This window comes from Ptychodera flava, chromosome 17, assembly GCF_041260155.1.
Source record: "Ptychodera flava strain L36383 chromosome 17, AS_Pfla_20210202, whole genome shotgun sequence".
NCBI lineage: Eukaryota > Metazoa > Hemichordata > Enteropneusta > Ptychoderidae > Ptychodera > Ptychodera flava.
In genome coordinates, this window is record NC_091944.1 from 18,420,705 (window position 1) to 18,997,420 (window position 576,716).

The 576,716-nt window shown below is 37.8% G+C and overlaps 19 protein-coding genes and 6 long non-coding RNA genes across 42 annotated transcripts; 4 read left to right on the forward strand and 21 right to left on the reverse strand.

The window, feature by feature from the left end:
- Nucleotides 1-1,439: 1,439 nt before the first annotated feature.
- On the reverse strand, nucleotides 1,440-57,779 carry LOC139115676 (syndecan-2-like). The gene is made up of 5 exons (XM_070677970.1): nucleotides 57,132-57,779; nucleotides 19,825-20,002; nucleotides 5,632-5,765; nucleotides 4,576-4,798; nucleotides 1,440-4,057 (listed from the first exon to the last, which is right to left on the reverse strand). The coding sequence occupies exons 1-5, from the start codon at nucleotides 57,195-57,197 to the stop codon at nucleotides 3,888-3,890; spliced, it is 771 nt and encodes a 256-aa protein (XP_070534071.1). The 5' UTR covers nucleotides 57,198-57,779; the 3' UTR covers nucleotides 1,440-3,887.
- Nucleotides 57,780-96,189: 38,410 nt separating this feature from the next.
- Nucleotides 96,190-203,623, reverse strand: LOC139115677 (uncharacterized). 9 transcript variants are annotated; one of them, XM_070677971.1, is made up of 30 exons: nucleotides 203,447-203,623; nucleotides 193,463-193,597; nucleotides 185,822-185,910; nucleotides 184,740-184,870; nucleotides 177,250-177,902; nucleotides 164,916-165,063; nucleotides 163,781-164,406; nucleotides 139,460-139,652; nucleotides 136,295-136,449; nucleotides 132,249-132,406; nucleotides 131,300-131,486; nucleotides 130,680-130,807; nucleotides 130,000-130,188; nucleotides 129,341-129,484; nucleotides 127,006-127,154; nucleotides 126,214-126,315; nucleotides 125,309-125,326; nucleotides 123,478-123,621; nucleotides 119,522-119,734; nucleotides 117,939-118,056; nucleotides 116,962-116,988; nucleotides 114,868-114,921; nucleotides 111,133-111,306; nucleotides 106,666-106,794; nucleotides 106,144-106,206; nucleotides 105,232-105,379; nucleotides 103,955-104,421; nucleotides 102,537-102,611; nucleotides 101,515-101,871; nucleotides 96,190-98,863 (listed from the first exon to the last, which is right to left on the reverse strand). In XM_070677971.1, exons 5-30 carry the CDS (start codon nucleotides 177,485-177,487, stop codon nucleotides 98,807-98,809), a joined length of 4,461 nt encoding a protein of 1,486 aa, XP_070534072.1. In that variant the 5' UTR covers nucleotides 177,488-177,902; nucleotides 184,740-184,870; nucleotides 185,822-185,910; nucleotides 193,463-193,597; nucleotides 203,447-203,623; the 3' UTR covers nucleotides 96,190-98,806. The 9 variants fall into 9 exon arrangements, with proteins under 9 accessions (XP_070534072.1, XP_070534073.1, XP_070534074.1 ...); XM_070677972.1 differs by lacking the exons at nucleotides 111,133-111,306; nucleotides 184,740-184,870; nucleotides 185,822-185,910 and adding an exon at nucleotides 109,910-110,098 and having other exon boundaries at nucleotides 106,666-106,755; nucleotides 177,250-177,899; XM_070677973.1 differs by lacking the exons at nucleotides 184,740-184,870; nucleotides 185,822-185,910 and having other exon boundaries at nucleotides 111,184-111,306; nucleotides 177,250-177,899.
- Nucleotides 158,533-162,680, forward strand: LOC139116478 (uncharacterized). Its single transcript, XR_011548309.1, has 3 exons — nucleotides 158,533-158,661; nucleotides 162,197-162,311; nucleotides 162,603-162,680. It is a non-coding gene; the product is annotated as an uncharacterized lncRNA (long non-coding RNA).
- Nucleotides 203,624-207,834: 4,211 nt separating the features above from the next.
- LOC139116321 (toll-like receptor 1) lies at nucleotides 207,835-208,821 on the reverse strand. The gene has a single exon (XM_070678953.1). The coding sequence runs from the start codon at nucleotides 208,819-208,821 to the stop codon at nucleotides 207,835-207,837; it is 987 nt and encodes a 328-aa protein (XP_070535054.1).
- Nucleotides 208,822-208,830: 9 nt separating this feature from the next.
- On the forward strand, nucleotides 208,831-239,858 carry LOC139115678 (V-type proton ATPase subunit H-like). 2 transcript variants are annotated; one of them, XM_070677982.1, is made up of 11 exons: nucleotides 208,831-208,899; nucleotides 231,936-232,128; nucleotides 232,680-232,793; nucleotides 233,696-233,898; nucleotides 234,724-234,831; nucleotides 235,140-235,224; nucleotides 235,740-235,918; nucleotides 236,261-236,386; nucleotides 236,716-236,817; nucleotides 237,187-237,300; nucleotides 237,852-239,858. In XM_070677982.1, exons 1-11 carry the CDS (start codon nucleotides 208,874-208,876, stop codon nucleotides 237,886-237,888), a joined length of 1,287 nt encoding a protein of 428 aa, XP_070534083.1. In that variant the 5' UTR covers nucleotides 208,831-208,873; the 3' UTR covers nucleotides 237,889-239,858. The 2 variants fall into 2 exon arrangements, with proteins under 2 accessions (XP_070534083.1, XP_070534081.1); XM_070677980.1 differs by lacking the exon at nucleotides 208,831-208,899 and adding an exon at nucleotides 228,549-228,795.
- A 9,679-nt stretch (nucleotides 239,859-249,537) lies between these two features.
- Nucleotides 249,538-277,167, reverse strand: LOC139115682 (uncharacterized). The gene is made up of 6 exons (XM_070677988.1): nucleotides 277,003-277,167; nucleotides 258,195-259,013; nucleotides 256,874-257,122; nucleotides 255,299-255,434; nucleotides 252,165-252,305; nucleotides 249,538-251,647 (listed from the first exon to the last, which is right to left on the reverse strand). Exons 1-6 carry the CDS (start codon nucleotides 277,054-277,056, stop codon nucleotides 249,720-249,722), a joined length of 3,327 nt encoding a protein of 1,108 aa, XP_070534089.1. The 5' UTR covers nucleotides 277,057-277,167; the 3' UTR covers nucleotides 249,538-249,719.
- Nucleotides 277,168-277,178: 11 nt separating this feature from the next.
- LOC139115681 (cullin-associated NEDD8-dissociated protein 1-like) lies at nucleotides 277,179-312,273 on the forward strand. The gene is made up of 36 exons (XM_070677987.1): nucleotides 277,179-277,412; nucleotides 278,658-278,759; nucleotides 281,524-281,591; nucleotides 284,100-284,212; nucleotides 285,300-285,400; nucleotides 285,982-286,048; nucleotides 286,955-287,053; nucleotides 287,400-287,526; nucleotides 288,002-288,110; nucleotides 288,467-288,523; nucleotides 288,999-289,102; nucleotides 289,535-289,689; nucleotides 290,218-290,332; nucleotides 291,303-291,488; nucleotides 291,763-291,874; nucleotides 292,401-292,494; nucleotides 292,945-293,062; nucleotides 293,603-293,768; nucleotides 294,398-294,497; nucleotides 295,273-295,358; nucleotides 295,966-296,080; nucleotides 299,056-299,141; nucleotides 299,622-299,696; nucleotides 300,314-300,409; nucleotides 300,896-300,963; nucleotides 301,780-301,874; nucleotides 302,397-302,500; nucleotides 304,082-304,149; nucleotides 304,322-304,436; nucleotides 305,441-305,515; nucleotides 305,864-306,052; nucleotides 306,607-306,678; nucleotides 307,077-307,187; nucleotides 308,757-308,817; nucleotides 309,881-310,027; nucleotides 310,627-312,273. The coding sequence occupies exons 1-36, from the start codon at nucleotides 277,371-277,373 to the stop codon at nucleotides 310,755-310,757; spliced, it is 3,729 nt and encodes a 1,242-aa protein (XP_070534088.1). The 5' UTR covers nucleotides 277,179-277,370; the 3' UTR covers nucleotides 310,758-312,273.
- Nucleotides 312,274-312,695: 422 nt separating this feature from the next.
- Nucleotides 312,696-319,038, reverse strand: LOC139115686 (three-prime repair exonuclease 1-like). The gene is made up of 2 exons (XM_070677994.1): nucleotides 318,666-319,038; nucleotides 312,696-314,761 (listed from the first exon to the last, which is right to left on the reverse strand). The coding sequence occupies exon 2, from the start codon at nucleotides 314,759-314,761 to the stop codon at nucleotides 314,069-314,071; it is 693 nt and encodes a 230-aa protein (XP_070534095.1). The 5' UTR covers nucleotides 318,666-319,038; the 3' UTR covers nucleotides 312,696-314,068.
- A 444-nt stretch (nucleotides 319,039-319,482) lies between these two features.
- On the forward strand, nucleotides 319,483-334,526 carry LOC139115687 (uncharacterized). Its single transcript, XR_011548158.1, has 3 exons — nucleotides 319,483-319,587; nucleotides 331,412-331,519; nucleotides 334,394-334,526. It is a non-coding gene; the product is annotated as an uncharacterized lncRNA (long non-coding RNA).
- Nucleotides 319,994-323,241, reverse strand: LOC139115683 (three-prime repair exonuclease 1-like). Its single transcript, XM_070677989.1, has 3 exons — nucleotides 322,611-323,241; nucleotides 321,548-321,665; nucleotides 319,994-321,357 (listed from the first exon to the last, which is right to left on the reverse strand). The coding sequence occupies exons 2-3, from the start codon at nucleotides 321,584-321,586 to the stop codon at nucleotides 320,656-320,658; spliced, it is 741 nt and encodes a 246-aa protein (XP_070534090.1). The 5' UTR covers nucleotides 321,587-321,665; nucleotides 322,611-323,241; the 3' UTR covers nucleotides 319,994-320,655.
- Nucleotides 323,241-326,917, reverse strand: LOC139115684 (three-prime repair exonuclease 1-like). Of its 2 annotated transcripts, none has more exons than XM_070677992.1 (3): nucleotides 326,334-326,917; nucleotides 325,158-325,249; nucleotides 323,241-324,631 (listed from the first exon to the last, which is right to left on the reverse strand). In XM_070677992.1, the coding sequence occupies exons 2-3, from the start codon at nucleotides 325,188-325,190 to the stop codon at nucleotides 323,930-323,932; spliced, it is 735 nt and encodes a 244-aa protein (XP_070534093.1). In that variant the 5' UTR covers nucleotides 325,191-325,249; nucleotides 326,334-326,917; the 3' UTR covers nucleotides 323,241-323,929. The 2 variants fall into 2 exon arrangements, with proteins under 2 accessions (XP_070534093.1, XP_070534092.1); XM_070677991.1 differs by having other exon boundaries at nucleotides 326,343-326,465.
- A 6,216-nt stretch (nucleotides 334,527-340,742) lies between the features above and the next one.
- LOC139115685 (three prime repair exonuclease 2-like) lies at nucleotides 340,743-342,653 on the reverse strand. The gene is made up of 3 exons (XM_070677993.1): nucleotides 342,571-342,653; nucleotides 341,896-342,046; nucleotides 340,743-341,535 (listed from the first exon to the last, which is right to left on the reverse strand). The coding sequence occupies exons 2-3, from the start codon at nucleotides 341,932-341,934 to the stop codon at nucleotides 340,852-340,854; spliced, it is 723 nt and encodes a 240-aa protein (XP_070534094.1). The 5' UTR covers nucleotides 341,935-342,046; nucleotides 342,571-342,653; the 3' UTR covers nucleotides 340,743-340,851.
- Nucleotides 342,654-349,755: 7,102 nt separating this feature from the next.
- Nucleotides 349,756-366,411, reverse strand: LOC139115679 (serine protease FAM111A-like). Of its 2 annotated transcripts, XM_070677983.1 has the most exons (3): nucleotides 366,278-366,411; nucleotides 352,765-353,115; nucleotides 349,756-351,965 (listed from the first exon to the last, which is right to left on the reverse strand). In XM_070677983.1, the coding sequence occupies exons 2-3, from the start codon at nucleotides 353,084-353,086 to the stop codon at nucleotides 350,737-350,739; spliced, it is 1,551 nt and encodes a 516-aa protein (XP_070534084.1). In that variant the 5' UTR covers nucleotides 353,087-353,115; nucleotides 366,278-366,411; the 3' UTR covers nucleotides 349,756-350,736. The 2 variants fall into 2 exon arrangements, 1 of the variants encoding a protein (XP_070534084.1); XR_011548157.1 differs by lacking the exons at nucleotides 349,756-351,965; nucleotides 352,765-353,115 and adding an exon at nucleotides 362,897-363,655.
- Nucleotides 366,412-368,802: 2,391 nt separating this feature from the next.
- On the reverse strand, nucleotides 368,803-373,319 carry LOC139116479 (uncharacterized). Its single transcript, XR_011548310.1, has 4 exons — nucleotides 373,153-373,319; nucleotides 372,293-372,393; nucleotides 370,948-371,083; nucleotides 368,803-369,466 (listed from the first exon to the last, which is right to left on the reverse strand). It is a non-coding gene; the product is annotated as an uncharacterized lncRNA (long non-coding RNA).
- Nucleotides 373,320-376,202: 2,883 nt separating this feature from the next.
- LOC139115680 (three prime repair exonuclease 2-like) lies at nucleotides 376,203-380,041 on the reverse strand. 2 transcript variants are annotated; one of them, XM_070677984.1, is made up of 4 exons: nucleotides 379,872-380,041; nucleotides 379,231-379,290; nucleotides 378,160-378,283; nucleotides 376,203-377,842 (listed from the first exon to the last, which is right to left on the reverse strand). In XM_070677984.1, the coding sequence occupies exons 2-4, from the start codon at nucleotides 379,278-379,280 to the stop codon at nucleotides 377,222-377,224; spliced, it is 795 nt and encodes a 264-aa protein (XP_070534085.1). In that variant the 5' UTR covers nucleotides 379,281-379,290; nucleotides 379,872-380,041; the 3' UTR covers nucleotides 376,203-377,221. The 2 variants fall into 2 exon arrangements, with proteins under 2 accessions (XP_070534085.1, XP_070534086.1); XM_070677985.1 differs by lacking the exon at nucleotides 379,872-380,041 and having other exon boundaries at nucleotides 379,231-379,329.
- Nucleotides 380,042-393,605: 13,564 nt separating this feature from the next.
- Nucleotides 393,606-397,771, reverse strand: LOC139115688 (uncharacterized). The gene is made up of 4 exons (XR_011548159.1): nucleotides 397,545-397,771; nucleotides 395,374-395,456; nucleotides 394,799-394,960; nucleotides 393,606-394,197 (listed from the first exon to the last, which is right to left on the reverse strand). It is a non-coding gene; the product is annotated as an uncharacterized lncRNA (long non-coding RNA).
- Nucleotides 397,772-398,877: 1,106 nt separating this feature from the next.
- Nucleotides 398,878-401,551, reverse strand: LOC139115689 (uncharacterized). Its single transcript, XR_011548160.1, has 4 exons — nucleotides 401,356-401,551; nucleotides 401,008-401,056; nucleotides 400,357-400,518; nucleotides 398,878-399,861 (listed from the first exon to the last, which is right to left on the reverse strand). It is a non-coding gene; the product is annotated as an uncharacterized lncRNA (long non-coding RNA).
- Nucleotides 401,552-402,835: 1,284 nt separating this feature from the next.
- Nucleotides 402,836-405,693, reverse strand: LOC139115690 (three prime repair exonuclease 2-like). The gene is made up of 3 exons (XM_070677995.1): nucleotides 405,225-405,693; nucleotides 404,553-404,703; nucleotides 402,836-404,200 (listed from the first exon to the last, which is right to left on the reverse strand). Exons 2-3 carry the CDS (start codon nucleotides 404,589-404,591, stop codon nucleotides 403,517-403,519), a joined length of 723 nt encoding a protein of 240 aa, XP_070534096.1. The 5' UTR covers nucleotides 404,592-404,703; nucleotides 405,225-405,693; the 3' UTR covers nucleotides 402,836-403,516.
- A 1,566-nt stretch (nucleotides 405,694-407,259) lies between these two features.
- LOC139115692 (three-prime repair exonuclease 1-like) lies at nucleotides 407,260-416,856 on the reverse strand. Of its 3 annotated transcripts, XR_011548161.1 has the most exons (3): nucleotides 416,694-416,856; nucleotides 411,179-411,305; nucleotides 407,260-409,492 (listed from the first exon to the last, which is right to left on the reverse strand). XR_011548161.1 is itself a non-coding variant. In XM_070677997.1 (2 exons), the coding sequence occupies exons 1-2, from the start codon at nucleotides 416,700-416,702 to the stop codon at nucleotides 408,881-408,883; spliced, it is 621 nt and encodes a 206-aa protein (XP_070534098.1). In that variant the 5' UTR covers nucleotides 416,703-416,846; the 3' UTR covers nucleotides 407,260-408,880. The 3 variants fall into 3 exon arrangements, 2 of the variants coding, with proteins under 2 accessions (XP_070534098.1, XP_070534097.1); XM_070677997.1 differs by lacking the exon at nucleotides 411,179-411,305 and having other exon boundaries at nucleotides 416,694-416,846; XM_070677996.1 differs by lacking the exons at nucleotides 411,179-411,305; nucleotides 416,694-416,856 and adding an exon at nucleotides 412,364-412,450.
- A 2,365-nt stretch (nucleotides 416,857-419,221) lies between these two features.
- LOC139115693 (serine protease FAM111B-like) lies at nucleotides 419,222-432,401 on the reverse strand. Of its 3 annotated transcripts, none has more exons than XM_070677998.1 (2): nucleotides 432,269-432,401; nucleotides 419,222-422,101 (listed from the first exon to the last, which is right to left on the reverse strand). In XM_070677998.1, exon 2 carries the CDS (start codon nucleotides 422,074-422,076, stop codon nucleotides 420,910-420,912), a length of 1,167 nt encoding a protein of 388 aa, XP_070534099.1. In that variant the 5' UTR covers nucleotides 422,077-422,101; nucleotides 432,269-432,401; the 3' UTR covers nucleotides 419,222-420,909. The 3 variants fall into 3 exon arrangements, 2 of the variants coding, with proteins under 2 accessions (XP_070534099.1, XP_070534100.1); XM_070677999.1 differs by lacking the exon at nucleotides 432,269-432,401 and adding an exon at nucleotides 427,454-427,537; XR_011548163.1 differs by lacking the exon at nucleotides 419,222-422,101 and adding an exon at nucleotides 428,500-430,145.
- Nucleotides 432,402-433,517: 1,116 nt separating this feature from the next.
- On the reverse strand, nucleotides 433,518-439,237 carry LOC139116480 (uncharacterized). The gene is made up of 4 exons (XR_011548311.1): nucleotides 438,924-439,237; nucleotides 438,061-438,161; nucleotides 436,700-436,850; nucleotides 433,518-435,369 (listed from the first exon to the last, which is right to left on the reverse strand). It is a non-coding gene; the product is annotated as an uncharacterized lncRNA (long non-coding RNA).
- Nucleotides 439,238-441,232: 1,995 nt separating this feature from the next.
- On the reverse strand, nucleotides 441,233-446,112 carry LOC139115694 (three prime repair exonuclease 2-like). 2 transcript variants are annotated; one of them, XM_070678001.1, is made up of 5 exons: nucleotides 445,972-446,112; nucleotides 445,714-445,803; nucleotides 445,082-445,141; nucleotides 444,015-444,138; nucleotides 441,233-443,698 (listed from the first exon to the last, which is right to left on the reverse strand). In XM_070678001.1, exons 3-5 carry the CDS (start codon nucleotides 445,129-445,131, stop codon nucleotides 443,078-443,080), a joined length of 795 nt encoding a protein of 264 aa, XP_070534102.1. In that variant the 5' UTR covers nucleotides 445,132-445,141; nucleotides 445,714-445,803; nucleotides 445,972-446,112; the 3' UTR covers nucleotides 441,233-443,077. The 2 variants fall into 2 exon arrangements, with proteins under 2 accessions (XP_070534102.1, XP_070534101.1); XM_070678000.1 differs by having other exon boundaries at nucleotides 445,928-446,016.
- A 2,595-nt stretch (nucleotides 446,113-448,707) lies between these two features.
- LOC139115695 (uncharacterized) lies at nucleotides 448,708-467,457 on the reverse strand. Its single transcript, XM_070678002.1, has 7 exons — nucleotides 467,070-467,457; nucleotides 463,190-463,789; nucleotides 462,275-462,487; nucleotides 461,558-461,646; nucleotides 454,865-455,237; nucleotides 452,229-454,645; nucleotides 448,708-449,485 (listed from the first exon to the last, which is right to left on the reverse strand). The coding sequence occupies exons 1-6, from the start codon at nucleotides 467,377-467,379 to the stop codon at nucleotides 453,588-453,590; spliced, it is 2,643 nt and encodes an 880-aa protein (XP_070534103.1). The 5' UTR covers nucleotides 467,380-467,457; the 3' UTR covers nucleotides 448,708-449,485; nucleotides 452,229-453,587.
- Nucleotides 467,458-533,418: 65,961 nt separating this feature from the next.
- Nucleotides 533,419-543,574, reverse strand: LOC139115697 (uncharacterized). The gene is made up of 6 exons (XM_070678003.1): nucleotides 543,209-543,574; nucleotides 540,028-540,639; nucleotides 537,574-537,804; nucleotides 537,194-537,276; nucleotides 534,960-535,236; nucleotides 533,419-534,469 (listed from the first exon to the last, which is right to left on the reverse strand). Exons 1-6 carry the CDS (start codon nucleotides 543,519-543,521, stop codon nucleotides 534,210-534,212), a joined length of 1,776 nt encoding a protein of 591 aa, XP_070534104.1. The 5' UTR covers nucleotides 543,522-543,574; the 3' UTR covers nucleotides 533,419-534,209.
- Nucleotides 543,575-545,615: 2,041 nt separating this feature from the next.
- LOC139115698 (adhesive plaque matrix protein-like) lies at nucleotides 545,616-567,699 on the reverse strand. Its single transcript, XM_070678004.1, has 3 exons — nucleotides 567,415-567,699; nucleotides 567,020-567,125; nucleotides 545,616-549,138 (listed from the first exon to the last, which is right to left on the reverse strand). The coding sequence occupies exon 3, from the start codon at nucleotides 549,136-549,138 to the stop codon at nucleotides 547,132-547,134; it is 2,007 nt and encodes a 668-aa protein (XP_070534105.1). The 5' UTR covers nucleotides 567,020-567,125; nucleotides 567,415-567,699; the 3' UTR covers nucleotides 545,616-547,131.
- Between the last annotated feature and the right edge of the window lie 9,017 nt (nucleotides 567,700-576,716).

Consider the following 576,716-nt stretch of genomic DNA (forward strand, 5'->3'; position numbering starts at 1 on the left):
GCACTGAAAGGATTTTGCATTTTGACATCATTTGAATAAATTAATTTGTCGCTTATTTCAGCAGACATATGGTCTAATTTAGAGCTACAGTAATATGCAAATTTTTGTGGCATGTTTACACAATATATGTACTTGAAATTAAAACTGATTTTCATCTGACAAAAACTGTAGATTTTGTTTGGTTGACAGCAGATATTAGTAGTTGTATCACATTCCTCCAATAAGGTGACCTTGGACTGGCTTGATATTAACCTCCTATGTGTATGACAAGCCAGAAATGAAAACATACCTAACAATGTGCTTGTCACTATGAAATTCACTGGATAAGCTGCAAGTATGATAGACATTTTCATGAATTACCAGATTTTTTGCTATTAATCTTAGAAAAGTACCCACACGATGTCCACTACATAGGGAATGCCCGGGCAATTAAACTTCTCTTTATGTGCTTGGTTGAACAGTCAAGATCCATTTACAGAACCCCTTTCTCAATAAGTGAATTGGTCTTCCTGTCAAACATTGTGGTAGGGGCTAATGGTCAAAGGGCGCACGTGAAAATTACATCACCTAAATCACTTTCACTTTGTCACAAAGAATTCAAACTCCGGCATTTTTTGTGGCAGAGTTCTACCTATTGCAGTCTGGCAGTCTTTCATGGGTTATCTAAGTCAATACTCCAGACTACTGAGAAAGGTCGTTTATAATTTGATATCTGATGTCATAGTGCCTGGTCACAAATGTACTGAAAAAATGGTGTAAATCAATTTTTTTTTAATTTCCAAAGTCTGGAGTTGTTGCGTGGTTTCTAATTCTGCATGCATAACAGGGACTTTAGATTGTTTACACCTCATCACCGACTAGAAGTGTATCCACAAACAGTAACACACACACACAAACACACAATGCATTAACCACAAGTAAAAATTGTGCATTAAACTGGTACGAAGACTGGATAATTATAGATATCTCTGTTCCTTATCACAACCCTGGCACCGACATGACTGTGGGGAAAAACAGACCAGACTACATCTGGCAGTGACAGAAAAATTATGAAAAGGTCATGTGGTGAGTGAGAGAGGAAGTAATGGGTCACCTGACAGGAAGTGACCTCATGGCAAAAGACCATTCAACAGGAAGTGACTTGCAACAGTGTATTGTGGGTACTCATCTTGTAAAATATCGACAACTAATTAAGTGTTAAAATTGTACAAACAAAAAGAGGTAATGCCATCTTTCTTGGTCTAAAACTACTTATATATGCTTACATTATCAAAAGTGAATCATATATTTTACATATATATTTTACGTTTGGTTATATTCAGAGCACAAAACACTGTGGAAAGGAAAGTTTGTCACTTAAACCAAATGAGGAGCACTTATACTCATTTTTGACATACACGATGTACAAACCCAAAAAAATCAAAGAGAGAAACTTCAAATACATAATACTTTTTGTTTTATTAAGAAGAGCGTAAAAACAACACTCGCTTCTACGTTTTCATGCCTCCGCCCTTGCTAAAAGGTTTCACTTGGAAAAGAAAGGGATAAAATACACAAGAAAGTCCAGCACACTATATCATGAAAGGTGTTTAAAGGTATACAGTCACCTGTAATCTAAATATGCCCATATATAGTCAAAGGGCCGTTGCTTGGTATTCAAAATGCCCATGTGAGGGCGCTGTTTTTAAGAAGCGGCCACCCGCTTAAAATCTGTGATAGTTTAGATTTTCTCTTTCCATGGTAACTGTGGCAAAATTGGAACGGGTGACAGTATACCTTTAATACAAAAGCAAGGCAGAGTGAAATTAGATATTGATTATTAGTAAGAGACAGATCAACAACAATTTTGTTGTAGTTGCAATTATGACCGTACACAATCTGTGAAGCACTTTAACTAAAAAAGCTGCAAGTATTTCCGTATATTACACTACGCCTTCGTACATGTATATATAAATTTGTTTTTTCTCTTCCAAATCCCTTTCTAATTTGCCAGCCGTTACAGTTATATGTAAGGAAGTAATCACAAACAAGACTAAATATACATACAAATATATATTACGAAATCTGTGTTGTTATGGACTAGTATCAAGTTCTAATACTCAAAACACAAAAAAGAAAACCAAAATAAAAAAGATAGTGGAACTTGTCTGTAAATAAAATACGTTTGAAAACCTACAGTGTAACAGTAACACTAATATATTGACCTGCCAAAAATTTGTGATGGATATAAAAATATGCTCATAGATAATTTTCCTTCTTTTTTTAGATAACAGCTTTCATATGAAAGACCTAGCTAGCACAAACAAATTTGAATAGTTATAATATTCGTAATATTTTCTTCAGTCAAATTTTGGATGTTATAAATTCACATTCACTCGATATACCATAAAGAAAAAAGGGCAACGACCCTTCGCAGAATCAGTCCAAGTATGTTTACAAATATGTAGAGCTACTATCACAAATTAAGACAAAATCTGTTTTGATTGAAATTGTTTCTTTTTTCACATGCAACCGTGAAAGATTTTTGAATGAGCGACTCTATCAAAAATCAGTAACTTCAACATCTTAGTGTCTCCCATGTCAGGAGGCTCAACAATCCAAAACCAATAGTGCCAACAGAAAATTTTTTGTATAAAAATCTTAGCCCAGTTTTTTCACGTTTTTTCATTAAAAACCTTAGCCAGACAGGTCCAATGCTTTAAAAATATTGAAACCAGAATCATTTTTAGAGACAAAATAACGTCAAAACACTCAAACTATGGGGAAAATGACTAAATTTTCTTCACGGGATCTTTGAGTAATAATGGTCAAGATGAGCCTTTTTCTAGAGACTGTAATTTCTGTCAGTCATTTTTTTTTGTCGCCTTGCTCTATGCTTTGTCATATTTTTGTTCAACAACTGCTTTTAACCCTGACTTGCAGTATCCCTGTAATCAAATGAGAGGTAGTAATGATGTGGAACCAATGAAACAAAAACAAAACAAAAAAACACAAACAACGGAGAAAAAACAATCTGCTCCTGGGCTTGGTCCACGAAGAAGCAAGCAATTCACCAAGAGGGTAATCTTCTCTCAAAACTACTTTTTTTTCCTTGAAACAAACTTCATAATACCATCACACACAGGTTTTCTTTCATTAATTTACATGGCTTTTTGAACCTCAGTTTTGTTTGTCTGTATTTCGTACAACTATTTGCTGCGCTGTCACAGAAATATAGCAGTACATGATTCAGAAATGCCAGCTTGTAGGCCCATATACAGCTTTCTCACTTTAGTAAACTACTCATGATAAAAAAAGATCATTTATAATTGTCCTTTCTTTTATTTCTCTTTCATGCGACTCTTAAAAATATAACAACGTTTGAGTGGCCCTGAAGTTTGACACATTTAACTTTCAAGATTACCGAAAACCTGTATTGAATAACTTTCTATTTACACTAAACACCAAATACTGGCATTCTTTCAATGGCAAACACATCCATGCGGAATGATTTCCAGGAGTGCTCTTCTGAACAAATATTTGCATATGCAATATGTCACTCTTGCTTTTATCCTGTTTTGTTGAGTTTCTTTGAATCGGTTCCTGTTATGCACAAATATCCAAGGATTGCTGTCTCCAATACTTGTGGGTGAAGCTGGCCTGAAGTCAGTACAGAGACTATATATTATTATTAACATGTTTATCTTTTATTTTCCTGCATATTCTAGAGAAAATCTTTGTCCGTGTTGATAAAAAATACTTCAGCTCCACCCTCTTTACTGCAATATTAAACACAATACCCCTAATAAAAATAAATGGAATAACCTTATTATTAAAACTCGACAATGAGGTTATGCCATTTTTTAAAAAGGGGAACTAGGGGTTAAAAGTTCTGTTGGGAGTTGAGTCTATGCATAAAATTCTTTGCCTGTGTCTTTCCAGTACATGTTTGGATCTTTGTATTTCTTGGGCTCATCAAGTGAGTAGCTGCCTTCGTCTTTTTTCCTCATGCGGTATACGATGAACATCACCAAGAGGATGGCCGAGAGCAGTGCGATCACCGCTCCTGCAATTATTGCTGCAAGGAAGAAAACACGAAAGCAATGTAAAAAATCTCAGACTTCAACTGATGGCAAACTACACATCCACAACTTGTACATAACATTGTTCTTTGTTTAATTTTTATCTTTTAGTATAGTTGATTTTTACGGTGCCTGTAAACGGGCCTCTGGCCTGTTGGTTTATATTAATAAATAAATAAATAAATAAATGATGAATGAGTGAATGAGTGAATGAATAAATGACAGTGTGTTGTCAAGACTGAACCTGACCATTTTAAGTATGAATTCACCTGCAATGAAAGATACTTTAAGTAAAGAAACTCTGATCTATTTAACGTCTTAATCTTCGAAGATGTAGAGTAGATTACATCAATAGACAGTACTACAAATTTTAAACTATGCTGCAAAGTGATATGGTCTAATTTTAAACATTTACAGAATCTTCAGTTTGACATTGACAGTGAGCCATACTTATCAAAACATGGCGTTGAGGAGGGAGGTTTGGGGAGTTTTGAGTTTCTTTTCCAACACTCACCGGCAAGGATAGCAGGGTTTGTAAACAACAATTCCATGAACGAGGAGGAAGCTGCCTGACTGTCTGCCAGCCCATTTGGCGGCCCCGTACTGAATTCAACATTGTTGCCATCATCGCCTGGCACAACCTCGTTGGATATGGTTGTCATCTTGTCGCCCGGATCGACAGTTATGTCGTCACTGTCCGGAATCTTATTCTCCTTGTCTGACTCCGCAGTTGTTGCCTGTGAACACAAAACAAACCGTTGATAATCTCAAAGATTTGGTTCGCTTGCTTTCTTTGATAATCTCAAAGGTTTGATTCAGTAGCTATATCACTTCTATCTTAAATCTATCTTCTTTCATGAGAATCATAAATTTTATTTCAGTCATTGGCAAAAAAGAAGACATATTCCTTCACTTGCCAAAAGGAGTGCCTCATTTTCAGTCAGTGTGCAAATGTATTGAAACGAAGACTTTTGCTAACTACCGCATGTGTGAATCAGCTACACTGAAAAGAAAACGTTCATTGGACTGTACTTAGCAGAGCTCTGTACATATTATTGAACAGCTGTTCATCCGCGCTAAAATGTGCAAAAAGCTGTGAAAGGGGGCAGTATGTAACAATACTATAACACACTGATTGGGCCAGTGCACTATAAATTCTATGGTACTCTCTTAAACAAAATGCAAGGGTTAAAATTTTGTTTTATTGTGCACTTGTCAAAAGGATGTACTGGTAGACTGGAGGCCTCTGTTATTCACTTGTCAATACACTATCCATACTGTACTACAGTCTGGCAATTTGGACATTTACATTAAAATTTGCATGACGTACTGATGGTCTTTTGTTTTGTTTTGTGTTTTGGGGGTTGATTGAGAAAAAAAACGAATAGCCAGACTCTGATAAACATAACAGATAATGTTGTCGGCTGAATAGAATGTGTAACCCTGAATGCCCGCGATCCAAAACCAAACAACTGGAATGAAAGCATGGAATATTTTACAACAATGTTCAGTCTGTGAATGGTAAATTTTACTTGAAAAATGCTGAGTGTATACAAAATATAGTGCTTACCTTTGCAGGCGCAGACGTTGAATCCAATGGTTTTTTGGGTTTATTTGGTTTTTCAGGTTTCTTTTTCGGTGTTGTATGTACTTGTTTTGGAGTTGTTGTCGTTACCGCCACTGCTTCGTCTATATCATCTGGCCCTATGAAATTACAAAATCATTCAAGTTTTAATAACACCTCCATGTCATGAGTTCATCATCACATGTAAAAAACCACACCAATACAAACAAGATATCCCACTGATCTTCAATATTAAAAACAGTGAACAATATTTTATGCTGACCGCACCATTTCTTTCTGTTTGGTTGAATTGTATCTCATGTTGTATATTATGTTGTACCAGAACTGGCATATTAAAAGGAATGAATTCTATGTGGGAACAGCTCTCTTAATTAAACATGCATATTCATGTATAATTGTGAAAAAAACAAACAAACATGCACACTTTATACACATTATATTTCTCTCTCTCTCTCTCTCTCTCTCTCTCTCTCTCTCTCTCTCTCTCTCTCTCTCTCTCTCTCTCTCTCTCTCTCTCTCTCTCTCTCTGCCTGTGTGTGTCTCTGTCTACACACACACACATACACATACACGTACACATACACGTACACATACACGCACACTACAAGTAGTGCATGTGTACCTAATGAAAATAAAAGTCTGGGTCATCTGCACATCAAATGCACATGTAGTGCACTAAGAATGAAGGGATATTTGTTTATTTGACAGATTATTCATGAAAACTTGTCATATTAAATAACTGAACCTTACACAACTAGGAAGTATGAATAAGACTGATCGCTTCTTCCCTAACAATGCGTTAAATATTGATTACATTCCAGGAGACCGTTTGATTGAGCAATAATTGTGTGCAGACACATCTATGGAATGGATTGTACGCATCACTGTGGCACTTCTCAAACTAACAAGTTGCACACCTACACAGCCTGAAGGCAAGGTGAAGTTTTCTTGTCATACATTCCTCTTGAAGCGAGCAGAAGGAAATCTATGGCTTCAAGTTGTGCTAATTATACTATCTATATGTATACTATGCAGAAGAAATTAAATGTCTCTTCTCTGCCGTTTTTCAAGTTGTCAATAAAATATTTGTAATATAACAGCTTATCTTATAAATTGAAAATGACATGCATGTGATGTAAAACTCATATATGATTATGTGCATGACATAACTTGCAAAAAGGTATATTTCACCCACATATCTGACACCGGTATTTGCTGCGCCACAGATGTGCAATACTCTTAGTATAGTGTATCTGCTAGTTCTATAATGAGGTCGTACACAGGTAGATTCCCAGGAGATACCGTAGCTGATACTTTAATTCAAATTGTTTTTAAGGTCATCCACACCTGTTCATTTCACAACTGCTTCATTTCACTATGGGTATACAGTATACATTGTACTCTATATTCCAATTAAATTTCAAGATCATTTAGAAAATGGAAATTTTACGGGTGACACATGCATTAAGATGTCTTTGTCCTCTGCAGCAGGGCTTATCGTCATGTTTATCCGTATTCTGCTTTCAATATAATGTAGAAATTTTGAATAATATTTCAGAACCAACCAGACCAGCACACCTCATCAAGGACTTTTCCATTACCACAATTATATTTGCTGTGGCATCGGTTACTGCAGACACCATATTTCTATTGTGTCACCTGGTATCAAATACTCCTATTGATTACACAGCAAACATTGCACAATTACCAGGAAATGCACTCAATTACCTGTTCTTGAGAGTCAATGCAAATGAAATGCAAAGACATCAGAACACTGACAAGTAATGAGTAGCAGTTGATTACTGATGAACTCCAAATCCTATCAAATGAGATATCTTGGGAAATCTAAAAAATTGTGATGTACACCTATTGCTTTCTACATCCTCATCAGATACTTTTTCAATCACAACAGCTGTCACATCATTTACTTTGATTCCTCTAAATTTAATATTTTTCTCTCCACCCTTCCCCAATCCAAATTTTTGCCTCTACCTAAACATCAATGTTCATGGGACCTTTCAATGATAGCTGGGGGAGAGGTTGTACGGATAAGGACTACATGTACACCATCTCTCCAATACCTACACACACCTATCTACCTATTTCACAATTTAACCTCCAGAGACAAAACATTTGGGACACTAGAATAACCTCCATTCTACCGATTCACCTTCAATACACATACATGTGAAAATTTGTCTAAGCACCACTTGCTGACCCTGAGGTGTGTGGTCTATTTCAAACTCATTTCAAGTGGTTTCCATGGTAACAGTACCAAATCGATAAAAATTGCCCCTGCTGACACAGTTTCCCTAACAAGAGAGACGTGGCATTGGGCTACAACAGATATGAGACATACACCAGATTTTCAAACTATGTCATAATTTGTAGACCACTGCACAAGGCCATTCACAGAATCATGACCTTTTAAACAGAATGATGCTATTAAAATGTACACATGTACTATTTTAGTTTTTCATTTTAACAACAAGACATGGTATTAAATTACTTGGTAAATATAACAATACAGAAATGTACAGGTGGTATTGGTAGAGTATCACTAAAAAAGCTGTATGAAAAACCCTACGTTTGAATTCCATCTCTGGTGTAGACAGTCACAGCTAGGGTGCTATGATTTGATTAGTAATCATCAGCTGATGTAATAAATGGCAAGTACTCAATCTTTGAAACCAAATGGAGCACTGAACATGCATACAATGGTAACTTCTGAGTAACGGCAGGAGTTGATGAATTATTGGAATTAATGTCTGAGTAACAGAAGTGATAAAATCCAGCCCGAGTTTTAAAAACATTTGTTTTCATGGTATGTACACCTTATCATCATACCTTGGTTTCAGTACAAAGATATTGGCACATTTGACAATTAAATTTTGCCTGATAATTCACACAGAAAAATCCTTACCACTGGGATATTGAGTTCATCTGCTTCTGGAGAAACCAATGGTGCTATCGGAATACACGAAACCATGCTTGTCACATTTCAAGGGACTTTTACTGTATAACCCTATCATATGATCCTTATGATCTGTTAATATTCCTGCATTTGCATACCAATGATTTAAGAGCACTAACTGGTCAAACACTGTCACATGATATGCTAATGTCCATTTTGTCATTAGCATATTAATGTCCCTACAGACATGAAGCCCAAGCAACAGTATTTCAACATGGTGAATCCTTTCTAAAATACCGCACTTATTACAGGTCTCTGATCATCAGTGGCTAAAAATCATAAGAATGATTTTGTCAGGCATCAGTTCAGAAGGAAGCTTGCCAAAGGGACTCGCTTGATTTTATGTATTGAGATCAGGTTGTGGAAACATCTATCTTGGCAATATGTGGTCTCCTGAGAGTCTCCGCAGCCATCGTTCTCTGCTGAATCTTAATTACACCTTCTGATTAGAGATGTTCACTAGCATTCATTGAACCGAACTCGTCCTTTACACTGTGTGAGCTCTATAACCTGGTAACCGAGAACATTACAAGGATCTATCTGGGCTGGGTCTGTACACCCCTGAGGTGTTTTTCTATCATTCATACCGCTTCCCTAGGACCAACCACACCAGCACCTCAGGGAAGTGGTAATATACTTTGACAAGCAATGGGTGATCAGGCCGGTCCTGTGTGAGAACAGACTAAGCTGTTCACTAAAGCTGCCTGAAGACGCACATTTTAAAATGCACAGATAGGTGTGTACACATATAAAATTTACATGCAACATATGTGAAAAATGTATTTGCAAAATACACATCTGATATAGGAGATGAAATTGATATGATATGGGATATTAAAACAGATATATTTTATGCAGGTTTTGCCATCACCGTGAAAAGCAGTTTTATTTTGCTATAGCAGCAATTTACACGCCCTTCCATACAGGTTTATTTGGTGACATTGTACATGATGACCAAGCTGCTAATCCTGTACCACACAGCAGATCTTCCTTGTTCTTATTCAGGACTTTTCTCACCAATGCTCAAACACAAATAAATCCTTCTATAATCTACACTTGGTGTCTAGGGACTTAGCCCTGGAAAGGATTAGTAAGATTCCAAGTTGCAGGCTGTCAAAATCAAATGCACCAGAAAGAAGCAATCCCCGGGAAGCAATCACAAAGCTGGATTTGGCAGGCACACCCTTTCATGTAATGTGTATTTCATCCATGACATACCTAAAGCAGAGACTGATTGGATTGCAGCTCACATCCCAATCGATCTGAATTCCATTTGCCGACCGGAAAAAAGTACATGAACTGTTGATGGTGATACAATGAAGCACCAGTGTAATCTGATGATCACTGCCCAGCCCATACTCTGGTGGCAAGTGCAAGATGAACAGCTCAGAAACTTTTGTAATCTCTTCAAAATCTTCCAACCTGAAGTGTTCACATTCAAGTAGCGCAACAGCAGTGCTTGCTTCACAACTCGCTAATGGTTTCCTCTACTGCATGTAATGTCTGGTATAGTCTTCTGTTAGTGCTTGCATGTAAGGTAAATGTGTGAAGATTTTAGATTTCCAGTCACACCACTGAGATAGAGCACACAGAGTGAGTTTTTAAATGCTCTCCTTTGAACGGCATGTTGATTGATTAATGGGCTTTCTATCAACCAAACTCAACTTGCAAGTTTTGAACTCTAATCTCCCCGGGGAGAAAGAGGATTAATTTCCAAAGAAGGCCTGTGGAGGTTTTCAAGCATTTTGTCATCAGCTCACATACGACATTCTGAAGATCAGATAAAGGATGTGGTTTGATGTAAAAATCCTGCCAGTCTTGGATTAAAATAGGGAAGGAACCATTCTTCAATACAATTGATTGAACAGTGTGTACATAAGGGAACAAGTTTGTGACTTCGGTGAATTTTGTTTGAGCATCTTCGGTAAGACAGTAAGCCATTCAATGTTACCAAGGTTCTCAGTATACCATAGAAATCATAGGAGGTGACAGCTGATATTATACTGGGGCTCCCGCACAACCTGCATTATACAAAATTGTACAAGCAGCCTTGGGAATTTTACAAGACTTGCAGAATCTGAAAAGTGAATTTCCCTTTTTTGGCAATTCTTGACATTCCAGTACATGTAAGGGTACCAATTTCAAACCGATGTTCAGATAAAGTTTGATTGTAAATATTTCAACAACATCCTCACAGAATCACATGTTTACATCTTTACACAAATGTTGAAATCAACTATCTACCTTTACTTTCACTCATCTACAGTGTCAATGATATCGTGATTCTGAGAAGGTACACAAGCTTTGTACAAGACTACAAGGAATTACCTGGTAGACATTCGTACTGCTATAAAACATGTACATCTGGGTTTAATCACCACTATGCTGTTATGAGTTAACACAACACAGCACAGAGACCTTTTCAAATATTGCCAATTCAATAAAGCCTTCAATCTTCAGGACTGAGTGTATTGGCTCAATTTACTCAACTCTCATGAACAAATAGATCAGGAGACACTATATAAATAAATGCAATAATCAAGTACCTATACAAGGTTCAGAATCCTGCGTCACGCGTCTTTTTGTTTATTCTCCATCAGCACTAAACTCAGACATTTCACCAGCATTCACAGCTTATTGACTTCTCAATCAGATACAATGAATCTTATTGACCTTTCTAGATTGTCATCTATCAATGACTCCTCTATTCCATATCGACCTGTAAGAACATATACTTGTTGTCCTTCTCTAAGAAAGTGACAGAAATATTCATGTAATGATACTCATTTATATTCACTATGTACATGTATGTATACATATACAGACATAACACATACCTGTACATATGGATGTATACTGTATGTATGTATACTTCAAGTACATATATAGATGAGAGCTACCACAGAGAACAGTATTTATTATCATATATATATATATATATATATATATATATATATATTTTTTTTTTTTTTTCCTTTCTTTTTTTCTTTCTTTCTTTCTTTCCTCCATGTCTGTGTGTGATAATTTCCTTCTTCAGAAGTTTGAGTGACAGGATAGAAATGAAACCAAGAGTGTACAACCTTGATGCTTGATGTATACAGTTTTATCCTTTATATACATGTATATGTATGCTGTGAGCCTAACATGCAACTTGCACATATATGTCCAATGCACAGGGGAAAACCAGAAACGAAGATGGAGTCGGATGACAAGCTGATCTCTAATGCCAAGAGAGCATTAAAAACGCTGTTTCAGGAAACTATTGAACAGGCTGTAAAAATGAAGTTGAACAATTTGCCTGGGATGGTAATATTTTGTATTCAGGTACATACACTGTGTCAAGACATGGACCTAAAATGACAGTTAAAAGCATTTCCAGGTTCCTGACAGGAATTTCCAAATGTATGTTTGCCACCTTCCTTCCTTCCTCTGTTTTTTTTTCACTCTCTCTCTCTAATGCTATGATGAAAAACCCTCAAAAGATACTGACGCTGCATGACGATGCAGCGGGCTGGCTACCGTCATTCAATCAACTGAATGATGTACTGTAGCTCACATGGCTTGCAATGCAGGGTTTTGAAATCATGGCTACACTGTGGCGCTGTCATCCCTGTACAACAGAGCAGCAATGCAATCATGGCTACACTGTAGCGCTATCATCCCTGTACAACTGTGCAGCAATGCAATCATGGCTACACTGTAGCGCTATCATCCCTGTACAACTGTGCAGCAATGCAATCATGGCTACACTGTAGCGCTATCATCCCTGTACAACTGTGCAGCAATGCAATCATGGCTACACTGTAGCGCTATCATCCCTGTACAACTGTGCAGCAATGCAATCATGGCTACACTGTAGCGCTATCATCCCTGTACAACTGTGCAGCAATGCAATCATGGCTACACTGTAGCGCTATCGTCCCTGTACAACTGTGCAGCAATGCAATCATGGCTACACTGTAGCGCTATCATCCCTGTACAACTGTGAATCCCATTTCTTGCTACAATGATCAACCCAACATGATGAGAATACATGATGAGAATCTTTCCAGCAGTAAACATCTTAAAATTCTCCATTTTTATTTCCTTATCTTCTCCTACATGTTGTATGCCCTAAAGATGCCAGTGATGTTCAATTGACTGTACTCCAGTCATGGATTCTCCATGAAGATCAAATCCAGTCAAGTCACAATGCAGTACATTACGGTAGAAAAGAAGAAAATAAAAGAACCCACACATCTGTAACCAAAGATAGCAATGTGTCCAAAAACCATTGTTTGCTTATGTCCACTACACCAAAACCACCTTAGAGAAAGAAATGGCACCTGTAAAATCTCTCAGATCTTTATCAAAGTCCTGAATACTTGAGTCCTATGCTGTTTAAATAAATAACATTACTGCCTTCATCACTGCACTGGAATTTTTTCATTGCAGTTTAAAGGCTGGGGATTTGATCCCTGGGATCAAGTTTGCTCTAGTCTGTTAGGGGATTATGGAGGTGTCATAGACTTTTGTTTTCCATTGAAATTGTAATCTAGTGGGTAAATTTCATGGCAAGACAGTCTGACGCCTGACACAGGCTTTTAAATGGCATTGTACTATGATTAATCTGAAGGATGTCAATCATTTCTATCTCAAATAAAGAGATTGGAAAATTTTTAGGCAGATCACACCAAGTGAAATACATTTGAGGTACAAGGGAGGAGTAAGAGCAAGCCTGATGTAAACTACACCTTTCACATGTCCATAGCACAAGGCACCAATAGAATATAGCAGTGTGTCTACAACAGAATATACTCGGCAATGCCCACTGGACAAGCAACGTCTGGAATGGAACAGACTGACCTGATGTGCCTGGACTTGGAGTAGTGATAACAATATCTGGTGAGAGTGAGACAGCCCCATCTGGTGCAATGATAATAACTTTGGATATTGTTCCATACAAATATACATACCTCGAGAGACAAGAGGCGGATGCGTTACAATATCAGACAACCGATATTGTTGGATTGTACAAATATTGAACAACAAAATGTTAGTATTCATTCAGTCTGTGTTTGTCTTTCATAACAATTCAACTGTCCGGATCGAAGACTAAATTAAATTTACACAGCCACTACAACCAAAGAATTGAAAAAAATCAATCAGTCATGCTGCATCCTTTTATTAATTTAGCTGACAGGAAGAAGCCTTGAATCAATAGAAAATTGTATTTTGTTAATTCATTTCAATGATATGACAGCAGCAACCTTCATTTTTCTCATTTGAGTTCAAATCCACATTCACAGAGAGAGAGAGTACTTTCAAAGCGTGGTTTGCTTTCGTTCACTATCCATTGCAGAAATTGTTGGATGCTGAAATTGCAAAAATGGCTTGCAGGTGAAAACACTGCACCTGGAGATTCACCAATCAGCCAAATGATTTCTTGCACATAGATGTCAATGTAAATGTATTTTCAACACTAAAGAACTAGACACCTTTGGATGGTTGTCAAATTAGCCAAATTACACTCTGATATTCCTCTGTGTAAAATATTCAAACTAAAAGAAAGCTTGGAGCACTTTACTAATGCAGAGAAAATGTATAGCTTTATCAGCAACTTGTCAACATGACCTACTCTGACTCACGACTCAGCCGTAAAATGGAGCATTTTCTGAAGGAGCTGTAATGGACAAAGGAGTGAAATGACTGTCAGCAAATTTAAATTCATCCATGTTCAAAATGACATTTATCAATCTGAAACAGATTTCACATGACGGTTTATCTGACTCTCATATGATGTGTTGTAATGCAACACTCATTTGTCCCTACATGTACGAATATTAATTAACAGGATGGAATTTTTCCAGCAATAAAGGAGAGTTCTAATGCACACATGGTGTGAATGCAACTTGGAAATTGTGGTTCCAATGGAGTGATATCATTTACAAACTGAGATTATACAGGTGACACCAAAATACGACAGACATTTTCACCCACACACTCAAGTTTTTCTGTACAGCCTTCCATGCTGGTTCAAGACTATACCATGTGCTCTGGACCATATACTCATGGGATAGCTGGAAGTCTTCATCAAACTCTATGATTGGATAAACTTATGCAAGGAGTAACTAGTTTTAATCATGCAATGATTGATAATAGAAATAAATCATTTGAGGGGCTAGATAATTAAAACACCCACTCAACAAATGGTACCGGGTTCCCTGTATTTTAATATTGTTTGCACGTTCACACAGGCGACAGTTGCATCATAACTTTGGAGCCAGGGCATACACTGTGATACCCAACTACCATTCTGATAACGTTTTGATAGAAGTGTTGGTTGTTTAGAAACTTGTGATACAACCTACAAATGTATTTTGGCATTTATCATGTTAGGGGTGGTTGAAATCATAATTTTTGTTGTTGGCTATTAGCATTTCATAACTCTTGCTCCATAAGAGGGAGGAAGAAGATGAGTTGATACGCAATTATTTCAGTTTGCCATGTGTATGTTTCAATAATTACTCCCTTGCAAGCACCCAGTCTTTTAATTCTTCTGCTCAGCTGTCTATGAATTAAATTGGGACAAACAACAACAGGCCAGTGTGCTAAAAAAGTACATCCACTTCTCAGTCATAAAACACCAGTGAATTATTACTTCCTAGTTTTCTATCTTTCCCCTACATGTAATTTCGATGAATATTTGATACAGTTCCATCCACTACAGCAATTGATTAGCATTGTAAAGTGCCACAAATGAAGCGTGAAATTCCACTACACAAGCCATTTTAATTAATTATTTTCACTGAATTACAAACCAAGTTTCATTGCATAACCACACATTTATGCATGTTTTTTCTCACAACTAATGTAAAAGTAGTTTTCTGTTTTATATGGTTCTCAATTTATTGTGACATTTGCCCTCTGGGTGTAACACTTGGGTCGACCATATGGATCAAATTTTCTGATGAAAATAAAATCTTGACATCAATGAAATATTGCAGAGAAACTTATTGATAAATGTTAGGAGATGGACCTGGCAAAACCTTTACATCACAATGATAATTTATGTTGGTGTGCATAAAAACACCACACTGAGGTTGTGGTACATTTATTCATACACTGTATACTTTCAACACAAGTGATGAGAAGAAGAAAATCTACAGTGCTGCATCCGTCAGTTTTTCTTTAGTGGATCACACAAACCCACTGAGAAAAGAATAACACCAACTTGGCCAAATTTTGGTCAGTTGAAGAGTAACTGAATGCATTATGCAAAAAAGCACAGAAACTGAGTGTTGACAAATCTTCCGTAATATCGCCAAAGACAGCCGCTCAATGTGGTTTTGTCCAGTAGAAGTGCAATGTGACAATCGCCAGTCTAAAGAATCAATGCTGGATCTGAGAAAACAGATCCTGAAAATATGTGAACTCTACTCAGTGATTGTCACTTTGCTATGGTCTCCTGCCTTAACACTGTTGCAGATACTTCTTGAATACAGGCAACACCACACAGTTTGGCATATGTGATATAACAAGACATTTGCCCCTCTTCTAACCAATGTACATATAGACACAATTACAGGTAGGTGAAAACAATGATGGCCCTTTCTGACCTTTGCCTGTTATTCTATATTTACAGACTTGTCATGTTTGTAGGCAATTTGCATTCCGACACAGATCCGGTTTGACCTCAGAGATATCAAGGAAATTCTAGACCATGTAATTACTTGATCATTTCTACCTTTTCACTTTTCCCTGATCATTTCAAATTTTTTCACTTCCTTTGAGTGACTGTGATGCAGCCCCATTGATGTTAACATGGTCTGACCCATGTCCAGGGAAATAGGGAAGATTGCGTTCAAACCAGGTCTTGCCCCCTCCATCAATCATATCTGACAGTTTGACATGCAGGCCACATTCCACAAGCCTATGTAGATGTGTATAATGCGTACTTGAAAATTGATGAAATAGGAAGTCACAGAAGTGGTCCTATCCAATTTACAGACCATCAAGGCTACAAGTAGAATACGAACTATCCACCCCCTAGCCACTGGAACTGACGACACCTTTTTCTGGATGGTTTGGTTGCTCTCACTTACAGAAAGACTGAGAAAGAACAGTAAATTTGTGACTTCTTCAATGGTGTGAGTTAGTTCCACTTGGGTTCACAGTCAAGAGGGACACCTCCATCATCTCTGACACTACTGTCTCCATAGCAACCGCTTCAACTTAAAAGACAGAGTGATGGATGGTTGATTGCCAGAAAGCTCTCAACATTCACATAATGGGAGACATTTCAAGGACTTAGAAGGTGATAAAGAATGTACCAATGGATTGTACACTCATAAATGCATCACAAACCTGTATATATATATTTGCTTCCATGTACAAGAGAAATAAGTTCAGTGCCCATAACGGTCAACAGCAAGATCACCATATAATGTCAACACTGTCACAGCTATGCATAAAGAGATTTGGCAAGCACATTATTTTCTGTGAAAAGAGACTCTGGTTGAGCTGCTGCTATGTAGGGCAATGAAGGAATAGACAAATGATGACAGATGTTATCGCAGGAAATACAGGCAGATTTCATAGAGGTGACAGAAACCTGATGTTCAGCGGTATTGTACTATGCCATCTGTACAGGCTGAAGGATGTGAACTACACAGTGGGTCAGTCACTGCATTGTTGTCACTTAAGAGAAAACACTTTCCAAGGAAAGAGTGTCGAAGACATCAATTTCCTTTTCTGTCAGACTGTTGATCCGTCCTATAATGCATCAGTGATAATCCTTGGATTCAGCTGTATTATCTCACTGAGACAATGCAACAAAGCTAACCAATTTCATCATGTCACCAATGTTAACAACTTGACAGCATCAACTTGAAAGAAACATAACGACTCAATTATCAGCGGACATTTTAATTTTCTGAGCCAATATATTGACAACAATTGTGTGTATTTTTATGAGGCACAGGGGTAGAGAAGAATGGATGGCATAATTTCCAGGTTTTGTAAATAGTGACAGAGGTTAGGGCTGATGAAAGCACACTTAGTTAAAATCCTGAAAATGTCATTTACTTTTTTTTTTCAAATTCACACGGCATCTCATACTGAGAAATATGTGAATGTATATGTCGTAAAAGAATACTGCTAAACATGAACGTTACAAACACAAATAACATCAAACCTAGATGGTGGTTTCATGGAGCAACATTAATTAAAAAGTAAGACAATCACTACGTTTCAAAATGGAACAGTTTCATGTTAAACATAAATTTGTTAAAGCTGCCATTACAAACAAAGACTACATCTCCAGAGACGCAATTTACAAACATGCATGACCTAAGATGTACTCTGTGACACCATGAAAACATCATCTTCAATTTCTTACTTTTTTTCTCCCTTTCCTGAGCGATGTGACCTACCGTACAGTAGAATAGCAATAAAGGGGTGCTATCTGGCCATCATGAAATGCTCACTAATTGTGAACACAGAATAATTCGCCTGGTACAGTGGCTGGTAATAGTAATACATTACATGTACCCTCCAGCATACTAGCTACTATATATAACTGTCCCATTATAATATGTAAATTCTTCATCAACAATGATAGTTTTTTATTACCTTTTATTCCAGCAGGTTTCCATGGCTACAAATACAAGTCAAACATCAGTACATTTTTTTTTTCTGTGCCACTGGCAATGATTTCCTGTGATCAATTTCAAACTGCATTTATCCTAATACTAACTTCTTGTAAAACCGCTCAGAGTGAATTTCATAAAGTCAATTCAGAGTTATTGAATATGGTAAAATTACAGCTTGTAAATTGGTCCGAGAGTAATGAAACTGCAGCAGTAGCGAATTGAAAATATGAAACGTCTGTGGATGTGCTGATACAATTTGCTTTCCAATTGTAATGCTTACGGTCTTCTTCATATCTTCAATGTTTTCTTCAAGAGAGAAACACATGAAAGAGCTACATTTGCCAATGGAGAACTAGTATTACAAAATATTCTAATTATTTTAAATTTGGGGCAAAGAGGTGTGCTTCATATTAAAATGGCACAACCCACATGCAAAGGAATAATCTCACACTCGAATGAGTAATGAGCAATAAATCATTTTCATTTCTTTTTCATGTTTACACAAGTTAAATGTTTCATATCTTATGGCAGTCTGCTCTGTGACATTTTCAAGGACACATACATTGCTAATGGTAATATTTACCTAAAATGTCTTAGTCTAAAAGCCTTTTAACATTCTGAATATTGTCTCCCATTAAGTTTACAATTCTGCTCTGATCTTCAGTAAATTTGGGCACCCCATCAGCTTTACAATGGTTTCCTTCCCTGTGTATGAAAGAGCTCTAGTACAAAGTGTTTTCCAGATGCCATTGTTGCTATTAAAATGAAGGCACAAAGACCGGGTCCCTTTTGTGGAAAAAAAAAAGACACTATTCCACGCCAGCTCTGAATTTACCTTACCCTCAGAGTTCATCACAGTGAACAGGAAAGATGACGTGTCAGAGGAGGAAAGATGACGTGTCAGGGGAGATTACGCTGGTTATGTGTCTTAGCAGTGATGATGGCGTTTCAATAAATTTATCACCTTTCTAACATCAGCACAGAACGGGCATGGCTGAATCATGCCCACGCTGAACACTGGAAATCACAAAAATCACTGTACGACTGCCTCGCTCAAGAAAACACCTTGCACTTGGCCTCTTCCCTCAATGAGGTTGAAAGACATATTTTTCATTAACTATGGCTGTCAAGAATGAATGGTAAAAATTTTTAAAAAGCTGTGATATATAGCTTTAGGTTCTGAAAGCGTATACAGTACATCAGCTGTGGCTGCTGTAGTGTTATATAGTATTATAAAAGGGTAACCTTGGCATACAATTCCCTAAATCGTATTCTTCTCCTGCTTTCAGCATTTACATTTGTGTATCACTAGCCTAGTCTCCACAGAGAGTATATTTTTGATTCAGGATAGCTTACCAAACAAACATCCAAATACACATATCGCCCTGTCATCCAAACCTAGTAGCTGAGTACTGATCAACAACATTCATCCGTATCACACAAAGCCATTCAAAGCAAGGACAATCCCACACGCTCACAGTTATACACAGGAATACACACTCAGACAGACAGAAGGAGCCGAACAAAAGACATCGATATAACAAGAACACGATAAAAAAGGTGAGAACTGACCTGATCCCGATTCACCATCATCATCATCACCACTGTATTCATCATCATCTGGCCATGCATTCTCCTCTCCACCACTGCCAGTCGGCCTTTCATCAATATCTATCACCGGTGGGTCATGTGACTCGCCTGGTTCCAATGACATACTATTGCTCTGCACTCCATTGGACTGTCGTTTTACCTATGAATTGATGACACAGAATCAACACATGAACACATTAATCAGCATTCTAATATTCAACCTAGTCCGCAAATACCGTCAACATTTTTGTAAGCACATTTTGCCTTTCCAAGAAAAATATGGGACTAGAAATGTGACAGGATGGCAGTTCTGCTTCACTGTATACAATTTAATTATTTTAAGTGCACTTGTAGAAATTGAACTTTAAATTACATCGTTGACAGGATTAATGTTGGTGATGCAATAATTCATAACACTGCCACATGGGCCTTTGCAACTTTAAGCACCAAATATCAACCTTACTACTTGCATAATTTAGCATCAATTATTATTGATATGATGATATATACAGTCCATGAGCTGTAACTTCAATTAAGCTCCTTTGGTTATCACCATTTAATCTGGATAGATAAGCTTTCCTTGAACGGTATTGTCCCATGGTTGTACATCAGAACTGGGTTGCTACCACATGCAAATAAATAATTAACGATTTAATATTGCACACCAGGAAGTTCACTGACCTAATGTAGATGCATACAGACAAACACTAGTTTAATAGATCACTAGCAACAATGCTACAATTATTCCTTTATATTCTTGGACACTGCAAAGTTCATATGAAAATATATCTCACAATCAGCTTCAGTTAAATTAAATTTCAGTTAAATTCCTCAATATCAGTCACCCTACTGGAAATGATTTTTGCCACTTGGTGGCGCACTTCAAAATTTTGTATCACAACTGTGTGTTATGTGCTATTGCATCTGCTCCTTCATGCATTCTCTCGGAATTGATGGACACAGTTGCCTCATATGTGCCATGGCAAAGAGCTTTAGAATCTTTGGAACAGTGGTATTACAAGTTTCTCATCATGTAAAAGCTAATAGCTTCATGATGCCAAGCTACAAAGCACCTCTTTTTAATTTATTAGTTTCACTGCAATCAAAGTAAAGTGAACATCTGTGTATCTGCACTCAAAAATGCAACACCTTTGATTTCAATGCCAATCACAGATGTCAATTCAACTCTGAGAAAAATTTCAATATCTAAGAGCTTTAAATATTGGTTTCTTAGTAAATCTGTGCAGAAGTGCAACCCTTTCTGTATCTTTACAACTGATGGATGTCACAGATACATACAACTGATGATTGACAGATACCTTTGAAATTCTTAACAAGATCTTTAAAAGCTACATGTACATGTACGATCATGAGTGTATTTTCTCATGTACCATTCCAGTTTATAGAAACTTTGTATGTGACTTAAGCCTACAGCAAGCAGTGTGTTTGCATGATTAAATATGCAACCTAAAATGACCTTGAGATTTCTACAACAAGTCTTTCATCAAACTGCACTTTGTTATTTCAGTTACTTTTGTCACCTGCAAATAATAATTCAATTTAACATATCAAAACATCTTTTGAAATCACTTAATTAAATCCCTTTTCCTGCCGAGCGCCCTTGTCCGTTATTTTGCCAAGTCAGTAGAAAACCGCCCCATAATATGTGCCTGCAAAAGATTGGCTCTCCTGCATGTTATCCTGCCAGGCATTATGGCAGAAATCGCCCATTTTCAGGGTAGTTTTAGCCGTACTTATACGTGTTAGACTTCGATAATTTTTACATGCCCGTAGACAGGGGAAGGAGCTCAAGGGTTGCTGCAGAAAAAAATTGAGGTCACCGGCTTTGTTTGCCCCTGGAGTGCGTCATTTTATTGCCGTTTCATGTTTATTTTTTCGGAAATAAACTCCTTCAGTATTACGTACGTCCGCTAGGCACAAACATCACCTCACTCGTCTGTTAGTCAGAGACCCTGAGGTCGTGCTAGGGGTGCAGCAGCACCGTCAAACCTGTCCTGTTTCCCCAGGGTAGGGTCAATTGAATACGTACCTCCAACGACTTGGCAGTGTAGCACAAAAACTACGTTTTTGCCGTTGTATTAACGACATGGCTGAGCCATTGAAGCACAGCTTTACGTAGTTTTGCCAGCTCAGTTGGGAGTTGGCTTACGAGTGTTACCGTTCATTACTGACTTAATCGAGTGGTCCTCAGTCAGGTACGGGTTTGTACCGACATGGCTTGGGCTGCAGCTAACCAGTGATAACCAGTCACTACCCCCAAGTCTTCAGTTCACTTTTGCGATGCACGGGTGCAACGCAATATGCTTCCATTGTTCTAGCCATCGACGTGTCCACATGCTGGCAGCCATATTGTACTGCTAGCTGGTTTGCATAACAAAAGCAGTCCCTGCTAAATGCAGACGTATCCCCGTACATGTAGCATATTGACCTCATGTGCCCTTTTGAATTCTCTGTACGCAAACAGCGTACGTAGTTACCAATGCGTCGGCAAGAGGATACGTTTGCCTGCAAACCAGAGCCAGTACTTCGGACGGTGGAATAAATAAAAAATCCAAAGCTACGTCCATTGAATGGCACGGCCAAGGCAGTGAAGGACGTTGCCTGGCTTGAACTTGCAGAGCTGAAGCCCAGCTTAGTACGTCGGACACCAGTTTGTAATGGTATTTCCGAGTCGTTCATATCCGTTCCATGGGAGGAACAAGTCGAGCCGTCCCGTCAAAAATACGTTTCATTTTCAGTCACGCACAACTGAATAAGTGACTTTCGTCTCGCACCATCGGCATATCTGCCAAGTCGTTTGCAAGAGGTAGCCTTCTAGATTAGCATTGCCGAGTTGGTCAAGTTCGGCAGCAATCTGTATAGTGCCAGGCAGCCAAGTACGTCCAACTCCGCCAGAAAACGTCACCATGCTATCCTGCCAAGTCCGCTAAAAAGCGGTAAAAAAAAACCAGCCCCCCTCGGGTGTGGGGACTGGCGGACAGGTTTCTGCACCTTTCCCTGTCCTTGGACTCCCTGTGAACCCATTTCGAGAGCAAACGCCGTTCCTCGCCCAAAACCTGTCCTCGAACGACCCCTAGCGTGAGCAAGGGTTTGCTACACGTAGTTCCGTCGACTAGGCAGGAAAGGGGGTACCAAAAAGGAGCCCGATTTCCACCGCCTTAGGAGGATAACGGCCGTGGCTGCTCAGCTTCTAGCTACACCGAATTTCAAGCGGATTTTCACTGACTTGGCAGGAAAAGGGTTAAATCCAGATAGTTTTGCCAGACAGCATGAGAAAAAATTTCATCACTAGGTTTTCAACACTAAAACAATAGAATACCTGTGTTTGGATGACGATCAAAGAACTGAAATTTTGATAAATGTTGACAGAAATATCCTGAATCTGAAGTATTGCTAACAAGAAAGTGCTTCAAATAATGTAAAGTGACAATTTGATACACACATGTCCCATACCAATATGATATCTCAAATTTAAATGACATATCCTGACAGTTCACAAAGTCAATGACAAAATGTAATAGCCTTGCCAAAAATACATCCTAAAACATGACAAGCTATTGATACTTCTATCTCTAAGTTTTGATTGCTGTTTACTGTCAACCTTGGTTTGTGGTAGCAGCTTGTGAAATGAAAGAGTTTCAACACTGGAGCTATCTCTATGACTTGCATAGCATTGCTACACTGCCCTCATTTCAAACATATTGAAACACATGGAGGAAGAGGAGTAGAGATGTTAAACCTAAAAGGTTTGAAACTGAGTGCAACACAGTGATTCAACACAGTACTATGCTTCATTTACATCAATTCAATTTTCTTACAGAAATCTAGTCTCCACCACTGTTATATATCAAAAAAGTAGTCTGCAACAATTTCTTTCATGACTATACACAGATCTTCCCAAGGTTCAGCCTCAATTAAATATTATAAAATTACATTGAAGAATGGCCTTGGCAAACACAAAACCTGATTAAACCATGTAAGTGTACAATTTATATGCTACTGCATGAAGAGATGTTGCCATAAAACTTACAGCGAAAGTCTCTCTCATCAGAATTCTTTATAATGTCACATAATTGCCACTCATACCATTGTGACAATTACTGATTTACATGAGTACATTAATTATTTTCCCTAACCTTCTTTGTTCTTGAAAACTTAATTGGATACTTTGACCTGGGGGTCAAAACATACACCTATTCCAATGATAACCTTGGAAATAGTAGTATGCACATCAAACAAAAAGAAAAAAGATTTCAAACAACTTGATGTAAGTGGCGCTGTTGGTGGCATTATCCTAATGTTGATAACAAGCACGGAGCTGAAGGACTGAACACATTGACATCAAGTCAGCTGCTCTGACCTGTCCAGATAAAGTCAGCCGATTGTTATCATAATAGTAATTCTCTTTGAATGGAAATAACATGAGGATAAAAGATAAGCAGCAAAAGATATCACTATCTTAAAAGTTCATGCACTGGCACAGATGTACAGTATGTTTCTCCCCGACTCTGGCAAAAAAACAGGAAATGGAACGCTCATTTATTTGGCAGAAATTTGACAAGAACTTGGGCACTATTGGGGTGTGGATTACGTTAACAATATGCAGTGTACGTCAATCACATACTTATCAAACATTTGTTCTGTGTAATTCAGAAAAACACAGGATGCAAATCTTGTGATAGGTGCTGAAAGTAATCCTTGCTTTGGACCTTTCTGTATACCCTGTACACCCGCAGATGCTCCCCAAGGACATTTGAAACAAACTGAAACTGTTGTACACCTGTTTAGGATTTAAAGAACTGTTTCTATCAAAAGAAATCACAAAAGCCCCTCTGTGAGACACCATTTCTTTTTGTTATGTTATTAGACTAATCTGTGAAATTTTATTTTACATATATGTGACCTCTTTCACCAATGGTGTTGTATCATCCCTACAAGGTATGGATAGGTCTGCCTCCAGAAGAATTGATGGAGATAAAGACTTATCTCAGCAGCCGATTTGATTTATGTTATCAGCAATGCATTAATCTTCACAACTGTCAGCAGAATCAATGCATTTTTGGCAGTTTTACACCAAATGATTGCTAGTTGCTGACTCTTAAAACTTATCACAAGTGACTGTTCAGCTTTTCCAAGCTCTAATCTGATAAACCTGCATAACAATTTATCTGAAGGCAGTATGACATGAGTTTTGGGTGGAAAGGCATTTTATTTCACACAAACCTACAGTGTATGCGTCATTTATTTCTGTTTGACTCGTTTGGCAAATTTTCAGGATGTGTGACAGATGTTTGTCAACGGAAGCATTCTACATTCAACCTTACTATCTTTCCATAAAATCAGGAAAAGAAATTGGAAAAGATGCAGGAGCATTGTGGGTCCGTTAGTATAGGTAACACAAAACATATAAGTTTAAGATGTGGTAAAAAGAAATTCGGAGGACTGGACAGTGCACCTGATAATAAGACTAGATGAGCAAACTGATAGTGAGAAACCATACACCTTTTCAAGACATGGACCTTCCGGAGATTTCATTATAGGAACATGTTTGTAAAACACATGTAAAAAGGTGTATATACATTGGACATGTTAGTTACCCTACCACCAGCTAATGTATATGATGGAACACCTTTGGCAACTTGAATTAGACACGCTGCCATTATGTATTGGTAGCGAGAACACCCAGCTGTTAAATACATATATAGATACATGAACATCAATACAATTACTTCCATTTCATCATCATTTTCTGGATGTTAATGAAAATTCCTTGCAAAGTAGAGGTTGTTTATTGTGTAAACATAGATGAGAATGCCAAAACAATGGGGGAAAGGTGTGCTGCTGAACTTGTGAACCTGTGTGTGTGTGTGTGTGTGTGTGTGTGGTATTCTACTGGAGGTACAGCATACATCATTAACTCTGGCTCACTGGACATGAGGTAGCCACTCCCCAAATTATTCCACACAGATGTAGATCTGCTTTGTGAGTTCAATCCAAAACTGATGATGTTGATGGTAAATAAAAGCTTCAGGGGGGAAATTCATCAAGTACGCACTGACCCATCACAAACCAAGACCCTTTGCATTTCCTCCTCCGAGTTTTCCAACATCTGCAGGGCATATTACCCTTTCCCTGAGAGGACACAGAACACATGGATTTTCACCCATCAGCCTTGCCGAACACCTAACAGAATCCATCCTACACAATGAACTAGATCTTTGAGATTTAGGCTACTCTGTGACCCACCACAATACTGATGAGGGCCTGCCATAAAATACCCTACTTCACCTAATTTCAAGGCGAGGAATTCGAGCATGAAATGAGTGCTTTCCAAACCTCTGAAAGCCTATTGTACCCTCAACTGATTATTTATGAGCAAAACAGCAAGCCACCCCTGTGGGCATACTTTAAAAAGTTTGGACCACTTTGTTTACCTATCTCTGCACCCAAAATTCTTTCAGTTCAGTGCTGTTGCCCATGCATGCTTTCAGTGACTTTATTTCTGCAAATGCAAACACATCACTTACAAATCCCAACACAATTGATGTTCCCAGTAAACAATCCCAGGTGATACCAAACATGGCCTCTTCTTATTTCCGATGTGTAGGGTAATTGATTAGGTATTGCATAAATCATCATGGCTTTTAATTGGAATTTTCCTTCAAGAGACACAGCAGATTCTGTTATACAGTATAAATATGCTGGAGTTCACTTGAATCTACATCCAGGTACTTTCGTGCAGTCCTACAAGTTTCTCTACTTATTATAATGTATAAGTAAAGTAATTCCTGGAATTTCATTGTCTAATTCACTACACATAACTGTTATGTCTCTGCATCAAACTCATGTTGTACAGCTGAAACACCTTTGATTAACAGGAACAAAAGGAAGGGGAAAAATGCAGTTTGGTTGACTGTCTATTGATTGCAAACGGGACATGTATTCGTGGCCGGGCATTCAATGGACGCTCACCACAGCTGCGCAAATCTGGTGTTTTGCCCTTTCATCCTTTGCGGTTACAGGTGAGAGCCAGCTGCTCCCTCGCCATAGCGGATTAAGTTGCCACCGTTTTGCAGAGAACAATTGCAAGGGCATCCTTCAGCCAAGGCAGATTCATAATATTAATAGCTGAAATGGGCTATAGGGAGGCCGTCACACTGCATTTCCTTACTTGGTAGTGGCTTGATGCATATTTAATTGAGGTTATAAGTCAACATCATTTCCAAATGAACATTGTTTACAAAGGGAGGTAACCAGGAAAACAAAACCGCAATTTCCTGTGAACAATTTCATGTTAACAATTACTGATTCGACGGCCACTCCTTGTCCCTTGAATCACAAGTTTCATTTCGGAAATCATCAACATTGCAACATACGTGCTACAAATGTACTCCCCATCTAACCTTTCTCATAGAAACTGAACAAAAAACAATGGAACTATTAATTATTCCAGTTTGGACCAGTATCCCACTGGAAGACGTCCAGCACAATTGTTGGGCCACAATGAATAACGGCTAAAATCAATAGTCCTGACTGAACAACAACAGTATTCATGTGATGACCCTTGACAAACAGGCAAGGACTGCCAAACATGACCATTGTAACCGAGAGATTTCGGCAGTTGTTTATGTGCACAATCTCTCTCCCGGGGTCTTTGACCCTAATGCCTAAACTACAGTTACCATTCATCTCAATTTGGAAAAAGTTCTGGTTAATCCATCCATCTTAAAAACCTCCCTCATTCACCAGAACCTTATTATACCCACTAAGGGAGGAGGAGGCAGTCCTAATTGACGGTGTGACCACAAGTGAGTGTTTGTAAAGGCTCTTTTGTCAGAGTTCTTGTTATTGCCGTCACCTTCAGCATTCTTTGCAGCTAGTTTGTGACCAGAATCAATCACATGTCAGTGAGCACGGCTTTGATCTGTGCAATAAAAATTCTATACAGCTTGCCACTGAGGGATTCTACCAGTGTGCACAAAGGTTTTTGTTTGAAGATCTGTCAATCCAGAACCAGGTGTGTTGAAACAAGAAAAAACTCTGCATGTGGCAATCTCCCAATGATGATGAATGTCAGAAGAATTTGAACATATGCAGCAAATTCCAGCGTGGATTTGACAGTGAAATACAAAAGTACATGTACCTTGTTTAATCACTGATCCACACTACATACTTTGTTTTCAATCAGTGTATTGAAGTTGCCGGTTAGCCTGCCGATCTCAATGCCTACACATCTCAAAGGAACCGATTAACAAATACAACATAAACTCAATGACCTTTTGTCTTTGCATGTATGTAAAGTGTCTTGTTAGCTGCTCTGACGTATCTCTGAAAGCAGATGGGAAAATGCACACAGAGACAGATAAAATGTACACTCACTAAGGGACTGTTTCTTGTTCTTGTCTATGAGATAAACTACTTGTAGGCAATATTTGGCGCATATTGAGTAAACATTCGAAAATAAAGTATACAACGTGGACAAAAGATTTGGTCAAAGTGTTATACATATGTACGTCATTAATTATTGCGTACAATTTTTGCTAAGCATGGCTGTAACGTCCAGTGCCTGATGGTTAACTTTTTCATTTGGTTTTACGCCATTATTCAACTTGCTGTAGTTGAACCTTTTAGCGAATTACAGCATACATGTAGATAGAGTGCTTCACACTCAAGAGACAATGGTAGTTTGATAGACTTGCAAACTTTTTTAGAGAGGGGGATTGGAATGAGAAAGTGAGCAAGACACAGAGAGACAGTGAAAATATGTTGTGTGTAGAGCACCACATTATTCCAACAGCTAAATGTTGTCTGTTTGTTCATTTTACACCTCTACCTGAGCAGCAGTACCTTTTCACTGCATTTTTCAATTCTCTTAACTTCTTGATCTTCAAGCAACACTGTATTATTTTAGAAGACTTGAAAATGAACAGAGGGTAAAGGGAATCTCTGTATGCATGCGAGTAAACAACTTTACTGAGCACTGGGCATATCTTTGACAATACAAAGCATTGTGGGTCCAGATTGATAAGTATTTTGCCAACGATCTAGTAGGTCAACCATTTTGTGCTAAACTCATCTGACAAGTAAATCCAAAGGATTTGGCACAGTAAAAGCAGTGTTAAGTTGTTGCACACGACAAAAATATAAAATGTTCAGAGTTCCAACGTAACCACAAATGGAAATTTACACGCTCATAGTGATCAATGTATGTGTTGTTGATTGATCTCAGTTTACAAAAACACTTAAGCCACCAAACTTTAATTATTGGTTGGTACTGTAATGAGTCTTTCTCAAAATTGTTTTGTGCAAAAAAAAATTACATTGGGGAAGCTGACATCTGAACATGAAAATCCCATTTGCTCCTTCTAATTTGCAGCAAGTATGTGTCATGTGTATGCAACATATTAGTTGTTACCACGAAATTTTTGTTAGAGAAATACATCGTATGTTAAACTGGTACCACTAATGACCTCATTCTTGTCGGCCCAAATCTGGTCTGTACATGACCTATCATATTGCCTAAAGAGTCTAATTAAAAAGTTCTGACAGTGGGGACGCAAAAGGTATACATGCGGCACTGCCGTACAATGAGAGTATTCATTACAGCTCAGGTAAGACTAGAAGCAGAAACAATGACAGCGGTATGCGGTTGGCATGTGTTCAACAAAAAACCCACCTACATGGATATTGTGAGCTGCGAAACCAAATATACATGAGCCTCATGACATTTCACTGGCCCTTGGAAAGCCTAATCCCTATGCCCATCTACAGAAGTGCCCTGGTTAATTGAAACTTCTGAGCCTCGGTTTCAGGCTTCAGGGGCTGACTGACGACTCGAGACAGAGAACGTGTACATGTACATGTAAGTGAGCTGTGGTATGATTTCCTTATTGATAGCCGAGTTCAGTACTTAGGCCACCAACTGTCCTAATGTCACTCGGTTTTGAATCTTTGCCAAACCTTAAATTAATTCTCACAATGCCACCTTTATTCTCTCCCCTGGGAATAGATACAGTATATATGTTCATCTACATATTGCTTGAAATAAATGCTATGATCTATGTCCTGAAATCCAGAACTGTGGGAAGAAAGTTTTCCAAAGAATCCTTCATATATTATATATACATGTATATATCTTAATCATGTAAATCATACTTTTTTTTACAGCTGTATATATTCTGGACTAAGAGACCTACTATATCATGATGAAGACTTAGGAAGTGTAGTCGGGAAAGAAACGTCAGCTTGAAAAATACCCAGTATTGTAATTCCTAAATCACATGTACAGCAAATGAAACATATTACATTATATGAACAATGTATATTCAAACAGGCACATGTACACATTGCACTTTGTAATGTGCAAAGCGCGTAATAATATAAATACCATATCAATTTTATATTAATTAAACATTGCATAACTGTAAAGTCAAACAGTAAATTGTAGTATGAATCATAATTTTTTTTAATGTTCGCTACATGTGTACCTGTAGATACGTGCCCTGAGTTCTGCCCACAGATTATTTGTGGTTCTGTCCTCATTACCAGGAAAACATATGAATCAAGCCAATTTACCCTCACATTATAAGAGTGCATTTATTATGTGTATTGCATTAATGACACAAACAGGTATGTAGCATTTCTGGCAACATGTAGCTGTGGTTGTATACTTGCTCTGTGAAGTATTTGAAAATATTATGGAAAACTATGAGTATAAATAAATTCCTGAGAGCAGCAATGGATATAAGCTTATGTGTATACATATATAATCTGCAATTCAATTTCAGCGATGACATCAGAAGTTTGGAGGCAATCCAAGTAGAATACACAAACAAACAAACACAAAGTGTCACCATGGGCCCTTCTAAAAATACAATTGATTGCATCGAGCAATCCATATGAAAAGCCTACAAATATTAATTTCATCATTTACTTGGGTGATGAGGTAGTGGGAAAAGAAAATTATCTTGTTCACATCATATCCATGGCAATAACAACTGTGATTCAGCTTTGCTAGTACAAAGTTAATACTTCAGTTCAGATGCCTTCCAGCATCTCAGAGACTGAAAAATCTAAACCCCACTTTGAGCAGTGGCATTTCTTCCACCGTACTTACATTAGAAAGTAATACCTGCAGGCAAATCAATATCCACTAATGTCTCAGCTAGGTATACTAGCTTGGAATGTTTTGATGGGAGAGATTGTTCAATCAGTAATTGCACAGATAGTCAACAGAACCTATGGAAATTTACATAGTAAACGGAAACATGCAAAAAATATTAAGTATGTCATTTTTTCTGTACAATTATAAATAACTATGTTTGGTTGTGTTGGGCTAGGTACGCCAGATCCCCCTGGACATCCAGGCTATAATTTTTCACTGAATGCTGGGCAAGACCCCAAAGATAATGATCTCCCAGGTTCAACTGGCATGCAGGATTTTACCTGTATGAGAGGTGAAATTTACACAGTTACACTGTTACCGTATGTGTACCACACATTCAGTACAAAGAGTAAATCCATTCACAACCACAAACTGAAGAGCTTCATCCATGTTCCATACTCCCAGAGCAACACGTTATTATGGGAAACAATATCTACAATAATCTGATTTGCACAGGTCTACAAGACTGCCATAAATACATGTATATTACTAGTAAGGTATAAATAACATAATTCCCTTACATATATTTCATGATATGAATACTAGAGCCATTGTTTATTTCCCATGAATAGAAATATGAATCATCAGGTAATTTATTCACGTTGACAAATGATGAAGGCATAAATAAATGTATGATATAACCCTTTTGTCTGTTGAAGTGCCATGTTTGCTTATCATGAAATCATATTAAGCTATAGCCATTTCCATGACTTTTAATCATACCAAACAATGATTGCCTGGATAATTTTACACTAGGAAGTTAAGATTGAATTTACAATATGTTTTAGGTCTGGGATATTGTAATAGCCTCTGGACAGAGTTTTCTTTCCTTCACTTTATAGGTACTATATTGACGGATGTACAAATAACAGTATGTCTATATCTAGATGTAAATTATGGGTATAAGTTATTTCTGAAGATTGAATTGCATGTACATATTTAGCTGACAGAGACTGATAAGTGACACTCACTTACATGTATAAATATGCCATGAGAATATGGCAATTACTTTTTTTTGCTCACATACCATATGATATTGATTGAGCATGCATGAATTACCTTGAAAAAACGGTATTTGCAAAACTGTCAAAATTACTATTATTGTTACGATATGCAACACAACAGCAAATACTTTAAACAGACAATTAAAAGCATTGGCCTTGTCATATTCCGTAAAATCAACCTGAGAAGTACAAAAACAACCACAGAAATAATGCTTCTTACTTCATAATGCTTTTTACGCAAGCATACAATGTTGGCATGCATTTGCCCATCATACATTTATCAACAGTGACCTGCAACCCTGTCACTGTCTGAGCTTGCAATTAGAGAGATAAAACCAGCACTGATGTGAACATGACGCTATCTGCAGACTTGTTAGGCAGGGCATGTCAAACAGCTTAGAATACTGAGATATGTTGAATCGAACATTCCAAGATTTTCTGTTTGCTAGAAAAACGCTTTATTTTCTGAGAATTTGACCAATCCTTGACACTAGCTTGACTGCTCGTTTGTCATCTCGGCAAGCAGAGCAAAGTAGCTTTGAACATGTACAAGTTTATCATCTCACAGCAGAGCAAAGAAGCTTTGAACATGTACAAATTCATGAGGATAACTGAGCACATACCACAATTCTTAAGCCAGGGAAATATTTCCACTTTGTAAACAGATAATGATAAAATACATAAATAAAATGCACAAAACGTCTATGACATTCTTTGAGATCTCTGTACCCATGGGATGACATTCACTATAACAAACTATATTGAAGTTTTTCAATACCCTGTTCCATTGTCACGCCTCTGGGAATACCAATTGTCCACACACACAATGACACCTACACGCTACAATTGTTCTGGAAACTTAGCTTTGATAATTTGAATACAGTTGATGAGTGTAAACAATGGGTGAAAGTCTACATGAACAGCAAATAAAATTCACTACCAAAACAGCTGCATAAAATGTTAGGTTGTAAATTAATGAGTTTAATGTTCGGTCATTGATTAAAAGAGTACATCGAACAGTAAACTACACATAGTCATGGAGCTCCACGTCATCTGATAATGTTCACAAAATGGATGAATAAGGAATAACTTAATTCCACACATTTACAAACCTATTCTGTGAATGAAGTTGTTGACCCACAAAATTTTGGTACAACTCCCTTAGAGTTTTGAGGTATGGCCAATATACGCTAAGAAAAAATGGGCCCGTTGCTCTGGCATACAATTTTATAGTTGGTAAAAACAGTCAGAGCAACCACACCACAACAAGCCTAAACCACTGAGAAAGACAATAAATTGTTCATGTTGTAACTGATAGCATAAGCAAACCATTTGTGTATATCCTCATATTGAAGGCAGAATACACATAACTGTAATTCTTGGTATTGAATAAATGGCTAGCAACGCCACATGAAGCCACAGCGAACATACTGGTGCCAGCTGCTTTTGTAGCATTTTTGTTTTAATATAATTAATTGAATCAACCATTACACCTACATATATGACATGATCCTACAAAATAATCCTGACATGTAATATGAAGTAACCCGTTAAAAAACCTCAACACCTGTACATTAATAAATCAACATGATAAAATGGTTGAAGAAATTCATTGCGTATACATATAAATGTCTGTGAATGTCTTTGAACAATAGTACCACCCTGTTTTCAGCCCTTAGCACCACAACCCTGGAGTACTGCTTACATATATTGCAATTACTGGACCACTGCAAGAGAACGTTCTTATCGAATTTCACTGCATCAATATCATATTTCTAGAATAGATATGTGCAAGTGCTTGCAGTAATTGTGCCACTGCTGTAACTCCGGTAATCTATGTGAAATCTTCCTTTCCATTTATAATTTTATCATTCAAGTCAGATGAGAGTCCCAAAATGTACGCAGATTGTTTCACATTGATGTGTGTAAAGTATATATGTATAATATTGTGTTTTAGGTGTTTTCAGGGTTTTTTTCCCCCATGAGATTTTTCCCAGTTTCCTTTCCACCTGCTGTGTGTCTGCGCTTTCATTGTCTGGCCTTTGTACACCATGATCAAAACACAGGTATCACGGACATGTTGCCATGCACATTGTTGCAGTACTCCAAGACATCTGAGATACTAAGTGTGTAATTTTCTTCTCACTGTACTGGCAAGGACAGATGTTACTGATTGCTCGGTGAGCATGTATCTATCTCTCAGTAAGATCCCAACAGAGAAAATGCCATGACTTTTTCTGATACCTAAGCATGATAAATGCGATGTCAAAACAAGATACGATTATACGTGCAAAGGATTTTGAACAAGATATCATTACTATATCATAGGGACTGTAACAACTACGATTTCAGTTAGATTGTGTTTGGGTCACGCCTCCATCAAAGTCCTGGTCACCTTGTAATTTTGCTGTTGATCATCAAGTAAAATATATACTTTTATTCTCATTTAACTTGCTCATCGCATTCACAGATGCAGTCTCTTTCAGACTGAGCATGTGTATAACCCTGCCTGGTGACAAATACTGACACTGTAAGAAAAGTCAGAAAATGCCATCTTTTGACTATTTCATCAAATATTGCCTTGTTACTCAATGCTGCATGTCCTTCATGGCTCAATTCAAAAACCTTCGATCAAAACCTGCGGGTAATCAAACCCTCATCAACATCAAGGCCAGTTCAAAAGAATGGTGAAGCCATAACCAAGAGGAACACACACACACTACAACTGACAGGCAGTGCTAGGGAAACACCAGGCTCTATTTGCATTCAGAAGCAATTGATAGCAAGAGGCACTGGTAATCAAGCAAGAGCTTGGACACCTGCTCCCGAGAGCATAAACCAGCATGATAACAGATCATGGATATCTCCCACTAAGTGTGTAGTATCTGCCTTCTTGATATGGTCCATCAAATCTACCGTGAAAAGTGAATCACTGAAACCAACTTATTGAGCCATTGTCATTCCAAATGCAAATGCACTGATATTGTGATAGCAAAGAGAACCCTATACACTGCACCAGGTTATCGAAACTGTATTAACACTATCACTTTCCTCTGTCAACTGACAATGTTGGCACCATTGCCATTTAAATTGTCAACTTTGACAATGACAATCCATGCCCAACTACCTTTAATTGGTGTGGCACCTATGCAAATTGGAAAATGTTCCTCCATTTTGAATAAATTAAATTCTCCATTGTCTTCCCATGGAGGTCACGGGTCACATATTAACTGAAACTAAGTCTTTCTCTTGAACAATTTAGCAGACAGGAAATATCCATAAAAAGTGAAATTGACATTAAAGGATGACCAACTGTGTTAACTTCCAAATGCTTTTGTCAAAATTGTCATTGCCAACCATTTCTGAATGCTTTACATGTCTATGAGCCACTACAATATTACGTACTCTCATGTACAATACGTGAGAGATACAACATGCATGTCTTTTTTTGACTGTCTATGTTCAGGTATGCATGTGTGTCTTGTTTGATTGTCTGAACTGAGGATAAGAATCAAGAATAAACAAGAACTGTTCAAGTCATACCTACATGTACCTATCAGACTGTAACACAAGAATTAGATGGTATATCATTGCATAATTACATCTAGTATCACTGCTTTCGTTCAGTAAATAATGTAAACCATACTTGTTGTAGTTGTACCTATACATAGTTTAAGAATCACTTCTACTATCCTCTCATATGATTGTTTTGACACACAGATAATGCCTAAGCAAGCCAAGTTAAAGTTACCCTGTTGCTTTAATCACGGTCCCTCTATCATAGAGGGACCGTGCTTTAATCATTATATTTTGAAAACACAGTCCACATGAATATACACATGAATCTACACTATCGTGGTAAATTGTCCTACACAAATTTGCAACATCAATGAATAGGATTGATCTCCACGTACATGCCAAGAAAAGGAGCAAGTTTAGATTATTTTGTACAATTCCTTGCAGCAGTAGAACGCACACTTCACCTTGATACAGCAATCAAACAAACACATCAGAGGAACCACATGCACTGTATATCATAGTATATGTAACTATCAGAACTCTTTAAGGTGGCGGTAAAGGCTAGAGCGTCAGTTATAAACTTCAATAAAACTATTAAAACATAAAAGTAGTCAACATTCTCTGTGGAATAAAAAAACTAGACATTTGGGGTCATAGGCATTGCAGAGTTATAGCCCGTTGAAACTTCTGAAAAAATGACCAAATAAGAGGAAGTTGGGGAGTCCTTAGTGTATTAACTATGGTAGAGGTCCCCTAGCTTTTAAAAAAAGTGTTTGAAAAGGGAAAGTCTTTTTTACTGTTTTTCAGGAAAGTTTGACAAGGCAGTGCTTGAATTCAGAATGCGTGACTGCTATTGTAAATGCATTTTTAGATTCTTTGAGTGTCAAAGAGGTGTCAAAAGTGAGATTAACCAAAAAGACTGCTCTGTGACTTCAAAAGAGGGGTGCAAATATGGCTTGTTTTCAACATTTTTGACAATAACAGTTTTCCTACATAATTTTATACCAATTTAATCCAACCTTTGAAATGAGATATGGACATGGAATTTTTACAGCCTATTAACAAGATTACAGATAAGATATCTACGGCACAATTTTCCTGTATTTGAAGTACTTTTTGAAAAATCACATTTTGAAATTTGAAAGAATTTTTTAATAATATTTTGATATGTAAACCCATGTAAAATCATAAAAACAAATTTTATCTACAAATCCTGCCGTACAAATCTTACAATTAATAGTGTCAACATATTTATAACTAATTTGGTAATATTAATACTATCCAAATTCAAATATGTAAAAAAAATATGAAAAATTAAATTTTAATATTGATTGGTGTCATATTTCAAAATCATGGCTACAAATATACAATTTTTATATTCTTTGGAGAAAGTATTAACTAAGGGAGTTATCCTGAAAATTTGAACTAAATATCTTGATTCTAACACTTGAAACTTGACATTAACTCTGAGAAAAGAATTGGTGCAAAAATAGCCTTTACCGCTACCTTAATCCAAAGAATCCACAGATAACCTTTACCACACAATTAAGAACACAGCAACACAAACACTTCCGGCTTGAGTATGATATGATATGATATGATATGAAAAGAACCGATTGTACCTGATTTGACATGACGAAATACATCACAAATTTGAAATTACCCTTTCACAATCACCGTACACCCATCCTTATAAAACTGCAAGGAAGTACACCTTCTCTGGCCTACGAAAATTTCTCATCTAATATTTTTTATCAAAAAAAACTAGCATTTACACAAGCCGTTGACACAGAGATCATGACATTTCAAGTACGTGACATCTTCAATACAATTACTGGCAGCTTTCTGTGACTCATACAAAGCTGTTACCATTGAGTCCCGTGATTTATTGAAAGGACAAAAGCAATACAACACTGTTAAATGCAAGATGTTACACTATTGACACTCCCATCACCAGGGTGCCTGCAGAGCTTATGGTGCAGCCAAATCACAGATATTTTCAATGTTGCACTGCATTCTACAATGCACATGTACTATACATAGTTTCTACAACATACAGATAACACTTGCAACCCATCAGTTTCATGTAATCTGCTGATTACAATGGAGAAGTGGCCATCTTTTATTTCGTGATGAAAGTTATCTGCTGATGTGCAGAGTGCTCGGAAGGTTATATCTGATTGGTCGATTGTCACTATTCACAGCAACTTAGGGAGTCTTTTTGTATAATTTAATTATAACGGTAAGATTCAGCCACCCAATTGGACATCAGCTTCTGAGATGATGCACATCAGCCCAAAGTTATTGGGAAAGACCACCTCTAAGAGCAAAAGAAGCTGGATAGTGGGAACTCCAGCTGAGTACAGCGTACATGTACATGAGACTTCTCTCTGTTAAAATATGCACTTGTAAATCAGCTGCTTAAAACTATAAAGGCAAATGTATCTATACAATGTATCTGACAGGACATTCAGTGATGACGATGTATGCCGAGGGGATCTTTTGCATAACAATACGAAAAGCCTACACTGCCTGCATCCAATGTCACAGTGCTCTTGGTCACCATGTGCATTACCCCAACAAGCAGAGACATAAATGTTCGCCAGGCTGGCGATAACTACCATAACTCTTGTTCAAAACTCAAATAAACACATGACAATAACAACTCAAGAATAACTCACAACTCTAAACATGAGCAAGTCAATTTCAAAACTATTTTCATGACCTCATTACTGTCATTGCAGCTCAGATTTGTTCATAAATTCTACCTCCCGCAAATGCGTCATAAATCATGTACAACCATACCATTGACCAAGTTCACATACTAATGGTCGCAAGACACAAATTTCCATCGCTATATTGTGCAAACCTGTCAGTCAACATATTTCACAGGCAAGTGTACATCTGCACTGTACAGATATTGACGTATCACCTCCCACAGAGGCGACAGGATAACACATCAATTTTTTTCTTCGCCCCTTCTCTACTAAACTTCACAAGTATTTGACCCAACAAATCAGCCATGGCCATTTTGAATTATTGCATTCACCTAAATTATAGACACTGCACTGAGATAATTGTCGGTCTCCACCTGTAAGGTTCAGAGGTCACCTCAGCGTGGTGCATTTTGCAGTCTGAGAAACAGGCAGCTTTGCATGGACCTGATGAACGCACACTGAATCAGCCTATTATCCATGCTTTGTTTTCAGGAGAGTGCAGGAAAGATTATTCCCTGAAGGACTGAACACAGAGAGACACTGACATTCTCTTAACAAGGCGGCATTGGATGTCTTTACAGGGCTCTCACAGACTGTGACTCCATAATGACCGGGTTCACCGATGTCGATTCTTGATATAGTTTCATTTGAGTACAGTAATTTATCTCAGATAACCTGGTACGATATCACTGTGCATCTGTAAGGAAAGCTATCAGCCTTCATGGCAAATTCCATCCAAATGAATGAACTACATGTAAGCCACACACATTGCCTTGATAAGAGAAAGAGAAAAAAAACGAAATAAATCCATTTACAGTTGCAAGAGTTTTTCACTTTTATTCACAAAAAAGAAATTGGCACTTTTAGGCTGGAATCAACAAATGGCAAAAGTAGCAAAAACCATTACTTTTTTCTTACTTTTTCGTGGTTCAGATGTTACAAGAGTGTGCTCATGATTAACGACTGAAATAAATTTACATAAACAGATAAACCTATTGAACTTGCTGATGATTAGGCTGCTGGAAGCATACCACGACAGAAATGTGATTTTAGAAACTCAGACACTCGCTAGCAACCGGAGAGCTTGTACCGCTGTAAGGTTGTGTTAATTTGATTTTTCATTCTCCAACCAGAACACATCACAGGCTTCCCATTTCACAATATCAACTAATCCTACCCTTGGACAATTCTTAATACAAATTTCACCACTGCTGGCAATCATCTACATGACTGCTGATGCAAAATGCAGTTTTTAGATGCAGAAATAGATAAAAAAAGACTCAAAGTTAGACCGATATTTTATGCGCAAAACTTACACTGAATGCTGTCCTGAAGCTACATATACATAGGGGGTATTATACAACATTCAAACCACCAGCTCTACCATTAGTACTAGCAACCTCCTCTGTACATATGCAGCATTTTCGGATTTTTCTCAAGGCTTAAAAGCTATTATCCAAGAAAAGCACTTATCCAAAACAACCAAGCCCTAAATAGGAAAACTGTTCATTGACAATTGCAAGGGCAAAATTTTAGAATGTAAATCCCATGTCCATAATAGTAATACAAGACAATCCGCATGACAAATTAACGTTAAATTATCCTTTATTGCTAGAGAGAATGCACACACATTTATGCCAGGCAAGTTTGTACATTAGCTTAGTTTTACTATTACTAATATTAGTGAAATGCACCTTCTGTAGATTGTGTTCTGTACGTCAGTCATCTGTCATGAGTCATAATGATGGAAGTAATCGTCCCAGTTTCCTGAAATTCTGGAACAAGTTCTGACTAACAGGAATCACAATAAAAAAGAACTGTGATACAGTGCCAGTGCTTTTATTATATTGCAAAGACCTTTGTACATTAATGTGTATTACACTTTCACTGAATTGTTCTGCCTGTTAGGTTGGACCTGTGCACTTAGAAAGGAGGGGGGGCAGCATCACAGTATTATTGTATGACTGAGATCTCTCATAAGAGAATTCTGCAAAGTAAAATACTGATGAGCTTGATGAACTACGGACAGCGTCAGAAAAACCACCCTTTCGTTGTAACATATGATGCAGCCATGATACAACGTGTACATGTTTGGTTATGTCACTGAAAAATGAATTAGCGTGTTGTTGATGGAAATTTTCTCCGTAGCAAAGGTACATGTACACCTGTTCCTGTACTAAAGGAAATTGGAATGGTTCACTGGGGCTTTAATTCTAATACAGGAAAACAGAGAAACGTGCAAATAGGATTCTAATCATAACCCTGGTCATGGTAAAACACAAAGTAGGGCTTTCCAGGGTTCTCAAATGTGTTGTGACTGTCAATTACTACCTGAACAAACGTTATGTCTAATAGCATTTCATGTCATGTTCAAAATTGGATAATCACTGTCTAGAGAGTCTATGTGATACACTGCTGTAACTGACATGAGAAGGGAATTTGCATACAGCAGAAAGGTATTAGTAAAATAACATATTCCGGCTGTCGGACAAACTACATCATGCCATTCATCTATTGGCTGCAAATTAAAATGCCTGGAAAGCACAAGTCCATGGCAAATAATATTTTTTAATTAGTACAGAGATTTATTTCTAATCTTATACATTATCCCTCAAACTAGAAATGTGTACATCTATACATTAACTACATGTTCCCTGAAAACAGACCAATTTTGCTCGATTCAGTGACGAAGCCTCAAAGGAGCCAGCCGGGAAAGGGATTTCTTCAACACAGCAGTAAGTGATAGAAGCCCGGAAATGCAATACCTGATGGCCGAGATTAACCACGTCAGATGAATGCACAATGATGCAGAAATAGTACAGCATGACGCCCTTATGCCTGATATTTGATATTTGATTAAATTGATGGTCAAATATCAGATGTATTAAGCAGAAAGATTGTACAGTGAGGAGTGGCATGATGATAACAGAGAGGACTGCATTGTTTAGCCCCATTTCCCTGCAATTAACATGCCAGTTTTGTTGACGAAAAATATATCATTTTATATATACAGTACGAGATGTTGAGTTATATATAGGGAGACTAATCACATATATCGTTTACATTGGCGCTATTATTACTTTGTGCTAAATACCTTTCACATTACTGTATGTCCTTTGTCCAAATGAAATAAACCAATCCTGGCTTGTAATTTTCTAAAGTCTGTCCAACAAATTTGACGCACGGCAATTAATTTCGAATGAACCAGTTTAATGCCATTATCCTCCATCATAATTGATAACAGGGTTCTGAGTTGCTAATTACAGTTCCAAAACTCAACCTGACTACATTAATGATATTTGCTGTGCCTGTGGAGACACATACGTAATCTGTTGTGTACATGTATACAGATACCATGTACAGAATAGGTGATGATAAAATGAGCTGATGTCCTTGTCAAGTGCAATGAACAAGTGCATTTTATGCTTTCAAGATTGGTCCATAAAACAAGAATACCGACATGTAAACTCAAGGCCACTCATGTTACTACCATTAAAGACCTTGATGTACCCTTTAAATGACGTTTTATTGATGTATTTGCTCTTTTCCTGTATAAAAATTTGTGTCAAATACAGAGATCTTTACACCTCTTTATTTAAAACCTCAATAACACTGCAAAAGAATGAAGGGGTTTTACCTACAGTTGGTTTTGAATAACTTGTGTAGAAGACACCTTGGTGAATTTGATCATTGTTTATACCACATTGTCTCCACTGCAGCAATGTGTCCATCCTGTATATGTATTTCCTGTCTGCTCTTTCAATCCTTTGACAAGTGTGCACTGCATGACATCACAACTGGCATTTGGACGGTACACTTCCAGAATGGTACAGACTTACCACACCAGCAGCTGTTGTCTATCCTCAGATCCAACCCACTGTGCTATTTCACGTCCTCTCGTTGACCTTTTGGTGTAAAATCTAAGGTCACTCATCAAGGAGACAAGGCATAATTAGAAAGCAAAGGGTTATCAATGCACACACACTCCTAGAAGTTTGTTTGCTTAGTGGGAGGCCAAAATGACATGTTTTTTTTTGATATCATATGTGGCAAGAATTAGCATACAATAGATATAATAACTGATGTACTACCATTCTGTGACACACACACAGTGAATGGACAATTTTATAGATCAATAAAAAGTAAATACTCATTCACACAAATTTCAGAAATTTCAATATTTATTATAAGATGGCTGTATTTACATGTACATTCGAGCCACAACGAAGGGCCATGAGTTGCATGATTGAAACAGTATGGTACAGAGCTACAAAGGCTGACTGCACCTAAGATACAGGTTTAAGATACCTGTCAGACAATGCATTGTGTGAAATGACATTTTGAACTGCAAAGTGTTACATCACAGCAAAGAATTATGCATGATATATTCAGTATTTTTAATCAGCTGCTCTGGAATGAGATCAAAAGAAAGAGATACATGAAGTATACCATTTGAAGCCCACCTGTCTTAGAATGACACAAAAAGACACAGGGTCATGCTTGGGTACAATATACCTTATACCAAGTGATTATCCAGTGAGAATAAATACACCTGGGTAAATAAATGTATTACACCTTCAAAAAGCTGCGACAACATGTGGCACCGACTGCCTGTATATGCAACTGTCCGTACGACTGGATGAAGCTCTGCTGCTTGCACTGGCTTCTACAGTCTATAGATACACATTAGCTGAACTGTTGAAGGATTTTAACCCTTTACACCCCCAGTTCCCTGTATACAGGTCCAACTTTACCATGGAAAACAATGGATTTGGGACAAACCATGGTGGTGAAAGGGTTAAACATAAAAATTCAAATACTTTCTTTGCTACTGTACTGAGATCTAGCGCTTGGGATGATCTCTTACTAAGAAGCTGATGCCATGCTTTGTACAGTCTGCCCGTACATGTTTATCATTGAGGACCAAAACTGACCATCTACACTCAGAGCAAGGCAGTACCGTGGTTTCTATCTTCTAGCACTAAAAGCAACACACCGATATTCAAATGTTACCAACTACAGGAACCCAAAATTTGTGACAATATTTTGAACCACAGATACTGACGGAAATAAAAAATACAACTTTTTTTCATCTCATGAAGTCTTCATATTTACATTTTGTACTCAACGACTAGACTATTTTTGCAGTCATCAATGTTACAATCTGATGATGGCTACATGTAGACCGTTACAACTGGATTTAGCATCAACATTTTTCATGTCAACGGAAGTTGCACACCATGAAGTGTCACTTAAGACTATGCCTGTTCTTTCTGAATGTGCCTTTTTGCAGTGAAAATCTGAGGAATGCATCCGGAAGATACCATGTCGACATGAACAGCTGTCCTCTCTCTGTCCATGAGCCCCAAACACCACCTCTCATCAATTACCTTCATCACCTAACATTACCGGTTGATGTTTCCCTTAGAAACAACCTATAAATAACTCTTTTCTACACAGAATGTAAGCTACAAAAATACAACAGAAATTCAATCTAAAGGCTTTAATTTATGAAGATATCTCTGTCACATAGAAAAGATCACTTACACAGGCATCTGTTTTATTTTTTATCTGTATCATAATCAAAGGCGATGAAAGCATGAGTTAAGTAAACCTCCATGTACATGTAAAAGCCAAATGATAACATTGGCAAATGGATTGAAATGGCAATTTATACAGGTACAGTTCACTGTAGATCATAATGATACCCTGCCCGAGCAAGGCAATCCGTCCTTGACATGAACAGATGTTGAACGAATTAAGTCATATCCAAATGTATCACTTACTGATATGACGAAAAAACTCAGTCTCTGAGTGAGCCACCAACAAACACACACATCACAACCACTGTGATCCATTCACGACCATTCAATTAAAAACATGAAGGGCTGACATGTCTATATCGTAGTTTGTCTTAATTACAATGGAATTTCTGAATATACCAAACAAGGTACTTGTTCACACTATGTAACCAGCTCCATATACATGCATGGTGGAAATCAGCACTGGCATTGAGAAAGTACTAAAATATGTACAGTGTGATTACAGTACAGGGTGTCAGTGAGAGGTTATTTTGCAAGCTTTAATAGTCTGGAGAATAATATTTTCGGAGAGATGCTCATGGCAAGCTTAGTGACTATACTTCCTTCCACTGAAACTTTACCAGATAGTTCAATGACTATGAAATTCCGAACAATATGACAAAAGATCTTGACAGAAGGAAATTTTCTTCTTTTCCTTCCTTTGTGAGGATTCTCCCGAGTAGAGTTGAATTCAACATTTTAGCTTATAGGCATCATCTTACCATTACGGTACGTAGCAAAAGATGAAACCTCATTTACAATGTACTTTATATTGTACAAACTACTTACTTTTCTCAAGCATTTCATGCGCTGAGTAACACTGCAACAATTGACAAATGTACCAAGAAAATGTACCATGGCGCATTTGAATTTCTCAAGAATCTTTCTCAAGTAGCGTTCTATTTTCAAAGCAGTTGCTATGCACTAATAAAGCTGTATTAGATGGCTGTTGTTACGAGAGTTGGATCATACGCTAAAATTACACATGGAATCCAGAATTCTGATGATACCTACGAATAGATGGAGTTACTTTCTTTCAATGGTGTTGTGAACAGAAGGTCATCTTTTTGCATGGTAAAGTGGACTTCAAAGTTTATCCAGCACATTAAAATTTGTAAAGCCTGTTGTCACTTTTCAAATCAATATAGTGAAGTGTTAGGGAAAGGCTTGAACTATACACCTGAGTTGGAACTTACACCACATTTATCATTTTAGGACACAAGAGAAGGGGGTTTATTAAAAGACTGCAATGTCAGGACTAGATTTCATCGGCCTAATGAGAAAAGCCTTCTTAGCTTAGGTAACACGAGTATCTGGGGGACCAGTAACAAAGAAGTCAAAAAGCCACCAACAGAGTTCAACAAAAGCAAGCAAGAAATGGCATCTTTCATGGCCATACTGGGTCCATTCTCTGCCCAATACTGTTGACTTAGTCATGAAAGGGTACCGTTTTCTATTGCCTCTATTCTTCTGTATCAATGTCCCTTTTTCAAGTGGAAATGCTTGCAATTTTTTTTTTTCTTTTCTCTTTGGCTATGCCTAACTCTTCCTTTGGCATCACAACGATGCTAAACCTGTTTGTAGTTCAGCTTTGAGGTAGAAGCCCTTCCCCCCAACCACTACCCCCTAGAAAGGCACAGTGCATCTTTCAGCTGAATATTTATAAGTAACTTGTTGGTAATCAATATATCCCGGCATATCTCCACTTCCTCGTTTCTCAGTAAATCTACCCACCAACCGGTTGTGTCAGCTTTTGACATTTCACCATTCTATTCAATCTTTCGAAAGCACACATCCGTTTTGAGTACGCTTTCATTCTTCTCTTCAAATCTGCTCGTTAACTACACCCTGCATTGTCCAGTCCTTAATTTTTTTTACGTTCTCTTTCAACCACGTGTATTCTCCTTCACAGAATATTGACTGTTTTTTTTATCACATCTAAGAATACCATGGGTAATTCCCCTTTTATTATTGTGCTGGTTGTTTGTTGCGGTGGGGGACTACCTTACATTCCATAACTGACCATTTACTTTCAGGCAATAACCAACTGGTGTCATTCTGTACGTATCTACGTGACTCAATAAATCTACAATAGTACATTTTTAGAAGTTTCACACTCATATACTTCCCGTTGCTATGTTTACATATAACACTGAAATTTAACACACCTTGTTGTAGGGGAATTCCAGCAGGTTTATTTCCATACAAAAGAGAAATAGACACAAAATACATGGATGTTTATGTTGCGTTGTAAATTTTGCAAAACATCATGCAAGTTGATTTGTGCATGCTGAAATCACGATGTTCCTTATGCATAAGTCTAGAATACTCTTGGGCAGTCAATTTTTCTGTAAAGTACACAGTAAACATCTCACTTGGCAGAATTACGACCACCTTTGCATTAAATATGATACCTAAATATACTGGAAACATCACTTTATAATTTAGAAAGCAAACCTTAATATGTGCAAATATGTACACAGTATAAATATTGCACCAGTAGCGTGTTAATTCAAAGCCTGTGTAAAGATTCAAGAAGCTAAGATACCAGAGATTTCAACCTTTGAAGGTCTATTTCAAAATCTGAAATGCCAAGCACAAATAGTACACGGTGCAATCTTCACACAGCAGATTAAAAATACACAGTATGTTGCACTGAACTCAGGAAGGGATTACATTTTAGTTTATTACGATATGCAACACTGTATAAACTACATGCATCTGTGAGACCCAACCGACCTGCTTTTGCAAGACACTGCTTTACCTATACATGCCAACACAGATACGCACATAAAAGTGATTTACAGACACATTCGGGCAGATGGGATACAGGGGGGTATTACGGCTTTCAATGACCTTTCTAATTGAGTGATCTGTTTACCACACACTGAATGAAAAAGTACCAGTGCCGCAGCTCTGCAAAGGCTGGGCGACAATCAGCATTCACCCTAATGAAAGCTTTCAAAGGTGATGACAGGTTGAGAAATGATACGTCTGTGAGCAGAAACTATTACTTCTGTACACAGGGCATCTCCAAGGCAGACCGCAATTTGACCTCCAAGGCCCATGCGTTTCAGAAATGAAAGTGCTACCTACTACAGTCAGCCTACATTGTGCTATTAATCAGCCTTCCTAGGGGACCTACTGTTGATTTAACTGTTATTTTCTACCTACTTTTCCATGGAAATACTTTTTTACAATGTCTGATTTTGATAGTGATTTTATTCAGTTATTCATAGCTTTTCTGGAAGGTCATTTCACAGAGGCACGTGCTCCAGATCACTAGAATACCTGGCATAGTACGTTTTCTCTAAGATAAGTATGATGTTTACAAATGAGTTTAAATACTGAACAGTGTTATTTTCTTGCTCTACATTGGACTAAGCTGGTTTACAGTAATTACTGGTAGTAATGACAGCATTTTATAGTGCCATGTGGAACACAATGAATTCATGGGAGAGGGTTCAAACTTTAATCAGTCACTGGTCACTGGTCAATCCCATGGAAAAAACGTCTAGTACGAGAACAAACTCCATGGAAACGCGTCCAGTATGAGAACAAATCCATATATGGATAATTCCACACCAACACCCTTGAGTCCACCTTGGAAAATGCAAACTTGGCAAAACGAAGGACACAAACAGCATGAATACCTCACTTGCAGCACTCTCAAAAACTGGTTGCAGCAGCATCATCATTGACTTCGTGGCCAATAGAATGGAAGTTGATACACTTCACAGAGCATCCCTTCATAGCTAAATGATTCGTAGAGGTCAGTTTGATTTCCAAACATCCTTGAGAGCAATCTGGCCAACCCTTCACCGTTAGCACACTCTGCATATATCCCTGAGCAAACATAAACACACTGAGATCAGAAACACAAGAACGGTAATTTGACCAGTGGAAAGCGGACTACACCACTGTTTACCAACTTTGATGTACCAGGTTTACCTGCCATCATATTTACTGATCATCACTTTGTGTCCTACTAGACACCTACATGTTACCTCTTTAACAAGGTAGAAAAACGGGATTGTATTTGCTGTGATTTCTTGGGTTACTTTCTAGGGGTTAGTAAAATCCTATACAATAAGCAGTAATTTCATACAGAAATACTCTAAACTGCATGTATCATATGTACATGTAATAATGGTATTCGCAAAACTGTCTTTTATAGACGCTTTCTCCTTTTCCCCATTTTTTACATGATATATTTACACTGACATACGGTGTACATGATACAGCTTTCAAAACTAAATATATAACATACGTATGTATGTTAATGTATGTATGAATGTACATACATACATTTATTCTCAAACTTTGTACACACAAACACACATAAATTTCATCACGAAAAATCACGTAACTGTGAACAAAAATTACCGTTACCATGTCATACATTTATCACCATTTTTACCTCACTCAATAGTGAACAACTGTTACTTCACTCAAGGCAATCAATAGTATTTCAGAGCTTCAATTAAGCTAGTCACAGAGCTACAACAGCAAAAGACAAAATGAATATTGATAATCGATGCTAATGAGTTTCCACTTAATTACATTTTAATTAATGCTTACGTGTATTAGTGGGGTAAAGTAATTTTTTTCTGCTTACTGAAAACAATTATCTAATTATTTATAGTAATTAACAGGTACCTTGATACTGACATAGGCTTTGATGAGATTAAGAATGAAAGCAAGTTACAAGTACATCCTAATATCAAATGACATGTTCCAGGACACACTGATAAATGAACAAAAGGTCAGAGGTTTTGTGCAAGATATGAAGCTCCCCTTTTAATTTCCCTTGTCAATCATTATGAAGTGTACCTGTGTCTTATCAGGCTACTATCTAACACAGGCTATTAGCACTGAGTATGAGCAGTGTGAGAGGGTGAAAACGTCATAAAATATTCATCTTTTGGTCCCGGAGTGAAGCACCCACTATACACTTGTGTAAGACAGCTTCCAGCAAGACTAAATGTATTATCAGTATGTTGAGACTTCAGACTTACTGTTGCCCTTGCTTGTACAAAATTTCATGAGGTCAAATGGATGATTACTTTAGCATTTCATAGTAAACGCCTTCCTGTGCTTAAAAGACATAAATAGATGAATGTTATTTAAAGTCAGACACTACATGTACAAGAATTTGTCCCTGGGACACTTTGAACTATCTTCATTATCTACAAACCTGTCCACTACACAGACAACAAGTATCTACAAGTGTGTGACATTGACAAAAACACAATCCCTGAAGTTAATATAGGGGAGATCACATCAAGTACTGCCTGTGCATTTTAATCCTTTGTCAAGACTGCCAAGGTGATAAAGGTGCAGACGCTATCAGACTAACATTAGACACTGAAAGCCAAGGCTATCAATGTAGGAAAAATTCCTTGCACACTTCTTCACTTACATATGACGCGGGTGCAATTATAGTGAACTAAAATTAACAGGCGTAAGCCGCGTTTCACGGAGTAAATTGAAGAGAGAACCATAATATCTCAAAAACAAGGCCACAAGGGTCAGCTATGCTGACAAAAACACATTCAAAATGTGCAACGTGAGAATGTAATTTCCACTGGAAAGACCATGAGCCATGATGGTGTTTGTAGAAGTGCCTGTACTGTAATTCACAGTCCTGGGATACAGGATATCCAATAGAACATGAACTATCTGCTTCACTTGCAGACTATCTGCATGTAATCCCTTCATATGAAAGGGATTTACCATGCAGTGTACACATAAGTACCTGTACAGGTATGTAATGTACATGTAGTCTTGGTGAAGCTTGTAGAATCTTCGGTTCAGGGAATCATGCAAATCAACTTCCTATGGTACAAGACATCATTCAAAAACACTGTGTATAGTATTGCGTCAAAAGCACATGTATTTTCACCCACTTGGCTTAGTCTGTTATAGCAGCTTTAGTCCTTAAAAACAAACTTTACAGTATCTGTTTTCAGGGGCCTTCAAATGTTCAAAGTTTTTGTTCAAATACGCCTGTGGCCACATGGGACATGTTGTGCTTTACTAGTTTTAACCAACTTGACCTGATGGGGAAATATGAACTTGGCAGGATAAGGGTCAAGATGAACGTTAACCCAACATCAATCTGCTCCTCCGGTAAATTGCTGTCAGGATTGCTATTGACTGTGGTGTGCATTTTACACAACACTGATGTAACAGTAGCCTACAGATTCTAGAAATCACTAAATTGACTTCAGTAGTTCAGAAATGTTGTAATTCAGAGGGTTTACTGGCCAGCGGCCACTACTAAATTTCTCCTAATTTATATACTGTATATCTTGCCAAACTTTGCAACAGTTTTTTTTGTGTCACAGACTGGAGTTTGTCGGTCTTGACTGCTTTCAAGTACATGTATATTCCCTAGAATAATTACATGTAATAGTAAAAGACGATCTATGATTCAAGTTTCAACATGATAAACTGTAGCCATCAAAATACCAATTCCATTAGATCAATATCATACTTGATACAGAAGCCATGCAGTGTCACATCAGGGTGTTAAAATGTTACTTGCCACAGAGCTACACCAGCCTGAAAAGACCAGATGAAACAGCGAGTCCATATTTCACAACCTTTCATGCAAACAGCTGGTACCTTTCATGTGACCCCATTAGCTACATGTAGAAGGAATCTAAACCAAACCATGCTAGTATAGGGATTGCTAATCTGATGCAACAATTATCTGCGGATCCTGCAAGGGAGACTTTGGAGTGATCTTATATGATAAAATTGTCAGGAATATATTTATTTTGTCTTTGACATCAAAAGTGCTAGATCAACTATGAACCACTCACAATTCCTAATCAAAATAGGCGTATTGCAGTATTGAACTTGAGGTATCTCATTTTGCTGTTGAAGAGCAACAATATCATATCCTTAGTCTTACATGAGTAAACTGATGTACATTGTACTGGTCAGAAAATATACAAATCATTGAACTGTTAGAGTGATTCCGCACAAGCTAACAGTATGTCCTGTAAACTCTCAGTTCCAATTTACTGAAATGTGGTTCCAATAGGTGACTGACACCGTACATCTGTTAGCAATTCATTGTAGATGTGGGTTTACATTTCCGCAAATAAAAGAAATAAGGGAGTGCAGTGTTTTTAAAGTTCACGGGCTATTAAGTACATGTATTGCTTTCCATTTTGTTCAGACTAAATATAAAATCTTCAACTATTTTTCTGTTTTCCATTTTCCCTGTAACAAGGGTATTCGTTTTTTATTTTTTTCAGAACTGAATGCATCATGATGGTGTTTGTAATTAAATTTTGCCATCACATCATTTCATTGATTGTCGGAGTAATTCTGCGCAAACAGAAAGACATGAAATTCATCCTTATTCAGTTATGTTGGTATTTGCTGTTGGGACTACATTCACAAATCTCGGGGGATTTCTCCGATATGATTGCAATAAATAGGTTCAGAAAGCTTTGGCCTCTGCACACTGAATTTGCAAAGATTTGTGTTTATAATCCTGTGACGTAACAGAGTAAAATCTCACATGAGAAAAGTGAAATCGAATCTGCAATCTGGTAAATCCAGTCTGAATGCCCATAGCTGTCATATTAGATTTTCAATCAGACTTTCACATAATTGTCTACCATTGAATGGAAGTGAATGTAGGCATCAGGCCATCCACGACGGCTAAAGCGATTGCACTTTATCAGAGAGACAGTTACATTGATATCGGAAGCAGAAAAGCATGAACATTATAAAAAATAAATTACTGCTTGTGTTGCTTTCTCCATGTTTATTCACAAATACATTTATTTGGTACAACAAAGGAATCCTGGACTAGCTCACGTCTTTTCAATATAGCTCTCACATACTTGCATGGGAAGGAATGAACAAATGAACCCAACCCACATTGTGACAGTGATATACATTCACCACCATGCAGAATCTCTATCTACTGCATCCAGTTTCTTGGCAAAGCTATTCTGCATTTAAATTAAGTATGCCACCATTTCATTAGACCGCAGTACTCCTACATGTGAGATAGAGACAGATTTGATGCTTAACAAATTGCATCAGGTTAATCAATAGTGGTTTGAATTCCCCCTTTTTTTCAGGAATGTTGGTATTGGCTTTCGCCATAACACCATCCATCTCCAGGGACAACATCGGCCATTCATTCTAATGCAGGAATCTACGTGATATACAGGCCATGCATCAATCACAATAACATCAAATTCTAGCTAACTAGATCAAGCACTGTTGGCATAGTCACCGCTCAAATTGTCTAGCATTTTATCCCTGTGAGAAATGAAACTCATTGTGTAAAGATGTAGACTGTGTGTACAGTAATCATAATTTAGAGAAGAACAAAGGACTTACATAGTGAACTGATGAGTATGCCTTCAAAATAATATAAGCACAACCAATAGGCACAGTTATACATAATTTGCATTTTCATTTGTTAGCTGGTTTTTTATACAGTTATATGAAGAGACAATAATGATTGACCTACAACGATCTACTCTACATCAAAATTCTCTGTGAAGAACACTTCAAGTACATGTTTTCACTAGAGAATATTCATGAATTTGATTTTAAATTACTTGTTTTGGATGAATCCCCACAGTGAATCTAAGCAACGAGAATTTACACACCCACTTTTTGTTATATACCGGTAGTTCCTGGTTTTGTAACATTTGCAGTCTGCAAAGGTACATGCACCATGTATGTTTTCAACCATTCTTTTCAGAGCATACCCATTCATTCTTTACTTTACACAAAGAACAAGTCATGAAAATTCTTAGGCAATCAGAAGTGCATGTAATTGTGGTTTGTTTTTAATAGGTATTATGGCTATAAATGTGTACAGTTATCACATTTTTGTGTCTATCCCTGTGTCCGTTTTCAGCAGTCAGGTTCACCCGGAACTCAGTATCCCCAGGCACTTCAGAACACACAACTGCAGGAGTTGTGTGACAGTCGACACAATGAAGTGGCAACTGAAATTTACATCACAAATCATGACAGTCACACAGACATGAAACAGCCCATGAATTGCCTATCATTTTAGTGTCAGCACTGCACTTTTGCTTACACTTTCGCTGTCCACAGTATCTACATCATGTAAATCACAGCACTGAAACTCTGTGGAATCTTACTGCCACCATATAACATAACCACCTAAATGCTTGATTTTCTATAAATGTGTATCCACTTATGCAAAGTGCACTATGTTGAGCACTGTTTGAGTGTACAAATCAACGTACAATGAGTCATTATCGATGCATAATATTCATTGGCCTAAAATCGTGCACTGGTTGTCTGTCTAGAAAATGCTGAAAACACTGAAATCTTTCCAAAATATTCCTGCATTTCTGTAAACATGTCAACACTCAACAATAAATGCACAATATTTCAAATAGACAAGATCAACTCATTAGAAGCGATCATGACAACCATTACCACTTTGTCCCATTCACTTCACCTCTCCACCATGATAAGAAAAGTAGACCCTCATTATTATCTACGTAAACTGGGACCTTTACACAGGAAAACAGGGGTGAAAGGGTTCACAAGCTCTACCCTGCATCACAGTTACTGGATTTTGTTGACTCTAACTGACCTAAAGGTAACAGGTAGCCTAGACTTCAAACAGGCTAAAACAAGCTACAACACAATGCAAGTAGCTAAAAATATCTCACTCACTTTGTTCCCTCACCAAAACAATCGTTGACTTGAGATAACAAACCTCTAACACAATGCCGTATGATTATATATTGGTTGTATTAATTGTGGACTTTTAGGAAAGTAAAATCTCTCTGCTCTCTCACACATATTTAAACCTTGAATTTCAGTGTTTAACAGACACAATTCTCTCAATCACTCTAATGTTGTTGCACACACAGCTGTTGCCGGACTGACTGCATCACAAACTGTATCTACACAGGGTTTGTCATATAGTCTGTCTGACGCAGTGGAATGTTGATTTGTCATAATAGAATCTTCTTCATATCTTCATAAACAATATTTTCAGATTTTCTGAACTGCTGTGTTGTACCGACCATTAATATTTCAAAGTCAGAGGAAGATGAAACACACTCTGATTGAGAGAAAAAAAACATCATACATTGAATATCAGGACATGGTACATGGTAATCAATTTGCCTTCAGATAAAGGTCAACATGCTTTCTTCAATGCATGTACGACACTAGAGTCAAAATTCATTGCTTCAATGTACATCCACAGCAAAACAAATGGAACAGAATTTTTGTTTCCATATCAATACTGTGCTGGGGTCACTGAAATTTGTTCTTATGTTCACAATACTGTCATTCTAGGCGTTGAATATCTGTGCACACAGTGCAGGTTGTGTTTGAACAGAAATGATATTCAAAACTGTACTCTTTACTATGCTGCTCAAAAAATGTATGCAACACTTTTCAATCTTCAAAGAATTATTACCAGCAAGTTCTATACACAGTAGCAGATTGGAAACACATTTGCCTTCTTAAATACACTGTACGGTAGGTATGGGACATTTTTGTGATAGCCCATCAGTTTGTCCTCTTCAGGGAAATTGGTGACACATGGTCACGATGCCCCTCCCTTCCTTTTGACATCATAAACTCATTTGTCAACCCTTTACAGTACTTAGTGAGCGTGCCATGCCAAAGTACAATAATGTGCAAGTTTTGTGTGACATTCATCGGACTTCAGAGATTCTACAATTACTGTCTCCTTTATAATTTTGAAAGCCGTACAACCAGCCAAACTCTCTGTTACAACTATTGATAAAATGCCAACTTAATGAGCTAAACCTGAGGGGTGCCATACAGAAATTTGCTTTCACCATTGTCTGCAACATGACTATCACATGAAATCACATAAGGTCTCACAGTTCCATACTTTTCGTCCATAAAATTTCCAGGAAAAAATAGAAATCTCACTGAGAAGATTAATATTCATCAGAGCCTGGATGTACCCAATCAATAGCAGTATTCCCCAACAACGATAGAGTGCTGAAGTTTTCAAAATTAATACTTGACATGCACATAATAACATTTCAGTCTGCACAGTTTACTCAATATTAATTTGCCAGTAAGTGTCCTCAACACACAAAGATCATTACTAATCTAATATATCATAGTAATGCTATACAGTCTCTGCTGTGCTGGTACCACTATACTTCATACAATACACGCAAACGTGCCTCAAATACACTTCCTGTATGGAGTGGGAATTCACTAATGATTAATTAATTTTAATTATTCCTCTGCCTCATTAGACATGGTAAGATCAATCCAATGATTGGAAGGTTCTTGTAAAATAAAACTACTGACATTAAATTTAAGACATACTAGTGTATAAATCTGCCTTTCTTAATTTTAGCTCTTTTTTTATACATGCCATCAGCATAATTTCTGCGATGGATCAGAAATGTATGGATATTGACAATTTGTCCAGTTATGAACTTCAAGGACAACATCTAGAATGGCAAGGATTTCATCTCCACAAAAGGGGTTTATCTGATGCACTGGAATGGATTCTGACAATCACACATAGGACTCACTAGTACACAGATGGACTGTCATTCATACATAACACATTCTACACAATATAGGTTCCTCTTATTTTCCAGGAAGTATGACAAGAAACCCATGTCCAAGCTGCTTCTGTACAAATGAGTAAAGGGAAGTTCGTCTTTTCCTGTCCGCGGAGAAATCTTGAAGGATATTCATCTTCAAGATTTCTGAACATGTTTGGTGGACAAACAGAAACTTTTCATTTATAATTTTTGATAGAGCTGGTCGAACACGAAAGTATAGACTGTGATTCTATTATAATAGGGATCATACAGTACATCAATATTTATGTCAATGTTTCCTGGTTGACCTAAAACTTTGCAGTTCTTTTGACTGCAACAGTTGATGGAAATCCTTGATTAGCACACAATCAAAAACATGTTTTTCAGCTGACGAGTGGAGCAGTGACACAGGCGGATCTCCCAGTGATCGTTACCCATCTTTATCACACCAGTTGAAACGGAGCAGTTGACAGGGGAGCATTCCCACAATAAGACACCTTGCCTATCCCTCTACCCGTTTCAACTCCCTTTCACTAAGACTACACACACCCTCTAGTTATCACTCTGAGGGGCATCTCGGGATTGACCTCTAAACGACTCGCCAATCTGTCAAAAGTGTCTGTGAGTCACAAATTCCCCTCTTTGTACTAACCACAGTCACAACACATTACACTTTGGATACCGACTCACTGAAAGGCATCAAAATTACACCATAGGTAATAATACAGATCATGTCAAATTTCCAGGTGACAATTTTTGCTATCTAGACATACAGGCGTCATAAACTGTTTTTAAGCCCGATAAAATTATATTAAATTTTCCATGCCTACTCATAATCAAGCATGAAATCCATCCATATCAAGGCAATGTTTCTCAGTCTTTGAAATTCAATTTGTGTTCACATATTAATATTATTCATAAACTTACCTCACCGATTAATAATCCGTCAATTTGACGCCATAACAATAATAATTAATCGTGTGGTGCGACGCTCTTTTATTTACTGTGTAAAACCTTACAACTATGTCGATGCCGATATTTCCGACGTCGAATATACAGTATCATTGTTTAAATGAAATAGTTCGTCACGTTGAGGGAATATGACGTGACAAAGCGTGTCCAAATTTGTGTCTCGGTGGATTAAGAGCAGTGTTTACGTGAGAAACAATGTCAACTGCACTTTCTATAGGAGCAACGCTGGCTAACAGTTGAATTTTTCGTCTTCAGACTGTTACAACTACGGCAAAACACACCAGTAAAACGAAGAGGTGTCAAACACATTGTTCTTGGGCACAGAATGTTGGTGAATGACGGATAAAATTCACGGGTTTGCTGTACAGGGGAAAATTTGTAACCAAACAACAATGTTTCTCTAGAATGCGGGGAAGCCATTCTCACACCAGCTCAGTACCGGTAAAGCGCATTCTTTTTTGCATGGGAGTAATTTGTTCACGTTTCTTTCCCTGAACATATCTGTAGAATACATACGGAAAGTTTTTCTATTCTTATACTGGACTAGAGGAAACAAAAGAATTGGCTGCGTGACATATTTTGACTTTGACGAGACGTATGCATGGAGGCGGCCATCTTGAATGTTGCACTCGTGTGTCAGTTTGGACCGTTCTACAGTGTACACATTCAGTTCACCGTACGACTGTGTGAGCATACATACGACGATCATAGGATTTGAAAACACTTACCAACTCTGATGAAGAAATCCCCGCTAAGATTCCTATAAAGACCCATAATTGAAGAAACTGTCTCATTTTCACATGGAGAGTGGTATTCCTGTTCCTACTAGTCCAAACAAATCAAACGAAAAAGACGAAAAAGTAGACGAAAAGTTGTTGAAGTCAATCACTCTTCTGTGTGGCGTACGTCTGCTCCTATTTCCTACCTCTTCACAGCTTAATCAGCAAGATCCTTCCGCGGTACTATGACGAACAAAAATGATGCACAAAAGTTGAAAAAAACTGTTGAAGTTTGACCAAAACTTTTCCAGAGGGAATTATGTCGACTACTTAAATCTTTCTTACGAAAATTTCATCGTTGTGTAATAATGTTTTATGACTTCGTTGGAAACGGTAGTTCGGTCCAGTCGCTTTGACTAAAGTAGTCGCGGTCTTGCGAATGAGGTAATAAGGTCAAAATACCCATGACGTCACAATGAATCCCAAGTTTTCCCCATTCAACAGTCCATTTCAATGGTCAAACATACGTCACGTAAACAATCAATACACGCTCATTTCCCATGATAACGCCAACCTTGAGAATACTAAGTACGTCAGACTTAGCGGAACAGACGTTCTTGAGAAAACCAGTGCAGTGCTCCTGTTCTATGGCGGCAAGGGGTTCAAATATCAAAGCTGTAGGCCTACTGCCCACTGCACTGTAGGGTAGCCCTGCGAGTATGGCGAGTGTCCGGCAAAGCCGGACACTCTCGCCATACTCGTAGGGCTACACTGTAGAGGAGACCCACGGTTGCGGTAAAGTAACCGTGTAGGCCTACAGTTTCTATACAAGGTACTATGCCCCCTCAACTATCTACATGTATGCTTACTATGATCATATAAGTAAATGTTTCGCTTGTAGGCACTGATGGCATAGGCCCTAAGCACGGTTACTCTACCCACACTCAATGTTTGGTTTTTTTTCCTTCTTCTTCTTCTTCTTTTTCAAGTAAGATTTTCTTTTTTCTTCTTTGTTGTATGTCTTGATCTGTAACCTTTTTAAATTCCTCAGGGAATTATTACGTGTTAATAAAAGAATGAATGAAATATGCTTAGAGCTCTCTCTCTCTCTCTCTCTCTCTCTCTCTCTCTCTCTCTCTCTCTCTCTCTCTCTCTCTCTCTTGAAGGAAGGAATGTGTGTTCCTACATGCGATAATCCACAGTTACGAGTGGAGTGATACGTACCGGCCGCCGCGTACTATGCATATAATAATTATTATATGCATAGTACGCGGCGGCCGGTACGTATCACTCCACTCGTAACTGTGCGATAATCCAATGTACATGTGTGTCTGTCATGGGGTTTGTGTCTGTAGGGGCCTAGGCCTACACATGCCGGGAAATACTAGTACATCACACCCATGCCCCTACCCTACGTTCTGAACAGCTTCACATATCCACAGTAATTTAGCTTAGGCCTAAATCTTATTTTACGTCACCACTGTGCATTTTCGCGATAAAATTGACCACATCTATATGAGGTTAGCTAATTACATTTAGAAACCAGCGCACGGAGCCTGAAATACAGCTCTCAAGTGCTGCATGAGTGGAAACACTCGTCTCCGTGGTCGAAATAAAAACATCCTTGGGCAAAGCTCTGTTTTGCAAGGACAATGTCTTCGAAAGACGTCAACACACACGTTCAACAGGTTTGAGTACAAGTTAAGTGACGCAGGCGCAAAGGCATTTTTGAACGCCGATCGTTCGTGGAAAAGTCTAAATATGGTTGTGGAGACCCGACTTCCACGTGAAAGCCCCCAACCCCGGGGCGACTTGAACATGGAATCTGAATATGAAACAATAGTGTAGGCCCCCTACTACACCTATGTTTTGTGTACACGGGTGGTTGTCAGTAGTACACCATCTAAAAGAGCAAGGAAATGCTAACAATTCTTCAATGTATCCATGACAATCTACTTATTTCAGAATAAAAGTTTACAACGCTTTTAATACTTATAAACCAGCACATTGGGCTCAGTTCTAATTCCATCGGCACGGATTTGACACTTTCAACTTGTCAACCAGAAAGACGAATCCACGTGGAATAGCGTGGAATCGGGCCTGGAATTGGTGAATTCAGTAGTCCTTCTGATGGGTATTAGTGAACCACCTCGATCTGGCACACGTGGCACACGTATGATATACGTGGGATCGACGTAGTTCCATATAGGGTATATGCTCGACAGATAAACTTCATAAAGTGTTTCTCGGTTGCTGATGTAGTGGTATCACGTACCCGTCCAAACCTATATATTACGACGTCACACAGAACAAACAGCGATCGGACCACGCCGCTGACTGAGGGTTCCATGCATGGATATTGCGAAATCATGTGTATATGTTACGCATCACAGAAAACGGAAGTCAACTTTTTTTGAGAAATTTCCGTCAACTATGAAACGACAGGTAGTCTCCGACCCTGTTTCAGTGAAATTCAAGGTCTTGTCAGAAGGTCTACTATCTAATCATATTATTGTCACCTTATACTGTTGTGAGCAACAGGAACGTCATCAACCTGAGCTGATTCGGCGCCGAGTCTGCCCGTTACTAAATTATAAAGTGATGTGATTTATGAAAATTTGTCAGAAAATTTTTAACGAGACTTTCAGAAACTACACAAATTTCACAATTAGCACTTTTTTCTACCATCAATGTCACAACTGAAAACTACTAAAATCACATATCAGCGGCCGGACCGCATGTAACAATAAACGCGGGAGCAATAAATGTGCAAAATTCGATAACTTCGGATGGCTGCGTGCTGCCAATATAAGCTTATCGAGCTCGCGATGCCATATTTGGCAACAATTCAATGTCGTCATCGATATATAATGGCAAAGGGAACCAAAAATCATCTCTACCCAACCTACATGACGACAACGTAATTTCACGTGCTTTTGAGCTAATTATTAAAAGTTACGTAAATTACACGCTGACAGTTTCAGGTGCCGTTAGCCTGTACATTGACCTTTAGGTGTGTGTGATTACATATCATAATCAGGTTTGATCATATAAGTTATAAATTTACCACTCTAATAAATTATCTTTGCAAAATATAAAATTGTCTAAAGAATCTACGAATTCACAAGGGATGATTTTTTATGTCAATGATGAATTTATATATACGAAAATTTTTACTACATATTGATGTCATCATGGTTTATTCAGGCCAAATAAAAAGACATGCATGTTTCCAGTAAACCGACCTACACCCTATTTAAAATCCTCTGACCTTAAAGTTTTTTCTCACCTTCAAAACTCACGCATGACTTTGCCGTAGCTGATTTTTTATGAGTCGCACTGAGATAAAAACTAAAAAGTAAAAAAGAAGTTCCCGACCGACCTACCCTATTTTCTGAGGGACCGGAAAAAGGACAAGTTTTCCCTTACGCCTTACATAAATGCGTTACTGCATTGTAACTTTAAATTAAGCCAATTGCAAAGAGTAATTATATTAAAACTGCACTTTATATACGTGTATTTGTCACAGATTCTGAACAATTGCTCAGGATTCTAATGCAGTGATATGTGTTTGTGGAAGAATACTATGATGATAGCAATATTACATTTGCTTTTTAACACTGTACAATTTATATGACGTTATTAATAACATATCACTGACAAAACAATTAAAACTTTTGTTTTGACTGATTATACATGCCTTATAACATTTTGAAGAATCCAGAATGTCAATTGAAAATTCAATGTATTTGTGAGGTACCAGTATTTCCCTGTCTGTATCTCCCTTACCGACAAATTATCTACTATCTGTCCGTCTGTTTGGCTGTCTCTCTGTCTGCCTGCCTGTTCTACTCTTTCTGTCTGTAGGTATGTAGTTATATATGTACTTTTCTTAGCCTCTGCCTGCCTATCCAATGTTTTCGTCCCTCTCCTCTGTCTCCATCCTGTCGCCGCCACCTGGTGAACTCGCTTTCCTTCCATATGGCCAATTTGAAGGGCTTGCAGGGAAAAGCTATTTCAAAGCGACTGCGCGTGATAGCAAATAACGCCCTCCTCTTACAATATAATGGTCAAGAAAAGAAATTGCGTGTTCTGGTATAACTTGCCTGCGAAAATTAGGGTATGGGTGGGTAGGTGGGAGGATTTTTTTTCTTTTCTTTTCTTCTCTTTTTGTTTTGTTGGCTGGGACCCATAAAATACGGTAAAATTTAGAGAATTGACAGGAAATATTCCGAAAGGCGAAAAAAACGTCTAGTTTAGCGGGTTTTTCTATTGTAGGTCGTGTTCCCAGAAACACACATTTTTATTTGGCCGAATCCACGCATATGCATTTGGAATATTATCATAAACAGCATCTGTAGTCTTGTCTACAACATTTTTCTCTGATAACAATCCGGAACAACATTTATTCAACTCGACTCTACTGGAAGCAGAGATTTTGGTCTGTTTTTATTTTGTCTATGAAATGAGAGGGCAAAATGTCACAGGTATTACCACGTGAGAAACAGATAAAGCAAATTACGTCAAAACATGATTGTATTAAACTTCCTATATGAAAAAAATAGCGCCTGATAGCAGCGAATACGGAAAGGGTTTGGGGGCCGAGGGTCGTAAGGTTGCGACCACTAATCTCTTTGTGGGTGTCATTAACTTGACAAATTGCTCTCAAAACTGTTCTAGCACGGACTTCTGACCTTTCACGAGCGGTAACAACTTTATCTACATTTTTGTATAACTGAGGAAGGGCACGGTTTATCATGGTATACACAAAAACCGAAACCTGGAGGTGGCTGAAACTGACATGCAGCCTGTCAACCCCGCATCAAAAATACATACCGAAATACCGTTTTCACCCCGATTGACGGCGGCTCATCAAACACATCAGAACATTTGTACAACCCCTTATCGGTTTTGAAAAAAGGAAGCCGTTGAAATTCTGAGATAACCACAGGCCTTAGAGATTATCTGTATTTAATCAAATGATCTAATATATTGTGATTAAATGTTGTCAATGCGATAAGTCAAACAATAGCACCAGTCTTTAGCTTACCCGCCTGGGTTACCAAAAGTATCACAACGCAGCCGTATGTGATGAACGTGGTGAAACACTGAAATGTAATGTTGCATGATAGAAGAATAGAGAAGTGATTTCTTATTTACGTTTTACATTCATCTAGTCCATCTAGTCTCATCTGTTCCTCAATGTTACATTGGTCTGTCACTCTATTCCCCTGTATGACTGACCCTAATCACGTATGTGCTATTTCTGTATCTGTAACTATCCAAAGTCCTGACATCTGTCTCTTTCATCCCATAGTGCGTTCTCTCATAGATCCTCCATAGCGTCTATGGCTCTCTCTAAATCACCACTCATTTCTCTCTCTCTCTCTCTCTCTCTCTCTCTCTCTCTCTCTCTCACACACACATCTTATAACCTCCTTTGGCGCTTTCAGGCAAAGGATCCTACGAACCGATTATATTTCATACCTCTAACTCATAATGCTTTAAAGGCCAATAGTATTCCTCTTGTAAAGATGACAAATGTGGATATTGTTCTCAAGAAAAGGAATTTTCAAAAGAAAGTTCTGAGAGAAAATTCGTGCTGGATAACCGTTTTCGACAATGCACGAACTAAAGGGTTGTACTTGTGCAGTCATTTAAAATGTAAACTATTTCAGAACGCAACATTATTCCACTTTTGTTTGAAAAAGACGCTGACAATATGTATTCCAAACTATATCACAGCAACGCCCACACACGGTACCAGCATAAATTCTGGGACTGGTCCAATTCTCAGCTTTGGCCAGGTAAACGTTAACAGCAGGTTATTAAGTAACACCTAAATGGTGTTTCCTATGCAAACAATCCGTGTGGTTGCCCACTCGTCATGTCAGTGGACATATTGGAACATCAAAGTAGTGATCAGAAGCCCAAGTGCTCTCCCGTATCCCGGCAACCACACCACATCCTGCACACCTCGACGTTTCTATATAAATATGAGTAGACAAAGCCAACTTAGACTGGCGAGTTGGGCCCGGCGAGTTGATCTATATTATCAAGAGAGATAGATCTCGCGTTATGACAGTTTTACTCATTCCCTGGACATGATCAATTGCCACTTTTGAAAACTGGCACCCGAAATTTCTTCAGAACAACCGCGGCCCTTAACTGGAAAGGGGTCGTCGGAAATACGCCTATGTGACGTTCTTGTTTACAAGCGATATCACATTTCGTGCAAGTTATCTAGATGCATCAAGTCCACACGGCTACAACATGTACATTTTACAACGGTAACATGTTTTAAGTTTGATCAATCGCCAAAGTAACGTACTAACTTTGACACTGTCTTTACACTAATCGTAGGGGTCCCATACGACCCCTCCCTTTAAGATATATTCTCCATGGTGCAACAAAAGTTTCATCGTACAGGTACATAGTGCATATCTATGTCGACAAAAGATGTCTTTATCCAGAATCAGTAGGGGGAAGGTAAGAGTCTGGTTTATTCTGGATGCATACATTTTGATCTAATTTCGTTCGGCCCCTGGATTAATTATTTGAGAAACGCATTTTAACGTTGTGCCCAATGGATATGACAAGTAGGTGAAGAAAACGCCTACATGTTTAGTCATGAAATTTTTGATGTAAAAAGTTCAATCATTTGCTAACTTATGTAATGATGCACAAGGTAATCTAAAAACAGGAAATTGTCTGCTTATTGTATCCGATTCAATATTTGCAAATTAGGGACTGGTCAGTTTCTTCGGCCTGGGGGGGGGGGCGGTGGATTATTTTTTGCCGACGTCAAAAAGTGGCTGACCCCCCCCCTATTCCAAATTTTGAAAACAGGGTGACCCCCCTATTCCAAATTTCTAAAACAGGGTGACCCCCCCCCCGGGCGCGACAAAGGTAAAACAAAAGATGGACATAAATTATATATATATATATATAATATATATATATATATATATATATATATATATATATATATATTATATTTTACATTTTACATATATTTATATTTTAAATAGTCATTCTATGTTTTAGTGAAATTGTTGACATGTCAGTTGTAAGATAGGAATTTCAAAGTGTCAATCTTAAAGTTTAAATACAGTACATTTTGAATGAGCTGTATTTTGAATGAGCTGTGAATGTATTTCACACTTTCTCTGCTTAACCAAATGTCCTGAACTGTTGTACAGAAATGGATGTCAATCATTAATATCAAAGAGGAAAAAGCAGTGAATCAAAAACTTTGATGGGTGTTAAGACTTGCCAACCATCCAATTAAATCTACTGAGGAGCCATAGAGAGCTTTTTTAGCCAAATCTGATGTGTACAGTGTCTGAGAGGACCTTTTCTTGTGTAACATTGAAACCATAAAAGCACAGCTAATAATGACAAAAACAGCCTTTTTTAACTGTTATTTTGTTCATAAAAAAGCATCTTTCTACAGAAAACCTATGAAACAAAGGAAAATAATTGCATCAATGAGAAGGAAAGATATCTTGTCATTTTTCTATCTCTAAAATAAGTCACTGTATCAAATATATATTGTGAAATATTTGTGCATGTTGCTTTCTCATACTGAATTCTCACAGAGAGAACAGAAAAGTATCAGGAATTTGTCATCCTTTTCATATGAAATGCAGATTTCATAATGGTACACTTTCACTTAGCAAACATCAAGATATCTCTGAAAGTATAGCGCCCGAAGGGCGCGCCAAAAAATATGAAACATCCTGATATTTCTGATATATATGCCTTGTATATTAAAGTCATGCACCTGAAGGGCATGCTGAAAGATGTATGATATATTAAAGTAATGAGCTTGAAGAGCACGCTGAAAAATATTGAACATACAGATATCTCTGATGTATGTATGCTTGATATGTTAAAGTTGGGCGTGCTGAAAAATATGACTGATTATTAAAGTTACGCGCCCGAAGGGCGCACCGAAAAATACAACTGAATGATGAATTTTGTGGCTGACACTAGCATTTTAGGCAATGATGAGCCTGTGTCAAAATTCAAAAACACACTGACCCCCCCTATTGGGCATTTCAAAAACATGGTGACCCCCCCTATCACCAAAGTCAAAAACAGGGTGACCCCCCCATGAATCCACCGCCCCCCCCCCAGGCTGAAGAAACTGACCAGTCCCTTAGTTCTTCCTATGACGTAATAGTGATACTAAGGTTTTGTTGTGATTGGTTAGACCTAAACACAAATATTAGATGACATAGTCCGTCGCATGGGACACTGTCCTATTCGTATATTCCGGTGTTTCAACGTTTCAGCCAAATGTTTTACAAAATACATCACATGACGCGAATGTGAAGTTCATTACTGACCGATGAAAATTATGCCTATCTTCAAAAGTGTTGAGGGACATGAGCTGTAACATCAGATAATGTTTGCATGATCTTTTTCCAAGTAAACAATTGCACCAGCTTCCTTCTTCTCCTTAAATGTCGAAATTCAACGTATTGGTCGTGCAGACACAACCAATTGTGAATGATCAATTGCACTGTTATTGTTGGCAAACTCAGTTTACCAACATTGCCCCAGAGACGAATATTGACACTCTCAAATTTTAACAATTTATAAAAATCTTGAAGTAAGACAAATTTTCACCGTCTTCCCTCATAGAGTTGATACAGGGATGAATTTCAAACATCGGTAAATATTACGTAATTTCTTACTTTAGTACCAAACATTTTTATTCTCGATTTGGTGAGAGAATGGTTGAAAGTTTCATTTAGGAAGATTTGAGCAAAAGTTTATAATAAGTCTTTCACTTTCGAGGCAGACTCTGTTAAACACTTGGCATTTAGACATGATTTTGGAAGTAACCGTATATCATAATTGATGGAAATACATCAAAATTTACAGTTATGATTTATGGAGATATTTTTGTAATATGCGCCAGTGATCTTGCACCCACAAACATTTCAGCGACGTTTAATCTGATAATCGTCATGGAGCTTTACACGGATGAATTTCAAAAACAGCTTTGTCTACAAAGATAAGACAAATCCACCAAACAGTCTAAATTGAAATAACGTGACTGAACATCCACTCACAAAATTCAAGGCATAACAATTTGACTTTTATCAACTGTTATGTTTTTACGGTTTCTTGTTGAATATCGAAAATCATGGATAGAGTGCCCAGTGTTCAACATGATCACAGCCTGTACGTCAGTAATATCCAATGTTATCGTTGTTGCTATCAACAACTGCATTTTAGCTCAGTTTAGAATTCATTTGTCATCAATTACATTGTTAACTACGATTTGTCATAGCGATTTTTGCGCGAAAATGCAACTTTCACTTACGATAATCCAGACATAACTGACTTTACCAACTAAATGAGTAATTAAGGCTGGCTAAACTAAAACCTGGTGCTGTCAAACGTGAGTCTCGCACATTCTCGCGTGTGAAGTCTCACACACCTCGCCTCCACGTCTCATCAAATGATTGGTCCCAAGTTCGTCAGAGTGACACAGCCCGCATCATCAGCAGGTCATCGCCCCATTCATGTTTGATTGACTCTTGTCATGGTCCTCAATTAAATTGATGAAAAGTGTGGGAGGTAGACATTGCCCGCACACGTGCACACCTCATTCGGATAGATTGGTTTTACAAATGTTCGTACTAGTTCCTGGTATTTCTTTAATTTAAGTTGTATTTATAGCAAAATGATCCCAGTTTTATCAAGGTTGAACGTTCTGAACATTAAACTTTCGCTTGAATTTAAAACATATAGGTTAATATACTGGTAAATGGCATATATTATGCAATTCCGATTCTAAATTAGATCATATATTTATAGAACAGTCCCTCCGTCAACAATATTGAATCTACTAACCAATTTGGGTATCTTGCATATCAATTCATTTTAAATTTAATTTAATTTATTTGATATACGTTACGTAAAGCCGGATTTTTGCCACGTATGCTATTAAAAAGTGACATTTATTGAGAAAAGTTAACGATTATATCAAAGCTATATTACCCTTCCCAGTATATTTGTTCCTACAAATCAAATAATCGCTTCGAAATGTCTTAAGTCAAACTAGCGATGTCTGATGTTTGACGCCCACTGCATTTTTGTCCGGGCTATATTGCACACAATACGTTGTGCCGGTGAAGAAAATTCTTTGTATTTCAATACAAACGTACACTGCTAGAATAAAAAATTACAATTTAGCTACAGCGACTGTCCCGTGTACGGCGCTGAGAACAGGGTGCTTGAAAACTTTGCCCGCTGGGCCCAAGATCTGGAACTTTAATTTGTATCAAATATTCTTCTAAAATCAGAGCTATGCTATGAATCTGATTATTTTCCTGTTCCTATTGAGCAACGCGTGCACGAAATTCTCCCATGAAAACCGCACCTTTACACGTCAGAGGTCAACAGTGCTTATGTCGCACTGATACGATCACCAAGAAATTATGAGGTTCCAGGTTGTTAACCCGGTGACCGGAAAGGGAACGGACGCTAAAAGGTCAAAAGGTTCTAGGATTGGATTAATTCAAGTTCTGTGCAAATTTGCTCGGCGGTCGGGTTTCGGGGGCACTAACTTTTTCAAAATATTAGTCTTCAAGTGTGCAGGATAAACATTCAAAAACAAACACTTATGGGGGACAAAGGCTGCCGATTCTTGAAGGTCAGTCTGCGTCTGAAGATTGATGGTTTTAAGCCATGCACTTTTTGAGAAGGTGACCTAAAAACTATGTACTTGGGACGTAATGGCGTCAAAATATTTGCTCGGCTTAGCGAACAAATAGCCCGCATAACTGATAACTAATGCGCAATCTCCATATTCTTGCAAGAAGTTCATTCATGCAACACACCGACATATGCCTTACAATATTATATATCCGTCATATATACGCAGCCGAAAGAGATTTTATCCGGTATGACGGTTTTCAGATCTTGTTTTTGATCTTTTTCCTTGTTCGAAGCACCTTAACCATGTAAAACTTTTTTTCGGATAAGACATCAACTTTGTATTTTTTTTAATTTTCATAAAACGAAAAAGTATATTATCTTTGCTTTTAGTCTGTACTCTTACGTAGATCCAATCGTGTCTAAATGTCTAATACATGTATGTATGTATGTATGTATGTATGTATGTATGTATGTATGTATGTATGTATGTGGGTGGGTAGCTAGGTAGCTAGGTAGCTAGGTAAGTAGGAATGCATGGATGGGTGGATGAATTTATTGGTGGATATATATATATATATATATATATATATATATATATATATATATATATATATATATATATATATATATATATATTTTACTATATACATATTTCTTAAAGTGGACCTACATCAAATGCACTGAAATTGAGTGTTATTTCTGCAAGGATACGCGGCACTTTAGAGCCATTATCACATTATCAACTTCACCTGGCGCATTAGGGTCAAATTGGTGTTCCTCAAGTAACTGTATGTGTGGTCCATTAGTTTATTTCATCTTCCTTCATGGCTCCGATCCACCACTCCAACTTACGACTTTGCAGATGACATAAAACCATGAAAGCTGATACCCTCACTGATATTGATGCTCTCGATGATAATCTGCGGAGCGAAATTTATCTAAATGGCTTCATTCAAATTCGTTCAACCCCGTGGCCCAACGTTTCAATACGTAAGTTCATGCTCTTCGGCACCCGCCGTCAACTTCAAAAAATTCCTAGCTATATCCATTTCCTTCACCAAATACCATGTAAAATTGAGCCATGCGTATTTAATGAAGGGAGGTGTGATGTCTTTGTGGGCGCGGGCAACTGATCACAATTTAACTATAAACTCCGCTCTCTGCCTTGGTTTACACCCCGATCCCCAACTTAAGTCGACCTGTCGCATACCTTTGCCGAGTGTGTGGTTTTCGTATGACATCTACAGCTAATGCCAGACGTTTCATTCCTGCATAAGTACGGCAGAATGTTATTTTTGCTGCATAGTTTTCTCCGTGTTAGATTACTGCCGATATAGTTTATCAAATTACAACATTACAAGCAGATTACAACGCCTTACCAACTTTGCAGTCCTTATTCACTGCGGGCTAAAGAAAGCTGATCCTGTATCTGAAGCAATGCGTGCGTTGCATATAACACTGTGACAGCTTCTTTGCTCAAAATCAGGTTATTGCAAGGATTCATGATATTTTCATTGATTTGTTAACCTAGGATTAAATTATTGGTTTGATTCAATTTTCCACGTAACAAGAAGTCGTAAGTTGGGTGAGAAAGAAGTGTAAATTTATGCACATTTATGCAAATCATCCGATTTCCTGGCTTCTTTCCTCTCCCGTTTTCAACATTTTAGAAACACATTCAACTTAGCCCCTGTCAAATTTTGTGAAATTTTCACAGTACACTTTGAATGCTCTGTAACAAAATATCAATTTTGTTTGACAAGAAAGCCATTACTATTTTGAATAAGAGTCATTTCAATTTTGCTTATCATGATTTATTAAATCACCTTTTTTTGAATGTCAGTCTTTCAATCCTGCCATTTAAAAATGAGAATAGATAATGCAAAATTAAATTGGCTTTTTCTTCATACACTCTTGTTTCAAATGAAATATTAAATTTCGTAAAGTAGCATAAATTTTTGACTCACGTTAATTTTTATCATTAATACCAAAATTGAGGTTTTAAATTTCTACCCAACATGTGTACCCCTTCGTCCCTCGAGTAAACTATTGCTAGCTATCTAAGCTATAGATTCTTTGCTTTTTGAAAATTCATAGTATAAGGGTGTTTTCGTGTCATCTCTTTGCTGAGAAATAGTTTGGAAAAAAATGTGTGTAGCTTGAATGCAACGCTACATTACCCGGGCGATACGACAACCATTTTGCAAATATTGTCAAAAACTGGATTTTGAACAAAGTCCTACCCTATTTTATCAAATCTTACTGTCCAAAATTCATATGTTCTTCACCCTTACACTTGAAGCAAGTTTCATATTCCTGAAGGCCACACCGCCGAACGTTTAGATATTGTGCACCCAATCTTCTTGCAAACACACTTAACAGCTAATTTACACTTTTTAAAAATTAAATATGACATTTTTATCTGGCCCATTACCTCTTAAGTTGACTTTTATTGTTCAGAATCTCTTTCTGACGCTGTATACTTTTGTTGAGTTACTGTTAGTTTCCTTTTTCCTTTCTTGTTGTTATCTGACGTATTGTCATTTTGACATGGATGTTATTTACTGTCTGATTTTTTTTTCTTTGTCGGTTCCAGTTCATTAAGTTATACATTTGTCGTATTTGATTTATTCAATGCATGAAAATCCATGCATACATACATTGATTTGAAGAAATAGATACATAAATAAATAAATACCAAGATAAATTTAAAAACATATATCCTGTTATACGAAAATAGTGTCCTGCAGTCTTCCTTGTTGTTGATGATGGATGCCAATTCTGGAAGGAACGGAAACGATCTGGCCCGGTACCAAATTATCACAAGGCCGACTGGAACGGGGAAAAAGTTTGAAGGGTCACAATATTTCATCTGAAGTGATGATAATTTACTCTACGGCTTGTTCGAATTAAAACTCGTCAAATCCTTCTCAGTTATACGAAATTCTACTTAAATATATAACCGCATAGAACAGGGACTCCGATTACAGTTTCGCGTTAATGATGGATCCATTTCACACCCTGGGCATTATTAGGGTATAAGATTTTGTTGCGGTAATGATGGGTTTCTGAAAAACTGAGGACCCTAGAAACTAACCTGGGGTCTGTGGAAAAACGAGTATTTCCTGTGTCATAGGTCACATATCCGTACTGAAACGGACAGTTTGAAGAGAAAATGACCAGGAAAAGATGCGTTCAATTTCGCAGAAATACAGGATGTGGCACTTTCGACGAAACAAAATGTAATATAAACAGGATGATTGCATTGTATACTTGGAAGCAGTCGTTTGATCTTATGCAACGTACGCATCATACGTGTGTAACTTATGAACACACACTACTGTACATGAATGTATGTATGTATGTATGTATGTATGTATGTATGTATGTATGTATGTATGTATGTATGTATGTATGTATGTATGTATGTATGTATGTATGTGTGAGTGTATGTCATGTTTGCATGGACGTACGTATGTACCGGTATGTGTGCATGTGTGTACGTATATACCGGCATATACATAGATGGGGGTATGGGTCTATCTATCTATCTATCTATCTATCTCTCTATCTATCTATCTATCTATCTATCTATCTATCTATCTATCTATCTATCTATCTCTCTCTCTCTCTATCTATCTATCTATCTATCTATCTATCTATCTATCTATCAATCTATAGTATCTCTACGTCTGTTTATCTATGTTTGTACATACTACATATCCTAGTATGTATCTTTATCTGTGTATAAACCTCTGACACAGGCGGGGAGAAACGGACATACAGTGTGCGCGTTAGGATTTACGTAATAATAATTGCAATTGTCACTTTGCCCATAGACGGTCGAGACTGTCTATGTTCTGCCGATGATAAAACCAGCTAATCTTGCAGACTTTCTCATTTATCGCCTGAAACAGCATAGATTGTCGCGCGTCTCAGTGACGTTCGGAATGCCCTGGGGTATCGCATAAAGCATCAACGACGATAAGAACAAGCGTTTGTCGCTCAGATTCTTGCCAGGTGCCTCCCATGTACGGTAGCATTGTCGGGCATTGCACCATAATATTGAAATGTATTTATCAAAGGTTGCAAGTCATGTCTCTGGAAGTTCCCAGGGGATACATCTGGAGTCAGGGAAGTTATCTTGTCACTAGTGACAGACAAACAGAAACATCAAACACGATTCTCGGTGTCACGGTGTGAAAAGCAATTTTTTTATTTTTTTTTAATTTACAAGCGCATGTGACTGCTTGAGCCATACTGTGCAAATCCAAACATAAATCCGTGACGTGCCGATTGAGTTGTAATTATTTACTATTTAAAACTATAAGGGAAATGATGACAGATCGGTCTTGCTCCTGCAAGCCCGACAGGATGGAGAGCTGTCGATTTCAAGGCCAGGGCTGGTCTGAAAAGTATTGAGCCATGGACGCACGACGGAGTTTTGACCCACCGCATTGATTTTTATCTTTCGAATTCTGTGGAGCAGAGATCGACGATGAAGAAATTGATATGTGCCAAGTCACAAGAAGATGTGTTTAATACAGATTTCCTGTATTCCCAGCATTCAAATAACAAGAATTCAAATACATCACATGAAATTAACTATTACATAATATCGTGGAAAGCAAACTGATTTACCGGTTCTAAAAACAGTAACTGGAAAGATACTCATCGTCACATCATTGTTGGAGAAAAAGCTATGGCCGAAAACAATCTATTTTTTTTTGCTTTATTGCAATACTTGCGTCTGCCGATACATTTTAGTTGGAAGAAATGGCCAATCGTAAACGATAGGAGAATCGGTTTCACTAGCTCGAAGGTCGGGTATCATCGTCAAGTTATCGGCAATGAAGTACATGTAAATGTTTGGCCAATCCTTTTTTTTTCCAAAAACAAGTTCCAAGGCAGATATTATCTGTCACAGATCTAGCTGAAAGATAAGTTCTAACGTGGTAATCTAGTGTTTGATATTTTAGGTTTACGAGGATTTTCGCATCAGGACATCTTTGCTCAATGCAAATAAAAAAACGACCAAACTTCAATATAATCCCCCCGCTTCCATGGTGAAGTTTTGGAACGAAGGGAGAATATTGCATCTGGTTTTTTTTTAGTTTTTGTCTTTAGGAAAAACATTTTGTTAATTCTTATTTTGTGAAAAACTTGCGCGTCTGAGCTCGTTTAGACCTAGACATTGAGCCAAGAGCTCAACGAACAAATCTAACTATACAATTTAGGAACAGGAACATCTGAATCTCGAAACGAGATGGATTAGTCTTAATTTATGCAAAGTGGATGTAAATGAGTGTTGTTTAACTGTTCGAATTCGGAGATGATGTCATCGTTATCACTGCAACTTCATATGCCCTGGATCGTGCAGTACATAATGGCATGTACACGGAGAGATATAAGGTAAGAGGGCACATCGTCTCGCTGCTAGTATTCTCAAAATCATACAAGAACGGGAAATAGCATTCTTAACCTTTTAGCTGTCCACATTATACAGTTAATAGTTTTCTCCTTTGAACGTGTTTTCCAGTTTTGAAGTTGCTGCCTATATCATTACATAATTAAAGGACCAGAAATGATAACTTTGATGATTATTTTTCACTATTTTTGTTTTTAATGTCAACCATAATTTATTGTGCTACTCCTTAAAGTATGTTGAGATACACAGTGTTCAGTTAGTCAACTCAGCCTGTAAATGTGTAAATTGCGATGTTAAATGTGTAAACTGTCTTGCTGTTGTCAACAACTGAATTCTGATCCGGACTACAATTCAAATGTAAACAATAGCAGTGCATTTTACTCGTATAGACACAGTGCGGACAAGATAGATAGTGGGTGTTTCAACGTGCATCGGGGAATAGGACAAGAACTTGCAATCTTAAAGAGTTAACATGATTGGCCCTTTTGTTTTGCTTATTGGGTGTTATTGGAAGATTTTTTCTTGGCCGGTTTTATTTCCTCCGAAACGTTTGGAAGTTGTTCGGTTTGGTTATCGGTGGAAATAGACCATTCAGCGATCTATGATGTGAAATTGCAACGAAACTAAGTAAGTAAGCGCTGATACATGAGTTGGAGGGGGAGTTTTATTGGGGCTGGTGTCGCGGTCATCGAAGTTCACGCGAGGTCACACACGTCAGCCGACCGTGATGTGGGACCCGGAGCTCTCATCAAGCATACAAGGGCGTGGGACAGGGCCAGTTTAGAGTGGATTTAGCAACCCTACTTCTACAAGGTCACAACAAGGGAGGCTTGGGTTATTGACTCGGTATAGTGGGGCCAGGGTAGGCAACTTTTCAATTATTCAAATATTGTGCATGCAACAAAGACATATTTCACAAGCCAGTCATAATATTTCACTCAGTTTAATAAACTTGGTAGATTCTAACGAACACCGGGATTCAAAATGACTAGGTATCCATGTGGGCTGAAACAAAAACAGAATTTGCAGAAAAAATGCGAATTTTGAACCGATTTTCAGTCAATAATTGACTTTTCGGTTGTCACGCACAGCACATTGTAAGTGAGCGCTCTTAATTGAAAACCTGTAAGTTTCAAATTCTGATTTGTATGAGTTTCGTAGGGTTGGATTTGATTTAAATTGCAGAACAAAAATCATTGCATCTGACTGCAATTACAAACATTACTGTGCGGTTTCTCTTTCATCCTGTGAGTAACAAAAGCAGGCAACTGAAAAGCCACGGAAAAAAACATCCCCGTGTAACATGTTTTGCCCCGGGTTCGTCTTTTCTGGCCCGTTAACTTCAGGAAGCGCGTTCTCGTCCCTTGTATTTATCTGACCCGAAGTACTTTGCGCCAAAACAGAAATGCGGCTCACGTTTGCCTTGATCGTAAATTACGACCGTGTATTTGAAATAAAGGGACTTTCAATTTTCTAGACTTCTTGGCGCTGTGAAAGCGATTAAGTCGTCGGCAGAGAATCGTGAAAATAGTCCTGTTGAGATACAGCGGATGGATACATTTGTCAGAGCACTCGGCTTGGCTCCAACAGCAGCGACAGCGATTCTCGTGTATTTTCTAGAACACAATAGATTTGCTTCAGAGCGATAATCGGCAAAAAATATCACGGAATCGGACTCAAAGGCTTTACTTTGCCATCAGTCAAGTTCAACAGATTTCGCTTATCTTCAAACTGCACAAGTATTATCATCAAGCAAATATCCTAAAAGTCAGCGATGCTTAATTAATAATTGATTTGAAGCCGGTCCCGATATGGCGGTAGATATTGAAATTATTGACTAATAGCATTTTTTGGTTGGAGTGAACATTCAGATCAAACATAGTCACAAAACAGTCCACTTTCCGGCAAGAATTTATTTAGCTGAACGTCTGGCCCGAGCAAGATTATGTGTTTCTTATACCATAAGAAAAGGAAGTACATTCAATATTTCCGGCAATCCCATGAGAAAACAAAAACATTCGCAATCTAAGTTTTTACTCGTAAATCAATGTCGGTAGCTCTGCCGTGATTTTATCTATTTTTCTGTGTGATAAGCTTCAAAATAGAGCTTGCGTGATCGGTCTCTTCTGACGTGCATCTCTCGTGTTAACTCGTAGACCCAGAGGCGCTAAGTCTGCAGGTTGTTCTGTCAAGACAGAAAGTCTTACTCGTCTCCCTGCATGGCCAGGCACGCATCGTCATTGGTCGTTACAAATCCAAGCGCCTTAAGGGATAGCCGTTTACATGTACATATATGTAGAAAAAGCGAATTCGGACACGAATACAGAAAACATTGCCACACACTGTTTAATGTGTCCATGTAGAATTGTTGGGGTGACAGAATCGGCAATTTGGCCGCATACAGAGTAAAAGGATATTGATTTGAGTAGCATGAACAAACAAACAAACAATACAATAGAATGACGTCACAAAATGGCGACCCATTTTAAAAATATTGCCATGCCAACGTATGTTTTGCTTTGTAATCTTCATCAAGGACAGCATCTCGAGTCCCCAGAGTTCCCCTTCTTTAATATTTCGAGGCTCGCTTCTCCAATAATATCCCAACACTTTGGTGTTATAATTTCTTCTGTTCGATGTTATCCTACACAAAGGCCTCGACAAAAAAGCTAGATTTTACTTGGCAGGTGTTGTTGAAACCCAAAGCCCGACGGCAGTCCCTTAAAAATATTAAACTGAAATATTTATGACAGGGCAATTATTCATTGAGCTAGTGGGCAATTAAGGGCACCTCTTGACTGAACATTTGTTTTCAAGATATTGATGTGTATATGAACGTTCAGCATTTGTGGCTTTCAGACTGGGGCTTAAAGTTTACATTTCAAATCCTCGCTTTACGAGGACTTTGTCCAAAATTATATACTTGATCGTGAACCGCAACGGAAAGCAATTCCAATGCACTACTGCTAAATACTTTCCTTTTTTATCGAACTATAGGGAAAAAGGTAGTTTTCACCACATTAATATATTAATTCCGAGAAGAAAAAAGGTAGGCCCTGAAAAAAATTAGAAGGAAAATCACCCACATCCCATGCAATGACAAAGAAGATTAAAAAGTTGTCGATGAGTGGTGAGCATGCGCATTTCACTGAAATTCGAAATGGTCATATCGTCTCCATAAGCTAGCATCGACACCGAACAATTGAAGACAACGTCTGGCGGTCAATTCTGGCGGATTAATGTAGTGGTGTCGAGTAACTGGTGCTAGAATTTAAATGCTGTAATTTTCGCAGCATTCTGAACATCGACTAAGAACCACGTATAATATTATACTAAAGTTGTTTCACTTCATATGAAATATCATCTAAAAGGATGTAGCTAAATGGTAATAAAAGTTTCATGGAGAGCGAATTTTTATTATCAATAAAAACTGAAATCAAAGCTCCAGAAAGCACAGGCGGTCAACGGAAAAATCATAAACATCACTAAAATGTTATCAAAACTTTGTTCTCGTAAAGAATAAAAAGTGTAAACATGCGAAGTGAATTTTCAAATCGTCTGGCCCTGAGGCCAGAAGTAGTCGCCGATTTTCACTTTTATAAGACCCGATCCACTTTAGGATAAGATATTTAGATTAAGATACACATTGACCTTTTTCTGAATAAATAGGCGACAAAATAACTGGCAAGATGGCTATCGGTTTATTACAAACGTGCAGACGCATTTCCTAGATAAATTTACTCTTTATGTCAATGCCGTAACCCTGCGACGATGAATAATGTTATGAATCGAACAGGACTTGTAGATAATTCACTCTCTGCAAGATTCACCGATCACAAGAATATTCAATTCTATTTGTCGAAGGTGATCGAGTTGGCTATTTTGTCCAACAAAGTTCGTAAAGGTTAGTAAACAGATGATACTCTAATGTTTGTCGAAATACTTCCCTCGTCAAAGTATCTGTATGGATCTGACGTAGACGGTCGTGCCAATCTTGTCGTTCACGAGTCGTCACGTGATATTCCAAATTTTAGCGGCTCTGGAAAATCATGATATGTACACTTGGATATGTAGCCTGACTCAGTTAGTGACGATTTAAACCAATAATTATGGGTGGAACAAAACCTCGTCGTGCGACAGAAAAAGAAAGAAAAAAGGAAAAAAATCGGAAAACCTAAAGTTTATCGCTGAAGTCACAGTCCCTTCACACAAAGAACTCCGAAGGGATATTTTCATACGTTTTTGTGTTTGTCACAACTATGTTTTAGAAAGAAGTTCGATTAGTCATTTTTCGACGTGATATTCTGCGATGGATCGTGTGTATTTGTGAGCATATTGAGGACGTGGTTATATGAACATATCTTCTCAGCTTTCCATCACCAAAAGTTGCAGTGGTCAGCTTACAGTCACAGAGGCTACAATTATTAACCGACGCAATGGCTTTAAAAGTTTTTTTTTGCTTTATTTTCATAATTTTTCTTTCAAACTAAAATTAGACCAATGATATAAACGTAAGTTCAAAATGATGTGCATGGATTATTTTCGTCCGATATCAGTAAGTTGGGGGTGCCAGTTTGAATATGAAAATATATAAATGGATGCCCCACTCAAACATTGTGCAAAAACAAATCAAAACAACACACAGCATCAAAATAACACACTACATCAAAACTGAAACAAAACGATGGACATGGCGTATATACGCATAGGAATTCTCACAGAAACAAAGCATTGTCATTCATTAGAATACATGCAACTTCGCATGTATGTCCTCCACTGCGTTGGGACGCTGTTGCATTCTATGCTGTCGTTCAGATATTACCAGTGTTTTGAAAATGACAACAAATTCAAAATGACGTGGAAGCTGTTAAATTTACTTGGCCAATTCTGTCATAAAAATGACTATTTTTGATATGCAATAAGGTGCAATTTTGTTTGTAATATTTAGAATAATTGTGAAAATTGCAGAGTTTTATGTGAAAGCATCGCAAAGACATGCAGCTTCCGAGCCTTTGATGTGTCAACGAAAGTGATATACTTAGTTGGAGAGATCCATTTTGCTATTGCAGTCTTATCTGAGCACCCTGAGGCCAGAGTAGGTCAAGACGGAATCAACACTACCTCAGCGGTGGTGGCGATAAGGTGAACATATGCGAGTAAGGAATTGGGGTAAGATAAGAGAAAAGTAACCTGCAAATGGCACAGATTGGGTAAATACAAATTTCAAAGTCTTTGTGCATATACTGTGGTATCTATTTCAGCTCTATATTAGCGGGAAAATTTAAAGTTAGAGGGCCTTGTTTGGACGTGTACACCCCATCAGAAAAAAAGTATACGCATTAGAACTTCTCACAATTGTTATCAATGCTGTATTTATTCGCGTAGGATCCGTAGCATGTAGTTTTGTTAAGAAACTGAAGATAGGCACTTCAGTGGACCCAAAATGATGGGTGTCATTGACAGCGAAAAGAAGGTACGTCACGTGACATTTGCTGCGCAGTTAAAATATCTTGTCAAATTTGTTTGATGTCATCGGCACAACAAAACGGCCACTTTGAAGGCCAACAAATTTGAAAAGAGAACTACCGGCTCAGCCAAAAAATGTAGAATGAGCGATACTCACCCACAATGATTTGAATTTTTAAATTTCAGTCCCCCAAATTTAAAATAGGGTGGGCGCTTACCTGAACTTTATCTCAATTTGAAACTTTCATCGAACGTCTACAGGGGTTGGCGCTGCCTGAATGTTTGAAACTTTTATGAATACGTTTATTGGGGATTGGCAATTGCCCGAGCATAGGCGCTTATGCAGAATAAGTCAGTTTGAAAATGAAAAACTTAGACTTTGCTCACACTTTCTTCAATCAAACCTTCAACCAGTCTCTTCCAAAATCGCGAATAAAAATCAGACATCACCATGCAACCAACGGATATGCAAATAAACAATGAAATGCAATTATTCCATCTATGTCAATTTCTCCAATCAGCAATTTAAAAAATGCATGCATAACCATATTTAAGATCGCGCCTCAGGGACAGATATTCGGACTCTCAAACTTTTACAATTCTTTTCTGATCTACGACGTGTGGGGGTTCATTTTAAAGCAGTGGGTGTAAGAAAACTTTTTACCGGCTTAGTTTTTCGAAATTCGAAAATTTATTTTTCTCCATAATTAACACAGGGATGACGGCCATTTCGAATCTTGGGCTATTTGTTTCTCTAGTACCAAAATTTGCAAGGTGATCCCCTATTCTTATTCTTGATTTAGTAAGAGAATGGTCGAAAGATTCATTAAGGAAAGTTTTAGCAAAAGTTTAAGTTTTTCACTTTCGAGGCGCATAATACCTTAAGCTGACACTTTGTAGATTTTTTTCGAGTCAGCCGGAAAAAAATCTTCACATGTAAAGGTAGAATATATACACGGGAACTTGAATTGAAACAGTTTTAAACTTGTCCAGTGTTGGTAACATTTCGGGTACCTCTTTATCCTAATCGACTACTTTTCAAAACTTGGTGGAAATGTTCGTCGGCGGCTGTGCAAATGAAACCCTTATCTGGCAAAGGTCAGTCAGAGTACATCCCGTCAGGCGATGGCCGATACCTTGGGTCAGTTCCCTTCGCTGTCAAATAATATGTCCTGACTGTAAAAAGGCCATGTGATTGAAATCAGAGGTATAGAAATGTCGATGTTTCAACCTTTGCTTCTTCTTTGCTGTTCTCGTTATCTGGTAGTCGCCTCAGTTAGAAAAGGACCTTTTTACCGTCTGCGGGGGATCAAGTTACTCTAGTAATGTTTGTTTACAGACAGATAACGTGGAACCCTCCTATCGCATAAATTGGGTGATGTTCGAATCACTCAGAATTGGGACAAACATCAACACCTGCTGCAGATGAGAACTGGTAGTATAGTCATTGTATCTGAAGTAAAGCGAGAGAGAGAGAGAGAGAGAGAGAGAGAGAGAGAGAGAGAGAGAGAGAGAGATAACATATTGTTTTGAATTTCCGTTTCGACATAACTTTAATATATCACCGTGAAGCCAATGAGGACACGGAGATAATGTTAAGTGAGGGATGACAGAGTGGTCACAGATGGCCGTAGAGCAGAAAGAAGGGATTGCTAATCATGACATAACAGGAAGTCAAATCGAATAAAGTTCAACTTAAGGTCAGCATGGCGTGATGCCAATGAGGGTGTGTCACGACATGGTTACGACTTTTTTGACTTCGAGTACTAAGGATGATATATCTTCTCGTGAAGAAAAATGGAAATAGCAAAAGAAACAAGGCCCTTTCAATAAAAATACCCGACAACACTGACAACAGAAATCTCCCGATATCATTTTGAAGTTATCGTAAATTGAAAGTCTGAAGTTTCTGCCCTAGTTACAGGGAAGCTAGGACAAACAAACAAACAAACAAACAGACAGACAAACAAAATATGAACATGTTGTCAATTATTTCGATTCGTATTCAATATTTTTTTCTATTTTTCCTTTAGTTATTTCTTTATTTGTTGTGTTTGATTGTGTTTGTTTGTTTGTGTTTGTTTGTTTGTTTGTGTTTGTTTATCCTGGTTTCCCTGTGTCCTAGTTAAGAAAAGGGAATGTACCGTACGACAGTTACGAACATACAAATTGCAAACATCATACTTTTACACAGCAGAAGAAGCACTGATAAGAAAACTAGAGGGCTTTCACAACAACAACCAACGCGAAAGAAGCCTTCACACATTGCCCAAGGGCTACAATTATTGTAGCTGGGGGCTTTCATAATCATTGCATATTAAGTTGTACCCACGTACCAACCCAATTAACCTTGCTTGCCTTCTAATCCTAAACATGGTTTGAACTAATTCGGAATGACTGAACAAATGAATAAATGAGGTAACATATATCGATTTTTTGGGAAAAAATAGTTTTCGGGGGCGAAAAATCATAGTTGAAGTAAATATACAGATTGGATAGGATGAAGAATGAGAAAAAAACAACATCTTTTAAACTGACACAGTGCAATTGTCCCAAAACACATCCAAATCGTGTTCTGAACAAGGCATGTAAATAACGCTGTTGGGTCGATCAGAGGGATTTTTCAGAATCATACAAAAGTTAAACATTAACACGCTCTCATAATAGCAAATACGACTGCATACAACAGCGTGCATGCTTCCTGTTCTAAACTTTAAGCTCATCGGTTTATGGTAGTTATTACCTTCACAAGGGGGGTCTATGATATGACTGGACCGCACTACTTTCCGGAAGAAATATTAATGCTTCCGTCAATATGACCAGAATAAATATAAACTCTGGCAGTTAAGCGTGACATTAATAAAATCAAATAAAAGAAACGGTGTACATCTCGGGGATGTACGACTTCGCATTGGTCTGTTTTATGTCAAACATCGGACCCCATATCAAGGCGACCTCTGACCTTAAATATCGCCGTGACTGCTTCAGCACCAGAAAACCAGGTCCTTGACACAACGGTCAATTTAAAAAGCGGTCAAGATTTGACCGGGAACTGCGAGAAGCTAATGCTTCTGCAGCTTTATCGCGTCCATCGTCGGTTTAAAGCTAATGGCCACTGCTATCTCCACTTTCTTGAACTTTTTACGCTTCAGTTGCACTCATCCAAACAGTTTCAGTGTAGTTTATAGCGGACCGTTGTCGCGGTTTTTGGGGATGTGGATGGATTTAACACAGTTATAAACGAGAGCGGTAAACCCAACAAATAATGATTGATTGAACATGCACCGAAAAACGAGACTGTCGGCTACTCGTGCGCGTATCAGGCGTACACACAGGCCGGACACCTGACGGAGAAATGGAGTCCCAAGAACGATAAACAAGAGAGAAAGGTTCGGGTGTGGTGCAAACTTGTTTGTCTGTCCATAACAGATAGCGGACACGTAGTTTGACGCAAGTCATTGCCTTCTCAGACGGCAATGATGAAGTTTATATCTCTCGTGGCGTCTGTTCTTATCTTTACGCCAATCCCTTAATATGGTGTTGCACACCTGTAGCCGAGCAACTGTCACCAGTCCTCGTGGCGTGAGAGCGGTTACTAACTTTATTATGGACAACACAGTTATTAAGTTACTGACACACCGCGAGTTCACAAGTTTTCTCAAAACTTAACAGACTGCTTTCCTTATCCGCTCGATTTTTGAAGATTTAGAAGACCAGTAAAGCTACCGAATATGTTCACCTACGTCACGACAGGGTGTATCTTCTTCCATGATCCATAAACTTTCCTATTCGAATGGACTCATCAAAAAACCTAATATATAACTTCGAAAATAACACATTTAAAATTTTGTTGTTTTAATACACTATTCAAGGATTAAGTGTTTGGCCATTTGGGTCGAAAATCGACACAAAAAAGGAGAATTCGCATAGAGTACGAAATGTTTGCAATTATGATTTTTGGCGGGAAATACATCATTCATTACTCTTTAAACAGACGATTCAACCATTTCATACACAATGACTGGACTATATAATTCTCGTCTTTTCCAGACATAAGAGTCATGCGATCGAATCCAAAGGATTAAACGCATTTTCCCCAACAAGACTCGAGTGCTTTGTTTTTGGACAGTAGTTACTGCCCTCCTAAAATTAACGTGATACATAATAACTATAATGTGCATGTGTTTGCCCCTTTGATTGAACCCGGAGAGCTGACGTTTCGAACACACACGCTTTGATCAGAAATAACAACTGCTAAAACGTTCAACTTTATTTGTGAAAGCCGTGTTGAACGTGTCATTTACATTTATAGAAAAAGCTGTTTTTTATATTTCAACAGCAATTGCGATTTATTTCAGAATTGTTCACAGACACGTCATGTGGTATGTTTACAAGAACAGAAATGACCCACTTACCGAGTCGGGCTTTCATCATGACCGGCCGTGGTGCAAACGTTAGAACCAAATATTTTGAGTCACGCTATTTTATTTTTACCGAGAAGAGGGTCACATTTAATATGTATTGGCATCACAATGGATTTATTGATGCCATGAAAAGTAACGTTGTCGATGCAGCTGTTGTGGATCAAAGAAGTCTGTTTGCTTATATGGCAGATTTTGGCTTTTCGCGCGTTGCGTTTTCTCACAGATGCACATCAAGTAGGGTTTATCAGCCGTACAGTGTTGAAAGAGAAAGTCCGAAAACTCTTCAATGTGGTGACGGGAATATTCATCCTCAGTTTTTTTTCTCTAAATGCGTTTACTGTGCTCGTAAATATATACGTCCTGCTGAAAAGTCAGGTTTTTTTTGCAAGCCGTAAGCGTTACTGCACATGCGCATAAATTGTGAACGGTCGGAGCAGTTGGATTTCTCGTCAGGCTGTCACGGTGTTTTTAAGAAAAGTTGCAGCAATACTGTAAAAATGGCGGGAATCTTTTTGAATTAACGTCCCACTTTACTCACTCTGTCTCTATAGGTTATGGGTGACCTTTGAAAACAAAATAAATCAGAAAAGTAGATAAATATTTATTTTAAGTCCTTCGGCAGTTTTGGCGGGAAATGCAACCACGGCAGTGCAGGCTGTGGAACGTTTGGCAGCCTGTACCTCAGCTCTGGTGATATCTTTTGACGGCATCGTCCACGAGAGTTACAGATCACTAGGTGTCGGTTTATACTCGTATGCCTGCATCCTCGGCGACTCCATGCCCGTTGGCCCATATACGTAAATAGATTTAGATGGATAAATTGCGCGCAGACCCATTACATATCATGATGGCCCTAATGGGTCATAAATCAGTCACGGGTGAATCTGCGTGTCAAACATGGCGCACAAAGACTGTCAATTTGAACCAAACTCGAGAAATAAATGACCAGGAGTCGCGAAACAAACGACAATGAAGTCGGATAAGACCAACAAGCATTACTTATGAACGAATTATTGGGGATATTGCACACAAATATACGTAACCTTACACCAAGCGCTAGGCCTGGGAGCCAACACAACTATTCGCCACAACTAGGCTTCTATGTGTCCTCACTGGAGGTCAAGGTAATTCACTGAGTGACAGTTTTACGCTTGTTTAGCACCAGCGTGATGTAGAAAGGCCATATGAGGTCACATGGATCGTCCTGACCAATTATCCACTAGCTTTGAAGTCTCCCTGATGTACGGCCCCCATAACAAAGTCAGTGATAAGATCTTTATACCCGTTAACGTGGAGATGATAAAATCGCGGCATTCACTGGCTACCTTTCGAAATATTCCCCAAAGCGACGTTAAAACAGAACAAAAATTATTAAGAGACCCGAGGTCAAGAGAAAGTTATCGATTGCACGGATATGAAAATTAAAAATTCTGCGCAACCACACAATGAAAACTGTCTCTGGTATTTAAACAATACATTCTTCTATAAACATTCATTACAAGAAAATAATAATAAATGACCGATAAACAAAATTTGCATTCAGACCCCGTTTAGCACCAAGTTTTATTTTATCTGTTCCCTGTAACTTATCATGAATATTAATTACATGTTCTCTGCTGTAACAATTACAAATTCCCTTGTAAATTTTGGGGCTTTCTGATATGGTTGTATTCTAACAGTTTTATTGTTGATGCAACTTTAATACAAAATATCTGGACTTTCATCTTTTTTTAACGATTAGTGACGACTTTTCGCGTTACATTTGTTTACACTCATTGGTACCGCAGTGTCTCTGTAGAGTTAGATTGGCTCAGTACAGGTATTGTTACTGTTCAAGCAGTGGTACAGTGAGGCTGTGAGCAATGAGTGCAAGTAATTGATGATTACGTAAACTTGTCCTGACCAATGAGTGACTGGGTCCATGATATCATGAGAACTGGGACTACATACAGCCAGTTCTACAAAACAGTGTGAAAACTTTACAAAGTAGAAGTTTGAGGCTAAAAGTCGAATGACCAAGATCAAAAGGCGAAAACTGAGTCATATACTGTGTTTTCGCAACTCAGGAAAAAATACTTTATCGACCCTCTCCCTGGAAAGAATAGAAAATATGATTTTCACAATAACAGTTAAAAACGGGTACAGCAAAGCATACAGGCTAAAGAGAAAATTCAGTTTTTACGCTCTATTTTTTCAAAAGTGTCGACAATTTTTCTCGAACAGTTTAACACGGTGAATGGCTTCCATTTTTAATATCAATTTGACGAAATTTGGTTCCCCAATCTAAATATAAAGTGCGCATGCTCAGGTAAATTACTCTGTTTTGTTTAAAGGGGCTGGTTTTGAGTGTCCACCACCACAGTGCGGACGAGAGTTCAAAACATTCACTTCGGATAAACTATGTTTTACAGTGTTACTGTTGTATGCCAAACACGGCAACAAATTAAGGAATAAAGTTACTACAGTATCTGAAAGAACTTAACGCCTTTGGAGGTGAAAGATGATCTCAAATTTGCAGGACCAGCACGCATCTTTATCAACACGTTTCCTGAACGATTAGCTGAGGGAAAACAGTTTCGGATTCCTGTCCTGTAATAGAAAACCTGGTGATGACGATTTTCCTGGAAATTATTGACAACAAACGGACAGTGGACTAGAAATGTCGACATTTCTTAGGCCCGATAAACAAAATTGCTCACAAAGAGAGCAGACGACAGGGAAATTGCATTTTGTTGATAGTGAATTGCAAAGAAAAACTAGCAATTTACAAAGATCACAGAGGTCATGATAGAACTGTCAAAACATCCAGACATCTTATTGATCAACCGGAAGTGTTCTTGGGTCATAAATACATATTACAAATCACATTTTATAGTTTTTTTCTTATTGAACATGGCAAGGAAAAACTTGCATCATTGGCTTGAACACAGTCCATGCTCCATGGTGGAGAGACTGGCTTGATCTTCAGACAGCAGAGCGGAAGATTTATGCGAGACCTCGTGTTCTAAAAACAAAACACGAAAACAGATGTATCTAACCTTGAAATGAAGATAAAAAACCCTCAAATCTTAATTGATGCCCCAGCACTTACCATTAAACGTTTATCTTTCAAGGGTAATCGAGATGCAATGGGCTCGTGCTCTGAGAGACAGGGTCATGGTTTGACTCTCTTTGCGAAAGCCCTCTCCAGGTCTATTTTTAAATACACTTGACATACCTCAGCATGACACCTGGTATGACTCAATCAATGCCATCAGAACGTCTCGTCCTTCATACTTGACCCAAGGTCTTGCTGGCACTTCAAAGTCAAGTATACGTTCAGTTTGTCTGATCTCTCATCCTGGCCTTTACACCTCGACTGCCGCTGAATGTCAAAAACTGTTAGCTCAGACAGACTTCAGATTAGATTCCAATCGAAATTAAATAAATGTTCAGGGATGCAGACAAAATACCTTCACAGTCGCTTGACTTTATCGCGTTGACTTGTCATTTAAAGCAGAATGGAATCTTTATCCTATTTCGAAACTTCTCACTGAAAAAATTCAAATTGTAAGTTTTGTACGGAAACAAATGTATATCACTCTTCCAGAACTTTTTCATGCAGCTCTTTAATATATTTTATAAGTTTTGGTGGACCTTGTTACGAACAGAAAGGACAAGAGATGAGGAAGTGAAAAAGTAGACAAATATTTCAAAGGAGCACGGTGTTTGTATTTGATCTGCGTTAGAGCTGATAACATTCAAGGAAAACGCTGTCATATTCTCGTAGAGTTTGGAATAATCCTTCGAAAATTATAAACTTCCAGGATGAACTAAATGGAGATGCCTAATTTTGAAAGGGCACATAAGTCCCACAAATCTGCCGAGTTCATCATTTTTCGACAGATATTTTGTTTGGATTTTTCCAAAATAATCTGTCCTTGCACGATAGTTAACCTGTATTGCATGCACTTTGCGAGGCTAGTACAAATTATAGTATTTAATTTGCAGAGCTAGTAAAAGGATTGGGAAACCGCAGTCAAACATGGCGCTCCTTAGCTGGGTAGTCTGCTAAGTAGATCGATTTTCAGATCGATCTATTGATCCCGTAGTCGATATGCCCGCCACTGCAACCTAAATACTCACTCATTAATACTAATACTCATTACGTTGCAGTGGCGGCACATCGACTACGGGATGAATAGATCGATCTGAAAATCGATCTACTTAGCAGACTACCCAGCTAAGGAGCGCCTGGGAAACCGCAGTCAAACATGGTTTTCCCTTTTCGCTTTTTTAACGTTATCATCTTCAAGCAATCGTATCTCGTTTTGCATCATGTCCCACAGTCTAACTTTTGCAAGTCTGCTGATAAGTCAAGTCCTTTCAGAGTAGGAAATGACGTCATTTGTGTCAAGGTGCTTGGGTTTCAATATTTTTTTTGAATTTCAGTGACACAATTCATGAAAGGAAGTGCAGATGTTTTCTTTGAAACGCAAGGATTACTAAACCTCGCCTGGGCATCGGATTTCAGGATAAACAGGTCGCAGAGAACAAACACCAGCATCTAATCACTGTTTACGGCTGATAGCAGAAATGTCATCAGGGACAGGAAGGTTATATGAGATGTTTGCACAGCGTTTTGTAAATAGGAAGGTCATGTGAGATATTTGCATTGCGTTTTGTGAAAAAGTATATCACTATTACATCTAGGTCACCATTGCAAAGTTGCTGATTTTGTTTTGAAAAGTATGTTGAACAGAATTAGTTTCAGGAAAGTATGCAGAGTACAGAGAAGAAATGAGCAAGATATACGGTGGCCCAAAACTACCTGTTCTCCGCATTTAAAGTCTGCGTCGCATTCAATTGTTTTTCTCTCACATATGTCTCCGCATTCAAAGTCTGCGTCGCATTCAATTGTTTTTCTCTCACATATGTCTCCGCATTCAAAGTCTGCGTCGCATTCAATTTTTTTTCTCTCACATAAGCTTATTTCTCCGCATTCAAAGTCTGCGTCGCATTCAATTGTTTTTCTCTCACATATGTCTCTGCATTCAAAGTCTGCGTCGCATTCAATTGTTTCTCTCTCACATATGTCTCCGCATTCAAAGTCTGCGTCGCATTCAGTTGTTTCTCTCTCACATATGTCTCCGCGTTCAAAGTCTGCGTCGCATTCAATTGTTTTTCTCTCACATATGTCTCCGCATTCAAAGTCTGCGTCGCATTCAATTTTTTTTCTCTCACATAAGCTTATGTCTCCGCATTCAAAGTCTGCGTCGCATTCAATTGTTTTTCTCTCACATATGTCTCCGCATTCAAAGTCTGCGTCGCATTCAATTGTTTCTCTCTCACATATGTCTCCGCATTCAAAGTCTGCGTTGCATTCAGTTGTTTCTCTCACATATGTCTCCGTGTTCAAAGTCTGCTTCGCATTCAATTGTTTTTCTCTCACATATGTCTCCGCATTCAAAGTCTGCGTCGCATTCAATTGTTTTCTCTCACATATGTCTCCGCATTCAAAGTCTGCATCGCATTCAATTGTTTTTCTCTCACATATGTCTCCGCATTCAAAGTCTGCATCGCATTCAATTGTTTTTCTCTCACATATGTCTCCGCATTCAAAGTCTGCGTCGCATTCAATTGTTTTTCTCTCACATATGTCTCCGCGTTCAAAGTCTGCGTCGCATTCAATTGTTTTTCTCTCACATATGTCTCCGCATTCAAAGTCTGCGTCGCATTCAATTGTTTTTCTCTCACATATGTCTCCGCATTCAAAGTCTGCGTCGCATTCAATTGTTTTTCTCTCACATATGTCTCCGCGTTCAAAGTCTGCATCGCATTCAATTGTTTTTCTCTCACATATGTCTCCGCATTCAAAGTCTGCGTCGCATTCAATTGTTTCTCTCTCACATGTGTCCGCGTTCAAAGTCTGCGTCGCAATCAAATGTTTTTCTCAGACATATGCGTTCGCACAGGCGCTTGGCACATTGCTGGGATAATAATCGTATTTAATATGTAGAATGTCTATATACGACTTGATTATTCAATAAAAGAATCACCGTACGTGATATTAGTGTAGGCCTATAGGCCTACATGTTGACTGGCGAATGGCTATGGCTGCCTGGATCGGACCCGGCGAACGCACTGCATAATCATCAATGTGTAGAATTATGGTGTCCAATCCATGCCAAAATTACTACTTTGATTTTACAACACAACATGCCATTCCGAATTCTGTTTTACAATCCAACATGCTATTTCACAACACAACATGCCATTCCAAATCCTATTTTACAACTCAACATGCTATTTCACAACACAACATGCACTTCCAAATCCTATTTTACAACTCAACATGCTCTTCCCAATTTCATTTGACAACACATCATGCACTTCCAAATCCTATTTTACAACTCAACATGCTATTTCACAACACAACATGCACTTCCAAATCCTATTTTACAACTCAACATGCTCTTCCCAATTTCATTTGACAACACATCATGCACTTCCAAATCCTATTTTACAACTCAACATGCTCTTCCCAATTTCATTTGACAACACATCATGCACTTCCAAATCCTATTTTACAACTCAACATGCTCTTCCCAATTTCATTTGACAACACATCATGCACTTCCAAATCCTATTTCACAATTCAACATCCCATTCTAAAGCTAGCTCTGCGGACCAAGGCAGTGTTACTGGCTATCGAACAAGATTCAAAATGGCGGACGCGAAATGGTCCCCTCGCACAGAGAGAGAAATGCAAACTTTGCGTGTGAAATGCAATAGTGCAGAAGAATACGGATAGCGACATTACAGCCATGACAACTGACAACTAAGCCTCAGCAAGCGGAGATGTAAAATACGAATATGGGGCCAGACAAGGGTCAAAGCTCTGTTGGAACGGACTTCGCGAGAAAGACTGTGTGGATAACAACCGATAGAGGTCGCTGTAATGTCGCTATCCGTATTCTTCTGCACTATTGCATTTCACACGCACGGTATTCAACGGTCAAGACAAGTGTACAAATGAAATTTTGAAAAGAAAAATACGGATTTGTAATGTTTAATTGTAAAATAAAGTTTAAACATTACAATGGAAATCAGTTTCGTTGAATAGTGAAATACAAAGAAAGTGATTGTTTGTCATATGGTTGGTGAATATTTCCCATTTTATGTACCGATGCAAGCTGCCTAAATTGTTGAATTCTTGTTAATTAATCATAGTGTAAAGACCCACAATACATTTGTTAACAATCGATATCACAGATATGATTTTTACATTATCTTATATCTCGAATTACTTTACGATGCCAAACTTCAGTGAAAGAAAAAATATGATAAACAGAACAAAAAGTTATAAAATAAAAAAGTTACTTCATTTACTGGCCACGATTATACCCTTCAGATCTCCCCTCCCCCCCCCCCCTCTTGGCCAAAGAATCATAGTATAGGCCTATCTGATGCAGACTAAAATAAAAATGTTTCAGAAAGTAACGTTTGACGGATTTTTTCCCTTTTACCTAAGTGCGTCATCTGTTTTTCTCAAGTTTCTTTGGCTGATTATTTTTATTGAAATTTGTGGGGAATTTTTTTTTCAAAAATTTTCCACTCCCCAATGGTCCACCCTTGCCGGCTAAAGGCCTCCCACCACAGCCCTGCTGACCGCCATAGGCAAAAAAAACCACTGGTTGCAACGCGCAGTTTCTCCACCAAAAACTCGTTTTTTTTTCACCCAAAATCGTGATCGATCTCCTATTTGAGCACGCTCAACTTGTCTAGATGCACGATGAGCTAAGCTGTGCTTTTGAACTTACACAAAGCCTACTGTCATCTCTCTATGCGATGGGACCATATCCGTATCAGATGCGCCATATAGTAAATCTCGGTCTTTCACGATAAGCCTCCCACGCACTGTGCACAATGGACAAAACTGCTGATTGCAGCGCGCAGTTTCTTTTCCAAAAACAGCCAATTTTTATTTATATAATCGTGATCGATCCTAGTTTCGAGCACGCTCATTTGTTTAGATACACAATGTACTAAGCTGCGTTTTTAGACTTGTGCAAAGTTCGCATTTCTATGGAAGACCGGTCACGACATGCGACATGCGACCTGCGACTTCAAAACTGCGACCTGCGTCCTGCGAGTTTGAAACATGCGACCTGCGACTTCGGTATTTAGACCAAGGTGTAGGCCTAACCTGCGACTTCACAACAGCGACCTGCGTCCTGCGTGTTTGTCAAACTGCGATATCAGTCTTGATTTGTTCGCACCATTGCTCTGAACACGAGCTTGAAAATAGGATTGTAGGAGGGTTTAATTATGTCCTGTTTTACAGTTTTAACTCGCGTTATCTATAAAGAACTTGAGTCGGTCTCTGGCTATTCATGGTTAGCAAATATGTTTGCACTTCTGTCAATATCAGTATTATTTTAACTGCTTTACTTTGCATATGTTATTTGTGTAGACAAATGTAGTCCGAAGTTAACCAGTAAGAATATTTTTATTTTTCCAACTGAACAAAAGTTGGATCAATTCGATTTTTTGACGAAAAGTAAAAATGAAATTAGACGAAAAGATGGCAACATCCGATGATCAATCACTAGAGAATTGGAACAAAACTGGAAATGTTAGAAAATGAACGACAATAACTGAAAATTCGAATGTTTGCAATGACACTGACGCAGTTATGATACAGGGGGGACAACTGATGAATTAAACAGACAGCTAGATGGTTATACCACAGTGAAATGAGGATAAATACCAGAGATTTCTAAAAATCAAAAAGTTTGTCGATAACATAAGGAAAGAAGCGAGGTAAGGCAGACGAAGAATATCTAAAATAATTTGAAATTATAATATAAACATATAAATGCCTATCACGTAGCATATTATTTTCCATGCATTAACACGGACTGTCAACATTTCCGTCATAAAATTATCTCTCCAGATGAAAATGAGTGAACTGGTGTGTACATGAATTGAGTTTTGCCAGACTTAGTGAACGATTTACCAAAGCGAAAGCAATGGCTTATTAATTGATCGATGTTGAACGTGAAATCTCCTTTCCACGTTTCACCCTTTGAGCGCTGTAATTTTCTCTCACCAAAATTTTAGTGCAAAATTTTACCAATTGTATGAATTTTCTGTAATTTTTTGATAATTTTGGACCAAATCGACATCACATTTCATTGGCTACAGGTTTTTCCCAATTTTTTTGCAAAAATTGGAGAAAAATCATTGACAGGGGTTCATTATATAAAGGGGACCAAAATAGACTTTGGCGCCCAAAGGATTAAAGTTCACGCAAGACGCCTCCAATCTAATACTGAGGAAAACACCATGAAACGTTACGTGTTGTTGTCGCATGTCGCAGTTGTGAAGTCGCAGGTCGCAGTTTGACAAACACGCAGGTCGCTGTTGTGAAGTCGCAGGTTACACCTAAGCTTAGGTCTAAATGCCGAAGTCGCAGGTCGCATGTTTCAAACTCGCGGGACGCAGGTCGCAGTTTTGAAGTCGCAGGTCGCATGTCGCATGTCGTGACCGGTCTTCCATACATTTCTCTCTCTGTGCGAGGGGACCATTTCGCGTCCGCCATTTTGAATCTTGTTCGATAGCCAGTAACACTGCCCTGGTCCGCAGAGCTAGCTTTAGAATGGGATGTTGAATTGTGAATAGGATTTGGAAGTGCATGATGTGTTGTCAAATGAAATTGGGAAGAGCATGTTGAGTTGTAAAATAGGATTTGGAAGTGCATGATGTGTTGTCAAATGAAATTGGGAAGAGCATGTTGAGTTGTAAAATAGGATTTGGAAGTGCATGATGTGTGTCAAATGAAATTGGGAAGAGCATGTTGAGTTGTAAAATAGGATTTGGAATGGCATGTTGTGTTGTGAAATAGCATGTTGAGTTGTAAATAAGATTTGGAATGGCATGTTGTGTTGTGAAATAGCATGTTGAGTTGTAAAATAGGATTTGGAAGTGCATGTTGTGTTGTGAAATAGCATGTTGAATTGTAAAACAGAATTCGGAATGGCATGTTGTGTTGTAAAATCAAAGTAGTAATTTTGGCATGGATTGGACACCATAGTAGAATGTCTACATGACTTAATTATTTAATAAAGAATAACGGTACGTGATATTACTGTACATGTCGGCTAGCTTAACCGAGCAGCTGTAGAGCTCTGCGGGGCTTGGACCCGGCTTGGGCCGGTTGTCCACTGCTGCCCATCCTGTCTGTGCAGCAGTGGACAACGACATGTACTGTAATATCACGTACCGTTATTCTTTATTAAATAATCAAGTCATGTAGACATTCTACACATTGATGATTATGCAGTGCGTTCGCCGGGCCCGAGCCAGGCAGCCATAGCCATTCGCCAGTAACATGTAGGCCTGTAGGCCTATAGGCCTACACTAATATCACGTACGGTGATTCTTTTATTGAATAATCAAGTCGTATATAGACATTCTACATATTAAATACGATTATTATCCCAGCAATGTGCCAAGCGCCTGTGCGAACACATATGTCTGAGAAAAACATTTGACTGCGACGCAGACTTTGAACGAGGACACATGTGAGAGAGAAACAATTGAATGCGACGCAGACTTTGAATGCGGAGACATATGTGAAAGAGAAACAATTGAATGCGACGCAGACTTTGAATGCGGAGACATATGTGAGAGAAAAACAATTGAATGCGACGCAGACTTTAAATGCGGAGAACAGGTAGTTTTGGGCCACCGTAAAGATATGTGAGAATGTGCAATTTCTGCAAATTTCGTAGGTACGTGTACTCATGTAAAGCGAAGCCACAGGTGTGTAGGATGCTGGTCTGTTTTTTTCAGTATGACACAGAATTATAGTCATAGTGATACAGAGGATGGGGACGGCGTCCTTTTCACAAGACTTAGTGAGTCAAAGGATAAAACTTTGCAGGTCACAAAAGAGTTAAAGTGCGCCCTCAAACGACCAAGTTTAAACGTTCTTGTTTTATATCCTCCCCTCCCGTCCACCCTAACATTTGTACGTGAAAATTTCAGGATGTCAATATATTCACTTCATACTGACAACAATGAGATTTTGATTGAAAGGGTATAGATCAAATAAGATACAAGCTTCTTGACATTTCATAGGCTTAACCAGACCTGTGAGATATAAACTATTCATGACTTTGCTATAGGCATTTTGCTCTCATTCGGTTGGCTGGGTCTCTTAAACAAGAGGATTGGAGGGGGAAGAGGTGGGAGTGAAGAATGGAGGTTTATAATGAATTTCAAAGCAACTGTACAATCTCTGGCAGAGTGTATGTGTACTTAAAGGGACATTAGCTGTAACTTTTGACTAATTTTTCACTACTCTGTTTCAATGTATCAGCTACAGAATTTTACTATAATCCAATCATCATGACCAATGCCCAGTGTCCTGCTTGCCAACGCAGCCTGTATACGTGAAATGACCATTGTTATTGTTGATAAATGTATTCTAGTCCGGACCTGAATACAAAATATAAACAATAACAATGCAGATTATACTCATATAGGGTATATTTATGAGCTAAATATTAGGAATTTCTCCATGGTTCAGGGATTCAAACCAGAAACTGCAGATGATACACAGAACAAACAAAATTTAAAAAATGACCAAAGTTACAGCTAATGAATCTTTAATCATGGAGAAAAGCTTGCAAAGTTAAATGGAAATCATAGCTTTCGAGAAAAAAAAATTGGAATGACCCTGCATCACATTTCTATGACCACTGTCATTGTCACAAAATTTAGATATTTTTAGAAATGCCAGCGATGATAGAAAGTAAATTCCAAATAAAATATACATGTGTATAAAGATTTTCAACTTACAGTACATTTACCAATGATTTTGACGATGAGATACAGCTGGATATTGATACACTACCTAATTAGGTTTGTCAGTTTGCTCCCGAATTTACCCTTTTAGTGGTCAACTTTTACAACTTTGCGCCAACATCAGACAGACTAAAACAGCAGGTGACGCAGCAAGATGTCTGTAAACTAATTTACTATGTAGTTACAGCAGCTATCAGTTTCAATGGTGACACACACAGAGACTGGTTGCCAAGTTTTACAAGCAGTTCAAAGTAAAGTTTGTTCATTTTACACATCACTCTATTATTTTTGAAGTCATGAACTTTATTGATATTCAACTACAAAGAACACTGTCCTCTGAGTCTAAATTTGCAGTAACGTCGTTCTTTTACCACCTCTCCGTGAATTTGAACTGCTTGTAAAACTTGGCAACCAGTCTCTGTGTGTGTCATCATTGAAACTGATAGCTGCTGTAAAGATATAAACATACTACATAGTAAATTAGTTTACAGACATCTTGCTGCGTCACCTGCTGTTTTAGTCTGTCTGATGTTGGCGCAAAGTTGTAAAAGTTGACCACTAAAAGGGTAAATTCGGGAGCAAACTGACAAACCTAATTAGGTAGTGTATCAATATCCAGCTGTATCTCATCGTCAAAATCATTGGTAAATGTCAACTTAAAATTTGCGTGTCATTTTTATTCATGGCACAAGTGCCTACTATATTTTGTCATTTTCACATTGATTCATATCCACAGACTTTTTTGGTTCAACCAAAAATGAACTTAAATTGACAGGTTACCTGTGTTGTGGTCAGGGCTGTTGCTAAGTACAAGGAAGTGGTCCTTCAGCATTTTTGTTCTGCTTTTGGCTTTTACGTACAATCCCTTTTAGACATTAACATCCAATTTATTCGGCAGTCAACTTCTGCAAATCTGTTCCAACTAAAGTTTTTTTCGGCAATAGCCAATAAAATTATCTGAGCAAGCGTCAACATGATTTATTTTCACTTTCTTTGACTTTCACTAACATAATTTTATGTATGGATGTGAAGGTTTTGATGGATGAAAACTTAAATCCAGTGTTAGATTTATCACATGGACTGAACATTAATACCTAAACACTGTTTACACAAGAGAATAGAAATAGGAGCATTATACGAGATGTTTGCACAGTGATTTTGTCAATATGAGCATTAAAAACGTTGCACCATAGACCACCTATTGCCAGGTCACTGAATTTTTATAAAATATTTATTATGAAAAGCTGAACAGAATTATTTACAGGCAAATATACAGGCTGCAAAGTAGAAAAGCTAAGAAAATTCATTCTTCATGAAACATTTGAGATTTGAAAGTACATACTGCAGTTAAACTCGCTGTCTATCTCTACAGAACTGGCAAGCATTTCCTCACAGGTAATAATAAAATCGTTGGTGTCCTGCACAAATGAAAGTGCGCCCTCAAGTAATCATGAATACTAAACTTTCTTTTATATCATCTCCCACCCCTCCTGTGTTGAGAGAGTTCCCGTTGACGATAGTACATAGATTTTGATTAATAAATGATTGGATTTAACAGATGTACCAGTATGGAATCTCGAAATAAAACTGCGGATATTTTCAAGGATCAGTATTTCCTGTGGTGACAACGTGCAAAGACAAATAATTTGCCATACAAATACTGCTTTGTTTCCTGCATGCAACTCAATAAAAACACCTAACTTTCAATACAAAAATCATACCTAACCTTGAGGAAAATATGAATTTTAAGTTAAATAAAAAGTTTTGAAATTTTCTTTTCTGTTGGCACTTGAATAGATAAACTCTCTCCCTGTGCAAAATTCTATTTCTTTCATGAATTTGATATGTAGCTCTCCGAGGTGACAGTGTGTAATGTTCATCTACTACCACAATTAGAGCTATGGAGCAGTCTTCTACACATTATTATCTTCTCCTCTTCTCCTCTTTTTGAAAATGCCTCTATGTATTCAAGGACGGAATGAAGCACAATAACAAGGAAGGTAAATTATAAAATTGTAGAGATATACTTATCACAACAGTAGCTGTACATCTTTGGCAAACACAAGAATTTATCAAGTACATGTATTCTGAAAGACAGGATTGGGATCTGTGAGACCCATTTTACCACGCTGCTGTGATTTCATAAATATTCAGACTAGATAATGAAATCAGTATGAAAGATTGACATTGTTTAGAAAATAATTCTATGACAGTGTTTATGTCCATGGTAATTTGCGTTGAACAGTGAAACGCAAAGTAGTGAGACTAAACCTCTCTGCTTGTTTGTGTTCATCCTTTCCAGGTTGCTTGAGTTTCATTGGTAATACTGTATGACAAAACTGCTTTAACCCTTTCACCACAATGGTTTGGTCCAACTCTATTGTTTTCGATGGCCAAGTTGGACCTCTTAAAATGCAAATAGGGGTGAAAGGGTTTAGTAATTATAAGATGTGAGGGGAAAAAAGCTTGACTTTCAACTGAATTGATTTCTTCTTATGATGGCATCTGATTGAGAAATTCACCAAACTGATCAGATGACAACATGAAAGCAGATAGCTAGCAAAACTCAGCCTTTACACTTTGAGTATCAGAACTGCCAATTACTGATTTTGTTAGAAATACAACTGTACAAAATAAATAGAGATTCTTTCTGGAAATTGAATGCATTTTACAAATTTGTACATAATGAAGTTGGACAACATGTATGTAAGATGTAACAGTTATGGCCACATCGAATGCAGTGTTGTGAAATATTTTAGATTCAAAATTTTTTAGGATAGCATCAATATTTTGCTTCCTTTGTAATATTGAATAGTTTTGTATGTGCTGTGCAGATTTACATGGGTTTCATCTGTGACAGCAATTTTACACTTCATCAGGGTAGCCCATCTACATTTTGTGTGTAACATTAATTTTTATCTTGAAATGCTGAACGGAATAATAACATACATGAATGGTTTGTGAGATGCAAGCTATAAACCAGTTTCTCAGCAACGGTTGCCATGGTGTTCTCTTGATTAAGGGCAGCAGTTGCCATGGTGATATGTTAATTCAGTTTGAGTGTCTCTTGCACTAGTAAAACGCTCATATGTGTGTTATTTTTGCAAATCATGTAACGTGACTTCACTTTGTGGAGTGTATGGAAACTCAAAACCAAACTGAGAACCTGAACCTGGACATGTCTGACAAATGAATGGACGAGAAACGAGTCTATGGCATCTTTTTCAGATATATGTTACACAAAATTTTACGGTTGCTAAAATTATCTCGCTTGAAATTCTCTCGGTCCATGACTTTGTAACTAAGTGGTAGTATGTCGTGTCTTTGAACTGACAACTAATGATGTGAAAACCCAATACTCCCAAGATGTCTTGCTGTAGTTTCATTTCACACTCCGAATCGCTAGCCACTGCTGGGTCTGGTCTGTCCTGGGCTTACTTGCCTCTGAGGCGAAAGTGTTGTTATGTAACGTTTAAACGATGAATCAGTTGAAATATACGAATTGTTGTAATACTATAGCTGTTCGTGTCATCATATACATCTGTATTTAGGAACAGTACGGTATAACCATCAATCTTCCAGGTGAACTTGACATAGTCATGTTAACAAATTAATCACACTAGACTTCTCACAGAATGGACGGAGAGATGATTTAAGAGTTGACTTTCTCAGTTCAATTCTTGTGAAGTTCTTCATTGTAGTGTAAACTTTACTGCAGTTGAACACCCACTGATGCGGTAACACTACGGAATTTCAGATCCTAACCTGCATAGGTCACAAACTGTCTCTTGTAGAATCAAACTCTGTACAGTTTTTAGAATATCTTCTTCTCATTCAAATTTGCTCTGCACACTTCTCTTGTCAGTCTCTTTCCTCTTAACTTCAGCCTAGAGTGCATGTGGGATCAAAAATTGAAAAAATGGGTCAGAAGTACCACGCAAACATTATATGATACTATGAATACAAATATGGTCTGTGAACGTTCACCGTGACTCCAGCTAATTTGCATACTGTCAAGGTTCACGAGAATACTTAGTGCGGTGTATCTTGTTGACAATTTCAAATTCAAAAGCGGTCCCCATGTGTGGAGAGACTATGTTCAGAGCATGAACTAGATCAGTAAGAGTCCAGATAATTGCATGGCAATTCTTGAGGCAAGCAAAGTACGTCACTGGTAAAGATAATACATGATTGCATATGTGTTTACTCTTTGTCAGATGAGGGTTTTTTCATACAGTGGAAAAACCACTGACAGGTCTGGCGCCCTCACTGGCATGATTTGAATAATGACAGTCGATTTGGAAGGTATTTGTTTGCAGTAACCTAACCCTTAACCTAACCCTAACCCTAACAGGTAAGAGCAATACTTGAGTTCTACAAAGTCTCTAATCTCAGAAGAGTCTCAAGACTCATTTAGAGAGATTTGTTGGTTTCTTATTCAAATAATACAAAATTGGACCATTATATTATCAATATCAACAGATCGCAAAGAAGGCAGAGATATGCCTTACATCTTCTCAGTGATGTTTCTCTACATTGTGAAAGGCTTCCTTGCTCTATACATAAACTGTACTGGCATGGCATGTCTAGCATTCATATCTGTAAATACAGTTTGTTTGTCTATAGTGTGCAAACTAACTGTACATCTGGACTTCATATTCAGCACAGAAGTGTTACTTAAGGTAGAATGTGCCTCAAAGCTGAAAGACTTAAATTTTGCTCACACTTTCCCTAGGGAAACTTTCAACCACACACTAATCGAATCAATAAATAATCATGGGTCACCACGAAAATTTTGGTACCAGAGAAGCAAATTACCCATACTTGAATTTCAAAATGGTCGCCTTCCTTATGTAACTCTCTATGGGGGAAAATCGAATTGTAGATTTTCACAATACTAATTTTGAAGCTTTACTTCAAATAAACCCCCACAAACAGTAGACCACAAAAGTATTTTAAATATTTGAGTCTTTCCATGACACACATTCTACCTTAATGTGTGCATTGTGAGTCTCAAATCCACATCTCAACAGATGACATGATACAAAACATAGAGCCACCTCTATTTCAGGGGAACAATTGTGCCGTCTTTTGACATCATTGTCATTTGATTTTTGAAAGAATTTGGCTGATTACAATCATGTTTACACACAGAATGGTACAAGCCCATTTCTCCAAATGAAATCCTTTCTTACATACATTCCATGTGAGGATATGTCAATTTTATGCTCAGTATGTTCCAATGAGGAGGACAACATAATTTTTTACATCGTACCTGAAAAATTCAACAATCAAACAATGCCAGATGACAGCACAGTTGCCTCTCCCTTTAACCCTCTGCTGGAACTTCCATGTGAACACATTTCAAAAAAGCACAGCAGAAACACAACGGTGATTTTATTTTTTTTTCAAAATGACTGCAATCTGAAGCCAGCACACTCTGTTGCTATGGCTGAAGAAAATCAAAACAGCCAAATCAAAAATATCTGCATCAGCTCTTTTTTTTTGACTTTGCCACTGCAAACCAGACAGTCACAACAGCTGACACACAAAATCTTTGCACCCCTGGGTTTCCTTGAAAAATGGCCAAGCCCACATTGACGAAGTCATGGACTGACTAAATTACAAGCAATAACAGGGGGGTTAAAGCTCACCAGACAATCTCTGTAAACTTAAATTTTGGAGAGAATTTATCAATGGCCTTTCTCCAAAGCTTTAACGCTCATGTTATCAGAATTTTAATTTAGCATAAATCTAATTCCTGCCAGCTCTCTTAACTTGTATGAAATCTTAATTTCGATCTTTATTTATTTCATGTATTATTTGTGTTTCGCACATGTTACTCTTACATCTAACATGATCTATATATTTGTTCTGTCACTGCACAGAAAACTATGTGAGTTAGATCGATATGGTACTTTTAGGAGCTTACTCTTCAGCTGTCATATCAACAACATTTCTCCTTCACTTCAAATATGGCATCAGCGACCGGAACAGGCAACCTCTTGAAAGAAACTTGCAGAATTTAGCAGAAAAACTTTTGTGACTATATTTCAATGTAAAACAACAACAGATGAAATATGAGCTGCGCTCATTGAGTTTGGTTACATTATCATAATTGCCGACAAAAATGATTTGACCTAAAAACTCCACTTATAATGGGCTATTTCCATAATATAGAATTGCTTGAAACAAAATACACTTAAAAAATTCAACCTTGGTTTTCTTGAGTCAAATCACTTTTCTAAAGTGCAGAAATTGCAGCGCTACAAAATCTGTGATAACAGAAAAATATTTAAAATAGAAAAAGATCTTCAGTTTTCTTGGCTGACATAGCAGCTTTGTTACTAATATAATATTGAGTTTTGGATGATATGATTAAATCAGATGAGCTGAAAAATTTATATATACCTGTTTGATATTTTTGTTTCATGAGTTTTAATGTTTGTCTTGTTTCAAAGAGATCTGCGAGGTGAGCTTTTGTGAAAACAGTGAAACTTGAAGACATGCTGGTGAGTTGACTTCAGATTGGACTTACCCAACCTTGACTCATTCTCCAGAACTCGGTCAAGTCGGCCAACAGGTGGGAGGCCCTTCTGTGTGTGTGCCTAGGCGGCGGTGACGGGACGAAAATACGTGGCAACACGAACATGGGCCGTTGTGCTGCTGTCAGCGCTGGTGCGTGAATCAGAGGAGCTTGCTCGGGACTTACCATGACTTGGTTGTGCATCCGGAGCCGCTCCAGCAGGACGTCTGTGTAAGCTGGGGTTAGTTTGTTACTGCCCTGAATATCTACTGAGCCGTCAGATCGCTTTGGCAGAGGTTTAGTGGAAATGTCTTCTACGGGAGGGTAGCGATTGTGTTGGTGTGGGGTGTCAGTAGAATGGATTTTCTGCTACACATGGAAAGAGAAGAAAAAAAATAGAAGAAAAAACTCAAAGCACTAACAAGGAATGACACTGAACGACAGATCATTAACCCCTTCAAAACCAATACGTACACAAACCAAGTTCTTATGCAGAATCATTCGTATTAATTAAACTCTTACTTTTATAAAACTGAGTTTATCAAAACACATTGCATTATTGTTGTCCAAAACAAATTCAATATTCATGAAAAAGTTAGTGAACTCCAAAAATTTTTGTTACACAAAAATTACGGTAGGGAGAGAGTCTGGTGTTGAAGGGATTAATCAGATTGCAGTCTAGGATTTTCATTTCAACTTCATTCACTCTTCTAAGCGCTGCTGAACTTAAGAAGTGACAGATAAGAGGGTGCGCTTTTACATCATTCTGAGCTTCTATCTTCTATTCAGAGAAAAATAATGTGCCTTATTTATACTGCATGCAACAGACATTATGTGACTACAATTTCCACAGAATGAAAAGTGCGGGAGGAAGAGCGCCCTCTAGAGTTGAAATGAACCTACACTACAAAGTCAATATGTTAACCATAAGTAGTGGGACAGCAGTGTCCAAGTTATTGTGGGTTGTACAAGCAGTGCAACTGAGTAGAGACTGTGGATTGGATCTAACGCTGTGGAATTTCTTCTTGATTTACCTTGCTCATGGGTGAAGTAGAGTTGCTTGTGACCAGCAGGGGAATTGGGTGTTTTACTGCGTTTGCTATTCTCCACTGTGGTCAAAAAAATTAATTGCAAATTGAGAGAAATACAAAAAAAAAATTGGAAAAAAAGGAGAAGAAAAAGCCAGAACAAATAAAAACATTTTGCAGGCTACACACTAAGGCATTTGTATGAAGATGCAGATTGATTTTTAAAATTGCAAATGACGTGAGTTACGGTAATTTTGCGCTGTATTTAGCTTATGAACGTTTTCTTGAACTTTGGCGGAAGACGAAGCTGCTGGTCGGTATTCTGTCGTGAAATGGACTGACTAAACCGTAAGTACTGTAGAGAAAAGAACCATGTCGTAAACGTACTGGAATTCATGGCAACAAAATTTTATGCACATTGCTAAATGTCAGAGTTTGAATCAAAGTTGTGCATTTTGGCAACTACGAGCACTAGCTTTGCTGCACACAGCCACTGAATTATTGCTGTTTGCCAAGATGTGTTCACTTGTACATGTTCACCATAAAATGTTAATTGGCCATCATTAAATGATTTTAAAAGCTATACACAGCTTAAAAAAACAAACCACGCAAACAAGAAAAAGGAAACTCTTGGCTTTGAAATCTCTTTTGTCTGGCAAAATTCAATCACATGATTGATTCTATCAAGTTCATTTGAAAATGTGAAAATTGGACAAGGCAGAAATTCCTTCACATAAACATATAGTCAAAACACAAAATGTTTAATTTGCAAAATACGACTAGCCAGATATAAAGTGCTTTAGTAATGTCACTGGTGACATTTCTGTCACAATGAAGGAAACTTGTTTTTACTCAAGTATAACATGGAGAGGTTTAAAAACCTTGACCAAATATGACGGCAGCTGGAATGGAATGGGAGCTACGGTACTGAAATTTACTAGTCTAGAGTTGATGGGTAATAGCTTTACATGTGATCACAGTAAATTTTCTGGACCCTGAACAAAGTTTTCTTTGTGAGAGTTTTGCAAAATGGCAGTAAGAAGGAAAGAGATGACATATCGCAACTCACATTTGAAGGATGTTTTTAAGAAAGAAATTTTTTTTGGCTTTTTCCTCTATAATGTAAACTTTGTTACTTCAGTTTCACAGAAAAATTTCAGAAACACTTACACTAAGCTCGCATATGACCCAAAGAATAAGCAAATGATATTGTGTTCATGTGTTTAGCATGAATATTAATCTTTCACATATACTGTATTTAACATTTGCTGTATCTGACAATACTCTTCACAACAGTATATAGTCTCCTCTGAAACACTCGTTTTTCAAAATTCATTTTATTTTTCAGAATGTTTTGTATAATTTGTATAATTCCTGGCATTTCCAAAAAAGCTGTTATGTGTGTATGTTTGGGGATATCTTACCTTTGAGCTTGAGAAACTGCTTTCATGTTGTAAAGTTTTGGTTGGTTTCTGTACAGCGGTAGAACTGAAAACATCAGCACTAACCGGCTTCTTCATCTGGTGTTGCACATTGCCCTGTCCAGCCCCAGTCCTCAGGAACACGTTACTGTACTTGGTCGGCGAGTTCGCCTCGCTTCGAATCTGACTCCTGAGGTAGGCCTTGGCTTTGCTGATGTCAGTGCTTTTGTCCTGGAAATACGCCCCTCTCCTGGGAGGGAAGTATCTCGCTGGGGGTGAGTTGCTTCCTCCGTTGGGGCTGGTGCTGCTGTACCCTGACATTAGTGTGTAGGGGCTCTTGATGGTGGCTTTGAAGTGGAGGTTTGGTGACGCTGAGCCGTGTTTACATTTCTCATCCTCATCTTCGCTGCTTCCGACCAGTTCCGCTGTGTATTCGTATGTGATTGGCAGACCTCGGTTGGCATTGGTAGCTGTTAAGGAGAAGTTTTGACAAGGTGATCTTCACTTTCTTTTCTCTTCTAAATCTTGGACCGAAAGCCTGATGGATTCTGACTGTGGGCTATTCTCGTCCACAGTTAAAACACACTCGGCTGAAAAAGCCATATTTCCATCACACTTGTCATGGTTGCAGGAGAACATGGCCATTGAAATAACAATGCAGTACTGCAAAGTGGAATTACTCGATGAACTTAATGCCATGTGACACCGAGTGAGTATATACTCTGACTCAGCATTAGATTTATTTTTCCTGAAATCTTGGAGTTCTACTTTACAATCCAAGAGTACGCTTCAATATCCAAAGGCTTGCATTCATCCTCTATAAAAATTCTTATGGAAGGTTGTAATGGAAATACATCATTATGGAAACAGTGCTAGTATATGACACCAAACCAAGCATGGCAACTTTCACTTATGAATTTCAAAATGAGTGGAAAAAAAAAATTGGTTGTTTCTCATCCTTGGGTTTCTTATCAAAATGATACCAAGACACACGTTTTACAAATATCATTTTTGGATTTTTTGAGCTCACAAATAGTACATACAGACACGAAACAAACATCAGGGCATATTTCCATGGTGACACACATGATCATGATAATGACAAGTTAGTTCAGTGTTCAGATTTTTTTTCAAGTGAATAAAAGACTCAGACGCGGTAAGATCAATGTCCATTTCTTTTTTCAGGTGTAAAACGATGATACCTACACTGTGACATGCACAGGAAAAAAATAGTTCACAAAATAAATTAGCCGTACGTGCATAAGTATTCTAAGACCTACCAGCATGTGTGTAGCCATGTTTGAATGAAATCACTGTGCTGTGGTTGGTGGAGTCGTCTAGCTTGTACCGTCTACTACTCTCTTCTTCCTGTTGTTGAAGGGATCTTGTCAGAGCTAGGATTCTCTGAAGTTGTACTTCATCGGAAAACTGCAGTGAGTGGAAAACGTGCATCACGATGGAAAAAAAAAGGTAAGGGAAAATGTGCATCATGATGAAAAAAAACAAAACAAAACAAAAAACAAAAACAGACATGGCTGCATTCATGATAATTCAAAGATTGGCATTTCTGCACTGAAAAAATGATCAAATTTTCATGCAAAGATATATTTTGCAGATATTGCAGCTGTTTTATTGAATGTGAGAGAAAGGAAAAATATACCAGCGACGTAGAGAACATATTATGGCAGAAGTCAGGGCTTATCTTCTGCTAGCAGATTGTTTAGCTGTTTCACAATTTGGAACCAAAATACAGGGGGGTTAGTGGTCAGTGTTAGAATAGTGCTCACCAATACTATTCTGTTCTGTGCATATTTAACCAGGATTTCACACTACACAGTTAGACTATTTCAGGAACTACTGAACTAAAACATAATGCATGGTAGTTGTGCAGGTTTGTCCATCCACTAGAATATCATCACACCTGTGTGAGAATAATGACTGCAGTGCGGCGAGAACTGGTGAACGAGCCTGGAGGAAGCCACAGAAAACGACAGGTAAAGTTGGTACGCTAATGTCATTGATTTTACACTACATCAGCTTTTGGTGCTTTTAATGTGGTTATTTTCCTAAGGTTAGGGGGCCTAAGCAGAGTATCTGCATGCCTACACAGCTGTTTAGGTTCTAACTTGCTTTGTCATGTTCACAATTCTAGTCTAGTCTAACCTACACTTGGGGAGAGATAACAAACATACCCTTACACCAGATGCTTCTCTGTCCGATCTGTCTGCTATCAATTTTTTCATTTCTTCCGTTCTCTGTTTCAAAAAGAAAAAGATGAGGATTAGAAGTCAGTTGAGTCCATATACTCAAAGTCACATAAAATTCTAGGGATTTCAAGGACTCTTTTAGCAATTTTAAATGACTTTTTAGGTCCAAAACACGGTATTTCAGATATCTTTTCTACAATACATCATTTTTATATAAATGAATAACACAAATCTTTTGTTGGCCCACTCTGTCCTTGAATACCTTGGACATCTTTTAACCTCATTCTCCTAGATCCTGCCACTGAATAGCGCTGATCGTAATTCAGGTTTGTTACTAAATTCAGCTGCAGTATATGGCTGTTGGTAGAGCAATGTATAGTTGGGCCAGTTAATCCCTTGCAATCTTCTGATCCCTATTTTGCAATGGAAAAACCCGAATTTGTCTTTAAAAACAATTGGACTTTACCATTAATTGGAGGAGAATGGGTGAAATATTGAGACAGTTACCTTGGCAGCTCTCTCTTCTATCCTCTCCTGTGAGAACATTGGAATGCCGTTGTTGCTGCGGCTCTGGTAGCGATTCACGAAACCTGGGTACTTCTTTGCAGCATTCATACATTTACCAAATGCACCCGTCTGGTGAGGGAAGGTTAGAAAAGGAAAGGGAAAATATGGAAAGTTTGTCTAGATAGAGTAGGCTTCTGAGCTGAAAGAGAAACTGTGAAGACTATGAATGGAACTGTATTGAATTTTAGCAACTGAAAACTGGGTAGTTTAACTATCCCATGCATTAAATGCCCATTGGTAATTACAACCCCATTACCACATAAATTTTCTGATACGAAAAATAATATTGAAGCATTTGCATATTCATTCCTTTTCTGCTATGGATATTTGTTTTCATGCAGCATTCTATTTTATATGCAATCGATAGATGAGGCAAAGACTCTTTCTTAAGCATAGGTACAAGCTTACAGCTCAGGAAACGGACAGACTTATTTCTCGTAACTTATGTAAAAGGAGAAAAATTAATAAAGGCCAAACATTTCACTGATTTTATGGAGTCCAGAGAAGCTTATAAGATGGCACACATATTTGATATCACTGATAATTATAGTAAATACATCTACTGAAAAGCTTATCTCTTATTTTCAATATCTAATGAGCATTATCAAAAGCTAAAATGTCAATGAAACTGGCAATTCTCAATGAGCAGGGGCTGAGATACACACAACAATGTGTATGTTGGAAAGAACACATGCACAATATTTTAGTCTTTAGATTATGTAAATCGACACACATGGATTGTAAGTTTGTTACTGAGATAGGTCACAATGCTGTTACATAGCTCATGACTTGTAGTATGTAAGGTTGAAAAGGAACACACAGTAGGACCACACTGCACTCTGAAGCATTATCAGTTATAGGAAGGACACACCAAAATTCAAATCAATGTGAGAATGAGCGAAGCCACACAAAGTCAACACACAGGCTGTGCATTTGACAGAGATCAGATTATATTAGATTAGATGAGATAAGATTAGATTTCTTGGCTGGTATAAAACAGCAGGGTTGTCTCGTTGTTGAAAATCACCATCAGCAGGGCTGTGAAGTTTCCGTACACTACTGGTAAACAGATCCAAATTTTGCTTCTTGAGAAAATGATCATGCTGCTCTGTCATTATTTCAAGAGTCAAGTGGGAGTGTGCGACTCTAGTATGTTTATAAATGTGATTTTGTCATTCAACATCACTGTTGTTACAGCCTCACGCAGTCACATATTCATATCATATGCAACAACACTCAACCAGTTCTACTACTCAGTGCTATCAGTATGACCATGTAGACTTGGACTCCGGGCCCTATAAACAATTTTCACAACAGTTGGTGATATCCAATCCCAATACCAGATTACTGGATGCTGTATTGTTTTGATTAAAAATTTAAATCTTTTGGAAGTTTTCAAGTCAACCAACAGACTTTTCTTACATTTTAGTAATGTGTCCAAACTGAAAATTTAAAACGTCTGCTCAAAGCATTTAGGGTTTATGCTCAAAGGTGCATTCGGATTCAAATGGGGCATGAACAGTCCAATGTTGAGTGTTACAAAATTACAAGAATTGAAAATTTCTTTGAGTTCATATTTCCATTTTCTGACGAGAGAGGACACCAATATCTGCCCAGCTCAGCCAACCAAACCTCCGCTTAACTATGATTATGGAAGCAAAGCGTGGATGATGAACGAGGAGGCAGATTCATGGACATGGCTGGGGTACTGCCATTGGCACTGAAAACAGAGAATTTGAGCCACAGCACAAACATGGAGTAACATTAAACAGTCGCTGTTCTGTCTCATACAATGGGTATCTAGTAGTAGTCTTACCAGAAAGCATTTCAGTGTGTGCACAAAAAATAAGGGAAGGAAATTCACAAGTTAATATCAAACTTTTGATAAAAAATTAGAAAAAAAAGAAAAAAAATATAAAAAAGTAAATAATTTCAAAACTTTGTCTACAACATTGCAATAAGCATCTTTGCAAATAATGTCAAATTCAAGGATAATTAACAATCAAAAGATTTTAAACTGATCTGATTGGGAGATTTATTTTCAAAACTTTGAGAACACAGTGTTAATAGAACAAAAGTATTTGAAAAAAAAAATTCCAAAAACAAAAATCTTTCATTGCTTTCTATAATTATTGTGATCATCTTGATAAGTACTGACAGATGCCAAGTTGGACTCTCACTCTGTTTTGTTTTGTATCAAGACTTGTTAAACTTGTACTTGACTTGACAGTAAGTCAAAAACACTGCAGACGATTTCTAATAATATTTTTTTGGCCAAATGCTCCTGGTAATCGTAGGATCAGGCATTGATATGAATGTGTAATTGTTCAGTCAATCAGTAGGTCAGTCTGCTTGTCATTCAGTCTTTTTGACATATAACAATCTAATTGTTCCTTCTCTTTGCCTTCAGCATCTTACTGCTAGTATATGCATCAGTGAATGTCTATCTGTCTACAATACACAAGTCTGTCTGCCTTGTTTTCTGCATCCATCATTTCGTCAATATGTAACTTTTCTGCACATGTCTGTCTAGGACATTTTCAAATCTGTCCACCTGCATGTCGATTTCCATCTGCAATTCACTATCTATCCGTCAACCTATCCATTCTACCATTTCACTAGATGGTCTCTACCTGCAATAGGTCCAGAGTTAAAGTCTTTCTGTCTATCTCTGTGTCACTCTATCTGTGTGCCAGTTTATCTGCCAGTCGTGTGTATCAGATTATCAGTGTGCCAGTCTATCTGCCAGTCAACTTTTCAAGATCACTAGACTTCCGTCTCACAAATTCAAGAGATCTACAACCACATAACTATCTACAACACAAAACTACCTACAACATCAAAATGGACAATCACACAGTGCTCAGAAAAAACAGGCAGTGTACGTGCACCGTAGAAGTGCATGTCTAACAAAACACAGCTAAAAGACTAGGTGCATAACAAGGTACTCTACGTGTATTTGGGAGACATCCTTCGTGAGGTGTTCGTGCCTAGGCCTATCCCAGAATTCCTTGCTCTCAGTGCGAATGATTTCGTGAATGTTGGTCTCCTCCGGCAGCTCTAACAGCTGCCCCTGGAGGAGGCGCACTTCGGTAGGCTGGGGCTCTGGCTGTGGCGGTGCAGGTGCGCGAGGGTTCTTTTCTCGTTCCCTCATAAGAAACTGTGCTACATTGAAAGGCCTTACGTCTAGTCGGAAGTTAGTCGGTGCTGGATTGAAATCCCGCTTGGGCATCGGTGCACCGCCCTCTATGTCGGGAAAGGGCTCAAAGCTTTTCAGCTCCACCAAACGGTACTCCTGTATGGGCGCCTCCGCCCGCAGTCTCAACTGTTGCCGCAGCTGGTCGGGGTGCGGTTGCAGTGCAATCCTTAAACGCTGCACAGCCAAAAGTTAATGATACAACAGAAATTGCGGAAAGAGATGGTTAGGGGATTTTTTTAATGATGATAGGTTAGCAGGCTAGTAGTGGGGGTTAGTTATCAAAACAGAGCAGTGATAGGTGATACACACTCATACATGTAGAAGATAATGTCTCACCGAAAGTAACTGCTCTCGAAAATGAAACAAAAAAAATATGATGAAAACTGATGATGTAGCATGCCCTGATGATTGACAAGTTGTCAGTGAATGAATAGTGATGAATGGATGAGTTATCTATTCTGGGAATTCCAGGATGAAGTGTAAAAACTCAATGAACTGCTATACTGCTGTGCACAGACTGTCCATCAAGAAGTATTGCATACCATATCTGTAGCTGTTGTGTGTAAACACTGTTGAACAGCCATATTCCTAGTTTTCACTAAAATTATACTTATTTATTTAAAAAACCTTTGCTGTACTAACTAAAGTAATTTTTATTGAAGGAAGAGAAGAATTTCTATGAATTACTTACATTAGAACATACATGTAGGTCAATGTTAGGTGCATACTGTATTAATATTAAAACTTAAAAGAATGTGGTCCTGAAGGCATATCTTTATTACTAGTAGTTTGTCATGATTCTTTCCAAGTAAAAGTACAATTGTATTGCAGCAATGCTAGAAGCTCAGGAATCAGAAATCATTTCAGCTGAGCAGCGTAACTTTCACAATTTCTGCTTGATTTATGGGGATGTACGTCACAGAATTTTAGAGTTCTATCCTCCTGCAATGACAGTGTATAATTTTCTGCTGAAGCATGTAAGCATTCAATCTTTTCCTAAAGTTTTGCAGATTTTTGAACTTCATTAACAGTACGAAATTCTAACTGAACACAGGTAATTCCGCATGTTCGGAACCTGTGAAGTCTCTATGAGCTCTCTTGATTCAAAACACAGCACAATCACTCTGCTCCCCACCCACTTCATAATGGTATAGCCCATCTCACACCATACAACCAACGGGAGAACATGCCACAAATCACATGTTTACCAGGGGTGACAGGGTGTCTGCATGGCCTTGGAAAAAAGAGTGTTCACTTGCTTTGTGATGGCTATCCACGGCAAAATCTTCAGCACACCGAGACGAATCCTTGCCCGCTGAGAGGTAGACATGTGGCCACCTGTTTACACGCGTTAGCTTCTTCAATGTCAGGGGGTGATTGGCCTGTGTGTGGAGGCTTACAACATTAATTTGCCATATAAAATTGAATATTAATGGAAACTTATTTTTTTCTCATCAACTGTAAACGAAATAATCACGCAGAGAACACTGGGGTATACACAAGTAGAATGAACATAACTTCACAATTTACAGGGGGGGGTCATGCAATTTGAAATCTACCGGATTAGCCACAATTTGAAGCTGTTTTAAAGAAGAGGGTTATTTTCACACATGGACTAAATTTGCTAAGCCATACTACGACACAAGCACTGAAGCACAACATTAGCGAAGGCTAGCCACATGCCACAAGCTGTATTTGAGACAGCTACCTAAGCAAGCTTGGGGAATCTCACATGCTGAAGACTCCCTAAGGTAATGAATTTGTGCACCATCATGTATGCGAGATACCCCCGGGGGGGGGGGGGGGGGGGGGGGGTACCTGTTCAGGAGAAGTGGTAGGGGTGTGCGGCCGCAGGTATAAAACCCAGGGCCCATTTTAGACCTAAAATCCCGTTATTTTAGGACCCCATTTTAGACCTTTATGACCTTGACCCAGGTCAAAAGTCAAAGCGTCAAAATTTTTAAAACGGAAAAAAGCAAGTATTTGCCCCGGCAAAGCCTACCACTGTACCGCGTTTAGAGCTATGTTGTTGCTGGCCAAGCCATGATTTCCAAAAGGAAATACCAAAAAAATTGATTAAAGAAAATTTTGTCTTTCACCCTCACCGAATTTTGGTCCAGCTTCTACAAATTATCAACTATCTGCAGTTACAGTCTGACTGGTGTGTTTTTTGGAAATTGCAATTCACAACAAACCTCGCTGTTCATCTGTAAAGCAACACTACTTCATGTAGCCATGGTTGACCTGTCTGTCATGATCAATACTAGGAGCCACTTTGTTTTGGTATTTTCTATTGGGCAAAAATCTTCCATATATGGAGTTCTGACCAATCAGTGACGGTGTTTTACAACCAAGTCGATATTTACTTTGGCGTAAGCCAGGGGGTCTCTTTAATGGTTCCCCTGCCACAGAAAAAGATATTGATGCTTATAAAGTGCAGCTCAGAACCCTGCGAGCGAGACGGGAACAGACGGTTGAAATTTGTTCTTGTGTGGCACTCAAAAATCAACCCCATTTTAGACCTTGGTTTACAGTGGAATTGATACCCCCATTTTAGACCAAGTTGCTGAAATACCCACCCCATTGGGCGGCACGTATACATATAGGCAAGTAATGGAAGTGACCCCCCGGGGAGATACCTCACTACCAGAAAACTTTGAAAGCTTGGACCTTTCCTTCTACACACAAATACTGGATCAGGAAGTTTGATTTCCTGATGGTTTTAAAAACCAGGTGGTATTAGATAGTCACAATCCAAAAGTTGTGAAATTACATGTTGATTAACTTTCAACTCTTATTCAATGCACATAAAATAAGTCCCAAGCTAGTTTTATTTTTTTACTATGGTACAGTATTAAATAATTTAATGCGTTTTTCCTTCTAAATGATGACTCCTAAGCTACAGTTAAGGAATGTATGTTTTGTTGAAATAAATAAATTTTAGCTTTTCTCTCTTTCATTTCCTATTGTTAATTTACACAAGACTGAAAAATTAAGTTGAGTACTTAACATTCAAAAAAAAAATTACATAATTTTTTAGTGCTGTAAACTTACGATTTCGATTTGTGGAGCCAGATTTGTTAAGAATCCCTACTTCATGATCAAATATTTTTCAACTGTTTCAAACCTCTTTTTTTTACAAAGCTTCCTGTGGTTGATGTGACACCCAACCATACTGAATAAAGTCATGTCCTATGATTCACTAACTCTGTGAGTAAAATAATATAATCATTGTCTTTAGATTGTTGAGGTTGTGCAAAATGACAACAGCTAATCTCTACAGGCAACTAAACAACATCTACATCACATAGCATGCAAACTTCTAAACTGATATTATTTTGCATGAAAAAATGTGTGTTTTCAGACTCAGCACTATTTTTTTCTCCAGTCCTGGTAATTGCTTAACAAGACATGGAAGTCTGTAAATAGACTCAGGCCAATGGAGTATTGGGATGGACAGGCCATGCACATCTGATCAAGCAGTACCAAGGTAATATGGGTAACAAAGAGGCTACCATGACATACAACTGACATCCATGCCCATGCTAGACTAAGGCTTGAACACATCACAACACTCATTACAGTTGTTCAGGTTTGATGCAGTCTTTGTACGATGAGCTGGTCATTTTTCTAGGTTCCCTACAAAGCACTGTAACAGTGGCTTCATCAGGAAGTTGTTTGTAAAGACCTGGGACTAACTTAATTTCCACACATGAAATATGACATTGCAACTTCTTGAGTGAACCAAGGCCGCCTGTAAAAAGTCTGTTTTCAGAAGCCCGCCCTCTGTGTCGGAAATGGAAAATCTTTCTTTTAAAATTTCATTCATTACAATCGGAACCATCACTGTTCTCATGTCTAGAGTAACGGTGTTGCTAACATCAGCAGCTGCATTTTGATGAGACTAATGTCTTTTTGATTTTAATTCAATTATGAAAATTAATTATAGAATTATAGAATATAAATGATTTTCTGAATAAACAAATTTAAGATGTAAAGCCATGACATGTAGTGAAATGCAATATGGATATGGACTTGTGTACACGCACCACATGAATGGGATGTGCAATAAATTTACCAATGAATGATATATAAACAACTCATTCCATTTTCTTATACCCAAGAACAGCGCCCTCTAGCAACAGACTATGCCCACTGCAATGCACTGCTGAAAACCCAGAAAAGTGACCTCCCTATTAAACCATAAAACATATTTTAAATTATATCACTCTTAAAAGTTGGAAAACACATTTCAAACTTATAAAACACTTAATTTTTAGAACTTCATGCATGCTTAAAAGATTTTATGCTTATAGTTTCCTAAAGGGTGGGGAAATGTCAAAATCACCAATCTGTGGGTAGACAGTTCCATGCAAGGTTGTCAACAAACACCAAAGTCAGCATGCAAGGTCATGAATAACGTAAAATAATCCAAATGAGAATGTCTTGATACAGTACATAAATGGCATTATGTACAAAGCTGATGTTTTACAAGATAACAACTTGAAAATAAAACAGTGTAACACTTATAAAGATGTGCAAATACTTGTGTTTGAAAACACAAAATGTTCCGAACTAGAAACATGCTTCTTTTTCTCTTGTGTTAATAGTGGACTTTTAATGTTACGTGTTTATCACTTCAACTATTTGTGATAAAACAAGTACAGAGAAGCAACTGTCTCTTAAAAACTGGTTGCTGTCCATCCCCTTTCCCAACAAATGGACTGATCCTGACCTTTGAAAGCCAGCGTGGATCATTCCAATATATGGGAAAGCTGCAATGGATGGACAGTAACAATTGCTTCTGAACAACATGCAATATTAAAACATCCTTTATTTGAAATAATTGTTACAAGAGGTGATGATAAAATTAGTAATATCCTAGTGCAGTGGTTATCTGTTAATTTTTCTTGGAACTCTTTTTTTCCAAAAATTTAACATACCTGTTTCTTCTTCTGTCTTTCAGCCTCTGCTCCTGTAACTTCAGGTAGGGTTGTCTGCGTGAACAAAGAAAATACATTATGTTTCGTTTCATATGAATTTCTTCTCCATTTTCAAGTCATGGTATATTGAATTTGTCAAACAAAGTGCTTTGGAACTCAGAGCCATGATGACAAGATGACAGGAATCATAGAGAAAGAAAAAAACAAAAAGAAAATTTCCTAGTTGCCTTTTTTTAATAATGATATCAAGACAAAAATAATAAAAGTCGGCACTTTCTGATAAACAATCAGCCATATTGAGCTGACTATGAGGGCTGTGAATAAATTACCTCAATGCTAAAATGGAAAAAAGTTTTTCACAACGTAACACAGCTGACAAAGACAAAGGCATAACATACTGTTGGCAAAAGAAAGGAAACTTTCATCAGGTTATTAATCTAGATCATCTGGTGAGACAGACTTTTTCTGATTCAGTCTTTGATTTTTTTGCCCATGTGGGATATATAAATCATCTCAAGTTATTTGGATTTCAAACAACTCATCTAATATTCATCCCTGGGGTAGTTAGACTGGTTCTTTCTAAAATGAGCTGCTCATCCCTCTATTACATGTAGAATGGTTCAGTCTAATTGAACAATTTACCTTTGCATCGTTCCTACGGTCAATTTATCACGGGACATTATCCATAAATATCTCAAACACTATTCAGTGCTGTTTCACTGTCTACTATCAAGGAAACCAATCTATGCTGTTTTTTGTTGCAGATTTGAAAAATATGGTATAAACTGTGCCGACAGTAATACTTTAATAGAGTACGCTATTTGGCTAATATAAGCCGTAAAAAAGCATAACCTAATTCTGATTTCACAAATTGAGTCATACAATACACAAAGTACGAAAATTACTGCAAATTGACATCAAACAGGGCCCCTATAGAAATATCCTTCGGCAATCAAACAAGTCAATTGGATTTCATGTTTCAACTGTACAGCAACGTTAAGTAATGCACTTTGTATATCTCGGACAAATTAAATTACAACTGAGGTTTTCACATGATATATGAATTTGAATACAGAGGAAGAGATAAGGACCAAGTTTGCAATTTGTTCTGCTTGTTACATTAATTCTGTTTCATGTCCTCCAGCCACCATTCTGTAAATTCTATTCACAGATTTTGACTCTCAAATATCCACCTTGTTCCCTTTCTTGTCTGTTGGCTCAAAATGTTTGAGAGAATTTTCTAAATATAACAAAAGCAAAGATCTAAGTGCAGAACTGGTACTTTCATAAATTATTTTAAAAAGAAAGTTTTGGATGTAGTGTACAACATTTACGAGGCCAAGCTTTCTCTGTAAATCTTCTGAAACTCTCAAAAGCAGTGTGTTGCTAACACCTTCCCATTTTGTATCTATCAAAAGTCCTTAGGCAGAGTGCCCAAAATATATTTTTTTTTCACTATGCTGTACATTTTGCTACATTGTTCTCTGAGAAAATCATAGTGTAAAGTACATTAATAATAGATTTTCTTTCATCCTTTATAGACAGAAATTTGATTTTTTCACAGCACAGCGCACAATTTTATGCAAGACATAATTGCTTGCGTTACAAAATTTGCATTTTTCCATTAGGAGGTAGCAAAGAAGTGGCAGTTTATTATAAAATCTTCAATTTTCCATTTGTTACTCTCTATTTGTCAAGACATTGATAAAACACAGAAATACAATATGCCTAGCACACAATTTACTGATAGCACTCACGCATAAAACATTAAGCAGTCAATCTATAGAAGCATTTTACAAACTCAAATGAACATATGAATGTAAGTGCAAAAGCCAGCACTGCAGGATATAGCAATTATTGCTTTCAACAGGACAACAGTTTGCTATTAGGAGCTTACCAGCAAATTTACAATGAAGTAGCAAGGAAGACAACAATGTCTTTATTTTTATTTTATCTCTGCCCATTATCAATTTTGGTATAGTGCTCATTAATATTATTATCCTAATTAAAACTGCTCTGATAGCTATTAAGATTGTTATTGATAAAATATAAATTTATGCTTGGAGAGGGTTTGACTTGGAGTACAGGACTTACGGATTGGATGGTTTCCTGGCGAGTTTCCTGAGTCATGCATTATTAAATGTCAAACCACAGAGAAGGGGGGAAAAAAACAGAAACAACACATAGGATAAAGTTGTGAAGGTCAAAGAGGGTGAGAAATAGGATGATGATAAAGTGTATGCAAAATGAAACATGATGAAATGACACACACAACATGGGATGAATAGAATGTATTGATAGTGTACAACAGTGTAAAGTGTAATTCTGTAGTTGTTGATGCAAAATTCTGCCTCTTGTGTCGATTTTGATGAAAGACGCAACCACAGCAAGCTTCTCTCAATGTCTCTATTGTCTGTTATTTCAGTGAACAAACCATTTCTTCTGTTTTTTGTTAGACAAGATTTACATAATTATATGCCATTGTATAACTTTTCAAAGAAGGTGACATTTTGAAGTTGAACAATTTCTTGAATTTCAGATTTTCACATTATCTGGTGTGGAAGATAAAATGCAATCGACTGAAAACTCAGTATTTATGCAAAAAATGAGTTCACTTTGATCTGATAATGAAATGAAGAATTATGGAACTGCAGTCACTCTGAGGAAAATTGAGATTTGTATGTTCCACACAAATAATAATAATACACGGGTTAGATGAAGTACACGATGTAACAAATATGAGAAAGTGAGCTGAATCATGAGTGAAACGACCACATATATACATAAAGTGTCCTGATATCATAACTGTTGACTCATTCATCAAAACTATGTTCAAATTTTCGCAGAGATGCTCTTTCGGATTCACTTTGATTGTCAAAAGTTTGCACTCAGGCAACAAGAGCTATCCAAACAAGAAATGCCTAGAACTTTTCTTTTCATGCTACATAATGTGACTTGCAAGAAAGTATTAGCTAATTTTGAGGTTTGAAACATAACTGAAACCACACTACTACATGATAAATGGTATTTTTACACTTGACAGATCTTTCATTCTGACTGACTACACTTACCGGTACACTTTTTGACCTCTTCTTCTTCTTCTTTTTCCTTTTATGTTTCTTTTCAGCACCATCAGTCTCAAGTTCAGGAGGTAGTTCAGGGTCAGGCTCACTGTCGCTGTCACTGGAACTGGTGATATGACGTATGAAATGTAAGAAGCTATTGAGTGTAGTATATCATATGTATACCCTGTACTACTATTAAATAGTGTCATATGAAACTCAAAATTTTTTACTAAGGGTGAAACTTTCAACAAAATAGGACACATTCCAGAATGAAGTTTTTTTTTACAAATATGAAGTGAAAGCTTTGGAGTGGCATTTGACCTATGACCCCATGTCTATTTTACTTGTGGCAAGCCATGCCATAAGCCTAGACTTGGTTCAAGTCGGTGAATTTTAAAAAAATAAAATCATTTATAATAGTTTCTCTTGTGTCTCTCCTATTTCGTACAAACCTATCCGGATTTGGCAGCTCACGCCAGGTTTTCCCCGATTGAATGCGTCACGTTTGAGTCTGCGCAGTAGTGAGTTAGTTTCTGCCGGATTCACCGACTTGGACTTCTTGCAAAGTACAGGCGGTGAGACGGACTGTGTACACAGTGACGTAGAGCAAATACAAAATGATTGACAGCCCCCGCCGTTATTCTGGCCAATAAGAAGAACGCTTGCTAATAAACCTCTGCATGCATTAAAAAGTTTGTTGTCATCTCCGTGCAAAGCTAGACATCGAGTACGTTTTATATCTGGGCGAATAATGGCATCAAGTTCGTACATCAACCGCGTTTTACAACTGATCGGTCGACCATCGCTAATCATGCGAGATTACCAAAGAAAGCTTGTTGAGAGTTACATTGAGGGAAAAGATGTGTTCGTCTGCGCACCAACCGGCAGCGGAAAATCACTGACATACGAAGTCGCTCCACATTGTTTTGATTTCCATCGCTTTGGGCACGTAAGAGAACAGGCTACAACTGTAAGGACGGTGTCTTTTTCCATCCTTGAATAACCGGCCACGATTTTCGCATTTTGTAACATGGGCCCAACAAACAACACAGTATTTTCACGCGTTTTCGGTGATAGAACAGAGGTCGTACCCGCACTCGACATTTTGTCAACAACGCCGTGTGAGTTTTATGCACGTCTCGTTTGGGTCAATTGGTAACTCCTCCCAATGTGTAAAATTTAGTGATGTCATCTTATGAATAAAATATGAGTAAAGAAAACGTCATCTCATGAATAATTTATAGCAACGCAAACCCTGCAAGAAAGCCAAGTCTGTGATTCCGGGTGAAACTCCGCTGTATAGCGTTCACTCCACTCATCGCGTTCACCCTACTCATCGCGTCCACTCACGCGCGCGTTTCACATGAGAGCAAAATACAAATCATTGCGTTCACTCCACTCTAACATTCACAAATCACAGATATGAACCAAGTCTACCATAAGCCATGCCACATCTTAGAACTTTGATTCTCTGGTGGGTTCTCACAACCTAGTAAAATGCAGTACTTCAGATGTCTACCAACAAAGCTGTGGAGATCTGCAAAAGATTACTACTAAATCAACAACTGATGGACACGAAATCAACTTACTCTGATTCAGCAAATGCCTTTGTGATGTCCAAATCTTCCAGTATCTTGATGCAGCCGTCGATAGTTTCCACTGACATATCATCAATGATCTGTATTGCTGACTGTTTGCTGTCGATGTTCACCCCTACAAGTAAATTCTTTGGCAAGACCGCTTTGGGTTGATCTTTGGTTCTGCTGTTGTCGTCCTGTTTTTCTTTCTTCATGTTGTTCATTCTATCAATCAATCAATCAATCAAAAACATTTATAAAGCGCCAGGATCAATAACCATGTTATTTCAAAGGCGCTGAGTTTTTAACATCAGTGTTCATGCGCTTTGGCAAATAAATGAGTCTTGAGTTTTCGTTTAAAAATGATAACACTTTGGGCCTGTTGAATGTCAGAAGGTAGAGCATTCCAGAGTTGTGGTGCTGTGATGGAGAAAGCACGTCCACCATACGTTTTGAGTCTGTATTTGGGTACACACAGCAGGTTCTTAGAATTGGAGCGTAGTGAACGACGGGGTTTATATGGCTTGATCAGATCCTGAATGTAGACTGGGGTCAGACCGTTGAGAGCTTTGTAAGTTAGCAGGAGAATTTTGTAGTCAAGTCTGTACTGAACTGGCAACCAATGAAGACTGCAAAGTACTGGTGATATGTGATCTGTTCTTCTTGAACGGGTGATGATTCTGGCTGCGGTATTTTGAGCTCGTTGAAGCAGCCCGATACTGGATCTGGGGAGACCGTATAGAAGTGAGTTACAGTAATCCAATTTTGACGACAGTACAGCATGTATTAATACCTGACAAGTTTCCTTGCTCAGATATTTCCTGATGGATCCGATTCGACGTAGATGGGCATAAATTGACTGGCAGGTTGTTTGGATATGCTTGTGAAACATATGGGTATTGTCAAAGATAACTCCAATATTCCGGGCTGATTTGACTGGCGTAATAACATTTGAGCCAATGGTGATTTGACTGACAGGATTTTGAGAATGGTCAAACTTCGAACGAATGAGAATGACCTCTGTTTTTGAGTCGTTGAGTTGTAGCATGTTTTGTGTCATCCAGAGTTTGATGTCACAGACACTGGCCTCAATAGAGCTGACAGCGGACAGTGAGTCATTGTGAAAGAAAGACAGGTACAATTGGTTGTCATCTGCATACTGGTGAAATTCCAAGTTATGTTGACGAATGAGTTTTCCAAGTGGAGAGATGTATATATTAAACAAAAGTGGACCGAGGACTGACCCTTGAGGTACACCGAACTGAAGAAGATGGGGTTTACTCGTAACATTTGCAATTGCTACAGACTGGTGCCTGTCCATAAGATATGATTCTAGCCATTTATGGGCAAGAGCTGTAACACCAAGGTCAGACAGCCGGTTCAACAGTATGGTGTGATCTATGGTGTCGAATGCTGCTGATAGATCCAGGAGGACAAGTATAACACTCTTACCGGAATCAAGAGATAGGCATATATCATTGTGAACTTTCAAGAGAGCTGTCTCAGTACTGTGATATCGTCTGTATGCAGATTGTAGTGGCTCTAGTAAGGAGTTGGTAGTGAAGTAGGCATTAAGTTGAACTGCAACAACTTTTTCCAGGACTTTCGAGAGGAATGGTAAATTGGATACTGGACGGTAGTTCTTAAGAGTGTTAATATCCAGCGACGGCTTCTTCAGTAATGGAGTTACAAGAGCAGATTTAAGTGTGGTAGGTACATGTCCAGATCGGAGAGATAAGTTGATTGTTGTGGTTATATACTGCAGTAAATTGTCCAGGCATTGTTTCAATACTGATGTAGGAAGTGGGTCAAGAGAACAAGATTTGGTAGGCGATTGCATGATGAGAGTTTTTATGTCTTCTGCTTTGGCTGGTTCAAATGATGGAAATGTGGACGTACAGTTGGTTTCTCTATTGATGATCTGTTGATTGCAATCAATGGAACTCAGGTTTCTGCGAATATCTGTAATCTTGGTGATGAAATATGAATTGAAACGATCTGCAAGTTCATTAAGTGTTGTATGGTTGGGAAGAGAATGCGTTTGGTTGGTACAAAGTGTAGAAATTACTTTGAATAGTGTTCTCTGGTTGCCTGCATTTTCAGAAATGAGGTTGGTATAGTAGTCACATTTAGCCTGACGTATTAGTTTATTAACATGAAGGCAATGTTCTTTGTAGATTTGACGGTGTATTTCTAGCTTGGTGTTTCGCCATTTACGTTCAGCAGATCTTCTGTCCTTTTTCGCTTGGTTGATACTAGGATTATACCACTTAGTGTTTGGACGAATTGTAGCCGTGCGCTTCTTGATTGGTGCATGGACATTAAGAAGGGTAGAAAGTCTGGAATCGTACGTTAGTACGGCTGTTTGAATGTCTGTTGGCAGGTGTTGAAAGTCTGGAACAGATGCTACGTCACTAATGAAATCGTTCATAGGGATCGAAGATATGGAGCGATATGTAATTTGACGTCTCATAAATGATGGTTTCTGAAACGCCAACTTTGCATGTATTGGGTAATGATCCGAGAGACTGTGACAGTCAATGAATATTGAATTGACGACTTTGTCAGAGTTGGTAATAATCAGGTCTAGGGTATGGCCCTTTACATGTGTTGAGTCACAGACCCACTGTTTTAAACCGAATGAGTTGACAAGTTCTTTGAATTTTATAGCTGTCGAATTGAGTGAATCATCCAGATGCACATTGAAGTCACCAACAATGAACAGATTGCTTTTATTTGGAACAAGTTTTTCCAATGTGTTTCCAAACTCCATGAGGAACTGTGACCCTGTGAATTTATTCTTGTTACTTGGAGGCGGACGATAAACGATGAGAAGATTCAGAGAGATACCTTTGTGCTGAACTGTAGCTTCTGTTGCTTCAAACGATTTGACATTTTGTAGTGGTTTCCAGGTAGTCAGTTTCATCGAGGATTTATGCAACAGTGCTATGCCACCACCTGAGGATGAAACACGTGGTGTTTGGTGAAACGAATAACCATTTGGAGTACATTCATTTATGACAAGTTGATTGGCATTTTCTGTCAACCAGGTTTCTGTCAGTGCCAACAAATCAATGTCATGCTCGGTTATATAGTCACTCACTTCAGGTGCCTTATTGCAGATAGATCTGGCATTCCAAGTGCAAAGCAATACATTGTACTGTCTTTGTATTGGTTTACATTGATTGATGGCAGATGTTCGCAGTGGAATCTGGATCAGGTTGTTGATGTTGACTCCGTTTGAAGTACTGGTATGTTGTTTAGACAAACAGGAAGGAGTCGATGTTAGAACTCTAATTGGTCTCTTTTTGTTGATTCCTGCCCTTGTTCCTCTATGTGTTGATGGTCTCGACTGCAGATTCAGTGATTTGATAATCTTCCAGGTTGAGGTGGGCAATCTACCATTGTGAATGGTCGGTGAGGTGTTCAACAGGTGGAGAAATAGTCTAGAGTACATCATTATTCAGTGTACTCTAGACTAGAGGCCCTCTAGAACTCTAGAAGATGGTTGATTAAACAAAAAATGTTGAAATTAGTGTCAGTGAGGAAATAACAACACTTGGGCATGTATCATGGCTAGGGTTGCAATTCTTCAAGGGTGCTAACACTCACAAGCAAGACTTTCCCCACGGTTTTCTGGGACAAAAACTCAGTGTGATGCACCGAAGTGCAGTTAAAATTGAAAATATGGGAAGAAACTGTTGACAGAAGTTTGGGTTTTTATGACTTTTGACACTAAAACAAACTTATATATATGATATATCATTACTGCATGTGAATATTTGTCAGAAACTAATTCAAAGACCTGATGTATAAAAATATAAATATTATGAAATTCTAATTCTATCTTAAGACCAGCCTTTGCTTCATGGTGATCGATTACTGTGAGGCCCTCTAGAGCACTAAGGAAGAACCAAAGGCTCCCTAAGATGCTCTAAATGATCAGGTTTGCCTGAGGCATTGTCTCACCTTGATCTTTCTTGTCATTATCACTGTCTGAATCACCAATCCTTGCGCCAAATCCTGGCATAGAGGGCGGTAGCATTCCTCTCTTCTCCAGTATTTGATGTGTCAGCTGCTTTGTGAGTTCAAGTATCAATTCAGTGTATAAACTGAAAGTGAAATAGTTAAAAAATTGTTGCTCAATATTCCCTGCAGAAATGTCCTGACCATTTCACTTCCATTGCCCAAATACTGCGGTCCAGCTTTACATTGAATGACAATTAATCTTATCAAACCTTGGTGTCAGAGGGTTTTTGATATCTGCATTACGTATTTTGGTGCTGGATAGAGAGAATATACCACATAAAACAGATGAAGGTATAGAAACATAGCATTACTGACTTCAACATAACTTTCCACATATTTTGACATTTTAAACAATTTTCAAGGACTATCTGTTGTCCTAAACACTATATTCTAGATATCATTTTCATAATATGCCACGTTTATACATCATTTTAGACATCAATGATACAATACCATGACTGATCATCTTGTCATTGTTGAAAATTGTTGGTGGATTATCAATTTTTCATAACTTTCCAGGACTCAATTTTAGTTTAAAATACTTTTCCAAGACTTTCCAGGAAGCTTTAAAATTCAAGGACTTTCGAAGACTTTCCGGGTGTATATGGACCCTGCATATATAATATTGCAAAAAAATTAATTTTGTAAAGGCCACATGAAAACTGTTTTTTTCTGTAAGTAAAAAATGTATTTTGCCTTTCTTAACATTTGGAAACTATAATATTTTATTTATAGATATTTAATAGTTATCCATATTTACATTTTACAACATATTTTAGTCATCATTTGTTAGTGAACACTGACAGTTGTTAGAAAGGCTGGGCATGTTATGTGTTTGAACAGTACAGGTTGGGAGATTGTTTTAGGAATTAGATTCATGCAGAAAGGATGAGATCAGATTGGTTAGATTGAAGACTTGAAGACAAAGTATAAGAGTTGTGCATAGATTTGGCATGGTGTTATGAGTCTCAGGCTGACTTTCACTGATGCTTTTAATACACAGCATACATATTTGATAATGATGCTTGCTGTCCAATGGATGATGGAGAACTGTTACAGTTAGTTTACGGTTGTTCCATAATTATATTTTTTGCAATTTATTGAAAGTTTGGATGTTATGCTAAACCCGAAATTGGAGTTGAAGATTCACTGATAAAAAGTTATCGATGGACAAATCACAAGTTCTTGAAATTTTAAAAATCAACATCTTGTCTTTCCCCAGTAAAATCATCAAGAAAATGCATTCTTCTTTATCAGTACAGGAGACAATTTCAAATAGCAGTGAAACTGGTGTAGGTACCCACATCAACATGACACAAATGTCATGGTGTGATAAGCGTTTGTTGAGGTTCAGATTTGCATAGTCTGGAGGTAGGAGTTAACCCTTTCACCCCCAGTTCCCTGTGTACAGGTCCAATTTTACCATACAAAACAATGGATTTGGGACAAACCATGGTGGTGAAAGGGTTAAAACAGGTGATCAGTCAAATTTGGGTGTAGACTGGAGAATCTGTCATATGCAGGCATTCCTAGTTTCGCAAAGGCAGCAGCGCCCCTGTACAATGGGTTGGGTGGAGCTTTGTTGTCATAATTATAAGAAACAGAATACAAGTTTGGGAGTAGTGCAGATACAAACAGTTCAGTGCCTTGTGCAAACACTCTTGTGTGCTTGAAATTTTAAACGACCATGAGCCGCTGTTAGTATTTGGTTTGTCTGTTGATTTCACACAGTGTGTAGTGATGTTGAACTTGAAAAGATTCAAGGTTTACCTTGTTGATTGCACACCTCTAGCATTGTCAACAAGGAAAAAAAAAAGATGAAAAGATGGTGGAAACAAAAAAGAGATTGTCGATCAAGTAGTCGTGAAGTTTTGGCAAAGCAATCATCTACAGGTATCAATATTAGACAGGTTCCCTGCAAAGTTCCAGTGCTGACTGTACTGTACTTATGCATGGCCCCTCCACAAACAGTGGCTTATGAGTGGGGTCAGGCAGAGAGCATGATCACATGTATTTTTGGTGAAGATTGGTTGACAAAAATGTTTACAGCATTTTCAGATGACAAAGAAGAATAAAGTTACGGATATCCTGGAAATTCAGGGAATTTGAAAGAAAACAAAACCCAAAAGGTGATCAGGGACTAAAACAGAATGATAACTTTCCTGAAAATCATGCTGACCAAGCTTTGTACAGTCCTGTCCCAGTCAGAGTTTAATTTGCCATACCTTGGTAAAATCTGTCAACACAGCATAGCCAGCAGTAGAATAGAACAGGTAACCCCACTAAATACTAATCATTATTTGCTGTTACAAAGCCAGCACAAGCACTGGTAGGTACGTTGCAATTCAGGGTTATAAAGCAGTGTTATTTTATTACGTTTTATTTTGTTAATAATTATGTGTGTGTGGTAACATCTAGTCTTAAGCTGAAACTACAATGTGTGAGAGTTTGCTCTTCTCATCAGTTTTCTTCAGGAGACTTTTTCATGAATAAAATGTTAAAATAATGGTAGAGCATAGTATGTGTTCCCTGCTGTGGTGATGCCCTTTTTTTCACAGAGTAATTTACAAGCAAAACTGAAGGGACTTTTGTCTCTCTATGAACTTTGTGAAAGGACAGATCTCTGAACTTCATGTAGTGTTCTCACTGGGTAAAGAGTGAATGATATTACTCACCTCTTGTTCTCTTTAGCACGTGTGTATTCTAAGACCACTTCACAGAAATGCTTGCCCATGGCTTCAAAGTCCTTCGTGGTGAAGTGACGCGGAGGATCAGTACTGTGAAGTCAAAACCAAACAGGGCAATTTTATATGAATGTAATTAATGGTACTACCATATAAAATTATCACAGCAATCCAAATTACATGAGCTTTATCTAGTATCATTATCATGCCTTGGAAGAGAGGGTAAATCAACATAATTCTAAAACTAAAAATGTGTGTATTTCATGGCTTCACAAACCAATGGATGATTTTTTGTTTGTGTTAATATCCCTGGAACACATATTCCTAGATTTGGTATACCTACTGTTCTACACATGTTGGTATCGTGTCGTTTCGTGACTTTTTTCCCCATTGATCATTTTTTACTGTAATATTGTGAAGACCATGCTCTTTTAAATGTTTAATTGTGAACTCATTGACCCAAATGATAGTGATATGGTCAAAGGTCAACAATTGCTAATTAAAATATCATTTGCATATTTAAATGATGCTAATTATTAATTCCTTTGTAACTCTGATCATAAAATTAAACAGCTGAACATGAAAACCAACTCAAAGTATTCATCAGCCTTGCCTTCTTTTCCAGATAAAAATATATTCAAACAAATGTCCAGGCACTGACACATACATCTACGATTCAGTGCAGCTTGAATGAATAAGGAACACTGATAGTACTTTTCAGATTAAACTAATTCCATCATGATGACATTTATACTCCTCTAGACTGTGAAAGTGATCACGCACCTGACCAAGTTTTTGCTGCCACAGAATGTGGCTTCCATGGTGAAGCTGTTCATGATTCCCATCTGTCTCCACATGACAACTCGTCCCGTTGATTCCTTGCATTTCTTCACTTGGAACTTGCAACCTCGGAATGAAAACTTGTCAGGTGCCTTGGAAGAAACAGAGGAAGACGGGAAGTCATTTCATGCAGATAACTATTGTTCTCTGAACCCTAAAAGGGATTTTGATACACCACTGACTCAAAACCATTTCCCTTGCACTGTCCTCTTGTACTAAAGATGATTTTGTTCAGTACGCACATTGATATCAGGCAAACTCAAGGAAATTTCAGGATACTCTTAATTTGACTCTCATGGGTCACAAGTCTAGTATAAAGTAAGATTGCACACTGCTATTACTTTCTCATGGATATGCTGATATTCAACCAATGTCTCTATCTGTAGATTTACATGTATTACATTTTTATGTAAATACAGCATACTGTACATGTTTCCCTAATGAGCGAGAATGGTTGACAGTGCTCAGTATATGCATGCAGTAATTGTCTGATTTGGTCAGAGGGCTACAAGCATTATATTGCTGCTTCAGCCAAGAACAATGGAATGGGTGTTTTCATGAAGATATGTTTTGCGATAATGATATCATACCGGTATATGTAACTTTTACCCCTTAAGAAACCATTGTTCATGTTACCCCATATGTACCACCAGTATTATGTGAAGATATAACTTCGCTGGCATTGTCCAGCTGTCAAAGTATTGATAATCAAACATGGTGCCAATATTTACAGCATTCAAGGTATACAGAGTTCCGTTTACGCAAAAATCGTGCGTATTTACGCATTGAAATTGACTCCCTACGCATTTTTTTCATCGTTATGGGTTTTCTATACGCAAAGGATAACATCGGAAGCACTCCCCACGACTGAGCTTAGGCGACAACCAGGCGAAATTTGTTGCAACACATTTCTGTCAATCACTCATTTTGTGTGGAAAGTTTCGGATTCTCCGGTCGTTGTCTGAAAAATCGGCATCGTAGTCCGCACGTTATCATGTCAGCTATGCCTATGAATTACGTTGCTAATTTTCAGGAGAGCGATAGTTTCTGAAAGTGAGTGATTGACAGAAATGTTGCGACAAATTATATAAATGCCAACCGTGCACGATCATCACGTCTCGCTGTTCCCAAATTTTGATCAAGCACACATGCAGCATGGCGTCGAAGCAGACAAATCTGTTTTCTTTCGACTTTGCTCTACGAGTCCGTGAAAAAAATGATTCATCGGTAGAGCTCGTCGGAATCCCGATAAATTTTGAACACTGCAGAAGTGTCTGGATGGTAACTGGTCGTTCAGGCACCAAGTCGTTTCGGCCCAAGTCGTTTCGGCCTCTCAATTTCCGGCCCAAGTCACTTCGGCACCGCAACCCAAGACGTTTCGGCATCTGTGTTTCGATTTTTTCAAACTATTTAGTAATTGACTGATCCGTCATATTCGTAAGCGTGACCTTTGCGTTCTGACCAGTACTTTATGTGCATTTTGTGTGAATTTTGCCGTGCTGTTTCGTCACCGCTTTCAAACTTTTGCCGTGTCGGCGGCTATTGATATCGATAAACTTGTGTCACAGATTTGAAAATGATATGAAGTTTTTTCTTATGGTCTCTTCCCATGTTCTCACAAAGATTAAAGCATGTACGTGAATGTTAGTTGACACTATACTTTTTAGTGCTTTGATTTGTAACATTACGCTCCAGCACTAGTTCCCACAGGTAGCCTTCAGCGTGCCGAAACATCTTGGTTGCGGTGCCAAAACGACTTGGGGCCTGAAATTGGAAGGCCGAAAAGTCTTGGGCCGAAACGACTTGGTGCCGAAACGTCCAGAAACCGTCTGGATAAGCTGCCATAACTCTAACTTTTGGGTTGCCCGATGTGTTTTGACGGTCGCATGTATACCCTTCGCTGTTACGTTTCAACATTGTTCAAGTTGTTCGTTAAACTGTTTTCATTAAAATAATGTTACATCGTACAATCCGAATATGTAGTGTAGGTTTATTCAACGGCACATTGTATTTTGCAGTCAGTTTTTTCATCAATCGAAAGCGGAAGTGAAATTACGCACTCAAATCCAGCCATTACGCAATTTTAGCAGACTAATGCGTATGCCGTACGCGAGGAGAAAAAAGTCACCGCGAACACTGGTATAGTCAAGGAGTTATCAGTGTAGCATTACAACTCTGAGTGGTCCCTATGATAGTTGAACCATTGTAAAAGTAACCAAAAGGGGTGTCAGGAGGGTAGGATTGGATTGGGGTTACATTTTGAACTTTGGTCACTCACTTTGACAGAGAGAATCCATGGGAACAGTCTCTCTTGAAGGAAGATAGCTGCACTGTTTTCTCCATCTTTAGTCTGTGTGTTACAGCCATAGATGAAGACATTGTGTTTGCGACTGTGCCCATGCAGGTCACAATATACAACCAACTGTTCAGAGAAAAATAAAGCAAAAACAAAATTGACTGCAATTGTAATTTTCCCTGGTGTTCTTTGAGTATTACATCGTAATGATTTCTACTTGCTATTAAAATATTGTCACTACAAAACAAAGACATGTATCTCAGCTATTTCAAAATTTTACTCTGAATGAAACAATAATTGACAATGTGCAATAAACCAGGTCCATTATTGATGACACTGCAGTTTGTCAGAATGTTGGTTAAACAGATGTCTTTACCATGGTATGTACATGTACACTAAATATCAACAGAGGATTGAACAACAAATATAAACAATTCCCCATCATATCAACACAAGGCAAATTTCATTAAACAAAATACAAAGATTTTAACACCAGACAGCACTGTCCTAGAACTACATCAATCCACCAGTATCTCAACATTTTAAAGCAGGACCATTCTCATTTGCAGAATTTGAGGTATCCACGGTGTGGCCCACATGAAAACACCAGAACAAAACAAATATCACAACTCCTTTTTTACCTCATGTTCCCTGGAAAACTCTTCCATCATATTTTTCGTATGCCAGATTGTTGGGAAGGATTCCTTCCTGGGATGCCTGTAATTCCTATTGAGATCCCTGGCAGCCAATGAACATCTGTAATTACCCACTATGACACCATCTGGATTTAGCATGGGTACTATCTTGAACACAAAATTCTTCCTCAGGTCCTGTTGATGAAGGATAGTGAGAGTAAATCCTGGTAATCTGTATATTATCATTTGATTTTTCTGGCACATAACTTTCCATCACTTTTAGTGAAAACATCCAGCTGGTATATGTTTTACATTGAAGGAATAATGCATTCTTGAGAAAAGCAAAACTGACACTATAATGTGCCTGTGCTTACGATATCATCACACAGTTCTATAGCGATGAAATTTTGATTGGAAGAAATTGCAAATGTTGCATTTTCATAGACAAGTTTAAAATGGGTCGATTTTCTCTCTTCTCTGATGAAATGAAATGGTGTGATCCAAACCTCAAATTGCAAGTTTGACCCCTTTACCAAAATGGTCTGGCCCAATCACACTCTTTCAAAATAGTAAACTTGGACCTCTAAATAGGTAAATGGGAGTAACAGGGTACAGAATTCTCAAACTGTACATTGTATAACTTGCAAACAATGACAGTAAAAGTGACAGTCTTCTTGATGACATACCTTTGCCTGTAAGTCATTGCTTGTCAGGAAATCCAGCAAGCCTTTCATCATCCAACTTGAGTTAGTCTCTCCAGGATGTACTCTGGCTGATACCACTACTCCTTTCTTCTGTTCGTGTTTGTTCTTGTCTGTGTGAAAAAAATCAAAACCAAACCGACAAAATATTTTATTAAATTCACAAGTAATTCTGCCATATTTCCTATAACTTAACTTACAGATAATCTTCATGTTAGAAATTTGCCACCGCTGTTTGTATTGGTTTGTTTGGTCTAGAAGATTTCACGATTTGAGATTTAATATGTAGAGCACTGCATTGCTGACCAATCAGTGGCAAACCAAATGGGGTCATGGGTCAATAGTGACCAATCAGCATGATTCTGCAGTTAATCAGAATACCTATGATGGTTTCAACAATCAAACACGCAACATCATGTCAAAATGAACACAACAATTCTAATCAAAAGAGAGATGTATCAAAGGTAGGCTTTATTCTGTAAATATGGTACTTCTTTGTTGATATCATAACTTGATTGTGAAATGTTAAATAGTAGAATTAGCATATATATGACATTTACAATCTTTTGCCACCGATCACGGTGTAAGAGACAAAACTACATTACCTTCAGGGGCAGAGACAGTGACAAGAAAGCAGCTATTTCCAGCCCTGGTTTCACAAAGCACTTCTCTCTTGATGTACTTCTTCCTGTCAGGGTCAGTTATGAGATGATCCAAGTGTTCCTTGAGATCAGTAAATGTGTATGGGTAACAGTGGGCAAGATAACAGGTGTCATTTTCATGAGGAAATTCCTGTCAAAGAAGAAAGTCAAAAGTATGATTCTTAAACATGGTATACATAACACAATTTTTGAGAAGCTGTAACATGGTTCAATGGTGAAAATTGGGCAAAGAAGATATTCATCAAAACATTGAGCATTTTGATAAGATGTTGTGAACATTTGCAGATGGCATGAATACAGATTTGAAGGTGCAGTCTTAAACTTTTGTTGTCATAGACTGCATTAAGCAAAGGCTATTTACTTCACATGAGTTTTGGTTTTGAAAAATTGTCATGATAAAGATGCACACCAATGAGTTAAAAATTTGTGTCAATTTCAAGTTCATACGTCCTTCTTGTAATTCACTTTGCTGATTAGCAGTATATCATTCATTTTGTTAAAAAAGCAAGAATAATTGATATGTAATGCTATCTGGATATCTTGACAGTCAAATACCAATTTGTGAAAAACACACGACAGCCCTTTCAGATACTGTCATTGGAAAGCACAATTATCTTTACCCAATCATCTGCAGTAACCTCTTTCACAAAAGTCAAAATTTGAGTGGATTCCAAATTTTCCCTTCAATCATCTTCTCTTTTGAAAACTACAAATTGTTTTTAGAAAACAAAAGATTGCTGATTGTATTTTGCAGGGCTTTTCCATTTTGTCTACTTATAGGTAAATGTTGTTACTAAATAATAATTATTGTATTTTTTGTCCTATTTCAACATCCCAGTTAGCTTTAACATTCCTTTTGATGAGAAAGGGGATTGCTATTCTCAAACTTTACCATTTGCCATTCCAGTACATAGTAGACCATCTCTGGATGCAGCAATGGATTCCTCGTTAAATTGTAATTCCTGGAATAACTGATGTGATGTCCAGTTCTTATCCAGCCACTGTTGTCTTCCTGAGCGTTCTTTTCTGAGTATAAAAGTGGCCTCATACCTGAGTACAGAAAATACAAACAGTTTTACCATCAGATGTGTATTTCAATAATCAGGTTGTCTTGATATTCAAAGTTTTATCAGAGAAAAACACCACAATCATGAGATGCGGAGTACAAATGGTAGATGCAGGTAACTGAGCTTTTTTATCATCCAAAAAACCTTACATCCCCCATTCGATATAAGTGGGTTTATCCAAACCCAATGTAACAGTACAGCAAAACCAAATTTACTATAATAGTTACAGGGATGTAATATTTACAATGAAAAATAATAAAACATCCAATTTCCACTAATATTCTACATTTTTCAGTAGAGGCTCGCTGATATGTCCCAGCGTTAATTTATTTCTAATTCTGTCAAAATGTTCATTCTTTTCATCAATTTTACTTGAACCTACGTTTTGATTATAATATTGGTCCAGTACATGTCAAAAATTGGATCAGTAGATTGTTTAAATGCCAACGGAGGTCAAAGGTTGCCAAACCGTGCAACAGGTTGTCTGCAGGCGTCGGAAAACCAGCCCGTTATTTTCATTCGAAAAAGGCTATGGTTTTCCTGCCATAGATTGCCAGTAGTTGTAAACAATAGTCTGGAACTTGTGGAGAGAAAATGGGGGTCACTTTGGCCCAGTATAGGGCGAAAATTGGTATTTTTGGTGGCGGCGACCCTGCTCGGGCGAACAAAGACAAGATCAACGACAACGTGTATGCAAATCTTCAATGGAATGACACGAAGGTGAGCCTTGCGATTCGGATTTGCTTCTTGGTATTATTGACTATTGGCAATATTGAAGTGAACCCAGGACCCCGAGCAAAACCCTCTGCAGATAGCCCAGTAACCAAAGAGGATGTGGAATGTATTATGTATAAACTTGATGAATTGTCAAAAGATTCGAAAGAAATCAAAGCAAAATTTGACAGATTGGAGAAGCGCATGGACAACATTGAAGATACATTGAATAGCATAGAAGAGCAAAGTAATGAACACTCAGTCAGACTAGATAAGTTGGAGCAAGCTACAGACAAACACGAACTGAAAAGTCTAAAAGAGGAATTAACACAGACAAGAAAAGATCTGAAAAAACAACGCAAAGAAAACGATGAACTCAGCAACAGAACACGAAGATGTAATTTAGTGTTCTATGGCGTGGAACAAGAAACTGCAAGCGAAGACTGGGAAGCTTCAGAAAACAAAATTAAAGAAGTAATTCGAGACAAGCTGGATATCGATAAAGGCATGTCATTTGAACGAGTGCATCGTATTACCAATGCTCCACTTGTACGTGGCTTCCGTCCAATTGTTGCCATGTTCACATACTTCAAGGACAAGCAACAAGTATTGAGCAGTGCGTTCAAATTGAAAGGGTCAACAATTTCCATCGATGAAGATTTTGCACCACGTACAAGAGCTATAAGGAGAAAACTATTTTCACTGAGACGTGATTTGTTAAGTAAGGACAAGACTGCAAAAGCAAGAGTGTATTATGACAAGTTGGTAGTAACATCAGAAAGGAGCGGTCGCCAAGTTTACACATACGACGATATAGAAGAAAAAGTTGTGGAGATTTCTGCGAGACAGCACTCCCGAGAACAAGAAGAAAGACAAAGATATAGCCCATAGGACATTGGCCTGCAAAAGGCTACAATACACCTTCTTCAAAAAAGGATGTACACCGTTCCCCATTATACGACAATGAGTTTATTTCTTTTATCAGAAAGTATGATATAATTTGCTTGGTCGAAACTTGGGCAACAAAAATAGGTGCCTTTTCTCTAGATGATTATATTTGCTTTGAATCGATTCGACAGTTAAATTTCCAAAGAGGACGCCCAAGTGGTGGCGTTATTTGCTTTGTGAAACGACACTTGTTGAATTATGTTAAACAGCTCAAAAATGAGCTGTGTTCAAGTGACATTTTATGGCTTAAATTAGATGAACCAAATAAGCCAATTATACTTGGTATTGTCTATATCACCCCACAAGGCTCATCGCAATATTCCAATGACGATGTTTTTACTCATATCGAAAATGATATGATTTCCTTCCGGAGCCAGTTGGATGATTGTCAATTTCTGTTGTTGGGGGACTTTAATGCAAGAACAGGTGGCTTAGATGAACGCATTACACTTGACAATATCGATTACCTGCCTATTGATGTAGATAATTATGCAAGTGAGAGCATAGAAACATGCAGAAAGAATTGTGATAACGAATGCAATGTGTATGGTAAGCACCTGGTGGATTTATGCAAATCAACTTCCTTATGCATTGTCAATGGGAGAGCGGATGGCGACCCAGTTGGAGATTTTACATGCATGTCAGGAGCTGGTCAAAGTGTCGTGGATTACGCCATTGTTTCCACATCAATGTTTGAAAACATTCTTGATTTTAGAATTGGCAATCGCATTGACTCGGATCATTTCCCTTTGGAAATGATAGTTGATGTAAATATCGTAAAAACTAAGAGCACTGACTTGGCAAACCTTGATGATAAATGTGATAAAATTGAAAAGGGATTGCAATTCACAAAGTACGAAGACGAAGCTATTGACCTTTGTTTGAAAATATTCGACACTAAAATACTCCCGATCTTGAATTATGCATGTGAGATCTGGGGACATGTAGAAGGGCAAAACGTAGAAAGGGTTCATGTCAAATTTTGTAAGAGACTTTTAAGACAGAAAAATTGTGTCGTAGATGTTGCGGCCAGGGGTGAACTTGAAGAACTACACTTAGATCAAAGAGATTGCCCAAAATGTTAAAATATTGGTTGAAGCTTTTAAAAATGAAATCGAATAGGTATCTTTACCATGCATATTGTTTGCAATATGAAATGGCAGAGCAAGGTAAATCATGTTGGGCAACAGCTTTCAAAAATGTACTTTTTTCTTATGGCTTTGCTGAGTGTTGGTTCAACCAAGGAGTGGGCAACGAACAGGCGTTTCTATTTTTGTTCAAACAACGCTGCACAGACATTGAAATGCAAAATTGGCATGGCCTTGTAAACAGTTACAGTCGACTTGCAACATATTCATTATTTAAAACGTCGCTTTCCATAGAAAAGTATTTGTGTATTCGAATGAAATCAATTTTCAAAACTGTATTTACTTCATTCCGAATTTCAGCGCACAATTTAAATATCGAGAAAGGTAGACGTTGTAGAAGTGCAAGAGAAGAAGAGTTTGTTCATGCGACAACGAAACAATTGAGGATGAATTCCACTTTTTACTAGTGTGCCCCTTGAATAAGGAACTCAGGGAAAAATATATTCCTGCTTACTACCAAGTAATACCAAGTATAGACAAATTTGTACAATTGCTAAGCACAGATAAGGCAGATGTTATCCGTAATATGAGTAGATTTATATTTTATGCTTTTGAAGCACGAAAGGAGGCGAATGTCTAATTTGTGTGTACCTTTGACCAAATGTATTTTTTGAATTTATATCATAACACATAGGGCCGGTGGCCTGAAGTGAAATAAAGATTACTACTAATTAAATGCCAACTCTTATCATTCTTTAAAGATTTCATGTAAAATAATAGAATCGTAGATTTTTTAGCAACTGCACACATTTTTCCTACCGTCTTTCACTGTTCTCATTGTCAGCCATATAACGTCATTTGCTGAGCAATCTTTTCCACTGAAACGTGTTTAACCCTTGAGTGCAGTAATATTTTTCCACCAAAATTTTAAGAACAGTTTACCAGTTTTGCAAATTTTCCTGTGATTTTCTTGATAATTTTGGACCAAATATTTTATTCACTACAGTTTTTTATCAAAATTTTGGTTAAAACCTTGGAAAAAATTTACTAGAGCATATTTTATAAAGTTGACAAAAATTGACTTTGGCACTCAAGGAGTTAAGATGAACTCTACCACTCACCATGATTATAGAGACTGTCTCTCTTGAGTAAATTGACGATATTGAACTTGTAAGTAACGCCTGGAACGACGCGTTGAACCCTGAAGTAGAACCACTGGGTGTGTCTGTTCGTGTACAAGTCAGTTTTCAGCACCAACTCGTATTCAAACTGGCCTCTGAGAAAGGGAAAAACAATCCATGGGAGGAGATCATGAGCTCTAAATCCAGTATTGAGAATGTCATTTGAAGGTAAATGTAAGACAAGAAATCTCATAAGCTGATTGAAATGTTTTGAGTGTGTTCCCAGTTGCTACTGACAACTGGGACATACATATCAACTTTGTCATTTAACGGCTAAAACTCTGACCAAAAGGCTAGTGCACTGACAGTAGTCTTGAAACAAGATTACGGTATCTCAAGAGGGATTTGTTTGTTGTTTCAAAGAAAACGTCTGTATAGACCGTTGGAATGCTGATTATATTCTAAAATATCATTTTGTGTAGTGATGTCTGAACATTAAATGCATGAAATGCCACAGATATACTGAAATAATCATTAATGGTATAGAAAGAATTGACTGATCAAGTTGCCTGGATGTTACATTTTTCAGAAAAGTGAGGTCCGTATTCTCAAATTTACGATCTTGCACACTTCCATGTGTGCGCACATCTTATAAAAATAGCGCCAATGGCACTTGATCACAACTGGCACATTGTGAAACTACTCATAATTAATGAGGTACAATATGTGGCGTCATGCGGTGTCCCATCATACCATATATGAAGGGTGTAGCACTTGTGGTTACTGAGTTATGGACAAATATGTATATTTCAGGTGAAATGTCACTGAGGTCATGTGACATTTTGCCAAAAAAATTGAATTGCTAAGTCATCCCTATATACCAAAAATCAGACCTAGCTCTATTGGCTCGCTCAAAATTAGATATGCACATAATTAATGAGGTACAATATGTGGCGTCATAAGGTGTCCCATCATACCATATATGAAGGGTGTAGCACTTGTGGTTACTGAGTTATGGACAAATATGTATATTTGAGGTCAAAGGTCACCAAGGTCACGGGAGATTTTGTCAAAATATTTGATATATCTGCCTGAACGGAGGGACATGACCCAATCTATAAGGCCCTGGACTTCATCCATGGGGACTAAAAACTGTGTCACTGAATCCTTTTTGCAATATGAATATGATGAGAAACTAAATTTATATTTTACTTGGCCTTCCTTATACATGGGATTTTATAGACAGCTGACTTATACATGGTAGTCTATGGTGGTGTAAACTAAAAAGTCCTCTAACATGGCCAAATTTGATCGCATTGTGAAACAAATCGACGTGCATCTGTATGGGGTAGGGTACTATCCTTGTGCACAGTTTGAAAGAAATTGACCAGGGCATGTCTGAGATATCTGCGTGAACAGACGGACGGATGCACACACGGACGAGGACGACACACACGGACATGACCAAACCTATAAGTCCCCCGGACGGTGTCCGTGGGGACTAATTAGACAGACACGAAGTCAATGAGCAACATACAGCTGAAAGACTATTTTTCACATTGCGATTTTAAGCCCATTTTGATGAGAAAAGGGACATGTATATGTATATGGAGAAAACAGCAGAAGACATATTTGTAAATTGTTTGTTAAGTGACAATCATATATGCATCTCTTGAAATTTTGTGGTTATAAGGTATAACAGTAGTGTAAGAATAATGAGGTTAGAATAAGTTAGTAAAGCTAAGTTGACAGTAATTAAGATTACAAAATTATACACTAAGCTGAGGAAATCTGAATGAAATAAATGTTGAAAAGTAGCAAAGTCATGGTCATCTTTTGTCTAATACCTTGTGTAAGTTCATGAACTTTACATAAATCTTGCTATAGATTTGTTGCTAATGGGCAATAACTGTGTTTCAGATCATTTGAGAGCAATCCATCCATGACAGGTTTAAATTGTAATATACTTCTATTCAAAGGAGAGAAACTTCTCAAATAATTTTTTCCCTGTAATTTCCTGTGAGAACACATGGACATGCTTAGGACTCTATGCTGGTGCCACCTTGATAACTTAACCTACAACTTGTAACGTCATTGTCTAACCTGTTCACCCTAATTTCCAGTAGACAGGTCCACACTCACCATTGATAACAATGGGTTGGGCCATACCATGGTAGTGAAAGACTGTAACATGTGAGGTCGTGGATACTTAATCTCAGGAATGTCAAAGTCTGTATATTGACTCAAGGATGTTTACATAACAAATGCTTAGGGTCATCTCAAAAGTGAGAATCTAAACTATGAAATATGTTTTTTTTTTATTGCTTTTGATACCCAAAAGAGCATAGAAATCTCTTATACTTGAATCAGCCATCCTGCATATTTCTAACATTCATCAAAACCTCATTTCTGTTCCACAACTCATAAAAGAGTCCACAATGCAGGATTGGTGTACATTCCAAAACTACATATATGAAAGACCCCTAAAATCAATTAGTTAAAAAGGGGGGTTAGAAATTTCCCAAAACTATATAACCTCCGCTCCGTTTGGCTCCATTTTTCCGAATTGGAACCTTGGAACCAGTCTATGTATCGGTACCAAATATCAACGCAGTCTGTTCAGCAGTTTTTGACTTTTGTCGTTTACGGAAATGGACGACATCAAACACCGGTTGAAACCACCTCTATATCACAACTTCCAGTTGTGATAAAAAGTGCCCTAGGAATAGATATTGAACACTAAAAGTTTTACAATACTCTTCAGGTCCTTGTTTGTGTGGGCTCATTTTGAAGATTGCGAAGTAGATGAAGATGGAGTAATAGAGTTAACACAGAGATTGCTGCCATTTTGAATTTCAAATCCTGGTTTAGGTGACTTGTTTCTCTGGTACAAAACATTGCAAAGTTACCTGGACCATCAAAGAGGATAGTTTGAAAGTTTCTGCAAAAGTTTAAATCTTTCTATTTTGGGCACATACTACCTTAAGTCTAAAATGACAAGAAATGTAACGAACGTGATAAGAGGTGACTTTGCATCTTGCACCCTATCAAACTGTAATATTGGTACATCAAATTAGTTTCATGAACACGGTCAGACAGTAAGTCTAAAATAGGGTGAACAGGTTCAAGACACAGGACTTTTGGATAAAACATAATATGGCTTACATTCTTCGAGCTTGTCTGAGATTTCCTGATTCAAACCGTGACTCAAACATCAAACTGGGAGCGCAGCCCTCGGGAACGTCGTGCGGCACGCTGCCTTTGGTCGTCCTCTCTGAGTCGAACACCGATATGACCCTGTCCCATCGTCTGGAATATCTAGTCTTCTGATTATGGATGGTTTGACCATGATGAGGCACTGTACAGAAAGGAAAACTCCAGATTTAGCTTTACATGGCCAGGAAATGTCTTTATTGCATGATTGAGGAATGGGTGAAGACAGAGCTTGATCATGGCTATTACAATTATTGCACCTTGGGAATGGTGAAAAATACATGAATCTAGGTAGCAAATAAGTATAAAGTAGTTGACAAAACAGCCTGATATTTGTTAATTTCAAACAATACTGTTGTCACACAACAGAAAACATAACTATGTACAAAATTGTTATATAAATGTAGTGACTTTAAAACCTCCAAACCAGAATCAATAGTTTTTCTAGTCGTACGTGATATAGCAGCATGTCTACCAGACATGTTTTTCAGAACACTGCAATTGTGTGTGAAAAATAACGTTAAGTGAAGCAACAAATTTGTAATTTGTGCAATGTCAAAATCATGCACAGGGGAATGATAGCCTCTATGTTAAATGTCAGAGAACATCCAATGTAGTTATTCATTCATTCAGTAATTCACTTCTAACATTGATATTCATTATTTCAATAACGATTGACAGACAAACAATTCAACTGTGAACCCAACACTTTCACTCTAGCAACTGTGTGCTCAAATTTAAGTAAAAAAAATTGTACTAAAAATACATGCATACATACACCAACACTTTTAAATGAGCATCTTTTACATACAATCACACACATACATGTCAGCATACAATATTCATTTGAAGAAACAAAATCATTCAACTACACCATAAGAATCTGGGTACAACGTCAAATGCACACATACAGAACACACAAAACTGCACTCATAGAAACATAGGAAATACAGAGTCACAATGCATTGTCATTCAATAATTCATCCCGAGACGAGAGTTGATTACTCAACACACTTACAAGGAAATCTTTATGCAAGAAGTGCAAGCGAAAATACAGCAGTCTGAGTTTTCAGTAAAGCTTTATTGATCTGAGTGATAACACAGAAAGGATATCAAATACATTTCTAGGGCATGTCACTACATGTACATATTTCAAAATGCGGATATTATAAATGATACGTCTGTCTGTTGCTGAAACAATATATGATCATTTACGATGTGGAAAAAACTCAGATATGACATCTTTACTTTTATAATGTTCAAACTAGACTGTCAATGAGTACAAATGTTGACATCGAAATCATGATGATATATTCTCATTTACAAAATGGGTCACAAACAAAAGTTAATCTCCTACTGGAAAAAAGTACACTGGGGTCGGTAATGATTATAATTCTTGTATGTTATTTATTTTCCTTTTTATCAAGACTATATATTTAGGACACTAGCTTTTACCAATCCAAGCAAAATTAAGTGTATGTAAACAATGGCTTCTCTAGAGCAACATTATTCACTTTGGGTGGGTTAGAATCAGTGTTTACATGCACTGCACACACAATGTCCTGAAAAAACTTCTGTGTCGCCATAGAGAGTAGGAATGCCTGATAAATAAAGGCAAACAGATTTGACCACCTGGAATAATTCATGTCCAACATAATGGTGATTGTAGCAAAGTTCAACACTAGCCGGCAATCAAAGTTTTATCGCGGTGACTTGGCTACCATGGCAATGCCGCGAAACCTTTTTAATCGTGGAGTGGCGGTCCAACAGTTTTAATTAACGTTGTATTGGGCATATTAATCCTCTACGGCAGTGATTCATTGACAATCCTGAGGGCAAGTCAAGGAGGGGCAATTAATATGGAGGAATTATAGGTGAATTGTTTGAGTCCATTGGAAGAGCTGAGCAACACTGCCAGTATTGGCAAGATAACGTCTTTGATCTAGGTACACTAGGCAGGCAATTATAAAAAATTTAATCAGTTTCATCAGAAGTATGCACACCAGAATATCATTTCTGGACTGATAATATATTGAGACAAGAAACAGATATTAATCTACACACACCTGCACGGCTGAGCAAATACGTGTATGAAGATTGCACTTAATTGAAAATTTTGTAACAGCAACTTTCTGTATCTTGAAGTGATTTAATTTCCAGCTGGATATTACATGTTCAAAGAATGCGATATCTCTACACTGTATGACTGCGCTGTCATTTATTTGGGCAACGAATCGCGCAAACGTATCGCATCTGCATCGTGTTAGAATTGCTGTGTCATGCAGCCTTATAAATTCAGCAACATTGCAGACGAACATATGTCTACAATGTAACATGTACATTATTCAGATTTCAATATCGTTACACTTTTTCCAACTCACCTGCGTTTGACAATGGTTCTGGTTGCTTGGGCTCATGGCCATGGATATGACTCGGCGTCGCGAACAGTGGCCCGATATAATGCGGGGGCCAGTACGGTCCATGCGGCCACATGCGATAGTCACAGTCGCATTTCCTCTTCTCAGGTAATGTGTAGCAGTGTTCATGATCGCATGCACATGGGGTCCGTCCACGAGGAATGTTCTGAGCTACTGTTGAAGTGCTCGATAAGTCGATTTGTGGAAACATTATTGCACTTTGGAATTATTTTGGCAGATATGATGAAAAAAGATTCAAATTAATCGAACTTGGCAGTCAAATGCTTTCATGGTCATATATGTGACTTGATCCTCAAAGCGTCCTTTGGATTTGACGGAGGGTTAGACAAGGCTCTGTGCCTGTATCCATCTTGTTTTGGCACTAACAGATTCCAAATCAACGGCAATGATCTTGTATAAACACAGGCATCACGGCAGCATTGATCGCAGTATGTACACATTCCTGAACTGGTGATTCCGCCCTTTGGGCATAATTCCATTGATGTCCTGTCTGTGTTACAAGTTCAAAAGCCTATTCATCCGCTGCACTCATGTTTTTTTACGTCCATACTATGGCCTGCTGGGGTTGCACTGCTACTCCGAAACAATTCATGAAATTTATGATGAAATTGCAATGTTGTGGTCATGAAAGCACGGTGACGGCTGTCGGCCCGATTTCCAATCCAATCTATATCCGAGTCTGCCCAGAAACCAAAGAATGTAAAATCTCCATGAACAAGGCATAATATTATTCTGTGGATCCCCTTGAAACTAGTACAGCACACAGACCTGTTTAAGCAGACAGATCTGTTGAGATCCACATTCAAAACTGATCCCTAACACGTACGTCTGCCTTTCAGAATTTCCAGACTCCAATAAACTTTTCTTTCGGCACAAAATGTTAGTCTAGACTTGAGAATTAGACTGAGAATGGGTTTACTTTTTCGTTACTTATTTGTCTATCTGCCGTCAAATCAATGAATGTAGTGGTAATAATGGTAAGATTTACTGCAGATTTTAGCAAAATAAACAGCCTACTACATTATTACTCTGCTAATATTTATATGAGGTAATGGAAGAAATTGTTCACAATTAATATTTACACTTTCTGTATATTATGTTATTTGTTGCACATTTTTTTTTAAGTGGTGTCAAATCAATACCAATTGTTTTAAAACTTTGCTGGTGGTAGAATTTTTGATGTGGTGTTACATGTAGTGTAATGCATGAGAAATTCTGACTTAAGGTAAAGCTTTGACATTTAATTGATCACTGTACAGCCAGTTTACGTTATGTTTTTACAACTTTACGTTTCATTTTAGTTATGATTGGCTAAATCTGAATTCTGTTACTTTCATGTAGCTTGCAGAAGTTTTAAATTCCTTTTTCACCTAGAAAAACTGAAATTTTAAAACTACTAATGATACAAAATTTAACTAAAACACCAAGAGAGATATCTTGTCTATTAAGAGTGTGCTATGAGCAATATATCATAAATGAAAATCAGTTGGAGTACAACTGTAAGAAAACGTCTTGCCTATGATTTTGAACTTGAAATTTATCAAGATGATATCAATATAACCATAAGAACAAACTGGATCCGGAAAGAACTTTTTTGCTCTGACATTTCCAGTATCAAGCAGCACCTTCAAATAATTCCACTTGACTGGAAGATTTGTGTCTACCACCATTGAGTTCAAACTATTGCGCATTCCTTTGATGTTTCATTCAGCTGTCCAGGACGACACGGATGTCCTTTGCTTTTGACACACAAGTGCCAATCCCAGCCATCAAATATGACTGATCAACAATGCAAAACAGTGCCAACTACCTAATGGCATTGAGGACAATATGCCCCTAAAACAGACCTGTGCAAACAGAATGCAGCCGTTGCTATGGTTACCAGACATGCACACTTGTACATGTACATGAAATGTGTCTTACAATAGCCTTAGAAGACAAGGCACAGTGTGAATGAAATAAGAACTTGAAGACTATGCTATTTTTCAAAAAGGAAACAAGATGGTGCTGTCAACTTCGAGACAAGAAAACTGTCTTGGGGAGTTCAAAGTCAAAAAGGGTGATGGGCTTGCTCTTGAACCCCTGCCTACTGCCCCAATGTCACTTTTTCAACTTCAACAGATTGTGTCAAAATCATGTAACAAGTAACCAGAAAATAACAGAAGAACTAGATTTAAAACGTCTTGTGAAATTACCCCCGAAAAACCCAGAAAACAACCCCCCCCCAAAAAAAAAAAAAAAAAAAAAAAAATTATAGAAACAATAAAAACTGACTGAGTGGCAGTTTTTCAAGGTTTCCAAATATTCAAAAAATCTTTCTGAGAACTTTTCACCCAAATTTGCTCTGTATAAACCAAACCACTCATTTACGAACAACAGTACTACCATTACAGTAATATTTATCCACTGTTGTAGATACTCATGAAATGTGTATATGCATGTTTTAACTCTACAAGTAAATTTGCCATAAATTTCATTTAGTGATCATAAACAGTGTGATCATAAACACAATATGTTTCAGGGATAACTCTGATCTTATTAGTTACATTAGAAACTAAGAAATAATATTCATGCATTCATTTTCGAATTTCTGGACATGCATGATGAACCAGACTTCATCAAAATTTATTGGCCAGAAAATAATAGTTTCACAAATTTTATCAATGTATAAAGTTAAGGTAGTATGCGCTTCGAGAATGAAAGACTTAAACTTTTGCTCAAACTTTCCTTGAGGAATCTTTCAACCATACTCTTTGGAAGTCAAGAACAAAAATTGGGGGTCACCGTGCAATTTTTGGCACTACATGCCCAAGATTTACCATTATTTGAAATTCAAAATGGCCACCATCCCTGTGTTAACTCTATGAAGAAAAATAAAAATTTAAAATGAGCCTCCAGAAGTAGTAGATCAGAAAAGAATTGTAAAAGTTTGAGAGTCTGAATACCGTATGTGTCCCCGAGGTGCATACAAATCAATCATACTGGCAGGGGCTGTCATTAACTGCCAGTCGTATGATTTATTGACGTTTGAAATCAAGCTAAGTAGTCCTCCTAGCCTTACTGATTACCTCAGTACAGAATTTGTAAATTACTCGGCTGTTCAAATAAGACTTGCTGGTCCAAACTTTTTACAATTTGGTAGTGTTGCCATGGCACTTAGTGAATCAATCAAGCTTTTTGAAATTTTATTGCTCTCAGGTCTGACCCTGTCAGTCAAATGAGATTGTTCTATTCGTTCATTATATGCTCAATTAATTAAATCTCTCTTCAGAACTGTTTGCACTTTGTATCTGACACTTGACAACACATCAGAGGTACGTTTCATAGAGGAAACTATTGACCTTTGACTTCAAAAAAACTGTATGCAATTTCTGACATAAGGTTGGGCTGAGAAGCAACGATATTACCTGCTAACCTCTATGGAGTCAATACAACAGGTAGAGATAAGGTTTGCTGATTAGATGTGAATATTTACTATTGAAGTTTCCAGTATGTACAACTCCACTGAACTGTACAACTGTTTTGCTCTGTTTTGCTACTTGCATCGAGTGTTACTCTAACAATTAGTGAACCATCAGACTACTATGTATACTGTACAATGCAACAAATGTCCAATGGCTGATTGAAGTGAACGATATACAAATTTTGATTCAAGATTCTCTGATCAGATATTTTGTCAATTATGACCTTACAGATTTACTACTAACAGAGGCCGTCAGAAAGTCCAAGAAATTTAAAATAGATATATAGGTTTTAAAGGCAGCTACAGTTTGAAGTGAGTTTGGATTGTGATGGAGGAACTGAATCTAAGACACTTACTCTGAAAAATGTACAAGTCCTTGTCAAAACTGCCAGTGGTGAAAATGCATCTGAAAATGGTTGTTAGTGAACAAATGAAAGATTTATACAGAAATCACCAAGCAGTCTGTCAGCTGAGCTGTGATAACATCATACCTGTAAGGTTCCCATATCAGACAACAGTGAATAGAAACAAGACTGCATGCAGACCGACGGTTTCCAAGCAGCCTCAACAGAAAGCTCCACTTCAGTGAAGAAATATGTCAAAGCTGCAGCCTCTTTAGTGGTCTGCGAAGTGTACATTGCACCACCAGGATTAAATCTAAACATGCAGTAAGCAAACTCAGTGACCGAGTCTCCTGATCCACAAAGATCTTGAAGAATTGTGAAGTTGGTGGTCTTTCCTGCAGAGGAGAAGATGGACAGCGTCTTGGGAAGACCTTCAGAAACTGCAGCCAGGCAGCGGCAGGGACACTTCAGATGTCAAATGTATGGACCGGTCTCCAAGGTGAGGTGATCTCAGCCACAGATACACTTGATCTAGAGTAGAGGTGTCAACACACTGGACTGCAATCAAGGCTAGTTAGTTGCAGATTAGCAGACTCAAAGCAACCACAGTCCAAATTCCACTGGGAGTAACAACTTTAGCAAAGAGGGGTGTAGCATCCTTTTGTGAGGGGCATGATAATCACCTCCATCAGAGAACTACCCTAGATTACGTCTTGAGGCATGCTAATTAATTAAATCACAAATTCCTCAATATTTGCCTTTTAGGTGATAATCATTTTCTTCTCAGAGTTGCCTTTAAGCTAATTATATATTGAAATCAAATTTATTAATCTTGCACCCCTGAACCGAATGGTAAAATCCAATACAGATTTTATATGCCTGTAAAATATTGCTGTTATCGTGATTAATTTTTAATATAATGGATTAGTGTGAACGTTAATTTCAATAACCTTGATGCAGTTTGCAATATCTCTCCAGAGAAATCCCATTTCAGGAAAAAAATATTTGCTCTGGCAAATATGGGTCTTGAGCTGCTGGGCTTTGAATTGAGAGCAAAACTAATTATCAAAGTGGATGAAGGGAATTATTTCTTTTAAATGAAAGTCACTTGGTTAGATTGTAAATTTGTTTCTTATACATGCTGTCACTTTTATTTCGTCATTTCTTTGGCTTTTTCGCGTCAGCTAATCTGTGTTTGAACAGAAGCGGCTGCACAACAAATACATGTAGTTATGCTTTTCAATTAAGTTTACTCCACAGATCAACAGAGCTATATTTAAGATGTCAAAAACCGTTAGATTTCACACCTAACGCTGGGTTTAAGCCAACTTCTTGGTGATCACGCACTTTTTCATGCAGCACCTGATGAAGAAACGTCTGTTCATTTCTGTAGCTTGGCTGCTAGTATGGCAGATTTTTTTGTGCAAGTGTGATGTGGGGAATTGTAAATTGTATATGGATGAAATATTTCTCATCTGTCTGGCGGGATATCTACTCAATTGTTTTGATGAAATGTCTAGTACAGAGTAAACAGACTGTGTTTAGGAAGGGCAAACATAGCATCTCTCCTATTTAATAGCCTGACAGTGGTAAAATAACAGAGAATTTACAGAATGATGTGATGGGAGGGATCAATAGAAGTGGCATTGTTGCGCGTTTGTGAATAACATGCAGTGGAAGACAAAATCAGCAAAAAATCAACACAAAGAAAGGAAAATTGACAAGAATATTATCAAAATTTGTCTCTTCTGTACAACTGCATGTTGTTTAGGCTGTGAGTTTTGGCCTTGACAACAGTTGGCTTCTCTTCAGAAACCCAGATTTCAATTTCCCTAATTCAATCAGAGGCCATTATCTGGACAATGGCAGATTACACAGTAAAGAAGCATTTGATGTGGAGCCACAATATTTTCATTCTTGTCAGGGCTGTGTTAGTTTACTAAACCCACTTTGCCTTTTTTCACGCATTGCATAAGACTTTCATTCACTAAACAAAAATTCCATTTTGAGGTGAGCAAATCTTGACAAAGTAAGTCAAGAGGGTTTACACATAGTACTGCTAATCCAACTCAAGAGCTTGAGTTCATGAAATGTTCTATCCCAAGCCAGATATTCCCTAATCCAGCCAGATAATGGAATAATCAATGGGAACACACAGCTGCATCTCTGTCATCTATTTCAAGCCTTTTCTGTTTTTCTTTGGCTGTCTTCAGCACTAATTTTGGAACGAGATGTCAATATTACATTGGACAGCTGTACAAAACCATGACATTTTTGACTGGTGCGGGAAAAAAAGTAATACTGTTAATATCTAAATATTTGCACTTTCCTGTTAAAGGTCAGAACGAAATGACACTTCTTCTGTAAGTGTCAATTGACTTTTGACTCACGGCTTTCTGACTTTTCGATGAAAGACATGCTTGATACCTCGAATGAGAAAAACAAATTCTCTGGATGAAACTTAATAGTTTGAGCTGATTCAAGAACATTAGATTTGTGTTAGTCTGGGTGTTTTTGTTAAAAAGATATATCTTATGGATAAAACAAAATCTGTTTACAATCATGTATTCTTCAGATTCTTTCACAAAAAACAGAAATAATCCTTGCCTGTAGTCCATGTACAGGCACAATGTGTCTGACCTGAAATTTGTTCGTAAGGAACATCTGCAAAACACCAGAATAGCCATAGATAAAATATTCCTAGTGATTTCAATGTGAATAATATCAGTCATGGTAAAAAGATTTATGGGGAAAACAGTATTATTAATTTAACTCAATTAAGCTGCCTTTTCCGTTCATAAATTCTAGACAGACTATTGATAATACATTGTTCACATACTGGCTCAAACATTAAGCTAACGGTATACCTACCACCTAAAAAAAGTTCAACCACAACCTCAACAGAGAAATGTCTGATCATTTTTTACCTGCTGATAATTCATCACTGATTTTTTTATGACTTCTGAGAAAGTGCATCGACTTGTTGGAATAGTTGTTAGTGAGGCTGGTAGATATTCTCAACTTAATCTTTTTTTTACGGTGAACTTTCAATAATTGTTAATGTTTAAAAATTCTGTTAATTTTTCAAAATTCTATTGTTAAAAACTTTCAACAATGGTTAATGTTTTAAAATTCTGATCCTTCTCAGCCACAATCTGCATACAAACATCGTAGATAATGAAAATTTTTGAAAGAAACAACTGTCTGAGAAATCCTACACATCAAGAAAATCAGAACCATAGCACAGGTTATATGTGCGCAAAAAGAAAGCCTTACCGCTGTAGTCTGACAGATCAACAAACACAGGTACACATAAACAGTTTCAGTATGTGATTCCCAAATCAGACTGCCAAACACGGACACATTACCGACACATGTCCCATCCCTTGGGAGCACAAAAGTTTGCCGCTATTCTTGACTGATCCCCTCTTTATACCGACAACACTGAACAATACCAATAAGAAGAATAGCCACCACACAATGCATCGTATACCTGTCCATTGTGATTGTTCAAGCCTGCGATAGTCCAGACAAGGGGAGACAGCAGTACCTTTGCAAGCAGATAAATTGCCTGCAGGTTATAATTCAGCTATGCTTCTGTGAGAGTATTCACTCTACATTGATTGTTAAACCAAGCCTACGATATTGGCTGGTTTATTTGATCATGCATGTAGACACTCAGGTCACACAGTGGATCTCTGGTAATGGAGTCTTGATGGCTGTCTATGCAGAGTTTGTGGTGACTGACTTTGAAAGGCGACTAAAATACACTCACCTACTGGACTGTAAACTCCCACTACATGTACATGTTCTGAACATTGTAAACTTCTCAACCCTTTTTAGCAAAAATAGTACTTTTAGCAGTCGCTATAGGTGATTGATGCAATTATATAAATTGAACACTATCACAGAATTTATACTCATCCCTATCTCCCGAAACAGTCTGAAATCTACATATCCCACCAAAGCTACCATCTGTCAATATCTATAGCAGGTACATTACCCAGTATTCTCAATCAGTCTTCAGGTATCAGGTAGGTCACAGGGACTGTGGGTAGATTAATACCTGAGAATTTCTGACAGTCCTTCAACGTTATTTTCCACCATTCACCATGGAAACAACACAATCATTCTGATCAATTTCTGTAACAGCTGATTCAAGACGCTAAAATTTCATACCATTTCCACGACAGAAAAAAATGTTGGTGCTCAAGCCTTCTGCAACCTATGGAATCCAACTCACAGAATCCAATCTTCTGATTGGCTGACAGAATTAGATTTTAATTTCCAATTACAAACAGAAGAAATCTATTTCCTCTCTACGCTTGACTTACCTTGAAACCATTACGAAAAATAAATGGCAATGCTTAGTTCTTGAACAATTTACCTGTCCAGAATTCCACTTTCCTAAAACAGTACCATTTTGAAATATGCTGTCAGAGCAAGACAACTTCGATACTTGTGGTATAATTTTCTAATTTTACAGCCTGCTGCACACTTCAAGTAATGGGCTATTGATTTTACACATTGACATGAATCGTAAATGTCTACCAAATAACCACAAAGGAAGCATAAACAAAGGCAAAAGGTTTTCTCCTTTTAAAGATTGGTTCAAGCCCAATTGTGTTCCACAGAGTAGGTTTTTGCTCCAACACAATATTCATTAGACTGTGATTAGACCATTTAAATATCTTCAAGTTCACATGGCAATTTTTTCTAATAAATTATTTTTCTATTTTCCTGAAATTTTGGTATTGATATCGACTATATACATGATTTCCATTTGAAAATGTTAAATATATGAAGTTCTATTAAAAGTTGACAAATATCAATCCCTATATATTTTCAAGTATCTAGGAATTTTCCGCTGTTTATAGTCAAATAGTTTATGCAGTGATATGAACAATTACAGTAATCAACTCCCAATTTATATTTTTGATGGTAATAAAAAACAGGATTACAAAAGTTGAATGGCGAATGGTAAATTCTGAAAATAGTTGTACTGCAGCCTTTCACCCCTCTACTCAAGTAAAAGAATCCAACAATGGCACAACAAACAATGTGGTGAAACTAAACTTGTGCAGTAAAAGGGCCTAGGGGTCTGCAAGCACATTACGGTATGGCTCTGCCACTCTGTGTGTTGTCCAAACCATTTTCTCCTCATTTAATCCATTTCACTGCTGTCACTGTGGTAATCCCTACAAAGCTCTGTAGGAATTTAACCTGGCCATGATACCATGTACATCACAATGGATGTTTACAGTTTTTTAGTCGCAGCTTGATTGCTCCGTAAGTTTTAATCAAATGGAAGAAAACATGGAAATGCTTTTAGCTTTCAGGAGATTTCCACAACAAAATGGCTTCAGGCAAAATTTCTTGTGCTGAACAAAATCTACAAGAATGTTGTGAAAGTGTATTTTTACACCATACATCAGAAATGCAATATTTTGGTTACAAAAAATCTCTAAGAAAACTAGCCCTCAATGTTGCAAACTAGCTGTTCCAGTTTACAAATTTAAAATTTGCAAATAATAATTTTAATTGGGGTCCTATTGGATGAGGCAGGATATGGTTTGTCTACTTTACATCAAATTTTGCAATCATAATAAGTTATGCATGCACAGGAAGCTTCACCAAACATTCCCTATATGTTTGTCTTTTCTAATAGCCTGATGACATAGTTACCGAGTTGTAAAATGTATTTATAGTCAGCTCATCAAAACTCATCCAAAAGCGAAAATGATATGGTTCTCGATTGTGCTAATAATTCAACATTTGTTACGGTATTTCTAAAGGTATGGTTAAACTTGGGATATATACATACATACATATATATATATATATATATATATATATATATATATATATATATATATATATATATATATATATATATATATATATATATATATATATATATATATATATATATATATATATATATATATATATAGCTCATGAGTTGCTAGGGAATAATCTGACACTGCTAATTTTTTTTTTTGTCGTCAGGACAGTTTCTGCATTAGTGCATATCTGCCAGTACTTTTCACAAAGCCTAATAACCATACTCCTGTCACCTCCATCTTCACTTTCCATCTAAGACTATCTGTCCACAAGCGTTAGACTCCACTATCGATGTTTGCATTTTCCCCAAAAGCTTTTTAAATTCTCAAAGAAAGGGTTCAGAACCACTCACACAGGTTTGTTCCTCTTTTTTATCACATCAATGCTAAAGCAGCGGTATATATTGAATTCTTTTTTTGGGGGTGCTCAATATCCTGAGTTGGTGCAAAAACATAGTTGTGATATTGGTTTTCACACTGTTTGGAACATAATGGTGACATGGTGACAAGCACTGTCTGGGACTACAGCTCAGCGGGACTCTCCCAGTGTTTACTAAACACATTTGTTCCCAGTGCTTCTTGTTATTTCCAATAAAATCGAACAGTTATTCAAACACTGTGAAGACAGAGTGGCTGCTGCCACCAAGCCATATTGAAGCACTCTCGTTTGCAATAGTCCTGCTTTAATCTCTCAGCAAAATATTGACAAGTTGCTGATTGACCATGTATGTTCAGTTAAGAGTATCTAAGCTGGGCGTTAGGACTGGAACCATAGAAAAGAAAAGAAGAGCTTGGAGAATGCAGGCATACTGGACAACCCAGCAACATATTTTCCACAGGCCCATACAGAAAAATGCCTTGACAAGCATACAGGCTATGACATAGAAATGTTAGAAATTCTAGATTCAGCAACGGCACAATTAATTTGTTGTGAAAGAAACGTGATGAAACACAAGGAAATATTTGCATTTGAGCTATTGATTCAAAAGTATAATTGTTCAAAAATGTTCTTGCCTTGTTTGTATGGTACTAAAAGCAATGAAAAAACTGAATAAAGTCACTTATAGTCTTATAAGCCAAATGTTACATGCCAAAATCAAATCTTTGTTGATAACATGCTATTTCCAACAGTCAATGTTTTTGTTGTTTTTTTGTTTTAGTTGATTTTTTCATATATTCATTGCAATATAAGTTTATGCTGTTTTGTTTTCTATACCTTTACTTTCCTCTTTTGTTAACCAATAAAATTTGGGCCATAAGTACCGAAAGAATTAGTAAACACTCAATTGAATCCTAAACACATTGAGTCAAATACACTTGCACATACATTAGATAGATGATATTTTCTGAGACTGCTATATGTGACCTTAACTGACCTCAAAGAAAAAACCACCGTTGACCAATTCCAAGATCAGCTGGAGATATCCCAACAATCATAGAATGACCACAAGTAATTCAGAGTTGTTCCTTGGTCAAAACACAATCTGTCTCCTTTGGCAAAAACCACTGTTATTCATGTCATATGATCAGTAACTACAAGTGAATCCCATCAGACATAAACATGACGAAGTATGCCAGGCTGATGCATCTGTGACATGTCAGGCTATGATTTCCACTTTGGTTTACCTGAGTCTCATGTTGAATTTCCTGAGATGTCCTACTTGAGCTGCATGGTGATAAACAGTGAAATCAAAGTGACCGAGGCCAGGTCGGTTGTCACTTGTATATCAACAAAGATGCCAGGTAACCGGCCTGGAGGTGAGGTAGATTGATGGCATGAATTGACCGACCGCCGGCTACGGCAATTATGCCACACTATACAAGACTTGATCAATATAAAAGAGTTCATAAAAGCAGCACTGTGAAGGGAGACTTTCAAAAGCTCCAATCCCAGATATACACATCCTTATAATGGACACAAAGCTGTATTTTTAATGAGATCCTTCAGGGTAACATACCCAACTTACCTCTTTCATTGTTCCTGCAAAGATAACGGTTCCAATACACAGCATGTAACTTTCACAAACAACACTGACTGGCAACGGGGAAAAGTTTATATTTGCCCTTACAATTTAAATTACATTTTTTCATCAAAAACCTGTCAGGTGACAGGTGAAAACTAGTATAGTAACTACCGTACATGTATTACAATTATTCTTAATCAGCTAACATTCTATCATACATATATAGCATGTATATAAGATGGTGTAAGTCATAGGGGACAACATCATGGTAATGATCACCATGGTTACAAAGCATTGTCGGTGACCTGATGCCCATGGTGGTGGGAATCAAATACAGCTACTTCAAATGACCATGAATGTCAATGTTACTGTTCAGCGACTGTCTCATTTCTGATTCATGTACTTTTCACAAAGTGCTTATTTGTGTTTATATACAATGGACTGCCAACAGAAGAAAACTAGTCAGTCATTCTTTTTACCAAACTCAACGGTGAAAAACACATTTCTAAAGTTGCATACACCATATCGCTCTTTTCAGTTGTTTGTACAATCCCCTAACACACTGCATCAGCAACTTCTGAGGCTTTGAAACCCTTCACAAAGAGAAATAAAAACTGCGTTTGCTATTTTGATGGTCATTATACAAAATAAGTCTCCAAACCATGCAAACTTGATGGGCGGCTTTATATGTGCCAGAGTTAAATATTTAGATTTCTATTTTTCGACCATTTACTTCAAACCCAATTAGTTTCCATGTACTGCACAATAACTGTTTTGATACTATCTAATGCTTTTAAATTAAAGTTTCAAAAAGCCTTGAAAAGAATTATTGTATGTGGCTGTCTCATATGGTGTCTTTCCAACAAAAGCTTTTCATCATAAAACTCCTTAGCATTGAGCATATTTTATTTCTCAATATGAATACCTCCATTAGTACTCAAGCAGTTTAACAAACCAAAAGGAGGTTTTATGAAGTGATGAATTAAACACAGTGATTTCTCTCTGGGCATCTTCCTCGGAGTACTTTCACAAATTGAAAATCAATGTATATGCAGCTGTTTGGGAAAGCTGAATAGTAATTTTTATAACTTCCACTTTCTAAACATACTGTGCTTTTGTAGAAAAGTTATCCCTTTGCTGTGTAAAAGGAAAAAGTATTCAAGACTGAACAGCCATCCTGCACTCATGCAAGATGGTTTAATTCATAAATCCAAACACAAACCATATTTGTCAGTGTATCTGTAAATTGTTTTATTTGTTGCTATGGGAGAAATTCCTTGCATAGCTTCACTAAGATTCCAAAAAATGTTTGTCAGATACAAATTTTGCAGATCTATTGCTTATCCAAAACCAGAAATGAAAGGAATTGATAAATGAAATGAAATAAATGGAAAAACACCCAACTTTTCGGATTCATTATTCAGAATTGTTCCAGTTCCAGCAACATTTTGAAATTGTATCTTTGTCATTATTATCAACTCATGAGATCACCATTTTCTTAAGAGTTACATTTTCATCAGTCTCTATAAAAAAGTATGTGAAAGTTGTCTAAAATATGGAACATCGGGCAAACAGCTTCCACTTATCTTTGAGTAATTTTACTAGTCTGATACTGTAAAGACTGAAAGATCCGTCACTTGAGGGCGCTCTCTACGCTACCCCCTCGAGTGACGGATCTTTCAGTGTAGATAAGGTATTGTACATTTTGAGCTAATAGCCACATGCTTTTTTAGGGTTTTCTGATCAACAGATTTTAATTTAGCTAAAAAGAGACATCCTCGCCATAGTTAATCGACAGAAGAGAATAAATTACCTGCGTCTTTCAATAAGTGAATTGTCACACTTAGGTAAATTTGCTAAAAAAGGATGCTAGCTGGAGGAGATATTTTACAGTTCCTGTAGTTCTGATGAGACAGCTACTTAGGGCGCCCTCTATGGCAAATGTTGCCACAGAAAAGGGATCACTTGTAGAGAGGCACCATGAAAATTTGTATTTAGCCTTAATTCATTGTTTTGATTTGTCAGACTCAGATTGGGGATGGCAAATTTAGTGATACCGTGTTCGCTAAAAAAATTGGCCCTCCTGGATCACTTCAAACCACTGGATTTGCTGGCCTTACACCACTTTGTAAATGTTCATGCCAGTTGTTTTTTGTTTGATAGATGGGTCTTACAAAGTATTATCACAAAATAGAACTTTTACATCTGGCAAAACATCAATCTCCCTTTTCTGACATGTGTACCCACAACACCAAAAAATGCTTGGTACTGTATCTGGCAGGCTTGACATAGAGGGTGCTCTTCAACCTACGTACAGGCATAGCAGTATATATTTGCACGACCGGGCTGCTGGTAAGAACGTTTAGGGTGATAAATCCTCAATATGTACAGGCTCTTTCCACTCATTGAAGACTGCAATAGTGCTGTCCATATGTTTGCACTCAAAGGAAAATCGTCGAGAGAGCAGAGGGAGCATAGGCTCAGTTCACACAGAATTCAGGAAAACTGACCTCTCAAGAAAAATGCCATACCTGTTAAGAGGTTGTGGTGTCAACCAGGCTATTGAGAGAAGGCTGATACATTGACCTAATAGGGGTTGCAGCATAATGTTTTTCATTGGTTGTCAACATGAAGACGACAAATGCGGGCTGCTTGGGCACTCAGAATGAATCTTTTAACTGGTGTTTCAAAAAAGCACTCCATTGACAAAGGTACATGAAAACATCTGCATGAGTTTCTCGGGAATTTTAGAACGATTGCTTGGCTTTTATCTGTGTGGTTCACATTTCTGAACCTAAAAGCTATCGACATTTCAGGCATTACAAAATGGCCACAACACAAGATCACTTGGTGACTTTAAAACCTTTAAGGGGAATCACCATGCGGACAATGGGGACTGAACGGGGAGTGTATACAAGGTCAAGGTCTTTGTAAGTGCCCTTAAATGAACTCTTACATGATGTACAGCTGTGTGAAATGTACTGTGTTTGTGCGTGCAGTGTACTATAAAGGAGTGAATTGTACTATTCCACCGGGGAACAGCACTTCTCCAGTGAGCATTGTACTTTGAATGAAACGGGGTCATTAGGAGGTTTTTTATCTCTTAAAAAGTACAGCCCATCTGGTTCATTGAGAGTTCACTCTGCACTGCTATGGAAGGTGGGTGGGATAATGGGCTTTCTGCCAGATGATTCATGGTCCCTCCATGTAGTGAATGGTTTGGTCGAGAGTATTGAATTATGATAGGTTGTGCCGGTGTAAATCAATGAAGCAATTTCACAGCCATAAGAAAATTCATTCCTTCCAGCCATCAGAAAAAATCTTTTATGACTCAGCCATTTGATACAGTCAGTGTTTGTCTCACCCTATCCTGGTCACCCCCATACAATTTTAGATAAGTCCATTATCACAATAGAAAAGGACAGGGTTCAACCATAACACAGGGGGAGGTAAGTTGTTAAGATGGAAAAAAATTAATATTACTGGGACAGGAAAGACTGTCTTACACCCCCCCAACTCCTCTCTCTGTCATATATTTATTCCTGTAGGCCAATCTTGTCACAAGTCAAGCATTTATGGATAAATCACTCGCAGATAGGGAGTTGAAATAGTTAAGAATGCCAGTAATTTTACCGGGGATATCATTTTCCATCTCTTTTCATTAATTTCACTTGTTATTATTTAAAAAATTTACACTGTTAGGTGCCCTGTTCCAAGACAGACTGCAGAGACACAGAGTGTGCATCAAAGCAGGTTTTTTCCACTGCTGAGTGCGGCTAGACTTGTGCCTGGGGGAACTGGCTCTGAATTTTCGTGCTTACGTGTAATAAGCACGTAAGGCCAAAAATTGGCACAAGCTGCTGCTGTCAGTCTATGAAAGCTGATGCATTGCTGACTATCAGAGTATTGTTCTCATTTTTCCCACGCATGTAGGCCACAGGAACCAACACATGTCAGTGATGCAGATAATCACAGGTGACTACATGTAGTCAGAATGCCCAGCTTTTAACCCTTTGAGCGCCAAAGTCAATTTTCGTCGCCTTTATAATACCCTAGTCAATTTTTTTTTAGATTTCAGCCAAAATTTCCATAACAAGCTTCAGCCAACAAGATGTTATGTCCATTTGGTCAAAAATTGTCCAAAAATTGCAGAAAAATTCATAAAAATTGGTAAAATGTTGCACCCAAATTTTGGAGGGAAAAAATTACACTACTCAAAGGGTTAACTCAAGTCTGTAACCAGCTTCGGCAAAATGCTTTAAATGGGTGTGCTTTTGATGGTTGTATGCATTTTGTTGCCTATAAGCTGCTTGTCGGTAAACATTTCTACACCAGTGAATGTGGCCACAGGAAAAAAATGGGCACCCTGATCTGATTTCACTATTCATGAGTCACATCTACAAGCAGTTTGTAGTTTCCCTTTGAGCAGCAAACTTTGAACTTTCTAGTGGTAACAAAGTAAAATAAATATGCATTCATGGAAGCAAGATTGCAAGTTGCGACTGTTGGATCAGGGGACGATGGTACTATGGAAGCAGGGGAGGGGAGGGGTAGAGTGTTAATTGTCACAGTTCACATAGAAGTAGGTCCCCTGAACTTTTAGTGAAGTATGTCTGTCAACTGACTGACAAATACTGGACAAAGCACTCTGAAAGCAAACAAGGTTTTATCTGTGACACTGGACTGAACCAGAGCGGAACAACTGAGGCATTAGGACAAAAGTGGAGCGCATGACTGCTCACATGTGACTTGATTATCGTACAAGATTAAAACTTTCTGATACATTTTGTTAACACAACTACATGCTGTCCTCTAATCAATCTGATATTCAACGCGTGACATATTAGTATTCATGTATGCAAATTGCACTATGAATATTGATGAGATATGCAAGTCTGAAGATAATGATTCATTATCAATGGAGAATATTCATGTATTTTGGGTCATGCAGTAAACACTCCATTACCGGCATCATTTGGTTTTAAATTTTTCATATGCTTTCCTTGCCATTACAGTAAAAAAATGTATTATTATAAGGGTGGAGACTTGGCTGAGCGGCTTTGACTGTGATGTCTTTGCTTGGTGACTGGATGCCGTACACTGTGAGTTCAAATCCGATTGACAATTTACTGACTTTCCATAGAAAGTTAGATGACATTAATTATTGATAGCATCATTCAATTAGATAATTACAGCTAAGAATGTTGGCAAATTTGATGACAATGAATATGTCTCAACAAAATTTACTTCTGAAATATTGGAGATCGCTGCCTACTATCTTAATGTTGGATGCTGTGATTGATGACTTTGGAAAAACTGTAGTACTGGGGTGGAATATTTTGAAAGCAAAGAAATACAAAATTATTCAAATGTCAATTATGGCATTGGTTACATTACATTGTGTCAATAATGATGGAATGTGTGCAAACAGAGAATACTGGTTTGACATGGTATGATATCATCTTCATCTCTTTGTTGAATCACCAAGGAAGATGAAATGGTATTGTTTTATCTGTGGGACATGTATACTTTTTGAGGGGTGCTGTCTCTTTGTGAGGGGGGTGTCAAAGTTGCTCAGTAGTGTACACATGCAGTTCCTCATATGCTAGTATGCATCCCCTGTATTCTGAGAAATAATGGAACAACCACATTGTGGGGGACGTTTCATTTGCTGACTATGGGTGATTGCAGTGTTTATGTTTATATCATTTTTGGGAAATACTGACTGATTTTTGGGAAATAGAAACATAAGACTTAAAAAAACTGGACACGATTTCATCTCTTTGTAACATGGAACCTTCACTTAGTTGGAAAAACTTGGAAATTTCAAATTAATAGAATAGCTTTGATAGAATAATTTTCAATGTTAAACATCACATTTACAACAGCTCTTGATATCATTCAGATTGGAACAAAGGGATGATAATAGCGGGGACGATAACAAGATTTTTGAAAAATAATCAATATATGACATTGATAAGGTTGAGATCTTGTGGGTCGAGATACCCCCTATATTTATAAAATTACCTCATCTGACAATATGGGTACAATTGGACTATACCACAACTGGGAAGGATAGAGGGGTAGCAGGTTGTTCAGTGAATCAGCAGCACCTGATCAATGTTGAGAGAAAAACTCTGATATCAAAGGCAAAATCAATGTTCAATACTAGTGATTCATGTTCGTGACAATATCTTACACATGACCTGATCGATTAAATGAGTGGAAACTGCATGTGATGGAACAGAGTAATTTTAATACGTTAATTTAATGGCCACGACAGGGATTGTAGTTTGACAGGCCTCCATGGATGTTACACATATCTGAGAATGACCTTGGAGCAATCGTGAAGTCAATTGTTGCATCTGCGACTAGGTTTGAGTAACCGAGCAGGTCAAAGACAGTGATAAAATAGAACAGCGACACCTTGTCACGCAAATGCAGGTCAACTGCTGTACGACATATGGAGCTTGCTGAACTCTCCCGAGTGCACTTCCCTAATAACAGTCAGCACATTCCATTTACAGAGGAGTGGGAGGGGTCTACCGAGAATGTTTCCTCCACTCCTCTATGGCAGACTCTCAACATTTCAAAGCAATTTTCACCTCAGGCCTTTTCACTTTCGATAGTATGAAAGCGTTTCTCAGGAATTTTGTCGGCAAATGCTGCAATGTTTCTTTCCACGAAATATACCAACACTGACCCACCTGAGTCACTGCTGAAACCCCTCTTAAGACAATGAGATGACACAATAGATATGTATCCTGTGGCTGTAAATTTGATCTGGTAGACACACCGTCCATATTTTTCAATTTTTATCATTGCAAGATAAAGTTTGTTCACCCTCAGGCTTAAGACCACATTAACCTGAATCTTTCGCTGTCTTTACACCAGCATATTTTTTATGAAAGGTCACCAGTGGTATACTCTAAGGCACAAATAAACTTTTAACATCACAATTCCACCCGGCCAGCAAGGTTGATATCTAATAAGGCTGGTTTGATATTCGATAAAGCAGCTGACGCTAATGGAAATAAAACCCACGGTCTGCCATGAAAGATGATGAGTGCGTACATACAGCATCAGGAACTTTTTAAACAAACACAAACAGCAAGTGTCTAAAGTGAATGTCACATTGCCATTGTAAAAATATAACCCCAACAGCCCTGGACTTCATGTAGACTTGACCATATATTAACTGACCCCTCAGGCATAGAGTGTAATAAGATAATGACTGTGGTAAGAATACATTTAAAGCAGGCTGACACCCCCGTCCTTGACACAAGGTCAACATTTGGTATAGTCCAGTGAGTGGGAGAGGAAGGAACCTGATGATTGAGAGACACAAAGCTTGTGATGAAATAGTACGCGTAGACAAATCTATCACTTTCCCAGTATCACAGACTGCATATAGGGTTCTCCAAAAGGTCAACATACCGTGGCAGCAGAGCATTATGGGACATTTTCACTTTCATCTGACAGCTGCAGGGGGCAGTACACTTTCTTGACGGGGACGAGGGGGCGTTGATCCTTACCCTCTCACCCCTGTTTCCCTGTATTTAGTTCCACCCAACCCATTGAAAACGTGTGAATGTACCAAAATTTGTGGCCATGAAAGGGTTCAAAATCCAAGCAGCAGAATGCACATCTCTTCCTGAGAGTGCTGACAGCATGCTAGCTTTACAAGTAATGCAGAAGGGCTGTGTTCATCAGTTTACATGTAATAACCATGGCAATTGTCTCCTTCAGCTAATTTTAATCCTTTGGGGAGTACTACTGAACATACTTCACTCATTCTGATTTGGAAAAAAATTCTGTTTATCCATACACCCCTTCAGAATTTTTTTTTCTCTTGAGGGTCTATGGTATATCCTGCATCATTACTGACACTGCATCGAACATGTCTGCAGAGGAGCATTTCAAGAAAATTGTGCATTACCCATTCACAGCCCTGGTAAAATAAAATCATACAAAAAGCTATGCTAGCACTACCTTGCTTCTGAACAGTGGCAGTACATCTTTTCACCAGACAGTGAATTAATGTTTACTCTGAAAGGGCACTGATGTCTGCGGGTGCTTTTTTATTTATACTGGCAGCTGGGGTTGATAAAAAAAGCCCCGATTACTGTCAGCTGTTGTTTTTTCTTCTGGATAACCTACAATCTAGGACATTATGCTGCAGTCCTTGAAAAACACACTGAAGGTGAAGGCAGCCCCATAAATCAATGAAAACAAACTAGGTCAGGTTGTTAACGACTTTGTGTCTATATTCAGTAATTCCTCTTTAAATCCCTTTATATCATGTAACACTATCTTTTCTATGTGGCTACAACTGTACGCCCGCCATTGTAAGGGTTTGTATGTTCAAAGGTCCTTGATAGGTAGAATTTGCTTTTAGATTTGAAAAGCCAATGCACTACGGCCCGATCACAAGATTTTGCAATTAAAGAACATTTTATTCCATATGGCTCATTTGCAAGAATTTTCTGGAAATACTGTTATTTGTGTGTACATGCACGACATTTATGTCAAAGTACAATCAGATCAGTAACTAGTATTTGCATTTAATGAAACTTGTATATGTGTATAAACATATGTCTGATATCAGGGTTTTGTTTTCTGGCGTTTTGGAAAAAGGCAAACGGCAGTGTTGTAGCGCCCTCTTGTGGTGGAATGCTGAGCCCTGGGAGTGAGTCCGTACATGTAAAGAGTCACTGGCATATTGCATCCTGGATCAACTGTTTACTTCAAGGTACTGGTATCATCTTCTTACATGTTCAGAAAAGCTTGGAGGTGGACACTCACAGTTGAGTCGTGTTGTCAACAGATAACAGAAACTGTAACTCAACGACTGTAATATATCCTTTGAAATATTCACTGCATGTAAAAGGCCATTCTCTTCTTTTTCTAGAGGTTGGCATATGCTCTTCTTTTTCTCGAGGTTGGCATGTGCCGTACAGTAGCATGGTATGCTTGGTAAGTGAACATATACACATACGGTACCAGTTACTATCCACTGAAAATGATATGTTTTATCATTCAGGGGACAACACAGCATACCATCGGCTATTTCTCTGTCAAGCTACACTTTGTAGTGATTGCCGATGATGAGAAAATACGGCAAATGACTTTAATGTTTTCTATCTATTCCGGCCAAAGAGTACCTTTTCTATCTATATCCATGAAAGCACTCACAAGTTCGTATTTAGGTTGTGTACAGCAAGATCCATGCATTAACACTTGTTAAAATTCTTGCTCTAAGTGAAAATACTTTGCTTGACACAGCTGTAATCAGTATTTGCATATCATGATTGCACTTTCTTTGACTTGACGTGTGACTTATTCTCTTCAACTGTTCTTGTTTTGATGTGATGACAGGTCATGATGCTGCTAGATGCAAGATGTACGCCGAAAGAAACAAGGATTTTGATGATATGGACACCAGAATACAGGGTCAGCAACATTACAAAAATACTGTACAGATGCACACTGGAGATGAAGCGAAAACGCTGACTAAAAACGCGAGAGCTTGCAAAACCTGAATAACAATCAAGGTGCTGAAAGTATCTTGCAAAGAACATATCATTGCAGACTTTGAACACATCATACTCAAACATGACTCAGTCAACCTCTTTCCTCACCCTTTTCACTGCAAGAAAAATGTGTACATACAGAGTTCTTGGTTCTCACAACATCCACCCTTGCATGCCTTAACACACCACATTTCACGAAACAGAATTTGTGGGGATTGACATTGAGGGCGCACTACCATAAAACTTAGTGGGAGAGGAACTACAAAGTAATTATTTGTGAATAAATTTTACTTTCCTTTCAAAAAAGAAGAAAGAGGGCCTACATTTAGTTTACCATATGTGTTTGTTACAGGATTGCTTTTCAAACCAACAAAACATTCTGAAGCATGCTTTCATCTAGTACTCAAAACCACACTGAATATTTTCAAGTAAATGAATTTGAAAGGAATTTCTTAAGTTTCTTATCCACTCTAAATGAGTAGGAGAATGAGAGCAAGGAACTCAAATTGCATTGCACCTCTGACCCTTGACCTCTCATTACTTTCAGAGGTCATTCATGTATAGTAATTCTCTGAGTTGACATGTTTACCGTGTCTCCTTTCACAGACATTATCAACAGAACAACTTACACATACACCAAGCAGAACCACATTGGGACTCATCCTGTTATGTATACATATGTACTCACCGTCATCAGATAGCGGTTCTACGTCCTGCGTTTCAGGGCTACCGTGATCTGGTTTTGGATACAAAGGTCCATGTTCTGATGGCCAGAACGGCCCATCAAAAGTCAAAATGACACCATTGCAGTCAATGTATTTGCCATCTTTCAGTTTCCTTAATTTCGTGCCATCCCGGTTCTTGCCGTGCTTCAGGGCGTCCCTGAAGCCCTCTCTGGTATAGCGGTTGAAAACCTGCCGACGTATTGCACGGTGGGTGTAATCGTAGTTATCTCGTTCACGAGCACTGTAATTCACAAAATCGTCGTCATCATCACTGCTGCTGTCTCCCAATTTCCCATTGTGAGAGAGAGCGCGATTTCGATGACGGTCAAGGGAAGGGTCCAGACTCCGTTCATCATATTGTAGTCCATTCCTGCTAATTTCCTGGCTAGCCTCTTGATGGGCGGGAGTGCGGCTGTATTTTTGGCGGAAGCGACCCTTGTCATCGCCTGAGGTATTCCGGTATGACACAGGCGTGTCATCGGTGTAGCTAAACTTAGTTCTCAAAATGTCCCTGATGCGGCTAGGCCGCCGATCGGAGTATTCCCTGCATTGGTCCAAAGATAATGTGACTGGAGTCTGTTGCTGCTCTCTGTAAGACAAAGTAGAAAAATTATTATTATGACTGATGCACTGACATTTAATCCTTCCTACATCATGCTTTTGTATATGCAAATTCTTTTATTTGATGTCTTTGACCTTACAACAAATATAGATGGCTAAAGAAGTGAAGAGATAACAAGCATATGTGTTCTACAATGTAGACTTGCCAGAGGAAAGTCACTTGTGTGTATGATTCAAGACTCTTTTCAATGATCTGTATAATTGTAAGTTTCAAGTATTGCCAGGAAAGGTGTTGAGGATAAGCCTTGATTGACATCCTAAAAGTCCTCTATATAAAATTGAAAGATTTTGCATTGTACAGCTGATGATGAGTGCGACAGTTGATTTTCACATCAGCAATGTACTTGTCCTCCTCTCCAACTGCCAGTCACTCTAAATCAATTAGTTTTCCGTTTCTGCCTCTTGGGGGCGCTGTTCAAAGTCGCCAACTCAGCACACTGAATGTTGTGCCAGGCAATATATAGCACAGTGACTTACTGTTTAAGTCTGTTTTTATATCTCTGTCTTGCTCTCTCTCTGTTCCTTCGTATCCTTTCCAACGGCGGGGTAGAAAGCGCTTCCCGGACACGTTGTTCCAATTCCTCCTCTATTTGAGTTCTGATAGTTTCCTTCCATGACTCCGGCTCTGGAAAGAAATGGACAGAGTGGAGAATATTTACAGGGGGTGCGCCTTCCATCTGAAAGTCTTGTCGTCAACAAAATCTTAATATTCTGCACCATGGATAAGATACAGGGAGGTGATAATCTCAGGTGGGCATTACGGGTGATGTTAATGTGTGCTGCAATCCACACAGAATGAATCACAAAGATTTTAGTATCAATGGTTTATACTTCACTGTCATTATGAATGATATAGAGCTCATCAGTACTCAGTCTATTTCTCTTTTACATTTAAAGCTCTTTAAATTACCAAAAGAATATTTCTGCTGAAATTCAAACACATGCAAAGTTTGCTTCCGAAATAAAGCTACATTTTCCTCATTTCCCCGCGTTTGCTCAGAGTGTAGCATTTTGTTGATGTTAACGGACAATTTGTCTATTTTATACAGTCAACTTTGCAATCATGGAAAAACAGAAATCTAATATGTGTGGCAACAACTAAATGTAAGCTGTAGACAGTTGTAAGATCATCAGAATCTGTAATTGTAGAAATCTTTCCCTGCTAGTAATAAATGCCTTAAAAGCTTGGCACTTCTGTAGACTTGATGACAGACATGTAAAGTGAACAAAGCGGACATGCTTTGAAGATTAGGTCACCAAGAAAAAGAAAAACCACAGGAAAATAACAAAGTAGTGATATCATCATCCCTGCATGCATGATTTCTAAAAATCTCATCAAGTATTTCGAGTAAATGTGTATTTTTTGCATGAAATCACGGGATAGTGAGGTTATTGCAAATGACAGCACTTTGCAGTATTTCCTCCATTCTTCTCCACTGCCCCCATGTCTCCCTAAACCTGTTCCACCCCAATTCCCTGTAAACAGGTCCAAAATCACCACTGATGATAATGGACTTGGATCAAACCATGATGGTTTCAGGGTTGGCGAGTCCAAGTTAACCATGATGGTAACAAAGGATGACAATTTGGATGTAGGTAACCTTGAACTTGTTCAAACATTAGAGCTCAACCTTTGAATCTTTTTCTCGTGTCATTGGTGAACAATTATACTATCTCTGTTACGATCAGGCTACCCTAGAACTGAACTTTGGCCAACAACGTCAAGATCATTATCAATTAAAGTATACACTATAGCCCTGATGATATCGTTGACTGACCCTCCAGCACTTGACAAGCAGGTGACAAAAATCAATATACAGTAAACCTTTTTAAAGCTGCATGTACCTGCAAACCCCCACTGGTCTACACGTGGCCTTGTGTACACAACAACAGAGAAATTCTGTCAGAATTTCAAGGTTGATGTTTGAGCAGTAACCTAATCATCAGTGCACCTGAAGTTAATGATATCCGTAACATTTTCATTCCTCACATGTACCGGGTACAATACATAAACAGTATTATGCTGTACCCCCTGTTCATTTCACTTGCACATTTATATTAACTATGGATACTGTTCACCAAATTTGTCATATATCTCGTAGGAAATATTTATGTGTAATAAACCTTTTTTTCAAATTCACTACTAATAAAGTTACGGCAAACTGTCTAAAGACAAATTGTATTCATATGGCATAAAGCGTGTATACTTATTTAACTTTCTCTACAGTCTACCACTGGCTAAAGATGCTGACTTTACACTTATCTATTGACCTGTTGACATCTTATGCTATGGTATAATTTATAATGTTACACCATTTCAGTATTGAAATGAATTTTATAATCTGGCAAGAACTTGAAAACATACCTAATAATGCTGGCCTATTGTTTCTGATGGTATGTGTATGGACCAGTATCAGTATTATTTTATTTCAGACATAATATGATCACTGCCTCAATGGTTCAGAGATCCACTTACACTGAAGATTTTACAACTTAATGTTTGTAAAAATTGGAGGATGAAATACTGCTAATACCAGTTGATAAATGTTTCCAGTAACATGCCTCCAAATATGAGGATAGGTACAAGTAGGTTGGAGGAAATCAAATCTTTTTAAATTTTTTATTTTGGGAGGCTAAGACCCATAAGATACAGTAATGTTTAGATAATTTACGCCAAAGTTTTTTAAAATGGGAAAAATAAGTCTATGATTTTCTTAGGTTGGCGCAGTTACCAGAAACATATTTTCTTATTTGACCTTATTAAATATGCTGTAAATACTTGCAGTTACTGGAGGGAAACAAACTTTAAGGCAAAAAGACACAATTTACAGCAACTGTCTAAATCAGTGATCAATATATTCAAATTTGTTGGTCACAGCTGATTTGTACTGATTATTGATTGAGTGGAATGAATTGCTCATTTACAGATGCTTGACAGCATGGTTTATGGATATGCAAAACAATGAATCCATGGTAACGACACTGTTAGTACCTCTCTCATTATAGAAGTTGTAAATGTTAAACTCTAAATACTGTTGCCGCCATCAGGTTTATGATTCCATATCAACTTGTTTCCACCGGTAATGAGATTCATTGACTGTTTGTTTCAAGGGCAATCAGATGAAATTCAGTGATTGCTGTGGAGTATCGCAACAAGTCAAGATCACATACAACACCGTGATAAGCGAACGAATTGTAAACACGCCGATTATTTCTTGATGATATTATTTGACAGAAATACTTGACAAAGAGTCCCTCTTTTTACAACTTTGGACATCGTAAAATATAAAAGTCATGGCTCACAGTCCATTATCAAATACACCGACAGTATACTTGTGTTGTGAGCATGTTAAACATTTAAAAGTTTTGACCTTTGACCTGGAGGGGTAATATTTGACTGTGATATATTGCTTTGCTTTTTGAAGTATTAACAATCAATAATGAAAGGTCAGCTACCTTTTAGCATCGAGACTTAGATTCAGTTTTAACCCTTTTGGCAATTCTGCATTTTAAAGATTTAAATTTCTTCGTTTAAACCTAAAAACATTTCACTTTACCTGGTAAACTTATAATTGTTCTCAGTACATGAACACACCAGTAATATTTTTGCTACCTTCATAAGTCACTTCGTTTTGGCTAATTCTACAGGACATTAATTTAGTAGCCAGACGTCCTGACAGAACTTTGTTCAATAGAGAAGGATATCATTCTAGAAAGGGAAAGTGCAATGAACCCATGAAAATCCTCAAAAAGTTGAAATTAGATTGTGACTCCATCACGGAATTCAGTAGATTTTCGATTGGATTCAAACTCTCAATGTACAGCACCCAGTCACCTTGCAAAGACATCACAGTCAAAACTGCTCGGCCAAATCCCCACCCTTAAAAAAGAGTGGTTGAATAACCAAGTGACAATGTAAAGGTTGAACCATGCAAATGAAAACATTGGCAATCACCACATAATCTGATGAAACCATCAGAGATTAGTCTGTTGTAGAATAATGTAAATATTATTGGAACAATATTTGTTTACCCTTAATATTTCCTTTACCCAATCATTCATGCTTGTTATTTCTAAAATTAACTATAAAATGACTGTTACGGTTTATCCAATCATATTTACAGGACATACATCTTGCAGAATTCTTTGATATTTACCCCTTCAAGATTTTTTCCCCACTAGTAACCCTATCTTTGAGAGATTCTGGTACTGAAACTATTCAAAAGCATTCAAGGATGAGATAACAAAGGGAAACCTTCAGAAAAAGCAGTATGTGCAATGCTTGGCAGTGGACTGAATAAACTACATGTAAATTTATTTATGAGCAGTGTCTTGGGAACTACTGAACAATACAGTAGTCCAGCCTGATGGAATTCTGGTTGACTCTTTTCAATACACAGAACTTCACTGTTTGTGTGTATGTCAAGGATAACCTTGTCACTCAAAGACTTAACATCAATGGCAATGCTTGAATGCCCTTCAGTAGGGAACTATGAGGTGATGCGCAGTCAGCAAGACTCCATTTGCCACACAGAAATAAAATGTCTGGACTGCAACCTGACTTCATTGCTCTACACCCACTTTAGATCATAAACAACTTAATTAGACTGATAACCATCTCTTTACCAAATGTCATGATATAAGGAATATTTTCAAATATCATAACATGGTACACAGTTGAAATATTAAATTTTCTGGATGTTGTTAAAAAACACAATTCCAGTCGCCTACGGTTGTTACATAATATTATAATAGTCTCATATTTTTCACACAATATTTCACGAGTACTATACTATTAACAACAGCGCCATGAAAAATGATTGACTGACTAAAAAATCCCTAAGACTTATTTGTTCTGACTTTACCTCACGAAAACAAAATTACACATGTGCCTTTTGCCAGAAAACAATTCATGGTAACTGCCATTGTGTGCACTCTGAAATATTTCAGCAAAACATAATTTTGTGGAGAGGTATTCACATTTATGCACCAGACGAACTAATCAAAAAGATAATGCAACTTTCATGTAAACAGGTATTTATGAATTATAATGTACATAGACATGAACAGTAAACATCAGTATTTATGAAAAGTGGCCTTGTACACAAATTGATCCCCTGTCTTTCATGAGTGAACCTTCAATGTGTTTAATATTTCTTACCCTTTTTTGTTAACTTTTTACAGATATTGTACATGTCATAGAATGATGATATTAATGTTGGCATTATCTTGCTACATCATTGAGCAAGGTAATGCTATGTGCCCTTCACTTCATGGTTAATGAACAGAAAATCAAACAAGACCCACCACACTATAATGCACCACTGCAATATAAATCACTGACCAACTCCCACTAACACAGGTGGAAAAAGTTTGTGAAAACACGACAGATTGGAAGTTCACCTCTACAGGCAACAGGTCCCATTCATATTAATTAGACAACAACAAAATTAGTCTCATGAACAAGCAAACAAACAAATTACATCATCAACTACATCTAATGATTGATTAGTCCAGTGCTTTCCTAGCCAGTGCAATATTATACACATCTGAAATCATGATAAATTTTTCAACATGTAAATTGTCATACTTCTCTAACTTTGATCAATATTTTTTTTAAAAACCTCACATTCATGACTAAAGACATTTCAACATTGACTATATCAGGATATTCTCCACAACAAAATTCAATGAAATTTGGAAAGATATGACATTAAAAAGACAAAAATAATATAAGAATGGGTAAAACTTATTATCAATGTGACATTTCCCTAGCTTAGTACACACAGGTTTTTTTTTTTATTCGATTTTGCAGCCTTGACAAGTTCTATCAGAGGGTGGAGGGATGTGATCAGACAATTGATCAATCTCTAATTAAAATTTCATCCAAAATTCCTTGAGGACAATAATCAGAGCGCTATTTCTGATCAACAAATTCTATTTCTGTCTAACTATCTGCCATGGACATACTTGTTTTTTTAGTATCATTCACCAATCCAAACATCTGAAGTCTTAAAGAAGTCTTAAAAACTTTACTATCTACTTACATACATCTTTATGAATCAATTATCAATGACAAAATAGCCACTTAAACTTTTCTGTTTCCATCAAGTAATGTACATCAAAATTCCTGAACTAGAGTTTGTCAAAAATAATTTTTTCCTCTTCAACTTTTTTTTTTTCAAATACTCCAAGGTATTGCCGCTGGATAGTTTACCTGTCTATGAAGTATATATTCCAATTGAGTGGGTTTGACTGTCAATAAAGCACCATTATATTCTACAGTGTGTACACACTGACAGTAAAATAGGCTGTTTATACAATCTGACCCCGTTGGTAAAGTTAATGCACTGCCTGGCTCTGTCTGCTTCCGATATTTCTGAACACCTAGGCCTGGGTGATTTTTGTGACCAAAGTAACAGTGTTGGAATTTTTTTTCTGTGCCGATCAGAACCTTTGCAGAAGTTGTGGTGATTTAATATCAGTTTACATGTACTGCGGTGACCTTCTTTAGTTGCTAGGGGGTGACAAAACCACACACAATGAATCAGGTATTAGTGCATAAACATTACCAACCGGACTTTTGACCTCGGTAAAAAAATTAATCGGGAAGACAAAGGAATGAATGAATAACACACTCAAATTGTGAAGAACGGAAAGTCTCAAACCGCTTTCATCGAGTGGGGACAGCTCCCGTCTGCCTGATGATACCACGAGTGGCCACATCGCTTTTTTTTTAAAATTCCAAGCGCCGTTCACAATGACGACATTCTGACAGAGCCACAGGTGCGCAAGGCAAGTGACCTACGTGTGAAGGGGTATAGGTGGCAAGCAATGACCAGGCCGTAAAGTGTAGATGAATACATGACATAAAAAGAAATAGCCCATGGCAACAATGTTGTTTAGGAGACCGATCGAGCGTAAAGCAATGACAATGGAAAACCTGGTGAGCATTACTTGACAATTGTTTGGTTAATTCCACCACGTCCTCCCATCCGTACACTTGGCTCCTTCCCTCATGGATAGACATACGTGCCGGGAGACCAGTCAATCCTAAATCATTGACTCCGGAATAATGCGTGTTCATTGTGCATGAAAAGGGGGTATCCCGTCAAACGTCTTGCTCAATTCTTCAACAACAACAGACAGCAAAAATATAGTTTTCCATAAACCTAGACTCAAACTACAGCCAGATCCAGCCAGCATGTCCATACAGCACATCTGGACAGTGCCTTTTCCCCAACACCACCTGGCAACTAACTCAGCGAAAAAGCTTAAATAGCTCATGTTGTTTGACTTACAGATTTCACTGTTTCTAAGATTCTGCCAGTGGACAGAACAGGCACACTATACCACTCCAAGTATTTACCGACACGAACAGTTCTTTTAATAGTAACTGTGTATCACACACGTTACATCTGTTGACACCTGTATCTCCTTGCCTCAGCCCTGAACAAACTCTACATCCTTTCAGGTTGAGTCAAATCTCGCCTGATAAGCACCATGCATTGTCAGTCCATTGATGGACAGAGACAGGTAAAGTCGCTCAGCAAACTAAACTGTTGTCAAAGACTAAAGCTTGTTTATTTTGTAACTGATCTGGACAGGGCTTCTGGAATTTCTCTTCACTACAAATGATGTACCGATGAGCCCCCTGGACTCCCTGAGTCAGTTTACATATTCATGGAATTTCATTGAATTAGTCCAATATAATCAAAAATGTTCTTGAATCCTAGAGAAACATGTATGACCAGAGTACCACCCTCTGTGCTGAACACTGACACTATGCTGAGTGAAGTTCTTTGACCCAAGAAAACCTTACATACCGGTATTACATAAACTGGTACAGCAAGCATAGAGCACAAAAGTTTCTATATTGAATCAACATTGTGAGTGAGAAGATGTAAGTCATTCTACAGCAATTCAAATTGGCCAAGAGGGCACACAGCCAGTCACGAATCAGCACCAAGGTTTTTTCTCTTTCCTATAAAGCAATGACACCTGCAAACTATCTGTTTTGGAAGAAACTACAAACATTTCATGAATGGTAAATGGACGAAACCTAATTTTTGAAGTCTGGGCATCAAAGTTCCCACCCCTACCCTGTAAAACGCTGATCTTGATATTAAAACTAAGGCACAATCTAGTTGAATTTTTAATTTCAATTGAAAACACAGGACTGATACAAAAAATCCCAATATTGATTCAATTACTGAGTGAGAAGACACATTGAAATTGATTTTATTTCTACTTAGTGAAAGAACCTATTGTTTTTTGAATAACACCAACTTCTTACAGACCATAATTCCTGGTAATTTTTTGCTTTCCTGAACTAGAATGAGTGAACATACAGTATACATCATACACATCAACCCAGTAACATCACTGAAAACAACTGAAAATTAGTGAAAAACACCAAGTTTTTGATGACAAAAAATCTATTCAATTCACATTATCAACAAATTGCTATAAAGTTTAAAAAACTTATTAGAAAGCCTTCAAAGGGGATCATCTATATATTGATACAAGAAGGTATGAAATATCTACATATTTTTATTTCTGAGAATCATGATGAAAAACTGAGGATTGTGGTGTTTTCCTTCTGTGTATTATCAAAAGCATATCTTGTTCTATCGCTACATGATTGTGGAAAATTATAATTGATTGGTTTATTTAATTTTTGTAATAAAGTGATTAAGTATATAATGAAATTTGGTGAAAAAAGTAAACACACTGCCTTTGAACCCATTCACTGCCAAATTTAGATAAAATTATAGTATAATTTGATAAGTGCTGTTTCCATGGTGAAACTTGAGTTGAATCTGTCAAGAAATGGATGTGGTGAAAGGTGCACGGATAGCTGACAACTTTGCCGTGTCTATGGTATCATGGTTGACATATTCTCTAATCAGCAAATTCAATGAATTGATTGAGTTGACTCTCATAGAATGTTTTTTAAAGACTGGAAGGGCACACCTTGATAAGTGGAGTGGGATGCTGCAACATGATACAGCATGTGTGCCCAAGTCGGAAAGCTCCTGAAGTCAACTCCCTAGCTATAGATCTCGAGTTGCCCGATGGCATGGCATGAGACCCTGGGGTAAAACACCAAGCTACAATAGCCACAATTGCCTGTCCTGATGTCCAATAATACACATGGGCTACCATGCGCAAGAAATTGCTTGCCTCAAGCAGAACATATTGATGTTTTGAAATTTTCTGACCTTATGGGGAGGTCTGTGTTGGACCTTGCCATGCTCGCAAACATGAACTGGAATAAGTACACTTTCAAAATATTCTGAAGTTGGTAGGGCTAGAGACTACACACCCAGAATGATGATGTGTTCACAGTGACTTCATCACACTGGGAGGGTTTCTATTCAAGCAGTCCTTAGCAACAAAGACTAATCTCTGACTTAGGCAAGGAAAAATACGCCAGTCACGCCACCCTATCCTGGTAGCTCTTTGTGCTGTATAATATAGGCATGCAACAACTCTGTGACCCGTGTGTGATCTGCTCCAGGCAAAATGACTTCATCATTTGAGATTTCATTCCACCTTTCATTCGTTTTACCATGCTATTGTATAGCCAGTCTCAAAAAAAAGCCTGAACTTTCTGTGGTGAGTTCTCTAAGATGTGACATGCTGTAATAGCTGGCAAAGACTGTCACATATATCAAAACTGATCGATGTAGTGCATTGCTATAGATAGAAATATTCCCTCTGTGCAATTTATGATACCTTTCAGTAAAGTTTCAGCAGCTTTGAAGAGTTTGTACACATGTAACCTCTGCATCAATACAGTTAATAGCCCCATGTTGGTTTTTCAGTTTGGTTGAACATATTATCCTGATGAAAAATGGGAGTTAGGAGGTGTGTGTGCCACGGTTGATAATATCACTTTTTTACACATAGACTATGAAGGGGTCTAGTTCTGGTATTCTGGATAGGGAGAACATCATCAAGTCTTGAGAAACACATTGACCAGCAGACTGCCAGTCATTCTCTGTCCTTTTTATCTCTGTTTACACCTACTTGGCAATGACAAAAAAGCAGAATATCAAAACGAGTATTTGGTTTAAAACTGTGCAATAATTGAAAATTCCTTCATCCGTAACACAGTACTGAGCATTGGGAATCACAAATAAATCATTGTGGTAGTTTAATATGATCACAAAATAAATAAAATTGGACAAACTAAGACAAGGATACTCTTTAACCTTAGAATGTTTGTTAAAAACCAGACTTTAATAGTTAGCCCTCTCAGGAGACCTTCAGAGTAATCTGTAACCAACAGCAACTACATCTGTCCCCAGAACAATGTACCGAGGGACGACCAGTCCATCAAAACACCAATGTCATGCATGATTTGCTGGAATGTGGGATGCACTGTGGATCAATAGATGAAGTTTCCTTTGTTGTCTGTCAAATGTGTACGCCACATTTCTGTATAAGTCAACAAAAACGGGACTTGTTTCTCACAGTGTCTGAACTGATCGGTGAATTTGCACACCAATGTATTCAATAGTTCTAACCAAATACCAAAAAAGGATCTTCTAGTCTTGTCTCATGAGGGCGCTATGATGTCCAAGCTCTCCTGTCAGTGAGCTTTTATTATCAGAACACTGGTGCCTGATGTTTGAAATTAGCGAAACTGAAACTTGTTTTCTGGAGAAAATTTTTGATTTCGAATGTATTTTCAGTAAATCATTGTCTATGGAAAGAATGATAGGGAAAAAATTGTTTTTCATAGGCTTTTTACAGACAGTTAACCCTTTGGATGCCAAAGTCAATTTTTGTCACCTTTATAAAATATAACCCAGACCATTTTTTTTCAGGTCCAAACACTTTTAAGATTTTTCCCAAAATTTTGACCTAAAACTGGCATCTATAAAAAGTGCTGTCCATTTGGTCTAAAATTTTCAAAAGAACTACAGAAAAATTCATAAAAATTGGAAAAATTGTCGCACTAAAATTTTGGTGGGGAAAATTTCGGCATTCAAAGGGTTAAGGGTTCATTTACTGTCAATAGAACAATTATATATTTACTGTCTGTGAACTGGTTTATTTACTATTTATTGAACAAAATTCATCTTTGTTCATAATTCTTGCTCTGAACTACAATACACTTTTTTCTATCATTAGCATTTCTGAAATATGCACTTGTAAAGTTTTTAAAAGATGTGGTTAAATCAAATGACAAAAAGAGTGTAATTTTTTTTCAACCTCCTTTTGGTAAACAAGTAATATGCATGTATCAATACTTTACCTTACAGACTATACTACCTGTACCAGCTCATTTTGGAGCCGCCAGACTGCTTCCACATGGGTTTTTGGAACAGTCACATAATAATCACCAAGTGAAAGGATTGTGTGTAGAAATAAACATATGTCTATGTACTGGTTACGTTCAATAGTTTTGAAACACAGCTATGCCACAACTCTGGCTCATTTGCAATTACGATGCAGAATCTGAGGATTATGGCAAACTCAAAGTGGAAGACACACCTGCATGTTTTCTTATACCCTGAAATACTTTATTCCATCTGTACAAGACCAAAATACGACCACAATGAGGATTTTAACCTCAAGGCAAGATATGATTCTGAAAATAACCTCAGTACTGGTGTATAGTTCAGTGAACAAAGTATAATTACTGACCCATGTTTTCATCAAATAAAAAAGCTTTACCGTAGAAATGTGGTCGACAGGTTTGTTTGTTTTATGATTACATAAACCGTGTAGATTTGTTTCTTTTATTTCTAGTACATAACTGTGTACTGTGGATTTTAGGAATTCTGTATTTAAGCTCTAGGCTTTTGCAAAGCAAAGAAATTATGACATATTTCTTCAACAAAGGAATTACAATTTTGTTTCCCATGGGTGGTTACCTGAAAATAATTAAAGGCAGGTACATGTGTCTAGTATAAAATGTGCCAGCACTACTTTACAAGGTATAGATTATGATAATTGGACATTGGATTAAAAAACATGCATTCAAAATGACTGTACACTGTGTCTACATTTTCTGTATCTCTGTTCTAGTTATGGCAATATTGAACATAATCAGCAAAATCTTTCATGATAAATTTCCTGTCTGAGAAAATATATATTTCCAGGAATTTGATAATACTTAATATGCATCACTTCAGCACTTGTTAGTTATATACTAAGAGGCCTTTCTGATGAATGAACATGATGTATCAGCATAAGTGTCATCATTCGACAGTCTTGAGGTGAGCTCTAGATTGACATATCAGCTGAAAGATAGTCATATCCTGGTGTAAGATAGTGATATCCTAGAGTCCTAGTTAACCGTTCGGTGTACTGGTAATTTAACCTGACAGTGACACATCACTCCACACCAACGATACCACTTCTACTGGCCCATAATGAAAAATTTCACTATTGATATAAAATCACTTTGGATCAGGTATATAGTGCATAAGCTGAGATTAATTTTCTGAAGTATTGTTATGCTGTGATCCTGTGAAGTCTTTTGGAGAGTTTCACATGTTATGACGTTAACCAATACAATCGTGTCTCATGAAACTACTTGTGCAACCTCTAACATTATTGTAGATACATGTATATGACTGTAGCTGTAATGTGAAATCGGTGGTGACCACAGGAATGTGAGATTAATATTATAGGGATTTGCATGTACCTTATATTGTAGACTTTTTTCTTACCTTTTGTTCAGCACCACACGACACTAAATTTTTGAGGATTTCAGCCTTTGATATAAATAAATTGAGTTGATTGATTGATTGATTGATTGATCAATTTGATTGACTGATTGATTGATTACCTCTTTCCTTCATTAGAACTTCTTGCTTCCTCCTAGCCAGCTCTTGTATCTCCTTATTCAGGGAGGCTCCTCCTCTCACTGGAGGTGGGCTCTCTGCCAACGACGTTTTGCTTCTCTTCTGCCCCATGTCGGAATGCCATTTCTTCCTGGAGCCGGTCGAGGAATACGGCCTGCCGTGGGCAAAGCTCTCTTCTTCCGACAGTCCGTCAGAAACTCGTGAGGTAACTTCGGCAATCATCGTGTATGATTGTGCTTGTCACGGTGTGAGTAAATTACTGGACGTGTTCATACTTCAAAGAATTGTCTGCCGCAAGTTTGCTTTCTCTAAATTTAAAGATCCGATGGATTCAAAGTAATAATACTGAACACCGTCCACGTTGTCATCTTGAAATGTAAATATCCAGTAAACTCCGCTAGGTTGACCCGAGGATTGACATTACTCTGTGACATAATCTCAATCACAATTATTACTCGATGGCTTACATTTTACTGAACCATGAAACTCCACGCCCTCAATGACTGACACAAAATACCTCCACTGTTATGTTGTATTGTTTGTCTTGGGATAGCTATCACTGTGTGTAAAATCCTACCACTTGAATGGCTGACCGTTCAATCATTAACTCTGTTCGGCAATATTGTTTACGGCACTGCTAAGAAAAAAGAAGGAAAAAAAAGTGATATGAGTATCATGCAACACTAAGCAAATCTGTTTTTACTACAGATATTGATAGTACAGCGTTTTGAAGCCAGCTTCGAATTCCAATACATGCACAATCGGTCAAAAGCAATTCTACAACCTATTCTTTACTAACCCGTCATATTATGTTTTACTACAATGAGGGGAACTGAATGAAAACATACCAATGCTAAACGTAAATATCTTAATTTATTTATACATTGTGCAGAGAAAAATATTTCAAAGTTTGCCACAAAGAAGCAAAAGGGAAAACTACATATTTACTACATGTACATTACTCTTTTGATTTCCATAAAATGCAGAAAAGTTGTGAGCACACTCACTGTATTGAAATTCACCATTGTGAGTATCATTTTAAATATTTTTCAGTTTTCACTTTATTCCATTAATAATCTAGAATAGAATCAATGAGTATGAAAGAGTATTTTTTTAATGATTTGGCACACAGCACCATCGTTACAAGTACATGTAGATCCACCAAAAATCTCCACTGTTGGTGAGTTCACTGAGAAAATAAAGAGAGCAGATTGGAATGTACTTTGGACGATCTAGTCAGAAGAGCGAGTGAAAACATTTTCTTTATTTTAAATTGATTTCCTGAATTTTACACACATTTTTATTTCAAAGTTCATATGCTTTCATAAAATTTGATTGAAAGCCAGCCTCATACTTTGATCACATGACCAATCATCAAATGCTCCACTCAAGTAAAGCCAACTTGACCATGGAAACGGGAAGAATCTCTACTCTTCTGGGCTGAATAGGACAACAAAGTGCATTCAATTCTTGTGTTGAGAATTGACAGTTGAACTCTGAAGAATAGAAAAGTCAAGCTCAGTGATGGGCAAGGAAATGGTCCTATGTAAAACTGTGGTCATTTAAGCTAGGTTACCACACCCTGGGCTTAGTTTATATGAAATATGTGATATATCTGTAGTTTAATAAGATTTGGGGTTGGGCATTTGGTTGTCAGGATTTACATTTAGACTATCACATCGCACTGGTGGTGTTGCTATACCATACGCAACCATCTTTCAACAATGTTATGTACATAGAACTGACGCAATCATTTTTTTTTGACATAAAAAGTTGATCAGTAATGTTTGTCTCAAGTTACAATACTTCATAATATTCTGGAATTGTATGACTGCTTTGTTTCAATATTAAGATATAATTTGGCAAAAATTTGTGGATTTTTTTTCAGTGTATGTCATGAAAATATTTCAAATACCTGCGATGTGTACTACACAGAATTTGGCTGAGTAACTTGTCAGAGCTTGAAATCATCAGAGCTGTGATGTTTTGAGAACAGAATACAAAAGTACACATCACATTCTGCAATTTCAGGCATGACTTACTTCACAGATATTGTCAAGGTAAGCGATGTCAAGAGCACTTGCAGTCTTTGTACATCCATGTATCACACACAGAATGAACCATCTATTAGACACATATTAGTGTCAGTATACTGCACATCACAGTACGTGCCATAAAAAATTCAGGCTGCGTGACGTTGGCCACAAAGCAGTCCAAAATGCATCAGCAAATAAAGAATGCCTAACAAAGGTCTAAATCATCACCTTAATGTGGATAATTAGATTTCTCGGCTGTGCCCATGAAAATGGAGAATTGTAATCGATAAAATGCTGATTACGGTAATGCAATAATTGCCGATCAAGGAAAATGCTCCTTTCAGTCTTTTGAAAAGCTCAGTTTTCAAAGAAAGTGTCTTGAGAATTGAAAGTAATTGTCATGACATTAATAAGCATGAAGCAGAGTATTTAAACAGCAGACCTGCATTAGTCTTTCATGCATCACATTCTCTTTTAGAAAGTACTGTCTGATCTGAAGTGTATGTTGGATGTTGTGTCAACACAAAAAATTTGACTTCAACCAAACCGGACAAAGTGAGACAACAATATACAAAATGAAAATACTGTATGTGTGGCAAAATAAGGGGTTAGGAGTATCAGACAATGTTATGAAGGCATATTAGTGATATTGGAGTGTTTTTGAAGGCTGTCTGCAACAGTATGGTGTAGCCAAGTATACGGTGAGTAGGTGACAATGATAAATAACTTGTGTCAAGAACCGGCAGTTCATGACAGTGCATGTATGTATGTTGCAATTATGACATGATATGGTCAGACTAACACTCTGGCATGTGTAATACGCAAACGTTTGACATGAAATAAATGAATGTATTGTTCAGTATTGAAAGCATCTCAATCGCTTCAGTAGTTTCATTTTGATAATTGATGTGTTGTATTGCTGTATTGTTGCCAAGTTGTGTGAGGGAAGTGAGAAAACATGCAAGACTTATAATTATCACCTAGATAGGAATGACTTGGCACCCGAATAAAGAATGACAGAATTAATGTCCCGGATAATACAGCAGGAAATGTCTCAACTCACAAATGTTATTTACCATTCATTTAACACAGACAGTCTGTGTTACACATTTCACTATGCTGTATCTTGATTATACTTTATGAAATGTAGAAATTATGAATGAAAATTTACACTACCTACTAATAGAATTGGGCACACAGGGTAGATGGTAAAGAATTTTGCATTCTGGCATATATATATTTGACAGGTTTTCAATGATTCTATGTTGTTGATGAGCAATCACTGCATCGCTACATGTCAAAACAACTGCAGAGTTATTTTGCAGGCTAGTGATGGACGTACAGTCAGTTGCTATGGATCAATTGCATTAATAATCTGATAAAAATGCATTAACCCTACGCACCAACATAGGAGGCTTGAATAATGTGGGTAAGGGGAATATGTTGTTTCTGTTTACATGATATAGAGGGTGGTGCGATCAGTGGGATAGCAATAAGGGGTACAAATATCTGATAATCATGTAGGTCTAGTTAATCCAATATCAAGCTATAAGAATGAAACCATATTTTTCATCCTTGGAAAAAAATTATATATTACAAGCTTTTACAAGGAGAAATACCTTATACAAAGTGGTACTCGGGTTTAATTTATACACGCTTTCATGTTGTATCTTGGTTACTGCTAGCATGTAGATTTTTGACAAAAATGTTTTGGAATCACAAAATTAGAATTTAGCCATGATTGCTTGAACACATATCCACTTTTACCCTCAAGAAATATTTGAAGTAAATGTTAAAACAGAAGCCCCCTTTTTATACTTTGAGTCGTTTCAAACACTTTACTGTGCACAGTAGTTGCAAATGAATAAGATGAGTATTACTGGGTATTCACTGCCCTGTAATACTCAACAACATGTAATGATTTGATAAGTGTCCACTTGCCTTAGTCTTCTATCACGCTATCAATTTGCAGGATGGTTGGCAGTAACAATTCAGTTTTGGACTATCAGAATTGGTGACTAATGTGTATTGCTTTGATGATGTTGTCAGCACTGTGGCTCACAGCTTGATTTTTTTTACATTTCAAGTGTTGTTCTCAGTGTGTGGCACTATTCCAAATTACACTTACAGTACCCTCACCAACAATGCTATCTATTGCTGACCTTGTTCATATATTGTTTCTGAAAGACAAAGATCCCACTCGGTTACCTGGCAATGGGCTTTTACGCTGACCGTTATTCAAGTGTGAATATTTTATCACAAGCTTTGTATGAAACACAGGAGGAAGAACAACATACTTATTATGGCATACTCCACATGCAGGAGGTATGTCAAGTCACATGTACCTACATAAATATGCTACTTTTGACAAGTTTTTGTCTATATTTTCAGATAATGGCCTATCAATGTATTTTATATCCATGACTAAATTGAAAAAGACTGTTTATACAAAAATTCCTACGGTTAATCTCAAAGCTCAAATCTTGTACTCTTCAGAAATTCTACTGGAAAGAACAGATATAAAGCATACAATGAGCTCAAGTTCATCTGGTCAGTGGTTAGTATTTGGCTACAAATGCTGCTATTATACATACCAGGTACAACTCAAGCATGTATGTTGTAGTCAGGCCCTGCAACTGTACTGACCACCTGTTGGAGTGTCTACAATGAGTGCATAGTTACACTGAGATATGGGCTTTTCCTTTTGGATGTTCAAGCAGTACAGTACGGTAATATGCTCATAATACTACTGTGGTTACTGAGGTCCTGGTACATTATCTGACTACATGTATCAAGTAAGAGTATGGGGAAAGTTATTTTTGCGGAATAACACTGAAAAAGGTCATCATCATTTCCAGTGACGTGGATGAACACCATGTTGTGATATGTATGACCAACGTGTAAAAGTGACAGACACATGTGAAATTACTGGCTCTGAGTTCAGTCAATTAATTTATACACATTTGACATGTGATCATTTCAATTAAGTCAGATTGATTACAGAACGCCTGGCTCTCATGTGACTTTCCAAGATGGGTGTATTTTTGACTTGAGGCAAATGGAAGAGCAATTAACACATTGGCAGATACTTTACAACTACTGCCAGGCCTCTGGGAGAAACCTGAGCTTGTCAATGTAATAATGTGTCATTTTAATCACACTATCAGTTGATCACCGTTTACTTTGAGTGTTTCTACAAGGCTGTATATGAATATTATAGTACTGCTGAAAACACAATAAGCTCTGAGTGAATAACCTAACTATGAATATTACCAATGTAAATGGACAGTATCTTCATCTTGTTTTGATTTTTTTGAAAGGAAACAGAAATTGGAATAATGGGAAAAATTTTGTAACTTGACAAAACCTTCACAGTAAGCTAGTACTTAACACACGACTTTGCTTTCTTTCAAAACATGTGCAGGTTTTAAGAACAAATTCAGAAAATAAAAACTTGAAATCAAAAGGATACAAGATATTTAGAAATCATTCATACCAGGTTATTTGATTTCAGCAAAGGTGCTGAGTGACATATTTGCAAAATTTTCATTTCTAAATGTTTTTGGAAAATTGTGGTGCAATAATCAAAAACAAATTCATGATTCTCCTAAATGTTCTTAATTTTTTTTTGATTTTTCTCAAGCTGTAGAAGACCTTTTTATGACTATTGTTCAAGAATAACAAAAAAAATTCATATTTTACCTAAAACACATCAAAAGCTCAATATCTGATAAATCACTGTGATGGAGACAGTCTACCAATGTTTCACTTGCATTTAAAACACATCAAGATTTTTGTGGCATCATTTCAGCGCACGATGCAGAAAACTGCTCTAAAATATGTTCTAGCCTGATGAACAGCTACATGTATGTGACGTGGCCAGCTGTTTGAATGACATGCCATTCTCAATGATGATATCCCTGCCAACAAAATTGTTCAAATGTGGATGTTAGTTACCAAATCAAGGTTTGAATAACACTTTGTATAATGTCAGTGTAGCAATCATGGTAAATGCTGCAATTAGTTTTTAAATAGCCATCTCATGTTTTAAAACCACTATGTAAACTTTGATATTTCAACAATGCATTCTTTTTGTAAAATACATGTAGTTCCTTGTTCTCATCCAAAAAGTGTTTATGTCCAATGTTTACTGTTGAAAACCCAATGTCAATCCAAATTCAAACTCATTTATCAACTAATGATATTGCATATTTTTATACAAAGGCAACTTGGGAGATTGAAAAGAAGAAATTATATGGAATAAAAATATCAAAAGTCACACCTACTTTGTCACTTTAACGCTGTTGCAGTGTTTAATATAAAGGTCTTCAAAATAACACTGTTCACAGTTCAGAATCATATGAAATGTGAAATTTTTTTTATCTGATATGGCAATGGCTCTTTCACTTCAGTCAAAATAAAACCTTGACTAAGACGACAATACTGATCCTGAACAGGAACATAGCCTTTTTCATTCTTTAGCTCAAGGTTTGTCAAACTCTTGAACAAAATGTTGCTAGGGGTCACTGTCAATTGTTGCAATGCTATGCAAGTTTAAATACATGCCACACTGTTATGGTCAACACTGTGTAGAAATTTCAGTTTCAAATCAACTGCACCTAAAAACTGAAAGAATTAAATTTTTGCTTAAAATTTCCTCAATGACTCTGTCAACCATTCTCTTATCAAATCAACAATAAAACTAGGGTCACCGTGCCAAGTTTGAAACCAAAATTTTTTGATATTTGAAATTCAAAATGGCTGCCAGGTATGTTAACTCTATGGGAAAAAATTAAATTTTGGATTTTCAAAAAACTAAGATGGTGAAAACATTTCTTTCTCTGAAAGCTTTACTAGTAAGATGAGCCTCTACAAGTAGTAGATCAGAAAAGAATTGTAGAAATTTCAGAGTCCAAATATCTGTCCCCGAGGCACATTCTAACTTAATTGTAGAGATTAGAGAAAGCGTTAAAATGAAAAATGATTGTTGTTAACCTGATAGGATTATAATGCAAAAGTTTTAATTTTGAAAGTGTGCATTTAGGATTAAGTAGCCTTTATAAAATGACATTGTATGAACTACAGATATGGTGACAATTTATAATTTTTTTGGAATTTGATTGAGAACTAAATTTATATAGTCTATGATATAAACAGGAAAGCCTTAGCTACCTTTACAAGTTACATTAGCAATACTCACAACATTACAAACCGGTCCTCTGTAAAATGGTTATGCAACTGCCATATTATCAAATATTTCAACACCTGGTATAACTACATGTGTACATGATGTAGTCAAACACCTAGCCTTGAAATACCAGCACTCATGGTTGTATGTACACATTTCATGACACTATAGCTTTTAAAGTCCTTGAATTCTGAATTTCAAAAATACCACAAACTTGAGAAAAAAATTGTGAGGAATTTTCGTTACATACCGGAGCTAGAAACTTGACGTCATCAGTACAGGAGAGAAAGAACTCTGGAAGTCACATCCAATGCTGACTGGAAATGCTGGGCATTTGAAGTATCTGTCATGTGCTCGCGAAATTGTCAGTGTCACGTCAAGCTATAAAACCAAATGGACTGTAAATGATAGATGGTATGTCTCAGGAAGAATGACCATGGCCGCTATGCTGTGCTAGGCAGCCGAGCGAAGATCTGAGTAATAATACACGTCAACAGTTATAGTGCGTGCTTTACCAAGGCTGCTGATTGTTCAGCTATTTGTCTAGCTCTGTGTAAAGTCTGTCTCAGTCAATGTGTATATACAGCTTTTTTGCTGTTGACATATAAACTCTCATAAGGCAGCATAAAACAAAAGATCTTTCCATTGCTGACTGAAAACCAGGAGATGCAAGCGTGTTGGGCTTGTAAAACTTACTTAATATATGTTATATTTTTCTTTGGTGAATTGAGTGTCTAGTCTTGTCATCCAATAAAAATTATAGTATCACAAGTATAGACAGACACCTTATGTGACTACACTGTACATGGCAGAGTTGTTCATTTGAGAGGTGTGTCTGGAGATGACAGTGTGCCGATAATTACTGTTTAATGGCGTTTCCCAGCAACATAAAGAGTACAATTACAAAATACTCTGTGACAATCACTTTGCCCTTTTAAAAACATGCATGGTTAGAGTTGTAACACAGAATCAGTGTTAGTTCAACACTTGATGAGATGCTTCACTTTTTGGCGTCAAAACACTTGCTCTGTCTCATGTTACTGTTAGCTTTGCCCCTTTTTAAATTTTCATTTCAATAATTTGAACTGCCATGTAATTTGCTGTCCTGGATTTTCATGTTCACCTATATGCAACTGAAATAAATTTTCTATCAAAAGGTAAATGAAGGAAACTGCTTATTTGTAATTTTTGGGGGGTTGATAATGCCTTGACTGTGACATTTCACAATGCGAAATCAAATTTCCATACCCAGCGATATATTTTGTGTCACATTTCTGGAGCCATCACTTCAATTTCATTTTGAATGGACTGCTAATGAAAATATGCACTCACCAACAAAATCCAGGTGACTGACAGGTTGGTTATTAATGCCGTTTCATTTTACTTCCTATATATTATACATCAGGTGTTTTTATAGTGGGCTGTCATACAAAAGAGTGAACGCTTATCAATGTATGAAATAGGGTAGTGGAAAAAAAAACTTGGATATGGTATTATTATTGTAACATGTATTTATTATCATTCATTGGCATCTAAGGGAATTATGTCATGATTTGTAATTGAACGTAGCAACAAGAATTCGTTTTTGGCAAATATTGACTGCCACCCTAGCAACAAGCCGTTATCAAGCCATTGATGGTTTTTTTTCAAACAGAGAACACATTTTTTGTTGTTATATACTGATCAGTATTGTGTCTATTGATGTCTATTGAAGTTCACCTTGTTTGCAAACACATGAATCAAGACAATTCCATGTACGCCATATAGAATCCATGTCAGCTCTGACCCGTTCACCACAATACCTGGGTAAAAACCCCATCGTTTTGAATGGAAAAATTGAAGGGAATAATGGAGCAATATGTTTATTTTGGTTAAAAAATTATATATGGAGATCTAGCAGATACTAACAGTGCTGGGGATAAAATAAAAAGTTGCAACTTGTTGTAATACTATTTTCATCATTTTTCCACTTGAATTCATAACACACTGCATAAAAATGCAATGTCATAGTTGAGTAATGAATTGAAGTCCAGACTCGAAATTCCATTGAATAACATTGGACATTAACATAATGCACACATTTTTACTGTTATGACAAATTGAACTCTAGGAATGTGACATGATTTGGAAAGAAACCATCAATTACAAGCAGAGAAAAAATTCATGGAAATACAGGAAATGTTACAGCCAATGGAGCTATCTTTAACAATTATGTACGGATAGTGAAGGCTACTGTACCCACAACAAAAATATAAAAGTAAACATTTCAATATGTGACCCAAAGATAACAAATGTTGCAGTCCTGGCAGGCAAGATAAGGAACAACAGGTGACAAGCTGCTCAGTCTTCATATTTTAATATCCATTTTCTTTTATTAATTGTTCATTTCAATTAATATTAAAATTTCCATTCCTGTCTCATAAGAATGTTTCATCATCTATATGTATGTCTTCAGTATTGGCTAATTTATATGCAAAATAACGAACATCAATTTCCCTATTCATTTGCAATATAATAAACAACAATTTACCTATTCATATGCAAAATAACAAATACCAAATTACCTATTCATATGCAAAATAACAAACATCAAATTACCAATTTATATGCAAAATAACAAACACCAAATTACCAATTCATATGCAAAATAACAAACACCAAATTACCAATTCATATGCAAAATAACAAACACCAAATTACCAATTCATATGCAAAATAACAAACACCAAATTACCAATTCATATGCAAAATAACAAACACCAAATTACCAATTCATATGCAAAATAACAAACACCAAATTACCAATTCATATGCAAAATAACAAACACCAAATTACCAATTCATATGCAAAATAACAAACACCAAATTACTTATTCATATACAAAATATACAAAATATGTTTCAATTGTCACTGATGCTCGAAGACTACTTGGCATGCTAAAAAAGGTTTGGCAAACGGTTGTCAGTGGATGCATTGCTCGTGGTTTACAAAACATTCATTAGAACTAAACTCGAGTATGCATCAGTTGTTTGGAATAGAGAAAGTGTACTCAGACAAACTGGAAGCTGTACAGCGTAACTTTGTTAAATATTTGTGTTATCTTGTAAATGTAAGGTTTGATGATTATTCATATGATGATATGTGTGTTATGTTTAATTTACCAATGCTGTCTAAACGGCGCACTTATTTTGACCTTGTTTTCTTCACAAATCAATTAATGCCCTTCTTGATTGCCAACCAATTTTAATTTACACATTCCTGGGCGATCAACTAGACAGAAACGGACATTTCATGAACCTGGTGGTAGAGTTAAATTTACTAGCAATTCACTTTTAATCGCATTCCAAAGCTATATAATAGTTTTTATCAATGTCTACCAATTTTTAACATTCCTGTTTCGAGTTTTAAAAGAAAAGCTAAAAGCATTTGCTTTTGAATTTTTACTTTGTCCTTGTTTGCATGTCATTTGTTTTAACTTGCTTTCTTGTCCTGTAACATCATGTTATTTGTATTTTTACTAAAATCCTCCTGTAAGTGCGGATGTGTATGGGTTTTTAACTGTATCATATCTGTGTTGGAGTTCGAAATAAATAAATAAATAAATAAAAATAACAAATACCAAATTACCAATTCATATGCAAAATAACAAATACCAAATTACCTATTCAAAAGCTAAATAACAATTACCAAATTACCAATTATTATGCAAAATAACAAAAACCAAATTACTAATTCATATGCAAAATAACAAACACCAAAAGAAAAATTTTAAATTGATAACATCGCCCGGGGGTTAATTAACATATCTACGTGCCTAGAACCTCCTGGATTTAAATATTGAAAGTACAAATCAACATTGTAAAATTTTAAACATTAACCATTATAACCATTAGCTTACTTTATTATTGCAAAAACACTTGTTGATTAATGATTGAACGGTCTCTTCTGTTGAATAATTTATCATATTAATATTTATCTTCTTTGTACACAAGACCTTGAAAAACGGAGCTGTAGAATGGCGAAATTTGTCAACAAAAATATGAAATAATGTGATAATTCGTCTTGCTGTATCATGTGGTTCTAATTTTTCGAATAATATATTCTGCTTTACATGGTTTTAACACTTATACCATTGTTTACAGGTCTTTAGTTAATGCCATTTTTAGGAATTCTGTATTTCTGCAACAGCCATGTCTCAGAAAATCTTACTTTTGAACAGGAGGGAAAAACATTTTGTGGCAAATTTTATTGACTGATTTGCTGAAAAGCTTCGGGGGAAAAAGACCACAGCTGATATAATTCTTTCATCCTTTGTGAATTCTAGAATCTTAGAAATGTCATTATAGGTTTTAAAATCTTGCCTAGAGGTTATGCTTTGTTAGCATGAGCAACTCTCTATTATTTTTCACGATGGCTGGAGGGGAAGATAATTTTTTTCGTTACAAGTGTAATTTCTGATATTACATGTACCGGTATGTATAGGATGTATTCCTCTAGATTAAATATTTATTTGTTGCCGTAGTGAGTTGACAAGATTAATACTAACGGTGGGTATTGCAACTTGCTTCTGTAAGTAGTACAACTTGCAATTAACACGTACAAAATAATAGTGAACAAATCAAAAGTTATGACTATTGGCCCTTTGATTATTTTATTCTGTCACATATCGTTCCATATTTTCTTGTTTATTTGAGTTCTTTGTGTAAAATAAACCAAAATTCTTTGTGCCAAAGCTGGTAAAAAATCTTTCCAATGACAGCTGCAAGATAGTTAAGGCAGTGGGAAATTTTTTAGTTCTAAGAAGACCGCTTTTGAAAACTACAGCTGTGTGTTACTACTGTCTTTCTAAGAAATACCATTATGATGCTTTATATTGGAATGACATTTTAGCTCACGTGTGTAAACACGTGGGCTATTGTCATAGCGATGTCTGTCTGTCTGTCCGTGTGTGTGTGTGTGTGTGTGTTAGTGTGTGTGTGTGTGTGTGTGTCTGTCTGTCTGTTTACACGATAACTCAAAAACGCCTGAACGGATTCAGATCAGATTTGGTACACCGGTACCATTGTTACTTGCAAGAACTGATTAGATTTTGGTTAGTGTGGCTTGCATATTAATGAAGTTATGCAATATTGTTTTTTTCCGTACAATGGTTTCCCTATGGAGACGGTAATGACAGTGTAGACATATATCAAGAAATACTGCACCAAATTTCATGAAACTTTTCACAGATGACAATCTAAGAACATTATGATGATACTGTGAGTGTCATGTCAATTATCTTCTCATTTGCATATTTAATGAACTTTTGTTATTAGTGAGATAACTCTGAAATTCCTGCACCAAACTTGATGATACGTGCAACAAATATTGATCTGATATATATCTAATTATACTTAGAAGCATTAGGCAGTGTCAAGTTAATAAATAGCTCATTTGCATATTTTATGAAGGTTTGTAATTAGTCATATAACTCCGAAATAACTTCACCAAATGTGATGAAATCTGCTGCAGATACTGATCCGACTGATATCTAACTGTAGTGTAAAGCATTTAGTAGTGTGAAATTAATTAAGGGTTCATTTGCATATTTAATGAACTTTGTAATTAGGTATATAACTCTGAAATTACAGCACCAAAGTCAGTGAAATTTGGTACAGATATTGTTTTGATAAATATCTAATTGTACTGAGAAGCATTTGGCAGTGTCAAGTTAACAAATAGGTCATTTGCATATTTTATGAAGTTTAGTAATTAGTGATATAACTCCAAAATAACTGCACCAAATGTGATGAAATCTGCTGCAGATACTGATCCGACAGATATCTAATTGTGGTGTAGAGCATTTAGTTGTGTGAAGTTAATTAAGGGTTCATTTGCATATTTAATGAACTTTGTAATTAGTGATATTACTCCATAATTAAAGCATTACATTTGATGAAACTTGCTACAGATATTGTTTTGATAAATATCAAATTGTACTGAGAAGCATTGAGCAGTGTCAAGTTAATAATTAGCTCATTTGCATATTCCATGAAGTCTTATAATTAGTCATATAACTCCGAATAACTGCATCAAATGTGATGAACACTGCTGCACATACTGATACGACAGATATCTAACTGTGTTGTAAAGCATTTAGTAGTGTAAAGTTAATTAAGGGTATTTGCATATTTATAAACTTTGTAATGGGTATATAACTCTGAAATTACGCCACCAAATTTTGTGAAACATGCTACAGAAATTGATTTGATGAATATTTAATTGTGCTATGAATCATTGAACAGTGTCAAGTTAATTTAGGGTTTATTACATATTTAATGAACTTTGTAATTAGTGACATTACTCTAAAATTACAGCACTAAATTAAATAAAACGTGCTACAAATGTTGACCTGATGGATATCTAGTTGTCCCATGAAGCATTGAGCAGTGTCAAGTTAATTAACAGCTCATTTGCATATTAAATAAAGTTTTGTAATTTGTGATTAAACTCTGAGAGTACTGTGCGAAAAACCAGCTACATATAGTGATAACATATATCTTATTGTTCTGTGAAGGTACTACTATTAATGAACCTGTTGTAAAACACGTGAGCATATTCAGTTCATATTTTATTTTGTGATTGACTTAGTTTGAATTCTTAGTTTCTGGTTAAACATGACAAAAAATGATAAAATTCACTGCTGCATTATTAGACAATTTATGTATCACTGAATGTTAATGCATAAACAATGAAAATGCATTGTAATGAATATAGAAACTAATTGACGTATAGCAACACATTTTCTTATTTGATCGCAGCACACAGTATCGGTCCTCTGAGCAGAAAATGTAGGCCTCTTTGTTAGAGTTCATGATTCTCAACCGCCGGAAAGACAGGGTGTTACTTGAGCAGAAGTACATTATGCCATTCATAAATTTCCTGAAACAATCATCAATTGCCAAGCACTTTAAAAACACATGATAAATTATTCAAAGTTACCAAAAACCTCTCAATATTGCAGTATGAGAGGCACAACATACTATTTACATTGGCTGTTCATTATCATATGCCTTATCACAGAGTTGACTCAGACTATCTTTCCTGTCATTTGAAGTACGCCCTGGAGCCATTCAAAGTATTAAGTCCAGTTAGGCTGATTGAGAAGTAGGTCAGATGTCAGAGGTGAAAAGTCAAGTACATGGTGCAATTGTTTAAGTTGCAAACAGCAGGTCAAAACAAGAAGTATAATTTCCACATACACAAGATACACCACAATTTTTGAAAGGGTGACGTTCACTTTAAAAATTATGCATGCATCTTGGCTTGAAGAGACATTTAGTGTAAGTTAATGATGACTTCACCATGGCTAGACTAGAGATCTTGCTGGGATACCTTCTTTATAATAAAATACTTTAATTGTTGTTTTAATGGTATCTCGTTATCCTGTCACATTTAACGTGGTGTTTGGAAAAACACATGTGCAAAGAATATCCTGATATTTTTTGACCAAAATCTAAATTGTCAGTTGACAATTTAATGGAATTGATGATTCATAAGCTGCAATGTGTAAATATTGAAATTAATATACACTTTATTGTCTTGTGCCAGGGTTAAGTTTGGTATAGTGGTTATGCCTATGAAAGTTGAGTATTTCAAGTGTAAGGTCTCATAGCGGTATGTGAGACGCCTATGATAAACGATATTAATTCAATCTTCAAAAAAAAAATTAACTCAATCGATCACTTGACTCGTTCTATGCAAAACCAAATATTTATAACTAAACACAAAAATTCAACACTAATGACTTTCATGCGTTTGCTTATCATGAAATCAACTCTATTGTACATTTAGTAATTATTTTTTTTATGTCTATCCCCAGGGACTACTCTGTTGGAATGTTTTCAGATGATTCTCATCAACAAATTATTCTTCAAACACCTGGGTTTGCTGGGGCAGCTATGAGTTTCTAGTCCCTGTAGTTTTAGAAGCGCAATTTTACTATTTACAGTTATGCTGGAAAAAGACAATTCATGAACTTTCATTGGATCTCTCATTGACTAAGCATGTAACATGGTTGTCTTTATTGACTAAATTAAAGCATGTAACATGCTGTCTTTCTTGACTAGGCATGTAAAATGCTTGTCTTTGTTGACTAGGCATGTAACATGCTGTCTTTGTTGACTAGGCATGTAACATGCTTGTCTTTGTTGACTAGGCATGTAACATGCTTGTCTTTGTTTACTAGGCATGTAACATGCTTGTCTTTGTTGACTGGGAATGTAACATGCTTGTCTTTTTCAATTAAACATAAAACATGCTTGTTTTTCTGCATAATGCTGGTTCTAGTCTAAAAATTTTTATCATACTCCGCTTGTTTCACACTTTGCAATCATGTATTTCTTTAACATTCTGATATTGAATTATCGAGAGAAAGCTGACATTGAAGACACAGCAATATCCTCCTATACAGCCTAGTGACCAAATTTCATCAACGAATTGACAGTCTGGGGAGACCTTACTCTGGTACCGTAGAAATGTGAGGTTTAACTCTTGTCACTACCAGACTTTCATTGGTGATGAACGATCCGTGGTTGGTATTTTCAAGTGTTGCTCATCCGAAAATGAGGTCAGTGAAAATGAGGAAGTGCTGAGGGGTAAGGGATGGATATTTGGACTCTCAAATTTTTACAATATTTTGGTGGTCTGCTGTTTATAATTAGGCAGATTTATTTTGCTAAAAAGCTTGTGTATGACATTTTCACTGTCTTGTTCCTGAGAAAACTGAAAGTCAATTTTCTCCTTTGAGCTAACAAATTTGTGCAAAGTGTCTGCTATCTCTTAAGAGATAGCAGACACTTTGCACTTACAGTGTCAATAAATTTTAGAAAATTTGTATGTCTCAAACTCAATATATTATTTGTATACATATCAGTATCTAGGTATGTGATAGCTTTAATTTGAAAATGCATGTATCAGCAATTTCAACTCACCAACTTCTCTGTGGCTGTGGGTTCGATGTTTAGCTATGATTGTCAGAGAATGATCGTCAGTGCAAAGATTGTCTTGCAGTCAGATGTTACAGAATGTCTTGACTACATAACTTATCCTACAGTACTGATAAGCACCTGTAATAAAATACAAAGCAAAGAAAAATGTCAGAATGGACCAAAACTTCAGATAATACCATGCAGCATTGGATAATTCTGAGTATTAATTGTTTTGACACATTTGCATGGTTAAGTCATTTAGAATATTTGAAAATGACCCTTTCTTTGGGCTTTGTATGATTAATTTTTCCTCTCCTAAAAATAAAATGCTGTAAAAAAAATGAAGTTTTGCACATTTGATGAAGTTTACTTATTGAGACACATAGAATAGGCACTAAAATAATTAGTTGAACATTTTGATGATAATTATGATGATCATCATCATTTTAATCATCATCATCATCATCATCATCATCATCATCATCATTTTCATCATCATCATCATCATCATTCCATCATCACATTTATCATCATCGTCATTTCATCATCATCATCATCATCATCATCGTCATCATTTTTATCACCATCATCATCACCGTCATCACCTTCATCACATTTACTTCCTGCCTTTATGCATCCAGTTCGCTATGAAAAAAGTAATGTAAACAAATGCTGTTTCTCCACATATGTCATACTAAGAGACTTGCAATGAATTATGTTCTAAGTACAGTTCTTATGTCAACACACTGATATTAATCACTATTCTATTACCCCTATCAACAATCAACACAAGGTAAAAGTCAATAAAATTTGTAAGAAAGCCCTGATGATACAAACCTCCTAATCAAGCATCGATTAAATGCATATGTGTTTATTTTTCAATTCAAAGGTAGATTTCATTAGTCATTCTAAGAATTTCTCATTCCTGACATTACAAGAGTTTCAACAGCTACAAATTATCAAATTTCAAGAGCTGATTTACAAATCACATATGCTGTACAATTCTTTAGTAATGGCATGTTCCAAAATGACTGTACAGTGGATCTTATGTATTTCTTGAATATAGACCTGTCTACAACCTTACAGAGTAGAAACTACTCTTGGCTGATGACGAAAATCAATAGATTATGTTTCTGTCAAATTGATGAAAACTAATAGATTATGTTTCTGTCACATTGCCCATAAACTTGAAAAGGTCACCTAAAAGTGCAGATGGTACTAGACAAGCCATTTACAATTTTTGTGCAAGTGAATAGTAGATAGGGAAGTTATCATTAATAAAAATGTAAGCATGTAACATGAGGCATATTATCAATTTTCAAAATATAGGAAATAATCCAATCTACTTCTGGTTAACTGGCTGATTGAGACTTGCAGAAGGAAGACTGTTACAACAACAGCACTATGTGACTGCTGAATACAGAAACGAACAAAGCCATCTAAGGATGCATCAGTTTATACACTCTTCAAGCTTTCATCATCAAACAAATGTTACAGAATAGACGTCTCTCTCTTTCTCCTGGAGAGGTTATCACCAACTTGTGATTGCAGTGCAAGAGGATGTTGCCATGGCAATGGGAAGTTGTTGCCATGGCAATGAGAAGAGCACAGGATATTAGTGTGATTGAAGACCTATCACTTTGTTGACACTTCAGACCTTTGCTCAGTTTCCAATATTGATTGTGTCTTCTTTCATACAAATCACTGGCAGCTAGTTTTCTCAGATACAGGCACATTGTCGCTATGCTAGCCTGGCTGTTGATAATGAAGATGTACACAGAAAGTCCTGACTAGGAATGAGGAAATTTGCTGCCTGACAACAGTAAATCTGGTTGCATAGTTTAGTGAGATCCCATACAACATACCGGTATACAATTTGTGCAATGCAGTCGGAGACACTCATGGCTGATTTCGCATTGACTATTGAAGCAAGAGGAAATATCTTATCCATTCCACTGTCTGGGTTTGCAATGTCATTTCATGTACTGATGAGCACAGCATATCAGCTATGGACTTGCAGTCTGCGAAAAGATTTCAGCATGCGTAGCCAACATGCAAAATGTATGGTAAATTTATGCAGCTGGACTAACAGAGCTAAGAGTCCCTTGGCTTGTATTGATTCCATTTGGACTGTTGATGTTTCTTTATTTTCAGAAGTTCAGTAAAAGGCAATGACTAACATTAAACCTTGGAAAAAGCGCCATTAGCTGTATAATGCTAATTTCGTGGTAAATTATTTTTGTTTTCTCTGCAAAAAATCACTTTCTTATTCTATTCCCAACTGACAAGAGCTTGAAATTGTCAACAACGTCTGTATATGTGTGTGTTAAAAGTTCAAAGTTATGGTTGACGTCTGAATTTTAGTCTGGACACAGAAGAAATTCCAAATTTATTTCTTTTATGTACACAAAAATAATGGAAGTACTATCGAAAGTCAACTAGCTTATTTACCCTTTTAATTAATAATGTAAAGTAGAACAAAGACCTACAACTTGGAGCCATGTATCCTTACATACGGCAATTGTTTAAATTTTTTTGGTCGCTGTGACATACATGGTTGCACCATTTGCAGGAAAGGATCTTAGGAGGGTCAGATAAAAAGTTATCACTTCAAGAAAAGAGAAGTTTATAACATGCAACAGGGGCAAATGGCAAAATTGTATTGCACATGTAATGATAAAATGAACTTTTATGTTGGGGAAGGTGATATTGGCTGTGGGTAATATTGGCTGCATAATATTATGAAGCCTATATTGCTATGATTTAATAGATGTGTATAAAATATGTATGCCTTGATATACATGTAGTGTGTGTGACATCACACGACATCAAGTGAAATTTGTTATAATACATAGAAATAATGAACAGTGAATATTTGATTTTTCATAATTTAATCCTTCGTGAACTGTGAATTATTGCTGTTGCTGCTAGAAATTAAACAAAAATGTCTATCATGATCACTTTTCATTGACAGATACATGCAGAAAATTCCTAATATTGCAATAAATGTATTTTGTTTTCGCTGCCTGGTTTTAAACTTTTAAAGCAAAGAAAATCTACATGCATACAGCGTGTATATGAACAGCGGGACTATATTATTAATCTGACCATTGGTAATAAATGAAAGTGACATACTTGTGTTCATTTCAGGAAGTAAGGTACAATGCAATCGATTTCGTTAAGAGGATGTGGCAGTGTAGACAGGAAATAGACCACCAGATGTGATTTAATGGCTATTTTATGAGCTGTTCATTTATCTAACTACTAAGATCAATCAAAGCAAGTGTATTAAGGCACGCATGTTGACAATATCAGCTCTGCTTTTTTATTCATTGATTCAAGTATTGTCTTGGATAAAGCGGTATATGAAACAAAAATAGCAAATTTATGTTCTTGCTCACAGAAAATGACATAGCTTATCCTGCACAAATATCTACCACTGAGTGGTGCAACATCGGATCACATAAAAATAATGCCATATTGGGGCTGAACGGCTTCATACCTGAAGTTACACAGATTTCTTGGTGATAAAATGGTAACAGGGAACATAATGCCGTTTCACTGTTGAGTCAGGGAGATTCTGTGCAAATGAATGATGTGCATCATCCTTTCAAGATCCACAGAATTTAAGTTTAAGAGGTATAGTGACTCTATGTGTACAGACTTACATTGTAACTTTAAAAAGCATCAATGTGCTAATTAACACTTTCCTATCAGCTTGTATGTATGCATTGGGGACACAGAGAAATAAACAGTTTATCCTGTGCACTTTTATTCCAGTAATTCCATGTTTCAATCATATTACTACCTTTACAATGAAATGTAATTTTTCTTTCAAAAGTTGATGTACTACATAGAGGCACAACACAAGTTATTACAGCCCAACAGTTGACATTAGAGATTTGTTTCTGGTTGTCTCACTCAGCATATGTTACTGTTTTTGTGCGTAGTAAACCATTGATTATGAAGGTCTCATCACGATAGTTCAATTGATGTCCAGCATTGCAATTGCATACAACAGTTATCGTTCTATTTAAACATCAACCAAAAGTAAACTATAATACCATACGCAGTGTTTAATCTCAGGATATTACCCTGTGAGGCAGCAAATTGCTGAAATTTGAATCCACTCCAAATTCAATAAAAATCCTCTGTTTGTTTGCATTTAATATTACACAAATATTATTGATGTAATATTTAACTGGAAAGCATTGGAATGTGCCTCACAACAAATGTAAGACTTGTCAATCATGACAACATTGACTGGTGCTGTGCAATGACCACATTTCATTCTTTGTTTTTACCTATACAGTGTTTTGGAATATCAGTTACAATATCAGCTACTGTCTACAGTTTTATTATTGTTTCAAATCACTGCAGTATTTTTTGGCTATTTACTGTAGACTAGCTTATGGCAACAGCTAATAGGTGTTCCAGCGCTATGCTACTTTGGAATACATTATAATTTTATTGTTTTTCAAAACGTCTCCTGAAAACACTTGTACTTCACAATTTCAGAAAGCAGAGATTATTATACAAACATGTCAAGGGCACTACAATGAACAACACAATAAAGCCACATCCACAGCACAATTTTAATTGAAATACTCCAATTTTTGAGCAATCTTAAATCAATCATGCGAAAAACCACCATCTGATAAAACAGTATGAGTGGTACCATCAATAATACCATATGTGATTATTATTTTTACCAGTACCTGGAATTCTATAGCATGAACTTTGCCCACTTGTCTTCAGCTGGTCCAAATGTGATGAATTGGACAGATTCATGCTTGCAGTATTAAATTTAACTCAATAACAGAATGGGTCGACCTGCTGTGAAAGTGATTACAAACACCATCAGATTTTCTGAAGCATACCATCATCATTTGCATATGACTCTTTGTAGCATGTGTTAGATGATTCAGAATACCAGAATCTGGTTTCCATAGCAACCAACTTGTCACAAAATAAATAGCCGCTATCTGACAGGGCATACAATGATCAAACTGAGAGCTTGTTTCATCTTCTTTGCTGGGATCACAGGCATAATCCACACATTTCATTTGACAAAATTTTGGGAAAAAACTGAAAACACTATCTGGATCTGAAAAAATAAATAGTAGCCATTATATTTTATAAAGGCTACAAAAATTGACTTCTGCACTCGGAGGGTTAATATTTACCAATTTATGAAATTCAAAATGGTCACCATCACTTTGTTAACTCTATGGAGAAAGATAAACTTTTCGATTTTTGAAAACTTTAATGAAAATTTCTCTTTCTCTGACAGCTTTAAAATGACCCCCACAAGCGGGAATCAGAAAAAGAATTGTAAAAATTTGAGTGTCTGAATTTCTGTTCCAAGATCATTCTATCTTAACATACGTGCAGATTTTATTTTGTGCAGAAAAATGAGTTAGAAGTCTTCCTATATTATTGATTATGCAGCCCCCTAGACAGATAATTGATTGATAGGCTATATGGCTTCACTATCTGTTGCCATTGAGAAATATTTAAAGCCGATACCCTGATAATACCCTCCCAATTAGCTGGCTGCTCTGATATACAGATTAGAAGAAACCTGGCCTGAAGAATGCCTGTAAACCAAGATGAATATTCAGTTATGAAGGAAAGTCCTTTCATCACAGCTTTCTGATAACATTCTTTTACTCCCATGAGAGGTATCTAGGCTTGGGCACTAATGCTTGTGATACGGGACTTCTTTGATGTTCTGAGAGATTTGGAGTTGACCATGATATACCCATTCAAATGAACTGATAAACTTCCTCCATACGTTATCCTGTAAAGATCTGATGTGAAGCTAGGCGATGTAAGCTTATCAGTACTTTCAAAGAATTGTGCACTGAAATGTAGAAATTCAAGTGCAAGCTTCCACAAGGTATACAATGATCTCATTTCTGATTTTGGTGTAGAATGTTATATGAATGAGTACACTCCATGCCCATAAAATTAAAAAGAAAACTTTTGATGGATCCACTCTTTGCAGATGCACTACTCTCTGATAATCAGACAGGTACACTACAGTCAAACATAAAATAGAAAGCAAAACTCCTTGAACAGGATGCAAAAATTTAAAATTCATAGGAAACACACAGTGACACTAGTATTGCAGCATAATAATTATCAAATTTCTTACAGGGAAAATAAATTAATATTTGAAAACAGAAACAGAAACTGCAAGGATTGAACAGCTGGCCTAGATATTTGTTCTCTTACAGATGCATGATTGCTCACTGATGCCAAAGGTGAATTCCCAGGCCTCATGAAAAATAATTTTTAAGAAAAATAATTTTTATGAACACTCCAAATATGTATTAGGAAAAGACCAATTATAACTTACCAGTATTTATATCTGCTTTCATGTCATTGAGATATGTTCAAACTGCGTATTTTGTTAGTTTGTATGCTAATTATAAACCCTACCCAAAAAGAATGAATGTATTATTTGACTGATGTTACAATGGAAAGTAATTTCCTTGCCTTGAATTGAATACTAAGTCTCACTGGATATTAGACAGAGCCGGTACCCTACAGATCTAATCTCATAACAAAGTTAATGGCCAGAAGCTGAATGTTATATGCAGCTTGATGAAAGTGTTTGCCTTCATGATGTTGGGATTGCTATTTTACATGTGTTGTAAACCTCCATTGAAAAGAATGGACAAGGTGATGTACACAAGTGATTTAACTTTACACCTGTATCAGGTGTCATTTCAGCTGGGCTCAATGACTAGAGTATTTATGACACGCACCATTTCATGCTCTATGTGATTATAAAGTTACAAATAACGCTGCAATATCTGTCTGTATTCTTTTCAATGATCTGACCACAGAGATTTGATGTCATTTTAGCATGTATACATGTATGCTTTGCTAATAATTCTAAATCCAATACAGACTTTCATAGTCCATATTACTAAATTTAATTGTGTATTAAATACTATAATTTTTATTTAGTCATGATTATAATAGAATGAAGAAACTTACCAGACTTAAAGAAGAGTTCTTGTTGATGTCAATTGTTACTTTAAAATTTACAATCTTACTGCTGACTATTGAGAATAAGACTTGCCTAAGGCATTCACCATTCAATCATTACTGCAGATGAATTTTGAAGTTTAGCACAGCCTACAGAATATTTTCAAGGGCACAGCAGAAAACCTGACCTTGAAATGTTCATTTCAAATTTCAAACTACCTTTGACTTACCTGTGGCCTAATTGGGATTAATATTTCATATTCCCTTCCATTTAATTTTAATATAATGTGGAAAGATTGGCACAGCCCTTTGGACATATACTACAGTGGTGAAAGATTATTTTCTAAAATAGGTATAGTATTGTATTTTTTGTTGTATATTATTATAATTACACAGATCAATCAAATAATGATGAGAGTCACATTGACAGAAAAACACAGCCTGGCCTCAATGACAATAGCAAATGCAGTCAACAATGCTCAGTGGCCTTCATTGCAGTAGCATATACTATCGTGGAGGGAATTTCTTCATCCCTTTGGCAGAGTGAAAGTCAATGCTTAGTTTAAATTCTGTCTTTTCTCGTTACCAAAACAGCACTTTCCAAACTGACAAAAGACATAGAAAAACATCAAAACAAAGAACTGTGAAGGATAAACAAAATAATATTTGTGAAAGGATGACTATATACAGTGATAATATCAGAGCTTTTGTAGAAAGATAGTTGAACTCAATTTGGATAATTTGGACCCACTATGGACAGCAATTTTCAATGGGTTTAGAATCACACACAAAAGACAATAGGAGACATTCCACATCATGTTGTGAGTCGGCTCAAGGGTTAACAACAAAGCTAGTAGAAAAGAGTAAAACATACAAAAAACAAACACATTGCACAGAGTTCCATATGCAAATACAGAGAGTGTCTTCTTCAAATTTGTTTACTCTATAAACAACACTGACCACCCAAACTGTCAAAGAATTGGCTAGGGACTGGAGAAATGTTCTCTGGAAACTGCAAAGTGTGGAGGAAACCAAAGAACATCACACTGAAAGGTGTTGTTTCTTGGTATTACTGCATTTTAATGGTGTTTATTTTATAATCATGTTGAATTGGCATTTAATATTGGTGCTACTGTAACAAGAATATTGGTGCTACTGTTAACAGAAATATTACAATTGTTCTTATTTTTAACTAAATGTACAAACACCCCTCTGAACCTCTTTCTTTTCTATAGTAACCATGCCACATTGAAAGTTACGAAAGTATCAAATGTTACACATGGAAATATATCCATGAAATCTTGTTAAATGCTGGAACACCATATTCCAGAAAAGTGTACTTTGACAAAAATCAACGATACATATGATAATAGTCAAGTTTGTTTGCTACCATCAGTGACAGTGTATCCAGTCATATTGATAGGTAACTCATTCAGCGAGTTCTTTGTTCTTATCAACTCAAAGATTTTTTACACATGGTATTTTGTGTACTAAAAGTAATAACATGACTTCCGTGACAAAATTTCCAGAAATTCCTAAGTTGACTCTACAGACTTCAGATATTTTCAAATTTCTGTGTTGTTTTGTTTTATTTTAAAAGTACATCAAGACCTTCTGTCATATAGGCAGATTTTTACTTGATTTTCAATCTTGTAGTTCAAACTGGTAGCTATGAGTACATTGCTTGTCACCCAGCTAAGGGACAAAAATTAAGCGAAGGGACTTAGTTTGAATGATTGTTTACCAGTTTCATAATAGCTATAGTTTTTACAATTTTAGAATATGGCAATTTCTCTTCTCTCTTTTGTTACTTACACAACTCCTGCAAAGGAGCTTGCAATAGATTGTTTCGTTATTACACAAAACAGTTTGAAATGGTACAATTTGTGTTTTTACGTACCAATGCTGCCATAACATTTCACATTTCTTCTGGTTTATACATGTCATGGTAAAAACTGGCAACATCTTGCTCAATCCTGACTCAACATTAGAATATTCTAGGAAAGTATTTTTAAAATAGTAAAAATGTTGGGAAAACCTTGCATTTGGCGACAAGATAATTCATTTTAACTTGCACTGCATTGTTTTAATAGATGACATCCACAATGCTATCACCCAGTCTAAGAACTACCAGTATTGATCTCGGCAGCATTGTACACTTTTCTGACAAAAGACAAAACGTGCTGTACCTTTTTGTCTCATTCCATCTTTCCTAAGGCTTGAAAGTATAAATCAATATGTAGCATATAGCCTATTGATTCTGGGCATCAGTAGGCAAACAAATTTTTTTCCTTTTACAGTTGAAAACAGACAATTATTTTGAGGCCACACATCATCCTAAATTACCATACCAGTGATAAGTAATTGGTACTGTATTTTCTATTCTGATCACATTTTGGAGGATAAGCAATCAATTTGATGTCATCTTGTGCTCTCTACATGGAAATGATAATGCTGAAAGCCACACAAAGTGTGCCGCTGTATAATTTGAATGAGGTCTGCGCTACAAGTGATCTCACAGTACACAGCAAAGGTGTGGAATAAAGACAACAGCCACTGTACGATGGGAATTTGTCTTTGGATTTTTAAAAAATGTAGAGACAATCATGTAAAGCCACTTGGATTGACTGACAGTGTTCACTACAGCTGAAAACAAACTGATGTGTATCTCCCTTGCACACTAGCTCTGCACTCATTGAATGACCAACATGTAAAAAGTGACAGGCAAATCAATTTTCCATGGAAAACTGAAGAGAATATAAGAAAATAGCAAAATAGCATTCAAAAAGACATATAAAAAATATTTTCCAAAAATGATTTTCAAATGATTTACCTGGCTAGATGTGTTGTGCATTTCAATACGGTGATAAATTTTGATAGCACATGCCAGATGTTGTCACACCGACAGTTATGTGCGCTAAGTCTCAGCATACAGACCCACAACAGAGTGAATATTTGCCGCACGATTACGAAAGCTCCACATACCTGTTCAAGTAAAGACCTCAATCCCTCTTAATCTCAAAGCTTGGCTCGCATACCTAATTCCAGACAACTCAGCGGCTTAATGGAGCTCCGATCACCTAACACCCTCGTTCACGACAGCTTTGAATTCCAGATGCATAATAGCTGATGTACGGTGGATACCCCATTTGGAGGCAAAGCTATTTACACTTGCAATTCTCAACCACGGCTCACAATACGCCCCCAGGATTAACCTCTCATGTTTACGTAACTAGAGCTTTTCTTACTATGGGAGATCAGCCGTTAGTTGCTATGGTAGCTGTAAAGCCAGGTAATTGATTATCTATAACGGACAAGTTCTTTTGATTACACCTGTTGATGTGTCTGGTGATTATCTGAGTATTGACGGAAAACCTCCACCGCTTTGTAGAAACAATGGGGGATATTCCTGTACAATTGGTCCAACACAGAGAGAGTGTTGTGTGGAAGCACAAAGCACTTCTGTGGCAGCTCCTCCACACACAAAACACAACCGCAGAAATAAATTGGTTTCTTTTCATTTCTGCGTTTAGACAACTTGAACTTTAGCTGGGGCATTCCACAGGGTATACAAATAGGTGGGTAACAAAGAGTTGAGACACTGTCTAGCAGATGTGGAATTTTCACAAACTTGGTCTATTTTCATAGCAGAACTTGTCATTCTGACATTGCTGAGTACATCTGCACGCCATTTTGGGATAAGAATATTGGTTTCATGTACAATTTACAAGACAGACATTTTAAAACATCAACACATCATGACTAACAGCAGATAAAATTTCACTATAGTATTAATAACTATTAAAAGAGCACATTTTCAACTTACTGATGTTGTATTGGCCTTTTGTATTTGGGTTCATTCATTCCCTGGTGTACTTATATTAATAGAAACATCCACCTATGCAATTTAAAACTCAGGAAAGGGATATGAGTTGTATTTAATTCTTGATAACTGTTGGTTCATGTGCTTTAAATTGTAACAACACCATAAGAGAGCTTCAAATGTATGCAAACTACAAACTTCTGAAGTTTTGAAACAACCTGCAAGCAGTGCTACTCAGCTTTGTCTCAATCAAGAAGATTAAGTTCAAAATTAAAATAATTTAAAGGACGAATATCCCAAATCTCCTGGCAAAACAAAAAATTGAGTAAATACCAGCACAGATCACTGTAACACTTTGGCCAAGGTGGTGAGGTATTACATGTAAGAATCTCCCAGTCAACTCATTATGTAATTGAAATAAAGTACGTACAACACAAATTTTTCCCCGTCATGTTAATAAGGAATATCTTTCATTCAGCACAAAAATAATTACTGGTACATCTGTGTTACTTTAACCTTTCACCCCCAGTTCCCTGTATACAGATCCAACTTTACCATAGAAAATAATGGATTTGGAACAAACCATGGTGGTGAAAGGGTTAAGAAAATGACTAACTGTGTATAAATTGTGTTGACATTGTTACATGATGTGACGACATAAAAAGCACTTTCAGCTGTGCATGATGACAAATGGTGACATAGGTACAAAAGTTATGCCGTATGTGGCTCCGAACTTAGGAGAGAAAAGAATATTGAGAAAACATTTATTATATTTACAGTTAATTATATTCAGCGCTGAAAAAACTTTATGTTATCACCCAACATTTACCCTTAATACTTATGACATAACAAACTTGATACCTAAAAGGTGTTACAAATGTCAGTAATTTCAGCGGGAGGTTTTTTGAACTTGAAGAGTGCAAACACTCTTCCAAACAACCTTATTTGCATATGAATAGACCAAGTAATCTCTTTATTGACAAACTCCACAGTGGCTGTTTAATCAGAGATAATTAGCTTAACTACTGTTCAGGGAATAGTTGGGATTTTCATATTGTAGTCTTTGATTTCTCCCTGCAGGTTGTAGGCACTGGGAAATAAAGTGTGGATCAAATTACTTGGGAGGGAACTACAGTTGTTTTGACAAAAGCTGGAGGATAAAATGGTGACTTTATTGGCATAGTATTGTGCTTTGTGTTCTGAAGATCTGCTGCTTTTATGGAGGGAAATAAAACACAAGTAGTGATTACTGATACATGCTTTGAGTTGGAGAACCAGTGGGTTATGAGTGAGACAATGTCAATACTGGTAGATTTCTGAAAGGACCACTACTTGAATTTTTAATCACAGTTCAATCAGTTTTGTAACAAAAACAAGTCATTGAAAATGACATAGTCCCCACTTGTAATAGGAGTATTAGTCTTGATTGGGGAGGGAAATGCGGAAATGTGGTCATTAAGAAGTATCACTGGAGAGTATATGTTGAGATCTATGGGCACATAGGTCTATGTCCTTGTTCCCAATTTGAAACACATGAGGCATGTCTAAGTTATGGTTCTAAATCGGGAAAAAAGATCAGACCTCTAGCTGTATTGGCCAGCCAAGAAATACATATGCACATAATAAATGAGGCACAAGATGTGACATCTTAAGGCCTATTATTACACCTCACTCATTCAACGTGCACTGCCATTGGTTAAACACGACTCACGTGACATGTAAAAGAACGTGATGATGCCCTCTGCGAATGTGATGATGCCCTCTGCGAACTTGATGATGCCCTCTGCATTTGATATTCCATGGATGACGTCATTTTACTTACTGCGCATCCTTTCTGCGCAAAACAAATTGTCGTTCGCTTGTTGTACTTTGCAGTTGGCAACTTATGGCTGCGAAACGTCATGCAGAGCTGTCACCGGCACAGTTAGACGATATTTTGATGCAGGTAAACAGCAAACGAACGAAAATGGCAACAAGGAATGCAATTTCTGTGTTCAGCGACTAAACAAGCAACAAATTTGGATACACCACGAGGAGATCGGCAAACTTTAGCGGCAACCCTAGACTCGGCACTGACAACATTTACGCTGAGGTTCGGACTCAGAAGGCGAACTGTACTCGAAGAAGTCTTTGTGTTTTTGTTCTTTGCATGTTTGCTTGTTCGGTGTAATAAAAATAATAACACATGAGAGCTTGGGCAAGATCACGATTTTTTGCCTGCCCTCGGGCTGGTGGTCATGATCGAAATACTGATGATGCCCTCGCCTACGGCTCGGGCATCATCAGTATTTCGATCATGACCACCATCCCTTGGGCAGGCAATAAATCGTGATATTGCCCTCGCTCTCATGTGTTATTATTTAAATATCCTATCAAAATTGAAGGTTATAGAACTTGTGGTTACTGAGTTATGTGTATATATATGTATAATCAAGGTCAAAGGTCATTGAGGTCACGTGACATTTTGAAAATAAAATTGTATTGCTAATTAATCCCTATATGCCAAAAATCAGACCTCTAGCTCTATTCGCTTGCCCAGAATTAGATATGTGCATAATTAATGAGGTAAAGCATGTGTTGTCATAAGGTCTCCGTGTCCGTGGGGACTAAAAAACATGATAACCTTAAGAGCACTACGCTAGTTTGAAAGGGTATTTTTGATCACAAAGGTTCATATAATTAAATTTTATTTCTTCAAAGTTTAAATAAAGACACAGACTTAAAAATTTTAGGATTTAGTAATCAAATATTGAACTTCATGTGGAAAAAGAAATAATCATAAATATGTCACACCACTGGTATTATCAGAAAGTCTATTTGAAAACTGAAATAATCCAATCAGACATTTGTCACCCATATCACTAATACAGAACAAGTAAGTTTGTCATTAATTTAGAGCCACTATAATTGGAATTTTGGTTAATATTAATGAAACAGAATCAGTGTATAACATGTAGACAACTGGAATGGCTGCTTTAAAAATGCTTCTGACAAAGAAAATTTTAAAAGTACAAAAATTTGGTGTCAAACATCAATTACAGCAGCTGAATGAAGTTGAATGAACCACCATGAACACTCAAGGGACAAATTTTGATCAAAGTTGTTAAATACACTCATTTCATGACCATTTGAAGGCATCAGAATAGTCTAATCAAGAAACAAATTTAGTTTTTACAGAAAACAAAACATCATCTGAAAACCTTACACACAAATTTCTCCATCATAAGAACACATTAATATGAAAGTACTCCCTTGAAAGCGATTCCACAACTAAGAATGACGATATCCAATCACCACTATTTTTGAAGAAACATTCATATAAAATCCTAGAACTCATGTATATACAAACTTGTATCTTATTTTAACAAATCTATCTGTAAAGAAAGGCATCTTTGCAAAGATATGTCTAATATAGAAGTTACGTGGTATCGTACAAATGTTTTGACCAAAATGAGGCTCTTGGCAATCAGAAGAGAATATACAAAATTTGTCATCATGCAAACAAATACTAAGGGTCATTTGATACCTTCAGCAAGTACAAAATGACAACCTAAACTTTGTGTAAGCGGTCAACTTTCCCAGGAACTTTAATAGCATCTTCTAACTTTGCCCAAAATAACTGCCTGGCAGTTTGATTGTTTTCTTGGGGCCATTCTATGAAAGTCTTTTTCGCAAAGAGCTTTCTCAGCCTTCTTGGCAAATCTTTCTCTGGGATCGGTTCCAGTAATACCAGAACAACTACATCTCTGCCTTCGTCAAACAATCGATGCAGAGCCATCTGCATCTCAAAGTAACACCACTCACTTTTCACAAAGTTTGGTGTCAACAAGAGAATGGTCTTCCTGCTGTCCTGGATGCTGTCAATGATGTTATCAATGATGGATTTTCCACCAATGAAGTGTTTGGAGTCAACACATATTCTAAACTTTGTCTCAAGATGGTGAAGTAACTCGTCATCAACAAAATCCTCATCTTTGCTATTGTATGACACAAATGCATCATATTTCTTCTGCTTTTCTTCCAGGTCAACAATTTCACGATAACCCCTGACCTTCAACTTGACCACAAAGCAGGCATACTTTATGTACCAGCGATTGTACACACACACAGCCGAGAGAGACACCATAATGACAGTTGCACAAGACAAGATAATGATTATTTCTGTGACCAGGTTTGATTCACACTTCAAAAGCCAAGGATTGAAGTCTTTGACATATGACACTTTGCTATCAGTGCTGGATGAACAGCGGTAATCGCTAAAACCTTCAAGAGCCACCACTTTGTCACTCTCTGCCCACTTTCTAAACCAGCTGAGTTGACAGTCACAGCTGAAGGGCAATCGCTGCAAATCTACAACACGCAGAGACGGAAGAAATTTCTCTGCCAGGAAAGATTCTGGAATGGAAACTATTCCATTTCTAGCCAACAGCAAAGTGGTCAGATTAGGTAAATACCATGAACTTCCATTGATGGTGACTATCTTATTGCCACTCATGTCAAGGTATCTCAGATGTGTAAGACTACTGAACTGTGACATATCAAGGTGGGTCAACTCATTTCCTTCAAGGTGAAGTTCTTCAACTTTTGGAATGCTTTCAAAGACAGCAGATGACAGGTAAGAAATGCGTGTGAGTGAAATGTAAAGCTTACTTAACTTTGGAAACTTTAAACCTGCTTCTGACCACTCAGAATTGAGTGAGTTGTCCCACAAATCTACCCATCTAGTTACTTTCCGGTTTATGAGCATCAGAGTTCGTACTGAAAGAGAGTTTTTCAATATCCTGAGGTGAAATCTATTTCCAGACAAATTCAAGTATTCAAGTCTGGGAAGTTTAGAAAATGTTAAATCCTCACAATAATTACATGATGGGTTTACATCATTGTTAGAAAGATCAAGAGACTGGAGTGATTGGTGCTTCAGTAGACAATCCATGCTAAATTTAAACAACATGTTGCCTTTGAGCTTCAAATCTTCTAAATTAGGAATGTGGCAAAGGCTTATTGTCAACAGTTCATCTTCTACTTTAAGACCCATTTTGTTCATCACTAACTCTCTTAAAGTAGATATATTAAACATTGCCTTACAAAATGAATCAGAGTCACACATCATGTGTTTGTTCTTTGAAATGTTCAGCACCCTTAAACTGTAATCACTATGTGCAAACACATGCAAGGAAGCAAGAGCTGTTGAATCAAGACGATTTTCTGACAAATCTAAAACCTCTAGTTTCTTCAAACCTGAAAAGATATTTTTGTCAAGTAAATATAATACATTTGAACTAAGATTGAGTGTTCTCAGTTCTTGAAGATGTCTGAAGGCAGTTGCTTTGATTGACTTCAGTTTGTTATTTGATAGGTTCAGGTCAGTTGTACTGTTTGGCAATGCTTTGGTAAAGTTTTCTCCTGGCGTCAGATAATGTGGCTTGGGTGTAAATCCTTCGTAGGTAAGTGATTTCAATGAAGAGGAGAACAGATGTACTAGGTCTGATTTACTGTTTGGAGTCTTTTCAAAACAATACTTTTCGATGACCAATGACTTTGTGTTCAAATACTGGAACGCATCAGGATCAAGATGGCTTTCACGTTCAATAGCAAACTCAAACACACTGGTGGCGTATTTTGCCTGGAGAACCACCTTTTGCAATGCAATTTTGTTGACTGACTTCTCAAATTTGATCTTTGAGAAATTTCCACCGATATATAGGTACTGAAGACTAATTAAATTGGCCACGGCATCTGATGGTATCACATGTAGTCTAGTTCGAGAAACATCCAATGTTGTCAGATGTGTAAGCTTCCTGAAAGTACGTGGATTTAGCTCATAGATGAAAGTATACGAAAGATCCAATGTTTCCAACTTCTCAAGTGAGTCAAGGGCAACAATGTGAACATTCTGAATTGGGTTTCTTCTCAGAACTAAAGTACGTAGATTTGGTACATGTTTAAACAAACCTTCACGTACAGTCTTGATGCCCATGATCTTCATCATCAGGTAAGTCAAGCTGTCCAAACCATGGAACACATTTGGTGAAAGTTTTGGGTATGGGTAGTTCTTGGTTGCAAATGCTTTCACAGCTCGGATGGAGCACATCAGACTGAGACTCTCCAGATTCGATAGACTTGAAAATGACTTAACTGCAATCTTTGTGAGTGGATTGGAAACAATTTGCAATACCTTCAGATGTTTCAGTTTGGAGAAGCTGTCGGGAGTAATTCGGCTGATGTTATTGGACATAAGATATAGCTCTATGAGGTTCTCAGGAAGATTCTTTGGAACGGTATCATCCAAGCTGTTTGACACTTTTATGATGCTCTGGTTGTACACTTTCCATGGTGCCATGAGAGGTGTATGGTAACTGCTTCCAGTTGTGTAAGTTCTTGTCGCAAACACCATAACCAAGGCAAACAGGACTACACGCGATTGCTTCTCCATTCTGTATGCTACACATCATGTGAGTTCAGGGTGGTATTTATACCTCCTTTTTCACCCCCACAAAAGCTTTGTAACTTCCCCTTTCCTATTCCTACTACAATATGACCATGTGAAACCAGGAAGCTTTTAATTGTAAATCTTCCAAAGCAAACAAGCAGCTGATTCTGTTAAGGTCGGGGAATTGTAGGAAACTAGTGAGCCCAGGATTTTCTTCACAACACATTCTTTAAGACGCTACCTCAAATAGTAGCTTTTGTTATCAAGAGAAAGTATTTAGATGTGAATTGAGTTTCTCAAATTATGGGCCTTCAAACCATTGAGGATAAACTGACCTTTGCCTTTACACACGAGAAGCGCACATACCCCCGGTATATAGAAAGCCATTTCACAGTACACAGTACAATGAAAATTATAGTATTTAGTTTCACATCATCTTGCAAAACGAAAGTATGTTTTTTCAGCTAACTTATTGAATGCTTTATTCTACATATGACCTATAGTATTTTTCTGAAAGCCTTGTAAACTGCGAATAATTTTTATGATTTACTTTCAAATGTGTTACTGTACAATACACTGAGTGCAGTGAGAACAAGTCAATATTAATAACATAGTCCCCGCTTGGTTAATAAATTTTTAAAACATTAATAGAAATCAATGTAAAGTGAAATTTGTTGAAGCATATCTAGGAAACGGCAGAGAAAATATTAACTTTCTATTGATGTGAATGACATGTGCACTGTTTAGAATATAAATGGAATTAGTTCAGCAAAATTTATGTACTAGCTGGGGAATAGATGCTGCTATATGAGAATGGATATGAAAAAGTCAGAACAAAACAGCAACTTGACAGCCATATTACATTGTATCAAAGAGAACTTTGACATGCACATGTAAGTTATAATGTAAGTCTTGTTCACATTGGCAACCTAACTGAAATTTGGGCCGACGCAAAATAATTGTCCTTTTGGGATTAAATTTGGTCCGTGTCCACACCTACCGGTACCAGAATTAGGGCCGACGTAACTTTACCTTCCTTTGTGACCTCTGACCTGTCAAAGTTCAAAATGGCGCATTTGAATATGGCATGCTGTTTCTACTGTTCATGATTTTCCTGTGTTTTTACGCACAAGAAGGGCAAATATGACTACCACTCACCCTTTTAATCATCGGAGAGATCTTCACCATTTATTGGATGAGCATATGGTATATATAAGACCGCGGTGGAGAAATAACCAGTGCGCGGCATTTTTGACATGCCTCTCTAGTCTATTACGTGCACTGTGGAATCGAATGACATGGTCTCGTTTGCGGAACAAAGGTTGGTGGGAAGTTCAGCGTACATGGGATGATATTAAAATGTAAAGACTGGATTGAAAACTTTCGATAGGTGTAAACTTTAGTTTCAAACGTCGTTTGTTTTGTGCGAATAGTGTGACTAGTTCAACTTCGATCCATAGCGGAGGCCTGGTCAACTGGGACCAGGGCCGACGTAACGTGTCCACACTGGCGATTTGCGTCGGACCAAATTTTGCGTCGGCCCTGAGTCGGCCCTGAACCCCCCCTTCTAACCGGGACCAAACTGAGTCGGCCCAGGGCCGACTCAGCGTGTCCACATTGGTTTTTTACGTCGGCCCCGGCCCTGGTCGGGACCTGGGCCGACGCAAAGTCGTCAGTCTGAACGTACTATATGTAAGTCTGAATGAAATAAGTCCAGGCATATTGACTAATTGAATTTTTTGTTGGCATTTATTTGGAATTTTTTCAAAATCTGCCAGGATTTTTTTACCGCATTTCAACACCAACTACAGTTTACCATATCAAATGCTTACTAAATCACCACATTATATACTCTTAGTTCCGGTAGGTATAAAATTACCAAGAAAAATCTTAAAAATACAAAATGAAAGATATCCCAGTAAAACTGACAGTTTCGCAAAGTTGCCCCAAAAATTCAAAATTCCGGATTTCAACTTAATTTCAATATATTATATTAACAAAAACCCTAAGAACCCGTTTACTAAATATCAAAGCAATCAGACTAATAAATTTTGAGAAACAAATTTTTTGACCAAAAATGATAAAAATTGCCCCCAAAATACAAAATTCAAGATTTCATCCTAATTTTGAATATATCTAATTAACATAAACCCTAGGAACCTGTACACTAGATATCAAAGCTACCTGATCAGAAGTTTTAGGAGAAAAATATTTTGACCAAAAAAGGCAAAAATTGCCCCAAAAATAAAAAAAATTGCCAGTTTCAACATACCTTCAATACATTATATTGAAATTAATCTTAGATATCTGTACACCAAATATCAAAGCTATCAAATCAGTAGTTTTTGGAAAAAAAATTTTTTTATCAAAAATTGGTAAAATTACCCCAAAATTACAAATATGACAATATCAATACAATTTGTACAAGCATGACTGAGGCCATCCTGAGGAACATGAATATTAAGTTTCATAGCAATCAGACGAGAGATTTCAGAGAACAAGATTTTTTTTTGACTAAAAACGGAAAAAATACCCTAAAAATACATACATGCAAATTTCATCCCAATTTTTGCACACATAATTTAGAATACCTAAAGAAATCTGCATACCATGTTTCAACCAAATCTGACCAACGCTTACTGAGTTTTAGCCATTTGCAGGATTTTTCCTTTTTTCCCCCTCATTTGCATATTTTTGGCACTGACATGTTCATTTGAACTAATTTACATCTCCACCCCCAGGTGCACCTGTAAATCAAATAGTAAGACAGTAGGTGCTATGGTTTAGGAGTTTTTGATGTGGACGTACATACATACATACATACATACATACAGACAACATTTTCCCACCTTATACGAATACCTCCCATTTGCATATATACATATGTATATATGGGAGCTAAAAATAAGTTGAAAAGTTTAACGAAAGAAATACCATTCTTTGAATATTTTTTTGATGTCTTCATATCTTTTTTAATTGGAGAGTTTATTATCCATATTTGGTCATTTAGATTGTGATTAATTAATTGAATGTGACTGATTAAACAAAGTTTATGTAGTGCTTTGTAAATAAAAATCAACAATAGTAATACTATAGCTGTTATTTGATTTTATTAACTGATTACTCCATCAATTCATTCAGATTAAAATGATCTACATAGTTCATTGAGGAAGAATGTTTATATCATTGTGAACATATTACCCATCATGCAATGCTCTTTCAACTTTCTTCAACAGTGATATAAACGTACACACAAGTCAGGCTAGTACCATTATTTCAAGGCGGTGTATATTGTGTAATTGTGGTAACTATTTACTTTGTGTGAAGTCATTAGATGAATTCAATTTGAAAAGCGTGACTTCTAGCACTCTCGACTCTCTGCAGGGTAGGGCTGCTGTATTCAATGGGGCCATTTAACTGTACTTGATGGCTACAATTATCTTTAGAAAAAAGCCCCGAAGAAGTCAGTGACAACACCTGGAAACCAGGTATCAGTGACCAACCCTTTGAACAACAGAGTGGTGATATAAAAAAATCATCTTATGAGAAAATGCATTGGTTCTTTTACAAGTGACCATTTGGAAAAATGACATACTCTTTTGAAAAGATGCCAACATTGTCCAGACAATTCTCACGAACCTGTGACAGTCATTGTACCTTTAGAATATCTGTATGAACAGAAAATTGTAGCGGTAATAGGCTACTTAAGTTTCTTGTCTATAGGCTATGTTGGAAGTTATAATAGTACAACTACTGAGTAAACACAAATTGGTGAACAACCCTCGGCAATTGAGGAATTGATGACCACAATTAACTCTAGCGACAATGGTTGTTGTTCATGCTTGTGCTGATAGATAAAACCATCTAGGAACAGACACACTAAAATGGCCAAAAACACAAAAAAATAAAAAAATAAAACACACCAAATTTCAATGTACTAATAATTAGTTTAACCAGCACTGAACTAATATAAATGTCAACTACAAGATCTATTGTTCAAATTGCTCCTTTTTCGTGCCTTCTTTTTCACTAGGTGATTTCATACCATAGAGGTGTGCTTCTGTACAAAATTCTTAACAAACAAGCTCCAGTAGAGGGTTATAACCCTATGGTCACTTACAGTTACCAAACTAGAGCTAGTCATAGCAACAAACTGAACTTCAAAACTGAAAACAATTTTATTTCAGAATTTGTTCATGTATCAAGAAACTACATATCTGGAACAAATTCAATCATGCAGTATGAGCTATTCACTGAAACACCTCTTAAAATCTTCAAGAGACCTTTTAGAGAGATGTTTCATTTAGTATTGTAGCTTGCTTTTACCAATTCACTTAATTCGATTTGTCTATTTTGTTATTGGTCTCTTTTTAAATTTTCTTGTCTTTGTTTCACATAAGCTTTTGGATTTTGTACTATTTAATGTTTGTGAGGGCCACTGCAGAAATCAGTGTTAGCTATAACTAACAAAGGTACCCTCATTGAATAAAATGTAAGTTTACTGTATTATTCTGTATATATATATATATATATAATATACATATATATATATATATATATATATATATATATATATATATATATATATATATATATATATATATATTATATATATATATATATATATATTAACCATGGCAACTACGAAGCTAAATAAAACTTATCAGTGTTTTTTCCAGTACCCGTAATTGCATGAATCCCCCATTCTAATCAAATCCCCCATATATTGTTAATTGTCCTTTTACAATTAACTACATTTAAATTACTGTATGTAGTGTTAAATTGGCTTGATAAGATGCCCTGGTATTAATCAGTCAGTGATGAGAAATTTCTTGTAAAACAGCATTCACAATTTCTTTTGAACAACAGTTCACACATTGGAAATACAAACACACAAACCTTGCAATATTTTTGTCACGTAAACATTTGCCCACGGAAGTAATATCCAGTTGATGGTTCTCAGAGCATAGATATTCATTGCTTTGGGCCTGGACGCATGTCACTGATTGAAAATTGTGGGCTTGAACACAATCACTGAAGCTGTGAGCTACTTGATCTAAAATTAAATCCATTCGTGTACACTGGAAACCTTACAATAGAGACACACTGAAGACCAGTGCTAATGTCTGCAGGAAATTTATGGTGCCTGATTGTTTAATTTGAAAACCTGCATGGAACCTGAGTTAATAATAGCTCTCTCATGGTGTAAGCCTGATTGTGAGACCTTGGAATCACCTCAAAATCATAATCTGTGGGAGATATGGTCTTGATAGTTTGGATAGGGTAGTGCATGGAGGTTATCACAAGAAGTGCAAGTGAGAGGGAAATCTGACACTTACCGTGCTCTTGGAGATGTCATCTGCAGCTGAGTGAAGATTCAAAATACACTGAACAGCGGTGGGAGTGAGCTCACAAAACTGCCAGGCAGGGGGCAAGGACTTTTCTCTCTCATAAAGTTCGTCAATATAATTCAAAAACATTTATGTAAAAGGGCACTGGTACTAAAAATCTTTGATATCTTGAGACAACAAAACAAAAACGGTTCCCTGATGTGATACGATGACCTTAGTAACTGATCACTACGGTTTGTGTTTTTGTGCCAGAGATCCCTGCGCTGTCATCTACAACAGCAGAGATCACTGCATTGTGAATATGCCGGCAAAAAAAGACCCAGGGCATTGTTACTGCTGGTAGAAATCACGGCATTGTTACTGGAGACAGAAACCACAGCATTGTGTTGCTGGCATTGTTGCCTTCACTATTGTTAGGTATGAGGGGGATTTAAACTCTCCACTAATTTCTGCTTTTCACATTGCTGGCTGCACGTTCTCCAAACACAGACCACTGGGTACTACTTGTCTTTGCTTTCTTCTCAGCGAAACTAATGTGACTTTGGGTATTAATCTACTTGCCTGTTGAAATTTGCAAAACTTCTTTCAGTGTTCGGAGTGCCACAGTGTTGTACAATGTTATTGGTTTTGAGATGTGACAGACAATACTGATGCCTGGCTTTAAGATTGTGTTATACATAACAAGCTTTTTTCAAAGAAATATTTTTTATTGAAGATCACATGAAAACTCTCTCATACTATATGTATTTTCTAAAAGCAGAGAATCTAAAATTGAGTATGGTGGCAGTAGTTTACTCAGAGAATGAAGGGGTACCTATTTGGGGGAGAAACCATTAATTTTGATATTAATGATAAAAATTAATTTACATCAAAAACTTGAAACTTGTTTCTAAAATTTACTATCTCATATAAAACTATACTATATTCATAAAGAAATAACAATTTTTTTTATTGCATTTTTAATTGGTAGGGGTTGAAAGACCGACATTCAAAAAAGTGATCAAAATCACAATAAGCAAAATGACTCTTATTCAAAATGTAAGGACTTTATTGCCAAACAAACTTGTCATTTTGTTATAGAGTATTTAAAGAACGTACTGAGAAAATTTCGTCAATTTGACACCAACTTACGACTGCTTGTTGTGCTAAAAACTGAACCAAACCAATTGGTCAATCTTGAGTAAACAAGTTTATGAAAATTGAATGAATCTTTGCACAAAAAGTGATTTTGAGCAAAATACGCTGTTACCAGCAACATCACACGGAACAAATATACATATGAATAAAACTGAACTTTACAGCTCTATCCAACATCATTTCTGAGAAAATTTTACTGAAACATTTATGTACTTTTTGAATTCAATATGAGATTTCCTGCACATTCACATACACACCTAAGGATATAGCCCACAACACATTCATCACCTGATAATTGCAAAGATATTGTGGAAAGCTTACTGTTCAAAGCATCCGAGTGACAAAAATTCTCAGTTCATTAATCACCCACAAAGAAACACTTTTCAAATAAGTGTTCAGTAACATCATGAAAGTGCTTGAGTCTGATAATAGTTCTAACCCTTTGAGTGCTGTAATTTTTCCCGCCAAAATTTTAGTTCAAAATTTTACCAATTTTTATGAAGATTTCTTTGTAATTTTTTATAATTGTTGCACTGAATGGATATCACTTTTTAGAGGCTACAGTTTTTGATCAAAACTTTGGAAAAAATTAGAAAAAAAAATTGTCTGGGTTACAATTTATGAAGGTGACAAAAATTGACTGTGGCGCTCAAAGGGTTTATGCACAAGTATACTTGCACACTGCTATTGAGCGTTCTTTTTGATTATTGAATATTTATAGTCCCTCTGAAAGCCCAAGATTCTTACCCTAAAATGTATTTAGGTTCAACATAAAGCAAGACATGTTATAGGTTAAAAAGAATATTAGACTACTGTGACATGCATGTTCTTGATCTTTACTAATACCGGTACATGTACTTCCTACTCAACTTTTATCTCATCATAAACAGACAGACTTGATAGCCTTGAAGTTTTTATGAAACACGTAAAATGCATGTTACTGTCTTCCTAGGCACTGAAATAGCCATGGTTGTTTCTGGTTTACTTAATAACTTTCTATTTATAGATATAAAATAATCACTTGCCTACTTCTGATAAGTAATTGAAATATATGAAAACAGACCAGGTACCGGGAGTCTGAAACTGTATCTGGAATTCCATGTCGTTTTCGGCGCAGTATAAAATTTCAAAAGATATATCGTATCTCAGTACTTGAGTGTAATTTGTTCTTTTCTGTATGAGCAATATTAACTAGCTGCAGCGGTGATTGTGTGTTGCTATGGTAATGTCATCCGATATGACATGAACAATGGGACATGCCCTTCCCAAAATTAAACTTGAAGATTCAAAACCAAAGACTGAAGCCACCAGTGCTGAATAAAACTATATGACACAATTAGTAAATGATTGAAACTTTACCTCTGCTGGGACTGAGTTGAAATTACACCGTGAAATCTTGTTCCAGTAGCCTTTGTCTGGCAATAATGTAATGGGCTAATGATACTGTGGCCTGTGTTAATTTCAGTGGTAAACAATCCGGCAGAGAAACATACAAGAGCATGCAACGGGGTCACTACAGTATATTGGCAAGCAGGAATGTGTATTGATTTCCAAACAACCTTATCACATTACGGTAAACTCAACATAGTTGTGTTGGGTTCATTATGATAATATCGTTTAAATTACAAACCCCAGCTGTATACAAATCTACTGGTTCACTGTTCCATTTTAGTATAAATTCTGAAATACGATGGCTTTCAACAGACTCAGGATTATCTAGTCTTTGCCCATCTGATTTAATTCATTTATTTATTATCTGCACAGCGGGCCAGGATTACTGTAATACATCAAGCTCTATTTGTGAATGACTGAAATCAGAACTGCCATATGTAGAGATGACATAGAGAAGTTATTCATTTACTTGGTAAAAGCTGTATAGGAACTGACTGTCAACATTTATGATATATTCATTACCCTATACTTTACACAGGCTGATCAATATACAACACTGAGGTCATGACTTTCGATGGCGCTATAAGTTTTGTTGGTGGTCTGTGAGAGCAGGCTAGTTTACTAACTTATTTTTATTGATGTTTTGAATTTTTAAGAATTTTCAGGTGATGTAAAATATTATGACAAAAAAATCAAGCTTAGTTCAGATTGCAACTTAGTTCATATAAGAACAGAAAATACTCATTTCAAATATAGCAATTTCATGAAAAGTTAACATAAGTTCTGCAAATTACAGTTTTGATAAAGCAATAATTGCATTATTCTATATGTCAAACCTGTACAGCTTTCCATCACTGCCAGTACATAAGATGTACATTATGATATGGGTATCATTATGACTTTTCACAGTTATCCGTTACACAATTACCAAAACATTTGTAATTATTGGGCAATTTTTTGAACGTAATAAACCACAGTACAGAAAAAACTCTTGTAGTTTGGTTGATACCATGCTACTCTTGACTTATTCTAGTTATTCTACTGTATAGGTAGATACAGGAGATAATTTATAGGAGTGCACTTCAGCACTCAGTGTAATGCCTTTGCCCAGAGCAACTCCTCACAGTTCAGAGCAACTCCTCAATGATTCTCATCTAATATAATATTAAATCAGTATCTGCAATTTTCACTAAGCCATATTATGAATACAAATTATATGATATTTAACTGTAATTGAAAATTTACGTTTTGTTCTGTATATTGGTTTCAAGCAGACTATCCACAACTACACACAAGTAAATACACTGCACTAATACCACACATATAGTACACTGCATATGTACACTTTGTTAGCTTTCTTCAAAAAGTTAATTAATTAATTAATTAATTAATTAATGTAATCAAGGTTCTTCTGAAGGATGTTCTGATTTACAGAAAAACCTTCAACTCATCAAACATCTGGGCCTCTTCAAAGGAAGTTGGATTGACAAAATTAATAAATTTTAATTAAAATCCAAGGAAAAAATCATACGCTATATCGTCTAATCATCATAAGGGATCTGTTATGACACTGACATGTTTCCATAGCAACACTGATGTAAACAAATGCTACTTATTTATATATGCATCATTAAACCTTGCAATTATAAGTGTCAAGGTACAGCAGGGAAATCCATGAATCACTAATGTTGTCAACAATACCACCCAAGAACCAGGAATTGCAAATTTCATAGCAAAGTGCACAGCTGTCCTGTGTATTGTTTTTCAAGACATTTACATATAAATAAATAATACACAGGGTACAAATACCGGTATGAGCCGGTACGACACGGATCTATTAGCTATTTTTTAATATCTTCTAATCATGGACAATAACTTGAAGTGCACTGTACCTTACATGTACCATACCAGTGACCTTCGTGTGCGAAAACTTCTTTTATGTTCAAATAAGTGAACAAAAAACATGATTTTCCTGGAATATATTGTTATTTATCGGAGCTTACTTAAGTTAAAACAAGCAGAACCAATAGTTTTGAACATTGCCAAGAGCAAATACATTCCTCAATGTACTTGGGTCCATACTGTAAACACAAGTAAAACCATGTAATATTTATTTCTTGAGGTTTAACCTATAGATTGGGCGCCGAGGTGGAATTACCCTGCATACAAGATGTAAAGTAGCCACTGCAGCACAAAATGCAACATGGGTCTGTGTAAGACCTCAGGCTAGCAATGTTCAAACATTCACATGACACAAACCGTCTCATTACAGACAGATACTGAGGGGGCATAGTAACATACAAACGAAACAATGTGAATCCATACCTTCATGTACAAAATGGATTAACCCCGGCGACCCGACATCAACCCTCCAGCTTACCATACCAACCAGATCATACCATTTGAGACAGGTGGGTGCAGGAATTCGCCTGTAATTGCTTTGAATAGGGCCATCCTAATCCATGTTGTTTGACTGGTACTCTAGTAGATGAGCTATATAAATCTATCCATGCAGATGCTTTACGGTTGAACACTGCTCACAGATCCATGCAATGGCCACATTAATAATTTTGAATGCATGGATCTTTAATTCACCATACTATTTAAACCTGACTTATCAAAAGAGGATAATATTCTTTATCATTAAACATTCCAGCAGAGTTTGTCCTACGACCAATCATGTGAAGATAAATTTCAACCCTTGGTTTCCCACCCATTTGCTTAGACTTACTGGTAATACTAACAATCATTAAAATTTCACAACACAAATATTTCTCACCGCTTGGTAGCTAAGAAACCCAGTCAATGCTATACACTGGGAACATTCAAAAAACTTGACAGCAACTGGCATTGTTCAATTGCTTCTAGTACATTTGACTAGTTAAATTCAGCCTTCACGGTCAATTCTTGGCATTCATTTGCAGTTCACTGAATACCTAAACTGTTTGTCTTGATGTAAAACACGACTCCTAAGAGTCTATTTTATATCATTAAATTTTCAATGTCACCGCCAGACACCTTAACTTGACTATGAACAAATGCCATAAAGTATCTTTTTACTGACATATTACCTTTTTCATAATTTTAATTTCAGTACTTTTAGGAACTTTGACAGCCAAACCTGGTAACACTTACGAAACCACATCTATTTGCTACTCAGGCCCAGATCACAAAATACACAGCTGTTTCCTTGTTTCTTTACACACCTGGCTCTCAGGACAATTAAAAAGTAGTATCTCACCATGGGGACAACCAAACTGTAGAGTGTGCCAGGTGACTGTTTCTGACACTGGGTTTACTATTTGAAATGTAATGACTCATAGCAATAGAGAAAACAAATACAGCCATGACGGAGAAGAAAAACCACCTTTAATACTACACTGACTCAAGACATTACTTTTACTTGTTACTATAGGTTTAAATCTATTTTTCACTGCAGCTTCCGGCATATTTCTCTATTACTGTCATATGCTACACAGCATCTGTGGGGTTGACGTGATAACTCTGCCTCAACTATTAGACACTTGTACAGAACACAAATGACCACAATTGGGTCAAGGGTGGTCTATACTGCATGTTGTTCGGCTATATGACCAACAACAACAGCATTGCCACTGCTTCAGTACACTCCTGTTTACGGACAGGCATTCCCAAGAGTTGCTCAGAGTGTCAATAGGTGATATGATCAATTCCTGAACCACTGAAGCACAGATGAAAGACTTGAGGACACGGCCAAGAATGATGTCAAAAAACTCACCTGTGAAGCCAGATTGCGGTGTCCTGTGTTCCTAAGCACACGCAGGACTTGAAAGAAACCCTTGGTGGAGGGTCAGTTGATGTGAAATATATCACCAGTACACGGTAAACACTTGTGAGCTGCACAACTGACAGGCAGGCCCACAGTTAGGGGCACAGCGACAATCGTACCAATATCTCAATAAAAGGTGACCGATGACAGATCAGCAGGCGTAGATTAACAACAGAGCCTGCACGTATTTGTGACAGACGAATTCCGCAGACAATTCACGGTGTCGTGTTTGTGCCCCTGAGTTACTGAATGGCATCCAGTGTACAAAAGGTGGATACCATACCGGCCAATCACTTGTGAAGTATAGTTGTAGAGAGCACGTTCTAGCTGTGGCTCCACTTACACTCCAATGTGATTCAACAAAAGGCCGGCACACACCTAACAATTGTTATAAACAAAACTGAAGGATGTCCTTTTACGTTATTTTCTCAGTGGTTGTGTCTTGCAAAGAATGAAGAATAACAACAGAATTCCAAACAACAGCCTTTGTGATATCAAAACGAACAGGAAAAAACAGTTTTGCTTAGAGATTTTGTCATTCCATTGCTTGTAATGGACTTTTCAGAATCTATCAACAGAAGCTGTAAATTCAAAAATCAACCAGCTATCTTGGTAGCACTTTGACAGTGTTTGATAGCAAGTTCATTATTTTGCCATATAAATTGACAACCCTGATAAGTTTTATCCCTGGCCTTCAACTTCAACGTAGGTATCATCAATAATTGGTAGAGAACAAGAACAAAGTTTTAACCCTTAGTTACTCTCTTGAACAATAAAGTTGCAATAGTTTGCATTGAAATGGTACAAATATCAGACAGATGTTCAGAAAAAATGAAAGTCCTTCACATAAGACAATTTTAGTTGCGATGCGACAGTCACAAGCTACAACTTCAAGTTTTGCATGTTTGATTTTCTTAGAGTTGTGCATGGCAACCATTTTACCTCAGTTGAACTGATCTGTTTCCCCTTCTATTTGAAAATAGACTAGTTTCAACCCTTTCACAACTGTCGTTTGGCCCAAATCAATTATTATCAATGGCAATTGTGGACCTGTTCACAAGGAATTGGGGGGGGGGGACAGGTTAACACCTAGAGATAAGTAGCAAAATAAGCAAAAAGTTTGTCATATTTTAAATGCATTACAACCATCACAGTGTAGTTCGTTTTCTTGGTCAAACAAAGGGTTATTAGGGATTATTTCACTTCACATTTTTCATCTAAAGTCAATAAACAAAATGCATGACAACACAGTCAGGAATCTGTCACACCTGTTCTCCCTTCCTCTTCCAGTACAGCTTCAAGTTCAATGTTCTCAATTACATCTTTTATCAAGTACAAGTTTAACCCTGTTATGCCTATACAGAGGTCTCATCCTCAATGTCAAATGTCAGGCCAGAAAAAATCAAAAGTTTTATGTCTATTATACTCTAAAGTTAATGATACCATTACACACAACACAGGATTATTAAATTTACACTTAACAATATTATGCCATCTTGTTCAGTATTAATGGGCATTATGAGGGCTTCACGTAAGCTTGAACTTTGGCAGTGGCACTTGATTGAAAAACTAACTTTTGTATGAACTTGACAAGTAAATCCTGGTAAATAACTTAAAACACTGATTTCACAGACCAACAATAAATTAACTTTAACTCTCAGCTGGCTTTTTCGTCAGCCATAAAGTAAGAAAAATATCCAAAAAGGTCAGAAAATACACAAAACAAGAAAAACCAATTCAATATAAATTAAGGACATATTGAACATTGGCCATGACCTTTTGTATGTTTGTGTGCAGACAACACCTGGTGAAGATCTTTATGCACACACAAAGGTTACAAAGTTTTAATAATGGTTACTTGGCAACAGGGTTTGTTCTGGACTTCAAGTTCATTCAAAGTAAATAAACATGATAAAGGTAGCAATGTCAAAGTGAGAGACTTGGCAGGAGATAGCCAGGTCATCGTCATGATACAAGAATACAGTCAAGTGATAATTTGACCTTCAAATCCCAAAAAAGTTTGCTGTGCTAGAAATCATAAAGAAGTTGATGTATGATGTAACATTGCATCCAAACCTTCATTAAAATACCAGCCTTTACTATCAGTAGCTGCTGCAGTAGAGCAGCTATTACTGCTAAAAAGGTTTGCCTGGGGTTGTGCGTTGGAGGGCAAAACACGATCCCAAAACACCAAGCAAAACCTTGCAGCTATGTGCAGTTTACATGCTGGGATATGGCAGTTCTTGTGTGACGAAAAAAGTTAATAAAATGTCTCAAATCAAAGTCAAAACAACCACACAGCAAAATCACGAGGTACATCAAATGATGTTAACAGAATGTTATCCAATCGTAAATAACTTAATGTACGCGCTGATTTCTTTCTTCATACCTACATGTGAGAGACTTAACAACTACAAAAGTTATCAATGCAATCACTTTGGCAAGACAAGCACATCAAACACAAATTGCCTACAAAGCTTCAGGGTAACGTTGCATCCAACATTGCACTTTGTAAGTATGTCTTGCAACACTGGTTTGCTGAGTAAACATTGAACTTCAAGAGATTCAAACACTGCCACGGCTTTTAGATTTCAAAGGCAGTCAAGATGGTGGCCTATTGTCGTTCTCAGTCTGTTTCTTGACCTCCCGTTTTCAAAAGCTACATGTTAACTTTTGAGTGCTGTTTCATGCTCAGGGCAGTGTGCAGATGCCAAGCAACTCTTCATCTCAACTCAGGTTATTAGCTGCTGGCTGCTACTTGTTGTATGTTGAAGTATTCTACGCTGAAATTGTAAAACAAATAGTGCAGACTTTGCCTCAAGTAAGTGACACATCATGTCCGGTTGTTTGTTATTTCTATTTCAAGTGTCTCTAGTTTTCTCCTTTTCAAATTCAAGTACCCTTTGTCTCAAGAATCTCTTATTGTGTTGCTTTTCTGTTTGTTTGTTTCTCAATGTGGTCTGCACTTCACTAGAATGACCCCCTAACAGACTACACAATTCTAAGAACAGTGAAATGACACCTGTTGCCAGCCTGGTGAATCTGAATGAAAGTTACAAGAGATATCAGTTTGAGCTAGACTTGGATATTTTTTGGTATTTACACTGCTTTACCTTTGGTTAGACGAGATATTTAAACAGTCATTGTTTTTAAGCATTAAGAAAGATGATGAAAAAGGCACATGTGGTGTATTCATCTCTCGACACTTGGTAAGTTGTGATTCTTCAGGATATAACAGGACATTTGCACGTCACTGGATGAGAACATTTTAAAATTCATTTTAAGTTCTATAAAGCACATTCTGTCATCTGAGTGATTAAATAAAATGGGGAAAAAATTGAAAAAATTATTTCTCTCTATTCATCTTTGCTACAGTGACCTCTGCTTCAATTGCTTCTTCTATAATCATTTCAATGGGACTGTACATAGGTACAAAATGGTGACACCACCCATATACACCATCATGTGGTCCAATTGTCCTGTATTTTCTATCAGGCTGGACCAGACCAACAGCTACGACAACAGTGACAGCAGGAGACTGAAGCTCCCTGATATACTTCTATACACGGCAGTATTAATCCTGGTCTATGGTTGTCATCATTGGTATAATTCAATAATTGGTCAAGCCACAGTAGTTTGCCAAGCCCCTCAGGATGAATGAAGCAATTCTAAGAACAGATTTTGGAAGCTCAGTGCTGTGAAAGACAATTGTTACACATGCCTTTAAGTTTAGACAAAAAAACAAAGAATGGAAGGACTATAGGTAATTGCTTCTTCACAGCAAACAGGTCCGAACAGGGACCACTGCATGTTATTTCAGGTAAATCAGACAAGGAATTACGCAAATAAGAGAAAAAAGAAATCTTACAAGACTGATGACCACTATGTACAACTAATGAGCTGTGAAGAAACTGGTGCTGTACAAGGTGACTATTATGTCATGAAGTGGTTGTTTAACACATTGTCATCCACAGTGTAATGATACTTTGGTTTAGTTCTGTTGTTTAGAGACAGATACCTATACCTCAGTCATCTGCTTTTCAGAATTATTTAAACCTGACATTCCGTTACCAATGAAGTTAACTTTTCCCCTCAAATTCAGAACTGCTTCCAATGAACATTGAGCCGAAGAGGGCCGTACAGTTATTTTGTATTTCAGCAGTTGTCAAGTCAACAGACAGTTATACTTGAATCTCTTCAACAGCTTACACACTTTAACATATAACTGTGTCAATAATTGGATGGCAACAGCGGGGTAATTAAAAGCTTACTTCAAGTTTACAGTTTGAGTAGATAATGGTTTATGACTATCTTCAGATATGGCTGTGTTTCCCTTGGTGTGCTCAGTGAATTTCTCACAAACACTTCACAATTAATGCATTGCACATCACTTCGGCAAATTTCTTGTAAGCAAAAAACCTGACAAAGAGTCAAAAATTTTTGAAATTTTTTTGGGAGTAAAATCATCATCTCTTGGTAACATGAAACTTCAACATACCTTTCCTGTTCCAGTCTCCTGTCATTGTGTTTGTTCAACCAATCAGTAAACATTGTTTCTAAATACATTACATAAAGTACACACAGGTTCAGGCAGTTGGTTTCAATATACGTATGTCATTACAATGCAAACATGTAGCTACTGTTTCCTGTGTTGAACTCACCATGACAGTGCAAAAAGTCTTTTTTATAGATCTCTTCCACTGAAATTTTGTTAGATAAAAAGAATAATTTTTTTTTACACTATCAACATTTCCCTGGTTATCATGTTGATGTAGCATTTTCATTTTAACAAAGCTTGTGAAATTATACCCTAGACTAATGGTGTCAAATAAATGATATTGCTTAAATTGCGCTATCTTGCGCCCTCAACCATGCTATGTAAAACGGTAAAACGTACAAACGATCCGACGCGACGATCAGCTGGCTGTGCTCACGCCGAACATGTCATTAGCATGCATTGCTGCAGTACAGTAGCTCGAGGTTTTGCCTGGGTATTTGGGTCGGACGGCAAAACCAGATCTGGTTTTGCCGTCCGACCCAAATACCCAGGCAAAACCTCGAGCTACGTACTGTACTGCAGCATTAGCATGCATCAGTAGTCGGCAGTGTCAATTGGTGTAATATGAATAACGAAACAAGTATTATATAAACTCAGCTCTGCCCTGTGCTGGATAAATATGCGCAATGACCTCTATTTTTTACGAGACTTACTACTAAAAATATGTGGGTGGAGGGATGGTGCATGATAAAGACAGTACTGTTACTTCCGATAGACGTGCAGACGACATAATTTTTCAAAATTATTTTGCGCAAAGTATGCGCTTGCCGAGTACTATGTCCACCTTGCGGCCTGCAGATCAACTTGATAGTCAGATAGATCGAATTTCTTTTCCCTGCCAAATCCAGTGCGCTCTATAGTCGAGTTTTTGCTGTCGCGACGGGTCAAGTTTCAGAGAAATTTGTGCTACACACGAACACGAAGATGGATGTCAGTGACGAGCAGCGTCGATCGCTTTCCAATCCGACAGAGCTGGACAATCAAATGGTAGTTTAGGGAACTTTGCAAAAAACAAACATAGTTACAAGTTAACTAATTCAGATCTGAAATGGCAAAGTGAACAGCTTCTCAGGATATTATAACTCCAAGTCTTGGAGGAAAAGAGCCTTGAAATTTTAGAGTATTAGATTTCCCGAGACTGAGTTCGAAGGACGTGAGATCTTAAAGTTGAGAAACTATCATGAATGATGAATGCTGATTATAAAATAGGAACTATCATTATTTCTTAATGTAACGATGAATATATTACCTTTCTACTTTCACAATCCTGACGTTTCTTGCCATTCAGGTTGAAATTTCCTTTAAGGGCCTAGCACGGACCTGACAGACGTGAAAATTTGTAAATGCCGCTTGCTATGGTTAAGTCTTGGGCAGTACTGTTGCATCATGGGAGATATATGAACAAACTTAAAGAGATCATGACCAAAACTTTCTTCTCACTGTGATGTAATTCGATTTTTAAGATAAAGCATGAAGATCTGAATGCCAAACTTCCGTCAAATAGCGTTTATACTTTTGCCCTGTCAGATTTACGTTTTCATCTTGTCATGCATGATGACACCCCTTCCTACGTAATGAGTCATTCCCAAGTCACATGATATTTGATCGCCGCCATATTGAATTGTCGAATTTCACACCAAAATTGTGTCTGTGAGTAAAATTGATAAATTTTAGGCGACCATGTCGTATCAACGGCTTGAGAACGTGATTCAAGGAAGCTTAGATGCCGGCGGGGAAGACATCTCCGGGAAGAATTTGCAAACTGCAACCAGTTTGTTAGCAGCGCAAGCAAACGATGTCAGGTCCCACCGGGTCAACTGGCAGTCGTATCTTCAGTGAGTAGATCTTTAATTTCACTGGCATTGTCGGATTTTATCTTTTTATTTATTCATAGTTCATCCGTCGACAATTTTTTTGGTTTTGTGTTAGAGTACTCACTAGAAACTTTGCTTCCGATTTGTGAAAAAGCCCTTACAGTTAACAAAACCCAAGCTCCATCAAACCTAAGTTATCCGTTTTGATTATATATCACAGATAGTCAACATATTTAAGTATGCAAGAAATATAAAAAAATCGAGATTTCCGATTCAAGCATATACATTCATGAATGACTCTGCCATGATCAATTTTATATTATGATGTATATGTATTCATCCTATTTTCCATTTTGTTTTCTCTCCAATATAGGGCCATGAGCAGGTAGATTCCCAAAGTTATTTTTACAAAATTATTTTCTGTCCTGTTTCTTTATCTTTTCCTACCAGCATGCATGCAATGAACGATAATAGCCAGTGATAAAAATAGGTAGTTTCATAATAGAGGGTGGTCAGCGTTACATTGGTCATTCACATCCACTGCATCACAATCATACAGGAAAGTGCATACTCCGTGTCATCATTGCATCGTGTCTTTGCCTATCTCTACCAATGACTGGGCACAGGGCATTTTCATCACCCATCGTATTTTATGGGCAAATCTTCCTTCCTCTAAATTTTCTGGTAATTCTAAATGCAACAAAGAGTGTTGATTCTCATTTAAGGAGAGGACAATTTGCACTTACCTCTTTAACATGTTATATTTGCACTCCAAAATAACACTAGTGTGTCATGTCATAAGATGAAATAAAAGAGGTTCCATATATGGAATGTAGCAGGGTAAATGACAGATTTTAATTTCTCTGCATGATGTTTACACTTTCAAAAGCTATTCATACAGGGAAAAAATCACCAACACTTTGAACCAACAAGGTTCTGAGCCTTTCTGATATCAGAGTATGTGTTCCTTTACCCTCTGTACACCATTACTATCACGGGTAACCATGGTGATGGGGCTATGTCTTGGCACTAAAGAGAGCTACACTCATATCAGGGGTAACCTTGTACCTATTTATAGTCTTGAAATATGCATGTTTACAACGCTCGTATACAGGTAGTTTGGGACTCTTTTTTTTTAACCAGGCACACTTCATTCTAATCTACACTCTTGGATATTGGGTATATCATAGACTAGAAACACACACCAGGGACTTGTACATTGCACAGATGCTCGGTATTCTTGGTAAATGAGTTTCTTGGTCGCCTTTGTGAAATAGCATGTTTTCAAGTTTTTAACATACCGGTAGTTTGGCAATCAGTACAGCAAGAATTCATTTTGAAACCGATCTTTGGTTCATGAACTGTATGTCACTCGACATATGTAAAGCTTCGACCATGATATGCATTACTCTATCCAGACTTATCTTCTGCTGAAGCCAAAGCTGCATTGGTTATAAATGCAGTACTACAGCCAACCAAACGGTTATCAGTGAACCAGCTTTGTCAATGCCAACACCCATTTGCAATTGGATGTAAACCAAAAATATTGAGCATCTGTTGTATGCAATTGTAAACTAAACCTGAAGATTTTTTTTTCAAGTAGCTCTCAGACTTGTTGGTGTTTTTTGATCATAAATGGTCCACAACAGCCAGAGTGACGGTAAACCAATTACCATAGTATAGAAGAAAATTTAAATTTTAAAAATGAAACCCCATGCACTGATTACAAGGAAAAAAGTAATGTATGATGAAATTGAAGGTCAGACTAGACTTTGCCTTCAACCAACTGAGTCCGTCCACATTATGGAGGGACTGTTTCAACGTTGCCAACTTTAATTAACAAGTCTAAGCAGCTATATAAGAAGAAAAAAATAAAATTCATGTTAATAATTAAGTCATTAAAAAATGTTGTATTTCCTTTTCTGCTTGTAAATTTATAAGGTGTTAGTGCTAATGAAATTCTTTAACTTTTAACCTCTTGACCTCTAACCATTGCCCATACATGCAAGATAAGCCCATCATAAATTGTTTGGAAGTACAGAAGTACCACTCTTCGAACGCTTTTGTAACAGTGATTTTCTGTTAACATTTTACATCTACTTTTGCAAGTAAAAAGTAAAAATCACTTTAAGGAAATCAAATTATATTGTTCCGTAAATAATTAAATGAGCGTTTATTTCATAACTTTGAGAAAGGATGAAGTCCGTCATATAGTGTGTTGTGAATAGTCATAAAACGAAATTGATATACAATAAACGATTGTTTGAAAACTGAGAAACGAATGTTATGCATAAAGGTAAGCAATTGGTATCCTTACTTTCGTTCAATTTTGAAAATGAAAAGCACAGTGATATATAACACATGCAGCCAAAATAAATTTCAAACACTTCATGTGTATCAATTTATTGAACAATGACATTACCATTGAAGAGGGTCATTAGCATTGGTGTCACACTTAGCAAAGGTCACAGCATCTCATGTATATTTCATATGCAATAGACGCCTGTTGATGTACAACTGCATGCTGGGATATACTTCTGATTTGTTCACAATACAGTTTAATCGTTTTGCCACCGAACCTTGTTAAAGTCCCATTGTTTTTGATGGGGTGGGTAAACCCATGTCCAGGGAAAGCAGTGTGTAGGTTTAACCCTTTCACCCCCAGTTCCCTGTATACAGGTCCAACTTTACCATAGAAAACAATGGATTTGGGACAAACCATGGTGGTGAAAGGGTTAAAAGAATAAACATGAGATAGTATGCCTGTTTTTACAGCCTATTGACTTTAGCCATATGTACAGTTTTGTATGGGAAAAAATAATTTGAGTTTATTGTCAATCAAATAAGAAGTATGTATATTTGAAAAATAAATACTACTTTTTATTTATATAAAGCAACAGAATTTACAATGTTATAACAAAGACACATAGGATTTTCATAGATACAAAGAAACTTTTAAGATTAGATAAGATAAATATGTAACGAAATCGAGGCTTCAACCAAACCTGCAAATTTAGAAGAACAACTTTTTTTTCCAAAAATCAAGGGAGCATTTAAAAAAAGGAAGACTTTATTCACCAATTTGAATGATATATTATGACCCTTTAAAGTTAATTGCAATAGGAAGTGCAATACATCAATGGTGTTTTTCACTCCCACAGAGGACAGATGATCTCGCAGGAAGAGTTTACTTTCATTCGGGAATACGACAATGCGACGAACAAAGAGCAGAGAGATCAGGTCCTGCAGCGTTACGGACCATCAGCTGCTAAGATATTTCTCAGTCTGATGGGCCACATATCTAAAGACCAAACTGTTCAGTACATACTGACCATGGTTGATGACATGCTGCAGGTTTGTGTGTTTGTATTGTTTCCTCCCATCATGCTTTTCATAGAAAGTATTCTGTGTACTGTAGAAGTTGGATTCGTATTCAGTTCCAGTTTTGTATCATGAGAGGAGCCATGGTACAAAGAGTATTATGACAGGCTCTGAATTTTTTTGAACAGATGCAGAAAGTAAAATATGGAGGGTGAATCTAACATGACTCCTGATAAAAATATTTTGAACCCATTGCTTGCATGAGAAAAAAAAATGTTCCCAATGTAAGTTTTCTGAGCATGCTCAGACATGTTCTCATTCTCCATTGTCAATGTGTAATTGTTAGACCTACATTATCATATCATATCATATCGGCAATGATAGTATCACATCATTGCCCCATCTAATTCTAGCTGATGAAATAATTTCATACGTGAGCATTCACATCAATATGACAATGGCCATACACAAAAAACAAAGTGTGGTGTGTTTTGACCCTACTGTTTACAGTAAAGATGGATTTGGTCAGATTCATGTAGCTTGACTTGAAGCTAAGTTACAAATTTTTTCATCATTTGTCACAGGAAGACCATGATAGGGTTTCATACTTCTTTGATCATGCCAAGAAAGCCAAGACCACACCATGGGCTCAGTTCTTGAATATGCTGAACAGACAGGACAAATTTGTCATCAACCAGGTAAGTGGCCCAGTCAATGATACCAGCAGATCCACATACAGGGCAACAAGCCTTGATTATATGCAGCGACCATTTGCTGACCTTTGACCATGTTTGTTTTTGACATTGAGAACTGTAATTCTGTTTGTGATATTTTTTCCACAAGGTCACTCAACATGACCTTGCTTCAATAAATAGACAATGGCTGTAACTTTTGATAAAATCAATATTACTTTTGTCCCAGAAACCTAGCACATTTTCTTTTTCATCTTCCCGTGGTATGTCAGATCTCAAAGTATGGTATGGGCCTTACAATAGGGATCAATTATGTACGATATGCAGTGTCATTGAACTTCTTGTTGACAAATGAATTCCAGTCCAGACTAGAATCCAGTTGCAAACAACACCGGTAGCATTAGACATCACATCCATACAAGCTGTGTTGACAAGTTGCACAGCAGATGTGTTGAAGTGATTTGTAAATTAGAACAAGACAGCATGCTAACTTTTACAATTAGAACAAACGCAACCTTCAAAATTAAAGCTAAGAATTACAGAAATGTTTGATTACAATTGTGGTGAAGTGACGTGACGCTATTTATCACTTCAGTTGAAATAAATAAAGATACAAAGGCCATGAGAATATTTGGTGTTTACTTGGTTTCTGTCATTTAAAATCTAAAATCTCAGATTTTGATTTAATGATATGAATTTGTTGAAGAACATTTTTACTGGCTCTCAAATTGACCTCAAGAGAAGTTGGTTTCTCTGTAACTGGCTTTGATTTATGAAGGTTTTGGTTTTTATGGTATCATTTGAAAAGTGCCACTAAAAGTGCTGATTGCCTCTTGGTTATCCATGTGTGTACAGGTGTAATTGCCATCATTATGCTAATTTGGTACATATGCCGTGCCATTATTCAGGCTGCAAGAGTCATTGCCAAGTTGGCCTGCTGGGGCAAGGAGAAGATGAACACCAATGATCTGAATTACTACTTCTCCTGGATCCGTGGTCAGCTGACAGCAGCCGGCAATGAGTATCTTCCAGCGTCAGCCGGATGTCTGCAGATGGTCCTGAGATACAACGTCTACAGAGAAGCCTTCATGGAGACTGAGGGAATGGGAACGTAAGTCATGTGGAATAATCTAACTTGGTGAAGGCAAAGAATAGGAGTGTGTGTCATCAGAATCCCATATTGCAATGAAACTCTCATTGAACAAATCTGACTAAAGTCATCTTTACGAACCTACAAATGGAATTTGAAATTTATAGGATACTACAGAATGTTTACACCTTGCTGTGTCTCCCATGTATAGACTGATACAAACTAAAGCATTGCAGGTACATCCATGGTGAAATAAGAAAATAGAAAGCCATCTGCTTGTCTGCATTATCTGAATGATTGATTTAAAATGTAGGTCATGTTATATGTACTAAGATCCTATATAATAAGCTGGTACTGCAGCGGACTCAAAATTTTTAAGTTTTATGAAACCTGTCACACAAGCTTCACTGTCACGTAATATTCGATGATTAATGTCAAAGTTCAATGAAGTGCTGTGCACTTTTGAAACATTCAAATGTGCGATTTTACAAAGTACAAACATTATGGCAAAGAAATTACATTAGAACTCCAGAGAAGGCTATGAACCACTCCACTCGATCAATTTACTACTCGTATTCTGTCATATAAATAATGCTTGTAGTTGTACATGGATTATAATATTGCCAAATTAAGTCAGTATGTTTGATCTTCAACTCCACAGTTTACCTGGAAGAAAGATACAATTTACATTTAATCAAATTTCCATTTCAAAATATTGTTTTTATCTGTGATGATACAAATCCATTGCATATTCCTTTTGGAGTGTTCTTATAAACTAGAAATTCTACTGGAGAGGCAAATATCTATGTGAAAGAAACTTATCAAATATTTCATCTTTAAATGCAGCATTGTTTCAGTGCTTGGATCCCGTTGCGGTTTCCAAATCCAGTATCAGCTGACATTCTGTATCTGGATGGTGACGTACAATGCAGCACTGACTGCCCAGGTCAATAAGTAAGTACACTTTCAACCTTGGATTTACTGAATTCGTAATGCAATACTGAAAACATATTCAGCCAAGATGCATAGGCTTTGAAGGTAGGATTGTATTCTGTGTTCTCACTTATCCAGGCTGACTAAAACAGGGATCAGTGAATTCATTTTGAGCAAGGCCACATTCAGAATTATTCATTTTTTTGTGTGACCCACAGTTTCACTGAGCTCATTTTCCAATGATTTTCCTGTTAATGAACAAATATGTCTATATTTCATGGCATTTTTAGCAATTGTCAGATGCTCAAATTTTCTCTCCTCATTTCCAGATACAATGTCATTCCGGTGTTAGCCGATATCCTCCATGAATCTGCCAAGGAGAAGGTCACCAGGATAATTCTAGCAACATTTAGGGTAAGTGTGATGGCTGTTTTCTTTCTCTTTGAATTTAGTATTGAGTTTATTGCCAGCTATGGTGGGATTGGATAAGCCCACTGTCCAGCAGAGGATAAACATGATTAGAAGACCATGCATTGATATACACCACTTGTTTGGATCAACTCAGTATTATTGGTTTGGTGCAATCTACTTTTGTAAGAATAACAACTACCTTCATTTTGCGTAGTTTTTTATGTCGTACAAAATTTTCAGTACTAACTGTGCCTGCAGAATATAATCTGCTGTGCACAAAGTGAACCTAAAATAGGTTTCCTAAGATGGCACCAAATGTTGATATACGGTGGCAAAAGGTTTGTCTGAGATTTGCTCATGCCTGGTCCACTGACATGCTTACTTCAGATAGAAAGGTTTGTTTTCAATTGGGGATATTGAGAGATAATTTAAATCTACAATAGACAACACAGTAAGAGATCTGCACGGATTGTATTGTCTACTGTCTTATTTCTGTGTTTGTCTTTTCTTTCTAACAGAATCTTTTAGAAAAACCAGAAGAGAAGGAAATAGTCCAAGACAACGCCTTGGCCATGATACAGTGCAAAGTCCTGAAACAATTAGAAGTCTTGGAAGGACAGAAATTTGAAGACAGTGACATCACTGATGACATTGAATACATCTCTGAGAAGCTGCGTGATAGTGTAGAGGGTCTGAGGTAAGTCTGCCAATCAGTCGCTGTCTTTCATGGTCGTGTTATCTTTGAGCATGCACATTTATTCAAATGTGTATTCTGTTGTGACTTTGTACTATTATTGTTCAACTGACAAAGTCTAAGCAGTGGTCGTAGCTCATCAGTTATTATAACGTACATGTAGATAGAAGCTAGGATGCTGAGACCAGACAATCACTGGCTCTTTTGATTTTCAACTAATTTATCTGCAATTTTCATCTTCTTGAGCAAATCTCAGCATTTACAATCTTTCTCATTCTGCAAAATGAATATTAGTTTACAAAGCATAATTAACATAACAATGGATGTGTTCTGATCTTCACACAGCTCATTTGACGAGTACTCACAGGAGGTCAAATCAGGTCGCCTGGAATGGAGTCCAGTTCACAAGAGTGAGAAATTCTGGAGAGAGAACGCAGCCAGACTGAATGAGAAAAATTACGAAATGCTCAAGTAAGCTCATGAAGGCGTTTTATTTTCTCAGTAGTGACAAATTTTGCATTCAAAATCTCACTTGTGATTTTACAATTCTCTGTTTTTTCAAATATTAGAAGAAAAACCTTTCACATCGTATTGGAGTTAAAAAGGCATTATGAAAAAGGGTCAAAATTCCTCTTATCTTAATGGTAATGCTGTTTTAACCACCTGATTTGTGTGACCAGCAGACAATTAATTTCTCTTTTAACAAAACATGAAGAGATAATTTTTGCACCAGCTGAATTTTTTCTTCTGATCTGTTGGTTATTTCTTATTACTAATGCCATTCTCCTTCTTTATCACAGAATTTTAATCAAATTGCTAGAGACTTCCAAAGATTCAACAGTGTTGGCAGTGTCAGCCCATGATATCGGAGAGTATGTGAGGCATTACCCAAGAGGAAAACAGTAAGTTATCAGTATATTTAATTCTCAGTGAATTTGGTACACATTTTCATTTCACTTTTTTGATTTTCAAAAATTATACATCATGGACATTTTGCATTCAAAAAACAAACAAGAAAAAGACAAATAAAACAGGTAGCTGAGCCATGCTTACTGTACACTGGGATGTGCCTTATCATTAGCTTGTTGTGTATATACTACTTGCATAAAAGATTCAGATAAATAGAAACCTAAGGTACTAGAAGCAAAAAAACAAAAAAGCTTTTTCTAGACAAAATTATTAAAATCTACCAGGGAATACACATGTTTATTGTATTTCATGGCATAAGTACTCATTTCACAAAGTTTCTAAATTTCTCATATTTTTCACAGCAATATTGAACAGCTGGGTGGTAAGGAATTGGTGATGACTTACATGGGGCATGAAGATCCAACTGTCAGATATGAGGCTCTTCTGGCCGTGCAGAAACTCATGGTACACAACTGGTAAGTTTGCCCTGCTATGCCATCCCTCCCCAGAGAAGTGGTATAGTCCGAGTGTATCGCTTTCAATGTGGAGCTAGACACTTCCATAATAGATATGGGGTTGAATTGCAGATGCATGTAGCATAGAATTGCCTAATAAATGAACAAATGCCTTCTGGCAGTGAGCTAGTTACCGAATCTTCACGAACAGTGCATCTGGTTACCAGTGAATGAACTTGCTTGTTTTGGGATCATTGAGGAAAAAACAGCCTTAACCTTTGGGATGTGGTTTTGTACTGTTATCTGAAACATGCATTTGGATAATGCAAAGTCTTCAACAATTTTTTTGAAACCTGGTTTGCTCGTCAAATGCAGAAGAAATACTATTTCTTTAACCAAAAGCAGACATATTTAAATACTTGTTTGCCATGAATAATGGAAGGATGCTGGACACAGAGGGATAGACATGGAGAAGGATGGAGGAATTGATCAATTGATTGATTGATTGATAGATTACAGTACGTATTTAGTCCAACAGTCAATATTAAAGAAGAATTTTTCTTCTCTTCCAGGGAGTATCTTGGAAAGGCACTGGAACAACAGAAATAGAGACTCCACCTTTTGTAAATACATTTTTTTTTCCAGTAAGAACATTGAAGGGTTTATTTTACGGGAATGTAAATTTTCAGCTGTTGCAATAAGTATGACAGTGTTTCCTCAATGAAGTGTGCTTGCCGGTGCAACGTCAGAAAACTCCATCATTTCCAAATATTTTTGGAGGGAGAATATTTAAATGAAATTGGTGATGGGTTTTTGAAATGTGTAGAGATAGTAGTACTTGAATGACTTTGCAATATTGACCAGTGTGGTAGAGAAGTGTTCTGAGATATGAATTTAGAAAGAACAGAAAAAAATTTGAACTGAAATTGTGCCTATGTTTTCAGGTCAGTTTTTGTTCCACACATTATATTTAGAAAGTGTACTATTTTAATTTGAAATTCATTGATATGAAGTATCCAGACGGAAGACCTTAGCTTTGTGGAATTGTTGCGATTCTAGGTGTGCTATGACTGTGACTTGTGAAAAGTTTCGGCCACAGAAGAGAACGTAATTTTTTTGGATAAAAAATTTAATGATTTGAAAAGCATAGAAACGATAGAATATGCGTTGAAATTTTTTGGAATCTGCAATGTAGATATAGAGGGTCAAAGAAGTTTGACAATCATGGCCAATTGGGACAAAGATCTGTTAGACTTTTGATGTAAAAAAAAAGGAATTCCAGTGCCCAACCATAGAGGGATGGTCAAATGCCAAATTTTCCAATGTACTTGTCAGAAATTGTTATAAGAGAGTTATTTGATGTATTGTACAGTTTAGAATAAATTCTTGATCAGGAAGTTCAGCAAACTGCAGAAAATTTGTTTGCAGATCCAAACGGTATAACTTTTAAAAAATGTCTTTCAGAATATCACTTCAGGATATACAACTTTCTTTTGTTTTTTTTGTGCAAAAATTGTGACCAAATTCAATTTTATTGGTACAGGATCTGATACTCCTGTGAAGACATCAAATGTATGTGTAAGTTAAGGCAAACTCTTGGACAATTAAAAAAAATTCACCAAGTAGAAAATAATTGAATTAGTAATAATACATAAAAATTTATACTTTTTTGCTTTCAGTTTTATGTGGAAAACAACAATGCGATGATAGGGGAAAGTTAATATGGCTTTCATCAGAATAATTCGAGAGGGGGGGAATCAGTACAATTGAATATATTACAGAACTATGCTCCTTACAATGTACGCTTTGTGTTATGTGTATATTATCAATGTACAAATTGTAGAAATACAGAAAGTTTAATATTTTGTTTTGTCCATCACAAAGTTTAGTTATGATGGCAGTGTACCAGTTAATTGAAGCTATAGACCTCAATCACTTCTGGTTTGATTGCCTTCATAGCAAACTTGAAGGTATCTCAACAGATATGGTTTCATTTCTTGAAGGGTGAAACAAAAGGGGAGTATCATTGCAGACGTAATTCCTCGATGATAATTTCAGTTGCAAAATTTGTTCCAAATTTACATGATCACAGTGTTACCAAAGCAGCTGCAACAACGTCAACACCTTAAGCAATTGTAAGAAGTGTCATGTTGATATGAAATATTGATTTCTCAAGATATATTGTAAATATAAAAGATTGAATTGCACTACCTGCATATATGAGTCGCAGCATACATCTTACCATGTGTGCCATGTCCTCAAATGTGATTTTTTTTTTTTCTTTTGAAGAAAATGACAATTTTTCAAAGAAATATTACCATTTCTTTTTTGTTCACGTATTCTCTGAATTTCTAATCATGTGTTTTGACATGCAAGGGTGAAAGGTGGACTGTTAATTCCATGTTTGGGTCAGTCTCCATCTGCGACACAGAAATCATGGCATTATTCACAGTGGTCAGGTTAACTATAACTTTTTGGTGTTGTGAACACAAAAGTCTGTGTAATATATATATATATTCCATGTCAATGTTTAAAGGTTATCAAATTTGACAATAAATGTCACAATCATGTGAAATAAATCTATGCCTGGCAAGTCTATCAATGTATAGGTGTAGTGTCAGAGAATGGTACTGAGATAGCTGTTATGGATGATGTACACACCAGATACTTACCCTATACTTACCCTCATCTGAGACGGAAAGACCAATAGCAGTCACTTCTGAGTGTGGTAGTGCCCTTGTGCACTAGGCCCTTCCAAACAGCGGCCTCATACACTAGCCTGAACCACTGGCCCTTTATAGCATTGCTCAGTGGGGTCGAAGGCCAAGCCGTAACAGTGATATTTATATCACAACTAAGGCTATGCTCACAAATTTTTACAATAAATTTTTAGTCTACTACTATCATTGGCTCATTTTGAAGCACTTGAAATGAAGTTCTCATGGTCCTGTCTCTGTGAAGTTGAAAAATATTTGTTTCTCTATTACCACAATTTGCATTGTGACCCCTGATCTTTATTCTTGAAACACTTTCTCGAGAAAACATTGAGCAAAAATTTCAGGGTTTCATTTTCAGAGATTGCTTTGAAAATTTTATTCTGATTGCTAAATATTTGTTAATTTTTATCAGAAATGTCCAGGTGTGCAGTATATATCGTTTGTTGACAATTGTAGGATTTACAGCCGTTAAAATAAATGAAATATTTAAATAAATATTACATCAAATTAAAAATATGTACGATTCGAGATGGACTACTAGACTTCATGGGTGGTCAGAATGCCAGCAAATAAATCTATTTTTCTGCTTTCCTAGATATGACAATTATCCTCTGATTTTGCATGTACATATATGTAGGTATAATTTTTCCAAAAATTTTCAGTCAAATTTCAATGAATACATTTCCAAAAGTAGTATTAAAGGTAACAAAAACTTAATGGCAACGTTCATTGACCTGAACCCCCCCCCCCCCCCCCTTTTTGACAACCGGCCAAACATTTATTATGAATTATGGGTTAATGAATAACCACCACCTGTTGAAAACAAATGTAGACGAAAGGGCCTGACAGTTATCGCCAAATGCCGGTGAGGGCGCTACATAGAACATTCCGTCATCATATCCACGCTGGCCTTGCCATAAATCGATCTTCCTCATGTTTTGGGTTTGTTTTTTTTTCGAATAAGCGCAGATATTGTCAACTGGTCCACAAAACAATCTGCCCTGATGATGATGACGAATTATGTGGCCGAAAGAATTTGAACTTTAAGACACAACTACAGTACTTGTTTACGCATGGCAAGGTCACGCAACCTTTGACCCGTAGAATGGGTAGATTCAGATTGTTTACCTTCGCTGAAGTTCGCGCAGTTACATGTAAATATTGGGTAGTGCGAATGCTCCTGCATTGAAGAAGATTTATACCTCCCTGAGCACATCATTACGTAAAGGATCATGTTAGCAGACTGATCGATGGATGTTGTAAGTTGAACTCCTCCTTTTCCAAGCGGTACCAGCAGAAGGGGAAACAAACAATTTGACGAGTACACAGTGCCGTGCCAAAAAAACAGTTTCGAAATCAATACCGTACACCGTATGCGGGACAAAGAAGAGGATGGTGGATCGAGATGTACCCACTGTGCTCAAAGTGAACAAGGGAGACTTCGAAGAGAGATTTTTGACATGTCCAGTATGTCGGGCGATATATAACAACCCTCTCACTCTGCCCTGCGCACACGTCGTATGTAGACGACCATGTCTGGAAGGAGTGGTTGCTGCTTGTCGGCGAAACGGAACTCCGTTCAGATGTCCCGTTTGCAGGAAAACAACGCCTCTGACTTTCCAAGGTATTGGCGCCTTCCCTAAGAGCTCCTATGTCAACGAGTTGAAAGAATACATGAAGAAGCAGGAAGTTTGCGAAGGAACACAACGGTCTTCGAAAGTGGGATCCAACAAATGCGCAAATAACTGCGGAAAACGACCCAAAGTTTTTGAACACTTGTGGAACATTTTCACAACCACCCACCCAAGGTCACCGTCTGTTCAAGTAGTGGGAGGCTGGGCACCATAAACATTTCGAGTAATTGGACTCCATATGAAAAAGACGAAAGGACTTGGAATATTGCTAAAACAAAATTTGTTCGCGCCGTTGAGGTTGGCTCCACAGACTATACATATAGACGGAGGACATTCATTCAGCTATATTTCTTGTACTTAGCCTTGTTTACGTCCATCCTGTTTACTTCAGTCAGTGATATATCTGAGGAAATGACACTTTACGGAGTTAATCTCGACCGTAACCAGTTTTAAATTTACATTGACTTCTTATATTATTTGGAAGGTGTATATTGTGCAGTTTGCAGCGCAATATTTTATTGTTTGCAGCATGAAACAATTTTTTTAAAATTCATATTACACTTAATATCACTTTATGGAGTGAATTTTAATACTTAGTAAAGGCCTTGAGCATAAGTATTTGTGTCGCACACCACTCATTCATAGACCCTGGTGTGCCAGGGTCTGTGATTATATGCAAAACAGACCTTTGAATTAAAATAAGTCATGAACTGCCCTTGAACTGAGCACTGTCCCGCTACAAAGGGACTACAAGCCAAAACACAGGGATAACCTCATCTCAGTGTGAATGATGCACAGTTGTTGACTTACCGTAGATGCAAGTTCTACAGGGAAAGGGGTGGGAGGTCTTGGCTACTGTATTGTCCTTCTGAGTCCAGATAGAATAGATGGCTAAATTGCACTTATTATGCTGATTGTGAACTCAACAGCTGGCATTAGTTGAAGATGCCTTGGCGATTCTTGACTAATTGACTATTTCATCCTCTTTCCCCCTCCCCCTTTCCATATTTATAAAAAATTAAGTCACATGTGACAATTTCTGAAGGACTCGCACCATGCGGTAGAAATGTCAAGACAACTATAAACAATCTCCGTACAGAGATTTTATAGCAGCATGGATAACCCTGTAGCTCAGTTGATTAGAATCATCCACTCTGCACTGTGCCACACTGGGCTTTAATCTGTATGGAGATTGGACTGTAAACAGACAAATCCTATCTTTTCAAAACATTTCAGATATTTTTGTTTCATTTGAGAGGGTATTTATGTTGCTCTGCCAACTGAAATATGTTGAATTATCAATCATCAGAGATCTATTCACACACTATGTATATACAGAACATGTAAAATATGCTGATGACATAATACAGCATCTATTGATGTATCTTCTAGCTGGGAGAGAATAGCGATCTGACAAGTCAAACTACGTAGCATATTTCAGTGAGGAGGGCAACATGACTATTTGCTCAAATGAAACAAAAACAATCGAAATAATTTGAAATGATAGCCAATTTGTCCCTTTAGACATAAATCCATTTCAGTAAGTTATACAGTGGATATTCTGTCTGCAGAACAGTCTCCTGCTGGATGGGGTATAGACTTGGTTCAAGTCTGTGATTTGTGAATGTTTGAGTAGAGTGAACGCAATGATTTGTATTCTGCTTTCATGTGAAACGCGCGCGTGAGTGGACGCGATGAGTAAGGTGAATGCGATGAGTGGAGTGAGCGCTATACAGTGGAGTTTCACCCGAATCCGGCAGAAACTAACTCACTACTGCGCAGACTCAAACGTGACGCATTCAATCGCTGGGAAAACCTGGCGTGAGCTGCCAAATCCGGATAGGTTTGTACGGTTTGTACGAAATAGGAGAGACACAAGAGAAACTATTATAAATGATTTTATTGTTTTAAAATTCACCGACTTGAACCAAGTCTAGATGGGTAGTAACCCAAAGGGACTACAAAATCAACTTTTAGGTATTTGCCTGGCACAATTTCATATTCCTGTAGCCTGCAATTGAGGATGGACATTGCCGAGGATACATTAAAGCACTGCACAGGTTTTATTAATATACTGTATCAGATGTTCTTAAAGGTCTGGTGAGATCATCATTTGAGTTGCTTAATATTTTGGCCATTCAATTTGGCAGACATCTACCAAAAATCTTGCTTGGCTAATGCAATTGATTTATTTCATATATTATTATATCTTATCAGGCAATCACCTTCATAAGAGGAAGGAACTATCAATTTGTTGGCCAGTATACCTAGCCTGGTCAAAGTCAGTGAATTTCAATATTGCAATGATGTCTGAAGGATCCATTTTCACAATAAAAATCGAAGCTTTCGCTGATTTTAAAGGGGCATGTTCTTTACCAGCTTTACCTCTGAGCAAACTGAGTGACTAGGCCCAACTTTCAAAGGAGAACAAAGGACTAAAATGGCATAAATAGTACTAATGTCCATGTCAATATGGCAAACTTATGCCAGAACCAGGGATTGAGAACTGCCCCTTTAAACACGAGAATCTGCAATATTAACTAGACTGTGATTTTCTCCAAATTGATTTTTAGTGAAACTGTGTTGTGTCTATTGTCAGAACAGTATAATTGGTCACTCATGGTATTGACGATGACTAAAACCACAGATTTGAACAAAGTTTTACTGTGGAACAATGGCAAATTTTCTACCATGGACCATAGGTTGGCTCTTGGGAAACTAGTGACCGTATATTATCAGGAATACATGGAGACAACTTGCTTTACCCATACACTAGTCCTTAGCAACAAGTGAATACCCTGATCAACTCCATCCCCACCTATACATTTGGTTTCAAACTTACATGGTTCCACACTTTGAATGGCAGAAATACAAAAAAAACTTTTTCCTGACAAAAGTGAAGCAATTTCCGTATTTGTAATTTGTTTAAAACTAGAAAAACCAAAGTTTCTTGAAATATTTTCACAAAGAACTACTGAACTTAGATTTTTAAAAAGTCTGTTGGAACACTTTATCTCTATAATTATCTATTTTTTCATAAAAGACACTAGTATAGCAGTGCTTCTGCAAAACAGTGAACTTTAATAACTTTTGAAACAGGCAACAATGAACTTGAATCTTTGGGTCACATAATTATCCCTGCTGTGTTGCAATTTTGAAAGCTGAATCACTATTCTTGATTAACATTGGGTCCATTGACATGAAAGTGGAATTTAGAAATATAAATGTCTGCGCTTAGAAGAGGAAAAATACAATATTTGAATCAGCTGTAAATTTGGATGAAATCCTACATTTGTACAGTTGTAAATACAGAATCTAAGACTAGTTTGTTAATTAGCAATGTAATATGAGAGCCCTAACATTGCCGTTACTCTGAGCACACTCCAAGCAGTGGTAGCGAATGATGAAAGGCTTGGAACACCTGCTGCAGGTCAGTTAACATATGAGAGACCCAGAAATATTTCCGTCTCATTGCACAATGGGACATGTCCACATTTAAGTGGTAGAAGTGATAGCTTTTGTGTATATTGTTATCAGTGTAACTGCCATTCATGACTTTTAGGACGATACCGATAAACCTCATCTCTCGAAATAAACATTTCAGCCAATAAAGTTAGGTTCACAACATCTTACTGAATCATGATAGGTGCAATGTACAAAACTAATAAAATGTTTGATGTTGGATACAAAGTGGCTATTCATCCAAATTTGTTGTACACAGCACCAAATTCATCAACCACAACGGAGTTTGGGCCAAACCACTGTGGTGGAATTATACTATCACGCCCTCTCAGTGTTTTTGTTTTAAACAATGTGGTAATCGTATTTTGGCATGTTGTAGCTGGGTTATAATCCTTTTGCATAGCGCCACCAATGTTTGAAGTGTGCACTTTGAGATACAGACACATGACTAGCCATTTGATTTCTGATAAATCACATAAGTGTGAAAAAATTCTGGCATTACTACTCACAATTTTTTTTGCAAATCACAAGCTATAAAACAGAGTTCATGTTGCCGCTGACGACACTAGATGAATGCACATTTTGGAGTTCAGAAACTGACCTGATCACATGATCAGTTCACATCACAAACATTAAATTTGTGGTATATGCACACAATATGCATTACTGGTGCTTTCTCCTTCAACTATCCAAGTGTACAGGCTGACAACAGATTGTTCATTAAACCTATGTGGTGCTAACAAGCATGACTGTTGAACCAGTTTAAAATGCATAATATCACTGACTCTTTATATTGATCACGACTGAGAAAACATTTGATTTAAAATCCACTGGAATGGAAAAACCTTACAATATGCAAATGGCAACAAGAATCTCTCTCAACAACAATTTTCTGGAACACTTTATCTTGAACATGATTAAAGTCTAAAGACGTTAACACTATACAGAAATATACGAAATATCAAGAATTTCTGTGAACAAGCATTTTGCAAACACCCATCTTAAACATGATTTGAGTCAAAAGACATTAACACTATAGAAAGATATATGACATATGATAAATAAAAACTAATGCTAAAAAATATCAGAAATAAAACTAAGTAAAAACAAGTAAAGTAATATTGGCGAAGTACGGAACATGTCTTTCTACAAATTCTGCAACAAGGACATCTACCCTTTTTTGCATCCCTGCTACTCAAACATAAAAACGACTGAGAAATACTGTTTGCTCTTTTGACATGGAGGATCAATCACAAGATCTTCAAATCTCTCCTGCCTTTCACCACTAAACTATGGTATGACCCTTATGTTCTCTATAGCAGACATTGTTCATTAAACCTGTGTGGTGTTAACAAGCATGACTGTTGAACCAGTTTAAAAATGCATAATATCACTGACTCTTTATATTGATCACGACTGAGAAAACATTCTGCAAAGGGAGGTTGGAGTGATGCAGTAATCAGCACATCCACTGATCAAGGAGGGGAAGTCTGTCCAAACATTGGATTTATGCATTGATGTGGCTGAGAAATGATGGCGGAATCCATAACTAGCCAAACAGGATAGATAAGAGAGACAACTTGTGAAATCACTGGGTTTGAAAGCTGGGATTATGCATGGATCTGTACAGTTCAAGGTCCTAATCCTCCGCCTGATACAATGAGATATACTCCAGTTCCACAGTGGTACAACTGTGAGTTGGTATGGTAGATCAGTCATGGACTGAAATGACCCTTTCTGTGGATAGTATGCATTGCTGTTATCAGAAATGAAAGGCTGGCCAATGAAACTTTGTAGTTCAACACATCCATGGTACATATTCAGGTACATGTGTTTACAAAATCTATGGCTGGCTTGCCAAGTCTGTATGTGTATGTATGACGTCAAATACTATCGTTGATGACAAATCTATTTTCATTCATTATCATTAATAACATTATACACATACAAACATATAATCTTTGTTGAAATGAATTATGGTTCAGAAATAGAATTCACTGTCAACAATTATGCTGTATATTGTACACAATGTGTTGTGCTTGGATGGTTAACACGTAGAACTTCAACAAACTTTGTTGTGAGGAAGAAGCAAATGTACGTTTTTTAACAAAAAATAAAATATTCTCAAAAGTTATGGCTATTGTCTCTGTAAAACAAATGGTTTGGGCATAACATTGCCAGGGATGGCAGCGATAGAGTTGATGCTAATCTACAGACACTATGGACACTATAAAGTCCTGTCAAATCACGTGACACTATGAGAGACCAAAGAGATAACATGACAGTCATGTGACCACTTGTTATAACATACATGTGATGAGTGTCCGTAACTTCACCTAATATATGAAAACAGAAAGTGCACATTAAAAGTACGTTGAGAAAATACCAGAGTAAGATGATAAACCCTACTCCTACCAAAAGTAAAATACAAAACCTGAACAAAACAAATTTCACGTAACATGATTTCAGTATTAAACTTTTACAAGTATTTCTGTTGAAAACTTTTAACTTTGTTACGCTATCTATGTCAACAAACTTGAAATATAGATTTCAGTAACAACAATCTAAATGTAACTTGAGCATCTACAACTCAGACCTGATGGCCCACTGATACTGCATCAAACAGTACACAGATATGTGTCTGTACATATCTGTTATACATGTTTCTGGGACTGTGTTTGTAATGTACCAATACGGGCCACATGTCTGCATAATTATCTGCAATCACAGGCCGATCAGCCTGGTTCTTGGTATAATAAATTTTTCTCTACTTATCTGTGTCTCAAACCTGGAGACCTATCTTGAAAACCTTGTCTTAATACTGCAAACGCTTGCGGAAGACTTACTTTGTGTAAATGACTGAGATCGGCACAACTAGGTAGAGAAGGTTACTTGTCAACAAACAGGAATACATGACTTTGAAATTGAACAGCGGTTAGTATGTCAAGATTGAGATACAAATTGACAAACACACACACATTTTGATGAAATAGTTCACATGCGTGTTGTTCCATTTCTTTCCTGCAATTGACGTGAAAAAGACTTTTTGACGTAGAGAAGTTGCCTATGCCTACCACAAACCTTGGCTTTATGTCCAATTTTGTCTATTTACTTACTGTTGCTGTAACATTGTTTTCAATTCAATGGAATACTGATACACTGTTGAGATGTCAATTCTTACTTTTATCCAGTCAATACTGCTACAAGGTCATTGCTTTCATCACTGCTTTGAAGCCTGGCATCATAAATTTCCTTTGGTTTTGTATGAAGAGACTCAGGCAGGATGAATGTTAGCATTGGATTTATTGTAAAACTTCAACATCTTGGAAGAGGATGTCGTAACCTCTGACCTGCATGTCATTAGCAGTGACAATGCATACTGTAGTCTGTAACTGTCTGGCAACATCTAACGACAGACATTGATGGGCTTTTCGAAGTTATAAATGTGTGGAGAAAGACTGACACACTGTGTACTTATCTTGGTAACATGGAAACGCAGCCTTTCCTAGTATTTGCCATAGAGGGTAGGATAATAGTCCTTTGAAAGACAAAGAGGGTCTAATATGAAATAAATTCATTATCAGTGCCATGATTACTTTACATACAAAAGCAAAACCTGGGTCCAGACACATGCAGCAGAAGGCTCCATACATCAAATGACACCGACAGACTGTAAAGAAGCATACACGTACCTTTCCCATCACATCACATAAAATACAAGATTCTCTGGTTACAGATGAGTCACCATCTATACCTGACAGCCTGAACATGGAAAAATACCCTGAAACATATGACCCTCTGGGCGCTAAGCTTTGACATAAGATGCAGATGCCCTGCAACTTGGTCAACAAGTCCCCTGTCAAAATAATTGCAATTCTACCAAGCTGGTGTCTGTTTCCATTGGTAAGTATGGCCAAGCTAGACATCATCCACAGGGACTTGTAATAACAAGCAAAGCAACCAGAAATATGATAAAAACACAATTAAAAAGAAATAGGACAGAAAAAAAGACAGTACCCCTCTTCCACTATTGGAAGTATAGTACATCAACAACCAATGTCAGAGTCTAGGGAATAACATCAAAACACAGTAAAATACCAATGATGTGATACATTATGCATATTTTATACCAAAAAACATCCGTAGCATCGCGGACAAGATCACTATACAAGGAACCAAACTATGATCAGAAAGTGATAAATCTGCAACATTTGTTCTTCAATATTGCTTTGACCAATGCAGAGAGTTAGTTACCATGGTAATTTGTGATATCAGATTGTCTCTATGACATTTCACATGCCTGTTGTTATGTCATTTTCCCTGCATTTGACACGAAAACCAGTACACACTCACTAATAACAACTTCTGATGCTCTGGAAAATGTTTCCGACGACCTGACTTTGCCAAAAAATGCTGGATCAATAACCACAATTTTACACCAACTTGTGAGCAAACCTCACAATACGGAACAACTTCAAACTAAGTTTGTTTGCTCCTGGACCGAGTGTTGTTTCATTCTGGACAAAAAGGGTGAAGCAGAAATCGCTCCTACAACTAACAACTTTGTTAAGTATGGTGAACCCAGACTCTTTTCACCCTTTGAGAATGAACGATACTGTTATCTGACCTATTTTGCCGACTTTGATCGAGTTACTGGTTGGCTGGTAGGTTTAACAGTCGGCTTTTTAGCTGCGGGGCCATCTTTCGCCTGTGAGGATGCCCGCTTCCTTCCGGATTTCAGCTCCTTAGGAAGAGCCAGGGAACGAACAACATTCCTGCCGTAGCCAATCTTGAAGGAATCTTGAAGACCTAAACCCTCAATGAGGCCAACCTCCTGCTGGAATTGCCAACTGGTGAATTCCAGCCTATTGCTGTTGAACAGACCGATAGTGTGCCACTTCCGGACAAACTCTGGCACGTGGAAGACCACAATGTGGAAATCTAGTGTTACGGCCGACGGGAAGCGTGGAGGTAGCCAACAACCCAGATCCCAGCAAGCGTGGCACAGAGCTTGAACTTGACTGGCAGTGAGAAATTTTCTTAGATTGGTGTACTTATGTATGGTGTACAGCCGTTGAAGGACATCCTTGAAGAGTGCAGCATCTTTTTCATTCTTCTTGAGCACTTTAACGAAGTTATCCACATGCAACAGCAAGCTCGTGACCTGTGTGTGGTTGAGCTGAATATCCTGCGGAGAGGTGACATTGACCTTGAACTTCTCCAAACACACTTTCAGCAACTGCTGCTCTGCCTCGCCCATGGCACTGACTCTGAACTTGGTGCTGGTGTCTGTCAGCTTCTGAAGTTTGCCTGAAACTGTGTTGCGCACGGACTGCAGTGATTCAATCTTCCTCGTGAGTCTCTCCCACAGGCCGGGGGCGCACCCGACAAGATTGCAACATGCCGGACACTGGTATGGCACCTTGTTCAACTCCACCTGGGAGTGCACCATGCTAACACACAGCTTGTGAAAGTACTTCATACACGAGTTACACTGTATTCGGTTCAGGTCAACCATCTCTTCGATGCAAACAAAGAAACCACAAGCCCCTTTCTTCTCTCCATTGGCATTCACAAATTTCTGACTTATCCTCATGGCCTTTAAAGCTTCGCTGGCTACGTAGAAGTCATGTTGAGCGCTCTCTAATTTCAGCTCCATCTCTGAGATTTCCTTTTGTATTTTTCTCTTCTCTGCTTCGAGATTCTTCAGCTGCTTGGCTGTTTCAGCGTCACCTTCTTTATCATTATTGTCACTGCCCTCATCAATTGTCCTGCATGCGGTAACAAGCGACTGGAAGATATGGTTCACGAGGCTTGTCAGAAGCTGATCTACAGGGGGAACTCGCTGTACGCACGGAACCTGGAAGAGGCTTTCCCTTTCTATTCCGTATGTTCTGGCACGAATCACAGTCTGGGGCCTGCTCTGGTACGTGCATGGACCATAGGGCGTCCAACTGGGAGGCTGACTGTCTGATTGCAGGAACGGCGTATGGACAGAATCCTCTCCTGACTGCAATGTGGCTGACGGCAACAGACACCAGACACACGGGTGTGGGTTGAGGCGTCCATCATGACCTATGGCGTCACAGAGAAACTCGTACTCCCCCCGACAAAACACCTTGACAGGCAGGACATACCGAGACACTGACTGCGAATCAGATTTGCAACGGAGCTTTAAGGGATTGCTCTGCAACTCATCGATTTGTTTGCTTAGAGTTGGATGGAAAAGAGTCTCTACATTCCTGTATGTAAGCGCCGAGTTGAAGAAACCCAGGAGCCTCTCTTCAAGTTTGTGATCCGCATTAATTATCTTGGCAGAGAGCGAAGTCCCTTGTCCATCACAGCTGGCGCTGATCTGCAACCAGATGCTGGCTTGGCAATGGCCGTCAAGACGCAGCTTTTTCTTGTTGAGGAGACACTGCGCCATGTTGGTAATTTCTTTCTTGATGTCACGGATTTTGAGGTAGCTGACTTTGGTGAGTTCTCTGCCTTTCTTGGTCTGCGACAGCATCTCTCTGCTTATTTCCAGAACTTTAGGTGAGGTATCAACATCACCTTGAGGAGAAAAAAAAAATATCAAAGTTACACGATGGAGCAGTGATGGCACATAACTTTAAGTGAATGAATATTCCCAATTGAGAACGACTCATTTCATTGATTTGCTTACTTGTCGAATGCTCTATAACAGACTTGCCATGAATGAATACAATTAGCTCAGGAATAAGAAACAGAATGCATCTCCTGGACAGATATTCGGCCTCAATTTTTTTATACTACTTTTCTGATCTCTCACTTGTGTGGGCTCGTTTTGAAGCTTATGGAATAAACATAAAATTTTTATTTTTTCCCCCCTAGAATTAAAACAGGAATGGTGGCCATTTTGAGTTAATGTATTGGTAAATTTCAGGTAATTTGCTTCTCTGGTGTCAAAATTCGCACGGTGACATCTGATTTTTATTCCTGATTTTGAAAAAGAACGGTTGAAAGTTTCCTAGAGTAAAATTTGAGCAAAAGTTAGTCTTTCGTTTTTGAGGCACATACTACCGTAACTGAATAAAAGAAAAATACTTACAGATAGTGGCATACACATTGCTCTTCAAAGGTGACATGATCTGGATGTTGTTTGATTTGAGATGTTCAATTAGTCCACGTAACTGGCCTGTCTTCAGATTCAGAATCATTTTCAGATCAGCAACCTGCCTTTTTGTGAGCTCTGAGGGGTAGGAAGAGAAGTCCAACATTAACAATTACAAATTTCTGCAATAATATTCTCCAAAGTTGTATATTTTACCAAGATTGTTTGCTAATTAGCATATCAATTAAATTTTCGTGTTCTGGCTTTTCAAGTTTATTCTTTTTACTTTTTACGGTACAATACGCCTTGGGGACAGATATTTGGACTTCAATTGTCCAATACTTTTCTGGTCTGACTCTTGTGTAGGCTCGTTGTGAAGCTCTCACAGTATGAAAAATTTTCACTTTCTTAGATTTTGATTTACCCCATCAGTTTACCACAGAGCCCTCATTTGGAGGCATGTCTGGTACCAACAATATGATTGGACTGTACGTAATGACAATCATATGTAGTACCTTTCATTACAGAAGGGGATGTTCCAGTTTCATCACCTTAATAAAATATTATACAATATATCTCTAAATGCTTAAAGAGGAAGTTCACCAAGGATGATTTTTACATATGTGGTAGCTCTGTGGTCATTTACCCAGGAAAAACTATTTTCAACATTTATAACTCGCAAGATTGTTTACAAAAAACGATAAAAATAGTACAGGAAGTTGCCCATGTAATTTGAATCATGGGAAAAAAGCTCCAAGCTTGGAGCTTGCATAATGTGTTATGGAAGGAACCATCTCCAGACAGGTATGGCCCCCACATTGTCCACTCACAGTAACACAGTAGTAAACAGCAACACAAAATCTGACAGTTGACAGTTTATCATGAGTGAATCATCGTTTTTTGCAAGTTTAAACAAAAGTTATGTAAATACGCACAGCCTGGTTTAAGCATGGGTGAGTGGACAATGCCATACCCATGGGAAAATGGTCCCTTCCATATCACATTATGCAAGCTCCCAGCTTGGCGCTTTTTCCCATGATTCAAATTACATGGGCAACTTCCTGTACTATTTCTATCGTTTTTTGTAAAAAATCTTGCGAGTTATAAATGGCAAAAATAGCTTTTCCGGGGTAAGTGACCACAAAGCTAGCACATACCGGTATGTAAAAATCATCCTTGGTGAACTTCCCCTTTAATTCTTTTTCTTGTGATTCTTTTTAAAATGTCTACAATGCTATTTAATCTCGAATATCGGATATATTTGTGCAATTACGTATCAACTGTATGTTCATTGCACCCATTGACCCCCATGAAAAAGTGGTTCAACCAGAAATTTAGCACTACACAGTGATCACATACTGCATGAAATACACACATACTTTGTACAATGATCGGAAAAAACATAAACACTGTCGAAAGCAATTGCCTACTTGACAATGAACAACACTAGATGATGAAAATACTCAGCGAGCATGGGACTGCTAATGATGCATTGATTGCCGAAGATCTGACATTATTAACCCTTTGAGTGCCAAAGTTGATTTTTGTTGCCTTTATACAACATAACGCCAACAATTTCTCTCAGATGTAGACAATTTTTTTCTGATTTTTCCCAAAATTTTGATCAAAAAGTGTGGCCCACGGAAATTTATGTCCATTAAGTCCAAACTCATGAAAATGAAATTAAAGAAACATTAATAAAAGTTGGTAAAATGTTGCCCTGATATTTTTTGGGGGAAAATTGTAGCGCTCAAAGGATTAATGAGTATCTAATATGACATGTGAGAATTTCCCGCCACTGCAAACACACAAAGATAACCCATGTTTCTGCCCATTTACATTTCAGAGAGGGAGATCAATCAAAAATCTAGTGTCAGAGTTCAGAAGGCGGTGGTTAGACTATATTATAGATATTATGATTGGATAGTGTGATGTTTACAGTTTCGGATATTTGGAATTTGAAAAGTGTCACTCCACAATTTATCGCCTCGCACAGTGATCTAAAGACATTCTAAACTATCACTGGGGCTGAGGCCAGATATTGATAGGCAGTTTGAAAGATCATGTTTTTTAGAATCACCATTTTGAAATTGAAGGGGGTTGCAGTGTATGTTTTTGTGTTACAGCGGGGTACTGAAATGGCTGAAAGCACATATGGTTTATTGATTTTACTCGAGATTCAAGTCTGTATCTATAGGACATGCGTGATGATGACAAAATTGAATGTACTTTATCTTTGGATAAAAAAGTACAAGGTTGTGAAAATGTGCTGATCCAACCCAAGGAAATAGTGCTTCACAGATTCTACTGTCAACACACTAATAGACTGATGCACATATGACCACAGTTTGTTATGACTGTAGTATGTTACTGTACATGATCTTACTTTCAGATCACACATCACATCAACGCTTTAATCAGTAGATCATCTCAAAAATCCTTTAAAACTGGCCAATTTGACCCAATATGCCAAACCTGGCTCATGGCAGAGGAACCAAGTTGACCCTTTTGTCATTAGTCGGAAAGCTGTAGATGGTAATCGAAGACTAATTTTGGCATTTCTTCTTTTTCACAAAAAATACACCATAATAGTTTGTTTTGTTCACTAAATATGTCTCTTTCTGTGATTTCTGTGATTAAAAGAATGACAGAGCCAATAAAAATCTACAATTTTGTCTTATTGACTTCAGACATACCATTCTACCAAACTTTAATGGATGTATATGGATCACTGAGTGATGTAAGTTAGTTGTTGACAGGCAGAGTTGAGTGAATTGTTTATTACTCTTTAACATGTTTGCCCTAAATCACTGGAAAGCGCCATGTTTTGGCTAAATCACCCATGATGCAATGGTACTATTGCATCACTCTGTGGTAGACTGTAGAATGAACACATGGATGGTGGCTATTTTGATTTTCAAATATTGATAACTGTAAGAAAGGTAATTTGTTTCTCTACTTCCAAACTTTGCATGGTGACCCCCTGATTTTCATTCTTGATTTGGTGAGAGAATGGTTGAAAGTTTCATTTTGAAAAGTTTGAGTGCAGGTTTGAGGCTTCCACTTTTGAATTTGAAGCGCATACTCCTTTAAGATACAAAAACTCCGAAGTCTTAGTAAGAGACACTTACGGTAGCCATTTGTTGGCAGTTTTGCTGCTTCACAAGCTTTGTTGACTATCTTTGGATTCCTGCTCACAAACCTTGTCAGGGTGTCTACCAGATTGCGTTCTGTTGGGTAACTTGTAGAAGATACAGCATGCCACATCTGCAAAAGCATAGAAGTATGGTTCATAACACCCTAGCCTTAGATAGGTTTGTAACATCCAGTTAACATGCAGTGTTTTCTCCAGGTTGGCAAATAGCTGAAATGGATCTGTGAAATGTTGTTAACTACTGCCATGTCTTTCAATCTAGTGTACATTTAGCAAGTGTCATAAAATTTGGTTAAATTATTCAAGACATATCTCTAATCAGCAAATTCATTTAATATGCAAATTACCAATTATTTGGCACATAAAGGCATGGTTCCGGCGTCAGACTATCTTGACAGGAAATTTACTTATTAGATTACAATTTCAATGGAAAACAAAGGCTATGACACCTTCATTATCCTCTTACAGACTAGAACAAACTCCATCCCTGGGATCAAATCCCCTACCTTTAACTGCAATATGTAATTCAGTTCATTCTTACTAGTATGTTGTTATGAGCAATATCTGTACCAGGTTTCTAAAAATCTGGTGACGTAACCTTTTATATATAATGCCGTTACTAAAAATACTATTAAATATGCAAATTAGCAATTAACTGACAGGAAACTGCTACATGTTTTCTACAACTATTATATGTTTGTGGCAAATATCATTAACTTTTGTCCAGTCGTTCAAAAACATATTCCACATTGTAAAACTTCAAAGTATGCAAATTAGCAATATATTTGACATGATACTGCTAACACGGTGCTAAATACCAGTCGTCAAATTATCAAAGTGTACAAATTAGGTATTTAGCTGGTATGTACATGCGTGTAACACAAGTCACAAGTCTACACACATATGCACTTCTTGTATACAAGACTAATATGCTGTATACCTTCTGGGCATTACTAAAGTTGGTCACAAATGACCACATTGGATTGAACTGCGAAACATATTGATATCCACATATGCATCTTTAGTAGGTCACAGTACTCTGTCTGTGCCTTTACCAATGTCAGATAAAGTGGATGAGGAACATCAGAGAAACAGCTCCAGGCATGAATGAAATATTTGTAACGGAGTGGCTCCCTTGCAATCTTACTGGATTAAAGTGAAAAGATTTCTCTTTGGATGTCATAATAAACTGCATCGTTCCAAAATTTAAACTGCCACCATATTGTATCATATCACAGAACAAATTGACCAGCAAATATACACTATGGCACATTGTCCTTGAACTAGGTTTGAAAGGACTTTTTTCCAGCATGTCTCAGGGTGTGGTGATCACTCCAGATAGACTTAGACAAATAGGGAAAAGTACACAATAAGTGTGTTTCAGTAACCCACCTGGTGCTATACATTCTTTTTGCATTTTCAAAAACATTTGAATAAATTCTCTATATTTTACCATATTTTAACACATAACATTATGTGGGAACACATAAGTTTTTATTTGGTCTAAGAAGTCTCCCATCTTTATTAAGTCTGTAGGGAGTTGTAAACTTACATTTTCAATACACAGGGCTTGTTCAGTAATCCCAGTCTGCAGTGTTTGACCATATCCCTTGGGTCGAGGTGGTACAGCTTTGATCCACAACTCAGGCTCATTGGGAACACCACTGGTAAACGACCTCAACTGTACCTTCTTGTCATTGAGGGACCAACCAACAACCTCCACTAGTTTCTCGGAGGCCGTCTTCCTTTCTATGTTCTTAATGAATGACTCCTGGGTTCTGTTCTGGACTTTGGAAGTAAGCTAAAACATATTTCATAAAAGTGTGAATACACTGTCTGCTCTGTAATATTTGATGTGAACAATTAACTGAAGAGATATAGGGACAAAGTGGTGATCACGGCAAACTGACCCGTAGGTAGAGTTGACTGCATGGGCATGTAGAGAGCTGAACTAGCTGGACAGATTCTTAAGTATATTGCATTTCCAATGCAAATAATCCAGATGCGAAATTTATTAAAGCTCATGTGAGTAGAAAAATAGTGTTCAGAGAAAAATCATACAAAGTCATTGAAAGATATTGCTAACATTAATTTGGTTTTCACAAAATATTTTTTAAAAAAAAAAAAAAAAAAAAAAAATATATATATATATATATATATATATATATATATATATATATATATATATATATATATTCTCCAACATTATAAAAACAAAGCATTTTTTCTGAAGTAAATACACTGAATAATTTTCCAACAACATCTATGCCTGCACTACCAACTCTGTTAGGAAATCAACTTCGCCAAAGGTAGCGCTTTAAACTTTGTATTTAAAGCTCTGTGTATCATTCAAACAGATATATTTCTGCCACTTCGTTACAAAAAGCAACATTTGGAAAGTAATGTCTTCCAATTGCCTTTTTTCCATAATAATGAACATATATTTAAAATATCAACATTACTGATCAAGCTGAACTAGACATATAAATAAGTAGCGACAAAAAATATAATTTATGCCATTGTGCAGTTCATACAAACTGTGCCTGTTTTTGACGTTGACTACAAGATTGTAAAGTATGTCTTGCTAGTGAGGTGATACACTTCTGCAGTACAGTTTTGGGGTTTGTATTTTTCATGTTGTCTGAACAAAATAATGACATAAAAATATGTCAACATGTACTGTCTTCTCAATTCTCAATGAAATTGGTAAAACAAATCAACAACATGAAAACAAAGAATAAAGAATACAAGCAAATTTGATTTAAAATGACTGGGAATATTAATAACATGTAGCTGTCTTCAGTTTGGCACAAAGAATTCTCTTTAGTAAGAACTTCCAATGCATATAAATAATGACAATATCAGGGCCTTACCTTTGCATGTAAATCTGAAATATGGCTCTCAGCAGCTGAAAGAGCACTCACAAGCAGGGATTCCTGAGACTTCGCCAGTAAGGCCTCTCGGTCTTTTTTCAGGAAAAGGCTGCTCTTTTCCAATTGGAGTCTAAGTCTATCCCGAGCTGCCGCCTGCTGCCTGTCTTTCTCCCTGACCTGAATCTGCAGTTCCTTGAGTTGTTTGTAGAGGGCCGCGGCATGGCGGTTCTTGGTCTCTTCCAAGGATGCGAGGGCTTCCCTCTTTTCACGCTTAAACCCCTTAGTCAGTTCCTGGTTGCTGTTCTTCAGGTCAGTTATTTCGCACTGCAGATCAGTGATCTCCGCTCGCATGTCGCGCATCATGTTCTGCCCTTCAACAATATCTGCCACAGCCTTCTTCAACCTACTTTCCAATCGTCCTGCGTATTTCACCAATGTTTCCACATCTTGAACCGCTTGATCAACACCCTTCTGCATGGCCTTAAACTCTTTGCCTTCTGGAGACCTAACAACGCATTTCAAATTTGATACTGTATTGCTAAGTTTACACGTCTTCTTCAACAGTTTCTTAACATCAATTTTCTCCTCTTCCTCGTCATCCGCCTCCTTTCCTTCTTTTGATTCCTCCAGTTCAGCTTGCGCCTTCTTGTCCTTTATGTTTTGAACTGTGACTTCCCGCCTCAGGCGTTCCAACGACTGTTTCAGTCGAATGCTCTCCTCTGTCTCCGTGTCCAGCTTCTGTTTGACGGTTTCGCATTCTTTGCAGGAAACCACGTAAACATTGATGTCGTATGGAGGAGAGTCATTCACAACAACAACCTGGCAATGAAGAAACAAATTTTAATTTTCTTTAGATGCAGGGTTCGCGGTAGAGGTCGCCACAGTCGCAAAATGCGACTAAAACTCGTTTGTGGCGAACAAAAACTCATCGGCAATCGCCACGAGCTCAAAAGCGTGGCGACAGCTGATTTCTATAGTCGAAATTGATAAAACTAAAGTGTCCAAATCTTAATGCTTTTCCACTGATATAAGACAACATAAAAAACTCTTTAGTTAAAGCACTTACTGGAAATTGTAAAGGAAGACAAAATACAGAAAACAGTTACAATTACATTCTCGCGATCTCGATCTCCATGAACTGGCATTCCGATCACGTTGATACTAAGATAGACAACCATAGCCAAAAGCAGCAAAACTCAGTGACGATTCCGAGCTTTATTGACACAGTATTTCATATCGCAGTATCAAATCAAATTGATTACACAATCCCTAGATCAGCGACATTTAGTGAAATTTCCACATTAATCATAACTTGAAAAAAATAAACGTGAAACAAAGACGTCGTGTATGCTGTCGATCAACAGCATAGTGTGAAACGTAAACTAACTGGCATGGCATGTGCATTGACTGCACAAAAAAGCAAGTCGACATTGCAATATCAAACGGTCTACATCTTGTGAAAACAATGACAGACCAGTGAAAGTTGTAATAGTCACCGGTAAAAACTGTTCACTGATGAAAGGATAATAGCGTCAAACAAATGAAATTGCATATTTAGAGAAGGAAAACCAACGTCGCATCGTGGCCTTGAGTGAGAGTAACAATGGCGGATGTGCGGAGTAGGACTATTCTATTTAGGTAACGGGGGTACTGAGGGACACAGATTCATGAAGGTACTGGCAAAACGTGCCATTTTCCTAACGATGCTGTCGCGGGAACTTCAATGTCTCATTGTTGTAACACCTTTTTAATAGTTTTTCTGATCGGAAAAGTAATTTTACTAACTGTAATCATCTATTATACGCGCATCACCTTTCTTTATCGGGGTTTAAGTAGGGTAGGCATGTAAAGTAAAGTGAAGTAAGCCTTTATTGAAATCCTATCCCAATTGGGGATCTTGATCATAAAGTACAATATAGGTTTTGCAAAATCAACAACAAAAGAGTATATATAGATGAGGATGTAACATGTTCATCAATATTTTACTCTTTTTCATTTTTATTTTGGTCTGAGTTCAAACAATTTTCCCAAATCACATAATGATGATTTGATTGTTCTTGAAAAATGTTCATAAGGTCTTGTGTGTCTCTGAATGTGTTTTTACAAATGTTTAGTTTACTTAAAGATCATGTCTACTGTCCGTGTAGCCTTTGCAGTGAAAAAGAAATGTATAGTCTCATGTATCTCGTATATATATATATATATATATATATATATATATATATATATATATATATATATATATATATATATATATATATGTGTGTGTGTGTGTGTGTTGTGTGTGTGTGTGTGTGTGTGTGTGTGTGTATGCATTTATGAATGTATTACATCAAAAACTTGAAGACTGAAGCATATTTCTACCAGCATTTAGTATGTGTGGCTAATGAAAGTTGCGTGTGGCTAATAAAATGAGGACCAAATTAGCCACACCGAGTAAGTGTGGCTACTAACTTGAAAATCCTACCGCTAACCCTGAGATGTATTTCGGTTGGCTCACGGTTATCAATGGTTCAATGATATTTCTATCACTTTAGGTCTTGGATTAGGAAAATGCCATTGCAAAATACATGTACGCCCAAAACTAAAAATATAATAGTCGTGTGGTTACACTGATCAAAATTCTAAAAACAGACAGTTTGCTGACAATTGACACTCATATGTCTTTAAGATCAGTGTTCACTCTGATGAACAAATATACACTTGTTAAATGCCAATAATGGCAAAAAAAAGACACTTGACACCATTTGTGTCAGCTCTTTTTGTCTTTCTGTGGAGCAGAGATTGATGATGAATAAAAAAGTGATGATCTGAAGACAAACTTCCTTTTTACCCTGCATTTATAGGACAAGAATAATGTTGTTTCCAGTTGTAGGTTTGTTATTCAATATTGCTGCACAAGCATGACTTTGGACACTGCTGCTTTAATTTTGGAGAAATTTTATCAGCACTGCATTGTAGCCTGAGCACTTACCGTAGTCTGTACATTAGAGTTCGTTGTAATGTCAGTAGTTGCCTATAAAGCTGTAATTTTGCCGTTTTTTAAACTAATTTCCAAAAATGTAATCTAAATTTGCAGACAAACATTTATCTTTGCATATTAGTAAAATGACATCATTTGCAAACACCCCAGTTCAACAACTCTAAAACGGGACCACTGGGCAGCAATTCCTTTGCTCATACATTCCTCTACAGAAACTTGTTCAATCACAATGTACTTTGTAATGTCAATTTGTGTCATGATACAATCAAATATGGCCACCAGGCAATAATTTTGTTACACAACAAATGCCATTACACAGACATGTCGCCACCTACTTCATAAATTAAACTTGGTTCAACGTCAACAACAATGCACCATGATCTTATATCTATGTAAGTTAATGTCACAATGCCGTCCAATACGGCCACCAGGTGGCCATTTTGTTACCATTTTCTCATATTATTACCTATAAAACATTGACATTCGGCGACAGATCTCATTTACAGTTGGTATAAAGACAATAAAACTGTTGTCAGTAGGATTTCTCCTTAAGTCTTCATCAAGCTATGACACCAAAGCAGGCAAAGAACTTTCTATAGAGTCTAACTCAACATGGTTGTTCAGACTTAGAAAATTGCTCATTTCAAAGGAATTTTTTCGTTTTGTTCACACAATCGTTCATAACCAGCTGCAACATACTCAAAGTATGGTAATTGTAAATTGAACTGACCATATTTCTATACTTGCTAACCTTATTGGCACCTGCGGCAGCATCTGGTGGTACAAGAGCGACTTAGAAAGAACCATAGTGAATTTGTGTGAGAACGTGATTGCCATTTTAGGCATGACAAATTAAGGCACACAGTCCATGTAGCCAACAATGAGATGCAAATGATATGCGGTTAAGGTCTCCTCGACTATCTTTCAGCTGGTTGCTCACTTTCTACTATTTTTAAAGTATTTTACGCAAAGGCTCAGACTTATTCTACCTGCAACTTAAAACTGATAGTGATTTTGTGGCTCATTCTTTACTATTTTTCATAGTTTTTGGTAGCCGGTAACAGACACTTCGTGTTCGTGTCGGCTACATGGACGATCTGCCCAAATTAATGCCCATCATTGCACACTAGCAAATCATTTACTTTTCTGCTATCTTCGAAGAATGAACAAAACATTTTATCTTCGCCATTTCAAATAACAATAATAGCTTTGTATTGTACCCTAGGTAACTCCTTCAACTTTGGCATGTACCGGTATTTTAGTTTCCTTGATTTTGCTGTTTTACTAATGCTATCTGGAGCATCCTTGTCAGCTGCAGTGGCTCTATTGAGTATGACAAAGTTACAATGACTACCTTGGTTCGCATTTCCGATAGGCCATTTTTGTTTATCACTACAAAGTTATCCTTTTTGAGGACAAAGAGGATGAACTCATAGTATTAAATGTTTATCTGCATATGAGAATTCATGTTGGCAATTTACAATGCATCAATTGCATAAGATCAATGTGAAAATAATAATGGACCCAAAGAGCTGTTTGTAGATATTTTTTTCATATGAAACCAACCCTTAAAACCCAAAAATTTTAAAGGCGATGCACTAGTCATTGTAGAGCGGGAAAATTTAAGTATGACAAAACAAATAAATTGTAACATTTTAGTCAATAATAAGGTCTACCAACCTTGAGTGCACATACTTGTGCAGAGTGTTGCCATTGAAGTTCATTTTTAAAAGCACTAGCTCATAAAAAATGTTCAGAACTCAAGCCATGTAGGCCATGAATAGGTGTGCTGCTGTTCCGGGCTACCATGTGCATATACATTCGTCTGATTATAAGCCCCGGGGTCAGCAACATGAAATGGGTGTAATTGTCAGGGGTGTTATAATGAGCAATTCCTGACTTTTCCACCAACACTGCTAATTTATGCTAATTTATTCATACCCATTCAGCATAACTCTAGGCCTGTGCATTTTTTGTCAGAATGTACAAAAGCTATTTTGAGTGTGGTGTGTTGCTTTGAGTTGTGGTTTGTTGTTTGTTGGTTTGTTGAACGAAACTAGAGAGGGGTCTTATACAACTGATGTATACCATTTTTGAAAATCCTCTACAAGTGGGGGGGGGGGTCTTATACTCAAACGAGTATGGTATTTCCCCAATCTGATTAAAATCAGATGTAGAATACGGCGAAATCTGTACTTTGGTGGTATTCTCTTGCTGTCGCCTCTCACTACATCTGACCAACTCCCACAGAATGTCGCGTTCAAATCTCATGCTCTGTCAAAGCAGCCAAACAGATTGCATGTTACGCGATCGTGAGGTCGTGTTCCCTTGCATGTAAACATCCGACCATTGTTCAAATCTGCAGTGCCTTGAAGTACACAACAAGACGCACTTTTAAATTTCAGTCTAGAAATTTGTGGCTGCTAGGCTGTCTTGTACGCATTATACTGGAGTGTATATTACTGTAGAGCTGAGCAGCCAAAGTTGTTCTCTGGATGGGCGCTGCTCACTGTATGTCTCAAAAGTAGCCCTGTGTACGATGCTGTGTGTTCCCGGTGTATATACGGCCGCACCTGAGTTCTCACCACAGCCCTGCTGATAGGTGGAATACACGGCGAAAGCGGTGCCGATTTGGATAGCGCACGAAAAACTACCTTTTCTAACTACTTTCGGTCGATGCCTACCCGAGTCACTCAATTGCTCACTCACAGAGAGCAAAAAAAATTGGTAACCAGAAAAGTCAGCCAGTTGCGAGCTCGGCCGGCGAGTGCCCGCGCCGACCAACTCGGCCTGTGGGAGAGGTCGGCCACTTGCACATGATTGCGTACATTTTCTCTTCACGGTCAACAAATGCTTTTATATGCACGCCAATTTTAGTTTTTTGATGTTATTTTGTTGAACATTCAGAAAACAACAAGAAGACATTCACTCTGAAAAACATATTGGTCGGCCTCGGCGTTTCTGCAGATAGCAAGTAGGGCGTACGATTGAGAGGTACAAATATAGTAATAACAGGCGACGTGCTGACCATTAACGTTTATTTGCGGGCAAAGGCGAGAGGAAAGCCAAACATTAACAGGCGAGGCTTGCCGAGCCCATAAATTTGGCTTTGCTTGAGCCCGCGCCCATAAATAAAAGTTAATGGTCAGAGCGGAGCCTGTTATTTCCATTATATTATCAGCGAACCCAAGAAAACCTTCAAAATTTCCAAAAATTTCAGGAGCGAACAACAACTGGACCCGAGAAACTGAGCAATATGCAACGCACTGTCACGCACGCTGTAAAAAATTTGGCAAATCCGGAGATGTTTTCAGAAAAAAGTATCTCAACTTGACCTACAAGTGCTCCATTTTATTTCGTGATTGATTATGATTTACGTTTGAGCTGTAAAGTTATGATACTTTGAGTTGTTAATCTTATTATTCATATTCACGGGCATGTAAACAAACCATAACTGTGTATTTATGGTCAGTCACATGGTTCAGCTCGACCAATCAAAATGCGACAGGCAGGGCATGGTAATATAATTGGCAGTAACAATGACTTAATCTATAGACCCTCGGGGTTTTTCTCAAGGGTCTATGCTTACTCGTTGATCATTGGATGAATAACGTTTTATCTTATGGTTTGACGGTAGTAAATCATAGGTTTAAAGGTTTTATAATGAAAAGCAAAACAAGATGTACCACACTCTGTGTTAGCGCTGGGTTTGGAAAGCTGTTAGCCACTGTAGCGAAGTTTCAAATTTTTATTAGCCACAGACAAATTTTATTAGCCACACATTTTTACGAAAACAAAGCTTTCTATAATGCGATAATCTCCAATGTCGGTTGCATGCACAAGAATAAACTATCAACACATCAACCTTGTATCCAATTGTCTTCATTTTAACACTGGAAATTGCTCGATTCTGGACCGTGATGCAAATTAACAGCAACACGCAACGTTGAGACCACGATTAAAATGAACTGCAACACGGAAGGTTGGGACCGCGATGCAAATTAACTGCATGACAACAACACTGAACGTTCGGACTGCGGTAATAAAATAGAAGTTTGGTTACACGTAATTACGTTCCATCAGTACACGTAGTGTCTTTGTCACGTCCTACAAGACATCGCGTACATGTGGCACAGACGTTCGGAATGTCATCAAACGACACTTTTACACGTAGTCTTAATTACGTGAAGTAATTTTTAGATTTTCTTGGTGATTTGCGGGAATTTAGACAGGAAATCTCGTTAAGTATGAGTATCATTGTAAATTAGCAAACATCTTTGATATCAGAAAATTCCGTAGAGTTCACCTGTACAAGACGTACGTGCTATGATTTCCTAACATAAATGAAATGTTGTCGTCTAATTCAACTTTTTACCTGAAGCTGTCACAAAGATTTCCCTAAACCACATAAATAACTGTATTACAGAAAATCGGTAAATTTAATGCGAGGATACAACGAGCTTGAATAGTCCTCGCGTAGAGAAATTAATTGTTTCTTAAAACTTAGACGAATTTCGTAAGTTTCTGAAAAAACAATACTGCAAAATCAACCAAAAAAATCACAACTGAGCATGGATACGTGTACGCCATTGTGTGCCTTCAGACGTACATGTAATTAGATTATAACCTCTCTAATGAACAACAACACGGAACGTCGAGACCGCGATGCAAATCGACAACAACACGGAATGCGTCGTTGGGATGGCGATTTTAATGAACATCAATACGGGACCATGAGGACCACGATGCAAATCGACCACCATTAAAATAAGACCTCGATTAAAATGCGCAACACGGAACGTCTAGACCACGATGCAAATCAATTTCAACACCGAACGTTGTGACCACGATTAAAATGCGTATGTCTGCTGTAGCAAAAGTTTCAATTCTTGCTAGTGTTCGCTTTGCTTGCTGTAAAAATGACGTCAAATTTATCGCCAGACTAGGGCTCGATTGCGTCTGCCTGCATTTTCAATTCTCGCGATAGTCATTTATGTGCATGCATGCTGTACACTATACAAATTGACGTCAAATCTCACGCGAGACTTGGCGCGATTGCAATTGCTTACGTCGGAGAGAACAATACAGAAGTAGATATAGTTTTTTCGCGAATCGCCGAAAGAGAAGCGCAGATCAACAAAAGACTAAAAATAACCAGATATGAACTGAAAATGCTCACGTGTTTCATACAGTTATGTGTAAATTTGAACCTTTGCCACATGTTTGCAACTTCATTGAAAGTATTATGATCAACATAATGAACAATAATCACCGCCGATTAATTCTCAAAGGTCATGAAGTATACAAATATGTAATTAGCTGAAATAAAAATATTAAAGTTCTTTGACTGCTGTCATTGTATCACCATTTTATATAGCAAGTGTAATTACCATTGGCCAAGTCCTTCAAGCCATATATGCCGAGCTGTGAAAGCTCATTAGATATGCAAATTGTAAATTAGCTGACATGAAAATGTGAAATGACTTTCGATATTGTTTTAACCAGGTATAATCATCAATGTTGTCATGTTTTGCCAACTTTGATCAAGTAAATCCCAGTATATATCCCTAATAAGCAAAGTTCATTAAATATGTAAATTGGGAATTGACTTAAGTAAAAATACTTAATGATTGTCAATAATGTAGTATCATGGTATCTGCAATATATGTAACAAGTTTTGTCAACTTTGGTCAAGTCAATTCAGATATATATCTCTAATTAGGAAAGTTCATTAAACATGCAATTAGGAATTGGCTGAAGAGAAAATGCTTAATGACTTTCAATAATATTGTATTACAGTGTCTGAAATGTACATAGCAAGTTACATCAATTTTGATCGAGTCAATTCAGATGAATATCCCTAAGTATGAAAATTCATTTAATATGCAAATTAGGAATTGGCTGAAGTAAAAATGTCTTTTGACTTTCAATAATGTTATATCACAGTATCTTTGATGTATATAGCAAGTTTCAATGACTAAAATCAAGTTAAATTGTGTTGCTAAGTTATCCCTATATACCAAAAATCAGACCTCTAGCTCTATTGGTTGGCTCAGAATTAGATATGCACATAATTAATTAGGTACAGGATGTGATGTCATAAGGTCTCCCATCATACCAAATATGAAGGGTGTAGCACTTGGGGTTACTTAGTTATGGCCATATATGTATATTTGAGGTCAAAGGTCATCAGGGTCACATGACATTTTGTCCAAAAATTGTATTGCTAAGTTATCCCTATATACCAAAAATCAGACCTCTAGCTCTATTGGCTGGCTCAGAATTAGATATGCGCATAATCAATGAGGTACAGTATGTGATGTCATAAGGTCTCCCACCAAATATGAAGGTGTAGCACTTGTGGTTACTTAGTTATGGCCATTTTTGCATATTTGAGGTCAAAGGTCATCAAGGTCACATGACATTTTGTCAAAAAAATTGTATTGCTAAGTCATCCCTATGCGGGCTGTCGTTTCTTGGTGTTTTTTAATCCTATGCCTGTGTAAAATGGACGCAAGGGTTAAACAGTAATACAGTAATCAGGCAATAATATATATGCATACAGTGTAATAAAAAGCTCGCAAACACATGAATGAACAGTGTTTCTGTTCATTTTGTCAACATACCACGACTGTACATACTAGTACTTTCGGTATTTCGATATTCAAAATATTTCAGAAGGAAAGTTTTTGATTTCATGTACTATCAATTACTTCGTGGCATCGGTCCAGGCCATTCGATAATGACTTTCTCATGGACATGCATAGAGAACAACGCATGGTCAACTCGATATCGGTAATGCAATGAGTTTAGCTGGGTGGTTTTGGAGCAACAACATACATGTATAATCAATCGGTCTTTTCTCCAAATGTTTGCACTATAAAACATCGACTAGGCAAAAAGTTGCTAAATTAGACAACATTTTATCATAGTAGACGAAAGGAATTGGAGCGTCTAGAACGTGACAAAAACGCGACGTAGTGGGGTATTGTATTTACATAACAAAGGCCACTCATGACCTTCTTTCCATTGTGAGATAATGAGCTGGAAGGGTCGTGTTTTAGACGCGTCTCGGATGCGTCTTGAACGCGTCTAATCGCCGTCAAAAACCCGCCGAGTCTGAACGCAAGTTTCGTTGTGTACTGTACCAAAAATCAGACCTCTAGCTCTATTGGCTGGCTAAGAATTAGATATGTGCATAATTAATTAGGTACAGGATATGATGTCATAAGGTCTCCCATCATACCAAATATGAAGGGTGTAGCACTTGTGGATCCTTAGTTATGGCCATATATATATATTTAAGGTCAAAGGTCATCGAGATCACATGACATTTTGTCAAAAAATTTGTATTGCTAAGTTGTCCCTATATTCCTATATACCAAAAATCAGACCTCTAGCTCTATTGGCTAGCTCAGAATTAGATATGTGCATAATTAATGAGGTACAGGATGTGATGTCATAAGGTCTCTCATCATACCATATATGAAGGGTGTAGCACTTGTGGTTACTGAGTTATGGACATATACTCATATTTAAGGTCAAAGGTCATCGAGATCACATGACATTTTGTCAAAAATTTGTATTGCTAAGTTGTCCCTATATACCAAAAATCAGACCTCTAGCTCTATTGGCTAGCTCAGAATTAGAAATGCACATAATAAAAGAGTTGCAGGAAGATGCCAAGGTCAAAGGTCAAGTGGAATCCCCAAAATTGTGGAGAGCATTTGGTCCCCTACTGGCCATTGTCCAATAGAAGCTGGCTGTCTTGGACTTTAACATACGCCAGAATAAGCCATTGCCATAGCTTAGCTGCATAGTCAAAGGTCAAAGGTCATAGAAAAATCAGAAAAATAATACTTTAAAAATCTTCAAAATTGGCAAGACCTGTGACTTTGATATTTGGCATGAAGGAGCAAGGCTATAAGGTCTAACCAGGGTTAGGTTGGTAGCGGGTCGAGTTGACTGGGGTCGAGTTGGTTAGGGGTCGAGATGTCCAGAACCATGGTCATCATGCTTCCCATAGACTACCATGTATCACAAAAATTAAAACTGTGATAACTTCATTAATATGCAAGCCACGCCCACCAAAACCTTTTCAGTTCTAGCCATTTGAATTCTGAAGACGTCTACTGAATTTGACTGAAATACGTTCAGCCGTTTTTGAGATAATGGGGATACAGACACACGGACACACGGACACACACACAGACACACAGACAGACATGGCTAAACCATATGCTCACGTGTGTGAACACGTGAGCAAAAAAACCCACGTTTTTGCTTATTTTGCTGAATTTTTTCAACAAAAATCACTTTCACCTCTGTGGCGAATTAGGATCGATTTTTCTTCGCCACTGCTGACTTAAATTCGCATTTGCGAACGTGGCGAATGGGCATCGCGAACACAACACACTTTGTGGCCGATGTCATCTTGTAGTAAGCGTTGAAGCAAGGAGGTACCTCCATGGTGGAAGGAAGTTTGCAAACATCACGCTCATGAATGACATTGACATCGCTTTCGCATTATAACTCTGGCGAGACCTACAAAATAGAAGAACACTGTAGTCTTATCATATAACCATACTCCTACTGGCCGATTTTGCCTACTGGCTGACTTCACCAGCTGGCTGAGCTCGTAACTCTCCAAGTTCTCCCACTGGCCGAGCCCGCGACTGGCTGACCTCTCTTCTTTTCAAAAATTTGCTCTCGTCCCAAACCGTTCATAATAGTTTATCAGCGATTCATGGTCGATCAGGTGTCAAGGATCTAAGAATGAATCTCATGGCGTTATCGAATGAGTTATTCGGCCGAAAGTAGTTAGAGAAGGTAGCTTTCGTACGTGGTCCAAATCAGGACCGATGTCGCTATATATATTCCTATGAGAGTCTGTAGGCTGCAACTGGAGGCCATATTACTCCGGGAGCACAAAGCATCGTACGCATGGCTGTCCTAAAAGTCTGTCCGCATGATTTCCATTTGAAGGCATGTTTCAACATTAAAATTATAGGCGATTTTCATATTCGCCATGCGCCTTTGTTTACAACTGGGTGGATGTCTCAGTTATACACTTGATTTTCGTGAGTCTTCTTCGTGTATATGCATGCTTGTGAGTCATACCTATTGTTCTCTGTAGGCGCCTTCTGATAGGTAGGCTGTTCTGGCCAGAGTGCGAGACTTGAATGCGACCTTCTATGTGAGTTGGTCAGATGTAGTGAGAGGCGACAGCAAGAGAATACCGCCAAAGTACAGACGTCGCTGTACTCTACATCTGATTTTAATCAGATTGGGTATTTCCCCTCCCCCATGCTCTGATGCTATGTCCCATGGGACACAGTTCAAACAAATATTGTTCTCCACAAATGAAAAGTAAAGGCGGGCGGCTAATTAGCATATTAATTTGCATAATATTTGCATATAATTTACATATCACCAAGGCTATTCACAAGGCATTCCATGTGATGAGATAGACTTCTGACATTCTCAGTATTTTTCTCCATTCAGCAGTGATTAATGGCAAGCTACACAATTTATTTTTACATTTAAATCCTGTTTATGTACTTTGAATAAATAACAAAACATTAAAAGTGAAAAAAACACATTGAACTAATACAAACAATACACATGAAAATTCAAAAGTAGGCCTACATGAGAAGTAATCAGTGTTCGAAATAATCGGTGGCAAATGACCGGTGGCACGTTTTCATGTGATCCTCTGTTACTATATGTTTGTCTGTAGCCGGATTGGTATTAAAAAGGCCATGAACGTCTTTTTTTACGTCCATGACAAGTTGATGATACACGACTGAATAATGCACTAAGTTACAATGCGGAGTCAGCGGAGCATGCCTGCAGAGAAACATACGTTGACTTTAAAACTCAATTCACAATAAAGAGAGGCCCGAAAAAAATGATACGGGTATTTCCAAGAAAAAGATTTGAAATTTCATCGACTCCTAGTTCGGCAAACGTACAAAACTTCGACAACTGCGCGGCGTAGGCTGCTATGCATGTTTGTGTGGAGCGCGCCAGCGCTCTTGATCTTGATCACGCGCGACCTTTGAACTATACAGTACAGAACCGTACGTACATAGCTGCGGTATTCGGATGATTACACAATGATGATTTTAGCTCGTGCAGTTTCTTTTTATTTCATTTCATTGTGCCTTTAATATTGTAAAACGGTCACAGACTTTGAAACTTGATCAAACGCAACTGCTTCTCAGAGTCAATCGAATGAATCCATGCAAGTTACGAATGCGTGACAGGAAGTGACACACATGGCTTCAACGTCATGTGGACATGGACGTATGTACGGCGCTTATCTGACAAAACGTGCTTATCTGACAAAACTCTTTTTAGCAATACCCTGGGGAGTCACTTTAGCCAGCGCACTTCATGCGCGCAGTAGGCTACATGTCGCTTCGCGCTTCGTACGATGTTGTGTACAAGGAGTGTGCTAATTTAACGTTAGTGCGAAGTCTTCTATACGAAGGATTTTGTTTCTGTAAACTGCTCTCAAATTGTTGACATGTAGGTCTAATAAATTCTTTTTTTGTTGTGGTTGATCTTCCATCAGCCGGGCTCGAGCTCGCTCACTGTAGGCCTACTGTAGTAGAGACCATGGAGATAGCCCCACGGTATTTTTACATGTAGGTGCTTCTCTTCTCATCCACTTGCATGTTTATTGAGTATAATTTATGTACTTAAATGGCAAAATTAGCGATCGAGGAAGGTGACAAAAACAACAACACAAGTGCTCTGCTAGCCATTGTGGTGATTTTGATAACCCCGCCACCGTGAGAGCGGACGACCTCATGTGACCTCGTGCCCTCTCCTCTACCCCTTAAGACAGTCTCTGTGTGTCGATCGATGTATACACAGTGATTAATTGAGGTGCTCGATTTCACGCAATCGGTGAAATTTACTGTATTTTTTAACTATTATATGCCTATTTTATGATTTTTGGCTGCTCTAATTAAGATTTCGTTTATGTGTTTTTACTGACGAAGTATTGTGTGAGGGATTACTTTACACAAATGAGTAAGGCTACAAGCAGTAATTAGTTATTTTTGTCAAATAAGCACGTTTTGTCAGATAAGCGCCGTACAGACGTACACGGATCTCAAAATGGCTAACTCGGCTCGGATACGCAACCTGAACACGCGAAGTACCATACTTTTTTGCATCTGATATTTGTCTCAACCAATCGTACGATTTCAGCCACATCTGATCGAAATCACTTTTCCTGACCTTCGGATCCTTACAAGTACTAGACATTGGCGGCAATGGCAGTTGACTGAGTGCCCGCTGGCAAAAATGCAACACCGAGCCTTTGAGTGTACTCCGTGTCCGTTGTATGAAATGGACGGTGTCTGTACGGTCGGCAGCTTAACACATTTCACGCTTTTTGAATTGAAGTCTTAGCCAATGTTCATCGGCACTACGGCCGTTTCACACTTGGAAAAGCTCGCTGAAATAAAAGTGACAAAATCGCCGCTGAGAAACAATAGGTCTTCAACCACATTTACTAAAGAGTATCGGCGGATATGAAACAGGATCGGGGCCGTTCCTGTTAAACGGCCTTGGGAGAACACTGACGATTGCATGCAGTCGCAAAACAAACCGACAGATATGTGAACGGCCCTCTTTAACAGAACGTTGTCAGTTGCTGTCATTTTTATACAATAGGCTTTCAGATATTGTTCGGACAACTGACTGTGAAAACAGTTTAGGCGACAGAAAACAAAGGTGGGCGGGCGAGATTAAAGGTGGGCGGCGACAAAAAGAAGCCGGGCGCACCGCCCGTCAAAAACCCCTTGTGGAGAACACTGACAAATATTGTGTCTTGACTGCTTTTGCCTAAAACATGCGTGATTTATGCATAAACATGACCTATGGATCATATCACCTACAATGACTAGCTTACTAAAACACCCACATTTACCAAATTTTCACCATGCTAAATGCACACAACACATATTTGTAATTATCATACATCTACCTCTGTAACATAAATGTATATGGAGTTTCGTTGTACAGTAAATTTTGGTATTAGAGGACGAGGAGTACAATAACTTTAGGTGTTATTGGATGCCATTTGACCTTTGACCTTAAAACGCCTTTACGTCAACACGAGGAAAAAGAGGAGGATATTTTACATTTTCTACAAAAATGTATACTTCTTAAAATTCAGTACTTCAAAAAGTAAATCATGGTCAGTCCAAAACTGGTGAATTTGAGTGAAATTATGCTGCCGACATAAAAAATTTCTACCGCATGCACTGTGCAGAGCGGGTTGAAATTTTGTTCTGTGCGCTTAGCGGACGCACTGAACGCGTTCAAAGTCTGCTCGTGATCGCTCAGTGCAGTGAGCGAGAAGCATAAAAAATGCCTAATTTTCAACTTTTTTCGGTAAAGTTTGACTAAAAAGTGTAGAATAATAAGGTTATTCACAAAATACCAGGATTTATATCCTCCTACATCGTACGCTACAGTATTGTCCTCGACGCTACGCGTCTTGGACAATACCTCCACTGCACGATGTACTCGAACATAAATCCCGGTATCTTGGGAATGACCTTATATTATCATACACCTGCCTTTGTAACATACATGGGAATTTCATTGTACAGTAAGTTTGAGTATTGGTGGACACAGGGTACAATAACTTTGACGCAGAGCAGAATACAATAACTTTGCGTGTTATTGGACGCTATTTGATCTTTGACCTCATTACACCTATACATCAACACAGGAAGAACAAGAGAAGATTTCACATTTTTTACAAAAAATATACTTTGGAACAATTACGAGTACTTCACACAGCGAATAATTAAATTCTGTTAACTGAATGTGAGCGAAATTATGCTGTTAACCAACGATTTTTCTACCATGTGCACTGGGCTGTGCGAGTTGAACTTCGGTTCTTCGATTAGCGGATGCGCTTAATGTGTTCCCAGTCTGCTCAAGATTGCTAAGTGCAATGCAAGATGGGCATCCAAAAAATGCCGTACTTTTTACTGGTAAAATTGGACTAAAAAGGTGTATAATAATAAGGTTATTCACAAAATACCCGAATTTATGACCTCATACATCGTATGCTTCAGTATCGTCCTTGATGCAATACCTCTGCTGCACAATGTATTCAAACATTAATCCCAGTATTTTGTGAATAACCTTATATTATCAGCCCTCCACTGTGCAGTGACTTTGTACAAAAGTAAATAATGTTTTCATCATTTATGTACACGTTAAATACAAAGTCTTACAGTGTAAACATGGAGCCAAACATTTTGTTCAATTTCAGATAATTTTGAAGTCGCAGACCTGACAAATTGAATTTCAAAGTGAAGATGAATGACTGAGACACTATTATAAGTTCAAAAGGTAGACACTGATACCCATTTAGTAAATTCCTGGTTTTATGAAGAAAAATTTGAAATAGGGTACACTGATATCATAATTAAAACAATGATTATGTACTTCAAAAGACAGAAAAAAGTCAAGATAAGTTCACATGATCATAAGGTGACTCAATTCACTGTAACATCTCAAAAAGAAAACTGTGTATGAAAATTCTTTCTACTGTAAGTAACTGGAAATGAGTGCGCAATTTTTTATGCTATCATCCAGTCCAACCACCGCAAATTGCAGCATTAATCCTTATCCTGCCAAGTTCATATGTCACCAGGTCAGGTTGGTTTAAACCAGTGAGGCATAACATGTCTCAATTTGTTGTATTGTAACAAAGATCGGAGATTTGAAGGCCTCTGAGAACAGAGATACTGTACACCTAAATTTTCACTGACTTTACTCACTACGGCAAACATGCCAAGGATTTGACTCATTTCGGCCTATTACTGACTTAGCAGATTGGGAAGTGAAAAGCCTTGCACGAAAAGTCTCAGAGGAAAAATCAGATAAAGTGTTTGTTTTTGCCGTGTCATGTCTTGCATTTTCTTGCAGTGTGTTGTCTATTGCTCTTTCAGCATTTTTTAAATTTCTTGACTAAACAAAATCAAGCTTAATTTAAGGCAGACACGATACTGTTTGATGGTGACCACAGTCAAATATCATGGAGAGTAGAACACAAAGTTGCATCTAAAATACAAGACAAAAATAACAGGAAAATCATCCAAGATCTCAGCCACTGTCCCTTAAACATGTAGACTGACACTGGCATCGGATGTTCCCAATCTTCCAAATCAGCACTGACGCTAACTGTAACAGCCACCATGTACCACACAAACACTGCCACCTTTGCTTGACAATTCAATTGAAGCTCACACTTTTATACTGTTTGTTGAGATAGTTGTCAAAGACATCTAATGATCTACATGAAATATTTTACTAGGTCAAAGCAATTGTTTTGTGATCATATACTGTATTCTATGAAGGAGTACATTCTTGTGTAAGTTTTTAGTGCATTCAAATAACAAACCAGAAATGATGACGAAACAACTTTAGTCACTCCTTCACTTTTCAGGAAACTTCATTCTTTTCTCAGAGAGGAAACTTGGTGATAACTTTTGAAATACTTCAATCTGAAAGGCTTTTTTTTTGGTCACATTTCTCTGATACATGGTAATTTTTTCTGCTGAGAAATACTGGTGCTTAAACCTAGAGGAATAAACAGTTTCCGGAATGCATGGTTTCATATCAGTAGAGGGAATGATGCATGTACATACATTGCATTGTTTTGGTAAACTATTCCCACACAGTGCATGTAATACGACACTTACTTGCATGTGTTTTTTTCCCTAGTTATTCCCATCAGACATCGTCGGTATGCATCATTTAATTGAAACCATGCGCTATCCCATCCTACAATTGCTCAACTGTAAGATCTCTACAATTTATTCTCACAAAGTCATATAAAAATTAAATAGCCACCGCATTATGGAAAATAAGTGCACACTTCCTCCAGATCTTGCAGTCCTCAATATGAGATACCACCAAAAGCCAATCACAACAATGATGAAGTGTTGGTGACAGCTTGGACTGTTTCCATGGCAACTATGCCCCTTTGAGAAGAAGTGTTATCACACAGTGAAGGCAAATGAACATGTTCCATGCATGATACAGGTCATTAACCTCATTGCTCTCTTTGATTTGGCCAACGAAATCATGAAACAGAACAATAGCAACATTGTGCAATGTTGTTAGAAATGTTTTTGCTTCAAGAGCATTGCCAACATTTACAACTTATACAAGCAATTTCTTGTGAACAGCATGACTGATCCACAGCCTCATCTCTGAGTATCTCATAGGCAACGAAGTCAATCATGATAAAGTTGTAATCACATCCCTAACATTAATGACAAATGACATCAAACTTTCAAGTTCAGGAACATTCGTCTTCAAACAGTCACATCTAACTCTGACCAATCATTAAAGAAATAAAGGTGTTAAGAAAGATTATCGTTCACACTTTCCCGGGTGAACACGTTTGCACGCCTCAGAAAAAGATGAATGCACAGCTACGGTGAAAATTTGAAGACTCTAGAGGGCGTAACTTTCGTGTAGGGAATGTACATTATCTAACATTGCCACTTTAATTTAGCCAAAACTAAGCGATTAAAACGAGGAGTCGGACCAGTATATGTCTGGAAGATTCCAAAGGTGATACAGAACTATTGACCGACCTCATATGTTGGAAGCAAACGCGCGATTTTCAATCCGAGCGACGGTGGCAGTACAGACCGTAATACATTCGAGTGTCCACGTTCGGATAAACTTCAGTTCAATCATTTGTTGGCGATACCTAATATTGGCCTTTGAAGTCCCTAATATCGAAAAGCTTGAAGCGATCGAGCAACTTACCCAACCAGGTCGGTTTTCCGGGTTAGGAGGAAGCTGGAGATGGATATCTTTCATCGCTGGTTTTCAAACCGCCGACAAATACTCTATGGGAATAGTCGGGTTGTTGACAACAACTTGCAGCGCGGCGGTCCCTGGCATGGCAATGTGAGTTGTGTGTCAAGCCTATGACCCACAATGCAGTGTAAGTTACCTTTGCGCATGCGTTATGAGCTCAACCCACGAGCCCTGTAAAACTGTCCTCGAAAGTCGAGCCAGTAGAGAAGAAATACAACTGCGGTTCTCGCAGAATTCGGGGTGAAATTTTAAAAGTCCACCCGCAGCGATCAAGACAAATATAGCGGGGACGAGTTCGTGCTGCAAGAGCGAACATGGCGTCGGTTTCGTACCATATCTCCAATCTTTTGGAGAAGGTGGGTGATTTCCTCACGATGTTATGTGCGCAGCCATTTTGGTTTTCTGAACACACTGCTGAGCGCTTATATACCAAAACCAATGTGTCATTTTCGATAAAGCTATCGCCTGGCAAAGCTTAAATCTGTGTCATGGCAGTCTCAGAAGCACGATAGTTTTTTATGCCGAGTTTTATATCTCCCAGGGACTTGCTGAAGTTTTCTATAAAAATATTTTTAGATTTGTGACCCCAAATTCCAAAATTATAATTTTTGACTGAAAAATACAGAGAACAGCAACTGGTCCACAGATAGTACTGCACCAGTTGTGCTAAAGAATTTACATTAAAAATCTCTGATTGATGCATTACCTTACTATTTCTAACTGTGCACAGTCAGTGTGTTTTGAGACTTGAAAATATTTTTATTGATCATTCAAAATAAATAACCGATGGTCTTACCATGGAGATGGTCTTACGTATGATTGAAAATGATTCCCCACGTTTTCTAATTCTATAGTGCTATAATGTTATCCAGCCACAAAGTTAGCAATTATTTGCCAAGCAGTGATATTAAAACACTGAGAATCGAAAAATTAAAAACCCTCTAAAGTTACAATTTTGATGCAGTAGAAAAAATACATTGATTAAGTAAATAAAAACAAATGTCAAATCTGTGTAAGCATGATTCACACAATCGATACTGCTATGTAAATCAAGTTAACACTTCCTTTGTCAAAATTTGTTTGATACTACCACTGTACCAGCTGTCTGAATGTATACAGTCACTACCTGTGTGTACTTTTGAATGTGTTTTTTATTTCTTCAGCTGGGGGAGAGGCCACTATGCACTATCTTTACATGAGCACATATTAAAGGGCCAGTAATGCTAACTTTCAATAATATTTTCATCATATTTATTTTAAACATGAACCATAATTCCTTGTTCTACTCCCAAAAGCATGTTGATATACTTAGTATTCAGCTTGTCAACTCAGCCAGTATGTGTGTAAACTTCATTGTTATTGTTGAAAAGTGACTTCCGGTCCGGACTAGAATTCAAATGTAAACAATAACAATTGCATTTTACACATGTAAACAACAAGCTAGACAGTGGGTGTTTCAACATTCTTTGGGGAGTAGAATAAGAAGTTGGTATAGATATAAAATAAAATAAAATAAAAATAATGAAAAAATCATTGAACATTAGCACTACTGGCCCTTTAAATTTAACAGCATTGTAAATGAATCTTTTGATTTTTTTCAGATGACATCCAGTGATAAAGATTTCCGGTTCATGGCAACAAATGATTTGATGTCAGAACTGCAGAAAGATTCAATCAAACTGGATGATGACAGTGAGAGAAAGGTCTGTCAATGACATTATTCACAATGGCTGTGGCTTTAATTGAGTTATGTACCAAGCAGTTTGACCCCAGACAAACATGATTTCTGGAAACTTTGCTGCATTCATTTTAGGAATCTTCTTTGCATCAGCTGTATATCTGTACAGTGAACAAAATATCTGCTTGCGTCACAGGTATTTTGTTTGTGTTATGGCATGTCATACATGTATTTGCCTGGAGGGCAAACTGGTGACAAGAAACACTTAAAGCCGCACTTTGAAATCTCTGTTGTGATTTGCACATTTAAATGAAATAATCATAGTAAAGCTATCACTTAACATCAAAGTTTTAAATAGTTATAACTTACATAACTTTCTGCCAACTTTGTAATATGAAAGCAAATATGAGAGATAAATGTGATAATTTAGCGTCTATTCATATGTACACTTTACTAATCAGTACATTAATGTTTGCCAATACTTTTCAACTTTAATTCTTAAATTCCCACTGGAGAAACTCTCTTGTTTAAATCATGAACAACTCTGATAATGTAATTGTTAACATGGCAAATATTTATTTTTCAATAAATTTTATGTTGGTTCTAAGCTTGCAAGGTTGAAGGTCAGTGTCATTAAGACCATATTTCAAAAATTTAGGTAGATTTGCCTACTTGGCTGGTGCAGCTGAAGTCTAACATGTTACTTATTTAATGTTTAGCAAGCACCTGGTGTATTTTTGGCATCAACTTTTTTCAGGGCAACACTCCCGGGCTCAACATAAATGCTAGCCCACTAGCCCAAGGCTAGTAATAAATTTTCGGAAGGACTAGTAAAATGTCTTTGGGGGTATTCCTTCAGACTAGTGCAGTTTTCCTTAAGTTGTAGATGGTTTAGTTTTGTTGAGTTGGCTTAGAAAATTAGTTATTGGTTCTATAAGTTATGTAACAAAAAAGTTTGAGAATGTAAGGTCATAGGTTCATGCAAATGATTACCTCACAGGGCTTGACAATTTTTTTTCCAGTTCACTTGTCCGTCGGACAAGTGGATTTTCAATTTCACTTGTCCTCACAAAAATTTTACTTGTCCTCCATTTGTAATAATCAAGACCAAAATACTTGCGACGAATTCCATAGCGGCTTTCAGAGCTTTCTTATTTTGGTAATTTTCGCCGATGTTGACGCCGATTTTTCTCAAAAGTTTACATTGAAGTAGGCCTGTGTACGGTCTGTGTGTTCCCGGCGTTATACGGCCTCCACCACAAGAGGCCGTATAACGCCGGGAACACACAGACATGTACGCAGGTACATGTGAACATTGAAGGTACATATCATCTGATCATACATCGGCTTCCCGTGTTTGGCAAGCATAAATGCCGTCGTAAAAAAATTGGTCAGTTTCTGTCGCTGGTCGTCGTCATTCGGTTCACGCATTGCGAGTGCATGCGATCGGGTTGTTGGCAAGTGAAACCGTATCGGGCTCAGCGGGACCCACAAAATTTCCACAATCATTGTCCCCGTCACGATCTCATCTGCGATGCGCCAAACAGTCCAAATGCGGTTGACTAAATTCGTGAGACCTTATCGATTCAACGCGAAACATGTCGCATCCGTCAAGAAAAGCATTTCGCTTGGTTTGGCCATTGACGTAGTCTCTTCCTACCTCCATGGTTTGGCAATGGTGGGGTATTTGAGACACGACGTACGGAACATTTTGGAACCGTCATATTTCAACCAAGGCCACTGTGCTTTCCATTTCGGGAGATAAACATCTACGGCGTTTTTCCTCATCATAACGCTTATGTTTAGATATTTTGTAAGAAACATCGTTCTGATCATCACATTGAGTCGTCGATTCTCAGACGATCCCACTCACGCTGGCCCTCGTGGCGCCGTCGTAAATCATCACAACGTCGTTTCTCAGAGTTACACAATGCCCATCGTCGTAAACTACACACCTCTTTACGGCAACAGCTTTGCTTGATTTTTACGGAGGTCTGCAGAGCGGAAATTACGCTCTGGCTCGAGAAAATGCACAATGCCTTGTTTGCGTTAGTGGAAATATTACCGTAAAAAACTCATATTTTTACAGCGATCACTCCACAAACTATCTGCCAACAATGTTCGTCTACCTCGTGAGGCCGCATAAATGATTTTGAAGTACTGCACGGTCGATCGCCGATAAGCACTATGATTGGGTTTTGCAATTGTTTACCTAATTTGTTGGGGCGGAGCAGTCAGCATACAACAGAGAAATGCTGTTTACGCCAAATTTTAAGCGACTTTTTAATTGGACGATGAAATAATTTCATGTCGATCATCGAAAAATTGCAACATTGTGTGAGTCGGCAAGTGAATCGCAGAAGAACGTCACAATTGTATCTAAAAAAAGTCAGTGATTGACATTTATTTTGTGTGAACGACAACGCAAATCGGGCGACACGTGCACAAACCACAACAACAACTTAGGTTCGCGTTGATTGCGCCAGAAGTTGTATAAACAACTTGTCCGGCGGGCGACCAGATTTTATTTTTGACTTGCCCGAACGTAAATTTCACTTGTCCCGGGCGTCGGGCGATAGGAATTGTCAAGCCCTGCCTCATTATAACATGAGATAATTGGCTTTGCTAGATCAGGACTAGTAGAGGACTACTAAAACTGAAAAGCTACAAGTCCTCCGGGCTAGTGAAAGATTTGACCCTGCATCGAGCCCTGCACTGTCATTACATCACTACTTTTTTCATACTGCAAGTTCTTGTATTCTCATTGGTACTCATATTGTCATTCCCAGGTTGTGAAGATGTTACTGAAACTGCTTGAAGATAAGAATGGAGAGGTACAAAACTTAGCTGTCAAATGGTAAGATTAGAAATTTTCAAAATACTCATCATACTGTAGCTCTAGATCTTCCTTTATTGTTAAGGTTGAGTAAGTTTCACGTGACCTGAGAATCTTCCTGGTTATCACAACTGGAAGTTGTGATATAGAGGTGGTTTCAACCGGTGTTTGATGTCGTCCATTTCCGTAAACGACAAAAAGTCAAAAACTGCTGAACAGACTGCGTTGATATTTGATACCGATACATAGACTGGTTCCAAGGTTCTAATTCCGAAAAATGGAGCCAAACAGAGCGCCGGTTAGATAGTTTTGGGAAATTTCTAACCCCCTTTTTATCTAATTGATTTTAGGGGTCTTTCATATATGTAGTTTTGGAATGTACACCAATCCTGCATTGTGGACTGTTTTATGAGTTGTTGAACAGAAATGAGGTTTTGATGAATGTTAGAAATATGCAGGATGGCTGATTCGAAGTATAAGAGATTTCTATGGTCTTTTGGGCATCAAAAGCATTAAAAAAAACATATTTCATAGTTTAGATTCTCACTTTTGAGATGACCCTAGGCATTTGTTAAGTAAACATCCTTGAGTCAATATACAGACTTTGACATTCCTGAGATTAAGTATTCACAACCTCACATGTTACAGTCTTTCACTACAATGGTATGGCCCAAACCCATTGTTATCAATGGAGAGTGTGGACCTGTCTACAGGAAATTGGGGTGAACAGGTTAGACAATGACGTTACAAGTTTTAGGTTAGTTATCAAGGTAGCACCAGCATAGAGTCCTGAGCATCTGTCCATGTGTTCTCACAGCAAATTACAGGGAAAAAATTATTTGAGAAGTTTCTCTCCTTTAATAGAAGTATATTACAATTTAAACCTGTCATGGATAGATTGCTCTCAAATGATCTGAAACACAGTTATTGCCCATTAGCAACAAATCTATAGCAAGATGTATGTAAAGTTCATGAACTTACACAAGGTATTAGACAAAAGATGACCATGACTTTCTACTTTTCAACATTTATTTCGATCAGATTTCCCCAGCTTAGTGTATAATTTTGTAATCTGAATTACTGTCAACTTAGCTTTACTAACTTATTCATACCTCATTATTCTTACACTACTGTTATACCTTATAACCACAAAATTTCAAGAGATGCATATATGATTGTCACTTAACAAACAATTTACAAATATGTCTTCTGCTTTTTCTCCATATACATATACATGTCTCTTTTCTCATAAAAATGAGCTTAAAATCGCAATGTGAAAATAGTCTTTCAGCTATATGTTGCTCATTGACTTCGTGGTCTGTCTTAATTCACAGTGAGTGTGGTTGTTGATAAATGCCGATAATACTAGGCGGTCATTATGTCCAAGCGCCATTGGCGGTATTTTTTAACATAATGACCATAGATCATATCACATCTGGAAGTTGTGATATAGGGTTAGCTTCAACCGGTGTCAGACAGTGTCCATTTTCCGTAAACGACAAAAAGTCAAAAACCGCTGAACAGACTGCATTCAATTTAGTAGAGATATTCAGACTAATTCCAAGGTTCCGATTCTGAAAAATGGAGCCAAACGGAGCAGTGGTTAGATAGTTTTGGGAAATTTCTAACCCCCCTTTAACTAATTGATTTTAGGGGTCTTTCATATATGTAGGTTTGGAATGTTCACCAATCCTGCATTGTGGACTATTTAATGAGTTGTGGAACAGAAATGAGGTTTTGATGAATGTTACAAATATGCAGGATGGCTGATTCAAAGTATCAGAGATTTTCATGCGCTTTTGGTAATAAAATTGATAAAAAACAACATATTTAATGTTTTAGATTTCTCACATTTGTTATGACCCCTAACATTATAGACTTGATGACATAACTAGCTGCTGGACCTGTTTACTGGCACATTGATTTAAAGACAAAGATCGTTTTATTTTGTAATAAGGACGTGTGATTTCGTAAAACATAGTCTATTAGCCTGGAAATGTGATTTTTGCGAATATTGCTTACCCCACTGACAAACAGTGTGGTTTGAAAATGGCTGGAATTCGCTACTTCGGGACTTTGTTTTCTGTGTGCATTTACTGACAAACTCCAAACCCGCAGCACCTACCCATTCAGTATTTCATGTACAGGTGTACCCAGAGATAGAGTAGGTTCACAATGTGCCAGTTGTGATCAAGTGCCATTGGCGCTATTTTTAATTTTAGTGTTGGGCTACAAAGCCACAGTGACAGCTTACATTCTGGACTACCGTCAAACTTTGAAAGCAGCTATGTCCTTGTGCAATAAATCCATGGTGAAGTTTTCAAAATACTGTGTTTTAAAATTTTGCAAATCGATTATTTCCATTAGCTCGGTTGTTCTGTGTCTATAAAATCATCAATTTAAAAAGTGCTTGAGAATCTTTTTGGGGCACTGACCGAGGATACAGCTGTATTTTTTAAAAACCTACACCCAAAGTAGTTATTATCACAAGATATCATATCATATCATATCTGTCCATTCTCCCTTCAGCCTGGGCCCTCTTGTCAGCAAAGTCAAAGAATACCAGGTTGAGACAATTGTGGATACGCTATGTAGTAACATGCTCTCTGACAAAGAACAACTTCGAGACATATCAAGCATAGGTAGGTCAATATGTCATCGTCACAATGCTATGAAAAATTATGAACTTGTCAAAATTGAAGCCAGAATGTTTTAACGTGTAAGGTAGTACACGTCTCAAAACTAATAGTCATAAACTTTTGCCGAAACTTTTCTCTTTCATGATCACAAATAAAAACTGGACATCACCAAGCAAACTTTAGTTCTAGAGAAACAAAGAGCCAGATATCTACCGATGTTTGAAATTCAAAATGGTCCACTTTGCTGTGATATTATTTACTCTGAAAACTTAGATCTACAAAAAACCAATACATCTGTAAGTTCATTTGCTACACAAGTTTCAAAATGAGACCATGCAAGCTGCATACCAGCAAAGTGTTGTTAAAATTTGAGAGTCCAAATATCTGTCCTTGAATGTGTTCTATCCTATATATTATTGGGAAGAAGTGCTATTAAACAAACCCGTGTATGTCCTGATATTATTGTGATCATGTTGTGTGAAAAGATACTGATGTTCATTAAAACTTAATGAAAAGAATTAGATTTTTGCTATCGTCAGTGATCTACCAGTGTTTTTGCTAAGGATTGGGAACATCAGTAAATGATTACGGAACTCCAGGAGCATTTCTGCTGTCCCCTTATGTGATTGCATTGATATAGCAATGGGAGTCCCAATAAAATGACTGTGAAACCCTGTTATCATTTACCTGCTTACCGCCCTAACAAAAACACTGATTCTGACCCGGTGCTCATAGGAATTACATGTGAATGGTATAATGACTGTATTCTTGATATAGTACCGAAATGTATATCATTTTAGTGTGAACATGTTATTTCTGTTAGTGAGATATGAGAGGAATACTTGCCTCTGGCTACAAAGTATGGTTCATGCAGTCAGTAAACTATGAATGAATTATACTAAACTAAGGAAAGATGATATGAGAGCAAAGAAATAAAAATAATAAACAAGATCTGAATTACATTCTGTTTTGTTGCTAGGTCATTTTAAACGCTGTTTGTATGCAAAGATCTTTTCCTCTGTCATTACAAGTGCTTCAAAAGCTGATCTCATTTACAGATCGACAATTCTGCTTTTCTCATTTTCTTTAGGTCTGAAGACAGTAATCAATGAGTTACCGCCGGCGTCATCCCCATTAGCTGCCAACATTTGTAAGAGAATCACTGGAAGATTGACAAGTGCCATTGCGAAGGTAAGTGAAGTTGTAAGTGTACAGTTCTAGCACAAGTAAGACAGATGAATGGTTCACCATATCAGAGGATCTGGAAAGGGAAGGGATGTGATTGCAACAAGAGGATGACTGCGTCATCCAGCTCTCTCTATTGTGATGCAGAGTGCGGGACTCGTGGTAAGGAGATTTTGAGGGCTGGACTGCCCCTCTGTTTTTCAAACAATTCAGATGTTAATAACCACACATAAGGACACATTTTAACAACAAGACCATATGCAAATTAATCATTTATTATGTAAATTGGTCACTCCTATGTATTTCCAAGCTTTTGAAAATGTTAAGGGTATACATAAACTCTCATAGTCCCTTGTCTTATACACAGCTTCTAATCCTTGCCTTGCAATTATGCATCCTCAATGGGCTGACCAAGTGATAAAGTATTATTTTATCTCTATAGGACTCCCCTTAATTGAGGATATTTTTGCCTTTCTCAAGATGTCCTTTCTACTAAAAATAGACTTTCATTGTGTTTTTTGTATCAATAATGGTTGTTTTTGTTCAGAACATTGATCATGTAATGTGTGTGTTTTTTTTAACAACAGCAAGAGGATGTATCAGTGCAGCTAGAAGCCTTAGATATCTTGGGTGATCTGCTAAGTAGATTTGGAGGTAAGGGGAAGTTTACAATAAATAGCAAACAAGTCCCACAAATTCTTCAAAGATACCTCAGGTGATGTACTGAGTAGGTTTTGAGTCACACAGTCTGACAGTAGATTCAGTAGGAAACTCCTTATGTTGTATATTTTCTGATAAGTATCTTTACTATTTTATTCCAGCTGCTGGAAACAAAACAATTTACACCACAAAGTCCCTTGCCAATTTTCAATACAATCAGGGATTGCATGACGCAGACGTTTTAACCCTTCAGCAACAGACATAGCCTAGAATTCTATTTGTCCGCTTGCCTCCGTACCTCCGGCCCACTACCGTCTAGTCTCGTGAGCAGTATTTCGAGCTAGAGTTGTAAAAACTGCTCGTTTGAATGTCAATGGTCGCCAACTGAGACCCAGACATCACTGGCCTCCCTTTCAAAGTCAATCACTGAAAATGACCCTCTCATGATTGGCCTATGACTTGGTTGGGCAGAGCTGCAGTGTCAACACAATTAACATATTTGACGTCATATTAATTAGCTCTGCCCAACCAAGTCATAGGCCAATCATGAGAGGGTCATTTTCAGTGATTGACTTTGAAAGGGACGCTAGTGACGTCAGGGTCTCAGTTGGTGACCATTGACATTCAAATGAGCAGTTTTTACAACTGTAGCTCGAAATACTGGTCACGAGACTAGACGGTAGTGGGCCGGAGGTACGGAGGCAAGCGGACGAATATAATTCTAGGCTACAACAGACATTGGTACTTCTGGTTTTCAGTAGGACAGGAGAACATGCTGGGAAAGGCGGGTGAAATTATGAAAATTGTGCCTTCTAATTCTATACTGTACCTGTCTTACACCCTAAGGCATCAATGATTTAATTTTGCTGTCTAACATTCCTGTAAATATGTTCTTGGCAGGGTTGTTGCTTACTTTTCACCCATCAATCCAGGCCAGTTTACTTCCTCAGTTAACAAGCCCACGACTTGCTGTCAGGAAGAGATCTATCATAGCAATTGGTAAGTGAATTTACTTGCAGCGCTGATAAAACGTGGGTGACTCTATAGCATATGCACTTTCGATATCATCCTAGGGGTATATATTTTGTTTCTCTATTATGAAAGCCAGCAGATCATGACCATGTTATCGAAAATATGACCCTCTATTTTTCCACTGTGCCATATTTTATAAGCAAAGGAATCATCAAGGCATGAATATTGAAAAAACAATTCACTATTTGATATTATGTCTTTTAACCACCATGTGTTTTCATCTGTCTGTCAAAACATATAGTAATTCCACAGTAATATGATGATAGATGGATATTCTCTCTGACCAGTATGACAAAATTTTTCTCCCGTATAGGTCACCTGGTGGTGAGTTGTAACAATGCCCTGTTTATTGAACTGATGGATAACCTGCTAGCAGAACTGGGTAAAAATGCCAGCGTGTCCACTACAAGGACATACATACAATGTATTGGTGCTATTAGGTAAGTATGCCGCAATGTGAGAATCTGACAGTCTGTGAACTGGTGAAGTCCTGTAATTACTGTATGATATATTTGTCAGTTTTCAGTCACTTTGATGTATGTTTGTCACGGCTGTTTTATTGTTGTTATGTAATGTTCTTATGATGATGTTACCATGAGTCACTGGTATATTGTGAATCTTACAATGCATGATTTGTGATTGATATTGATAATGACATGAAATGTAACGTATTATCAGTGTATCTGTGTAAGGCATGCGTTGCTTGATATATTCTGTTTGCATTATCAGTGCACACAGTGATATTCTGACCCATGTCTAGTGTGTGCCATGCCATTATGAAGTACCTTCTCTTTGACTCATACAACCCCCACCCCCACCCCATCCCCGTCTTGAGAGTATTGTCATTGGACCAATGAAATGCAGTAAATGGATTGTAAATGTGATATTCATACTTTCTTTGTATTTTCTGTGTAGTCGTCAGGCTGGTCACCGCATTGGTGAACACCTGCAGAGGATCATACCACTAGTTATCAAATTCTGTAAAGAAGAAGAGGACGATGAGCTGAGGGAATACTGTATACAGGTAAACTTACATGCAAGCGTTGTTGTCTCATCCCTCTCTTGAAATGGTATGATCCAAGATCTCCTCAAATACAAAACAAAAATTTAAACATTTGGTACTCAAAGTGTCCATTTTCTCATAAATGACTATGTGCAAACTCTTCTCAATTCAACGTAGATTTGTTGATTTTCATACATTATTTTCTGGATTACAACAAAACCAAAATATTCAGATATTCTGCATGACTTAAGCTTGAAAAGAGTCCATGATTGTCTATTTGAAATATGCAATGATATTACTCATGACTATTGCCTCTTTGTGCCAAGACTTGTACTTTGTGATTTTGACCTTTAATTGGCTGTTTCCTCTTCCTTCAGGCATTTGAGTCTTTTGTAAGACGTTGTCCAAAGGAGGTAGCTCCACACATACCCACAGTAAGTTTGTTCAGTTTTGTGAATCTTATTTGATGGAAATAGTGAGAGAAGGGACAAGATGAAATATTAGCATGGTTGGAGCAGTCTCAGTAAGGCTGTTTCCGTACATCCAGTGCTATGTACTGTTCCTGACAGAGTTGTCAGAAAGTATTCTTCCTACATGAACTCAAGTGTTGTAATACACAGCTGCCCCAGTAAAAATGCTAGTTCTTCATTGTCAACAAGTAGCATTGAAAGGTGTGAGAGTGTCTTGATACTGTCACATTTCACAACAATCAGTGTATGATTCAATAGGGATGCTCTTTCTCCGGCTGTATTCTCCCAGCCAAAAGATGCAAACAGTTTTAAAGATGCAAGCTGTTGTGACAAAATGATGAACATAGTATAAGAGAGATCCTCTAAAAATTGTACTCTCTTTCTCTCTTTCTTTAATTTTGTAATACATCAGAGTCCTGAAATACTTTTCCTTTTTCAGATCATTGGTTTGTGTCTAGAGTACATCTGTTATGATCCCAATTACAATTATGAGAGTGATGATGATGAGGACGCCATGGATGCGGAGGATGAGGATGAAGAAGGGTAAGTAGCCATGGTAACCATGCTGTTTGAGAAACTGTTAGTGGATTATGTAACACTCTCAGGTATGATTTCCAACTTGCTAATTTCTGACTTTCTCCTTTTAAGCTAAAGACTTGTGTAAAGGTTAAACTACATCATTGAAACAACAGCATCAGAAGCAGACGCAGAAGAAATAATATACATACATATATATATATATATATATATATATATATATATATATATATATATATATATATATATATATATATATATATATATATATATATATATATATATTTATAGAAGCAGGAGAAGAAATAATAGCATATATATATATATGTGTGTGTGTGTGTGTGTGTGTGTGTGTGTGTCAGTCAAACAGCAATTCATAATCTATTGAAAGAATGTTTTTATCTTTTTGACCATATTTTTTGTTTGTCTTTGTTGCAGGGAGAGCGATGATGAATACAGTGATGATGATGACATGAGTTGGAAAGTACGCCGTGCCTCAGCTAAATGTCTAGATGCTATCTTTGCTTGCCGCACAGAGATGATGTCCGACTTCTACAGAACCGTGTCTCCTGCCTTGATTGCCAGGTTCAAAGGTCAGAGTGAACATCCGTTGTTCAGTTGAACTGTCAAAAATGACAAGCGAAAAGTGTGTTGTTCATACGTTCTGATTCTGTAACAACTATTCTATATGTGATAAGTGTAATCCGTATATGGCTGCCCTGATGTATGTAAAATTAGAAAGCATAGTCAGATGTAGTCCCATCCTTTGCTTGGTATGACTATGTCAAAACACAGAGAAATTGGGACTGAAAGACAATGAAACAGATAATGGTATTCTCTCATAAAAGTAGAGTTGCTGTTTATCACAGCAGCTCTTCTCTTTATGTACGGGACATATAGAACACAACAATGTGCAATTTTACCAAACAGTGTCTGCTAATAAGTGATGCAGAATTTTCTGATTGCATATAAGAAATCCCACACCCCAGTCATACACTGGTGACCACTGCAGTAACTTTTTCTATTCCACAGTCTCACAGATGTATCATGTATCTTCAAATAATTGTTTTCACTGTGACAGAGAGTGTTTTGTTGAAATTTGTAAGTCACTTTCTTGACAGAGCGTGAGGAAAATGTGAAGTCTGATATATTTCATGGTTACATCACTCTGTTGAAACAGACCAAACCAATCCAGACTGGACTGGTAGACCCCGATGCCATGGAGCAAGAAGATACGTATGTAAAGTTTGGTTTCTCTCTCTGTGGAGAAAAATTATGGACATGTTTTTCAGAAGCCAAACATCATTATTGGCTTGTATAAACTGTTTTACCATGTTATATACATGAGGGTTTACCCAAAGGATGAAGTGACATCCGTTTATGCGAATTCAGACATAGTTGTTTCACTTCAGATCTAGTAGAAGTGCTTCATGCCTTGATTAATAGAATTGGTCATGTTTGCCGTTTGACTTGTGGTCAAAGACATTACAGAAACAGCTATGCAAATGAAAAAAATTTTCTCAAACAATGCGTTCAAGTATTATTTATAATATCACTTATAATCTCCAGCGTAATGCCAGACAGCAAACTTATTGAACATGATCAGAAAGAACTGCACCGTGCATAATGCAATTTGCATCAGTTTTGAAAATTTTGAAACTGATCCATGTCTCTTGTTAGAAGGGTTATAAGTATGCGGCCAGTTTGAAATGCTCGTCAGAAAGAAAACTGATATTTCATCAGCATGGTTTTGCCCAACTTTGTAGTTTACAAAGGTTGCTTTTGGACTGGTTTAGAATTAGAGGTAAAAGGGTTGTGGTGATAGTTGTGTCAGTATACATTAGGATTTGTTTACTCTGTGTCTAATTCAAAATATCAAATCGATACTGAAAGACCAGAGTATCATCAAACCTTGTTTAAGAATAGACTGGAATCCCTGTCTTTCAGGGCTCATCCACACTTATTCCTCTTTACAATGTACCATTAAGAAAGAACTCCCCCTTATCTCCACCTTTAGCAATGGTCATCAAATCTTGCAGTCAGGTTAAGAAGAGGTTTCCCATTATATACATCGCAACATAGAACAATAGCATAGTGTTGCTTATAAACATAGTAAAATAAGAGACCCAGGCACCAAGGTATTAGGAATTGTAGCTTTCACACCAAGGCTTCTGAACAACTTGTGTACTCTCTGCACTGTCTCCAGGCCTGTAGTGATGCTGCGCAGTCAAGTACCCAGTATTGTGAAAGCCTTACACAAACAATTGAAAGAGAAGAGCATCAAGACAAGACAAGGATGTTTTGCATTGCTGACAGAGTTGGTAAATGTCATCCCTGGTGTCCTGTCTGACCATATCGGTGTGTTAGTGCCTGGTATACAGTTCTCATTAGGGTTAGTATGTCCTGCCATCTAGACCTACAGAGTACAACCATAGACACTCTCAGGGGCATGATGTGTCATACAAGCAATGGATCTCGCACTAATTTAGCAACAATTTCAGGTCTTTCTGTACACTCAAGTTATTAAGCTACATCATGACATATTTACAGAAAGAAAGGCACAGCTCTATGTGGAATCAATCAGAAACACTTATTTTCCTTCAAAATACCCTGGTTCTGTAAATTTACGGTAATATTTCTAATGGGTAACATTGTTTTGGTTACAGAGATAAAAACAGCAGTTCTAACATGAAGATTGACACGCTAGCTTTCCTACACACTGTCATGTCAAACCATCCACCTCACGTGTTCCACCCACACATGAATCAACTCGTACCGGTAAGTGTACAGTCACTTACTTCATTCTATCAAAACTAATGTGAAATAGTCAGCTAACAATAACTGTTGTTGTTGAGAATGATTTGTATGGATGTGAAATATATTATTAGTTGTCAGAAGAACTATAAACTTCAGCAGCTGATTTTTGTATGTATGTTCATGGAAGCGAAAAATAGTTTAATGTTTATGAAATCTGTATGGTGTTACACTGTCATAGCATTGGCTTTCTCATTGAGTTTTCTGTTTTGGCCATATCATAATGAGTGTTAAATTCTTGATAATCCAAGCTGCGACAGCTGTGTTCAGTTTCAAAGGATGGATGGCAAGGGGATGGAGAGATGGTGGAGATAAGGTTCATTTGGCGTGCAGTTCATCAGTGAGTTGAACACACCAAGACAATATTTACCACGACTAAACATTGATATTCCACATAGCACACATCCCATGAGTTTCTTATCTCCTTTATTATCGTGTATGTGTTTGGTAAGTCTGAATATAACCCCTTTACCTCTCTTTTATTGTCCAGCCTGTTGTTAACTCTGTGGGTGATCCTTTCTACAAGATAACTTCCGAGGCATTACTTGTGACTCAGACCATGGTCAAGGTCATCAGACCTCTCAGTAAGTACATCATACGATTTGCAAGTGTCATTGTACTGAATATATCATAATTATCTCCTGTTAGTCCTTGACAAGGTATTAACAGGGATACTGTACCACTCTTTATTCCCAACAATGAGCATTGTATTTTTTTGTGAAATTCGTACAGACTTCTCCATCGTCACGATAACGTTTACTTAGAGTAGATTTTCAAAAGTGAACTCCTTAAACTCAGAAAGAATAGCAATATATTGACCAGGACAGAGAGAAATGATAGTCAACTTGCAGTGTTCAGGGTGTTCTCAATAGAATAATATCACAGTACCTACATTTTCTGGTGTGAACATGTAATGTAGTGCTACCAACAGAACATTTTTCTCTCCATATGATTAGAACATTCTCATGATGAAAAGGTGGACAAGGCCATCAGGTATTGATAGTGCCTTGTTTTACTTTTGACTATCCTTTTAGATATTCAGTGTAAGTTTGATTTCACTCCGTACGTGCTGGATCTGTACGGATGTACCTTCACCAGACTGAAAGCTGCAGACATCGATCAAGAGGTCAAGGAAAGAGCCATCTCATGCATGTAAGTGCCAGCACTCAAGTTGCTTCGACAAATGTTCAGTTTTTAAATTAGGCCTGTGAAAATTGTGCTCTCAAGTGAAATTAACGTTCTAGGAGAATTATTGCAAAGAAAGACATGCAGACCTATTGGATGGTGAGATTATTGTAAATATAAGGTTTATTAGTTATGAATGCTTTTACAGCCTGTGATCTGTGTTTCTGGCTGGCCAACAAATGCAGTCTTTTGTCAACAGCACTGAAGTCTACCTGAATTTTGCTGTCATGTTCCAAAGCATATCTACTTGTGAAGATCAGAACTGTTTCTTTACTTCCCATGTACTGATATCATGTATTTCATAAGCGCATGAAAACATCTCCCTTCAACCCAGCCATGATCCATCTTTCACTGAAAATATCATCATCTTTTCATTTTGAAGACAAAATTTGGTGACTGCCTTCATCACTCATACATTCAGATGAAGTACTTGCAGACTATAATTTCTTAATATCGGTTAGGGTTGAGGTTTTCTCACATCTTCATGTATTCTCATTTCTTTTTCAGGGGTCAGATAATTTGTAACCTAGGTGATCAACTCAAGAATGAATTACGAACATGTCTGCCCATATTCCTAGACCGGCTGAAGAATGAAATCACTAGACTCACAACTGTAAAAGCGGTGACGCTGATTGCCGGATCACCATTGATAATTGACCTCAGGCCAATTCTGGTAAATACTACATCTAGCATGATCATAGTCATGCATTTTCTGTGACTATCCTGTCACAAAGCTGACAGGAAATTGCAATACAAAGGAATTTGAAATCTTGCTGTTTGACTAATGAAGGCAGTGCTGATTTGAAGAGTGTTTACAAAACAATACCACAGCTGTACAAGATGAAAGGCTATTGAAGCTTGAAAACATATAGTTTACAAGTTTGAATATAAGATATGTGTCCTCACATTATAAATTGACAAATAGATAGCAGGTAGTCTACTTTCCAACTATTATTATTTCTGAACTCTGTGACTCAATTTTTGGATATTGTGAAATTTCCTTATATCAGCCTTATTACCAGTATATGTTGTACACAAAAGTTTTTTGAATCAAACAAGAACACACTAGAGTAAGTAGATCATCAAGTTTTGGTCTCCAGATACACTATATACACATCAGTAAAGAACCAACCCTTTCCTGTAGTCATCTGTGGTGAACCGAAAAGATACACACACAGACAGAAACATAGCAAACTGCAATTATCCAAGTTCAATGAAGAATTTTTCACTACGATGTCAGGGGTTTAGATGGATAAGGAAGAAAATGTGTTTAACAATGACGTTTTTACCATCTATTCCCAGGGTGAAGGTGTGCCTATCCTGGCATCTTTCCTTCGCAAGAATCACCGTGCTCTCAAACTGGGAACTCTTCACTGCCTGGATGTTCTGATGAAGAATTACGGTAAGATTCTTCAGTCTCTTCCATGTGTTATTCTTTATCCCAGGATGATTTTCTCGGATAGAAAATATTACATGAATTTTGCAAAACACTGCGCACACACACACACACACACACACATACACACACACACACACACACACACACACACATACTCAACATGAAAAGCGACAAAACAGTGATCTATTGTGACATATCTCCTACAAATAGGGAGAGTTCTTATTGTTAAACAGCGCTTGACTAAGAAAAAAAGTCTCCAAAATATTTAGAAATTATGCGCAGGAAAAGTTTCAAAAGTTCTTACATTTATTATAACAGGGGTAACCAAAGCACTTCCTGTTGATGAAAGACCCATCTTCTTCAAATCTACTACTGTTTAAAGTTGTACATGACTAAACATCTGTGTAGATAAACACCATATTGTATATACAAATTGTATGGGGATATCACAAAGTTCTGGGTAAAATTCACCTGCAGTAACACTGTCTGTACCATGCATTCTCCCTGGATTGGTTTGCTGGGGTATCAGCAGAGAAAACAGATTCTTTTGTCAAATCTTATACTTTCACACAGAGAGTAAAAAGGAGATGATATTTTTTTTAGGGACAACAGTGACATAGTCCTCTATGAATAAGATCTTTATTGATCGATCAAATATTATCAGTGTATTGCCCCATAAGTGTTTTAATTACCGGCTTTAATGCTACAAGCGCTTCAACCAGAGAAGTTGATGTACATTTGAGTGAGACTATAAAGCCTATTTCTGTTTTTCTGACAGGTCCAGCCCTGACCACCACCATGATTGATGGAATTCTTGCAGAATGTCCACCATTGATCAATGAGAGTGACCTCCATGTCTCTCAGGTCAGTTATCTCATATTTCCTCAAAGAATTCTCCTCAAAAGAAAATAAGAGCGCCGTTTTCTAGCCTTTGAGTCCAGTTGCTCTATTCAATTGAGTGCTCTGCTAATGAGACGAACAACAGGTCTTGCATAGACAAGTCGCAGTTTCATGTTGGGGCCTACTTTTCCTGTCAGATCAGTGAGTCGGCCACAACTGTATGGTTTGTGCATGAGTTGTTGCATATGTAATTACTCGGATGCCCAAGTTTGTGAGAAAAGTCAATTTGATTAAAATCAGATGTAGAGGATGGCATTCGCCTTCCAACCCACAGCTGCTGTGAAAAACAGAGAACAAAGAAAAATTAAAAATCAAAATGTAGCCATCTCTAAGTTAGATTTCAATCAGATTGATTTATAAGTCAAATAGAGGTTACCAGAACACATTATTATTTGTAGTATTAAATATCAGTGTTGTTTAACTTTCTATGTATCACCAGTGTGGCCTGATAACATACCCCAAACAGCTTTAACATTGGTATTTGAATTGAAATACCTGTATGTGGAATAGCAATCATGTCTTGCATCTGTATCCTTGCTATGTTGTTCACATTTGTTTCTTCACATTCCAGTTAACAATGAATCTGCTGACATCGATATCCAAGGTGCATAGTAGCTGTATGGCTCGCATTGACAGAACCATACTACCGGAGGTCTTCATCCTGGTCAGGTCACCTTTGCTTCAAGGTGGGTTTATCACTTCACTGTCCTTGCTTGTTTTGTTTGGGTATGTTTTGTCTTACTTGTCTGTTCTGAGAAGGGGTCTGCTGATGAAAAAGTCAAAGCATTATATGATGTAAGTGTCCATGTTTGTTGAAGTACACTGAATTCAAAGAAGCTTTCTGATCTTCAGTAACTTGCCTTTGTAATTTAAGATGCAGAACTGCATTTTCGAATTAACACTCTCGTTTTCTAGTTGACAATGACAAATGACAGTAAACTCTTTGGCCCCCACCCCAGCATCATATCACTCAACAAGAGCTGTTAAACCATAGCGGAATGGGTCTGTCTTTGATTGGTGTCTAATTCTTGTCTCTGGTAATGAGAGCCACGGGAGGAGTAATGTATACTTTACAGACTATGAAAAGTAATGCGTTTACTGTCTGAGGGTTAGCAGGGGCCAGAAATGTTTATTATCACTTGCTCAAGTGTAAGAAAGTTGGAGAACATTGACACTGGGCCATTCTAATTGTGAGGTAGGCTGTACTCTAATAGTGATCCCAATCACATGTTGATGTTTGCTGAAGACTGCATTAGTCTGTGTTTTCTGATTTATTGCTGTGGCTAGTTGAGTTTTCTCTGCAGTATATTCAACCTCCTTTAATACTCCATTAGTCTAGTAAGATCTTGAAAAAGCTGGGGAGTAATATATGTAGGAACACTTTACCATGGCTGTCATCAGTGTAACCCAATATTCCTGTATGGCAGATGAGAGTCAGAAAGCAGAGAGGAGATTCTGGACAAGCTAACTCAAATTAGTCCTTATTAATGTTCTTTCATGTTAAAGTACAAGGACTGTTTCATCAAGCCATCAGAGCTAGTGTTTAACTGTTCATCCCCCCCCCCCCCCCCCAATTCCCTTTGAACAGGTCCACACTCATCAGTGATAACAGTGGGTTTGGGCCAAACCATGGTGGTAAAAGGGTTAATAGACATCTGCAGCATTGTAATTGGTGGAAGTAGGCATTCTAATTTAAAATCAAAATGTTACTGCTGTAGAGGTAACCCTAGCCTAGATTCTATTCGTCCACTTGCCTCCGTACCTCCGACCGGGATGGGGTCGGAGGTACGGAGGCAAGCGGACGAATAGAATCTAGGCTAAGGTAGCCCTGTGCAGTATTTATTAAAGTACATTTTACCAGTATTGCCACTCCAGGTACCGTACTGTTGTAGAAATTATCTCCACATGTGATTTCTATCAGATCAAAGCTAGCAGCTTGGAACAGTATCATGAGCAAGGAGTATGTCAATATTACATCACACCATTATCACTCTAAATTTAGAAAGTGTCAACCCTGAAAACCCCCTGAGATAGGCTTAATGATTCTCTCCTGCATGGTGTAGTTTTCATACTTACAACCATTAGATTCTTAGAGGGGAGGTGGTCATTCATGCCAAAAAAGAAGCTGCAGAGAAAAAACATTGCTTCAGAAAAAATTTCCAGCCCTCCTATCTTTTCGGGAAAAATCTGATGCAACATAGAGTGATGTTTAAACAGTGATAAGCTTTACACAAGTGAATAAATTACAATTCAGATTTATTTAAGGAAGAATAGAATAACTGTACCTGTAAAGCAAAATAAGAATTAATCTTTTTAAATATCTCCTAAGACAAACTTTAATATCTTGTCCAGTTGTCTATGTTATGACAACAGACTTTCACAGTAGAAAGCAAAAAATTACAGAATCAAAAATATTGTGTGCTAAAAAAAACAAATACACATACTCTCATTATTTGTAATGTTAACTAAATAGAATAAGTGAACTTGATTAATTTGTTGTTAAAAAACCTGCATAATAACTTCAGTCTCCCAATATCTAATATTCTCTGATTTGTTTGAAGTATTGGTAAGTGATAAATAAGTATCAAGAGTACATGATCAGAAAGAACTAAAATGTGCTTTGTACTTTGTTGTATTTACAGTGTAAACTTGATTTGATACAAGCACTTAAAAAGTCACACATGTTGTTCTTCAGCTTGTGAAAAATCCACCTTGTCACACATCAGTGGTTGCTAAGAGAGTTATCCAGTAACTCAGTAGATGAAAAGTCAATTTGTTTTGAGTTAAATGAGCATAATCAAAAACTTAAACTGCATTTTTGAAATAGCAGTGTCTCAGACTTGACAAGATAAATGGCTGTAAAAACAATTGGCTTCCTGCTTATTTGCTTCCTGCAATCACATTGTATACACAACTACAGAAGGCTGGCAGGCAATGTGCCTGCTATCAATCAGTGAAATGACATAGGTCAAAGGTTAATGAACAGCAACAAAATGAGAAAAGTGTATTTCATAAGTTCTCATAGCAGTCAATGTTAACTGAAGAGATGATGACAGGTACTGCTCGCTGAAAACTTGAGTGAAAAGATCTGCTTTAATGCAACCTTACCACTGTTTGAATCTGTTAATTTTAACATTCCCAACTAGAATTAGATTAATGTGTAATACCAGGGGTGTGGTGTCTGATATTGTTGTATTCAGTTTAGACTGTAGGAAATCTGTTGCCAGAGGTTTGAGGAAAGAGCGCCCTCTTCAGGCAGATCTTCCTGGCTATGACTCTTCATGCCTCTCCAGTCTGAGATTATGTAGAGGAACGTCAGCAAAACTCTTGTCTATTCAAATTGTTAATCTTATCTCGGGACTGAGTTCTGTTAATTTGCTGATCTATAATATTGTTTAATTTTCTGGCGCCATAATGTCACAGTATAAAGAGCATATTGCTGATTTGCCTATTAAAGCGAAGTCAACGCTGTCCTTACTAGCACACATATTACTTAGCACAGATTTTTAAAAGGTTAAATTTATAGGCGGAATAAAATTTTTTCTTTCTAATCATTGCTTTCACTGTGATGGATGCTTGCTGTTCCAAAGGTTGTTCTATAACATACAAGTTTCATCATATAACACAAATTTAACATGGCGTCTTTCATTTCAAATGACAGGTAGTGCACTGAATGCAATGCTAGAGTTTTTCCAAGCCCTGGTAGTCACTGGGTCACCAAAGATGGGTTTCAGAGAATTACTACAGGTGAGAAAGAAATCTGGATAAGGACTGCACCATTACAGTCTGGGAGGGGTGTGTGTGGTCAAAATGAGGGATGCCAAGGCAGACCATATAAGTTTTAACCCACTTACAAATGGAGTGGACATTATATGGCTGATTTTGCAAAAGTAATAAGGGCAAATGAATAAAAAGTTATGTAAAACTGATTCAGCGTTGTAATACATTTTTTTGTTAGACATTTTTAAATTAGAATTCCCTTTCCAAGTAGAATTGATATTATTTAAACTCAACAGTAATGATGTATGGTTTTGGCCAGCTATATTTTCCATTAAGGTGACTCATTATAAGTTAATTTGCAGATTGACTTGTTGAATGCTCATCAATATAGTTTGCTGAAATGAATGTATTTTTCTAGAAAAGTTAGCACTAGATACCGAAGTGTTTCCAGATTGAACAAGTCAATCCACTGGAAATATAATTCTTATTTTCACTTTGTGTCTTCAGATGTTGATCAGCCCAATTTACAACCCAACACCAGCAACACAGCCTATGAATTCTCCCTTTGCTGTTCATAAACAGGTGAGATATGACAAACTACAATCAAACAGGAAAAAGTCAAATCTAGTTACCGTTTTTTGTTCAAAACTGTGTTTTACCCCAGCTTTTCTCAGCAGTTTTCTAGGCATTGTGTTCTCACTGATATGGGTAAGTGAGTGTAAAGTGTAAACCACAGCAGCATGAGATATGACAAAATACTCTCAAACAGAAAGAAAAGTCCAAGATGGTCAACCCTTTTTAGTTCCAAACTATAGTTTAACCCAGCGTTTCTTTGCAGTGTGCTAGGAACTGTGTTCTCACTGATAGGGATGAACAAGTGTGTAGTGTGAACCACAGCATCATGAAATGATACAATAGGTGTTTTATCAAAAATATCGTAACATAGAGTGTCTACTGTGTGTACTTCTTTTCTCTTTTTATACAAGAAAGCAAATTGACAGAGAAGTTTCCCAAAATCTGACAGTGCATCATTGCTTTGGCTAGTAGCATAAAATACGCTTCTTGAAATTGTGAAAAATACCTGGAAACCGCATTCTACTCAAGAGTATTCTATGCCAGTATAATGTGCCAAGGGAACAGATTTACAAGGTCATGACTCTATTTGATTTGCCATCTTCCATGTTCTTCCATCTTTGCAGGCTTTCCACTCCATTGCCAAGTGTGTGGCAGCCCTGACAATGACATGCTCCGGAGAAGGCACCAATGTCGTAGTTCAGTTTGTTAGTGATGTCAAGGTTAGTCCAAGAAATCATACCGCCCCCATCTTCCATCATGTAGCTGAAAGTCAACAGTGTGTCAAGACAAGCTAATAGAACTGAAGATTGGTAGACGTAGAATTAAATTAGATTCTATCTATCCATACTACAATGATGGTTGGTGCCTGTGTGAAATTGTTACTAATAGTGAGAACAGAATTTACATGTCCACAAAGCTTTCAGTTCAGTTCCAGCCAATCTTTGTTTATTTGCCTTGTAAAAAGGAAGTTAGATATTAACATAAGGATTTGAGATCAACCATATCTCTTAAGTCTTCTGATGATAATCATAGAATTCCTAAGCTCAGGAAATTGACTACATTGCAAGAATTAACAAGTAATTGTCAGCTGTACCTGTATGTATACTGACATGTGTTAGTCACTTGGCTTTGCATACCGGTATACTCTAACGTAACCAAATATTACATTTCATCTTGTGTAACATCGTACCTGTGTTCACTTTCAGAACCCTAAATCAACAGACTCAATTCGTCTGTTTGCATTATTGGCATTAGGAGAAATTGGCAAACACGTGTAAGTGAAATCATTTAATTTCAGTGATATGAAAATAGACACTTGTCTTCCCAATTGTCCCAAATATTTCTAAATATTTGAAGTTCATCCAGCAGTAGCAACACTTGGTCCAGAAAATGTCAGAGCTAACCTCATGCGCAAATCATAAAGTTTATACCAGCATACAGGTGAGGATAATTGCGCAAATTACAATTGAGCCTTTAAAATCTTTGATACACTGTATGTTTTAAAGTATATTTCTAGTAGTCTGTATACTGGAGTGGGAAACCATTTCACATGTTTGTTTTGATTGATGCCTCATTATGCAGCCATCATTGTAGATATGCCCTCTGATTTGCTTCTAATAAATATATCAAAGCTCTAATTTGAAAATTAACAACCAGCTCAATGAAAATGTATCACAGTCAATGAGTAACTTTTGGAAGGAAATTCAATGGCAAAGTTTCTGTGAATGTTTCAACTCTTTCACTACACTGAACTTATTTCTAGCTGTAGGACAAGACCTAAAGACTAAGCCAGTCATATGGCCTATGGGGAACACTAAACTTTGATTTGAAATATAACAGTTTAACTGGTTTATGAAAACACTTCGTGATCTAGTACATCCTTTTTCAGAAACACAAGTTTCTAGTCTACAAAATTAAATTATGTGTGTTTATTTCCAGTACACCACAATTTTGTTATTCCATCAGATGTAGCTTATTATTCATTGAAGGAATCGTTGAAGATTGCTTGCACTGGTTACATGGTTCAGAAACAGTTTAGCCTAGTCTGTTATAACCTTTCCTGTGAATCTATTCCATTCTTTGTAAACAGAGATCTAGGTAGTCAGAGTGATCTGCAAGCTGTTATCATCAACGCTTTCTCATCTCCTAATGAAGAAGTCAAATCAGCAGCGTCCTATGCACTAGGTGAGTCACTTCAACACGGCTTTTATACGGGATGGATAACATCAAGAATGAAAACTGTGTAAGCTAATAACTCTAATATCTGATGGTACTTCCTGAACAAGTACAGGTGGTTTGCCTATTGTATGTATACTGACTCTCTTTCCTCAGATCATGACCCTTGTGTTTTTACCACATTCCACTCAACTGAGTAGTACTGTACTCTGATCACTCCCCCCCCCCCCCACCAATGATTTGACAGAACACTATCATACCAAACTTTAACCAAGAATACAAGCTTTTCTGTCGTCATTGATAGTCATTTTATCAGACAGTAATGTTATCTGTGAAAGCCTAAAGTGTCTCGCACAGAATGCCTCGTCAACTGAAAGTGTGTGAACACCACTTTTGGTTTGAGGCTTTAAGGTCTCAGTTTGAGATGTTTTACCAACTCCACCATGAATTGCATGATAACATAACCCACGGTCCTTTTGTTTATCTGTTTATTTATTTATATATTTATTTGTTTGTTTGTTTTCTTTACAGGTAACATCAGTGTTGGTAACCTGTCTTTGTATTTACCATTTGTGTTGCGTGAAATTGAAACCCAACCTAAGAGGCAATACCTACTTTTGCACTCCCTCAAAGAGGTGAGAGACACTTTGTCTTCATTAACATCAAATAAAGAAAATGTCAATGATAATTATTTAGAAATAGGTTTAAGAAAGTGAAACACATTTCTTTAATATGAATCAGGTAGTATGTGTCTTGATAGTGAAAGACTTAAACTTTGGTCAAACTATCCTCAAGGAATATTTCAACAATTCTCTTTCAAATCAATAATTAAATATCAGGGGTCACCGTACAAGTATTGGTACTACAGAAACAAATTACCCAAGATTTACCGATATCTGTTCAAAATGGCCGCCATCCCTGTGATAACTCTATGGAGACAAACAACATTTTTGATTTTCAAAACACTAATACAGAGCCCTCACAAATGATAGATCAGTAAAGAATTGTAATAGTTTAAGAGTCTGAATATCTGTCCCCAAGGTGCATTCTACCTTAAAGAGGCACTCCCACTTGGTAACATTTTTAAAACACATTTTTTTAATGCCAACGGTCAATATTTGACGTGGCGACTCCGCGCGGATTGCGAGATATCGATAAAAACATGTCATTTCCTGAGCGTATTTTTCACATCCCGAAGTTTTACGATCGTTTCTGGTTATGACCCGAAATCCCCCGAAAGTGTGTTGTTGTGCTGATTGACGATATTCTAAGGAGTCCACAAACATTCGAATGACGCTCCTACTGCGATGACTTTATATACATTATTATCAATGCCTTTACCTCTGGTAATTCTTGTTTAAAACTTCTCCGTAGTTTTTGTCGTTTTCATTATCCTCAATCAGTTGTATTAAATTTTTAAAAAATACCACATAGATATCAGTTTTTACGTGTAAAATATTAGTTGACTACATTTTGTCATCTGCCACACAGTAACGCGTGGTTCGATACATAGCGGCCGCCACGTGTGGTATGCGCGCACACCACACGACGGCCACTATGCATACTGTATATCAACCGCACCTATCTGTGCTAGTCACCTATGCGAATTCTGGTGGAATCAGCAAACTTTGTTTTTCGTTTTTTTGCCGAGTCAGTAAGACTCTGCTTTCTCAAATGGGACATGACCGCTCACCGACGCGAGTGGTACTGCTGTGGCGTACAGCAGCGTCAGCGTAGACTCATACTCCATAGCATAGTTGACAATGGCCACAGTGCCGAACGTTCTATGTTCGGAAGCTGAATTCAGGTGGGCAACCGGAATTCAAACTTTAACTTTTTTAAGGACATGTTTTTATCGATATCTCGCGATCCGCGTGTAGTCGCCATGTCAAATATCGACCGTTGGCATTAAAAAAATGTGTTTTAAAAATTTTACCAAGTGGGAGTGCCTCTTTAAAATTTGCATCAGAAATCCGCATTTTTCCTTTGTATGACCAGAGTTTGAATGATCAGTAGATTTTTTTCATCAATATGAAGAGTAAGCATTGAAATGGTTTGTGCAGAAGTATGATTTTGCAGTCATGTACAAGTCACTGTGAAGTAAAGTGTGATGATCCTCAGTGTTGTTTTTGAATGCACTCTTTACAGCATCCAATTCTGATATTTTTCATACTGGAAAACCCACCTCATTTAATTCTTATTCTGTTCCTCCTCAGATTATCGCATGTGAGTCTGTCAGTGCATCGGCAGTTGAGCATATCAAGCCATTTGTTGGTAATATTTGGTAAGTTGCCATGTAAATCATCATTTTGATTTCCCCTCAATGTTCCTTGACCTTCGACACTCAATCATGGAAAAAACGGCTTTAGTTTTGTTGACTTGTAAGCTTTGAATAAATTCACATATGTTGGACATGGAGCATATTGTGCTTATAATTTTTCCATTCAATTGAACAGGGAATTACTGTTCAACCACTGTCAATGTCCAGAGGAAGGCACTAGGAATGTTGTAGCTGAATGTCTGGGAAAATTAACCCTGATTGATCCAGCTATGCTACTACCAAAGTTAAAGGTGAGTGAACAACAAAAAATATCTAGTCATTAATATGTTCACCCCCAGTGCCCTGTAAACAGGTCCACAATCACCATTGATACCAATGGGTTTGGGCCAAACCATGGCAGTGAAAGGGATAAATACAAAGTTTTATACGTCTGTCATTATGTGCTCGTGTTGCTCATACTTCATTGTTTTTAGCTCATATTTGGTTTTATATATAAATACCGAAAAGAGCTTATATGATGAGTCTGAGTGGCGTCTGTGTCTGTATATTTGTGGGTATGTGCGGATGTATGTCCGTCACACACAAAGCCTCCCATACCGCCAAAGCTACCATCTCAGTATTTGGTGTACAGGTAGATGTAGGGGTTGAGATATGAATTTGTTCAAATTAACACATCAGTGTGAAAAATGTGCAAATGAGGTAAGAAAAAGGGAAATACTGCAAGTGTGCAGGAGTGGTGGCAGTGAAGTGAATCAGCCAACACATCTGAATAAGAGGATTTTGACCTTTAACGTATTTGTATGCAGGGTACCTATTATGTTTGGGAGTGATAGCAGTGACTGAAACAGCTAATTTGTCATTTCCTGTCATTGTTTATGAACTGTGACATATTAACAGATCTGTTGAAACCATATGGATGTCTATTTTTGTACATCCATGGTAGAAAGATTCTCTGCTATGCATGTTGCTAAAGTTGACCTTCAGTACCCAAAGTTTCAGACCTTATTTACTTTTGTCATTCTTAATTTTCTGGTTTAAATATTTCTTGTTGTTTTTCTGGTTGTATTTCTTGTTGTTTTTCTGGTTGTACTGTGCAGAAATTGTCATAAAATCAATGCATAGTTTTCCTGCACTGAACAGATAGAAATAACACTTATTGTTGATCTTTGGTATATTGTACCAATTCTGATCAAATTTGAGCGACACCGTATAATTGCGGTATTTTTACAATATGGATCAAGCTTCACTTTAAGGAATTTTATAATGAAATTGTACATTTGAATCTTCCTTTCAGGAAAATTTGAAATCCCCTTCACCCTACACCAGGAGTACAGTAGTTACTGCAGTCAAGTTTACCATCTCTGATCATGTGAGTATCCCGTATTCATATTCTTCATTGCGTTCCATATAGTGTCATTGATCTGATTTCATCTGTACAGCACTTGTGTGGTTTTCAGCTTGAGATGTAGCAGTACAGTACAATTAGAGTGCAGCGTTAATTACAGTGCTTCATTTCATGCAACAGTCACACTGAGATACTCTGTGAAATGTCTGAATTACAAAGTATCAATCCAACTGGGTGTATGGCCTTGTTTTTTGACACTGTGTAACTTATTCTGCATTTGGTGTCAATGAAGTGTAGAACTCAGACATGAACTGCTCTTGTCATCCAAAAGATGCATGTGCCAATAATCATGTCGCCATCTCTTCAATGCAGCCTCAGCCGGTGGACTCTCTACTGAGGAGTTGCATTGGTGATTTCCTGAGTACAATGGAAGACCCAGATCTGAATGTGAGGAGGGTGGCTTTAGTTACGTTCAATTCAGCCGCTCACAACAAACCATCTCTAATCAGAGACCTACTTGATGATATTCTCCCCAATCTTTACAATGAAACCAAAGTTAGGGTAAGTTATGAGTTATCTCATGTCGCAGAAATCAATTGTACCATACCCCTCTGCCTTGCTACAGTACCTGAAGTATCAATTGTGTATAAGAGTGCCATAATGCAATGCGATGTTAGAATTTCCTTAACTAATCATATGTTTTCTGTGACAACAGTTCCCATTTGTATGTGTCAAGTGCAGTGAACTTGTCTATTGAGGACACCCATAGAAATGTTAAAAAGTGTCCATATTGGAAAATCTTTAAGCCCAAGTAAATTATAGTTATTTGAGAAATAAGAAACACTGTGACTTGTGCTTGGGCGACACTTCCTCTTGACCCCCATATATGAAATTACCTTTATAATCGGCCGACTTTCCTTTGAGGGAGCACCTCAAATTAAACCTTTAACAGGTTTAGGATCAGGGTTTGGGTTGGTTTTAGAGTGAGCATAATTTCAAATGTAGTACATGTATATTCTATGGAAATACAGAGAAGGTCTTTGAGGAGTCCTGATGAAACCTTTCTGATACTAAAGCCTAACTTTTTGTGTCACTTCTGTTTTTGCTGTTAACAGAAAGATTTAATTCGTGAGGTTGAAATGGGTCCGTTCAAACACACCGTGGATGATGGACTTGACATTAGGAAGGTGAGTCGGACAAACAAAGCCATGATTGTAACTTTTATACACTGCTTATAAATCCAGTAGAAGCTTGGATCAAGCTGCAGAAGTTGCTGTCTGTGTAGATATCAGTCTGCAAGTGTGTCCATAGGATACTGTAAGATCCATGGCTCGAGAGCTCTGCCCTCCTTGTTTTTGGAAGGGAGATGATATATAATCCACTCCTTCAAGCAACAGCTCTTCAAGTATAGTATAAGGGATCAGTTTTGTTTTAAGCCATCGCCATAGAAGCCAAGCTGTTAAGTGTAGTAAGTATTCTGACAGATGGAGGCAAGTCTAAGAGTCTGAAAGAAAAATTATTTCTGTTAGACATAGGTGTTGTGTTCGCCAATCCCATGTGATGCTTTCTTTCAATCTTTTTACAGGCTGCCTTTGAATGCATGTACACTTTACTTGATGCTTGCTTGGATAGGATAGATATCTTTGAATTCTTGAATCATGTTGAGGACGGCCTCAAAGACCATTACGATATCAAGGTAAGTGAACAACCACCCCCCACCCCCACCCCCAAGCCAATTTGTCCGGAGCAATATTCATGATACTGTAAAACTTTAACCGGTGGTCCCTCAGAAATTTCAAGATCAGTAATTAAATATTCTTCTTTTTGAACATTTTTTATTGTGTGCCCATTATTAAGATATCCTTTCAGAATTCTACCGTACCAAAAAGATGACAAGGTAGTGCATGTGGAGATATCAGGACTGCTGTTCATTTCTTGTCAAACTTCAACGTTTTTGATGTACTCTCATGCATGTTTTGATGGAAGTTTTTTACTTTACCATCTTAAGCAGCGTCCATTAGCAAGATTCCCAACCATTCAAATTTAGTAGCATTATCAGATATGTGTAACAATAATTCAAGCACACATTCTACTAGCCCTGTTTCGTGGCTGTCATAGAGAGATGCAGATTTCTCAGCTCACTCAGCTACAGAGTTCATTTGTGAAGAATAGTGCAACCATCTGATGTCGTGGATGGAGAGACTTGATGGCCAGAAGTAATGATAGGGTCCATGAAAAGTCCTGGAAAAGTCCTTTAAAAATGAAATTGAGTCCTGGAAAGTCTGCAATTTTTCAAAAATGACAAAATTATCAGTTGTGAGAATTATAAACAAAATAATGTATTGTGCAAATGATATCTCAGAGTTTCCGTTACAATTTCAAAACTTGAATATGATTTTACGCAACTTGGTTTTTATTTGCGTAAAATGTATCAACAATGCGTACGGTGTCGGTGGGAATCGGTATCTGAAGTGAGTTGGGCAGTCTTTTCTGTCGAACTGGGGGGTTTCCTTAAATGTGCATGCTCTATTAACAAAAAACAATAACCTGAGGGGCTTCAAGGTATAGTAGCTGAACGCTTGCAATGCCGTGACATGATGCATGTCTCGTATATGATCGTAGACTCGATGGATTCTTGAAGTTTTTGCATCTGTAGTGCCATTGTTTGTACAGAATTGATTGACATGATGCTTTGTGATGATGAAATACAATGTCGCATAAAGAGTTGCGGTCCGCTATAAAAGTCTAAAATGTTGCAATATCATGATAAAATGTCACTTGCAAGCGGGTGCATTGATGTTCTATTTTTGTCCTGCATTGAACCACATTCAGGCAATGTAGTGCAGGCCAAGTACGTCCGTGTCATGTGGCGGTATTTCTCGATGCGTATTAGTTTACGCAATCATGATTTTTTTCGCGTATTTCAGAACAATTTTGCGTAAAATACGCAGGATTTTGCGTTAATGGAAACGCTGTATCTGGAAAATGGTATTTTGGACCTTAAAAAATCCTGAAAATCCTTGAATTTTGAATGAACCCTGCAGTAAGTCAACATGTCACAACAACATGGAAACCTTCACAGTGCCTTTGTGGTGCATCTCAACAGTGACAATATTCAACAATATACTTGTCAGACATGAGTTTTCTTAACTTCCAAAATTTCCCCTCTCTTCAATAACAAATTGAACTACTGCTATGGACTTTGTGTGAAAGGGAAAAAAAAATCAATAGACGCACTGTAAACTTTCTTTTTCTGTCTTACCAGATGCTGACTTACCTAATGTTGGCTAGGTTATCATACCTCTGTCCCAGTGCCATTCTGCAGCGTAAGTAATGCCACCTTTAATGATCATCAATTTATGTGTAGATTTTGAAAATAAGGTACATGAGTACCTTCTCAAGTCACGTATTAAGGTTGCATATATTTTCCAAATGTACAGAAATTGCATTAAATATGGTTTGCTTGCAGCAAATTCCCAAAGATTATGAAAATTATGGTTAAGTTTATTGCCTGTAACAGGTTAATTAATACATATTTATGAGAATGATGCATAATGAGGGTAAATATTGAAGACCAAACAGTACTTTTGTCAATTGAGTTTGGCTCCAGCTAAGTCCCAATTTACAACTTTAACACAGAGTTCATATCTGTTAGAAATACAAGAGTGAGTGAGTGAGAAAAATGACAAACAAATATGATATGCGAGTTGCAATAGTTTTGCAGAAGGTTCTGTGATAAATTGTCAGTGAATAAGCATTTCAATGGCTGAGATTTAATATTCATAGGTACATAATTCCATTATTTACCTATGAAAATTAAATCTCAGCCATTGAAATAGTTTCATTATTTAGCACCTGCAAATGAAATGGCTGAAATAATGAATGCGCCTTTTGATCTGGTGTTTGGACCCTCAGACTTTTACAATATTCTTTTGGCTTACCACCTGTGAGGGCTCATTTTGAAGCTTATGGAGTAAATAAACTTTTCTGCAACTAATTTTGTGAAAATCAGGAATTCCATTTTCTCCTCTTGAGACAACACAGGGATGGCAGCCATTTTGAATTTCAAATAATAGTAAATATTGGTTATTTGTTTCTCTAGTACCAAAATTTGCACAGTGATCCGCAATTTTTATTCTTGATTTTGAAAGAGAATGGTCGAACATGTGCTTGAGGAAAGTTTGAGCAAAAGTTTAGGTATTTCATATTTGAGGTGCAAACTACTGAAAAGATGAAATTAGAGATTGACGGGTATATAAAAACATGCCCAGTACTATTTGATGAGAGGCATTATGTATCAAAAACCCATATTGGATAGATTTGTGTCAGAGAGGTTTCAGTTGGTCTTTTTTTAATGTTTACATGTTAATTGATACATTGATGTAACAGGTCTGGATAGACTGATAGAGCCACTGAGGGCGACCTGTACAACCAAGGTCAAGGCCAACTCTGTCAAACAGGAGTTTGAGAAACAAGACGAATTGAAGAGATCAGCTATGAGAGCGGTGGCGGCTCTGATGGCTATACCAGATAGCGGTAAGTCGACCTCACGTAGCTGTTACAATCAAGTTGACCTGAACTGTACATGGACTTTGATGCAGGTTCCAGATACAAACTCATTTGTACTCATTTATTGCCACTGTATGCAAACAATATTATTTCATCATTGCTAACCTTTAACCCACACACCCCCACCCTGACAAGCACAGTCATCCAACGACAATGACAAAAGCAATGGGATTACAAACCAAATGCGATCGGTGTACATGTTAAGCCACATAGTTCAACAGTTCGCGTCAGATTTGGTTTGACTGCAAAATGATTGACAAGTTTAGTTTCCAGTGTGCCACATTGTAGAGTAAAATACCGTGTTCATACTCAGCCATACGTCACTGTGAAAATCAAAAGTAACTTTTCAAGAGCAGCCTGGTGCAAAGCTGACAAAATCAGAAGTCTGTAACAATTAAAAGGTTCTGAATTGCCACAAAGAAAATAGGTTCAGGAAAGTTGCAGTAGGCAAATGTTGAAGAGGTTTCTCAGTAGCATGGACGAAATGTTCATTAAAATATTTTAAATATATTGTCATACCTTTGTTCTAAATGATTTCATTTGTTTCCATGTTTGATTTATTGCAGATAAAAATCCCCTGATGAATGAATTTGTGTCGCAGATCAGATCCAGCCCGGAGATGTCCACCATGTTTGACAGCATTCAAAAAGACGCTGCGGCCAGTGTCAGCACCGACTCAATCATGGACACCAGTTAAAAAAAAAACATTTTAAAAAAATGATAGCATAACTGACAAATTATAAAAGCAGGCACAGTCTTATGTATTGTAACAATTGTTTAAAAAAAAATACCAGTCGTGGGTGCTCTATTTCTGTACAGACAAACTGTATTGATCACTGTGTCCCATCCTAAAACCCGGCATGGGGTTTACCTTACGTTTATACTTCTATAGACTTTTTTAAGCTCATGTAATTGATAGTGTCAAATTATGATAGAGCCGTTGTTTCTTCCAATGCCCTGTTTATTTTTTTCAAAAAAATTTGAATTTTTCCACACCAGTATTTCAAATATAGTCGACACCGGCCATTTATGGTCACCAGAGAGTAATTGACAGACTATATTTTTTTTCTGCTTACCTTCAACATTTCAATTGAAATTCCTGTTATCACAGTGAACTCTGCATTAGCTTGGAGTTATGTACTGAGTGGGGTTGATTTCATGTAAGCTAGGGGGTCTGTCTGGACAACTCTGTGTTCTGATTGGTCAAAACTGTAGGTTGAAACCTTAGCTTTTAAATCTGAGAAAAAGAGCTTTACAAGCCATGTATGTATGAAACCAAAGCCCTATTACTCGAAGAAACATCTTTAGCAGACTCTATTGCCATCAATACCACGAGCAGTACCTTCAGTCTGTTTTTTGTTCTTTCACTAGAAAGAAAGTGAGCATGCCAGCCTCAGAAAGCGTGAAGCAATTTTCGCCATATCTATAGTGCCATGAAATTCTTTATGGTGACATAAAATGTTCAAGGAAATTTGTACAGTATGCCAGTGTTTCACACCATAGACCGCCCGTGCACTATCTTCTGTCAGGGTTTCGCAGTGTTATGGAAAGTTAAACAGAAAGCGCCCTCTTGAGTTCAGGCACCACCAGTCACAAAAGGTGGCCTGGTTCCTTTCCCCCTCATGCAAAATGCTATGCTCTGCACACAAGACTGTTTTGACAGCTGGCCTAAACTTGGCCGAGGCATCACTGTACAGTGACAGGTGGTCTAAACTTGGCCGAGACATCACTTCACAGTGACCTCAAAATACCTACCTATGGCAAGCTCGCCCTTTGGTAGATTTGGACCGTGAAGATGGCAGTTGGACATTGTTTTGTGTTGAGTAAAGCATGAGTATATCTGGTAAAAAAATTTTCTACATGATGTGTTTGCAGCTGTGCATTCCCTTATGGAACACCGCCCTCTAGTGTTATGTCGAGGAACGTTGAAGGAAATTTTCATCAACTTCTTTTTGGTTAAGAAGTTTGATGTCTGTCTGAAATAATGTAGAAGTTTAAAACTTGTCATGCTTTTTTTTTTCTAATCACAATGGAATTATCTTTAACATAGAAAGGAAAGTTTTATTAATGCCAGCAAGCGCTGTAACTTTTTTCTTGACCTAAGAGTTGTATAATAAGTTCTTAGAACATAGATGGCAAAGTAAACTGCGGTGCATAACAAAATGTTTCCTCTGAGTTGAAATAAATGATAAAGTGAGATAAAAACTTCAAAATATTTGTAGACTGCTCTTTCTAAGAGTCTAACACAGCACAGGCAGACTGGAAGATTCCGTCATCGGTCAAGCCAAGACTGAGTGTGGAAGTGCTCACATATAATGGATATTCCAGTCTAATATGCATGCGCACGCTGATAAAATATGTTGCATGAATATGGTTATGTTATAATGTAGTCAATTTAGGATTGGCATATACACACCTTGCCAGGCCCACTGAAATGTATTTCAACCTTTTCACATTCTGCCCTTTTTCATCTGCCTTCCTCCGTGAACAGGAAGTAATATCGTTTTTGTACCACAGGTATCCTTGCCATTGCTGGAACTAAGCTTGTGGTTTGTGTAAAAGTGCATGATACAAAATTTTAATATGCTTTTTGAAGCGGAAGTTTTATGGTAGAAAGCAGTCGTTAATGCAGAGATATTTATTGAAACTTTAATGGTGCCAGCAAAGGAACCGGTTAACATATACACATGCAAATCAAAAATTATTTTTTAAATACAAAAACAAGAACACAATGAATATTCTTAACTAAGTAAATGACATGCAGTCAAGGTTGATCTTTACAGTCACGTATTGTCAAACCAATTTGAAACAGGCTCAATCTGATCAAAATCTGATGCTGAAATTTGAATTTTGTCTTTATGATTGTCAGTTTGGGTAGTATGTGTCTCAAAACTGAAAGACGTGCACTTTGGTTGACACTTATCTCAGTGAAACTTTCAAACAATCTCTTCAAAAAAATCAACAATAAAAATCTGGAGTCGCCATGAAAATTTGAGAGTAGAAAAACAAATTACCTAACATTTACCCACATGGAAAATTCAAAATGGCCACCAACCCTGTGATAACTCTGATTGGAAAAATTAAAGTTTCGGTTTTCACACAAAACAAGACTGAGAAAACTTCATGTGCTGGAAATGCTAGAAAATGAATTCACACAAATGGTAGACCAGAAAAATGTAAAATTTTGAGAATGTCAGTCCCAGAGATGCATTCTCCCAATCGCAGTCCATGGCACAATGGTTTTGATGAGCTCGATATACCATAGACCCTCGAGAAATATTCTCGAGGGTCTATGGATATACCTGGTGCCCCCTCACACCAACCCCCTCCCCAGCAGTCCCTCAAAGATAGATGAGCATGAACGAGGTAGAATCTACGCTGGTCTCTTCCTTGAACTATATTGATCTCAGTCTAATTATCTCTATTGTTTGGAAAACAAGAGTAAGAATCATTGAATTGACGAAGTTTTCAACATTGCTTATTATCATTGTTAGGGACAGACCATTAGTTCCTGGGAGAGGGGTGGCAAAAAATTTGAAAATATCTGCAGAGCAAAAATTGAGAACAAAAGTGCGGCCATGCTCATTTAAAATATTTACATAAATGCTGATAAAAATGTATAGAATATGTATGATGCACCATAGACCCTCGAGGGTCTATGGATGCACAAAATCTGGAAGAACAATTTTCAAATTTTGAAATAAGGTGTAAAATAGAAAGTCGGCCTGATGACTTTGATATTCAACTTGAATAGGCTTACACTGGATTTCAAGTTTCTGGAAAATCCTACAAGTTTATTGAAGCTGGCAAGTTCGAACGGCCACATCAAACAAGTTCAAGAACCTAGGAAATACGAAAGTAGTAGTGAATGTTGACGTTGGTGGCATCACGCAACCCAGAGTTGTCCAACACTTCGCTGGTGGTGCATGCGACGCGCTTTATCTTTATTTTAATGTACCCCAAAAGAGTTTTTATTTTACTTTGTAAAAAGCACAACTGTGAGCTGGCCTATAGTTCATATTCAGACTTATTTTGTTCAGTCCAGTTGAGAAACTTGCACATGAATGCTGGCAGCGATACCAAGTCCAGCAAAGTTTCAGTGTCCCCCTCTGCCGTGTGAGATGATGGCTCGTAAGTAAGGTAATTGTCACAGAGGTCAGAAAGGGTATGGCTCTCTCCCGGCAACACTTTCTGGAAGAAAAGCAAGCTGTCGATGGTGTATAAGTTTATGTTCCAAAAACTGTCGGAAGTCCTTACTTTGCCCATCTCTCTCTTCAGTACTTTGAAATCAAACCTGTCTCCAGCGTGGGCTACCAGGCACACTGGCTCCGCTTGCCTCAGCAGAAAACTTTTGACGGAAACCACGAGGAGTTTATTCGTCCGTTGCTTCCCGTACTTCTCCAGCATATCCTTACTAAGACCCGTCATTTTCTGTGCCCTGGGAACCACTGGCTTCTCCGGAGTTATGCACATCAACAGTTTGTCCTGGACGCGGGGCTCGTCTGCCTCGGTCGATGCTTTCGTCAAGGCTTTTCTCGGTACGGCTCTCATGGCTAATTCGATCACATCGGGCAGTTTTTTCCCACTGGGTAGTCCAGTAGCTTCTAAATCCATGAAAACGAAAGTTTGGATCGGCATGCCTTTATTTTCTTTGTCAGTTTGATTGCTTTCGTCTGGTTTCTTTCCTCCACACTTGGCCATCTGTAATTGTAGAAAAACGAAATAGCACTGGAGCTGCCAACAATGTAGCCTGTCGACAACGGTGACAAGACACGTAAACCTTACGCCGATGGAAATTTGCGTTCTATTTTACACAAAAAATCATTTACAGTAAGGGGTGGACCATTTGATATCCTGGGGGGGGGGGGCTTGGAAGATTGGTGGAGAGCCATTATTTTTTTCCCACCTGCTTCACCATGAATTATTTTTTTTCTACAGGGCATATGCTGGCAACTTTTTTTTTCACTTTCCTTTTTCGAGATATATTTTTTTTTACCAAATTTCGGTGCAATGTTTGTTTGCTTGGTTTTTCACACCCAGTAACAAGATGCTGTTCTATCGCACACAGACTATATTCAAGAAACTAAATAAAGATATGTAAATACATGTACATTTTTGATTCACTTTACAAAAATATCAGTTTATAGATCTTATTTATACCATGGGTAACACACTGAAAATACAAATCAAACAACCTGATTACTGAGTTCTACATTAAGCATTAACAAACTTACAGTGAAAACTTTTCTGAGAACATCACTGGTGTCATCAGAAGAGATGATGGTATCCTACATATATTTGTAAAATCATGTACATTTATGGCATTTACTTGTGCTTGAAAAAACTATGTCATTGTCTGACAAATGTCCTGGTTTGAGTGATATTAGCAAGTTGAACAGTCCACTTGACTGACTGAGTCCACTTGACCCAGTTCATGGCAGTCTGTCTCTCTTCTTGTGGTATTTTGACAAAATCCATACATTCAGATTTACACATTTCTGGAAAACACTGGTGAGCAATTTCAATTTCAGCATACTTCCTCTAATCAGAAGGTCATGTATACTGTACAATTGTTCATATTCAGTGATTTAGAATATAAAGGAGATGACTGAGAGAAAAGCCGTCTGAAATAGTGTGAAAATCTTCCTCAATGAGACCACTTCAGACGAGTTCTTGTTTTCAGTTGCTGAAAGCTACAGTGATAGTAGCTGTAACTTTTGACAATTTTTCAGTGTTTTTGTTTGTGTATTTATTTCAGTTCCTCGTTTAATAAATTCTAAGTTATTGTTCCTCAAGCTTGATTTTTATTGATGCTGCAGTGTGCATCGAACAATTGCCAAGATTTATTTTTCCGAGTCGCAATGGTCCATAATTGTTTTTCCATCAGCCACTTAAAGCCAGATTTTTTTTCGAGCAACTCCACCTGGCATCTTTTTTTCCCCCAAATCTTCCAAGCCCCCCCCCCCAGGATATCAAATGGTCCACCCCTAACTCACATTCCCCTACCGCCTGCTGACGGGATTTTTTTTTTTATTATGTAATAATTATTTTTCGTTATAGATAACTTAAGACAGTTTTAATGCGATTGATTCAATATTTCGTGTAGAATAGAACTGGAAGAATAGCTTTTATTTACTTTGCTTCTTTGTGAACCACATTTTGTGAAATAAAATAGTTATGATTGTGTAGATGTCTCTTTTTGCAGGTCACCGTTGTCGGGAGGCTACGTTGTTGGCAGGGTAACACTGCCAACAACGTAGCCTGCCGACAACGGTGACAAGACACGTAAACCCCACGATGGAAATTTGCGTTTTCTCTTTTACAGCTAATCATATCACCCCTCCCAATTTGTATTTTTTTTGCAACAGTTAATTCAATAAAGTTTTAATGCCGATTGATCGAGTAGACAGTTAAGTTATATTTCACGGTCCCCGCTAACGGGAAGGGGGGGGGGGAGAGAAACGAGCATGAAGAATAGCCTTTCTTTACTTTGCTTCCTTGCCAACCACATTCAAGTTTGTGAAATAAAATACTTATGATTGTGTAGATGTCTTTTTTATGCATGTCACCGTTGTCGGCAGGCTACGTTGTTGGCAGGGCAACACTGCCAACAACGTAGCCTGCCGACAACGGTGACAAGACATGTAAACCCCACGATGGAAATATGCGCTTTATTTTACAACAAATCATTTACAGTTTATTGTTTGCAGTCGTCTGCTTCGAGCTAATAGATACAATGTTAATATTTTTCACAAGATGGGATGACAGAAACAAAAAAAATACCAAAGCGAAGTTAAACACAATAAAGCCTGCTCCTACGAAACTTTATTTGTAAATTAAAGTTTTTTTACACTTAAAGTTTTAGTTTTTCAAGCTTTTCACCAAAAATTCGAATTGATAATGAAAACAAATATAAGTTCTGAGTAGAGTAAATTTTGCATGTCATCGGACGCTCTCGTCGGCTGCCGACAATTGTAGCCTGCCGATAATAAGACACTAGTGTCTGCACAGAAAGTTGATTCCTTGACGCTCCTTTTCCTACTTCCCCCGAATTATCGTTTGCAGCTATTTACTGAAAGGATATGATGGCTGTTTGTAGCGATTGTTTTTACATGTACAACATGTATTTCTATTGGATGGATATTATGTTTTCCATTAATTTTGCACGTTGTCACCTTTAACATCAAAAGGACTGTTTGGGAATATCTAATAAAATTACGTTTTGCTCTTGGAATAGAAGTTTTAACATTACCAAATTATGTACCATGCGTAACTTGACTTCGGAAAAAAAGAAAGCAATTAGCTAACTAACCATCAGAATTACAAACTTAAATAATAATAATACTACGTATTTAAATGAAGTAATGCATGATGAACTACATGTAACCTTATTTTGTCGTGGCAAAGTTTCTGTGGTCGAAACAAAACTAATTCTGAATTTCAATTCTCAGAAGAATGACAATTTTGTTCCCATCAAACATTAGGGTGCCCGGCTACGGAGAACTTTGCCTTGGAAATCGACCAATATCAGCAATGCTGAAACATGCTCACCATAATTGTTGCTTGACCACAAGGGGGCTTGAACAGAACTGACAACGTATACGACCCTGTATCAAAGAGTGTTTTGTTGTAAAATTAAAAATGTCTCTACACATTTGGCAAAGATTCACATGCAGCGCAGATTTCGTGCACTTCGAGTTCAAAGCCCGGCGATGGGGGCCCAGGGGATCGCTACATATCGCTCATTAAACCTGGTCAGTTTTTCTTCCTCAGGATCACACAAGTACTGTAAGCTAAAGCAAAACGGGGAGCAACATTTACCCGTACCGTACTATGGTCTTCAGGCCTGGCATGGCACATGTGCCTGCATAGATGGCACTTAGCCTGAATAGGAGTGATGTCATCGTATACGCATGCGCAGATGTTAATTTGTCTCTGTTGTTGGCAGCCTACATTGTTGGCAGAATACCGGCAGGGGCATCCAATGTACTAGGACTCAATGGGAGCATAGAGGGGTTATATACTCCTAGTATAAAGGCCGGCCGCGCCCATGTCATACAAAACTCATACACATACAGCGATTTTATCGAGTGATGCTCTGCAGAACGGAAGCTCAATCCTGATGAAATTATATACTAACTCGGTTATGTTATATCAATATTTCATAATTATGATTTATTATTTTTAATAATTATGAAAATAATATCATATTATCACATATATATTTAGACTATTCATTTCCGTTCACACAGCTCGTATAACATGTATAATGTAGGCATTGTTTCTCACACCGAGTTGTGAACCACGAGTTCTGACAACCGGTTTTTTGTAGTGGTTTTTATGTTGTTTTTGATTTTGTTTTGTATATTTGCAATACACGACATATTTCACGCTTTAGCGTGGCTCAGTTTTCAAGCTGTTCTCAAATGGTACGAAACAGAAGCCGGCGGAAGTATACTGCAAGGACTTCCGTAATATTGCTCTCCTATCCTATTTGTGAAAAATGGCGAGCTTTAAGCTTATAGTTGCTGGCAATTAATTTTGCATTACTATCTCTCGAAAAGTCCTTTCTGAGCGTCTACCAAACTGATTTGTTACGACTCACCTTTGGTATCCACTTCGTCAACTGGTGGAGGCTGCACCGAAAGAGAAGCGAATCGGCGGTGACAACTTGTAGACTTTAGACTGGGTACGTGGTCCTATAAACCCGTGCATTTATACGGTGTGAAGCAACGGAGTTCGCCGAAAATAGAAGTTGATGTCATCTAATGTACAGTTGCGAGAACTACGTTACCGGGAATTTATAGATATGCAGTTTTACATCAGCTCATATGTATACCGCTATACCTTAGCCTATCACATCTTTCGGTAACACCTCGCACAAGGGGCAAAGTACGATGATTACACGCGACTGACAGCACAGTCACTTGTGGTTCGGTACACAGCGGTCGCTGTGTGATATGCATTGACCTACTTGTACATCTGTGGCCAGGAATCGATATTTTTGAAAAGAAAAACTAGTTTCCAATAAATTCTTATAATCTTTCTCCGACCCATTTTCAGCAAAACCCGTGAGGCCGAACAAATTCAGCAACACCTGACGAGGAGGTATTAAAACTTTAAACTCGTCACCCTGTGGTCAAAGTTAAACCTATCAGCCCGAGTCAAAGTTGGATGTAAAGAATTTTAATAATTTGAACGACAACGAGAAACAAAGAATTCCCCTCACGTAACAAATTCATTCCGGGTAACAAGTCAGATTTCTGACTTTAAGGTTCTAAGACAACAATTGAGTCCCTGTAAACATTGTGTTACATCAAAGTGTTACGACGCTTGTGGAATCTAATCTCGGCCAATTTCCACGAAACCGACCAATCTATAACATATAATCTGCCATGGTGCACCACGCGTTCCAGGTAAAAGGTACCATCGCGCATGCTCTCGCCTCTTTAGCATTGTTCGGTATTGCGGCGACCCGGTTGAGAATGGAAGACGGTTGCTTGGGGAGCCGAATGAAGGCACGTAAGGTAAGAATATTTCTGGACGTGATCGAGAAAGGGATTGACTGTTACATAGTAGTAGCTACCTCCATGGACGATATTGTTATTTTGAATAATTATATAAATACGTACCCCGGTTTCTAGAGACCAAAGACGCTGTCCTGATTAAATTGATTCCAAAGGCTATCAGCACGCAATTTGACTATGAAATTCTCAAAAACAAATTTCCGAACACTGAATATGCGTCCACTGCCGAACCTTGCCACTGTTACCCACACCGGTCAGTCAAATTGGTGTCAGAATATCCATTATCGGCTAGTGCTCTGGGTTATAGCTGGAACAAATCATTGATTTTGAAAGAAACTTCATTAGAACGCCGTGAGCCGAGCGTTTTATTCAGACATTTCAAAGATTGAATTACATGGAGTCAGTAAACTTTTAAAACTGTTATGCTTTTTATTCCGAAATGATGGCGTCATTTTTATAACATCCTAACAGTTTCAGTCCATGAGACGAGAAAGCCCGTTACCAACATGAATTATTGTAAATCTCATATTTACTGGCTTGCTTTACAGTTTGGTGTCATTTTCTGTGCTTAAGGTAGTACGCGTCTCGAAAGTGAAAGACTTAAACTTTTGCTCAAACTTGCTTCAAGGAATATTTAAACTATACTCTTACAACATCAAGAATACAAATTCAGGGTTCGGCGTGCAGAGTTTGGTACTAGAGAAACAAATTACCTAACATTTACCGATATTTGAAATTCAAAATGGCCGCCATTTAACTCCATGGGGAAAAAAATTTTCGAAAAAAAATAAGACGGTGAAAATTTTCTTACTCTAAGAGTCCCCACAAGTGGTAGATCAGAAAAGAAGTATAATAATTTCTCCTGATGCCAACTTAATAATTCAATAGTTTGACAGTAGGTGTATTATTAGCTTTCAATATTAATACCTAGATAATATGTTCATTCCATTTACTGCTTGTAAGTGCATCGGGGGGGGGGGGGGGCATGCATTCTCCCTAATCTTACAGCGAAATCATTGGTAATTATAGCATATGTTTTTAATGCCAGCTCTGTGCGTAAAACTACTTTTACAATGAGAACTCCATCACATTTTCCTGTGCCCACTCCAGGAAAGAGTCGGCAAATCTACAAGATGACACCAATCGTATCAGGCCCATCACGTCGCCCTCAGCGTCGTGATCGGTCTCGAACTGAAGAAATCGTCTGCACAATTCCGGAAGGGACCTGTTCTGCTTCGGCATGTGTTGTTGAAAGAATTTCAGACTGTCGACGGTGTACACGGCACTCCACTCGCTGTCTACTTTCGCCAGCTCGTTCCAGAGCACGGGAAAGTCGAATCTGTCTCCGGCATGAGCGACGAGGCACACGGGTGGAGCTTGCCTGCGGATGAAATACCTCAACACCCCGTCGACGTCGGTATCCATCGGCCTCTTGTCGTGTTTGCCGAGCATCGGTTTGCTGAGCCCGGTCATTTGCTCAGCGGTCGGCGTGACGTCCCGCTCTGGTGTCAAACACAGCGTCAACTTGTCCAGAATTCTCGGAATACAACCGTTGACGGAATTCCCTTCGAGAGATTTTCGCGAGACGGCGACCATCGAGAGCTCGGTCATGTCAGGCAAAGTGCCGTCGGGGTCAGGCAGGCCGGTTGCTTCGATATCGAAGAATACAAACGTTTTAATGGGCGGAATTTGAATGATGTTTTGGTCGTCAGCGTATTCATATTGTCCATAGTCCACGACCTTTTTGAATTTACCATTTCTTTCAAAATCCTGCAAATTAAACGAAAATAATGCAAGTCTAATCAATAAAAGTATCGCAATATCTATAAAGTACAGCAAAAACTGTTTTGGTTTATTCTATTTCCACCAGGGTGGGGAATTGGTCTGATTGGATGGGTGGATGGGACAAAAACGAAAGTATCAACGCAAATGAGTGTCCTGCCGATGACCAATTACTTACGTCGTGTAGACTGTCTTGACCTTTTCGCTTCAGAGACATGGCTGTTGGATCAATCGCAAACCACCTGCGTGATTTTGATGCGTGAGAGTTCCCAGCTAACCGCGTTTAAACGTTGAATCTAAAACGAAAATGAATTTGCGTATGAGATATTTTAAGAAGGCAGAATGCGCCTCGGAGACAGTTATTTAGACTCACAAACTTCTCCGGTTTTCGTTCGGTTTACCACTTTTGAGGGCTCATTTACGGAGTAAATAAAGTTTCCACAGGCTTAGTTTTGTGACAATCGAGAATTCTATATTCAGCATATAAGCTTTGGAGACAACACAGGGATGGCGACCAAATATCCGTCGCTTAATATTTGGTAATTTGTTTCTCTAGTACCAAAATTTGTACGTTGACCCTATGGGTGACGCTAGATTTTTATTCTTGACTTTGAAAGAGAATGGTTGAAAGTTTGTTTGAGGAAAGTTTGAGCCGAACTGCCCTCTACCTTAGAGTGATCCCCGAAGGCAGAGATCCATAGGAATTAAACAGCTGGAATTATGTGCAGTACAGCATGTCTACAGCAAGTACTGAAAACCGCTCTTTTTGAATAAACGTTCCACAAACTGTGCCGTTTCAAAGAATGACTTCAAAGTGTTTTTATTCGCTTTCAAGTAACGTTAATGGGTCCATGAAATATCGTGACGAAATATGGCGCAGTCTAAATGTCCCCCCAAAATGGATAAATCGATAAAAATAATATTTATGCAACAGATGACCTAGCCAATTCTGAAGAAATTTAGTTTGGCGTGTCGAACATTGCTGTCAATCGTACTCAGTAAATTTTATCAGGTATTTCTGATTTGTGATACAGTCTTTTTTTCTCTCTCATGAGGTTGTAGGAATATTGACCAAAGATTACAGGATAATACATTCTAAGTCCTGAAGGTCTGTGAGCCTTACATTGACGCACATCTGACAAAACCCATCTCGGTGTAACCATGTACATTGAGATATAACCGTTGACCTTAAGACCAATTTTGTTCGGTGGCAACAAAGATCTTTGTGTAACTGTACTTACCGAATAAGCGGACGATTATTTAAGAGTCGCGTCTATCGGGCTCGGACCATCGAACGACTAAAACGAAAATAATGAAAATCTTTAATATTTAGGTATTTCAAGACTACAGTAATTCACTATGAATAAGTATTCGCAGGATTATCGTTCGTAGAAACGGGCCTTTCCGAACACGTAAGTTTAGCTATGTCTGTATCTGTTATACAGAAAACAAAGCGAAAATGATAGAGATACCAATCAAGCGCTTTGTTCTTTGTCACACTGTTGTGTTCATAGGTTGACGATTAGATGTCTTCAGGGTACGCATGCGTCAAGGCCAAGCAAGTTTCTTTAGAAATACACCTGTGACTGCGTGGGTCTGCAAGTCGTCATTTCAGCTAAAGCCTGATAACTTGCGCCATGTTTCGTCTGCACGACATTCAGTGATCTCAATGTCGACGGTGTGATCTCATACGCCCTACCCCGCCCCACCCTAACCCACTTCCATAGCATATGAAAGAAAGAGAGAAAAAAAATCCATACACACGTATATTGTACATGTAGTACAAACTGATGCTGCAGTCGCAATCCCCAATGCCTCGTTCTCACAATCGTTCTTCTTGACAAAAATCATTTACATCATGTAACTCCGTGTTTTGTTTTGTTTTGCTTTGCAAGTTTAATCAATAAAGTTCTTTTCAATGGATTTCATAAAAAACAACTTGGGCTTTTAAGTTGAAGATTTTACTGAAATATATACATTTACAAGCGGCTTGTGAACTAGTCTACGTCAGTTGTTATTTACTGCAATACAGATGATTTCGTAGACCTTTTTGTAGTCACCACAAGATATCGTTGTAGATAATTACTCAAGATGTGACATTTTTTTCTTAGATTTCATAAAGTGTCCATTATGAAAAAGCTGAATTATTCATGATTATAAGGAAAGAGATTTATGGCTACACAGCTTGGATTAACGTATTCGCTAATGATCGGCTTCTAGGAAATGGAAAGTGCATACTCAAATCTGTTTCAGCCCCACGTGACATCAGTACAGCCTGTTGTTGTCTATGAAAGTTTATTGATTACATTGCTCAAGCGTGAAAAAAGTGGTTATGAGTACAGCACTGGAGTTTATTCGGCAGAAGGCCAGAACCGAAAAGCTCGAAAATAAAATAATTTATCAAAGTTAACCAACATATCGGGCAATTGAACAGTTACCACCGAAGAGTTCAAATTTTCATTCATCTGCTTAAAGTGTCAATCAATTTTATCTGTGTCTCATTTCTTGAGTGCGATGCATGATAAATTGGGCTTGCATGACGCCTAATATGATCTGAATGTCAAAATTGTTTTTTCTTTCTCTGCACCCAATCGAGAAACTTCTGCGAGAAAGTTGGCAAGGTCAGCAATCTTAGAAGGCCCACGGCGTCGCTCTCGGCGTCATGGTTTGGTTCGAAGTGCAGATATCGTTGGCAAAGACCTTGGAGGGTCTTCCCTTGTTGTCTTGGCAGGTTGTCCTGAAAGAACATCAAACTGTCTGCTGTGTAGAGCCTATCCCAGGTGCCGCTAACTTTCTCCAGCTCATTTCGTAACAGCGGGAAGTCCATCCGATCTCCGGCGTGAGAGACCAGGCACACGGGAGCCTCCTGTCGACGTAGGAAATACCGCAACGCCCCGTCGACATCCGAATTCATTGGCTTCTTGGCGTGATCCGTCAGCATCGATTTGGTCAGCCCACTCATTCTTTCCGCGTTTGACGACAGGTCCTTGTCTGGTCTCAGACACAGCGTCAGCTTGTCCCTGATGCGAGGAACGTCTCCATTGTTGGTGTTTCCCAGTATTGCTCTGCGCGAGACAGCAACCATGGCCAGCTCAGTGATATCAGGCCAGTTGCCGGCAGAATCTGGCAAGCCGGTCGCTTCAAAGTCGATAAATACGAACGTTTGAATTGATGAAACTGCTCCCGTGCGCTCAAGTTGGAGTGATGGCAATGATAACTCGGCCATCCTCGGTACCTTCCGAGTTTCTTCGGTCTCGCTTTCCTGTGAATGTGAAAGAAACACAAGTCTGGACGGGAGAAAACTTACATAATCTTGCATTTCGAAAACTGGCAAGTAGTTCGAGTAAATCATGAAGTTTTTCTCTCGGCTGCCTGTGTTGACTTAAGTGTTCTATGTCGCAAAGTGTTTAATGATTTGGGGTATAAAAATTAAAAGTATGGAGTAAGCGATCAACCACAAATTATGGTGGAACAAATAGAATATGATCAAACTTAATATAAATTAATTTATAACCAAAATGATTCGTGCTTTCACTTTTCTACCATTACTGTCAGATTTGTGAAATATTTTAGAAGTTTCTACGCACAACGTGTAACTCGACTGAAGAGAAAACTTGCAGTAGCATGGACTAGTTCTTGGAATTGTTTTGTTGGTCAGAGACTCTGCCCGTAAAATGTTAATGAAGAGAAAGTGAAGTTGGCTGTGATTGGCTGGACGCGAAGTGAAGTGAAAAGCGGAGTGGCGAGTGATGTAAACCGAACTCCGTGCAGAGCTTGGTAATACATACGTTATCAGAACCGTCTTTGCGTTTCAGGGACATCGTTGTAGAACAGCCAACGGACGGATGCTGGCGATAAATATCTTCTCAAGAGACTTGATCTGAAATGTGCACAAATCAAAATTGATTTCACTTACATGTACGGTTATGGCACCTTGAAGGGAATATCATGACACGCATGCGTTGCATGTACTTGGCAAAAAAAAATTACCATTGAAACTCGTGAAATGGCCACCAACTACCCGAAACCTGAAAATTCGCCATTGTATAACAGATGTGTGATACCAAGGCACTTTAAATATAATAATTAATAATCTTTACGGCCCTGGTACGGGTTTTGCGGACCAAAGGTTGTACGGTGGACGGCCCTGCGTGCGAGGGCTGGTACGCCATACAACCGAGGTCACCAACTTCAAGCGTAATGGCTGTTTCTCTACCCTTTGATTTGATTTATTAAGCAAATGGACAATGTGAACAAACAATGAACAAAGCACAATTAATTTATGCGTTGATAAGAGTTGATATTTATATCAATGTCACCTACTGCATCGTAGTATGAAAAGCGAACAGTTATAATTTAAAAACCGCCGCGATAAAATCTATAGCCCTGTAGGATCTATTGGCAAAATTTTCACTATATGTTTTTTCCCCTTAATTATGATTTTTGATTCAATTTATACAATGTCACATGGCAAACTATTCCAAAATTTGAAGTCGAACACAAGAAAGGCACAAGCGGATAATGAGACATGCGCAGTGGTTTAGTAGTGAAAGAGAAGGTCGAGGATTCCAATTTGATTCCAAAGAAACTAAAGTGAAAATAAAATACAGAAAAAACTCGAAGTCGACAACCTCACATGATAGGTCGATAAATGAAATAAGACTGTAATTGATCCATTTCCTACATGTAACACTTGCGTTTTGACGTCAGTACAGTATGGAAACTTAAAAAAATTATTTCCTATCGACTAGTTCCATATTGTAAGTAAACAGAATGCCGCATTTTCAAGTATAATGTCATGGGATTTTTTCTTTAGAAGTCAATCATTTTTAACAAAGTTAACGTTCGACATGCTGGTTAACGATTACCACCGTAATCAAATCAACACCAGCTAGCAATAAATACAACAATCGTTAAACAATGTATCCAAAAAAATTGGAACAAAATGATATTTGCATATTTACCCAACTCACCGGTTAACCAGATTTCTCGCTTATGTGACAACCTGCCCAGTTTTTTTTTTATATGGGAACTGTACACAATGAAGTTACCACGTATTCTCTGCGCATGAGTCGAAAGCGGTATTTCCACAGAATCTGAAGTGAAAACACAAAAATGTCATTCATTACAACTGCTCCATTGTAACTAAAAGTAACTATTTACCTTCTATTTATATTATAATCACCATGATTATTGAACCATGCATGCGTAAAAAGTAGATTTTTGAAAACAAAATATTTAACGGAAATGACAGTGTATTTTTTCGATTCTCGCCGGAATCAAACTTCCTCGTCCATAACCACATTCAACCAAATCGGTACTTTATCAAAGGCAGTGCGCGTTCTCTGAACGCTTACATTGAAGGTTCTTTAGTTTATTTCGATTCAAACCAATGAAAATAATATTGATGCTTTCAAGACAAGGTATTATTATTATTACTATTTTTATTACGGATCAGGATGAAATGAATAATCTCAGTTACCATGGTTATGCGTCTTGATTTTTATCAGATCATATAAGTTCACATTCCTGTGAAACTGCTAAGACTACTGTGTAAGCCGACAGGAACAAAAAATTGTCAACAAGCCAATGTTGTTAGTCATTCTTACGAAATATACTTGGCCGGGGCGGCCCTGGGTGACACGGAACAATGCATACCTGCCGGTGTAGTGGAACCGAGGGTCAGCCTGGTCACGTGACCATGACCTACTCTCGTTCCAGCGAAATCAAAGTGAAAGAAGCGAAAAGCCACAATAGGACCGTGGCATTGTTGTTCATGCGCTCTCATCGACGATTTCCAGGTATTTATTGAGTGCCACACACGAATGCAATGTTTGACGCACAATTACAGCGTAACGAATGAATGTATCGAGAAGCAATGTGCGCATTCCTGTAGTTACAAGCTTACTTCTTCCGTGGACTCGCTATAGACTAACTACATGACTATGCATCCTGTCAAGGATAGTTGAATTGTACAGTGAAGACCAACCCTGTATTCTTGGTTTTTTCAAAATATTGCAGTTTCCCGTCCTTGAGTCGATAGAAAATAAATAGGAGGTTACAGGGCATTCCGTGTCTGTTTGATTCTTTATACTCACTTTGGTGCGGTAAATATAGCGGGGTCCAACAGTTGTCCAGGTACACAGGTCCCTTCGACATTGGTCGAATATTTCGGAATTTTATACATAATTTAAAAATATATTTGTGGTCAAGCATGCTCAGAACAGGCGATTTGACCAATAGAAAAGAAAACAGTTAAAATGTATTGTGAATTTTTAAGGTGGATTTGAGCTCATTCGTATACGTTTAAGCCATAAATGTTCGGAGCGATTGTCTCAGGCATTCGTGTTGTATGGTGTCAAATCCATGCCAAAATTACTACTTTCTATTTTACTGTTCTGAATTCAATTTTACAACTCAAGATCCTTTTCTGAATTCAATTTTAAAACTCAACATTTCTCTCGACTTTCTGTACTACTATTGTATATAGAACGTTGAGTTGTAAAATTGAATCCAGAATAGAATGTTGAGTAATAAAATTGAAAATCGAATGTTGAGTTGTAAAATTGAATTCAGAACAGTAAAACAGAAAGTAGTAATTTTGGCATGGATTGGACGCCATACCTGTTGTAATGCTAAGTCCTACAGATAGCCTGACATTTATCATGCTCTGATAATGTACTCAAGGATTTTGTTCCTATGTATTATCGGTGCCCAAGATTGAAAACCTTCCGGCATTGAGATGGAAGGGACAAAGTCACACAGACACAATTTTGTCATTTCTGTATATATTTTATTGTCATGCTGAAAGAGTCACAGTGGTCAGGAAAACATATCCTTGCAAACCAGAGTTGCAGATCCCAGCACGTTGCATGAAACTGTACGGGTAAAACAGGTATGTAAATTCAAAACCGCAATCGTCAAACTCATTGTGGGTTTTGACACGAGACTTGTTCTGTTTGCGTTGTCAATGAACTCCTTCGACTACAAATGTGTGAAAACCGTTCTCTGACAGCGACGTTTGTCATTTAGGCCGCGTTCAAAAAAAATGGTGGGGGGGGGCCTGGAGGAATCGCGATTGAAATCTTATTTTTTTTTCAGACCCCCCTCAATACCCTCAAAAATTTTCAAGTCCCCCCCAAATTACCATATAGCCGCATATTTATTAGGAATGCACGCAGAGTAAAAAAAAACATGTAATGTGTCGTTCTGCACGCAAATGTTCAACACTACCTCTTATCAGCAGGTTGTAGAGCCATATACCTAGGGCAAGTTCTTAAATTGATTCATTTTTAAATGCATCAGTGAACTTTTCGGATTTCTCAGTCTAAGCCGATTTGAGTTTATCCAACTCTGGCCAGTTCAATGGCACCAGCTGAAAAGCACACAAAATGACAATCATGAGAGAGTATGAAAATTGTGTATTCCTAGCTACGTTTAACCAAATTGTGAAAAAATGAGCACAGTGACCTACCGAATTTTTTTTTTCAAAAGTACAAGACAAATACAACTTTAATAGATGCCACTTATAAAATTTTTTACAAAATTGACAATACTGGAAGGTTAAAATATTCCAGGAAATTAATGTTTTAATCTCAGAAATTTTGGGTGTAATAATGGCAAATTTGATAACAAATAAAACATTCCATTTAATCACACATTTTTCCATTTAAATTACAGTCTTTACTGTTCAAAGTTTTACTTTTGTGTTATTGGTACAATGAGATGTGAAAATTTCATTCACTGCATGAACTTGAAATGAATGGTTTTATATATTGATTTAAAGTGATTTTAGAAAAACTGGCTTTTCATCGTACTTTGTATAAGATCAAGTATGGTGACCCCATCTTTTTTTTCTAATATTTGATTGTTCTCATATGCCAGAATTCAAAAATTCATGGTAACTGTTAGTCCCCTAGTCTTCCATGTGTTGCTCTCTAGCTGGATCTTGTGTACAAGTATAAGATGTATGTTTCACTGTCAATTGAGTGTCCTATGACCGAAACTCTTCTTAAACTACATCAGAGTCAGAGCTACATGTATCACTGTCACTGCCAGTATGTAGTAGCAGGGCAGTAGTTGTATTAACTTTTCATTTTGACAATATTTTTGTTCAGTTTATACAATTGTGTTCTTGTTCTACTCCCTACAGAATGTTGTGCTATCCAGTATTCATCATGCCAACACAGCCTACGTGTACCGTGCATTTGCATCATTCAATTATCACCAATATTTAGACAAACGGGCTTTGTTGACAAACTGAATATTGTGTTTTTCAGCAGTATGCTGTAGAAAGACACCAAGAAACTACGATACATTGCATAGAAATATTGAACAAATTATCAACAGTTGTAGCTCCTACCCCATTACAAGGCCAACTTGTTCTATGAAAATTTAATGGCATTCATACATTTTTAGACTTTTTCGAGATTAATAGAATTCATACATTTTTAGACTTTTTCGAGATTAAAGACATAAAATATGACAAAACAGTTCTAGATTTTGTTTAATTATTACTAACATTAGAACCATTGGACGACATCAAAATGTTGGGATTCAAAATATTTTCAGGTCCCCCCCCCCCTATAGGCAGAGCAAAACTTTCAAGTCCCCCCCCCCTCGACTACCCCAAAAATTTTCGAATCCAGATATTTGCATTGTCGGTCGTCAGAGATTTGTAACAGGCTCTGCAGGCTACGATATAAATAATATAGCGACGAGATATCAACTTTTTTAATACTTCATTTGTTAAAAATTACAGAAAAAAGTAAATGCGATCATCCTCAATCATATAAAATCCTGATGTAAATTTTACCTCAATCTTCTTAATCGCTCGTTTTTAGAACAAAACAAATCGTTATGGCAACGTCCAGAATCGATGTACTTCACATTGTTACTCGTGATCCATAAACCTTCTATTTCAACATGGCGTTTCAAACCGGAAGTGTTCCTGTTGAAAGCGAATGGGTGACGTCACACTGACGTCAGATCTAGAGTACATGCGAATGGTTCTGTATTGACCGCAGAGAACGACACCGTGGCACACGACGTGTGCGCAGCTATGTGACCCTCAAGATGATTTTAAATAGGGTCAAAGTTCGGGGTCACAAATGTTGGTGACAATAAGCAAGGAGCTGATGAAGTGAAGCAAGCGTACTACACTCGATGACAACCTGAAAAGGCAACCCTACACTTTAGACTGCTTTCGTCTTGTCATAGATCAAGTTTTCCTTCTTTGTCAAAAGTTCAATAGTTCCGATCACAACTTATCCTTTATATTAAAACCCTCCATGTGAGTATTTGTCTACATTGAATCATAAATTGAGTAAAGTACCCCACACAATAATTACGGACAACTGAAGATGAGTTCATTCTTTTGTAAATATAAAAACGTATTGATATCGATACGATAAATATTCAATTTTAAAGCAAGAAGTTGTACAACTGACCAACGATGAAATACTGTACAAAAAATTAAATGATTCTGGATATCAGGAGAAAAATCAAATTTTTAAACAGTCGCTCATCTACATTGGGTTTTCATTTAGTCATTTATCGTTATGGTTCCATTCAGAAAGACACTAAATGTAAAATAATGTTTTTACTGTATATTTACATTAATCAGTGGCCGATGTACCCCCAGTATTTTTCCCCTTTATCTCTTTAAATCTTGACCCTTGTGACAGGCAAAAAGTCAATGAGCATAACCCATCAAAATAAATGAGTGGATGTTTTCAGTATAATTGATTTGAATATATGTGAAAAACAGACTACTGTAAATGATAACAATGCTAATATGAATTTAAATTACAAAAACTATTGGTATCCTCTTGTAGAAATTCCACTGACATTGAATATTTAAGTATGGATAATTTTTGTCTCTAATTATTCTCAACATAACTAAACTGTATTTTACTTCTAAAATACTGTCTTGTGTACATTCAAGGGTGGAATTCGTTTAAAAGTAGTACCCTTTCTTATTACAGGGGCGTCCCAAAGCTTTGCATTTCTCACACAAGTGTTGTGGATGTTCTTTGTTCAGGTCTGATTTATCAAGTCCATCCGGTTTCTCAAGAGGGCGCTACGAAAAAAAAGAGGAAGACATCACAGATGTGGCAAATATGCTATGTGCAAACTGGTTACATAAAAGGTAAATAAAAATACGTGATTACCAACAAATTTTTATAACATTTGGTTAATTTCAAACAGTCATTTATGATAAATATAATGTACTGACTATTTCTTAATTAAGTGTGAAAATGGCCAACAATTAATGGTATTGAACGCTATTTTAAGCCAAGCTTTCCTCCGGACTTGAGGATTAAAAATTTTGAGAGAGCGACTTTAACGGCTTATATCGCGCGTCCACGTGTATCAGTATGCACATGCCAGCTGGTTGCTTTTTCCATATTAAAATCTGCCAATGTAACAATGATGCGACCACTACTTCCTTCACTAAGCCCGACCCTCGGCTGTTTTTACTGCACGACAATTTTGTGTGTTCTGGTAGAGTCAGATACAAACGCCACAGCAATCAATCATTTTTGACTAGCCATATGCACAGACCGTAGGCATTGATGGCGCAGATGCAATGATACATGATACAAATACAAATAAAATATAAATACGCATCCTTCCTAAGGCATTTTACATGTAAATGAATACCTGTTTATGAGGATAGACTTTGACACGGCATTGGGTGCATTCCTGTCCCATGTCAGCCCAACTGTTCCCGCTCATCCACGTTCGTTGACACTCGGAACATCGAAACTCTCCGAAACACCGTCTCTTTCCTTGGTACGGAGTCAGTCCTTTGCCTTGCCGTTTCTGTAATTTCGACAGGTAACAAGACCAATATTTTTATCACACAAATTTTGACCAGTTTGACGACATTGAATGTAAACTCTATTCCAGTATAATCTTGAAAAGTAGTTCCACTTTTAACCTTCGCCACCGAACTTTGGTAACTATCTATTGTTTTCAGTTGCATTGGTGGACCTGTGTACCAGAAAATGGGGGCGACGATGTAAAAGCAACAATAAAGTTTTGTTCTAAATATCATAAGAGTAATTTTGTGTTACGCGGGTCCTAAAATAGGCCCAGTTTGTAACCAAATAATGATTGATCAGGACGCCACGTATGTTTGTTATTTTCTTCTCAGCCTTGAGAAAAAAGCTGCCATTGCACCCATCTGACCCTTGCGTCATGCATACTTCCCCTTTTTACAAACGACTTACATCGGACATGTCTGTCAGTCAACCTGTAGAATTATCGTCGTTAGATTTCCGCTGGACCGCTCTGAGACACTTGGAATGCCAATCTGAAATTAAAAAATAGAATGTAATAGTTTATTTGTCCGGTTTTCACAGGGCGGGTCACTCCCTGTCACAGGGAGTTTATGAATGCATCAAATTTCATTTCTTTAAAAAATGAATGATAAATATTTGATATACAAGCCAGCAATTGATTGATTTATTTACCCACCAACAGTGCACATCACTCACAGATAATAAAATCAAGAAAATGCAAATAAAACAAAGAGAATTGCATGTAATAATAGGCAATCATAGAATACCATGAGTCATTGAAATTGCATGCTGCGAGAGTTAGATGATCATGCTTCATGAAAGTTGACCCAATTTCATGACGTGCAACAGGGCAAGCTTGCCGGCAGAATATCGCAAGAATTCCATGCGTTGTATTTTGATTTTGGTTTGTATAGTTCTTGTTTGGTGATATGAACTTTGCCTCTCATATGATAATTAAATATAACATAGAAAAACAGATCAAACGAATTTTCTCAGAAACGTATTCTTGTCGTCGCCATGTTTAACGGGAAACTAAACCGAAAGGACATTGGCGGGTCACTTTAGGGAGGGTTGCGACATCTGTAGCCGTTGGCGTGGAAGTTCCCGTATATAAAGTGGGCATGCAACGCCAGTATAAAATTTTACACTTGTATATGGATCATTATCTCTTGCACTTGGGAATAATTTTGAAAATGAAAGAAAACGGTCACTCGTACGCTGGTTGATTTCGCGGAATTCAACTTAGCTCGGTTATTGAACCACTCTTTTTTAAGTGTGGGAATTGGGCCGAGCGGTTTTGACTGTGATGTCTTCGCTATAGGTCACTGGTTGCCGTACGTTGTGAGTTCGAATCCGATCGAAAATCTACTGAATTGTCACGCGGTGAGACTGTTGTGATTTATTCATCACAATTTACACGAAATACGTCAACACATCAGTACATTGTACATACCAGTACGGTCTTTGTGTCTTTAAAATTGAAATTGCAATACCCAATGCAAGTTGCGTAAACATAAGTTCCGCTGAACGCATGGATACACTCATAAACACTCGACGAATTCACGAACCCGTACGTACAAGTTGTCAGTTACTGATAGGTGTATAGCTTGTGTCTCAATAGGCATGACAAAATTTCCATCTAACACTCAGTGCGAATTATTTGAAATAAGTATCTATCGAATTTACTTTGAGCACTTTTTCATCTATTCAGCGTCTTCTAAAATATATGGATAAGCCGCTACTCGAGCGATGGCTCGAATCGGACGAATACCAAGTCTGCATCTGATAGCGTTCGTTTTGTTATTATGAAAAGAGACAGGTTGGTGTTGTCACGAAACGTGCCTTTTAATAGCGAATCACAGCAACCGTAGGCGAACGTATCCGCAATTTAACAAATCATAGAAAGCTAGGCATCGTATCACTGTTCCTGATTGGTGAGCTAACTACGCAGCCTTTGCTTCAAGTTGAGTCAGGGGTTGTACATGGTCTCGATGCTCGATGTAGTACAAATTATAGAGTTGAACTTAGTATTGTTAATTATCCGATATATTTTCTCCTCACAGAGCCATAAAGTTGACTTTCGTCCATTTTTGTGACCTTCAGCTCAATGTTTTGTTTTAGTTTTGTCTGAAAAGACTGTAAGACTGACATGACATGCTGTGTGCGAGAATTTTAAATGGTGTCAAAACGCCTTACTTAATTTTTTTGTCTTTCAGAGTGCACCTATATAATTCGTTTAAAAGCAATCAAATCATGATAATTACGAAATATCCCGAACAACAACAAGAGCAGGAGAAGATCCTTGACGTAAAAAAAGTCACGATGCGTCATTTGACAGGGACTTGAGGCACATTATGACGTTAAACAGACCCACCTGACAAGGATCACTTGGTAAAATCGCAGGTAATTCAGCAATTTGCCGATCAGGTTCGAACTCATAACCTAGGCTAGCTATTCGCCTAGCGAAGACATCAGCGATTAACACTCCTCGGCCAAATCCCAATCTTTACAAATGGTGGTTTAATAACAAGCAGTTTAATGTAAGCGAGATATAGAAGACCATAATGTCGGGAAATGTGGACCAGCAGCCGTTATTGCCAAACAATTTTGAAAAATATTACATACCTGTGATTTTTACCTTGTACCGCAGTCCTAGGGATGGCGTTCGATTCTGAAGGACCAAAACTGCCGAGTAGGACAGAGCCCTTGTTGTTGGCAGAGAAGAGCAATGAGATGTGGGGTTAAAGTTCGCAAAACAGGGCAGAAATGACGCACTGTTGACGCAACGATCATGTGATACTTCGTCGGTGGGGCCCCGACCACAGTACTTCCAGTTAATTTAAAGCGAAAATGAAATACGCTTGTCCAGTGTCTTAGGGCGCCCTCTATCGTATTTTCTCAAATATATCTAAGAGCACTGCTTCCATCCTTCGATGATTGACATCAGAAAATTTTTGGACTTGATCAGGGAGAATTGTCGATTTTGAATTGTTTAAATTTTCAACCCCTCGGCTACTGCAGCCAATGTAATCCAATATACCTCGCCCGTTATTATAGTATTGGTAAGGTTATCGATGGTTAGTATGTATTTAGAATCAGGAAGCACCGTCTCGTTGATTTGATCATAAACACATGCTACAAAAGAGACAATAGTTATATTATTTGATGATATTTCCATTATTTTTGCTTTAGAAGACACAACTTTCAATATCGCATTATGAACTACACAGTAATGGCCTTGGTAACGCCAAGCATTGTCTGGTTGTCGACTGAATCGTCATATGGAATAAAGCCAACAATATTGGACATTCCCGTACATATAGGTTGTATTCACAAACTGAATATAAGGAATTTCGACAAGATTTTTAGAGGAAATTATGAGAAACTGCTTTCATAGAGTCACAATAAAACATAATGCAAACGTTTATCAAAAGTTACAGCTGATGGAGATTTGATTAAAAATAGAGATTCAATTTCTTCTGTATACAAAATACAGCAAATAAAAACACACCGTGTTGTGAAAACTGGTATTTGCTCTCAATTGTACTATATAATATCTTTTTGTACGACACAGCAAAACATGCTTTGACTATGTGATGGCTTCAGGTTATGGAAGACCCCATGGTGCATGAAAGTCTAAGACATTCAACACCAACTTTCATTAAAATTTGAGCATCACTATTGAACAAGGACCGGGTGCGTGATACATCCACTTTAAGAGGGAATAGAAATAAAGACTGTATATACAATGTATCTGTGATACGTATAGCGTTTTCATTTTATTCATATGATTTCCTGAAAAGAATTCAATTGCAGAAAATTCCAGTGTATGATTAATGAAGCCATGATCCCTAAATTATATATATATATATATATATATATATATATATATATATATATATATATATATATATATGTATGTATGTATGTGTGTGTATATATGTATATATATGTGTGTGTTATGTGTGTGTGTATATATATGTGAGTGTATATATATATATATATATATATATATATATATAAGGTATCAAAAAGAATAAATATCACCAATGTAACAGTACAATGGAAGTTATGTAATTTTGAAATAACATCTTTGAAGTAAGGATCACAAATGAAAGAAAACCTGCAAATATAAAATTTCCTTTCTAGGTATCGTAGACATCACAAGTAAGTCAATGACAGCGTAAATTAAAAGGTGTCGGGACAAAAAAACTACACAGAGAGATAAAAATTTACAAGCAGCGTGTGTAGGATGAATACTGGTGGGGGACTCACGGTCCTGACGACAGTTCTGAACACAGAACATTTGAAAATTGAAGGACTAATCTAGTGCTATCCGAGAGATTGATGATTCCGGATGTCGTTTCTCTTACATCCTCATCAGTTTCCATCACGTAAATGTTTAAGTCACAAAACGGTTATTTTTGGTGATTTACTCTTGACACAAACGAAAGACAAGATCACAGGATTATTATACTTGCAAATGATTACAACAATCAGGTGGGAGAATTCGATAAATTCAACACGGTTGTTCAGCAAATACATTGTAATCAAGCAGGAAGCTAAAAGGATAGATATCTTCTGCAAGTTTAATTCCGGTACTGAGTATCATCTGGTACTATTGTCTCACAAAGAAAAATGTGACAAAGTGAAACGTAACATCGTAGTTCGTGATCTTCTTTCACTGTTTTATTGACAAAATTAACCGTAATCAGTGTCTTCTATCATGTATTAAACTGTCTTCAGTTCACGTTGAAAGATTTCTATCAATTATTTTACCAAATATATAAAGATTGATCCTTCACCAGAACTGAAAACCATGTTTAGATCCTTTGAAATTCTCCAACAGTTCTTGCTGTGAGGGAGGCCGACTAATTTAGTAGGTTTGATTGCATGAGTAGCCCAGAGCTTTACATTTCTCACACAGTTCCTGAGGATGAGACTTGTTCTTGTCGGATTTGTCAAGGCCATCAGGTTTCTCTAAAGGCCGCTGAGAGAGAGAGAGAGAGAGAGAGAGAGAGAGAGAGAGAGAGAGAGAGAGAGAGAGAACTATACATAACTTATACTGAACATATAGGCACCGGGTAAATGTAACCGTTACGGTCATTCAGGCCGCATGTCATTACAGTCGATACTTTTCCTGTTTTTTTGTCGCTGGCACTTTTGATACGCAACATTTTGAAACAACTAAGACAGAAAAGACGAAGGAGAAAAGAAACACATGGCGCTATTGTTGTTTTGCTTGAAATCTGAAACTTTATTGTACGACCTTGAAATTCCATCATTGACTCAGTTACTTATTCTTCAGATACCACGTCATTCACTTGAATGTAAAACTTGTACTGAAAAGCATAGATTAATGATTTTAAAATTACCTGTTACTTAATTTGAATTGCAATGTTATTCCTAGTCGCAGTTTCGAACAAACTGAATCATAAAGAAAGGAATACCTGTTTGTGTGGGTAGACCTTTACGCGGCATTGATTGCATTCCTGACCCATGTCGGCCCAGCTGTTGGCACTCATCCATAAACGGTTGCATTCTGAGCAGCGGTACTCTCCAAAACACCGACCTTTTCCTTGGAACGGTGTCAAACCTTTGCCTTGTCGATCCTGCAATAACATTCAGGGAGCACGTACCTCAGCCACGGCTCATCGTCTTGTCAACTAATGGGGACTTATTTTGAATTCGAACTTGCGGAGAAAATTGGGTTGTAAACTTCTTGCTTTTGTGAAAGGTTGGAAATCTGTCCGTAATACTGCAACCCATATTGTGAATTATCTGAAGGGACTCTTCAAAGGTGTGAAATGCAACAATTGTAAACGCACTCCTACAAAATAACTGGATAAAATCGACTCAATATTCGCGAGGTCAAACTGGACTTTCTTCGAAAGGAATAAATAGTTTTCCAAGTAATGTGTCAAAGCAAAGACAAATCTTTCACAGTGTGAAACACCCATCTATGAAGTCACCTTTTAATTCATTATATGATCACGTGTATTTAAAAAGACTTAATGAATATGACCCATTCACGCCTGCCCCTGGACACCATTTTCATGTTGTGACAGTTTGTTATGTACTATTTAATCTGTGCTACTTACATGAGACATTGTCGATCACTCGTCAAATGATGAAGACCGGAAAACTGTTCTGAATCAATATAATGCATGGTATTTGTCATTCCCTGAAATGATGAATGTGATAATTTTCAAACAGCACATTGGTAAAGATCAATTATTACACAAATAGTTTATAATCACGTCAAACGCGACCATAAAATCAAATCGTTGTCAACCTCGTAGACTGATCCCGTTTGTGGTGTTTCATCGGTCTAAGGAGTGGAAATTTGAACGGAAAGCCGTTTTGTCTACGAATAGCATATTTTCTACGGCAGTGGGTAGACAGGAGAGCTGACAATAACACTTGGTAACGTCGATCTACCTACCTTGTCGCACCAGGCGTTTGTCTAAATATACCAGGGCGCTTCTGGGTGGCTTGTGTCCAGAATTTGCTGTTGTGAGTCCTTAAATAGATTTTTTTATTTGATTACAGTGCACAATCTATGAACTTTGAAATTAGTTGGATATTTTTAGTACTAAGCTTCACTTCGGAGTTTCCGATCAGCGCGCTTGTCATGTTCCTATATTGTCAAAGTGAAAATGAAATAATTGTGGATGACGTTTGTTCAGAATTTGACCACCGCATGTATAAGGGCGACACTCTCACAGACCTATGCAAATTAAAATTATCAAATTAATTATCCAATTAGGCCTAATCGAAGTGAGACATGGTATAAATATATCGCTCTTTCAACTCGGTTCATGGAAGTGGTGACACAAAGAAAATTTGGAAATACGCCTATAGATTTCTATATATTTTCATGTACAGACAGACGGTGACACTTGACAAGATTGTGAAAAAACAAGGTCAAGAGCAAGTCCATAGTTAAATCGCCGTGGAAATATCTGACTTTCTGAGAATATAGAATGTTTATAAATTCTATTATGCGAAATTTGAATTCATTTTTCTTTGCGCATGGTCAATTTATAGTTTGACTCAATTTCGTTGAAATTCTAGGCCGGCCTGTATGTAGGCCTATAGTACTCAAGTATTTTGTTGATTTCAACATCATGATATTGTGAATTTATGGGTCTTATTTTATATGTGACATAATACCTGACCTGGTGACCTTATCGCCGGTACGTGTTTAGATAACTATGTACTCTGTAAAGTACCGGTTGGTGAACGCCCATTTCACGCTTAACAGGGACATTTATGCACTACGTATAGCACTGAAAAATGACGTCGACTTTATCCTTGCGCGTTATGGCGCGTAATATTAACAAGCCATGGCAAAGGAGAGACGAGCTGCGAGTTTTGTTTCGGACTGAAAAACGTTGATCTACGTTTGCCGCTCTCTAAAAAGTTCTTAGTATTTGCAACAATTCTCACTGTGGACTGAAAAATACAAAAAAACCTAATCGCTTACAAAAAAACCTAGTCAGCGATTATCCAAGGATTTCTAAATACATATATGTAGCTCCAGACATTGGGCGATAAAAAGGCAACAATGTATATATAGACTCTCATTCGCATGAAATTATAACTTCGAAATGAAATACCTTGCGAACTTTGTTCGCCTTCGTAATGTTTCACCCAAGCATTATCATCTAGCTGTAGTTGTCACATACTAAAAATAGACGGATAAAAGTTGCATGAACTGGATTGAGGAATGCTATTGTTATATGGCGCGCGACTTTGCTGTTGCTGTTCAATAGTTTGCTACCTTACTTTATAGCTCGTAGTTACAACGTAATGGCGATTCTTCGTATCATTATTGGGGGCAGAGAGAGAGAGAGAGAGAGAGAGAGAGAGAGAGCCAGACAGAGCCAGACAGAGACAGACAGAGACAGACCCTATACATTAAAACGCTTTCTTCATGACTTCTATTGAGAGATAAACTCATTTGCTCATTTGAATATTTATTAAAATTAGTTTCATTTACGTACATTCATCCATGAAAATTAACATCATTATCTTGAAATTGATTTATCCTTAAATGACCTCCTTTCTTCATAAAAGAATTACTGGTTTTTACAGTGATGACATTGACTCGTTGTGCAATATTTACAATTTACAGTCATTAAAATCAAGGAGGACTATTTTTGATTATATATTTTTATACAAATGCATAAATGCAAAATTTAATGTTAATGCTTTAGCTTCATTTTTTAGTCTTCATGTACCAAGGTTTTCAACTCGGCGCACTACTTTGTTTCATGTGCCATTTGGTAGAGTTAATTGTGTTCGTGACTCTCTTTTTAGTAGAATTCCGAGACAATTTAATTTGCTTTTAAACGAATACAATGACATTGATCCTTTTCCTGTAAATTTAAATGGCTTTAAAAATGTTTTAAAACATTGTTTTCTCAGCATTTGTTAAAGTTTGTTCGTCTTGTCTTCATGTTTTAACTCTGTATCTGTATTTTTACTAACAGTCTTCCATAAATGGCCTCGGCTGTGGAAGTCATTATTAATAAAATAAAATAAAAATAAAATAGCTTAGAGTGGGCGGATTCTCACAGTTCAGGCGATTTTTGGTCAAAAAGCTGGGGTTAGTCCTGTAAATATTTCCCTGTGTATTAGGCGATTATTTCGTTGAACGAAAAGTTAATTAAAATTGCCTCTTCTTTCTCTGAGCCCAATCTAGGAATTTCTGAGAGAAAGTTGGCGAGGTTAACAATCTCAGAAGTCCGATCACATCGCTTTCGGCGTCATGGGTCGGTTCAAATCGTAAATATCGTTGGCACAGGCTTTGAAGTGTCTTCTTCTGCTGTCTTGGCAGATGGTCCTGGAAGAACTTCAAACTATCGGCGGTGTAGACCGCATCCCATGAACCACCCGCCTTCGCCAGCTCTCTGCGTAGCACGGGAAAGTCTAACATCTCTCCGGCGTGAGAAACCAGACACACGGGACCCGCTTGTCGGCGTAGGAAGTACCGCACCGCACCGACGACGTCGCTGTTCATGGGTTTCTTGTCGTATTTCTCCAGCATCGGTTTACTCAACCCGCAAAATCTCTCTGCGTTCGACGACAGGGTCTTTTCGGGTCTCAGACAAAGCGTTATTTTGTCCTTGACCCTCGGAATCTGGCCATCGCTGGCGCTTTCCTCGATGAATTTGCGTGATATGGCGACCATTGCCAGCTCGGTCATGTCCGGCATGTTACCCATAGAGTCGGGCAAGCCGGTCGCCTCTAAGTCGATGAATACAAATGTTTGAATCTGCAGGGAAGCGCCCGTACGTCGAACTCGCGACGACAAGTCTAGACCGGCGATCCTTTCGGCAGCGTCAAAGCTCTGAAAGTGTAAAAGAATTTTAAAAGTTCTGACAAGAAAATATTGTATCGGACGACCATGTTTTGAAGAAGCAGCAACAGTTTTACACTAGATCTAAACTGCATGTATTTTCTCATTCGAGCGCCGCCAAGTGCGACGATTGGTGATTATTAGAGAGCCATTGTAAGGTGAAGTCAGTGGGCCGCAAGGCGAAGCTTGGCACCACGGTCCCTTGTGGAGGGACCGTGTTGGCACACAATGTTTTCGATCCGTCGTTTGACACAAGTCTCGATGCCTAATCATCCGTAATACACTCTTTTCTGGTACAAGCGTGAATTGAAATCAGAGAAGTTCATATAAATAATAGAATCTGACGCTTACATCTTCCGAACTTGTACTGTCTCTTCGCCTTCGGAACATCTTCTATCACACTAGCTATCTGCAGGATTCTTCTGCTTCTTCTTACAAACCCGAAACAGTAACTGTTTAGTTATGAATTGTCTGCTTTGAGCTCAAAGGGGCAAATGATCACCTGCGTAGTGGAAAACCAAAGTGTGCAAAATAAACTCGCAATTATGAGCTTTATATGAAAAGGACTAAAAAGACGTAAAAAGTGAAAAATCAAATCACATTTGAATATTTTGACATCCATTGTTTTTCCTGCGAGACTGAAATCAAAGCGGAGCAGCTTGCGAATTGTCCGTTTACGACAGCAAGACGTTTTCAAATTCAACATTTACCGTTTAAAACGAGGCACCTCTCTCTCTCTCTCTCTCTCTCTCTCTCTCTCTCTCTCTCTCTCTCTCTCTCTCTCTCTCTCTCTCTCTCTCTCAACACACAACACACAATATTACTGCCCCGATAAATTTGGTAACTTCAATTAATTTAAAGTTGTTCAACGTCCACCGTCTTATACAGAATTTCAAGAAACATCGAAAACATCACAACTTTTGCAAAGTACGAAAATTATAACTCTTTCTCGGACTTAATCAATGAGTGGCTGGACGTCTACTATTTAAAAACTTTAACAGCACAACTTGATATATCATAACCTACCTCCTAATCGGTTCTTCTCCGTCTGCAACCGTTCCTCGACAAATGTCAGAAATCCAAAAATGCGAACAATTACCCGTTGCATGTATGTTTTTGTTGGTCGCAGTAACGGCGTATTTTGGATATTTATAGGCTTTTAAGTTTGAGTTCCGTGTGAAGAATGACATCATCTATTGATATATCTGTATGAGTCACCTTATCCAATGCAATATAGAACGAAAGTATACACTTCATACGACAAAAGCACCATTGCTTATTGTCACGAAAGAGTCACCAGTTAAGTTTTTATCAAAGCCTAAATTAACCCGCCCTTCTCTTCTCCCACGTCCTGTCTGTATGTCCCCCGTCTGGACATATTTAAATAGGAGGACACACGCTGTAACGAGATAGCAAGATCACGATAGAGAGAAATACAAACTAAACGTACGGCTATGTACATGTACACCATATTTCAGTAGAACTCCTCAGTCCAGTTCATGCAACTTTTATCCGTCTATTTTTAGTATGTGACAACTACAGCTAGGTGATAATGCTAGGTTGAAACGTCACGAAGGCGTACAAAGTTCGCAAGGCATTTCATTTCGAAGGTATAATTTCATGCGAATGAAAGTCTACATTGTCGCCCTTTCATCGTCCTATGTCTGGAGTTACATATGTATTTATCCTTGGATAATGTCATCGCTGTCTAGGTTTTTTGGTATTTGTTAGTCCGCGATTAGAATTGTTGTAAATATTAAAAGATTTATAAAGAGCGGCAAACCTAGAGCAACGTTTTTCTGTTTGGAAACACAACTCGCAGCAATTCTTTCCCTTGTCATGGCTCGCAGATATATATTACACGCCATAACACGCAAGGATTATAACTCATTTCGCAGTGCTATGGTGCAGAATTCGGAGTCGACCAACAGTTGCCGATGTTAAGCCGGGAATAAGAGTTTATCAATCCGTGCTTTACAAAGTAAATAGTTATCTAAACACGTAACTGCAATAAGGTCACCAGGTCAAGTATTATTGATCATGTCATACAAAAAGTAAGACCAATAAATTCGCAAATCATGATGTCTGAAAACAACATACTTGAATACCACGTATAGGCCTACATAATGGCCGGTCTCTATATCTCCACGAAACTGAGTCAACCTGTAAATTGACCAGCGCACAGAGAAATGAATTCGAATTGCGCATGGATAGAATCTATCAATATTTTTTATGTTCTCAAAAGGTCAGATGTGTCCAAGGTGATTAAACTACAGACTTGCTCTTGACCTTGCTTTTTCATAATCTTGCTAAGTGTCACCGTCTGGTTGAACATCAAAATATTATACAAATCTATAATGTATTTCGAATTGTCTTTCAATCACCACTTTCACGAAACCGAGGGGAGATCGATATATGTATACCATGTCTAACTTCCTCTTCAATCGCAATTAATTGGATAACTGACGGTAACTGTTATTGCAGGATCGAAAAGGCAAAGGTTTGACACCGTATCAAGGAGATGATCAGTGTTTTGGAGTGTACCACTGCTCAGAATGCAATCGTTTATGGATGGGTGCCAACGGCTGGTCAGGAGTGCAACAAATGCCGCGATAAGGTCTACCCACACAAAAAGGTATTCCCTTGTTCTATGCTACATTTTATTCGAAGCTGTAACTAGGAGTTGCATTACAAATCAAATTAGCTGACAAATAATGTCCCCCACTTTGCAGCAAATACCAAAAAAAAATCAGTAAGTATGCATTTGAAGTCAAGTTGTACATTCAAATGAATGACGTACTTTCCAAAGAGTTATTGGCTGTTATGAAATTTCAAAGATTTCGAGCGAGACAACAACAGCGCCATGTGTTTCTTTTCTCTTTCGTCTTTTCTGTCCACGTTTAGTTGTTTCGAAATATTGTGTCTTAATAGTGGCAGCGATCAAAAAACAGAAAATGTGTGTTGACTGTAATGACATGCGGCCTTAAAGACCGTATAGGGTTTTACTCCCCATATGTCTGTATTCAATATGCGTTACACTTCTCTCTCTCTCACTCTCTCTCTCTCTCTCTCTCTCTCTCTCTCTCTCTCTCTCTCTCTCTCTCTCTCTCTCTCTCTCTCTCTATATATATATATATATATATATCTACGCCTTTTAGAGAAACATGGTAGCCTTGACAAATCCGACATTAACAAGTCGCATACTTGGGATTACGAGAGAAATGTAAAGCTCTTGGCTATCCATGCAACCAAACCAACTTAATTAGTCTATCACAACAACATCTGTTGTAGAATTTCAAAGGATTTAAATATAATTTTTCAATTCTGGTTTAGCATAAATCTTCATTCGGTATACCAACTGATAGAATTTTTTTGACACAAACTGAAGCCGCTTTAATGTATGATAGAAGACAATAATTCTGGTGAATATTCTCAGTAACAAATATCAAAGAAAGAAGATCACGAGCTACGAAACTAAGTTTTATGACATGAGTACCAAGGCGACACAGTGTGCCTTTTATCGGAATCAAACTTGCACAAGACATACCTAATTGTTCGATGAACAGGCGTGTTGAATTCATCGAATTCGTCCCGCTGGATTTCTTTTCGTTTGCCAGTATAAAGGCCTGAGCCTGTCTTCCGTTTTCAGGAAACCTTGTGCAGACGTTGATCTGTCGGTAATGTAATATTGTGCAAAGACGTTTAGAAGTATCTCGTCGATTAATTGTTAATTTGCATATTTGATACATTTCTGTAATTAGGGTCATATTTGTGTCAAGAGTAGATCACCCAATATAACCGTGTTGCGACTGAAACGTTTACGTGAGGATACTGATGGGGATTGACTTGGGAGTCTTTTTGTAACAGAAACGACGTCGGAAGTCACCAATCTCTCGCCGGACGGTATTAGGTTAAGAACCAGTCCTTCAATTTTCAAGTGTTCTCTCTTCAGAACTGTCGTCAGGACAGTCTCCCACCAGTATTCATCCTACACACGATGCTTGTGAAATTTATGTCCAGACAGCTTTTAACTTTCGCTTTGATGGTGATGTCTATGATTTCTAGAAGGAAAAAGTTATATTTGGAGGTTTTCTTTCATTTGTGATCATTACTTCAAAGATGTGATTTCAAAATTGCATAACCTTCATTGTCTAATATTACATTGGTGATATTCTTCTTGATGTCCTAGTAATCGTTACCAGTATAAGAAACTTTAACTTAAGTGACCGACCTAGCTAGCTAGCTATGTATGTATGTATGTATGTATGTATGTATGTATGTATGTATGTATGTATGTATGTATGTATGTATGTATGTATGTATGTATGTATGTATGTACGTATGTGTGTATGTATGTATGTATGTATCTGTCTTTCTATCTATCTATCTATCCAATTATCTATCTATTTATCTATCTATCCAATTATCTATCTATCTATCTATCTATCTATCTATCTATCTATCTATCTATCTATCTATCTATCTATCTATCTATCTATCTATCTATCTATCTATCTATCTACCTATCTTCCGGTAAGCAATCAGTAGAAACAAGACTGTATATACATGATTACAGAATATAAATGTGCGAAAATATGATAACACATTTGTAAATCATCTGCTGTTGTTTTTAAGAAACAGAAATTTTATTTTATCGCGGTTATCATCCGTTATCGCCTTATCACCTCAGTCTTCGAAACTAAACATGTAAGTCGATTTAATGTATTATGATTTTTATATCGACATAACGTTTTCCTTGTTTATTGCTTTGCTGTTGAATTACGGTCTGCCCACTTGAAAAACTTGTCCTTGAATTCTCGGTGGAAGACGAGCCTTGAGAGTAGTTTGGCATCTTTCCTGGCGTTCCAAGTTTGTCGCGTTCCTAAGTATCTTCTCACCAAAACATCCAGAGAACAGGGAGGATCCTCCGGTATGTCCCTGAAAAACTCCAATGTGTCGACTAACTTTACATCGGCCAATTTTCCCCCAAATTTTTTAAATTCGTTCTTCAAGATAGGAAATTGGAATTCTCTGCCATTGTGGGCTACAAGGCAGACAGGCTTCGGCAATCTTTTCAGAAATCTCCGGATAATACTGCAGGTAGCCTTGTCCATGGATCTGAAGGCAGCGACGTCATGCTTGTCGATTTTGTGGAGAGCTCTTGTGGAATCTTCGATTTTTTTCTCCGGAGACATGCAGAGGACAAGACTGTTTGTGACACGTGTTTTCAGACCATTCACCTGGGATTTACATTTAATTTCATCTCTCGTGATGGCCATGTGAAGCTGCTAAAATGTTTATGTAACTTTTGTTAGGTAAATTTCTATCTGCCGTACCACTGTTAAAATGTATGTCTACATATATATTAGACATATATATCTATATCTATATATATATATATATATATATATATATATATATATAATATATATATCCATAATGGAAAAATATTTCAAATAAAAGGGAATCATAATTGTAACACTGGGAATGTAATATACTGTATCTACTGTGATAAATGCATGTGTCAATACGTTGGACAAACCAAGAAATTAGATATAGAATGGCTGGACACAGGAGTATGATTAAATCTAATAAGTCTGACCCTAGTAACCCTGCAATGTTCGTGAGCCAACATTTTAATTCATCTAACCACTCCGTCAAAAATATGAAAGTTGTAATTCTCGAAAAAGTACACAAAGATGACAAATTCTCCAGAGATTTCACAGAGTCCAAGTGGATATTTCAACTCAACACAATGTATCCTCAGGGTTTGAACAGAGAGACACCACAAAAATTCTAGATGTGTAAGCAGATTTTACAGCTCTTTCTTCATTTCATTTTGACGATTTTTAGTATGTATCACTCTTTCAGCTGTATTAATTTCTAGATTTCTTTGTAACTGTTCTAGTTTGATGTATTGTAGAATTTCAGTTGTTACATAAGTGTCCTTGGATGTACGTTATTGTCCACGGTTCTAAATTTCACCTGTTTGAGCTGTATTTTTAGAGTCAGATATTTTTAGTACGTCATTTCTGTGTGGTTTGCACTGCCACCTTTCCTACACTTTAATATGCAAATGTCTTTCAAGTATAAATAAGCCTTGACGTTGTTTTGAAACAATACCCACACTTTGACCATAGCGGGGCAGTTTCCTGCTCGCCTTTTTTGTAAGTTGGCGCCAATTTTTATTTTTAACTTTTACACGTTTTCCAGTCTCTGTATGATTCAATCTATTGTAGCATGTGTGTGTACTTTAAGTTTGTCATTGTTATTTTATTTCAGATTGTTGTAACCTTGATAAAGTGGGATTACTCCCACGAAACGTCAGTGTAATAAATTTTATAAATGAAGAGCTTGGTGTCCTTAGTTGGTGAGTCTTGATCTGCTTTGTTTTACATAATATATATATATATATATATATATATATATATATATATAGAGAGAGAGAGAGAGAGAGAGAGAGAGAGAGAGAGAGAGAGAGAGAGAGAGAGAGAGAGAGATAGAGATAGATATAGATAGATATAGACATACATAAACACCAACATGCTGCCTGTGCTTACAGAACACTCTATCTCTGCTGACATATGACAGAAAAAAGTGAGCATCAGTTTCGTGGTCCAAGCCCGTGTTATACATGAATAACCATACCAATAGACTGCATATATCTCAATTCACAATAAATTCCTTTGCATAGATTATTTCCATTATCGCGTATGTGCTTGCGATACCTATAGAACACAATTTATTTTCTGCTCAAATAAAGAGAGCATTCTGGTGTGTCTTTTGCACATTTATCATATGCCAATGCCCATATGGTCACCTTTTAAATTACCGTAAAATATCAACCATGATATTTTACGGTGAACATCAAGATATTCACAATGGACATCATCAGTTTTGAAATGTTCTCGAACTACATTTAAACCATGGAGGTAGAAAGAAAGAAAATCCTTCCAACCATGGAAGTAAACAAAGTAAACAAACAAAATGGCTGCCGCTCTCCTCCTACTGTAAAATGTTCCGGGCATAAAATTCAAAGGGCTTGGATGAGCACGGTTATTTCCGGTCGCTAATACGAAAATATTTAATTGAATCTTGCTTTGTTATCCAATGGTTATTCGATTGAAGTTTTTGTCCTTTTTGGACAAGCTCTGCCAAGCACGCTACTGCACTCATGGTTTACTCCAAATAGAAAGTGAGTGCGTTGAGTGACAGTGAAGTTGAGTGCGCGACATCTGTTGACATGGCAACTCTCAGTGTACACAAACAAAATGCCCATCTGTCCGTTCCGTAGACGATCGATAGCAATCGAAATATGTAGAGTATTGAAGTAGAATTTAGATTGTTGAACATTTTGCACTAGTACATGTTTTTCACGTACAACTTTTTTTGATCTCGTTATTATCTACTGTCGTCCGTTCCTTGTGCCGTATCAGCATTTTTGACATTTATGCTGTGCCAGACACTCAACTTCGTCTCGCGTCCGAAGCAGCAAAAATGACACACATAGGCCTACCAAAACGACACAGGCACAGGCAATATTGGGTAATGACTTGTAAATACCCATAGTTATAGAGTACACATATCTTACTTCTTAACTATTATTCCTTGCATAAATTAACAACATCATAATTAGCATACCAGTAAAACACAATGTATTGTCCCACGGTCCCTCCCTGTGGAGGGACCATGATTGTCCGCAGCAATGAATGAAAGAGTGTGTATTCATTACAGTCTGTCTAACGCAGATATATCTATCCATCCATCCACGCATCCATTAATCAATGCTACGCTTATCTGATTTCCGAATCACTTTCTTTGCATATGCCAGGCATACGAAATGCAATCCCTTCATGCTACGAATTAGTGCTCCTTGTCACTGGTTTTGACAACCTTGTTCAATGATGTCACTGAGCTTATATTTATTCACGAGGAAAGATAATATGAATAGGTGTCCACAACAACCCTGTCTACCGTCATCTTTCAGTCTCAAGAAAAAGGTCTTTAACTAATTGACGGAATACTTCTCCCTAAATGAGAGGTAGATTGAAAAATATTTGCGACTTGGTTGTCGGGATAAGATGCCAAGAACATGGAAAACTATTTGCATGATAAAGGATGACCACTCTTTTTGTGAAGTGCGTTTTTTCGATGTTTTTTCTTATCATATAAAATGAATTAAAAACTCATTCCAAACTAATTTCTCCTACCAACATACACTAATGACATTATATACATACAAGTAAGAGTTGTGTTATTTTTCGGACTTCAGAATTCCGAGATTAGTTCGGATTCTGTTTAAACTCTTTCGACACATTAACTATTTTTCATCACTTGACATCAGGAGGCTTCATTATAAACTGTTGTTTTAATAATGACAAAATAAGATCTACTTGGCTACTTACAGATATTTTTTAAAAGAGACATCTGTGTTTAGGTAAATTGTATGAAGTATAAACTTAATGAAACTAACTTTAAGTAACTGTAACAAGAATACTGTTCAATTATGAACAAGCAAAGTACAATAATATCAACAAATAAAAACAGAAAAAAAATTAAAAGAGATGAAATACCAAAAAAAGAAGGAATTCTCACTATAATGACCGGACTATACTGTGTGCAGCCGATATATATAATATGATGAAAGTATAACAATATTGATATATAGCTTGCCTTCAGAACTTGAGTACTGAACCCGGTTAATACTTCACACCATTTATATATTGGGTACTATGGTGTTTTCGATGTTAAAACTGTCATAGCAAATTTTCTTAATCGTTCTTGATCGGTAGGCTTTTAAAAGCATGATGCGGAATTCTATAAGCTAATACACGCATCTTTATATCATATACGAGAAAAGTGAAGTTGTCGGCAAATGATAAATTTACCCAATATTTATCGTACGGATGATTAGATGCGTGTCGAGGTTTCGACGACAAAGGTAATTGATTTCGAAGCAATTCTCTAGTCTTCATCTTGTGTATAAAACAAAAGCATTTTTCTATTTGAGCGAACTTTAAATTCTTTTTATATCGCAACGAATGACTTGAATAAAAATTGCAGACAACTCCTTTGATTATCTTATCACTGTAATGCTTAGTGACGTACTGGTCTGAAGATAGGGCCTCTCGCAAAAGTAAGGAAAACCAAAAAAGGAAATACCGAGAGTGTAATTTCTTCAATGTTTGTTTCCTAATTTCCAAAAACCAATGCTGCCAAATCTGGATTCTTTTGTTTCAAGTAGTCTCGAATCACAACCATACTGAGTCCCTTTTCGATGACGCTGGTGGTGTTGCCGATTGGAATGTAGTACCCAACGGTATGCATTACAACGAGGTTTCCTGCATCATCAAATCCGGGGCTGCCAGAAGCTCCTTTAAGGAATGAAGATTGATATGTCTTCCCATCTGGGGCCGTTAGCTCAGCAAGAAAGGTTTGATTTACGAAATCCGCTACTTTCCTGTCTCCATAGAGCGATATATTGCCATGCATAGCCTCTTGAACTTGCTGATCTTCAAGAGGATTTTGTACAATGAAGCAACGGGTGTCGGTTCGCTTTGGTTGACCGTCTGGATGACCGATGAGTGCTATGAAGGACCCGTCGTCTATTGGTGGTTCAGCTATTAAGTTGTGTAATCCAGGTGGATTATTTTCATTCTTCAACTCTAACTCGCAGATGGCGAAATCCGGTTTGTTGTCAACGAATGCAATCTTTTTAACTTTCACTAGGTCTCCTGTTAGAGTTTGTTCAAAGTTGAAGCTCACGCACAGTCTCCCTTCCAACATTTGCAGGGTCTGCTGAGTTACATTTCCTCCCAACATCATACTCAAGACGTGGAAATTTGTTATGAAGTACTTGGATCCAAGTCGGAAGCCACTTCCGGTCACTCCGCTGACGTCTGAAAAGATGAAGCCTACGGAATGGCTGTATTCTATAAGTTTTCTCATATGATGAATACTAAGTGTGGTATTCATGCAATAGGCCAATAGTTGCCTCCATTTGGAAAGAAGGTCATCTCCCACTTTTCCAAATTTTGGTGGCATTTTTTGCAGTTGACGTGAACCAGTACCTTCGCCTGACCTTCGTGCGCCATCGTCTCCTCTTTGTCGTTTGGTGGTAAAATATTGACGGAAGTGAGGATGGGTCAGTAGATCCTTTCTTGGAATATAGTTCAGTATCTTTCCCATTTCATCCCAGCAATCTTCAATCGTATTTAAACGTCCTGTCAACAAGCGAGCAAGGCGGTCACTATCAACAGCTTCTTCAATCCGTCCCTCTGGGAAGCCAATATTCTTCAAGTAAGACCTTGCTCTCGTTTTATCATTTTTCTCAAAGTGATCGAAGATATTAATTAAATCACTGTGGCAACTCTGGTTTGAATCACCCGCCGTCGCTTGGTTTACTGCTGCTGCGTCAAAACCTTTAACGAGAAGTACAAATGCAGGTTAATATTACAAGTGTCATTGGATTAACGTTGAACTTAAACGCCTTCATTAGATTGTCCTCTTGCAACATTTTGATATTACAGATTACAACTGTGGTGAGTACCATTGAAGTTGACTAAATAATCAGAATTACCAATATTATTGTTCAACCATGAATTGCGGTTTATCATAACGGTATATTAATTAGAATGATAAGTTTTTGTCTGGCCGTGAATTCGTGCATGTATCTCTTTCTATTGGTTCTTAGGTAAGGCTGCGTTCAAAAACAAATGGAGGGGGTGGAGGAACTCAGGGGGAAGGGATTTGATAACTCTTGGGGTAGTAGAGGGAAGACTTGAAAGTTTTGCTCTGCCTATACGGGGGATCTGAAATATTTTGGTTCTCAACATTTTGATGTCGTCAAATGGTTAATGTTAGTAAAATCTAGAAGCGTTTTGTTGCATTTTTGTCATCAGAGCCCGTCTGTCTAAATTTTGGTGATAATTGAATTAGAGTTCAGACTGAAAGTTGTTTGTTAATGATACAAGTGCACGGTACAAGTAGGCTGTGTTGGCAAGCTGAATACTGTACAGTTCAACATGCTGTAGAGAGTAGAACAAGAACGCAGTTGTATGGACTGAACAAAAATATTGTCAAAATACAAGTTTTCTCATATGATGAATACTAAGAGTGGTATCCATGCAATAGGCCAATCGTTGTCTCCATTTGGAAAGAAGGTCATCTTTCACTTTTCCAAATTTTGGTGGCATTTTTTGCAGTTGACGTGAACCGTACCTTCGCCTGACCTTCGTGCGCCATCGTCTCCTCTTTGTCGTTTGGTGGTAAAATATTGACGGAAGTGATGATGGGTCAGTAGATCCTTTCTTGGAATATAGTTCAGTATCTTTCCCATTTCATCCCAGCAATCTTCGATCGTATTTAAACGTCCTGTCAACAAGCGAGCAAGGCGGTCGCTATCAACAGCTTCTTCAACCAGTCCCGCTGGGAAGCCAATATTCTTCAAGTAAGACCTTGCTCTCGTTTTATCTCTCTCAATAAAGTGATCGAAGATATTAATTAAATCACTGTGGCAACTCTGGTTTGAATCACCCGCCATCGCTTGGTTTACTGCTGCTGCGTCAAAACCTTCAACGAGAAGTACAAATATGCAGATTAATATTACAAGTGTCATTGGATTCACGTTGACTCCATTAGATTGTCCTCTTGCAACATTTTGATATTACAGATTACAACTGTGGTGAGTACCATTGAAGTTGACTAAATAATCAGAATTACCAATATTATTGTTCAACCATGAATTGCGGTTTATCATAACGGTATATTGATTAGAATGATAAGTTTTGGTCTGGCCGTGAATTCGTGCATGTATCTCTTTCTATTGGTTCTTAGGTAAGGCTGCGTTCAAAAACAAATAGGGGTGGGGTGGAGGAATTCAGGGGGAAGGGATTTGATAATTCTTGGGGTAGTAGAGGGAAGACTTGAAAGTTTTGCTCTGCCTATAGGATCTGAAATATTTTGGTTCTCAACATTTTGATGTCGTCAAATGGTTAATGTTAGTAATAAGTAAACGAAATCTAGAAGCGTTTTGTTGCATTTTAGGACTTTAATCTCGAAAAATATCTAAAAATATATTAATACCATTAAATTTTTGTAAAAAAACAACAAGTTGGCCTTGTAACAGGGCAGGAGCTGCAACTGTTGATAAATTTTTCAATATATTTCTAGTCAATGTATCAAACACAGTTTCTTGGTGTCTCTATACAGCATGGTGAAAAACACAATATTCAGTTTGTCAACAGAGCCCGTTTGTCTAAATACTGGTGATAATTGAAGTAGAGTTCAGACTGTAAGTTGTTTGTTAATGATACAAATGCACAGTACATGTAGGCTGAGTTGGCAAGCTGAATACTGGACAGCTCAACATGTTGTATGAGTAGAACAAGAACGCAGTTGTATGGACTGAACAAAAATATTGTTAAAATACAAAGTTACTGCCCTGCTACTGCTTAGGGGCAGTGTCACTGTCACTGCATGCCGGCAGTGACATTGATAACTCTGACTCTAATGTAGTGACCATGGCCGTAGCCATTAGTTTAAGTCTTTCACTTTCGAGACGCATACTACGTTAAAAGATTAGATCAAACGCGTTCGTAGTAACAGTGATGCATTTATGCGACCTGATGTCCGCGTTGAACGACTTTTTTTTTAGCCTGCTACACAATGGTATGCTTACCCTGCCTGCTTCCTGACAAATGTCAGAATAGACTGCTTGACGCGACATCGTTTCTTCGGACTTTCACTATCTGACATTTTTGACAAATTGCGATAGCTGACAGTGTCCAAATGAAAGCGACTAGACTACTCTAACTGTATTTAATACGTGACTAAATGCACAGTCCATGCGATCGGGCGCTTCTTTTTGCATTTTCCCGCACAAAGATGTTTAATTATTCGTTTAACCCGCAAGAGCTATATTTTATTCAGCGCACTGCAAAAAGTAACACTTGATTCAGTTAACCTTACGACCAATAAACCATATATAGATAATAACGAAGAGTTAGTGTAAGTACAGAGACGCTTGACGTATTTTGGTAAACCATTAATTCAAATCACGCGTGCTGGGAATCGCCCCGGAAATATTAGCGATTTTATCAGCATCTATGTGTATTCGAAAAGTTTGCATTTTCCCCCAAAATTCCAGGGGGCAAGCCCCCCTCAGGCTACGGCTATGTAGTTTAAGAAGAGTTTGGGTCATAGGACACTCGATTGACAGTGAAACATATATACATGTACTAGTACACAAGATCAGGTAAGAGAGCAACACACAGACGACTTGGAGACTTATTAGACTTGGTTCACGTCGGTGAATTTCTAAAAAAATATTTTGTAATAGTTTCTCTTGTGTCTCGCTTATTTCATACAAACCTATTTGGAATATTGCAGCCAAGGCCAGGTTTCCTTGCGATTAATTGAACGCATTACCTTTGAGTCTGCGCAGTAGTGAGTTAGTTTCTGCCGGATTCATCCGGGAGAACTCCCTGTATCCTGTATAGCGTTCACCCCACTCACGCGTTTCACATGAAAACAGAACACAAATCATCGCGCTCACCCCACTCAAACATTTACAAATCACAGACTTGAACCAAGTCTAGAGACTTATCAGTTACCATGGATTTTTGAATTTTGGCATATGGCAAATAGAATAATCAAATATTAGAGAAAAAAGATGGGGTCACCATGCTTGATTTTATACAAATGTACGATGAAAATCACAGTTTTTCTCAAATCACTTAAAATCAATATATAAAACTAAATTCATTTCGAATTTCAAGCTCATGGAGTGAATGAAATTTTTTCATCTCACCTTACAATAACACGAACGTAAAATTTTGAAAATTAAAGACTCTAATTTAAATGGAAAAATGTGTGACTTAATGGAATCATTTATTTTTTTTACCAAATTTGCCATCATAACACCCAAAATTTCTGAGTAATTAAAACATTTGTTTGATGGGATATTTAAACATTAGAGTATTGTCAATTTTGTGAAACATAAGAAGCATCTAAGTTGAAGGTGTTTTTTACTTTTGAAAAAAAATATTTTATCGGTAGGTCACTGTTCTCAGTTTTTCACACTTTGGTAAAATGTAGCCAGGAATTCACAATTTGCATACTCTCTCATAGACTTGGTTCAAGTCTGTAATTTGTGAATGTTTATGTTGTCAACAGACTTACGATTTTAATGAGAACAGGTGTCAACAACCGCGCGAGATTTTTACACATAAAAGCTGTGTTAATAAATTTAAAAAGCAGAATTTCTCCATTCCTTTGGGAGTAGAACTAGAAACCGTCTTTAAAAACAAGAGTAAATTCAGCTTATGCGTTGACTGACCTGTTTGCCCAAATACAGGCAGGCCACAGGCCACTTTGTTAACAGCAGGAAGTTCATACCTATAAGTAGTTATGATAGAAGTCTAAAAAAGTCTAGGCAAAACTAAAATCGCTCTTTCACTATTGTTTACTAAAAGAGAAGTCAATGCTTTATATCTAGGTCACAATTGCAAATTAAATTGATGAAACAGTATGACCCCAGTGATATTTAAGCCAAACATTAATAAGCATAACATGTGATAAGCTTGTTTGAAATTCGGTTTTATGCCATTTGTTCATGAGCCTGGCCTGTGCGACCCTTCAATATTGATCTACCTTCAAAATTTTCCTTACCTCTATTTATCACCACATTGATTACCTAAAAATGTGAAACGCGGAATGAAAGGTTTTACTGATAAATTATTCTCTTCCTCCATTTTATGATGACAAAACAATTTGTTTGACACTTGAATGGGGAGGGGATGGATAGTGCTTTTCTTTACGACTTGCATCACGTCTGTGAGCAAATTACACATATTCACGCATGATGCAAAGAACAATCATACGCGGAGGTCCATACAACTGACGACTCTCATTTGAATCATATGTAGCTGATGCGAACTTGGGAAAATATGGTTATCATCATCGAAATCCTATAGTTATCATCATGCGAGTATTGTCAAAGGAATTCGGTGACCTGTATTTATTGTGACCAGATTTAAATTTAACCTGTTGTCCACACATAAATGTACGCCACCACACCTATATGTAGTCCTACTGTTGCTCTAAGAGTGGATATAATATGCAAGCCTAAAGTATGGATATGTGTAAGTTTGCAGTGAGCAGGTAACTATACTGACAAGGAGTCAATTTTAGCTCCACTGAAGCAGAATATTCCACAAAGAAACCACACGAGTGACAGGAACCAAATATTGAGTTTGACTAGTTTCATAACATTTCCATTTGAAATCCAGATAAAAAGATAAACGGATAAATCCCCTTTCCGAGGGATATCTTTACGACTTAAATGAGGAGAGGGGTCATCAACCACACAAGATTTTACACATACAGGCTGTGTTATTAAATTTAAAAAAGGATTTCCACATACTTTTGGGAGTAAAACTATTAACTGTATTAGGTAATTAGGATAGTATTGGGTCATGTAATATATGTCTTAGATGGCTCAAGTATAGGGAGGCCACGAGCCATTTTGTTAATAGGCCCATGAGCTGCAACTCTGAGAAATTTGTCCAACCTTAAGGTACCTACAATTTCCTCCGATACTCGTTGCAATCTACAATTCAAATTGAACGATATAGTCATTAACTATACTTCAACAACATTTGCTTGTGACAGAATAGGCAAGAATTGAACATTTTATCAAATGCCCACTTGAGGCGATAAGGGGATGTCAAATCCACGGCCCATATCTGTGTAACCCTTCCTATGGCACGGCCCCCTCCCTTTGTAGGGAAAGCAAACGGGACTATTCAATTGAATTCCCGGTAAATAGCGGTACACTCGAGGCATGAATCACGAATCAGCGCCTCACTGTACATGTAAGATCAACAATGTTTGCCAGACTGCTGAAACATACTTGAATACCTCATTGGAGAGAGAAATCTTTCTCACAGATTGAAACTAAAAGGCCTACTTGTTTTGACACTCCGAAACCGAAACCAAATCCTCGATTTGGCGTTAATAATGTATTCTCTGTGTTTGACAAAAAAGTTCACAGGAAGTCACTACTATATTATTGTGCTTGACATTGTTTGGCAAACTGTTGCCTATTGGGCAATCCCCGGCAGCTAACAAACCCAGATGCCATTGGTTGTGTGATATGCTCCCATGAAAATACTTTATTCTTGACCTGAGCATTTGAATAATTGTCAGGAAGAGGACAATGACAGGCATAAATATAGGTCAATCTTAACGTTAAGAAAAGATGCGGCAAATGTAGACATGGCATTAACCGACAAAATATGGACGCAAAGCATTAGTTACATTATTTTGTAGTTATCTGAATATATTCAAGGATATAAACGTCTTTTATTGTTAAATTTATAAGTAGACCCAAAATTTTTATGAATAATGCCGTGGCGGAAAGTAGTCGCATGGAGGCGGCCATACTTGGGTGCGGCAGCCGTTTATTATATGTCTTACTGTGGAACGTACTCATGCGGTCTCACTCAGTGGATAATTATACTTGAGTAAACATCTCTGAGTAAGAACATTTCTATGAACTAATTTTAATCTAAATATAAACTCATGAAAACAATGTCAAACGTTGCAGCTCGTGTGCCTTTATTGCCTATAATCGAAGGGTCACAATTTGAACGAAGATGAGCTTGTCGTTTGTACCACGTTACCATCCTGCCTTTGCCATGTGGTTACAAGGAGTAAGTAATTGGCGATTTCAATTCATAGCATCTGCTGCATTATCAAGCGTAGGTTGTTCAGTTTCGAGCAGAGTCAATGAGTGACCCTCCTGCTGAACTCGAGCTGTCAACAGACAGGTGACGTAGGGAGGAGGGGCTATCAACCATGCGAAATATAACAGACAGAACTTCAGAAGGACAAGTTAGGACTCACTACAGGCCGGGACTACAGGCCGGGGCAGACAATCATTCCTCGATTCCAAACATTTACATGCTGTGCATTACAGTACGATTTTAGTTCGGATGTATGTACGGAATACATTAGGGACCGTTCAGTTTTTACGGCCGGGGGGGGGGGCGGCAAAATCTTGTCGCCGGTGTTCAAAAAAATGATGACCCCCCCTGCATTTTTCGCGAAAAAATGATGACCCCCCCCTTTGTCAGACGAAAAAATTTGATGACCCCCCCCCCCCCCCCCCGCTGAAAAATAACCAAAACCCATATGTCAAATTTACCCGCACGGTTTGGATTTGAACTCCGGTACGCGGCGCACTTTATTCGTGTAGCAGAGATGCCAGTGTACAAACTTCTCAGCCACATCTATGCAAACGTCTGTTTATTAGGACGACTGTAAGGCAATTTTAACTTCATTTCCATAGACAACTTATGTCCATGGACATTGTATAAAGTAAACTTTATTGGAGTGGTTCGCCAAAGGCAGCCCTCCGGTTAAGAGGGTCATGGGCCATTACGTAAAGTCAACTTTATTCTAGTGGGCTACCAAAGGTGGCCCACTGGTAAAAAGAGGGTCAATCATGGCCATTGCATGAAGTAAACTTTACTGAACAGGGCCACTGAAGGCGTCCGGCCGTTAAGATGGTCATAGGGTATTACAATAAAGTCAATTTATTGTAGTGGGCCGCCGCAGGCGGCCCGCCGGTAAAGAGGGTCGATCATGGCCATTGCATGAAGTAAACCTAATTAGAGTGGGCCGCCAAAGGCGTCTGCCTGCTAAGAGGGTCATGGGTAATACATAAAGTATATTTATTGTATTGGGCCGCCGAAGGCGGCCCGCCGGTAAAGAGGGTCAATCATGGCCATGGCATAAAGTGGACTTTATTGTAGGTATTATGTTTTTGAAAATGTGGTGACCCCCCTTTCCTACCAGTGAAAAAGTGATGACCCCCCCTTCTTGGATTCCAAAATTATGATGACCCCCCCCTGGATTTTGCCGGCCCCCCGGCCGTAAAAACTGAACGGTCCCTTAGCTGTGATATCGTAGCGGTACTTGTGGGTGTATCGAACGCGCTCGGGTCGTTGGGGTCATCGCCACAGTCCCGCTGCGAGCCAAACCATATGGGCTTCTTTGGCAGTTTACTACAACACCGACCGGTGTCGTAGATTAAGCTCGCAAAATAATGAACCATAGTAGCCGTTGAATAAATAAACTTGTATCATCTTTATCATTGACTATCTGAGACTCATTCTGTACGCCTGCTAACTTCCTTGACGATAAGAACACGAATTTTCGACCATTTTCCCGTGAGCCGTCGACGGTTTCTGCGATGTTTGCCCTATTGCGCGTACAACGCACTGAATATGTTGGAGGTCAAAGGTTCAAATTCGAACAGGAACCATCGGCGACTCACCGAAAAAACTGTCGAAATAAAATACATGTTGTCACAGTCGGGTTCCTAAGCAGGAGTAGAATATGAGTTGTAGATAATCAGTGATACACTAGGTATAATTTGATTTATTCCAAGCTTTATCTATGTTATTACAACCGCGGCAAAGCAAGTGCATAGGTAACTGATTGTAATACAAACACTAATAGTAATTAATATGTAGTCTAACTTCGCCTTGTTTATCTATTCTTTGTCGCTGTCAGTAAGAAATCTCAGCAGGGTGGCGTTAAATGGTACTGTCTTCAGGAAGTCCATGCCAAGTTGATTTCTTATATTTACGTTTGGCAAGGAGACTTCTCATATCTAAACCAAGCACCCCGTGGTTTATTAGCTCTTTATTAGTAAAATAAAGATGCCGCTTCTATACTTTAAGGTTTTCCAGTACTTGTTGCTATTGTAGTTTCTGTTTGTATTACAATCAGTTATCTATGCACTTGCTTTGCCACGGTTGTATTTTGCGAGCTAAATTTACAAAACCGGTCGGTATTGTAGTAAACTACCAAAAAAGCCCATGCGTTGGCTCGCAGCGGGACTGTGGCGATAACTCCAATGACCCGAGCGCGTTCGACACACCACTGCGATATCACAACATATGCACTCTGGTGCTTAGACAACCGCCAATGGATCTTTGCAGTACATGCCACCTCAGACCACAGAATCAACAGAGAGAATGTGCCTTTGTTATAAATCTAAATGGTAGAGGACTACAGTGGTAAAGTTGAACCATACATTGCATTTTGACATATACACGTCAAACCTAGACTCCAAAAAGAACCTGGAATTAAGCACATTGCGACGCTTAGCCCTCTCATTCAAAGCAATGTCTGCCAATTCATTCAAGCGGCGTACATGAAATTTAGCAATAGGCCCTATAGTCCCTTCTCGACCATATAAGTCGTCATTCGCGTTACTCGTGAGGGATTCAGAAATAATTAATGTGGGATAACTTTCCTTAGGTACAAAATTCGTAAAATCCTGAAATTCCCCCCTCTCTAAGACCGTAATGTGTTTTAAACGTGATTCTGATGTGATGACAGTTAAATCTCTACGTCACCATGACCTCATAACAACCATAGCTGCAGCATAGGGGGCGCTGTTCCTATTCGGGATATATATACCCCGGTCAATTCGAACTTCAAAACAGATTTTTGCCACAGTTTTGGTATCGAAGCTCAACATTTCATACAAAATGCGGGCCAAAATCATGCTTGAAGCAAAGCAAGTGGTCAAAAAGCTACATTTTATCAAATGTCAACATGAGGCAGCAAGAATATGTCAAACCAAGGGTCCATATCTGTGTAACCCATCCTATTGCACTGTCCCCTCCCGTTGTGGGGATGGTCAACAGGACCATTCCATTAAAGTCCCGGTAAGAAGCAGTACACTTGAGGCACAACTACAAGGCAGTGTTGCCTCTATCACGAATTAGCACCTCACTGCACATGTCAGATCAACAATGTTTATCAGACTGCAGAAACTCTTAATATAACTTAAATACTAATATCTTCGAGAGAGAATAATCTTTCTCACAGATTGAAACTTAAACCCCTACTTGTTTTGACACCCCAAAATCGAAACCAAATCCACGCATTGGCGCTAATAATGTATTCTCTATGGTTCTCAAAGTTTCCAGGAAGTCACAACTATATATTTTTGCGCTTGACATTGTTTACCAACTTGCAGCCTATTGCCGGGAGCTAACAAACGCAGATGCCATTGGTCGCGCGCAACGGGGTCAATGTGATATGCTCTCATAAAAATATTACTTTATTCTTGACCTGAGCATCTGATTAATTGTCAGGAACACGACAATAACAGGCATAAATATAGGTCAATCTTAACGTGAAAAACGCAGCGGCAAATGTAGGTATGGCATTAACTGAAAAAATGTGGATTCAAAGCATAAGTTAAATTATCTTATCATATACCTACATTCACGTGCCTGTGTAAAGCTATGGGAGAAAGCGCCCTCAGATCCGTGCATTTTTTTTACGTATCACGCCCCGGCCCTAAATATATTCAGTAGAGATAACACGGCTTTTATTGAACACTATTTGAATTACCGGGTAAGTTGAGATAATTGAATAGTGAACTAATGTCGGTTTAATCTGCGAATGTAAGCTCACCTGCTTTTCTCTTAAATTAATGCACTTGTTTTAAACAGTGATTTGTAATATTGCAGCATTCAGCTATGGGGCACTCACACTTTTGAGAAATTTGAAAAATATAAAGATCCAATTCTCCCAAATTAGTTCCAATCGTGTTATTGTCAAATTTATTTTTAGACCCACAATTTTGATGAATAATGCCGTGGCGGAAAGTTAAATGTGAGAAAAACCTTAAAGTGCAAGGAACATGCGACAAAATGCTGCACAAGCAGGAACTCTTCGTGCGTCCTATAAATTTATTATTGTGTTTCTTTCTTGCCTGGTCAGCGACGCGCATTTTCTTCATACAATCTTGAAGTCATCAGTAAAGAAATGATTAAGGGTATCATAAGAAACATGTAAGTCAGATAATGATATTTCTACGTGTAACAGAAATTCATTTTAAGGAATAATCGTGACCATTGTGGCACTGTGGCATTTTCTATTAGTTTGGTACTATTTTACAATTTACAAATTACCAATTTTTCTGTCAAAATGTCCTTTCAAGTGTTGCAAAGAAATGATTCTAATTTCATATGACGCCATGATACCACATTTCTGAAACATACTCATTGAAAGTGATCGCTCACAAAATATTTGGAAATACCAGTCCTTGAATATCATCTTTGACGTTTTTACATGGCAGCCTTTGACCTCCCAAAAATGTAAGTAGCATACGATTAATAAGCTGTTTAGCCACGAAATGGATACTGACCGCACAAATTTGTATTAAAGGTTTGTTTGATTTTTCGCAATATGTATATTTCAAAGTAAGTAAGACCCACTACTTTTCAGATCATATTATAAACAATACGGGCTCCCGCGGTTATCAATATTTAAACAAAAAATGTTTTCTCTCTTTTTATTAAAGTATGTTTGCAAAACAAAGAGAAAGAAATGGTACATTATTCTACTTGTCGAACAAAGTTGTAGAAATGAAAAAAATAAGCTCGAAATATCTAATCAGAGTCGTTTCAAAATGACATGTTTTCACGCAATCGCTTAGGTTACAAAGTTTCTAAGCATACGAATTAATTACAGTTTTATGACGTTGAACATCAAAACTTGCTCAAACATCATTCCATCTGCTGTGCTCTTTGGTTTATCAATTTATTGGTTGCGGATGATTACAAATTCACCATGATCTGTCAGTGTCGCCGTATGAAATGTCAAACATTCGTATTGTTATGTCCTTGTATTATTTATATCCGTGGGAGAGACCATCTTCTGCTTTTCCTGCAGTAGTTGAAATTTTGAGTCGAAACTCGTAGATCATTCCATATCCTATAATATTCACGGGATTTTGCTCAGCAAATCCTTTCTTGGTATTTTCTCCAGTAAGTATTTCACCAAATCCCAGCATTCCTTGCTTGTTCCGCGGCGTGCTATTATCAAACCGGCGAGAGCATCACTAGTATTCGCGTTTTCAACAGCGCCGTCTGGAAATTCCAGTGAAAGCAAATAAGACTTTGCTCTCTGCCTATCGTGTGAATTAAAGTGATCGAACAGATCGATTAATTGTGGTCGACAGCTTGCACTGGTATTACTGGTAATACCCGCCATCGTTTTGTATCTCGGTATTAGCCTAGAAGGGAAATCATAGATGCTCAGCGTTACATCCATAGTTGAAACAAGTAAAGAACAATTATGAGGGTTTCTCGTTCTAGATTTTACGTAACGTATTTAAATTATCCATCAAAAATAAATATCAAAAATTGGTTAAGTGTTCAAGCATTGTCTGTTATGCTGTGAGGTGAATGGATAGTGCTTTTCTTTGTGACGACTTGCATCACGTCTATAAGCAAATTACACATATTCACGCATGGCGCCAAAAACATTTATATGTGGTGTCCATGCAACTGAAGATTTTCATTTGAATCATATGTAGATGGGAACTTGGGAAAATATAGTTATCATCATTGTAAAGACAATGCTAGTATCTTCAAATGAATTCGATCACCTATATTCTCCGTGGCCATTTATACATTTTAACTTGGGGTCCACATATATATATATATATATATATATATATATATATATATATATATATATATATATATATATATATATATATATATATATATATATATATATATATATATATATATATATATATATATATATATATGTAATCCTACTTTTGTTCCATGGGCCCGGGTTTACAAACCTCACGTTATGCGTATGGACATGTCCAAGTTTGCCGTGACCAAGTAACTATAATGACAAGCAGTCAATATAATTCAACTACAGCATTTGTCACAGGATAGCAATGAAACATTCTGATACTGCATAATACACAAACAATTAATGTAGTGACAGGAACCATATGTTCAGCTCGACTAGTTTCATAACATTTCCATTTGATACTCACATAAAATGACAAGCGGATAAATCCCATTTCAAAAGGCAATTGAACACAACTATATAAAGTTATGAAATTTCTCGATTTCAGAAGATAGAAGTCGTAATAGTACAAGCCTCAGGAAACAGAAAACCAAATCTACCAGGAAAACAGTTGTTGTGCTTCCTTAACTAAATATCACAAAATATATATGTCTGGTCTGTAAAATTTACTCCAAAAACATTTACTTCTTTGTTAGTTTCCCAAATAATCGATTTCAGCACCAAGCTGTCTACAAAGAGGTTACCACTCTGTTTTGGGAGTGGAGATTTAGCCGAACGGTTCTCTCTGTGGCCTCTCCGCTAGGCGACTGATGCCGTATGTTGTGGGTTCGAGCCCGATTGAAAACTAGCCGTATTTACATGGTATGTGCACATAATCATGCATGGTGGTTAAGATTGGTAATTTTATCAAAATTTAAATCAAATTGTGGACATTTTCAGAAACCAGAAAAGCAACCACGTGGTTCTTAATAAGCTTGATGAAGAGGAGAGTGTTCTAAAAAGAGTCAGTCCAACTACAACCATAGAAGCAACACGTAGAGTGCGGGAACACACCAGGATCATGGCATGGATAATTTTATAAAGGAGGCAGTTCAACCAGTACTTTTGTCTTCTAATGATCTTTATTTTAAATAAAGATCATTAGAAGACAAAAGTACTGGTTGAACTGCCTCCTTGATGAAGAGTTGACCGAAACATATCAAATTCTGTTCGCACCTGTGTTTTTAAAATGTTCAACATGATCGATATTTGTCAATATCACCTGTTTGATAAGTTTCGTCTATATGAGAGCTGACCAAGTCAATCAAGAGACCCGTAAGCTATGAGAGAAATTAAAGACAACAGTATGAAAATTACAGAATCGAATGGGGATATTTGTTACTGTACAGGTATTCCGTCAATATCGTATGATCGCCCTACCAATAATGAAGGTGAAGGTGATCCAAAAGGACATTGGTTCAAGGTTAAAAATATTATTCAATCCTGTTATGAAATGGCCGTATTGGTAAAACAGGTAGAGCACAATCGAAAGAGTGTAAGCGGTCGAGGGTGTAGTTAATTACATGTTGACGGAGGGTGCACAAAAATGGTAAATCGTAGGCCACGTGCATAATTTGAACGAAGATGACCTAGTTCTTTGTACCCAGTTACCATGCTGCCTTTGCCATGAGGTTATAAAGTATAAATAATCGGCAATTTGAATTTATAGGTTGTTAATTATTGAGTAAAGTTTACGAGTGACCCTCCCGTTGGACTGTAAACAGACGTACTAAGGGAGGAGGGGCCATCAACAAAGCGAGATTTGACAAATTTGAGGACAATTTAGGACTGACTTACGGGCTAGGACCTATAATCACCCCCGATTCTCATTGTGTCAATGCTGTGCACTACAGTACGATTTTTAGTTCGAATGTTCGTATTTATGTCCAGCCAACTGTGCACTCTGGCGCTTAAACAACCGTCGACGGACCTTTGCAGTACAATACAGACCAAAGAATCAACAGAGAAAATATACCTTTGCTTTAAAATTTAAATGGTAGAGGACAGAGGTAAAGTCAGACCATACTTTGTATTTTCACATGTAAGTCAACCCTAGACTGCACAGAATACCTGGAATTAGGGATATTACGAGGCTTAGCCCTCTCTGTCAAAGCAATTTCTGCAAATTCATACAAAATGGCGTCGGTGAAATTTACAAATGGACTGCACAGAATACCTGGAATTCGCCACCAAATGAGTCGTCATTTGCATATAGGCGGTACTAATGAAAAATGTAGAAATCAATTAATGTGGGACAACTTACCTTAAGTATAAAACAGGAAATCATGAAATATTCCCGCCTACGGCCGTGAGGTCTTTCAAAGGTGATTTTGTAGTAGTGGGCGCTAAGTTGACCTGAACATGAAGACTTTAGTATACAAATGCCCGTCCGTTCACTCAAACACCATACTCGGCATGTGAAGCACGGGGGCGCTGTACCCACTCCCAAGCCTCCGCTACCCACTCATCCCCGAATTAGGTACAGGTTCACCTGGTCAATTCGAACCACAAAACAGATTCTTGCTAAAATATGGGTGTCGAAACTCAACATTTCCTAGACAAAATGTGGGCCACAATAGTGCTTGAAGTAAAAAAGTTTACATTTTATCAACTTTTTTCAAAATCCACGGGCGGCAAGTGGGTGTCACATTTGCGGTACATATCTGTAAAACCCTTCCTATGGCCTTGACCCCTTTTGGAAGGCCCAATATGACATTTCTACTGAATTCCCCTCACTCCTCGCTGTATATGTAAGATCCATACGTTTTAAAAACTACAGAAACTTTTGATATACTTCAATATCTTCTTGGAGACAGAACTCAATGTCCCAGATTGAAACTGTAGAAGGCCCCCTTGTTTGACACGCCAGAATCGAAACCAAATTCCTGATTTGGTGCTAATGTATGCTCTATTGTTGACTAAGTTTCCAGGAAGTCACTACTATATCGTAGCGCTCAACATTATTTGGCTAACTCTTTGGCTAACTGAACTGCACAATCTGAAATTGTATGTCGTATTTCGAAACCATTACTTTTTATTCCATTTCTTGTCAACAGGAGCAATTATAAAGGAAATGACAGTAGTTTTGCTTATACATGATATCCACCTTAGTGGAACAGAATATTTCTTTGGAAGCGTTCATCGCCTTTCCTTCACAGGTCCAAATTGATAAAATTTAGAAAGTTGTAGGTTTCTATCGCTCGTTATGCAACAACTGGGCAATGCTGTACTTGTAGAGACATGGAAGACAAGGAGACTATATTCTGAAACTTCAAGAGATCCCTGGAGCTTTCTTTGTATCAAAGTAATTCAGGATATTTTACATTATTGTTCCCTAATTAGCCACCTTTGACCATAGTCAGTAGATGGGTATCTGTGCTTTGACTCAGAAATGTCGGTGGCAATTCTCTATTAGGCAAACCTTTCGTTTTATTGGTCTCTTGATGGCATATCGTTTTTATTGTCAGAGATCATTACTCATAGAGTATCGATACGTTCCATTGTCGACAATGTTACCTAAACATGATGATTTTAACTCTGCAGCCAGATTGTTTATAAAGAGAGCAAGTAAAGACCACTTTTAATTGTCTCCTTGGCGAACTCCCCATGGAACAGAAAAATATTTAATTATTTATTTTATTATATTTTATTTTATTTTATTCTCGTCAACAGTGCCAGCTGGCAGCCACCTACAGAAAAGTTTAAGGCAAAATAGAACAAAACTCCACAACATTTGGCAAAAATTTATACAAGACAAGGCGTGCCTGTCAAGCAGGTCTGAAGTTTTGTGCAAATCAATACATTGGGTCAAAGTTGACTATCCATTGGCAAGTCTCTTTCTGGTGAGAGAAGATAAGAGAAACAGGTGAAATTTAAATAAAACTTTTTGCCGAAATCCCTTCCGTTCCATACTATTTTCTTCAAAATATTGTACATTGGTAGAAGCAACAATGATCTTTACAATTTTTTAAATTGTAGCGCGAAGACATATACGTATACGAGGGACTTTATAAAGTGTACCTGCGAAGGGACCCTTGTACTCTGTATCCAAGATTCTACGAATCTAAGATTTTCCAGAATCATAACACAAATAGTAAGTAAGTAAGTAAGTAAGTAAGTAAGTAAGTAAGTAAGTAAGTAAGTAAGTAAGTAAGTAAGTAAGTAAGTAAGTAAGTAAGTAAGTAAGCCAGCAAGCAAGTAAAGTATGTATGTATGTAAGTAAATAGGTAAGTAAATAAGTAAGTAAGTAAGTAAGTAAGTAAGTAAGTAAGTAAGTAAGTAAGGTGCCTCCAAATGGCATCACGTATTAGACAAATTTAAAAGCTGCTACATCAAGTCGTGTCACAATTCCTGACCTCATGTTGTTCATATCACGGTGCTTCATCGCTTTTTACGTCGCTGCGTCAACATCAAATTTAATCTGTGTTCAGTAGTAATCCCACAATTCATTGCCTATTTTTCACATTTATCTCTTTGCAAAACTTACTGAATGAAAATGGTTACCAGTATACGAAGTGCCACCACCACGAGGTTAACAATTTTTGCAAAGGCTTAAGCATGAAGATGGACGCCTAAATGACCATGTTGAACATTTGTTTCACCTCAATACACTTATTAGTAACTTTATTAAATCGTACAAAACCGCTCACTTTGAATTGGATTTTAGCTATCCCTAGCAAGATAATGCTTAAACGATACACAAGCCTGATTTACAGTTCATTTATAAATCAAAGACAGAATATAATAATAATAATAATAATAATAATAATAATAATTTATTTTGCAGTTGCTTTAAGATTTAAAATGGCGTCACTGTTATTTACGATATCTACCAAATAATCGAATTTAAATCGGCCCACTTAATAAAATCGTATTTCCAAAGATGATAAAATAACAGTTCAAGCAATATTTCTGCATCTTTTTCAGCGTGCCAAGTTTGCTTTTTTCCAAGATACTTGTCAGCAAGGCTTCTCAGTCTGTAAGATGGTTCATCATTCCTTTTTCTGAAAAACTCTAGTGAATCGATGATTTTGACTTCAGGAATTTCTCCTGAGACCTTCGAAAATTCATGACGCAAATTGGGGAAGTGAAATAGCTTGCCGTTGTGCGCGACCAGGCAGACAGGCTTTTGAAGACGGTTAAGAAACGATCTAACTATACAGTACACGTCTTCATCCATGACTTTATGGGCCGCGAGATCAGACTTTTCTATCCTGTGGAGCCGTTTGGCAACAACCCTGATGGGCTTCGTGGGAGATATACAAAGCAGGAGGCGATTAGTCACGCGGGGTTGTTGACCAATAGGAGTTTCTCTGCGTTCAATCTGGTCTCTCGTTACGGCAATGAGAGCCAATTCGATGACGTCAGGACGGGACCCACCGATGCCGGGCAATCCGGTTGTTTCCATGACGAGAGGAACAAACGTCTTGATGCATTCGTGTTCATTATTGGTCTGCAGGGTACAGAAATAAACGAAACGTGTCTTTAGTGATAATAATGCATGCTGATTACTAAACACTAAATTTATGTAATCTTTTTTCTTAGTTAATCTACTTCTAACCCACCTTTCCTTAACCCAACTTAATAACCATAAAAAATTAAATACAGACAGCCTGAGAACATGGGTTTGTGACCAGCTGTTTTTCGTTGTCCTGTACATAGGTATAGACCGTCGAGGGTCCATTGTCACATTTTAGACACTGATCGCAATGTTTTTTTAGTCATCTTTTCATAGCCAGAAAATTTTCAAACTCGTGACCTCTCCTGGCACAGGGTACATGGCAGATATTTCTAGGCATTTGATTATATGTACTACGTCCAATAAGGTTAAATGTTATGCTTTTCAAAGGTTACTAAAGTCCCCCGAGACTCCATAGGTAATACCATCAAAATGTTAATTTATTTCGACCATCAATGGAAGTTGTTTGTCAGTGGAAGTATATTTAAACTAAATGGGTGTTTTGTAAATTACTAAATCAAATGCTAAGAAAGAACGTTCAGAAAAAGGATAACGTTCTAAATTATTCACTTCCTCCATAAATGATATTAAGCTGGTGTAAAAGAATACACAGGCTGGCGCATATGTGACGTTACTCTTTTCCCCTCTTAATCTCGTATTTTGGCTGAACTTTACTTGATAGAACTCTAAAACATTCCTTTTTGACATCAAGAATAAAAATCAGGGGCCATCCGTTGAAAATTTGGTACTATAGAAACAAATCACAAAACATTTACCAACTCTTGAAATCCAGAATGGTCGCCACTCGTACCCCTGTGTTCAGTCTATACGGGACAATGTCAGTTTTTATGTTTCACAGAAGTAAGCCTGTGAGTTGTTTAATGAGCTTCAAAATGAGCCCCTAAAACCATTAACGTTCTGTAAAAAATGAGAGTCCGAATACCTGTCCTTAAAGGTATACAGTCACCTGTGATTTAAATATGCCCATATATGGTCAAAGGGGCGTTCCTTGGAATTCAAAATGCCCATGTGAGGGCGCTGTTTTTAAAGAGTGGCCACCCGCTTAAAATCTGTGATTGGTTAGATTTTCTCTTTCCATGGTAACTGTGGCAAAATTGGAACAGGTGACAGTATACCTTTAAGGCTCGTTCTGTTCTACCTTCAGTCACTAAAACGAGTCATTTACAGCCTTATAAAAGTCGGCTTTATTTAGCGAGTGCAACAATAAATAACATTGGAATGCACTGCACATAGTTTTCTTTTGTGAAAAATATAAATATTCCACGCTCTCCTGTATCAAATGATCGTGGTCTACGGTCAGTGAATTCAAAATGTTTTCAACATCCAGGTGTGCTAACAAAAACAAAATATAGTCAATATGAACTTTTGTTGGTATAAGACAATCGAAGACAGGCTAGCTCATGAACGCGCTCAAATCCTTGGATCGAGGTTGTCCACTTTAAGATAAAACCTACCTTTTTTGTACGTGAGACAGCGCGTGATGTAAAGATCTCTCCACCTGTGACACCTGTGAACTGTCGAATCTGCGCATGAGCAATGACCCCGCATCTATACTTGGTTGCAAGAGTTTCGGTACGTGACGAGATCATTCTGTCAAGATAAACAAACGTAACATGGCAAAGAGCGTTATATCAGCTCTACTATTTGCATTGTAAGCACAAGGAGATAAATCTATCCAACAGAATCTACAATGAATAATGTCGGAGCTCCCTCCTTTGAATAAGTATTAATTTGGAGACCACCGCAAATATAGTCACACCTCATTTACAAAGCCACTAAAATCAGAATGCAATATGACTCCGCTGTTCGTACAAAGCCGTACACACCCTCGCAAAACATGTATTTTCAGTTTTACAGTGAGTTTTTTCATTCTTTTTCAGATTTTAGCAAAAAGCATATTGGAAATAGAAAAATGTAAAAACTACATCTTTGCCCACCTTATCTACTCTTGATAATATGTCAATAATATAATAGTGTTTCTAGTACGTGTAACTTCGTAAAAGCCGTCAATTGTCAATCCAAATATTTTCATAATGTTATTAATTTTTTAAAGCAAACAATATCCCTAAGCGTACCTCAAAGTCGTCACAGGATTGAGCAAAGCATATATTTTTTTATGAATTCAATTAATCTTGTATATTTAGAAATGGTGGTTTTACTGCTGCCGGCATCGAAACGCGATGAAATAATTGTGATTTTCATCACATATAAATAAGAAATACTGAAAATGTTATTTTTGAGACGCCTTGGTTAGATGAGAGTCCGGATTTAGGGAAGAATGCGCCTCGGGGTCAGGTATTCAGATTATCATACATTTTCTACAATTCTTATCTGATACAGCACTTTTGGGTGCTTATTCAAACGCTCTCTGAATGATAAAATTTTCACCGTCCTAGTTTTTCGAAAATCGAAAATTTAATTTTGCCCATAGAGCAACACAGGAACAGCGGCCATTCTGAATTTCAAATATTGGTAAATGTCGGGTTATTTGTTTTTCTGGTACTAAACTTTGCACTGTGACTCCAAAATGTTCTTCTTGATTTGGTAAGCGTATGGTTGAAAGATTCATCGAGGAAAGTTTGAGCAAAAGTATGAGTCTTTCACTTGGGAGGCGCATACTACCTTACTACCTTAAAAACAATAGAATGCAATTTCGCATTCGTTATTTCCATGTGTAAATACGGGTAAACGTGGTGAGCATATTTGTTTATTTATACTAATTAAGCTGGTGTCATCTATAACCTACGCGATGGCTAATTGCTTTAATATTGAACGCAACAAGTGTGCGTTACTTATTACCTTGATAGCAGTGACACCACGCTTCGCCGGACTCTGCCATTCGTCGCCATTGTGTTAAGTCTGTAAGGGGCTCGAAGTACAGACATCGAAATCTATATGGCCTTCCACATCCGAAAACAATACAAACAAAGTAGAAAATAACAGACATAGACAAAGAAACACACACAACATGATCAAGACTATGACTTTTTCTACAGATTCAGGAAAAATTAAAAAGCACAAGTTGAAGTTAGTGATAATTCCCTAGCAATTTTAAGATTTCATTTCTTGTTGAGAAAGAAAGATGTCCATTAATTACAGATTTTACACCATTTTCTATCATTATGTACCTGAAAAAAACGCACCACCGCCTGGATTTGAATTTTGATACAAGTCTATAGTATTTACGATACTGCAATGGTATTGATAATGCTTAATAATTATCGTAAGATACATTACAGTTTTTAGTACGCCGCTAACATATAATAAGAAATGCCCTGTTCGGCTGATTGGAAATAAGTGCCCTGTATAAATGTCGAAAAGTTCTGTAAATATTCTCTGTTCCGTATAATTTTATTTACATGATGTAATTTGCTTGCCAAGTTAAATAGGTACCGTGAACGCCTGGGGCACATACTGGTACGGTATGTTGACAAGCTAAAAACGGGTGGCGTGGCGATTATAAATTAAGCATTTTACTGTAGGGACACTGACACGTCAAAAAACACACAACAAGCGATGAAAACTTTGAACTTCATCTACTAGCCCATGCTAAAATTCAAACGAAACATCCTTTTACTATTGTTGTAATTGTGAAGTAAAAACGTGTGAGTGGGATGCCACAAATTGTGACCCGGAAATAGAAGCCGAGTATGACTTACCTGTTCTGAAGAGATGAACATATTACACCAAAATCCACTGAGACAGGAACATTTCTGACGCAGGGCTTTGTGGAAGTTTCGATCACTTTATTTCACAAAGCACTGAGAACTGAGAGCAGAAGTTGAAATTATCAACTACGATGTAGCTTATCTATGCCAAAATTAAGACTTGGATTTTCGTTTTTGAGAAACACCCATTAATTGCAGAAGTACTGTAATTCCGCATCTGATAGAGAGCCACGACCATTTGATTTTGATTTGCGATCGGTCGACAATATTAATAAAAGTATGATGATATAGATACTGCTCAATTATAATCGGGAGATAATTGCTTCATTACTCATCAAACATATAATAAATACGTTCTGTACGAAGTTAGCATCATCCTAAATTACATGCCTCTTCACGGTAACAGCTACTCACATAACCGTGAATTGATTTTTGCGTAGGTTCTTGGAGCATAAAAAACTCTTGCTGGCAAGAACGGAAATTAGATAAACCCCATACACATCTGAGAACGCATATCGGTATATTGACAAGATGTATACTTTGTTGGGTTCCCCTCAAAAATAAAGCATTTTTTGAGGGGGTGAGGTGCGGGTAAAGGCCACAAAATACAAAAGCGATGAAAACTACATAGAACGTCCATCCCCTAGTTCAAGCAAAATTTCAAACCAACCATCCGTTCCATATTGTTGTACAGTCAGGAAGTAAAAATGTTAACGAGATGCCAAAAATGGGAACGCTTACCTGTCGTAGAGACGTGGGATACTATGTAATATGTTACGCCGAAGTTTACTGAAACACAAATGACGCATTGGTTTGTTTGAATTGTGATAACACGATGCACTTATAACCCTTTTGGTTTAATGAACAATTACAGCATATAGGTGTGTCTGGAAATCCCTGATACAATGGTAATTTATTATCTTTTTGTTTAATATTTAACGTTCCCCAGGTGATACGTGACAACGCATTCGTCGCCGCAATATTATTGTTATTGTCGTAGTCGACGAAATAAAAACAAACAAAACCCATAATCCATTGCAATCACCGGCATTTCATGCTAAATGAATGGTACCATATGGTTTCCTTGATTGTAGAATTTTCTCTTCCTCTCAGGAATTTTTGCGAGAAAATTTGTAAACTTAATATTTTAAGCAAAAAAAAATCCGACGAAGAAATTGTAATAATATTCAACAGTTGTTTGAGTTTTGAAAATTTTAAACTTATGACATGTTGTTTAAGGAAACATTTTCAAAACGCAAACCAAAGCGTAATTGCATATATTCAATATACGTTTTATTGCGAACTTTGCTACAATTATCGAAATCTGAAGTAAACCCACTGCCTCCTTAAGGTAGTATGCACCTCGAAAGTGAAAGACTTAAACTTTTGCTCTAACTTTCCTCAAGGAATCTTTCAATCATTCTCTTTCAAAATCAAGAATAAAAATAGGGGGTCACCATGCAAATTTCGGTACTAGAGAAACAAATAACCAAAGATTTACCGATATTAGAAATTCAAAATGGCCGCCCTCCCTGTGTTAACTCTATGGAGAAAAATAAAAATTTTTGATTTTCGAAAAATTAAGCCGGTAAAAAGTTTTCTTTTACCAAGAGCTTTAAAATGAACCCCCACATGTGGTATATCAGAAGAGAATTGTAAAAGTTTGAGAGTCCGAATGTCTGTCCCCGAGGTGCGTTCTATCTAAACGCAGTGTGATTCGTTTGCTCTGTGCGTGCCTGAATTATCGGTGTATGGTCCACGGCCTCCACAACGATTTGACCTACCTTCCCACGTTACTTGCACTGGCAACACTTTCATCTCCCTTGTTCATGTACAGACACGAGGCATCACAACTCGGCAAAGTTGAATGATTCGTACTTATACGTTCATGACGACTGTAACTTCTGATGTGTTTTTCCCTCAGTATTTCTGTTAAGTTTGTTAGGTAGAGTTTCTTGCTCTTCCCTTAGATGAAACATGTAAATACAGTCACGATGTATGTATTCTCCGATGTTATTGTTGACAACTGAAACCTAGTCCGCGCGCTCTAGAATTGATTTGCACCAATTTGGATCATATATTATACACATTGCGCTGTGTTTGTGAAGTTAATAATTTGTATTTCAACATACCTCACAGAGAAGAAGGACAAAAAGTATTTGCTTTGTCGAACAAACATAATTACCTGTTAGCAAAGTACTGTAACAGCTCATTTCAATTGCTCTACCACGAGTATTGCTAATTTTAGGTAATATGTAAGGTATATGGAGACGTAACAAGCACAAAACGAAACCACGGTTGAATGTTTCATGATATTTATTTACATTTATGCTTTACATTTATTTACATTTTTACATTTGCATTTTACACTTGCCAAAACAATCTGACAGAATTACAGCGTAAACATAAAAGATATCGCACAAATTTCAGTAAATAGTTAAAGGCTGCACGAACTTGGAAATATTACTCGTTTACCGAGAATTCTTGTGGCGAAAAACAGTGTACAATGGCTGACATTCGTTTTGCTCCGCTATCACCAAATTGTCTAAAATTAGTTCCTGTAGAATTACAAATACTATATTACCAAGAAAAAGTTACTAGTCTGTTTCCAAAGGGTGTTTAATGTGCATGCTATTACTTCCTATGAAAACTAATGAAAGTATAAGTGAGTTAAATCGTATGAAAATACCGCCGATGATTAATAATGCTATAGTAATAATCATACTTTTTTAACATTCATATTATTGACATTATTTAGACGTATTTACTAATATAGAACTTGAGCGAATAAAGAAGTAAATAGTTTTGCATAACAACATTTTGTTTTGCCTCGTGACTGAATTTTGGGAAAAGTATTACTGAAGTGACGACTGGTTAAAAAAAGGAGAGCTTTTTAGGTTTGTAATTCGCTATTTCCACCATACGCTTCATTTCGTAGTACTTTGAGGAGCAGACTATTGGCTATGAGACTACCAAAGTGGCCCTACATCACCACTGGAACTTTAACGTTGCACCGATCAGGTGACCACATATTTTTTATGGGGGCTCACACCTGATTTTATTTCTTATCACGGTCAGACTTTACATCATATTTTTAGTGCTAGTACATTTCATATTTTCTTGAACACATTTCATTAAGACTCATGGCCCATTCTATTTAAATGTTACATTCAGGCAGATCAAGAATATATATATATTTTTTTGGAGACCGTATCGGAAGAATAATGAAGATTTACAACATAAATGGAGACCCTGGTTTAGTGAGTCGTGATATATACCTGAAGCTGGTTTTGCTCGTAAAATATCGAATTATAAATTTGGCACTCTTCGCATTCATGTACGCTAACAGTGCATTTTGACTCTGAATATACTGAGACACATTGTCAAATAAAGTGTGATACTCCCCGTACACTAATATCATAATGTCTACTACAATTAGAATGAATTATTGGTGCATGAATGCTGGCTTAAAGCATATTCATTTCACACAGAGGTTTTTCAAAATGTTCATGCACCCTACAAGGTCCCACAAAATATTAGATAGTTGCTATAAGGGATTAAATAGAAATTTAAAATTGCAGCGGTGACTGACCCGTATATATCAGCAATTTCTATTGAGAATGTAAATGTTTTTTAAATGTAAATAAGTTTTATCAAGCCCTGTCTGTACATGATCATGTAATTTGAAAATGAGTGCATTCTGGATCAACGCTTTGCAGAATTTTAATAATTGTTGTACGTCTGGCTTTACATAGTTACTCTTTCCCCTGTTTGTCTATCTATCTGTCAGTCTGTCTGTCTCTATATCTCCGTGTGTCTGTCTATATCTTTGTGTGTGCCCGTCTGTGTCTATCTCTATCTGTCTGTCTGTCTGTCTGTCTGTCTGTCTGTCTGTCTGTGTCTGTCTGTCTGTCTGTCTGTCTGTCTGTCTGTCTGTCTGTCTGTCTGTATGTATGTATGTATGTATGTATGTATGTATGTATGTATGTATGTATGTATGTATGTATGTATGTATGTATGTATGTATGTATGTATGTATGTATGTATGTTTGGCTGATATCTAACAATCTTTTGAATTTGCATCGGCCCATTCAGTGAAATTGTTCTTCCACAGATGAAAAAATACCAGCTCCATCAATATTTCTGCATCTTTTTCAGCTTGCCAAGTTTGCTGTTTTTCAAGATACTTGTCAGCGAGGCTTCGCAGCCTGTAAGACGGTTCTTCTCTCGTCTGTCGGAAAAACTCCTTGGAATCGATGGTTCTGACTTCGGGTATGTCACCTGACACCTTAGACAGTTCATGACGCAAAATAGGGAAGTGGAACTGATTACCGTTGTGTGCCACAAGGCAGACAGGCTTTGGAAGGCGGTTCAGAAATGACTTGATTGCATTGTACACGTCTACATCCATAGGCTTAAAGGACGATAGGTCTGATCCGTTCACCTTGTGGAGCTCTTTTGCAGCGTCTTCGATTGGCTTCATGGGGGACATGCACAGCAAGAGACGGTTTGTTAGTCGCGGTTGTTGGCCAATAGGAAGTGGCCTACTTTCAATCTGGTCTCTCGTTACGGCAATGAGCGCCAATTCGATGACGTCAGGAAGGGACCCGTCGTCGCCGGGCAAACCGGTGGTTTCCATTACAAGAGGAAGGAAGGTTTTTATTTTGGAATATGCCATGATCTGAGAATTAGAGAAGAAATAGATGAGATATATGTACATAGAGATGCATGTATATATATGTAAGAGATACGCTGTACATGTATCAAAGGGTTATATCCACATGGAACAGCATTAAAATAATCTTTATAATGTAATACATGTTGTACATGCCTTTAAACAGAAAGTTAAACAGAAAGTTTTAGACTGTTGATCAAACCTAGGCCTTCCTAGGGAAATTTTAAAGGTTGACAATTCTCTGTCATAATAAAGAATAAAAATAGGTGTCACAGAGCAAAGTTTGCCATCACGGATAAATTATCGACCATGGTCTGACTTACTGTCGGTTTGCAGCGTTCGGTCTTGGAGGCAGAGCTGGTTGAAATGGCCTGTAGCCTTTGCGCGTGGCCTGTGACCCTGTGTCGGGAGTTCGCGCTAAGAGCTACAGCACTTGAGGAAGTCAGTCTATATTTGATAAAAATATGACTAACGTCACTTCTTATGTGCAATATCAGGACGATACAAATGCGAAATAAACGGAAAGAAAAGAAAACTTTACGATGTTATACTCAATTGTTGCTTAATGGCACAATATACTGACAATTGAAATCAACGCTACGCAGTTCGTTCGTTGTTGACAGTGGTATTTAAGAGCGCTTTCACTTTTAAATCTGAATAATGTTGACATTCGTGTTTACGAGTGGTTTCACTTTTAAATCTTAAAATGGGAATAACTTACTGCAACTTCCAACTCAAGAATAATATACGGAAAATAACACATTTAAAGTATTTTTATTCTTTCCATTCATACATGTCAAATTCAATACAAATCTAAAATGTCAGACGAGTTTTCTAACTTCGTAGTTACCACAATTTGGCGAATATACAAATGACATCATTTAATTGCTATTTGCTTTGAGAACTAATGTACGAGTTTCTTTAGTGAAGTGGCTGTCCACGAATGATTTTGGAGCACTAAGATGCATTGTGTAAAGTTGTTTTTTAAAGATGCATATATGTAAGTGTATGCTCAAAATGACAACTTGAAGATATTGTTACAGAAACAGCGTCTGCAACAAAGTAACAACAATAAAGACGAAAGCAATTACAACTACTTGGCATGGCGGTGATATACGATTACACCTTATTCACTCCAAAATACTGAAAGATTACTGGTTATTTATTTTGCGTGATTTGAAAGGTATGAGCGAGCTTAAATTAAAGACATTACGTTGTAAGCGCCATAGCTGTTGTGCTTTCAAATGTGACCGATATACTGGGCAGAAAAAAAAATTGCGCGTGCCCAGTACTATGCGGTTACAAAGGTGTCCTCTGGAATGTGCATGATGGAAGTAGAAATTGGCTGGTCATGGCATGTAATCCGAACGCGAAGAGCGTTCGTCGATCTTTACCTTGACAATAGTGACACCACTTTTCGCCGAACAATGCTATTCGTTGCCATAGGGATGATCCTGTAAAAGCGTCAAAGTACAAAGGTCAGAACCTTTAACCCCGGTGACATAAACACATTGAAATATGTCAGACAAACACAAAACGAAAGCACTCCTGCGTTAACAGAATAAAGGTAGCAATTGTCGCACAATTCAGTTGAAGCTATTGATATTTACAAAACGCGAATGAGGAATCAGCTTATGAGTCATTCTCTTTCTAACTTTTTGAAGTCAATACATTTCTGCCTTGTTCTGTTTGTGAAAAAAATAATAATCTATTTTAAGCTTTTAGACGACGTTCTTAAACGTTCCGTGTTCACCTTTTCGCCATGGGGAAGTTAAGTGTGGTAACGTCAAGATAAATTACTCTGTCGACCTTAGTGTGCGATACGCGTGTGCTCTGAGGCTGTGTAGATAAACTGTAGATATAGTTTTACATCGGACACAGAACGTTCTCATTGTTTGTGGTGGTGGTGGAGATTGGAGTGTAGAACGCGACCCCTTGCTTCATGCAGAGCACGAAGTTCAGTCTCTGCTGTGTAACATGCAAAGGCAAAACTCAGAACCGCGAACTGACATTTGAAATAGAATGTATAACTTACCCGGTCTACAAGTGCATTTGTTATGCGTACGTTTGTCCTGACCACATCTCTTCAGACGACACCGGTAATTTCCAATGACGACATACGCACCTGGACCGCAGGCACTTGTGGGCTTTTCGATCATCGATGACACAATGCACCGATAACCTTTCAAGTTATAAATGACACATTGGTGCGCCAGGTACAATTGTTAATAACTCACCAGCATTTAGCCTACCTGTCTGTGAGATAACAAACTTATTCGTATATATCTTTTGTTACTGGCCTCGTCGATAAAAATGAAAATAAGCCCCTTCTTCTACGGTATTTTTGAGTTAATTTTTAACAATGGTACGCTAGTACAATACATATAAGATAACCTCACGCCTTTGTTGTACTAGGTACCAACTTTGCAAACCACTATTGTTATCGGATATGATCAACAAAAGGGCTACACACTTCCGTGAAGGGTATCTTACCTTTGACCTCAAATTCACCCCTCGCATAGAGATAATGCCACTCATACAATATTATTATTATTACTATTTAATTCTTAACAAACGCACTACACATACGTTTCAGTGCATTGTACATACCATAAAGGACCAAAAAAAGACAAAGTTATCAGATAGTAAAACAACTCAGAATTGACTTAAAATTTGAAATGATGAATTAAAACTAAGAAAATGAGTTAAAATATAGTGTCCAGTAAAACTGAGTCCAATAGAATAAAATATAGAAATGCGTAATCCCTGTAAAAAACATAAATGGACTTATGAATAGTACTTAGTAAAAAGATGTGTCTTTAAACCACGTTTAAAACAGTCAATAGCTTGAGCGGTACGAATTTCAAGCGGCAAAGAATTCCATAAATCAGGTGCAAACACAGAAAAGGCTCTTTGACCGTACGCTTTCTTAAACTTCCCTCGTGGTGGCACTAACCGTACGGAGTTCGATGATCGCAGGTCTCTGGATGGGACATACATTTCGGTCAGTTCTTTCCAGTAAAGTGGTGCGATTCCATGAACAACTTTAAAGGTAAGTAGCAAAACTTTACATATAATGCGAGCCTCTATTAGAAGCCAATTCAGATCAGTTAAAACTGGAGTGATGTGACAAAATCTACGTGTACGGCTAACGAGGCGAGCAGCAGCGTTTTGGACTGATTGAAGACGCGCAAGTTGATCTAGATCTTTGTGGACACCATAGAGGAGACTATAACAATAGTCCAATCGAGAAGTAACAAACGCGTGGATTAATTTCTCTGTGGTTGCTTTATCCAGTAAATTACGTATCTTGCTAATCCTAGATAATAAAAAATAACCATTCCTGCAGATCTGACTTATATAATTTGACATGGAGCCATCACTGCTGAGAGAAACACCTAAATTCTGAACGGAGAGAGAAGGAATGATGTTGATTTCACGTACTCTCAGGCTGGTCAGTAGTATAGTATCTGATTTAATACCGTTTGCCGACTTTGTTCAATCGTTCAAAATTTCACGAAAAATGTCAATATTACTTTTGTGCAACTTAAATACTATTATCATATTGTTTTGTTTTGTATAAAGTCAGTGAAAAGTTTTAAAATGTGTCGGTTTTCTTGTTTTACTGTCAGATGTATGGGTATTTAATATCACTAGTCTAGTACATCTTCCGCTGCGTAGTCAAACCGGCTAACAATAATCTGAGAATGAAATATGATGTCATTCTGTTAGTTTGAGAAAGATAACATTATCTTATTATCTAGTATGAAAAGTAATGGACAATATAGCGTTTCACATTAATCGTCAGTAGTTTAGCAAGTCGCTAGATAAGCGTTAGGAGTCACGGCTAGGTATATATCTAACAGCCTTAATGAAACCTGTTGGGCTGATAATTTGCACATGGCAACGCCTGTCGTGCCATGTTTCATGCAAATGTGTGCGGAGGAGCAACCAATAAGAAATATCCAAAATCAGAAAGAAGTGAACCCATATTAGCACGGAAGCTAAAATCTTGTGTGTCTATTCTCTGAAAAAGGTCCATGGGGAAGGTCTGTTTGTTTGTACATGTTCTCTACAGTATTTGAAAACTTTAAACATTTCGCAAAAGACAAATATGAAAAACATATTTATAATTTGGTAAGCATGTCACGAGTAATGCAAACACCTTTTTATAATACTTTGCAATTAAAAGCATTTATGAACAAAAGTTTTCTATCGGGAAGGTAATGAAATAATAGATAGGTTAGATACAGCTGATTTTTTCGGAAGTTTGTCGTAATAGTAAAAGATTGCCTCTCCGAATAATACTTTGAGAAAGACAGGTAAAGTAGCAGACGCTGTACGACTAATCAAGCCATAGGTGTCTTATAATCCATATAGCAATTTCTCTTAGGCACTAGAGTCCTTTGACGGAAAATCGCAAACGGACTCTCGTAGCCATTTTGAAAAGCTGGAACAACTTTCGTTGTATTGTGAAGAGGTTACTTCACTACTGTCTCACATGACCCTTTCTAACTACAGACCAGGGCGAAAATTTGTGAGGGTGCAGTTGCTTTTGGGGATTTTTCATGATCTTGATTTGCTGCTGTTTTCACTGGCGCAAGCATTGTAATGCAAACATACTATCAGGATCTTGGTAAATGGCCATGGATTATGACAGTGACACAGCAGTAGTAAATATATAAAATTAGTTCTGAAATGTTTTCCAAACAAAGCACTTCTGTTTGCTGTATGTTAAAATTAAACCATTAAAAGTAACAATTGAGTATTGAGTTTGATGCCTGCAAACAAACCACTGTTTGTGTAGTATCAAACCAGAGTGTTACCGAAAGGATAACCCTAGGTCATCTCTTATCACGTATCATCGGTTTTAGACAAGTCTAACTCACGGTCTGGCCGCAAGTAATGACAGAGGGATGGAAACGGCGTTAGCACGTCTTCTGTAAGTGGATAACTAAGATGACAGGCAGGACTGCTTTAACTTAATTACATCACAATTTCAAAGGTGAAAGTGAAACAAATTATGGGTCTTTTTAGATAAAAATGATAATAATATGACCTATAATTAACACAAAACAACAACAAAAAACGCATATTATGCAAGCATTTCATGATTGATCTCCTACCTGAATGTTATCTTGTTGCTGTTAAGTTCCTTTTGTAACGTCTTTTAAATATGCAAGTTTATTAACAATGAATATTTTACATTGTATTTATGCGTGGATCTCGTGAAGTCAATGAAAGCATGTCGACGTTAACGGAGAAAATTGATATTTATCGGCTGAGTGGAATTATAGTTGTGACCTTCTAGAGATTTTGACTGGCACTTATTGTAAACTGAGCTATGGAATGGGACCAGGTTTGAAAAACAGAGAGCACACGGCATGACTTAGGGGCCGTGGACTATCAAAACACGCGCAAGTGGCTCTATTTCGATTACAACAATAGCACTACATACTTTTATATCGCAAAGTCTCGCTACACGTTATGATGTATCGTAAAATATCCTGCTATATTGTTTGCCGTGTACCAGGCAAGTGCTAGTGCGGCACCGGCGCTACACCAGCATTTTTTTTTGACATACATGTGGCCAAGTTCATGTGTAAAATAACGTATCAATCATTTTGGTTACACTGTTTCAATTCATTTCATTCTATTGCTTGAACAAAGACAAAGAAGGACATAAAGTTAAACGGCAGAAACACTGTTAGAAAAGGAAAGAGTTGCAGGTACCTGTGTATGATCGTACTCATCAGATTACAAAGATTCGGTGTGTCACCGCATTGTTTCAATTTGTTGCAATTTCATAGCGACGTAATTATCGCTTGTCGGTATGCAGATAGAGAATGAGGCTTGGTTGGATTTTTGCACTTCCAAACTTTCGTTCGTTTGAGTTGGGAGGGGGGATGTTGAGGCCAAATGCAATCAGTTGCGTTTACCGTGCGGATGTTTTAATTATCCACGACCCCTTAGTGCCATGTGCCTCCTTGTTTGTGATCTACATGCAGCAAATTGGCATGCTAAGTAATGTTTGGCTCATTCTTGTGAAACGTTGCGCAGCGAGAGTTTCGCTGGTGACACAATCGATCTTTGTTCCTGTCCTGAAGCTTCCTGCGCGTATTTGCGATTGTCGATATTGACCGATGGATTGAAATAATATCTTAGACAAACTCCACTTTTACAACTAGACAATATAGCAGTTTTATCTAAGGTACGTATGGGGACACACGTGTTGCATATACAAACGGGACTACATAACATAAACCTGACCGGCAGCGAATTTGAATTTTCCTCAGACAAACTGGTGGAAGATTGAGAACATATCCTCTCTTACAGCAAAAACTACAAATATCACCAAACCGTCTTCTACAAACCAACCATGACCACTACAGACTTTACAAATATATAAACAAGAGTAGATAAGTCATAAATATTCAAAAGATGAAAACAGAGCTTTCTGAGAATATATATATTTGACAAAAGTATTGGAATGTATATGTTTTTCAAACGTATTCCTTGATATTTGATGTTTTCATGAGTTAAGCAGAACCTTTACTGCATTTATTATTTAAATTGAAATATTATTTGATAAATGTTTACTTTGTTAGCATTTTTGGTCGAATACGCCCTAAGAGGGCCAGATTAAACACATATATGTAGGCAGCCGCTGGCATTTTTTCACGACAAATACAGAATGTAACCTTTGTTAATTTTCTGCGTCAATGCACAGCATTTTTATTCCTTATGTAGCTGACTGTGAGCTATGAAATGGTGAGTGCTACTATGGAGGTAGTCATAGTAACAAATTCCTTGAGCTTACAGAGACAAAAGTCCTAACACATGCTGTGACTACTATGCTCGATGCAAAAAACAACATACCCAGGAATTCGTGTAAACACAGTAAAATGCATGTTTCTCGGTGACTTTTCTTCGTGAAACATCTATTTATTGAAGTACAGTACAATATATGTTTCGTTATAATCAGATATTCAAATCGTTTCAAACGAAATCGATACATCACACACATTTACAGCTGTGCAGTGACTGCCATATAACAAATATAACCTAGGACTTGAACAGAAAGTTGGCAATATCTGTACATAGCAGAATCTTATTCTGAACATAATCTATTAGCACGATAATTTGGTAAACATATTTCAGGATACTTCATCATTTTAGCACTTATTAGAAGGCAGGTAGTGTCTGCAACGACAGAATCAAAACTTTTATATACAAAAAACTTCCATATAATTGCACGTGCAGAATCTCACAACATCAACAATTACATGCAATTTTGGCTAGAAATTTATAAACATAATGATGTAACTGTTCCCATACATGTACATAATGAGGAAATACAAGCTTTATTTTTTGTCAGATTTCAGTCATCGCCTTCAGATGGATTCAAAATCAGTTGTATTAATCTCTGTCTTGAATTGCATTTACGTAAGACAGTGCGTGATTTTAAATATCAACATTCGATTCTATTAGTTTATGTGTAGAATTTATCATATTTGCGTGGTTGATGATCTTCACGTATTCCTCTTTAAATTAATCTTATAACTGATACTTTATTATAAAAGCCATACCAACTAAAATGTAATCTATCTTAAAATACATAGCTGATTTTGTTCACGATTAAAATGTATATGAAGTCAACACAGAGAAGAAGATAAAAAAAAAATTCGTTCATGACCACTTGTTTTGCATCAGAAACGTTCTAAAAATGATGCTTTTACTAACATCTTCTTAAAATAAAACATATCCACTTAAGCCAGAGAAAAAAAAATCTTGTTCATCGGATTTTTTGGACCAAGTCCCAGGAGCGGCGAGCGAAAATTTTTTTTATTTTTTTTAGGCCGAAGGTAAGCGCGGTTCTCTGGCATTTTTGCACAGATGCAGACAAGGCTAGATAATTGTTTCCCTTTTTACCAGAAATATCTCAGACAAGAAACACTGATACTGGTAACTGAATTCAATACTATATTTCCCAACAATAACGTAGGCCATTACATTCACAGTTAGTGTTTGCACAACATATTCTGAGTATTCTTGACCGCGGACATCCGGGAACTTGCGGTTTTTTACGTCATTTTTGCGTCACACTGCCGTGAGAACAAAATATTGAAGTGTGAATTTTTCAACCTTTACACCAGTATTCAAAGTTTCAACATTATGTCAATGATAAACACTAAGTTCTGTCCTTTGTCACATAATTTCTGCATTGTTCACTGTCCTGTATAGTCAAATCCCAATTCACCTCACTCGCGTGCAATAGGTGAAAGATTTAACATTAGTTGCTATAGGACTTTGTATACATTGTTCCTGTTCATTTTCATGAACCAGTTGAAGATGAATAAAGAAAATAAATGGGTGCACAAATTATTCATATGGGAAGAAGGATGTTAATGAAATATTGTGTAAGGAGAAATACAATTGCCCGATACACCAGGTATCCTACAATAATGAATCACACACTGAAAGAATTTCTTTGATCAAAAGAGCAATATTCAGTGCAGTACATTGTAATTTTCTTTTTTTTTGAAGACACAAACAAGCAAACTAAGTATTTGTATACTTTAACCAGTGACAACCCTAGGCCACCATATACCTCCATGGTGAAAGTGACGTCGCTCCGCGGTCAAGAATTTCAACATTCTCTCAGAATAAAACTGAAATGTACAGCAAATCAATGAAAGCCAACAATTCAGTATTGTCCTTTAATATTGTCCTGGTGGGACCTAGCATCCGAGTTTTTTTTTCATTTTACTTTGGCCCCACGTTTTGGCCTCTTTACCACTGTCTCTACACATTTTATACAATGGTCTAACAACACTGTACTGTGATCGGAGTGAAGTTATATAGTCATCATTCAGATCGTACTTTAACATCGACGCAACTATGTGTTTTGTCATTGCCGTAAATTTTTATACTTTCGATGCAATTTTCATTTAATCGGACGCACCGTCCATCTGCTGTCACGATCTTGTTGAATAAATCGCCAAACTTAATATCAGGACAAACACTGAATTATGAATAGCGTCTTTGGAACTAACTGTTGGCCATCACGTCGAATGTTGGCGATCAAATTAATACTCACGATGTGACATGTACTAACCTTTACAAAACGAGGAAATTTCTGGCCAAATCGACCCACTTTGCGTCGTGATTCGCCAAATTCAGACGTCACAACAACGTGTTGGCGGTCAACAACGTCGGAAGGCTCATTCAAAATCCCGTGCCCGCGAAAACCCGACAAAGTGTAGGGCGCCACCAGCGGCAGTACTAAAAATATTTGTAATGCGGAAGTAAGAAATAAAAAATTCCAAATACGCCAAAGTAGAAGCGGCGATTCCGATGAACAATTTATTTTTTCTTCCTGGCCTTAATACAAATTACAAAGCTCTCTTAAATGTTAAAAGGTATCATACACTTGGTTCAAGTCGACAATGGTGTAAATAAAATCATTTCGACAAGTTATAATGTTACTTGTTGTTTGACTAAGATTGAGATACGACCCTGTGCCGTACTCAGTGAGTTACACAGAGCGTGGCGTCTGAGCTTGTGTGATGTGAACGTGTTTTTGCAGTCATTTTGTGAACGCGATTGTCTGCCATTCCCCCCTCCCAGAATCAAAGACTTGTGAATCTCATGATGATCTCTCTTCATCACTTGCAGAAAAAGATAGTCATCGTTATTCTACTTCACCGCATTGACTAAATTAGTTTTCATTCTCAAACTCCTACAAAGTCTTATTATAATCTATAAGAGCCAATCTATCAATCTGCAATTGCTGAAAAATTCTATGTTCTGTATTTTGCTTAAATCAAGTCAGCAAGGTTGTTCCTGTCAATCACAACAGAACGGGGTCAGGAAGACGTAAGCGGATACAAATCTCAGCATGGCTTTACAATGTCACATTTTATGCACAATGACTGTCATAAAATTCTTTCGAAAGGTTAAGAACTTCATGTAAAGCCCTCAAGTTTTCTTCACACCCGGGGTCGTCATATAAGACGAAAGAAAAATTCATCGACAGCAAGTCATAATATTCGTCAGCATATTTTTCGGGTGTCTGTTTGTTAACATCTGTATCGCCATTTGCTTCACCTGCACGTGTATCAGCCACATTGGCTATTGACTGTTCTGTGTTGTCTGTGTCGCCGTCTTCTTCACCTGCACGTGTTGCAGGTACTTTTTCTGTCGACTGTACTTCGTTGTCTGCGTTGCCCTTTGCGTCATCTCTGGTTTTCCCATCTGCCAAGGCAGATTCATAAAACAGGAAAACTGGAATTCGTTCGGCTGTAAGAAAAATGTTATTTATGTAACACATTATGTGCCTCGGGGACAGACATTCAGACTCTCAAACTTTTACAGTTCTCTTCTGATATACCACATGTGGGGATTCATTTTAAAGCTCATGGTGAAAGAAAACTTTTCACCGGCTTAGTTTTTTGAAATTCGAAAATTTTTATTTTTCGCCATAGAGTTAACACAGGGATGGCGGCCATTTTGAATTTTAGATATCGGTAAATCTTGGGTTATTTGTTTCTCTAGTACCAAAATTTGCACGGTGACCCCTTATTTTTGTTCTTGATTTTGAAAGAGAATGATTGAAAGATTCCTTGAGGAAAGTTAGAGCAAAAGTTTCAGTCTTTCACTTTCGAGGTACATATTACCTTAATTACAAACCTTTATACAATAATTGTAGTGACCCTTTCAACTACATAACTACCGTAAACGTGTGAGTGTGTAATGGATAATGAAACATTTGCTATCGAATGTGAATTAATTATCAGAGCAAAAACAAATGATGATAAATTGTTTGAGCCCTTAAAATGAATCAATTTTACCTTTCCTTTGGAATTCTCCCGGAATGGTTCGTAGGGACTCGTCACATCCGCTTTTATGATGCCTTACGTAGACGATTGCTTGAATCTCAGTACAGTTTCCATTGGAAAACCACTTGAAATTCTTTTGCAAAAACTTTCCAATTAAAGGCCAATTATTGGCTACATTAATATTGCCACATGATATTTGCTGAAGTAAATCCTCGTCGTATTTATGCTCACGTCCATTATTTTTGACAGTGAAGTCAAAAAGAGTAAGCTTGTCCCAGCGGTAAATGGTGTAGGGCGTCATGGTCACTGTGTGATTTTGACTTGATGTAACTTCCTTTATCTTGAATGACCCAAGGCTCTACATTAAGAAAACAATTATCAGAATGTATTAGAACCTCCTACATCTGGAAATGTGCTTACTATATGTACTGTTTACGCAATAAACCAAACCGAGCGACGGTATACCAGGATATTTGAAGTAGAAATGTACACAGAGTTTATACTGAAAAAATAATAATTTATCTAGCTTTGCTTTGGTATCGAGCATTCTATACTTCAGGTGATCTTGAAAATAACGTGTATATATATATATATATATATATATATATATATATATATATATATATATATATATATATATATATATATATATATATATATATATATATATATATATTGGCGAGATAATAGTAAGATGTCGGCTTGCTCTTCAAAATTCAAAACTTTTGGAAGTTCTGCCCCAGAAGTTTCAAATGCAGTCACCCGTTCTCCAGGGAGAAAAAACAAAAATTTGTAAAGACGGTTAGGAGCCCCATAGTTAATACTTGCATGTCAAACGTACCACGAATACTCACTCTTTACCTGTTCAAAGAGTTGTAGTGTTTTGTGCTTCTCTTCACTGACATATCCAAGCAAAGCTATACATTGACCACAACACATCTCGGGTATGGAATCTGGGGAGAATTATGAAATCTTGAAATTCAGCTGAGATATGAATCATGTGTTTTTTAACCGTGACTGTGATCGACATCAACAATGTCAGAGAACAACTTATTCTGAATTAAAAATAATACCTGCTCGTTCGGCGAAGTGAAGGCAACATACATACATGACAAACAACCTTACATGCCACATCGAATTTCAAAATGATATATGTTTCCTCCCACTGTTAGTAAAGTATAGAATCGATTAGATTCTAGATGACAACTGTGCCTGATAACAGAAGTTTCCTTGCCTAGTGCTTGCATAATATCCAATTGGGAATCACATGGCGTCGATGTACGAAATCTCAATGTGAGCTGACAAGTGCGCCCATTTATATCATATATTTTCTTCCCGTGTAATGGCGGTTAAACCATACGAATATCAGGTTTTCCCAGCATACATGTCGATAAAGACATCAAGGTGATTTGAAATATTCCCATGAAAAGTCAAACTCTTACAATTATTTTATAAGAAACTACACATCACTTCTGATCGATATGTTCTGAAAGTATGCACGTCATCAGTAAAGCTTCGATTAAACTATAAATATATGAGCTATATAAATTAGCCGGGCAATAACAGGTTTACTTACCAAGAGCTTTTGTTGTATAGCATCTGCGCAGCCCATATATCATTTGTCTGTCTCTCACGGACGACAGTGTGTCGAGACAATTTAATGTTTCTGTCTGCCATATCGTATTTTGAATTGACCGTTCCAGAGAAGGAATGAATATGCCCTTAGAGTGGTCTATCTGTCTGTCTGTCGTTGAACACTGGCATCAGACGACAGCTCATGTTTGATGGATTCAACTCTGCCAGAGAGAGAGAGAGAGAGAGAGAGAGAGAGAGAGAGAGAGAGAGAGAGAGAGAGAGAGAGAGAGAGAGAGAGAGAGAGAGAGAGAGAGAGAGAGAGAGAGAGAGAGAGAGAGAGAGAGAGAGAGAGAGAGAGAGAGAGAGAGAGAGAGAGAGAGAGAGAGAGAGAGAACTCTTTACAACCCGTTTATTCCTGCATATATTTTCGAACCCGGTTGGCTGATAATCCCATGCCATATGAAAAATTGAATAGTTACACTGGGTCTCGCAAAAAATTCAAGGGTGAAACGTCTATGACTGTATATAAAAAAATAGTTTTCCTTTGTCCCTTACCGGAAGAATTCTGATAAGATGAACTAGGGCCGTCGAATGTATCACCTTCATTGCATTTCATTGATCGTTCTTGTTATTTCATTAAACCTTGCATATAGCTAACGCAGAGCGAAATAAGGACACCTACAGATTTAATAGTTTTCATTTTTTCAGATGAACTTCGTGAAACGTATATTCTGGACAATCATAAATATCTCATAAAATTTCACTTTGCCTCATCTGCCAAGTTTCTACGATGTGGCCCAAGTATTCATCAAATATTTTCACGACGCGTGCCGGGAAAATCTAGTACGACTCCTGAGGATATCGCACCACTATAGACTATATCGATCGCACCTCTTTAGTTCGTGCATGGTGAAGGGAATTTAATGAACAATCTCTTACTGAATTTTTTTGCAACCGCATTTTTCAATTTTTTGTCGTGCTCTGTTCTGTGTTCTGTGTTGATCTCATGTTTGTCCGTGGACTCGCTATAGATGAACTACATGACTATGCATAAATGCTCCTGTCAAGGATAGTTGAATTGTACTGAAGACAAACCCAGTATTTTTTTTCAAATATTGCTTTCATGGGGCATTACGTGTCTGTTTAATTCTTTATACTCATGTTAGTGCGGTAAATTTGTATTGCATGGTATTGCATGGGCCCAACAATTGTCCAGGTACACAGACATTAGTCGAATATATGTATGCATAATTTAAAAATGTATTTGTGGCTAAGCATGCTCAGAACAGGTGGTTTGACCAATAGAAAAGAAAACAGTTAAAAAGAATGGTGAATTTTGATGGTATGTTGGAGCTCAATTGTATACGTTTAAGCCATAAATCTTCGGAGCTATTGTCTCAGGTATTCGTGTTGTATAGTGTCCAATCCAAGCCAAAATTACTGCTTCCTATTTTACTGTTCTTAATTCAATTTGACAACTCAACATTCTATTCTGAATTCAATTTTAAAACTCAACATTTCTCTCGACTTTCTGTATAGAACGTTGACTTGTAAAATTGGATTCAGAATAGAATGTTGAGAAGTAAAACTGAAAATAGAATGTTGAGTTGTAAAATTGAATTCAGAACAGTAAAACAGAAAGTAGTAATTTTGGCATGGATTGGACGCCATACCTGTTGTAAAGGAAAGTCCTACAGATAGCCTGACATTTATCATGCTCTGATAATGTACTCAAGGATTTTGTTCATAAGTATTATCGGTACCAAAGACTGAAAACCTTCAGGCACTGAGATGAAAGGGACAAAGACACACAGACACAATTTTGTCATTTCTGTATATATTTTTATGGTCATGCTGAAACAGTGGTCAGGAAAATATTTCCTTGCAAACAAGAGTTGCAGATCTCAGCATGTTACATATTAAAAACTGTACGGACAAAGCAGTGTTATGTTAATTCAAAACCACAATAATTGCCAAACTCATTGTGGGTTTTGACACGAGACTTGTTATGTTTGCGTTGTCCTTGAACTTCTTCGACCAAAAATGTGAAAACCGTTCTCTGATAACGACGTTTGTCATTTAGTGAAGTCATAACATTTCCTTCTTGTATAATCATTTACGGATATGCCTTATGAACAAACGTTGCATTGTCGGTCGTCAGAGATTTGTAACAGTCTCTGCAGGCTACGATATAAACAATACAGCGATGAGATATCAACGTTTTACTTCATTTGTTAAAGGCACATGAGCTGCAACTTCTGGCATTATTTTCATGATTTTATATTTAGATTAAAATCAGTTCATAGAAATGATCTAACTCAGAGATGTTTACATAAGTATAATTATCCACTGAGGGGAACTGCATGGGGAGGTTTCAGTGAGACAAATAATAAACGAGTGCCGCACCCAAATATGGCTGCCACCATAAAACTACATGATAAACAGCGTAAATGGTGCATGTACACATTTGAATCTTTACAAGTACAATATGGTGCAACCCACTGAAAGGATGGGAAAGAGATTCACTCCACTCTGACAAAAAATTCTCCGTTTTTCACATAACATGGCAAGATTATGAAAATGGCGGGAAATTAAAATGAACAAAAATCTGTTCAATTTCTAGCCTAATCTGCCACAAGCAAACGTTGTTGAGGCATAGTTAATGACTATATCGTTCAATTTGCAGATTGCAATGAATATCTGAGGTACCTTGAGGTTGCGTGGGCAAATTTTGCAGAATTGCAGCTCATGGGCCTTTAAAAAATACATAATAAAAAGCCCACATCCTAATTACGTGGAGTCTTTATACACTAAGGGGTCTATGTAAATTTTATCTCAACCTTCTAAATCGTACTCTTTTAGAACAAAGCAAATCATTATGACAACGTCGAGAAGTGTTGTGACGTCACACTGACGTCAGATCTAGAGCACATGCGAATGGTTCTGTATTGTTAGCAGCAAACGACACATACGACGTATACAGTTCGAAGTCATAAATGTTAGTGACGATATTACAGGAGCTGATGAAGTGAGGCAGGCGTATCTTCACTCGATGACAACCTGGAAAAGGCACTTTGGATTGCTTTCGTCTTGTCATAGATCAAGTTTTCCTTCGTTGTCAAAACTTCAATAGTTCCGATCAAAACTTATCCTCTATATTAAAACCCTCCATGTGAGTACTGTCTACATCGAATCATGAATTTAGTAAAGTACCTCACACAATAATTACGGACAGCTAAAGACGAGTTCATTCTTTGTAAATATATACAAAATGTATTGATATCGATACGATAAAAGAAGTTGTAGAACTGACCAACGATGAAATACTGTATAAAATTAAATGATTCTGGATATCAGGAGAAAAATCAATTTTTTAAACAGTCGCTCATCTACATTGGTTTTTGCTCACTTAGTCATTTATCGTTATGGATCCATTCAGAAAGACACTAATGTAAACAAATGTTTTTACTTTATATTTATATTAATCAGTGGCCGATGTACCCCAGTATTTTTCCCCTTTATCTCTTTAAATCTTGACCGTTGTGACAAGCAAAAACTCAATGAGCATAACCCAAAATAAATGAATGGATGTTTTCAGTAGAATTTATTTGAATATATGTGAAAAACAGACTACTGTAAATGACAACAATGTTAATATGCATTTAAAGTTTGGATTAATTACAAAAACTATTGGTATCCTCTTGTAGACATTCCACTCGAATGGAATATTGGCGAACTTTTTGTCTCTCCTTATTCTCAACATGACTGAATTGTATTTTATTCTAAAATACTGTCTTGTGTACATTCAAGGGTTGAATTCGTTTAAAAGTAGAACCCTTTCTTATTACAGGGGCGTCCCAAAGCTTTGCATTTCTCACACAAGTGTCGTGGATGTTCCTTGTTCAGGTCTGATTTATCAAGTCCATCCGGCTTCTCTAGAGGGCGCTGCGAATAAAAAGAGGAAGACGTCACAGATGTGGCAAATATGCTATGTGTAAATTGTTACATAAAAGGTAAATAAAAACACCTGAATTACCAACAACTTTTAATAAACAGTTGGTTGAACTGTAAACAGTCATTAATAATAAATATAATGTACTGACTATCTCGTAACTAAGAGTTAAAGTGGCCAATAATTAATTTTATCGAACGCAATTTTAAACAAAACTTAATATCCGACGGTCATGGGGATTGGAAATTTTGAGAGAGCGACTTGGACGGCTCATGTCGCGTGTCAACGTGTATCAGTATCCACATGCTATAGCTGGTTACTTTTTTCCATATTCAAATCTGCCAAAGTAACAATGGTGCGACCATTCTTAAATCACTTCCTTCACTAAGCCCGACCCTCGGCTGTTTTTACTGCACGACAATTTTGTGTGTTTTGGTAGAGTCAGATACAAACGCCACAGCAATCAATCATTTTTGACTAGCCATATGCACAGACCGTAGGCATTGATGGCGCAGATGCAATGATACATGATACAAATACAAATAAAATATAAATACGCATCCTTCCTAAGACATTTTACATGTAAATGAATACCTGTTTGTGAGGATAGACTTTGACACGGCATTGGGTGCATTCCTGTCCCATGTCAGCCCAACTGTTCCCGCTCATCCACGTTCGTTGACACTCGGAACATCGAAACTCTCCGAAACACCGTCTCTTTCCTTGGTACGGAGTCAGTCCTTTGCCTTGCCGTTTCTGTAATTTCGACAGGTAACAAGACCAATATTTTTATCACACAAATTTTGACCAGTTTGACGACATTGAATTTAAACTCTATTCCAGTACGATCTTGAAAAGTAGTTCCACTTTCACCCTTCGCAACCACACTTTGGTAAATATCTATTGTTTTCGGTTGCATTGTCGGACCTTTGTACTTGAAAGTGGGGGTGGCGGTGTAAAACCAACAATGAAGTTTTGTTCCAAATATTATGGGAGTAATTTTGTGTTGCGCAGGTCTTAAAATAGACTCAGTTTGTAACCAAACAATGATTGATCAGGACGCCACGTCTGTGCGTTATTTTCTTCTCAGCCTTTAGAAAAAATATGCTGCCATCGCACCCATCTGACCCTTCCGTCCTGCATACTTCCCCTTTTTACAAACGACTTACATCAGACATGTCTGTCAGTCAACCTGTAGAATTTTCGTCGTTAGATTTCCGCTGGACCGCTCTGAGACGATCAGAATGCCAATCTGAAATTAAAAAATAGAATGTAATAGTTTATTTGTCCGGTTTTCACAGGGCGGGTCACTCCCTGTTACAGGGAGTTTATGAATGCATCAAATTTCATTTCTTTAAAAAATGAATGATAAATGTTTGATATACAGGCCAGCAATTGATTGATTTATTTACCCACCAACAGTGCAAATCACTCACAGATAATAAAAATCAAGAAAATGCAAATAAAACAAAGAGAATTGCATGTAATAATAGGCAATCATAGAATACCATGAGTCATTGAAATTGCATGCTGCGAGAGTTAGATGGTCATGCTTCATGAAAGTTGACCCAATTTCATGACGTGCAACAGCGCAAGCTTGGCAGAATATCACAAGAATTCCATCGCGTTGTATTTTGATTTTGGTTTTAATAGTTCCGGTTTGGTGATATGAACTTTGCCTCTCATATGATAATTAAATATAACATAGAAAAACAGATCAAATGAATTTTCTCAGAAACGTATTCTTGTCGTCGCCATGTTTAACGGGAAACTAAACCGAAAGGATATGGGCGGGTCACTCTAGGGAGGGTTGCGACATCTGTAGCCGTTGGCGTGGAAGTTCCCGTATATAAAGTGGGCATGCAACGCCAGTATAAAATTTTACACTTGTATATGGATCATTATCTCTTGCACTTGGGAATAATTTTGAAAATGAAAGAAAACGGTCACTCGTAAGCTGGTTGATTTCGCGGAATTCAACTTAGCTCGATTGAACCATTCTTTTATTAAGTGTGGGAATTGGGCCGAGCGGTTTTGACTGTGATGTCTTCGCTATAGGTCACTGGTTGCCGTACGTTGTGAGTTCGAATCCGATCGAAAATCTACTGAATTGTCACGCGGTGAGACTGTTGTGATTTATTCATCACAATTTACACGAAATACGTCAACACATCGGTACATTGTACATACCAGTACGGTCTATGTGTCTTTAAAATTGAAATTGCAATACCCAATGCAAGTTGCGTAAACAAAAGTTCCGCTGAACGCATGGATACACTCATAAACACTCGACGAATTCACGAACCCTTACGTACAAGTTGTCAGTTACTGATAGGTGTATAGCTTGTGTCTCAATAGGCATGACAAAATTTCCATCTAGCACTCAGTGCGAATTAGTTGAAATAAGTAAGCTTATCTATCGAATTTACTTTGTGCACTTTTTCATCTATTCAGCGTCTTCTAAAATATATGGATAAGCCGCTACTCGAGCGATGGCTCGAATCGGACGAATATCAAGTCTGCATCAGATAGCGTTCGCTTTGTTGTTATGAAAAGAGACAGGTTGGTGTTGTCATGAAAAGTGCCTTTTAATAGCGAATCACAGCAACCGTAGGTAAACGTATCTGTAATTTAACAAATCATAGAAAGCTAGACATCGGATCACTGTTCCTGATTGGTCAGCTAACTACGCAGCCTTTGCTTCAAGTTGAGTCAGGGGTTATACATGGTGTCGATGCTCGATGTAGTACAAATTATAGAGTTGAACTTAGTATTGTTAATTATTCGGGCTATTTTTGTGATCATCAGCCCAATGTTTTGTTTGTGTTTTGTCTGAAAAGACTGTAAGACTTACTTGACACGCTGTGTGCGAGAATTTTAAATGGTGTCAGAACGCCTTACTTAATTTTTTTCCGTCTTTAAGAGTGCACCTGTATAATTCGTTTAAAAGCAATGTGTGTTGAAATCAAATCGTGATAAATACCGAAATATCCTGAAGACTAACAGCAGGAGAAGATCCTTGACGTCAAAAACGTCACGATGTCATTTGACAGGGACTTGAGGCACATTATGACGTTAAACAGACCGACTTGACAAGGGTCACTTGGTAAAATCTCAAGTAATTCAGCAATTTGCCGATCAGGTTCGAACTCATAACCTAGGCTAGCTATTCGCCTAGCGAAGACATCAGCGACTAAACCTTCTCGGCCAAATCCCAATCTTTACAAATGGTGGTTTAATAACAAGCAGTTTAATGTCAGCAAGATATAGAAGACCATAATGTCGGGAAATGTGGACTAGCAGCCGTTATTGCCAAACAATTTTGAAAAATATTACATACCTGTGATTTTTACCTTGTACCGCAGTCCTAGGGATGGCGTTCGATTCTGAAGGACCAAAACTGCCGAGTAGGACAGAGCCCTTGTTGTTGGCAGAGAAGAGCAATGAGATGTGGGGTTAAAGTTCGCAAAACAGGGCAGAAATGACGCACTGTTGACGCAACGATCATGTGATACTTCGTCGGTGGGGCCCCGACCACAGTACTTCCAGTTAATTTAAAGCGAAAATGAAATACGCTTGTCCAGTGTCTTAGGGCGCCCTCTATCGTATTTTCTCAAATACATCTAAGAGCACTGCTTCCATCCTTCGATGATTGACATCAGAAAATTTTTGGACTTGATCAGGGAGAATTGTCGATTTTGAATTGTTTAATTTTCAACCGCTACCGCATGTCAATGTAATACAATATACATCGACCGTTAGTTATAGTATTGGTAAGGTTATCGATGGTTAGCATGTATTTAGAATCAGGAAGCACCGTCTCGTTGATTTGATCATAAACACATGCTACTAAAGAGACAATAGTTATATTATTTGATGATATTTTCATTATTTTTGCTTTAGAAGACACACCTTTCAATATCGCATTATGAACTACACAGTATTGGCCTTGGTAACGGCAAGAATTGTCTGGCTGTCGACTGAATCGTCATATGGAATAAAGCCAACAATAATATTGGACATTCCCCCGTACATAGAGGTTGTATTGAGAAACTGAATAAAAGGAATTTCGACAGGATTTTTTAGAGGAAATTATGAGAAACTGCTTTCATAGAGTTACAACAAAACATAATGCAAACGTTTATCAAAAGTTACAGCTGATGGAGATTTGATTAATAATAGAGATTAAATTTCTTCTGTATACAAAATACAGCACATAAAACACACCGTGTTGTGAAAACTGGTATTTACTCTCAATTGTACTATATAATATCTTTTTGTACGACACAGCAAAAATGCTTTGACTGTATGATGGATTGATTATGGAAGATCCCATGGTGCATGAAAGTCTAAGACATTCAACACCAACCCTCATTGAAATTTGAGCATCACTATTGAACAAGGACCGGGGTGCGTGATACATCCACTTTAAGGGGAATAGAAATAAAGATTGTCTATGTACAATGTATCTGTGATACGTATAGGTTTTCATTTTATTCATATGGTTTCCTGAAAAGATTTCCATTGCAGATAATTTCAGTGTATGGTTAATGAAGCCATGATCCCTAATATATATATATATATATATATATATATATATATATATATATATATATATATATATATATATATATATATATATATATATATATATATAATTAAAGTTTCTTGTGCTGATAACGATTACTAAGGCATCAAAAAGAATAAATATCACTAATGTAACAGTACAATGAAAGTTATGCAATTTTGAAATAGCATCTTTGAAGTAAGGATCACAAACGAAAGAAAACCTGCAAATATAAATTTTCCTTTCTAGACATCATAGACATCACAAGGGAGTCAATGACAGCATAAGTTAAAAGCTGTCTGGACAAAAATTATACAGATATAAAAATGTAAATTTTACAAGCATCATGTGTGGGATGAATACTGATTGGAGACTGTCCTGATGACAGTTCTGAACACACAACATTTGGAAATTGACGGACTGGTATAGAATCTAGTGCCATCCGAGAGATTGGTGATTTCGGACGTTCTTTATGTTTCAAAAAGACACCCAAGTCAATCCCCATCAGTTTCCATCACGTAAACGTTTCAGTCTTAAAACGGTTATATTGGATGATTTACTCTTGACACAAACGGAAGACAAGATCGTTATACTTGAAAATGATAACAAAAACCAGGTGGGTGAATTCGATAAAATGTTCAGCTAATAAATTGTAATCAAGCAGGAAGCTAAACGGATAGATATCTTGTGCAAGTTTAATTCCGGTACAGAGTATCATCTGGTACTATTGTCTCATAAAGAAAAAATGTGACAAAATGAAACAATATCTTAGTTCGTGATCTTCTTTCGTTGTTTTATTGACAAAATTAACCGCAATCAGTGTCTTCTATCATGTATTAAACATTCTTTAGTTCACGTTGAAAGATTTCTATCAAATATTTACCAAATAAAGATTGATCCTTCACCAGAACTGAAAACCATGTTTAGATCCTTTGAAATTCTCCAACAGTTCTTGTTGTGACGGAGGCCGACTAATTTAGTAGGTTTGATTGCATGAGTAGCCCAGAGCTTTACATTTCTCACACAGTTCCTGGGGATGAGACTTGTTCTTGTCGGATTTGTCAAGGCCATCAGGTTTCTCTAAAGGCCGCTGTGAGAGAGAGAGAGAGAGAGAGAGAGAGAGAGAGAGAGAGAGAGAGAGAGAGAGAGAGAGAGAGAGAGAGAGAGAGAGAGAGAGAGTGAGGAGAACTACATAACTTATATTGAACATAGGCGCCGGGTAAATGTAACCGTTACGGTCATTTAGGCCGCATGTCATTATAGTCGATACTTTTTCTGTTTTTTGATCGCTGGCACTTTTGATACGCAACATTTTGAAACAACTCTGACAGAAATGACGAAGGAGAAAAGAAACACATGGCGCTACTGTTGTTTTGCTCGAAATCTGAAACTTTATTGTATGACCTTGACATTCCATAATTGACTCAGCTACTTACTCTTCAGATACCACGTCATTCATTTGAATGTAAAACTTGTACTCAAAAGCATAGATTAATGATTTTAAAATTACCTGTTACTTAATTTGAATTGTAATGTTATTCCTAGTCGCAGTTTCGAACAAACTGAATCGTAAAGAAAGGAATACCTGTTTGTGTGGGTAGACCTTTACGCGGCATTGATTGCATTCCTGACCCATGTCAGCCCAGCTGTTGGCACTCATCCATAAACGGTTGCATTCTGAGCAGCGATACTCTCCAAAACACCGACCTTTTCCTTGGAACGGTGTCAAACCTTTGCCTTGTCGATCCTGCAATAACATTCAGGGAGCACGTACCTCAGCTACGGCTCATCGTCTTGTCAACTAATGGGGACTTATTTTGAATTCGAACTTGCGGAGAAAATTGGGTTGTAAACTTCTTGCTTTCGTGAAGGTTGGAAATCTGTGCATAACACTGCAGCCCATATTGTGAATTATCTGAAGGGACTCTCCAAAGGTGTGAAATGCAACAATTGTAAACGCACTCCTACAAAACAACTCGATAAAATCGACTCAATATTCGCGAGGTCAAATTGGACTTTCTTCGAAAGGAATAAATAGTTTTCCAAGTAATGTGTCAAAGCAAAGACAAATCTTTCACAGTGTGAAACACCCATCTATGAAGTCACCTTTTAATTCATTATATGATCACGTGTATTTATAAAGACCTAATTGAATATGATCGATTCACGCCTGCCCCTGGACACCATTTTCGTGTTGTGACAGTTTGTTATGTACTATGTAATCTGTGCTACTTACATGAGACATTGTCGATCACTCGTCAAATGATGAAGACCGGAAAATTGTTCTGAAACAAAATAAGGCATAATATTTGTCATTCCCTGAAATGATGCATGTGATAATTTTCAAACAGCACATTGGTAAAGATCGATTATTACACAAATAGTTTATAATCACGTCAAACACGATCATAAAATCAAATCGTTGTCAGCCTCGTAGACTGATAAATTCCCGTTTGTGGTGTTTCATCGGTCTGAGGAGTGGAAATTTGAACGGAAAGCCGTTTTGTCTAGCATAGCATATTTTCTATGGCAGTGGGTAGACAGGAGAGCTTACAATAACACTTGGTAACGTCGATCTACCTACCTTGTTGTACCAGGCGTTTGTCTTATGTACCAGGGCGCTTCTGGGTGGCTTTTGTCGAGAATTTGCTGTCGTGAGTCCTTAAGTAGATTTTTTTATTTGATTACATTGCACAATCTATGAACTTTGAAATTAGTTGGATATTTTTAGTACTAAGCTTCACTTCGGAGTTTCCCGATCAGCGCGCTTGTCATGTTCCTATATTTTCAAAGTGAAAATGAAACAATTGTGGATGACGTTTGTTCAGAAATTGACCACCGCATGTATAAGGGCGACGCTCTCACAGACCTATGCAAATTAAAATTATCCAATTAGGCCTAATCGAGGTGAGACATGGTATAAATATATCGCTCTTTCCACTCGGTTCATGGAAGTGGTGATACAGAGACAATTCGGAAATACATTTACAGCCAAGCGGTGACACTTAGCAAGATTGTGAAAAAAACAAGGTCAAGAGCAAGTCCATAGTTAAATCGCCATGGAAATATCTGACCTTCTGAGAATATGTAATGTTTATAAATTCTATCATGCGAATTTTGAATTCATTTTTCTTTGCGCATGGTCAATTTATAGTTTGACTCAATTTCGTTGAAATTTTAGGCTGGCCTGTATGTAGGTCTATAGTATTCAAGTATTTTGTTGATTTCAAACATTGCGAATTTGTCGGTCTTATTTTGTATGTGACATAATACCTGACCTGGTGACCTTATCGCCCGTACGCGTTTAGATAACTATGTACTCTGTAAAGTACCGGTTGGTGAACGCCCATTCCAAGCTTAACTGGGACATTTATGCACTACGTATAGCACTGAGAAATGACGTCGACTTTATCCTTGCGCGTTATGGCGCATAATATTAACAAGCCATGGCAAAGGAGAGACGAGCTGCGAGTTGTGTTTCCGAACTGAAAAACGTTGATCTACGTTTGCCGCTCTCTAAAAAATTCTTAGTATTTGCAACAATTCTCACTGTGGACTGAAAAATACAAAAAAACCTAGTCAGCGATTATCCAAGGATTTCTAAATACATATATGTAACTCCAGACATTGGGCGATGAAAAGGCAACAATGTATATATAGACTCTCATTTGCATAAAATTATAACTTCCTTTGAAATACCTTGCGAACTTTGTTCGCCTTCGTAATGTTTCACCCAAGCATTATCATCTAGCTGTAGTTGTCACATACTAAAAATAGACGGATAAAAGTTGCATGAACTGGATTGAGGAATGCTATTGTTATATGGCGTGCGACTTTGCTGTTGTTGTTCAATAGTTTGCCACCTTACTTTATAGCTCGTAGTTACAACGTAATGGCGATTCTTCGTATCATTATTGGGGGCAGAGAGAGAGAGAGAGAGAGAGAGAGAGAGAGAGAGAGAGAGAGAGAGAGAGAGAGAGAGAGAGAGAGAGAGAGAGAGAGAGAGAGAGAGAGAGACCCTATACATTAAAACGCTTTCTTCATGACTTCTATTGAGAGATAAACTCGTTTGCTCATTTGAATATTTATTAAAATTAGTTTCATTTACATACATTCATCCATGAAAATTAACATCATTATCTTGAAATTGATTTATCCTTAAATGAGCTCCTTTCTTCATAAAAGAATTACTGGTTTTTACAGTGATGACATTGACTCGTTGTGCAATATTTACAATTTACAGTCATTAAAATCAAGGAGGACTATTTTTGATTATATATTTTTATACAAATGCATAAATGCAAAATCTTCATGTACCAAGGTTTTCAACTCGGCGTACTACTTTGTTTCATGTGCCATTTGGTAGAGTTAATTGTGTTCGTGACTCTCTTTTTAGTAGAATTCCGAGACAATTTAATTTGCTTTTAAACGAATACAATGACATTGATCCTTTTTCTGTAAATTTAAATGGTTTTAAAAATGTTTTTAAACATTGTTTTCTCAGCATTTGTTAAAGTTTGTTCGTCTTGTCTTCATGTTTTGACTCTGTATCTGTATTTTTACTAACAGTCTTCCATAAATGGCCTCGGCTGTGGAAGTCATTATTAATAAAATAAAATAAAAATAAAATAGCTTAGAGTGGGCGGATTCTCACAGTTCAGGCGATTTTTGGTCAAAAAGCTGGGGTTAGTCCTGTAAATATTTCCCTGTGTATTAGGCGATTATTTCGTTGAACGAAAAGTTAATTAAAATTGCCTCTTCTTTCTCTGAGCCCAATCTAGGAATTTCTGAGAGAAAGTTGGCGAGGTTAACAATCTCAGAAGTCCGATCGCATCGCTTTCGGCGTCATGGGTCGGTTCAAATCGTAAATATCGTTGACACAGGCTTTGAAGTGTCTTCTTCTGCTGTCTTGGCAGATGGTCCTGGAAAAACTTCAAACTATCGGCGGTGTAGACCGTATCCCATGAACCACCCGCCTTCGCCAGCTCTCTGCGTAGCACGGGAAAGTCTAACATCTCTCCGGCGTGAGAAACCAGACACACGGGACCCGCTTGTCGGCGTAGGAAGTACCGCACCGCACCGACGACGTCGCTGTTCATGGGTTTCTTGTCGTATTTCTCCAGCATCGGTTTACTCAACCCGCTCAATCTCTCTGCGTTCGACGACAGGGTCTTTTCGGGTCTCAGACAAAGCGTTATTTTGTCCTTGACCCTCGGAATCTGGCCATCGCTGGCGCTTTCCTCGATGAATTTGCGTGATATGGCGACCATTGCCAGCTCGGTCATGTCCGGCATGTTACCCATAGAGTCGGGCAAGCCGGTCGCCTCCAAGTCGATGAATACAAATGTTTGAATCTGCAGGGAAGCGCCCGTACGTCGAACTCGCGACGACAAGTCTAGACCGGCGATCCTTTCGGCAGCGTCAAAGCTCTGAAAGTGTAAAAGAATTTTAAAAGTTCTGACAAGAAAATATTGTATCGGACGACCATGTTTTGAAGAAGCAGCAACAGTTTTACTAAACTGCATGTATTTTCTCATTCGAGCGCCGCCAAGTGCGACGATTGGTGATTATTAGAGAGCCATTGTAAGGTGAAGTCAGTGGGCCGCAAGGCGAAGCTTGGCACCACGGTCCCTTGTGGAGGGACCGTGTTGGCACACAATGTTTTCGATCAGTGGTTTGACACAAGTCTCGATGCCTAATCATCCGTAATACACTCTTTTCTGGTACAAGCGTGAATTGAAATCAGAGAAGTTCATATAAATAATAGAATCTGACGCTTACATCTTCCGAACTTGTACTGTCTCTTCGCCTTCGGAACATCTTCTATCACACTAGCTATCTGCAGGATTGTTCTTCTTCTTCTTACAAACCCGAAACAGTAACTGTTTAGTTATGAATTGTCTGCTTTGAGCTCAAAGGGGCAAATGATCACCTGCGTAGTGGAAAACCAAAGTGTGCAAAATAAACTCGCAATTATGAGCTTTATATGAAAAGGACTAAAAAGACGTAAAAAGTGAAAAATCAAATCACATTTGAATATTTTGACATCCATTGTTTTTCCTGCGAGACTGAAATTCAAGCGGAGCAGCTTGCGAATTGTCCGTTTACGACAGTAAGACGTTTTCGGATTCAACATTTACCGTTTAAAACGAGGCACCTCTCTCTCTCTCTCTCTCTCTCTCTCTCTCTCTTCTCTCTCTCTCTCTCTCTCTCTCTCTCTCTCTCTCACAACACACAGCACACAACATTACTGCCCCGATAAATTTGGTAACTTCAATTAATTTAAAGTTGTTCAATGTCCACCGTCTTATACAGAATTTCAAGAAACATCGAAAACATCACAACTTTTGCGAAGTACGAAAATTATAACTCTTTCTCGGACTTAATCAATGAGTGGCTGGACGTCTACTATTTAAAAACTTCAATAGCACAACTTGAAATATCATAACCTACCTCCTAATCAGTTCTTCTCCGTCTGCAACCGTTCCTCGACAAATGTCAGAAATCCAGAAATGCGAACAATTACGCCTTGCATGTATGTTTTTGTTGGTCGCAGTAACGGTGTATTTGGGATATTTATAGGCTTTTAAGTTTGAGTTCCGTGTGAAGAATGACATCATCTATTGATATATCTGTATGAGTCACCTTATCCAATGCAATACAAAACGAAAGTATACACTTCATACGACAAAAGCACCATTGCTTATTGTCACGAGAGTCACCAGTTAAGTTTTTATCAAAGCCTAAATTAACCCGCCCTTCTCTTCTCCCACGTCCTGTCTGTATGTCCCCCGTCTGGACATATTTAAATAGGAGGACACACGCTGTAACGAGATAGCAAGATCACGATAGAGAGAAATACAAACTAAACGTACGGCTATGTACATGTACACCATATTTCAGTAGAACTCCTCAGTCCAGTTCATGCAACTTTTATCCGTCTATTTTTAGTATGTGACAACTACAGCTAGGTGATAATGCTAGGTTGAAACGTCACGAAGGCGTACAAAGTTCGCAAGGCATTTCATTTCGAAGGTATAATTTCATGCGAATGAGAGTCTACATTGTCGCCCTTTCATCGTCCTATGTCTGGAGTTACATATGTATTTAAACATCCTTGGATAATGTCATCGCTGTCTAGGTTTTTTGTATTTGTTAGTCCGCGATTAGAATTGTTGTAAATATTAAAAGATTTATAAAGAGTGGCAAACCTAGAGCAACGTTTTTCTGTTTGGAAACACAACTCGCAGCAATTCTTTCCCTTGTCATGGTTCGCAGATATATATTACATGCCATAACACGCAAGGATTATAACTCATTTCGCAGTGCTATGGTGGAGAATTCGGAGTCGACCAACAGTTGCCGATGTTAAGCCGGGAATAAGAGTTTATCAACCCGTGCTTTACAAAGTAAATAGTTATCTAAACACGTAACTGCAATAAGGTCACCAGGTCAAGTATTATTGATCATGTCATACAAAAAGTAAGACCAATAAATTCGCAAATCATGATGTCTGAAAACAACATACTTGAATAGCACGTACAGGCCTACATAATGGCCTGTCTAAAATCTCCACGAATCTGAGTCAACCTGTAAATTGACCAGCGCACAGAGAATGAATTCGAATTCCGCATGAATAGAATCTATAAATATTTTTATATTCTCAGAAGGTCAGATTTGTCCATGGCGATTAAACCACAGACTTGCTCTTGACCTTGCTTTTTGCACAATCTTGCTAAGTGTCACCGTCTGGTTGAACATCAAAATATTATACAAATCTATAGTGTATTTCGAATTGTCTTTCAATCACCACTTTCACGAAACCGAGGGGAGAGCGATATATGTATACCATGTCTAACTTCCCCTTCAATCGCAATTAATTGGATAACTGATGGTAACTGTTATTGCAGGATCGAAAAGGCAAAGGTTTGACACCATATCAAGGAGATGATCAGTGTTTTGGAGTGTACCACTGCTCAGAATGCAATCGTTTATGGATGGGTGCCAACGGCTGCTCAGGAGTGCAACAAATGCCGCGATAAGGTCTACCCACACAAAAAGGTATTCCCTTATTCTATGCTACATTTTATTCGAAGCTGTAACTAGAAATTGCATTACAAATCAAATTAGCTGACAAATAATGTCCCCCACTTTGCAGCAAATACCAAAAAAAAAAAATCAGTAAGTATGCATTTTAAGTCAAGTTGTACATAAAAATGAATGACGTACTTTCCAAAGAGTTACTGGCTGTTATGAAATTTCAAAGATTTCGAGCGAGACAACAACAGCGCCATGTGTTTCTTTTCTCTTTCGTCTTTTCTGTCCACGTTTAGTTGTTTCGAAATGTTGTGTCTCAATAGTGGCATTGATAAAAAAAACAGAGAATGTGTGTTGACTGTAATGACATGCGGAATTAAAGACCGTATAGGGTTCTACTTACCTTATGTCTGTATTCAATATGAGTTATACTTCTCTCTCTCTCTCTCTCTCTCTCTCTCTCTCTCTCTCTCTCTCTCTCTCTCTCTCTCTACGCCTTTTAGAGAAACATGGTAGCCTTGAAAAATCCGACATTAACAAGTCGCATAGTTGGGATTACGAGAGAAATGTAAAACTCTTGGCTATCCATGCAACCAAACCAACTTAATTAGTCTATCACAACAATATCTGTTGTAGAATTTCGAAGGATTTAAATATAGTTTTTCAATTCTGGTTTAGCATAAACCTTCATTCGGTAGAACAACTGATATAATTTTTTTGACACAAACTGAAGCCGCTTTAATATATGATAGAAGACAATAATTCTGGTGAATATTCTCAGTAACAAATATCAAAGAAAGAAGATCACGAGCTACGAAACTAAGTTTTATGACATGAGTACCAAGGCGACACAGTGTGCCTTTTATACGGAATCAAACTTACACAAGACATACCTATAATTGTTCGATGAACAGGCGTGTTGAATTCATCGAATTCGTCCCGCTGGATTTCTTATCGTTTGCTAGTATAAAGGCCTGAGCCTGTCTTCCGTTTTCAGGAAACCTTGTGCAGACGTTGATCTGTCAGTAATGTAATATTGTGCAAAGACGTTTAGAAGTATCTCGTCGATTAATTGTTAATTTGCATATTTGATAAATTTCTGTAATTAGGGTCATATTTGTGTCAAGAGTAGATCACCCAATATAACCGTGTTACGACTGAAACGCTTACGCGAGGATACTGATGGGGATTGACTTGGGAGTCTTTTTGTAACAGAAACGACGTCGGAAGTCACCAATCTCTCGCCGGACGGTATTAGGTTAAGTACCAGTCCTTCAGTTTTCAAATGTTCTGTGTTCAGAACTGTCGTCAGGACAGTCTCCCACCAGTATTCATCCTACACACGATGCTTGTAAAATTTATGTCCAGACAGCTTTTAACTTTCGCTTCGATGGTGATGTCTAAGATTTCTAGGAGGAAAAAGTTATATTTGGAGGTTTTCTTCCATTTGTGATCATTACTTCAAAGATGTAAATTCAAAATTGCATAACCTTCATTGTCTAATATTACACTGGTGATATTCTTTGTGATGTCCTAGTAATCGTTACCATAATAAGAAACTTTAACTTAAGTGACCTACCTACCTACCTACCTACCTACCTACCTACCTACCTACGTATCTATCTATCTATCTATCTATCTATCTATCTATCTATCTATCTATCTATCTATCTATCTATCTATCTATCAATCAATCTATCTATCAATCTATCTATCTATCTATCTATCTATCTATCTATCTATCTATCTATCTATCTATCTATCTATCTATCTATCTATCTATCAATCTATCTATCTATCTATCTATCTATCTATCTATCTTCCGGTAAGCAATCAGTAAAAACAAGACTGTATATACATGATTACAGAATATATATGTGCGAAAATATGATAACACATTTGTAAATCATCCGTTGTTGTTTTTAAGAAACAGAAATTTTGTTTTATCGCACTTATCACCCGTTATAACCTTATCACCTCAGTCTTCGAAACTAAACATTTAAGTCGGTTTTACGTATTATAAATGTTATATCGACATAATTTAAAGTTTCCTCTGTTTATTGCCTTGCTGTTTAATTACGGTCTGCCCACTTGAAAAACTTGTCCTTGAATTCTCGGTGGAAGACGAGCCTTGAGAGTAGTTTAGCATCTTTCTTGGCGTTCCAAGTTTGTTGTGTTCCCAAGTATTTTTTCGCCAAAGCATCCAGAGAACAGGAAGGATCTTCGGGTATGTCTCTGAAAAACTCCAATGGGTCGACCAACTTCACACCAGGCAATTTTCCCTGAATTTTTTCAAATTCGTGCTTCAAGATAGGAAATTGGAATTCTCTGCCATTGTGGGCTACAAGGCAGACAGGCTTCGGCAATCTTTTCAGAAACTTCCGGATAATACTGCAGGTACCCTTGTCCATGGATCTGAAGGCGGCGACGTCTTGCTTGTCGATTTTGTGTAGAGCTCTAGTGGAATCTTTGATTTTTTTCTCCGGAGACATGCAGAGGACGAGACTATTTGTGACACGTGGTTTCAGACCATTCATCTGGGATTTACGTTTAATTTCATCTCTCGTGATGGCCAGGAACGCTAATTCGATGACATCCGGTAAGGAACCGTCATCTTCAATTAAACTGGTGGTTTCAATGACGACGAACACAAATGTTTTCATACGTTGAGGTTTCATGATAGCCTGTTGGCAAAATAATAAAGGTACCTCAAGTTAGATTTGACCCAAAGTTATCTCCGATGATGAGTAAAACAGCATAGGGTGTATGGTATGGTGTGCGTTCTAAGAAAACACAGCTCGCCATCATATATTTCACAACGTGCCATATAAATGTCTTTCTCGCCATTTATAAGCGAATTACATTCCACGATTAATGAAAAAGATATCCTTCAGTCGTCACCCGTTTCGAATTAACATGACCATGAACTACGAGAGCGTATTGCTTAATGACTCTCCGAAAACGAATATTTCGAATGAACCTGAGAAAATAGTATTAATTCAGGAACACACATTTCTTTGTTTTTGCAAACCGCAGAAAATATTTTATCGTTTTCACGTAGATTTTTCCCAAAAGCATCTTAAAATCAGACGTTCGCAAGAGCGTAGGTGACGAGCTTTGGCCATTTTGTTTGCATACTTTGTCACTTGCAAGTGTACGTAGGGAACAACCCAGATCTTGCAAGTACATTGGGGTATATACAACGCTCTTTTCGCTCCATACACACTTTGAACGAGGAAATAATAATGATAAAAACAAACTAGACTTGGACACCTCATCGGCACTATGAACCATCCTTTTACAGACAATGTAGAGTTTTGACATCAGTATTTTGACTAAATGAGATCCCATTGTATGTCGAATACTTTGTTTGAATGGTCTTATATGAAATCCACGTTGCAATTTCTTTTTGGGGTGGTGGTTTGGTGGAGAGGTGCAAGTTAAAGTTTCAAAGGCTCCATCTTTGCAAAACAAACAAACAAACAAACAAACATATGAAAATTGTGCATAGTCTACTTCAGCTCTGCGTGGCAGGGCTGTTTTTGTTACCGGCGTTACACAGCCTCCCAACGTGTGACGCCCGTAAAACACGCCCTGTCACGCAGAGCCAAGTCTACTTCAATTCTCATGGCCGAAAGGGTAAGCATAATTTGAGAATCCTCAATAAAAGAATCAAAAATCATTCTAAATTTAGATGGAGATGTATATTCCAGAAAATTACTTCAAAAAGTATAACCACTAATACGTCGGCGAGGGCGCCTCTTTTGAAACTTTGAATAGCCAGTCAGACTACATGGGTGTTTCATGGCTGTTTCATGTTTTAGCATTGTTTACAAATCGAATAGGTCCACAAGAAAACGATTAAAGCAATAATGGTTCTCGGTTTTCCTTTTTGAGGGCAGATGACAATCATCGAACCAAAATTAAGGAAATACAAACAAATGGAGTATGTCCACAAGAGAACGACTAAATGATTAATGATTCTCGCTTCTCCTCAGTTTTTGAGGGCAGATGGCTATATTCACTGTAAGCTTATACACGAAAAGTCGGCGCACATACGTGTACGTTAACTAGCAGAAATTTAATATTATCACCGGGAGGGGTAGCTGTGAAAACGCAGCTATCTGCGATGGGGTTGCCTGCGTCTATGCGAGTCATCAAAAGGTAAACCAAGCCACGGATGTGTGTGACGGGGTTGACCTTTTGATGACTCGCATTGACGTAGGCTACCCCGCCAAAGATAGCTATATTTCAAGAGCCAAATAAGGGATACAGCACGCAATTCCCTCAGACTAAGGACGAATAAATGCCAAAAGTTACAACATGAAAATCTTGAATGATGTGTTATGATAAAATATTGGTATAGCTACCGTGTTTGTTGTCAAAGCTCAGATTTATCGGTAGAGCGGCAGAAAGGCAATCTTGCTTGGAGGACTGTCTGGGCCAAAAGAGAATCAGCTTGAGGGGATGACCTTTCCACCTCCAGCACAGGTGGCGCTGTAAAGACGTTTGCAGTCAGATAAAGTAACTTTCTTTTGTAACTCCTTTCAAATTGAGAAAAAGGCAGCAAGGGTAGACTTATATACTTTTGTAACAACACTATGTGGTGTAGATGGTGCTTCTATATTGCAGATAGCGGCCTATTTATCTATCAGGCTAACGTAAATTGAAAATAGAAATTAATACAATCTAGTTCCTCTTTTCAATTTAGTGCAGACAAGCGCAGTCTCTCTCTCGGCAACCAAACAGAGAAACATTTGCAATTGAAAGTGTGGCGAATGAACATGTGCACTTTGGTCAACAGATATAATATGAAAGTTAGAGATATGATTGGTTTATTAATGTTATGCTAATTACATTTTGCCTGTCCTTCTTCATTAACGTCAGCACAAGGATATCAAAAAAGAAGAAATCGAAGCTCCCTGTTCTACACCGAATTTTAACATCCAATTTACTCCAAGCATATTGTTAGGCGGTGTCTCCCCCTCTTTTTACTTATTTCTTGTGAAATATAAACACTTTCTGGAATTCGAGATACTTTACGTTGTGCAGTGTGTAACATCGTCATCGAACAACAGACAGCCGCACAATGCACTACGTTTAATGTAATGTCGAATGTTCAGTATACTAGGACGAAAACGACCATCACAGGAAGAAATTGGACGACATGTCAGGATTGTTCCCTCGCTTTCAGTAGGAAAATTTGGTTGACCTGAAAATGCCACGGATTAATCGGCTCTCGAACTTGTGTCATCTACAAGGTTTGTTTGCATGTTAATTTTTAACGACCTTTCCAGGTCTTTTATTATTGAGTTGGGCACACAAGTATTGCCATACGTGGCAGTATATCATAAAACAAATACTGAAAACTCTACTTTGAAATAATTGTTCATATTGTTGCATGTTAAGGTCGATATTGACAACATTCGTAATCAAATTAAGCAAAACGATAAAGTCGATTTATTGTCAGCCTCGCGGGTAAAGATTTCTCTGTTTCATCGGTGTAAGGAATGAAAATTTTAACACTGAAAACCTTCATAATGTTGATCGCCTACCTCGTCACACCAAGCATGTTCCAAGCCACTCATCGATTGCCAGTGTGGAAAAATTGCAGTCTGTATTGTATAGCAGCTTCGTGCCGCGATATGAGTACAAAGTCCTTCTTTAACATAAATTTATCGTTCTATTTACTCGGTGCCAAGGAAGTGGTGATACGCAGATAAGCTTCATTGCACTAGTAAATACACCCACGTAATATATTTTCATACGCAGCCAAACAGTGAAACCATGGATTGTAGGTCTATGGTGACACTTCGCACAGTATATTGTGCACTTTCCTAATCAGAATATGGGGGTGAAGGGTCTATCTAAGGCGTTCCATAGAGTCTAGTAACTAGCACCTGTGTACCTTTAAGATAGAATCTTTGGCATTTACTTTCGTCGAACTTCGATTATTTCAACAGTCATCTATGAAGCTTAGTAGGCCTATTTAGAATGGAAATAACAATGAATGTTCATGGCTGACAGAACGTACATCGAGACTAGCCTACAGGCAACACGGATAACGATGGCGATGGCTTAATTTCTGGTATCTGTCGGAAATACAAGATAAAAAGCTAACTGTAACTCTGAACTTGCAAACAACATTTGGCGTCTGTATGAAGGGAAGCGTTACTTGACACCCTGATCACAGAATTATAAAAGTTGGGTTCATATTTAGTATTTGATTTTTACATGACATAAAACAAGAAAACCATAAACGAAGGAAAACAAACAAAACCCAATTATTGAACATATGACAACAAATAGCGTATTCTTTTTCTTTGCTTTTACTGTAACAGTTGCTATTCTTACCAAATTACAGAGACCGTCGACTCTGACACAAAACGGTTACAGACTAAATGTTGCACAATTTCATTCTTTGTATTCATATTTCATTTCCACCTTACTCCTTTTTAATCCTTATACATTTTGTACAGGCCATTTTACATTGCACAAAGTGTCAGCAAGTATTTGTTCGTGGTGTGTTTTCATGGGCTTTAATAAAAGAATGGTAATTTAGTGTTTCAGCATAGCAGAACTTGCACTTAAAATGAGTTATTGCCAAATTTATGTTTAGAGCGCATTTCCTCGAGTTGTTGTTACTGAATTGGAGTAATTAACATAACATTTATTGAATTTCACAAAAGACGGCGAGAGAACGAGCAAATAAACGAAAAGTGAAACGGTTCATAGGATTGAGAACAAATGAATGTGTCCACAAAACCCTTTAGAACTTGAGCTTCCATGTTGTTGATCTAGTTCTTGATCTAGTTTTCGTCAATCTGTTGTTGTTATTTGTGTAAATAAAAGAGTAAGTAGGCCTGTATATTTCTCGTTCAAAATAAACAACCATTTTCCTGTTTACATAATTCTCATAATCGCATTCATAGGAAGTGAGTACATGACATATTTTACTTTCAACCTGCTTGAAAGTCACTTTTCAGTCATGAAATTTTCACCTAGTCTCGGCGTATTTGCTTACTGACCCGACTGTTACAGAAGAAAGAAGTCTAAGAAAGAAGTCTGTAAGAAGTCTAAGGCCACTTATATGGCGAAATGACTAGCAAAACAGCCCTGAGTCATTTGATGAAATTGTAAACAGTTTGGTGATTAACTTCGCTGGTAGCATGGGTACTAAAACTGGACGTCGGAGCTCCCCTATTGTGATGTAAAATACAAGATACCACTTTCATACATTAAAGCCTGTACTCAGTAATAAGTTTATTGAAGCAATCTCTCTTTTATTGGATCACTGCTGTTAGTGTCATACAAACATGTATTCCATGCAGAGCGTGTGTTTTGGGGAAATGAAATCAGCTGCAATGTTTTTCGTAAACCTAAAGAGACGCCGTGATAAGGCCTTACCTATATGCAAGATAGTTTTGGTCTGCAGACAATAGTCTACTAGTTTTTTCCTTTGGTTATTGTGAAGATAAGACAAATAAGTTGTCATAAGTCTTGACAGTTGTATATTGACTGGTGTTATGCATGGGAATATTATCTCAATCTTGAACACAGGGTGCCCATCGTAAACTCTCATGTACAACCCTTGGTAGCAACAGGGGAGCCCAATGTCCATTTTTATAGTGGCCATGCTATCAGCATAGTTAATCACCAAACTGTTTACAACTTCATCAAATGACTGGCTGTTTTGCTAGTCATTTCGCCATATAAGTGGCCCTAGACTTCTTACTCTTTTTTTAAGGTTGTATGCCCCTCGAAAGTGAAAGACTTTTGCTCAAATTTCCTCATTTAAAGCTTCCTGATTGAACCTTTCAATCATTCTCTTGCCAAATCAAGAATAGAAATCGGACGTCACCGTGCAAAATTGGGAATTAGGAAACTAAATTACATATCATTTACCGATATTTAAATATCAAAATGTCCGCAATACTCTGTCGGTGGTAATTTAGTTTTTCAGCATAGCAGAACTTGCACTTCAATTGCCAAATTTATGTCTAGAGCGCATTTCCTCGAGTTGTTGTTACTGAATTGGAGTAATTAACATCCAAAGAAATTAACATAACATTTATTGAATTTCACAAAAGACAGCGAGAGAACGAGCAAATAAACGAAAAGTGAAACGGTTCATCGGATTTAGAACAAATGAATGTGTCCACAAAACCCTTTAGAACTTGAGTTTCCATGTACTTGATCTAGTTCCTGATCTAGTTTTCGTCAATCTGTTGTTGTTATTTGTGTAAATAAAACAGTAACTAGGCCTATATATTTTTCGTTCAAAATAAACAACCATTTTCCTGTTTACATAATTCTCATAATTGCATTCATAGGAAGTGAGTACAGGACATATTTTACTTTCAACCTGCTTGAAAGTCACTTTTCAGTCATGAAATTTTCACCTAGTCTCGGCGTATTTGCTTACTGACCCTAGACTAGAAATGTCCGCAATACTCTGTCGGGAGTAAAATTTACGACTTAAAAACAAACAAACAAACTAAGGCGGTGAAAATCTTAAATTTCAAACTCAAAGACCTTTACTTGAGCCATAACAATAAGTGCACAAGAAAACTATTGGAAAAATTTGGGAGTCCAAATATCTGTCGCATTCTACCTTAATCTTTATTTTGAGTTTAGACTTTTAAAGACAGATAAATAACCCTGAACCAGCAAGTATCTGCCATCACTGACTGCACTCATTCTCTCTTTCACGATATTAACCGTATAGCCCATGAATAGCGCACTACACGATTAACCTACAGATTGTGTCTTTATTTTTAATGGCTCCCTAATGTGCTAACTACTTCACATCCGTTACAAATATTCATTTACAAATATTCACGCATGGTGCCAAGAAAAATCATAGCTGGTGTCCATGCATCTGGCGATTTTCATTTGAATCATATGTAGATGCGAACTCGGGAAGATAAAGTTATCATCATCGGAAAAATGCAAGCATCATCAAAGGAACTTGGTCACCTATATTCATTGTAACCATTCATACATTTTACCCGAAGATGAGCTAGTCCTTCATACCAAGTTATCACCCTGCCTTTGCCCTGTGATTACACAGTGTAAATAATTGGCATTTTGAATTCATGTAGCATCTGTTGCATTATCAAGCAAAGGTTGTTAATTATGGAGTATAGTTTACGGGTGGCCGTCCCACTGAAGTCAAGCTCTCATTTGACTGATGACTTTAGGGAACAGGGGTCATCAACCAAGCGAGATTTAACAAATCGGAGGGCAATGGGTCAAACCCAGAATTCGAATAGACCATGTTACAAACAAAACAACGTGCACAAACGCGCATACAAATACGTGTATTTCCGTACGAGTCTGTTCATGCAGGTTTGATTGTATAGCCGTCCCGTGATCTCTTGTGGTCTGTGGAACAAAGCGGATCCTTTTCTAATATTCCGGAGAAGAACCATTTAGGACTTGCTTACAGGCTAAGACCAACAATCATCCCTTTCCCCGATTCTCAGTATTTGCATGTTGTTCACTAGAGTACGATTTTAATTCGGATGTATATAGGCCGCGCCAAATATGCACTCTGGTGTGTGGATGTTTGCAGTGCGACACCTGCCACTGCAGACCACAGAATCAACAAAGAGAATGTAATTTTGCTTTAAAATCTAAATGGTAGAGGACAGAGGTAAAGTCGAACCATACTTTGTATTTTGACATACGCAAATCAACTCTAGACTCAACGAAATAATGGGATTAAGTATATTGCGAGGCTTAGCCCTCTTTGTAAAGCAATTTCCGCCAATTTATAAAAATGACGTCCGTGAAATATTCGCCACCACATGAGTCGTCATTTGCATGTAGGCGGTGCTAATAATGAAGAGCATAGAAATCGATTTATGTGGGATATCTTACCTTAAGCATGAAAAGTGAAAAATCATGAAATTTCCAGCGTACGCCCGTGAGGTGTTTCGAAGGTGATTCTGTAGCAGTGGACGTTAAGTTGATGTGAGCATGGAGTCGAAGGTGTGCAAATGCCTGTCTTTCCACTACAACACCGTACTATGCATTACATTATGAAGTACGAGGGCGCTGTGGCCACCGAGGAAGCCTCCGCTTCCAACTCACCCCCGAATTCGGTAACTTACCCTGGTCAATTCGAACTTCAAAACAGATTCTTGCCAAAATATGGGCGTCGAAACTCATCATATCCTACAAAATCATGCTTGAAGCAAAACCAGGGGTCAAAAGTCTACATTTTATCAACATTTTCAAAAGTCCATATCAAGCCGCAAGGGGATGTCAAATATGCGTCATATGTATGTATAACCCTTCCTATAGCACTGCTTCCACCCCTCCCTTTAGGAAGGTCAAACTAGACTATAATTCAATTTCCGGTAAAAAGCAGTATATTTGAAGCACGACTACAAGGCAATGTTGCCTCTACCACGAATTAGCGCCTCACTGTACATGCTATATCAACAATTTTCAAACCAACTGCTGAAACTTTCTGATATACTCGAATATCTTCCGGTAGACAGATATCATTTTCCCAGATTGAACCTAGAACGCCTACTTGTTTTGACACTCGAAATTTCTTGATCTGACGCAATCAACGTATTTTCCCAGCTATGGTTAACATACTTTCCTGGAAGTCACTACTATATCATCACACTCAAATTTGTTTGGCTAACTGTTCGGCTAACTGAACTGCACAATCTCAAATTGTGCGGCGTGTTTCTAAATGATATATCTGAAGACAAGAACACTAACTTTATTATCATATTTCTTGTCTATTCACTGTATCCTAAAACATATTGCATTATAAAGAAAATGGTAAAATCCAACCAAATCCATGATTTTGCTGTAATGATGTATTCTCTATGTTTACAAAGTTTTCAAAAAGTCAGTAATATATGAATTCGCTCAACATTGTTTAGCTAACTGTTTTGCCGAATTAACTTCACAATCTCAAATTGTATGACGTATTTCTAGATGATGTGTATCAAGACAGGGGCATCATCATATTTCTTGTCTACTCACTGTACCCTAAAACATATTAAATTTAAATAAAATGGCAATAATTTACTTATACAGGTGGTATTCACCATAACGGAACATAATATTTCGTTGAACGCGTTCATCACCTTAGTTTCCTTCACAGGTCCTACGTGATTAACTTTTGCCAGTGTTGTGTTTCTTATGCCAGCTATACAACGACGGGGCAATACTGTACTTGTAGAGACACGTGATGATACAAGGGCAAAATATACTGAAACTTCAATTTGAACAAAGAAATATTATATATATATATATATATATATATATATATATATATATATATATATATATATATATATATATCAAGCAAGCCATGGCAAATGAGAGACGAGCTGCGTTGTTCTATGTTTGCTGCTCTTCACAAATTTCTTACTATTTGCAACAATTGTAATTGCGGACTAACAAAAACAAAAAACCTAGACAACGATTATCCAAGGATTTCTAAATACATATATGTAACTCCAGACATAGGGCAATGAAAGAACAACAATGTAGACTCTCATTCGCATGAAATTATACCTTCGAAATGACATACCTTGCGAACTTTGTCCGCCTTTGTGACGTTTCTACCTATATGCACTATTACCTAGCTGTAGTTGTCACATACTAAAAATTTGCATGAACTGGACTCAGAAATGCTATTGAAATATGGTGTGCAACTTTGCCGTTGCTGTTCAATGGTTTGCCATCTTACTGTATAGCTCATAGTTACAACTGAATGACGATTCCGCCTTCGGAACATCTTCTATCACACTACCCGTGTGTAGGATTTTTCTCCTTTCTAAAATTCAAAACAACACGGCTTGGTTGTGAATCGTCTGCTTTGAGCTCAAAGGGGCGATTTATCACCTGCGTAGTCGAGAAGCAAAGACTGCAGAATAAACTCGAAATTATGCGCTTTCACATGAAAAGGGGACTAAAAAGCCGAACAAAAGTTTAAAATCAAACAATAGTTGAAAATTTGGGCATCCGTTACGGTAGTTTTCCCGGCAAAACTGATATCAAAACGGAGCAGCTTGCAGAATGTCCATATGAATTTTATTCTGAAACTTATCGTTTAAAATGAGGCACAGGAGATATCCCCTCTCTCTCTCTCTCTCTCTCTCTCTCTCTCTCTCTCTCTCTCTCTCTCTCTCTCTCTCTCTCTCGTCAGCAGTCTTATACAGAAGTTTCAATGAACATCGAAAATAACTTTTGCAAAAACCGAAAATAGTGAAATCGCGGGTCCTTTTGCTATGGGTTATTGCTAATCATGGCTCAACTGGCATTTTTCAGTAGTACCTTAGCCACTGTTAGAGCTCAGATGATTGCAGCCAGTACTTGCGACTATTTGATGTAAAGTTTGGGGAAAATCAAATAACGGCAAAAGTAGAAGCAGTAAGTCTGAGGAAAAATTTATTGATCTGTCTTAATATAAACACTTCTAAAACTATATATATTAATACTCAAAAACAAAACGAACTACTGCCGGTAACCGCTTGTACGCATCGATTTCCTGTTTGATCTGACAAAGTAATATATGTGACATAAAAAATTCGACTCGGCACACACTAGTTAAATTTTAAAAAACAGTAGTCAAATATCATGCAGTAACTACTTCTACAAGTACACACATACATAAATGTATACACAAAACCTTCTTGTAAACCATTCACCATTATTAATGAACAAAGATAATCTGTGACAATTATCAGAGATGTCAAAATAAAGCTAACCAATAAGAGTCGTCAGAAATATTATGTCAACCGAATATAACAAAACAATCATAAAACGTGACCTTCATTTCGTTTACTTTGTAAAGATATTGGTTTTCAGAGCTCAGCCCAAACATTTTCGTAGCTCACAGTGTTCACATTTCAGTCGACTCTACCATGCTAATCCTTCTTTCAAATTGTACTCAAATTTTGAAATATTTGGAGTAATTTCACTTCATACAATGTATTATGTGCGTTTTACATTTGAAAAATCGCTGGTTACTTTGGTTTATTGAAATAGACATTTTCGGTACATCGTTAGTAGATAGAGTGCCACAAGATGTCCAAGCGATTTGAAAAGTCAAGGCTACGTGAAAAAGAGAAAAGTGAAAAACACACAGAGATAATGGTTATTGTATAAACACTGCTCTGGTACTGATATCATGTCAAAATACCCTCAATACAACAAACTCTGACCAGCACAAGTAAAAAAATAACTAACATAATACAACTTTGTCAACTATGAGATATTTGGAGATGCCGAAAACTATCAGTCCTTTAAAATAATACGATAACACGTTGAAGAATAGAAAATCCTAGGCCTGTTGTTTGCCAAGGTCTACATGTCAAAGACTCAATTGCGACTGGAAAACGTTGGCTTAAATCAGTAACAATGATTGTAAGTTTCAGTGTAGTATCTCGCCAACACTTCCCAGCAAAACAGAACTGACGGCAGAAAATGGTAAAGAATTGTCGGAGAGGTGTAGTTGCGACTGTTCAAGATTGTGTTTCAATACACTGTCTTGATGACTGCATCACATAGCTAAGGAGCTGTGATATCGCAGCGATGCTGACACCTGTGCGGTGCTGTGGCGTCTATCGATCGCGCTCGGGTCGAGGGTCATCGCCGCAGAGTGGCGATGACCCTTGACCCGAGCGAGATCGATCGACTCCGCAGCTCGGCTGCGATATCACAGCTAATAGCTTACAAATGTTCCCAAGCCGTCGATTTTAAAATTTAGCAACCCTGATCCTTACTGCTGTGTGCGTAGATGCTGGTTTAATCGAGTGCAGATGGAGGTTCATTGACATGAAGAAGTAAGGATTATGCACAGTATCGAAAAAGCAATAACATGTATGTTATTCACTAACTCGCAAAACAAAACTAACTAGAACATGTAAGTAACACTTGTGCCTCAAAATAGTATTCAGACTTCAGTCCCACTATAACTGTACCCCATCGAGTTATATTTGAATAGGACGTGAAAAGGAAGTGACTTTTCGACTGATAAAAATGTCTATATGACAAAAGGTCGGGAGCATAGAAAACAAATTATTGGTGCAGATAGAAAGTACAACGCAAAATATCAACTATCTTATCTAAAAATTAGTTTTGCCAAGTTTGGATTTTTTTCCGTCAAGTGCATTCTAATTGCAACCATGCTAAGCCCCTTCTCTATGACGCTATCTTTACTGCCCTTCGGAATGAAGTAGCCGAAAGTGTGCATTACGACAAGTCTCAAATTGTCGTCGAATCCAGGGCTGCCAGACGATCCATGGAGGAACGAGGACTGGTAAACCTTTCCATCGGGAGCGAAAAGCTCACTCAATAGTGTTGTGCTGTCTCCAAAGTATGAAAGTTGTGCGGCCTTAACGTTTTGATCTTCAACGGGATTCTGGGAAATCAAGCAACGGGTGTCAATTCGCTTTGGTCTTCTGTCAGGGTGACCAATGAGAGAGATGAACGCCCCATCTGCTGAAGGTGGTGGCCCAATCCATCGGTCTAAAGCAGGGGCACTGTGCTCTTCCCCATTAACTTTCAACTTAAGGATGGCGTAATCTGGATTCCGACTGAAATAGGTGATTTCTTCCACTCCATCGATTATTTGGTTTCCTTGAACTATATCTTGAAAGTTGAAACACACTTTTAGTTTTGGGGCCAATGCTTTCAATTCTTCGGAATCTCCTGAGGCGTTTTCCCCTAACATCATGCTCAGTACATGGGAGTTTGTAATGATGTGTTTGTCGCCTACTCTGAAGCAGCTTCCACTTACATTATTTGCTTCAATATACCCCACAGAATCACTGTGGGTAACTAGCGTTTTCAAATGAGCAACGCTTAGTGTGTGATCTCGAGCACGGGACAGCCCCTTTTTCCAGTTGGAAAGAACCTCATCCTTTACCTCTACTTCGCGGGGTGAATTTGACCTTGAATCTTCTTGCTTTTTTCGTTTTGCGTCAGGTTCTGAAGAAAGGTATCGCTCAAAACATGGACGGGATAGCAGGTCTTTTCTTGGAATTTTTTCCAGTATGGTTTCCATGACATCAAAACATTGCCTAGGTGTAAGGAAGTTATCAATGATCAACGCCGCTAACTGATCACTGTTAGTTGCTTTTTTAATTATACCTCTTGGAATTTTGTCTCCCTCCGGGGTGGAAATTCCAGTCAGTAAACTCTTAGCCCTTTCGGTTTGATCTGCGTCTAACTCGTCGAACAGACGGATCAGATCTTCTAGATAATTCCTTTTTGAACCACTTGCCATCTCCTTTCAATAAGTGTGTTGTCACCTGAAAGTTGGACAAGAAACACACACCCATATGATGTTTTTCAGTAACAAAAAACTACTCATAAAATATGCTAAACACGGACGTTGTGCGTTTAAGTTACAATATAATAGGCCTCCGGGACAGATATTCGGATGCTCAAAGTTTTACAATACATTTCTGGTCTACCGCATGGAAGGGTTCATTTTAAAGCGCTTTGAGTAAAGTTTTAACTGCCGAAGTTTTTTGAAAATCAAAAATTCAATTCAACTCCATTCTTAAATATTAGCACAGGGATGGCGGCCACTGAAGCAGAATATTCCTCAAAGAAACCACACGAGTGACAGGAACCAAATATTGAGTTTGACTAGCTTCATAACATTTCCATTTGAAACCCAGATAATAAGATAAACGGGTAAATCCTCTTTCCGAGGGATATCTTTACGACTTTAATGAAAGGAGAGGTCATCAACCACGCAAGATTTTTAAACACACACAGGCAGTGTTAATAAAGTTAAACCTGCATTTCTACATACTTTTGAGAGTAAAACTATTAACTGTATTAGGTAATTAGGATAGTATTGGGTAATATCACGTATGTCTTAGATGGCTCAAATATAGGGAGGCCATGGGCCATTTTGTTAAGAGCAGGAAGTTAAAGGCCCATGAGCAACAACTCTGTGAAATTGTCCAAACTCAAGTTACCTCAAATTTCCTCCGATACGCATTGCAATCTAAAATTGAACGATATAGTCATTAATTAGTCTCAACAACATATGCGAGTGGCACAATAAGCAAGAAATTGAACACTTTATCAAATGCCCATATGAGGCGGCAATGGGATGTCAAATCCACGGCCAATATCTGGACAACCTTTCCTATGGCACTGCCCCCTCCCGTTGTGGGGAAGGCCAACAGGACTATTCCATTGAATTCCCGGTAAGAAGCGGTACACTTGATGCATGACTACAAGGCAGTGTTGCTTCTATCATTAATGAGCGCCTCACTGTATATGTAAGATCAACGATGTTTAACGGACTGCTGAAAGTCTTAGAAATCTTTCTCACAGATTGAAACTAAAACCCCTGCTTGTTTTGACACTCCGAAACCGAAACCAAATCCTCGATTTGGCGCTAATAATGTATTCTCTATGGTCAACAAAGTTTCCACTAAGGTCACTACTATATTATTGCGCTTGACATTGTTTGCCAAACTGCAGCCTATTGCCGAGAGCTAACAAAACTCAGATGCCATAGTTCGCGCCCAACGGGGTCAATCTGATATACTCCCGTAAAAACACTTTGTTCTTGACCTGAGCATCTGAATAATTGTCAGTAAAACGACAATGACAGGCATAAATATAGGTCAATCTTAACGTTAAGAAAAGAAGCGGCAAATGTAGACATGGCACTAACTGAAAAAATATGGACTCAAAGCATAAGTTACATTATCTTGTAGTTTACCTGAATATATTCAAAGATATAAACGTCTTTTATTGTTAAATTCATGTGTAGACCCACCATTTTAATGAATAATGCCGTGGCGGAAAGTTAATTTTGAGAAATAACCTTAAGGTGCACAAGAACCTGCGAAAAAATGCTGCATATACAGGATATCTTCGTGTGTTTGACAAATGTATCATTGTGTATCTTTCTTGCGTGGTCTGCGACGCGCATTTTACGCTGTTTATCATGTAGTCGCTTGGAGGCGGCCATATTTGGGTGCGGCACCCGTTTATTATATGTCTTACTGTGAAACCTACTCATGCAGTCCCACTCAGTGGATAATTACACTTGAGTAAACATCTCTGAGTAAGAACATTTATATGAACTAATTTTAATCTAAACATAAATCATGAAAATAATGTCAAAAGTTGCAGTTCATGTGCCCTTGTTCCCTACAATCGAAGGGTCACAATTTGAACGAAGATGAGCTAGTCCTTTGTACCGCGTTACCATCCTGTCTTTGCCATGTGGTTAGGGGAGAACCATTTGATTTGGGGGGGGGGGCATGGAGGAAGTGGGTATGGGAGCAAATTTTTTTTCCTGTCGGAGTGACAGCAATTTTTTTTTCTACTGTCAGACCTCCATCAATTATTTTTTCCAAATGGGGTAGCAGTGCAAATTTTTTTTATTGTCTTCAAGTTTGTAATGCGTTGTATATAAGGGAGTCGTCATTATTTACGGCCTGAAACTCCGAAATTTCGAGTGACCCCCCCCCTCGCCAACCATGATGAATTGAGTAACCTCCCTCTCTAACTCTGACATTTTGACTGATCCCCCCACTTAGAAAAGTTAAATACCAATACATGTAATTGTAAAATTTACAAAATACAGCAACTGCAGTAAAGACCTTTCAAATCCTGATGTACCCTGCTAGACTATCATCAGTTATCTCATGATGGTTCAAAAAAGGCGAACCCTTAAAAAATTAAATTCAAAGTCACAATAAAATTCACGCAGTATCAAACCATAAAGTATATTGTTTAATTTTGATGGGTATTATGACAGGGTTTTCACTAGGATATCTGACCGGGCAGAATTTGAAAGTACAGGGTGAAAACACGCGAGAGGCTTAGGGGAAAGTGTCAAAGGGGCTTTCCCCTATCTTTCATGGAAATTTTTAAGATATTGATATGTGCAATGGTGCAGCCTGGTGCAATCTGAGAGGGTTTTGTTTAACTTTTTTACTAAGTGAAACTGTTAGAATACCCCAAGGGGAGAGCTTTAGAGGGGGGTTCCCCCTCTCGTATTGGAAATTTTGAGAAATTGATGTTTAATGGTGGAATCTGAGAGAAGTTTCAGTTTATTTTGCACTCGGTAAAACTGTTTGAAAATGACATTGAATACTGATATTTTTTACATTTTTTGCATGATCAGTGTTTGAGTCACAATATTCAACAACAAAAAATGACAATAAAAATTGTGAAAAACAGTTCATATAAAGGAAAGTGAGGGCAACTCCACACATCAGCTCTACCAAGTTTGTTTAATATTGCGATATGGTGAATAAAAGGATCATTGCATTTATTTTGTGTGGAATACATTATAATATTATATTGAGAGAATAACATATTGGTTTTAACACTAGTTTATTGACTCATGTCTTGTGTTTTAAATTTTCACAATTTACAGAAGTCAAATAGTCCCCCTTTAGATAGTGCCTATGCCATTGAGATACTGCAATAGAAATCCTGAAATATGATTTCTTGGGTCAGAAAAGGGAAGGAAAACATTGAGTGTACTGAGGTGTAAAGTAGACTTATGAAGTGCATGTTTATATCATAAGTGCTGGGAAAAAACATAAAAATTGCTTGTGGCAAAAACATTTGCGCCGCCTATGGCGGCGCGCCGGCAAAGAATGCATGAGAATAAGGTTTCCAAATTTTGCTAATTTCTGGTGCATTGTGACAATTTTTTTGTCACTTCTGTCTGTTATGACAATTTTTTTTTCTCGGGCCATGACAGCATCAATTTTTTTGCTTCTGTCTCACCTGGTGACATTTTTTTTTCTCAAAATCCTAAATACCCCCCAGAAATCAAATGGTTCTCCCCTTACAAGGAGTAAATAATAGATTTGAATTCATAGCATCTACTGCATTAGCAGGCATAGGTTGTTAATTTTCGAGCAGAGTTTATGAGTGACCCTTTCGCTGAACTCGAGCTGTCAACAGACTGGTGACGTAGGGAGGAGGGGGCTATTAACCGGGCGAAATTTAACGACGTGGAGGTCAATTTAGGACTTACAGGCTTGGACCTACAATCATCCCGGACCTTAATAAAGGACTTGCTTACAGGCTAGGGCCCACAATCATCCCTCGATTTCCAGTATTCCAATGCTGTGCACTACAGTACGATTTTAGGTCGGATGTAGGGAATACATATTGCTTAAACAACCGCCAATGGATCTTTGTAGCACAGTACATGCCACCTCAGACCATAGAATCTACAGAGAGATTTCCCTTTGTTATAAATCTAAATGGTAGAGGACAAAGGTAAAGTTGAACCATACTTTGTAGTTTGACATATACACGTCTACCCTAGACTTCAAGTAGTACCTGGAATTAAGTACATTGCGGTGCTCAGCCCTCTCATTCAAAACAATGTGTGCCATTTCATACAAAACGGCGTATATGAAATTTGGCAATGGTCCCGTTCTCGACCACATAAGTCGTCGTTCGCGTTACTCGCGAGGGATTTAGAAATCAATTACAGTGGAATTTGATCGAGTGTCCGTTTTGCCTTGCAGAGCTCGACAAGTCTACATGTTGCTTATCATTAGAAAAGTAAACATTTGCAACAAATTGAGTATTTGGTGTTAGATTACAGCGCACGCGGCGAACGTTTCCCAGACACTGTCTCGTCTACAATAATGACAGTCGTTTCAGCATGCCACTCATGCACAACAAGCTTGACACCGCACTATAGCTATAGCACATCATCAAAGTTTCTTTCAGCTACAGCTTTGTGTACTTTGATTTGGGAAATATAACTCAGACAAAACTCACTGGCATATTTTTCGAGGATCTATATCTCGAGGAAAGTCCTCAACATCAACCGGACTGACTCTCGGCGTTTTATTACAGTGAAACATTGTATTTTTTCAGCAAGGTAAAGAATATTTTGAAGGCAGAGAGATATCACCGTCCCCTCCATGCTAACCCGTTGCCGTGTATGATGCCGTCCGGGAAATTAAGTGCCAAAATACGGTGAATTATTTCAGAAACACTTGGTGTGTTATTCAATGGCACAAAATGTACCGTGTTGATTGAATTGCACTTGCCTGTGCAAAATCAACACTTTTCTTCAAGTCTATTTTGTAGCTCAGAGAAGTGTCAATTCAGAGAGAAGTGTCAATCGAGAAAGTTTCATTTAGCTGAGACAAAAGAGAAAGCGGGATTAAAGTTTCATTTAGGAGTGTTTAGCATTTTCTGGTTGACAATATTCAGTGTTGTATCGTGTCAAACTTGTTGATAGAGTAGACTGCACTCGCAATGCTACAGACTGCATGCTGAAGGAACTGTTGTCGTGATTGCTGACATCGAGAGGAGAAGAAAGGTTTTTTTTTAAAAGAATTTACTTGTTTCTTCATAAAGTTCCCAATTTAAAGTAAACACCTAAAAGAAAACTGGTGAGGTGCATGTAGTGCAGTGTTATGCTTGTTGTCAGTGACATGCTGAAACGACTGCAGTGATCGTGACGAGACAGTGTATGGGAAACGTTTGCCGCGCGCTGTAATCTAACACCAACCAAAGACGAAGACTCAATTTGTTGCAAATGTTTACTTTTCTAATGATAAGCAACATGTAGACTCGTCGAGCTCTGCAAGGCAAACCGGACACTCAATCAAATTCCGCTGTAATGTGGGATAACCTACCTTAGGTACAAAAATCGTAAAATCGTGAAATTTTCCCGTCTACGACCGTAACGTATTTCAAACGTGATTCTGGTTTAGTGACCCTTAAATTGACGTCATAATGACCTCATAAGTATCACCATACCCTGCATTTTATGCTGCACATAGGGGGCGCTGTTCCCATTCGGCATATATACCCTGGTCAATTCGAACTTCAAAACAGATTTTTGCCACATTATGGGTATCGAAACTCAACATTTCACACAAAATACGAGCCAAAATCATTGCTTGAAACAAAGCAAGGGGTAAAAAAGCTACATTTTATCAAATGTCAACATGAGGCAGCAAGGGGATGTCAAACCAAGGGTCCATATCTGTGTAACCCTTCCTATTGCACTGCCCCCTCCCGTTGTGGGGAAGGCCGACAGGACTATTCCATTGAATTCCCGGTAAGAAGACCTACACTTGAGGCACGACTACAAGGCAGTGTTGCTTCTATCACTAATGAGCGCCTCACTGTATATGTAAGATCAATAATATTTCACGGAATGCTGAAAGTTACACTTCATATATTCAAATATCTTCTAGGAGAGAGAAATCTTTCTCAGAGATTAAACTAAAAGGCCTACTTGTTTTGACACTCCGAAAACGAAAACAAATCCTCGATTTGGCGCTAATAATGTATTCTCTATGGTTGACAAAGTTTCCAGGAAGTCAATACTATATTATTGCGCTTGACATTGTTTGGCAAACTGTAGCCTATTGGGCAATCCCCGGGAGCTAACAAACCCAGATGCCATTGGTCGCGGCCAACGGTACAATGTGATATGCGCCAATAAAAATACTTCGTTCTTTACCTGAGAATCTGAATAATTGTTGGGAACAGGACAATCACAGGCATAAATATAGTTCAATCTAAGCGTGAAAAAAGAAGCGGGAAATGTAGACATGGCATTAACTGAAAAAATGTGAACTCAAAGCATTAGTTACATTATCTTGTAGTTTACCTGAATATATTCAAAGATATAAACGTCTTTTATTGAACACAATTTGATTTACTGGGCAAGTTGAGATAATTACATAGTGAACAAATGTCGGCTTAATCTACGAATGTAAGCTCACCTGCTTTTTTCTTAAAGCAGTGCACTTGTATTAATCAGTAATTTGTAATATTGCAACATTCAGCTATAGGGCACCCAACACTTTTGAGAAAGTTGAAAAATATAAAGATCCAATTCGCCCAAATTAGTTACAATCGTGACGGTGTTATTGTCAAATTTATTATTAGACCCACAATTTTAATGAGTAATGCCGTGGCGGAGAGTTAATTGTGAGAAAAACCTTAAAGTACAAGGAACCTGCGACAAAATGCTGCACAAGCAGGAATTCTTCGTGCGTTTTACAAATTTATCATTGTGTATCTTTCTTGCCTGGTGAGCGACGCGCATTTTCTTCATACACTCTATAAGTCATCAGTAAAGAAATGATTAAGGGTATCATAAGAAACGTGTAAGTGAGACATTGATATTTCTCTGTGTAACAGAAATTCATTTGAAGGAATAATCATGACCATTGTGGCACTGTGGCATTTTCTATTAGTTTGCTACTATTTTCCAATTTACCAATTTTGCTGTCAAAATGTCCTTTCAAGTGTTGCAAAGAAATGAATTATTTTTTCATATGACACCATGATACCACATTTCTGAAACATACTCATTTAAAGTGATCGCTCACGAATATGGTGAAAAAGCAGTCCTTGAATATAATCTTTGGCATTTTACATGGCAGCTTTTGTCTCTCTAAAGTGTGAGTAGCATAGAACCAGTAAGCTGTTTAGCCACGAAATGGATACTGACCACCCAAACTTTGTATTAAAGGTTAATTTGATTTTCGCACTATGTATATTTCAAAGTAAGACCCATTAATTGTCACTTTACACCACAACAAATATAGGCTCCCGCTGTTATCAACATTCGAACAAACTTGTTTTCTCTTTTTTATTAAAATATGTTTGCAGAACAAAGAAAAAAAATGATGCGCTATTCTACTTGTCGAACAAAGTTGTAGAAAATGACAAAATAAGCTCCAAATATCTAATCAGGGCCGTTTCAATATGACATTATTTTATGCAATCGATTGGGTTACACAGTTTCTGAGCATATGAATTAATTACAGTTTTACGACATTGAACATCAGAACTTGCTCAAACATCATTCCATCTGCTGTGCTCTTTGGTTGATCAATTCATTGGTTGATTACAAATTCACAATGATCTGTCAGTGTCGCCGAATGAAATGTCAAACATTCGTAATGTTATGTCCTGGTATTATTTATATCCGTTCGAGAGACCATCTTCTGCTTTTCCTGCAGTAGTTGAAATTTTGAGTCAAAACTCGTAGATCATTCCATATCCTATAATATTCATGGGATTTTGCTCAGCAAATCCTTTCTTGGTATTTTATCAAGTAAGTATTTCACCAAATCCCAGCATTCCTTGCTTGTTCCGCGGCGTGCTATTATCAAACCGGCGAGAGCATCACTAGTATTCACGTTTTCAACAGCGCCGTCTGGAAATTCCAGTGAAAGCAAATGAGATTTTGCTCTCTGCCTATCATGTGAATTGAAGTGATCGAACAGATCGATTAATTGTGGTCGACAGCTTGCACTGGTATTACTGGTACTACTCGCCATCGGTTTGTATCTCGGTATTATCCTAGAGGGGAAATCATTGATGCTCAGCGTTACATCCAGAGTTGAAACAAGTAAAGAACAATTATGAGGGTTACTCGTTTTAGATTTTACGTAACGTATTTCAATTATCCATCAAAAATAGATATCACAAATTGGTTAAGTGTTCAAGCATTGTCTGCCGAGGTGAATGGATCGTGCTTTTCTTTACGACTTGCATCACATCTGTAAGCAAATTACACAATTTCACGCATGGTGCAAAGAACAATTATGTGTACATGTCTCATTTGAATCATATGTAGATGGGAACTTGGGAGAATATAGTTATCATCATTATAAAAAATGCGAGCATCCTCAAAGGAATTCGATCACCTATATTCATTGTGGCCATTTATACATTTTAACGTGGGGTCCACATATAAATGTGTAATCTTACTGTTGTTCCATGGGTTGACAAACCACGTAATGCGTATGGATATGTCCAAGTTTGCAGTGACCGTATAACTATAATGATAAGCGGTCAATATAGCTCAACTATTTGTCACAAGATACCAATGAAACATTCTGGTACTGAATAATACACAAACAAATTAAAGTAGTGACAGGAACCTGTGTTCAGTTTGACTAGTTTCATAACATTTTCATTTGAAACCCACATAAAATGACAAGCGGATAAATCCCATTTCAAAAGGCAGCTGAACAACAACTGTATAATTTCGATTTCGGAAGTTAGAAGTCGTAATCATACAAGCCCGAGGAAACTGAAAACCAAGTCTACCAGGAAAACGTTTGTTTTGTCTCCTTACCTTAATATCACAATATATATATATATGTCTGGTCTGTAACATTTACTCCCAATACATTTATTTCTGTGTTAGTTTCCACAATAATCGATTTCAGCACCAAAGCTGTCTACCATGATATGCACACATAATCATGCAATGGTGGTTTAACAAAAATTAAATCAAATTGTGGACATTTTTAGGAACCAGAAAAGCAACCATGTGGTTCTTAATAAGCTTGATGAAGAGTTGACCAAAACATAATCAAATTGTGTTCTCACCAGTATTTTTAAAATGTTCAACGTGATCGATATTTGTCGATATCACCTGTTTGATACGTTTCGTCTATTTGAGAGCTGACCAAGTCAATTAAGAGACCCGTAAGCTATGAAAGAAGTTAAGGACAAAAGTATGGAAATTACAGAATCGAATGCGGATATTTTTTACTGTACAGGTATTACGTCAATATCGTATGATCGCCCTACTAATAATGAAGGTAAAGGTGATCCAAAAAGGACATTGGTTCAAGGTTAAAAATATTATTCAATCCTGTTATGAAATGGCCGGATTGGTAAAACAGGTAGAGCAAAATCGAAAGAGTATAAGCGGTCGAGGATGTAGTTAATTACATGTTGACGAAGGGTGCACAAAAATGGTAAAACCGTAGGTCACGTGCATAATTTGAATAAAGATGACCTAGTTCTTTGTACCCAGTTACCATGCTGCCTTTGCCATGAGGTTATAAAGCATAAATAATCGGCAATTTGAATTTATAGGTTGGTAATTATTGAGTAAAGTTTACTCGTGACTCTCCCGTTGAACTGTAAACAGACGTACTAAGGGAGGAGGGGCCATCAACAAAGCGAGATTTAACAAATTTGAGGACAATTTAGAACAGTTACTGACTTACCGGCTAGGACCTTTAATCATCCCCGATTCTCATTGTGTCAATGCTGTGCACTACAGTACGATTTTTAGTTCGAATGTACGTATTTATGTCCAGCCAACTATGCACTCTGGCGCTTAAACAACCGTCGATGGATCTTTGCAGTACTATACAGACCATAGAATCAACAGAGAAAATGTACGTTTGCTCGGTAGAGGACAGAGGTATAGTCAAACCATACTTTGTATTTTCACATATATACGTCAACCCTAGACTGCACAGAATACCTGGAATTAGGGATATTACGAGGCTTAGCCCTCTCTGTCGAAGCAATTTCTGCCAATTCATACAAAATGGCGTCTGTGAAATTTACCAATAGACTGCACAAAATACCTGGAATTCGCCACCAAATGAGTCGTCATTTGCATATAGGCGGTACTAATGAAGAATGTAGAAATCAATTAATGTGGGACAACTTACCTTAAGTATAAAACAGGAAATCGTGAAATATTCCCGCCTACGGCCGTGAGGTCTTTCAAAGGTGATTTTGTAGTAGTGGGCGCTAAGTTGACCTGAACACGAAGTCTTTAGTATACAAATGCCCGTCCGTTCACTAAAATACCGTACTCGGCATGTGAAGCACGGGGGCGCTGTACCCACTCCGAAGCCTCCGCTACCCAATCATCCCCGAATGAGGTACAGGTTCACCTGGTCAATTCGAACCACAAAACAGATTCTTGCTAAAATATGGGTGTCGAAACTCAACATTTCCTAGACAAAATGTGGGCCACAATAGTGCTTGAAGTAAAAAAGTTTACATTTTATCAACTTTTTTCAAAATCCACGGGCGGCAAGTGGGTGTCACATTTGCGGTACATATCTGTAAAACCCTTCCTATGGCCTTGACCCCTTTTGGAAGGCCCAATATGACATTTCTATTGAATTCCCCTCACTCCTCACTGTATATGTAAGATCCATACGTTTTAAAAACTGCAGAAACTTTTGATATACTTCAATATCTTCTTGGAGACAGAACTCAATGTCCCAGATTGAAACTGTAGAAGGCCTCCTTGTTTGACACGCCAGAATCAAAACCAAATTCCTGATTTGGTGTTAATGTATGCTCTATTGTTGACTAAGTTTCCAGGAAGTCACTACTATATCGTAGCGCTCAACATTATTTGGCTAACTCTTTTGCTAACTGAACTGCACAATCTGAAATTGTATGTCGTATTTCTAAACCATTACTTTTTATTCCATTTCTTGTCAACAGGAGCAATTATAAAGGAAATGACAGTAGTTTTGCTTATACATCATATCCATCTTAATGGAACAGAATATTTCTTTGGAAGCGTTCATCGCCTTTCCTTCACAGGTCCTAATTCATAAAATTTAGAAAGTTGTAGGTTTCGATCGCTCGTTATGCAACAACTGGGCAATGCTGTACTTGTAGAGACATGGAAGACAAGGAGACTATATTCTGAAACTTCAACAGATCCCTGGAGCTAAACCTTTCTTTTTAATGGTCTGTTAATGGCATATCGTTTTTATTGTCAGAGATCATTTCTCATAGAGTATCGATACGTTCCATTACAATGTTACCCAAACATGATGATTTTAACTCTGCCGCAAGATTGTTTACAAAGAGAGCAAGTAAAGACCACTCTTAATTGTCTCCTTGGCGAACTCCCCATGGAACAGAAAAATATTTATTTATTTATTTATTTTATTAAATTTTATTTTATTTTATTCTCGTCAACAGTGCCAGCTGGCAGCCACCTACAGAAAAGTTTAAGACAAAATAGAACAAAACTCCACAACATCTGGCAAAAATTTATACAAGACAAGGCGTGCCTGTCAAGCAGGTCTAAAGTTTTGTGCAAATCAATACATTGGGTCAAAGTTGACTATCCATTGGCAAGTCTCTTTCTGGTGAGAGAAGATAAGAGAAACAAGTGAAATTTAAATAAAAGTTTTTGCCGAAATCCCTTCCGTTCCATGCCATTTTTTTTTCAAAATACTGTACATTGCTAGATGCAACAATGATCTTTACAATTTTTTAAATTGTAGCGAAGACATATACGTATACGAGAGACTTTATAAAGTATACCTACAAAGGGACCCTTGTACTCTGTATCCAAGATTCGACGAATCTAAGATTTTCCAGAATCATAACACAAATAGTAAGTAAGTAAGTAAATAAGTAAGTAAGTAAGTAAGTAAGTAAGTAAATAAGCCAGCAAGAAAGTAAAGTAAGTATGTATGTATGTAAGTAAATAGGTAAGTTAGTAAGTAAGTAAGTAAGTAAGTAAGTAAGTAAGTAAGTAAGTAAGTAAGTAAGTAAGTAAGTAAGTAAGTAAGTAAGTAAGTAAGTAAGTAAGTAAGTAAGTAAGGTGCCTCCAAATGGCATCACGTATTAGACAAATTTAAAAGTTGCTACATCAAGTCGAGTAACAATTCCTGACCTTATGCTGTTCATATCACGGTGCTTCATCGCTTTTTACGTCGCTGCTTCAACGTCAAATTTAATCTGTGTTCAGTAGTAATCCCATAATTCATTGCCTATTTTTCACATTTATCTCTTTGCAAAACTTACTGAATGAAAATGGTTACCAGTATACGAAGTGCCACCACCACGAGGTTAACAATTTTTGCAAAGGCTTAAGCATGAAGATGGACGCCTAAATGACCATGTTGAACATTTGTTTCACCTCAATACACTTATAAGTAACTTTATTACATCGTACAAAACCGCTCACTTTGAATTGGATTTTAGTTATCCCTAGCAAGATAATGCTTAAACGATACACAAGCCTGATTTACAGTTCATTTATAAATCAAAGACAGAATAATAATAATAATAATAATAATAATAATAATAATAATAATAATAATAATAATAATTTATTTTGCAGTTGCTTTAAGATTTAAAATGGCGTCACTGTTATTTACGATATCTACCAAGTAATCGAATTTAAATCGGCCCACTTAATAAAATCGTATTTCCAAAGATGATAAAATAACAGTTCAAGCAATATTTCTGCATCTTTTTCAGCGTGCCAAGTTTGCTCTTTTCCAAGATACTTGTCAGCCAGGCTTTTCAGTCTGTAAGATGGTTCATCATTCCTTTTCCTGAAAAACTCTAGTGAATCGATGATTTTGACTTCAGGAATTTCTCCTGAGACCTTCGAAAATTCATGACGCAAATTGGGGAAGTGAAATAGCTTGCCGTTGTGCGCCACCAGGCAGACAGGCTTTTGAAGACGGTTAAGAAACGATCTTACTATACAGTACACGTCTTCATCCATGACTTTATGGGCCGCGAGATCAGACTTTTCTATCCTGTGGAGCCGTTTGGCAACAACCCTGATGGGCTTCGTGGGAGATATACAAAGCAGGAGGCGATTAGTCACGCGGGGTTGTTGACCAATAGGAGTTTCTCTGCGTTCAATATGGTCTCTCGTTACGGCAATGAGAGCCAATTCGATGACGTCAGGACGGGACCCACCGATGCCGGGCAATCCGGTTGTTTCCATGACGAGAGGAACAAACGTCTTGATACATTCGTGTTCATTATTGGTCTGCAGCAGGGTAGAGAAATAAATGAAACGTATCTTTAGTGATAATAATGCATGCTGATTACTAAACACTAAATTTATGTAATCTTTTTCCTTAGTTAATCTACTTCTAACCCACCTTTCCTTAACCAAACTTAATAACCATAAATAATTAAATACAGACAGCCTGAGAACATGGGTGTGTGACCAGCTGTGTTCGTTGTCCTGTACCTAGGTATAGACCGTCGAGGGTCCATTGTCACATTTTAGACACTGATCGCAATGTTTTTTTAGTCATCTTTTTATAGCCAGAAAATTTTCAAACTCGTGACCTCTCATGGCACAGGGTACATGGCAGATATTTCTAGGCATTTGATTATATGTACTACGTCCAATAAGGTTAAATGTTATGCTTTTAAAAGGTTACTAAAGTCCCCGAGACTCCATAGGTAATACAAGCAAAATGTTAATTTATTTCGACCATCAATGGAAGTTGTTTGTTAGTGGAAGTATATTTAAACTAAATGGGTGTTTTGTAAATTACTAAATCAAATGCTAAGAAAGCAGGTTCAGCAAAAGGATAACGTTCTCAATTATCTACTTCCTCCATAAATGATATTAAGCTGGTGTAAAAGAATACACAGGCTGGCGCATATGTGACGTCACTCTTTTCCCCTCCTAATCTCGTTCGCGCCTAGAATTTTGGCCGAACTTTACTCGTTGATGAAACTCTAAAACATTCCTTTTTGACATCAAGAATAAAAATCAGGGGTCACCCGTGGAAAATTTGGTACTATAGAAAAAAATTTCCAAAAATCCAAAATGGTCGCCACTCGTACCCCTTTGTTCAATCTATACGGGAAAATGTAAGTTTTCATGTTTCACAAACGTAAGCCTGTGAAAACGTTAGTTGTTTAATGAGCTTCAAAATGAGCCCCTTCAAAAGGTAAAGCACAACGTCCTACGAAAATTTGAGAGTCCGAATACCTTTCCGCTAGGCTCCTTCTGTTCTACCTTCAGACACTAAAACGGGTCATTTACAGACTTAAAACACAATTGTTTAGCGAGTGCAACAATAAGTAACATTGGAATGCATTGCGCATAGTTTTCTTTTGTGAAAAATATAAATATTCCACGCCCTCCTGTATCAAATGATTGTGGTCTATGGTCACTAGTCTAGTTCGCAGTGATTGCCAGTGAATTCAAAATGTTTTCAACATCTAGGTGTGCTAACTAACAAAAACAAAATATAGTCAATATGAACTTTTGTTGGTATAAGACAATCGAAGGCAGGTTAGCTCATGAACGCGCTCAAATCCTCGGATCGAGGTTGTCCACTTTAAGATAAACCCACCTCAAATTTCTGGCATTTTGTTGTACGTGAGACAGCGCGTGATGTAAAGATATCTCCACCTGTGACACCTGTGAACTGTCGAATCTGCGCATGAGCAATGACCCCGTATCTATACTTGGTTGCAAGAGTTTCGGTACGTGACGAGATCATTCTGTCAAGATAAACAAACGTAACATGGCAAAGAGCGTTATATCAGCTCTACTATTTGCATTGTAAGCACAAGGAGATAAATCTATCCAACAGAATCTACAATGAATAATGTCGGAGCTCCCTCCTTTGAATAAGTATTAATTTGGAGACAACCGCAAATATAGTCACACCTCATTTACAAAGCCACTAAAATCAGAATGCAATATGACTCCGCTGTTCGTACATAGCCGTACACACCGTCGCATTACATGTATTTTCAATTTTACAGTGAGTTTTTTCATTCTTTTTCAGTTTTTAGCAACAAGCATATTGGGAGTAGAAAAATGTAAAAACTACGTCTTTGCCCACCTTATCTACTCTTTATAATATGTCAATAATATAATAGTGTTTCTAGTACGTGTAACTTCGTAAAAGCCGTCAATAGTCAATCCAAATATTTTCATAATGTTATTAATTTTTTTAAAGCAAACAATATCCCTAAGCGTATCTCTAAGTCGTCACAGGATTGAGCAAACCATATATTTTTTTATGAATTCAATTAATCTTGTATATTTAGAAATGGTGGTTTTACTGCTGCCGGCATCGAAACGCGATGAAATAATTGTGATTTTCATCACACATAAATAAGAAATACTGAAAATGTTATTTTTGAGACGCGTTGGTTAGATGAGAGTCCGGATTTAGGGAAGAATGCGCCTCGGGGTCAGAAATTCAGATTATCATAAATTTTCTACAATTCTTATCTGATACAGCACTTTTGGGTGCTTATTCAAACGCTCTCTGAATGATAAAATTTTCACCGTCCTAGTTTTTCGAAAATCGAAAATTTAATTTTGCCCATAGAGCAACACAGGAACAGCGGCCATTCTGAATTTCAAATATTGGTAAATGTCGGGTTATTTGTTTTTCTGGTACTAAACTTTGCACTGTGACTCCAAAATGTTCTTCTTGATTTGGTAAGCGTATGGTTGAAAGATTCATCGAGGAAAGTTTGAGCAAAAGTATGAGTCTTTCACTTGGGAGGCGCATACTACCTTACTACCTTAAAAACAATAGAATGCAATTTCGCATTCGTTATTTCCATGTGTAAATACGGGTAAACGTGGTGAGCATATTTGTTTATTTATACTAATTAAGCTGGTGTCATCTATAACCTACGCGATGGCTAATTGCTTTAATATTGAACGCAACAAGTGTGCGTTACTTATTACCTTGATAGCAGTGACACCACGCTTCGCCGGACTCTGCCATTCGTCGCCATTGTGTTAAGTCTGTAAGGGGCTCGAAGTACAGACATCGAAATCTATATGGCCTTCCACATCCGAAAACAATACAAACAAAGTAGAAAATAACAGACATAGACAAAGAAACACACACAACATGAACAAGACTATGACTTTTTCTACAGATTCAAGAAAAATTAAAAAGCACAAGTTGAAGTTAGTGATAATTCCCTAGCAATTTTAAGATTTCATTTCTTGTTGAGAAAGAAAGATGTCCATTAATTACAGATTTTACACCATTTTCTATCATTATGTACCTGAAAAAAAACGCACCACCGCCTGGATTTGAATTTTGATACAAGTCTATAGTATTTACGATACTGCAATGGTATTGATAATGCTTAATAATTATCGTAAGATACATTACAGTTTTTAGTACGCCGCTAACATGTAATAAGAAATGCCCTGTTCGGCTGATTGGAAATAAGTGCCCTGTATAAATGTTGAAAAGTTCTGTAAATATTCTCTGTTCCGTATAATTTTATTTACATGATGTAATTTGCTTGCCAAGTTAAATAGGTATACCGTGAACGCCTGGGGCACATACTGGTACGGTATGTTGACAAGCTAAAAACGGGTGGCGTGGCGATTATAAATTAAGCATTTTACTGTAGGGACACTGACACGTCAAGAAACACACAACAAGCGATGAAAACTTTGAACTTCATCTACTAGCCCATGCTAAAATTCAAAGGGAACATCCTTTCACTATTGTTGTAATTGTGAAGTAAAAACGTATAAGTGGGATGCCACAAATTGTGACCCGGAAATAGAAGCCGAGTTTGACTTACCTGTTCTGAAGAAATGAACATATTACACCAAAATCCACTGAGACAGGAACATTTCTGACGCAGGGCTTTGTGGAAGTTTTGATCACTTTATTTCACAAAGCACTGAGAACTGAGAGCAGAAGTTGAAATTATCAACTACGATGTAGCTTATCTATGCCAAAATTAAGACTTGGATTTTCGTTTTTGAGAAACACCCATTAATTGCAGAAGTACTGTAATTCCTCATCTGATAGAGAGCCACGACCATTTGATTTTGATTTTGCGATCGGTCGACAATATTAATAAAAGTTTGATGATATAGATACTGCTCAATTATAATCGGGAGATAATTGTTTCAGTACTTATCAAACATATAATAAAAACGTTCTGTAAGAAGTTAGCATCATCCTAAATTACATGCCTCTTCACGGTAACAGCTACTCACATAACCGTGAATTGATTTTTGCGTAGGTTCTTGGAGCATAAAAAACTCTTGCTGGCAAGAACGGAAATTAGATAAACCCCATACACATCTGAGAACGCATATCGGTATATTGACAAGATGTATACTTTGTTGTGTTCCCCTCAAAAATAAAGCATTTTTTGAGGGGGTGAGGTGCGGGTAAAGGCCACAAAATACAAAAGCGATGAAAACTACATAGAACGTTCATCCCCTAGTTCAAGCAAAATTTCAAACCAACCATCCGTTCCATATTGTTGTACAGTCAGGAAGTAAAAATGTTAACGAGATGCCAAAAATGGGAACGCTTACCTGTTGTAGAGACGTGGGATACTATGTAATATGTTACGCCGAAGTTTACTGAAACACAAATGACGCATTGGTTTGTTTGAATTGTGATAACACGATGCACTTATAACCCTTTTGGTTTAATGAACAATTACAGCATATAGGTGTGTCTGGAAATCCCTGATACAATGGTAATTTATTATCTTTTTGTTTAATATTTAACGTTCCCCAGGTGATACGTGACAACGCATTCGTCGCCGCAATATTATTGTTATTGTCGTAGTCGACGAAATAAAAACAAACAAAACCCATAATCCATTGCAATCACCGGCATTTCATGCTAAATGAATGGTACCATATGGTTTCCTTGATTGTAGAATTTTCTCTTCCTCTCAGGAATTTTTGCGAGAAAATTTGTAAACTTAATATTTTAAGCAAAAAAAAATCCGACGAAGAAATTGTAATAATATTCAACAGTTGTTTGAGTTTTGAAAATTTTAAACTTATGACATGTTGTTTAAGGAAACATTTTCAAAACGCAAACCAAAGCGTAATTGCATATATTCAATATACGTTTTATTGCGAACTTTGCTACAATTATCGAAATCTGAAGTAAACCCACTGCCTCCTTAAGGTAGTATGCACCTCGAAAGTGAAAGACTTAAACTTTTGCTCTAACTTTCCTCAAGGAATCTTTCAATCATTCTCTTTCAAAATCAAGAATAAAAATAGGGGGTCACCATGCAAATTTCGGTACTAGAGAAACAAATAACCAAAGATTTACCGATATTAGAAATTCAAAATGGCCGCCCTCCCTGTGTTAACTCTATGGAGAAAAATAAAAATTTTTGATTTTCGAAAAATTAAGCCGGTAAAAAGTTTTCTTTTACCAAGAGCTTTAAAATGAACCCCCACATGTGGTATATCAGAAGAGAATTGTAAAAGTTTGAGAGTCCGAATGTCTGTCCCCGAGGTGCGTTCTATCTTAAACGCAGTGTGATTCGTTTGCTCTGTGCGTGCCTGAATTATCGGTGTATGGTCCACGGCCTCCACAACGATTTGACCTACCTTCCCACGTGACTTGCACTGGCAACACTTTCATCTCCCTTGTTCATGTACAGACACGAGGCATCACAACTCGGCAAAGTTGAATGATTCGTACTTATACGTTCATGACGACTGTAACTTCTGATGTGTTTTTCCCTCAGTATTTCTGTTAAGTTTGTTAGGTAGAGTTTCTTGCTCTTCCCTTAGATGAAACATGTAAATACAGTCACGATGTATGTATTCTCCGATGTTATTGTTGACAACTGAAACCTAGTCCGCGCGCTCTAGAATTGATTTGCACCAATTTGGATCATATATTATACACATTGCGCTGTGTTTGTGAAGTTAATAATTTGTATTTCAACATACCTCACAGAGAAGAAGGACAAAAAGTATTTGCTTTGTCGAACAAACATAATTACCTGTTAGCAAAGTACTGTGAAAGCTCATTTCAATTGCTCTACCACGAGTATTGCTAATTTTAGGTAGTATGTAAGGTATATGGAGACGTAACAAGCACAAAACGAAACCACGGTTGAATGTTTCATGATATTTATTTACATTTATGCTTTACATTTATTTACATTTTTACATTTGCATTTTACACTTGCAAAACAATCTGACAGAATTACAGCGTAAACTAAAAGATATCGCACAAATTTCAGTAAATAGTTAAAGGCTGCACGAACTTGGAAATATTACTCGTTTACCGAGAATTCTTGTGGCGAAAAACAGTGTACAATGGCTGACATTCGTTTTGCTCCGCTATCACCAAATTGTCTAAAATTAGTTCCTGTAGAATTACAAATACTATATTACCAAGAAAAAAGTTACTAGTCTGTTGCCAAAGGGTGTTTAATGTGCATGCTATTACTTCCTATGAAAACTAATGAAAGTATAAGTGAGTTAAATCGTATGAAAATACCGCCGATGATTAATAATGCTATAGTAATAATCATACTTTTTTAACATTCATATTATTGACATTATTTAGACGTATTTACTAATATAGAACTTGAGCGAATAAAGAAGTAAATAGTTTTGCATAACAACATTTTGTTTTGCCTCGTGACTGAATTTTGGGAAAAGTATTACTGAAGTGACGACTGGTTAAAAAAAGGAGAGCTTTTTAGGTTTGTAATTCGCTATTTCCACCACACGCTTCATTTCGTAGTACTTTGTGGAGCAGACTAATGGCTATGAGACTACCAAAGTGGTCCTACATCACCGCTGGAACTTTAACTTTACCCCGATCAGGTGACAACATATATTTTATATGGGGGCTCACACCTGATTTCATTTTTTATCACGGTCAGATTTTACATCATATTTTTAGTGCTAGTACATTTCATATTTTCTTGAATACATTTCAATAAGACTCGCGGACCATTCCATTTAATGTTATGTTCAGGCAGATCAAGAATATATATTTCTTTTGGAGACCAAATCGGAAGAATGATGAAGATTTACAATATAAATGGAGACCCTGGTTTAGTGAGTTGTGATGTATACCTGACGATGGTTTTGCTCGTAAAATATCCAATTATCGAATTATAAATTTGGCACTCTTCGCATTTATGTATGCTAACAATGCATTTTGACTCTGAATATACTGAGACACAGTGTCAAATAAAGTGTGATACTCCCCGTACACTAATATCATAATGTCTACTACAATTTATTTAGAATGAATTATTGGTGCATGAATGCTGGCTTAAAGCATATTCTTTTCACACAGAGGTTTTACAAAATGTTCATGCACCCTACAAGGTCCCACAAAATATTAGATAGTTGCTATAAGGGATTAAATAGAAATTTAAATTGCAGCGGTGATTAACCCGTATAGATCAGCAATTTCTATTGAGAATGTAAATGTTTTTCAAATGTAAATAAGTTTTATCAAACCCTGTCTGTACGTAATCATGTAATTTGAAAATGAGTGCATTCTGGATTAACGCTTTGCAGAATTTTTGGGAGTGGAGATTTAGCCGAGTGGTTCTGTCTCTGGCCTCTCAGCTAGGCGACTGATGCCGTATGTTGTGGGTTCGAATCCGATTGAAAACTATCCGTATTTAATTATAATTGTTGTACGTCTGGCTTTAGGCCTACATAGTTACCCTTTCCCCTGTTTGTCTATCTTTCTCTCTGTCTGCCTGTCTCTCTATTTCCCTGTATGTCTGTGTCTATATCTGTGTGTGTCTATATCTTTCTGTGTGCCTGTCTGTGACTATATCTCTCTGTGTGCCTGTCTGTGTCTGTATCTGTCTGTCTGTCTGTCTGTCTGTCTGTCTGTCTGTCTGTCTGTATGTATGTATGTATGTATGTATGTATGTATGTATGTATGTATGTATGTATGTATGTATGTATATTTGGCTGATATCTAACAATCTTTTGAATTTGCATCGGCCCATTCAGTGAAATCGTTCTTCCACAGATGAAAAAATACCAGCTCCATCAATATTTCTGCATCTTTTTCAGCCTGCCAAGTTTGCTGTTTTTCAAGATACTTGTCAGCGAGGCTTCGCAGCCTGTAAGACGGTTCTTCTCTCGTCTGCATGAAAAACTCCTTGGAATCGATGGCTCTGACTTCGGGCATGTCACCTGACACCTTAGACAATTCATGACGCAAAATAGGGAAGTGGAACTGATTACCGTTGTGTGCCACAAGGCAGACAGGCTTTGGAAGGCGGTTCAGAAATGACTTGATTGCATTGTACACGTCTACATCCATAGGCTTAAAGGACGATAGGTCTGATCCGTCCACCTTGTGGAGCTCTTTTGCAGCGTCTTCGATGGTCTTCATGGGGGACATGCACAGCAAGAGACGGTTCGTTAGTCTCGGTTGTTGGCCAATAGGAAGTGGCCTACTTTCAATCTGGTCTCTCGTTACGGCAATGAGCGCCAATTCGATGACGTCAGGAAGGGACCCGTCGTCGCCGGGCAAACCGGTGGTTTCCATTACAAGGGGAACGAAGGTTTTTATTTTGGAATATGCCATGATCTGAGAATTAGATAGGAAATAGAAGAGATATATGTATATAGAGATGCATGTATATATATGTAAGAGATACGCTGTACATGTATCAACGGGTTATATGCACATGGAACAGCATTAAAAAATCTTTTTAATGTGATACATGTTGTACATGCCTTTAAACAGAAAGTTAAACAGAAAGTTTTAGACTGTTGATCAAACCTAGGCCTTCCCAGGGAAACTTTAAAGGTTGACCATTCTCTGTCATAATAAAGAATAAAAATAGGGGTTACAGAGCAAAGTTTGGCATCACGGATAAATTATCGACCATGGTCTGACTTACTGTCGGTTTGCAGCGTTCGGTCTTCGAGGCAGAGCTGGTTGAAATGACCTGTAGTCTTTGCGCGTGGCCTGTGACCCTGTGTCGAGAGTTCGTGCCAAGAGCTACAGCACTTGAGGAAGTCAGTCTATATTTGATAAAAATATGACTTGCGTCACCTGTTATTTGCATTATCAGGACGATACAAATGCGAAATAAACGGAAAGAAAAGAAAACTTTACGATGTTATACTGAATTGTTGCTTAATTCCACAGTATGCTGACAATTGAAATCACAGCTACGCAGTCTGTTCGTTGTTGACAGTCGTGTTTACGAGCGCTTTCACTTTTAAATCGTAAAAATGTTGATAGTCGTGTTAACGTGCGCTTTCACTTTGAAATCTTAAAACGGGAATAACTCACTGCAACATCCAATATTGATACGGCAAATTACACATTTTAAGTATCTTTGTCCTTTCCATTCATACACATGTCAAATTCCATACAAATCTAAAATGTCTGACGAGTTTTCTGACATCAAAGTTACGACAATTTGGCGAATATACGAATGACATAAAAATTAATTTGCTTTTTGCTTTTAAAACTCGTGCACGAGTTTCTTTAGTGAAGTAGCTGGCCACAAATGATTTTTTAGCACTGAGATGCATTGTGTAAAGTTGTTTTTAAAGATGCATATATGTAAGCGTATGCTCAAAATGACAACTTGAAGATATTACGATAGAAACAGCGTCTGAAACACAGTAACAGCAATAAAGACGAAAGCAATTACAACTTCTAGACATGGCGGTGATATACGATTACACCGTACTCACTCCAAAATACTGAAAGATTACTGTTAATTTATTTGTCGTGATTTGAAAGGTGTGAGCGAGCATAAATTGAAGACATTACAATGTAAGCGCCATAGCTGTTGTGCTTTCAATTGTGGCCGATATACTGGGCAGAAAAAAACTGCGCGTGCCCAGTGCTATGGGGTTATAAAGGCGGCATGTGGAATGTACACAATGGAAGTAGAAATTGGCTGGTCATGGCCATGTAATCCGAACGCGAAGAGCGTTCGTCGATCTTTACCTTGACAACAGTGACACCACTTTTCGCCGAACAATGCTATTCGTTGCCATAGGGATGATTCTGTAAAAGCGTCAAAGCACAAAGGTCAGAACCTTTAACCCCGGTGACACAAACACATTGAAATATGTCAGACAAACACAAAACGAAAGCACTCATTCGTTAACAGTATCAAGGTAACAATTGTCGCACAATTCAGTTGAACCTATTGATATTTACAAAACACGAATGAGGAATCAGCTTATGAGTCATTCTCTATCTAACTTTTTGAAGTCAATACATTTCTGCCTTGTTCTGTTTGTGAAAAAAATAATAATCTATTTTTAAGCTTTTAGACGACGTTCTTAAACGTTCCGTGTTCACCTTTTTGTCATGGTGAAGTTACGTGTGATAATGTCAAGATAAATTACCCAGTCGACCTTAGTGTGCGATATGCGTGTATCCTAAGGCTGTGTAGATAAACTGAAGACTATAGTTTTCCATAGAACGGTTTTGTTAGTGGTTGTGGGGTAGTTCGGAGTGTACAACAGGACACCGTGTTTCATGCAGAGCACGAAGTTCAAACACAATCTCTGCCGTACAGAGCAAAGGCAAAACTCAGAACGGTGAACTGAGAAACAGAATGTATTGCTTACCTGGTCTACAATTGCATTTGTTATGCCTACGTTTGTCCAGACCACATCTCTTCAGACGGCACCGGTAATTTCCAATGACGACATAGGCACCTAAACCGCAGGCACTTGTGGGCTTTTCGATCATCGATGACACAATGCACCGATAACCTTTCAAGTTATAAATGAGATAATGGTGCGCTCGGTACAATTGTTAATAACTCAGCATTTAGCCTACCTGTCTGTGGGGTAACAACTCAAAACTCATTCGTCAAAACCTACATCTTTCGTTAATGGCCTCGTCAAAAAAAGCCCCTTCTTCCACGGTATTTTGGTTTAATTTTTAACAAAAGTACGCGAGTACAATACATGTAAGATGACCTCACGCTTTTGTCGTACGAGGTACGAACTTTGCAAAGCACTATTGTTATCGGATATGATCAACAGAAGGGCTAGACACTTCCGTGAAGGCTTTCTTACCTTTGACCTCAAATTCACCCCTGGCATAGACATAACGCCACTGTAATACAATGCAGTTTGTCGACTTCGTTCAATCGTTCAAAATTTCACAGTAGTCAGTGAAAAGTTTTTAATGTGTCTGTTTTCTTGTTTTACTGTCAGCTAAGAGATGTGTAGGGATTAAGTATCACTTCCGCTGCATGGTCAAAACGGCTAACAATAGATAAGAAAAGACGATGTCATTCTGTTGGTTAGTGAAAGATAACATCATGTGACTATCTAGTATGAAAAGTAGTGGACAATATAGCGTTTCACATTAATCGGCAGTAATTTAGCAAGTCGCTGGGATTAGCGCTAGTTGTTATGGCTAGGTATGTAGCCAACCTTTCTATCAGTTCACTAGTAATGCAAACACCATTTTCTAAAACAGAACCTATATGGGATAGTGGGATATTTTAAAATCTTTGATAATAGTCTTCTACAAGGAGATAACTCTGCGTTTGTGAAAAAAGTTTTCTTACCGGGAAGGTAATGAAAAAATAGATAGGTTAAGTACAGCTGGTTTTTTTCGAACGTTTGTCGTGATACTAAAAGATTGCGTCTCCGAATAAGGCTTTGAGAAAGACAGGTAAAGTAGCAAATGCTGCACGACTAATCAACCCATAGGCGACTTACAATCTACACAGCAATTTATCTTTGGCACCAGTGTCCTTTCAAGAAAAATCATAAACAGACACTCGTAGCCATTTCGAAAACCTCGACCAACATTCGTCATATTGTGAAGAGGTTGTTTCACCCGTTTCAAAAACTGACCATGGCGAAATTTTCTGAGGCTGCAACGTTGCTTTTGATCTTAACTTCTTGACCTCGATTTGCGGCTGTTTTCACTGGCACAAGTATTAAACAGCAAACACATAACAACTTGGTGAATGGTCATGAATTATGATAGTGACAGGAAATACAGTGAGTAGTTAATATATAAAATTAGTTCTGAAATGTTTCCCGAACCAAGCACTTCTATTTGCTGTATGTTAAAACTAAATTATTAAGCCCAACAGTTGAGTGTTGACTTTCATGCCTACAAACAAATCACTGCGTCTGTTACAGAAAACAAGAGTGACACACATGATTCACGATTTTGGAAAGAGAGTATAGTGAGAATGTTTAAACAAATCACTGTTATTAAGTGGATATCGCAATTGAAACTTAAAAACGATGGTCATTGTGTAGAATTGAAATCTTGTGACGTTGGCAACGATCACGCCAAATGTTCACAACACTCGCAAAATGCGAATAAATGGGTGTGAGGTGCTGTGCTTGTTCATGATGACGAAGCTATAAATATATCAACACCTGATATAATTTGAGACAAATTACGCTGATCTGTTTTACTTTTTTAACAGGTTTGTTGCTTCGTAGTCAATATACCAAAAACTGATTAAAAAGATCGCGATGCATCGTCCATCTTCACCTCCCTTCTTACAAATTTTAAAGTCTCCAATGCAGTTATTAAGACATCGTCACTATTCGATCACAGTGCAGTGTATATAACCTTAGTCAATTTCTGTCAGAATTGAAGTTTAAACCGTCACTTCGTTCAATGGTACAAAAACATTTCACTTTTTTTCACGGTAAACCTCCACTAATAGGTCATAGAAGGGATAAAAGAGACGAAAAACTGCGGGTTTCTGAATGCTTAGCCCCAGGTGATCTCGTATCATGTATCATGATTCTCTTTTGTCCTCTTTGGAATGTCGGGTGTAGCATCAAGTTGCAAGGGCTATGTCAGTTTCTCGGAAGAATCGTTCAGATCGGTTTGAGACGGGTCTGACTAACGGTCTTGCCGCAAGTAATGACAGAGGGATGGAAACGAAGTTTTCATGTCTCCCGTAAGGGGAAAACTAAGATGACAGGCAGGACTGAAATGATTAAACTACATCATAATTTCAAAGGGAAAGCGAAACACATTTCTTGGACTTTTGGGATACAAAATTACGGAAAACTACGCATCTTACACAGGCATTTCATGACTGATCTCAAACCAGAATGTTATCTTGTTGTCATCAAACTCCCTTGTAACGTCTTCTAAATATGCTATTTTATTTACAATAAATATTTTACATTGTTATGCCTGGATCTCGTGAAGTCAACTTCATGTCGACGTTTATGGAGGATATTGTTATTTATCGGCCAAATGGAATTCTAGTTCAGACATTCTCAAGTTTTTTGAATGGCACTTATTGTAAAATGAGCTGTAAACTGGGAATAGGACCATGTTTGAAAACTAACGAGCCTACGGTATGAAATAGCGCCATGTGGCTCCCTGTGGATGGTCTACAATGTAGCAAATCGGCATGCTAATTAATATTTAGCTCACGCTCGTGAAATGTAGGGTAGCGAGAATTTCGCTCAGACACAATCGGTGTTTCTTACTGTCCTGAGACTTCCTGAGCGTGTTTACGAGGGTCGATATTGACCACTGGTTACGTATTGAGATAAAATATTAAAAAAGTTACGAAAAAGACAAACCCCGCTTTTTTCAACCCAAACAATATAACAGCCATGTGTAAAGTACGTATTGGGGCACACGTGTTACATCTACAAACAAGAATACAAGACATTAACTTGGCATAAATTGCCATCCTTCTACAAATCAATCAAACAATATTAGCTCCCCATTGGCCACTGCAGACTTTACAAATATTCAAACAACGGTAGACAAGTTTAAATTACATACTTAAAAAAGAAATTAACACAGAGAAGAAATAATGAAAACAGAGCTTTCTGAGAATATGTTTGACACAAGCATTAGTATTCATATGTTTTTAAAACGTATTCCTTAATATTTGACTTTTGTACTTATGATTAAAATGGAAATACGATTTCTTAAAAGCTTACTTTGTTTACATTTCGCCCCCAGAAGGACAAGATCAAACACATATTCAGGCAACCCCTGGAATTCTGTAATGACACTGTACACAGTGTAACCTATTTAACTTTGTGCGTAAATGCACAGCGTTTTTGTTATTTATCTAACTGACTGTGAGCTATGAAAAGGGTGAGTGGTATGGTGGGAATCAACGTAACAAACTCCTTGGGCTTACAGAGACAAAATTTGTAACACATACTGTGACTAAGATGCATGCTCGACGCAAAAATTTCATACCCAAGGAATTCGTGTAAACACAGTATTATGGCGTGTTTCTTTGTAACTTTTCTACTTAAAACATCTACTTAATGTGGTATAGTATAATATAGTATATGTTTCGTTTAATCCGATATTCATATCGTTTCAAAACATATCGATGGTAATATCTGCGCATATCATAATCCTCTCCTACGAAGACGATATCTCAATCTCTCTCAATCTCAATTAAATGACGCTCTTAAGACAGCAGGTGTCGATGGCCGCCAACAGTACAAAACACGTAATACTCACCAGTTAAAACAACCATCTTGGTTTGACTCCTCATGTGAAAAAGCAAAGCGTTGTGCGCATGACAAACTAAAGTTATTCAGGCATAATTCCACTGTAGAATCATTAAATCACTATAAGGTGGCTAGAAATCATTTTAAGCAGACATGTAAACTTTCAAAGAAACGCTTTCAGGATTCTATTCGAAAAAGGATTCATGAGGCTACCATTAATAATTCTAGTGATTTTTGGGCAATTTTGAAATCTTTATTGAAATGTAAAGGCAATAGTGCCGACCAGATCAATATTCAGTCATGGTACAGTTATTTCAGTGAATTGTATAAGGAATGTAATGATTTAGAAACAGGAGACTTGGATTTTCTTACAACTGTACAAGAAGCTATAGATCAGTTTATTAGTGAAAATAATGATACTTACGATTATGGTGTTGATAATGATACTGACGACATTAGCAGTATTCTGAATGATCCCATCTCTGATATTGAAGTGTTACAGTGTTTGAAAAAGTTGAAGACTGGCAAAGCGCCAGGTCCAGATGGAATCCCAAATGAATTTTATCAATATGCTTCAGAAATATTACTTCCTGTACTCGTAGAACTTTTTAATTACATTTTTAACTCTGGTATATTTCCTTCAGAATGGTCCGTTGCTATTGTAATCCCCCTCCTCAAAAAGGGGGATAAAAGTGATATGAATAATTATAGGGGTATTTCCCTATTAAACTCACTGGGTAAGATGTTTACAGCCATTTTAAATGAAAGACTCACTAAGTGGTCGAACGCAACAAATGTTATTCAGACTGTCAAGCCGGCTTTAGAAAGAATCACAGTACTGTCGATAATGTTTTTGTTTTACATGCTATAATCCAAAAGTATTTAAGTATCAGACGTGGTAAGTTTTACTGTTTATTCGTAGATTTTTCAAAGGCATTTGATAGAGTAAACCATTCACTTTATTGTACAAATTGATGACTCTGGGTGTCAAGGGAAATATGTTCAATATTCTTCACTCCATGTACAATAACATTAAGTCTTGTGTCAGAGCTGGCACTTTAACTTCAGAATATTTTAATTGTCCAGCTGGTGTACGACAGGGGTGTGTTCTTAGCCCTTTATTGTTCAGCCTATTCATCGAAGAATTAAACTCCATGTTTATGGAGTCAGGTCAAATGGGCATTCAGTTAACTCAAGATATTTTCGATCTTTTCTCCTTACTGTATGCAGATGATATTGTAATTTTTTCTGATTCTGTACGAAACTTACAGTTCTTAATTGACATTCTTCATAAATATTGTACCAAATGGCGCATGAAAGTTAACCTGGAAAAGACAAAAATTGTTATTTTTTGCAAAGGTGGCCATAAAGCTCTTAGGGAAAAATGGCACTTTGGGAATATAGAAATCAATATTGTATCGTATTACAAATATCTTCCTTGGTGTTCTACTCTCTACACGTAACACCTGGTCTAAAGCTGTACATACATTAGCCAACAAGCTAACAAGGCACTGAATTTATTGTAAGTGGCCAGGTGGAAACTGGAATACATTTCATTTGAATGTCATTTAAGTTATTTGATGCTATGATCTTACCAATTCTTTGTTATGGATCAGAGATATGGGGATTTCAATTTTACGACATCATTGAAAAAGTTCAACGAGCATGGTGTAAAAAGCTATCGGGTGTACCTAATAGTACAGACAATGAAGCTGTAGTTGGAGAGTGTGGGCGTTTGCCAGTCTTTTTTCACACCTTAAAACGATGTATCCGTTACTGGGTAAAACTCACTGAAATGCCACAAGGGAGACTCCCTAGGCAAGCGTATTTAATGCTGTGCAATCTTGACCGTTTAGGTCGACACACATGGGCAACGTCAGTCAAACATATTCTATTTTCGTATGGATTTGGCCATGTATGGATATCTCAAGAGATAGGTGACAAACAGTTGTTCTTTTTAACATTTGAAACACGAATTGCAGATATTTTGAAACAGCAATGGAAAGGTTACTGTTCATCAAAAAGCAAACTACGTACTTATTCACAGTACAAGTCTCTCCTTGAACCTGAAATGTATCTCTATTCAAATTGTACACGAAATGTTCGGAAGGTCTTTACTTGCTTTCGATGTTCTGTTCTTCCTCTCGCGATAGAGGAAGGAAGGCATCAGAACATAGATATTTCAGCAAGGCATTGTAAGGTATGCTCTGGCAAATATGTAGAAGATGAGTATCATTTTCTACTTGTGTGTCCTGTATATGCGAATTTGAGAAAGCAATATTTTCCACGAGAAGATATTAACCATCCTCACTTCCAAATGTTTTTGAGAATTATGAGTGACAAGGATCCATCAATGAACTTATCACTATGTAACTTTGTATATAAAGCTTTCAAACTCAGAGAATCAGTTATGAAAAATACTGAAATGCCATAGTTTAGTTTTCAGTACGATTTTTTCAGTACTATGAATTGATTTTCTTTTTCCTTTTTTTTCACGAGAAACTAGTGTATTTACTGTACTGTACTGTATGACTTAACACTGTATGTATACTTCTCACCTGTATTTCTTTGTTGTACCCCCTTGCTTATGGGCTGGAGGCCTTGAAAAGCAATAAACGTGCACATATGTGTGCACCTGAACTGAACTGAACTCTTACGAAGACCATTATCAACGGACTATTTGTATGATAATAAGGTAAACATATTTCAAGACACTTCATCATTTTAGCACTTATTAGAAGGCAGATAGTTTCTGCAATGGCAGAACCTAAACTTTTTTATACAAAAGACTTCCATGCTTGCACGTTCAAAACCTCACGGCATCAACTAAGAAATGTAGTTTTGGCTATGAATTTATAAACATAATAATGTAACTGTTCCCATGCGTACTTGGTGGGGGGGGGAAGCACAAGCTTTAACCTTTTGTGAGATTTCAGTCATCGCCTTAAGACGATAGAAAAGCATTTGTGTTAATATCTGCCTTGAATTGCATTTATGTGAGGCAGTGCGTGATCTTAAAATATCGACATTCGGGTCCTCACATATCCAAGTGGAGCAAGCACTATACACTTGACACTGAAACTTTGTGCCTGTCTGTTTGTTTGTCTGTTTCGTCGCTATTCTGTTAAATTATATATCAAATTTATCAATTTTTGGTGTTTGACGCTCATCACGTATGCCTCGTCAAATAATCTTACAACTAACGCTTGAATATAAAAGCCAACCAACTGAACGGTAACTACGATTATATCTTTATACTTAGCTGGCGTAATATTATAGTGCTTTCTCAAAAAAAAACAATCTCTGGTTTTGTTCACGATTAAAATATCCATGAAGTCAACGAAGAAACAGATATTTAAAAACTGCTTCACGACCACTTACTTGCATCAGAAACCTTCTGACAATGATACTTTACTAGCAGGGTGAAGATAATCTTAAAATAAAACCTATCTGCTTGGCACAAATTACAATTTAGCTTTTTTAAATGTTACAATGAAGGTATAAGAAGACTTGGTTAAAGTAGATAATTGTTTACAATAAAATCATTTCAGCAAGTTTAATGCATTAATGTCACTTATTGTTTGACTAAGATTCTGTGCCTTCCTCAGTGAGTTGTACAGAGCGTGGCATCTGGGCTTGTGTGGTGTGAACTGTCTGGGAAGTGCATCTGCGCAAGTATTTTGTTAACGCTATATTGGTAGCAAGTTACTTCCAGAGTCAAAGACTTCTGAATCTATCGATGATAACCCCGCTACTTCACGGTCAGAAAAGATAGCCACTGATATTTTACTTTGTCGCATTCACTTGATTAGTTTTCACTTTCAAACTCTACAAAGTCTAGTTTTAGTCTATAAAATTAAAACCAATCTCTTTGGCTTGCCATTGTTGAAAAACTCAATTTGCAATATATTGCTTCAATCAAGTCAGCAAGGTTGTTCTTTTCAATCACAATAGAGGGGAAAGAGGGAGACGTGAGCAGATTCAAATCTCAGCACGACTTTATAATCATTCTATGTACGATGACTGTCAAAGAAATTTTTCGAGAGGTTAAGAACTTCATATAAAGTCCTCAAGTTTTCATCAGACTTGGGGTCGTCATGTAACACGAAAGTAAAATTCATCGACACAAAGTCATAATAATTATTATAATCGTCAGCAAACACTTTTTCCGTTGGCTGCGTGTTATCATCTGCGTTAACATGACCTACAGGTGTATCAGCCACTTTCTCCGTCGGCTGTTCTTTGTTATCTGCGTTGTCTGCTTCACCTGCACTTGTAGCAGCCACTTTTCCTGTCGGCCGTTCTTTTTTGTCTACGTTGCCGTCTGCTTCACCTGCACTTGTAGCAGCCACTTTCTCTGTCGGCCGTTCTTTTTTGTCTACGTTGCCGTCTGCTTCACCTGCACGTGTAGCAGCTACATTTTCTGTAGGCTGTTCTTTTTCGTCTGTACAGTCGTCTGCTTCACCTACACTTGTAGCAGCCACTTTCTCTGTCGGCCCTTCTTTGTTGTCTGCGTTGCCGTCTGCTTCACCTGCACGTGTAGCAGCCACTTTCTCTGTCGGCCCTTCTTTGTTGTCTGCGTTGCCGTCTGCTTCACCTGCACTTGCAGCGACTACATTTTCTGTAGGCTGTTTTTTGTTGTCTGTGCAGCCGTTTGCTTCACCTGCACTCGTAGCAGCCACTTTCTCTGTCGGCCCTTCTTTGTTGTCTGCGTTGCCGTCTGCTTCACCTGCACGTGTAGCAGCCACTTTATCTGTCGACTCTTCTTTGTTGTCTGCGTTGCCATCTGCTTCACCTGCAATTGTAGCAGCCACATTCTCTGTCGGCCCTTCTTTGTTGTCTGCGTTGCCGTCTGCTTCACCTGCACTTGTATCAGCCACTTTCTCTGTCGGCTGTTCTTTGTTGTCTGTACAGCCGTCTGCTTCACCTGCACTTGTAGCAGCTACATTTTCTGTAGGCTGTTCTTTGTTGTCTACGTTGCTTTTTGCCTCATCTGTACATATCCCATCGGCCAAGTTCCCACATTGGTCGGAAGACTCATAAAATAGGAAAATTGGAATTTGAACTGCTGTAAGAAAAACGATATATATAGCAAGAGGTATATTGGTAAGTACAAACTTTTATGATTACATAAATTGTATTGACCATTTCCTTCAAATATACAACTACCGTAAAAGTAAGAGTTTATAATGATGAACAAACATTCGCTATCGTATTTTAAGTTAATCATCAAAGTAAAAATGAATGGTGAGAAATTGTTTTCGGCGTCAAAATGAGTTAATTTTACCTTTCCTTCTGAACTCTCCTAGAATGGTTCGTAATGACTCGTCACATTCGCTTCCATGATGCCTTACGTAGACGATTGCTTGAATCTCAGCACAGTTTCTAGTTGACAGCCATTTGCTTTGCGAAAAGTTTCCAAAGAAAGGAAATTTCTTTTGCACAAAGCTTCCAATTGAAGGCTTTTTCTTGGATCCATAAACTTTGCCACCTGATATTTGCTGAAGTAAATTCTCGTCGTATTTATGCTCGTGTCTATTTTCTTCGACAGTGAAGTCAAGAATTATTAGCTTGTACCCGCGGTAAATGGCGTACGGCGTCGCGGTCACTGCCTGACTTTGACCCGCTGTAACCTCCTCTTTATTGAATGGCCCCAGGTTCTGCATTAAGAAAATAATTATTGGAATGTATTAGAATCTCCTACATCTGGAATTATGTATCCTATGTGTACTTTTTAATCAATAAACCACACTGAGCGATGGTATACCACGAGATTTTGACTAGTACACGAAATATATGCACTAGCGATAGCGAATACATATTGAGTGAAGTGGTCAAAACTGGGTTGTGTACCCATTGCTAGGCTGGTTGATTATTGCTAATATATATTAGCAGTATACTAAAATTCTAGCGTAAAACGTTATAAAAGGAAATTGTCTCAAGATAAGAGCTCACATATGTTTCCATTGTGCGATATCGAAAATGTACCACGATTTTCACGTCTGAAAGGGGGTGGTCGTCGGAACTCTGTTCAAAGGTTGCCAAGGACCTCTACGACCGATGTAAATACTGTATCTAGGGTAAGTTGGCGATTGATGAAAGTTGAAACATGCTTGTTAACAATGAATATCGTAAACTTTATAAGTAGCAGCTATGTTTAAGTGATGCATATAGATATCATGCATGAAATACATTGATTATAAAAAGTCACTTTATCTGCAACCTAAATATACAGGTATGATATATATTCACTTATTACACCACGAGACAACTTTTGCATGTTCACATTACTGTTACGTTGTCGGTACAATGCTTTATATGTGGAAGAATGGAAAGGATTATTAAAACGCGGAACAATCTGTGAATCTGTGCCATTCATCAACCTGAAGGCAGCCAAGAAGACTGGGTAATGAACAAATGACACAACATTTGCAACACCGATAAATACATATTTCATATATCCAGGGGAAATCGCGCTATATTAAAACGCCAGTTTATTAGTATGTTCGTCATTTCTGAACTCGGATGTTATCTTAAAATAAATCACACACACATACATACATACACGTATGTATGTATGTATGTATGTATGTATGTATGTATGTATGTATGTACGCATGTATGTATGTATGTATGTATGTATGTATGTATGTATGTATGTATGTATGTATGTATGTATGTATGTATGTATGTATGTATGTATGTATGTATGTATGTATGTATGTATGTATGTATGTATGTATGTATGTATGTATGTATGTGTATTCAGATGTGTTTTTTTTCTATGTGTCTGTGAATACATATATACATATATATATATATATATATATATATATCACATACATAGACCCAGTCATTCCTATAGTATGACACCACAGTATGGTAATACCGTTTACAGAATTTCCGTATACCCCTACTTCTGACGTCAGAAGTAGGGGTATATGGTCGGAACTATTTAAACCTATCAACGAACACCTGTTTTATCAGAAAAATTCTCATAAGAAAATGACGGGGGTTGTGAAGCATTTGGAAATGCAATGGTCAAGAGCACCGAGAAGGAAATAAAATGAGCAAATATTGGCACCGATTTTTGTTCGTATCTTTCATATTTCAATGGCGCCAAAATGAGGACATGATCGTCTGCCCCGAAAAATTTTGGACAATACGAGCGATGTCGTCAACCGAGCGTTACGTTGCCGTGTCCCAGGGCGAAATTGATGCATTCATAACCAACCAGCGCAAATTGAACACCATCAAAACAACAAATAATGCAGTTAGGCAACTGATGAAGGTTCTGGCAACAACGGAGGATGGTTTTGATGCCGAATTTTTCAATTTGTCACCTGAAACTTTGGATTTGTACCTGTCAAAGTTCTTCATTGGAGCGAGACAAAGCGATTGGACAGAATATGAACCGAATACTTTGACAACTTATCAACGGGGCATCGACAGGTATTTATCGGAGAACGGGTACAAATTTTCCATATGTCGGGATGCAGTATTTGCGAAATCTCAGGAGACGATTCGAGCCAAACGATCTGATCTGAAAGCAAACGGTAAAGGTCACAAATCCGGTGCCAGCGAACGGACAATGAAATCTTGATAATGCGCGAAAAGGGGTGCTCTGTAACCATTCACCAGAATCGCTTATGTTTACAGCGTGGTGGAATAATACCAAACTATTGGGATTTCGAGCATCAGATGAAAACAAGATATTGCTGAGGGGAGATATCAAATTAAACGTTACAGCTTCGGGCAGAGAGTACGTTGAATTTAATGAACGCGAAAACAAAACCCGCTCCGGACAATATGCCATCAATCGTCCGTATTCGCCCAAGATGTTCGCCGTGGACAAGAAAGCCATATGTCCGATCGAAACCTACAAGCTATATCGTGACCATCAACCTGTTGAAATGTGTACGGACGACTCACGTTTTTATCTCGCCATCAATTACAAGCCATATTTGGTATATTAAAGCGACAGCCAGCTTATATTTGATGATGATATTAGAGAACTAAACGCGTATTGGCCCGAAATCCAGCACCTCTGCATTGTTAACATGAAATAAGTGAGACGATGCAAAGACCAGCGTTTTACAATATGCTTTGCATAAATCGAATATCGAAATTTGGTGTACAACAGGAAATTTCATTTGTCAATTTTCATTTTATTGTTGACCTTGACCTGGAGTCACAAGTCGGACTGCTATGCCAAACGTAATAAGCTTTACATTAAATGAACATTTCAGTCAGGCATATTTAATTACAAACGAGTTACTTTGCTTTGTTTCCGAAACAGAGACGGTACACGGTCACCAGCACCCTCCAGCCCCCCTCCCATCCAAATAGAGCTGTTAATTAGTTGCGTGTGCCAGAGTAGACAAAGTTTCAGGGTAACTACTTTTCTGCTAGATGCGTTCCTTATTCAGAATAAAATAATTAATTGATGGGGTTGATAGACATGTAGTTGATTTGCAGTTCTCTAGAGCCCGATGTATTTTCTTGCTTTCTTTTTTTCACTTTTCCCAGGATCAAGAAGTGCCTTTATGTAACTATCATCGACTGACAGCTGTTCTAGATCCATAGCTGTCCTTGTGCCAGACTTTCAGATCAGCCTCAGGCCGAGTAACAGCGTCGCAGCATAGACACTACCGTTTTATGAGAAAGTATCATAACGGCAGGAAGAAGCGCGCTTTTAGGGGTCAGTTATTGAGGAAACCGTTGACATTGTAGGCGCGGACGGATGTTTTGTCTAAAATGTATCAGTCTGAGTGAGACGGGATTATCACTAAAAATGTAACATTGTCGGGTCCAAACCAATATCGAAAATCGCATATCCGAAATAAGGGGCAGTGTATCAAATTGCAATATTCGATTTTGTTTCACGCATAAGACAGAACACGTCGCACAATACTTCATGCGCAATATTGCTAGTCAACACTCGTAAACATCAATTTAAAGCCGATTCCACACAAATGTTTTTCTCTTTCAAAACTAGAAAGATGCCTGTCCGCCAAATGTATCAAATCCGTATTCAAATGTATTCAAATCCGTGGCATTATTAGGCCAACCATATTTCGATGTGGAAATCAGAGAAAGACATGATAAATTATGTCTAAATTGCATTTTGTCACAGATTTCAGACCCAAGGAAATGACGTTTACAAGCTAATTTTACATAAACCGTTGCGATTTTGTGAACAAATTCGAAAATTTAAATTGCGCGAGGTGCGCGATACATTTGGCGGCCAGGCATCTTTCTAGTTTTGAAAGAGAAAAACATTTGTGTGGAATCGGCTTTAAATTGATATTTACGAGTGTTGACTAGCAATATTGCGCATGAAGTAGTTGCTCTTGTGCGACGTGTTCTGTCTTATGCGTGAAACAAAATCGAATATTGCAATTTGATACACTGCCTCTTATTTCGGATATGCGATTTTAGATATTGGTTTGGACCCGACAATGTTACATTTAAGTGATAATCCCGTCTCACTGAGACTGTTACATTTTAGACAAAACATCCATCCGCGCCTATACTGTCAACAGTTTCCTCAATAGCTGGTGTCTACATGTAAAAAGCGCGCTCCTTCGTGCCCTTGTGATACTTTCTGATAAAACTGCAAAGTTAGTGTCTATGCTGAACCGCTGTTAACTCAGCCTGAGGCTGATCTGAAAGTCTGGCACAAGGACAGCTATGGATCTAGAACGGCTGTCAGTCGATGATAGTTACATAAAGCCACTTCTTCAAGTTGATCCAGGGAAAAGTGAAAAAAGAAAGTATGAAAAAATATCGAGCTGTAGAGAACTGCAAATTAATTACGTGTTTTTAAACCCCTATCAATTATTTTATTCTGAATAAGGAACGCATCTAGCCGAACAGTAGTTACCCTGAAACTTTGTCCACTCTGGCAAACGCAACTCAATAAACAGCTCTATTGGGATGCGGGGGGTTGGGGGTGGGGGTGGGGAGAGCATGGTGACCATGTGCAGTCTTTCGGAAACAAAGCAGAGTAACTCGTTTGTAATTAAATATGCCTGACTGAAATTTTCATTTAATGTGAAACTTATTATGTTTGGCATAGCCGTCCGACTTGCGACGCCAGGTCAAGGTCAACATTTAAAGCCGCAATTTTCAATCCCAGGTTCTCGCATTAGTGGAGTTCTCCTCCCAGTCAAACACTTGGCCAGTATGATGTTTGATTTCTATACCATTAATTACACAAACTGATCTCAACCTTTTGGCTTCTTTTGCTAATCCTGCAAACAGAGTTTATACAAGGTCAGCGTTTGATTGACAGTCCGTTCAAATCGCCAATGGTCATTGATTTCCCAACACCAACGCTTGAATTTCCTAAAAATCATCTTCCAGTCGCGTTAGAATTTGAATATAACCACAGAATTCGATCGGCAGCAGCATCGCGCTGACTGCTTGGCAGTTTTCTGCCCTATTGCGGCCGGAACAAACTAAAAAGTGGCAGTTTCTGGAGCTTGTGCCCGCGTGTTGCCTATTTGGTGTCCACTTACACAGTGAACGCAACCACCGCTTCGCGCCCTTTTAAAAGGAGGCTCCACCTTTACAAATGAAACAATGACAAACGAATTAACTTCCTGCTCTACACCAAATTTCGATATTCGATTTATTCCTAGCATATTGCAAAGCGATGGTCTTTACATCTTCTCACTTGTTTCGTGCGAACATTGCATATGTGCTGGATTTCGAGCTAATACGCGTTTCGTTCTCTAATATCATCATCATATATAAGCTGGCCGCGTAATGCACGGCGTTACATGTAAAATCCGATGTTGGAAATGCCAACTCTAAAACGACAATCACAGAAAGAAATATGACGATATTTCAGAATTCCTTCTTCGATTTCGACATTCAAATTCGGTTGGCCTAATAATGCCACGGATTCGCGCACCTCGCGCAATTTAAATTTTCGAATTCGTTCACAAAATCGCAGCGGTTAATGTAAAATTAGCTTGTAAACGCCATTTCCTTGGGTCTGAAATCTGTGACAAAATGCAATTTAGACATAATTTATCATGTCTTTCTCTGATTTCCACATCGAAATATGGTTGGCCTAAAAATGCCACGGATTGCGCACCTCGCGCAATTTAAATTTTCAAATTCGTTCACAAATTCGCAGCGATTTATGTAAAAAATGGTTGAAAACGTCATTTCCTTAGGTCTGAAATCCGTAACAAAATGCAATTTAGACATAATGTATCATGTCTTTCTGTGATTTCCACATCGAAATATGGTTGGCCTAAAAATGCCGCAGATTGTTTAAAACGATCACATCGGAGCGTTTGATTTTGACACAAGCGGTCATTTGTTCGTGTAATTTTCATTTTGACAGCGTAGTTGTATAATAATCTACAAAAACTCTGAAATATACAGTTAAATTATGGCTTTATTGTTATTTTGATACCGAAGTAAAGGTTTGACATTTTTCTGTAATTTTGAATGAGTAAGGCAAGCGGTAGTTTCTGAGTTTGATCGCACACGATAACAATACATCAACGCACGATTTTGAACCGCGTGGTAATTTCAATATTGACACTATGAAATAGTATTTTTTTACGTTCGCACTTTACCTTAAAATAAAAATGTTGAATGTGACGACACTGTGTCATTGTCCTTTCATCAGTTCTCTATGATCAGCTGCTATATCCATTCAAAGAAAGCTATATCCATTCAAACTTCGTAAGCATTTACTAGTAGTAGGATAAAACTGGCCGGCGTGGGCCCACATTCAATTCTTGGCAATAGCTAAGCTTTAGCGACCCGAAATTTCGTTGGACATGCCTTCTATGTTTTCATATCTGGATTTATCGGGTAACCTTTTTGTCAAAATGCCATGACAGCACGTGTCTGTGTGTGTGTCTGTGTGTGTCTGTGTGTCTGTCGGTGTGTTCTAAATGTTTGCATACAATTCTAGATCGAATACTTAGCTTTAGTCTGCATCACACTTTACCTTTTCAAAGAGTTGAAGCGTTCTGTGTTTCTCACTGACCTCTCCAAGCAAAGCTATACATTGACCACAACACATGTTGGATATGCAATCTGGGGAATAATGAGATCTTGAAATTCAGCCCAGATTTGAATCATGTGGGTGTTCACTGTCCCCGTGGTCGACAAAAAACCACAGAGAACAGGTCACCTTGATTTTGAAAATCATACCTGCTCGTTCAACGTAGTAAAAGGAAAATACATCGTAGTAGAATGAAAATACATAACACAAACAACCTTGATAATTAAGGTTTTCTTGCTCAAGCGTTCTAAAAGTTGGAGGATTAACCTAAATACACATCTTCCGAAGTTTCATTGGAAGGATTTTAGAAAATTGGTCGCGCCACCTATGCATCCTATGTGCTCTTGCAAGTGCGTCCATATCATTCTATGTTCTTGTAGAAATTTTAATTTTCTGTCTGTGTAATTGCGCTTTAACTATACGAATATGATTTCTTTGTAACATATATGATGATTGAGACATCAGAGGTATATTGGAATATTCCGATGAGAAGTCATTAAAACATTTCATTCTACGATTGTCCTACAATTATTTTACATGGAACTGCACGTTGCTCTTGAACTGTATGTTCTGAAAGTCTGTCCCTCGTTAGTAAAGCTTCGATTAAACTATAAATACGCTAGCTATTTCAAATTTGCCGAGAATAAAATACTTGCTTACCAAGAGAATTTGTTGTATAGCATCTATTCAGCCCATATATCATTTGCAGGTCTCTCATCGACAGCGTGTCGAGACACTGTAATTTTTCTTTCTGCCATGTCGTATTTTGAATCGACCGTTTTAAGGAAGGAATGAAGATGTCCATAAAGTTGTCTATATTTCTGTCATTGAACACTGGCATCAGGCGACAGCACATATTTGATGGATTCAAATCTGCTAGAAATTTATGAGAGAGAGAGAGAGAGAGAGAGAGAGAGAGAGAGAGAGAGAGAGAGAGAGAGAGAGAGAGAGAGAGAGAGAGAGAGAGAGAGAGAGAGAGAGAGAGAGAGAGAGAGAGAGAGAGAGAGTGTTTATATTGTAAATTTTCAGATCGGGGTCGGGGTCGGATGATAATCACATGTCATATGAAAAAGTGAAATAATTACACCGGGTCTCGCAAAGCTTTCAGGGATTAGACGCTAATAACTGTATATAACTTTAAGTTTCCTTTGTCCCTGACCGGAATTCAAAAGTTGGAGAATACGGACAAGATGAACTACAACCGTCGTATGTACTACTTTGATTGGATTTCATTGATAATTACGAAACGAATACCTCGTATTTCATTAAACCTTGCATATAGCTACCTATTAGGGCAAAATAAAAACACCGGCCCTACGAATTTAATAGTTGTCATTTTCTTCAGACGAACTTCGTTAAACATATATTCTGAACAATCAAAAATATGTCATAAAAGTTTCACTTTGCATCATCTGCCAAGTTTTTCACGATGTCACCCAAATATTCGTCAAATATTTTCACCACGCACGCAAGGAAAATCTACGATTTTTGAAGATATCGCAACACTATGGACTAGATCGATCGTCCATCTTTAGTTCATGTATGGTGATGGGAATTTAATGAACAATCTCTTACGGAATATTTTTGCAACTGCGTCTCTCAAATTTTTGTCATTTGTGTTGGTCTCATTCTTGCAATAGTACGAAACCTGACACATAACAACACACACATCACATGGTGGCATATCCGTCATCTTCTTATCTGCCTGGGTCTCTGAAGAGGTCTGTTGTAGTAGTTCAGATATGTCATCACAGTGTTTGTGGTTGACTTCTATACGTTCGCATCTTTCTGAATGTGAATCAAAAGTTAAGTCGAACACTGAGTGAACGGAGAGACCATCACTGCGACGTTCTTTTACTTGAATTTCAGGTGACAGTAGGGGATGGTAAGCGAGGTAATCGTCGTGTATCGTGTAGCTGACACCCTCAGTCAAAACAGCCAATCTTGTCTTCTCTTTATATACAGGAAACAACGGTAACAGTTGGATATATCTTGCTATTTCTGTACGTTGACCTTCGTTGAAGTCTTTCCATACACTAAAACAGCGACTCTTTCTCGCCAGTGAAAAAGCTAGTTCATCGGTGAACTTCCATACCATCTTCCACTTTTCTGATACAAATTCCTTACTTAAATGCTTGGAGTGTTCGTCACCATAAATGACCACTAGGATAGAACCTGATATCAACAAAAATGAGGATTTGGAAATAAGTGCAGTGATAATATTTCATACATGTAAACTTAACAAAGAAGACTGTACACTGTCCCTAAGAGTCATCATTCTCTAAATGGTTATGATAAGATGTCAGTCCGAAAGGTGTGGCAGTTTGGTTCTTGATACTATCAAGAAATTGCCTGTAATGTAAGTTTCTACTACACCACGATGAGGAAACGTACAACAATATAGTAGTCATGTAAAATCGCAATTAATTAAGAAATGATAGGGCAGTGTTTTGAGTGACCAAAACCAAAACTTGGGCAGTTTCCCTTGCCTTGTAATTCTCGCTACTTTAAATAGCGTTTGTCTTGTGCTAAGGGTTAAAATGCTCAATATCCAAATGCATTGTGGGTAGAAAGCCGATTTCTCACCACAGCAAAAGTTTGAGATAGTGATCTGATAACTACTTTTCACACAAATGCAATAGCTTTCATAGCAAAAGTTCTTTTGGTTTGTGACACTAGCTAAAGTCATACATTTTTCACCTACTCGGGCATTTCTGGTATGAAATTCCTGAATAATCGAAATCTTTACTTTTACTTCTGTAATCTTATGTGTTTTAGCCATAGAAGTCCGCCATGTTGAAAATATGGTCGACCGCCTGAGACTTTTATGACTCACTTAGGTGGCAAAATCGTATTTAAGGTACCAAAGATTGTTACTCAGGTGCACTCAGCTTGTGTCTCCCATCTAGGAATAGCCAGCGCGAGGTCAAGGACATGCAAACACGGAGTATTGCTCTCAGCCTTCTAAGATAACATTTGTGATGGCAATTTTTTCACAGGATCTAATAGATTGCCACCCCCAACTCCAAGTTGCCTAGCTTTTTTCGGCAGCAGTTACTTGCTGGTTAGTGCGACGGTCTGCTATGTTTAGTGCTTGAATTCGTTATATGTTTTGATATTTATATGCCAACAGAACAGACTTGGGGCAAGTCCAAGGATCTAGGACAAAACTGAACTGTTGTGAATTCACCCTTTATTATCACAGAAATATGTACTTTAATTTACTTCAGTTCCATAACAATTTTGACATTTCACCATACGGTATTCAGGCTTTTCATTAGAAGCTGGCAGCTGGAGAAATCGCACGGCTGGCGAGGTTACAAACAAATAACGAGTGGATTAAAATACTGACTCTGACTGATGGTCCTCTAATATCGTTTACAGAAATGTAAGATTTTGCAAATGACACAAGAAAGTCGCAGATTTTCTATTCCTGCATATTCTTTGGTCTTCAATCTCTGCTGGGAATTCTTTTTAAAAAATGTATTGTCATTGTTTAGGCTACTTGTTGAATATTATGACTCAAATACTGATCATGCAAAAATTGTAATAAAAAATATTAATGTTCACTTTAACTTTCAAACAGTTTTACTGAATGCAAAATAAATTGAAACACCTCTCAGACTGCACCATTACCCACATCAATTCTCAAAATTTTCGATGAGAGAGGGGGACACCCTCTCTAGTGCTCTCCTCTCTTGGGGTGTTCTATCAGTTCTACTTAGTAAAAAGCCAAATTGAAAACGCCTCTCAGATCGCACCGGACTGCACCGTATCGCATATAAATTTCTCAAAATTTTTTAAGCAGGATAAGGGACACCCCCTCGGACACCCCCCAGCCCTTCGCAGGTTCTCCCCCCCCCACCGTACCTTCAAATTCTGTCCAGTCAGATATCCTATTGGAAACCCGTCATGATACCCATCCAAATTAAACAATACTAACTAGTTGGATACTGGTTACACCGTGAGCTTTTATATTTTGTTGTCACTTTGAATTTCATTTTGGTGATGTCACCCTTTTTAACCGTTATGAGGCAACTGATAATAATCTAGCAGGGTAAACCAGGATTTGAAAGGTCTTTACTTTTGCTGTATTTTTGAAAATTTTTCAAATACATGTATTGGTATTTAACTTTTCTAAGTGAGGGTAGTCAAAATGTCTGTGTTAGAAAGCGGGGTACTCAAATTCATCATGGTTGGCAGGGGGGTTACTCGAAATTTAAGTTTCCGATAAAATTCCTCCGACCCCTAGGTCGTAAATAATGACTGCTCGAAATGGATGTCTCGTGGGACTACCACTTCTTATTATGATGTATCATGCAATGAAACTGCAGGGTACAGATTGATATGGTTGGTGTTGGCACCAAGCTGGCTTGCAAATTTATCTAAACAAAGGGTAAGTGATCACATCTCAACCTGATGAAAGTCGAACAATAATGATCAATTGGTCATTCGCTATATTTCTGTTGCCAAAGTGGATGAAAATAGGAAGGATATGGACGGTGCTGTGCATTTTGACGCGTATTTCTTTAACACTGTCTGATTAGCTAAAATAAAAAAAAATATTTTGTGCCGGAGTTTTATACAAAATTTTGACTTAAAGGTGCGCTAATGCACTGTGACCGTGTTGCCTGCCTGACTGGCTGAAATTTAAATTACACGTGAGAGATCAAATTAAAATATTCGTTTGTTCATAAATTTTCAGATACAATAATCGTATGATATAAAATAAGACACCTAAGGGGAAACAGAAAACTGCATATTTTCTTGGGGTTACTAGTTTTCATAACTGGATGGTGGTCCCCTTTGACTAACGTATGAAAGGTCAATTTCCAGCCCTGGACGGTTGACTATTATTGAACTCAAATCTATTATTACTCAGTACCTCTCATTCGCTCGGGCTCACTTCTCGTTAACATAATGTCGAGTTGACTGTTACAATTTTAAATTTGAAGTCAGCCAATGCAACTTGTCCATTACATGTTGTTATGGTTCATTGTGACTGTCTTGCTAAAAAGGTGTACTAGACAGATATGAATGTGTATATGGAGGCACACCTTGAGATGAGATGACTAAGAGTTCGTCTAGGTCAACTTTAAGTGGCAAACCGTATAATTTTTGAGTTGTCTTGAAGTAGGTAATATAATAATAGGCCAACAACAAATTCATTCTTTTCCTGTCGCCCACTCGATTCATATTATTCGTTAGCTAGGTCTGCTTACACGTCATGTTCATCGCAGTCACTACTTGACTCACCGACTCACTGCAAATGTACCTGATGTAGGCCCCCTGTCAAAATTAGGAACGCAGAAATGGCCACTGTATAGTATTGTAACCAGGGCATGAATAAATTTTGGTACAATATAGTACACAATTCAAACAAAGACAACTAAGCGATATAACGACCATACAGACTGATCATTAACATATAGTATAATACGATTTATAAATGTACCTTTCGGTTTCGTTATGGTGTTCTGCAGCATTTCAAGCTCGTCCCAGTGATCTACATTTGGGTCTCGTCGGTGTGGCGTGATCCGAGTTAGAGTCTGTCTATCATCGATGACGACCACTGCCGTGACGGTACAAACAGGAAAAGATGGACTCCGACCCCGATACTCGCTGTAGTCGATTACCTCGACTCTGTTCTGAAGACACTCATCCTCGTCGATAATCGTTTGCAGAGACCTATGAACGCTTTCATGTGCTGATTTAAAGGACAGAAGCTTTGAAAAGACGACGATCGCATGGTGTTTCCCCGTCATTTTGTCGACTCCAGTATAACACTGACGGTGTGAGGTGGAACTTCACTTGAGTGAGTGACATAAAAATGTAACCTCTGTTTGATCTTATGAGGGCGTTGTATCTGACACGATGAACCCTGGGCCGTAATTGAATCGACAATTGCTCAGCCATACGAGAAATGTAAACTACCGTTTATACTCTATCGCTAAAACCGTGGTATCACCCAGTCATATATGCATACAGACTTTCTTAAAGGAGTCATAGCAGCTTTAAATAGCGATTGCAGCATCGTCTGAAAAAAGACATTGAAAATATTGTTGACTTGAAAATTAGAAAAGACGGAAACTGATGGCATTGCAGAAAGTCGTGTGTGACGGATCAAGAAAGTTTTAGGGTGCACCCACAGTCACGTTTGGTTCAGTCTGTTTTTCCGAACGCCTTTAAATGTGCCAGAGTGGTTCCATTGTACAAAGGATCAGGAAGTGTCAATGACTTTGCGAATTATCGTCCTATTTCTATCTTACCAGCTCTTTCGAAAATACTTGAGAAACATGTTCACGTTGCTCTGTATGATTATTTGTCATGTAATGATTTGCTGTTAGATAACCAGTCAGGTTTTAGAAAAAACTTCTCGTGCCAAACTGCTTTGTTACGCCTTACAGATGATATTTTATGTAATAGTGATGACGGATACTTAAATGGCGTACTCTTGCTTGACCTCTCAAAGGCTTTTGATGTAATCGACCACAAAATTCTTTTGAAGAAATTGTCAGTTTATCGTGTACGTGATGAAGCTCTCAGTTGGTTTAAATCTTATCTTTCCCATCGTCATTTAATTGTTAGCTATATGGGCGGTATGTCTGAGAGAGCTCTCGTTCAAGCGGGCGTTCCACAAGGCTCTATTTTAGGACCGCTCTTATTCACACTTTTTATTAATGATTTATCATTATCTGTAGTTTCTTCTCATTTACATATGTACGCAGACGATCAGACGTTGCTTGCACGAGGGAAATCCATAGAGGATTTAAACAATACTATAAATAATGATGCTGTACCTATCAAGAGCTGGATTTCTGCAAATTCTATGCGCCTTAATGTTAAAGCCCCAGTATTTGTAACTTTTAACAATTTTTTTCATATTTTTGATTAAAATGACATCCTCAGTATATGAAAGTAGACCATAATTAATACTGACTCGCATGGTTTGCATGCCCAGCCCGCCTCACGATTAACAGTAAAAGGAGTGAAAAATGACTTCTTGTCCGGACCAGAAGTCAGCTTTGTTGACACACGAAACGAAACGTAATCACACCACCGCGCATGCTCAACCACATCTACGCAAGATTTACTGTGGCGTCCGTAGAAACTATACGCTCTTCGAAAAGGTCTGGTCCATCGAAACTGGAGACTCAGCTAAAAACGCGCGAAAGTTGGTGAAATACCGGAAAGATATAATATGTAAGTGTTTACAGATTGTTCCGACTATAATGAGCCATGCAAACAAACGTCTTGAACAGCTAAACTAACGACGGAGGCAGTCGATTGTAAGCTTCATGCAAGGCATTGCTCGTTGTGACCGACGGTATGGAGATCAAGTTTGCTGAATGAATTGAGAGAGAAAAACATATATGAATAAAAATTCAACACTTCACCATTGTAATCATTGAATTAGTCGTTTCTTCCATTATGGAGTATAATGAAAATTTCGTTGAAAATAAATGACGGGACTGATTCTGCTCCGTCTACTCAAACGAAGTTTTGTGTACGGCCAGGCTAAGCTGCAGGCAACACAGCCTATCAACTTTGCATATCGTTGCCGTAATTGAAAACGCTCAGAAAGGAAAAATTATATCTTGAATGCAGTACAAAAGTCTAACTTATTAAATTTAAAAGTATTTCCAAATAATATCGAACGTAACGGGTATCTAATCCTCACAAGGACTACAGTAGTACAATTATCGGCTAGCTGCGATGCGATGGAGCTCCAGGCATGGTAGAAGTTCGAACACAAGAGAGATCCCGGCCTCACTGCAAAGTCGTCCCCTGCGCACCCGGCCCGACAGCAAACTAAGCGCTTGGTTTGATTCTGTTGTTTACATATTTTTGTATAAAATTCATGATACATATATCTGACTTTCACAACTGTACAATTTGCTTAGGACTGTGATTTTGGCTGTAGTCTACAGACGATCGGAAGGAGCTAAGGCAGGCCCCAAATTTGCATGGACAATGCCCGGGACAATTATAGACGCAGCTCGATGAGAAAGTCATTCACATAACCTACATGAAGTGATCAATACAAAACTTTTAAACATCACTGGTTCTGAAAATTTATGATACATGGTTCTGACATACGGACTTTACACTGCGACGTTGTTTTTTGTGTTTGGGCGGCTACTAGTCCTTCTAAGGCTGTACTACATGGAGGTAGTAGACTGTACAAGTGCAGCGGGGGCCGGGCCGAGATTGGTGTGGGGCCTGCAGCAAGGTAAATTGACAGCGTCCATTGCAGAATGCCCGCGTGTTATCCTTTCGCGTTTGGGAGGAAATTTACCGCTGTATTCAGAATGCCTTTTTACCAGTATAAAAGCTCAAAAACTGATGCATCAAGAGCCAAGAGTCTGTAAATTTCTTAGCAGTAGCTCCATTGTTTTTTTCTAAATTTTCGCTGAGATACAGCCGTGCGTATACTGGTCCCGATCGTTCTGACTCAGGCGTTCACAGCTGTTTAGGGAGCCGTCATTATTTACAACCTGGGGGTCGGAGGAATTACATTAGAAACTCCGAAATTTTGAGTCACACCCCAGCCAACCATGATGACTTTGAGTAACCCCCTCTCTAACAGAAATTTTGGCTTACCTGAGCCCATGTAACAATATGTACATATAAAAAGCTCACCTAATAACCAGTCTCCGACCATATAGTATTGTTAAATTTGGATGGGTAGCATGTCATTATGGTATGGTTAAATGTCCAAATGGTTGTTGAACTCAAGTCAATTAAAATATACATTCCTATGATAATATAAAGGATGGATTCACAACAGTTCAGTTTTGCCCTAGATCCTGTGCACTTATAGTGATATCTGTCGAGAACATTTCTCCATGACCAGCCTCTCCTTCCACCTCTGGTAACGACTGCAGAAAACTACTGTGTGACATCATCATCACCACTGTCGATCCTCATCTTTACTGTCGCTGGTGCCAACGATATCATTCTCATCGTCACTATCTTCTCTTTCATAATAAGTATTGCTAGTAGTAGCAGGTACTTGTAGTTTTTTGCCTTGCTTCATCTAGTTGATATTTATTTGTTCTGGTAAAGTATTTATTTTCCTTTTATTTAATATGTATCAGAGTAAAATATTTATTGTCAACTCATCATTATGCCATTGAGGACAGAGTAAGACAAAGAAAAAACATTTTGAGCACCCCCTTACAGCTTTCAAGTTTTGAATGACCCCCAGGTCGTAAATACTGACGGTTCCCTTACTTGCTGCCAAAGGCCATCGCGTTCACTGCATTCGACAGCCTACCCTACATTGCCGAACTATGTTAATTGCTTCGATTTCGCAATCACCTCGCCGCTACAGCATGAATCAGATGAAATTTATTACTTCAAGTTACTCAATTTTGATGGCTATTTGCCTGCAGAAGTGAGCAAAGTGTATATAGTGTCGTCTTGATTTTACATCGGTACCCGGAGTTCTGAGTGACCATGGAGTGACCAACTGCAGGGTGCGTATGCCGACTGCAGTTTGAATAATCCGTATATAACGCACAAGGTACCAGAATAGAATGTCAGCCTCCTCTGCCAAAGTTCTTTATCCTCTGAAACATAGTAGCAGTACGTATTTGAACAGAGAAGAACAAAATAAAACCATTCGCAGGCCTTTCAGCCGGCGACCATGGGCGATTACCCAGGCAGTGTGGCGTGCATGGCAAGGCCCCAGGAATGCTGTAGGCTCGATGATGTCATCAGTATCGGCGTTCTCGGTCACGTGCACAGCCTACAAGTTGTCAACAAACCCGCGCGGCAATCCAACTCGATCGGGCAATATTTAGCGTTTGTATGTCACTACAGGAGCACAGATTTGGCTTATTTCTTTACTGAACAACATTTCACGATGGATGTAAGAGAATAACTTGTAATTTCGAACATAAAAAAGGTCAAAAGTTACAAATACTGGGGCTTTAAGAAAACAAAGAGACTTTTGATTACAACTCCTTATAGGTTAAATCGTTTAAATGATCGTGATGTATCGTTATCTGTAAACATTCATGGATTTTCTGTACCATGTGTTTCATCTGCAAAGGTTTTAGGTGCAACTCTTGATGAAAGCTTATCTTGGAATGATCATGCATGTGTACATCGTTGAGCAAAAGAATTGGTCTTTTACGCAGGGTACGTTCTTTTATACCCATTGATTATCGTATCATTTTGTACTATGGTTTAATTCAAAGCACATTAGATTATTGTTGCGTAGTGTGGGGTAACACGACTGAGAAAAATTTAGAGAAACTTTTTACACTGCAGAAGAGAGCTTTGCGTGTACTTTTTGAATTGCCCTATGATTTTCCTTCTGTAGAATTGTTTTCTGTTTTCAATGTTATGTCAGTAAGACAAAGAATTTATTATTTCCTTGCAATTTTAACATTTAACTGTGTGACAGGTAATGCTCCGCAATATCTTTCAGATATGTTAATCTTTCGAAGTAGAATTCATCAATATTATACACGTTCTGTAGAAAAAATGGATTTTAATATTCCAAAAGCAAATATATGTATGGGTCAGAGAAGTTTTAAATATCGATCATCGCAAGTCTGGAATTCTTTACCCAGTGCATTAAGACATGCTCCAAATATAACAACGTTTAAGGTGAAAGTGAAACAATTTATAAAAGAAAATGTTCCTCTGTAATTAGTAATTAGTAATTAGTTTTGTTCTTTTTGAGATTTTTGCTCTTTATTTGAGCCCCGACGAAAATTACTCCTTGAGTAACTCGGTCGCTCAGTAAAAGTGTAAATAAAAAATAAAAATAAATAAATAAAGTAAACGGCGAAGGCCTATGTAACCTAGGTTACAGGGCGCAGGCCCCTGCACATTCCCTGTAACATAGGTTCCAGGAGCCTTCCCATGTACCTAACCGCAAGCGAGTTTGGGTGCACCCAACATTTTATGATACCACGTGGCGGGGTTGTGCGGCCTATGGCTTACTTTTACTTCAAATTAGGCCATTTTCGAGCCCCAGGTTTTCCCAATTTTTATGAATTTCTTAATATTTCACGTAAATGAATATCATTTGCAAGTGCAAACAATAAAAATCAATGTTGAGATTCAATCAGTGGCAGCAAGCAAACTGTTCGTGCAAAAATTATATTTCGCGGGCGGGCAGCTTGTCATCTACTTGGGAAATGTCATTTAATTGCTAATTGGAAAATGCCCAATCGTCGGACAGAGAATACGTTTCTGTGGTTTTCGGAAGTTTGCCTATGAGCGGTGAAACACGTGACAGAGAGCTGGCAGAGTGAACTATTGTAGATACAAGACGACAACGGGAGCCTTCAGTTTGAAGAGGAAAGTTGAGAGATATTCTGGCGGGAGTGTAAAGAGGGGAAGACGTACTGGCGGGAGTGGTAAATTTCAAATCGCAGTGGGAGGGGCAGATACTAACAGTTATCTGGTATTTTCGCCTCTAAGGCTACATTCACAAACACATCTGGAGGAGGAGGAGGGGGATGGAGATTCTTAAAAAATTCTCAGATTTTTTCAACAAATACCCTCTAACAAACTAACAATGTGTTGAAGTCCACCCTTCTGACTTGCTATAATTTTGAAGTCCCCTCCCCTAAAGGAAGGCAAAATGTGGCCGATATTATGAGGTTATCTCACGATATCAGCGCTTGGTTTGGACGTATTGCCACGAGTGAGGGTGCGTGCCGCATCACACGAGTCGAAGACGAGTGTGATGCGGCGCGCACCCTCACGAGTGGCAATACGTCCCAACCAAGTGCTGATATCGTGGGATAACCGATTTATCATATGCCCATGACCGTATATTTATGTAAAAGGTAATTAAAAATAAAGAAATTTTATTAGTTTTTGTCAGTCTTTCGGAGGGACTATGTTTGTATATTCTGCCGCTGGTCTGAGCGCATTGATACATGTTTGTTTACAACAGCTGATCAAGTCGTCGATCGCATCGTGTCGAGTGTATACAGTCTAAACAGGATTATTTCAGCGCAATTTAGCGCAGTTCAGAAAAGGAATGGAGCCAATTTACTAATTCTGGTCACCGTCCCGGTGTTCTGGTGGATAACTATTACACGGACAATATTGTAAGTTTGAATTCACTTTAATAACTCTTGCTGAAACATGGCTGACGTGAACAGGAACGACGAAGTAGCGCGAAATACAACAGATTGTAAACATCAACTTTTAATTTTCTACAACAACCTGTCCTGTAACTCTCTTTAGATCTGAAATAAAGGAACGTTAAATTCATATGTACTAGTAATATGTTTCGTTTTATATCGGTAAATTTTGATTGAAGTGAAAAAGCTGGATTTGATCGTTAAATCCAAGATGAACATCATAACATCAAAATCGGAAATAAACAACAATTGATGACGTATAACGTGCCGTATCAGACTGATGTTTTACGTTCCACGTCACGACGCGTCAGAGGAGACACGGATACGGTCATGGTATATGATAAAGTGTTTTGTCAAAAAATATCAAATCTTAATACACAGAATTCTATTGGGCAAACAATGAACATTTTTCCCATAAAAACAAGCTGTATCTGTACATTGATATGTGTGTGATAATTCATGTCAATGTACTTTTGTTGTAAGCGTGAAGTAAAAAAGTGTGAATGGGATGCCAAAATTTGGAGCGCGGAAATAGAAACCGTGTGTGACTTACCCGTTTTGGAGAATGATGCATGTATTACACCGAAGTCAATGGGACTAAAACATTTCTGGCGCAGTGCTTTGTGGAAGTGTCGATCATTTTATTTCACAACGCACTGATAACTGAGAGCAGAAGATTTTCGTTCTAGAAAAAACACCCATTAATTGCAGAAGTTCTGTCATTCCGCACCTGACAGACGGTTACCTTGATAGGGATTATGTCCTAAACTCTGATGATAGAGATGCTGCTAAATTATAATCGGGCGATAATTGTTTCAGAACCCTTGAAACATTTAATAAATACATCGTGCATGCGAAGTTAAACCACGAACCATGTCTCTACAGCAACAGCTATTCGTGGAGCATTAAAAAACTCTTGCTCGTGAGAACTGAAATTTAATAAACCCCGTAAACGTCTGGGGACAAGTATTGGTGTTTGACAAGCCGTATACTTTGTTGTGTTCCTCTCTAAAATCAAGCATTTTTGTGTGTATGGGGGCGGGGTAAAGGCCATAAAATACAAAAGCATTTAAAACTATATAAAAGGTTTATCCCCTAGTTCAAGCGAAAAATCAAACCAACCTTCCGTTCCATATTATTGGCAAGCAGGAAGTAAAAATGTTACCGAAATGCCAAAAATGGGAACGCTTACCCCTTGTAGAGACGTGTATGTAATATATTACACCGAAGTTTACTGAAACACTAATGACGCATTTACCTTTTAAAACCCATTGGTTTAATAGACAAAGACAGCATGTAGATGTGTCTGGAATTGCCTGATACAATTGTAAATTTATTACTTTTTGTTTAATATTTAACCTTCCCCAGGTGATACGTGACAACGCATTACTCACCGCAATATTGTTACTATTGTCGGACGAAATAACAAACAAAGACCCATAACTCATTGCAAATACTTCGGCATTTAATGCTAAATGAATCGTTACAATTGGTTTCCCTGATTGTAAAATTTTCTCCCCCTTCGGAATTTCTGCGAGAAAATTTGTAAGGTCAGTATCTTTAACAAAGGAAATCCGATCATGAAATTGTAATAATCTTCAGGACAGATGTTTGAGTTGTGAAAATTTTAAACTTATGACATGTTGTTCAAGAAAACATTTCAAAAAACGGAAACCCAAGTAGTTGCATATCATCAATACACACATGGCATAGCCGTTGCCTTTATTCTTAGTGCGAATTTGCTAGAGATTATCGAAATGTGAAGTAATCCTACTGCCTCCTTTAACTCAGTGTGTTTCGTTTGCTCTGCGCATGTTTGTATAGTTGAACGTGATTTGCTCTGGCAACACTTTCATCTATTTTGTTCATTGACAGACACGGGATATAAACTCAGCAAAGTTGAATGATTGCCGTACTCATATGTACTCGATATTTTAACTTCCGATGTGCCCCCCCCCCCCGAATTTTCTGTTCTGTTTTAGAGGTGAAGTCTGCAGTAAAATTCATTTGCACAAAATAAGGTCGGACACTGTACACAGTGCGCTGTGTTTTTGAAGTTAATGCTTTGTATTTCAACATACCTTATGGAGAAGAAGAAAGAAAAACATTTGTTTTGTCGAACAAACATGATCAAATTTTAGTACAAGTACTGTGACAGTTCCTTTACATGGATCTAAAACGAGTATTGCTAACTTTTTATATACCCACTCGGACAATAAGGAATAATAAGCACAAAGGGAAACCACAGAGGAACGTTTTATGACATTTATTCACATTTACACTTTACATTTATTTACATTTTCCGATTGAAGTTCACAGATAACAGTTGAACAACATCCACCATTTATGCGCTTGTAACACTTGCAAAACAATCTGACACAATTAGAGATCATAAACGTAAAAGATATTGCACAAATTTCGGTAAATACTTTATAAGCTACATAAAACTGGAAATATTACTCTTAACACGATTGGGCCTAATTTGGGATAATTGGATCTTCATATTTTTCAAATTTATAAAAAATGTGTAGATGCCTATAGCTGAATGTTGCAAAAGACAAATGTATAACTTAAAAAGAAAAGCAGATGAGCTTACATTTGCAGGTTAAATCCACATTACTTCACTATCCAATTGAATGTCCCAAATTAGTTCCAGTCGTGTTTCTTGTTTACTGATGATTCTTTTTGCGAAAAACTGTTTACAGTCATTTTACAGTCATTCGTTTTGCACCACTAGCACCAAATTGTCCACAAGTAGATCCTCTATAATTTCAAATTACTATATTATCAAGAAAAAAGTAACTATATATCACATGTGTGATTTCACTCATTTTTTATTTAATAGAGAAAGAGTAACTTTCATATGTTGTCAGACGGCTTCTACACGTATGATTGAGTGAATGTGTTTTGTGCACTCAGTACACTTACACAATAATGATCAGATTGTTCGGAAGATACGCGATGTTATATTGCTGGAGATATAGACTCTATAAATCTTCGTACATTTGGATGGAGGTGGTGAATTCAAGAACTTATTGCTGGGCTTGCGGTAGCCAGCAAACAGAACACTAGCCTAGAAAGTTTGAGCGGCTAAGCGCCAATGATAGGCGGGCTATGACGTAATGTCACATGTCTGGTGACGTAAAAAGAAGCAGCTCGAAGACGGCATGGGCCCGGACGCGACTTGTGTACAGTCGAATTTCAAACTTTCCGTTTCGACGTTGTGAACGTCAGAACTGACTCAAACATCACACCGTCTAGTATGGGTGACACTCAAGAACATTGAGAGAGTATTCATTTGTGGTAAGAGAGACAATTTCTGACAGAACGATCCATCGAGCCCCAACCACGTGTGGGCGAGTGAGTAGCTACAAGTGAAAGGATAGACCGGAAGCTTCGGCGCGAATGGAACTCACCGGCCGATATGGAACTTCTGTGTACTTTCAACGCTACGGCACGCTACCGGACCGGACGTCAGGAACAGTAACGATCAGTTTAGTAGATATACACGCTCGTAGGATAACAAGGACAGGGCCTGAAAAATTTAATTTTTATCCACTTGTCCCCGGACAAGTAGCCTCTATTTTTCTACTTGTCCGCAGCAGAAACTCACTTGCCCTGAAAATTTTCAAAAAAAAAAAAGATTTCTGCTCTTACCCAGATTGTGGGACCTCGAATGGTTTGTGACAAATTGGTGGTATCTACAGTTTATAATTGTAAAAAAGTACATTACTGTAATGAAAATTATTTAATATGCTTTCGTCGTTTATGGGAATTCTTTCCATTTACCGCATTAAGATGTGTTTAACAGAAATAAATACTAGTAAGATGTTTCATCACACTTATGACTACAAAAGTAGAAGTGATTGAAGACAATAGTCTAATGCAGACATTTAACATAGTTTTTTCACTAGTGCTGTAAAGTTCACTTCATTTTTATAATTGCCCAATTGATTGATACTTTTTCATTGAAATTGCAAAAAGAAAATAGGTTGAAAACGCTAAATATCTGAGAGGAACTCCTTTAAACTCTTCATAATAGCAATAGCAACTTGCCATACCACGGCTTTGACAAGCTAGGTGGCTTTTGTTAAGGTCCGCTACAATCAAGATAGGGGGTCTTGACCATATAAGGAATTCAGCATGGTGACCTACACAAGCCTGCTGCGTACGATCGAAGAGTGGCATGAGACTCCTTCTGGAGAAATTTCTGACTGCAAAATACTACTTTGAAAGACAGGGATATAGTGCTTCATCAAAATTTTGGAGTTACTGATATTTTAGGTAAAGTTTTGAGCTTCCATCACACCACATAGTGCCGTTTGATGTTCCGTGCAGTGTGGCTAGAAATTTCATTCTCCGTACACACTGTGTACTATAATATAGCTAGCAGGTTAGTTGGGTAGAGTAACCGTGGGTGTCAATAAAGTTTGCTTCACTGTTTCACTGTCCAAATTGTTTGGTGAAAAGTTAGTTGTTCTATTTAAAATGATCTAGGCTTCCGCTTTAAACATCATTGTCTGGTTATTATCTCGTCACATTTTACATGTAAAATGAGTGGAGAAGTACGTGGCCCTGCATTTGCCAAGGGTCCAGTGACTAGTGGACGCACATCGACTTGCTTACCATAAATCGCAAACTGTAACAGAGTAACTGATTTTTCTTTAGTTTTTCGGTTGAGACGAAAAAAATAAGCCCCGATTTGAGTGCGTCCGAGTGACCCATGTCTGGTACTTTTGGGGGACATTGTTTCTAATTTGCGTCAAAAGACGAAAGAACGCACTCTTGGCAAAACACTGAGTTGACTCTGAACTTTCTGCCCGCGGGCAAGTGAGGGCTAGTTTTGCGCTAGTCCGTATTAGAAATCAGTCTGTCCCGGGCATCGGGCAAGCGTAATTTTCAGGCCCTGCAGGATCCTGTTCTCGTCCCTCGAACCGTATAAACTTTGCCTACAAATCCGAACTTTCGGCGGAATCGAAATCGTGCTTTAATAATCTCACACACACGAGTGTAAGTCGATTTTGTATGAGTGATTCTTCGCCGCTTGGAGGGACGTTTATAGTTTGGATCGTGGTTGAAATTGATTCGAAAAGTGGGCGATTGTTATTTCCCTACAAGAAGGCTTAGAATAGTATGAGAGTTTGTACAAGTTGTCTGATACTGAAATACTGTTGTATTAGTTTGATAGAACTACAAGTAAGTTCAGATTGACGTTTAGCGTTTACTGAATTTTACCAAACTGTTGTATTGTTCAAATATCAGTTTTGAGCAAAGCCTCACTGCTGTAGGCTACTGTTATTTTCTGTACACTTGTAAAATTACTACAGTGTGTTCAAAGTTTGAGATAACTTTTATTTGCCATAGTGACCGGAAATACTGTAGAGTTGTCACTATTAGACTGCTGATTTGTTTTGAGTGCACACCTTACGAACAGAGAACTGGTGTATTTCTATGTGTTATGAGTAAAGCCAGTTTAAAGACAACAAGGCTTACTAGCACATAGCTATCGTATTTTCAGTGTTACTACAACAAATTGTGAGGTCATAGAAACAATTTCTTTGGTGTGTTACTGTCAGTCTTTGCTATAGTTGTTAGCGAGTTGTCAATCATTGTACAATACAGGGGTATCTGCGAATACCCGCTGTTGTTGTTGATTTATTCTTTAGTAATAAATATTGTTGTTGGCGGAACTGTTATGCCAGTTGATATAACTGATATAATTGTGAGATCGCTTTCTGTTGTACAATTAGAAGTAAATACCACCTATCTGAGCGAACTATCGCGACCAGGTTAAGAGATCTCAGTTGAACAAAAGTGAGGAACATTTTAATTGTTAAATTAGGCACAGACTTTCATGCGGTTTGACAATATAATATTTTCTTATAGTCACGCCTGGCACAACTTAAACAAATTTTTGTCAACTCTCAGGTGTGACATATATTTAATGTGCATGCTATTATTTTCCAACGAAACCTAATGAATGTACTACTTAGATGATAATGGCAATGAGACAAGCAAAGTGGCGTACATGACCACTGGAACTTTAAGTTTGCATTGATCAGGTGACCACAGATCTGGGCTTTTTTTTTGGTGGGGGGGGGGGGGGTTAGTTTACTCCTGATTTCATTTCTTATCACGGCGAGACTTTACATCATATTATGGTAGTATATTTTATATTTTCTTGAATACATACTCATGGTCCAATCTATTTCCATTTTGTATTCAGGCTGATCAAGAATATTTCTTTTTTGAGACACGATCGGGAGAATGAAGATTTACAACGTAAATTAAGACCCTCTTTGAATAAGTCACGAATGACTATGTAGACCTGAAGCTCGTTTTTCTTGTAAAATCTTTAATCATCAAAGTGGCACTCTTTACATTTATGCATTTTGACTCTAAAAGTGATGAGACTGCGTTAACTGAAAGTGTGACATTGCCCGTACACTAATATCATAACGTCCATACCATGCTGCGTGAATACAAGCTTACAGTATATTCATTCCGCAGTGACACAAAGGTTTTGCAAAAAGTCCGCGTACCTTGTCAGGTCCCACTAACAGGTAGTTGCTATCGTTGATTATAAAGGGCAAATTGAGGCGTTTAGATTCGCAATTCCTATTGAGAATTTAAATGTTTCTCAAATGTTGTAAATAACTTTTATCAAACCTTGTCTTTACGTAATCGTGTAATTTCAAAAATTATTATTCTAGATTATTCAAAATTACAGAATTTTACTACTTATAATGTACGTTTAGCTTCACATAGTTACTCCTTCCTTCCATCTCTCCCTTCCCCTGTCGATCTATCTGTCTGTCTGTCTGTCTGTCTGTCTGTCTGTCTGTCTGTGAAATCGTTCTTCCACAGGTGAAAAAATACCAGCTCCATCAATATTTCTGCATCTCTTTCAGCCTGCCAAGTTTGCTGTTTTTCAAGATACTTGTCAGCGAGGCTTCGCAGCCTGTAAGACGGTTCTTCTCCTCGTCTGCATGAAAACTCCTTGGAATCGATGGTTCTGACTTCGAATTCGGGTATGTCACCTGACACCTAAGACATTCATGACGCAAAATAGGGAAATGGAACTGATTACCGTTGTGTGCCACAGGCAGACAGGCTTTGGAAGGCGGTTCAGAATGACTTGAATGCATTGTACACGTCTATATCCATAGGCTTAAAGGACGATAGGTCACCATAGGGAAGTTACGTGTGATAACATCAAGATAAATTACCCGGTCGACGTTAGTGTGCGATACGCGTGTGTAGATAAGCTGAAGATTTTCCATCGGACACAGAATGTTCTAGTTGGTGGTGGTGGAGGTGGAGATTAGAGTGTAGAACGCGACGCCGTGATCCATACAGAGCACGAAGTTCAAACACAATCTCTGCCGTGTAACAATTGCGATTACAATAAAGTGAATGTACCTGCGAGGACAGAGCCATGGCAAAACTCAGAATAGTGAACTTAGCAACAAAATTCAGGGCTCGAAATTAACTTTTTTCCCTGATAGTCCATTGGGCTACCATTTTCTGAAGTTGGTAGCCCAGTGATAGGTCTGGTAGCCCATGCATGAATGAAGATTTTTTTTTGTAAAGGATATTTTTTTACATCTAGACAATGAAAGATCTATTTTGCATGATTCTAACCAGGAAGTGAATTTTCTAGTCATTTGACATCAATAACTGAAGATCATATATACCTTAGGAGAACGGTATCGCATATGTAGTGGACAACGGTGACGCAACAAAGTTTGACGACCAATTCACACATACGCAGAGCTTATATGCAGAGTTTGATGTTCGCCATGACAACGAATTTTCACTCAGCACGTGTAAACATAACATGGCTATAAAAAGATTAGCTATAAATTTTAGGATAACAACTTGGTACAGTCATGTTCCTTATACTTTCACCGTAATTTTGGCTATATTTCTCCACCACAGTACACTATCATGATCTCGTACACTTCGGAAAGCGTAATTTGTGGATGGCCCGACAGCTTTTTCTTTGCAGTTTGAATAATTTTGTGTTTAATTGTGATTGATACATTGTGATTAAATAACTATGGAAATGAATTTTCATTGGCCATCATTTCCCAAGCCTGTCATCCAAGTACATCAGTTCAGATAATGATATTTTATTGAAAGTTTGTTGCGACAAATTTGACTGCACTGTCGCATTTCAATTTCCATAACAAAGTCATAGTTTGGCCTATCTCTGTCAAACTGGGTTGACTGTATGAGCGTCGGTCATCTCACAGCGATCAACATCATGTCGCCCACAGTATAATCTCATGTCTCAGGCTTTGGTAGTCCCTGTGGGCTACCATTTCATGGGTTTTGGTAGCCCCAGGGAAAAGTTGGTAGTCTGTGGACGCGGGACTACCGCTAATTTCGAGCCCTGTAAAATATAACCTACCTGGTCTACAAATGCAATCGTTATACCGACGTTTGTCCAGACCTCAATAGACGGCACCGGTAATTTCCAATGAAGACATAGGCACCTAAATAGCAGGGACGATAACCTTTCAAGTTATAAATGAGATAATGGTGTTGTTGGTACAATTGTTAATAACTCAGCGTTTAGCCTATCTGTCTGTGAGGTAACAACTCAAAACTCATTTGTAAACACCAACATCTTTCGTTAATGGCCTCGTCGAAAAAAGATAATAAAGGCCACTCCTTCCACGGCATTTTGGGTTAATGTTTCATAATTGTACGCGAGTACAATACATGTAAGATGACCTAACGCATTTGTCGTACGAGGTACCAAACCACTGTTGTTATCGGATATGATCATAAGAAAGGCTAAACACTTCCCTGAAGGCTTTCTTACCTTTGACCTCAAATTCACCCCTGGCATAGACATAATGCCACTGATACAATGCCGTTTGCCGACTTTTCAATGGTTCTTCGAAAAATGCCAATATTACTATTGTGCGTTTGAATATCATGTTGTTTTATTTGTTTTGTGTAGTAAAGTCTTAAAGTTTTAAATGCGTTGGTTTTCTTGTTTTACTGTCAGCTAAGAGATGTGTGGGGATTGAGTATCACTAATACAACTTCCGCTACGTTGCCAAACCGGCTAACAATAATCAGAGAATGAAAGATGTATTCTGCCATTCTCTTGGTTGAGGAGGTTTAAATCATATTCATATTCTATGAATAGTGGGCAATAAAGCGTTTCACATTAATCACTTGTAGTTCAGCAAGTCGCTAGAATAAGCTTTAGAATATACATGGGTAGCTAGGTACGTATGCGACGCTGATAGTTTGCACATGACAACGCTTGTCGCGCCATGTTTCAAGCAAGAAATGTGTGCAGAGGAGCAACCAAGAGGAGAAACATCCAAAAACAGAGAAAAGTGAACCCACACTAACACGGAAGCTAAAATCTTGTGTGTTTATTCTCTGAAAAAGTTCCATGAAGAAGGCTTATGGGTTTGTTTGCTTGTACATGTTCCTCACAGCACTTGAAAACTTTATATGAAAAACAGATCTATGATTTGGTAAGCATGTCACAGGTGATGCAAACACCATTTTATAACACTTTGCAATTTAAATGCATTTGTGAACAAAAGTTTCCTATCGGGAAGGTAATGAAAAAAAGTAGATTTTTTGCGAAAGTTTGTCGTAATAGTAAAAGATTGCGTCTGCGAAGAAAACTTTGAGAAAGACAGGTAAACTAGCAGACGCTGCACGACTAATCAACCGATGAGCGTCTTATAATCTATATATCACTTTATCTTTGGCACTAGCGTCCTTTCAAGAAAAATCACAAACAGACCCTCATAGCCATTTTGAAATGCTGGAACAACATTCGTCATATTGTGAAGAGGTTACTTCAGTACTGTCACTCGCATGACCCTTTCCAACTACAGATCAGAACCAAATTTTCTGAGGCTGCAAGGGTGCTTACTAAGCATTAAAATGCAAACACACAGCATCTATGGTTAATGGCCATAAATTATGATAATGACAGGATATACAGCAGTAGTTAATATATAAAATTTGTTCTGAAATGTTTTCCAAACAAAGCACTTCTGTTTTCTGTATTGCTAAAATAAAACAATTAAAACATCCAAGCGGAGCGAGCAAAAATCATGATTACACACTACATTAACATTTTTGTTGTTTGTTTGTTTGTTCGCTATTCTATTTGTGTCAATTTATCATATTTTGCATAGTTGGTGCTTTTCACGTATTGCTCTTTAAATAATCTTATAACTGATGACTGAATTTAAAAGCCACACAAACTGAACACCAAGTTATCTTTAAACATAGCTGACGTAAAGTTATAATGCTTTCTCAGAAATACATCTCTGATGTTGTTCACTTTTTTGCATCAGAAACCTTCTAAAAATGATGCCTTACTGACATTGTGAAGATATTCTTGAAAAAAATATGTCCGCTCGACACACATTACAAAGCTTTCTCAAATTTACGAGGTATAACTAGACCTGGTTAAAGTTAAGTCGATGATTGTGTAAAATAAAATTTCAACAAGTTACAATGCATAATGTTACTTACTGTTTGGCTGAGATTGTGATACGATCCTGTGCCGCCCTCAATGTGTTGTACACAGCGTTGCGTTAGAGCTCGTCTGATGTGAACTCTCTGGAAGCGCATTTAGGCCTACTCAGGCCTTTTATGAACATAATCGGAAGCAAGTTACTCCTAGAGTCAAAGACTTGTGAATCTCGCGATAGCGCCACTACATCACAGTCAGAAAAGAGAGTCACTATTATTCTACTACAAACACGAGTGGAACTAATTTTGGATAATTGGATCTTCATATTTTTTCAAATTTCTCAAAAATCTTAGGTGCCGTATAGCTGAATGTCTCAATATTACAAATTGCTCCTAAAGCAAGTGTGTAACGTAAAAAGAAAAGCAGATGAGCTTACATTTGCAGATTTTTGACATAACTTCACCATCCAATTATCCCAAATTAGTTCCAATCGTGTTTACATCACATTCACTAAATTAGTTTTCGTTCTCAGAATCCTACAAACTATAAAAGCCCATCTCTTTTTCAATATTTTGCTTAAATCAAGTCAGCAAGGTTGTTCCTGTCAATCACAACAGAAGGGGTCAGGAAGACGTAAGCAGATACAAATCTCAGTATTGCTTTGCCACGTCACATTTATGCACGATGACTGTCATAAAATTATTTCGAAAGTTCAAGAACTTCATGTAGAGCCCTCAAGTTTTCATCAGACCCGAGCTTATCACTTAAGACGAAAGAAAATTCATCGACAGAAAGTTATAATAAATATCACATTTGTCAGCATCTTTTTCGGGTAGCTGTGATTTAACATCTGAGTCGCCATTTGCATCACTAGCTATATTTGCTGTCGACTGTTCTTTAGTATCTGCGTCGCCGTCTGCTTCACCTTTAAATGTACCAGCCACTTCTTCTGTCGACTCTTCGTTGTTGACTGGGTCGCCGTCAGTTTCACAAGTTCTCGAAGCACCCACATTTGCTGTCCACTGTTCTTTGTTGTCTGCGCCGCCGTCTGCTTTACCTTCACCAGTAGCAGCCACTTTCTCTGTTGTCTGTTCTTTGTTGATTGCGTTGCTGTCTGCTTCACCTTCACCTGAAGTAGCCATATTCTTCATTGACTGTTCGTTGTTGTCTGCGCCGCCGTCTGCTTCACCTTCACGAGGCTGAACCCATTTCTCTGTTGACTGTTCTTTGTTTTCTGATGTGCCGTCGTTTTCACCTGCATGTGTAGCGGCCACTTTATCTGTCGACTGTTCGTTGTTTGTCTGCGTCGCGGTTGGGTTCACCAGCTCTTATGGCATCCACATTTGCTGCCGACTGTTCTTTGTCGTCTGCGTCGCTGCCTGCTTTACCTTCAACAGTATCAGCTACATCATCTGTCAACTGTTCTTTGTTGTCTTTGTTGCTGACTGCTTTATCTCCACGTTTGTTGTTGTCTGCGTTGTCATCTGTTTCACCAACTCTTGTAGCAGTTACTTTCTCTGGCGACTTTTCTTTGTTGTCTGCGTCGTCTTCTGTTTCACTTACACGTGTACCAGCCACTTCAGCTGTCGACTGTTCTTTGTTGTCTGAGTTGCAGCCTACTTCACCTGCACATGTTGCAGCTCCTTCATCTGTTGATTCTTTTTTATTGTCTGCGTCTCCGTCTCTTTCACCTGCACCTATAGCAGCCACATTTTTGTGTCCCCTGTGATTGTTTATCTTCGTCGCCGTCTGCTTCACCTACCCGTGCAGTAGCCACTTTGTCTATTGACTGTTCTGTGTTGTCTGCGTTGGCCTTCTCGTCACCCTTGCAATTTCCGTCTTTCACAGCAGATTCATAAAACAGGAACACTGGAATGTGATCGACTGAAAGAAAAATGTCATGTATATAACACATGGTATGTTGACAATTACAAACTTCTATTACATTTTATTTTAGTGACCATTTCCTTCAAACATGTAACTCCCCTGTAATTGAGTTATGGATTATGAATTATCGTCAGAGGAAAAACCAACGATGAGATACTGTTTTGAGCCGACAAATCGAATTTATTTTACCTTTCCTTTGGAATTCTTCTAGAATTGTTCGCAAAGAGTCGTCACATCCGCTTTCATGGTGCCTCACGTAGACGATTGCTTGAATCTCATTACAGTTTCCAGCAGAAAGCGATTTCCTTTGCTTAACGTTTATTTCAATGGAAGGAAATTTCTGCAAAATCCTTTAAATGGAAGTTTCTTCTCGGATAAATAAACTGTGCCACATGATATTTGCTGAAGTAAATTCTCGTCGTATTTATGCTCTTGTCCCTTTAATTTGACAGTGAAGTCAAGAATTGTTAATTTGTGCCCGCGGTAAATGATGCAGGGCGTCGCGGTTACCGCCTGACCTTGATCATGACCTGCAGTAACTTCCTCTTTATTGAATGGCCCGAGGTTCTACAGTAAGAAAACAATGAGCAGAATGTATTAGAACCTCCTTCATCTATACTGATGTCCTACACCAGGAATGGTACACAGCATTAAGCAATAAACCACACTGCGCGACGGTTTGCCACGAGATTTCGATCAGTTCATGACATATATGCAAACGCGATAGCGAGGGTTTATTTAAGTGAACTGGTTAAAACCGAGTGGTATATCGTTGCTGGGTGGTTTATTGCTATTATATAATAACAGTTTATTGAAATTCTGGCGTGAAACATTATAAAAGGACATTTTCTCTACAGCCCGCACGTGTTACAACAGTGCTATATCGCGAATGTAGCATCGTTATTTTACACGTCTTGACCAATCATACCTTTATTTGCGCCATCATATACTGGTATGATATAATTTTAGTTATTTCATTACGAGACACTTTTTGCAAGTTCAGATCACTGTTGTCAGTACAATGCTCTGTAGTGAAGGGACGGAAAGGTATGGATAATTTAAACGCGGAAAATCTGTGAATATGTGCCATGCATTAATCAGAAGGCAGCTAAGAAGACTGGGTAAGCTCAAATGACATAACACTTTCAAATACAACACTGATAAAACACATTTATTAATAGGACATCTGGGAGCCAGTTTGTTAGTGCGTTCGCCATTTCCGAACTCGGATAATATCTCGAAATAATAACAAATTTCATTGAAGTGGTATTAAGAAACATATTTATCTAGTCAGCTACACGTTGCTACCTGGCACTTTGTAAAATAGTCGTTTTCCGTATTGCGAAATGAAATGTTCACCCTATAACATCGACCCTGGTGCAATTAAAAAGCACGCACACACACACACACACACACACACACACACACACACAAGTGCGCGCGCGCACGCACGCATGCACCAATCCATTCATTCATTCATCCATCCATAAGCCAGCCGCACACGAGAAAATTTAGGTGAGCAAAATTTCATTCGGCAGGCTATATATACAGACATACATACAATCATACATACATGCATGCATACATACATAAATACAAATATACACACATACATATTCGCATAAGTCTCTGTATGTGTATCTGATATATATATATATATATATATATATATATATATATATATATATATATATATATATATCAGCATTATCAATGCTGACAAATCTACGCTGTTCAACAAACGCTCGGAGTTGGTTTCAAAATGTCGCCACCAAAACAAATATTATCTATCAAATTTTAACACCACCTATAAATAAAATGGTACGTGCCGATCATACAGTATAAGAGTGTTGAGCAAGTACTACTTTCACTTCATCTATCTGATGATTGCAGGATGCATGAAACTTAAAGTAACAGTTATCATTACTTTGTACTTGAAGTATGTTTGTGATGTTTTATATATATATATATATATATATATATATATATATATATATATATATATATATATATATATATATATATATATAAAACACAAATTACTTAAAGTACAAAGTAATAATATATGTTACTTAAGTTTCATGCATCCTGCCATCTTCAGACAGTATATATATATATATATATATATATAATATATATATATATATATATATATATATATATATATATATATACGTATATATATAACACCAAACTCTTGTAACGATCAGACTCATTCAGAATCATTGCACGTAAATGTCAATCGTTGTTCGAATACTTAGTATTAATTTGCATCACACTTTACCTGTTCAAAGAGCTGTATCGTTCTGTGTTTCTCTTCACTGACCTCTCCAAGCAAAGCTATAGATTGACCGCAACACATCTCGGATATGCAATCTGGGAGAATGATGAAATCTTGACATTCAGCTGAGATCTGAATCATATGTGTTAACTGTCCCCATAGTAGACAAAAACACAGAGAACAGCTTACATTGATTGAAAATAATATCTGCTCGTTAAAAATAGTAAAATCACAAACTACATATATTATACAAAAGCCTTACGCGCTATATAATAAGCTGTATGTTTTCTTCAACTTTTGGTAAAGTATGGATTCTATCAGATTCTAGACATCAACATTGCTTGCTTATATGAGTTTTCTTGTTTATAGTGCCTGCATATTATCCAATGGAAAATCACACGGCGTTGGTGTACGAAATCTCAACTGGAATGAACATTCATTCCTTTCAAAGTATTCTAAAAACTGGGGATTAGCATATGTACACATCGTCCGAAGTTTCATTTGAAGGAGTTCCGAAAATCCGTCATGCATTCAATGTGCGCTTACAAGTGCACCAATTCATATCATACATTCTTGTAGCAACTTTAACTTTCTGCCTGTATAGTGGCGCTTTCACTATATTGATATTATTTCATTGTAACATACATGATGACAACGATGTCAAAGGTGATTTCAAATATTCCATGAAAATGCAAGAATGAAGTTCATTTTCCGAATGTCTTATAATTCTTTTACATGGTATTACACGTCACTCTCGTTCTGAAAGTCTGCCCCTTCTTAAGAAAGCTTCGATTAAACTATATATTCAGGAGCTCTATCAAATTTGCCGGGCAATAAAATATTTACATACCCAGAGTTTTGTTTTATTGCATGCGTGAAGCCCATATATCATTTGTAAGTCTCTCATCGACTCCGACAGGGTGTCGATACAGTGTAACTTTTCTTTCTGCCATATAGTATTTCGCATTGACTGTTTCAGAGAAGGAATGAATTTTTCCGTAAAGTAGTCTTCATTAATGTCGTTGACCACTGGCATCAGGCGACAGGACATGTTAACATTTGATGGATTCAAATCTGCCAGAAATATGTGTGTGTGGGTGCGTGTGTGTGTGTTTGTGTGTGTGAGAGAGAGAGAGAGAGAGAGAGAGAGAGAGAGAGAGAGAGAGAGAGAGAGAGAGAGAGAGAGAGAGAGAGAGAGAGAGCGAGCGAGCGAGAGAGAGAGAGAGAGAGAGAGAGAGAGAAGAGAGAGATTCACCCTATTTATTCCTGCATAATATATCGAAAATTATCGAACCCGAAGATTGACCGATAATTCCATGGCCTGGGAAAAGTCAGATAGTTGCAATGGGTCTCGCAAAGCTCGCCATTCAAGGGCAAAACGTTAATAACTGTCTACAACTTTAAGTTTCCTTTGTGACCGTAATCAAAAAGTTGGAGAATATAGAGGATAATGAACTATAGGGCCGTTGAAGGTATCATTTCGATTGCATTTTATTGATAATTGCGAAGCGAATACCGTTCTTGTTATTACATTAAGTTAACCTTAAATATAGAGAGAAATGCATTCAGAGAAAAATAAAAGTTTTCAGATTAACGTCTTTAGACGTATGTTCTGAATAATCGAAAATATCTTATGACAGTCACTCCTTCCATTATCTGCTCAGTTTTCCACCATGTGACCTAAATATTCATTTAATATTTTCAAGACTCTTACAGAGAAAATCTACGATTCCTGATACAGTATCAAAAGTGTTGCCTGTATTATAACATAATGCAAATGAATTAATATGAGTCCACATGAACACAGCCTTGCTGAATACAGTAACGCATCCATGACTGTATTTATCTATCTATGCACTATTCATCTAAAATACAGGCAATAACCATACTAATACTGTCAGTGTTTTAGAGTATTCATGTAGTGTTGGAATATTGCAAGCATATGCATGGTGGACTTTATCGATAGCACAGTTAAATGAACAATCTCTCTTACCGAATATTTTTGCGATCGCGTTTGTCAATTTTGGTTCGTGCTCTGTTCCCGTTTCTTTGCGATTCTCGTAATAGTACGAGACCGTACACATAACACATACACATCACATGGTGGTATATCAGTCAACTTCTTATCTGCCTTGTTCTCTGTGGAGGACTGTTGTAGTAGTTCAGATATGTCATCACAGTATTTGATGTAGATTTCTATACGTTCGCATCCTTCTGAATGTGAATCAAAAGTCCAGTCAAACACTGAATGAACGGAGAAAGTATCAGTGCGACGTACTTTATGTTGAATTTCAGGTGAAAGCAGGGGATGGTACGTGAAGAAATCGTCGTGTATCGTGAAACTCGCATGCTCACTCAAAATAGCCAATCTGGTATTTCCTTGTATACAGGAATCAGCCATAAAAGTCTGATATATCTTGCTATTTCTGTACGTTGAAATTCGTTGAATTCTTCCCATACACTGAAACAACGATTCTTTCTCGTCAGAGAAAACGCTAATTCATCGTTGAACTTCCATACCATCTTCCACTTTTCCGACACCAATAATCCCTTCTGTATATCCTTGGAACTTTCGTCGCCATAAATAACAAATAGGATAGAACCTGATATGGACAATAATAAGGATGTAGAAATAAGTGAAGTGATAATATTTCACACATCTGATATTAAAAAGAAGACTGGTACACTGTCCCCTATGAGCAATCATTATCTGAACGGCTATGATATTATTTAAGTCAAAAAGCTCTTTAAACTTTGGTTTTGATAATATCAAGAAATCGCTAATAATTTAATTTAAACCACACTAAGTGAGGAAACGTACAACAATATTATAGTAGTCATGTAAAATCACATTATATTACCATGCCCTGCCCGTCGCATTTTGATTCGTCGAGCTGAACCACATGACTGACCACAAATACACAGTAATGGTTTGTTTACATGCCCGTGAATATGAATAATAAGATTAACAACTCAAAGTATCGTAACTTTACAGCTGAAACGTAAATCATAATCAATCACAAAATAAAATGGAGCACTTGTAGGTCAAGTTGAGATACTTTTTTCTGAAAATATCTCCGGATTTGCCAATTTTTTACAGCGCGCGTGACATTTTGTCGCGTATTGCTCAGTTCTGGGGCCCAGTTGTCGTTCGCTCCGGAAATTTTCAGAAATTTTGACGGTTTTCTTGGGTTCGCTGATAATATAATGGAAATAACAGACTCCGCTCTGACCATTAACGTTTATTTGTGGGCGTGGGCCAAATTAACGGGCTCGGCAAGCCTCGCCCGTTAATTTTTGGCTTTCCTCTCGCCCTTGTCCACAAATAAACGTTAAGGGTCAGCACGTCGCCCGTTATTTCTATAATAGATTAAGCTAAAGCTGATAGAGCAGTAATTTGAGTGACCAAATCCAAGACTTGGGCAGTTTCCCTTACCTTCTAATTCTCGCTACCTAAAATAAGCCTGTATCTTGTGCTAAGGGTCAAACTACTTGATGTCTAAATGCATTGTGGGTAGAAAGTCGACTTCTTACCATAGCAAGAGTTTTTGATAGTGATCTACTTACTACTTTTAACGCAAATGCAAAGTTTCCAGGGAAAAGTTGCGTTTGTTTGTGAAACTAGCTACAGTTATGCATTTTTCATCTATTTAAGCATTTCTGGCATGAAATTCCTGTATAACCTTAAACTTTACTTTTGCTTTTGTAATCTTATGTGATTTATCTATGGAAATCCGCTGTGTTGAAAATATGATTGACCGTCTGAGACTTTCATGACTCACTGAGGTGGCAAAATCGTATTTAAGGTACCGATAATTATTACTTCAGTGTTTTAATGCAAACATTACACTCAGCCTGTATTGCAATGCACTTTCTCCAATCTGGAAATTTTCAGTGCAAGGTCGTCGAGATGTTGCTTTCTGTCTTAAGAGATAACATCCCCGGTGGCAGGACAGGCCAACCTTGCCTTAGGACCACTTATCTCTCGAAATGGATGTTTCGTGGGACTACCACTGATTCATATGATGTACCATACAATGAAACTGTAGTGTACAGATGGTTTGTGTTGTTCTAAGCCGACTTGCAATTTTTTTAAAACAAATAGTCAGTGATCATACCTAAACTTGGTGAAATTTGAACAATAATGATCAGTTGATCATCAGCTGTAACATTATTTATCCATGCTATGTTTTCTTTGGCCACAGTGGGTAATAACAGAAAGAGGATATGGACGATGCCGTGCCTTCTTGTCTCGTAATTCTTTAACACTGTTTGATTCGCTTTCAAATAAAGAAAATCACTTTTTTTTCAAATACATGTTGGTGGTACCGTGGGGCAGTGGTTAGAATACCGGACTCACCATCGGAGGATGGTGAGTTTGAGATGCGGTAGATCCAGAGTAACGCCGAGAGTAACGGACTCATTGTCGAGGATGGTGAGTTCCACGACGGTGTTGACTCCTTGAGCAAGGCACTACTCCGCATTACCTTTTTTTTTAGTGAGTTGTGGGTACCTCATCCTGTAATTGGGCGTTTGCCCGTTGGATGATAGATTGAAATAAAATAAAATGGCGTCAATGACAGTTTGCACACATTTGGTTACATGTGGCAAACCAGAATGAGCGTATACACGATATCTAATAGGCTCTATTGACCTTAGCTTGTGATATTCATAGTCAAGTGCATTTGAAGTATGAAATGGTTGGCAACGGTTGCAACCATTGATCACACACACTTACACAATACCATGCAACCTAGTACATCATAATTAGTGATACAATCTGCCACACCAAAGTAAAGGTGTCCTCTTATAATGATGTATTGCATGGAATTAATGTAGACAATATTTGGTCTCTCTACGGTCTATGGTTGCACAATCGAAGACTAAGGTAACATGTAATAATGGACATTCTTTAGAGCTTCCACTGTTAATGATACTGCCACACCTACATGATAATGGTATGTCCCAAACTGCCACCCAGTTAAACAAGTATTGCAGTATCATTGACAATTGGGAAGCTTCCAAACAAAATCTATATTTACCAAGAAGCCTGTGTTATCAGATATGTACATCTGTTTTAAAGCCCTTCTAACCAAATTTAAAAGCATCAAACCAGGGATTTGTATAGAAGCCATTACTTGACTTACACAGACAAACAATTCCATAAATATACAATATGACAATGGAAAGAAACAAAATCCTTTCAAACCAAATTTCCAAGCATTTTTCATACAAAATTGTCATATTTACATCCACAGATGTAAGAGTTGGTGATTAATTACCTGACCTTGCTGGATTAAGCAGCAAAGTTTGCTGTCTATATAGAATACACTTTCCACTAATATACGTAACTATGTTATCCTGCATCTTGTTAATGAAAGACTGGTTGTTTACTAGATCTGTATGCCGTATGTTGTGGGTTCGAATCCGATTGAAAACTAGCCGTATATACTATATACCACAAATTTTTCAGATTCACTCATGGCGATTTCCATGCAACACTTTTTGTACAATATGGTATGTTAGCTTGCCAAGACAATCTGATCAATGCTTTTTGAGATTTTCACCAAGTTTTCACTTTTGTTGCTCATTAGCAATTTTGAGTAACATTGACTTAATCTAATTTACATTTGAGTATGTATCAACCACAAATACACAGGTAAGATATGCAGCAATTCTCGATTATCAAAATTCCATCAATATTTTGACGTATGGTAATCAGATGATCCTTAAGAACTTAAAATTCACACTCGCTAATGGACCAGGGAGTTAAAGAATATTATCTTTCACATTAAAAAAAAAACAAAACAGACAAAAGGTGGCTAAACTTAGATCTGTACCCCAAAACGTCTTTTCAACACAATACATAGATAGTTCCATGCTATTTGTTTTTGTAAAACAGCGTGTCAGTTGCACTGCTTAACTATTAACAATACAAAACTTCAGAGTTCCATCCGCTCATATTCAGTCCAAATTTCACCAATATTTTGATATATGGTGATCAGATGATCGTTCAGAACTTAAAATTCTAAATTGATATCTGGTATCTGACATGTGATTCCTGAAAACAAACCTCTTTGACCAAAAATTGGGGAAAACAATTTAAAAGTTCCTATAAACTAATTTTATGCTTTTCAACCAAAATATTACATACATTGTCCCTGCTAACATATATGCCAAAAAATAAAATAATAATTTTCTTATCAATATAACTCATGCAGATTATAAAAAATCATTTTGTTATCTATCATCCACATCTACAAAACTCCATTCTATAATAGATAACCATCTAAGTATTCAACATTTCGAAGGCGGGTCACATTGAATGTGGAAGTTATTCAGTTATGAGCTCCACAAGCATGGTCTACAGAAAGACTGACCGATGGACGGACATACAGACAGAATGACATAACCAGACTGGCAGAGTGATGACATAAGCCCCTAGTGTGCTTTGGCCTATGAATAGTAATAAATTATTATTATTTTTTATTAATTCTTTATTTCGGACAATGAGCATGTCCATATATATATAGATCATTACAGGATTGGGAGAAAAAAAAGATACAAAAATGGTAACATAAAAAAATTCTTGTATGGGTTAGACCATGAAGATATGTTTCTGTACAGAGAAACTCAGATTAGAAGACTGAATTTATTCATCTTCTCCTCAAATCAGAATGAAGTACACAACATCATACACCTTACGTATAATTAAGTTTTCACTCATAGAAATCCTTTTCATCAAACTGTTGATTTGCTTTCTAAGCAAAGCATCAAAAGTGTCAATCATATACAAACATAGTACTAGCGCTTCTGCGTCTGTCATATTGCAGAAATATGCAACCAGCGTTATTGTAAGCAACTTTCAATTGTTTCAGGGCGCTTTTATTATAGCTGACCCATAAGTTACCACCATACAATTGATAACAATATGCTTTAAATAGTTTACACTTAACACTTTGAGAACACAGAGAAAATTTTCTCAAAAGCATGTTAGCAGAGTTATAAAAAGATCTCCTCTGACGCTCGATATCAGAATTGTCACTGAAGGTATTTGTCAACAGATAGCCGAGGTGTTTTTTCTTTTCAACAAATCGCAGTTTAACTCCATTGAGATAAACAGCCGGAATATGCTCAATCATACATCGCTTGAAAGTTATACACATACATACAGTTTTCTCTGTATTGAAAACAATATCATGAATATTGCCATAATTGCTACAAATATTTAAAAGTTTCTGAGTTCCTTTCACTGACGGGCTTATCAGACATATATCATCTGCATACATCAGATGGTTAACAAAAATACCACCGATGTTGCAACCAACCTTAGAATTAATCAATCTATGGCTCAGATGGTCCATATACACATTGAAAAATTTTGGGGACAAGACACCACCCTGCTTCACACCGTTTTTAACAGTAAAATGTGTTGAAATACAGGAGCCCCATCGAACAGAGATTTTCTGCGTTCTATACCAGCTTAAAAGGAACATTACGGTTGATCAGCTTCTTGAATAATGACCAGTGATTCACACGATTGAAAGCTTTAGAAGCATCCATAAAAGTAACGATAACATTGCTACCATGACTTCTATAATAGCTTATGACCTCTTTCAGGACAAACATACACATATCAGTAGAATGACAAGTTTTAAAACCAAATTAAAAAACTGCTGGATGTAATGATAAAATAATTATATACACAGGCACTCTCGTTGACTATGTTACATCAATTCGATTACTTTCCTGCCTTCTTTCAACTCATGTTATAATTTTTAAGACAATCAACTGGCAAGGCACTTTTTGCGTTGACAATTATGTTGTCTTTTACAGGCAGACATCTATCTTTTCTTGATTTTCATGAAAATAGATGACATTGACTGAAATGCATAAATCCAATTAATGTTTGCTCATACACCCAATACATGGAGAGATTTCAACATACAACGATTAACTCAGAAACCCTACTCGGAGAAGTAAACATTGTTTTCTTCCAGTTCAACCGGTGCATCCACTTTTGGAACAACTTACAAAACCAATATAACACTAGAGTGATGAGATTGAGATCAACTTTGGAATTTTAATTGTGGTGAACTTGACTATATTACTTTCAAATCTTGACCTGACTTGGAATCTTCAACTGAGATACATTGCACTGTGAACTGTGGGAAGAAAGACATCGGGGTGGACCATTTCAGATATGCCTGCGGGGGAGGTGGGGGTCTTGAAGATTGATGAGGTAGCATTATTTTTTTACCTTATTCATTGTCACTGTTTGATCTAGGACTTCAAAAATAGAGGCCATTGTGGGTCCACTCTCTTGAAAAAAGGGGGCCATTGGCAAAAAAGGCGGCCATGGTGGGCCCCTTGCAATTTTTAAAGAGGGCCCTTGTTGATAACAACCAGCGGATACAAAATGGTCCCCCAGAATTATTGATAAAATTAAATTTGCAATTTAATGTTTTTTAAAAGGCTAATAATGGACAGATTGGGTTGCCAGGCAACATTTGAAAAGACAGATTCCACTGGGTGCTGAAGGAATTGACAAAACTTGCAGTAGCTGTAACAGTTGATATACTTCTTTCTGTGTCAATCAACAACTGCAGTATTTGAGCTTCAAGTTATTTGACTAGCATTCAGTTTGTAAACTATGTTTTAGTTATAAAGTAAACCCTTATTGATCACAATTTAATTTAGATTCAACTGTCAACAATAACATTGCTAGAAATAGAATGGATATACAGACTTTGTTGACAAACTTAATTTTTGGAGAATTACAAAAAAACCCGTTTTGATACTTAGAATAAAAACACAGAAAACAGCCTATTAAAAGTGACAGCTACTGTCCCTTTAATCAAATAATGTGAATTAAGTTACTGAAGTGACTGGCAGTTCACCCACAAGAAGGATCGGCACAAAAATACAGACATACAGGTGAGTCAACATTTAATAACGCACTTTTATTCGTTTTTTTCCTCAAATTTTGACCGTTTTCTCAACTTAATTCTTGTAATTATGCATAAGCTTATGTTTTATTGCAGACATGTACGATCAGCTACCATCCATCATGTCCATAGAACAGCCAGTGCCATTGTGACAGCCACTTCACCTGAGAGAAGAAAATACGATTTAATTTTTTTTATTGAGCTGTGAACACTGAAATGCCAAATCTGATTTTAATAAAGATTTTACCCTGACATGTAACATTTCTGAAGTAAGTTTACGTGAAGAGTAAAGAATAAAATAAAAATCGGGGGTAAATAAGTTAAAAAATAAACAATTAAAAGTATAAAATACTAGATTTTGGTGTAAAGAGAAATTGTTAAGTTAGATTTGAGAACACACTCAAGCAAATGTATGTGAGTGTGTCCTTTATCTGAGTTTAATGTTTGTCTGTATACGCATATCTAGTATTTATATTTCTTCAAAAATTTCATGTTAAGAGTAAAGGACTATAATTAAAATTTGGGGTTCACAGTAAATAAGTTGAAATAATAAATTATAAAAACTGTAAAATACTAGATTTGCGTATTCTAGAGAAAAATTAAAACTGAGACAAAAAACACACTTGTTTGATGAAAGAAATATGAAATATCATAACCGTTTTTGTACGACTGGAAACCCAATGTGGCTACCAAACTGGTATGCGAGTCACTGCCAAACGAACTTGAAATAAACAAGTGACTTGTCCTCGGAAACTTGCAGACAGTTTACATACATAACCCTGCCATTCGGATATTTTGATCAACCCAAGAAATGTCAGAAATAAGTGTCCAAAACACCATGCACTGACACCAGCCCTGTATATACGCATCGCTAGCTATTTGATCACAACGTACAGTCTAAACTTACATATCGAAGTCAATGGTACAATTCGAAAAATATATTCACCTGCTGGGTGCGGTTTTGTTGCGAACCGGCAGCATCGGTCTGCGTGTCAGTTTCTGCCCTTTCATCGTTGTATCTGCTTCATCGGCGGGCATCGGCTTTATCAGAAAATCACTCATATATACAGATATAGTCACGGCAGAGTGACCGCTTGCATGCGCTCTGAGCATAGCTTCTGCACACGTTCCGTCAACGACGTCATCCCAACTTACGTCATTGTCGCAAAATGTTGTTAATGAATATATACCACGTTACGGTAAATCCTCGTGTTATCATAAAGCATGGGCGTAAAAACATAGCGATCTAGCGGAAACAAATACCAGGCCGGCCCGGAAATATTGCGCCCGAAATGGCGTAAAGGTCTGTGAAAATAGCGCCATAGCTGATTTTTTTTGTGCAAAATGCGCAATGGCGCACTCTAGATCAAACACTGTCCATTGTACATTATTTTTTACACTCTCCCACTTTTTCTTTTTTTCCAGCCTTCTCTGGCTGACTTTGATTGGAATCTTTTTTTCAAAAATCTTCCAGACCTCAAGGATATCAAATGGTCCACCCCTTGGTATTGACCATGTTTACATAGAGATATATGTAGGCCAGATGGCGGGAAGTTTAAGATATGAACTTTTTACAGCCTTGGTACTCTGAAACATTGAAAAAAATTATATGGAATATATTTGTTTGACACCAAAGCTGCTAAACTCACCTTCAGTTTTGCTTTCTAATGACTGTTTTCACCGCATTTCGACACCAAATTCAGTTACCGTATGAAATGCTTACTAAATCACCACATCATATACTCTAAATTCCTGTATGTATAAAATTTTCCACAAAATGTATTGATTTTGTTCATATCAACACAATCTTGTTACGTGCAGAGAAAACGAACAAAAGGGTGAACTCAGCAGTTTCCGTTTAAACAAAATTTATTACGAAACAAAACTAATTGCTAAGTCAGGGACAGAGTACAAGCTTTAAAAGTGTACAGACTACTTATTCAGCTGGGACGGCAAAGCTCCAGTCTCACTAGAGTTGTAACAGTCAGTCGGATGAATGAACAGTCCTTTGGCTTGCAGGCTTGAAGCTGCACAAAGTCCACAGTATAAATCCAGCGTTGACAGTGAAGGTCTTGAAAAGTCTTGAGAATGACTACTGCTGGAGTTTAGTAACACACAAGAGACACGATCCCAAAAGTCTGACTGGAAGCTGAGCGCGTCCCTTTTATAAAGGCATATAAGAACAATCTAGAACTTTTATTGACATGCTAATTACTGTTCTAAAATTATCTCCCTTACACAACTAATCACTTTCCAGAACATTCCAAACATGACTAATTGAATTCAAGGTTGTGAGGTCATTAAGGGCAGTGACCTTGAGAATGTTCTAAACTAATTGAACTCAGGTCATGATGAGTGTGGGGGAAATGACCTACATAACACACCACCTCTTCAAAAAAAGAAAATTTTCCGAAGAAAAATCTTTCTTTTACAAATGTAATCTTGAAAAAGATTTAAGTACTCAATTTTTTTTTTTTTTTACTCTAAAGTAAATTTCTTGAAAGTGAACAACAATAAACTCTAAATACGAGAGAGACAGTCTGCAATTAAATTATCTCTGCCTTTGATATGTCTAATGTCAAGATTAAACTCCTGTAACATTAAACTCCATCTTAGCAATCTCTGATTTCTGCCTTTAAATTTCTGCAGAAAAACAAGGGGGTTGTGATCAATATAAATCACTATTGCTGATTTGAAGAAGTAACATAAACTTCAAAATGCTGTAAAGCTAATATCAAAGATAAACACTCTTTTCAATTGTAGAGTAGTTTCTCTGGGATTTGTTAATTTGCGTGAAAAATAGCAAACAGGATGATCTATACCATGACTATCCTCTTGCAATAAAACAGCACCAGCAGCCGTATCACTAGCATCTACAGCTAATTTGAATGGCAAAGTGAAATCTGGTGCAGACAACACTGGGCACTTTGCAGTATGGCTTTAAGTGTATCAAATGCCTGTTGGCATTGCTCTGACCAAACAAACTTTACTTTCTTTTTAAGTAAGTTAGTCAAAGGCTCAGTAATTGTGGAGAAATTTGGACAGAATTTTCTGTAGTAACCAGCCATACCGAGAAAGCGCATCAGTTGTCGTTTGCAGTTTGGTATGGGAAAACTTGAAATGGCACTGATTTTGGCATCAACAGGTTTTACCTCACCCTGTCCTACAGTATGTCCGAGGTAAGTCACCCTCGCCAACCAAACTCAGATTTGGCAAGGTTGACAGTCAACATTGCTTTACTCAGTCTCTCAAAGAACTTCCGCATGAGCTTGATGTGTTCCTCCCAGGTGTCACTATACAGGACGATGTCGTCAACGTAAGCTGCACATCCGTCTAGCCTGGATATGACGTCGTTGATCATCCGTTGGAACGTTGCCGGAGAGTTCTTCATTCCGAATGGCATCACCTTGTACTGGAACAATCCGTCTGGTGTAACAAAGGCGGATATTTCACGAGCACGATCCGTCAGAGGGACTTGCCAAAATCCCTTCAGTAGGTCAAATTTTGTCACATACTTGGCTTTTCCCACTCGGTCGATGCAGTCATCAATCCTCGGGATTGGGAAAGTGTCTGTCTTTGTTAAAGTGTTGACCTTCCTAAAGTCCGTGCACATACGATAACTGTGGTCTGATTTGGGAACAAGTATGCATGGCGAACTCCAGTTACTTTTACTGGGTTCAATAAAGTCATTGTCCAGCAGGTATTTGACTTCTTCCTGGAGATATTTCGCTTTTGTTGGATTCAATCTGTATGGATGTTGTTTTACAGGCTTACTGTCCCCAACATCAACGTCGTGATAGATGACGTTTGTCCTCGTTGGAACATCTTGAAACAGGTGTTTATATTCGTGGAGCAGTTCTTTCACCTGTTGTTGTTGTTCTGGCTGGAGGTGTGCCAACTTTGTAGACTCCAGCTTCTCCAGGATTTCTGAGTTCTGAAGCTTGACCGAGCCCAGCTTTGAGTTTAGAGTATTTTCACCCAAGTCAGTTTCAGTATCACTATCTTCATAATGGTTTGAACTGACTGCACTGACAGGCTGAGTTATAGTAGGATTATCCCTATCCAAATATGGCTTAAGCATATTTATGTGACATAGCTGTTTTTGTTTTCGCCTGTCAGGTGTTATTATGATGTAATTTAAATCACTCAATTTCTTATCAATTAGATATGGCCCAAAGTAACGAGCATGGAGTGGTTTTCCAGGAATTGGAAATAGAACAAGAACCTTTTGACCTGGTTCAAACTTCCGTTTTGAGGTGTTTTTATCGTATTTGATTTTCATTGACTGCTGAGATGACTCAAGATTTTCTCTGGCTAATTCACATGCTTTAGAGAGTTTTGTACGAAAATCTGACACATATTGCAAAATATTCAGACAATCATCATTGTCTGATAGGAATTTCTCTTTAACTAGCTTAAATGGGCCACGGACTGTATGTCCAAATACAAGCTCAAATGGGCTAAAACCAAGAGACTCTTGAATTGACTCTCTAACAGCAAAGAGCAAAAAATGAATTCCTTCATCCCACTGCTTCTCTCTGTCAAAACAGTAGGTCCTAATCATGTTTTTCAAAGTTTGATGAAATCGCTCAAGAGCACCCTGACTTTCTGGATGATAGGCGGACGACCTATACTGTTTAATGCCTAGCTGATCCATTACTTGTTGAAAAATACCAGACATAAAGTTGGAGCCTTGATCGGACTGGACACATTTAGGGAGGCCGAATAAAGTGAAAAATCTGACTAAAGCTCTCACTATAGTCTTTGTCTTTATATTTCTCAGTGGTATGGCTTCGGGGAACCGAGTTGATGTACACATTATTGTCAGCATGTACTCATTTCCTGATCTTGTTTTTGGTAGGGGCCCAACACAGTCTATTAGTATCCTACTAAATGGTTCTTGAAATGCAGGAATTGGCTGTAAAGGGCCTTTGGAATGGTCTGATTCGGCTTTCCTACCATTTGACATGTGTGACAAGTTTTACAGAATGTGTTACATCCTGCCTGAGATTAGGCCAATAAAAGTGACTGAGAATTTTATGATAAGTTTTCCTTACTCCCAAATGACCAGCCCAGGGCGTTTCATGGGCCAGGCGCAATATTTCAGCACGATAGGGCTTTGGAACCACAATTTGATGTTTTATAGCCCAATCGTCATCAACCAAAACGTCTGGAGGTCTCCATTTACGCATGAGAATACCAGATTTCGTATAATAGGAAACAGAGCTATCTGAAGTTTTACCTTCATCATCTACCCTGTCAAACAAAGACAAAATATCTGGGTCTTTGTGTTGTTCTGCAATGAGATTTGATCTAGAAAATGTCTGACTTTGGTCAGCAGAAGTTTTACTGGAAGTTTCAAATCCACGAGGGATAACGGAATGATCCGTGTCAAACACCTGACTGAGAAAGGTGTCATTTAAGTCAACATCTGTGACATTATTTTTGAGAGTATTTTGATTCTCGGAAGTTTTCTTTGACATGGCTCGAGTAATGGCACATGAAGGAAATAAATCGGGTATCTCTTGTTCAATTGGCTCTGGATCCTGATCTAAACTAGGATTATCAGTCACAAGTGGATTAGTAATGACCTTGTCCCCGGCAAGGTCGTTTCCAAGAAGAAGGTGAATCCCTTCAAAAGGCAAAAAAGGCCTAATACCTATAGTCACAGGTCCAGAAACAAAGTCCGAAGACAAGTAGACATTATGGAGAGGAACAGGAATGTAGTCATTGCAATCTACCCCCTTAATAAGAACTTTAGAACCTGAAAATGACTTTTCAGAAAACGGCAGGGTATCTGCCAACAAAAGAGACTGGGAAGCCCCGGTATCTCTTAAAATTTGACAGGGGTAGCGAAAAATCACTAGAAAGTGATATAAAACCATCATGAATAAATGGTTCGAAAATACCCATAATGCTATCTTGTGAAGAATTGACCTTGACCTCAATAATTGGGGATGAGAGGGGTTTAACCTCAGAAAATGTGTTGCACACATTATTAGACTCTAATTGAGTTGATGAAGAAATAAAGCGGTGGGCTTAGATCCACTTTGACCACTTTGACCTTCACGTTTTCTTTTCAATTTGAAACAATCTGACATTAAATGGCCGTCTTTCTTACAATAATTACAAGAAAGTGTACCGAACTGTTTGTCAGAAGGAGATTGAGACTTGGGATCTGATGATGTGGGAGTGTTACTTGAATTTTGTGAACTGTTGTCATTTGATTTTCTACTGTCCTTTGAGAAATTCTTGGATGAAAAGGAGGAGTTAAATTTACCTGCATTGTTTCTGTATGAAAGGACTGGGATGGTTTGCTGAGAAAGGAAGATTTGTGGGTCAATGAATAATCATCGGCCAAGCGTGCAGCAACCTCCAACGTATCTGCCTTTTGTTCATTGATAAACGTCTTGACGTCACTTCTGATGCACCTTTTGAATTCCTCAATCAAAACAAGTTGTCGTAATTTGTCATAATTCTGACTGACCTTTTCAGAAGAACACCAACGATCAAACAGTTGTTCTTTTGTTCGAGCAAATTCAACATAAGTTTGATCCTTCACCTTCTCACAATCCCTAAATTTCTGACGGTAAGCTTCAGGCACCAACTCATAAGCCTTGAGAATTAATTCCTTCACAGAATCATAATTTGAAGCCTGCTCTACTGACAACTGAATGTAAATTTCTCTGGCTTTACCCACCAAAGCACCCTGCAAAAGCATAGACCAGGACTCCTTAGGCCAATTCAGACTCTGAGCAATTTTCTCAAAATGAAGGAAATATTTATCAACATCCTTTTTTTCTTGGAAAGGGGGAACTAACCTGAAATGCTTAGTGATGTCAAACTTGTCTGAAGGGAAGAATTTTCCTGACTGTCCAAGCTCTAAACGTTTTATTTCTACCTGTAATCGCTGTTCTTCTAATCGCAATTCTTTTTCTCTCTGTCTTTCTTCCATTTCTAACTGCCTATTCTGTCTTTCTTTCCATTTCTAACTGCATTTGTATTTCTTTTTCTTTCATTTTTAATTCTAGTTTCTTAATCTCCAAATTTGTCTGCATTTCTAATTCTAATTTTCTGAGTTCAGAGGTAGACTCGGGCTCATAATCTTTCAGGGTGGATTCCTCAAATTGGCCTAAATCAACTAAATGTTTTGCAATAGGGTACTGAATTTCCCTCTTGCGCATGGATCTTTTGACTTCTACTTTAAGGAAATTGGCCAGTGCTATGAGGTCGTCTTTTCTGAGAGAATCAAATGTGTCCTGATCAAGGTCATCCATTTCCTCTGGTTTAAATTCCGCCATGATTAAATTTCGCTGAGTTCACAGTATACAGTAGTTTTGAAAAGGCTGTCAAAATGTTGTCAAACGGCTCAAACAAGCCCCCAATTTGTTACGTGAGAGAAAACGAACGAAAGGGTGAACTCAGCAATTTCCATATAAAACAAAATTCATTACGAAAAAAACTAATTGCTAAGTCAGGGACAGAGTACAAGCTTTAAAAGTGTACAGACTACTTATCTCAGCTGGGACGGCAAAGCTCCAGTCTCAGAGTTGTAACAGTCAGTCGGATGAATGAACAGTCCTTTGGCTTGCAGGCTTGAAGCTGCACAAAGTCCACAGTATAAATCCAGCGTTGACAGTGAAGGTCTTGAAAAGTCTTGAGAATGACTACTGCTGGAGTTTAGTAACACACAAGAGACACGATCCCAAAAGTCTGACTGGAAGCTGAGCGCGTCCCTTTTATAAAGGCATATAAGAACAATCTAGAACTTTTATTGACATGCTAATTACTGTTCTAAAATTATCTCCCTTACACAACTAATCAACTTTCCAGAACATTCCAAACATGACTAATTGAATTCAAGGTTGTGAGGTCATTAAGGGCAGTGACCTTGAGAATGTTCTAAACTAATTGAACTCAGGTCATGATGAGTGTGGGGAAATAACCTACATAACAATCTGAATAAGTTATGGTACTACCACTCACTGGATTCTTCATGCAAAATTTCAAACAGCATTGGAAGTGGTTGTTGTAAAGACATTTTTACCAAGAACAAACAGCCCACTTCAGGTCGGCCTGTGGCCAAAATGGCAAAGATGGCTGCAAAAAGACGCAATCGGAGATTTTACCAAATTTGAACTTATTATATCAAGATCACCCTTAGGAACACGTCTATTAAATATCAAAGCTATCAGACAAGTAGTTTTCGAGAAACAAATTTTTCGACAAAAATGGCAAAAATTACCCCCAAAATAGAAAATTGCAGATTTCATCCTAATTTTAGTATATCATAGTAAAATAAACCCTTATAACCTGTATACAAAATATGAAACCTATCTGACAAGTAGTTTTTGAGAAATAATATTTTTTACCAAAATTGACAAAATCCCCTAAATTAGAAAATTGCAGATTTCTTAAGAAATTGAACATATCACCTTTTGATCAACCTTATGAACCTGTATACCAAATACCAAAGCTAAAAGATGAGAAGTATGGAGAAAAACATTTTGGCGACAAATTTGGAAAATTGCCCCAAAATTACAAATATGGAAATTTGACTACAATTTGAACAAACTTGACTGAGGCCATCCCAAGGAACATGGATACCAACTTTCAAATTTAGTAATCGGACAAGACGTTTCAGAAAGGAAGATTTTTTGCCAAAAAATTGAAAAAATTACCCAAAAAATACAAAATGCAAATTTCATCCAAATTTGAACACACCTGATTAAATACCTATATGAAAAACCAGCATACCAAGTTTCAACAAATCTGACCTACGGTTACATAGTTTTTGCAATATGCAGGATTTTTCGTTTTTTCCCCATTTGCAAATTTTTGACGTTGACATGTTCATTTGAAAAAATACACATGTCAACCCCTTGGTGCACCTCTAAGCAAAACACAAAGATGGTAGCTGCTGCTCGTCAAGACCAAAAGTTCCTAAACCGCATACAGGCATACCTTCACACATACATACATACATACATACATACATACATACATACATACATACATACTGTTATGTAGGTCATTTCCCCCACACTCATCATGACCTGAGTTCAATTAGTCTAGAACATTCTCAAGGTCACTGCCCTTGATGACCTCACAACCTTGAATTCAATTAGTCATGTTTGGAATGTTCTGGAAAGTTGATTAGTTGTGTAAGGGAGATAATTTTAGAACAGTAATTAGCATGTCATAAAAGTTCTAGATTGTTCTTATATGCCTTTATAAAAGGGACGTGCTCAGCTTCCAGTCAGACTTTTGGGATCGTGTCTCTTGTGTGTTACTAAACTCCAGCAGTAGTCATTCTCAAGACTTTTCAAGACCTTCACTGCCAACGCTGGATTTATACTGTGGACTTTGTGCAAATTCAAGCCTGCAAGCCAAAGGACTGTTCATTCATCCGACTGACTGTTACAACTCTGAGACTGGAGCTTTGCCGTCCCAGCTGAGATAAGTAGTCTGTACACTTTAAAGCTTGTATTCTATCCCTAACTTAGCAATTAGTTTTATTTTCGTAATAAATTTTGTTTAAACGGAAACTGCTGAGTTCACCTTTTTGTTCGTTTTCTCTGCACGTAACACATTGGGGGCTCGTCTGGGAGACGAATATTTGAGCCGTTTGACAACATTTTGCCTGCCTTTTTCAAAACTACTGTATACTGTGAACTCAGCAAAATTCAATCATGGCGGAATTCAAGCCAGACGAATTTATGGATGACCTTGATCAGGACGCATTTGATTCCCTCAAAAAAGACAACCTCATTGCACTGGCCAATTTCCTTAAAGTAGATGTCAAAAGATCTATGCGCAAGCGGGAAATACAGTACCACATTGCAAAACATTTAGTTAATTTAGGCCAATTTGAGGAATCCACCTTGAAAGATTATGAGCCCGAGTCTACCTTTGAACTAAGAAAATTAGAATTAGAAATGCAGACAAATTTGGAGATCAAGAAACTAGAATTACAAATGGAAAAAGAGAGACAGGCATTAGAAAAAGAAAAAATACAAATGCAATTACAAATGGAAGAAAGACAGAGAGAGAAAGATAGGCAGGAAAGATTAGAAATGGAAGAAAGACAGAAAGAGAGGGAATTGGAAATGAAAGAAAAAGAATTACAAATGGAAGAAAGACAAAGGGAGAAAGAAAGAGAGGAAAAAGAAAAGGAAAGAGAATTAGCAGAACACCGACTGCAGTTAGAAATGAGACGTTTAGAGCTTAGAAAGTCAGGAAAATTCTTCCCTTCAGACAGTTTTGACATCACTAAGCATTTCAGGTTAGTTCCCCCTTTCCAAGAAAAGGATGTTGATAAATATTTCCTCCATTTTGAGAAAATTGCTCAGAGTCTGAATTGGCCTAAGGAGTCCTGGTCTATGCTTTTGCAGAGTGCTTTGGTGGGTAAAGCCAGAGAAATTTACATTCAATTGTCAGTAGAGCAGGCTTCAAATTATGATTCTGTGAAGGAATTAATTCTCAAGGGCTATGAGTTGGTGCCTGAAGCTTACCGTCAGAAATTTAGGGATTGTGAGAAGGTGAAGGATCAAACTTATGTTGAATTTGCTCGAACAAAAGAACAACTGTTTGATCGTTGGTGTCTTCTGAAAAGGTCAGTCAGAATTATGACAAATTACGACAGCTTGTTTTGATTGAGGAATTTGAAAGGTGCATCCGGAGTGACATCAAAACGTTTATCAATGAACAAAAGGCAGATACATTGGAGGTTGCTGCACGTTTGGCCGATGATTATTCATTGACCCACAAATCTTCATTTCTCAGCAAACCATCCCAGTCCTTTTCATACAGAAACAATGCAGGTAAATTTAAGTCGTCCTTTTCATCCAAGAATTTTTCAAAGGACAGTAGGAAATCAAATGACAACAGTTCACAGAGTTCAAGTAACACTCCCACATCATCAGATCCCAAGTCTCAATCTCCTTCTGACAAACAGTTTGGTACACTTTCTTGTAATTATTGTAAGAAAGACGGCCATTTAATGTCAGAGTGTTTCAAATTGAAAAGAAAACGTGAAGGTCAAAGTGGTCAAAGTGGATCTAAGCCCACCGGCTTTATTTCTTCATCAACTCAATTAGAGTCTAATAATGTGTGTAACACATTTTCTGAGGTTAAACCCCTCTTATCCCCAATTAATGAGGTCAAGGTCAATTCTTCTCAAGATAGCATTATGGGTATTTTCGAACCATTTATTCATGATGGTTTTATATCACTTTCTAGTGATTTGTCTTCCGCTACCCCTGTTAAAATTTTAAGAGATACCGGGGCTTCCCAGTCTCTTTTGTTGGCAGATACCCTGCCGTTTTCTGAAAAGTCATTTTCAGGTTCTAAAGTTCTTATTAAGGGGGTAGATTGTAATGACTACATTCCTGTTCCTCTCCATAATGTCTATTTGTCTTTGGACTTTGTTTCTGGACCTGTGGCTTTAGGTATTAGGCCTTTTTTGCCTTTTGAAGGGATTCACCTTCTTCTTGGAAACGACCTTGCTGGGGACAAGGTCATTACTAATCCACTTGTGACTGATAATCCTACTTTAGATCAGGATCCAGAGCCAATTGAACAAGAGATACCCGATTTATTTCCTTCATGTGCCATTACTCGAGCCATGTCAAGAAAACTTCCGAGAATCAAAATACTCTCAAAAATAATGTCACAGATGTTGACTTAAATGACACCTTTCTCAGTCAGGTGTTTGACACGGATCATTCCGTTATCCCTCGTGGATTTGAAACTTCCAGTAAAACTTCTGCTGACCAAAGTCAGACATTTTCTAGATCAAATCTCATTGCAGAACAACACAAAGACCCAGATATTTTGTCTTTGTTTGACAGGGTAGATGATGAAGGTAAAACTTCAGATAGCTCTGTTTCCTATTATACAAAATCTGGTATTCTCATGCGTAAATGGAGACCTCCAGATGTTTTGGTTGATGACGATTGGGCTATAAAACATCAAATTGTGGTTCCAAAGCCCTATCGTGCTGAAATATTGCGCCTGGCCCATGAAACCCCCTGGGCTGGTCACTTAGGAGTCAGGAAAACTTATCATAAAATTCTCAGTCACTTTTATTGGCCTAATCTCAGGCAGGATGTAGCACATTTCTGTAAAACTTGTCACACATGTCAAATGGTAGGAAAGCCAAATCAGACCATTCCAAAGGCCCCTTTACAGCCAATTCCTGCATTTCAAGAACCATTTAGTAGGATACTAATAGACTGTGTTGGGCCCCTACCAAAAACAAGATCAGGAAATGAGTACATGTGACAATTATGTGTACATCAACTCGGTTCCCAGAAGCCATACCACTGAGAAACATAAAGACAAAGACTATAGTGAGAGCTTTAGTCAAATTTTTCACTTTATTTGGCCTCCCTAAATGTGTCCAGTCCGATCAAGGCTCCAACTTTATGTCTGGAATTTTTCAACAAGTAATGGATCAGCTAGGCATTAAACAGTATAGGTCATCCGCCTATCATCCAGAAAGTCAGGGTGCTCTTGAGCGATTTCATCAAACTTTGAAAAACATGATTAGGACCTACTGTTTTGACACAGAGAAGCAGTGGGATGAAGGAATTCATTTTCTGCTCTTTGCTGTTAGAGAGTCAATTCAGGAGTCTCTTGGTTTTAGCCCATTTGAGCTTGTATTTGGACATACAGTCCGTGGCCCACTTAAGCTCGTTAAAGAGAAATTCCTATCAGACGATGATGATTGTCTGAATATTTTGCAATATGTGTCAGATTTTCGTACAAAACTCTCTAAAGCATGTGAATTAGCCAGAGAAAATCTTGAGTCATCTCAGCAGTCAATGAAAACCAAATATGATAAAAACACCTCAAAACGGAAGTTTGAACCAGGTCAAAAAGTTCTTGTTCTACTTCCAATTCCTGGCAAACCACTCCATGCTCGTTACTTTGGGCCATACCTAATTGATAAGAAATTGAGTGATTTAAATTACATCATAATAACACCTGACAGGCGAAAACAAAAACAGCTATGTCACATAAATATGCTTAAGCCATATTTGGATAGGGATAATCCTACTATAACTCAGCCTGTCAGTGCAGTCAGTTCAAACCATTATGAAGATAGTGATACTGAAACTGACTTGAGTGAAAATACTCTAAACTCAAAGCTGGGCTCGGTCAAGCTTCAGAACTCAGAAATCCTGGAGAAGCTGGAGTCTACAAAGTTGGCACACCTCCAGCCAGAACAACAACAACAGGTGAAAGAACTGCTCCACGAATATAAACACCTGTTTCAAGATGTTCCAACGAGGACAAACGTCATCTATCACGACGTTGATGTTGGGGACAGTAAGCCTGTAAAACAACATCCATACAGACTGAATCCAACAAAAGCGAAATATCTCCAGGAAGAAGTCAAATACCTGCTGGACAATGACTTTATTGAACCCAGTAAAAGTAACTGGAGTTCGCCGTGCATACTTGTTCCCAAATCAGATCACAGTTATCGTATGTGCACGGACTTTAGGAAGGTCAACACTTTAACAAAGACAGACACTTTCCCAATCCCGAGGATTGATGACTGCATCGACCGAGTGGGAAAAGCAAGTATGTGACAAAATTTGACCTACTGAAGGGATTTTGGCAAGTCCCTCTGACGATCGTGCTCGTGAAATATCCGCCTTTGTTACACCAGACGGATTGTTCCAGTACAAGGTGATGCCATTCGGAATGAAGAACTCTCCGGCAACGTTCCAACGGATGATCAACGACGTCATATCCGGGCTAGACGGATGTGCAGCTTACGTTGACGACGTCGTCCTGTATAGTGACACCTGGGAGGAACACATCAAGCTCATGCGGAAGTTCTTTGAGAGACTGAGCAAAGCAATGTTGACTGTCAACCTTGCCAAATCTGAGTTTGGTCTGGGCGAGGGTAACTTACCTCGGACATACTGTAGGACAGGGTGAGGTAAAACCTGTTGATGCCAAAATCAGTGCCATTTCAAGTTTCCCCATACCAAACTGCAAACGACAACTGATGCGCTTTCTCGGTATGGCTGGTTACTACAGAAAATTCTGTCCAAATTTCTCCACAATTACTGAGCCTTTGACTAACTTACTTAAAAAGAAAGTAAAGTTTGTTTGGTCAGAGCAATGCCAACAGGCATTTGATACACTTAAAGCCATACTGCAAAGTGCCCAGTGTTGTCTGCACCAGATTTCACTTTGCCATTCAAATTAGCTGTGGATGCTAGTGATACGGCTGCTGGTGCTGTTTTATTGCAAGAGGATAGTCATGGTATAGATCATCCTGTTTGCTATTTTTCACGCAAATTTAACAAATCCCAGAGAAACTACTCTACAATTGAAAAAGAGTGTTTATCTTTGATATTAGCTTTACAGCATTTTGAAGTTTATGTTACTTCTTCAAATCAGCCAATAGTGGTTTATATTGATCACAACCCTCTTGTTTTTCTGCAGAAATTTAAAGGCAAAAATCAGAGATTGCTAAGATGGAGTTTAATGTTACAGGAGTTTAATCTTGACATTAGACATATCAAAGGCAGAGACAATTTAATTGCAGACTGTCTCTCTCGTATTTAGAGTTTATTGTTGTTCACTTTCAAGAAATTTTACTTTAGAGTAAAACAAAATTTGAGTACTTAAATCCTTTTCAAGATTACATTTGTAAAAGAAAGATTTTTCTTTGAAAAATTTTCTTTTTTTGAAGAGGGGGTGTGTTATGTAGGTCATTTCCCCACACTCATCATGACCTGAGTTCAATTAGTCTAGAACATTCTCAAGGTCACTGCCCTTGATGACCTCACAACCTTGAATTCAATTAGTCATGTTTGGAATGTTCTGGAAAGTTGATTAGTTGTGTAAGGGAGATAATTTTAGAACAGTAATTAGCATGTCAATAAAAGTTCTAGATTGTTCTTATATGCCTTTATAAAAGGGACGTGCTCAGCTTCCAGTCAGACTTTTGGGATCGTGTCTCTTGTGTGTTACTAAACTCCAGCAGTAGTCATTCTCAAGACTTTTCAAGACCTTCACTGCCAACGCTGGATTTATACTGTGGACTTTGTGCAAATTCAAGCCTGCAAGCCAAAGGACTGTTCATTCATCGACTGACTGTTACAACTCTGAGACTGGAGCTTTGCCGTCCCAGCTGAGATAAGTAGTCTGTACACTTTAAAGCTTGTATCCTATCCCTAACTTAGCAATTAGTTTTATTTTCGTAATAAATTTTGTTTAAACGTTAACTGCTGAGTTCACCCTTTTGTTCGTTTTCTCTGCACGTAACAATACATACATACATACATACATACATACATACATACAACCATACACCATACATACATACATACATACATACATACATACATACATACATACATACACACATACACACATACACACACACACACATACATACATACATACATACATACATACATACATACATACATACATACATACATACATACATACATACATACATACATACATACATACATACATACATACATACATACATACATACATACATACATGCACACACACACACAAACATGTAAATTAGATGCAAATGAGACTGATTCACCTTATAAGATAAGCTCTCTTTAGTATACCAAATGAGAGCTAAAAAGGATAAAAAGGGGTGTTCTAATGCACTTCGTGACTGTGCTGCCTGCCTACTTGATAGAAAATTGTATTACATGCGAGTGATTCGTTTGTTTATATCATTTTCAGATGCAGCAATCGTATAATCAGCCATGTGACTAGAACTAGTAATTTTCGGAAATGGTTGTCCTTTTTGACTAACGTGTAAAAACGTTAATTTCGAACCCTTGACGGCTGAATATTAATGAGCTCATAACTATTATTATGAGTATCCTCTCATTCGCTAGGGCTCACTTCTTGTTAACATAACGTCAACTTGACTGTCACAATTTTAAAATTGAAGTCAGCCTATATAATTTGTCCATCACATGTTGTGCTCTCAGAACCACCCTACGGGTCAATGTGACAGTGTCTAGCACAAAAGTGCTTCAGTCAGATATGCATGAATATGGAGCCACACTTTGAGGTGATATCACGCAGAGTTCGTCCAGGTCAACTATAAGTCGCCAACCGTATTTTTTGAGTCGTAGGTAATATAATTTAGGCCTCGAGCAAATTCATTCCCCTCACTCCTTTCATATTGTTCGTTTCCTGAATCAGAACTCGCCTTGTGCATCGCAGTCACTACCTGACTCACACACTCACTGCAAATGTATCTGATATAGGCCCTGTCAAATTAAGGAACCCGCATCGTCGTAAACCACAGCGCCTCTTTACGACAACAGCTCAGCGCTACCCGTTAAAGGGCCTATGACATGAAAATTAAAACGTCTTTTGACCCATTTGTGCAGTAGCACATCCATCTATTATCGACTTGTCAAATTTCTTTGCCATTTGTGCATTGCTTGTGCATTAAATTCGCATTTTAAGATGCGGTATCGGCGAGCAACTTTTACTGCTTCCGCAAAAATGCTGCCGCCATGTTGTTACGTCATCAAAGGTACGCAGTTCACCCGCAGGCTGGGGTACCGCCATACACTGCAATGGCGTTTGCTCCCACCTGATGCAGATTTCGATCGTGTCAGCGAGCAGAGCGTTGGCATGAGTGACTTTTCCGAACCAATTGAGAAAAAAAAATAGGCGACAGTAATAACTTCCAAGTAGATATCAGGAATTGATAGCAAATTACGCCGTATAAGCCTGCCACACACGAGAGAAAGTAGCTATGTACGCTGAGTAAAATTTCATTCGAAGCTGTTTCAGTGTTTGCTCAGCCATTCTAGATCTCTTAAAGGGAGATTTTTCGTGACTTTTTCCTTTTGTGCCATTGTGCAAAATATTCAACATGTTTGGTATTTTGCCTCGCTAGGCAAATTTCTCACCATGTGCCATGCCGGAAAATGCCGAGAGAGTTTGACCGGTTAAGAAGGGCTTGACTACGCAGTTTCTGCGTAGTGAAGCTTCATTACGTATTCATGGTGACCCCTGGCCAGCTGTCAATAACTTTGGGGGCTTTTGTCTTTTGGCCTGCTTTGCATATGCGTCGTTGGACACGACCTGCCAATCACCCAGGTAGTCAATTAAACTATTAATTGACTGTTTACCGACCCAATTAACACTATCCAGCAGTATCAGTCATATTTTAATCGCGTGGCCTGGGTGGGCACAACGTAGGAACGCGTGTATTTCTATGTGTACGTTTCACTTGTGGTGTCGTTTGTATCATCGTGCGTTTGAAGTCCTTGTTTCACTTACAGTATTACCTTCAAGGTGACGGGCTTACTATTAATGTTCAGTATCATTGCACCGAGTTCTGCCCACGGTGAAAACCACCTGTTTTGCCTACTAATTACTGCCCGTCGCTGCCCGTCCTGAATGTAGCCTATCATAGCTACAGTAATCAGTCAATATATAATACCCCGCGCCTTATACTTTCTATATACACTTGTAAAATCATAGTCCGAGCCGTAAAAATTTTTGACTTTCGATCCGATATACAGGTTGATCGTTGAATCGCACCGGCGCATCCATGTTTACTTGCCCAATAAGCTTACTACTCTGCAAAGGGTGGGTAGATGGAATTCCAGGGCCAAAATGAACACCGGGGCATTCAGGTTTTGTTCAGTGTTGTTACCATTTGTCCGTGGTGGAAAACATTGACGGAAACCAGAGAAAACGGTCCCCGCTCCGAGAACAGCCCCGAGACGGGGACGACCACACACCAAAAACGCCCTCACAATAAAGTTTAGCAACGCAACTTAACCCGCCTCACTACGAAATGAAAGCCTCCCATCCGACCCTTGAAAACTTAGATTTGTATCCAAACATTCATCTTAATAATTATATTTTATGTGGGTGGCACAGCGGGGAAAGACGCTAGATCAAGTAAACCAAAGCGAGCTTTGTGTCTCCGCACCAGAGCCCTGTCGCCAGGGATCGCTGTCAAAACTAAGCTACACGTGTATTTTGCATACTCGATTGATTACTTTCTTGTCATCGAACACAGAATATAGTCTGTGCAGCTACGGCTTCGCTTTTTGCTATTACTGTTTTATTGAAATTCGTTTGCCTGGTACAAGCAGGCTTTGTCATCGCGACGATTCACGTGCTGCCGCGGGGCCGTTTTCTCGGACGAGGCGTGGGGCCGTTCTCACTTGTTACCTTATGACGCATATCAATAGCGGGCACTTAGGTTTTGGTCAAGGTACTTGGCAATTTATTCGAAGTTTGACACCAGAACTATAAAACCAATAACTTCAGGGATAAAACAGCAATACCGCCACCGCTACCACCAACAATAAATCATCATCAACAACATTAACAAAACGGGTAGACATAAAAAGCCAAAAAATGGTTTTTGGATGCCGAAGATGGCTCTTGCCATATAAAATCACTGACAAACAGTAATTGAAAAAAAAACAACCAAACAAATGTAAAGGACGGGTGCATGTGACGAGATAACGTATCGCATTTTTAAAGTGTACAATATCAACTTACCTCGCACTTTCGGTCGTGTAAACACTTGGGGGGAGCCATTGAGCCATTGAACTCTTCTCTTCTCTTCTACCATAGACAGTTCTCGCTATACTGTCTATGTTTATAAAAATAAAGTCATCTGGCATTTTGAAATTTCTGTAGGCTCATATCGAAGTCGGGCGATTCCATGGCTCTTTGGGGCAATTAAGTGTACGTCGAGCTTAAGGAATGTGGTTACATTCGCGATGTTTTATTCGAAATCATTTATTCTAGGGCAAATGCACACAATTTATGCCGTTGGAAATACTGGCCGCTCATAAACAAGACAATAAACTCAATATGTGTGCATCTTTACTTTTATTGTCAAAGTGCCAACGACACCTACAAAATACAGAATAGTTCAGTCCAGGTATTTGCAACTGTGCCAGCAGACTGGTCAAGCGAAAATCAACCATAGGTGTCTTTTGGCACGCGTATACGCCAGACACCTAGGCGACGGTAATCCGCACCACTTATCACTATCTTGAAGGTACTCCTCCCCCTATACCACTGGCTATCCCGCCTCAAGGCAATACGTCATTCGACCAAGCATTGTTATTGTAATTTCCTGCATAAAATTAACAGCGAGGTCAACCGGTCAAACTCTCTCGGCATTTTCTCTCATGCACCGGATCGGCGAAAGTATTTTCCTCAATCGCGCTCCTTTCGCTGAAGCATGCGTGTGGAGATGATATATGACACTGACAGTACAATGCAACGCCCGTACGTTAGCCCAAAGCATTGAACCACAGTGGCGTGACACACGATGAAGGATCCGTTGCCACTGGTTCGAAAATAAATATTTGTGGAATCTTGGGCCGTTATTTTGTTGGTTTCCATTACAAGCAGTGGTCTTTCGTGTTGAGATAGCGACTTGTTCAAGTAAATCATAATGAGAGGCTAGTTTCGTGAGTGACGGACCGGACAGACGTGACTGAGCAGTGTACACCGGGAGTGTACAATCACACGATCAACATTACTGCTTGTTCGAAAATCAACATTTTAGAGACTGGGACTATTAATTTGTAGGTTTTATAAAGAGTAGTTGTCTGTTTACAGTGATTAGTAGGCTAATTTTCTGACGGGCATCGATAGGAGCCGACAGCGACGGGCAGTGAAATTATATTGACCAGCGCTTCACCCTCTGTTTTGGCTTCAACAACTTGAGCTCAGACTAGTGTCGACCTTTTCTTATTCTATTCATATGCAAATATGGTTGTCACTACTTCCAGTGGCCGGGGAATAAAGTTTGTTATATTTTTTATTAATAAAAATATCTTTAGTCAAAACAGTCGCTCTCATAAATAAAGCCAAATAAAATGTGTACGATTACGCTGTTGTAAGTCGTTCAAAGTGGACAGTTTGTGCTTCACCCAGTGTGCTATGATAGCCCCATGCACGTACACATACAATTGTCTGTTCATGGCTAGATGACCTTGGGCGATGAAATTAAATGTTTCATCTGGTTATCACAGATTTTGCTGCCTCTACAGTATTTGTTTTTGATTGGCCCTTTCTTTTGATGAATGTCAAGACATGATCATGTGCCATCAGTTTAAACAAAGATATGCCTGATATAAATGCATAAATGCACATGGATGCGGGGCTGTGCCCTTGCCTCGTTTTGTCTCATTTTTAATTGGCCATTGGTATTTGATGCCTGTCAAAACTTAATCACGTGCTACCATAATAAACAAATTACGTGAATGTGTAACGAGATAAACAAGGCTGCCAGTACAGTCACAACATGATTTGCTTGAGCGGTGATTCAGAACAGTCTGTCTAGACTGTTTCAGGAATAAGAAATGCATATGAAATTATGTGCAACTGTAGATTTATTTGGATTATCTTCTGGGCTTTTGAACATTTAATTTACCTTCTTGTTTGAATCATGATCTACAACCTAAGGCGAGACTAAATTAGTGCAAACTCAATGAGATTTTTTCAACGGTAATGAAGACTGAGCAAATGTTATAGTGTCCGTGCACTGACGGTTTATGTTACTCTACCCTACGTAAAACAACCATGGTGCACTCGAGGTGTGCTCTCCGTGCTATCTCTCTCTCTCTCTCTCTCTCTCTCCTCTCTCTCTCTCTGAAAAAAAAACTATGCTGAGGAAAACGCAGAGAAGGTGGCGGATGCAAGTCGTAGCATTTTACATCCATGGTCGTAGGGAAATAATCGCAATCATACCAATCCATAATCCAATAACACTAGGTCAGAATTTGTAAGAAATAGTTGTAAACATAGACACAAAACAGCACAGAACAGACAGTAAATAGATGGTACACAAACAAAGTCAAATTCATGAAAGAAAGATATATGGACCTCTGGCCAAAAGACCAAGAAGTGATGTCGGGTGTTTCGAAAATAGTAAGCGCATCCTGTCCCAATGTGGCACCCGCCATATATCAATCTGTAAGTCAGATAGGTAGTGGTCACTAACTAAGGCCCCATGTCACCACAGGCGTACGGAATGTTTCGTAGATCGTCGTCGGATGGGAGTGACTGACACTGTGAGGCCGAAGGCCGAACCTCGGTACTGTATAATATTCTCAAGATATGACGTGGAAAAATCGACCGGTGGCCCCTAAACAAACGAAATAAAGCATCTACCTCGAAAACAATTACATCGACCGGTCGTCAATACCTTCAAACTTTCTAATCTTTACTCTGGTAACAGCATTACTTTCAAATCTGCCAGTTATGGGCGATAATTAACTGTCCGGCGAGTATTCGCACTTGCATTGCCACTTCGCCATTTTGAATAGCTTTTTTACTCCCGAAAGCCTTTGCCAGTGGACAAGTGACCCTGTGACCCCACAACCACTAAATTCAACCGTTAACCGTTAGGTAAATTTTATACTGTCAGTGAATACAACTTCAGCTATCTGGCAACAAGGCAATCAACGCAAACCATGGGAAAGTTTATGCTTGTGAATCCCGCCATCTGACATTTGTAAACAAACTCTTCACAGGGTCACTCGTCCACTCGCAAAGGCTTTCGGGAGTAAAAAAGCTATTCAAAATGGCGAAGTGGCAATGCAAGTGCGAGTACTCGCCGGACAGTTAATTATCGCCCATAACTGGCAGATTTGAAAGAAATGCTGTAACCAGAGTAAAGATTTGAAAGTTTGAAGGTATTTCCGACCGGTCGATGTAATTTTTTTTGAGGTAGATGCTTTATTTCGTTTGTTTCGGGCCACCGGTCGATTTTTCATGACATACCTTGTAATACTTATACAGTACCGAGGTTCGGCCTTCGGCCTCACAGTGTCAGTCACTTCCCATCCGACGACGATCTACGAAACATTCCATACGCCTGTGCATGTCACCGATGCCATCAGTGATCCTTTGTCGAAGAGAGATATTGTATTTATCTACCAGCTTGCGATACCTGCTAAAAAAGCGTTTGAATGTAGAGACAAGTCTTGCTCTGGTGTAACCTTGATTTAACAGTTTGTGAGAGAGATGGCCATGTCTCTCTACAAAATCACCATATGAACTGCATGCTCTAGCATATCGAATAAGCTGGGAAATGTATACCCAATAAGCAGCTGAGAGTGGAATATTACAGATGAGGCGTGGAAATTGATTATACTAAAGTTGAACTCATCTCTCTTGTCATATAGCCTAGTAAAAGGTGACCATTAGAGTCAAATTCAAGTAAAATGTCCAGATATGAAGCAGAAGAGGCCGTTTCTGTAGTTTCTTTAATCTCCAATTCTGGAGGATAAATCATAGCGAGATATTTACTGAATTCAGGTTATTCAATGAAATAACATTGTCTATGTATCTAAATGTAAGGTTGAAAGTTTGAGCTACATACGGATATACGGGCACGCCTTGTCATAATGATCAATGGGAAACGGCCGTATACTATAGACATTGGAAGGGATTCATGTTCGGTAGGATGGGACGACATTACAGTCAGATGACTGTCTCTCCCAAGCATGGTTCCTTTTATTTATTTTAAAAATGAGTTTATGATAAGGTAGTACCGGTAGTTCCCTTTATGGAGGATGTTTTGGCCCTTACTTTATATGTAGTATCGCAACTATCGACTAGAAATATGCGCGCATCGTAACCGTCGGACTAGCCAAATAAAAACGGCGCACACACTTGACAATTTGTCAATAGCTGTCAATTTTCTTCTTTGACACGGGGTATCCACTGAAACAGATTGAATAAAAATAAGCTTACTGCGCACGGTGTTCGGACTCAGTAAGCTAGTGTGTCGCACTTTGAATTCCAGTTGAATACCAGATCTGGCACAGATTCGAAGGAAGCGAACACATGATCACTGCATGCACAACACCACTCTACCGGTACGGTAAGTGGCGTATATCATTCTGGCTGCACTTTTCGATCAAATTTTAAGTAATGCTGGGTCTTTTGAAATTTAAGTAACAAAACACCATCACTGGGAACTTTGAGCACCCTAACGCAATATAGCGGTTTGGCATGGGTAATATTTTTATACAAGATAGTCTTCCAAATTCTATGGACTTCTACGTATCTCGGTTAGGCTTAGCGATACTGCACACCTTCGGTTACGTCATTTCCGTATTTGCAAGATCGCCCAAAGAGCACTTCCGTTTTGGGGGGATTGCCATGATAGGGTTAAAAAGTGCTTATTTTATGGTTAACGATACGGTTTTCAGCAATAACGAATTTATTTCACGTATTATTTATACTTAAGGCTGCTAATGCAATGAAGATAGGTTGGTCATGTCATAGGCCCTTTAAGAGACCGTGGTTGATTACGCAGAGATTCACGGATCTATCGCTGGTTTCCAGCGCTGGCTAAACGGAGCCAATCAGAAAGTAGGTCTCATAAACGCGCATAAATTATTGTAATTGAGTCATTCCACAGTAAAGTGCAACCACTTTGTGACAATAAGGTCAAAAATTACATTTATTAATCTGAAACTAAAAGTTGAGTGGATGGACAGTACTACAGGTGTGTCATTTAAAATATATATTTTTAAGATAAATAATTTCTTTGTTTAAGGAGGAGGGCAAATTGTCGCGGCAACAGTAACGCGTGTAACATGGACAGACATGACATTGTATTGTATTTGATCACATGTATGCCATTATGATCCCTGTGCCAAGTTTGAAAGAAACCCATTAGTCTACAAGAACTAGAAACACACTTCAGAAGATATTTTAATCTTAAATGTTATCAGAAGAGGAGGATATCTGATGCAATGTTATGGCAACTGGCAACGTATGTAACATGGACAGACACTGGATTGGCTTTATACACAATTGTGTGTGTTCCAATCTGAATAAATGTACTTGATTGATTTATGTATGTATATGTCATGACGAAGTTTAATACCTCAGAATTATTAAGTGAATTGTTATAAATTGGCTCTGTGGATAACCATATAGACAACAGAGGGCAGACCCCTGTATTGTCTATGGGATAACGTATGTAACATTGGACAGACATCATCAGTTCTGTCCAATTTGTTCATAAACAATATGGGCATCTGAGGTGCATCAATAGTTTGTAAAGAAAGCTTTCAGTAACTTTCTGATACAGATAGAATTGTCACACTAAAAAACAAATTAACGTTATTCTATCCAGTATTTAATTAACTACAATTACTTCCACGCGTGTAACACTGGTAACGCGTGTAACAAAGAGGACAGACATCCTTCCATTCAGGTGCTCTCAGTAATGGTGGCCATTGGTTTATATTCAATTGCGCCACAAAATATGAAATTTAGGGCACCCTCAAATGACAACCCAAGCTTCAATAAAGACAGAATAAAGAATGTTACATAGTGGAAGATTTCATTGTTAGTCAAATGTATGAGTGGTTGGTTGCAGCTTACAGCCTTCACTATATTTATTGTTCTCATACTGTCAATTCGCATAGAGTTGGACAGACATAGTTACACGCGTTAGCAATATTTTTTGGCATAATATTTGGCCCTTTCCCTTGTGTTTTTTTTCCCCAAGAATAAATTTAGTACGTAATTGCTTATAATACATTACTACTTTGCATTTCAAATAGTATCGATATTGTAAATATCCCTTCCTAATGTAACAGGGGTACAAAATGTCACAAAATGGTGAGCAAATAGAGGCCATATTTACAAAGATAAAATCTATAATTTCTGTTGAGCTGGACATACAGCTTTAATATTATTTTTTTATATATGTTCATATGTAGTACTTACTAAAAATAATATCATTCTATGTGAATGCTGTTATCATTGAAAAGCTAGAGCTCCAAAATGGGGAATGTAAAATGTTGCGCTTTACTGTGGAAAGACTCAATTAGCAAAACAAAACGACGCGGCTGATCTTGGTGCTCACCACTGTGCACCGGACCACGCTCACTGTCGATGAAGAACGCGCAATGTGTAAATGTGTAATGTTTTTGGACTCAACCGCTCTATCCACACCAAACAGACGTCATTGATAATTATTTTACAAGGAAAAGACGGGTTTCTTTACACGAGGACCAGCGGTGGCAAGTCTGTATGCTACCAGGCAGGCCGTCCCCATCGTGTTTCACGAGCGTTATATCGAAGGGTATCGCATAACTTGACCAGCCGGCGGCCCCATGCCTCGCTGTGTGCAGTTGCCGACCAAGCATAGAACAACACCGCTGTGTAAAACCCGTTGGTCAAAACTATTGATCATAAATTTCCTTTACTACAAGTTATGTATAAACGTTTATGTATCTATCACTTCATTTAGGTTCACATCATTTAGGTTCACACTGAAAGCTTTCTTATCGTGTTGTAGGTAGGCCTACACATGGAGCTAGAAACGTATGATTGGTATATTGGGGCCCTTTCATTCGAGCATCTACTCCGCAATACAAATGCACGCTGGGCTCCCGATCGACTCTACAGCCGAAATCACAGTCCTCGGCAAATTGCACAGTTGCAGTTGTTCAAGTTCGATTATGTTTCATTAATTTATCACAAAAGTTACGCTAACAACGGAATCAAACCAAGAGGTTTAGTTTGTTCCATGGGTTTGTATTTTAGCCGGTTGCGTACACGTATATACGCGTACGGGAACAACGTTAAAGTGGGACCGGGACGGGTTCGCTGCAGGCCGACGTCTCTTGTGTACATACCGAAGCCATAGTATTCACATGGTGTCGCTGCTCTCGATCATGACAGAAAAACTCTCAAAATTTTAAAAGCTGTCGGATTTATGCAACGGAACCATAGGATCTCAGAGCCTGAAAGTTCGATCGTGTACACACTGTACACACAGACAACGAGGACCTTGTCTGTGGTTTACGACCCGACATGACTTTGTAAAACAGATTCGTGATTGGCTAACTCTGATGACATATTCTCATGAATAATTAATTAAACCCCATTCACACTTCCGCGGTTTCCTACCGTAATCTGCCAGAGCTTGATTTTTGCGTAGGTCAGCTGGCCCGCAAGAATGGGAACCCGGAAATGGCCACCATTTAGTATTATGACCAGAGCATGAATAAACTGATTTAGCTACACATACGCAATCCACACGGGGATAACTAAGCGATTAAATATAGCTACCTTACTGACTGAGCATTAACATATAGTATAGTACGATTTAAGAATGTACCTTTCGGTTTCGTGATGATGTTCTGTAGCATTTCCAGCTCATTCCAGTGATCTACATTTGGGTCTCTTCGATGTGGCGTGATCAGAGTTCTGGTCTGTCTAGCATCGATGACGACGACTGCTGTAACAGTACAAACAGGAAATGATGGCGTCCGATCCCGATACTCGTTGTAGTCGCAAACCTCGACTCTGTTACGAAGACGCTCATTTTTGTCAATAATCATTTTCAGAGACTTACGAACGCTTTCATGTGCTGATTTAAAGGACAGAAGCTTTGAAAAGACGACGATCGCATGGTGTTTCCCCGTCATTTTGTCGACACTAGTTTATACTGACGGTGTAATGTGGAAGTTCACTTGAGTGAATGACGTATAAATTTAACCTCTGTTTGACCGTTTGAATTGAGGGCGTTGTATCTGACACGGTGGCCACCACATAGAATAACATGACTGCCGAAGTGACAGTCATATAGTCATAGTAGCGATAAATAGTCATTGCGGCATCGACTGAAAAACAACAATGCAAATATTGTTGACTTGAAAGTTAGTAAGACAAGATGTGATATTTCAGAAAGTCGTGTCTGGTGGATCACCGAGTGGAAGGGTGTATCCGTAGGTACGGCGAAGGCAAGTATTTGATAAGTCTCTTAATTTTCCGCACATTTACTTATGATTTGCGAGTGCAAACAATGACAATCCATCTTGTGATTCCATCAGAGGCAGCCAACAAGCTGTTCGCGCAAAAATTATATTTCTTGGCCGGCCGGCGGACAAGCTGTTGTCCGTCTCAGGGAACCTGTAATCAGCGGGTTGGCAGCCTGTCATCGTCATCAACCAGGGAAATGTCATTCTACTGCTCAACGTACAAATTGAAAAGTCCAAATTATCGAAGAAAGGGTATGAATCTATTTTTTTTTTTCGAGTTTGTCGATGTGCGGGGAAAGACGTGACAAAGGGGTGGCGGAATAAATTTTTGTAGAGACAGAGAACAGCGGGAGTTTTCCGTTTGAAGGAGGGAAGTGGGGAGATATCTTGGTGGGAGTGTGGATAGTGGAAGACGAATAGGTGAAATTTTCAAATCGTAGCGAGAGGGCAGATGCTAAAAGCTATCTCGTATTTTCGTCTCTAAATTCTAATATTGTCAAAAATACGTCACAATACATCTTTACATGTCGCAAACAGAGCGGAAAGCAATCGAATTATTATGATAAATAGATATCATATCAAAATTTCTGTAACACAACCTTGGACTTTGTCAATGTGTGCCTCTTATAGTCATTTACCCATCGCTAGCTCTGTGAAGTATTCCAAAGTAAACAGTCCGGATTATCGCCCTCATACAGCTATGTAAGCGGTCTGAAATCACCAAAGTGCGCCTGCAAACTGCGCCGGCGCATTTCAAACTGCGCCCCCATTTTGCGCCGGTATATTGCGCCGCCAAAACTGCGCCCTTTACTCTGCGCCATTGCGAAGTTTCAATGTCAAGCACGGTATTAATAGTCTATTTTGGTTTAGTCGGGCGATTTCAAAGAACTATTCATGTTTTTCGTGGGGAATATGGTGAAATGTGTCACTTAAATGCAGAGGATGGGAGTAATTTTTTCCGACACGTATGTGAAGTATGTAATAACATCACCCGAGAGGGAAGGTAACTCGGCCAGTCGAGTGTCATTTGCATCGTAAATCGACCTTTGAATCTGTTTGTAGTTTCTACCCGAACCTTGTCGGTAAATACTTTCACAGTTAAAAAAGACGCTAAATTTTACTCTCAAACTATTTCGATGGCCAAATATTTCTGCCATTATACGTTTCGTAGGGTAACTTTATACTCAGTATATGGCGAGAGTGTCCTAGCTGTCTCAGTGTCTGAATAGGCGGTGCAGCCGTAAACCGGACACTCCATACTCATTCCCTTGTTTGATCGGAACCTCTTGGACCGTAACACTTGCGCTAGTCTAATTCTACGACATTTGAATCGTCCAATATTTGCTACTTCCAACTCATGACAACCCCAAATGATAAGGAATGCGACTGATTCTGAAACTCTCAGTTCATAGAAGAGTCAAAATGCGATCACGTTTGCGACTGAACTTTAGACTCCCATTTCGCTTTGTGATGTACATTTGCGAGTGAATTTGAGACCGGGTCTGAGACTCTTATTTAACGTGCAAACAGCAAATGCGACCGTTCTTACGACTGACTTCCTGACGTAAGGTATGTAAGGATACCGGAAATCGACAAGTGCGAGACTAAAGTTAGGAAAGCGTATGTGATGAGGGCTTGAAGTGTACATGCTCACTTTGAAAGTGCGAGCGATAGTGAGAATGTGAAGTGAACTCGGTCTGTACATAGTTAGTGCTTGTCAGCATTTATTTCATCACTTTGGTCGAATGAAAACTTACGATCAAAGTCATTGCTAAAACAACGATACGATCTCCATGGAAATACAGTGCTGTGTATCATGAGCGAACCGCTGAGTGAATGGAAATTATTGCAACACACTAATTTCCAAACATCAAGAAGTTGATATATTCGTCTAAATAAAAATATGAATGAGACATTCATCTTTACATAATGGAGAATAGAATATTATATCTGACTACGAAGAACTTTATTTACCAGGTTTTAAAAATCGGCGAGAGACTGATCGGGCTGGGACGTACGATTCACAGACTGATTCAAAGTGGTGGTCAAAGTGAAAGGGGACGCCATGAACACTCAATCCCGATGGGTATTTATATAGTTATGTCAAAAACGGGAGTCTGAACCATGATTAGGTTATTCAGAGTCAATTAACCTTGAAACGGACCAAACGATAGCATACAATTACATGCAATCTACGTCTAGTGTCCTGTGACACTATGGCGGGTTTCGAGTCCCTGTCGCGGTTTGGAAAACGACCTGCCGACAGCTGATGACAAAACGCGCTCATACTTTTGATCATAGACCCTGGAGCGATGTTTTGGATGATTTCTAGCTTCCTTACCCTATAAACAACTTGAAACTAAAATGAAAGATGAAAAAGATCCGTGAACGGACGAGAGGTTTCCTGTAGAAACTTCAGATATTTACTGAGGCGGATCATCTATTGTTTTACATCAATGGGCGGATCATGGAAGTGAAATTTACCTCAATGGATGGAACAATCAGAGCACCGATAATATGGCATTTCCCGTTTGATTTCCAAAACATCATCGTGGAGTTTCTAACAGAAAGGAAAAAAATTGAAACGACAACTGATATCATGTCATTTACATGTAAATACAGGCTTTTAATTGTTCATTCATTTTAGTTATTATCGTCGTGCCGTTTTAGAACATTTTTGAGGACCTAAACGACATCATGTGTTGGTCCATTGCCATGGAATCCGATGTCAACGAAAGGCGGTGACTTTTTTGTCAAAGTTGAATAAAAATTTCCTTTCTGGTTGTGTTAGTCAATTAATCGAAATTTTTTTTTCCAAATTGATCATAAACCCTCGATTCTCCCGTCTATGATTCGATATTCACTGACTCATTCTTTCTCTTCTTTGTCGATCGATGATTTGTTGAATAAAACAAAACTAAACTTTTCGGACATATTTTTTTCTTGTGTACACTTGTCGGTTTAATGTGCAACCATACGCTGATCGCCCATATTCTCCATAAAGCTAGTCATAACAATTCTGCGACAAATCCGTGGTGTTTCTCCTCGTGAACGTCCTTGAACCCGTAGCCGCGACCATTGTTTTTTGATGTGTTCCGTGCTTGATGATTGGTAGAATTAATGTATCATAATTTGAAGACACATGTGATGGAAACCTGTGATTGTTAGACAATTGACGGTGTGTAGGGGCGAGACGGAAGGCAACAATCCAAGGACCACGCAAGGGAGAATCATGCATTGCATGCTTTCTAACAATAAGCCGCGTGTTTCCATATCTATATACCATACGAAACCCGGCTTTGACCAATGTTCCTGTCCTGTTTCGGAGGATAACTTTCGAGCTGCATAACCGATGTTGAGGTTCAGATATCCGAATATCTTTCGTGTTCGAAAGGCTTATTGATTTACAGAGAATACAACTTTTGTATAATTGGTTTACGTGTACATAACCCAGCACACGGGGCAAAGCCAAATACTTACCAATACCAGGTTGGAAAATTTCAGCGAGTCACTCTCATCAGAGGTCGAGGAAAACAAATACGTCGGTATAGTTGCTCCGCCATGTTTATTGTTGTTTGTACGACTAGTTTGAAAGTCATAGACTTTCTTAACGGTGAAATTCATATTGCCACTCAATATTTTACACACGAAGTCACCTGTCACCTTCATTCGGAAGCAAAAACGTTTACACAGAATGTTTTTATAGTGATAACTAGCTCCAGGCCGTGACATGTCTCTAGTTGTGAAGAAAGTTCGTAAATCAAAATCGACATCAACATTTAGCGGTGATCCTGAACCGTTAAATAAAGTCGGCAAAATAAAACATCAAATGGCTAAACTTTTGGGGGAGAGAGAAAGAGAGAGAGAGAGAGAGAAAGAGAGAGAGAGAGAGAGAGGGAGAGATGGAGGGGTTTATGCAGTCGCGAACTGGTCATGGTCTTTAGGATGGATAAGTGCAGGGTCGGTTTACACATTTGCGCTGCACAGATATCGAAAATGTACAGATACTTTCCCGAAATTTGACTTATTTTATAACATGAGTAGAACAAAACCAAAAATATTGACGTTACTCTTCGGATGTTTGACTTGCAAGTTTGCTAAAGTTAGATTACATGTATACTTACAGAAAATGGTCGCCGTAGTCTTCTGTTCAAAAGATATATGTTCTTCAACACCACGTTTCTTATGATCGGTGATGTCACATTTTATTATTTTTATAAATATAAAGTAATGCACCGATTTCAAACCGTAATTATTTTTTCTTGTCGAATTGAGAGAGTTTTTAGTAGTTCTGTAGACGAAACGATCGGAAACAGCAGAGTATCTTGGCAATGACACGACATCTACGCTATAGTTTAGCTGCAATAATTGTACAGTTGCAGCCCGAGCCCCGGGTAAGCCTAATTCGGAACGTAATAACGCCAGTTGCAGCGGCGTCATGGATTGACTGTCCCTTTGTCATTTCTGTTGAAGTACACCTGTTATTGCTACAAGCATTATGGGCTTCATGAAACGTTGTTTGCATGTCAACACATTGGCCTGTGTACAACCTCCTGTGCACACTAATCTTGACCGTAATTTACAAAGACATAAACATTCGATCCCGTCCGTGAATGTCAAAGGTGAACGGGATTAACTTGATCCCGGGTATCAAGTCCCTGTCCTTTAATGGAGATGCCAAATTCACAAATTTTGACTGCTGCTGAAGCCATATCCTTTCACGATACCGCCAAGTGAGTGTAATCCGTCCCATACAAACATAACATGGTCTCGTACCTCCGAGACTGGATTCTGAAAACATGTCAAAAATCTTGCTGGCGAAAGATATATTTTCACATCTTAGGCCCTATTGAAAGAAAATTTACTGCAAGCTAACTACCTCCATGTGTCCACGTACGTATATATATATATATGTGCATAGTCCCAAAACAACTACTATTAAGCTTAAGTTGCAAATTCACGTAATTTTTCGAGCTGCATTTTTTAGGGCACGGATATTAATATCTACAGTCTACACTGCTAAAGCGTCCTGCTACGCAAGTACAGTGCGACTACTCGATGTTGTGACACTCGGGGGAAGTGTTTTGGCGCAGAGTAAGGGCGCAGTTTGGGCGGCGCAATATACAGGCGCAAAACGGGGGCGCAGTTTGAAATGCGCCGGCGCAGATTGCCGGCGCACTTCGGTGATTTCAGACCGCTTACATACCTGGAGCCCCTCATACGGCAAAACAGCTCTCGTTGTATGGGTGTGTATACTTCGCTTTGTTGCTTGCGCATTGTTACCAGATCTCCTGTATGACTTCCTGTAACGGTGATTATCGTTGTATTTTACTACATTTGGTAAAGCCTTGATTGTCAAATGTAGCCACCAGAACGCGAATTGCACATCCTCGCACAGTATCCACTATCCCCCTGACGGGGAACTTATGTAGAGATATTAGAAAAACAGATGATCACCCCTTTGAGACATGCTTGTCATCAATAAAGTCTAAAATTTGACAAATTGATTATTTTAACTTGTGTAGTCTTAGATAGGACATATGATTTTACAATTTTAGTCGTTTAGTTTAAATATCATTGAACACGTGCGGGGTTTCCCGCATGCTGTTTGCGGTTCATCCCTTGCACAGGTTAAGAGAAAAAATCCCCTTTGCCGCATGGCAAGTTGAGCTGTAGTTCAGCTTTAGGTGAAAAAATTAGACGATAAAAGTAATATACTTATTATAGTTCCCCTACTGAATCACTTTCTCCAGGGACGTGCATTGTTGCATTGCATAGCAATACACTCTAAGGCCAGTCTCGCTGGTAAGTAATAAAGGCCGCATGTTTGACTGTTTGAACTGTTTGATTGACTGTTTGAACAACAACATCCTCGGACAATGGCGCAGGTGCTGGTGCTTGACATTGAACGTGTACAGCCTCAGTAAGTGTCAAAAAATAAACTGCTTATTATTTTTTCAAAATAAATTGAGGTGAAAATGAGTATCTACCAACAAGTATTTTGTCGAAAATTATATTGATGAATTTTGTGAAGATAAATTTTCATGAAATAGCCGTTGAAATATATGGGAGCATTATGTGATAAAAAAATTGCATCAACAGAAGAGATGGAATAAAATGAACAATTCAGTCTTTCCTGATTGAATTATATCGTTTGCATGATATGAGTCCCGGGTAAAATTTTCAAAGTGGGAGCGTTGATAGTAACATTTTGCAACTCTTCATTTTACAGCAATTAATGTTCGATAGAATAGCTCGAAAGTGTTTTCTTATACAGTACTGTAATTTCACAATACAATCGAACTGCTTTAATGTTTAATCCGAGCAATTACGGCAAACAGCTCCACTCGGGTTTAAAATAAGTAATAAAGTCATAGCGACAGAACAGTACAAGTGCGTATGGTCCCGCACGTCTTCGAACGAATACACTGTGGACGCCAAGAGCTAGATTCTCCACCATTTTCCCTGAAGCTGAATAGAGTAACTATGATTTGCCTACATCAAAATTTGTCGTCATACTTTCTTTTAGTAGCTTATGGCCTGAAGACTTGACACATCGTACATGACGACCTACGTTCTTTACAACATCCTCACACAGAGGGATCACACGTATACACGTCCATTAAAGGTGTTGGCATCTATATATCTATATAATATATATATATATATATATATATATATATATATATATATATATATATATATATAATATATACAGAAAAACTTGGGGCATGCATAGGTAAGCACCTGCGCCCTGTAAAATATATAACCTAGACATAGATGTTGCACAGGTAAACAAGTCTACTCACGGTGTTGGTGTTCATTAAGCTTATGCTAAGTGCCCACAGATAATTAAAACACTTAAAGAAACTTATTAAAGGAAACATCTTGTGTGTGTTAATGGGGTTGAGTCTATAGAACTTCAAATTGCTTGCGGAGTTCCACAGGGGTCTGTACTAGGACCTACTCTTTTTCTTATGTATGTCCATGACATCGCAAAGTGCACAGAATTCTTATAGATACCTCGCCTATGTGCTGATGATACTAGTTCATTTCATTCTTTTCACTCATGAAGTCATAGATTTACAGCATGGTAATGAACAGTAACAGCATGTAGTTGACTGATGTAGTATATACAAACTTACAACAAATACAAAAAAACCGAATATGTAATATCCCAGGGTAAAAGTAGACTAGTACAATACCAAGGCATAGTCAGTATTAAAAGGGAACAGATTCGTGATGTTCAAAGCACTCAATTTACATGTATTGTGTACACCTAGATAACAATATTACATGGAAAGAACGTACAAATAAAGTAAACAAAACAATAAATTCGAACGCCGGTATATTATATGAACTTAAGCACATTGTCCCTCAGCCAATGTTATTATTACGCTATAACTGTTTCATTCCACCGCTCATAATCATATCCGTTAGATGTTTGGAGGAATACTTCAATCACTGACCTTAAGCCAATACATCTTACCCAAAAACGAATAGTACGTACTCTTACAAACTGCAACATATTTGAGCACACACCACTATTGATTCATGAGTTGGCAACCTCGCTTATATATGCAATATACTTATCAAACTGTACTTTTTGTTTATGATAACATAAGTGGAAATTTCCCTCCATGAATTCCTTGTTACATTTCATTCGTTTCCTAATCGGTCGAAATATAAGGGAAATATTCTCATCCCTAAATATACTACTAATACAGGAAAATGTTCAATGAAATACACTGTTGTTACATTCTGGAACTAAATCCCAGAAGGTATAAGATCTGTTAAATCCAAGTTAAATTATGTTAAAAATTAAAGGACTTGAAACGTCATCTCTTACTTGTCTAACATATTACTTTTCTGTCATATATATTTTATCTTAGCACATTATTTTATAAATTATGTACTAACATTGATACAGAATTTATTTAAATAGCCATGTTCAACATAGCTCTCTGTAGCAAATGATATAAATTCAATGATTTTGAATTGTAGGGGGCTAGACTCGATTAGTATCATACTATTTTCGAGTTCCTACCCAACTTACTGACCCTTAATGTGTCTAGATTTTTCTATTTTTCTTTTCTGTTCATTATCGGGAAATTAATATCCCTAAATCCTATTACGTTCAGGGGATGGGTTTGGCTTTATTTCGACTACCGCGCACACAATAGTAAACACCTATTACCAGTTCAGGAGGGCTCCAGCACTCGTAGGCCTATATTAAATTCTAGGGCTTCAGCGTTACCAGCAACACATCGCTATTTTCCGAGACTATAGGCAGAGAGGTATAGCGATGTGTTTTTGGTAACGCAAGGTCAGGGGGCTAATAAACGGGTGCTATAGCCCGAATACAGACCGAGTTATAGAATGTTTCATAACACAATACATCTCATGCTCTCGTTTTAAGTGTGCTTTGATGTAGGCCTATAGGCAGTGAAACAATACACGATGAGAATTTTACTGCCGATTCTCCACAGGGGTAACAGTAGTGCCAATTTCTTCAAACAATCAAACAAAAATATCCTTATTATACTGTATAATGTTCTTTGTAGCATTGAAACTTGTTGTCAATGAGCTGTTCAAGTTCCTACGCTGTTGAAATAGACAATCTTGCTGTTTTAGTCAGAGGCTCGTGACATGAAAATAGATACGTCTAGTCCCCACTGAATCGACAGAAGTGACGTCAGTGGGTATTTTTGAAATACTTTTATCCATAGGAAATTAGATTTTGGCCGAATTTGGAAAATTGCCTGGTCACGTTACCACACACGTAGTGTCGTCTGCAGCTTTGAAACAATGGCGGGTGACTAGAACGTGATGAGCGCCTGGGATGAGCAACGGGCCTCTCTCTTAAGAAGCAAAATTTTCCATTCCAACGGCGTAGGAACTTGAACAGCTCATCGACGACAAAGATTCAAGTGCAACCAAGGATGTTCCTAGGTATGCTTTTAGGATATTTTTGTGAAGAAATTAGTACCACTGCTACTGCTGTGTAGAAATTACCAAGTGTACTTGTCGCAATGGATTGTTACGGTGCATACACATCGCTATTTCCCTCTTCGGCCATAGGGAATAGCAATGTATTTCACGTAACGCACGGCCCCATCAGGGTAATTAACTGGCGCTATAGCCCTCATGACCAGGTATAGGTGATTAGTATGGCACGCCTGTGCCATGCATACCCTGCATATGCATGTTCAATTGCTGTTCAGATTTTTTGACAGATTTCTGTTTCAACCCCTGTCTGCAGTTTGAACTTCTAACGACCTTTTTGAGATATTAAGGGGAAGTTGAAATCATGGCTTCATTGTCGCATTTTCGCACTTCTAATTAAGATTGATACTGCTCAATGGACCAATCTCATAACCTGCACCTGACCTTACATCCGAGGTGGTAAATTTATCTGCAGGAAACCTTCGGCTTTGATTGAATACCGTACTAGTCAACAATATCCAAATGATTCCGTTTTGAACTGCAATCGTAATTTATTTTCAGGACGAAACTTGCATGGTTGCACAACGTCGAATTTACGTAACAAATGGTACGAATAATACCACAAGGGGTTGTCTACATGTCCGTCCCCAGGGGTGGGTAGGTATTTCGTTGTATCGCTAATAAAGATATATTCTACCAACCTTTGGTGTTTCGGTCTCAACTTAGCACTGCCCTTGACAATCTGGCGTATACGTTTTATCAACATGCTGCGTCTATTATCTGATGAGTTTGAGTGCCTAATTAGCCAAAGTAATCAAGGGTAAATTACTAATCTGTGGACGCTTTCACCAGATTATCACTGGATTAAATTTGACAAAGTCAACAACAAACGCACAAGCAAGGTAGTCTTCAGTTATACCTTGCTGGTGCGTTTGTTGTCGTCGCTAAAAATTAGAGCACTGTACGTGGCCTGAAGTGAGCTTGTGAAAGAAAAATATAATAACTACCAACTTTGAAAATCCAAGCAGGAAGGAGTATTTTTTTACTGTTACAGTTGAACAAAAGTTACGGGACTGAGATTTTTCTCATTAAGATGACAGAGAAGAAGTGTAGCACGTGACTCCAGCTATGCACAGTCATTTTTTTGGTTTCTGTGAATCTTGGTAATCTTTAGATAAAGTCAGTATGTCAAATAAATTTGCCAAGTTTTTCCTTGTCCTTGGCCTGGAAGCTAATGTAAAGGAGAAGTTGTTACGTAGAAGTGATCCTTCATCATCAGACACCATAGCACCAATCGAACTCCCATCACTTCTTTGATTAGTACCATGCGGGTCATTGCTACTTGTACCATTGGCTTGTTTGGTTACATAAATAAGAAATATTGGTAACCTGCAATCTGAAACCAAAAATTTAAGTTAGCAAGGGTCGTTTGCAAGGGCTTTCTGATCCGATTATATATCAATTCCCATTTGTTTTGAAAAGTGTACTTCACATCTTTGATTGATGTGTGAAAACTGCTGTCTCATCAGCCTGCTAGGTATGTGTCGGCAGACCTTGCAGGCACACAACATCCTTATTCTTGTACACTTGCAGTCTTAGATTATAAAGGTATGGCATTTCAGTAATTTCAGTTCCATTTCATTTTAGGTGTCATTTTCTTATTTACAGAGAATTGACAACCACAAATATCATGTAAGTGGAGATTCCTGGCTATAATGACCGAGTACGTTTCCGAAGTTGCGAAAGCTGAAATGTATCTAAAACCATCTCAACATGAAATAAACACAATAACGCTAACATCAACTTCAAACTTTACTTGTCCCATCAGAGACCTATAATCTAATTGGGTCACTTCCTCCAACAAGAAATAGGAAGCAAGTCTTCACCTTCGCCTTCACTGGAGGTTTCTAAGTTAGATAAAACCATGTCGTGCTCCATATCGTGTTGTGATGCGTACACAATCGCATGAATCATCTCGTGTTTGTTTTTATTCAACTGGAATACACCCGTCTTGATACGTTGTACGAAGTCTGCTGGGCCTGACTTCTTCGTGTCTGTATCGCAAAAGTCAAATACCCGTAATTTTTTATCCAGGGCGTATCTCACATGTTTAGGAGCCATTCCACTTGATATACATTCATTCTCGTCACATATCTCGTGATCCTAAGTGTGGAAAGTTAGTCAACAGAAACAAATTTGATTTCATTTCATCTAAAGTTAACAAAATCAATGCAAAGCAACAAACATACTACGTGTTTCCCAAACAACCTTGTTATGATATCGATTCAACAAAAACGGTAGATATTAATCGTTATAATGATATGATATTGTGTGCCAATATTCGTATAGAAATTGTAGCGGCATGGATAATTATAACCTAGCTAGCGAGTCTCAGGAGTAGCCACACCAGTCCCTGCCGCAGACGACATTTCAACCCACTTTTTGGATGTTGCGCGTTTTCCATAATATTGTCATGCAGTGTGGTTGAGTGGCGGGTAGCTATAGGTTTCTTTGATAAGTACACTCTGGGGTAGAACGTTGGAGTAGGAGAGACGGCAACAGGTACACAGGAATACTGTAAGTTGTCGTACTTTATTAGCTGAGTAACTCACAAGTTACACGGTAAACTTCTATGACTAGGGTAGTCTAACAATAGTCGTCAGGTCATGGTCATATGTCATCTTAAGTCATCGCCATGCGATCTTCGCAAGTTCTCCGCAAGTTCTTCGTCTAACACACTAAAATGCACAGTTTACATTGAGCGAGAATCTGCATATTGTCATGACTTTGGCATGCGTTATAATTAACTAAAGACAAGTCAGCAAGTCGAAAAGGAGGAAGGTCGCTCTCAGCCAAGTACAATGTCAAACAGGATGGAACTATCTCTCAATGCCGAGCATGGGGGTCTTGATTCAGAGTGACATAAGCAGTTCTTAGATTAGAACAATGCTGCTACTTCAAATGTCATGAAAATAAACAAGAGGAGATCATTTTAATGATGCATCACGTGCAGGGGGTTACTGCTGGTCAGTCGATTGTCAGTCGTTACAATTAAATTCAAGGGTAAAATGCTAAGCAACTGTCAGGCTATATTACAGTATGCATTTTATGTCTTTTTTATATATAATATTTCAAACCCCCCCCCCAAAAAAAAAATCGATAACAGTTTCAGAATCGATCCTCTATCCATTAACACTTGAAAGGAACACACCTTGCTCCAGCTTACATGGAAGTGAATCGACAATTTAAAATGGATGCCCCAACGGTTGTCAGCTTTGCAGATGCGACTGTCAAATACGGCTAGTTTTCAATCGGATTCGAACCCACAACATACGGCATCAGTCGCCTAGGTGAGAGGCCACAGACAGAACCGCTCGGCTAAATCTCCACTCCCAAAAAAGAGTGGTTCAATAGCCGGCTAAGTTGTTACATTTTGCTGACTGAGACCGCTCAACACGTTGTAGAGTTCGTGAAGCACTCACGCACGCATGCTCACATCGCACATACACACTTTATCGAAGCGAAGAAACGAATTTCATCGCTTTAACTGGGCGAACGATAACCTCGGGGACAATTCTGTCCACCAGCAGTGTTACCAACCCAGGGTAGAAAATACGGCTAGTTTTCAATCGGATTTGAACCCACAACATACGGCATCAGTCGCCTAGCTGAGAGGCCACAGACAGAACCGCTCGGCTAAATCTCCACTCCCAAAAAGAGTGGTTCAATAGCCGGCTAAGTTGTTACATTTTTCTGACTGAGACCGCTCAACACGTTGTAGAGTTCTTGAAGCACTCACGCACGCATGCTCACATCGTAATAGCACATCAAAGTTATAGTAGATTATGTATTATTTTTACTAGTGTATATATATTATTTTCACCAGTGTATGGAAAGTTTGCATCTCTACCTGGAGAGATCTTATCAAAATCTGAAAGTCTACCATGTTTATTGAGCCAGTTGGGCACGCACAGGACTGAAAGAAGATTATTGAAATATTTAAATTTGCCTGCAGCAGAGATTTGTGTGTGTGGGGGGAGGGGGCGCACAGTCAACGACTCCAAAACCCTCTAGCTTGGTTAGAATTACTCACTCCGCAATCCTGCCATGCAGAACTCACCGCTAAAAATGCCAGTACTTCATGGGAGTCACCATTTCCAAACAATGCGATGCACTGATTACCATACACTTTATTGAGGTCTTCTGTTTAGAAAATGAATGAGCATGATAGTAATCGTGAAACTCGGAGTCACGACAAGAAAAATTCCAGCATCTTTTGATAATTATTTTCTGCACTTTAATGTATTTTATTAGCTTTCCATGAATCCAAATATAACATGGCTAACGACACAGTACTTAAAACCACGCCACTTGCCTTTGAGAACGACTCAGGTACAGTTAGGGGTCTACATTGCCATTCCAATTTGCAGTGATCTGTTAGGAATTTAAGCAGTTCAGGTATGCCATATTGTTGTGGGCCCAGTTGTCAAACATTCTTACCTTTTGTTTTTGTCTTCAAACATCTATACAGTCCATATAACTTAAATGACTCCTCCAGACCATATGTAGACCTAATTTCTTCGAATCTGTTCTTTTTATCATACCGCCAGATCGAATTTACGATCATTGTGTCTTCAACAAAGGGTTCCAGCTTTTTTTTGTAGTGTTCTATTACATTCTCATCCTTTTGAGATGGCAGAAATGAGGAGAACATACTCGATGGATTGAGGCCTACAAACAAGCAACAAATCAATGTTGCTCAGATCAGTCGTCTTACATTATGAGACATTGTCCATGGGCAAAGCATTCAGCTGGTAATTACATGACTTTGGGCTCCGTGCCTAACGGCGGCCAAGTAAAATTCTAATATTTCCAGAAATCGACGAATTCGGTTTTAGACGTAATTGAATTTTTGGAGTTAGTTCTAATTCAGATATTGCATGTTTTTGTTCTCACCATTCAGATTCGGCACGATTTTCGAATTTAGTTTTGTCGATATGATCTCGAATCTGAAATTCGTTTTCTAAATTCAGAAATCAAAATCGGGAAAACAGAAACGAACAACGTTAATTTTACAAGGGTTCTAGGGAGTCTCGCCACAGAATGTCACATTTGGATAGCAACAGTGTAGCGAAGATCAGAGAAAAACTATCATAATTACTGTATTCTATTCGGCCTATCTAATAGCAATAATCTTCATTATCACATGGTTCGTGATAGCCAAAATGCCTTGACACATTAATGCTTCCAAGTTGCAGGTAAAAACGATGTTTATGTCAGCATACATCTTGGTACCAATGTTTAGGACGAGTTGGTAGTTTATGATGGTATTATACTGGGGCGAAGTAGTTTTGGTACAAGGTGGTACTTGGGGCGAAGCTTATGGCCCGAATCCGCCATCTGTGTGACATAGAACAGGACGGATAAGAAATTCCAATTACCCCTGTCCTACGTCAACAACCGGAACTTTCTTCCTGCACTTCGCCGTGACGATTTCATGCACAGGCCGGTCTGTAGCGATCGATGCCCTGATCTACGTGAGCTAATGCGATGAATCCAGACATGGAAACAAGGAAGGCATGTCCAACGAAATTTCAAGTCTCTAAAGCTTTTGTAGAATAGAATGGAGTTGCCGTCGCGGCTAGTGCTCAACTCGGACGGATGGCTCAACGTCACCGTGACACATTGAACCCGTTGGGACGGTTCTGGCTATACACACGATGACCGTGTCGATAGGCGCTACCCGTTGAACCTGGTGTGGCAATAAACCCGAAAGCTGCGCCTCAACGTAAGTTCAACTGAATAAATGGTACCGTATGATCTACGGAAAGCGACATAGAAGGCAAAAGACATCAAATCATTCGACGAACAACAATAAATTTCCTTCATCACATAAAAATTCCGTAAATCCTCGATCGGAATCGAACCTATCTGAAGCGTAGCACTGGTACAGTAGCGGAGACATCAGCAGTCAGGTATAGCTGTTGCCTGAAGTCTTGAGTGCACACCGTGCAGCGCTATGGATGTATTATCGAAAGTTGAACCGGACAATAGAACAGTGTTTCCGTCAAGTGACAAAATTGGGGGTATCTATACGGGCGAGATATGTGTCACTGCAAACATCAAGTTGACTCCGGCGGAGACCGGTACCGTGGTGATGGTCCTTTGTGGCCACATTTGGGTCACAGTAATCAGTGGGCGCCATCGAACTGAATTTTTCAGGCTCGCCAAGATCGTGATATTTTGAAAGCCACGACACCTCCAAGAAGAAGAATTACCGTTTCGATCTTGTTGTTGCCTTCCCTTCATAAATATATTTGAAAAAATTATTCTAAATAACTCTGGTTATGTTAGTATGGCTGCCGGGCGCTAGCGCGGTGAAGCCCCCTTTGCCAGCCCACGGCAGACTTCCTTTGGCGTCGGGACCAAATTCGTATGTTTGATTGGTTGGTTAAGATGGCATTCGGTGTATCAAAATTTCGACTTGATCTGATTTATGAATGAAACTACCGAGTAATATTTGCATATCTCCAGGGCGATGGGCCGTTTTACTCATTAATTGAAAGTAATCCCGGGAAATAAAACCGAGATCGCGACAATATTTTTGCAATCCTCGACTATAATTTGATCCATCCACATCAAACGAAAAGTAAGAAGACTGTCCATGTGATAAATATATAATCCGATATATATATATATATATATATATATATATATATATATATATATATATATATATATATATATATATATATATATATATATATATATATAGTCTAAACCCCCTAAAAAGTCCGTAAAAAACCTAAGGCAGATTACAGAAAATTCGAAGACACTTTTCGAAGTTATAATTGCTACCGAAAACACTGCAGCGTCGGTATAGGCAGAGGGAAACACTATTTTTGGAAGATAAAACGTATACACTACAATAAATGAGTGTAGTGTTTCTCTTACCAATTAAATTTATGACTGCGGCCTTTAATTTCTTGTCCCCATCATCACCATGGATAACTTTGTCAAATTTTTCAAAGTGGGATTGGTCGCCGATAACGATGCATAAATCACATGAGGTTTTCTCCAGTTTCTTATCCACGCTAACAGCTCTCAGGGTCCCGTCTAGAAGTTCGTTCACGTCACATTTGTGGCAATAGAGGGTTATGCTGCCATCCTTGCTTTTACTTTTTCCAAATGAAAATGGGATCGCCGAAGCAACAAAACTATTTTGTGACGATGGGTTTAATGGTTGCTGATTAATACCGGGTCGCAGAAAAGGATGGTACTTCAGACAAGAATCGAATAGCGTCTCTTCGATTCCGTCACCAAACACAGCTACGGTGGTCTCCCCTATGTACACGGGGATAAGCGGTAACAATTGAATGTATTTTCTTATCTCTCGACACTGGCCCTCGTTAAACTTCTCAAATATTGTGAAACAACGATTTTTGTTTACCAGATCCAAAGCGAACACATCATTGAATTTCCAGACAAGTCTCCATCGGTCTGCGACTAAATCTTCTTCTAGATTCTTCGACTCTTCGTCGCCATAGATTACCAAAATGATAGAACCTATAGTATAAATGATAATGGTCTTTATTTTCACTAGTATGTCGGGGTTTTGTTCGGCATTAGTATACCGCATGATATAGGTCTTTTTCAGTTGATGCTTGATTTGAAAAAAGTATTTCAGGCATACATGATGACAAGAAAAAACTCTTTACCTCTGGCGGAAGAGTCGGGATTACATGTGATACGTGATCATGGGTCAAAGTTCACGTCAAAAAAAGTAAAATTTAAGCGACCTCATTTCTTCCACCCACTTGCTAACGCTTCTCCCATAGCTGCACTTTTGGAGCCTGTATTTGCAACTATATACGTCTACACCAATCTGATTAAAATCAGATGTAGAGTACGGCGACGTCTACTCACGCGTACGCAGTATTCTCTTGCTGTCGCCTCTCACTACATCTGCAAGAGAATACCGCGTACGCGTGAGTAGACGTCGCCGTACTCTACATCTAATCTGATTTTAATCAGATTGATGTCTACACCAGAGCTGTATGACGCAAATCAAAAGTTTTGCCGGGGCAGGCATAATTAATGGATAATAGGGCGCTTTATAGTGCTTTCCAAAATCTGAATACGATTACTGAGTAACGTATTACTACTTAAGTAGTAGTCCTTTGATTAGTGCATTGGATTGACTATCAGGCCAGGCTGTGTATCTTTCAAACGTGCTTTTGTACGATAAAGGTGTGGGCATTTAATTTACTGCGTGGACATGAAATGAAGGGCTTGTATTGATTTTCAGTGATTTTCATGAAAACGGTGATTTTTGATCATTGTTTTGTAGAAAATCAATCCCATCTTTTTTCTTTAATTTTTGATTATTCCAATATACCGTGATTTAAAAATCCATAATTCAAAAATATGATAACAGATTCATTTTCCTGATCTCGCTCTGATCAAACAAGGGACTTCTCGTGGCGGAATCAGTAAATCTGCAGGTCTCCGATATCCAGATATGAGGAGAATTTTGGAAAAAAGTGTGTGAAGGCACCGTGCAATTCATAACATCCACCCCCCCCCCCCCCCCAGTAGCTTTGAAATTGACCCGCTTACAAATGAGGCTGTTTCTAGTCTTGGGCGGTCCTATGATGTTAAAATACTTCAACTTTACCTAAAGGTCACAAGGTTAAGTCAATTTCGTCGGAAATGCGTACCCTTATCATCTGATCATAGTACATGTAGGTCAACAGGCTCTCACACTACAACAGCACTGTTTGTGTCAATCGCGTGAACTCAAGAGAACACATGAAAAGAACTGATACTATGTAGTCTTATGAGACAACAAAAGTGTTGAAGCCAATATAACTGAGATTTGGGGAAAGGACGCGAGAAAATCTAACGACAGTGACGCATCATAGTTATTCCTGGCGCTGAACTTGACGTGATTGCATGTCAGTTTCGCTTTCCTTGATATTCTATGTATGGGTATAAATGCTATCGCGCCAGCAAAAAAATGTAGCAATGTAAACATTTCTTACGGGAGAAATATTCTATTATATTAGGCCAAGAAAAATAAAAAGTTTGTTTCTTATCCTCAACATATTGCAAAAATGATGCGGTGACGCGGTTTTTTTTCTAATTTTTTTATTCTTCAACCAACAAGAACGCTCAAAAACATGAAAACAACATATGAATGCACGAAGAGATAAGTGCACAGCAGTGTTGCTTTAATATTTTTTCATAGCAACAGTGATGTGGTTTGACTTTTAGTGCGGCAATGCTGAGTTTTGACAGCTTACTATAACAGTGACATATGTGTACAGTCCTGAATGGAATTTTAGTGTCAGTTATTTTGTTTACAGTTCTGTTTTATATAGCACTGTGTTTTTTACAGCACTATCGTCGCGTATTTTTGCGGTTTATTTCCTCATGAGCAGTAAAAAAGGTTGACGCAGCGGATTTGAATTGACGCGCGCGAGGATGAGAAACAAACTTTTATTTTGGTAGCACAATGAAACACTTCGTGAATTTGGTATCCGAAAATCAAAATCATTACCAAAATACCGAGTTCCACATTCAATTTACATTCGAAAAGGCAATTGCTTCATAAGCTTATTCGTTCATCACTCAAAATAGCGTCAGAAAGGGAATTGAATTTAAAATACCCTCGAAATGAAAAGAAGTTCACTTGGCCGTTGTTAGCTGCGGCTGATAATACCATCGTGCGGTCCGCACGGCTTAGTTAGATAGGCGTAGTATTGTCTCCCTAATTAACCAATGCTGGAGGATCTCTGCCCGAGGAAACACCAGTTAACGTATTAGGCCTATGGTTTTGCGATAACACACACGAGCTTCAATCTACTAATTGCGTGGTGCGAATTTGATAGCATATTATACATCGCCACTGAAAAGACTGCTACACACCGCTGTCTGAAAACTCTGCAGCCGTTTAGATTTATTGATAAATATGTTTACACTCAGTGTGACAACTGATCGAATTATAGGCGGCGGCACCTATGCCAATTATGCAGGTTATAGTATGAGTATGGCAAAGAGGACACGTAAGCTTAGGGCATCGTCAATGACAAACATAAACGTAAATATTGATTAAGTCGTTCGACTGCTGTACCTTTTGGCTTTGTTACGTTGTTCTGCAGCATGTCCAGTTCGTCCCAGTGGTCCACATGTTTGTCTCGTCGATGAGGAGTGACCAGCGTTCGGGTTTGTCTGGCGTCGATGACGACTACAACAGTGATGGTACACAATTGTACAGACTGACTCTGCTGATAGCCACCATAGTCTGCTACCTCGACGGTGCCTCTCAAGTATTTATCTTCGTCAATTATCTGCTTTTGGAGGTTAGCAATAACCGCCTCCTTTGCTGTATTGAAAGATACTAGCTTTGAATACACTAGAATTTTATGGTTCTTTCGCGTCGCCATTTCGTCCTACCACAGCGAGAGTGATTCCACGACAGCAGCGAACAGTGAATTGCACTTTGACCTGCTTACCCGTGCATATATATAGCCACGATTCCTCCGTATCCCGTCCCATGTCGGTGAGGGCGATGTTTTTGATCAAATTCCAGGTATTTGAGGTGGGCGGACAAATCCTAAAGTGAAACCACAGTTACTTGCTGGATGCGCATGCGCCTGCATACGGGGCCCATATAGCCTACTTGTTTATAAACACGTCAAACACGTCTATGGGCTGCGTAGGCGCACAGCAGACTAACGTTACAAGTAACTGAAGTAACAGTGGTGAAACCAATCTTTGTGCTGCTTCGGAATCCGCAAACTTAAAACAATAGTGTGGCTCTAAACCTCGATTTAAAGTTTAATACTTGACCGATTGAGTACTCTAGAAACTTTTGACCCGCACTTGTTACAAACTGTGCCGATGTAGACTGATAAATATAAAAGGAACAATGTGAACTGCAGTCCATACGGTCTGTGCAAATGAGCAACACCGATGTGATTTACGAAGCACGATTCAAAAGTCTGAACTTCATGAACAACTTGAACAAAGCATGTAAAGTTTTAAAAGCGTGCGTCACCTCAGGGCTTTACTGGGTTAACAATCATAATGTTCAGCGAATTTAATGGTACAGCTGGATACGGTAAAAACGCAATATGGATCGAGAGAATGGTTGTAGGGCATCACAAAAATGCTATGGAACATGCAACTTTTAACAAAGCACATTATGTACCTATGGTGTCGTCAAACGCCAGATATAAATGGGTTGAACTTTTAATTTCTTTGCCTGAATATTGTATCTTGATGAGTTATGAACCGCATTTACAGTAATTCAATATAGTGTCCATCCCCAATACTGTGCAGTATGCAACGACCACTTCGGCTAAATGACGCATGATTCGTGATTACACTAATGACACATATGGAAATATTATTGTATTGTACATGTATGACATCATTTTTCTTTCATTTCATATTTTAATATGCATAAAAAGTATTTGTCAGCATTTCCCGAAAGAACAACGAAAATAAAACCTGCTGGTGTTACAATGGATACTAAAGGTCACACTAATTCATGGCTCAGACTACAAGTTGCAACAACAGCCACGCAAGCAACAATAAAATTTGTCTGAATTTTGTCCGCAGCTACACATTAGTAACATACCTGAAATCGCGATAAGCAAGATACCATCCGGCATATAGAGGTTAAAGGTTTATCAGGTGCCAATGATACGTATCGAGGACGAGGTAACTCCGCCCACTGTCGGACATATACTAAAGTTATTACCCTGTGTCATATAGGGTAATTCACAGTTGACGTCATTGTTCTCTCATTAATATGCAAAAATAAACATTGTTCTCATTAATATGCAAAAATAAATATTTGTCCGCAATTTTAGATTACGTTTTTAAAAATTACACGTTCAGGAATGACGAAAATAGATCTTAATAGGCGACTACGAGTGTAACAATGAATACTAAAAACATATTCGCGACTCAGAGTACAAGCTGCATCAACAACTACCCATGCAACATTGATTAAATTTGTCAGCATTTCAAGCTGCAGTGTCCGATTTCTCCACTCAAAATAAGTTTCGGAATTTCCAAACCAATCTGACACAAGGTTAATGTCACTCAAATATGTGGCGTCCAGTCTGTGAAATTCCACTCAAGGCTATAGTACAGCAGTTATGAGAAACGTCCAGGGCAACAATAAATGCCAGTTTCTTCGGAATAGCAAAAGCTTGTGATATTTGTTGTGACATCCTGTGATTTTTTGGGGATTCCCCCTTGCTCAATACTTTATCAATTGACACAAGGATTTTTGTTCATGTATTCCGCTCTATTTTTTACAGGTTATACCGTTTGAATCATGTTGACATTTTTACACATCACAGTCACAGTCGAATAGCTCATCACATAAAATAGTTTCCGTGACCTTTGCTATTGCTCATAGACTAACACCTTGTTGGTTGCTTTGCGTGCCGTCACTGACCACGAGAAACCACTTCAGTCACGGTCATATCCACAATCAAGTAACCACAAATACGACCAATGGAAACAGAAAACATGTTAATTGCCTTTATTTCTATAATACAGTTAGTGCATCTCATCAAAGTTAAAGACATTCTATCAATTGGTGAGTTTCTATGTTTTATCCGTTTCAGATAAAAACAAAAGTTTTTTTTTTTCTTTTTCTTAATTGCCTTCTATAACTCACTTTTCTATTTGAAGAAAGGTCTTAAGGCATGAATAGGTAAAACAGCTATGATCTGGTAAGAATGGTGGACTGTAAGTATACGGATGCGGGATTTTGAAAGAATTTTGGAGTAATGGTAGGTGAGAAACAGTAACATATGTCCCAGTATACGTGAGGTAACTCTATGGACTTACGATTTAACCCTACTGGCTTCAATAACAAATGAATTTAGAAAAAATTGTCATGTACGGTATCAAAAGAAATTTTCTGTCTGAAAAGACAGTCTGAGCTGTTCAGCTTCTTTAAACTCAAAATGGCGGTTGCAATCGAGCAAGAATTATCTCGGAAAAATAAATCACACTCCTATCTAATCTAAACTCCTCTTCGCTAAGATTGTCGCGATGGAGTGTTGCTAGGGACTCCTTCTCAACATATAGGAAAACACAAGAAGATAATTATTGGAGATCTTAACCAATCGTGTTTTTTTTTAAATTCATGGCATTACTTACCATGTCTCTCGGGGACCGGGGCGACCCGGCCCCACTCTGACCAAGCAATCTACAACCAAGCTATCCCGTACTGACTTCACAAACTCTTACGAGTGTTTCTTTTGTTCACAAAAACTCATGAGGATGTAAAATTTACGCCAGGTAGTATCTTGTACTCTCAAGGTCACATGGGTCAGTAGGGACGGGTCGTACCCAGTGTAACAGAATGGGACCAGGGTTCACCATGACTTTCATGGAATCCGACCCACCATGAGTCATGTAAGGTCAACTCTTGATGATTTCTTGTAAGTAGTGATTCCATTTGACTCGATTCCATGTAGATTCTACATGTCTATCGAGTGCATATAGCCCTTCTTTAAAAAAAACGAAGTCGTACAAGTTGTCATAGAAAAATGACCTTGTACGTCAAAAGAACTTTTGGCAAAAGTATCGCCAGTTTTCAATCCTAGAACAAACGAACGAGACAACAAATAACAAACTAATTTACTTCTTTCCATCCTAAAACAACATCTACATCAATTTGAACTTTTCATTCGTCTACACTGTTACCGTCTGTGTTATTGCTAGGCGTCTCGTGCGCTTGTAATAAAACTACGGACCACAACCGTGTTGGTTGGTAAAGATACCACTTCGACTTGCATTTAACAATCATTCAGCTTGATCTATACGTCAAATAATTTGATGTCGACGCACGTCTGCATCACAGATGAAGCTTTCAAACGCTATCGGAGTGTCTATCTTTCTCCGTAGCAAATTGTAATTTTTTTTATCAATCCAACACTTGCAGTGTGGCCGTAACCTTAGGTGACGTGAAGTTATGCCTTCTGATAGTAATTTTGTGCATTTTTTGTCCTTCTTTACAATAAATTAAAATCTGTCTCCAAATTCAGAAAGGAGTTTAGACTGTGCCTTCAGGATACTGTGGAGATGATCGAGAGTTATTTCTTCTGCGATAGTTCCTTCACCTTTTTTGTAGTAGTCAGTTCCTCCTTTATACACCCCGAGGCGGAAATGACGACGTGGGGGAGCCCGTTCGCTGATATTTTCCTCTTCGGGTATAGAAGCAGAGGTGTACGCTGAAGACACATATCTCCGTTTTTCACCGACCACGCCTGGAGCTCGGGGAACGCGAGTATACAGCTTGTCATACTGTCTACCTGACAGGTATTCTGAATCGGAGGCTAAACGTGGAGACTTTCTGACATAGGATGCGGTGCTTCCGACATCTGTAAACTTGTCGTCATATTTCGATCTTGCCGATCGCCTTGCCGGGACGGTGTCGAACGTATCGCTGTGTCGTCTGGTTGTAGACTCGTATTTCTTGCGATAAGTTGTCGTTGGTGGCGGTGGCAGCGGCGGTTTTGAACGTGTTCGTGACCGAGGTGGTGGTGGTGGTGGTGTCGTGAAAGTCACCTTTGCCTTGGTGACTGTTACTGGTTTGTATTCTTTAGTGACACTGTAAGTGGGGAGTGGCTTTACACGGTACGATGGCGTTTTCCTTGTTTTGAGTATTGTTGGTCTTGTAACGGTCTTGGTAGGCGTATCGTACTTGCTTCGGGTGCGCGTATCGTACTTGCTTCGGGTGCACGTATCGTACTTGCTTCGAGTGGACGTATCGTATTTGCTTCGGCTACTTATGACGGGCTGGTAGGTTCTGGTCACGGGCCTGTACGTGGTAGTTTCGGGAGTGTAGGACATCGTCTCCCACTTGTCAACACTGGGCGCAGGGTTGTAGGAACTGGCCGTCTCGTACCTGTAGGAGGCTGGGCCAGGGTTATGAGCAACCGTGTAGTAATAACCGTAGGGTTTGATGTGTCGGTCTCCATAGTACCGCGTATTATAGGCTGTTTCTACATCGTGTCTGCGCACAGCGTTCTCGGTAAGTGGAACTCTGGTGTAGCGCGATAATACGATGTTCTCTTCTTCATCCTCTAAGCCGAGCTTTTCGCGATCAACCAGTGTCCGCGGTGATTGGTACGATGTGGTAAGGTCGGGCTCATAGATGTAGGCATTCAAAGGTGATCGGGGACTGTACCTGGGAGGTGACCAATCCTCGTAAGTCTTCCTTGCCGGAGTACTGCTTACGTTGGTCTTCCACCGCAGCAACGACTCCAGATCAGCATCGTCGTCGTCTTGATAACTTCTAACGCTGGCTGTCTCGAAGTCGCTCACTCGAGCTCTGCCTCCAACGCTAGAGCGGTACGGTCTTGCGTACAGGGCAGCTGACCTGGTCTTTTTAACCGGGATGTCTATCATGCTTTGAGTCTCCCACTTGTCTTCAAAGCGTTTTTGCGGTTTGCCGTAGCCACTAACGCTGGACGTTTCGAAGTCGTACGCCTTCTTCTGTCGATAGCTTGGCGATCGTGGCGACCGACGTCGGCCGGCTGTCGTGGTACTGTAGACGCTCGATGTTCCAAGATCGTACGCCTTCTTCTTACGGGAGACAGGCACGTAACTCGAAGTCGCGGTGCTAGAACCGCCTACAACTCCTGGTTTGCGACGAGGGAAGCGGGAAGAGGTGCTCTGCCCCGGGTTGGATGTCTTCGTGTAACGAGCGGAGTAGGTGGACGTGGCGGTGTGTCCCGGATTGGATGAGTGGTGACCGAGATCGGTGACACTGCTGTACGATGGAGCAGACGCGTTTGCAGGGTAGGATGGGGTGCCTCTGTACTCATTCAGCAGTTTCGTGATGTCGTCCGGGTCCTCGGTACTGAACCTCATCAGACTGTCTTCAAGTGCCGCAATCCGTGGATACATCTCCCACACCTTTCTTCTTGTAGCCAGGAGCTCTCTCAAGTTGGTATCACTGTCTCGATCCCGGGCCTGTATGGTGCTTTCTATGTCCCTCATCATAGTTTCGTAGTTATCAGCCATCTATAAAAGGACAGAAACAGCCAAAGCTCAATTAGTTAAAGCTGTGACTCATCATCGATGCATTTCCATTCGTTTCATGTCTGCATAACCTGCACGTGCAGTGGAATGTCCCAGTGTTGAACTGAAAATTGATGTGTCAACAATAAGACTGTTTATGGTACTGAAGATGTTGTGTTTAGGATAGCATTATGTATTTCAGCAGGCTTCGCTTTCGGATAAAAAATAACGAAAATACAACAATAGCTATATTTCCTTAAATATGTAATGTAACGTTCAGAATTCTCGATGTGTTTTTCCACAGGATATAAGAATGGCAATGACCTTGAGATGACACACTGCAAATCAATAAAAAAGTGTATTATAACCGGTAACCGGGAAACAATTATGTTACAGAAATCTAGGCCTATGATGTAGAAAGCTGACATTTTACTGAGATCCAGCGACTTAAGAGTCAACCATTCGGTCTTGGGAAAGTGGTTAAAATGAGCAAAAATCTGCCTGGCTAAAGGCATTTTACAATACGAATCCGCGTCTTGCCGCTTTTGAAAATATTGTTCACGCGACTAGACGTGAAAAACCAAACCCAGAAAGAAAATGCCAAATTTTGAAACGCGAAAAAATCACGTTTCCCCTTTCTCGCAGGGCCCCTTCGAATTCCCTACAGCGAATTACAGAATTTGCAGAACATAAATATAACGTGTGAACTTTCACCTGTACAGAAAGTGCGAACCATAAAAGAGCACATGTGACGGTTTTAGTACACTGCATTGCCGAGATAGCAGCACGCACATGTTATATATCTGACTTTATGATTTGTCTGCCATACCAATATTATAAAAGTGGATGAGAGGGCGCAGACGGCTACAGAACTTGGTGTCAACTCCTAGCGCAACGCATAACATTACTTTTATCAGACACGCAGCTGTTTTCGAGGGACACAACCCTCCATCAAGCGTTTACACGGTGGTATGTAGCCAGACGGAATTTCATTTTGCTGTTGAGTTATTCTCCGTCCATGTGGACAGTTGCAGGCAAATTTTTCGAATAATCCAATCGCTGATTTGCCTAACGTACCATCCTATGCATTACTCAGCATCAAATATTGCAGTTTTGTGGCTAAATTTGCCTTGCAAAAAAAAGTTCATTTGACGGATTTGCATCGGTGATTACGCTTATGATTATGTTTATTATCTGTAACTTTGTCGTCTGCAACGCTTGTTTGAGCAAAAGGAAGAGAGAAAATGAATGATGAAAGAATCAATGGCATCATTCGAAATCGTCATGTTCTGAACATTGCAACCTCTGCATTAACCCCTCTGCTCTGCATTCACCAGGAAAAGTAGTGGCATGGCAGACCAATGTATAAAATTTTAATGAGGTGCCTGTGACCGAGTTCGCGTGTGGCGCCATCCAGTATCCGAGAGTAGAAATTTGGGACCATAGCTGACAGCTTCCAAAATCAAATAGTGAGGGCGCACGCAACCGCTTTCTGGTGAAGATATTCTGACCTATTGATGGAGACCTAATTGACTATTTCGGATTTTGCAAACCTCTGAAAGTGATATGGTTTAGGGTATATAGTCTCAAATTACTAGGACTCTAGATCAACGTTTCTCATGTCGGTGCCTTGTTTCAAAAGAGGGATGACGAAAATAAAGGACGGCGCTTCTTGCACTAAAAATATTGCACTCGTTCATCTTGCCGTTCTGTTTGCGAAAATATGACAAATGTTATTGACGAATTCTCAAGCCTGTAAATCATCAAATAGTATAGCAGCGGGTTCAACTTTCACTCATAGTCTGCTATATATAACACGTGACAGCTGATAGTATCAGTTACATAAAGCCCGTAACCCTTTACAAAATGCTATTACTAGACTGATAGTCCAGTCAATCTAAGCCAAAAAAGGGGTAAACCTAGGACTAATTGCAACAGAAATTATTTCTTCACCATGCATTTTGGAAAGGTCCTAGAAATAACATACTAAAAGTATAATAAAATCTAAGGGGTGCAACAGTGCCTAATTTGCATAAATGTAAAGGGGCTCATGGGTATAAAATTGTCGCTGATAGACGGTTTCTACTTAAAATATGTGGCTAAACATGTCTTTGATCAGGTTTTTTTGGCTTATTTGCCTCCTTGGTCTAGGCAATGTTGTTGAAAATATTTTGTCGTCATAAAAATATTCCTCATTTGCATAAATCCAATATGGCCGCCACAACACTTCACTTTTCTTAGTTTTTCTCGAATTAATAACTATTTTTAGGCTACTACTGACAGAAATAGAATAATTTTTTCACATTGTATTTTAGACAAGTCCTAGAATAATATACTAAAAGCATAGTACAATCTAGAATTGTAAACAGTGCCTAATTTGCATAGATGTAAAATGATTATGGGTGCAAACTAAGTGCTGATAGAATGTTTCTGCTAAAAATAATTGGCTAAACATGATATGTTATGCAGGTTTTTGGCTTATTTGCCTTGTTTTTGGTTTAGGTAATGTTGATGGAAATAGTTAGTCTTCATAGAAATATTCCTAATTTACATAAATCCAATATGGCCGCCACAACCTTCACTTTTCTTTGTATTTTTCCCAATTAATTACTATTTTTATGCATAGCCTACTTCTGACAGCAATAGAATTATTTATCCACTGTGTATTTCAGAGAAGCCCTACAATGACATACTAAAAGCCTCGTACAATCTAGAAATGTAAACAATGCCTAATTTGCATATATGTAAAAAGATTATGGTTACAAACTAGGTGCTGATAGAATGTTGCTACTAAAAATATTTGGCTAAACATGATATATGCGGGTTTTGGGCTTATTTGCCTTGTTTTTGGTTCAGGCAATGTTGATTAAAATATTTTGTCGTCATAGAAATATTCCTCATTTGCATAAATCCAATATGGCCGCCACAACACTTCGTTTTTCTTTGTATGTCCCTAATTAATAACTATATAAGCTACTTCTGACTGCAATAGAATTAAATTTTCTTTGTGTATTTTAGAGAGGTCCTAGAATGACATACTAAAAGTCCAATACAATGTAAGATTTATAACATTAGCTTATTTGTATAGATATAAACGGATAATGGGAGCAATACATTCACTGATAAAAGAAATATGCATATTGAATTGAGAAAAATGCGACATTATGTTCAAGTAATGTATGCATTTATCTTAATTTTTGTGCAGGCAATATTTTGAATACATTTTATCGCCTGAGAAATATTTGCCTAAATCAAGTATTGCTGCCACTGCATTTCACTTAAAAATTATATTTAATCTACACAACAAGTAGTTTTTGTTTCCACTCTGTATTGAATGTATAGAATGACAAACAAATTACTGTTAAGAGGGGAGACAGTGCATAATTTGAATAAAGATAAAACTTAGAAAAATGAACAAAATCGTTGCTGTTAATAATTTCTTAAAAATATATTCAGCAAATTGATATTTAATTCAAGCAATCGTTATTTAATGTACTTTTTGTGTTTCTAGGCAATGCATAAAATCATTTAAGATTCCTCATTTTACATAACTGCAATGTGCCCCTCCTACCACTTTACTTTTCCCTTTTTTGACCTATAGTATAAATGACTATATATAATGTTAAAAAAACAACGGAGATCATTAGAAAGAAATTTTAGTAGGGTCATGGAAGCTACATATCGCAAGTTTAAAGGCCTGTGCTGGCACCAGACTTTCTCATCAGAAAATTTACCCACCAGATTACAATTATTGAAAACAAAAGGCTATCACACCTCAATCATTCTCTTACAGACTAGAACAAAGGCGATCCCAGGGATCGCGAAAAGTGCATTTAATGAAGTTGTGCATAAGACAGCTAATTTACCCAAATGCTAAATGGGTCATAGATGTACAAACCTGGTGCTGATAATCTATTTACGAAAGTGATTTAAGAGATAAGCTGACATTGTAATGACTATTAACATCATTTTCTTGTTTTTAGTTCAGGAATGTTTTCAAATATATCTTACAGCGATAAAAAAATTCTAATTTGCATTTGTCCAATAAGTCAACCATGTCACTTCCTTTTTCTAATGGAATATGAATTATTTCTTCACCTTAAATACTTAAAAGGTCCAAGAATGGTATACTCAAAGCCTAATACAATCTACATTGTGCAAAGGACTAATTTTAAAAGATCTTATAGCAAATGCCTACACTGTACTAAATGTAATAATTGAAACTTGAAAGGTTTTACAATATCTTAAAGAGAGATTGGAAGTTTTTACTAACATTGCTAAATATATTTTACCTAATTTTGAGCGATTCCTCATGTGCATAAATCATATATGATGATCATTAAAATAATTTTCTTTAATTTTTCAAATTGACGTCAACTTATTTAATTAATTATGTATCAGTAAAATGAGAAGTTACATTAAGAGACACTACTTGTTTAAGTTATTTAATACTTTAAATTCTTCCTATCGAAAGATGTCCATTTTATAACTTGAATGAACATTTTGCTCAGTACAAAGAAATTGACATGGTTATTTATCTTCTGTGTATTTTAACTCATTTTAATGATTATATACTAATAGGGCCTACAGAATGAAAAGCCCTGTAAAAATAAACAATGATTGATTCGTATAGTTCATTTCAATCATCTAGAGAATTTGCATAATGTCAATAACATTGGGAACTTACTGGAAGATTTGGATTTTCTTAATGCATACCAAAATGCTTGGGCCACATAACCAACACTTTGTACTAAGCCAGGCTGAAGAAAATTTGTGTTTCAGCTCTATTTTCTTTATTTTCACCCTTACCCGTATTACTAATATAGATTAAGTGTGGATAAAATGTAATTAAAGACCAGGTTGTGTGGTCACTGGTAAATCAGATATACTTTTGACTGTGTGCAACTTGCCTGTTCATGCCACATACAGAAATTTATGATAATAATGATAAATAAATTATAATGATCATGATGATATAGAGGTACAATTGTTATACTATACTGCCAATTATCATGAAATATGGATTAGGAAAGCTGTTCCTTTATCAGCTGAAAGACATTACAATAATCAAAGGACACTGCATTTCTCAAAATTTTGAAATTTCTTGAAGACAACAATTGAAAATTAATATAAAGTCATATAGTGGACTGAAGAGAGAGATTTCCTGTTAAATCTTACTGTACACAGCCATAGCATTTGAGGAAAAACTGAAAAAAATCTGTTGACTGAATCATGATAATCTAAATCACTGGTAAAAGCAAATCTAGATACTTTTCATAATGTTACATGGTCTAGCTGCTCTTTCAAATTTTCATGACCGTGAAACAAGAAAACCAAGATGTGAAGGGATTTGCATTACAGAAGCTGCCGTTAACGAGTTTGTCAATTAGGATATCAATTTTGACATCAAATTATCATAAAATTGGTTATCCTGTATTTGAACGTTATGGAAGTCTCACCTCAGATTGGCCAGACTCTCAATTCCTTGAGTGATTGATCTTATTGGTAATAATACAAAAGTCTAATAATCTGGAAATGGGAAGTCCATTACATAACAGCCCCATGAGTGATACTTGCACATCTAAGATCTGATATGATACGCAGTACAATTATATCATCCTGTGCTTCACATCTTTTCATTGAGTTATCCTTCCCCATACTTATGGGTTCTACAATGAACTGCAGCAGCATAAATAACCCCGACAGAAAGCAAAATCTAGACTTTCTGTTGTCAACGAAAGGATTCTGGCTGTAAACAAATGAACCACCTAGAGGAAGATGTAAACAGAGAGGAAGAGGAAGAAATTTGATATGATAATGACCATCATAATAATTGTCATCACCACTACAATCATGGTGATTCAAATGATGTTCGTATTTATACTAATGATAGTTTAATAATGAGAAGGATGATTCACAGGCACAACTGTTAAGTGTGGTGAACCATTTATTAGTAACTGAATATTTCCATCGTCATTGAAGATAATGACCAAAAGCATAAAATATTCCTTCATAAATTTTACTGCAATCGAACATGTTGTAGGAGAAAATGACTTAAAATGACAATTGATGTCAAAAACTTGAGCACGTCCAATGATTTTTAATGAATAACCTTCTCGTCGTAAAAGAAAGAAGAATATCCAAAGAAAGAATTCTGATTCCCTTTATTTAAACAGTAATGCTCTGAAACTCTTCTCTTTATACATTGCATTTCTGAATAACCAGAAAATGTAAATGGAAGCTATAGTAGGCTTATTGTATACAGAAGACCGTTTTGTCAATTATGCAAATTATGCATTTTGTATTAAAATATGCAAATTATGCATGCAAATTAGGTCAACCTCCTTTGTTTTAGGTAATTCTTGCAAAACCTTAACAATTTCATAGAGACAAAAAATTGTTTAAATATGAGCTTAAACATTCATTTTGTCTGAAATAGTAATAAAAACTGTGAATATATGCAAATTACTAAATTTGCATATTCTTTATCGTTCAAGACATTAAGAAAATAACTTATTGAACCTTACTAAATTGTGTTGCAATGAAAAAAGTCACTTGAATTCAGTTTACATGCCCAAAATGTGAGTATAGCAGTCATTTTAAAGGCGATATAGCTAATTTGAATATATGCAAATTTAACCAATTTGCACCCCTTATATTTTCTATACTTTTATTATGTCATTAGCGAGACCTTTCCAAAGGTCATGGTGAAGAAATAATTTCTGTTGCAATTAGTCCTAGGTTAAACCCTAAATTGACTGGACTGACTAAATTACCGCATACACGTTTATGCCTGTCTTTTTAATCACAAAACTCGCCGAAGATTGGTTGCGTCAACGACTGGGCTATCTTGTCGTATTCTGAAGGGTGTCGAACCACACTCGCGACGACATGTGTTTTTTCAATCCCAGAAAATACATGACTGATTGCCCAGGGCTCATTGCTACAACACGAGAAATACATCAAGCAGAACTTTCGTAATGATATGTCGGTATCTGTGTTCACCATTGTCCTCTTTCTTCGTCTCGCCCTGTCACGTAACTAAAGTATCTCCGTCATCGTCAACATCTCCGACATCATTAAAAAAATTAAAGAATCAAAACAATTGAATTAAAAAAAAATTAAGCAATTTTCAATTTGAGACTATGTAAATTGATACATCGGTTCAACATTGGTATCTTGGTTTATCCGTGGGCCCATCTTCCACAGTGCGGCCGGCCAATTTGCCGCGCGAATGTCACCACTATCCGTGATATAGTAAACCAATGCCCTGAAAACGATTTTTATTGGTCTTTTTCGGAAATGCAATATCAGACAACTCTGTGAGTACACTGCTCTCAAGCTGAGAAAGTGTTCACGTGATCACGGGCGCCATCCCTGCCCATCCCTGTAGCTCTCTCATAACTAAAAGCGAAGCGTGTATTTTCCTTTACGCATTATGAAAACAACTCATGTAAATGACCAGGAAAGGTAGCAGTAACAGATATTCGACGGTGGCAGCTGCCACCTAAGAGTTGGGTAGGTATCTTCCGTCTGTCCACAGACAAATAGAAAATCAGACTAGCAACGCGGCATGCCTTTTGTTCCATGGTCGTCTCGGTAGACTATGGCCTTTTCACATTAAAATGAGCTTCACAGGTGTTAGATTTTTTTGAGACTTTGTTCGTGGTTGATAATTGCACGAGATTATGCGAAAAGTACGACGAGATGGCATCGTGCTGCCAGTCGCGTAGCAACCATACTTACTTTGTGAGCTCTCAGGGCAGAAACACTGCTTCACGCCAATCAAAACATAACACGCTAGCAGTTTCATAAACACGTCCTTCCATAACCAACTTTTAAAAGACGATATGACTGACCGTAAACCATTGAGTAAAACCAGACGTAATCGATAAAAGACTTTCAAATTAGGTTCAAACACATTCATTATATATTCATAAAAATGTGAGAGGAAATTTTAAAATGGTAAAACTCACTTTCCCGAAGCTCAAAACTTTCCCGTTTTCGCCAGCGCGCCAATTCCGCTCAGCACCACACGACAACAACAACACAAACTTTGCCGAACATACTTTCGCTTAAAAATTGGCGAAAATCCGGAAATTACCGAAAGATGCATGGTCGGCACTCTTCGGAAAAGAGAGGCGAGAGCTACCTGAGGCGAGGCGAACATGGAGGGCTTACGTAAGCGCTCACACCTTGAACAGTACCCGTTGCTAGTCTGTCTTTCTATTTGTCTGTGGTCTGTCGCAGTGAATCAGTTGGCGCATACTCCTAATCTTGAACTGACAACCGAAAAATTTAGAAAATGAATTTGAAAGGTGAAAGACTTAAACTTTTGCTAAACCTTTCCTCAGTGAATCTTTCAACTATTATCTTACCAAATCAAGAATGAAATCAGAGGTCACTGTGCAAAGTTTGGTACCAGAGAAACAAATCACGTGACATTTACCGATGTTTAAAATTCAAAATGGTCGCCATCCCTATGTTAACTCTATGGTAAAAATGAATTTTCGATTTTCGAAAAACTAAGGCGGTGAAAATTTTTCTTACTCGAAGAGCTTTAAAACGAGCCCCCATACAAAGAGTTAAATCAGAAAACAATTGTAATAATTTGATAGTCCGAATATCTGTCCCCAAGACGCATTCAAAGTATAGCTGACTTACAGAGTAATGCAATTATTTCTCTGCCAGAAAATCGTCTAAGCGTGTTTGTTGATCTATCATACCTAGCTATTTCACTTTGTCCGTTTTTCAATTTGAAATTGTAATGCATTCGTCATCCTGGAATCGCCATGACTGGGTCTTGCAATAAGTTATCTGATCATTTATCAGTCACAGATGCACCCATGGGTTGCTACTACGACTTTTAATTTTTTTCCTCAGAACAACGTCATGTACTCGGACAGATATTTTTGTAAACATCACGTTGTTTCATACCAAGGAGGAAAGATATGTGACAAATCTCAAAATGTCTATTCGCGTTCTGTGAAGACAAACTTAATAAGCAAACAAACTGAACACACCTGCAACTCTTCAGAAAGTCAATTCCAAGAGCGCTATAAAATATGAGAGAAACAGGAATTTCGATTTCAAGAATGTCAGCAATGTTATGACTGACAGAACGCATAGGCAGACGATAAGTTTCCACTGTCCAAGATAGACCGCCAATTTCTAAAAGCCACTGTGATAATAGTAATAAATCGATCTCAAAATATCCTGAGTTTTCCATGAGTCTTCTTGCAATACACTGTCATAAGTGTTGAAAACGATATGTAAATTCACAAGTTTTAAAAAATTCCAGCTGTTCCACAATTTTCAAAAACTAATCACGTGGCAGAGAAATAAATATTACAACAAAATGTCAGCCATCGTGTGTTGTGCAGTCAAGTAAATGGCATCATGCTTGTTTCTTGGATGATCATGATGTGCACGAAGTAACGCATTTTTTGTACTTTTCCGTTTGGGCGCCATTTTACAAGTACAGCACCAGTGATTATTTGACCTGTTAAAAGGTGTATAGCATGGTTCATATTAGCGAGCAGTGATACTTCTATACACGTCATTCAGTTAGCACATTTACACGAACCAACTTTGGTTTGAAAATAAAATCATGAAAAAAATGCATTAAATTATCAGCTATTGTGGCTTTAAGGAAGTCGTACCGCAAAAATGATCTGCCATCGAAATAATTTATCGTTATAATATTAGCTTTATCGGTGCAGATACGTTTTACGGGGTATGTAACTGTATGGATAATATAACTGCCTTTCCTGTACTCTTAATAGTAATTACACTCGTAAAATCTCATAATCTTCTTGGACAAGAGCGTATGGCTATTGCGCTGCATTCTAATGAGCAATTAGGACACACTGACTCACAAAGGTCGTCTCGGTTATGATGTTATTTTCTCCCTGTAACATGCTATGCTATATTTGCGATATGATCAAGTTTGCAAGAGAAATTACATTTTATTGTACTATCCGGGTAGGCTATTTCTAAATGAATGTATCCCAGTGTCAGCTTCTGAGCCCTTGGATTTGAATAATGTCACAATTGTCATCATAGGGTCACAGTTCAAAGGGCAAGAAGATTAAACCAACTTTTACAATGACAAATGTCCTTGCATACAATTAAATAATACAATTAAATAATAATACAATTAAAGAATAAGTTACCGGGTGGTGAGATACTTTACGAAGTGCATGTTTATGAAGACCGCACGGCGCACAACCGTCAGGATGACCTTACAGCATCTCTTGTAAATTATGTACGAAACACAGGCGTGATGCGAACTGGGTAGTTTTAATAGCATGAATAGTGTAGAGTTCATATGCTACGTTCCGACATTCTGATACGTGGACTAGGTATCAGAACGTCGGAACGTAGCATAAACTCACAGCATAAACTCTACACAACTACCAAGCTGACAGCACGCCTGTGGTACGAAAGTTTGCCACTAACTCAAAGCGTCAAGCTAAGTACCGAACAGTCTTCAGTACACCCGACTTCATGAAATAGAAACCAAACCTGGGATCGAGGCTACGGGGATAGAATAACCGATCACTCTCACTGTGGTCACAGACACACTTCCGATGAATAGCCACATTCTGTAAATATTTACACGCGTGCAGAGAAATGTTATATATGCAGTTTACATGAGAGGCTAAAGGTTCGCTGACTTGTTTTGTTCTGAAAGATCATGACATCTTCTGAATTCGATGTAATTTGTAAGTTCTCAGATGTTTGTTTGACGCAGTATTTGATGGGTGTATCTCATTCCACCGAACTTAAATTAGCAAATAGACTAGGCAACAACAAAATCGGATGATATCATCTTAAGTGACGTCATATCAAAAGAAATACGTGTACACGTCTCACAAGAATAATAGCCATAACTTTTAACTGTATTTTTGTTTCGTTTTTTTTATTAAAAAACATTTTCTTATTCCTTTTCCTGTACGTTGGGAAAAGGTGTAATGTCTGTTATACCTTCCCGTTCAGACTGACTGTTCAGCTTTTTGAGCCGCATTAATCGATGCTAATGTCAGCATTAAGCATTAATTAATATTATGTGAACCGAATAAAATGTGCAAAGACACTTTTGTGTTCATGCATGCAGGCATCCATTTATACATCCATTTATTAAATTCATTCTCCAATGGTTTATTCCTGCATAATGCAGCTTTTCCTCCTAACAGATTCATTCTGGATAAAGAATCGAAACAGCAGCACATATGGAAAAAAATTAAACAAACGTAAAAAGTCACTTGCAACAAAACACCGAGATTACAATGTTTCGGTGAAATGGATACTACCTGACAGCAAATCCAAAACCAAAAAGCGTCAAAATTCTGTATTTCCTCTCATACGAGGAATCAGTATGTTTGACTAGGTAATTACATGACAGTTGATAATCTGTTGTATGGAGTGAGGGTGATCCCACATACATCAGCCATTTGTCAGAACGTTAGCTCATTACACGCTAGAAATATGTATGATAATGTCAACACTACAGGTATGAGCTCCGTTCTAATTCACTACACCGTTATTCCGGACTGCTGATCAACCATGAACCACTTGAAGCTACTGTTGTGGTTTTTTTAATGTTGAGAAATTGATTATCAAGCATTTGTTTGTTTTAAGAACAAGTGCAGTCTGATTAGGTGTCAAGATTTCTTAATTGATTAAGTATCTTTCTAATTGACTAATACACACATATCAAACCCCTCTCAAAGCTCCATCAGCTATGACGGTTGATTAATCTACGCATGCTCTCTCCAAAAATCATGTTGAATACCAAGTATTCAACTTGTCAACAGAACCTTAGATATTGTTGTAATGTTCAGTATTTTCGTTGACAGTTTACTTTAAGTACGGACTAGAATCAATTTGTCAACAATAAGATTACGCTGGGAGAAGCAGAAGATAATCAAATCGTTTTCTTGAACAAAAATAATGAAAAACATTACCAGAATTTACAGAAATTGTACCTTCAGTAGTGCTGGTCGTCATTCAGTCATTGTAGTCTTGTCACTAAATATAGCATAGAGTGCGGTACATACCTAAAGCCTCTATTGCCAAGTTGAATACTTGGTATTTGACATGATTTTGGGAGAGAACAGGTACCTGTATCTTGAAAATTCTGACAAGCATTGTCGGTCCTACGCCTCTGTCATCTCCTGCAATTTGGGGTCAAATTCCTCCACATGATTATTTCTACAGTTTCCATCGAAATAATTTAAAGGAAGCAAAGGACCAGTTTCACCAATCTTGCAAATGTAATTTCCAAAGGTATTGTTAGGAATGTAGGGCAAGTGATTATTTTTGCATATTAATGATATAACTGTGACGTCATCAGGAATCACTCTCTAGAGAGGCGCGCCTCAAGCAGTGAGTTGAATTACTATGAGGTAGCTAGCTGTCAGTGAACAATGGTGTAGTCTTTGTAACGGAGGAGGAAATTGTGTAAAGGAGTCAAAATTTACAGTAGGTTGAGGGTGCCTAGCAACTTTCAGAACCGCCAGGACTTTTGACAGAGAGTTTCTATGCAATCACTGCCACAGCAAAAATTCTCCACCAAGATCAAACAAGATTAACAGAGAGCTATACATCCCAACCGGCGTAAGCACAAAAGTTTCCTTTTGCTGGCCAGACGTTACGTATTCAACCTTCGCCCCGGGGAAACAAGGGCTTGAAAACACGCCGGCGATGCCCTGAGGCCAGGGCAACGTGTTGCCAAAGCTATGAGCGACTTTTGTTGCAATCGCCTGGGGCAAATACTTCAAAGTTCTGACTGCATAACCGACATTATTTGCCAGACTCAAATGTTAATTACAGTGACATTCTGTTCGTTCAATCTATGTCTGCAAGCATACTTTGGTGATGGCGGTTGTGTGCTTTTACTGGGGAATATAACAGCAGGGGCCTGGGTCGTCATATACCGGGCTAATCTTTGGAAAAATTAATTCTTGGCACGGTCGCAATACTGCACGTAAATCAATTTGAGCTTACTCCTCCTTAATAACGACGAAGTTATTCGATATTAAATATTTGGATGCGGTATTTATCATAACTTACCATAATTCACATTTATCATTAATCATAATATAGAATTTGCAATACGATTGGGCATTGAATTTCGTAGTATAGAATCCTATACGTCCGCTTGCTTCCGTACCTCCGACCGAGGTACGGAGGCAAGCGGACGTATAGGATTCTAGGCTATGAATTTCGCAACTCTCTGTGTTGCATTTCGTTAACACAATTACACTCATCAATGCTCCTTTATCGCAATATGGTTACTTCCTGGCATTATAGATAATATACCAAAGTGCGGCAGGATTATCTTATATTAAGCTTGGTTCGTTTTTAAGGAGAAGCGAGATTGCCGGCCTCAATGTTTTTGGAATTTTAAGATGTACTTGAGTCGTAGCGGTAGCCTTTAAAAGTTTCTGATCTTTTTATCACTTGATGACCTTGCCGCGTGACGGCATACCGTGATAATTTATCTAATATGTGCCTGTCTGTTATGCTGCGTTTGATTGCAAGAAAGGGTCACAATTCATGGTCGAGAGGTCATGTCTGAGATCATGCCTGCGCTAAGTTGGGCAAGGATGTGGAGAACTATTGGGGAACCTTTCCGTACAAGGGGATCGAATGCCCGACAGGTAAGGTTTTGTAAGAAATGACCACGCTTGGAGCTATAATTGTCCTATTACCAATAATAGGGTCATTTGTACTTTGTTTCGTGTACATGTCACCAATTAACCACGTTCCTGGTGTAGGTGGTTGATATCGCAAAAGCGGATTTTGACATTACATGTCAAAGAAAGGGAAACAAGTTCAATGCCTTGCCATACTTTCATATTGATACTATTACATTGTAACAACATGACCTGACTTGCTTTCCGTTGACACCGTATACTGCTACCCTTAACACCCGGCACCCCGCTCGTCAAAACTTTTCGAAGAGGTTTAGGTATTCAAACTGCCATATGAACTTTAAACAACCTCTTTAGGTACGGGACAACGAGCAATATTGCAAGAGTGAGAAAAATATCATTCTAATGCAAAAGCAAGCTACGCCTCATCCCGGTAAATTATGTTTCCATCCCGTCATGTTTGTTTATGTAAAAAGGGAGAACAACAACAAAACAAAAACCAAATACATAACGAAAAATAAACTTTCCATCAAAATATTGTTCTCGTACTATAAAATTATTTCGGCGAAGAAATACTCTACTTAAAACTCACATATATATGTCAATAAATGTTACCTTATGTCACAGAGTAACATACACAGAGTGGCAACACTTGCATGCCTTTTGTTCCATGGTCGTCTCGGTAGACTATTGGCTTTTCATATTAAAATGAGCTTCAAAGGTGTTAAACTTTTTGGAAGCTTTGTTTGTGGTTGATAATTACACGAGATTATGCGAAACATACGACGAGATGGCATCATACTGCCAGTCGCGTAGCAACCATAGTTACTTTGTGAGCTCTCAGGCCAGAAACACTGCTTCACGCCAATCAAACATAACACGCCAGCAGTTTCATAAACATGTCCTTTCTTGACGCACGTGTAAAAGACGGTATGACTGACCGTAAACCATTGAGTAAAACCAGACAGTATCGATAAAAGACTTTCAAATTTGGTTCAAACACACTCATTATATATTCATAAAATATGAGAGGAATTTTTAAAACGGTAAAACCCACTTTCCTGAAGCTCAAAACATTCCCGTTTTTGCAAGCAGATCAATTCCGATCAGCACCACACGACAACAACAACACAAACTTTGTCGAACATACTTTCGCTTAACAATTGGTGAAAATCCGAAAATTACCGAAGGGGCATGGTCGGCACTCTTCGGAAAAGAGAGCCAAGAGCTTCGTGAGGCGAGGCAAACATGGATTGCTTACGTAACCGCTTCACGCCTTAAACAATAGGTGTTGCCACTCTGTGTATGTTACTCTGTGCTTATGTCTACTGTGAAATAGTTTGCGTACTAGCACACACACATAATTACATGTATGTATGTATGTATGTATGTATGTATGTATGTATGTATGTATGTATGTATGTATGTATGTATGTATGTATGTATGTATGTATGTATGTATGTATGTATGTATGTATGTACGCATACTTATATGTATAATGTACGTATATATGGTGTATAGATAAATGTATAATGTACGTATGAATGCATGCGTGTATGTATGTAGAAGTTCTGCAAACGGGTAGACTTATGTACGCGTGTTGTTAACGTATATTTGCGACATAACATAAATGTTCAGTCGAACATTTTAAACATTTAAATATAGGACTGCTATGTTAATACATAGAGAAGAGGGAGATCATATGAACTATCAACTATACCCAATTGAGCGATTACTGGGAAGTAAACAAGAAGTTTGACATAATATGACCCATATTGTTTATCCAATCATGTACTTGTAAATATAATTATTTCACAAACTATGAGCGGGTCTCCCTAGGTCACTTAGAATAATACCCAATATGTTTGCTGCCCAAGGGGGATAAACGAAATGTGATGTAGCATTGTCGAAATGAGTCAAACGGAAAATATTCGCGGTTATAGAATGCGCAATTGTTCACAGAGAAGATCAAAAGTTTAAATAGTTTCTCGATTTCCGGAAATCCGTTTTCATCAGTGACTACACGCACAGATTTTGTAAAATGGGTCGAAGAAAGGTACTAAATATTTTATTTTATTTCTCGGACGTGACATATAAACCAGCGCATACACATACAATTTTATCATAAGTGCTAGATTACTAAGTAGTGACGATATTAAATTACTAGGTTAAGCTGTCTCCAAAACTTCGAGTCTGAACTAATTTACGAGACCTTGTGCTGAGGGGAACAGTTTTGGTATGCCCATAATAACCATGTATCGTCTCCGTATGGTTTGATCATGTCGTTGTGTTGGGTCACGATATACAGTGTATAAATGTCACATAAATTATCATAATTATGATTATGTATACTGACTTTCATTTGTCGTTTATGAAAAATATACCACTGCCTTAGAATAAACTACTCATGGCAAATATTGATGCATATTAATATTGCAGCAACATTTTTGATAATCGCGATTACACATACATATGTATTCCCACGCATATAATTTGTTGGTTATATTTAATCATTTGTACATGTATATGGTACACTCGATATGATGTGCGATTGTTTTATATAGGATACATAACGCGACCAGCATGAAAGGGGAAGCTTATAGAATGCCGCCATTGTTGGCGCAGAAATCTTATCATGTGATAGTGCCATCACGTTACCATAGTGATATGTTCAAATGAACCGCTGATAATAAACGTTACAATTTACATAAGCTTGAGAAGTATGTGGAAAATGTTCGGAGCAAATGTTCGGAAAAATAATTGGATGAGCTTGTCAAATTGGCAATATAACTGTATGACCGAACACTGACATGAGGACTCAAAGCAACTTATTTGAATTAATTGAAACATTTCATTTTGACAATAGCGTTTCATGCAATGCTGCATGTATACGGACTCGTCTCGGCAGGGGGGGGGGGGAGGTATTGGTGGCAACAACCTTTCCTCCTAAAACGAAAACTGTCGCTATATTCTATGACAGCTGCTACGGTGACTGCTATACAAGTGCAAGGGGTTTTATTATAAGGTTATCTTAAGGGCGAAGCACAACGTCATGAATAAGATACGCTTGTATACTTGTAACTGTATCACCGAACAAACTGCACACCCGCTCCCTGTAACTCTGCTACAGCAACTGCCAGGTATATGTATCGCTGCCATATCAACCAAACATGATCCACTCGTATCATATTTTCCTTTTAAGAATTATCATAAGCAAATCCATAGACTCATATTTCACTACATGAAACTATTCACAAATATTGTTGCACGAGAGAGCAAAACAAAGATTGATACAAGCATCACAAATGAGCATAAAGAAAAGTGACATCTGTTTGACTGACTCAATTTGATGGGCGGGGACCGGCAGGTGGAATGAGGTCAAGGGTCAAATATCACGCATTGTCATACACGTCGAATATGATCGATCGTACATGTACGTGGCTTGATATTACTGAAGCCATAGCGAATGGAAAACTATATGGTGTCTCTCCTTTTCACAGAAAACAGAATATGGGAAGTGGTTGTTGTAACGCTTCTGACAACGGCTAAGCTCGTTTCTGAACTAAATTATTATTATCATCTCTTCTTGTCGGGCTTTTCTTGTTAGTCATTGCTACAGGCCTACCAGGTCAGGAGTGACAATGATATCAATTTACAATTCTTCTGCAACACGAACGAAGTCGCTTAAATATTCTTTGCGAGGCTTATTGAGGTATTATGTCCGCATTGAAATTCCGACGCGCCCAGACAGTTATTCGAGCAAGCTTGGACAGGAAACGACATCTAAATTTGAAAATGTTTGACTGTAAAGTGACGAAGGATGGCTTTAGACGGCATTTTCACCAAACTGCGTCTATTTCCTACGCTCCTGACACTTTTGCAAACTTGTTGATGTGTTCTGGGGGCGTGTTAATAGCAATTAAGCAGATTTGACGTACCAAATAGCTTCCCGGTCAAAGTGCAAATCAGCGAATGGAGGCCTTTCTTTTGAAAGAGCTTTGTATATTTTAACCGAAGACACGGAGCAGTAGACCTGTATGAGGTGTATATTTGTGTATGCTAATTCTCACGCGCACGGGACAAAGAAAAAAAAAACACATTAAACATTATGGATCGGAGATCTGCGCTGTTTGGATTAAAATATCTACACATTGAGAGGCCCAGACTTCAAGTTGCTTGTGCCATGCGCAGAATATGAAGAAAATGTTTCGTTTCTACTTACTGTGAGCGAGGGGTACCGTCGATGTCCCGGGTCGACTACGAGTGACAATGACTTGTGTAGTTATTTTTTTCTGCCAAGGTGATGGGCGCACTCTTCTGTGTTCAACCTGCAACACAGAGGTTTGTTAGTATGTAAAACGAAACTAAAACAACAACCCATTGTTGAATTCGCCATGCATCGGTATTGAGAGCAATCTTGCATCACGTATTTGGCCTCAAGAAAACAAGACAAGGGTAACAGTGTTTCTGTACGGTGCAGTGGAACTGTACAGGTTGCATTGGCTATGGTGATCATAAAATAAGAGTTCTGCTTGCCAGGACAAATAAGCTGAGATTTTTCCAGGCCCCACACCTTCAGAAAATGCCAGAAAACCTGAATAATTTTCAGTACGGTACCTTCTCTGAGTTTCTCCACATAAGTTACAAGACGCCCGGGGATGGAGGTCCGGGGTCCGAGTCTACTAATCTTGGCGCATCGTACTAGTGCGGTGCTCGGGACCGAGCGAACTGCCTAGGATGGCCTGCATTCGACTTCGTATGGCATTGCCCAAATATGGTTGTCACGCGAGGAACGCTGATATCTAAAGAATGCACGCCGCACCGAAGGCTGAATCTGCTCTGTCTCTTTTTGTACACTTTTAATTGAACGGTTGCATTATAGTAGAAACTTTACCCGAAATTATGTATTATGCGTGGTGCGACCTGGTGACCCCAAAGGCGACAAAATACTCCGAGACGAGGTGAATGTTGTCAACTGTGTGGGGAACTAAGGATGTATGTAGACAAGCCAGCAACGTGAGCCGTATAACCCACTGTGAACTTAAAATAACACTCTTGGTTTGTATTTAGTAGTTTTGGCAGTCGTTTGTCGCCTTCCAATTTTAAACGTAAGAACTTACGAATCGTGTATAATAATTGGATAACATGATATTGTTTCCAAGCAATCAGTGACCTGATACGATAGCTAAAATATTCTGCCAAACACAGAGACAGAATATTTGGACAAGAGACGTGCCGAGCCGAAAGGTTTATAGATTGGATGGTTGGATTCTATCACGATGGCATGGCAGTAACTTATAACAGAACGCCGTTGAGAATGCAAGGGCTTGAATATTTTCTCTCCCAAAGAGAAAACTTTTTTCTCTCAGCTGAATAGAATCACTTCTGTAATTCAGATCGGTCAGCAATTTGGTTGGAATGTACTTTTTCAATTGTTCTACGATCTCGCATTTATGCCATGTCAAATTATTGAGCATCCGCTGCGTAAAGGAAGGAATAGATAGAAAGGTTATTGACCTAAGTATCCATGACAACATGAGGAGCGTGCGCGTCATGATATCACGTAAAGGTTTACATGGGAACGCTTGTTTTGATTATGCTTTGATAAACGCACTCTTTAAGTGTCGTCCTTATCCGCAAGTACAAGAAACATATGTCTAAAATACTCTAATCCACTTTAAAGCAATCACGCAAACTGTTGCGTCAATGATCTACCATTGTTTTCGCCTGCCTTGAATTTAAATCGAGTAAATGAAGTTCATGAAAGGCTAAACTGATAGGTATTGCCATTTCTACATCACAACAATGGCGGTAATTTAATTCGAAGGAATCTCTCTCTCTCTCTCTCTCTCTCTCTCTCTCTCTCTCTCTCTCTCTCTCTCTCTCTCTCTCTCTCTCTCTCTCTCTCTCTCTCTTGATATAAACTGCTATGGGAATCAAACGCTACCATGCTCCCAAATAAAGAATTTGGAACCACTATGAGTTTTCTCTTTCATTATTTTATTGCCAGGATTTCATAAATCTGGGTTGAGTTGGCTCGGGCTTCGGCGTAAAAATCACCGTCATTATGTCGAGGTATTTAATGACAACATATACCGTACCAAATTGCAAAAATTATGAAACATTAATTAGACATTCACCTGCGTATAGAGCCAGTCTCGAATGTGGAAGAAGGAAAGTAATTAGAAGTAGACGAATTACGTTAACCACTGGAAAGTTGCACAATACTAATTTCAGACTCGATGTGATTGAGAAGTCGAGATGTATTTCTGTTTGCTCAAATTAATTTCTTTGACTCTGAGAAGTTGATTCTATCAAGATTTCCACTCCACGCTGCTCTTCTGAAACCAATGATAACCCAACCATTACTCGACCTCCAGGCTCTGCCGTAAAGTGGTCTTGCGCTTTACGACGATGTTAGTGATGCCTGGAGTTGTCACGAGTAAAGTGTCGCGTGACCCCTATGTATCATGATATCAGAGGCAACATTTTTAAGAGTTGGGATGCCTACGTATACAGACGGCACGTCCATCAACGGCAGGCAGCCTTAATCTAGAATACCACTGAGCCAGGGCGTTTTCAATTCGCACGAGGAATATTCAACGACAACTGGTCATTTTTAGCTTGTCGTCAATCGTTTATTACCGAAAGAGTGCTCGACTACGACCTAATTCATACGTGACAGTGTCATCGCAAAACATATTACGTGTGCCGTTCATGAGGTAAATTTACGACAAATTTCGTCGTCTTCCCGACATGCATTTTTCTAATGACATATTTTTCATCAGTTGAGGTATGTAGCTTTTCCGACTAAACGTGACTTTAATTTCAGAGTTTGTGGAATGATTTAAATCGGACTAGAAATGGCGCCACCAACATTATGTTCATCATCTAAGGCATGATGATAACAAAAAGTTATCCGACAACAAGCAATGCAATATTCTGTTTCAGAAGCAATATTGTAGTTACTGTAAGAATTAATAAAATTCAAAAGAATTGCAAAATAATGGTTAGTAAAAGAAAATAGGCATAAGGGCCGCAAAGGGATGATAACTGTGTCCTGTTAACTACTTAAAGTTTCATCCCGAGGGAATGGCCCTCTCGCATGCGCAGACAAACATATGCAAAGCCATTGGTTCCGTTGTTGCGCCAAGCAGAGAAATACGCCGGGGTACTTCTTGGTTGAGCGAACTCGTCGCCATACAATCATGCCGGAAAATGCCGAGAGAGTTTGACCGGTTAAGAAGGGCTTGACTACGCAGTTTCTGCGTAGTGAAGCTTCATTACGTATTCATGGTGACCCCTGGCCAGCTGTCAATAACTTTGGGGGCTTTTGTCTTTTGGCCTGCTTTGCATATGCGTCGTTGGACACGACCTGCCAATCACCCAGGTAGTCAATTAAACTATTAGTTGACTGTTTACCGACCCAATTAACACTATCTAGCAGTATCAGTCATATTTTAATCGCGTGGCCCGGTGGGCACAACGTAGGAACGCGTGTATTTCTATGTGTACGTTTCACCACCGTCCCGGAGGGACGGTGGTTTCACTTATGGTGTTGTTTGTACCATGGAGGTAGGAATGTTTGTACCATCGTGCGTTTGAAGTAAGCTTACTTGTTTCACCTACAGCATTACCTTCAAGGTGACAGGCTTACTATTAATGTTCAGTATCATTGCATCGAGTTCTGCCCACGGTGAAAACCACCTGTTTTGCCACGGTCCCTCTGTGGAGGGACCGTGGTTTTGCCTACTAATTACTGCCCGTCGCTGCCCGTCCTGAATGTAGCCTATCTATAGCTACAGTAATCAGTCAATATATAATACCCCGCGCCTTATAATTTTTATATAAACCACAGTCTCTCTATCCACGAGGGACTGTGTATAAACTTATAAAATCATAGTCCGTGCCGTAAAATTGTTGACTTTCGATGCGATATACAGGTTGATCGTTGAATCGCACCGGCGCATCCATATTTACTTGCCCCATAAGCTTACTACTCTGTAAAGGGTGGGTAGATGGAATTCCTGGGCCAAAAATGAACACCGGGGCGAAACTTTTTGTGAACCCATGTGAAAACATAAATCATTTATCAGTTTTGATATATACTCCTAAATTGTAAGTTTGATCATGGAGGTACCTCCATGGTTTGATCAAAATCGAGACCACATTCAAGGGCTATGCAGACTGTCTCATGTACGAACACACAGTGACAAGAAGGCGGCAAACACCTACTTACCAAGCACATCGAATCGGCGAAAAGAAGCATAAAAAAGCTATAGGCTCATCGCCAAAACAAACGCGCCAAGCGCTAACAAAAAACCCATACCAAGCGGTCCTTTTCAGGGCCACCAAATACTCCAAAAGAGAACTACCAAAAAAAACCCCCATAAAATGACATAGAACACACAAACACTTAAAAGAAATAACAAAAATCGTACACATAAAAATAACGTGACAGAAAAAATGGCCGTGGAAATAAATCAGCTATTTCCAAAGAAAAGCCGACAACAACATGAAATTCAACAACAACCTATCATCGCTCAAACTATGAAACTCCGAAAAATAGTACTAGGCAAAGGCCTTAAAATTAATTCGGACGCCAACAAAACCAAACAGAATAAAACCACCTCAGGATTTCAACAAATAAAGTCGTAAAATGTGACTACGCTACATCGTGAGACACAAACAATCGCAACAACACAAATTCAAAGAAAAGTCAAATTGGGCTCCACAAACAACAAACACCAAAAACTTGAAAGCTATCTGAAGCTGCTAAACTCGCACTTCTAGAGATACCCTTTCAAACAAGGAAACAAAACATGTCGCGTGCTAAAAGAATCGCGATAAACCAGCTTGCAAACAATAGACAAATTTCGGGGAAAAAAAAACCCTCGACAAGGGTCGGGTTTTCGTCATTGTCAACACAAACGATTACGTACTCGAATGCGAAAGGCAATTACGCAACACTCAGTATTATACACAACAAGCCAGAACAAACAGTAAACAAAGTAAACGAACTATGAATCAAAATGTACGAGAACAAGCACATCAACCAGGATACTTGTGAGTATCTTGATCCAATACACATAAAATCCGTACCCCCAGTGGTACTTATTGCCTAAAAATTCACAAACCTCCGCAAAAATCTAAAAGACACACCAGTCAAAACAAAATTTACCGAAGTAAAGAAACATAGAACAAACAAACCGAACCACCAAACGGACTCACAACGTGACCAAAAATTAATATACTTGCCTCGCTAATCGAAAGCAAGACCACTAAAATGCATTAAAATAATTTTCACAAACACAAACTAAGGAAAGAATCTACACCGCGACTGATGAGAAACCACACCCGGGTTTCGAAACGCAGCGTCAAAGGGCGACTCTATCAACTTTTGTAACAACATAGGTCCGGCTGCGTCTCGCCATAAGCTTTCCCCACACAAACAAAACATTACCGTACACACTATCCAAACTTCTCTACAAATATCCAAAGCGAAACAAACATTTTTATTAACACACACAATCGGATAAGAATGTAGGAACACATTTTCGAAACGAATCAAACACAAACTCGACACAAAAACATTTAGGATAGTTAGATGGGGAGCCTCTTTCACATTTTTTACATCTCGCTATACTGTCTATGATTCTAAAAATAAAGTCATCTGCCACTTTTTCTGTATACGCGGTTTGGCAAAACTCATCTCTTCAATCGAAAGTCGGGCGATTTCATGGTTCTTTGGGGTACGTCGAGCTTAAGGAATGTGGTTATATTCGCGATGTTTTATTCGAAATTATTTATTTCTTCTAGGGCAAATGCACGTAATTCATGCTGTTGGAAATACTGGCCGCTCATAAACAAGACAATAAACTCGATATCTGTGCATCTTTACTTTTATTGTCAAAGTACCATCGACACCCAAAAAAAACCCAAATGGTTCAGTCCACGCGTGGGTTCAGTCCAGGTATTTGCAACGCCAGTCACCTAGGCGACGGTAATCCGCACCACTTATCACCATCGGGAAGGTACTCCTCCCCTATACCACTGGCGATCCCACCCTCAAGGCACTGCGTCATTCGACCAAGCATTGTTATTGTAATTTCCTGCATAAAATTAACAGCGAGGTCAACCGGTCAAACTCTCTCGGCATTTTCTCTCATGTGTGTAAAGACAATCGAAGCGATGGCATCTTACGCAATTGCACACCTTCCACATTACTGTGACGCAACACTCCATGGTTGATTTGTAAGTAAACACAGAAAACCACCCACAAAGTAAACGAGTCTCGAGACATAGCATTCTAGTCCCGCAAAATTTTTCACGTATCAATAAACATAAAGCTGCAGTTTGAGGTTTCTAAGGTTTTCTGGTGTATATTATTTCATAAATATAACAGAAAGTGTAAATATATAACGTGTAAATATGAAATGATCACTCAATGTTATCGGTAATAATAGTGTTGACATTGTGCATAATGCTACCAGTAACATATCCCAGCGAAATATAATATCATCGGGGAGGGTGTGGTGTGCAACAGAAAAGAGCATTTGGTTGGCCAAATAAAACAATTATTGTGTGTTTCCGGTAACATGCTTCCGAAAATTAATGTAGGTAGGTGAGATGAATTTTGTAAGTATTTTTTTTTTGTTTGCCGGGATCCATAAAATACGGTAAAATTTAGAGGATTAACCCGAATTTTTTTTTGGAAATGCGAAAAAAATGTCCAGAGTCGGCGGCATATTTTAGGGTAGGCCGGGTTGCTGGAACCACACATAACTTTGTAGTTAGATTAATGGGAAGGACGTACACGCTCCGTAAATTTTGGACTGTAGTCTTTACATCTGCTAGGCTTTAAAAGCGAAGGAATCAACGTACGTTTAGTATTTGCTAACTTTCTGACCTATCGGAAATGCGCTGTTGTTTCAACGCAGATGTGAGAGTTAAAATAAACTTATGGACAAAAGTGAAACACTGATGTAAAACTTCAGAATACACAGCAAATATCTGTGAAATTGGTGAAATCCTTAATTTCAGGTATTTTTTTAGCTGAACAGCGTCTCTGAGATATTAAGGTTACATTGAAATGAAGAGGGGTCAACGCTGGGGCAAATGATGTAGGTCGCCAGTAGCTAAATATATCCGAACGGTAGAATCCAAGCAATGTCTTCCCTGTAGACGAAACCTGGCAAGTGGTCTTTCTGGTGTTCGTGAAGGCCTCTACTTTTTAGTAATAATTTATCGCAGAGGATCGCCTTCATGAAAAGTTGCGGTGTATGGTTACTGTTAATGAGGCAAACCACAAACGGTATGAACCTGTTTGTGATCGCGATGTTTAATGTCGAAGCATACTCTGACCTTATTTGTGAAATGAAATATGTTCGTCATTCTGTCTGAATCATTGTATTGCGCATTTTACAGAGAGCTGATGAACTAACCATCAACTGTAGGAGAACGTTATCTATGTATTGCACAGTGGTGAATATTTTCCATATTATGCTGTTCGTTTGTTTGTTGTTTCTTTGTTTGTTCGTACCTTTATTGCCTTTAATTTTCTGCTTTGTACGGTAGAATGCGCTTAGGGGTCGGGTATTCGGACAATCTAATTATTACAATTCTTTTTGGGTCTACTGCTTGTGGAGCCTCATTTTGGAGCTCTTGGAGTATGTAAAGTTTTCACCGTCTCAGTCTTGTGACCATTTTATCCCCCCCCCCCCCCCACACACACACACACGGGGATGGCGGCCCAGGCCATTTTGAATTCCAAATATCAGTAAACGTAAGGTAATTTTTTCCTCCGGTACCAAAATTTTCAAAATTTTGTTAAGGGAAGGGTTGAAAGTTTCATTAAGGAAAATTGAGCAAAAGTTTGAATTTCGGGTTCGTACAACCGCGAAAGACTGTTGTTGATTCGCATTTCACAAGTGACTATGAATAACGCACACGCCTGGTCCTGCAGTGTGTGTCAAATCATCCCTCTTATCGACAGAACAGTCGACTGCGTCCATCTTTATTAAGGTCAAATGCGACAAATACGAATGGTGCTAATGAAGTGTGCCACGCAACAGCCATGTTATATCCTTGTATAACCGCGAAAACATCAATTTTAATTTAATTTAATTTTAATTTAATTATTGTTGCGCCCCTTGTCTTCCCTCTCCCCGAGTTTCTCCGCTTAAATGCTCTCCCAAAATACATGCAAACATTCCGTAAATTTCCAGAAATGTTTTTGCATCGAAAATTACTCTCATAAGTTATTCACTCATGAAGTATGTACCTAGAATATAGAATAGCATCCATACTAAACGTGAGTATTGAATGTGATATTGCGGTGAGTCAGAGCTAATCAGTCTATCTGAACATAGACAACGTGCAGAAGCTGCATTTGACTGTATGACTTATTATCAAAGAATGTTGACATCTGCCTCCCCGGGAAAAGACTGACGATGGAGAGCTTCAAACCTATTTTGTAGATGGGTTAACAGACACTCGTCAGTTACTCTGATGGTCTTTTTAATGAGGTCCTGACCCATCTTCAATTTTGAATGCACGTATGTAGCCTCCATGAACAGGTTTTAAAAGTATCATGATTATCAAATTGCGGCTTGTTTCAGCTGTTGCTTTGCATGCCCAACTGTCTGTCTGTCTGTCTGCCTTGCAAGGAAATCATGTATGTATGTATGTATGTATGTATGTATGTATGTATGTATGTATGTATGTATGTATGTATGTATGTATGTATGTATGTATGTATGTGTGTGTGTGTGTGTGTGTGTATGTATGTATGTATGTATGTATGTATGTATGTATGTATGTATGTATGTATGTATGCGTTCTTGCATTAATATGTATACATTCATATTTTTACTGTCTCTATGTGCAGTTATTTATATATGCCTGTCTGTTAGCCCAGAGCTCGAGGTCCTTGATATGTCTCTGCGTGAGGCAAGTCATTTCGAGTTCGTGTATATCAGTTACTATTAAAGTCTGTCTACCCATCAGTGAGTCAGTGAGTCAGTCAGTAAGTCAGTCAGTCAATCAGTCAGTCAGTCAGTCAGTCAATCAATCAATCAATCAATCAATCAATCAGTTAATCTATCTATCTATCTATCTATCTATCTATCTATCTATCTATCTATCTATCTATCTGTCTGTCTATCTGTCTAACTATATATCTATTAGACTAATTATTATCTATCTTGGTATTTATTACATTATTCTTTTATTTTTATTGCACTCAATTCCTATTTCTATTTACATGGATTTTACGTTTACCGTTTTCCCTTGTCAGATTGTTCCTCTCCTATTCCTGCTGCTGACTTTTTCTACGTGTTCTTATTCCCATCCCTAAAGCCTCTTGGTGTTCCCACAACTTACCCACCCTCCTTTTAACGATTTCTGGTATATGGGTCACTCTGTGCAAGTTTAACAACTGTGTTCTGATGAGATCACATTCACCATGGTCATTATCAGGGGCCTGAGGGCACATGCGCTTGTAATATTTGCAGGGAATATCAGGCGGGGTGCCTGACGAGGCCGTGGGCCGAGATATTAATATCTATATTGCATACAACGTGATATATAAGAGCAAAAGAACTACCAAGGATCGGCCTTCGGTCACGTCTACCAGGTTTCTGCTCTGACAGCTTATCAAAGCTATGTTACAAGCGCCTGTGATCAGGGGCACGCCTGTTGACAAAAGAGTGTACCTACACTGTGCTTTTATTAGTGAAAGTTGTTTGGGATATGTATGCATGTTATGTACGAAAGAGGAAAATCCATCAGAGCGGGCTTCTCTAAACGTTTCTAAACTTTAAGATGTGACGTAAAAGATCCAGGGCTAATTTTGATAACGGAGACCAAGTACGAGTAAGCTTAGGGCGTGCTTCTTTTTTTCGGCACAGTCCCTCTGT

Coding starts and splice junctions, on each gene's coding strand:
- LOC139115676 (XM_070677970.1), bottom strand. CDS start 57,197: ATGAGACAGTTTCTTCAATTATGGGTCTTTATAGGAATCTTAGCGGGG. Junction 5,766..19,824: donor TGATGGTGAATCGGGATCAG/GTCAGTTCTCAC, acceptor GTAATTTCATAG/GGCCAGATGATATAGACGAA. Junction 4,058..4,575: donor AAACCCTGCTATCCTTGCCG/GTGAGTGTTGGA, acceptor TCTTCCTTGCAG/CAATAATTGCAGGAGCGGTG.
- LOC139115677 (XM_070677971.1), bottom strand. CDS start 177,487: ATGATTGCCGAAGTTACCTCACGAGTTTCTGACGGACTGTCGGAAGAA. Junction 119,735..123,477: donor AATGACAAGAAAGATCAAGG/TGAGACAATGCC, acceptor ATTGATTGATAG/AATGAACAACATGAAGAAAG. Junction 102,612..103,954: donor GCAGTTTCTCAAGCTCAAAG/GTAAGATATCCC, acceptor TTTTGACCACAG/TGGAGAATAGCAAACGCAGT.
- LOC139116321 (XM_070678953.1), bottom strand. CDS start 208,821: ATGTCACAGTTCAGTAGTCTTACACATCTGAGATACCTTGACATGAGT.
- LOC139115678 (XM_070677980.1), top strand. CDS start 228,641: ATGTCGTATCAACGGCTTGAGAACGTGATTCAAGGAAGCTTAGATGCC. Junction 232,129..232,679: donor TGGTTGATGACATGCTGCAG/GTTTGTGTGTTT, acceptor CATTTGTCACAG/GAAGACCATGATAGGGTTTC. Junction 235,919..236,260: donor GATAGTGTAGAGGGTCTGAG/GTAAGTCTGCCA, acceptor ATCTTCACACAG/CTCATTTGACGAGTACTCAC.
- LOC139115682 (XM_070677988.1), bottom strand. CDS start 277,056: ATGAAAGATATCCATCTCCAGCTTCCTCCTAACCCGGAAAACCGACCT. Junction 252,306..255,298: donor ACTGCCAACAAATGGCTACC/GTAAGTGTCTCT, acceptor CCTACCCCTCAG/AGCTCACAAAAAGGCAGGTT. Junction 251,648..252,164: donor CAATGTGTATGCCACTATCT/GTAAGTATTTTT, acceptor TTTCTCCTCAAG/GTGATGTTGATACCTCACCT.
- LOC139115681 (XM_070677987.1), top strand. CDS start 277,371: ATGGCGTCGGTTTCGTACCATATCTCCAATCTTTTGGAGAAG. Junction 285,401..285,981: donor TGACAAGTGCCATTGCGAAG/GTAAGTGAAGTT, acceptor TTTTAACAACAG/CAAGAGGATGTATCAGTGCA. Junction 304,150..304,321: donor CCATTTGTTGGTAATATTTG/GTAAGTTGCCAT, acceptor TCAATTGAACAG/GGAATTACTGTTCAACCACT.
- LOC139115686 (XM_070677994.1), bottom strand. CDS start 314,761: ATGGCCAAGTGTGGAGGAAAGAAACCAGACGAAAGCAATCAAACTGAC.
- LOC139115683 (XM_070677989.1), bottom strand. CDS start 321,586: ATGTCTCTGAAGCGAAAAGGTCAAGACAGTCTACACGAC. Junction 321,358..321,547: donor GTCAAGACAGTCTACACGAC/GTAAGTAATTGG, acceptor TTTAATTTGCAG/GATTTTGAAAGAAATGGTAA.
- LOC139115684 (XM_070677992.1), bottom strand. CDS start 325,190: ATGTCCCTGAAACGCAAAGACGGTTCTGATAAC. Junction 324,632..325,157: donor GCAAAGACGGTTCTGATAAC/GTATGTATTACC, acceptor TCACATTCACAG/GAAAGCGAGACCGAAGAAAC.
- LOC139115685 (XM_070677993.1), bottom strand. CDS start 341,934: ATGTTCCGAAGGCGAAGAGACAGTACAAGTTCGGAAGAT. Junction 341,536..341,895: donor ACAGTACAAGTTCGGAAGAT/GTAAGCGTCAGA, acceptor TTACACTTTCAG/AGCTTTGACGCTGCCGAAAG.
- LOC139115679 (XM_070677983.1), bottom strand. CDS start 353,086: ATGGCGGGTGATTCAAACCAGAGTTGCCACAGTGATTTAATTAATATC. Junction 351,966..352,764: donor CGCACGAAGGTCAGGCGAAG/GTACGGTTCACG, acceptor TTCTCGTTAAAG/GTTTTGACGCAGCAGCAGTA.
- LOC139115680 (XM_070677984.1), bottom strand. CDS start 379,280: ATGGCAACGAATAGCATTGTTCGGCGAAAAGTGGTGTCACTATTGTCA. Junction 378,284..379,230: donor GTGGTGTCACTATTGTCAAG/GTAAAGATCGAC, acceptor TATCAAATATAG/ACTGACTTCCTCAAGTGCTG. Junction 377,843..378,159: donor CCGAACGCTGCAAACCGACA/GTAAGTCAGACC, acceptor TCTAATTCTCAG/ATCATGGCATATTCCAAAAT.
- LOC139115690 (XM_070677995.1), bottom strand. CDS start 404,591: ATGTTCCGAAGGCGAAGAGACAGTACAAGTTCGGAAGAT. Junction 404,201..404,552: donor ACAGTACAAGTTCGGAAGAT/GTAAGCGTCAGA, acceptor TTACACTTTCAG/AGCTTTGACGCTGCCGAAAG.
- LOC139115692 (XM_070677996.1), bottom strand. CDS start 412,396: ATGAGTGGCTTGGAACATGCTTGGTGTGACGAG. Junction 409,493..412,363: donor AACATGCTTGGTGTGACGAG/GTAGGCGATCAA, acceptor TTTTGCCAACAG/GCTATCATGAAACCTCAACG.
- LOC139115693 (XM_070677998.1), bottom strand. CDS start 422,076: ATGGCAAGTGGTTCAAAAAGGAATTATCTAGAAGATCTGATCCGTCTG.
- LOC139115694 (XM_070678001.1), bottom strand. CDS start 445,131: ATGGCAACGAATAGCATTGTTCGGCGAAAAGTGGTGTCACTGTTGTCA. Junction 444,139..445,081: donor GTGGTGTCACTGTTGTCAAG/GTAAAGATCGAC, acceptor TATCAAATATAG/ACTGACTTCCTCAAGTGCTG. Junction 443,699..444,014: donor CCGAACGCTGCAAACCGACA/GTAAGTCAGACC, acceptor TCTAATTCTCAG/ATCATGGCATATTCCAAAAT.
- LOC139115695 (XM_070678002.1), bottom strand. CDS start 467,379: ATGACGGGGAAACACCATGCGATCGTCGTCTTTTCAAAGCTTCTGTCC. Junction 461,647..462,274: donor CTATACAACAAATTCTCTTG/GTAAGCAAGTAT, acceptor ATTATTCCCCAG/ATTGCATATCCAACATGTGT. Junction 455,238..461,557: donor CGCTTCAACTCTTTGAAAAG/GTAAAGTGTGAT, acceptor TTCTTAATGCAG/AACCTGGGGCCATTCAATAA.
- LOC139115697 (XM_070678003.1), bottom strand. CDS start 543,521: ATGGCGACGCGAAAGAACCATAAAATTCTAGTGTATTCAAAGCTAGTA. Junction 540,640..543,208: donor CAACGTAACAAAGCCAAAAG/GTACAGCAGTCG, acceptor TTTATACTATAG/GTTCTATCATTTTGGTAATC. Junction 537,805..540,027: donor CGCAGTCATAAATTTAATTG/GTAAGAGAAACA, acceptor GCTTGTTTGTAG/GCCTCAATCCATCGAGTATG.
- LOC139115698 (XM_070678004.1), bottom strand. CDS start 549,138: ATGGCTGATAACTACGAAACTATGATGAGGGACATAGAAAGCACCATA.